At 43.9% G+C, this 468,066-nt stretch overlaps 41 protein-coding genes and 2 long non-coding RNA genes across 71 annotated transcripts in view; 19 read left to right on the top strand and 24 right to left on the bottom strand.

The window, feature by feature from the left end:
* Positions 1 to 6,953: 6,953 nt before the first annotated feature.
* gpr139 (G protein-coupled receptor 139) lies at positions 6,954 to 25,675 on the bottom strand. Its single transcript, XM_088316158.1, has 4 exons — positions 25,545 to 25,675; positions 23,400 to 23,532; positions 21,907 to 22,074; positions 6,954 to 11,061 (listed from the first exon to the last, which is right to left on the bottom strand). The coding sequence occupies exons 2-4, from the start codon at positions 23,521 to 23,523 to the stop codon at positions 10,082 to 10,084; spliced, it is 1,272 nt and encodes a 423-aa protein (XP_088172284.1). The 5' UTR covers positions 23,524 to 23,532; positions 25,545 to 25,675; the 3' UTR covers positions 6,954 to 10,081.
* Positions 25,676 to 26,538: 863 nt separating this feature from the next.
* On the top strand, positions 26,539 to 30,771 carry proza (protein Z, vitamin K-dependent plasma glycoprotein a). Its single transcript, XM_088315990.1, has 9 exons — positions 26,539 to 26,713; positions 27,837 to 27,986; positions 28,573 to 28,721; positions 28,793 to 28,817; positions 28,922 to 29,035; positions 29,338 to 29,472; positions 29,552 to 29,667; positions 29,789 to 29,906; positions 29,989 to 30,771. The coding sequence occupies exons 2-9, from the start codon at positions 27,899 to 27,901 to the stop codon at positions 30,525 to 30,527; spliced, it is 1,284 nt and encodes a 427-aa protein (XP_088172116.1). The 5' UTR covers positions 26,539 to 26,713; positions 27,837 to 27,898; the 3' UTR covers positions 30,528 to 30,771.
* A 5,537-nt stretch (positions 30,772 to 36,308) lies between these two features.
* gprc5ba (G protein-coupled receptor, class C, group 5, member Ba) lies at positions 36,309 to 47,692 on the top strand. Its single transcript, XM_088317806.1, has 4 exons — positions 36,309 to 36,772; positions 42,773 to 43,807; positions 44,828 to 44,952; positions 46,830 to 47,692. The coding sequence occupies exons 2-4, from the start codon at positions 42,775 to 42,777 to the stop codon at positions 46,872 to 46,874; spliced, it is 1,203 nt and encodes a 400-aa protein (XP_088173932.1). The 5' UTR covers positions 36,309 to 36,772; positions 42,773 to 42,774; the 3' UTR covers positions 46,875 to 47,692.
* Positions 39,453 to 41,512, bottom strand: LOC148322495 (uncharacterized). Its single transcript, XR_015846701.1, has 3 exons — positions 41,456 to 41,512; positions 39,737 to 39,783; positions 39,453 to 39,511 (listed from the first exon to the last, which is right to left on the bottom strand). It is a non-coding gene; the product is annotated as an uncharacterized LOC148322495 (long non-coding RNA).
* Positions 47,693 to 50,839: 3,147 nt separating the features above from the next.
* On the bottom strand, positions 50,840 to 83,331 carry iqck (IQ motif containing K). 2 transcript variants are annotated; one of them, XM_088317808.1, is made up of 9 exons: positions 83,131 to 83,331; positions 60,503 to 60,594; positions 60,264 to 60,426; positions 60,099 to 60,196; positions 59,769 to 59,821; positions 59,533 to 59,610; positions 59,320 to 59,404; positions 54,529 to 54,640; positions 50,840 to 52,961 (listed from the first exon to the last, which is right to left on the bottom strand). In XM_088317808.1, exons 3-9 carry the CDS (start codon positions 60,418 to 60,420, stop codon positions 52,741 to 52,743), a joined length of 804 nt encoding a protein of 267 aa, XP_088173934.1. In that variant the 5' UTR covers positions 60,421 to 60,426; positions 60,503 to 60,594; positions 83,131 to 83,331; the 3' UTR covers positions 50,840 to 52,740. The 2 variants fall into 2 exon arrangements, with proteins under 2 accessions (XP_088173934.1, XP_088173933.1); XM_088317807.1 differs by lacking the exon at positions 83,131 to 83,331 and adding an exon at positions 61,041 to 61,251.
* Positions 64,899 to 95,895, top strand: gcgra (glucagon receptor a). Of its 2 annotated transcripts, XM_088317803.1 has the most exons (14): positions 64,899 to 65,185; positions 85,090 to 85,265; positions 86,388 to 86,484; positions 86,995 to 87,102; positions 87,188 to 87,282; positions 87,572 to 87,666; positions 87,749 to 87,938; positions 88,054 to 88,213; positions 88,301 to 88,361; positions 89,558 to 89,627; positions 91,337 to 91,425; positions 91,496 to 91,640; positions 92,387 to 92,428; positions 92,497 to 95,895. In XM_088317803.1, exons 2-14 carry the CDS (start codon positions 85,212 to 85,214, stop codon positions 92,800 to 92,802), a joined length of 1,512 nt encoding a protein of 503 aa, XP_088173929.1. In that variant the 5' UTR covers positions 64,899 to 65,185; positions 85,090 to 85,211; the 3' UTR covers positions 92,803 to 95,895. The 2 variants fall into 2 exon arrangements, with proteins under 2 accessions (XP_088173929.1, XP_088173930.1); XM_088317804.1 differs by lacking the exon at positions 85,090 to 85,265.
* Positions 95,896 to 100,091: 4,196 nt separating this feature from the next.
* On the top strand, positions 100,092 to 103,107 carry LOC148322491 (uncharacterized). Its single transcript, XR_015846668.1, has 2 exons — positions 100,092 to 100,221; positions 102,007 to 103,107. It is a non-coding gene; the product is annotated as an uncharacterized LOC148322491 (long non-coding RNA).
* mrpl12 (mitochondrial ribosomal protein L12) lies at positions 100,813 to 103,838 on the bottom strand. Its single transcript, XM_088317357.1, has 5 exons — positions 103,608 to 103,838; positions 102,368 to 102,569; positions 102,030 to 102,104; positions 101,523 to 101,657; positions 100,813 to 101,215 (listed from the first exon to the last, which is right to left on the bottom strand). The coding sequence occupies exons 1-5, from the start codon at positions 103,664 to 103,666 to the stop codon at positions 101,099 to 101,101; spliced, it is 588 nt and encodes a 195-aa protein (XP_088173483.1). The 5' UTR covers positions 103,667 to 103,838; the 3' UTR covers positions 100,813 to 101,098.
* A 646-nt stretch (positions 103,839 to 104,484) lies between these two features.
* LOC148322489 (methyltransferase-like 26 B) lies at positions 104,485 to 106,631 on the top strand. The gene is made up of 6 exons (XM_088317356.1): positions 104,485 to 104,826; positions 104,911 to 105,073; positions 105,385 to 105,444; positions 105,515 to 105,582; positions 105,862 to 105,940; positions 106,021 to 106,631. Exons 1-6 carry the CDS (start codon positions 104,627 to 104,629, stop codon positions 106,066 to 106,068), a joined length of 618 nt encoding a protein of 205 aa, XP_088173482.1. The 5' UTR covers positions 104,485 to 104,626; the 3' UTR covers positions 106,069 to 106,631.
* hgs (hepatocyte growth factor-regulated tyrosine kinase substrate) lies at positions 106,163 to 114,449 on the bottom strand. Of its 5 annotated transcripts, none has more exons than XM_088317343.1 (20): positions 114,225 to 114,449; positions 113,187 to 113,271; positions 113,038 to 113,113; positions 112,827 to 112,919; positions 112,131 to 112,254; positions 111,942 to 111,994; positions 111,704 to 111,772; positions 111,415 to 111,539; positions 110,764 to 110,872; positions 110,549 to 110,647; positions 110,367 to 110,480; positions 110,255 to 110,293; positions 109,623 to 109,799; positions 109,117 to 109,327; positions 108,868 to 109,040; positions 108,330 to 108,470; positions 107,846 to 108,029; positions 107,626 to 107,762; positions 107,323 to 107,508; positions 106,163 to 107,199 (listed from the first exon to the last, which is right to left on the bottom strand). In XM_088317343.1, the coding sequence occupies exons 1-20, from the start codon at positions 114,259 to 114,261 to the stop codon at positions 107,032 to 107,034; spliced, it is 2,400 nt and encodes a 799-aa protein (XP_088173469.1). In that variant the 5' UTR covers positions 114,262 to 114,449; the 3' UTR covers positions 106,163 to 107,031. The 5 variants fall into 5 exon arrangements, with proteins under 5 accessions (XP_088173469.1, XP_088173468.1, XP_088173471.1 ...); XM_088317342.1 differs by having other exon boundaries at positions 109,117 to 109,330; positions 114,225 to 114,448; XM_088317345.1 differs by having other exon boundaries at positions 109,117 to 109,330; positions 110,367 to 110,462; positions 114,225 to 114,448.
* Positions 114,450 to 115,819: 1,370 nt separating this feature from the next.
* Positions 115,820 to 118,259, bottom strand: cldnk (claudin k). Its single transcript, XM_088317355.1, has 2 exons — positions 118,111 to 118,259; positions 115,820 to 116,762 (listed from the first exon to the last, which is right to left on the bottom strand). The coding sequence occupies exon 2, from the start codon at positions 116,633 to 116,635 to the stop codon at positions 115,988 to 115,990; it is 648 nt and encodes a 215-aa protein (XP_088173481.1). The 5' UTR covers positions 116,636 to 116,762; positions 118,111 to 118,259; the 3' UTR covers positions 115,820 to 115,987.
* A 417-nt stretch (positions 118,260 to 118,676) lies between these two features.
* Positions 118,677 to 121,104, bottom strand: btr02 (bloodthirsty-related gene family, member 2). 2 transcript variants are annotated; one of them, XM_088317349.1, is made up of 7 exons: positions 120,972 to 121,104; positions 120,218 to 120,492; positions 119,966 to 120,043; positions 119,627 to 119,878; positions 119,401 to 119,548; positions 119,305 to 119,331; positions 118,677 to 119,221 (listed from the first exon to the last, which is right to left on the bottom strand). In XM_088317349.1, the coding sequence occupies exons 2-7, from the start codon at positions 120,485 to 120,487 to the stop codon at positions 118,677 to 118,679; spliced, it is 1,320 nt and encodes a 439-aa protein (XP_088173475.1). In that variant the 5' UTR covers positions 120,488 to 120,492; positions 120,972 to 121,104. The 2 variants fall into 2 exon arrangements, with proteins under 2 accessions (XP_088173475.1, XP_088173476.1); XM_088317350.1 differs by lacking the exon at positions 120,972 to 121,104 and adding an exon at positions 120,598 to 120,965.
* A 274-nt stretch (positions 121,105 to 121,378) lies between these two features.
* Positions 121,379 to 124,197, bottom strand: LOC148322485 (GTPase IMAP family member 7). 2 transcript variants are annotated; one of them, XM_088317351.1, is made up of 2 exons: positions 123,907 to 124,197; positions 121,379 to 122,703 (listed from the first exon to the last, which is right to left on the bottom strand). In XM_088317351.1, the coding sequence occupies exons 1-2, from the start codon at positions 123,938 to 123,940 to the stop codon at positions 121,679 to 121,681; spliced, it is 1,059 nt and encodes a 352-aa protein (XP_088173477.1). In that variant the 5' UTR covers positions 123,941 to 124,197; the 3' UTR covers positions 121,379 to 121,678. The 2 variants fall into 2 exon arrangements, with proteins under 2 accessions (XP_088173477.1, XP_088173478.1); XM_088317352.1 differs by lacking the exon at positions 123,907 to 124,197 and adding an exon at positions 122,885 to 123,035.
* Positions 123,679 to 129,294, top strand: rsad1 (radical S-adenosyl methionine domain containing 1). 2 transcript variants are annotated; one of them, XM_088317348.1, is made up of 10 exons: positions 123,679 to 123,893; positions 123,991 to 124,148; positions 124,695 to 124,828; positions 124,902 to 125,106; positions 125,434 to 125,799; positions 126,567 to 126,630; positions 126,694 to 126,841; positions 127,078 to 127,132; positions 128,000 to 128,103; positions 128,205 to 129,294. In XM_088317348.1, the coding sequence occupies exons 2-10, from the start codon at positions 123,996 to 123,998 to the stop codon at positions 128,305 to 128,307; spliced, it is 1,332 nt and encodes a 443-aa protein (XP_088173474.1). In that variant the 5' UTR covers positions 123,679 to 123,893; positions 123,991 to 123,995; the 3' UTR covers positions 128,308 to 129,294. The 2 variants fall into 2 exon arrangements, with proteins under 2 accessions (XP_088173474.1, XP_088173473.1); XM_088317347.1 differs by having other exon boundaries at positions 123,679 to 124,148.
* Positions 129,295 to 129,517: 223 nt separating this feature from the next.
* On the bottom strand, positions 129,518 to 132,109 carry rasd2a (RASD family member 2a). Its single transcript, XM_088317354.1, has 2 exons — positions 131,383 to 132,109; positions 129,518 to 130,221 (listed from the first exon to the last, which is right to left on the bottom strand). Exons 1-2 carry the CDS (start codon positions 131,861 to 131,863, stop codon positions 129,710 to 129,712), a joined length of 993 nt encoding a protein of 330 aa, XP_088173480.1. The 5' UTR covers positions 131,864 to 132,109; the 3' UTR covers positions 129,518 to 129,709.
* A 4,205-nt stretch (positions 132,110 to 136,314) lies between these two features.
* On the top strand, positions 136,315 to 146,025 carry epn3a (epsin 3a). Of its 6 annotated transcripts, none has more exons than XM_088316742.1 (12): positions 136,315 to 136,591; positions 138,513 to 139,214; positions 141,704 to 141,822; positions 142,475 to 142,552; positions 143,018 to 143,107; positions 143,330 to 143,413; positions 143,601 to 143,730; positions 144,128 to 144,280; positions 144,504 to 144,569; positions 144,642 to 144,869; positions 145,142 to 145,166; positions 145,207 to 146,025. In XM_088316742.1, the coding sequence occupies exons 2-12, from the start codon at positions 138,647 to 138,649 to the stop codon at positions 145,391 to 145,393; spliced, it is 1,728 nt and encodes a 575-aa protein (XP_088172868.1). In that variant the 5' UTR covers positions 136,315 to 136,591; positions 138,513 to 138,646; the 3' UTR covers positions 145,394 to 146,025. The 6 variants fall into 6 exon arrangements, with proteins under 6 accessions (XP_088172868.1, XP_088172867.1, XP_088172866.1 ...); XM_088316741.1 differs by adding an exon at positions 138,165 to 138,215 and having other exon boundaries at positions 136,316 to 136,591; positions 145,142 to 146,025; XM_088316740.1 differs by having other exon boundaries at positions 136,316 to 136,591; positions 145,142 to 146,025.
* Positions 145,622 to 147,996, bottom strand: arl16 (ARF like GTPase 16). The gene is made up of 5 exons (XM_088316749.1): positions 147,810 to 147,996; positions 147,572 to 147,627; positions 147,059 to 147,175; positions 146,856 to 146,971; positions 145,622 to 146,780 (listed from the first exon to the last, which is right to left on the bottom strand). Exons 1-5 carry the CDS (start codon positions 147,907 to 147,909, stop codon positions 146,615 to 146,617), a joined length of 555 nt encoding a protein of 184 aa, XP_088172875.1. The 5' UTR covers positions 147,910 to 147,996; the 3' UTR covers positions 145,622 to 146,614.
* A 275-nt stretch (positions 147,997 to 148,271) lies between these two features.
* On the top strand, positions 148,272 to 150,967 carry fn3krp (fructosamine 3 kinase related protein). 3 transcript variants are annotated; one of them, XM_088316747.1, is made up of 7 exons: positions 148,272 to 148,326; positions 148,548 to 148,719; positions 148,792 to 148,943; positions 149,058 to 149,149; positions 149,598 to 149,674; positions 149,779 to 149,901; positions 150,020 to 150,967. In XM_088316747.1, the coding sequence occupies exons 2-7, from the start codon at positions 148,579 to 148,581 to the stop codon at positions 150,356 to 150,358; spliced, it is 924 nt and encodes a 307-aa protein (XP_088172873.1). In that variant the 5' UTR covers positions 148,272 to 148,326; positions 148,548 to 148,578; the 3' UTR covers positions 150,359 to 150,967. The 3 variants fall into 3 exon arrangements, with proteins under 3 accessions (XP_088172873.1, XP_088172874.1, XP_088172872.1); XM_088316748.1 differs by lacking the exon at positions 148,272 to 148,326 and having other exon boundaries at positions 148,375 to 148,719; positions 149,058 to 149,152; positions 149,571 to 149,674; XM_088316746.1 differs by lacking the exon at positions 148,272 to 148,326 and having other exon boundaries at positions 148,382 to 148,719.
* Positions 150,968 to 151,196: 229 nt separating this feature from the next.
* Positions 151,197 to 171,835, top strand: tbcd (tubulin folding cofactor D). Its single transcript, XM_088317144.1, has 38 exons — positions 151,197 to 151,722; positions 152,513 to 152,563; positions 152,642 to 152,739; positions 152,851 to 152,952; positions 153,023 to 153,169; positions 153,470 to 153,525; positions 153,667 to 153,799; positions 154,506 to 154,551; positions 155,349 to 155,481; positions 155,569 to 155,693; positions 156,145 to 156,205; positions 156,287 to 156,361; positions 156,443 to 156,534; positions 161,968 to 162,124; positions 163,278 to 163,335; positions 163,410 to 163,439; positions 163,699 to 163,784; positions 163,903 to 163,983; positions 164,110 to 164,183; positions 164,325 to 164,442; positions 165,011 to 165,071; positions 165,143 to 165,165; positions 165,242 to 165,273; positions 165,354 to 165,416; positions 165,490 to 165,566; positions 165,671 to 165,752; positions 166,206 to 166,324; positions 166,421 to 166,512; positions 167,463 to 167,603; positions 168,385 to 168,468; positions 168,613 to 168,771; positions 168,854 to 168,992; positions 170,188 to 170,312; positions 170,521 to 170,598; positions 170,703 to 170,789; positions 170,874 to 170,961; positions 171,272 to 171,381; positions 171,481 to 171,835. Exons 1-38 carry the CDS (start codon positions 151,452 to 151,454, stop codon positions 171,593 to 171,595), a joined length of 3,669 nt encoding a protein of 1,222 aa, XP_088173270.1. The 5' UTR covers positions 151,197 to 151,451; the 3' UTR covers positions 171,596 to 171,835.
* On the bottom strand, positions 156,603 to 161,355 carry znf750 (zinc finger protein 750). The gene is made up of 3 exons (XM_088317143.1): positions 161,230 to 161,355; positions 157,967 to 159,151; positions 156,603 to 157,721 (listed from the first exon to the last, which is right to left on the bottom strand). Exons 2-3 carry the CDS (start codon positions 159,127 to 159,129, stop codon positions 157,280 to 157,282), a joined length of 1,605 nt encoding a protein of 534 aa, XP_088173269.1. The 5' UTR covers positions 159,130 to 159,151; positions 161,230 to 161,355; the 3' UTR covers positions 156,603 to 157,279.
* Positions 171,836 to 194,718: 22,883 nt separating the features above from the next.
* metrnla (meteorin like, glial cell differentiation regulator a) lies at positions 194,719 to 200,610 on the top strand. Its single transcript, XM_088317921.1, has 4 exons — positions 194,719 to 195,201; positions 197,614 to 198,002; positions 199,816 to 199,875; positions 199,974 to 200,610. Exons 1-4 carry the CDS (start codon positions 195,077 to 195,079, stop codon positions 200,291 to 200,293), a joined length of 894 nt encoding a protein of 297 aa, XP_088174047.1. The 5' UTR covers positions 194,719 to 195,076; the 3' UTR covers positions 200,294 to 200,610.
* A 5,936-nt stretch (positions 200,611 to 206,546) lies between these two features.
* LOC148322476 (MAPK regulated corepressor interacting protein 2-like) lies at positions 206,547 to 209,703 on the top strand. The gene is made up of 5 exons (XM_088316052.1): positions 206,547 to 206,816; positions 206,890 to 206,959; positions 207,532 to 207,674; positions 208,457 to 208,567; positions 208,736 to 209,703. Exons 1-5 carry the CDS (start codon positions 206,762 to 206,764, stop codon positions 208,804 to 208,806), a joined length of 450 nt encoding a protein of 149 aa, XP_088172178.1. The 5' UTR covers positions 206,547 to 206,761; the 3' UTR covers positions 208,807 to 209,703.
* trap1 (TNF receptor-associated protein 1) lies at positions 208,557 to 215,511 on the bottom strand. Its single transcript, XM_088316051.1, has 18 exons — positions 215,291 to 215,511; positions 214,169 to 214,339; positions 214,006 to 214,088; positions 213,637 to 213,777; positions 213,096 to 213,167; positions 212,736 to 212,896; positions 212,514 to 212,623; positions 212,354 to 212,427; positions 212,050 to 212,205; positions 211,853 to 211,973; positions 211,696 to 211,765; positions 211,448 to 211,595; positions 211,185 to 211,370; positions 210,521 to 210,659; positions 210,349 to 210,434; positions 210,126 to 210,271; positions 209,841 to 209,913; positions 208,557 to 209,376 (listed from the first exon to the last, which is right to left on the bottom strand). Exons 1-18 carry the CDS (start codon positions 215,409 to 215,411, stop codon positions 209,275 to 209,277), a joined length of 2,160 nt encoding a protein of 719 aa, XP_088172177.1. The 5' UTR covers positions 215,412 to 215,511; the 3' UTR covers positions 208,557 to 209,274.
* Positions 215,512 to 216,079: 568 nt separating this feature from the next.
* Positions 216,080 to 238,256, bottom strand: crebbpb (CREB binding lysine acetyltransferase b). Its single transcript, XM_088316050.1, has 31 exons — positions 237,410 to 238,256; positions 233,833 to 234,428; positions 230,759 to 230,926; positions 230,396 to 230,642; positions 230,134 to 230,247; positions 229,434 to 229,673; positions 229,228 to 229,324; positions 228,853 to 228,990; positions 228,656 to 228,773; positions 228,385 to 228,559; positions 228,252 to 228,305; positions 227,999 to 228,120; positions 227,019 to 227,204; positions 225,555 to 225,917; positions 225,300 to 225,473; positions 224,952 to 225,117; positions 224,296 to 224,414; positions 223,971 to 224,210; positions 223,804 to 223,892; positions 223,197 to 223,277; positions 223,061 to 223,117; positions 222,893 to 222,970; positions 222,756 to 222,823; positions 222,532 to 222,682; positions 222,313 to 222,459; positions 222,109 to 222,222; positions 221,870 to 222,035; positions 221,087 to 221,254; positions 220,679 to 220,840; positions 219,872 to 220,153; positions 216,080 to 219,324 (listed from the first exon to the last, which is right to left on the bottom strand). The coding sequence occupies exons 1-31, from the start codon at positions 237,492 to 237,494 to the stop codon at positions 216,991 to 216,993; spliced, it is 7,299 nt and encodes a 2,432-aa protein (XP_088172176.1). The 5' UTR covers positions 237,495 to 238,256; the 3' UTR covers positions 216,080 to 216,990.
* Positions 238,257 to 239,404: 1,148 nt separating this feature from the next.
* Positions 239,405 to 263,356, bottom strand: adcy9b (adenylate cyclase 9b). 3 transcript variants are annotated; one of them, XM_088317340.1, is made up of 11 exons: positions 263,220 to 263,356; positions 260,143 to 263,025; positions 247,993 to 248,153; positions 246,391 to 246,501; positions 246,064 to 246,320; positions 245,858 to 245,960; positions 244,183 to 244,391; positions 243,759 to 243,918; positions 243,511 to 243,653; positions 243,105 to 243,128; positions 239,405 to 242,791 (listed from the first exon to the last, which is right to left on the bottom strand). In XM_088317340.1, exons 2-11 carry the CDS (start codon positions 261,944 to 261,946, stop codon positions 241,507 to 241,509), a joined length of 4,257 nt encoding a protein of 1,418 aa, XP_088173466.1. In that variant the 5' UTR covers positions 261,947 to 263,025; positions 263,220 to 263,356; the 3' UTR covers positions 239,405 to 241,506. The 3 variants fall into 3 exon arrangements, with proteins under 3 accessions (XP_088173466.1, XP_088173467.1, XP_088173464.1); XM_088317341.1 differs by lacking the exon at positions 263,220 to 263,356 and having other exon boundaries at positions 260,143 to 262,049; positions 262,894 to 263,120; XM_088317338.1 differs by lacking the exon at positions 263,220 to 263,356 and having other exon boundaries at positions 260,143 to 263,120.
* A 3,396-nt stretch (positions 263,357 to 266,752) lies between these two features.
* Positions 266,753 to 276,001, bottom strand: srlb (sarcalumenin b). 2 transcript variants are annotated; one of them, XM_088317052.1, is made up of 7 exons: positions 275,896 to 276,001; positions 269,967 to 270,062; positions 269,533 to 269,628; positions 268,888 to 268,923; positions 267,968 to 268,084; positions 267,649 to 267,882; positions 266,753 to 267,584 (listed from the first exon to the last, which is right to left on the bottom strand). In XM_088317052.1, the coding sequence occupies exons 1-7, from the start codon at positions 275,981 to 275,983 to the stop codon at positions 266,773 to 266,775; spliced, it is 1,479 nt and encodes a 492-aa protein (XP_088173178.1). In that variant the 5' UTR covers positions 275,984 to 276,001; the 3' UTR covers positions 266,753 to 266,772. The 2 variants fall into 2 exon arrangements, with proteins under 2 accessions (XP_088173178.1, XP_088173177.1); XM_088317051.1 differs by lacking the exon at positions 268,888 to 268,923 and having other exon boundaries at positions 275,896 to 275,983.
* A 1,789-nt stretch (positions 276,002 to 277,790) lies between these two features.
* tfap4 (transcription factor AP-4 (activating enhancer binding protein 4)) lies at positions 277,791 to 286,125 on the bottom strand. Of its 3 annotated transcripts, none has more exons than XM_088317455.1 (7): positions 286,003 to 286,125; positions 281,257 to 281,422; positions 281,087 to 281,185; positions 280,483 to 280,653; positions 280,269 to 280,391; positions 279,718 to 279,894; positions 277,791 to 279,213 (listed from the first exon to the last, which is right to left on the bottom strand). In XM_088317455.1, the coding sequence occupies exons 2-7, from the start codon at positions 281,329 to 281,331 to the stop codon at positions 279,082 to 279,084; spliced, it is 777 nt and encodes a 258-aa protein (XP_088173581.1). In that variant the 5' UTR covers positions 281,332 to 281,422; positions 286,003 to 286,125; the 3' UTR covers positions 277,791 to 279,081. The 3 variants fall into 3 exon arrangements, with proteins under 3 accessions (XP_088173581.1, XP_088173579.1, XP_088173580.1); XM_088317453.1 differs by lacking the exon at positions 286,003 to 286,125 and adding an exon at positions 283,376 to 283,763; XM_088317454.1 differs by lacking the exon at positions 286,003 to 286,125 and adding an exon at positions 282,817 to 283,088.
* glis2b (GLIS family zinc finger 2b) lies at positions 285,225 to 302,791 on the top strand. Its single transcript, XM_088317452.1, has 7 exons — positions 285,225 to 285,875; positions 300,277 to 300,462; positions 300,537 to 300,649; positions 301,403 to 301,558; positions 301,628 to 301,761; positions 301,841 to 301,959; positions 302,037 to 302,791. The coding sequence occupies exons 1-7, from the start codon at positions 285,863 to 285,865 to the stop codon at positions 302,762 to 302,764; spliced, it is 1,449 nt and encodes a 482-aa protein (XP_088173578.1). The 5' UTR covers positions 285,225 to 285,862; the 3' UTR covers positions 302,765 to 302,791.
* Positions 302,792 to 305,576: 2,785 nt separating this feature from the next.
* pam16 (presequence translocase associated motor 16) lies at positions 305,577 to 307,507 on the bottom strand. 2 transcript variants are annotated; one of them, XM_088317040.1, is made up of 5 exons: positions 307,366 to 307,507; positions 306,922 to 307,006; positions 306,247 to 306,383; positions 305,991 to 306,056; positions 305,577 to 305,744 (listed from the first exon to the last, which is right to left on the bottom strand). In XM_088317040.1, exons 1-5 carry the CDS (start codon positions 307,366 to 307,368, stop codon positions 305,655 to 305,657), a joined length of 381 nt encoding a protein of 126 aa, XP_088173166.1. In that variant the 5' UTR covers positions 307,369 to 307,507; the 3' UTR covers positions 305,577 to 305,654. The 2 variants fall into 2 exon arrangements, with proteins under 2 accessions (XP_088173166.1, XP_088173167.1); XM_088317041.1 differs by lacking the exon at positions 307,366 to 307,507 and adding an exon at positions 307,122 to 307,328.
* A 618-nt stretch (positions 307,508 to 308,125) lies between these two features.
* On the bottom strand, positions 308,126 to 374,180 carry coro7 (coronin 7). Its single transcript, XM_088317039.1, has 28 exons — positions 373,927 to 374,180; positions 372,728 to 372,824; positions 372,316 to 372,396; positions 372,087 to 372,157; positions 371,706 to 371,892; positions 371,454 to 371,530; positions 368,059 to 368,109; positions 358,304 to 358,387; positions 357,819 to 357,901; positions 314,211 to 314,265; positions 314,008 to 314,065; positions 313,576 to 313,721; positions 313,391 to 313,489; positions 313,218 to 313,322; positions 312,729 to 312,888; positions 312,436 to 312,611; positions 312,262 to 312,370; positions 312,079 to 312,165; positions 311,866 to 312,008; positions 311,594 to 311,698; positions 311,397 to 311,482; positions 310,553 to 310,694; positions 310,398 to 310,487; positions 310,204 to 310,320; positions 309,565 to 309,700; positions 309,408 to 309,499; positions 309,250 to 309,336; positions 308,126 to 309,056 (listed from the first exon to the last, which is right to left on the bottom strand). The coding sequence occupies exons 1-28, from the start codon at positions 373,984 to 373,986 to the stop codon at positions 309,048 to 309,050; spliced, it is 2,793 nt and encodes a 930-aa protein (XP_088173165.1). The 5' UTR covers positions 373,987 to 374,180; the 3' UTR covers positions 308,126 to 309,047.
* vasnb (vasorin b) lies at positions 326,369 to 344,069 on the top strand. Its single transcript, XM_088317917.1, has 3 exons — positions 326,369 to 326,570; positions 330,565 to 330,630; positions 340,290 to 344,069. Exon 3 carries the CDS (start codon positions 340,317 to 340,319, stop codon positions 342,363 to 342,365), a length of 2,049 nt encoding a protein of 682 aa, XP_088174043.1. The 5' UTR covers positions 326,369 to 326,570; positions 330,565 to 330,630; positions 340,290 to 340,316; the 3' UTR covers positions 342,366 to 344,069.
* Positions 374,181 to 374,764: 584 nt separating the features above from the next.
* On the bottom strand, positions 374,765 to 400,121 carry LOC148322464 (5-hydroxytryptamine receptor 3A-like). 3 transcript variants are annotated; one of them, XM_088316690.1, is made up of 11 exons: positions 400,061 to 400,121; positions 397,290 to 397,365; positions 390,928 to 391,100; positions 377,665 to 377,804; positions 377,540 to 377,584; positions 377,358 to 377,464; positions 377,102 to 377,271; positions 376,577 to 376,692; positions 375,859 to 376,069; positions 375,638 to 375,787; positions 374,765 to 375,470 (listed from the first exon to the last, which is right to left on the bottom strand). In XM_088316690.1, the coding sequence occupies exons 4-11, from the start codon at positions 377,788 to 377,790 to the stop codon at positions 375,220 to 375,222; spliced, it is 1,176 nt and encodes a 391-aa protein (XP_088172816.1). In that variant the 5' UTR covers positions 377,791 to 377,804; positions 390,928 to 391,100; positions 397,290 to 397,365; positions 400,061 to 400,121; the 3' UTR covers positions 374,765 to 375,219. The 3 variants fall into 3 exon arrangements, with proteins under 3 accessions (XP_088172816.1, XP_088172817.1, XP_088172815.1); XM_088316691.1 differs by lacking the exon at positions 390,928 to 391,100; XM_088316689.1 differs by lacking the exons at positions 390,928 to 391,100; positions 397,290 to 397,365; positions 400,061 to 400,121 and adding an exon at positions 378,788 to 378,897.
* On the top strand, positions 382,670 to 383,785 carry LOC148322466 (inward rectifier potassium channel 16-like). The gene has a single exon (XM_088316692.1). It carries the CDS (start codon positions 382,670 to 382,672, stop codon positions 383,783 to 383,785), a length of 1,116 nt encoding a protein of 371 aa, XP_088172818.1.
* LOC148322465 (inward rectifier potassium channel 2-like) lies at positions 384,639 to 389,816 on the top strand. The gene is made up of 2 exons (XM_088316688.1): positions 384,639 to 384,853; positions 386,901 to 389,816. Exon 2 carries the CDS (start codon positions 387,125 to 387,127, stop codon positions 388,424 to 388,426), a length of 1,302 nt encoding a protein of 433 aa, XP_088172814.1. The 5' UTR covers positions 384,639 to 384,853; positions 386,901 to 387,124; the 3' UTR covers positions 388,427 to 389,816.
* A 467-nt stretch (positions 400,122 to 400,588) lies between the features above and the next one.
* On the bottom strand, positions 400,589 to 412,067 carry map2k6 (mitogen-activated protein kinase kinase 6). Its single transcript, XM_088316805.1, has 12 exons — positions 411,681 to 412,067; positions 406,316 to 406,385; positions 405,869 to 405,917; positions 405,675 to 405,788; positions 405,493 to 405,612; positions 405,301 to 405,417; positions 404,677 to 404,728; positions 404,472 to 404,599; positions 404,276 to 404,353; positions 403,983 to 404,122; positions 403,731 to 403,776; positions 400,589 to 402,711 (listed from the first exon to the last, which is right to left on the bottom strand). Exons 1-12 carry the CDS (start codon positions 411,697 to 411,699, stop codon positions 402,634 to 402,636), a joined length of 1,011 nt encoding a protein of 336 aa, XP_088172931.1. The 5' UTR covers positions 411,700 to 412,067; the 3' UTR covers positions 400,589 to 402,633.
* Positions 412,068 to 412,760: 693 nt separating this feature from the next.
* On the bottom strand, positions 412,761 to 415,820 carry LOC148322462 (BTB/POZ domain-containing protein 17-like). Its single transcript, XM_088316804.1, has 3 exons — positions 415,565 to 415,820; positions 414,549 to 414,834; positions 412,761 to 414,307 (listed from the first exon to the last, which is right to left on the bottom strand). Exons 1-3 carry the CDS (start codon positions 415,650 to 415,652, stop codon positions 413,233 to 413,235), a joined length of 1,449 nt encoding a protein of 482 aa, XP_088172930.1. The 5' UTR covers positions 415,653 to 415,820; the 3' UTR covers positions 412,761 to 413,232.
* Positions 415,821 to 419,374: 3,554 nt separating this feature from the next.
* gprc5c (G protein-coupled receptor, class C, group 5, member C) lies at positions 419,375 to 422,931 on the top strand. 3 transcript variants are annotated; one of them, XM_088317308.1, is made up of 4 exons: positions 419,375 to 419,701; positions 420,890 to 421,889; positions 422,292 to 422,395; positions 422,512 to 422,931. In XM_088317308.1, the coding sequence occupies exons 2-4, from the start codon at positions 420,911 to 420,913 to the stop codon at positions 422,605 to 422,607; spliced, it is 1,179 nt and encodes a 392-aa protein (XP_088173434.1). In that variant the 5' UTR covers positions 419,375 to 419,701; positions 420,890 to 420,910; the 3' UTR covers positions 422,608 to 422,931. The 3 variants fall into 3 exon arrangements, with proteins under 3 accessions (XP_088173434.1, XP_088173435.1, XP_088173433.1); XM_088317309.1 differs by lacking the exon at positions 419,375 to 419,701 and adding an exon at positions 420,684 to 420,799 and having other exon boundaries at positions 422,491 to 422,601; XM_088317307.1 differs by lacking the exon at positions 419,375 to 419,701 and adding an exon at positions 420,685 to 420,799.
* Positions 422,932 to 424,609: 1,678 nt separating this feature from the next.
* Positions 424,610 to 427,753, bottom strand: dxo (decapping exoribonuclease). Its single transcript, XM_088317690.1, has 7 exons — positions 427,365 to 427,753; positions 426,487 to 426,950; positions 426,081 to 426,307; positions 425,591 to 425,810; positions 425,360 to 425,495; positions 425,195 to 425,289; positions 424,610 to 425,059 (listed from the first exon to the last, which is right to left on the bottom strand). Exons 2-7 carry the CDS (start codon positions 426,942 to 426,944, stop codon positions 424,951 to 424,953), a joined length of 1,245 nt encoding a protein of 414 aa, XP_088173816.1. The 5' UTR covers positions 426,945 to 426,950; positions 427,365 to 427,753; the 3' UTR covers positions 424,610 to 424,950.
* Positions 427,754 to 427,793: 40 nt separating this feature from the next.
* Positions 427,794 to 430,425, top strand: LOC148322459 (winged helix repair factor 1-like). The gene is made up of 7 exons (XM_088317691.1): positions 427,794 to 427,968; positions 428,268 to 428,363; positions 428,460 to 428,602; positions 429,116 to 429,351; positions 429,779 to 429,876; positions 430,007 to 430,154; positions 430,229 to 430,425. The coding sequence occupies exons 1-7, from the start codon at positions 427,938 to 427,940 to the stop codon at positions 430,272 to 430,274; spliced, it is 798 nt and encodes a 265-aa protein (XP_088173817.1). The 5' UTR covers positions 427,794 to 427,937; the 3' UTR covers positions 430,275 to 430,425.
* A 411-nt stretch (positions 430,426 to 430,836) lies between these two features.
* rac1b (Rac family small GTPase 1b) lies at positions 430,837 to 436,099 on the bottom strand. Its single transcript, XM_088317692.1, has 6 exons — positions 435,708 to 436,099; positions 433,807 to 433,878; positions 433,272 to 433,389; positions 433,127 to 433,189; positions 432,507 to 432,666; positions 430,837 to 432,086 (listed from the first exon to the last, which is right to left on the bottom strand). Exons 1-6 carry the CDS (start codon positions 435,740 to 435,742, stop codon positions 431,956 to 431,958), a joined length of 579 nt encoding a protein of 192 aa, XP_088173818.1. The 5' UTR covers positions 435,743 to 436,099; the 3' UTR covers positions 430,837 to 431,955.
* A 1,135-nt stretch (positions 436,100 to 437,234) lies between these two features.
* smim10l3 (small integral membrane protein 10 like 3) lies at positions 437,235 to 439,004 on the top strand. Its single transcript, XM_088317266.1, has 2 exons — positions 437,235 to 437,643; positions 438,514 to 439,004. Exons 1-2 carry the CDS (start codon positions 437,464 to 437,466, stop codon positions 438,532 to 438,534), a joined length of 201 nt encoding a protein of 66 aa, XP_088173392.1. The 5' UTR covers positions 437,235 to 437,463; the 3' UTR covers positions 438,535 to 439,004.
* Positions 439,005 to 444,730: 5,726 nt separating this feature from the next.
* On the top strand, positions 444,731 to 463,263 carry cyth3b (cytohesin 3b). Of its 2 annotated transcripts, none has more exons than XM_088316459.1 (13): positions 444,731 to 445,056; positions 454,185 to 454,267; positions 454,429 to 454,493; positions 455,483 to 455,549; positions 456,359 to 456,477; positions 456,597 to 456,677; positions 457,925 to 458,037; positions 458,875 to 459,023; positions 459,381 to 459,492; positions 461,229 to 461,305; positions 461,668 to 461,739; positions 462,123 to 462,277; positions 463,139 to 463,263. In XM_088316459.1, exons 1-13 carry the CDS (start codon positions 445,038 to 445,040, stop codon positions 463,209 to 463,211), a joined length of 1,185 nt encoding a protein of 394 aa, XP_088172585.1. In that variant the 5' UTR covers positions 444,731 to 445,037; the 3' UTR covers positions 463,212 to 463,263. The 2 variants fall into 2 exon arrangements, with proteins under 2 accessions (XP_088172585.1, XP_088172584.1); XM_088316458.1 differs by lacking the exon at positions 444,731 to 445,056 and adding an exon at positions 450,754 to 450,939.
* Positions 463,264 to 466,324: 3,061 nt separating this feature from the next.
* Positions 466,325 to 468,066, bottom strand: part of prkcab (protein kinase C, alpha, b) — a 55,768-nt gene continuing 54,026 nt past the window's right edge. For both annotated transcript variants that reach the window (XM_088316456.1, XM_088316457.1), the window contains exon 16: positions 466,325 to 468,066. This exon is cut by the window's right edge and continues 1,444 nt beyond it. The gene's annotated coding sequence lies outside the window, so the exon portion shown is untranslated.

The following is a 468,066-nucleotide window of genomic DNA, read 5'->3' as shown; positions in this document are numbered from 1 at the left end:
CCACTGACTGACTGACTGACACGTTTCCAAATGACCGGACTCCATCAGTGGCACCAATCCTTGCAGCCGCGTTTTCTTGCTCCAGCTGCTGACAACACTTGCTAATCACACTCTGTTGAATTGAACAGAGCGCGGGGAATCGAGTCGCTGACATTTTGCATTCAGCTTTCAACGCGGCCCCATACAAAGAAGTCTGTGAACTCAGCCAACAATCACGCCTTAAGGAATTATGAAGAAATAAAAATCCAGCTGGAGAGGAAGCGCTCATGATCCAAAACATACCACAATCGGCTTGCAACATCATGTTTAGTTTTTATTTATTTTTTGCTTATGGCGCCCTCTGCTTATGTTTTTTTCAGACTAAGTCACTGACGAATTGCACCCTTGGAATTCTGCCTACAAGCAAGCATGACTTTTTTTTTTTTAAGAGTCGTGATTGAATTGCACAATTTAAGTGATAGTTACATTTGCACACTCGAAACATATTTTTTTGCCAAGTATTTCATTTTGTATGCTTCATTTTTCTGAAGGTGTCATTAAAATTGTGCTCTTTGACTTCCGACTAGAAGCAAGACAATATGTAAAATTTCCGATTTCACATTCAATACAGCATAATTAATTATTCTTGCGTGGTGTTTTATTTACGTATGTCTTCACTTCTTGTTCATGCTACATCTCCCTGTCCTTTGTCCGCTTAATGCATCATGTCGAGAAAACAGCACTGCGGCTGGAATGTTTTAACTAAAAAAAAAAAAAAGCCTTTTTTTTTTAAGTAAAATTAATGACTATGTTAGAATTATTCAAAATAAATTCCATTACACTAATGTAAAAAATTAAATACATTTTACAACCAAATGGTGATAATCATATATTATTATTGTTCTTGAATCCACAAGTCAGCCTCCATGAAAGTAACAGACTTGTAATGTGGCACAACAATCCATCACTTCCCTTATACAAGGGCACTATTTGATGAAAATGACATGTTCCTAATGTGTGTCACGCACACACACACACACACACACACACGCACACACACCTGCATGGGCAAGACGTATGAGATGGTCTGCGAGAGTATTGACAGAACAATGTGTCAAGCGGCATGTGCGAAGCCGCTCAACAGATTGCGCCCCCTACACGTGATTGATGGCTTGTCAGCCACTTCCAATTTGCATGGGCTGATTGCAAGAATCCAATCAGCGTGACAGGAAGTGGGGGGTGGGGGCCCATCAAACAGCCCGCGCTTGCGTGTCCACCCACGCGTGGCTTCGAAGATCCTATCAGGTGTTGCATTATTGACCACGACGTCCACTCTCAATTCACGAGAAAATAAAAAGGCAGATGCTTTGTTTTCGACCTTTTATTTGAACTGTTTTAGAGTCCGGTGCTGCAGGCACCAAGAGCGCTCCCGGAGTGCCGTAAAGGCCATTGGGTCGTAAATAACCCAACTTTAGTCCAAAATGCACCACGACGACTTATTTTTTTGACCCAACTCTTTTTAGGGTTCTACAAATTGCTGGGTTAGAAAAGAAATGGGTCAAAAAAGGAACCGACTCACTACGTGGGTAGTCGATCCAACTTTGGGTTGTTTTGTACTTGAACCAGAAAGTTGCGTCAAATTGACCGCAAGTCGTAAATTAGTCAATTTTTTAACGCCAAAACTGCAATTTGGGTCAAAAAAAAAATTGGACTCACCTGCTACTTGGGTCAGTTTGACAAAAAAAAAAATTGTACAAACCAACCCAGACAATGGGCCATTCAGACGTGGTAAATTTACTTATCAAGCTGAAAAATCGCAAACCTCTTCAACTCTGGTCTGCCATAACGAGCGAGAGTCGCCACGTTGTCAAGCGGAGTGCTCGATTGAACGTGTCTAAGTGTTCACTTATTATGTTTCAACAGCCGGCAGCAAAAATGTTTTTCACTCTCGATGTAAAATCTATGAGACGTTCTTGAATAATGAAGCAGAATGGAATTTGTGCAGGTCACTGAGTTTGTAGGTGGAAAAGGGGGGGGGGTTGAAGGGGGGGGGGGGTTGGAGCTAAGCCCCAAACTAGTGTTGTAGAATATTATTCTTATTCTTATTTTTTAAGGCCGATTTACATGCTAAGTACTCTCGAGCGGGAAGGAGAAGAGGCTGCAAAGGTCGCGATAGTAATCACTTCCTCATCAAGGACTGGAGCCAATCAGAAGTTTTGGGCTGCGGGATGAGCTACGACGAGTTCAAGTGGTGGTCTTCATCTTGCGTTTGCCCCCTCATGTCCTCAAAAATTCACTTTTCAGGCCACTCTCCATGTTGTCTTTTGCTTTTAACGAGTCAATTTAACGTCAGGTGGCATTACCACCGGGCCAATGGCGAGTAGAGATTAGGTTACCATGACGACGAGGGGCGGGGCTAGTTGTGTGGCGGCACTTTGAGCACTACCTGGACTGCATTTTCCCTCGTAGAGGAAGCACTTTATCGCCAAGTAACGAATTATGAGAGATTTATTTGATTATTTAATTAATTTTCAGGACATCTGACAGTTTCTGTACAAGCGACTTTTAAAAACCTCCATAAAATATCCCCCCGAAAAGTCCTGCATTGGATCAAACCGCAGCGAGGAACTGAAACTACGGTATCGATCTCAGCGCACTACAATCGATCAATATCAGCAGCAACATCTGGATCCATATTATTGAAATTTAGCCGCCAGCCACTCGCTACGAGGTTACTAACGACTTTTGTTTTGATACGCAAACTGAAGCTCAAACTGTCTCTGCGCATTCTTCCGATGCCAACAATGTATTTCAGTCAAAGTGAGTTTACTTGCAGCAAACATTTGCAAGATTTACAGCCTGCTTTTTTTTTTTTATTACCAAAGAGGCGGAGCTTCTACTGCAGTACCGCTTGTGAAATACTCGACAGCCGCGTAAAGTGCACGAGTGGATCAAAGGGACGACGAGCTGCAGTCCAGTCTTGTCGCAAGTCGGCTGACCAGTGCTGGGCCGACCGGACCGGACCCCCTTTCGGGGACGAAGCGCTCGCGTTCGGATCGTATGTAGCATATTCTAAACGTGCGCTGTCCCTAATGCAAGCTTCACAGTTGACCTTTACGTACGTGTGCGCGTTTGCAGCCGAGGGCCGTTTGAAGCAGTCCCTCTGACATTAAGGCGGCGTGGTTAGCCGCATGAAAGCGGCGGCTAATAGATTAGACGGGCAGCTGTGGAAAGACGAGCACGGCGGGGATTAGCGTGGCTTCGTCATCTCTTTTTCCATCAGGCTTTGTTTACTTCAAAATGGCAACTGATCACGAATGGCTTTTTTTTTTTTTTTTTAACCTTCACAAGACAAGAATTCATGAGCATTTTTGGGAAATGATTCGTTAATGTTGTATAAAGCGCTCATATTTAAAGGAAATTTTGGTTAAAAAAAAAAAAAAATGACGAGTGCCAATCAAAATGAAACGGATGCGTGTCACGATGCGAGCCAATTAAATGGTCGGGCAAGTGAAAATGAAGTTTGTTGCCGCAACGGTCCAATTTCATAAGAGACACGCATGAGAGGAGCATGAAATGTGCATTTGCGTCGCCCGTCACCGCTCGAGGACCAAACAGAGCAGCTCTTCCGTCTGCGGCTTGATCAAAGTCCCATTGGGTCTATTCAGGTGCTTTGGATGCATTCTGTTGCAGCTTTGAATGGAGACTGGCGCTGAAAGTTAACCTTCACGGGTGTTTGGCAACTTTAGAAGACACACAACAGAACGCTTACGTGAGCAGCAAGCACGACGGCAACGGTCGCTACGCAAAACGTCTCCTCCGACAAGCAGAAACCTTGAAGTGACTACGTGACGAATCGCTTGAGCTGTTGTTGAGCATATATGCCATCCGTTTGCTCGAGCGCAGGTCCTCATTTCGGTTGACGGGTGCGCCGGCTGACTTTGGGGCGAGAGGCGAGAGAGATACCCAGGACTGGTCGCAGCGTACATATAAACAAACAATCATTCACATATTGGCACCTTCATCTTCGATGAAGCTAACATAAATGTGCGGTTGGAGTCTCAAATCGTCTTATGTCATTGAAATGAATGGAAATGGCATTAATCCGTTCCAGCTCCCAAAACAAAAACAACAAAAATATGTTATTAAAAAAAAGAAAAACAATACTCTTTAGAATATACAATACAGGATTGAAAGAATTAAACAGGATGTGCAAAATCACAAGTTAATGGGCATTGGGTTGCTTGTTACTGTCACATATAAGTCCTGAAATTCTTACGTTGAGTAAATTCGTTATGCAAATATACACCAAAAAAAAATGTCTGAGCAAGTGGGGGAAAAATAAATACCACCATCGCCTCAGTTTGAGCCAGGAAAATCCTTGAATACATTTGACAAACGGGTGAGCTGGAGAATGATATTTTTGGGCGATTTTGGATAGCTGACATTAGAAGTCCATACAGACCAAAAGTCCAAAGATATTCCACTCTGCACACACAGACACACCCCCACACACACACCACTTTCAGCCCTAATCATGGCTGCAGCACACCAGCTCATCCATCTTTATTACTGCAGCTGCACCACTCCACTGGCCGACAAAAAACACACTCATGTGCACGCACACACTTGCACCTCTCCATCCTCCGATGTGTGAAAATCCCTTTGCCCACCTTATCAGCTCACGGCATCATAACATCTCGCGCACGTGACAGATCTCCGTGAACATTTATCACTTACTTAATCGTACAAGAGGAGATGAAAATCCGAGTGGACTGACAGAACTAGGCCAACCGTCGTCGGGGCGCTGAGGCGCGTGCACGTACGCGCGCACTGATTCAACAGCTGGTGACCTTCTCACTCCTACGGGGAGACGATATCTTTGGTTTGAGGGGTGTTAATGAGCTCGTTGTCAGCTGTGTGCATTGATAATTGGCAGAGCGTGAATATTAGCGAGGCGAGCAACCGGCCTGATCGGTGCGAAGGGGGTCGAAGAAACAGTTTTGGAACTTTATTTTGGCAAGTAAATGAAGCAGAATGATCTGAAAAGTCAAACTAAACTGGTATATTTTTGTAGAACTTGACGTTGGAGTTGTTTTATTCGATGTAATAAAATTTCTCAATTAGAGAAACCGATGTGGGAGCTTTGGATATGTGGAACTGTGGTGCTCGTGTTGTGCATCGGAATGTTGATGTTCTTGTGGACCTAATTAGCATAACAGTGGACAATAATATCTAACTGGGCGTGGCTAAAGTACCTGATTGGTGATTGGATTGATTTGGATCCGATTTGGAAGGCAGAACTACATGCATTCAGTCATGCGCTACTCTGCTGTCGTTTGGCGTGCCACAGGGATCAATTTCAGAGCCCTTGCTTTTCTCATATTTGTCTGCGAAAGGAGGAGTTTTCCTTTCATTTCTATGCTGTTGGCAGGCAGAATTATGTCCCATGAAGATATTGAAGCTTGGATAACTTTTTTACATGTTTATTTTTTTTAGAGTTAATGGTATTTTGTTCCAGTGGCTATTGTTGACTTGGACCCCTTGACACAAAATGTGAAGCCAACAGGAACAAAATTTGTGTTCCTGCATGTTGTGTTATGTGCTTAACTATTAAGAGGCTTTCATATGATGACTCAACATCCAATTTCCTTCCAATTATTTTTTTTAGCTCATTCAAAATTGTCAAATGTTCGTAATGCTAGCTTTTATTCGCGTAAAATTAAACTCTAAACTGTCCTCAGACAATGTTCCAAAATACCCTGAATGCTTGCCTTAAATTGCATTGGTACATTTAATAAACTGTTCAATAAGAACCATATTTTCTAAAGGTTAGTTTGCTTTGAGCGTAGGAGTCAATATTAGACGCAGTAAAGCACACCATTCGTCACAGTCCTCCGAGACAATGCTCTTTATTTCTTCAATAAAAATATTGGCTCTTCTGCAAACTTTCCCACGCCACAAGAATACATAACCTTGAAGTCGATAATACATTCATTAGCAAGAAACAGTTGATTATGCAAGCCTATAGTCACTCCTGTACAATCTAAAAACAATTTGTTTCTTTTTAACTCAACACAGCCATGGAAGGAGGTAAAAGACTTCTCAAAAAGGTCAGAGTAGAAAATCACAAGTTGGAAAAAAAGCATCAGTTGTACGTTCACCAACACATGGTTTTACAATACTGTGCTGTACGTCATTCTAGCTGTCATATAAGTCGTTTGATAGAAATACACGTTTGATTGGATACATTCCTATGGCACTTGTTAAAGCTTCTTTCGGACTCACGGCCCCGCACACAACAAACGGTGTCACAGGAGGAGACAGCAGGAGAAATGATTGCGTCGCGATGTGAAGAGTTCAAGCGCAAAAGCTGACATGGGACACGCCCACTTTCGCAAATGTAAAATTTGTCCCATAAAAATAAAAAATCATAAAATCACAAACATGTCTGAACATTTGTGTTTGAGCAAAAAAAAAACTTGCAAAAAAAAAAAAGTGTTGTGAACTTCTGAAAAGATGACGCATGTAAAAAAAAAATAAATAAATAAAAAAAATAAAAACATCAGTCTCTCGAGTAGAAAACCTGAGACCATAAATAAATAAACTCCCTCATCTTACTCAATTCGCAAGCAGTGGAGATGTCTGCGTTTGTGTTTGAACTCTTCTGTGTGTTTTTCGGATCTGGTTGAAGGGTTCAGTTTATAATAATACAATAGGTCGTTCCACCCTTGGGATTTTTTGGCATGGCCTCCTCCTTGCACACACCCTCCCACCTGCTTTTGGATTCAGACACACCCGCAGGTGACACCCCCGCCATTATTCACCCGCCTCGTCGTTTGCTTTTTTTTTTTGTTGTGGTTTCCCAGCACGCCCGCTTCGTTCCCCGTTGGCCGAGAGAAGCGGGAGACAAATGTCACATTAACATGGCCCCCAAACAGCACAAATGACGGCAAGTGTTGTTACAAATTTTTTTTTTTTTGTATGTGAGGATGTTGATTTTTAATGATCAACCTCCGAATCGTGAGGCAACACTGAAGCGCAAATACTCTTTGGCGCCAAACGAAATGTGCTAATTTGCACGACTTAGACCGAGCGGCGCCCGCTGAATGACATTTATTTCGGACTCGGAATCCACCGGCACGAGCCTCAAGTCAACTTTTCCAATGTGAAAGACTATCAGCTGGGTCGGGGGGGGGGGGATAATTTTTATGAATTAGGCTGGAGGGTCCAGGCCGGAACGATACAGAGATCGCAGCCGCAGGGCAGGGGACTGACTGTCAAAAAAGGGTCAAGTGCCCAGCTGTGGCGACATTGCACGGGACCAATAATGCATGCGTCACGTGCAGGAATTAAAACGTTTGCTTGCGTTCTGAGCAGAAACTGCACATGCTGAGCTGAAAATGCTACATTTCGTCACACTAAATAATAGAAAACTTCCAATCGATCAGAAAACGAAACAACACTGTACAAAAATATGTCTGCTTTCTATTTTGTCGCGTGCAGGCCGTCAATCAGCAGCGAAAGAGGCCAGTTGAAACTGAAGTCTGCGCAGGTGGGTCGGACATGAAGTGGAAGCAAAGAGCGCGTGTGGAACAACAGGAGGAAGCAGAGGAGCAGGTGGCAAGCCAAAGTCCCTCATTTCGCTTCGTAATTTGGAGGAAAAAAATCAATTTGAGTGGAACAAAAACACGGCGATTGGACCGGCCGAGCTCCTCATCTATCCCGACGCGCAGTTGAGGAGAAACAGGGGAGCGGTTATCTTTGATGGAAAGAGACGGCGGAACCACATGAGCCCAACTGTTGCTCTTTAGCCAGAACTGGAAAAACATTGTTCCGCAGACATTTTGTTATTAGTGACTCAAAGAGTCTTTGACAGACTAAGTACATTCCATTCTTCAGATTGGACGCCGCAGCCAGGACGGAGACGTGCGCACCTTCCCTAGATCAAAATAACCTCCATGACCATTTTGAAAGCCGTCAGCCTATTTTTCATATCCCATTTTTATCATATCTATAAAACACACGCCATGATGCTGACTAATAAGTGGTGTCACACACCATAATATAAACGGCATCATCACCATGGTAACATGCAATCACGAATATAAGTTAAAAAAATACTTTTCAGTTGCAGAAATTTTTTAATTAATTTATTGATTTATTTATTTTGCGTAACGAATTGCCAAAGCTGGAATAAACGTGAAAGTATGTCGGACGTTTGAAAGTGAAGGCCGCAACTCAACCGGCCCGCATCGAGCAATCGTCGGCATCGGCGCTCTTTGTCCGTCGGACGGTTGTGTCTAATCCCTCCCGACGGGTATTCACAAATTTGCCGACTGATGGATGGATGAACACAAGGCTTGAAGGTGTCTGCGGGAGCCATTTGCAATCTCAACACGCTCACTTTTATGACGCTTGAGACGGATGTGCCGCGATAGGTCGGAACTTCTATCGGTCGGTGGGACGACCGAGCAGAGACCAAAGTCACCGCTTGATCGTGGCTGGAGGAAAGGGAACGGAAGGATGGGAGGAAACACGTTTGACGGATGGGGGGACGTGTTTTTGTGAGATCAATTCAGTCTTTTGTGTCCAGTCGCTCCTCGGTTTGCGACGTGACCAAAATGTTTACGTTGGAATGTGCTGGAGTCGGCCGCCAACTTACGTTCACACAAGTCAGAATTACAGGAAACAGACTTGATGTCAAGTCAAATTATGATGACGAGTGAGCATGCCTCCTTCTGCTGTGTAATAACACATTCGTAAGCCACACGGCAAATGAGTTCACTGAAAACACCAAAAACCTTCAACCAAGGACATCCTGTTCTCTGCTGTTCTGTATCGCGTGTTGTGCTGAGCGCTAGCCGAAATTGTTACTACACCACCACTCAGTGCCATCCATCCATCCATCCATCCTTCGATCGCGCTCGTCCTCGTTAGGTTGACGAGTGAGTTGGAGCCTATCCCAGCTGACTTCGGGTGAGAGGTCGCAGATTGCTTCTCTATTAACAATTTAGAGTCATCAAAAAAGCTAACATGCATATCGTTGGAATGCGTGAAGGAGCCAGAGTGCCCTCAAGGAAACTTAACGCTAACTCGGGGAGAAAATGCAAACCTCACACAGGCCGGAGTTGAGATTTGAAGCCCAAAACGCAGATCGGTGCCGCATATTTTCTCGCCACTGGTTGCCTCCTCACAGTACAGGATGACGATATTTGTTCAAAATGCGTAAAAAAACGGTTTGATTTGGTGGAAACAAGACCTTTTGTCTTGTCCCAATAAAGGGTTAAGGAGACTTTCTTTTACATTCATTAAATTCCCCCCGGTAATGGCTGACGGTAAATCATCCAGGGCCATTATTAGGCGACAGAGGACTATCCACTAATGGCAGAAATTTCCTCTTTCTAATACTGGAAACGACGATAACTAGCTCATAGCCATACCGTTGAACATCATTTTGAAGCTACAGTAACAGTCTAGCGGGAATACATATTGGACCGACGATATACAGAGTTGTCACAACGAGCTTGGAACTGGCAGAGCGAGCACCAGACAAAAGGGAAAAAAATGGTTCTAAGAGACTCTTCTGCATATTAAAACGAGTTGTTGTAGGATGAACTCGCCATCCGGGGGGGGGGCTGTGCGGAGGGCAGTGCCTGAGTAGCCCCTGATCGGACTTACTGGAACATTCTGGCACACAAAGTAGCAGATGTTCAGCACCGACTGGTGAACTTGTGACATCAAAGCCTCTGATGCCTCCCATCGGTCTGAGAACCCGCTGGTACAGATGGCAACCCATAAACCGTATATAAGGGGGCCATCGGTCCGGGGTTCGGGTCAAAGACGAGCTCAAGAGTCTGACGATTGTATTTTTTGCTGGTCCCCTTATCGTTATTCAAAACATTTTGCCACCGTATCATGCTTTTCTGTTGTAACGCTTTGTCTGGGCTCAAAGCGAGCTTACGTGCCACCGTCGTTCCTGCCGTGCAGGCTGACCTTTTCCCCAAAGAGTGCCGCGCAGGCAAGGATGATCGCCGAGGAGACAAACGGGCCCGATGTTCCCCCTCCCTTCCACCCCCCGCGGACGACGGAGCCTTCACCCTCAAGAGGAAATACAAATCGGCTTCCCGTTTTTGTCGTATTGGTACACCAACATCTTGATGCAGTGGGAGTTGGCCGGCGAGATCCAAGGACTGCTCGTGATGGAGAAATTGTGGCTGGCGTAAAACGGCTGCGCCTGCTTCCGGCAGTGGACCAGCGCGTGCAGCACGTTGGCAGCCATGGCCCGGAAACGCTTGCTGATGAAGCAGTAGAGGAAGAAGTTGACGCCGGTGTTGAGCAACGCCAGCATGTTGGCCAGGTCCGTCAGCATGTGCAGCAGGCGTCCGGCGCCCGGCGAGGACGGCGGCGACGAGTAGAAGTGGTAGAGGATCATGAGGGTGCGAGGCGCCCACAGCACGGCGAAAATGGAGGTGATGGCCAGGAGGATGGCGGTGGTCTTGCCGGTGGAGTAGCCGCGCATGCGGAAGCAGCTGCGGCGGCGGCGCAGCTTGCGCACGATCACGGCGTTGAGGGTGAAGAAGACGGCGCAGGGGAGGAGGTAGATGGTGGCGCAGTGAGCCCACACCAGGACGTGTTGGGCCGCGGTTCGACTGCTACTCTCGCCGCCGCCCCCGTTCGCCGTAGCGGGCAAGCTGTGCCACAGCTCCGGCCACCAGTAGTATGGCGCCGCCGAGAGCAGACACCCAACGTAGACGGCGAATATCACCCTCCGCGTGCGCGCCGGGTAGGAGACGGTGTGGTAGCGCAGCGGGTGGCAAACGGCGATGTAGCGGTCGACGGTGAGCGGCACGGTGATCCAGATGGACGTGTGGATGGAACAGAACTCCATCACCTGCACGCCGCTGTTGATGGACGGCGGCAGCGGCGCGGCCAGGATGAAGTCCTCCAAGATGAAGTCAACAAAAACAATGAGCAGCAGGACCATGATGTCGGCGGCGGCCAGCGCCAAGAGATAATTGTAGGACGACTTCTGACGACGCAGCACCAGCTGGGACAGGATGACCACCGTCAGAATGTTGGCTGGAGTCGGGGGAAGGCGAGGGTGGGTTGTCATGAGGATGAGGACAGGTTAGTCAATGAAAAAGGGAATGAGGATGAAGTGGTGTTTGGAAAACGCAAGTGAGGGGAAGGAAGGAAAGAGAGAATTTAGAATTTAGTCGGCAGCTCCGTTTAAAGAGATAACATGCTACGCTAGCAAGTAGACATAAGCAAGACGAAGAAAGTCAAGACAAAATGCCGCACACGTACTTTACACCAGTGCTTCTCAATTATTTCATGTTACACCCCCTCAGCAAGAAGAAAGCAACTCACGTCGATAAATAATATCCGTAGAGTTAATATTCGATGCGCGCAATTGGCAGCGAAAGCGCCACTGCCATCTACTGGAGTGGATGTGCAATTACACTTTATTGTAGTACAGCGGGAAAAAAAACGCATTTTCCCCAGGGTCACACACGCCCCCCTCAGCATCGCACCGCCAGGTTGAGGAAATGCAACGTCGCACCATCCCGTGATAGGCAGCCTGCAAGTAGGCGTGGCTTTACATTTGTCTTAATATTTTCATTATTGTTATGCTTTATGTTAACTCATTCACTACCAACTGAGTAAAAAAAAAAAAGACGTATTTAGCCGTCAATGGTATTGAATGAGTTAAAAAGCACACCTCATTCAGAAACTAATTTGGAACTGCAGGTACAAAAATGCCCACTTATCGCAGAAGAAACATTTAAGACCCACAGACGAAAAAAAATCGCCGACATCTGGAGACGATATTAAAGCCAACGAGTGCGAGACGACACCTGCAAAGTCTTGGCAGGAGCACCTGTCCGTCCGTGCCTTTGGCAAAATGCCTCAACAAAGACAAAAAAGCAGAGAAAGAAAAAAAAAAACAGAAAGAGGACGTGAAGGTGCAGCATGACATCTTCCCCGAGGCAACCGAGTTCATTCGGCGCTGGCAAACACGCGGCCTCCGGCAAACGGAGCCGTGACATCAAAGCGCAAGGACGACTAGGCGCTCTTTGCAGTCTTCCCTCCGCCTTTATTTATTTATTTATTTTTTTTTTTGGGGGGGGGGCGAGAAATCCCTTGGAAGATTTATCACCGCAATAACTTTATGTGCAGCAGACAGGAGGAGCAGCAGCATTCGCCTGCGCAACAAATAATTACCTTGTTTGTTTTGGAAGGCCTGACATGTGGCCTGGCCTCTCCCTCTTTTTTTTTTTTTTGTGCTCACATCATCTTGACAATGTCAAATTGCCCAAAGTCAGAGTTTGCCGGAGCAGCCAGTCTGGATTCCTTCACAGGCTGCGGCAAACGAGGATACCGCCTTCCCCGAAGGATGCGAATATTTATGGGGAATCTCGTAAAAGCGCGCTGCGCGGCGTTACGACAACATTAGGCTCGGTGGCATTCTGCCCGGGCTCAATGAATTTTCTTTACAACCGTGGATGATGGAAAGGAAGCGCCTCGCTAATATCCAGGAAGGTTTCATCTCGAGACACCATATGAATTTTGAGCTGCATGACGGAATATAGCATGTGATTTTTTTTTTTTTTTTTTGGGGGATTGCACTAATAATCAGGACGCGTAATTGAAGATCTTGCATGAATTCATATGTTTTGGACCAACTGTTTTACATTATTCAAAATTTCCAGATTTCTTTTGGGGGGGCGTGGCTAAAACAAGGCCCCAAATTTTGCACTTTTGGCCCCTCCCTCACAATTTAATACAACAACTTGAGTGCCTTTCGCAGGCTTGAGCGCAATGGCGACACGCAGTCAGCACTTCAAACATGCGTCTTCGGTTTAATCACTCCGATTTGGCAGGGTGTCAAATATCGAAGACATATTTTAGAGACTTTAAAAAACGCATCCAAAATGTCAACCATCTGTTTTCTTCTAATTGCAGTGCCGATGAAATGCTACTAAATTCTCATGAGAGCAGGCTCATCTTGCTAAATCGACTCGCACGATAAATGCTGAGGTTAATAAAACAAGGCGCGTGCGTGTCTCATTTCAAAGGCATCGTATATAAAAAAAAAAAAATACATAATTCATATTCACAATTGACAAAAACTTGACTCATCAAAGAGCTGATGCAGCATGACGCCAATCTTTTTTTTTTTTTTTTTTGCAGATGAAGATGCATTTTGACATTGATTTGCATACCGGCATCAAATGCACTTAGCTGAAAATGTGTGGCGTGCGCGCGTATGTGTGTGTGTGTGTGTGTGTGTCCCGGCGCTCCCGCCCACTGTTTGGTAATAGAACCCAGATGGGATTAAAAGCGGCCATCTTCAAGTCTACGACATCGCACTTCACAGCCGCTATCAGCTAATTACAAATTACCAATGCAGCTCCAGTTACAATGTCCTTGCCAGACTGGAGGATATGCTGCAAAGGACACACGTGCACACACGTGCGCACACGTGCACACACACACACACACACACACACAGAACAAGAATGCCGATCACGAGCCAGGCGCCAATTCATTAACAAACCAGCAGCAACCATGAAGTCAAAAGAATGTGACCATAGGTAACCCCCCTGCACACGCACACACACGCACCATGATGACGCAGCGCACTTGTTAAATGGCTCTCAGTTGCAACGGTCATTGAATTTGTGCTATCGTCTATGTCTTCATCAATAAGTCATTTGTTTTTTTTGTTTTTTCGTGTGGTTCACTGAAATTCCCTTTCAACTCAAATCGTTTGGCTTTGTGCATGAACGATAAGCCTTCAAACCGGACGAGACAGAGGCCCAAATGTCATCTTGATTTGATTTGTACGGAAGCAGGAAGCTGTCAATATGGAGTTAAGTATTTTCACGGGCAAATACGCTCGAATTGGCAAATACTTTTTTTTTTTTTTTTTTAACTCGCCAATGCGCCCGTTCCAAAGTGGCATTATGAGAAAAATGCTACCTTTGTCGCATTTAGCCAATAAAAATTGTTGAAAATTTTTACTCGCCATTGCTAGTTCCACGCGTGCGTGATTTTGACAATCGACAAAAGTTTGAAAAGACGCCTACAGGACATAAGTGGAGCAGCAGCAACCAAAGATAATGCTAGCATTGTTTCCAGAATTAGCTTCAACAGTCGACAACTTCGACATTTCATGTCTTCATGCGTGCTTAGTTTTCTCCAAAATGAAGGATCCTAATCGGATACGTCCCATTTATTTAATTTTTTTTGCTCAACCCACGCGACCATTTTCAGATGAGCTCCATTAAAAATCCTGCACAATAGCGCTGACCTTTCATCTAAGTGCTTGCTTTCTCAAATCGGCCTGCCAATTATTTCACTATGGCCGCCAAACTGCGGCACCGAGACGGAGCGGCGCGGAATTGTTGACCGTCTCCGGGCGTTATTCTGCTCGGGCTCCCCTGCGACAGACAAAAGGGAATCACGGCGAGTTTGACATTTCCATTTAGCCGAGGCCAGCTTTCCGATTCATTTCGATGGACGATGTCCCCTGTGTGGTCACGGGGGAGGCGGCCCCGGCGCAGATGAAAGCGCTTGCCATTTTACTGCTATGAGGTGTCAAATAACGGGCTGCTCTCTCTATTGGCATTCAATCATGCATAGAAGTCGGAGAATGTGGAAAAGAAAACGGTTTACAACCAAAAACGGACTCATTTTTATCCGACGTAAGAAGAGGTTACAGGATTAATAAATATTAGAATTGAGACTGACAAACTATACACCTTGAGGGAGACTTATGCCTGGATTTTACAATTACTATTAAAAAAAAAAAAAAAAAGAGAGCAGCTGCTCTTTTAAACTGGGGCCACAAACTTTACAGTTCACTTGTTATTTTTTTTATAGCTCATTTATCATAATACTATTGATATTGCTCAGGCAGTTGCGAGACGAGGAGAACTACGTTCCGCGGTGTGGAAATATACAATGGCAATTAGGAAACGAGAATTATGGATTTTACGCATGAGTGACTGAGTTTTTTCTTTCGCGAGTGAGTGAGCTAGTTTTTGGAAGAAAGTGCGTGCGTGCGTGGGAGCGTGATTTCATGTAAATCAAGAGTTTTTATCAGCGTGTTTTTGCTCCATGAATGAACGAGTAAGTCGTTTGAAAGGATTTTTGTGAATAATAAATATTCAGATATTAACTTGAAAACAGGACGAAGGCAACCGTGGACCTCATTAATTCGATTTTCATGGGAATTAATTCGAAATTCAAAAAAATCACAAGTACAAAGACAAGAGTTGTTTTCGACTCGGGGGGAGATGAGGCTGCTCGAACCTTTTTCTTTGTGTGTGCGTGTGCGAGCACTTTTGACACATCCACACACACACACACACACCTCCACAATGTCCCCGTCTGTACCTGCAGGTAATAAGAGGAGTTGCCTCCAGCTGAGAGGCCATTAGAATGACCTGTGGGACAGATAATGGGATGCGGTGTGTGTGTTTATTTGTGTGCTTTGTGCCCGCGTGTGTATTTGTTTGGTAGCACAGGTCACCCCTTTCTGTCTATTTATGTACGAGTGCTTTTTATGCCCCCATGCCGCTCCCGCTGCTCTCCTGAAATGACGAGGCGAGGCGCTGTTGACGTTGTTTAGCAAAGGAAAGGAGAAGGCACAGCATGAGTCCCCGCCGGGCCGCGTAACCCGGCTGACTCATCCTCAGCAGTAAATCGACGAGGATGCGCCGCCGGTGTCGAAACAAAACGCAGGGAGTGTAAACCCTGAGATACCTGTCGGCTAAACAAACCGTTTTATTTGGTCTGATAAAGAGCAGTTAGCTTTGTGCTAACATATAATGTGAAACGCCATAGAGCGGCTAACGGAATTAGCACAGATGTTACGGAAATGATAAACGTTTAAATTACGGTGGAATATGTACTTGAGCCACCGGCATTAGATGAAACTCAGCAACATAGAGATATTACAGTAAAAAAATGGCGGTTAAAAATCGGGGATGTACTGTAGCAGGAGCGCTAACGACGAGCAGCGGCGGAGCGAGGGGGTCACTGCCGTCATTAATAGTTCCCGAGGGCCTCACAAAACAAAGAGTGAACAGCCGTGATGCCACCCAGGAGGTAGACACCCCCAACGCTTTAAAGAATTTCCAATTAAGGATTTTTTTAAATTTTTTTTTTTTTTTATGTCATTTGGAAGAAATTGAAAATGAGCTCTGATGAGTTACCCAGAGGCTAATAAGAGTGCAAAGAGGAAATCAACATGAGAGAAAGTGTGATGAAAGCAAGCGGGTGTTAAAATGAGGGGGAGGGAAGAGAGGATGAGACGGAAAGATGCAAAGCCATATGGATGACAGTGACAATGCGGCAACACACACACACACACGCGCACACGCACACGCACAAGGAGGGAATATCAAAGCTGGCTTTAAAGGTCGCATGCACTTTGTAATGATGACAAGGTCTTTTTTCCTCGCCGCCTTTAAGTGTCAACGCGGACAGGAAACAGGGCCACACTCTTTCCAGATTGGCCCCAAAACACAAAGCAGGTGCACATCACAGCTGCAAAAAAAATAAAATAATAACAAAAAAAAAAAAGAAAACACAAGCTTCCCCGGTGAGTTTAAGTGTGTTGTGAGGTTACTAATGAACAAGAAAGACAAGACAAATCTCCTGACGGGCATTCAACCCGACACGCTCATTATTTCGGCACATTTGAGTACAGAAGGTCTCCCGGACGAAAGACAAAAGGCTGCGCATCATTAAGCGGGCGGACTGGCGAAAGGGGAATGCTCCATTTATTTGATCCTCATCAGGAAAGATCATTTGTAATACAAAGCAAATATGCATGACATGAAATTAACAGCGTCTCATTAATTAAGGTGACCACGGCAAAATTGGGCGGCCCATTGCGTCCGTGCGAGCAAAACAGCCCGCAGAAGACGGGAAGCCATCGAAGTCGGTCAGCGAGCGAGTGCGATGACATCAATGAGTGAGTGAGTATATTCAAATTCATGTATGAGCTTGTGTCAGTGAACGAGTGAGCCATTGAACATGAATGGGTATGTTATGTGAGAGTAACTGTATTTAAATTCATGTATGAGCGAGTAAGCGAATATATTTAGATGAATGTATGAGCTACAGTGAGTGAGTGAGTTGGTATATTTAAATGAGTGAAAATGATTTGGCATAGATGAGTGTGTGAATGAGTGCACCAGAGAGAGAGAGAGCGAGAGAGAGAGAGAGAGAGAAAGCGAGAGAGAGAGAGAGACAGAGAGAGAGAGAAAGAGACAGAGAGAGAAAGAGAGAGAGATAGACAGACAGAGAGAGAGAGAGTGACAAAGAGAGAGAGAAAGAGACAGAGAGAGAGATAGACAGACAGAGAGAGAGAGAGAGAGAGACAGAGAGAGAGACAGAGAGAGAGAGAGAGAAAGAGACAGAGAGAGAGAGATAGACAGACAGAGAGAGAGAGAGAGACAAAGAGAAAGAGACAGAGACAGAGAGAGAGACAGAGAGAGATAGACAGACAGAGAGAGAGAGAGAGAGTGACAAAGAGAGAGAGAGAGAGAGAGATAGACAGAGACGGAGAGAAAGAGAGAGCGAGCGAGAAAGAAGGCGAGAAAGAGAGCGAGACAGTGCGAGAGAGAGATAGACACACAGAGAGAGAGAGAGAGAGAGAAAACACAACAATTATGTACGTAGCTATAAATGATGGCGCGTGATTGAGTGAGCAAGTTCTGTAAAAATGAGCGAGTGGGCGAGTGTGAAACAATGAGTATATTCCCGTAAGTGAATGAGGCGTGTTAAAAAAACAAAAACAAATAAAAAATACAAAAGCGAAGCACAAACAGAAAATGAAAATGTAACAAGCACACAAAAACAAGGACGACGCTTGGTTAGAGCAGGTAAAATATTGATGCGACTGTAGTGAGCTTCCGGGGCCTGAAACTCTTTGTTTCAACCATCTTTACGACTCATGCATTGAAAACAACGTCGGGCTGTGCCTTTCACTGAGTCAATTTCGTTTTCTGTTGCTGCTGCCGTTTGTTGTCAGCTGTTCAAACAAAGTGAGCATCAACAGCACGGCACATTTCCGGCTCCAAACGCACCGCGCGGCTTATCTACCTCACGTTTCCTGACTGCGCGCTGGACGCGACTCACGCTCGCACTCATCGAGTCCGCTGAATATTCATTTTGTCACTCGAGCATCAGTTTCGACATCCCGCTCTGATTTTCATTTCCAGCCGCTCCTTCATCCCTCCACAAACAGAGACGTGGCCCAAGATTGGCAGATCAATGGCCGAAAGTGAAAATCGATGAGGGTGACGTCTTGATTAAGTGGCCTGATGCCTGACACCTGGCCTTGCGAGTGAGAGTGTTAAACGCACTTCAGCCGTCGCTTTTTCCCCACCGGATGTTGGCGGACGATGTGGAAGCGGTAGTTTTGTCATGTGCGCAACACACATGAAAACAAAATTTTCCTGACTTAGGAAAATGAAAGAATCACTGCAAATTACGATTCAATTGTATTTAACTTTAAGTTCAATACAGTTAATGGTTCATCTTCAAGAAAAAAAAAAAATCATTTATTTAGTCAAATTCCAGTTGATGACGATCAAAAACGTCCGAGCGGAGTCTACTTTTTAGGAATGAAGCCTTCGTCCGACTTTTGACGACCACTTGGGCCTTCTGCGCTTCTGCATTTTAATGTCGGTGCTACTTGGAGAGCTCATTATTTCTCGAGACGCTCCTCGGTTGTAAAAAGGAATTCTCCGAAAATGCCGGTTGTAATTTCAAAGCTGCACTAAGCTTCTGTGAAATTGGTGCAAAATGAAACATTTGACTGTGGCCGTCATTGTGCGTGACTTCCGAACGGTGTTACGAAGCGTAAAATATAGCCGTGTTCAATCATTTTTTTTTTTTAAAAAGTAGGCTGACAAGGCGATGATGATGAACACATTGAATTGCGCTCGTTTCATTAGGTCCACCCACACCCCTCCAGACGACACACTCGAATGCAAATGCACGAGGGGAAAAAAAATTGCGATGCCTTTGAGATTCAATACGATCCAAACTGATAAAAGGGAGTTATTATTATATTATTATAACCCTCAAAAGGTGATAATTGTGTTGCTGGCAAGCGCTCGTGTTACATTTGGTGCGAACACGTCAGGTGATTTTCAAGTATCACTTTGAATATGATGAGCGAGTGTTCACACGATGTTGTTGTACATCACTTAAAAAAAAAATTCACCATTCTAATCTCATCTGAATGACGCTTCGTAAAAGCACAAAATGAATGCGCAAAGTTTTATCACAAACGCAGCCTGGTGGTGGCGCTGTTTGCGCTGATGCCACGCGCTGTGGCAAGCAAGCTTAAGCAAGAAGAAGAAGAAGAAGAAGAAGAAGAAGCGAGGTAGCGCCATTAATTAAAGGTGACAATTTGTCTGAGCTCAGCTGTCGTCTGCCGCCTCCTCCTCTCCCCTTACGGCGTCGAGGTGCAACTTGACTGTTTCGTCTCTTATTAATCTCGCTGCTCTGCTCTGATGGCAAAACTCCAGTCTGGCTGTCCTTGATCCGCTTTTGTGTGCGTGCGTTAGTGAGTGTGGGTTTTGTCGCACCGTAATCATTTGCCGCTACTTGATGCCACGTAATCTCATTTCCCATCACCCTCAGCCGCCCTTACATCGGCGCGATCGACGTGACCTCTCTACAAAGGTCAGGTGTGAAATGCAGATGTGACAAATGCAAACTTTGACGTAACTGTCATGATGCGCAAACGCCAGTTGGTGGCAGTATTGCGTCCCTCGGCAATCAGTTTATTTTCTAACATTGCGTAAAATCACATTTGGTGGGTTTTTAAAAAAAATTAAAAGCTCTAAAAAATGAAACATCTTTGAAAATTAGGATTTTTGGGGGATAACCCTGAAGCAATAAACACAATAAAGATGTGACAATATAACGAGGGAATTAGATGTAGGGTTGCAGCTGAGAAATTTTTGAATATTGGAGTACCCAACCGAAGGCTCGGCCGCCATTACAGCGGCGCGATCAACGTGCGCGGTAGCAACTGCAGACGTGACAATGTCGTAATTAATCGAGCAGCCGCAATCGATCGTCAGCGTGAAATCCACGTGGGTTGGCGGGTCGCGGCGCGTTGCCACTCGCGCCCGCCGTCGCTCATGAAACATTCATGGGCCCGGCGCTCGAGAGCGACGAGCGGTGTCATAATGATTGAATAAGTTGCGCTGGCTGCTGCAAAGTATCAGCCCGCCACACTCAAGTCGGCCATTAATTCAGACAACTGTTACGGGATTCCATTACTCTCCCGGGTTACGCTGATTAAACAAACAGCCGTCCGCCGTCGCGTTTAGGCGAGGACGTCGCAGCGGCAGGATGGAATAAAACGGCGGCGACAGAGCCGATTGTTCCTGCGGCATCTTGAGGGGGATGATTCGGGAAGATGTGAGAGGAGGGATTTGACTCTTGTACAAAAGAAAATCCTGCTCGGCTTTGGCGGACATTGTGATTTACAGGGAGGACGTACATACAGTGATACTTTGATTTAGGAATTTAATTTGTTCCATTACCAAGCTTGTGATTTAGTTCTTGCATAAGTAATAAATTGAAACCAACTGAAATGCCGCTAATCCCTTCCAGCGATATTTTGGATTTTTTTGTTAATTTTGTGATTGACCCCAAAAATCTTGATTGTGTAAAGTCTACTAAAATCATCATATTTTTTTATTTATTTATTTAACTGGTTTTAGAAAGTGTAACGCAAAGTGCTCTAGTCGAGGTGTGTTGGATGTGTGCCTTTGAGGGGCGTGGCTACAATCAGCGCAGATATAGTTCAACGTGACAGCTTCTTTGGTGTTTGACGGTCAAAGTGTTTCAGTGACTCTGGCTCGCCTTGCGCACGTGCAAGGACCGGACATTGGTACTTCCTTTTTTTTCTGTCTCATACGAGTAGCGCCATCCTCACAAGTCAAAACGAAAAAAAAAAAAAAATGACCATGCAGAAATTCAATTGCAAAATTTGGATATCCGAGCACTCTTCAATCAACGTACCGCTGTAGCGGCCATTTTTTGAACCATTTTTCTGGTTTCGAGTCAACCGAGAGCCGAAGCCTAACGCAGATGACGTTCGGTGAGAGGCGAGATACGCCCTGGACTGGTCGCCAGTCAATCACCGACAACCGTCACATTTTCATTTCTCGCCTCCCGATAGTGTGGATTTAAAAAATAATAATAATTCCCACAGGAAATGATGGAAATGGGGCAGCACGAAAGCCACATTGAAGCCACCAACCTCAAAACGGAGCGGCGGATGCGTTAACGCAGCTCTTACATAACGCCAACCGTGCAATAAACGTAATCTCGTCCGACGAGCTGGTAACAATTAAATGCTTTGTGGTTTTTATGACGATGCGACTGCACCGGCGTCCTCTTTCGTCTGACCTCCACGCTTGTGTGTGTGTGTGTGTGTGTCACTCGGGTGAACGCGCAGCAACGCAACACTTTGCTACGCGTTTGCACATGACAGAGCGGCACGAAATCAATCTGATAACGGACACATCCAGCCGCTGTCATTAATTAATCAGGTGCGAACGCTCACTTGTCGCAGAGGTCAAAGCGGAGCTATGACACACATTGTGAAACATTTTCTGCTGTTCGAGATGTCGGAGGGCGGTATTTCTTCATTTCATGGTCGCATTTATTGAAATCTATCTTTTATGCAAATGTTTGCAATCAAAGCGGCCAGCGACAAAGTATACAGACGTATGCGCATGTGATCGCCACAAGGTCAGTCTGACAAACACACACACACACACACTCATGCGCGCGCACACACAAGCACACAACAAATCAACTTTGGGAAGCCACGTGAAAGGTGCACACAAGACAAGTGCGCACGTTTCTCACCCGGCAGGCCGAGACACAGCAAGACGCTGTAGTAGATGACAGGCAGCGGTCCAAGGGGACACCCCGGGGCCCCCTCCGACGGATGCTGCCCCAAGCTCCGGCTGCTGTCGTTGCCGCTGGAAACGGGGAAGATGTGGCTGTGCTCCATGGCCGCGTCCTCTTCCTCAGCTGCGCTCGGTGTCAAGAAGCCGGACGGCGCCAGCAAACTGTTAGGTGACTGTCGCTCCGCTCTCAGTCTCAAAATGTGTGTGTGTGTGTGTGTGTGTGAGAGAGTGTCGGAAGGTGAGGGGGGGGAAGGAGACGGGGTGAAGCAAGACGGTGGCGGGAGGGGACGTGGAGGGATGCGAAAGGTGAGATGTGCCGGCGGATGAGGGAAGAGGAAGGAGGAGAGACGAGTGAGAGGGGAGGATGCTGCGTGAGTGTGTGAGGGAGAAGGTGCGAGAGAGGAGAGTATCGATGGGAGAGCGAGGGGGAGAGAGAGAGAGAGAGAGAGAGAGGGAGGCGTGAGGGAGAGGGGCAAGGAGGGAATGGGGTGGCAGACGAGTGAGCGTCCAGGTGGCGAGCGGGAGAATTTGCATCCACTGGAAGTGAAGTCGGCGATGAGATGCAAAACTCGAAATGAAGAAATTGCGAGTCCAGTCGTTAGCGAGTCAACTTAGGCGCGCTTGACTTGACCCGAGCATGATCGCCGGAATGTGTTGCGTTGAAAAGGAGCCACGGCAGAACTGTACAATTGTTTGCCAGGAAGGGAAGATCATGGGCAAAATGGAAGAGGAAGTCGGCCATTTTGATTGGCGCCACTATTTGGCAATGTTGTATTTGGGCTTTGGGTGGGTGGGGGGGGGCTTACGTGACTCTGTCCAACATTTCGAACCACCAATGCCAAGTTGCAAATCAATATCAAAAACAAAAAGAAAATAAATAAAAGAAAAAAAACCTCAACGAATTTAAATAAAAATGCATATTCACCAACAAATAAGAGCATTATTAAATGTGTGCTAATTGCGACAAATGTTTTTTGTCATCAAATTTGGTTCGCTTCAACCAACCAATCAGAGGATGAAAAAATGCTGATGTCATCGAGGGCCAATTTTCGATCGGATTGGTTAAGGAAGGAACTGCCACTGACTGATTGTGAAGCGAGGGCAGATTAGATTGACATGGCAACAGTGTCTGAAATCTGATTGGACCAAAAAATGAATAAAAATTAAAACATACATCACGCGCGTACACGATGCTGGAAGCGGTGTGCCAAAGAAAAATGTTATGAAAAGTATAGACCGTTTGAAAAAAAGGAATATGATTTGGGGACATTTAGATTGTAGCAGAAAAGGTCTTGCGTGAATTTGAAATCAAGCGTCTCCGTTTAAGGCACTGCAAAAAAGTTCAGAGAAATAGTCGCACTATCTTTACTGCGGCGGGATAAAACGATTCTAAAGAAAATGTCAGAAGGAAAAAACGCTTTGCTTGCTACTAAAGTGTACGCTCCTGACCTTGCTTGAGGTTTTCATCCGTGATTTGGAGAAGCCTCTCAGCCCTCGGAGTGCTTTCGGCCCGGGCGCAGTCCATCTCCAGAGCTTGCAGAACGCGTGCCTCTTCAGCACAATGAGTGCCCATGCAGTCTCGCTGCGGGTCAGAGCAGAAAGATACTGAGGCTGGGGATGATGTCAAAATTGGTCGTAAGAAAAAAAAATGCCTTTGCAGAAAAGGGAACAAATACACAGTGAGGGAGAATGTAAAGTTGTACCGTGAGGAGAGCTTACTTTGCCATCAAAATCATTTTATCCGGCTTGCTTTTGATTAAAAATATATTCAAGTTAAAGTCGCTGTTCAGCTTAAAGTTTATTTCGCAAAAATCTTGCTTCCTCCATCTTTGAGGTCAGAATTTGATGTTTTGTGAGAAACCAACCCATGTTCTATACCAGGGGTGGGCAAACTTTTTAATTGGCGGGCCACAATGGGTTCTAAAATTTGACACAGCAGATGGATGGAGTGTTTTGGTAACCTCACCTCATCGGAGAAAAAAAATACATTTAATTTTAAATGGAAAATTAACAAAAGCATTACAACAAAATATATGTCTTTGACACACCACAGTATTTAGAAAATAAAACATTAACAAGGTTTATTCAATTCATTTTTTTCAAGTTTGGCGGGCCGGATTAAAACGTCTAATGGGCCGCAATGTGGCCCTTGGGCCGTAGTTTGCCCACACCTGTTCTTATACTATTGATTATTGAATAATTGATTTCTGGTGGAAGATGAGAGTCTTTTTGTTTTGATAGGTTTGGTCCCTATATTGTCAACCAACACAATATAATAAAAAAAAAAAAAAAAAAAAAAAGACAGCACTACTACACTCCTGACTACATTTCCTAACAGGTAATTGTATCGGAATATTTTCTTGAAACAAACCCTTTCAAGACCTTTTAAAGCCTCTCTGTCATGCAGAGAGGCGCTATGAAATAAATGAATAAATAAATAGCATCTTATCTCAGACGATTTCTGAGAACCAGTGGCAGTCTATGAAAAAGGTGAGAGGGTGCAAGTGTGTCAAGGAAGGAGCGTGCATCACGTGCGCTCGCACACGTGAGCACATTAATTAGCTTCAGGGACTGGGCCACCGCAATTACGCCTTCAATAAAATATGTCCACCTGACGTTAACTGATATGGATTTTTAAAAAAAAAAGGAGGGGGGGGTGTACAAAAGTGGGACAGAGCAGGAGAGCGGTGAAAGACCCCCCACAGCGCCGCCCTCGCCTGCACTCCACTCACTACTTGATGCAACATTCTGGCAGCTCCTTGTCACAAAACAACTCAATTACACACAATTTTGCGGCACTTGGGTGGAGGCGTGATTGCATTGCGTGTGCTCGTGCGCCGACGCGGCCGCGTTCTTGCTCACTGCGCATGCGAGCGCTGTTTGCAAACCACAGTGCAGCATGTGGAGCAGAGCGGGCCAGCTGGTGCATTGATTGCTCAACGGCTATACGGCAGGCCGCTCAGTCATTTGCGAAAGAAATTGACGGCCATTGTAAATGCAAACAATGTGTGTGAGTTTAGCACATTTTAATTATGCGCAAGTGATGAACGTGTTCAGATTAATTTTAAAGAATTATTTTTCTGTCACGTGGTTGGTTGGATCTACCTGTAGAACGTAAAGCTAATCGTAAGCTAGGTAGCTAGCTAGCTAGTAGCGGCTAACGTTTGCAGGCGAATGCAAGTCATTACACAACGCTCACTCCTTAAATCAAGAGGTGTGTTGACTTCTTATCAGTGGACATGTGAAGAAATTCAAGCGAAGAAAATAATGATTAAGTGACGAAAAACAGATAGAGAAGTGATGGGAGCATAATTCAAAACATGTCCGTGCATGCGCATATTGCAATGTTCATCAAGGTTGTCAAACATTCATTAAATATTGACGCACCGCACTAGTGGGTTGAGGTCACGTGACCCGAAAAAAAAGCGAATGAAAGAGGAATTTTCACCACAATATAAAACTAATTAAAGACGAGTCGGAAGGACAGACAGGATAAGATGTCGACAACAGAACTGGGACATAAGGACAGATGAGAAGGAAGAAAACCGTAAATGCTGCTTACTGCTTCTATTTTCGCAGTCATTGCAAACTCACCAGCGTATCTCAACACTCTTCGCTCGCTCGGGGGAAATCAGGAGAGTCGCGTTCATTTGCACCTCCGGCGAGAAACAACATGCTTTCCCTGAGTCCTCCTGAGTAATTCTGGGCCGCCGAGTTCGGCCCCATGCCCAGTATTGGGAGCTGCCCAAAGCGTGCCGTTATTAGACCGCAATGATTGGACTCCCATCTGAGGCCGAAAACACCGATGCCGTTGCAACACAAATGTTCTGTTCAGTCGCCATTCGCCACAACACACTTTGTCAAGTGGTCGTAATTTTTTGATGGCAAATTGCCATACATCATGATCATGATATTAATTAATTGTTTTATCCATTCGTTAAACAAGGAGTTTAATAAATCAGATAAATAAATAAATGCACCGTTAAATATTTAAAAGTGGCATTAATAAAATGTTGCATTTATTGAATATCTGTGCCATTAAAAAAATTACCAATGATTATATGTAAAAAAAAACATCTATTTATTTCTGTATTTCATTTTTTATTCATCGTCCTGCGTTGCAGTGTTTCATGAATTTATTGTATCTGTCAAATGACATAACAGTTGGTAAGGGATCAGGTAACGACCAATCATTGGTCAGTTTGTAAACATCACATGACCAAACTTAGAATACAAGTGAGCTGTGATTGGTCGTTACCTGAGCCCTTGAGCAATTGTGATGTCATTTGCATTCAACAGCAAGTGGCAACCATCCCTGAGATGGACTAAAACGGGTGGATTTTGCATCTTAAATCAATTTGCCACAAATGCAATATGAATCAGGATGCCTCGTTGAGGGCCCATAGAGCATATTGTTTCCCTTTTTTAAGATAATGTCGGGAAAGATTTGACAAAAACCGAAAGGGTCGTGTTCATAAAATATTTTTAAACATTTAAAGTACTGTAGTATAGTAGAAGAGTCGTCGGGGCTTGACTTCCCGATTTGGTTATTGTCCTGCAGTGCCCTCTTGTGGTCAACAATTAACATTACAGCCCTCAAAATAAAGCGGCTGACCAGGCGGTGGCCGCATCACATCACTCGTGTTGTTGTGGTTGTTGTTTTCTGACGTTATTGGACGCAAGCCGCCAATCTACCACCCGGTGTTGTGTTTAGGAACCGACAGCTTCCAAAACTCGACCCAGTTGTCTTTGGGTTGGGCGAGGTGAGTCGAGACCAGTCGAATGTGACGAACGAATCACTGGCCAGATTTGTTTTTGCGACATTTCATGTGCAATCTTTGTTCGCATGGCGCCATGCAAAAGGCTGAGCAGCAATGTGAAGAGACATTATTGGGTTGTGACGCCTCATTTTGTTCTTTCGGCCTTCTGCGAATGCGCGTGTTGCTCGAGGACGTCGTGTGCAGAAAGTCAACAAAACGGGCCTGCTGCTTGCAACATGGCAGCTGTCAGAAAATCGCACCGTCACACCGAATGGACCAGAATTAATTAAGACTATTGTTTTATTTGCACGTGTGCACTTAATTTCTCTCTCACTGCGTAACAAAATAACGTTTTTATATAACGCTTATGTAACGGTCTTGAAGATGATGGTGAACATACACTGTGTACAAAAACAAGTTTCGCCCCCAAAATTGAGTGAATTCTTGCGTTGGTTCTATAATAACAATGTAATAACAATGCACATAAGAAAATGTTCATAAATGAAAAAGAGAATCTATTTTTAAAAACATCCATAAAAGCATTATTTGAGTTGAATGTCATTTCCAAATAAAACAAGATGAGTGCGTTTTGGACACTTCGTCTTAAAATCAAAGTGGAATAAATTGAATATTTTGTGATGATGACTTTACTTTTTTTTTTTTTTTTTTTTAAATCAGAGATGCAAGTAAACTCTTCCAGATTACCTTTTCGGCACAGATTCCGAAAAGGCCCCCGTTTCTTTGTAGGACATCAGGTTTTAATATTATTATTATTAATATTATTATTAAATATTTATTAATATTTATGAATTAATGGTTAGGTTCAGAAACAGGTGGAATGTTTTTCTGAAACGTCATAGCGATAAATTAATAACTATGGTAAAATTAGTTTTGTGCAAGCTTTTAATGGTTAGACTTAAAAACAAGCATCTCAAAAACCTGAAGCGCGAGAAAAGTAAAATCACTTTTATAAATCTGTGTCAAAAATACATGAAGGCAATTTGCGGCGCAGTGAAATTGACAAAAATGACCTCAAATAAGAGAAAGACTGGAAGAGTCACAGAAAGGCATTTGTGTTGGTGTGTGACACTCTTTTTGGTTTTTTGCCACGCGTTCATGCGTTTAGGAACACACATCCATACCTGATCACCGCAGTGCTGCAAGTGGACTCGGATTTTCAACGTCAGCATGCGCTTGTTGACCTCGATGGGCGCCCTGGCGTGGCTGCTGGTGGTGGGTGTGGTCGTGGGTGCCTTCCAGAGCCCCCCGCAAACAGGTGAGGAGAGGAGAGAGGCCGCTTTCTCGTCTTCACACAGATACGCTGCAGACAAGTATAAGGATCATTCCATCCATCAATTGAATAATTGTCGAAAATTGGATTTATTACACTTTTTTTTTTAACATTTACAGTTGGAAGGCTCAGGATTAAGTTGAACAAACGATGACGCCATCATTAAAACAATTATTAGTTAATCAGTAATCAGGAGGAAAACACATGACTAATACTTTCATGCAAAAATAATGATATTTAATTATTTAATGGAATAATCCTAAAAATATTTGATAGTGATCAATTTAAAAAAATATCCTGTTTTAGAATAAAAGAAATTCAAACTTTTTTTCACGATTGATTAAAAGTGCAGCAGCTAACAGATGATATGCCAACAGCTTAAGTGTTTTTCTCTACTAAAAACTTAATTTTTTTTTTTTTTTAATGTCAAAGGATAAATCAATCAATCAAATCTATCAAATCAAAGCCAAACCCCAGCAGCAGGAAACAGGAAGTGAGCCCCGAAGTGTGGTCTGCATGCAGTAGGAAGCCCGGTTTTGATGTGTCCCGCCTCCTCCTTGTGGTGCTCCAGTGTTCTTGGACAAGCATCAGGCCAGCTCGCTGATCTCCCGTCAGAAGCGAAGCGCCGACCAGCAGCCGTCCACGCTGGAGCAGGCCTGCATGGAGAGGGTGTGCACCTACGAGGAGGCCCGCAAGCACTTCCAGGACTCGTACCGCACGGTGAGTTTGGAGCGCTTCCCGCCGTCGCGTTCCGTCGTGTCTTCGCTCATCACCTTCATCTTCTCTTGCAGGACATCTTCTGGTCCGTCTACATCGGTAAGTGGCGCACTTGATTCGGGCTTCAGCTCCTGTTGCCTCGACGTGATCTTTATCTTTTCTTTTTTTTTTTTTTGACGCTGGACCTTTTCGCACGCCTTCAGATGGAGACCAGTGCGCGGAGAAACCCTGCAAGAACGGCGCCCTGTGCTCCGACAGTGTGGGAGGCTACGACTGCGTCTGCAAGGCGGGCTTCTCGGGGGTCCACTGCGAGACCGGTGAGCCCTGCACCACATTTCCACTTCACTTCATTCGAGGGCTGGGCATTTTGGCCTAAAAAAAAAAAAAAGAAAAATGTTTCTCACTTTTTTTTCCCAGATCATCTACTTCTAAAAATGAATTAATCGATTAATTGGAAAAGTCGCTCGATAAAGGGACCAAACGGCCATGTTAGTCAATGCAGAATCAGATTTTGTAAATTGGCAATTTGTGACAAATTGTTTAAGAAAATAAATGTTTGACGCAAATTCAATTAGTGCGTGTGTGTGTGTGTGTGTGTGTGTGTGTGTCCTCACATCAGATCAAACGGTGTGCACCCTGGAAAAGGACAAGGGCTGCTCCCAGTTCTGTAAACCGGGCTACACCTCCTACGAATGCTCCTGCGCCAGAAGCTGGAAGCTCCACCGAACGGACAAGAACAAATGCGAGCCCGCAGGTACACGTCACGTGTCCACATGACCTCACTCGTGACGACGGCGGACATGCACGCCAACGTGCTTTTTTCTCCTCCCCAGTGCGCTATCCGTGTGGAAAGGTGAACAGTCTGAGCCAGTGGGAGGCCAGACAGTCCACCATCGTCCGTAGCGACTTTCAGGGACTTGCCTGCGCCACTGGGGAGTGTCCTTGGCAGGTAGCAACACACACACACACGAAACAACGTTGGTGACTTTCCTAACCCAGTCGCTCGGTAGTGACGTTTAAATGTACTGAAAGCTTACCGTGGCTCGCGTTTGTGTTGCTGCAACTCGCAGGCCCTTCTCAAGAGTTCCGAGTCAGAAGGTTTCTGTAGCGGCGTCATTCTCAAAGAGAACCTGGTGCTGACCTCAGCGCAGTGTGCCAGCAAGTACAGTTCTTTCCAAGTGGCTGTGGGTCAGTACACACGCTCACGAAGCAAAGCAGCTCCGTACACGACACAGATTGGGTTGAGCGTGTCGAGTATCTGTCCCTCCAGGGAAGCGTAAGATCACCAATGAGGACGGCGAGCAGACGCTTTCCGTGAAGCGAACACACATGCATCCCCGCTACTCGGCGGGCCGCGCCGATAACGACCTGGCGCTGGTGGAGTTGCGCGACCGCATCGTTTTCCGGCGGGAAGTGACGGCCGCCTGCCTCCCCGAGAAAGATTTCGCCGATGAGATCCTCACGTCCGGCGAGCTCCCCGCCACCGTCACGGGCTGGAAAGACCCCGAGGCCGGGGTGGCGTCCTTCCAGGGCCAGCTGAGCCTCAACCAGCTGGCGTACAAAAGCTTGCCGCAGTGCCTGGAGACGCATCCCGATGTGATGAGCAACAAGGTGGGCTGCACGGCCGCCCGGGCCAACGCCGACTGTAGCGTGAGCTCCGGAAGCCCCTTGCTCACCTTGTACAGGGAGGTGTTCTTCCTCACCGGCGTGGTCAGCCGGCCGCCGGGGGCCGAGTGCAGCAAAGGCTTCGTCTTTCAGAAAGTCTCGCGCCATCTGGGCTGGCTTCAGCCGCTCATCAACTCGCTGTAGTGGGAACATAAGCAAACGGCGTTCGTGTTTACTTGTCTGACTGTGTTCAACTTTTGGCACAATATCCTCAAGCCAACTGTATTATCGCAACGCAAACTTCCTCGTTTATCCACAAGATGGCGCTCCGGTAATATAAAACTCCACGTGATGCACTGACTGATTTTATTTGTCTCGTTTGATTGACCACAATTTTTTCAAGTGTGTGCATGTCATCACCACAACTCAAATAAACCAAATGTGATTATCCAGTCTCCTTTTTTAAATTTTTTTTTTTACTTGTGGAAGTATTTTAAATTGCTTTCAGCATGCAAATCTTTAGAAATTATTACCAAAAAAAATCGAAGTAACGAATGAGTTTGTTTTATTTTTTATTTCAGAAATGAACTGAAAATAATTATCTTTATTCCTTCACATGTAGAAATAATACTCAAATCCTCATATTGTTGTAAAGATATTTTTATTTCCATCAAAGGGGATTAATTTTTTTAAAGCCTTTTCGTTTGCTCATCTGCCTGTTAACAGGATTTGATAAAAAAAAAATATTTTGGTAGATGATAAAATGTGGAAGAAAATGGCAACACAATTTTAAACAATCAATAACACACAAAAACATCCACCCAAGCAGATGGGATGCACGATTATGTCGTATTCTTACACAACATAATTCTTAATTTCCCAAAGAGTTTCTCGTCTTTTCTGGGATGCATTTGAATGAACTGCCCTCGGTGCCACACACCCCTTGTGTCCTTTGGCAACATTTTCCCACAGACTCTCCCACTCTGCAGTCTACTCACAGCCTCCCTCCCTTTGGTGATCATGTCACGTGCATGGGGGAAGGGACGGGAAGAATGGGAGCGACAAGGAACGCAAGACACCGCTCAACTACAAAAAAAAAAAAAAACAACAACAACAACTCTGGTCTGCTTGCCACATCTGAAAAGGCCAGCCTTGAATGCTGGGGGCCCACGTTGGCTGTTGCCATGGCTCTCGCCTAGGAGATGGCTCCTTAAGCCCAAAAATGGTCCTGCTCCTTCACGCTCTCGTTTCACTGCAGATTTATTAGAGAAGCACCTTCCTTTCCTGCGTCCGCACCGAAACCTTCCGCTTACTGGCTTCATTCATGTCAGCATGAAACATAAACTGGACGGCGTCACATTCAGGCGGCCATACAATGTGGACTGCACTGTGCAGTACTCGTCACCTTTAAAGTCTTACACCCACATTAGATTTGTCATTTTCTTGATTCCGTAAATGGCAAAAGCCAACTAGAGTATCTCAACTCAATGTTATTTATAGAGCACTATAAAAACACTCATGGCTGCATGCTAAGTGCTGTACATAAAGTAAAAAAGGGACATAAAAACTAAGACAGTTAAAAAAAAAATAAAGAGTCTACTTGGCATAGCAGGACATCCTATAGATCTAAAAGTAATCCACATAGCAGTGAAACTAAATACAGCGTTATTTTAAGATCCAACAGCAAATACAATGAAAACAACCGGGGCCCCAAAATTGAACCCTGTGGAACACCATACGACAGTGGGGCATCAATCTTATTGTGGTGGCAGTAATACTTGACTTGCTCTTGCTGCTGTCAACACGTTTTGTAGCATTCGCATACGCCTCCTTATATTTACTCCTTTCAAAATGACTTGTTGCAATTGGGGGGGAGGAACACACATGATTCCACTTACACACCCTGGCCTTTACCGTTGCAGCTCTCCGAAAGGTACAAGGTGTTACCATGGAGGCAACGAACGGGTATAGAAATGAGAGGCCTCAGTGAAAGATGTTGATATGGAAAGAATTGCATCATTGCGTATGGATTAATGGAACTGCATCCTATTAGTCGGGAATGAAAAGCGCTCGCATGGAGACATTAGCGGGAGGGTCATTACCGACATCCCAGGAAGGAGAAAAGCACTTCATGTCACTCTGCAGCACACCAATTTCAACTACAAAGTTTTGTGTCGTCATTTATGGATCATTTCTTGGTAGTTGGTCTTGATAGTTGATTTTTTTGAATCATTCAATATTTTTCACATTACGCAAACATTTTTTTTAATTTAGATTTTGGTTTAGAAACTGTTGTAGGCCACAACTCACACTGATGCTCACATGCAAAATAACTGATAGCTCCAGATCTTGACGTCACTCATTACTATAGTTTATGCAATCAGTTTCTTTATATTTTCTTTTGATTCCCCTAAAAAAAAAAAAGCTGTAGCTCATGACGGACTATGATTCTCACACGCAGACAAAATGATACACTCTACTCTTAAAAAAAAGTTTTGGTTTTTTTTGGTACATTCTCCATGATTATGTTTTTTATATCGTAATTTATGCAACATTTGTACTTTTTCCAAATTGAAAATCATTTTTTAATTAGCTGTAGTGGACCACAGCTCACACTCACGCACAGACAAACAATCTCCAGCTCCTGACCTCGTCAATTAAAATTATTATTTTTTTTTTTTCTCCATGGGGAAATTGCATTTATTACGCAAGTAAATCGAGATCCAATCATGGTCAAGGCGCCACATATTGCACTGTATTGGAACTGATGACGACGTCATCTATGGAGGTGAAAGTGTGCCACTTGTGGGGGGGGGGACAATCTGGCTCCTGTCCTACTAAATCAGTAATCCATCGCCATGCTGTGACCCCAAATCCCCACATGTGCTAAATATATTCATAACACGTACACACACAGCCTCAAAACAGACTATTTGTGGGGGATTATGTGTCTGTGTGGTGTCTGATTCCACAGCGAGATGGGGGGGGCACAGTGTGATTGCCCCCCCCCCCAGTCAATCTGTACCCCATGCCAGCTTCCACTTGATTGGGTAATTGTGCAACGCTTGAGAGCTGGAGGTCAAGGCCCGGAGAGCAGGATGCAAAAAGAGAGAAGCAGGCTACAGACTTTTACGTAACCCCGCTGCTGTAATTCCAACACACGCTCACTGAAAGCAGGCGAGGGGGGATTGAAGTAAATGCTTCAAGTCAGCATTCTCGCGGGTTTTGGGCGAACACAATGGAGGGCAACCAGATTTGAGGCTTAGCATGCTAACACTGGCTAATTAGCATACACGGGGTGAACGAGGCTACGGGCAATGACAGAGATGTCATTTTTCTTTGAAGGATATGGTGAATGTTTGTGTTTGCATTCGTATGTGGAAAACATACGTTTTCATTCACACAAAAATTGACATACACTAATTCTTCTCAACTTGGGGCAGTTGGCTCTGCTGCCCAACTAAACAGAAAATGAACACCGAGACAGAAATCAAACTACAGACATTGCACTGTAAGGAAATATTTGAGATGCGAGAAGTGTCTGGCAACAAAGTGTGTGTGTGTGTGCGTGAGTATGAGTGTGTATGTGTTTAAAATTAGACTCTCTTCTCTTCCTGCTAATTTTGGACACCTGCGTCCTGTCATAGTTAAAACATCCTGGCTTTCATCCCGCTGTCTGTCTCTGGCAACCAACGCAGTAGTGCTGTTGCAAACACAACAAACTATTGTTCCCCATCGACTCATAATCCTAAATCGGCTTCAAAGTTTGCAAGTCAACGTCTGAGTCCGTCACATGACCGCTCTGTGATTCTAGCACGGATAGTGAATGAAGCACAAGTCCCTCATTGGAGTGGTCAAATGTGACTTCCAAGGTAAAGATTGGAAGTGCCGGTGTCAATGCATGACTTTATTATCTGCGTGCCAGAGTTTGAGAGTGAAAAACGGAGAAAAAAATAGTGAGATTATATTTATTTTTTTATGGCCTTGGTAATACACACAAGGGTTTTTGAACTCAAGTTTGATTGGAATTTCATTTAGCTATTGAAAACTTTGGACAACCAATCATGTGATCAATCGATATATCATGTTGAGGAGACATCATAATGTCACATGACCTACTGTATACCATGCAACATGAAAAACGTTTTTGACAACTTGCAGCATGAGCAGACCAAATGACAGGTGTCCGAGAATAGAACCTTGCGGTACTCCATATGTCTCCGGGAGTGGCTTGGATGCACAGTGACCCGTTATCATCTACAAACGGAGATCTTCCAAACAATTTAAGACTAACAACTGAGCTAATGATTCAAGACCCCCCCCCCAAGAAAAAAAAATGACCTTTGTCATAATGCATGTATGCTAAATGCTAGCATACTAGCACAATTTATAAATCAGTCAAGCCTAACATTGAGTCGCTCTTTTGGTGACTGATGCTGTTTGACATAGAAGTGGTCGACTCATTTTCTAGTCCCCCATTATATAACTCAGTCCTCCACGAAACGCAGCCGAACGCGACTGAAGCGAACCATTTGAAAAAAAAACAAACAAAAAACGAACAGTTGGCAGTTGATTTTTAAGAACTTAATGTCCCTTAAAGCGGCGGGAGTCATGTCAGCGTACAACAGCCGCGTAATGAAACGTAACCATAACCAGTCATGAAGCGTTCCCATTTTACAGCCAATTTATGATGATGGCTGCTGTAATGAGCCCCCTTGTTGCGTCCAAGCGTCCCCCCCGGTGATGATATATTTATTGAGCAAGCTAACCAATCGAGACGGCCGTTAATCTCGGCGGTGGACTTCCACCTCATCTACCCGTGTTGTTGCTCTCCGGGCTGCACCGGTCACATCAGCCTCAAGTTGTCAGCTGCCACTCCACATGAGACCACGCCCACCTCGATGGTTGTCGGCCTGCCTGTCACATCAATAAACGGCGATAAAAGAGGGAACAGCCTCAAGCAATGTAGGTAGTAAGAAAAGGAGGGTGGGACTGGCTCGTCCCCAAAAGAGCATTTTAAGCATTAATGCACACAAGCTTGGCACGACATTAACTCGGGCAGCCATTTTTATGGATTCCCATAAAATGAAGTGGATGGAGAGATGCGGTTATAATTAGTCACTTAATTTAACACGAGCACACCGGAACATTTTTTTTGCAGTTTCTTTTCACAACATGGCCACAAATGAGGCGACAGGGAAAGATGGTTGTCCTGGTGGGGGGTGGGTGTGTCAGCTCCTTAACACCCACCTCCACATTTAGATGGACTGAAGCAGCTGAAGCGACCGCACAATTGATAAACGACACAGCAGCTTGAACCTTGTCAAGTACCTTAGCGAGAGCAAGACAAAAACAAGGATACAGATAATGAAAAAAAAACTAGAAAATGAAAAAGCTAACATAAAAATGGAAATGCTTTCAATAAATGAAAACGACGATTGCATTTATAAAACTAACTACGACTAATGATAATCATAGCGAAAAAATCTCTTACAGTTGTCTTTGTTATTTAATTTCATACGTGAGCTTTCAGTTAATTTTAGTTTGAAAATGTATATGCATCACACTTGCGGACGTATGGGGTCAAAAGAATAATCTAAAAATAAACTATTGTACACAGCAAGGGTGAGCTCGAGCCTATCTCAGCTGACTTTGAGTGAGGCGGGGGACAACCTGGACTGGTCGCCAGTCAATCACAGGGCACAAAAAAGCATTCACATTCACGTCAAAAATCATTGTCTTGAATGAACGTAAACAGAATTTTTTGGGGGTATCTGGGGAAGAAGCCCAAAAACCTCAGGTGTGAGCGAGCCAAATAAATCAAATATAAACATTTTCAATATTGTTTTTGAAAGCAGTCGCAATTCTTTTCTAAAGCGTGGAGTGAATTTGCGCGTGGACGTGCATGTGTGAACATGCGCAGAGGCGGAGGGGATGAAAGGGGGCGGAAATGGGCAAAGGGGAGGGGAGGGGGGTAATCTTCACGCGCGTTCTGCGGAGCGCAGTTTTTGCGTGCCGCTCATTCAGTGAGCAGCAGCGAGCATCAAAACTGGACCTGAGCGGATCCGAACCGCGCCGTAGCCTCCGTGGTGGGCTTTTTATTTGGAAAGATGCTTGAACAAAGCATTTGAGTGGTGGGGAGGAGTTGGGAGGAAGAGAAAGAACCACGCTCGTCACTGCCGGACCTGCCGGGTGGAGGGCTCAGCTGATCGGATCTTTATATGCCATTCGGGCCGCTGCCACCACCGCCGCTTCCGAAAGCAAATCAGTCGGAAGCATCTGGGCCGGCGGCGCGCGCGTGGATGTGGACGGTCGAGGCGGACGACGCGGCTCTTTCCGAAATGTGACATTTTCAGCACCGAGTCTGGTCGACGCTGCGCAACGCACAACCTCCTTCACGCGCCCACCCAGCAGCGGATCTATTTGCATCGATTAAAAAAAAAAAAAAGGTCGGTCGTGTTCATATGTCACCTTAAATAGCTAATTTCCAATGTATTATGGTAGAGGGGGTGGGGGCTGTTTTTTATTTGGAGAGGGGGGGCGCGATCGGTAATGAATGCACGATTGCACAAAGCCCAAATGGTTTTTGTTTTGTTTTGTATTTATGCACTCACCATCATTTGATCCCCCAGTAAGCATGTTGGTGTAACTGGTTGGCTCTGGCGTCCTCCATTTTCATCCCCCAAAATACACACGAGTGCGCACACACGCACACACACACACGCGGGGATATTTCGGGGAGTGCCAAGCAGTCCATCATTGTTAAGAGGTGAGGTGTCATTCTTTATTCCAGGCACACACATACACACATTTGTAACAATGCCACCTGAAACAAAAACTCTTCTGGAATGCCCTGGGGAGCTTGCATGTGGCCAACATTGTCAAGAGGAGAGGAACTGGTGGGGGGTGCTGGAAAAAGAGCATTCTCTAACGTGTGTGTGTGTGTGCGTGCGTGTGTGTGTGTGCGTGTGTTTGCATTCAGCTGCTCCTTAGGTCAGCTAAAAGCAAGAGTGCACCCCCCTTTTTTATGTTAGTGGGAACCCCAGCAGGCAGCATTGTGGTGCTGCCTGTAACTCAGCTGGAAATGAAGCTCAAATAGCCACTTGGGTGCCATTACAGGGAGGACGTTTGAGTGGAAATGAGTATCTGTGGATGCAAAGGCGTTGGTGTTGCGCAATCGATTTTTGTTGATTTAATTTAATGTCATTTGAAATGTTACATGCCACGTGTGCATTGTTTGGATTACAATGGTGCCTTGAGATGCGAGATGTCCTTTTTTTTGCTTTGACTTGCAAGGGAAAATCTGAGATGCAAGCTCTATGTCGTGGCAGAGAACTCGACTCACTTCACAACAAGTAGCGGTTTGGCGTTCCCAGCTGACGTTAACGGTCAAACTAAACATATTGCCAGTTTGGAATCGCCGCTAGCTTGCTAAGACACAATGCAAAAGGCCATAGATGGCTAATGAATAGCAGCTGGATCGCAACGTTCTAACTGTCAAAGCAAGAGCTATTTGGATGCAAACAGTGGAGCAACACATGTAGACAGACAATATATAAATAACACTCACGGGCATTTATTCTTATCCTCTGTGAAAAATGACTAATATTACTGCAGCTGTGAAGCGCTTCTTCATGTGTGTATGACTATTATTCTGCCATGTCGGCCCACATCCTGTTTTCTGGATTTAGAAGATAAATTTTGCCCATTTGAAATGATGCAAAGTGGATTCATCTGTTTGCAGCACGGCTGGAAAGTGGTTGGCAGATCTGCCTCGCAGTTCTCAAGTTCTGGTTTTGAAACTTTGGCTTATTCACACACTAAAAATCTGCACGTTGGGTTTATTGTGTGATGGGGTGTGTGCGTGTGTGTGTGTGTGTGTGTGTACGCATGCAAGGCCTTTATGCGCAGCACAGCTTTCTTATTCATAGGAATGTACCTGATTCCCCTTTTCATTTGTGTCCATGCATAAACCCTTCCTCCACACACACATAAGCACCCCCCCCCCACACACACACACACACGCACACACACCCCGTCACGCACACGCACACGCACATTAATCGACCACACGGATACACACATTCGTGCGCACACCCCTTAGGTCTTCCTTGCCAGCGCCGCTCATTTATGATCTTAACAATCTTCTGCAAATCAATTGCCCCCACTAGCGTGTGTGACTTGTGTATTTATATCTCGAGAAAACGAAAGACGACCACATGACATCTCGGCTGTAATTATGACACAGTCTATTTTGGATAGTTTGAGATGGCCGCTCCAACACCCCCCCCAACCACACACACACACACACATCATGAAAACCCCATCTGACAAGCCACATTATGTGTTAACGTGAGCTTTGGTGCAAGATTAATCACTGGCACTGTTAATTGCCAAGTCAATTAGCATATGGTCCTGCTGTGAGCCCGTCCCATGCTAATGAGCCCTAATTAGGGCGATTGGGGACGCCCCGAAGACGCTGGCAAACCTACTTTCATTTTTCCGCATGTTGACTCTCAGCAGTCACTCAGCCTCCAGTCGATTCCCCAAACCCCCGAGCTCTAAAATTTCATCACCGACTTTGACTATTTTATTGCAACGTACGTCACTCGAGTGGATGAAAAGGAATGTTGAGCGCACAGACAAGGCGGATGCACGACGTCGTTGAACTAAGAAGTGGATTCTTGCATTTTGTTGCCTGCGAGCTGCCCAAAAGGGCACGAATGACAGCAAAATAATAGCGGCACAACTGCGCCAACAACGGCGCTGTTGTGTGGAAAAATCTCTTAAGAAGCATGTGTCCTGTCAGCAGGCCCGTTACAACATGTAAAAAAAAATACAAAAAAACCTTTGGGAACTGGACAGTATGGCCAAAAACAAGAAGTTAACCAGATGAAATGAAGTAAAACTACATCAGGTTTTGAACTGTCTGGCAAGTATAAAACATGTTAACGTGATAAACACAAAAAAATCAAATAAGTAACTCACTTTTGATGACACAGGTGAACGGTCCAGGAAATGAGTTTTGGGAAGAATGCAGAATTGTTTTTCTGTAAACTGTCACACGAGTGTGAAATGAAAAATCAACATCAGGATAATCCGATTAAAATAAAGTAAAACTACTCACCGTTTGATGACAGGAGACGGATGTGACTTTTTTCAAGGAAGTTGGTTGCACAGGGGAGCCTCTGTAATATGAGAAATATGTTTTAATAATTACCGAGGATACTAAAATCACCCATTTTTTAACTATCAAATGTAAGAATATAACAACTACTACTATAAAAATATTTAAAAGCAGCACTGCATTCGAAAAAAAAATCCCCCAAAGAAAATGTAAAGAATAAGAGAAAATCTTTGCAAATGTTCTTGGTGTCCACGGGCGCCATTCCTCTGCAAAATGAACCGCTCACCTCACCAACGGGATCAATAAGTCGCCACACGCGCGCCGCACACACATCTGGTGACAAAACGAGACAGGTGGCAAGTCATAAAATGGCGGTAATGATCCCAATTATTCCCGGTGTGCTTTGACGGTTGTCTGTTTTATTCTTTGTGCTCCTGTCATTTAGAGCACTTGTATCGCAAATCATCTTTCCCCATTGTGATGAATGGAAATGTCATTAATCCGTTCCAGCCTCTGGCAAAAATGTTCCGATGTGTTTTTAAATCACTCAGCCGTCAATGGCAGCAAATGATTTTTAATAAGAAAAAATGCATTTTATAATTGAATTTTTTTTTAATGTATTTGATCTACTTTTGATTCAGTGAACGTTGTGCTAATCCTCCTGGTGGTCACACCTTGGCCCAAACAGCTCAACAAAATGTCAAAGTCACCATAAAGGCCACCACAAACGAGCATAGGGAATGATTCCCAACGCAGCATCCATGCAGCAGTCGCACAACTGGCAGGAGCTGGATACCCCCCCCCCCCTTGTTACATAAGACGCACAGAATGGAGGCAAGGAAGAGCGGAGGGTGGGTAGAGGGGGGGTAGCCAAAATGGAAGGGAGGAGAGGACAGAGAGGAGAGGGATGTAATTGGTACGGAGATGCAGAGGAGACGTGATGTTGAGAGGCGAAATCTCAGGCATTAAAATGGGGGAGGGAAGGATAACAGGATCTTTTTCTTTTCGCTCGATAACAATTGAACACAATTTCTCATGTGACTATGGAAGACGTTTTGCCTTAGAAATCATCCATCCACCCATCTTCTGTAGTGCTTGTCCAACCTCGCAACTTGGAGGCAGAAGAGTCAAAATGTAGAAACAAACCATATAATTACATCGACTGAAAAGGCATTTAGCTGAATGCTAACATATAATGTAAAACGCCATTGACAGGCTAAAGGAAATTAGCATCAAAGTTATGGTAATTCTTGAAAGAACTGCTACTTTAACACACGCAGATCAGCAAAGCGTAGAACAATAACAAGCGAATAAGTCTCGTTTTCTTGCTTTTGTTTTCACTGCATCGCTTCCAGTAGTTTTCAGTGCTGCCTTGGCATGTTGTGGCATAATGCGGTACTACACCGAAGGTGCAAAACAAAGTTTGAACTTTCCTCCATCTTGTAAAAATAAATACATAAATAAAAACAAACTAAACACAATATTGTGTTAATTGTACAGTCGGACTTGTATTTTGTGACTAACATTGGACAAAAATAGGATCCGTGTGATGTGGGCGCGCTTGTGCTTGCGTGTAAAAAGTCGACTTTGTGATTTTTGCATGTGATTGCATGCATGCGATTGTGTGTGTTGCCACTGGCTCTTCGGTGTGTTTGTGTGTGCGTGTCCTGCAGCCAGAGCAACCATCTGTACGAGGAGTGACAGGGTGGGTGGGGAAAGAGGGGAGGGGGGGGGGTTGTCTTCCTGCCTCATGTTGCGAGGGTCTCCACTGTGTTCTTCTTCATGCTCGCTCATTAAGAGCTGACAAAGACAAATTCAAAAGGAAAACCTGAGACAGAGGAGGAGCTGTCCACTCGGCTTAACACGGACGAGCGAGCGCTCTCTGTCTCAGTCAAGATGGGGGGGTAACCATGGTTACCGGCGGGGCTTGCCGGGATAACAACGCTTTTTGGAGGAGCTCAAGTGCGTCTTGAATGTGAAGGTGACGTGCTCATCACAAACCAACCTCTCGGTCTCCGTGTGTGTTCTTTGGTGACTCATCCCTGGGGATGCAAAAAAAAAAAAAAAAAAAGGAGGAGGCAGGGGCACAGCAGGGGTAGAACGGGCGCTAAGGTGAAACGAGGAGGGCTAAGAATTTCGGTGCGTGTCGATCCCAGCGGGGTACATGAAAGAGAAGTAAACACATCATGAATATGTACAACGCATGCTTATTGGAACACTCCGGAAGGTGGCAAAGACATGAATAATGATCATTTACTTGAGGTGGTAAACAAGTGCAGCTTTAACGTGACTATAATTAGGATTTATCAGAGGAACAGCGTACTGCTTTGCATGTGTCGAGTCACCGGTCACATCATTAGGTACACCTGCACAATCCGAAGAAAGAGTTCCATTTGGGCAAAGATGACAATGCCAAGATTGATAATCATTTCACACTATTGGGCTGGTAGGGGAGAAATGCACAGTATGGTTTCATCATTTACTGCCAATGACTTTTTTTTTTTTTACTTGTCTGGTAGTGAATGAGTTAAAATAATAAAAAAAAAATAGAATCTCAAATAGTACAAATTGATTTCTCTCTGTTAATGCTGACACATTTCCACCTCCATTTATTTCGTTTTCACCTCGCTAGAGCGTCCGATGATGGCAATCTGCAAGTAAAGGCTGGAAATATCTCGCCTGTTTATTGAGCTCCACCCATATTCGAGACTTGAGCTTTTTGTTTCCAAATTTAAGGCATCCGGAATCGCTTCTTTCCAAAGTCTCAAGCGTGAATGAGTTTTTCTTCCGGGAACAACGGCGCCCAATTCTGTGACATCACCTTCAAAGAGTCTTATGTCATTTAAAAGCTGTGTAAGATGGCGTACGTGTCATTGACAAGTGTCATGCTATTTCATAAATGGCTGATTAAAAGGTAGCATTTCCAATCCAAATGTTTTTTTTGTTGTTGTTGTTTCTCATGAAAAATACAACAACAAAATCACAATTTGGGTGATGTCCAGCACTGTCACGGCAAAAGTAACTTGTTGTTTTTCGCCGCTGACAGCATGCCAGCATGGCTACAACCGAGTTCAACTTTTCTGAGTTTGCTTTCTGCATTTTCTTGGTTGTGAATGTGGTGTATTGGCCTTTTAAAGGTTCATAAAAGTTCTGAGGTCATTCAGGTCCAAAAACCGGCTGCGGTCATTCATGAGTCGCTACCGTGCTTTGTTTCCCATGGTGGCCGCTGCTCCACCTCAGCTTTTATTGCCTCGTTCATGAGCAGAGCCGCTTGTTCCCCCTCCCTCACATACCTTTCTGGTCTTGACTTCTTTTCTTTAAGAGATGGCGTCCCCCCTAGTCCTGGTCCTGGTCCTGCTGCTGCTGCTCCCCGCCGGGGCGAAGGGCCAAGACCCCGAGGAGTCGGAGGCGCTCCCCACAGGCTGCGGTTGGGGCCTGGGGCGACCCTACACCCTCCTGTGCGACCTGGACGCCGTGTGGGGCGTGGCGGTGGAGAGCGTGGCGGCGGGCGGCACGCTGGTGGCCATCCTGCTGGCCTTGGTGCTGCTGTGTCGCCTGCGCCACATCGGCGAGGCGGAGAAGCGCAGCGGCGTGGGGCCCATCCTGCTGCTGCTGCTGGGCGTGGTGGGCTTGTTCGGCCTGAGCTTCGCCTACCTGATCGAGCGGGACGAGTCGCTGTGCGTGCTGCGGCGGGCCCTGTGGGGCCTCCTGTTCGCCCTTTGCTTCTCCTGCTTGCTGGTGCAGGGGGTGCGCCTGCGCCGCGTGGGGCGTGAACACCGCAGCCCGAGCGGCTGCGCCCTGACGGGTCTGGCGTTGGGTCTGAGCGCCGTGCAGGGCATCATCGCCGCCGAGTGGCTCCTCCTGACCGTGCTGAGGGAGGGCCGGGCCGCCTGTCAGTACCTCCCTATGGACTTCTCGCTCGCCTGCAGCTACGTGCTGGCGCTACTGCTCGCCGCCTTGACTGCCGCCGCGCTGGCCCTGTGTGGCAAGACGCGGCAGTGGCGCTGCAACGCCGTCTGGCTGCTGGTTACCTGCCTCCTCTCGCTGCTGCTGTGGGTGGCCTGGGTGGGCTTCTATCTGTACGGCAACGCCTGGCTGGGAAAGTCGCCGCAATGGAACGAGCCGGCGCTGGCCATGGCTCTGGTGGCCCAGGGTTGGCTGCTGCTCCTCTTCCACGCCATTCCCGAGGCGCACCTGTGCATGAAGCCGCCGCCGCAGCCCACCGCGCCGGACTACTTTGACACGTCGCAGAACTCCACGCGGATGAGGGAGACCAGCTTTGACGAAGACATCCCGCTTTCTCACAGGCAGTTTGTGGAGAACCAAGGCTACGGATACAACGACGAGAACACCGCAGGTACGCTACAGTCAGTTTTAAGACGGTCATAGCTTGGTGATTTCAGTGGCAAGGGTTACTTGGTTAAATTAATTTTGCCAAATCTAATCATTTTGGACTTGGCTCACTCTGCATTGCCTGTTTTCCTTTCATTGTGATCCACATATTGTCATCTTCCATTTCATAGGTTGCTTCTGGATGATTGGCCTCTAGGGTTGCCTGAAAGCAAAGAAACAGATTAAGAAAAAGGTTCAGTGCAATAGTTATAGCAAATCGATCAATATTCCAATTAATGAGGAGAAATAACGTTGACTTCCATCAATATTAGACTCTCCCTTTCGTGGAAGTTTTTGAGGGAGGTGAAGCCTGGTTTGGTGGCTGCGGCCATCTTGGAAATTGGAGCTGGCCCAGTGTTGCACTGAAGGATCAAGAAAAGCACTGAGGACAATAAAAGGACCGCCACCTCCCCCTCAGTGTCAACATTGGAAACAAACCTTTTACATTATTAGTCGTCTGAGAGATATGTATTTTCAATCTTCATTTCTGCAAATTGAACTCACAAGTGAAACCAAAGTAAAAGATATTGTAAAATAAGGTATTTGTTGGTTTCTTAAAGCTTACAACAACCAAGACACGAATTACAAGCAGAACATTTGAATGTTTTACAAGTTTAAAAAAAAAAAGGGGGGGGGGATAACGTCTGATAAAATAATTAAATTAATGAAAATCAATAGTAATTACATTTTATTAAACTAGTTTATTTCCTTACTTCGTTTTTATACAATATAGTGATTTCTTTTATGTAAAAACATTAAAATTGCTTTTTTTTTCGGGGGGGGGGGAGGTGTAATGGATTAACCGTATCTCAATAGATATCATACTCCTTTATCAAGTTCCATACTTGGCCCCAGAATTAATTACATGTGATATGTGGGGGAGGGGGCTGCACTGTATAAGAAGAGGGGGGCAATTTCTGCACGCTCAGCTCAACATGCGTGATGACTGAGCGACAGTCAGCGAGTGACGAATGTTTCCGTCTAGGCCTGAGAAGCGGCGCTGCCGCCGCCGGCCAACACAACAGCAGCACGGGCGCCAGGCCCAGCGCCCCCTTCCGGAGCAACGTCTACCAGCCCACCGAGATGACCATGATCCTCAACGGGGGAGCGGTGAGTACATCCTCTCAGTCGCAGGTGCACACGCACACCGCCCGCCAACCGGACTGCATGCACGATCATGTGTGCGTCTCCGAATCGTTGCGGCAAAGCGACGGTTTCAGTCGTGAGTGTCTGCATATTCCAGTGAAAAGCATTTTTCCAGCGTCCTTGCTACTGGAGGCGTTTCAGTATCATTTGTGATTCAGCTTATACATTGCGGTGAATATCCACTCTTTGTCATCTTGTGCATAGCGACAATAAGCAAGTCATTGGCATCCTGACCTGAAAATATTAAAGGGGAAGTCAAGTCTCGCATTTTCTCTACAATAGTACGGAATATTGCATGTTCTACTGTTTACTCGTCTGAAGATGATATTCAAATTTATTAATGATGAGGCAAGGAGCAAATTCCAGGCGTTTTTATCCATCTCAGAAGGCACGAGGCGTGACATTTTTTTTTTTATGTCGTTTTCAGTCGACAGTAAGTGGCAGGACGAGGCAAAATGGCTGTTTGCTGCTTAATTCATATTCCGCACACGCAAGAAAACATGCGTCAAGAAAACATTTGACTTGACTTCCACTTTTTGAGTTGGTGGCAAAGCACGACACAAGGCGCCTCAGTTGACCTCAACATAGTTCCTTGGCACCAAGATGCCAAAGGATGATGATAACGCAACACTTTTTATTTTTTTATTTCTATTAGCAAGTACATTTTCCAAACGGGCACATTTGTGAATGCCAAACCTAGTCGCAGTTCACTGTACTACAAAAAAAAAAAAGATTGGACTCTTTTGCCGCTGAATTGTCTCATCGATCTGAAGCTGCATCCCAAGGATATGGAATCAATGCTGCATTTTGGATGCACATGCATGAACGGGCTTTGACACAAATAGTCATTCGGTTGACGTTGATTTGTGTTTCGGCGGGTGGGGAGGAGTGCGTGAATAAGCCGCCGTTCATGAAACACGATGAATGGCCGCTCTGGCTTTCCATTTAGCTGCTTCGCAACCACACAAGCACGCGGCAGATAGCGCAGGCAACACCGGCTAAAATGGCGCTCCTGCCTGGGCACTATTTTTATTGAACTGAACTGTCGTTTGTCTTTTATTGCTGAAAAGCGGCAAACAAATCCACCTCGCACATTCACATATTAAAGAAACAACAAGCACTTGTTCAGTTTTTTTTAACTACATACAGTAAATATAAACACAACACCTACAATAAAGTACCATTTCTTCAAATGGAACTGAGGCCTTAGTCAAGGAGCGGGCAATAAAAAGCTCCAAAAAAACTAAGTAAGTGTTATGACAAAATCTTTTGCGCAAAAGAAAAAAAAAAATTGAACAGCTAAACTTTATTTGGGTGCCAAACGAGGGCGTGTCAATAAACTGTATAACAATCAATAGTAATGGTAAGTGGTTGCATTTTTTTTAGAGGAAAATACACTTTAATTTTTGCAAATTATCATTAAATGTGATCAATTATAGTAGAATTTAAATTTTAATATTTATTATGAGGGGGCTGGGAGAAATCAAGAATTGCATAAGAGGCTACATGAATCAAAATATTCATTAATTTATAGTGGAAAATTATTTTAATGATATTTACTTAGAATAATTGACTTATCTATATGTTTTGTTATTTCTTTTCCATATACATTTTAAAATTTTTCTACAGATTATTGTGCACGTGTGATTAGGTATGTGTAACACAATAAGCACACAACCGCACTTGCTGTGTGTATGAGTGTGAAGACGCATGTGTGACCAACAAAACAGCTTAAGATGATTAACCAAAATGAAATTCATACTCTAATTGTGGTAAAAGATCAATTTGCTTAAACACAAATTGAATGTTTTCGTCACATTTTTTGGTGCTCTTTCCCACAGGTGCCGTCGGCCCCTCCCACCTACACGGGGAGGCAGCTCTGGTGAGCAGAGGGAGATCGTACAGACGACGAGGGGGCGGCGGAGAGTTTCGAAGGGGAGGCAAGCGTGCGAAAAAAAAAAAAATAAATAAAAATACACAGATGCCACTTTCACTTTGTACAGACTGTGTGCCAATCAGATCCGGTGTGTAAAGAGGAGGCCATGGAGGACAGAGCTAAATATCTTCAAGCACACAATTCTCAAAAGAAGGCCTTAATGACCAGTGGACACTGAAAGAAAGCGCAAAAAAAATATCAAAATCCACACGGCTTTTTTTTTGGCTTGACTGCAGCACTGTAAGCATCGTTAAAACTGTGAATATCCTTCGTTTGGCTCTGTCCTCCATTAGGCCTCACAACGTCAACGACAATAATCCCACCCCTCCACCAATCAAGACTGTGCATATGATGACACACAACAGCCACCCCGTCCGTTTTTTTTTTTTTTTTGCATGGACACAAAAAGTGACTGACAAAAAAAAAATCACCTGCACAGAAGCACTGCAAGCGACCATCCAACGGCGACTTGGAGAATCTCAGCCAAACGCCGGGGAACTCTATCACACGGGAGGAAATGGAGCGAGCAAATTTCTGCAAGACAACACTATATTTAGAACCATGTGTGTGGAGACAAGCGAGATCAGATTTGGAGGGCGAGGTTGCAAAATGAGGGGGAGGGAAGAGCGCAACTGTGGAATCGGCAGAGAAAATGAGTGGGAGCGGCCCTCTTCCTCTTCCTCCTCCAGGACGACTCGTTTCACCAGAGTCTCATTTCAACGCTACGTCTTCTTCATCCTGTCACCGGCTTGCACTGGAGAAGCTGTGTACATACTGTAGTTGTGATGTGTATATACAGTGCATATACATACACACAAACAAACAAACAAAAAAAAAAGCCAGATTGCTTGTTTACTTTTTTTCTATTCTGAATTAACCGTGATTTTTAAAAAAATCTTTTTAGACCAGTGTTTCCCAACCTTTAGTGAGCCGAGACTAGTCAACTCAATTCAACGTTTTTCATTTGCTGACTTGCTCGTCACTCAATAGGCCAGGCTCGTCTTTTCAGGGAACACGCATTCAAAGTCACAAACGCTACAGTGTAGAAGGGAAAAGACCGACATCTCAAATGCATATATTTTGGTATCATATGCATAAGTTTTAAAATATATACAAGTAAAGCATTTGGTCCCTACTTTGTCGACTGCGTGGTTGGTCTGGAACCAAAGCCCCGCGATAAATGAGGAATTGCTGTATTTCGGTTGTATGAATGGCAACAGGCGAACGTGCACGTTAATTGTCCTGCCTGTCACTATACATCGCTGGCATAGACAGATGAACAAAGAAGCATTATTTGTCAGAAATCAATCATTTTCATACTAATGTGCAAAGTAGTTGGGATTCACTGGTTTAAACGCATAATTTAACATCAACTGCTCATTTGATTTGAATTTTTTTTTAATGGTTGCTTTGCATTCATATATTTGCGTGCTCTTACATTTTTTTATTACATTTTTTTACAGGCAAAATAATTTGAAGTCCATGCAGTGTTCTTTTTCTTGTGTTTTTGCGCATCAGAGGTTAAAAAACAAACAAAAAAGAATAACAAAACAGATGTGAATAATAATTAGCGGCACTTTGTGCAGTAAGAGAGACGAGACTTAAAGACTGTTCACGGCTGATACAAAAAGCAGAGCAGCGGAATAGGCGCAGTGGAGCCCGCACAGCCACACATGACAAGGAAAAGGCTGCCGCAGTGTGTGTATGTCTGTTTCTAAAACAGGAACAACAACACGACAGGCCTAAACACAGTCACCAGAGTTACAGACACAGGCGCTAATCTGCGGAACAGGGGTTAAGATGAGCAAGAGGGGTAAGGGGGAAGCATTAGTTTGGAGGGCAGGAACAACGATCAACAAGAGGTATAGGAACCGAGGTTAATAGGCTCTGCAGGAACAGGGTTTATCACAGGCTTCAGGAACAAAGGTTAAAACAAGCAACAGCAACATGGTTTAACATTTGCAACAGGAACAAGGGTGAAAAACATGGGCAATGAGAACATACATATACAGGAACAGGGTTGAACATGGCTATAGGAGCAAGGGTAACGTCACAGGCTGTAGAAACGAGATTCATCTCAATAACGAGGAACAAGGATAAAGTACACAAGGTGAGGAACCGTGATAAACGGGACCATGGCAACAGGAACAAATAGTGACAAGATGGAATACAGGATCCAGGATCAACATGAGCGACAGGCACAAGGGTCAAGAACATGGGCAACAGGAGCATGGTTTAAGACCACAGGGTTTAACGAGGTCACGAACCATGGTTGACTCATTCACTGCCGACCAATTTGCAGCCATTTTAGAGCATTTTGATTATCTTTTCAAGTTGTTTTCCCCAAAACACTGACTTCTGATCAAAAGCAGAACAGTGACTTTGATGCCAATATTTTTTTAGGCTGCTGTGACGCTTCAAACAATGAAATAAAAAGCGCCATTCGAAGTCTGTTGCTTACCAAAACAGCAGCACACTGGCTCGAGTTGAATGGCAGATTTTTTTTTTTTTTTTTTTACATAGCATTCATCATTTGTTCCATGAACAGCGCCATCTTTTCTCACACTCTGGACACACACCTGCGACTAATTTCCACGCATTTCCATACTCTCTGTAACATAAGGTGCCTCAACTTGTCTGACTTCCGTATTGGCATTTCTCCGCCTTGCAATCGGTATGACAAGCCAGGATTCATCCCCTAATCTTTATCTTCTACTCAAAAGTTGTGCTGATCCAGAATCCAGTGCAATGCAACGCTGCCATCTACAGGCATCTTTACAGTGGTTTAAAAATTGGAATTTCACAAACACCGTGGCAAGATGCTCTTCCGCGGCGACCCGTTGAAAAATATTCTTAACGAATATACACGTCGGTGTCAGTAAATAAGGCGCTTAGATTCAAGTCGACAAACGTCCAGAGCAGTGAATGAGTTAACAGCAGCAACGAGAACAATTTTGAACGACGACGGGCTACGGGAACAGGGTTCTGCATGGCATACAGGAACAAGGCTTAACAGCAGAGGCAATACATGAGCATGCGCTCAGGTCAACAGTGACAACGTGAACAGGGCATGACTTGAAGTGTCAAAGCGTTACCGGGGAACATTTTCAACACTTGTGATGTTTTCACTGAGTGTGGAGAATTGAAAAAAAAAAAAAAAAAAAAAAAAAAAAAAAAAAAAGGACTAAATAAGTTGTGACTTTGTAGATTTTGCACTGTCGACTACCTACAGTATGTGTGCATGCGCGGCACCATTTCAACATGTCCCACACCTTTCTCTCAGACGTGCTTTTGAATATTTATGTGAAGGTCATGTGACAACATTTCAGTGTACATCGGAAGACGCCTTCAGTGTCTGTCAAAGGAAGCGGATTCTTTAGCTTCACATCAGAAGGGGGGGGGGGATATCATCACTTGACCCAATAAAGACTTTGAAACGGGGTCTGAACTCTTCCACCTGCTATTTCATCTCTGTGTTCTAAATGTGGTGAATTTGCACATTTCTCTGTTCAGTGGAGATGGGTGGTCGGGCGTTTTGGGGCGAGGGGAGGCTCAATGTCACGTATGCTCCCCCCAGGTTTCGACACATCCTTGCCTGTCCTGTTCTGTCCTGTCCTGATGTGTGTCGCCTTCAGACTGCTCCGTCGGGACAGCTGACGGGCGGGGGAGATATTCGGTTTTCACAGCTGTGACTGTGCAGTGACGCAGCATGCCTACGTAGAGCTTCACTCGTCCTAACACCTCCCAGCCACTACTAGCAAATTATGATGATGAAAAAAAAAATGAATAAAAAAAAAAAGAAACACTTAACTCTTTCTGTAACTAATTCAGGAAAAATGTTCAATAAAGTGTCATGTTTAGGTACAATTGACTGGATGCGACTTTTCTTTTTTTTTTTTTTACGTGATACTCTATTTACATGTGATAATTGCCTTTCATTTGAAATCATGAAGAATCTATACCACCATATTTGGATTATTATTTGATATATATATTAATTCAATATTGCAGTGTCTTTTGGATGAATCAAAGTGTGGCGACTTGGCGCTTGTTGTAGTGCTACATTACGTGCCGATTGCATTACAAAACAAACCTAATGAAGCCCAAGACTCCGACTGGTGCAGATTGCCAAGCAAATGCTGCGATCCAGTTTCTGTCAGGCCGGGCCGGCCGCTGCTGGGCCGCGCACTATCAGATGTCATCCCAATGAAATGGATCATTTCATCTCGCGGCCCAACAAGTGCAGCAGCTGTCTCGCGGGCTCCCGAGCGGCCGCAAAGGGAGATCCATGACCCCTCTTGGTCCCGCTCGGCCAGGCGAGCGCATCAGACGTTTATCGCCACGAGGCCACGCTACGTTGAATTGCTAGTTTGGTGATTTTAAGAGGGAGCTTGGAGGTCATGTGGCGAGAAAAAAAATGGAAGAAATGCTTATATTTTGTGTGATTAAGAGTCGCCACATTAGCTACACGTCCCAATAAAAGTTTTTTTATTAGCTATTAATTTAAAAAAAAAAAAGACAAATATGTAACAAATAACAAATGCAAAAAAACAAGATCGTATGGGTGGACATATAAATACATTTATTATCATTTATTAATAATTGTTTTATTATAATATATTATTATAATTATAATTAAAATAATAATAATAATAATAATTATTATTATTATTATTATTATTACCTCATCTGTTATTGGACTATATTGTAAAGCAAAATCTGAATACTGCACAAGAAAAAAAATAAAAAAAATCAAGTTTCAGACGTAGTGGTCAATGAGCCATTAGTGACATTTGGAAGGGGGAGAAAAAAAAAAGGGTTGTCTTTATCATCTGCTTCCCCACGTCCTGCTAAACAGGACAGAAGGTGGAGCATACAACGGAGTCTTCCTTTTCCTCTGGCCTCAGCGGAACACTTGGGACTTTTTTTGCTTTTGTTGACACAACGGCAGACTGATGACAAATGAAGCCCCAGTCGTGCGATTTGACAGCATGGACGAAGGCAAAGAAGGCAATCACCCGATTGGACGCGCATGTCACAGCAGAAATGTGCTGCATTTGATTGCGTCCAAGCTTTTGAAATGGCCCGTGCGGCGGGACGGATGTTTTCCGTCAGCGTGACAGCCGACTAATCGTCTTCTGAACGCTGAAAGAATGTGGTTGTTAGCGCGAACTTTTAAAGCTACGTACCACCAATCATCATCCAACAAATACGGCACACCACGTTTTGATGAAGATGCTGTGGTCGGGCAAGTTTGGATTTGAAAATACGCAGCACTCACAAAAATGCCAACATATTGGGTTTTCTTTCGGGTGGAAATTCAAAATAAATCAAATCTGAGACACTAAACTATTTTCAGTACTTTTTGGCACAACTTCCATATCAAATGTTGTGATTTTATACTTTACGAACTATTTTAATTTTACTTTTTTTTTTTTTTTAAATGTGGAAAAGTGAGGCATGTCAGAAAAGTTCCAGGACCGGCATTCCAAAAGACATTTCAGTCAATCCAAACTAGTTTTGTTCTAAGCTTCTTGAGTACACTTTGACAGTCTGCGACGTCAAGCACTCCTTGAAGCAGTCTTTGTCATCATTTCTATCTTGAGGACATCCACAACTTCCAAACGGGTCCTCTTCAACTCTTCTGAGCAAGGAACCATCAGGTTCTCAGGGCATTGCCAACAGATTTGTTTTCATCGAGCAGCAGCGTTGAGTTCTTCGGCCGCATCTCGTAGGTAAAATATAAAACGCCAACTTTGTGCTTTGAATTTGGACGTCAGTCCTGGAACTTTACTGACACGCCTCGTACGCATCCATTAAGTTGGTGACAGTGTTTCTGAGCACCTGGACACAGATTCAGATTTGGACGCAGTGCAGTCCAGCTCGTCCACGCTGGGCATCAGTCGCTCGCCGCCATCCGGGGTGATCCGAGGAGTGGGGAAAGACATGCTCAGTGGGGTGGGAGACAGCACGTTGACGCACGAGTCGGAATTCTCAGACTCTATGCTTTCAGTGGTCTCGCTCATGGTTGTGCCCACTGTGGATGAACAAAAGGTATATCTGTGAACAAAAACTTTTCGAAAACCGTACATCGAGGACTTGATTTTTTTTTTTTATTGTATTTATATACGTATTATAGCGACTGAATCCGTACATCGAGGACTTGATTTTTTTTTTTATTGTATTTATATACGTATTATAGCGACTGAATCCAGTTTTGAAACATGAATTTGCATGACACCGATACTCCATTTTCCAAGATCAAAGTGTTTTCTCTGAAAACGATTTCCAGACCGGCACCATGCGTCCATCATGTCGCAGCAAAGAGTCACATGATGTGATTGATGAGGTGCCGAGAGCCGCACCTGTCCTCGGTTCCTTCACCTCGTGCCCTCAAAAGTATCAGTGTGTGTCCCTCTGCGGGTCACTCACGGAGCTTATTGTTTTTCCGCCTGACTGATGCGGACATCGTGCTGCGAAATGTGCAATGGCAGCTGTTGCCGGATCGGCTTGGAGGGCGAGCGTGCGGTCAGGGAAGGGAGGGGGAGGAAAGCTATGGGGGGAGGGGTGGCTTCTACTTTCCTGTGCTCTTTTTTTGTGTGTGTTTGTCATCATCACATCTTAAACAACAGTGCAATCAAACTGATTGGACTCGCATGCTGATCCAATGGTGCTTTGGAAACGGGAGAGTGGGATTGTGGGGAGAAGCGCCCCCCCCCCCGCCCCCCACGCCCTGTCGTTAGATAGAATGACTGGTCAGCAACCGTGTTGCAGTGAGGAATGTGCATGAGCTGAAACTGGCAGCGTTTACAGCCAGGCGGGGGACGAGGTGTGCCCAGTTGGAAAACTTCATCAGCATCTCAACGGGTCACTACACAAGGCTCATTTGCTTTTTCTTTGGCTTGCTTTGGTGACACCCAACAGAAGGGTACCAGTCAAGGCCTAGAAGCAATGTGTGGGCTGAGTGGAGTTTAGGTAGATGGTAATGATGTGGTATGCTTTGGATCAAGAGATACGTGTGCACAACAGATGAGAGAAATTAGCTCATTCAGCCCCCCACAAAATGGCCACAGCAAAAGATGTGCTGTCGAAACAGTTAAAAATAACCCAAATTGGGTAAAAAAAAAAATAAATTAAGTAAATTTTTTTTTGTTGTTGTTGAGTGTTATTTGACACAAATAATCAAATTGCGCCACTCTGACACAATTTGGGTTAGTTTTAGCCCAACTCTTTTCAGAGTGAGGAATGTCCATCTCTTTCTTTCTCACTCACACCTTACTTCCTCTCTATCTCCTCCTCTTTCCTTTTTCCTTGTTCTCACGCAAACACCCAGCCCCCATCCTCGTTCTATCTCACACACAAAAACAGGCCGAGCCCTGCAGACATTTCCTCTATTGTTGGCTTGTCGTCTTTTTCTGCCTTTCCTTTCCTTCCCTCCCTCCATCTCTGCCCTCATTGGCAACGTGCGCCTCCGCCACGCATTCCGAGCCACATTCATTTGACTGTTACGCGTTTCGTTTCCACGCCGCTTGTCGTCATCGGCCAACATTGAACGTGAGCGAGCGTGCTACGGCGCGTCGCCAAGTCAATACTTTTCCTCTCACCTCGCTTCTCCACCCGAGCCCAGAATTCCATGACGGCCTTGGGAACGTCGCGGGTGACCCTCAGGTTCTTTTGCCACTGACGCAGCTCCTGCACATGAGGCTGCGCTCTGACCTACATAAAACACAAACGCCTCCCATCATCATCATCCTCATCATCATCAAAACATACTTTTAGTCTGACTGTTAATGCAGTGAGGAATGGCGACTTTTATTTAAAAAATGGCTTGTATGGTTAATTAATTTTAATGGGTGACAGTTTGAATCTGGAACAAATTAATTAACATGAACCCAATGGGAGGACTGTCCCAGAATGAATTGGGTACAACTTTGGAGGTACTACCGCTTGAGTTATCCTTCTCAGGCTGCGTCTGCATGACGATGGGGGGGGGACCCAAAAAAAAAAACAACCAGAGAGGCAGCGAGAGAAAATGATCTGTTGTTCCGAGTCCGACGCGTGGAGCACATTCCGACTTGAAAAGCCACAAAGTGACACTGTCGCCGCCTTTTGTTTGCCGCAAAGCTGCCTGGACTCGTTTCAACTGTCGGCTGGCCGGCCCGCGTCTCGGCCGTCGCTCAACACATTCGGCCGCACAGCAGTGAACTTTTCGCTGACTCACGCTGTCGTCAGCCACGCGCGCGACTTTTGCCACACAAAGAGAAGCCCAGGCACTGAAAAATGTTTCACTTTTATCAGCCCGGAGGGAAGAGGGCTGAACGATTTTGAAAAATGATATAATTGCTCTTTATTTATGCTATTTCAATTTATTAGGGCATTTTTTTTCAAGGTCGTCGTCCAGTGTATTTTTTTTTTTTTTTTTTTACAATTTTTATTTATTTCAATTTATTTATTTTCTATTTATGTATTTATTTAAACAAACAAACAATAAGTTCATCAGTACTATAATGAAAAATTATAAGAATTTATTTTACCTCATTGTTTTGGTCTTAATATGAAAGAATTTGACTTGCAGTTCACCGAGACTTGACAAAATTTTGGGTATTGCCGAGTTGACAGGGGATGCGTGCGTGCGTTTGTGCACATTTGTCACATGAACGTGTCCACGCGTGGGGCTTCTATTCAAACGATTCACGTACGAGGGCAAGTGGCTCATTCAGTCGGAAACGCAGACCTACTTTTACTGTTGACTCCATAGCAAACTGGGTGACTGCCAGTGTCTGTGTGTGTGTGTGTGTGTGTGTGTGTGAGACGCTCAGCTCTTTTTGCCCTTATGTCAAGTGGAATCACCACTCACACTGGCCCACTTCTTGACAATAAATGCTGCACGATGAGCGCACTCGGACGACTCGGCTCACTCAGTGAATGGAGGTGATCTGAAGTGAAATTTAAAATGCCTTTGGAATTTGACACACCAGCGAGGGTGTTGTTTACAAGCATGGCAAATTTGAATACATACATATACACGCACGCACACACATGAATACATATACTGTGGGCGTACACTGAATGTGTGGAAACCACACCCCATTTAACTATCAATCAAAGCACATTTTGGAGACACTAAAGCATCCCGGAATATAGCACACTGGCTCGTTGCGGGGCTTTCACAACGGGCAACAACGAGGCGCTCTAAAAGCAGGCCTGCCGGCGTGAAGCTGGATGTCAAGTCATTTTTTTATTTTATTTTTTTCATTAAAATGTACTTACTTCAGAAACAAATTTATTTTAGCTCGGGATAAATGGATGATGCTTAAAATTCGAATGATACTTCCAGCAACTGTTTGCTCAGTACGGCAACTCATTTATTAGTTCCTAACCATTTTCACACACAAACAGACGCAACATTCTTGAAGGTTTAGGCGGTCCACCGACAGAATAACAACCAGCCATGCTTTTCGATGCGTCTGCAATTATGTTTCTCGGCGAGTGCAAACGGCAACGGCAGCCATGTGACTCGGTGACCCACATGAAACGCTTCAGGAAGCCGAGAGCTAAAGCCCTACTGCTTTCTCCCACATCCTTTGCATTATTAACGGCTTTACATAATTTCTTTGCTGACAACTTCTTTTGCTATTTTTTTTCTTCTTCCTCCTCACCCTGCCTGCATGTTTTGGGTTTGCGGCCATTGCAATTGTTCAGGGGGGGAAAAAAATGCCATCATAATACGAGCGTAATTGAACGTCATAGACACAATGGCGGCCAAAGTATTTCCAGCGGCTGTCAATCACACTGAATGTGAAGTCTGTTTATTGCACACTGACCACTCAGGCTCAGCTGACCATCCCTCACACAACTTGAGAAGTTGTAGCTATCAGCTGAGTGTGTGTGGGTGTGTGTGTATACATATGTGTGTGCATTAGAGTCGCAGGCATGCATGGATGAATGGATTAGCGAGCGGTGCTAAGGCACACAGTGTAAAGACGATTGCGTAATACGTTCAGACCCCCCCCCCAACCTCACCCCCCCCTTTCAGCCCTTGGTAGAGTTTGACAAGAGAGGAGACAGACAATCGCATTAAGCGTGAGCTTGTTTTCCACTCGTGTACACTGTGCGCAATGTTTTGATTCAGATGCATAATAGCAAGTGCACACACAAACACACACGCAGAGAAATGTTTTTTCCCCTTGATTTCTCTGTTACACTGCAGTCAAAGCTGCGTCACACAGGTTATATAAGAGACAAGAGAGAGGAAGAGAAATGTGTGCATGCGTGTGTGCGCGAGCGCAAGTGGGGGGGCGCTTCGGGGGGTTGAACGGCTGATAAGAGCAGAAAATTTGGACGACTAGAAACACTAATCCTACATTTCGTGATATTTGCTGTTAAAAATGGAGGGTTGACTCAAACAGGAATTTGTGCGCATATTTGCATATTTTAGGCACTTTTACAGCTGGGACATAACATTAGGTACACTTGCACAATGGGAAGGCATCCCAAAACAAGATGACATCTGTACCAAAGATATCTAAGACAAAAGAATTTATGTTTAAAATGGATTTGGTTTGGTTTCAATTCATTGCAACAGCAGTAAGGCAGGTCGTGAAGATGTTTTCAAAAAAAAAAAGAGATGCTTCCAGATGCTTATTACCACTCCCAGCTGAATTATGAATCCTTAATGTCAGCACACAATGCAAAGCGCCATAGACGGGCTAACAAATATCGATAGTCACAGTGTTTCACCATTTGAACACAAATGGTACGTTGGACAGCAGATATTTTTGTATTATTTAGTAACTTACTTTTGTCAGGGTAGTTTAGGTCTGCGTGACTGCATCATACTGCCCCCAGTGGACAAGTCGCACACACCAGAATGAGCTGCAACGACTTGATTATAAATTGTTTAATTATTTATTTATTTCTTTGTCTTTTAAATTGTTTAATTATTTCTATTCATGATGGCATTACTGTTTGTTTTCGCAGTACAGAATTAGACCGTGCTCTTTTCTTTAATAAAAGACAAAGAGCAAATTTTGTGAGCTTGAGTTTTTGGGAGAGGCCAGAATCGATTAACGGCACGTCGTCCATATATTCCAATGGAGAGAGATGCTTTGAGATACGAGCCTGGTCAGAGAATAGATTGAACTTGTATCTCAGGGCACAACAACATGTTTATTGCTGGCGTTGTCCTGCAACTAATCTAATCCTTTGCCTCCCTTTGGGAAGCAAAGTTGTAGAAATAGCTCTGAGCTCTCAATAATTAATATCTCCCTACCGGTGTCAATCAAAACGAAGCGTTAATAGCGTCGGAGGAACCCCCGTTTGTTTACGCAGTTGGACCTCATTTTGAGGCCGTAAGACAGACTTAGTTACCGTAGATGGTTAATAATTGGTTGCATTCAGAAATGATCACATGCTTGTTGCAAAGGCACAATGTGACAGACGCGCATGATCTCACACACGCACGCGCACACACACACGCACTGAGTCACTGCATGCCCAAAATATCTTGTGTAGCCTAAATAAGTTATGATCCTCTTGTGTCCTCAAAGACGCCAAAACCCTCAGCCAACTTTGCAGTCTGTCAGTCTGCGTTCAAGGCGAGGAATGACTGTGTCGTAGTAGTACCGTTTGCTACTAGTATCGCAAGTAGGCAATTCTATATAGTAGTTCTACTGTATGCGGAAATGTTATTAAGAAGAGGACGGCATCCGTTTTAACAACAAATGTTAATAGGAAGACAGTTTCAGCATTTCTTCGATATCGTGACATGTACCTTTAAGTCATTGCACTAGTATGCGGTTTTTCCTCACTAGTAGGATGACGACATGTTGTGAACTAATTGACCATTAGTGACATAATAAAATGTGAATAGTTACGCATCACAAGTAGTGCTCCTTCCATGCATTTGTCAACAAGTACACATTTTTGCCTCACGAGCAACATGAACTGTAATATGCCAACGTTGCCCCACATGTGTGCAGACATGTCACTAGTCATTGTACGAATGTGTTGAGGGGACTTACTGGTGAGGGCAGGGAGTGCACCAGTACTTGGACCATGAATATCAAATAATAGCTGAAATAGCGGTTGAAAGAAAAATGGTACAGTAGGTGTCTGTTCACCTATTGCCAGTAGAGCTCAATTGAGTTTAGTCTGCTTTATAGCAGTTTAGTTAGACCTTTTCCCTCACAGCAGCCTTGCAGGAGGCAATAAAACCCGCCGACAACTCATGACACAAGCCAGGAGATGTTCAATTTCATTTGGACTCCCTGCAGGCCAAGTGCGCAAATTAAACCACAAAGCCAGCACGCCCTCTACTGGTCATGAACCGGCAGTGCACAAGTGGCGCGCTTGTTCTACATTTTGAATGTATGCATTTGATGCGTCTTGCGTACCTTGTAGCCCCTCCAGAAGGACTGGATGATCAACGCAGCCTGATCGTCACTCAACTGCAGGAAGAGCGGGATGGGAGGCCTCGGACTGACAACGTGGCGATATATAATTTGTATTGAAAAAAAAAAAAAAGGCACACGATGTGAGAGTAATTATTCAGGAAGGAGAATATTCCCGGCTGGTGATGTTAAATAATTTTGGAAAAGAGAACTCACTGCATGCTGAGCCAGGCTCTGACAAATGGGATGTTGTTGAATTGTCGGGGGGGTTGTCCTTGTCTGCGGGGGTTGTGACTGGCAAAGAGCGAGAGAACCAGTGAGAGAGAATAGGAAAGGTTGGAAACAAACGCACCACCTGGGACCTCTTTAAAAATGAGATGGCTGCTTAGTATTCAAGGACACAATTGAAATCAGTTCCCAAGAAGCAAAATGACAGGACGCGTGCGACTTACTTGTAGAGCCACTCCACCAGGAAGTCGATGGGGTTAAACGTTATCACTTTCCTCTGAAACACAATGTAAAGACAAGCATAACAACAATTTGTGGCAAAAAGTATTTTTACCAGAATGCTAACAAGCGGAAAAGTTAGGTGGATTAGGCCATGACAGATTGCAAAAGATAAAATACAATAAATGGATAAAAGGACAGAAATAAATGAAAAATGTCACTATTGTGAATCGCTTAATTCAACAATTGTCAATTCTGATTTGACCTTTTGATGCCCACCGGCAAATCATTTCACCCAATTGAGACGAGTCAGATGGAAAACGCAAACGGCGTACCTGCAGACAGCCTTGCTTCTCGGCTTCTTTGAGGACAGCCTCAAGTGCAGGCACCAGCACGGGGAACACCTTCTCCTCCATGTACTGCGTGACAGGATCTGACACACGCAATCGCGATGAGGACGCCGATCGGTTTCAAACCAACAACGGACAACGTTGCCTCACGTTGAAACGGCTGCGGACAGAAAGGAGGGGGCACTCCTTTCTTGTGGCTCAGAGGCGGATCCACCCCAAAGACGGAAAAACCGGCGTGGGCAGGGTGGTGCAGAAGCGGGTCCAGGTCCAGCAGTAGCGCATTCTCCTCCTCCTCATCATCCTCCATTGACGTCTAGTTAGTTCAGAAAGTTCAAGGTCAGGGAAGCAAGGCCTAAGCTACAAAATAAAAATGCTTTGGCCAGGCTTACCTTGGCAGAGGTGTGTGAGGTGCTGCTGCCTTTAGAGGGTTCCGAACAGGATCCATCAGGACAGGGAGGACACGGCAGCCCTGCTTCAAAGTCTCCGGAGAGACGCATGAGGACAAACTCAGGTTTTAAAATCATTTTTATCCGGTCCTAATTAGCATAGTCTTCGCTTACATTTTGTCACGTCTCATACACAACCTCATCAGAAAAAAAAGAAAAGTAAATTCTGACTCTTACTGGTTCTGGTTTTCAGCCTACTTCACATAAAACAACTCCACGAACATAATTCCAGGATAAGAAAATTATGAGGTGAATATAGAGAGCTAAAAAAGTAATAATAATCTTTGCGCAATAAAGAATAAAATTAAAATAAAAAAAATATTTTTTATTAAAAAAAATGAAAATAAAAATTTCATATGCAAATATCATTATGCAACAAACATTATGAAAGCCATATGAAAATGTTTGATGAACATTTGAATGTGTACGCAATGACTGAATTTGCATCGAAACGAGTTAGCAGAAAGCGTTGTGATCTTACCGGCACAAACTTCCTCCCAAAGGGACCTTTTGCCACAAACCGGGTTTGGAATTCGTGACGAGTCCTCGCTTTGGTAGCTAAACATGTTTTCGTTTGGCTTTTTAAGTCGCTACTCAAGGAAAACACGAAAGTTTTAAAGAACCAAAATGGACTAAAAATGGGTGCCTATTGCCTGGCGTCGCTTGCATGTTGGACTGTTGTTGCCACGCGGTTGCTGAGCATTCGTTCGTTGCTAAGGAAGTGCAAACCAATCACATCCGGTGGGTCAATGGCATAGGTCACGTCTTATGTGTTTTACATAAAATCTTCTCGTTCGTCTGTGGGTACATCTCATGTCTTCGTTTCACAGATTTGAACAAGGCCACGAGCCAACGAAGCACCTTGCTTAAGTGACCACTAGGGGGACCCCAAGGACAGTTAACTGAAAACAGGAGTATTGTGGAAGGACAGCGTGTCAGCGAAAAAAAATATTGAAAAAAATCAATTATTCTACTTGATTTTTTAAAACTATATACTAACAAACTTGTTGCATCTACAAATAAAAGCTCAAAGATGAAGTTGCTTTTAAATATAAATCTATTGCTCTCACATTTCAAAGGCATCCATGATAGGTTGATGGAACACAAAATCGGCCCTCGGTGTGATTTTAAGTGTGAATGTTTGTCTTTGTGTGCTCTGTGTGCCAGCGACCATCATGCGGACCAGCGGATCTGATAATGAATCGATGGATGTATTAAACTTAAAATTTAAATACACCTGAACTGTACGCAGGGAGTGGTTCTTTTATAGAGAGAGGGAGGGAACCATCCAAAATTGTTGAGGTTGCAGTAATTTTCCCAAAGCTCCTGGGCCTGAAAGCGTTTTTATTTTTTTAACAACTTGACAATTTCAGATTGGACCACAAACCAGTCAAAATTGCCTTGAAAAGTGCATTGCTTGCGTGCCATTTCGGGTTCTATCCAGGGTCGTCATTTGTTCACGGAAACGGCGCTCTCGCACAGCCCTTTTCTGAACACCTCGCGACTATTTCAACTTGAGTGCTCTTGCGTAAAACAAAACCTTAAGATGTCTTTCATTTGTCTTAAGCCTGCAGGGCGAGCGGGTTCTTGAGCTTATCATTACTCGCGAGAATATTAAGAGGATGCTGTGAGCATTTCAATTAAAAAGTACATAAGCAGATGATATTTACATAATGATGATCTATTTATACGAACCGGTTTAGATGATAGGCGTTATGATTCCCCAGAGGGCTCTTTTTTTTTTTTTTCCCCCTATTGAGAAAATGACTTGTGTTATTTAAGCGTCGCTGTCATGTGGAGGACACTTTTCATCAGACTCTCTGAGGGGGGCTCTTCTTAACGCGCAGAAAACAAAGACGATTAGTCAATGAAAGAGATAACAAAGGAAAAAAAATACAACTAACTTGCGGCTCGTGGGCTATTTATGGCCCGTGAGAGCATTTGATCCGGCCCAAAAAAGAAATAAAGCCGAATCAGAATCCCCAAAAGGCCTCAAAAGTAGGACATGATGTTAGCGATGCAAATGACCGTATTTGTTCCTGAGACGGCGGACTGCTGATGATCGCGTTTTAGCTTTTGTTCTGCCCTGTGGGGCTTTTCTGCCACATTCAGGTCATTCAACTTTGTTTATGAGCAAAGTTCAAAAGAGCATGTTTGTTTTTCCAAAGAGAAGACGCAAGCATCAAGCGCATGGGCGCAGACAATTCAAAGAAAGGGCACGTTCTTAGACGAGTTACAGTGCCGATTTGAAAAGTGTCAGCAAGAAAAAAAAAATAGATTGCTCTCAACCAATGGACTGCCACTGTTAATCAATAATGGTAGGATTACGAAGAACAAATACATGTGCTGCAATAGTTTCCTCGGACTCATCGATTCTGAACGCATTCACTCATTTCATGGAGGTGGATGTTGGAAATTCTGCTTTTATGACGATAACGCTGGGCAAGAGCAAATTTGAATCTCAGGTGGCTTTATGCCTCACTGAAAGATATTTTGGACGCTGATTTAAAAAAAATGTGTTCCTTTTTTTTCTAGCACATCATGCTTTTGAAATATTTTTTGTTTTAAGTTTGACTCATAAAAGCTTGCCCAAGAAGGATTTTATGTTTCAGAAAATAAAAAAATCCTTACCATTCATCTTTAAATAATACAAAATACATAAGGCAAGGCAATTCAACTTTTTTTTTTATATTACACAATTTATAAACAAGGTATCTCAATGTGCTTCACGGTCACAAAATATTTAAAGGCAAAACACAAAATTAAAAAAAAAAAAAAAAGAGAGAGAAAAGAAATAAAAAGCAGTTTACTAAAATTGCAAAAAAAAAAAAAAATGTACCTGGCAAGAGCATGATTTTGGAAAAATTGATTACCGGTAACAAATGTTCTTAACAACCAATCATAGGTTTGGGGGAAATGGTTTTAACCTGGATTTAAAAGCATCCATATCTGGACTTGTTGGATATTACTACATTCCTTTATGAAAACCTGTAACGTAAAAAATATTTGCCTGATGGCCTTATTTGTTTTCAATGCAACAAAATGGGAGAAGTGAGTTAAACTTCACACCCGGTTCTCTGAACTGCGGCAATTTTGCCAGATCGCTTTCGCAAAAGAGGCTCATGAGTACAGCAGCCCTTTTCCACTCGGTTCATCCGCTCAGTTGAAAACAGTCAAAATTGAGCTAGACATTTGGGTGGCTATCAGGCATGAGTCAGCGGCCAATCTGCAGTCAAGAACAATTCCTGGCACGTGAAGATGCCGCTTCCTCATTTTGGGCTCCCTCTGGAAAATGGAATGACCTCGGGAGGTGGAGATGGACCGCAGCAGCTAAGCCAAAGCCGAGAGCGTGCTAGCGAGAGCGATGGAAAACAAACAAAAAACAACAACCAAAAAAACCAACAAAAAAAAAAAAACAGGCATCTGCGGAACAAAGTTCACTTTGTCACAAAGTTTAGTGACCTCTGCCTCTCAAGGACACACACACACACGCACACGCACACCCACACACACACACACACACACACATACCTTACTGTAGCAGTAATGAGATCAAACGAATACAAAATAAACAAAGCTTGACTTCCAGCAACATGAGTTAATGGAAGACTAAACCACATTTCATTGGTTTGTGGTTAGAAGCATTTATTTACTCATCTACATATGGAGGAGTCATCTACTTTAGACCTTTATTTGTAAAAACACTTTTTTTTTTTTTTCAATTAGTCCATTCCAAAATGTTCTTGACAATAATCAATCTCGGGGAAAATGAATTAAGCAGCAAAATACACAAATTTTTTATCCATCTCAGGTGGCGGCCATGTCGCCAATGTCATGTGACCAAAGCTCGAAAACAGGCGAGCTGTCTTTTATGTCATTTCATTTCGACAGGAAGTGAAGTTGTTGGGCAGATTAGATTGACATGGAAACACACGGAGGCTGAAAAATAAAAATTAAAAAAAATCCAACATCCACGTATCGCCAACTGGAATCAGTGCAACGAAGAAATGAAGCGCCATGAAATGAAGAGAATAGACGTGGGGGATTCCCAAATTTACATTCTGTTTCCAGTTAACATCATTTCATGGAACAAACATGAACATCCAGGCTGTAAATTAAGGTCGGTGCTGCTGTTGTTCAGGCCAGCAAAGTGTGGTGGCTTACATTTTAAAAGTGACCACCTGTATGAGGGAATTAGTGTACCTAATAATGTGACCGGTGAGTGAACACATTACGTGGACGCGTTAGCCAATTAGCAGACCACTTAGCCATCTGACACACACCCACACGCTAAATAAATAACGCCCCCCCCCTTCCAACCTCTTCTTGTGACGTCACAAGCGTGCAAGGAGCGCGTGCAGCGTCGGAGCGAGCCTCCCTCCGGTGGTATGACATCAACCGCACAGCCACATCCGCCGTCATTAGCACACAAGTCTTTCGAGTCAGCATTGAAGATGAAACTTTTCACTTGGCGCGGTCACGCAGGACGGTAATTGATTGTTGCGAGACACAAGAAGAAGTTTGGGATTTGAAAAGCTGGAGCGACTCTTGTCTTGTTTGCCACATGCTCCCTCTCAGGATGAGACGGACCGACGCGGACCGAAGCAGCCCGACGCTCCATAACCGGTAAATCATTTCTTGTCATTTGGATGATGACGGTGATGATTATTATTATTCTTTGGCATGCTCGTGCACGTTGCGCGCGCCGGGAAGGTGAAGTCTCTGCGAGTGTTGTTACGTCGACTTTATCACCGCCGCTCAAATGCGACGTTTATCCCAAGACGCTTTCTATCTGTCGTCTGCAGCCTGTGAGTGTAAAGTACAGCAAACAAACAAGAAAACATACTCTGGAAATAATTGTCAAGTTGTGACATTTGGCTATTTAGAGGTTGCCTGTTGGAGTAAGATGAGCATTTTTCTGTTTCTTATCTGCATTTGTTGAATGAAAACTACAAATGAAGTAAATGATTATCCCACACGCTCACAGCCGTTTTATTAGGTACACCTGTACATTGTAAAAAAAATATTTAATGAAAGAATCATTCGTAATAAAAGGGAATATTTACAAAGACCTGCGACACCGTTCATCTCAAAGTTCAAAGATTGAAAAAGAAGAACAGTTATAACAATTTTTTGAACTTCTCGAGCTCATAAATGTAAATGAAATTTTGCTTCCCTCAGCAAAAGTGATTACATACATTATTCCTTTGATTTTGGACATGGCCAACAAGTGTTTTTTTTTAATAACTGTAAATATTGAAGTTTCAAACAAGTTCTTCTTGTTCTTTTCCTGATTCATAATTTTATTTACCATTTTTATTCCTACAATCTGCTTTACAGAGTATGCGGCATTATTTCAATAATCATCCTTATGATTTGTTCGAGAATCAAAATGAGAACTTTGCACACTTCCTAAATGTTTTGATACCATTTTATAGACATGTAAAATCCAGTAAAAAAAAAAAAAAATCTTGTTATAAACAGGCACACTCAGTTACCACATCATTGGCTTTTTTTAAATGACGGATTTTTCAATGCCATTAGGTGATTGTAATTTTACAAACAATGCATGCGCGTTTACGTTTTCATGGCGTACACACCGTTTTTCCATTTTATTGTTGCATATTCACAGACGAGAAGTTCTATTCTAATAAATATGACATAACTACTGCATTAGCAAAGGTTTGCATTGCCATGAAAATTGCAGTTTAATTTGGAATAAAAATGAGCAGTGTAATATAAACTCAAATTAAATTTCGCCTGCATGGAAGCATTTCAGCGATCATCTTACCTAACTATTTTCACATTATTGTCAAATTTTTTTTTTAATTATTTAAAAATTATTTGTCAAATTTGACCTGCACGTGACGACTAACCAATAGTTTAATCAATTTGTGAAAGAATATCAAATTGACAAAACTTGGACACACCGACGCTATACTGACAAACAAGGAACAAGGAACAATACAAATAAAAAATGTCGGCATTTAAAAAGTCGGGCCCACTAAACATCAACCCGAGCCCCGACCCGCAGTTTGCAAACCAGCCGTGCTTTCAACTTTAAAGCAGACGAAGCCATGCAGACAGTCAACAAACAGCACTGTCATGTTCAGACCACTTTTAGTCCAGCCGAAAGCATAAATCATTTGTCAGACACATTATTGGAGTCGATTGTATGTTTAAGTCTAAAAACGCTGCCAAGCAGATGTGCACCATGTTTAAATAAATATTTGACTTTTATAAATGAGGTTTGCAGCAGCAGCAGTAGATGGAATGCGTGTTGCAAGTTGGCTTAATTCACACTAATCATTGGCAAGTGCATTTGTGGCAGTCCCTGACAGATCCTGCAGATGGCACTCTTTCTTTGTTCCCAGTACGTATTTTTCTATTTAATACAGAGCGGTCAAGGGAGGAAATGAGTTGCGTCATCATCTTTCTAGTATTGTATTAAGAGTCATTTCAGTAGCGTGTGTAAATTCTTGAACCGGTGCCGTAGTTTTTGATTCAATATATGAGTGCACGTGACGGGCGTGATTGAGTTTTGTCAACTCTGCCCAGCAACAAGTGGCCACAAATGTCTAACGTGAATATCGTGCGATTATTTTTGAAGTAGAATTTAAATATTAATTACTGCAATGTGCATTTATTTTAATTTCTTCATTGCACTATTTTTTTTAACATTGTTGGCTGTGTCAGATGCTCTTGATACACGTGTATGTGTGTGAATAACGTGATAAATCGGTATCTTGTATGTATTTTGTGATGATTAATTCATCCACGTGGTGTGTTGTCTGGAGTTTTGCTTTTCTAGCAATTGCCACTGGAAGATTGAAGCGGCATTTTGTACCTTTTTTTTTTCTCCATTGCGGCAGGTTGGAGGAACCGAGCTTGTCACAGGTGTTGTCAAGCTTGAAATATTTGATTATGGGATGCCATATCGCAAGAGGAAAGCATCCAAGGATGAACTGATTTTTTTTTCTTTTCCTTTTTACGAGGTGGATATATCCCCGAATAGAAAACCAAAAACTTCCACTATTTATGCAAAACGTCATGATCAGGCTAATAGAAATAACCATCCACGGAAAGATAGACAAACACTTTAATTAATCTCTTTGGGCGAATTCTCACAGCTCTGTGGACTTAGTCCCGAAAATAAACTCAAATGCACCTACTCATAAATACATGTGTGGCAAGACAGGCAGCCAGAAATCAAGCACCGAGTCCAAACAAAAGAAGTACTGTAAATAAAAGGGTCCCAGTCACGAGCCAATGCACTCAATTGAGGCACAAAACAGTCCAATTGCTGTGGAGACAAAAGAACTTCTGAAGCGTCCTGATGAGCGATGCTTTGGTCATTCGAAAGCCTCAAACAAATGCAACTTTTAACACACAGAGAGCAGCAACACATACAAACCGAGCATCGAATAATACATGCAGGCTGCTCTGAGAGAACAATTATGAAAACTAGTACGAGTATTCACAATTGAGTACCCGCCAATACTGATACCAAGTACTTACAAAAAAAAAAAATTAAATGCGAACAAAGACTTTTCTGTCTTTCTGACACAGATGATGATTCATTAATGTGTTAAATGGACGCAGCAACAACTGGGAAGTAAGATTTCTTACTGTCAGATTTATTATTTTTTTTTTTGCCTTAAGTATAGGTGGCTGGTATCGGCAGCTTGTATGAGTACTCGATACCTTAAATTAAGACATCAAATCGTGATACCAGGGCGTCCTCTTCTTCTAGCCGTTAAAGGCACACGAGCCTAAATTCCGACTGTCTGTATATTTTACTACGAAAATCCATAAATAAAGATCACTTAAAAAAATCTGCGTAATTTCCATTTTAATATTCTGCCAGTGCTTTGACTCCTAATTGAAGCCAATTTGAAAGCATCACAAAGCGCAAGAACAACTCGGGCACGTTCATCTCGTACGCCGCCGCCGCCACGGCAAACATCATTAAGGCCGTTAAGCATGCAAATATATTCGGCACAAGTGAACTCGCAGTGAAGACAAGCGTCCGCGCTGTGCCTTCTTGTGCGCATCTTGAATGAGTAATGCCTGCCGTCTTAAGTGGTGATCGGCGCGCACGTCGCCGCTGTTCCGATGTGTGAGCGCTTCCGTGCATACGAATGAGCGCCAGAAATATTTCTGCGTCATTTTGACGTCCAACACTTTCTATTACATGATAGCCAAACACACATAGCAGGCCTGCCACGTTGTGCGTTTGGCGAGACTCGCCATTTCGACGATTCGGACGCTAAGTTGGCCTGAAAGGGCAAAAACTAAAAGTGCGTTTGAGTATTCGTGCCTTCCGTCGTTGTCATTAATGTAATCAACATCGCCAGGGGTCGTAAAATATAGAAGAGGAACATTGCATTTCATTTTTTAAGAATTCATCTCAATCTGGCCTCTAGAATTTCCCAGTTCTGATCGGGGTCAGGGGCCAACAATTTTTATGAATAAGGCCAGAGGGTCGAGGCCGGAATGGTACAGAGATCACGGCCGCAGGGCGTTGGGTAGTGATGGAAAATGAAGCTTCAAATTTGCTTCATGAACCAGTTGTTGTATTTTTTTTAACTCCTCTAGATGGCACTGTTGTTTAAGAAATACCAAGTGAGTGTACTTCCAACCCAATGGTGAACAGAGAGCGCCATCTAGAGGAGTAAAAAAAAAAAATGAACAACTGATTCATGAAGCAAATCTGAAGCGTCATTTTCCCATCACTAGCGTTGGGGGACTGACTGGTTAAAAAATGGTCAAGTGCCCAGCTCTGGGAACAACAAGTAACCATTTCACCATTCAGAGGTCAATTTGGATCAATTTTCCAACGGAACACCTTTGCATGAATGTGGTGAATCTGTTCGAGTGTAAAAATACGTAAAACTAATTTGGTACTTGAGTGCTAAATGTTTGAGGAACAACAGACAGAGCACGACATTCAAGCTCTTGTAAACGCGGCGCTGAGTGAACGCTCTTGATTTATTCAAAGCACCGCAGCGGGAAGGTAAACTTTCAAGCGCGGATCATTTTTGCGCATGTTCGGTTTTGGGTTTACGACTGGACAGCGTTAGTCTTTCACTTGCGCCGGTGCGCTTCGGTCACACATCACTCCTGACATAAAACGATGTGGTGCCGTTCGACCTCACGCCACAGTACAACCACGTTAACGACGTCCAAGGCTTTAAAAGTGCCAATCATGATTAAGCTTTATTCTCTTTGCAAAAGAATCTGATTGGATGTAGCGTCTCGTTAAATTGCACAGGTGCGCCTCACGGTAGTTCAAAAGGATGGAGTTCAAAGTAGCAGCTTGTTCGAGGCGGCTGGAGAGAAAAAAAATGATGATGAATGGCTTCACTCCAGCGCATTCAACATTGATTGTTTTCACTCCTTTGCGCCGATGCGTCGTCAGGTTCGTCCACTCAGGAAAAAAACGTCGAAAGGAACACTTGCCAACGAGCGCTTCCCGAGAAGCCGAGAGCGAGACGAGACAAGCGGTAGGACACAAAAGAGTGTCATGAAACAAGAGTTGTCACTCAGGAGATGCTCAAAGCCAAAGCGGTCGGGGAAAAGCGCTGGCACCGCCATGTACGCCCGGAGGCTGCTCTTTGGGTTCGGCGTCAAGCGTTAAGAAAACCAGGAGGGTGCTAAGAATAGCACGCCACTACAAAGAGCTGTCACTCTGGATTGTAACAGAGTGCCGATAAGGGTCCATAAGGGTGATGTTGCCGCCGGGCGCCAGCAGCTCACAGCACCTTTGACACACACACACACACACACACACACTCACGTTATCAACAGAGATAGGCTGTTGGCTGCTGTGAAAAAGTTTGCGATTTTTCATTATAGCTTTTTTTTTTGTAGACGTTGGGTTTATTTAGTTTTTATTAGATTTAGTATTAGGTCTAGTTTTTTATTTTTTTATTCATTTTAAATATGGAAAAATGTAATATTTTTAGAGCACTGTTGTCAGGTTTATTTTTTTTTTAATTAGTTTTAGCTTTTTAGAAAATATGCACAATAAAAAGGATATGTCAGTGGAACTGTGTAATCGAGTAAAATAAACTACAATTTGTCAGGTCTGTTTGACATTTTTCTGTACGGATGTACATAAGTACCAAAATAAACACCTTAAAAATGAATGGCAAAAGGCATGAAATGAAAGACACTCTTGCTATAATTGTAGTTAGTTTTTAAGTTGTAGCTTCAGTTAGTTTTCTTTTTTTTTTTTTAAATTGTATTTGTTTTTATTTACTTATATAGTGGACTCGCACTCATGCTCTCTGTGGCATCCTCACGTAAAGATCAGTCATGCAGTAAAGTCATAAGAGCTTTAATGGAGACGACCTGCACAGCCAATGACAGAAACACCCTCAAGAAAATTAACTTGGCAGCAGCAGCACAGCTCTGTGGATTTCATACAGGCAATTAAAGTGTCTCCTCTGGGGGCGACTTAAATCAGCATCAAGATGAATCAACAGTCGCAGGTTTCGCGCTTTCAAAACACACCGGCGCTGACCTGCAATACATTTTCTTGCCGGCGACGCATGACAGGTTTAACACCGTGTTAATAAAGAGGACATTTGCCAGATTTGATGTCAACACTTTTCTTTCCGCTACCTGCTTATCATGACACGCTCAACAAGTCATCAAATTCAAATCGCAGTGTGTGTCGTAGAATGCTAAACATTTTATGCCAGTCGGTCGGTAGGCTTGATTCTTTTTCTACACGTTTTTTTTATTTGTTAAATTATGTGTTGTGCTTAACAAGTGCAGTTCGTATGTTTACATATCGTTTCATGAAACAGCAAAACAATTATAGAACATTAAATCATCATTGCAATTAAATTTTCCCAAATTCTCTCTCTCTCTCTCATATATATATATATATAATCTATATATATATATATATATATATAATCTATATATATATATATATATATAATCTATATATATATATATATATATATATATATATATATATATATATATATATAATCTATCTATCTATATATATATATATATATATATATATATATATATATATATATATATATATAATCTATCTATATATATATATATATATATATATATATAATCTATATATATATATATATATATATATATATATATAGATTATATATATATATATATATATATATATATATATATATATATATATATATATATATATATATATATATATATATATATATATATATAATCTATATATATATATATATATATATATATATATAATCTATATATATATATATATATATATATATATATATATATATATACACACACACACACACGTAAATATACTTAATATACACAATATGAAAACGGAAGCATAAGAACCAATCCCTTCCTGTTAAGGAGCAGGAAACATCTCCTGCCTATTGAATAGACATTGACTCCCATGTCGCCCGCAGACACTTTCAAATGGACCATTTCTTTTGGATTCAGGCACGTGCTGCCTTAAACCGATAACTTTGAAATTTATTACACCTCCCGCCCACCGCACAACCAAAGAGTGGAGCAAGCTGTTCTCCAAGCGGAGAATGAAAGCTCTTCATGTAACCTCTAAAGCGAGCGCTGATCCCGCCCCTTAACCCACAAGGAAACACAATTACTGATGTGCTCTTTATGGGCCAATAAAAGCACACTTGGGGGAGATAAGTGCGGGCTTAAATGAAATGTAAACTTGAATCACTTCCTTGGAAGGGACCCTTTTTTTAAATAAATAAATCAATTCTTAAGCGACACCAATTAATAAAATAAAATGGAGGCATAATTGTTCGTCTAGGCGATTCGGCCTAAAATTCATATCACGATATCAATGAAATCTGCAGAACAATCTTGACAAAAACAAATGTGAACAAAGTGTTTCGCTAATTTGCATTTCATGTTAGCGTAGCTTCCCCATCTTGTCACTTCCTCCTCATGCTCATTTAGTGACAAGGATAATTGTCAAAACCGTAGCTCATCCCCCGATATGAAGGAAAGGCTCTGCATCATGAAATAACAAGCTTGTTATGCTCAGCTGCAGATTGTAGCAAGTTAGCTTAGTGCCTAGCATTCCCCCGATTGTTCCAGAACATGCTTGCACCATTTCGTAACCAACTCGCAGCTGGCTAAAATAAAATAAATAAATAAATGAATAAATAAATAAACTAACTAACTAACTAACAAAAATAAAAATCTAAATAAAAATTTAAAATCAAATAAAATTAAATAAAATTTAATTAAATTAAATAATACTTCCAGCTCCGCTTGTCCACTTGTGAGGTCAAATTGTACTTCCATTTTTCGGTTTGAATTCAAGCGTTGTTGTCCATGAGGTTTAGTTTCAATGATTACAAATAAATAAAAAGTGAAAGAGAAATGACAATAGTTTTGCAGGGCTACTTGGATGGTTGGTTCCTGACCAATTGTTGTTTTTTTTTTTTAATTGCCCCATCCAAGCTCATGTGTTGCCGCCTGCTCCATGTTGTGTGTTCAGTACAAGAAGCAGAAGCAGATACGGAACCCGAACATTCCATCACTTCAGCTCGGTCTGGGTGGCTGCCAGCAGCGTACCTTCCTGAACCATGTGAACAAACGTCGAGTGCACAGTGGGAAACGGTCAGATTAATCAAGCTGACAGGCCCAAAAAGCCCAGCGTCCCCATATCAGAGTGGGTCAAAGGGATTTCTTTTTTTTTGGCCCCTCCCATTCGGCTTGTGTGGTTCACCAGTCAGACAACAACACTGACAGCTGCTGTAAAGCGTCCACATGGAAAAAAAAGCAAAGAAGCAATAGACCGACGTGAGCACGTTCCCCTTGGAAAGCGGCCAAACACAGAAACACTTCAATCACATCCTTCCTGACTTCATCTGTTAAAGAAAGATTCACATTTAGATGATCAAGTCCAGTGTACGCTTCTCGCCATACAAATCCATTTCACCACAGGAAAAAAAAAAAAAAAAAAAAAAGTCGATAGACCTCTCTCATGTTCATAAAATATTAGAACGCGCTTTCAGTCTGATACTTTATATAGTTCAGAGTACGCCACACGAACAAACATATTGGCAACTTAACAGGCGAGACGGCCAAAAAAATAGACGGTAGCAGACAATGGCAGAATTGATTGTCGCCACGTTCACTTTTGTACAGCCCATCAATATTCATTTGTGACACTATTTGTCTCGTGTTGTGAGCCAGTGTGATTGTTGGATGTGAAGCAGAGTTTTCCAAACGTCTTCAGCTCAAGACTCAAATTGGAATCGTGCCGTCTTCCAAACCGACTAAAGAACATCGTGTATTGCCATAATGCTGCTAAACGACAGAAGACGGGAATTTATTGGAACAAACAATCAGTCATTTTCCGAGAAATTTTGTGCTTGTTGAGATGGATAAAATGGGTCCTTTTGAGAGTAGTTAGTGATTGCAAAATTGATCAATTAGAAAATGCAAGCTAATATCTTTTTGGGAGTTTTTGAGTAAAAAAACGGGCCATCCTCGTCAAAATCGTTCCTTTTTGCCGATTTTCACATTGCATTGGAGTGCAGACCTGAGCAGTCGCATATCTGTCAACGCCTGCGATGGCGGAACAAGGACAAGTTAATGGAGTGAAAGTGGAGAGCCGTCGATCCATATGTTGGTACTTAAACGAAGAATCCTCCCAGAAGAATCCTCTTTGCGAGTCGTGCCATAAAAATAAAAGTTATGGATGGATTTAGACGCCCAGACGGTCGTGACGGGTGTGATCAGACACGTCAAGTGGGTGTGGGTGCGTGTGTTTGTGTGTTTGTGTGTGTGTGTGTGGGGGGGGGGGCAAAAGGGTCAGTGGGTTGAGATGACGGAAACATAAGTCGCGCTAACTCGCTCAAGGCGTAATCAACCCAATCAAGAGTGAACACGGCTGATGCGATTAAGTGACTGATGACCCGCCCACTCGCCCGACAGCCGCTCAGCGCACGTGGCTCATCTTCGATCGTGCGCGTGAAAACGGTGGCCTTCACGTTTACTTCATGTCTGGCTGAGTGGGCGGCGTGATTCACGGGGGCTCTTTCGGGAGTTTAAATTCCTCTTCAGCGCACATAAAGCCGAGCGCAAAAGATTTACGGCGTACAAATCGATTGCAGCAGAAGATGGAAAGTGAAGAGGGGGGGATGAAAGAACGCAACATGGTTTTGCTTTTCTCTCTTTTGGTTTGTTCCAATGCACTCTTAAGAGGCACTCATCTCGTAATGCAACCCCGCCCCCTCCCCGAATTCTCTGGCGATAACGCCGGTCAAGGTTCAAGTGTCATTCGATTCGGGCTGCGCCGTGCACAAAAACAGCGTTTCTTTTGGCTTATTCACTTGGCGGCAAAGATGCGCGCCAACGCTTCGGCTGGCGCGCAATTATAACCATGGATGCGCTTTCCTCATAGCGAGGATTCGCTCGAGAAAGAAAGAGAAGTCTGAGCAATGAATCGAATGCAAATCGTGAACACAATTGAAGACATAAGTCGAGTGCTTAGAAAGTGCCGTTTGCATATTTCTGTTTCATGAAAGATGAAAAGTTGAAGTGATGCTGTTTTAATCGCATATTAAGGGAGAAAAAAATTGCAATTTGATTTTTAACATTGACTGCCGTTAAATCGGTGACAAACGTCACGCAAAACAATCGTGCGCATGACAAGCAATTTGTTTTGCATGTGAGGCCTTCAAGTTAGCGTATGGAAGCATAGATGTCCATTTTGAAGCCCATCAGTCATACATGGAGTCATATTCCTTGAGGAGTTTAGTTCCACACTGGCAGTTTTGATATCTTTTTTTCTTGATGCGGAAAAAGAAATCTATTCCTGCTCACACGCACCCACAAGTTGTCATGAACATTGTGTGGTCTCAGGGAAGACATATTATATACAAGTTAGTTTTTTTCTTCCCCTGCAGTAGCGCCAGCGCAGTGCAGTTCATGCGTGATGATCTGCTGCAGCTTGAAGCGTCCGCCGAGAGGAAAGGCAATTCCCACCTCTGCCGAGAACAAACTAAGTCAGACGCCGCTCACACATATTTCTTTGAACGTGCGGTTTCTTAGCTCCTTGGTGTAGGACACCCGCTAGACATATGGAAGATAAGTCCCCCCCCCCAAAAAATAAAAAACGGAAATCGGGTCAACATTTTGAATGTCACGTGATGTAAAGTGAATTACAGTACGGTGCACTTCAGTACCGCATTTTTCCCCACATTATATAAATATTTTTATTTTAATGTCATCGTTCCCACAGAGAAGCGTAAATTAATAATTATATATATATATATATATATATATATATATATATATATTATTTTTTTTATAATTTTTTTTTATTTTATTTTGACCAAAACACGCCTACTGTCCTGCGTCATGGAGGACAACTGGTTGCGGCTTTGTCGTCAGAGAAGACGCGCTAGGAGGGACTCATGGGGACATTGACCTTCCATTTACATCACGCACATGCATGCATACTCCCTCCTGTGGAGTGACACGTGACTGCGGTAAACAGACAATTGAGTGACTTCATTAAGCCTGAAATTCTGGAAAATGGATCAGGACTGCGTATAGGAAAAAAAAAAAAATCAATTAATTTTGTTTCCTTTTTTTTGTCAGCGACCCCTCAATTTGTTCCCACAGTTCAAAAGCAAAATTTATTTTTTTTTTTCAGGAAAAAAACGTACTTGCAAAAAGTGCTGAAAAGAACGTTTGCAACCAGCTGTGAGAGAGCATTCTTCAAAATTGGTGGCAAAAGGCCACCGAAATAAGATTTGATATCAGCAAATAATGGAACCTTGCCACGTAAAAATATAAATAGGCTTCTCTTGATTAAATTGAGTTTCGGTGTACCATTTCAAATGTAATTTCAGCATGCACATCTCTGGCGCGCTAAAAAAAGACGGGAGGCTGCAACTTCACGTTGGATACTGTTGCTTTGCAGCAAGAAAATGCAAAGGCCTCGTTTCTTCCCTTCAGATTGCTCCCCTCCTCCGCCCAGATTCTTTTTCTCTGCATATTTGTACCTGCTTAGGTAACCGAGGGGTGTCTCCGTGGTGATTCACAGCCGTCAATCGGTGCTCTTAACGCGCTCTCCTCCCAGGTCGCATCCCCGCCTCTCTCGTGTAGAGGAGCCATTAGGCGGCCGTTCCAATGTTGTCATCAAACTAAACACCATCAAATATTCAGCGCTCACCAGCCTACGCGGACAGGATCCATCATGCTGCATGTCTGGAGAAAAAAAAATGTTTGCAAAGCATATGAGCTCTAATGGGAGGAAGATGTATTTAAACTCTGCTCACAGTTTTTTTTTTCCAATTACTATGTGCATGGACGTGAAGAACATCTTTCCAAATCTGCAATCTAATTAGATATGAATAAAGCTCGTTGGAGATGAATCGCTGCAGCCTGCGGGGGCGCTTGTATGCTGATTGCGTGACCTAAATGACACGTCTTTTACATGCACATCAGGCTGCAGTCGACTTGAGGAATGACGCTGAGGCCGTAATGCAAGCGCGGCGCTGGCGTCGTGGCCTCCAGATCCTCTCCCTAATCTTCTCCTACTGTTCCTCAACTTTCTGTGTGTGTGTTTGCACGCTGCTCTGACATGCGCTAATGTGTGTGTTTAATTCTCCCGAACAAGCTGGGTCACTTGCGACGAGTGAACCCAAAAGCTTGACATGGGAAATAAACAACTACTTTTTTTTTTTTTTTTTTTTCGAAGAATGTGACTGAAGCGTTAACACGGCTGCGTTGAGTGCCAGCGCACATGCACACACACACACGCACACACTCTGCAGCTTTTCTGGTGTCACTGAGGCAAACAAGCAGCTGCAGTAGCCAAAAAACAATCAGCTGGACTCGATTCTGGCAGGCCTCGGGGTGACTGATTATTTTTTGCTAATATTACACAACACCTGAGACAAAACTGTCAATCATGCTCAGGGCCAGCAGGGCCGTCCGTCTCTGCTGACCCGACTACTTTCTGAAGCATTGACTTAAAGTATATTTACAAGCTAATTTATCATATTTACTCCATGAAATTGTATTTATTTATTCCCAACAGTCACTTTTCATTTGGAGCTGTTTTTACCCAATCAGATTTCAGCCGCTATGTGTTGCCATGTCACGCTAATCTGCCGGTGCCTTCGGAATCCGTAATATTGCCAGACGTAACGTAACTACAGTAATTTACTTTGACTTCAAAATCATCTTCACGAGGCCGGCGAGCTGGCCCTCGTTGACGTCAGCCTCTCTCTGTCCTCTGATTGGTTGTTCAGAGCAACTTGGACGAGGGGAGGGTTCATGTCATTAGATTATTATTGATTCTGAACACACACGCAAATGTGGCACAACTGATATTGTGTTTTAATTGAGTATTGACCTTTTTTTTATAATTGTGACACGATAGTGATGGAATAAGTCAGTCAGGTAAATCCCCAGTGAAGGCCTCGTTCTGTGTTGATTTTTTTGTTTGTCATATTCATAGTTCATATTTAATTAGTGTCCAGAAAAGAAATGTACATATTGAATGTGTTATCATCAGGGAAAGTAACGAGATCAGGTATCAGTACAGTGCTGGTTTTAAGGTATCGGGTAGTCATGGTGGCTGCCGATACCAGCCACCGATACGCAACGCAAATAAAAAACAAATAATATGACATTGAGTAAATCCTCCTTGGCAGTTTAAGACATCACCAAACCATCATCTGCGTTAGAAAGAAAGGTCGTCGTTGACAATTTTTTGTCTTTGTGTTTATGTTTCAAAAGTACTAGAGTTATCGGTACTCAAATAGTGGATACTATACTGGTTTTGGTCTCCATTTGTCTTCTTGTCAAGCGCATCTGTGGATTTACAGAGTTTCTAATCTCATGAAAACAACATTTGCTTTGGCTTGTTACTCTGTTTTCTCTGGGAAGAAGAATACACAACTGAGTTGGCGGTAACCATGACGACATGAAAATTGATGATCTTGGGCACCATTGAGGGATTAACGGCATGATTTTATGAATCAATGCTGGACTTGTTTGCAAGTTTTTCTTGTCTCCATCCCCAGTGGGCTCAATTAAGACCGCTTAATCAGATGCTCTTGGTGCCAACGTGGCCAACGGAATGAATATCGGAGCTTCATATCAGAATCGGCCAAAAAGCAAGCCGAATAACACTAGAAAGGAAACAGCCTTCATCCTTTAAGGATTCTTAATCTTCGTCAGAATCTGAATCGTATGAATTGAGTGCCATTTTTTGCCAAAGGCGCAAGCGTCTGTACGGATGCGTGTGCCACTGTTCTAGATTTCAAACATGAATAACCGCCAACATGAAGCCATGAAGCACGAGCGGTCGAAGACTTGAACTTCATTAGTTTTTGGGGGGATTTTTTGATTTTTTTTTTTTAGGTTCCACCAATAAATGGCGAGCCTCGAATAAGCGTCAGATATTGTCTTTGAAAAGACAGAATATGTTTTGCATCTCATCACTAAATAGATCCAGACAAGGTCTTCCTGTTTGAAGATTACGGAGCACTTTGCTGCTACCCTAACAGGACAGCGTCGGTGGAGATTTTAATCTGGCACAAGCAATGTGCACGTAGCGGCAAGAGGCTGCAGCACAGATGGAAACAGACTTTTATCAACGTGATCTGATTCAATGTAATCTGTGTTTAAAAGGTAAAGGGCAGTGCGTAATCAAGTTTTGCGGGGGAATTACACTGCACCATATACTGTAATAATGTAGAAAGGATATAAAACAAATCAATAAAAACAAACAGTAAAAAAAAAAAAAAAAACTTCAAGTGATATTAAAAGTGTAAGAATGTCATTGCTTTAACCACAAAAAACATCAAAACACACCACAATTAAGTACTACGTAATTGTTTTGGGGGCGTGGCTAAAACTTGCCTCAGCGAAGCGTTAGCCGCTCCTCGCTCACTTCCTGTACGGAACAACATGAATTGCGACATGCAGCTTGCATGTAGCTGACTATACCAACATTACCCCCCCACCCCCCCCAAAAAAAATTATCAAAAAGTCCGACTGATAGCCAGCCTGCATCGGTCCGGTGTCTGCTTTAGAGCGCCTCGTTGTCATGGCTTGCCGGTGATTTGATTGACAGTTGAGTGGGGTGTGATTTCAACTCATTCACTTGACACAGTCACACTTTTAGGATTTTTTTTTTTTTTTAATTTATTCTTCTAGTTTGACTTTACTTTAATATAAATGTGGGACCAAAAGTGCCACAGATATGCAAACAAAAGCCATCCATTCTTTTTCTTCTTCCACAAACATATCAGAAGACGTCGAAATGCTAAAGCGAGAGGAGGTTGTTGGGAGGCGCTGATAATGAAAGTGTCCCTGCGGCTTTTTTGCTGTGACCCACTTCACCCCGAAAGCGACTAACAGGCGCATTTACACTCTCCCCACACATGACGCGAGCGCAACGCGGGCGGCCGAGTACACGGCCAACGTTTCACAGGCGTTCATCATCGTTTGCCACCCATGTTCACCAGATGTGACCCCTATAGAGACTTGACAAAAACAAATCAATAACGTGCCCAGCAGAGGAGGAGGAGGAAGAGGCTGGGAGAAAACCACGGCGGGGTCACGGACGACTGCGCGTGTGCATCCTCACAGATAGTTACGTGCAAGCATCTGCTTTTGGATTTCAGATCACAGGTTAACCGTTAATGTTCTCTCATTTCCTGTTGCTTCTCATGTGAGTGGAGGACGTGACTTTTTGATACCGGAAATGGGACCAATTTGCCTCAAACTGGTTATCCAAAGTGAAAAATGTTCTTGCATTCGCGCCGCATGGACGACTCGGTTTCGGGCTGACCACCATCGCATGCACAACATCTTATCGTACCTTTGAAACCTCTAATTGTGGATCACCCTCGCAAATCAATTTCAACAAGGCTTGTTTGAGTTGTATAACCATAAAGGGGAAAATGTTAACCTCTGAGTGGACAAGAGACAGGACAATGACTTTAAGAAGAATGCAGCAAGTGATCGAAAGCTGATGGCCAGTCTGTTTCTCCGCAGGCGAGGTCAGATATGCACTCAGGAGCAGGCGGTTATTATCTGCCTCGTGTAACTGGCGCCCACAACCACAAACATCTTGCTTTGTCTCACTCACGGTGTAAGGTGACAACACAATGAGAGCGAGAGAGAGCGAATGCGAGAGATTCTGCTTTCTTATCCTCACAGTAAAAAGATTATACGATCCCTTCTACAACATTCCCAGGAAATTGCAATATCCCATGACTAGCCTGAAACGTTTTTTTTTTTAAAGCGCGTCCCCACACTCATGTTGGTGGTACTTGGAGCGCTAAATACATTTTCAAATGCTGCTTTGGAAAAAAGTTTGCAAACCACAATTCTAATGTATGAAAACACAACATAACAAGCACACCGAGTTGGACTTTGATCGCAGTTTGGCCATCTCTGACGCATATCTTCCAAAATCAATAAGTCTTCCCAGGGAGCGAGCCTTCTGTGTAATCAGTGACATTGAAATCCTTATCTTGTCCATGAAAAGCTTCCAAAGCTGACATGGAGCCCCAGCAACTAAATATAAGTTAGGATTTATTTTGCAAACACAGCAGAGTAGACACACGCCGTCAGACAGACAATAGTCAAAGTCCCGCCCCTTGATATTCCAACTGACAACCGAATGAGACCGTGATGGCGAAGGTTACGTGGCAAACACTCATGTCCTGCAATGCGTCAGTGTGACACACCACAAGTGTTAAGTGGACGATGCTGCTCTTTCTCTGAATTTTCCAGGAAATGTCTAAAAGTCACAATGGATTTTATTTGTCAGGATGAAGATTTTTGTGGCTTTTGTAGTTTAAAATCACATCCCACTGATGCACACTACTTACAAACATTGGAAACAGAGAAGTGTTTTTTTGAAACTGAAACATGGCATTTCAATTCAGTCCAATGAGAGTCTTCAGTCGCTGGCTCAAAAATCGACAAAAAAAAAATAATATAGAAAATACTGAAGATTGTTTGGTGTCAGGAAAAAAAAAAGAGAAAATGGTGGTTTAATCACTTAAAATTCCATTTTTTTTGTACAAGATACAGCTTATTCTCTGGGAGTCAACCAAAATTTTGGGGGAAAATACCTTCTATAGCTATTACACCATGCGTTATCCAAACGCTAGCTCAGAGCAGAATGTGCGATGTGATGTGAATATGAACGGGACGGGACAAGACGTGACGGGATGTTTCAGACTCGCCTTCAGACCATTATCTGATATCGGGCAGGCTACTGTCATTACTCAGAGGAACATCTTCAGCCTGGAGCGTTTGAGCATACATGTGCGTGATCTCATATCATGTTGGGGGAAAAAAAAAAATCCAAGGCCTTTGCGTATACGCTTGACAAGAGTTGTCCTGCATGTTTGCTTTAGTGGTCATTCATTTAATGAACATCTGTTCAGGCTACAAAGCTTTATTATTCATAGACTATTCAACTCATTTTTTGCAACAGAACAGTTATTATGTTGGTGAAGAGGCTTGCTTTTAATCCCCTTCAAACGCGTACTGTGTTGCATCGTTCCATTTGTCTGCGGAAGGCAGGTGAATGAAGTAGCCTCCAACAAAACAATAGCAAGCGTTCACGCAAATTGTCCGACATGCACTTGAATATTTTCTACTCTTGTACTTATTCAGCAAAATTTCCTCTTTCAATTGTGAGTGTCACGTATGTTTTACCCACACAAACATCATTCAAACAAATTGCTTGTTTTTAACCAAAGGAAGCCAATTCAGTTTAAATGGCATCAATTCAGTTGACTGTTCAATCAAGTAAACAGTCCAAATTAAACAAGGTGAAAATGAGATGGCTCGGAAAAGTTATTGTTTATGGGGAAAAAGGTGCAACTCTGACTGTCACTGGCAGAGCTAGGATTGTTTTCCCTTGGGGGCCAGGGAAATTTCAGGGTGTCTGGCTGCATATTAAAAAATAAAAAATAAAAAAAATCAGTCAGGGCCACTGCAAGCGCTGCCTGTCCTTTTGTAAATTATCGTCGCTCTGCTTGCGTGCACATAAGCAGGAATTTTGAATTCCATATGTTCCAAATAAATAAATAAATAATTGTCCCGTTTCCTCCCAAAGTCAAGACGGCAATTAATCGTTTAGAGCCCGGATGTTCAACGTCAGCCATATTTGGAGTTCTGGGTCTGGTCATTGTCCTATAAATAGCAACCTGCTTTTAAAACATGATTGTAAAGAGGAAATCATCACCAAAACGCCTATGACGTAGGCTCTATGTAAACAACACACATGATGCTAATACAGTAAAAAAAAAAAAAAAAAAAGAGCCTAACACAAAATGTCAAAACTTAGTAATTAAGCCCCGACTTTCGTCAGAAACCAACACGAAACTTGACGACCCAACATGCTACCACCATAAACATTACTTCTAAGGACAGCCAGAGAGCTACCTATTCAATCGGCAACAACATTAAATGTCTTCGGAAATACACGAACCAAACGAGGAGGCAAAAACGCACAAACCATCACAACCACAAGCAATAACCTGCCGTCTTACCTTCGATGTCTTCTGAAGAAATATCAACCGTAGTGTGAAATCATTTTTGCCGAATTTCTCAGCGTCTATTCAGAAAAGTGATGACTCATTTTCTGCCGGGTAGATTATGTTGTTTTAATTTTACAACGCAGCCAAACTTAGAATGAGCCAATGCGGCAACGCATGCACGTCGTTAGCGCTTGCAATCAACTCTGGGCTGCGATTGCCTGTGAAAAGTGACGTCATATTTTGCAAAAGACCTATCGAGATCTTATTAGAATTACTTATAACATTGAAATTAATTAGTTTATCATTCCATCAATTATCCAAGCCACATCTCATAATTTTTTTTATTTCTTTTCTCATCTATGAATGGCTTGATCTGTTTGTTTTCCAAAATCAAATGAGCACAAAAGATTTAACAAAATTTAAACTTGAACTTTCATTCAAATAACAGGTGCGGTCGTATTTTAATGGTTACAATATATGGAATATTAACTCATTTTAGCGTATTTTAATCTGCAAAGTATCTGATTGTTTAATTGGAAAAACGGAATCAAGATCTTTTGGAATTTAGTCATCTTCAAGCCCACTCGCTGTGTTTTGGCAGAACAGCATCAATCCAAATGGATGTGGCTGTCTTCTGCTTGTTAGTGAGAAAGCAAAGCCGCTCCAACAATGATACAGTATCGCAACGATGTAATACAACATACAGCGTAATTATCCTACGAGCTGGACACCAGCCCCTCGCCAACGGCTGCCTTGCTTCCTGTGCTCATATCTGAGCAGACGTATCGTATATACTGTACGTGTCACATCTGTGCAACTAGAGCATGCAGGATTAGGCCTTCATCATCGCTTCGTCTTTATCTGTCTTCATCTGCTCCAGCCTCAAGTAAAGGTCATTAGTGATGCGCAATCCGCCATAAATATTGTTCTGAATATTTTCATATCCCCATCTCATCGTGTTTCCGAATATAAATATTTCATACGCAAAGAAAAAGTGATGAATACTTAATAGGCCTTATGGAGCTCATGTGGCCTTGAACATCCACGTCAAAAGCAGACAAGCGCGGCAGAGCGGCAGCTACAAGCAAAATATCGGGGTCACCCCTCGCCCCGCCGCCTGTTTATTATCGTCCTCCAACTGGCACAACAACACAACGAGGCCCGCGTGGTCATTAGCGAGGTTGGTTGCGTTGGCCAGGGGAGAGAATGGAGAGAGTGAGGTGAGTATGATACTAAGAACAACGTGACTGTAAGACACAGTTGTTCTTATCTCAAAGAGATGCTGGGGCTAAAAGACATTTTGGGCAAATTATATGAAAGAAAAAGCAAAACTCATCCTCTCTAAACTTCATACTGTACATACATCACGGTGATGTGGCGACTGGAGTTGATCTGATGCCTGTCGGCGCCTGAGGTAATCAGCTAATGCTTCCTGTAGGTCATTCCACTGTACAGGCCATTAGGAAAGCATTCCTCTTTGCTTTAGATGCTATCCGAGGTCCCGCTCCCATGCCGTCGGACATTTACATTTTTATGCCTTTGTTTGGAATGTTCAGACAAAACATAGCTGAAAAGGGTGGGGGGGGGGGGGGCAATGTGTCTTGACTCCATACATCTGTTCTCCGTGTCAGCCGGCAAAGACCAGAACCGAATGAAATTTGAAACGTTTTAGCCAAAAATGTTTCCAAGGTTAAGGTGTTTTTTGCAGAAACGTTTCAGATTTCGTGCCGTTCTCCTGCTTCATGCGTAAGCGCTCTCCGCTGTAAAGGTGAGTGCATGACACCAGGCCGATTAGTGACCAAGCGACCTGTGAGTGAGTCACCAGGATGGAAATGGGACGGGTCCGGCTCACAATGGCCTCTTGAGTACACGACACCTTCCAATGAGACGATATCGCCCTGCCTCTTTCCTCTTTTGGCTCATGTGTTACGTGACATTGGCAATGTACGTGTGTGTGCGTGTGTTATCCAGGTAGTGTGGCCGGCCCAGATAAGCCCCCTCCCACCCCCCAATGAGGTGAAAACCCTCCACTTCCAGCAGAATTCCCTCCCCCCAGCCCACAACCTGCCCCTCCCTAAGCCACTGACAGAGGCATGTCGCGGCTCTTCCTGCTTTTGGCAATGCTCCTCGTCTCTGGCAGCATCCAGGTTGGTCCCCGACGTGTAAACACAACATTAGGTACACAGATGTGCTTATTGAGTCAAATCAAAGAGAATGACATTGTCAGACAGGTATTGATTTTAATAATATGCTTATTATTGTGATTGTTGTTTGCAGCTATATATATATATATATATGTATATATATATATATATGTATATATATATATATATATATATATATAAATATATATATATATATATATAAATATATATATATATATATTTAGATATATTAGTGCTGTCACGCGATTAAATCACTAGCTAATTAATGAGAATAAATTAAGTTAAACTATTAAACTTCATTAAAATGTTTAAATTTTTAAAATTAATATCCAGAGTTAATGCTTTAATTTTTAACATTATATATATATATATATATATATATATATATATATATATATATATATATATATATATATATATATAATCAATGAGAATAAAATTTGCTAAAATATTTATATAATCTCCAGAATTAAGTTAAAATATTTAACCTCATTAAAAATTGTAAAATGAAATTAAAATTTAAATTAATCACCTGAGTTAACGCTTTAATTTTTAAAATATTTTTTTTAATTACCAAAATAATTATTATTTAATTTTATTTTTTTATATAATTTTATATATCTATATATATATATATATATATATATATATATATATATATATATATATATATATATATATATATATATATCAGGATCATTTGGCCTTGGCAGAGGTCTCTAGTGAATGAAGAACTTTTGATCGATAATTTTTCCATGTGGTTGATGTGTTTCTTTCTCACCTCCGTTGCCCTCTGAGACTATCCAGAGCAACGTGCTGATGTGCTCGTCTCAACAAACTGTCATGTCTTGCTAACTGCGTGTGTGTAATGTCACCCTGTCCGCCTTTCCTCAACACATCACAATGTGTGTCGCTCTCATAGATTATGTCACAGTCTAACACGTATACTATATATACATTTTCCCATGAGCTTTCTGCCGTGCCTTGTGTCATCGTGCTTCTTTCCCACCTGGTGACTATGGAGCGGCAATAAAAGCGTAAAAAGCACAAAGGTTCTATCTATTATGTAGCATATGTGCTCATTACTTCAACGCACCACTTTAGATGTCCCCCGCCGTCACCATGGATCAGCTGCACGAGAGCTGGAAGTTGTACATGGACGAGTGTGAGCGCAACAACAGCAGAGCCCCTCCGAGCACTGGTGAGCTAAACCACCTTCATGACAATAAAATAAAAATAAATAATATTAATAAATAATAAAAAAAAAATCTAATGTTTGAATTTTGTAGTGTTTCTCTTGGCTGCATTCCTTCCAGTGATTTTTTTTGTCCAATCAGATTTCAGCATCTGTGTTGCCATGACAATTATAAATAACTGCATTTTCCATAGATGAAATCAAACGACTTTTACCGGTACTGTGAAAACATCTGCACGGGTGTTGTCAACTCTCATATTACCTCCAAAGGCGGAAAAAAAAAAAAAAACGGTCAAGCTAATCCCCTCTAATTCTGTTTTCATATTTCATAACATTGGAACAAATCATTTTTAGTTCCATTGAGGCAAACTTGAAGTAGAGGATTGTGTTGAACAACAGAACCAAGATGAAAGCGCTCATAAACACAAGGTCAACAAGTGGAGGCTTTCAGCTTCATTTCAAGATGAAAGCGTCATCGTCGTCTCAGTTTTGCTTCTTTGTTATTATCACCCGCAGTGCTTGTGTGCAACAGAACCTTTGACAAGTACGCCTGTTGGCCCGACGGACTGCCAAACACTACGGTCAGCGTATCGTGTCCGTGGTATCTGCCCTGGTACCATAAAGGTACGATACTAATGTGACGACTGGCATTGCTTCTATACAACCCGCAATATTTTAAAGTAAGCAAGTGTGTGTTTTGGGAGTACAGTTCAGAACGGTCTGGTGTACCAGGAGTGCGACGCTAATGGCCAGTGGCTAACCGTGAAGAACACCAGCGAGTGTGATTCCAATGGGCCCAGTCAGGTAAGCGCAAGCGATACTGCCCGTCCACCTGTGAAGCCCAATCCAAAATGTAAATGTAGGCTCTGGAGTAAGCTATGTGGGGTCGGTAGAATCTGTCCACTAACATAAATAAATAAATAAATAAATAAATAAATAAATAAATAAATAAAAATAAAAATAAAAATAAAAATAAAAATAAAAATAAAATAAAAAATAAAAAAAATAAAAAATAAAAAATCAAGGTCGAAATTCATCAGAAAAATAACAATGAGCGTTCCGAAAACTGAAATTATTCTGTTTGTGTTTGCAGCAGTACTACGGTCAAATTCGGATCATGTACACAGTGGGATATTCCCTATCACTGGTGGCTCTGGTTTTGGCTTTAAGCATTCTCATATTCTTCAGGTAATTTTAGTAAAAGGTCGCAAAATATTGTTGTCGTTTTAAAGTTGCAACAAGTGCAGTGACGTGAGCCGTCGTCCAACAGGAAACTGCACTGCATGAGGAATAACATTCACATGAACCTGTTTGCGTCCTTCATCCTGCGAGCGTTGTCCATCCTGATTAAAGATGCGCTGATGGAGGCCAACATCACGTCGCAGGACCTGAGCCGGGACCAGGAGCAGGGCTTCTCCCGGGCTTCCATGTCACCCGTGGACCTACTGGTCAACAATGAGGTCGGTGGCCAATCGTCTTTATTTTTCTGTCCCAAAGCGTTTTTCTGTTTTACTTCATAATCACCTGGAGGATTTCTTCCTTTTGAACATAAATGCAATGATTCTGACCCGGCAGATAACCGTCAGCTGTCGTGTGGCCGCGGTGATGATGCAGTACAGCATCTTGGCCAATAGCTACTGGCTCCTGGTGGAAGGCATCTATCTTCACAACCTGCTGGTCATCACCGTGTTTACAGAGAGGAACTACTTCCAGATCTATTTGTGCATCGGCTGGGGTGAGGCGGACATGAGCAGCTGCAAGCCACTGGAAAACAGTGACACGCAATCGTGCAAGCAATAATATCAAAATAATTTCTTTTCAGGTACGCCGCTACTATTCCTTGTTCCCTGGGTGATTGCCAAATATCTCTATGAGAATCATGAGTAAGTTTCTGAGTTGTTTTCAGACTGTCTTTTCCTCCATTGTCTTTTTAAGACAAAGTAAAGTAAAAAAAAAATGGCTCTGTATATAAGAAAAAAACTAAAGTTCAAACCAAGGGAAAATAAATGAAGATTAATTCATCTTATTTAAAAGCAGATAAAGTGAATCTTTATAAAAACTACGCTAAAATAAACCAACTATGCTAACTTAAACTCAGACTGTCAAAACTATGCTAACCTAAAAAAATAATTAAACTAAAATAGATTAAGCTCATTTAAATGGCACCAAGCTAAACTACACTAACTTAAAAAAGCTAAAACTCCCTAACCCTCAAAACTAACGGAACAAAAATTAAGATATCATAAGATGAACTAACTGATATCATCTACATTTAGCTAAGTGAGAAAAGCTGAACTTAATAATAAAAACTATAAAGCAAAAAAACGCCACTTTAACACAAACTAACTAAGCCAAAGATGCTGGGGGAAAAAAACACAACTAAGAAGCTAAAAACTAAGATCCAACTATGCTAAAATAACTGAATCTAAGATAGGCTAGGCTAGTCTAAGCTAGGCTAGGCTAGGCTAAATTAAGCATAGCTAGCTAAATTATGACAAACTGAAAACAACAACAGCTTTTTGGTGGGGTTCTTAATATTTTGTGAGTAGATCCGACATTCTAGGACTACAAGTTGCTTGGTGGAGACAATAAACTAGTAAAATGAGCTCAGATAATCCTTTCATGATTCCCAGGAAGCAAATTCCCATGTTTGAGAAGCACACAAGACATAGCAGAGTAAATAGCAACTAAAGCAAAAGTCACTTATGACAGTAGCTCAAGTGAACAAAACACGGGATATATATGACATTGACACCTTTAGAGAAGTGGACATGAAAAAAAAATATGGAGCACTGTTGCCTGCGTAAAATCAAATGTTGGTAGATTGTCTTCCTCCCAAACAAAGACAAATGTTGATGCTAAATCTAACACCTCATTAGTGTGCTCACTTCACCACACAAACCTCACCGCACACGCTCTGCCAAATATGGCAATTATGTCCGAGCATTTTTTGGAAGCCGTCACAGGCGGCTCGCACCTCATTAATATTTTGTGTAAACATTTGCGCCCCCGTGACTTTGTTACGCAAGCGGCCTCAATGTAAACACTGACTGTTGATAATGTTGTGGCTCTTTTACAGGTGCTGGGGACAGAATATAAACATGAACTACTGGTGGATTATACGTTCCCCCATTCTGGTGGCAGTTGTGGTAATTCTCCACTCACTTCCAGCGAACTATTAAAAGGAAAGACGGCGGAACCTCCAAAGTCAAACAAAATAAAAGTCATACAACGGGAAGCTTAGCCAAAATGTCTTTTGAGAATGCAAGATATTTTTTTTATGGTTTCATTTTATTGTAAAATAACTATTGATGAGGTAATTCTCCCAAATGAACGAGAAAATCAAACCCACATTGACAAGGAAATTCTTCGATACAAACAAGGAAATTTACTCTCGTTGAAAAGGAAATTCTCCACAACCAACGAAGAAATGAAGAATTAAGCCACATTAATTATGAAATTCTGACAGTTCAACGAGAAAACATTTGTGCATATTCTCCCACGGTGACAAGGAAATTGACACTTATGCACAGTGCCTTGCGAAAGTATTAGCCCCCCTTGAACTTTTTGACCTTTTGCCACATTTCAGTCCCCCTTTTCAGCTCTTTAGTTGTAAAAACTTAAAAAAAATAAATAAATCATAAATTTCGTTCCATGATTATGTCTGACTTGGGGAGAAAAAAATCTTTAAGTTTGAAACCTGAAATGCGGCAAAAACTTCAAGGGGGCGGGGCTAATACTTTGGCAAGGAACTGTAATTTTCCACATCCACAATTTACATTCACCAATATTGAAATCCCATATCAGCGAGGAAATTTGATGTCGAGGAAAAAAAATTCTACATTGCCGAAATGCACCAATATTGATGAAGAATTTACACACATGAGGGAAGAATTTTTTTTATAGTGATGAGAAAATGTATTTGTCCAACACAAATGGATTTGCTTGTTTGTGCATAACTCTCCTTCAAGAATTTACAATACCCCTTAAATCTCCAAAAAGTGACACTTGAGTAGATTCCTCACATTTCTCTTGTCAAATACAGATGACGATTGGTTCAACTTTGCCCTCTAGCGCCACTCCAAAGCAGACGACGACCACACCTTAGCTCGGAGTTTCTCCTCAAAGGTCATCGGCGAGCGTTTACATAAGTGCGATTTGTCTTAACTCCTAAGTCAGGCCCGTCTCACGCTCACGCACACACACACATCCCGCTCTTTTCCACATATTAATCGTCTCGTCAAGTGGGCTGTACCTCGCAGGAATTCCTGTGTTTGCGTTGTCGCGGCGACCAGCGGGCCTAGTTCCCGTTTTAGTGCTTCCTTTTTTATCCCAATCCTACTGGCTCAAGATGCACGTTACTGGGGGAAAATCATCGCCAATGTTCCGATGACCCGGGAATGTGAATTCATAATTCATTTTATGCCGCTGTAGCTTGAGCATAATTCCAGAGGGATGTTATTGTGTTAATGCTAACGATTTGTTTAGGTCACAAGTTAGTCAACGTGGTGAAAAGGTCACATCACAAATAATTAGAGGACGCATGCTGTTTTGGGAAATGACACATTTTTTTTCTTCTCTTACGCTCATAGTTACGCAATGCAACACAACACGGAGAGACAATTATTTGGAGAATTGAGTTTGAAATGGCAAATTTTGTTGCAAATTTTCTTGTTTTTATCAACAAGAAAATTCTCACATTAATGTGGAAATCTCACTTCAACAAGAAGACACTCCCAAATTGATTTGAAAATGAGCTCGTGTCCACCATGAAAGTTATGTTCCCCTTTGGACGTTCCACTGCCTTTTGTTTTTTTTCATAATTCCACTCTAAATTTGCTGCACGTATCTCACGCAGATCAACTTCCTGATCTTCATCCATATCATCAAAATTCTGGTGTCCAAACTTAGAGCGCATCAAATGAGATACACAGATTACAAGTTCAGGTGAGCGCAAATGAGAAAAGCGCTTGTGACTATTTCGCATCTGATCGTGTTGCTGTTGCTTCCGTCGCAGGTTGGCCAAGTCGACTCTCACGCTCATCCCCCTGCTGGGCATCCATCAGGTGGTCTTTATTTACGTCACGGACGAGGCCACCGAAACCGCCATCGGTCTACGTCTCACCAAGCTGATCATCGATCTTTTCTTCTCTTCATTCCAGGTACAGCAACAGCGTTGTAGCTTCAGTTTTGAAACGCGACGTTAATTTTGCATTGAAGTCCTTTTGCTGAAGGAGAAATTTCCGAGCTAGTACTCCGGTCGAGACACAAATGGACCAAGAGAAGATCTCGCAGGTCTGAGCCGAATTCAAATGCTCCCGTTTGTTCTTCGTCTTGGCCGAGCGCAGCTTTCGGTGATGACTCAGCCTGTCGGCGGGGATTACATGAACATAATGTGCTGCTGCCTGTGTCATGTTGTCACATTACCATTGACTGTGCGGCCACCAAGGCAAAGATGTCGAGCTCACGGCAAGGGAGGAGGAGGAGGAGTGGGGACTGGTGGGGGGGCTTCATATGATCAGAGTGACACAGACAGCGAAATGAGAGTGGCAAACGTTTAGCCAGTAGACCTTGACTGATATTTTATACTATGCAAGGGAACGCTCTCATTAGTGAGCTGAACAAACCATGCCACATTGGACGCATCACTCGGGAGAGAGATGCAAATACACAACACCAACGAACAACAGTGAGGAGACTACTTTTATCCAAGGGGAGGCTGAGAGCAGAAAGGAAATACTGCGGCAAAGCCTCACTTTGATCATCGCCATCGAGCTCTTTCTCTGAGCGGGGTGAAGTGGCAGTAAAACAGGCCAAAATCCAGACTCTGTGTGAGAATGTAGAAAGAAGGGGTCTAAACTCAACATTTGACTGATTAATGATTGAATTGTCCGCGTTGTCTCTCTAGGGTCTCCTGGTGGCCATTTTGTACTGCTTCGTCAACAAAGAAGTGAGTTACCTCCTTTTCGTCCTCAACTCGTCCCGTTTCCGCACCCTCAATAACACGGATTTGCGCAGGTTCAGTCGGAAATCCTGAAGAAGTGGAAGCGCTGGAAGCTGGGCCGAAACATTGAGGAGGAATACCGCCACACGTACAGCAACACGCCCAACACCAAGACGGCCAGCCTGCTCCACCACGCCTCCCAGCGGCTGCCTCAGGCCGCCGACGCTTCCGCCAAGCCGCCGACGGCCGAGTGGCACGTCTTGGTGGCCAACGGCAAGGCGGCGGGCCAGCACCAAGGCGCGCTCACTAACTGCACCCTGGTGGAGGACATGGGCCTTGTGGACAAGGCCAAGAGCGAGCACGCCGAGAGCCGCGACTGACTCGAAGCTCTCTTCATCCTGCACTGAGAGCCGAGGACGGACGCACGCTGAGGGCTGCGTGGCGGTCTGAGGTGGTCCGTGTCGGCGTATCTCAAGGCAGACGAGCCATGTCAAACAATACAACGACAACCACAACAACGCCGAAACCTCACACAGCAACTCTGTTGAAGACAAACGGAGTTCCTTCGAGCCTTCTGCTTTTTTTAGTTTGTGTGCGCGTTGCAGTCGCGGAGGCACACACAAAATCAACCGACGGCAGAGCGCCACTCACTCAAGCGCAGACCTCCGCCAAGGCATCCCAAACATTTTAATAGGGCGGCTTAAACGTACAGTAAGTGTTGTGCTTTTGCTTACGGTATCATGAGCCAGTCTTATTTAAGGCCACTTTTGGTCAATTTTAAAAACTCTCCTTCAGGAAATGTAGGCGATGTGGACTCAATATTTTGGTGATATTTATGAATTTCTATCTAAATCTACTTGAGTTATACTTAAAAAAAAATGACTCATTGGTTCAACACAATTGGGCAACAATGAGCTTCTTTAAAGTCATTTTAAGGATAACAAGAAAAATATTTTTATAAGGATAAGGACATTTTATTTAAATGGCAGATACCTTAAACTTCTCACAAATGTCAAATATGTTGAAAATGTCGTCTGACTTACTTTTCAAAATCATTTTTTAAGGATCCATGGACACCCTAACGAACATCGGCAATCGTAAAGAGCGCAAAAACGACTCTTAAAATTAGGAATACTCAAACATACCCAGCTAAAATTGTGACGTCAAATGTGTGACGCAACCAAGAAATTGGCTTGATACGGCGCTGCGGAGGCAAGGATAATTAAAAAAAAATACAAAAATTAATAAGGATCCGCGGACAACCTGCCTAATGCTAAAAATGTAAACCGCCAAAATCCCAAATCCTCCAAAACATCTGTTAAAATTACAAATGCTAACATGTAGCCACCTAGCATTGTAACATCAAATGACGTGACCATAAAATTTCGGAGTTGCGTGCCTCGGCACACGTCTTGTGAGTTAAGGACACAGGTGAGATTTGATCATTCATATTGGTGAAGAGAAGCGAGTCCACGTTGTTTTTGCGAACCTTTTTGCCAACATGTCAACGCGCCGTGTTCATGGGAAAGTGGCAGCTGTTCTGGCCAGGTCATTCCTGGTTTACATGTAGATCCCACCCACCACCCTCCCCTCCCAAAAGAGGTCAAGGGAGGCTATGGGATGAATTATAAATAACACATAATTGCTTGTGCAGCCTTCAAAGTGCTTCTGTCGCTAAATCGGGCCCCTGCGCATGCAAACGGTGCGGACAAAAGTATCAGGAAACCCGACTATGACGCTAGCATTTGAGCACCATTCAACTTTATCGCAAAAGTCATCACGTGTCCCATTAGAAAACTCAGGTCGTCCCTCAAATAAACGACGTGCCCAATTAGTTGCCTGGTGGGTCGTCCCCTTCATAAATAAACACCGTGCCGCAATTAGACACCAAGCGTGTCATTCAAGTCAAATAAAAAGCATCCCTCAAATAGACCTGCCCCCCCTAATTTATCTTCCGTTTACGATAAATATATATCTCCCTGAAATAGACACCATGCGCCAATTATATAAACACCCCGCTCAAGTAACTGCCGTGCCCCAGTTAGTCAAACAAACCGCTTGCAAAATTTGTTGTTTGGTGCGTCGTCCACTTTGGGGGGGATGGGCAACTTTTTGATTGGCGGGCCACAATGTGTTCTAAAATTTGACAGAGGGGTCAGACCAGGAGCAGAAGGATGGAGTGTTTTGGTAACCTCCTCTCATCGGAGAAAAAAAAATATGTTTAATTTTAAATGAAAATGAATAATATATATGTCTTTGACATTATTTAGAAAATAAAACATGCGCAAGGTTTATTCATTTAATTTTTTTCAAGTTCGGCGGGCCGGATTAAAACGTTTAACGGGCCGCATGTGGCCCCCGGGCCGTAGTTTACTCACGCTTGTGCTACAGACAAATAAACACCTCCCTCACCCACCGCCAAATTCATGCAAAAGTGATGGATAAAGTCCAGCCCAGATTTTTACTCATTGATTATTATTAATTGATAAAGACACATGTCCCAATACTTTTGTCCATGTGGCAAATCAAGACTCCGATCGCACAAAGAGTACAGCGTCACGAGCGCGACTGCGCCCGAAGGCGGCACGTGAGGAGTTGTTTGGCGTAAAGTTCAGACTGTCGCAGAGATTTTTAGCCCACGCGTCATCGTCCGCGGGGCAGTCGGCTCAAAAACGGACGTGCAAGGACCAGCTCCTTGTCACAAAAAGGTTACTCAAACACAACACGCGCGGCCTCACTTTTCTCCTCAGGGGCCGTGGACACTTACGAACAAAGCTGAAGAAACAAAGAAAAAAAACAAAAAACAATTTGGGGTACGTTTTGTTTTTTTGTGTGCGTAACTTCATTCACTTTATTAGGAACACCGGCCGGCGCCATCTTGTTTGAAGGCAGAATTGGTGAAATATTTCAGCCGTGTACCGAATGAAGCATGCGGCTTGCGTGTGTACTGTATATATATTTACGTGTTTGTTTTTCGACAGGCCGTTTTTGAGTGGCTTGCTTGCTGCTGCGTGCTCATGTGGACAAATTCAGTATTACAAGGTGGCCGATCAGGTTGGAAACCGGTAACAGTATTGATAATATTGATACGGTGGTGCTGCAGCATGAAGGCACCGCGTTACGTTTCGACCTGTTGCGTTATTAAGCTTTCATACATGTACAGCGTGTATAGCGTCAGTGGGGTCAATGTGTCCTTTACTTACAAATGGATCAATAAGCTGTGACCTGGATGTTGTTCTTGTGGGGTCATGTGACCTATTTTTTTTTTTTCTAAGTGCTTCTACTCTTGGAATGTATCCCGTCAAATGACCTGACATGTTTCTTCAAGGTGTACAGTCTGTTTGGTATGAGTGCTCAGGTGGAAACAGTTCAACATTATACTTTGTGTGTTTGTGTGTGAGCGTGTGTGCGTGCGTGTGTATATGTTGTGTCCGAAATGGTGGAAGAACAATAAAATCCAAATGTCCATTTTTTTTTTTTTTTGGAGTCTTTTTGTTTGCATATGAAATGAAGATCTATTCATTTTAGCGGCAAGTCAGGGCACAACGGCACAATAATGTATTCCACCTTAAAGCAAACAAGGCCCTAGTGGAGCTGTTTAAAAAAAAAAAAAAAAAAAAATTTCCAATAAAAATAAATTAAAGCAGCAGGAACAATTCAGGAAAATAATCAGTCAAAATAATCCATCAGAAACGCACTTTTCTGGCACCCACATAACACAATATGGTGCCAAAGGACTACTTTTGTCCCAATGGAGCACCACAACTCACTTCAACCTAACTCCTTAACACCAAGATGCTGCCAAAGCACTGTTTTTGTCTAAATGCCGCTCCTCAACTCACATGAACATATTTTCAGGGCACCAAAGTACTGCTTTTGTCTGATTTGACATTTCATTGGCACCAAGTTGCCAAACAGTGACACCAAAGAACTAACGGAAATAGTCACTTCAACATTGTTCCTCCCCAAAAATCTGTTAAATAAGGATTTTGAATTACTAATCGGAAGGGATTCACTGAATCATTAATGTCATCCATCACCTTTCTATTACAGGGTCGTCGTGTGATATGACTAAACACACGCACACACACACGCACACACACATGCAAGGTCCCCTGCAAGCTCTGGCTACTAGCCCGTCAAATAAGATCAAGTTAAAGTGCAATCACACACACACAGTGCATAAATAGAAGCGATGTAATAACACACAGTTGAAGCGGAAGCAGCGACATGACGAAAGTCATTGTCTGAGAAGTTCAAGCTTCTCTCTGAGGAAGACGAACATCATCGTGGCTCCTGGGAGGCGCTGACATGGCAAATGTTCATATTTTATTCAAACCAGACAATTCATTTGAAAACAATTATGTGTGGATGGTTCAAATGTGGAATTTTGTTCAATGAAAATGGAACAAGGAGGTCAATATGTAAAATCCCGTTTAATTGGGTCATTTTATTGTCAAAATTTGAGTTTTGTGGGAATTAGAAATTGTTTCCAAAATGTCCAGAATGAGACATTTTGAGGTTGGAAGAAGAAGGTAAATAAGTCAAATCACATATTACATTTTACAAAATTATTGTGAAAATAGGGCCGTAAATTTAAGAAACGAGCTTAGCAGTACAAATTGTTATTTGACTTAACCAATTCTCTCTTAACTTACTATCGCTTGTGTCATAAGTATGGCTAGTAATGTGAGTCACAACTCTTTAAAAAATAAATAAATAAAACGAATGTTAACATGGCAAAAGTTTGAAGCAAAAAGAGTAAAGCATTTAAAAAAAAAAATTTAAAAAGACACCACATTAGCCCAAATTAGCACAAGCTAACAGTGTTAGCTTTGTTAGCTTCTGTTATGTGGCAAATTGTCATACTTGCGGAAGTAGCGGAAACATTCTGGTCTCCACTTCGGTAAGTAAAACCAAGAAAGAGTTTCTGGTTAAAATGAAAAAAAAAAGAATCTCTTCTTAATTAATCCTCCAATGACATCTTTGAACTTATTTCCATCTTATCAGCAGAACAAAGACGACCTGTGTTGTCGTAGTCGACGCGCGTAAATTGACATGATAGATGACATGCGTCTCCACCGAGGCACGAACATGAATACCACTTCATTATTCACGACTTCCAGTAAACTGAAATGTAAATAAAAGCGACTACTGAGGACGCTAACACGCTCGGATTAGCGTAGTCGAGTCCTCCGGGCGGTTCAGGAAGGTTAAGCGTGCCCGCGGGGCGTTGAAGCCGCGCTTCTTCCGTCTGACTTTGCGAGTGTCGTCTTTGGCTGCAAGTGAGCAAACGATCATTTGAGCTTTAATAATGTCAGCAGACGCTTTTAGGAGGCCATTAGCGCGTCGGAAGTGAACATGCAACGTGCGGCCGCACGTAGAGGAGGCGACAAGTGTACAATTGAATTTGCACTTGAGGGATTAAAATGAGGCAGTTGGGCGCTCCTAGTTTGGAGTTTTGGCTCCAGCTTTACTTGGTAAAGTTTGTAGTTTTCGAAGAAGGAAGTTTTCTGCTGTTATCGCGGCTTCCTAGCACATTCCGAAAACTTGCTCGTGAGGTGCGATGAGGCTCGAAATTATCCTGACGTGCGAGTGTGAGCGTGAAATGTCATTTGTGTCAATGTGCCCTGTGATTGGCTGGCAACCAAATGACAATGAAACATTTTTAAATGCAACGACAACGTTTGTATTTACACTTTAAGTGCTCGATGTTAAACTGAGTTATGTTAATGAAGGTTTTATGAGCGCGGTGACAGTTTAGATTTGCCTTGTGATGGTGCCACTGTGATTTTTCTGATTTAGATTTTTTTTATTATTTTTTTTGTAAAGATTTGCCAGTGTTTCAACTAAAAAAAAAGTGTCAGATGTGCTCATTTCCACTCATTTAGATGAAAAGGACATCAAGCGGCTGCTTTTCAAGGCTGATATAAAAACATGCTTATTGCAGCATTGAAAATGAGTTTCAAATGACGCCTTTAAAATAAAACAACATCATGTCCTGCGCCTCGAGCACAAACACACACACACACACAAAAACACAGATAAACAAACATATTTTGGGGGGTCTTCACATTAAGAAACAATTGCTGTCATTTCCTGTCTGTGACTGCCTTCGTGCCCAGCGGGCAAATTGAGTTGATTTCAAGATTTAAAAAAATAAAAATAAAATAGTGGAGGCAAATCATGCAACAGCTGCGTTTGGAACGCGACGTCAAGTTGGTCAGGGCGACGGTTGGCCTATTACGGAGCGGAAGACGGCGCTTAGCGGGATGTGGTTCGGAGCGGGCTGAGGCGTCATTACGCCGGGAACATGTTGTGACCCACGTGACCCACAATATTTGCGATGTTTCTTTAATAAGCAATCTTGTAGGAAACAGCGGTTGCCTTTTTCGTGTATTTCTTGCAAGAAAAAAAAACATTTGGGCTATGCAAGAAAAAGAAAGAGGAGAAATTGCATAAAGAAAATACAAGGAATGCAGAAAAGAGGGTCTTCAGACTGACGCGGTAACATCAACAAAAAACTTTAACACACCAAACGTGATCTTTTGTTTCCTCTTTGCGAGCAATGAGTAGACAGTAACAGGCAGTATTAAAAATAATCTTTGGCAATTGAGCCACATGCTGCTTCACCAAAGGCATTATGATACGAAACAACCAGGAAAAATCAAGCATCATATTTTTAGTTTTGCCTGCAGAATTTTTTTTGTCAAACTGACAGCGATGTGCCAAATGGGCCAACGAGCCACATGCTGCTTCACCAAAACATAATTATCCAATCCCATCAGGTATCCAACATTGGCCCGTCTCTGCGTGCGAACGTCGCCAGGGGATGTCGGCGGGACGCTTGGGCAATTAGCGTTCTTCCTCCCGCTGAGCGTGATTAATGGCACACGCCATTAATCTGCAGCATTCACGAGGACATTTGCAAATACGGACAATCACTTCCAATGTTCTTCTTTCAGCGTCCACGCCAAACGCTAATAACATCACGTCGACACAAGCACAACACCACTTTCATTCATATGCACTTCATTTCAACATCTGCTCTGCTTCCATATTTCAACAGATGCTTACGTACTTCTTTTTATTCGAGTAAATATTTTAATGGATGTACATCATAAAATGTTGAAGCCAATGCGCCATTTTTTATTTGAATTTTTAAATAGAACTTTGTTGGATTTTTTTGCATTTTGATTAATTACATATTGCTTGTATTTAAAAACACACATCCTCAATTTTATATTTTTATGACAAACTTAATACAGATGAATTTAAAAATGATACGACGACTGCCCATTTTATATTGATGAATTATTAATACGTTTATTAATTAAAAATTCGAAAACTAATCAAAAATTCAATCATTATTAAAATAACATGTCGAAATATGCACAGTGTATAGATTTTCTAAGCAGAAAAAAAAATAACATTTTAGCAACCTGTTTTAATTAATTAATTGAAACTATTGCTCGTCTAGTCCAATTTGAAGCATTTTGCAATTAATGTCTTCCATTGGCTGTCATATGCACGTGTGCCTCATGTTTGCCTTCGGACTATTTGAGTTGGACTTTGTATTCACTTTGTCCACGCACAAGCACGTTTCGTAACACAGCACTGGAAAACACACACGCGCACACACGAAAACTCACAATTGATTTCAGGTTGACTTGATTTCTAATTGTTGTGTCAGCGATATTATCCCACTTGGGAATCTTGATGCAATCTTCTCAAAAGGTCAACAGCAAGAAAACAGACTGACGAGAAAAGCGTTTCGATTAGTCGTGTACTCACTAGTGGTAAGTAACTAAGTACAACTACTTCGTTACAGCACTGACTTGCGTGCGTTTTTCACGTATCTGTTAAACTTCTGTACATGAATCCTTTTGCTAAAGGAGTCAAATTAGTACTTCTACTTTTTACATGAGTGATCATGCAATAAAAGTGCAAAAAAATCAGTCAGCACTTCGACGAACGCTGTCAGCTTAATCACACTCGCAGTTGAAATTTTGGAGTTCTGTTGCCTCCTAGCGGACAAGGTTGGTAATTCACCATGGGAAACAACTCCAAATTGAAATCCAATAGAAATCTTTTTTAAAGCATGAAACCAAGTACTTTAAGTTGCTGATTTGTCTCAATTGTAAACATTTAAAGTATATTTTAGTTCTTTTGGGTCCTAATGAAATAAAAAAAAACATCCAAATTCTGTAATGATATGCATAGTATTGTTTTAGTATTGGCACAAACAATTCAATGGCTATTCAGTGATTTTTTTGGTGTTCACTTTTTGACTTTTGTCATTACATTGAGCAGGAAGATGCTCCTCCAAAGTCATTGTGTGAGCGGGTACAGTTTTCAAAGACACTTAATATGAATAAAACATGAGGAAATGAGTTTGTAGTTCACCCTTTAATGACAACAATTCCTTTAGCAACAACAACTTAACTGTGCCCTCCACCGAGCGGAAAAGCTTTTTTTTCCCCCACATGCGCACACGCACACACAAGTGAGACGCACCAGCACAGGCGGTCGACGAGCTTATTTGTGAAAAGTTCAGTCTGACATGTTCCGCCCCGGCGCTGAAGTGACAATATGGATGAGGGAAGGCCGTTTTCTTAGAAAATCAAAATGGACAAAGGCAAGGGGGGGAAGTCGGGGACAATGGGGGAGCGCGTTCTACTCCAGGACCACGGTGCCGCCCGCCGCCTGCAACGCCGCTTTCAGTTTCTCCGCCTCGTCTTTGGAAACGTTGGCGCGGATCTCCTGAGGAAGAGACTCCACCAGCTTCTTGGCCTGATTTCAACAAAAGCAACAATTTACACTCATGTACACGCAAAACGGAAAAGTCAAACAAAATATGATCTGCAATGGACCATTTGATAACGATTTATTACGCAACGGAAATAAAGTAATTAGTTCACTTTTGACAAATGGGATCGGCTCCAGCACGCCCGCTCGTGTGGAGAATCCGTTTGGATAACGATGAACATTATTATTATTTTTTTTTTAAACATACAAAGCATCGCCCGAGAAAAAAGAAAATGCCCAAGCTTACTGAAATGAAATTCCTTGAAAGTCTAGCGAAAATTGTGACACCTACCTGCACCAGGTTCAAGCCTTGAATGCAGTTCTTCACCTCCTTAATAAGTTTGACCTTCTCGGCCGCGTTGACTTCCGTTAGCTTGACGGTGAAGTGAGTCTTCTCTTTCTTCACCGGCGCCTCCTCTTCCTCGGCCTGAACACATTTTTTTTCTTACTCAACTGCAGATGGCGGAGGAATTGACTGCACTTTTAGTTTTGGAATAAATGGAAAGTGGACTTTGGAGACTCTCCAATGTACTTGCACCAAAGTGTGTTAAAAAAAAAAAAAATTTTCAGTTTTAATTTACATCTCAATTCATTTTCATTTCCTTCAATTTGTTATGTTTTTAATATTTTAAAATCAACTTATTTATTTTGTAAAGTTAGTGATTTTTATGCATACCAGTTTAAAAAAATAAATAAATAGCCCACGCAGCGTTCCACTTTTTTGCCTTAAGTCATAACAGAGACTGTTTAGGTGCTGCCATTTTGGTCATCAACAGGCTCAGCAGCAAACTGTTCTTACCTGAGGACCGGGAGCAGCTGATGCAGCCATCGCGCCCATCGGCATCATTCCCACATCCTGAATGTTCAACGTTTTCTGCGACAGGTGGAAAAGTACATTTAGAAAAAAATCTAAGGTAAGGTTTGTTACATAAGGTTGGTTAGGTAAGGAAAAGAAAAGTATTTGTACTCAATCAGACATGGCGGAAATGTGCATGACGAAAGCCAATCAGAGTCGACTTACACCTGCTCTAGTTTTGTTGGCAGGTTCAAATAAACTAATTTATAGTAAGAAACCTTGTTAATGGTGATTTATATTTTTTGCCATTTTGCCCAGCCCAGGTAAATCGGCGGGCTTACCTTGAGGAGCTCATTGAGGTCCGACACCTCTAACAACGTGAGGCTGGCTATATCGCCGACGAGCTGCTGGATTTTGGGCGAGTACTGCTTAGGGGTGCTGTCCAGCGGCGGCGCGACCAAAGCGTCCGAGCGGACGGCAGCGCTCGTCCTGAGGAGTCGCAGTGCGCACCATGCTGCCGTCTGCTGCTGCTGAAGCTGTTGTCTGGGGAAAGACCACACAGAATTAGATCCTACCAGCGACCATTTTAGTTTAATACAGTGAGCATTCCGTTTCAAATTGCCTATATTAAAACTGTAGTTTTAGCATAAATACAACAGACTACCAACCCAAAACTATTTCATGTCATTTAAACATCATCTTACATGACTCTGACTTCAACATACTTCCTTGACACCAATTGATTTTTTTTTTTTAAATCCAGTAAATTGCCGGCAATAGGTTGCGACTACGTTAATGGGTCACCCACCTTAGCAAATTTATCTCAAACTGGTCTTATATTATTTATTACAAATAATGTAATACATATTTTAAATTCAACGCTACTAGATGAGAGAAGATCCAATTATTACTATTCATGCAACAAGAGCTTCATTCCCCTGAAAAATATTAATTATATCTGTACATATTTAGTGCTTATTTTTTTCTTTTGTTTGTGATGAAAAAAAATGTTGGTGGATGCTGTGAGATTTTCTCCGATGTAAACTAAGTACCCGCCCAAAATAAAACGCCTTGGCCAACATGAACAACTCCAAACTTTACGGCTTCCTTTAATAGTACAGGGGTCACTTTTTACAGGTGAAAAAAAAAATCACAGCTTTTTAGTCACAACTGGACAAAATACGCGTTTTCCCAAATGTGTCACCACACATCAGTACACATACACATGACCTTGACTGTCGACAGCACAAATAGTTTCAACAAAAAACTAAATTTGTGCAAAATGTTTTGCAAATTCCAAAAAGATGCACAAATGTCCCTTGACCTACACATTGCTATCAATAGGAAATACGAGAGACCTTAGCACAACAAATAGCTAACACGGTAGCGCCGTGGCAAATATGCACTTTATTTAATATAATGGCAAGAATGAGGTGTAATGCTTGCTTTTACTGTCAAATACACGCCGAGGGTGCACCGTCATCGGGCGACTGTCTGCCCTTGACGAGCCGGTGGGATGTCGCGCAGCTTCCGCCGCGGCTACGCCGTTCGGTAAAGCGGCAAGAGCCGGCGCAAACGTACCGGTGGAGGCTCGCCGCGGTCCGCAACGCGGTTCGGAGGCAGCGTCTGGTGCAGAACATGATAAGCGGTGGTCCGGAGTCTTCAAATGCCGGCGTTGCCCTTCGATAAGCGGCGTCGTTGGGTGAAACAAAATCGCTGTTGTTACCTCAAAAAAAAGCACATGGCGCCCTTCGCAATGAAGCTGACCTACCCGGCATGCATTGCGAGGAACTACGGGAACTAGCGAAGACAAAAAACAATAGTCATTGTTTCTTTTTTTAAATCATTCATTTTTTTTATATCGCTTTTTTTTGTTACAAATGGGTAGAAAACCAAAAACACAACCAAGAGTAAAGTACGTACAATCAGCACATGTATAAAAATATTACTTTTAAAGTTGACATCCAAATATTATCTGAGTAACCTGAAACGCTCAACAACAAAACTGGCGAGTAACTTTTTTTTAAGATACAGTAAATAGTAAAAAATAATACTTTTAACTAAACAAAAAAACGGAGTCAATTGAGACAATATGGATGTGCCTGGATTAGAATCGTTATCGGCAGATAAAAAAAAAATATCACGTGACTCAGACTCAAGTGCAGAAAAAAAATTTGAGCGAGACTAATGATAAAAATAAAAGTAGAAAGTTCCCAATTTCACAAAATCAAAGCATTGTTTTTTCTTTGTAAAAAGTAAAAGTATCTGGCATTAAAACTACCCCAACAAGAACAATTTTGCCCAAAACAAGTTGCATTAAAAGTACTCCAAGTACAATTTATCCCCCAAATTACCAAGTTGATGCAACATAGTGTGCTACTACCCACCTAGCAAGTGGAAGGTAGTGAGGCGCAAAGGGAATCCTGTTAAGCCAATAATCTGCGACCCATCTGCCATCACTCACATCTCACCTCGGTCAACATGCCACATCCTCCATTTTTATACCTCGTCTGATTGTTAGAAAGGAAGCCTCAGAGGGTCGAGCCCACCACAAGACACGTGAAGGGGGGGTCTCGTGGCCGCCATCCCTCCTGCAGGCCATGCTGCTGTCTCCTCAAGCGGAGAGGAACTGGGAAGATGTGTGCTCTGTGCTGCAGGAAGCACTGGAGGAGCAGTCCCACCGGCAGCTCTTTGCCCTGGAGCTGGGATCCGGAACCGGGCAGCATGTCATCCGCTTCGCCCAGAAGATGCCCTTTGTCACCTGGCAGCCGTCGGACATCCAAGAGGAGGCCCGGCAGAGGTATGACAACATGCACGACTAAGGTGGCGCTTTTGGGCATGTGCATTACGTGAGGCCATCGGTTTAACATGTGACACGTATCAGCATCAAGGCATACATCGCCGCAACCAACGTGACGACGGTGCTGCCACCTGTGCACCTGGACGCCTGTGAGCCATGGCAGAAATGGGCCGGGGTCTCTCGCGGTTCTTGTGATGTCATTGTCGCCATTAACCTCCTGCAGTACAGCTCCTTTAAGACAGCACAAGTAGGCCCGAAGAATAAATTTCGTCTTTTACACCAAGTGCAACGCGGTGGATGTTGCAATGGACAGGTCTGCCTCAGTTTTAAGGTTCTGGGTTCGAATCTCGGCTTCAGCTTCCTGTGCTTTGTTTTTTGGCTTCCTCAAAATGTTCCAAAAACACACATTAAGTTAATTTTCTATAGGGTTGAAGTCTGGGGAATTGACTTAAAGGATCTAAAATCATCCACCAGTTGCATTTGACGGCCTTTGTGTTGCAGCTTTTCCATTTCCATCATGTTTAAACTCGCTTAAAACATTTTTCCTTTCTTTTCAAGGGCGTTTTCAATGCGGCAGGTCAGCTCATCAAACAAAATGGCCTCTTGCTGACATACGGGGTACCTATGAGACACTTTTAAAAGGCAGCTTTTAAACCGAAAATGACTTCTGTTGCACTTCACTTTGCAGGCGTTCGCTATTAACGGCACCATTACGCCACGATGTAACAAACTGCTTGACGATGAGCTACGCAAAGTGTAAGTTTAGTAGGTAATTTATTGTGCTACAAAGAACCGATGAATAACTGTTATGACTTATTTTTAAATTATTTAATTCAGTGTGGTGAGGTTTTGCTTGCATTACTGAATTTAAATAAACAGAACCCATACAGGACAAAAAGGGTAAAGAAAATTGATTTTTCAAGTTATTATTCAGAATGCAATATAAAGAATGACGTGATTCCACTCAACAAATCTGAACATCCTAACACTAACATTGGCCTTCTCATCAATTAACTCTGATGTCCTGTCCCTCAGAAATCCTGACTGGGGACTTCCGGACGCGGACGTGCTCCGACAGTTGGCCTTTGCGAACGGGATGCGTATGGAGAGGATGGTGAGTCACGTACACACACCTTGTAGTGTGAAGAGTGGCCCAAAAAAATAATAATAATAATAATTTTATTTGTCGTCCAGGTGGAGATGGAAGAATGCTACAAATGTCTCATCTTCAGAAAATTTTAGACTGTACACTCTATTGACCAGAAATAAAGGTATCCTGATCCATGTGATTTTCTTGAGCTCAGTGTCAAGAAAAAAAGGAAAAGAATGAAGCAGATTGACAATAAGAAGAAGATATTTATTAAATATAAATTTAAAATGACTTGCGAGCCAAATCGATGGCCTTAGATGGAGTCAAGAAGGACCACAAAGTTACAGAGGGAGCTGATTGGTGACCGGCGATGAATTACATGCAGAACAAACGCGTTTCCACTTTTCCTCGTGCCCCCGCACACGGACTGAAGGCATTTTAGCGGCTACTTACAGCATGAGGCCTGTCATTATGCGGTTGAAATAAATGATCGCTTTGTTCTAGCGCTTCAACCGTGAATCTCCTCCCAACTGTTTTTAAATAGCGCAAATAATTCCCAATGAGGAAATGCCAAAACAAAAAGAGACAATGTTAGTTTCAATGGAGAAAAGGCCGACAAGGATGGAACCAACAAGCAGAATGTTAAGATGTGATCCTGATGAGTTAGTTTAGTGCTGTTCATTCCAAGCCTGTCACTGTGCTTCCTTCACCTTAAAGACACACACACTTCTTTTAACACCACTCAGTCAAAACAAAGTAGATACTCGGACAGGCTCCACTCTGGAATACAATAAAAAAAAAAAAAGAAAAAAAAAATCAACATGCTTGTTTTGCACTTAAAAGTCTTTTTTTTGCCCTGTAATTAGTATGTACTTATTTCATTGTTAAGAGAATATTTGTGAAGGAGGAAATACAAGGAGCAGGTTACGAGATGTGGGTTAGCTCATCCACTCCCACGCTAAAGTAAAGAAATCATCACAATATTTCACATCGCCACGACATGACACCGAGGTGGAGGTGTGACCGATCAGTAGAGGGGCGTGTGTGTATGTGTGTGTGTTGGTGGGGTTGTAGTGTGTGTGTGTCGCCTGATCGCAAGCAAGGAGCAGCAGCTTTCAGTCGAAAGAGATGAGCTGCGCCTCCGCGTTGCCGGGGACCACCTGGGGAGGGGGGTGCTGATGGTGCTGATGGTGCTGCTGCTGCTGATGCTGCGGCGGCGGTTGTTGTGGTTGCTGCTGGGGTGGGTGCTGTGGTGGCTGCTGGGGGCCACTAGGGGGAGCCACCTACAGATGGCAGGTCCAAAAAAGTTAAACCACGCATTTATCTTTAAATTGTAAGCAGTTGGCGCTCACAGGGTTAACCCCAACTCAGAGGCAAAAAAATAGGGGGTGGGGGGTACAGGTTACCTGTTGGTACATGGGCTGCTGGCCGGACATATAAGACTGTTGTTGGACAGCCATGTTGGGGTCCTGCCCTGGGAGTGCTGAAATCATGTTCTGCATGCTGTATTGCGGGTAGCCCATGTAGCCCAAGCCGTTGGTGGGGGCGGCCTGGGACATGGTGGGTAAGCTCTGGGCCTGCGATGCCACATTCTGAGCGAAGCACAATTAAGCAGAATTACGCTTCATATTAGTACAAGGATTGGTAGGACAGGACTGAAATGCAATTGTCTTATGGCTGGATTTCACCCCTGGGTAGAGGTATCAGACCTGGTAGCCTTGCGTGGGTGTGGGCTGGTAGTTGGTGTAGGGTGTGCTGGTAGGTGGTGGGGCCTGACCAGGAGGGGGAGCTGGCTGCCCATTGGTGGCAGCAGGCTGATACATGTATGCATTCACCATATTGGGATCTAGACAAGCAAATAAATAAATTAATACAAATTATGGTTAAGAACCCAATTAAGTGGCGGTGAAAATTGGCGCCTCATGTTACCCGTGTTAGTAGCCGGCATGGCCTGGTACTGTGGTGGAGCGCCCTGGCCCGGCTGGTTCATGTAGAGGTTGTGCATTGGGGAACCTTCCACAGAGTTAGCTGGACTGAAGGTGCCCGGGTAGGTGGGCGGACCGCCGGGCTGGTACACCACCCCGGCAGGTACGTTGGGGGGCAAAGACTGCATCTGCACAACAATGATGCAGACTTTTAGACTTTCGTTTCATTAAATGATATAGTATGGTTGAATATTTTGGTGCTTGAATAGAAGGCCTTTAATACTCTTGATTTATGTGTCAGTTTTACAAATCAACTCCAACTGGGAGTGACAAACAGCTTGAAGCAAACACGCTTGGCATCTTAGTTGGATAAATGAGCATATGAGTTTTGTTTTTATTTCCTCAAAGTGATGTGATTTTCTTGAGAACAGCCGCTCAGGAATATGAATGCTGTAAAATGGCGGCAGGCTTTGTGTATGTGTGTGTACCTGAGCGTAGGGCAGAGAGAAAGCAGGCATCTGAGCTCTCATCTGGATGGTGTGCTTCTGCTGCTCCAGACGCATCTGGCGCTCCTTCTCCTGCTCTTGCAGGCGCTGGATGGCCAGCTGCCGCTGCATCTCCAAGTACTCCTGCAGCACACAAACAAAACCCTTGTTAGTACAGTGACGTCATACAGGGACGTCTACATATGCTTGAACAGTGACGAGAGTTGTTCGGATTTTGCTTTCATCAGACAACACAATGGATATGAAATGAAACGAGTCATTTTTGGTTGGAATTTAATCACAAAAATATGGACTTTTTTTTTTGACAAGTGACAGAATTGTTACTAAAAGAGTCATTCTTAAGAACAGAATAAAAATCCAAAATGCTGAGCCGTGGACACAATTCCAAACTTCCTCCCTGGTGAGGCTTTGCTGATGTCATATTTGCATATGCCACAGTATCAAGCATTGAGTTGACATGTGAACCACATGCTGTTTCAAATCCATCGTCAAGTGTCCGATATAATCTGAGCTCCAGTACCTGCTTCTTCTGCCGCATGATCTCCAGCTTCTGCGCCAGCTGAATTTGCCTTTGCCTCTCAGCCTCCTCGGCGGCGCGCCGCAGTTTCTCCCGGTGCTCATCTCGAAGCGCATTGAGGGCCGCGCGAGCATCGCGCACCTGAGCCAGTTTGTCTTGCAGCCCCTCGTAGTACACTGCCGGTCACACGCAGATTAGTGAAGACAAACAACGCACAGGGAGGGAAAAAAAAAAAAACTTAACATCACTCACGTCGCTTTTCGTCAAGCTGGTTGAGGATGTCCAGGAGCTGAGGGTGCATGTTGTTGATGGACTGGAAGAGGGAGAGGACGGCGCTGTCGTTGGTGATGCTGCGCCCGCGCATGTGGTTGCTCTTCATGCGGTTCAGGAAAGTGGTCACGGCGTTCTGCAAGGCCTTCAGGAACTGCTCGTGGTTCTCCTCCGACTCACCGTTCTGGTACTGCTGCTAGAGAAGGAAACATTGGGGAGGTAAAGCCTTTCCGCATTTTGCTGAGACAGCCTTACTACAAAATGGATTCCATGTATAGTTCTTAAAGATTCGACACACAAGACCTCATACTGAGTCTTATGATCAACGCAGAACAACATTAAACATTTTTATATTATATTACCGTGGTTCTAGGTCTCAGTGGTGCAAAACTACACCCTAATATTTAGCTTTCATTATTTTCAAAGGGACACCATGACCTCAATAATAATGAACATACAAGCGGTCCCTGCCGACGTCGTGCGCATACCTCCACAATGCTGACGGGCTGCACGGGGACGTGAGCTTCTACGGGTTGGCTGACCGGCGCGCTGACTGGCGGCGGCGGTTCCGCCAGCGGCGCCGGGGCTGGCGCCGAAGGCGTGGGACTCTTGCGGGCCTCTTCCTGCTTCTTCTCCCAGTATGTTCGGTTGAGGTAGCGGGCCAGCTAAAACGAGGTCCCACAAATCAGCATCAAAGAAAATGGATGCATGTACATATGAGGATCGGAAAACTTAAATACATAAAAGAGAACGTAAAGAAATAAACCGCTTTTAGAATTCGACAGAAATTTCACACAGCAGTACGCTAACATTGGGTAGTTGATGTGAGACTTTGAAGGGTGTGGCCTAAGCAAGCGACATCACGAGCGGCAACTTCAGTGCTAATCCTGTCGGCCATTTCCTTACGTGGTTTAATCTGCATGTTAGCATCGGCGGATTTAAGACATTTTTAGCATCCGTGGGAACCCTGGTTTGACTCCTTGTCCTGTTCATTTAGTCTCAAAAATACATCAGTGATTTACATTTGTGTCTCGACCTAAAGCATAAGCATAAACTAATAAATAAGATGGACGGCTGTTGGAACAGCAGAATTTAAAAAAAATAAAAATGCGGAATTTACCTCAGGGTCGACTTCTTCAGCTGACGGAGCAGAAGAATTCTAGATTGGAGAGAGTCAGTAAACAAATGCATGATGATGGATTGCCAAGTTATTGCCGTGAAGCGCATCTTACCACGGGAGATGTGTAGAGGGTGCTGACAGGAGGTGCAGAGGAGGTGACCGGGGTGGGGTCCGACTTGGGATACACGGGGTACGAGTTCTTCTGTTTCTGCAAGTGCACATTTGGCTTTTTTAGAAACGAGTCCAGAATTAGAAGGTGATAACGTCAGCTGCCAGTGCGCCGATGTGGCCTACCATTCGCTCCTTTTCCTCGGCCTCACTTTGGGAGAGGGCGATGGCCAGCTGCAGCTCTTCCTCCTCCTGCAGCGCTGCCTCGTCTCTTTTCGGAGGCATCTGGACAATGAAAGATAACGCTCGGATTGGATACATCTCGCAGTACAAATCACTTGTGTGCCACGCATTTCCCGTTTACTACTAAGCGTTTTTGTTTCTCAACTAGGAGCCTTTACTTGGGACTGCTGGGAAAGCGGGCTGGTGAGATACTCCGGGGGCAGCTCGGCAGCGGTGGTGGGCGCCGGTTTGATCTCAGCTTTCCTAAGTGAAGGAGAGGAAGGGTGGCTGTGGGGGAGGACAAACAATATTGTGAATTAGCAAAGAAATTGTGATAGTCGGAACAATATCCTAACTTTTGTGGAACAACACTTCACATGACACAGACCAACACCATGTAATAAAATTGTGCAAAAGAGCCAATGTTAATCAATAGTCTTCAGTGCCCCAGACAACCTTTTTTTTTTTTTATATCTTGGAGCAGTTAGCTCTCATCTGAGATTTTTGTTGCGCACATTGTAAATGGACTCGAGAAAAAGTTTCCTGCTTTGCTACAAGGTTAATAAAGGTCATCTCAAGTTGGTTAATAAAGGTCATCTCAAGTTTATTTGCCCTAACAGATAGATTGATCTATTTCGATTTGTTCAGTTGATCTGTTTAAGTTGAGGCCTGTGAGTTTGATCAAATATTTAAATATTAACAGTAAAATCCAATATTTGCCAGTTTTTTTTTAATACACTAACCACTAACCTACAGTAGTGCAGCACAAGCAGTTATTATCACGACAGTAAATACGTTATGTGAAAATTCAAGTCACCCAAGGCACTCACTTGTTCAGCTGCTCAAAGCAGGGCTCACACACACGGACCTCCTTCTCGATTCCAAACTTGGGGATGGTGGAATACTTCGAGGAACACTTGCCACAGAAGATCTGTCCGCAGGCTCGACAGTGGTGCTTTGAAAAGCAAGAGAGAACGCAATCCAGGTCAGGCTCTGCACGTGGGCCATAAAAGTGCTCCTCTGATCATAAGCGCTAAAGAACTGTGGGAGGAGGGGAGGAAAAAAAAAAAAAAAAAAAAAAAAAAAAACTTGGCCCATTTACAAGCACGCCCCGCCTACCTTTCTTGTCATCACTCCAAACTGGACTCTGCACCGGTGGCATTCCTCAGCATCAACCCAGTCTGGGGCCTGAATCAACAAAGACACACGCGCACCTTGTTATGTCCCATTTGGAAGCACAACATCAAAATGGAGCTCTGTGCCTTTTTTGAATAACAATGAATACAGTGGTACCTTAAATTCACTTTTGTAACCCATTTTACTTTTGTACAGTACTGTGGATACATTAAACTCTTACTCGTTCTGCAGCAAACATTGCATCACTCTCCTTAAACTCAGGGAACACATGACCTGCGGATGAAAACATTCATTACGCATGACACATTCCATTGTGACAGTCACATGATCTGCTTGCGACAACACTGAGAGCGGCCTCAAAGAATTAATTGAAGTCATTTTTAACTCAACTGCTGGAAATAACACTTGCCTTCCACTTTCATGATCTGATAGGTGTCTTGCACCACTTTGTATTTGGGCTCGTTGCGGAAGGCGTGGGCCCAGGCTTGGATCAAGTAAAGGATTTTGTTTCGGACATTTGGTTCCGTCTGTTTCTGGTGCAAGGAAAATTACATACGAAAAAAAAAAAAAGAAGACATTTTTTTAAGCACAGTGGAACAGCACAAAAGTGGTTATCTCTCAGTACAAAAACACAAAACCATTCATTTTCACGTAAAGTCTGTTTCTGTCGTCCTTAATCACAAAATGCATCTCAAACAAACCCACAGCTGACAAATATTAGCAACATCCACAAAAATGTCATATTTATATCTACTGTCCATTTTGTGTGTCATGTCTTCAAAGGCTTGACCACTTCCACTTTATTTGAGTTGCGTGAAGTGCTGTTACACGGTTCTCTTTATTACTTGCATGAAAGTTTATGATGTTCTGGTTACTTAGAGCGCTGGCGTTGTCACATAATGGTGGTGCCCTGAGCTGTTGTTGATATACACACAGGCTAAAGTAAAGTGTGCGTCACGTGACAATAATAGGAGTATGTCAAATATTTTCCAGATTAGACGGAAATGTTTGCAAGTTTGGAGGAGTTGGGAGCTAAGACTCAGACTAAATGTGACCCTGCTCACCGCAATGAATGTATTCAGCACAATCTGGAATTATACGTCACCTTGATTAGCTCCTTCAGCTCTTCCATGGTTTGTTTACTCGCCACCTCATCGTGAACAGTCTGCCCACAGTTCTTAACCACAGACTCAAGGACCTGAAGAGGAAGGAAACGTTAACTTTTTTTCCCCCCTCACTGTTACACCATTGCCAGTAACACAGCCTGATGTGTTCAAATATTACACTGCAGTAATCGCTAACCAAAAGCATCTGACCTCAAGTGCGTAGAGGGCCACATGTGGATTTTTATCATTCAGCTTTTTCTTTATAGCGCCAATTGCATATTTTGCCCTGATGGGAAAGAAACAAATTAATCATGAGGGAAAAAATGATAAAGACAATAAATCAAGACAGAGTGACTCACTGAGTGTCTCCTTGACGAATGAGGTCGCAGATTTGAAGGATGGATTCCCAGTCGGTTTCCAGCAACAGCTGACTGGTGGCCTTATCTGAAAAAGATCACAATGGGATCAAATGGTGAACCAGGTAATTGTGATTGTCGTTGATACCAGATTTAGCATCTCTGGGAGTGAAGGACTCTGCCGCCAGCTCCTCTTTGTGATGTGGCAACGTTATTAATGAAACCTAGGGCTGGGTGCTATGCTATCAAGATAAATGTACATTTCATATTAGTCAATATCAATAATTTATTTTTTTAACTCTTAACAATAAGGATTTTTATATGCCACAAAAAATCTAGGATTTTATCAGGTTTGCAGACTTTTTAAAGTCATGGTTTGAAAACGACTAACATTGTTCTATTTCTGGCCAGACATGATTCCACACTGACACTTGCTATGTACGTCAAAGAATAAAAACTCTGTGTTGTATTTGAAAAACACTTAGGCCTACTAAGACGCTATATTTGAATTCTGATCGTTACGTGTTGTTTTCGGGGCAGTAAAAAAAAAAAGAAAACACGAGACAATCAGATCCATATCGCCAAAAGAGGAATTCATTTAACAGAATATTCAAGCGTATTAAAGTGGTTACAACGCTGTTTGCTGCACACAAAGCTCTGTAAAAACAAGGTCACGACTTCACAAATGATTTTTGATTCACAGCTTGGTCGTCATGTTGACGTTGCGTTATTTTCAAAAGGATGCGAGTGATGTGTATGTTTATCTACTCGGTTAAAAAAATGACTGCTTAGCTTGTCGCTCGGACAGCTCACGTTCATTAAAATGGATGGCATCATACTTGTCGAACAATAATTGACAAAATATTGGATTGTATCCCCTGTTATTAATATAAACGAGCTAATCTGGGCCTTAGTCATCGGCAGCCAATTTTGTTAGCAGGCTAAAATTAGCTTGGCCTCAGCGCCACAGCCCCAACACACTGTTGAAAAACAAAACAACTAAGTCGACAACTAACATGAGTAATTATCTCGGCGACTTACCCAGAAGCCTTTCGAATGTGCCTCCGCCTTTTCCCATAGTTGACCCAAAGTCTTCAAGTCGCTGTCGAGGAGCGTATGGTCGTGTGTTTCCCCCACTCGGCGACCGCAGTTCTTTTTCACCGTTTTAGCTTGGTGGCTAATGGCTAGCGAGCGTCAAGTAGCCTCGAAACACAACGCACAGCTGTGCGGTGGTTCCCACTTCCCACTTCCGCTGGGCAAACGGCAGAGTGCCTAAGGGGGCAGCGCCCTCTATCGTAAAATCAGAAAACAACCACATTGGCCAAAGAGTGACGTCAACATAAAATAAAAACAAACACACTACAGACGAGCACCATGCACTTTTTTATTCCGGACCTTCAGACCTAACTGGAATTATGACATTTATTTTTTTACATTTTAATTGAGTTTACTTATCTTATATATTCTGTATATAAGAGCGGTTTTCATGTTCAAACAGTGCATGTTGCCTTGCCATACAATAATATAAAAATATATACTTTACTATGTGCTGGAAAATAGCGGCTCCAAAGCTAAAAAAAAAATCAAATAAACCCAATATTTTTTTGCTCAGAATAATGAAGCCACGATCTTATTAAGATAACCTTCACGACAACAAGCCACTGCATTTTTTTCAGTAGTGAAGCTAGTGATAATAAAGTAAAATAATGCTTTAAAATATATATTCAATGTCCAAGTTTGGAATGACACCACTTATTCTGTGTAGTTGTGGTGAAAGCGTTGCCCTGATCAGCTATTCATTAATGCCCGTTGTCACTTGAAATACGGCTCGATTGTACAGTGGCCGCCTAACTGTACTCAACAGTGAGCCTCAATCAGCTTTGTTCCAGGCTGACGTCGGTCATGTATGAGTCACTACCTGGCACCCGGATCACTGGCGCTCATTGTTATTGTGGTACATCATCAACTTGTGCTGTGTTATTCCAGCTGCTGTTTTACATGTGCAAAACGAGCATTTGAGTTTTTAAAGCAGAACATATTATTGTGTAAATAAGATGGTACATTTTGGTTCTTTCTGTACTTAGTGGAGGATGGCAGAGACGGCCCGAAAGGCATTCGCTCATTGTTCTATTGTTCTACTGTGCGTGCAAAGGCCAAAGCCACTGTGCTGCTTACTTACTGAGCAAGACAAGTGTATGTTCAAAGGTTATTTCAGGTTACGCAGACAATGTTTTACATATGCTGCCATTCAAAAGTTTGGGTGTCACTTGGAATTATCCTTATTTTTCAAAGAAAAGCATAATTTTTAAACCACATTAATAACTTGGAGGCTGGAATTGTGATTAATTTGATATTAGTTGCTTTAACAGTTGTTTTTATGCTACTGGGTTTTCTCCAACCACTCCAACTTGTTTCCACATTCCCCCAAAAATGCATCTCAGGTTCAATGAAGACTGAATTGTCCTTTACTATGACTGAATGGAAAAAGTGGTGTAGAAAATGGATGGATGAAAGAATCTACATAGAAAAAAAACGCTTTTTATTCAGAAATGAGGACATTTCTAAGTGGCCCAAAACTTTGGATTATTAGTCTAAAGGCTAGGAAAAAAATGGAAAAAAAAACAATTTTCCATGAGTAAAGGCCAAATGTTTTATTGTATTTTACAATGACATATATAGAAGAAAAGGTTATTTGATCATATGTGGAGTTCAATTTTCTCTAAGCCTGCTGGAAAATATTAAATATCAAGAGGACGGTGAAAAAGGCTTGTCATCAGTCGTGGGGAACCTTGTAGTCAGCCATGTTAGACGTAGCCTTTAACCTGTGAGGCGGGTGCCCGACGGGGGCTGCTTTCTCCACTACTGAAGGTGGGCGAGCCGGGCATGCCGGGCGGACTTGAGCCGGCGTACAGCAGAGACCCGCCGACTAGGAGCAACGCCGACGCCCCCCAGCCAATGTAGAGCCCCGGGCCCAGTTCGCGCTTGTGCGGGGCGGCCACATGCGGGTCGTAGAAATCCCTGATGATGGAGTGGGCGGTCCAGCAGACCGGCACCAGGAAGAGGAAGCCGGCGACGGCGAAGAGCACCCCCGAGATACGGGCGATACGCGCCTTGAGGCTGTTGACGCCCACACATTTGGTGCACTTAACGCCGAGCACCCCGAGAGACAGGGCCACGGCACACAGCATGACCGAGAGCACCGTGAGGCCCCGGGCAGCCTGCATGTCGCTAGGCAGCGCCAGCATGCTGTCGTAGACCTTACACTGGATCTGACCCGTACTCTGCACGATGCAATTCATCCACAGGCCTTCCCAGATGATCTGAGCGGTCACCAGGTTGTTGCCGATGAAGGCGGTGACTCGCCACAGCGGCACCAGAATCACGACCGCCCCGGCCACCCAGCCCAGGATGGACATGATGAGGCCTACTAGCTGCATGCCCGTTGTCGCCATGTTGCTTGAATACGCTGCTTTTGAAATAAGTCTCTGCTTGTCAAGTGTAGTCCTTCAATGGCGTTCGCGTGTTAACTCCTTTGTCTTCGGGTGATGATGTCACTCAGCTCAAACCAGAACGGGTGATCTAAAGAATAGATAATAACCAAAAACAAATGTGAAATTCATTCTACTCTGAGGGACCATACAAAGAGGTCGTCAATTTGAATTGTGGGCCTTCATGTGTTCGGGAGATTTTATGACACTCCGGTGAATCCAAGGTCAACATTTTTGGTTATAATTCAATGTGTGCCACCAACACAATAATACACTTCACTAAAAGAGCGGAATACCAACGGTGAAGCATGCAGGTGGTAGCAACACGTTAACACAAAACCTTCAGGCTTCTGCCAGAAAGCAAGTAGCATCAGGAAAAGCCTACTAGAACATCAGAACTTTACATGGGGTTAACTATAGGCTCTTTAAATAGTGGCAGCTGTGTGTCATGCTTAAAATGAGTTTCCATGTGACTGATTAACTCTGAACACAGACACATCACTACTTAGATTTTTTTTGTTGTTGTTGATTTATCCAGAATATAGGGTCATAATAATGGTGGAAAAACTTTTGTCTGATTTATCTGTCACTAAAACCTGGTATTCCAACCGGGGTGTGTAGACTTTTTCTAGCGGACCAGGGTCTGACTCTCATGAGGATAAGCAGTGCAAAAAAAAAAAAAAAAAAAAAAGGATCAATGGACATTCTATGCAAAGACTAAGCGAGCATATGGTTACCATAACTATTTGGATTTGTGTTTAGTGGAGAGCAAGAGGACAGAGAAAGGCCTTCTTTGACAGAAGTTGTCTGTGGGAGTGCAGCTAAGCGGCTAATCTTGGAAAAAGCAACGAGCCACTCGGCGAACACAAGCCAGCTTTCATGGAGCCGTTTTGGAGTGGGCCACAACAAGGACCACGTCAGTCAGTATCCACATCGGACCATTTCTGGCAAACTGTCCAATAAATCGAATAAAAAGCCTGTGAATACCAATGAAGCGGTTGCGGACATTGGTGAAACCGATTTCTCCGAAACAAAAAGCCAATCTCCTCAGGTCAGCTGTGGATGTGGATAAATGTTGATGTCAGGAGTTCCTGCATTTTTTTTTTTTTTACTGAATAATGCCTGAATTGTTTTCCTACATTCGCAGAAAATGTTTATCTGTTCAATTGGATCCAAACCAGGAGAAGCACCTGTTAGAGCTGCCATTCCGTTTGGCTTTTTATATTTGGGGTCTAAAATCTCGTGGAGAAAGTTGAATGATCACAATTTGCTTTTTTTATTTATTTTTTTAATCTAATTAACCAATTATTATATCTCAAGCTCCATGGGGCTGATTTGAGTGAGTGCGGCAAAAAGGTGAAGGATATCAAAACCACCGCACCCAATCAAGCCCTCAGTGGACATGAAAAAAAAAAAGAAAAAACCCTCAATTGACTTACCTTAAATTGGACTCTCCCTGTCCTCAGATCAGGCGGTCCGACGCTCTTAAGGTGCGATGTGGGGACTTGAATGGATTCCACAAGCAGGCAGCTGGCGTCACAGCCTCGATCAGCGTCAAGTGGCGACGAGATGCTGTCCAAGTGGTGTGTTCGTGGGCACAAGCATGTGTGTTGGTGCGCGGGCGCGCGCGTGTGTGTGTTTGTCAATGCATGAATGCGTCTCCCGGTGCCTGGTGTACGAGCACAATAAGCCGCTGTTTGGCTGCGGACAACTCCACCTCCCTCGCCCTCTGCCCCGGTCCTGCTATGGCCTCGTCGTGTCTGCTCATCTTCTGGCTCTGTTGATGTTTAGAAAGTGGAGAAAGCTTCTGCTGGACTCCTACGGTACAAGTCTTCCCGCATCACTTCAGTCAGTCTCCTATTTGGGCTTTTTCTCTGCTTCCTACTTGGCTGTTGAAATTCTAGAATCTCATCCAGTCCCCGTAGTCAGGACAAATAGCACCAACCTTGACATGTTAGATAGAACGTGTCAACTAGAAAGGATGACAACCTCCTTCCCAGTGTGATCAGATGCTGCAAAAACTGGAGCTAATGATAAGCGGCTCAGCATTTTTGCCAGCGTGAAGCCGACCGGGACAGAAGAACGGGTGCAGGCTGTCCGTGAACGTGTCGGTGAAGGTGTGAATGTGGACGCCCGTCTCGGCGCAGTAGAAGGACACGCGGCCTTCGGTGTAGTCTACAAATACGCCCACCTTTCTGGGCCTCTGCTCCAGCGCCACCGGACTCACCGGAGAAGTATTGGCGACGTACTGCCCGCATGCCTTCAGACTTAAAGTCCAGAAACCGTTAGCAGGACACACAGTGAAGCGGCCCTTCCTGTTGATCGACTGTCGGACAACGCCTAAGCTCCATTCCATCTTCTCGCCGACTTCCACCTCCCAGTAGGACCTCCCGTTGCTGAAGCTCTCCTTGGCGAGGACGTTTGCCACGCGGTCGAAGCGTTTGGGGTGGTCCGGCACCTCGTGGCGCTTGTCGCTCTGCCTCACCTGTTTTCTGTCGTCCGAGACTGAAAGGGAGGGGTGCGCCGTCTTGGCGCTTAGATTGACATCCACTGTAATGACGAGAGCTCATTGGAATTGGAATTGCTAACAAACTTTTTTTTTTTATGATCAAATTTCCCAAAAAAAGACTCACCAATGTATCTCTCAATTCTCTTAAGTTCTGCCAAGTACAAACAAATATTTGCGTCAGTACCATAAAATCCTTAATTAAGATCATTTAAAAACGAACCTGATTTGGATAGCCGGTTTACTTCCACCTTCATCTTGGCCATCATTTCCGACAGTGCTCTCCTGGTGACCCCAACACAAGGGTCAGTTTCTATGGTAACCACGGACCAGTCCTTTAACTGGACCGCTTGTCTGGGGAGTACGACGTTCTGGAAGAAACACAACAAGTGGTAACATCACCGTTCTCGCATGCGTCATGATAGGAAGAAGAAAGTACCCGAGCTTACCGTGGAATCTTCTTTGAATTCTTCCTGCTGATCACTATTTTTTTCAGGAACCAGAGAATCGGATTCTGCAGTCTCTTTAGTCAGTTCCCGGATCTCCTGCTCCAACTCCTTCACTAGGGTCTGGACTTTGGCCTGCTCCTCCTTTTGGCCCTCCTCGATGGCCGCCACCAGCGCTTTGTGGCTCTTCTCCATGGCGTGGACGAGTGCGGAGAAGACTTTCTGGCTCTCGCGCACTTCTCTGTGGTAAGAGCTCTGATTGGTCGAGACAAATGCATCATCTATCGTTTAGTAAGAGATGTGATGCAGAAATTTTTTTGGGGAGGGGGGGTTCAACCTTACCTTTTGGAGCTCAAGAGAAGTCTTCAATCGGTCTATCTTCTGCAGCCTTTCCTGAATCATTTGCTCAACATTGAGAACCTGGAGCATTAAAAAAAAACAAAAAAAAAAACTTTGAACTACAACCAGCAATTCCTTCAGATACTGCAGCACTACAATGGGACTAAAGCGAAATTTGGTTTGACGATTAGTGGATATAAGATGAAAATAAGCCGCATATGATGGAATAAAAAAAATAAAAACTTAATAACGTACCGTCTCTTCATCTGGTGGCTTTTGCGGTCTGTTCTTCTTGTAATTGTCCGAGATTTCGGCGAGGATGTGGTTGACGCTGAGGTCGGGCTTGTTGACGAAGAGTCTCCTGCAGGTCGGACAGTACCGGGACTGGTGTCGCATCCAGTAGTCGCAAAGACAGGACAGGCAGAAGCTGTGTCCGCACGGGGTGGTGACCGGACCGCTGAAGATGTCCTTGCACAGAGAGCACAGCAGCGACTTCTCGGGGAGGAGGCCCACGGTTGATGCCATTGGGGCTGAAAATGGCAGCGAGGAAAGGACAAGGACAACTGTCGTTTATCTCGGTTCCGTGATAAACCGAGGACCCCCTTATAAATCGGTTCTACCTATCCGAAACCCACTTTTGGGTCCCGACTCGGAGGAGTGGAATATATTGTGATGTCTTGTTTCGGATGAAGCTCCTTCCCGCTCGCCTTACAAAGAATGAAGACAACTATTTAGAAAATGCAAAGTATGTGGCCAAACAGGCATACGCCACGCATGGTTGACGACCGCACGACGTCACTGAGAACACAAAATCGCATCGAGGGAAAGATTCAAATTATTTTAGTGTTGAGACACAGTTGTCGCCGGTTTTACATTCAGATTTGACTCTCACTCTCACATGTTGATTATTTGTCATGTTCACGGGATCTCTAAATGCCGCACGTGTCACAGCAGGAAGTGTTTGATTTTAAATGAACGACAGACGAGTGTAGTAAAAGCGAAGCCTCACCTGTCCTGTCCACAAGTCTGCTCTCGTCTCTCCACAGGCTCAGGGCAAACAAGGAAGTACAGTTCAAATGTTTTACGCTGCACCAAGGTGTGTTGGGTCGTCCAACAATGGCACTCTTGACAAGAACAAACTCCACCCTAAATGTTAACAGAGCGTCTCTATAGGCAAACACAACTGAAGGCTGGGCTTTAAAATGGCACGAGAATTAAAAAAGTGTTCTGTTACATAATTTCATACCTCAAAAGGAGGATTATCCAGCTCGAATTAGTTTAGTCTACATTTCCTGAAAAAAATATTAGGTAGAGCCACACAATCTAAATATAATCTCTTTCAGATATTATGCCTTCGCAGTAAGATGTAGTTACTGTACATGTAAAAATAAGAAAAATTCTAGAGGAAGTCGCATCGCCTTTTCCAGGTCAGAGAAATTTTATTTATTCGGAAGTTGACAGCTGAGCAGAGCGTGGTTTCATTTCATTCAGCAGCCACAAAGGCTTGATTTTTTTTCATGATTTAAAAGATCATTTGAAATATTTGTGGAGTAATTTTAGTTTAAAACATTGAAATTTGGCAGGTGTATGAACAACCTTCTTTTCAATTTATACGATTTTCACTGTACAGGGAGAACTGTTGGATTTGTCAAGGTCAAATCTTAGCGTTGTATGTCATTTGATTGCGCAGGCGTGGCTAAATGTTGCCGGCTGCTGTCAGGGCCGAGACGTTGCAAAGAAGCGATTGATGAAGATGGAGTTGAAGTTGAGTCTGGCGGGCGGTGCCACTCTGTCCTCCATGTGCTTCGTGGCCACCTGAGCGGCGCCCCCCGCCGACGCCCCCACCGCCCCGCCGATGACACCGTACAGGACCATTCCTCCCGGGCCTTCTATAGAACCCACCAGCGCCCCCATGACGGCCCCCACCACCACGCCCGAGCCCACCCCCCTCGCCAGAGACGTCCTCAGCCAGCCGTTGTCCACTTCCGCCTTGGCCCTGATCTCGGCGCTGACGCTCGCCGTGTGGGCGTCTTTGCGGCGGTACAACTCATCCGACAGGTACTTGTTCTCCAGCTCGCTCCACGCCTTCTCGTTATCAGCCGTCATCTTTTTCATGAGCCTCTTTTCCTCCTTCTTAACACTACGCTCAGCCTTCTGGAATGTTCCGCTGGAGAAGCAGGCGCCACCCAGGGAGGCCACCATCCACTCGATTTTCTGCAGCACCTCCTGCTCAAGGCTGCGGTCCCGCCAGTCCTTGCTGAAAATGTAAAAGCGCCCACCAAAGTCCTCGATCAGATGCCTCAAGGGCCAGTCGGTGTTCTGCACTACGCCCTCCAAGGCTGCGTTGTCCGGGTTGCCGTCGTAGGCGAGCAAGACGATGCAATGTCTCAAACAGCGCCTCCCGAAACGTCTCATCATGAGCTGCGGGGTCCTGATGTCGTTCGGCGAGATTTTCTCCATGTCGAAGGCAACCAGGAAGGCGTGGGGACCGGGCACCGACAAGCACTTGGACCTCCTCAGCTCCATCTTCCTCTTGACGCGAGATATGTCCTTATCGTAGAGGTTGGGGGCGCTGATCACGGCCACCCGTCGCCCCGCCAGCTCCCCCAAAATCTTCCGGCTGCCAGAGATGCTGGTGGTGTCCTTCGGGAACTCTTCCCTTCCCAGGATCGCGTTGGTCAGCTGGAACTGAGATGGCCCGCTGCTGCCGACCACCATCAGCCTGAGCTCCAAGGAGGACCCTGCGGAGACGAGGCTCTGAATTCAACACTTGCTTCCATGTCGGCACTAGCATTCAACTCTTGGGCTTTTAGCGCTTGATGTTGAATGTGTAAGATAGTATTTTACAAAGACAAATCGCAACCCGCAACCCATTTTGCCTCTGCATCCGACAATAAATTTGTGTCCCTAACACAACCTTACCTTTCCTCCTCGTCTCCATTTATGCTGTCAAGCTTCACGCAGCAGACAACCATGAGAACACACCCCAAATATGTGTGTCTCTCCCTCTCTCTCGCTCCACTATTCCACTATCTCACGTGGTCTCCCTCTCTGTGGGTCTGTCTCATTTGGTAATTGGGTGTGTGATTTTATACCAAGTGGAAAATGTCCTCAGGGTGCACAGGACAGTCATCAAGCAGTACAGTTTAGTATGAAACTCAACATTTAATCTTTGTGATTGCTGCTTCCTTGATTTTTGATATTACACAATCTCACGTCAATACTGCTTTTTAATTTGATTTCATCTTTGTGATTGCTGCTTCCTTGACAACTCATATTTGACGTCAGACTCACTGTAATTAGTGTATTTCGCCACCATTGCTTTTAGAAGCACAGTTCTTTAATATCCATTCGACAGATAACTTGGGATAATCAATACTTCATTAAATTAAATTTGATCTTGTCTCAGTACAGCTCAAATGTGTATTCTATATATAGAGTGGTGTCCTCTTGTGGCACACTAAATTCAGACAGCATTACACAATCTCACGTCAATACTGCTTTTTAATTTGATTCTCTGCCTCTCATTATGTAAGCAAAATAGCTGTTGGGAGGAACATTTTAATTACATAATAGTATCAGTTAAGAAGTAACATTGATCCTAATTACAACTGTAGTTTATTTTATAGCACGTGTTGTTTATAGCAGCCCGAATAAGGTGTTTAATTCCCTTTACTGGGTGTTTAGTTTGGAACATCTGTAAGTGGAACGTTTCTTTGCAAGCTGAGTGTTTCCGGTCGAACACTTTGTGTCGCCGCACATGATTGACTGTGCAGTGCGCACTTTGGAGTATAAAATGAACATTTAAGAACATAAATTTATATGTAACTTATAGTGGTGAGATTGTGGGGAAACGTTGAGCGGAGACAACATGATTTAGGAGATTAAACCCAGCGACAAAGCAATTGTACCAAAGTGACAAACTGTTGTGGTTAGAGTTTTACCTTTTTGATTTCTCTGTCCAATTTCGAGACACATTTTCCTCTGGCGGTTTGTACACGCGTGACTGTCAAATAGTCCCTTTCCAGAAATAATGAGGCACACGTTGAGAGCGGCGCGGCGCGTGCTTGCAGCGGGAACCGGTCAACGTTGCTCTGGGTTTTGCAGCCGACAATTGTTAACAGAGGACGCATCCGATTCGGCTCATAATGAGCGGTTTATTAAAGAGGCGTCTCTCTACATACACGTAAGTTACACTTAATAATATAATTTTGAAATAATCCCAAATTTATATGAACAACTGAACAATAATTGTATGCGAGTTTTCTCCTTTTTTCTCCTTTGGGGCTTCCGTCCTGACCTACACTCAGTAATGCGGAAGTGGGTCAAAACAAATCTTATTTTTACTAAATGGACTCGTTTTACATTGCCCTGAAAACAATTTCACAAAAAACACAACTGAAAGAACAATAACCACGCTATAATAAGAACATTTAATATCAAACACAATTTATTAATCAGGGATCAAAGCAAGGTATGCTTTTTGGGAGTTTGTGTTGTAATATTTATATTGTTTTGCCTAAATGAAGCTCCTCAATCCACTTCACAAGAATTCCTTGACCAAGATGACGCCAGGTGGTGCTAAAGAACTCTTGCATTATTAAATAAAGAAATAATGATTATTTCTTTGGCCTGAGTGCCTTGAATTGCTGTGTCCAACCTCAAAGGCTTACATCACTGCATTCACACAAATTCATTTGTGGTAAAGTCATATTCGTCTTCTCTTTCCTAGTGGCCCTACTGCCTCAAACGGTGCTCTTACTGCAACTTTAATAAGTACATACCCAAAGATGACAAAAACCACATAGTGAGCCAGTGTCTTCTGCAGGAGGTGGAGACGCTGCTGCAACTCAGTCAGGTGTCCTGGTAGGGTCATTTCTCACATCACACATAAAAACAACACTCGCTTTCTCCCATTTCACCTGCTTTGTCCTTGCAGTGTCACCTCTGTGTTTTTTGGTGGTGGAACACCAAGCCTGGCGCACCCCTCAACTGTCTCAGACATCTTGGAAGCTGTCTCCAGGCGGACAAGTCTGGCAGACCAGGCCGAAGTTTCACTTGAAGTCAATCCCACTGCTGAGGGGAGGACAAAATTGAAAGATTTTAGCCATGCTGGGGTGAACCGTTTCTCCATAGGTGTCCAGGTAAGCGTCACATGTTGATGCTTTAATAGTTGATGAAGTGCTTGCCTATTCATAGATTTTGCTTACCCTATCCTTTGTTGATTGCTGAAAAACTTGGTGAAGCACTTCAACATACCACAAGATGGTGCCAAATGCCTGAGTAATAGAAAAGTAGTTCTTTGGCACCATCTCATGGCATTTTGTTGCCAACTACCATATGTGTTTTTAAATTTATTTATTTATTTTATTTTATTTTTTCTATGAGTGACAACAAGTGAATACACAGGTTCATTGCTCCTTCGGTCATCAAGTAAAATCCCCACACTGTTCACACAATTCTCTGCCCAGTCTCTCCAGGATGCCGATTTAACACGGCTGGGCCGAGACCACAGCGCAAATCAGGCCTTGCGAACCGTCGAGGAGGCTCGCAAATTGTGCCCGGGGAAGGTGTCCGTTGACATCATGTTCGGGCGGCCCGGGCAGAGCGCGGCGTCTTGGAAGGCGGAGTTGTCGGAGCTGTTGCGGGCCTGCGACGACCACGTCTCCCTGTACCAGCTGACGCCCGAGCGAGGCACTCTGCTGTTTAAACAGATACAAAGCGCCCATGTGACGCTGCCCGGCGACCACGAGACGGCAGACATGTATGAGAGCGCCCGGAGGACGCTGCGCCAGCATCGATTTCAGCAGTATGAAGTGTCCAACTTTGCCAGAAACGTGAGTTGACTCCTCTGAGAAAAAAGGTTTAGAATGTCACAAGATCCAAACATTGCATCGACATTATTTGTTGCTAACAAGGCGCCACAAAATGGCGGCCAAGCACTACTTTTGTATCTGACTACCATCTTGTAGCATCTTTCGAACTTTCAGAAAGAGCATAAAACTGAGTAAAGAGTCTTTCGACATTGAAAACATTTCCCAGGTCTTTACTAGCACGTCTGTGTCATGCACTCATTAAAATACACCAAGCATCAAGAATCACAGCACACATTTCGCTGTGTCATGCAAGTGACACCGCAGTCATCATGCCCCCTTTCCTGCTGGGCTAATAGGCTGTGTTTTGTTACTATGACAACAGCGTGAGCCTTGCAACTCACCTCTTGTCGAAGCAGAGACCAGATTGTGTGAAGAAAAAAATGCCGGTGTCCGTAGATACGATGAAAGCATTTTCCCCTCACGGAGGCAGCGCTTCATACACTACATTGTGTACGTTTAGTTTGGCTCTTGGCTCTCGATTTTTGCCCAACTGAAGCAGTTTATTTACACTTAATCATCAGTTTTCACTTGAGGTGAGGATTCATTCAGCAAATTTATCTTTTTGGTTTTTAAGGAACTGATGTCCCTGATGTTTAACATTTCACGAGCCATCACTTCAGTGTTTTTTTTTTTGTTTTCCAACATGCATTTGTCATTCGCTTGGTCACATCACAAATTAGATTTAAGAGAAGCCATACCGAGATCATCTTCTGAACCTTTTTCCGCAGAGTGCAGTGAGTCATCACAACATGAGCTACTGGAAGGGAAGACAATACATCGGCGTTGGTCCAGGTAAGCCACTATTCAAAGCTGTGACCCTTGAAGGCATCGCTGAGAATTTCTTGTCCCTAACAGGAGCGCACGGGCGCTTCGTTCCTCTCGGGGAGGGCGGCACGCAGCGAGAGGCCCGCACCCAGACGCTGGAACCTGACGTGTGGATCCGCGAGGTCCAGCAGCGCGGACACGGGACGCGCCGGAGGATTCAGCTGGGACGTCTTGAACTGTGAGCTTCTGCACGTACACCCGGAGACGTGTTGCGTGACACATGAGGCATGTATTGTGAATTGTAACAACCACCGTTAGCGCACCAACAGCTGACAAACATCTAAGTGGTCGCTGCGCATATGCGTGTCCTTTCAGTCACGCTCTTCATGTGACCGAATGTCATCAACACATTGACAGGCACTGTCATGTTCCTGTTATTTCTGAACTAAAGTCACCATTCTCTCCGTTTGGCAGATTGGAGGAGGTGTTGGTGATGGGATTGAGAATGACAGAAGGCATCACACACAAGGTGATGCAGCAAAATCATCATTTTGGACCGTGGTGTCGGTTTGCTTTTGTATGTTTCATTTTACGTTCCATAAGGTTCCACGGATTATTGATAGACTGAGCGCACTACACCCTGGACTGGTCGCACAATCGCTGAGCAGGAACCGATTCTGCACTGCCTGTACACAAGTCAGACAAGTGACCTCAACAACCATTCCAGTTTTCAAATGAGCGCCTCGTGAAAATGAATGGCCCCATCTTGCTCTACGTGATTGCCAAGTTTTCCTGCTGGTACTGTTGAGCAGTGGTTTCCAACCACCGGTCCGCGGGCCACTTTGGACTGTGCAGCAGCGGGCCGCACAGATGAAAGAAAAAATAAAACTTGCAGTACTTCTGGTTTATTCCATTTTTGAGAGTAAAAAATATTTTATTTTGAAGAGTGATCGGCTTCTCTCCGTTGCATCGGACTTTTGACGCATGTCAAGAAGCTAACTGTTGTGGTCGCATTACATGAGTACGACTACGTATGAAGCGCTCTGCACAATATGCGGCGGGTACCAATTCCCCCGCCCTCCGTTAGCAGTCCACAAAATTTAGGGACTTGTATGAACCGGTCCGTGACGAAAAAAAGGTTGGAGATCACTACTGTAGAGGTATTCCAGAAGTCTCAAAACAAAAAATCAAATTCAAGGTCCAATCTAGATGTCAAAATGAGCACATTTTAGTCGGAAAACTCGAAAAGATCGATTTGCGAGAACATATTTACTAACTGAAGGGAACGGAGCATAAAATCCACTCAGTTATCTGTTGTGTAAAGGTGGCATGAGGTCATACTTTGGTCCATAAACAATTTGCATTATGTAATTGCAAATTTTGTGGCATTTAACAGCACTGGCAGCTTTTCAGTCCACAGCTGGCCCTGTGGGACATCTTCGGCTCTTCCACTGACGTCCAAGAATTCCTCAAATGTGGCCAGCTGACCCTCAATGACGGGTGACGAGACTGGAAAATAAATCGTTTCATGTCCTTGCCAGAATCACGTCACATGTTTGTTTTTGGGCCCCCCCCCCCCCCCCCCCCCCCCCCCCCCCTAGCGGACTGCGCTGCTCCTGGGACGGTCTGGCGTTACTGGACGCCATGCTGCCGGCTTTGCTGCTAGAACTGGAAAGACAAATTGATCCGAGAGGCCCAAGATGATCACTGATGGAGTCTGCCAACTCATGATGGTAGCGTCAAATATCTATTTATTACAGTCAGTGAACGTTTGAGCATCAAAATGCAGTCCTGAGATATTGGACATGGATTATTCTCATTTGTGTTACCAAAAATGTTTTAAAACCCACGTTTGTTACATTTTAGTGTGTGCTTATGATCCAGAAGTCACTATGGCCTGCATATTCATGAGCTCATTACATTTGCCCCTTCAACACTTGTTAAGAATCTTGAGAGTGAATTAATGTGGCTGCCGTGTTGTCACGTTTATTAGATAAACGTGCCTGAGCTGACGGCCTGCTCACAAAAACACTTTGGTTTCAATTTGAATAATTAGATTAGAATTTCAAAGAATATGTGCACACAAACCGTGAATGTAGAACTCATTACAAACATTTGGATTGAATGAGAACATTTACTAGCAGCGTTATTTTCATAATTTGTGCTTGGCGCTCCCCGTAGGCCGATCATATTGATTATTTTTCTTCCATTGTACCCAAACAAGCTCACCCTTCACTAATGCTGGAAGCGCTTTATTGTCTCTTCTAATGAAGTCATCAAAAATTGAACAAAATTTTTGTTGTTGTTTTATATTGTGGTCATTTGCATTATTACGCAACTGCGCTGCCCACTGACAGCTATTTCTGATATTTCCTATTTTTCATGGTTAAAGCTGCACAAAAGCATATAGAATTCTGTCTTTTTATATTTATACAAATATATACAGTATTTATGGTTATATATCGTATATGTGCATGTATGTTTCTGCACATGTGTGGATGAGCATTATCATCATTTGTGGCACTACTCATGAGTTCCTAATATGGAGGCCGGTGAGTCACATAGTCACACCTCCTCCACGCCACTCATCCTTTGCATGCGAAGGCGCCGTTGAGCATACTCACAACGTATCTGGCATCTGACAATACAAGGAGATGCTTAAGGTCCTTTGATCTGAGTCATCCTTTCTTCCCCCACTTGATGAATTGTTTTTGCATCATTGCCTGGAAACGGCTCACTCCTTACATGCTCTGGACCTTTATATGGAATCAACGTCATAAATGTGGTCAAGAGAGTTTTATTATAGTCATGTGATTTTTTTTTTTTTTTAATTTGGAGTCTTACTACTGTAAAAGGGGGGAAAAAAGAAAGCAAGAGTCTTAAGTATTTTTTTCTTCCTTGTGTTTATTGTCAATGGGTTGGAGAAACATTTACATTGATGTATTGTTTTCTGTGACTGAAGAACAGTTTTTAAAGTGACCATGTTTTATATACAAAAAGTAGGAATGCACCGGTCCAGCCAAGTGCTTTACAGAGTATAACTCCTTACATAATACAACATTGCAGCATACTACTACAATTGGTTTGTGCGGAGAGGCTTCGCAATTCATTGAATCGGACACCTCTCGGGTTTGTTGGCTTTGGCGCTTGATCCAAGCACCAGCCGCAGGTCGCTGCCGAAGCTGGGCCGCCTTGCTAACGTGTCCACGGCGCCGCAGGGCGAGGCCTCCCTGGGCGTGCGGCTCCGTCCGCGGCCGCGCTGGCACAGCGACTGATAGGTCACCATGGAGACGACCTGATGGCGCGACGGCGCCGTCTCGTGGGGCAGGCCGCCCATGGCCGCCAGCTCGCCAAACACGGCCTCCAGCGCTGTGCCCAGCTTGGCAGAGGTTTCGAAGAACGCCACGTCCCGGGCTAAGGCCTCGGCGACGTCGGACCGACTGACGACTCTTTGATCGTCCAGGTCCACTTTGTTGCCGCAAACTACCACCGGCAACTTTGCCGGACGTTTGGACTTGACCAACTTTGTCTTTGCGGCTCGGATCTCGCTGAGCAGCTGGCGAACTTCACTGAAGGACTCTGTGTTGTCCAAACTGAAGACGAGCAGGAAGATGTCACCTGGACACCAGAAAAGAGGCAAATTCAATTTATTTCTTGCGAAGCATTTTGACAGATTTTTTTTTCTTTTTATTCACGGAAAACCCTGCCTGGTCTTTTTTTCCCAACAATTTAGATTTTTTTTTTCATGGCCAAATATAGCTTACAGCAAGGTTGCAAGCATTTAAAATTTCATGTGTCTCTTTGCAAGTGTTTGGGGATTATAGTTTGATCCTAGTTTAGGCAATTCTAATGACTTTTTGGGTCCGGTTTGTGCCGTTGGTGGTCGGGCGCGGCCACTATGCTCGTTGAATAGCGGGCGTCTACTGTAGTGCAAATGCTGCACTTAAGAAACTACAAATGTGAAATATTTGTAAAATTATAATTGTCAGTAATACATAAATTAATATAAAAGCAAAAGTTGTTTTGTCTTTTTTTTAACCAAAGCACAGTGTAAATAAAAAATGAAATTGTTTATACACATTTAAATGTTTGTATATATATTAGAAGTACTGGCTCAATACTTAGGATAATCATTTAATTATTTTGAGATCTTTTCATATTTCTAATTGTCCAAATGTTAGCCTCCCCAACAATAAATATTCTCCAATTTCTGTATTCCTCCATGAAAGCAGATTTATAATCCTTGCATATTTCTACTTTGGAAAACAATGATCAACATGTTTGCCTTTTATCGGACATGTTGAATCTTAATTCATTTTTGATCCTGTGTTTACTACCGTTTGAATTAATGTCCTTATTTTTAAAATTTTGGGATGTAAAGTCTAACTTTTTTGATGGAGATTAATTGACAAAATAATTGTCAAATTAGTCATTTATTAAAATAGCAGCTTGTTACACCCCTAATAATTATGTGTACTTCTATTATCTATCAACGACATGAGTTATGCAAAAATAATTATATATAATTAGGATTTTTGTATGCAACATATGCCTGGCGGCAGTTACACAAAACCAAATTAAATAGGTGTGTGATTAATCTAAAACAATTAGGAATTTAATTGAGAACTAATGACTCATTTTTTTTACGACTATATCTATTGACAATAAAACTTTTTTTTTTGTTTTACTTAATCAATAGAAGAATACCATTAGCATTTTAAGGACTACTAATACTAATAATATGATGCAGCCGCATTTCTGGAGGTCATATTCACCCACCCGTGAGAATGGAAAGCCTGCGTTTTGCCGGGAAGTTTCTCTCCCTGGCGGCATCCAGGAGGTCCACCTGGTACGTCTCGGCTCCGACGTGGAACAGCTTCCTGTGAAAGTCCTCCGCCGTGGCCTCGTACGTCTCTTGGAATTCCTCCCCCAGGAAGCGCCTGACCAAGTTGGTCTTGCCCACCCCGGGTGCGCCCAGCACCACAATTCTGTGGCAATTCCTCACCTTGACGGCACCCGGCACAACCTCGCTGGCGACGCAAGGCTCCTCCGGCGTTTTTGCCTTGTCTTGCTGCCTCCATCGCCCCTTGACTGTTTCCAGGAGACCCATGCCCGTCTTGGATAAGTTGGACACTGTCGGGTGCTTCTGCTGGACCACTGGGCTGTGGGCTGGGCACGGCGGGTGAGGATGCCCGCCGTGGGGGTTGAACATTTGGAGGACGCCATCAACGGGAAGGTGGAACCTCTCGGGGGTGTTCATCTTCGCGTCGGTTCAGTCGTCATCGATATCAGGATCTCTGAGCCCGACTCTCTCGTCTGGCCATGTGCGCGTTGGTCCGAGTCCAGCGTGGATTTTTTATACACCCACGCCGAGCGTGCGGTCTGCGTCATCCGCTTGCATCCAGGGAGCATGTTCCTTTTTTAGAAGCAGCCCGCCTCCCTCCTCCAATTAGATTTGAGTCAGGCACCCGATGTAAGGCATCCTGACTTGTTCGTACTTCACTTGATGTCATCCTCACCCAAAAAGTGTTTTCTGGCTGGTTTTGGATCAATAGACTGGGATAATTACCGACATCCTTGTCGTCATGGTTACGGGAAAGATGAGATTCGGAGCCATGTCCTTTCGTTTTCTCTCTTTCTCTCTCGCTCTCTTTGCTTTGATGTGTGGATGTTTGTTATTTTGGGATATTTATATCTTATTCTGTGTTACTATTTATTGACGTCCAATCCAAACACCGTGTGATGAGAAGTGATGATGATTTACAAGATGTTTTGTCGAACAATTTTTCCCTTTCGGAAATAAATTGAAGTGAGATTATTAGCGCCGGGCTGCCATAAAAAAAAGTTTAATTGCTAGACAACAAATGATTGTGGGCCAATGTGACTCGTTTAACCATCAAAAAAATATATATATACTAACAAATTGAATTTGTCCTGCGACTCATAACTCAAAACAGCCCTTATCTCAAATCATCTTTCCACATTGAAATGAATGGAAATGTCATTAATCTGGTCATGCAACACAGAAGAATACCATATAAATTGTTAATAACTACCGCAATTCCCATGCTAGTTTTGTTTGCCCATATATATTTGCACTTGTGTTAAAATTAGGCTTTCGGACTTTCCCAAAGCAAATAATGTTTGTTTTAAATTCTCTTTAAATTTAATTGGACAGTACACCTCACACATTTTCACTCGTGAAGGCAGCACTTCATTCACTACTACACTGTGTGTATGTGGCGCATGGGCACAGCGCCCAACATCAACCCTGCTTAAAGTCGTTAACTTTGCCGAGCCATCAAGTACAGCATCTGCCGCTGATCAGACTTCAACTGCCTGAGCCAAAAATAATCTGTGCATCTAATAAAACTTAGTGCAGCTCTACTTGAAAGTGGCACAGAATCTTCACCCAGTCTATCGCTTTTAAGTTTGCCATTCCTGGTATCCTTCTGAAATGACATCAGAAAAAAAAAAGAAAAACACACAGGCAGGGTGGCTGAAGGCATTTTTTTTTTTTAGAAACACCTCTCCGTATGATGCAGTGCAGTTGCCCGCCTTCAAAATGGACACATTGGTGAATTGCAAAGGCTGTTCTATTTGTATCGCTCTTGATTGTTCAGCTGTACCTCAGAACCCCCTCGCCCCCCCCCACCCCACACACACAATTGTTCCTCTGCCGCGATCACGAACTGCAGAGGAACAGCTCATTCACTGCACTATGATTCACCGATTGCGATGAAGTTTTTTTTTTTTTCCCCGTCTAGCGTCACAGTGGAGCCATCATTTATTCATGAGCTCATTGTTTCATGATGTTTTTCTCATTTATGTTTCTTTGGAATTCAGAAGAACGTCTTAGGAAAGACTCCCTTGGGAAAGGTTGCGGACAATTGGAAATGTCATTTATTCTCCACAAGGTGAAGCTGCTGCACCGACTGAAATTTAAAAAGCAACTCGCTTTTTCGACCAAGATACAAAATATACAAACTTTTTTCAACAGCTCACGTGACCTACACCATGTACCACGAAATTGAAAAATCAATTCAAGGGGGAAAGTAGGGATAATCACCTGAGATTGCACAAGTCTGCACACCTGTGTTTGAAATTAACACATATTTAACTGTTACTCAGTTACAGATACTTAATTACAGTTCTAATTACTTAGTTACAGTTGCCAGTGGGCTGTGTTCAGAGATGATCAATTACATTCAAACTCACGTTGAATGGGCCACATTTAAGTTCAGATGTTCTTGTAGGCTTTTCCTGACATTTTCCTCACACATGTTTAAGAGATTTTGTTTGATTTTTTTTTGTTACCGTCTCGCATCAAAGTGAGGACAAGCGAAAATGGATTGTTGTTTCCTGGTCACACTCAGGACCAAATTGGTTTTTACCCAGAGCAAATATTGAAGTCTCATTGTACATGTTGCCATGTGTCATGTGTTGATAGAATTGGTGGACTTTTTAGTGAAGTAATACAGTGACAGTGGCGCTGTTCCATTTAAGTAGCCCGTAATATCGTGTCAGCCAGATGGAATGCGGCCATTGCTGCTGTTCATAATTCATAGTCATCATGAGATTTGTTTAATTGTTTTTTTTTTTTTTGGAAGGGGTCATCCGTGTTACACAAGAAGCACAGTCATACTTTGTATTGTACAGTGAAGCCAGGCGTTTGTACTCATGCTCGTTTTATTTTCCTCTTTTGTTGGCTTGAAAGCGCTCTCGTCGGTCTTGATCATAAATAGAGAAAATTGGCAAAGATGTGTATTGTGATGGTTGATGGAATAGTTGAAGATTCAATATCATGTTAATGTCATTTTTATGACTACTGTAAGTGGAAATAAACGACTGCGGACATGTGGTTGCACAAGTGTGCACACCTTTGTATGACTGGGCATTTCGCCATGTTCGCCAGCACCATTTAAAGTGCCTCTGATTGAATCCAGATGAAGTTCTGATGATCTAGAAGGCTTGCCTTTTTTGGGCAGGGGGGCTTTCCAGTAAAAAAAAAAAAGTTTTAAGTTTTTGTGCTCGTACTGATTGCTGCTGGGAACTGTTCATAATACCCTCCACCTTGACTAAGGCCCAACTGAAAAAAAAAAGCCCCAAGGCATGATGACGTGTCCACCTACAACGAAAGCTGCTGCAAGTTCACAAGCCCACCCCTAGAGGTCAGCAAAGAGGCCGGAGTGACATGAGCGTCAAGCTTTAAATAATAACGTAAAGTAATCAATGCTTAGTGCCAGAGATGACCTTTTTTTTTGTTGCAAGCTGTTCGTGTGTTCCTTGCACACTCGCTCTCCCTTTTGGCCCCCTCCTCCTGTCAGCAAACGACCTTCCTCCTCGTGCTGACCTCGGCGGGCCTTTGTTGGGAAACAAAGAATGCTCAGGCATCTGTTTTCAGGAGAAATAAAACACGTAGGGGAGGAAGGGAGGGAGGGAGTGTCTGGATGGCAACTATGAGGTCGGACTGGACCGACCTGATCGGTGAGAATCCAAATGAAACCGCAACAACCCGACTTTATTTTAATGTTGGGACAAAAGGACATCCCACTGTCGTGAGTCTTGAGGCCTTTGCGCCATTCCCCTTATGAACATTAGCAAGACTTGTGTGTTTTTTCAAGGAGGAGCTGGTATTTCCTGTACATCCTGCTCCGCCGAGCACTTGCCGGTCCCTCCTTCGTAACGTTTCCGCCACTTCTCACGACCGGCATTATCGACCTCAGCCGAGATCACTAAGCCTCAAAGCCAATAACAGCGAGGTCCTGTATTATGCATAAAGACCTGACTTCTGACAATGCGCCATTAGTGCTGATAAATAAGTCAAGAGCCCCGACTTTGTGCTGCAAAGGAAATGAGGCTGTCCCGTGGGACACATCGCTTATAAAACAACACTTTTTATGTTTAAATCTCTGCAATCATATTTTTACAGATTCCAAAACAAAAAGGAATGGAGCTTCAGTCACATCTGGAATATTTCAATTTGGGATTTTTTTTTTTTGAAAGTCGCTCCCACACTGATTCTCATTGCACTCATTTGAATATTACTCGTAATATCCATCAATGTTTGAATCATTTTGTCCTCAGTAATGTCACGCGTGACTTTCCGCGAGAGACAGGTTACACCCTGAACTGGTCGAGAGCCAATTACAGGGCATGTACTGACAAAAGAATTTAAAAAATCATTAATAAAAGCACAGCAACACCGTTGCACAATTTAGACTTTACAATGAGCCCCCATGCAACATTTTAGAGTGCCTCATTGTCAGCTGTCAGTGCATGCATGTCATGCAGAAAAACTGCACATGGAAAGAAGGGAGAAAAAAAGTTATTGACAGCCAGCGTGTGGATGGGGCTGGCGTGTCCACTTTAGAGTGCCTTGTTGTGGGCCGCGAGTGCGTGCATGTCATGGCCGGAGTGAGGAGTTATTAGTATTTTGACAGCCAGCAGTTTCCGGCTGGCATGGCGGCTTTCATCGGGAGGAAGCGTGGACAACAGTTTTGGAGAAGCAAGCTATTCCCCATCTTTGACATTTTTTATAGGAATGGTTTGATGTTGACGGCTTCAAGAATGATTCGTGCCAAATGCTTTGTGTCTTGTGCTAGCCTAAAAATATCCACGTTTTTACATAAGCATTTGTACTCAAGTACAGGTTGGGCAATGAAAGGGTTAAGCCTGACTTTGCATGCACAGTGCAGGCCAGCCTCCCTCACCACACCACTCCTCCCTCCCTGCACTTTTTACTGTGTTTTCAGGAGAGGTGCGGGGGGGCTCGCAGCCTTTACACGCATATAAACAGAGGAGTTTGGAATTTATTTATTTTTTTCACGTGAATTTGGAACTAGATAGAAGGTATTTTTGTGCACTTTAAAGTGTTTTTCCTCCATCGGCGGTCCGGGACATGCCGAGATACGGAGGCACATTTTGGTCTTCTTTCCTCCTCCTCCTCCTTCTCAAGTTTGGAGCCTGACGCTGCCATGTCATGAAGGTAAGAGAGAGAAGACTGAAAGGAATAGTCATTGTTTTATTTGGCCTTAAATCCAGGTTTTATTTATTTTTATCGAAATCACAGAAGCTGAGTCACGGTGAGGTAGTTCACCTCCTTGTCCGGTTCGACACAACGTCCCGGGAAAATTTGACACGTACAGGACAATGTCAACTCAAATGTGCTTTTTATATTTTATTCTAGATGTATTTTTTCGTTCGATTCGCCCATCTGAACATAGATGACGTGTAGTTAGGCGCTAATGGTTGCGTTGTTTTCATGAAGAAAAAGAAAAGTACGTTAAGGAAAATTCACAGCAGACTATTCTAATCCGAATCAGTATCATTGAAACTCAGTGAAAGGAGAGATTTGCGTTTTAAAAAAAATATTGAAAGTACTTCCTGTTTATATTTATTTTTGTCGTCAGTAAAGTAACAGGAAGTGCACCACCTGAGTCTCCGTGACGTCACGCGTCGTCATTTTAAGGTGACTAATTAATCGCGATTTTATTTATTGCTGTTGATTATTTTTCTCTCCATTTCCTCGAGGAGATGAGTGAAGTACACGACTTAGTGAAATTGAAGGTACTGTGTAGTATAATGCAATTTCACTTAGTTGACTAGTCTGTCCACAAAAGTTATCGAAAATACAAAAGAGCATCATGTTTTTGTTTTTATTACCACTTAAATGTCAATCAGCAAGCTACTTCCTTCTTTGACGTCATATGTCAGAAACGGACAGTAAGGTGCTCTTTTAAATAAATTTTTAAAAAGTGCTCTTTTAAATTCCGGCTGGAATGAATCACATAACGACCACAATGTCACAGACTTTGAAAAGGGAAATTAGGCAACCTGTTCCATTTAACCGCGATTTGAATCGTCAATGACTTTAACGGGTTTTCCCGCATCGTAATGTTGATTTTTTTTTTTACGTGGTGTGTATTGTCATTTTTGATTGTTAATTAGCTACAATGACGGACAATTGACCCAGACTGTCAAAACATGTTGCTGACGATGCTCACTTTGACACTGTTTTGTTTTTGTCAAATTGTTTATTATTGTTAGTTTTGAAGTACATGGTATATTACTAACCATCTTTCAACTACAACAAAACATTATTATGTCAAACAAAACTGAGCGATGCATCTTTATTTATAAAGTGCTTTCACAACAGCTGTAGCTGTAACAAAGTACTTTAAAGCACAATAAACGTAAAATAACAATAACACAACATAACACGCATTCATTGATTTGATTGATATTCAGATCTCGGTCAACACAGATGTTTTACAACTCAGAAATTATTAGCTAGTGCAGGTGTACCTAATGATGAGGCCCATGAGTGTATCGCATTTGGAATGTTATCAGTTCATCCGCCCAGCTGACAATATTGATCAGGACAAAGTGCAGTCCGATGTAATGAACCGAGGAGTCAAATATGCAGAATTTGAAAACAGCTCCCCTAATTCTTGTCAAATTAATATTTACTTCATAGGAATGGAAAGTGTGTTAAACGTTGTCTACGTGGAAACAATGCATTGTGTTTTGCACCGTAATCACTTTATATTGTCCTGTAGAAAGATGAGCCGAGGTGTTGAGTTTCGCCTTCACACCTTTAGTTGTGTTGGGTGAGTCCCATTTGTTCCTCCTAAATTTGTATTCATTTTGGACAATTTTATGCTTCCAGGACTATACGTGGGTGAGTGGTTAGCACATCTGTTCCACAGTTGTTCTAAGTTTGGAATCTCTGCTGCATGCCAATTGCGATGCCGTGTCTAAATTGTCCATAAGTGTCCACGGTCTATAGAGGAAATTGCATCTTTTCTTTCATTTTTCAATTCCTGTACATTGTGTACCTTGCTTATGCATATGTATAACCCAATATTTTTGTCCAATCCTAAACGTCTCATCTTCCTCCCCAACAGGGACAAACTTGTGGATATAATTGAAGTTTCAAAGACAAGGTTGGATTGCGCTCATCTTTTTTTTTCTGAGCTGCTGTCTAAAGAGCCCCTCACCGTTTCCCCCCCCCACTGGAGCACAGAACACCACTGCCACCATGCAGACCTCCTCGTTGCGCCGGCAGATGAAAAATGTGGTCAACAACTACACGGAAGCTGAGATCAAGGTGCGCGAGGCCACCTCAAACGACCCGTGGGGCGCCTCCAGCACACTGATGGCCGAGATCGCGGACCTGACCTACAACATGGTGGCATTCACCGAGGTCATGGGTATGATCTGGAGGCGGCTCAACGACCACGGCAAGAACTGGCGCCACGTTTATAAGGCGCTCACCCTGCTGGACTACCTGATCAAAGCAGGCTCGGTCCGTGTGGCGCAGGAGTGCCGGGACAACATCTATTCCATCCAGACCCTCAAGGACTTCCAGTACATAGACCGTGACGGAGAAGACCAGGGTATTCATATCCGCGAGAAGGCCAAGAAATTGGTGGCTCTGCTGAAGGACCCGGAAAAGCTGAAGAAGGATCGGGAACAGGCGTTGAAGACCAAGTCGCGCATGGTGAGGGTCTACGGCGAATATGGAGAGCTGCCTCCTCCGTACCCGGCTGCCCACGCCAGCCAATACAGAATGTACGAGTCCAGAAGTTCGCCCTCTTCCCTCCAAAGTGAGTAGCAAGACGAACGATACTTCATAAAACATTGCCAGTCTTTTTCCATTGATTTTGATAAACCATTTACACTTATGGACGATTTTGAGTCTAAATGGTCTACGTATGTGACCGGCAACCAATCCAGGCTATACTCTCCACCGCTCATCCAAAATCAGCTGGGAAAGGCTCGAGCTCTCTCGTGACCCAAATGAGGTCAAGCGCTCCAGAAAATAAAAAACAGAGGTTCATTGACGACTCTAAATTGTCAATCGGTGTGACTGCTCGTGTAAATGATTGTCAACTATTGTGTGTGCCCGACGATTGGCTGCCCGTCCGGTCCAAGTTTGGGCTCACTTGCAATTAAAAGAGATAAAGTGCAATACGTCTACTGCAAAGCAGAATTAACTCGCATGCCATTCCAAAAACAAAGTCGTAATGTTAGCTAATTTAATAGAACCTACCGCCGATTAGAACTTTTTGTAACACCATATGACAGATCACACGTCAAAAATACAAAGTAGGCCTAAACAACCTTTTCTCTCTCTGTGAAGATCATTTTTGTGATTTTACTCTTCTCCCACTGTCGGACTTCAGCATTCCTGTCATTCTCTTGTTTAAAGCCACATCAGCTGATCTCCAGTTACAAAAGAAAAAAAAGTCACGAGGCCGTCACCGCTTGTGTGTCCAATCGTCCAAAATGAAGCTAACCGCTGTCCTGTAATTCCTCCGTACCCGTCGAGACGTCCTACTAATGCATAGAGCGCTTGCGCACGCACGCACGCTCACGACAGCGATAGTGAGGTGGGTTAGCGTTGAGGGTGGGCTTCGGGTTAGGAAGTCTAATCGGGCTATGGTAGGACGTTTCGCACAGGGAGGACATTTTCCGCTTAAACGACACGACGGCTCCAATTTTTTAAAAAATAATTTTCAAATCGACATTTCCTCTAAGAAATATTGGAATTGATCCTGAACAGATTTGCGCTGCTGTCATGACAAAACTGCATTGACAATGTTTATAACATCATGAACAGCTATACAACGGTAAATTAACTCTGCTTGGTGCGACTCTAACTTTGTCTCTGCTGGTTTATGATCTTCAGACTTTATTGTATTCAGGTCGGGTGCCTTTGAACATGGTGGAGAGAAATTCCTAGCCTCCCTTTCTGGCAGACATTCATGCACGCTTTTTATGTCGATTTACTCCATCGTGGCGCGTCCTGGACCGTGTCGACTCGTGCCTGAAACCAACAGTTTTGAACTTGGGTCTTAAATTTTAAATTGGGCCGGTATATTGTTTTCTCATCTTAGGCTGCTGGCTCAGGTAAAGTATCTCCTTTCTCAGCAGCATTTAGAAATAGTAATTCATACCTTTGTGACATCTCGGCTGAATTTATTTTATCCTCTATCAAGTGTGCACAGTTGGTCCAAAATGCTGCTGCTCGGTTCTTGACTGGTACTTGCAAGAGTGAACACATACTCTGGCATCCCTTCACTGACCTCCCTCTATATCTTAGAGTTGTTTTTAAGAATCCATTATTTTTTTTCAAAACTTTTTATGTGGTCTCGCCAATATGGTGCTCTATACGTTACCATTTTGGAGGGATTCTTTTTTTCATCTTCAGTGAATAACAAGCAACCAGTCGCACCCTTTGGGCTTTGACGTGGTCTGTGTGCTTCTTCAGTCAAATGTGTGAAACATTATGAGATCACCAACAGTGACAGGCACATTTGCAGACGCTCGCTGACTGTTTTACTGCTCCCAGTTTCTGTAAACTTTTTTTTTCCCCTTGCAAATATGCCCCCAACTCCGCTCCTTCGCCCTGATAGGCATTCTCTGCATATTTGGTCAGGAAGGTGTGCCAGTGGAAACATGTGGCCACTTCCCACCTTCAGACAGCGGCCACGCGGTTCGAGAAACACAATAACCCGTGTGCAGGCTAAATGAATCATCCATCATCATTTTTTAAAGATTTTCTGGAAGGGGAGTGTATGCTTTCACTCTGTTCACCCCCGGTTATAAAAAATAACCAATTGTGTATTAAAGTTGGTCCTGAGGAAAAGTGGACATTTGATTTGGGGTGTAGGCTCTAATAATGAATGAATAATAACTAAATCAACTGATAACATGCATCAGCGGTCGGTAAATATGAAATGCCTGGCAACTGCGAGACTTCCACAGTTGTGAAAGCTACCCTGAGGATTTGTGCTATTTCGATGGGCCGCGTTCCAATTCCCCATCCATCTTCCGAGTTCTCCCCCCCCCAAACTCTCCGCACAGGCGCAGCATTGTTCTCTTTGCGGGAGCCTACCGAGTGGCAAGCACCGGCAACAAAGATCCCAAACAACGAGCACCGGCATATCAATTAAAATTCAGCAGCAGTAGCGGCGCCTTTCTGACCCGAGAGCGCAGCCCAAGTGTTTTGCTTCTTTGCGCGTTCGCTCCTTCTGTCAATGATTTTGCTACTTCCCATAACACTCAGTCCCCTCTCCTCTCCTTCCTCCAGCCTCCTCTTCCCCGCCTCAGCTGGCGCCAGACTTGGAGCAAGCTCGGCCGACCACCACGGGGGAGGAGGAGCTTCAGCTGCAGCTGGCCCTGGCCATGAGCCGGGAGGAAAGCGAAAAGGTATGTCTTGTTGCACGTACACAAAACGGGATCAACAGTACTGAGCAAAAGTCTGAAGCCAGGGAAAAATATGGCAAACATACACACATGACAATTGATCTTTGGTTAATGGTTCAGATCCACAATGTTGATTTTAAAATAATATCAACGATATTTGGTACGGCTGCACAATGAATCAAATTGTTATCGGAATCACAATTAAAAAAAAGTGATAATCTTTACATTCAAAATCCAGTCGTAAGTCAACCACCAAGGGTCTTCAGAATGCGCATTGATTATTGCCTTTAATCAATCAATGGCAAAAAAAAGTACGTTAAAGACCCACACGTGATATGAGAGCGCACATCCGTGTCATGTCAACGGAATCGTGAAGCCCCGCTTCTATGCATGCCGCCATTTCCCTGAGAACAGAACATCTCTGACTCTGACTCAGCCAGTAATGGCACTCGGATCCATCACTGCGAGCCGGCCAAACAGGAAGCACGTATCGATCCACGGTCAGGCGCCTGACGCACAGCCTGCTCTCTCCTTTTCACGGTGAACTTGCTAGAAGGAAGCCGACTGAAATAATGAAATAATCATGTTAGCGCTTCCAATGAATGACCGGTCTCAGGTTGTCCTTGCTCCTAATCCTTGCTCCCCTTGACCCTAGCCAACTACGACAACAGTGGTTCTCGATGAAAAGACCGCAATGCAGATCGCTGTGAGCCTCAGCAAAGAGGTGAAGAAGGTAAAAGCGTCCAAAGACAAGAAGGAAATTTTATTTGCCTCTCTTCCTCCTCCTCGTAGCGGTCTTACGCGACATGGACAATTTCTATTGAGACAGGGGGACATCAATGAGGATTTTGCTAAACGCCTTAAGAGCCTGACCAAGTCCATGCTTCCAATTTTGGGGGAACACTCCATCAACCTTTCGGAAATCTTCCCCGAAAAATGGAAGCTGTTCTCGCTGCAAGGTGGCGCGAGAACGCCATCTTATCCTCCATTTGCAGGCGTCCCAATACATTTGTCCATCTCGTGTATTTGGGTCAAATTGGAGAATTTTCTCCGCCAGGTTTTTATTTACCAAACCAGGCAATCTTCTCTTCTCAATGGTGTGCGGTGAGGCACTTGTGGTGGTGTCACACAGGGTGACGACAAACAATGTCATAACCATTTTTTCTTTTGTTGTTGTTGCTTTTTGACGCTCTCGCAGTCAGTCAAGCGGCCACCTGCCACGCTGGGCATGGATGAGGACTCTCAGCTCAAGTTAGCCATGAGCATGAGCAAAGAAGCGCACCAGCAGGTAAGCTAGAAATAAAATCAGCCTAAAAAAAAAAAAAAACAGTAAGGCATGCCTGAGAGATATTTTTAATTATGAACGCAACTTTTTCTTTTTTTTTTTTTTTTTTTTAGTGTCGGGACTCAAAATAACAAATTGGTACTAATCAATTAAAAAAAAAAAAAAAAAGCCATCAATGATGCGCTGATGACCCTAAGGCGTCCGAGTGTGTGTATGTGTTGACAGGAGCAACTCGGTCGCCAAGGAGACGAGTCAATGCTCAAGAAAGCTTTGGAGGAGAGCAAACGTGAGATGTCGTCTAAAGGCGGGGTATGAAACTTTGGGGTATGGAATACCCTATTTTGGGTTGATTGGCTCGGCGTTTCAGATGTTAGAATATCGATTTTGTTGGGGATCTTTATGAGGGTCCGGATAATGAATGAATGAAAGAATAATTTCATTTTTACACGCAAATGCTATGACAAGCTACTTCCTGTTGTTTTTTTCATGTTGTCAGACTGCCTTCATGGACCTGGTCGATGTTTTTGCCGTTCCCAAAGACCCTCCCCCGGGTGAAAATTTGTGGCATAAAACTCCGTTCCAAGCGTCTGCCCGTGTGGGGGGCTCAGAACCCTGGGACCCCTTGGGTGAGTGTCTGAAAGGGTTGGCTCTACTCTAAATATTGGGGAGCTCGAACCGTGCGTGTGACTCGAGGTGAAAAAGCAAATAGGCATCTTACTGCTGATTGACTGCTAACAACTGCACAATGAACCAATCAGATGGTGCTGTAGGCGGGGCAATCTGCTTCTGCAGGCAGGGTCACAAGCACAGCAGAGAGAGAGAGCAAAATGTGCTGCAGCGAGTCAAAAACCAGCTTTTAATTTATCGGCCTTTAAAGTTATTAATAAAAGGCAGATGCCGATAATCAGCAAAATGCCAAATATCGGCCCGATAGATAATTGGTCTATCACTAATATTATGCATGGGATGTTTCCAAGCTGTGTTACCGAGTCGTCCACTCCCTCCAATTTTTTTCTTCTAAAGACGGAAGCAGCGGCTCGTCAAGAGTAGGCGATGCCGCCTGGATGGTACCACCCTCCTCCAACAGCCCTCCTCCGCCCTGGGAGCCCAGCCCGCCCCCAGGCAACCCTTGGGACCCCCCAGCTGGCACAGCCTCCACTAACCCATGGGGCGCAGGTGGGTGGACAGTTCATATTTCTAACTTGTCAGCTCGAGAATGAAATAAAACTGCTTCGGCCAGCTGGGTTGAGATGGGGAGGGTGAAGCATGACAGAGGGTAAGAAGAGAACACGGGGTAGAGGGCTTGAGCGCTGTGATTGGTTGGTGAGAACTCCAGGGTGTACAGGTCAGCTGGGAGGATGTAGAAAATGGATGGATGATTTATGTTCCAATGTTTCAGGATCATCAGCAGTGGATCCTTTCACAACACCCAAAAAGTCTCCTCTCCGAGCCGTGAGCCCGTCGGGTAATCGCCACACTCTATCACTTTGTCCCAATACTTTTGCCCACTGTCGGACTAATCCAACTTTGCTTTTAGATGGCGATCTGTTCGACGAGGCCATGGACGGAGGTCAGCTCAACGGGCAGAGGGAGGGAAGCCCCGAGATGTTTGACTTGTACCAGCTCGGACAGAGCCTGCCCGAGCCAAAGCCTCGCACGCTGCACACCCCCGAGTCGTTCCTCGGCCCCGCGGCCGCCTCGCTGATCAACTTGGACACGCTGATCCCTGCTAACTCTCAAGCCAGTATGAACCCTTTCCTATCAGGTAACTGATTATTTTGAATGCTTTTTAAATAATTGGAATTCTTGCAATGTTTGTTTAAACAACCCCTCAACTTGAACTATTCTCATTTTGGGTGGAAATGGTGGCATATAGTCCAAAGAGACATTTATTTGCTGCTGTTTTGGTTAGCCACAGATTTCAAAATGGGTTCGATTGTGTCAAGAATAGCATCAATGAATTAAATTGAGATGCAGCTACTGTTGGAAAAACAAACCTTTCTATCAAGTTTCAGCTATTTTGCTTCTCCTATTTAGGTGCGGGTCCTTCCACCACTGTCAATCCATTTGATCCGGAGCCGGTCAGACGCACTCTGGGTCAAATGGGCTCGGGCTCAGGCACACTGCAACCTCCCCTTCCCTACAGCGCCTCCCTGCCTCTTCCCGGCAGCCAGCAGCCGGCCAGCCTCCCGTCGTCCTTCACCCACCCAACCCACACCGGCCTGGAGCTGCCCCAGCCTCTTTTGCCCCTCTCCACGGGTGGCGCTCCGGCATCGCAGCCCACTCTGAACAATCAGAACCCTTTCCTATGAGGAACCATTCAACTAAGTACAAAAAGGGAAATTGAACTGCAGACCGAAGGAATCAAGTGAATACCCCCAAACCTCCACCCACGTCTTTTTTTTCTACAACGTGGCATAACAAGCTAATGGATGCAGTAACAGGTTCAAAACGATGCATCATATAAAACTCCTTTTTAGGCTATTGCTAATTGGCTAACGTGACAACAACAAAAACACAGTGTAAGTTGTCGTCGTTGCACTTTGGCCTTTATTTCCACTCAGATGTGTTCTGCTGCCTTTGTGTAGTCAACAATCCTGTCGCATACTCAGCTGTTTGTGTCACCACCTGCTGCTGCTGTTGTTCTACACGATGGACTTACGCAGCACTGGTAGAAAAACATGGGGGGGTTTTACAACTAGAAGATAATCTAGTTTGGGTGGGCTGAAAGTGCTTCAGGTTTAAAGCTTACGCTAATCAACACGGCATTAGTAGTGTGTAATGGAAGCACTCCAGCAAGTGCTTCTACTTGTGTTTCGTCCGTAATATAAATAGCCATATTTCCTCAAATAGTGCCCCCCTCAAAACTAGATGCCCTGTCTCCAATAATCAGTTAGAAAAATAAACACCTTCAAATTAAATGCCTCGCTTTTCGCTTTCCTCTCTAATGATCTTGCTTTGCAGCCGCTTACTTTAAAGAGTTAACCGCCGGACTCATTTTAAACTCACCACTGCGTCTTTGTTAAGATATATTAGCTTCATGACACTTAACTTAATTCAACTGTATCCAATGTTGTAAATTCCATTTCTCACTCAACATAAATGTTAACATTATTTATTTGAGTTATTATCAAGTCAAAGCCTCCCCCATCTTGATTTGACGTTCACTGTGCGCCCCCTGCAGGATCATCGTAAACATGTCAAATCGCGGTCACTTTGTAAGGCACATTTTTGTACCTGAGGAAAATATCCAAGCACATCACACAAAAAAACGTCAGGCCATCCAGTGGAAGTGCATGTCATTTTTTTCTGCCTGTCACCGGCATAGAATAGTAGTAAATGATTTTCAGACCAATCCAAACATCCAAAAATGTCTAATGATTGAATAAATAATTACTGTACGTCACAAAATGACTTTACCTTAGTCCTAAATAAGTGTGCAGTGGCTACATTTTCTTCACGACTTCAATGAAATGTCACTGCATCATTATTTTTCACAACTACTAAATGTCACTTGGCGGCGATGGATTCCAGCCACGCCAACACCTCGCTCAGTCCTGTTCCGGAGCGGGCGCTCGCTTCCAGCGTGGTGATTGGTTGAGGAGCGCAGGACACTATGTCATCCAATCGGAAGATGGAGCGGATCTCCGCCAGGCTCATGGTGCAAGGCATGTCCCTGGAAGGGAAACAACATTACACACAACAACATTGATATGACTCGATTAGTATTTATTACGACGTGTCTCTTTACCGCTTGTTAAAGATTATAAGCACAGAAGCGTCTCGCAGAGCCTGGGCAGAAAGCACCGACAGCAGCTGGATGCACGATGCCGACACTTGAGCGATGTTGGATGAGTCCACCACAAACTAAAAAAAAAAAGCAAAAAAGCATGAAATATTCTATGTATGTTGTGGTGTGTGTTTTGAGGTTCAGAATGCAAAAGCGGCACTTACAATGACCGATGAGCAGTCGTTGAAGTAACTGGGCCATATTGGGCCCATGCAGCCTCCCAGCTCCCTCACGGTCAGCTTCTTTCGCCTCAGCGTCACGTCCGTCAGGTTGGTTCCCACCTGAGGAGGTATTAGACAGCCAACCAAATGAATTGATTTTTTTTTAAAGACTATAAAATCAAAAATTATATATATGTGTGTGTGTGTGTGTGTAAACTTAAAAAAAACATATCCATTAACTAAAAAGAATTATACCAAAAATCTCAATTGTTTTATTAATTTTTAAAATAACATAAAAAAAGTTAAATTAGCAGTATACTTATTTTGTAATAACGTAAAAAATATACATACAAAAATATAAAGAAAATTTGATATTTTCAAAACTAAAATGTAAATAAACGTGAAAAAATAGAACATTCTGGTGATCTTCCTTGTTTTAAAATAACACTTTAAAAACATGTTAAACAAGTCTAACAGATAATGAGTTTGTAAAAGTAATAAAATTTTCTATTTTACAGTTGGCAGGGTATGTGGAGGGTTGTCCACTTCAACAGCTCCATGCAAAGAGAGCTGTGGACAAAAAGTTAAGAAAGCATCAGCGTTTCAGTCAATTTAATCAAATAACCCAAATAAAATAATCGAGAGTCGCCTCTGTCGTCGTATTATTTTAGCTGCAAAAGATGTTGCTAAGATATACGCAAAACATTCAAATGAGCATCCCCGAGCCTTTATATTTAGCTACCCAAAAGGATATTGAGGAGTCGTTTTAGGAGCAATGTCTTCCCGACGCCCGTCGCTCCGAGGAGCAAGCACACTTCATTAGTGCTCATTGATGTGGAGGGGCCTGCTAGCATGTAGCAACGTCGCTTCACTGGGGACCATGGTGATTATCACGTGATTATTCAAGTCGCCCGTGATAGGGCAATGGCGGTCGGGGACTCCGGTTGTGATTGGTCATTGGGAAATAAACACTAAGGTACGTATTCAAGACCCGAACAGATTACATTTCAAGTGCAACAAAGCCGATCTTCGAGTCAGAACTTCGGTGGACTGTAACATATTCTATCAGTTTAATCGAATCCCGACGCTTTAAAAATGCTTATAAGTCATTATCACTAGATTAGCATGTAGCACGTAGCTTCACGGGGTACTGTGTTGACGTCACGTGATCACCTTTAAATTTCCGATTGGTCAGTGTGATGCAAATACTACGAAAAGCGAAAACGCCCAAAAGAGTTAACTGTCAAAACAGAACCGCTTTTACCAGACAGGTAGGACCACGTTCAAGCACATTTAAAACTTTTAAAACAGTTGTACGATTGCTTTTTCGCATATTTAACCTTATATAATTTGCGGTTAATCACCAGTTAATTGACACAACGACGCAATGTAATCCGTTAGCTGCTACGTCACACAATTTACGTCGTTCTGACACGGACTGCTTCCGGCTGTTGGTGTGTAACGCGTGGATTGTCGTTATTTGTTCCTGCAGACATTAGAGTGCATGTAATCCTCGTTGAGCGATGGAGGACAAGATAAAGAAAGAGTTGGGGACAGCTACGCTCAAGTCAGTCGGCCACTCAGGGGGCGGATGCATCAGCGAGGGCCAGAGTTACCACACAGACACTGGCAAAGTGTTCGTGAAGATCAACCACAAGAGCCAGGTAGTTAACTCTCAAGTTGTTTTTCCATCCTGCTCATGTTCTTTCTAACATTGCACGTTTAAAATCCTGCAGGCCAAATCAATGTTTGATGGGGAAATGGCCAGTTTGGAGGCCATCATGAAAACAAGCAGTATTAAAGTGCCCAAACCTGAGAAGGTGATCGAGTTGGACACGGGAGGCTGCGTCTTTGTGATGGAGCATTTGGACATTCGTGGTCTAAACAAGTGAGGCTTCTGTCACTTTGGTTGCATGGTGACCACCTCAAAGAAAAAGGATTTTTGAAACTGATGTTTGTTTGTTATTTCAATTAATTCATTTTTTTGACTTGGAATGTGCAGGTATTCAAAGCAGCTCGGAGAGCAGCTGGCCAATCTTCACCTTCACAACAAGAAACAGCTTGAGAAAATGAGCAAAGAGCAGCAGACAGTTGGTAATTGTTCTTCTTGAACCACAAATATTGGCAAATTATTAGTCAGTTTGACACCTGCTTTGGTGCGATAGTTGAAAACATTTTGTCACCTAAAAGCTTTTTGGCAACTAAAGTCATTGTAATTTATTTAGTGTGTATCAAAGGTTGTGTTGGAAGTTCTGTGTTTGCTCAACTCGTGGCCATGGGGGCTTGTTTAATGTAGTTCAACACAGCATGAGGTGAGGCCTTGTTCATCCATTTTTTTTTAGAATTACAATTAGAAATCCTTTTATTGTCATTGTACTCAAGTGTGCAACGAGATTAGAGGGCTCCCCTCTCCAGTGCAATACAACAATAATACAGACTCAAGCCCTGGCAATTAATTGACTCACAATTGAGGCCCCAATATCAGCATATGCAGTGATGTGCAAGATAAATTTCTGGATTCCTTTTGCGTATATCGGCAAAGGAGCCGCGCAGTCTGAGGGCACTTACGTGGACAAATATGGCTTCTCGACCGTCACCTGCTGTGGCTATTTACCGCAGGTAAACACACTACAAATCGAACAGCATTGTATCCTTGTCGATGTGTGACGTGTCATCTTTAAAGCTGTCACATTGTTTCAAGCATTTCTATTTGTCACTTACAGGAAAATGAATGGCAGGATGACTGGGTGACGTTTTACACTCGACAGCGGCTTGAATTTCAGGTCAACATGCTGGAGAAGTCGAGCGGGGACAGAGAGGCCCGAGAGCTCTGGGCGGCGCTACAGGTACTTGTGTTAAAGCAAGGTATTTTTTTAGAGACATAAGCTTGTCTCCAGAGGTCGTGTATTTTCTCAACTGCAGCGAGTATGGGCGCACTACTAACCTGAAGTGCGTCTTTGACAGCTAAAGATCCCTCAGTTCTTCGGAGACGTGCAGGTGTTCCCCGCTCTCCTCCACGGGGACTTATGGGGAGGCAACGTGGCAGAAACCAGCGACGGCCCGGTGATCTTTGACCCATGTTCTTTCTACGGCCATTCCGAATACGAGTTGGCAATTGGCGGCATGTTCGGCGGCTTCAACGGCTCCTTTTACACGGCCTACCACGAGAAAATTCCCAAAGCGCCCGGCTTTGCCCGGAGAAACCAGCTGTACCAACTCTTCAACTACCTAAATCACTGGAACCACTTTGGTGGTGGCTACAGAGGCTCGTCAATAAGCGTCATGAAGGACCTGCTCAAGTAATATAGCTCAGCTAACCAAGTCACAAACACGCGCTTGCTTGTGCGTAATATTTGAGTAAGGTGTTCACACCAATCACCTTTACTATTTTAACGTTGCGTCAGTGCATTACACAAAAACATCTTACAAATGTTTCAGGTGAAAAATGACAAGAAATCAAACAAATCAATAACTGTATTATATCTGTTTTCATGTTAAGTGGACTGTATTCAGGATTTTGTAAAAAAAATGAATCATGCTCAGTTTATTTGACGTAAGGCACGCCTGAGAGGAAGCTATTATTTGTACAAATGCATCCATGTGAACTGGCTTCTGTCCGTTTACGTATAACTGCAGAGCAGCATGTTTATTTGGATGAATAATTGTCTGCTATTTTCGACCGTGGATAGCAACAGGCATTTATTTGAAGCAAGGCACTTGCACTTACTTGTCTACTCAACTGCAAAGAGTATTATTGTTTATTTGAAGCAATAAGTTTATTTCAGAAGAGTACGTTATTTGTACAGCTGTTTGCATGTGCAGAAGTTAACGTACCAGGCGTTTCTTTGAAGCAAGGTGTCAATTTGGGAAGAGATACCTAGGGTGACAATGACAGGAAATTAAAGACATAACTAAAAAACCGTGGCTGCGTGTGTTAATTGTCATGGCTGTGATGGCAGTGCTTGATCATGTTCACGTGCTAAAGAACTCGCAAACAAAGAGCAGATGAAAGACTTCTACTGCTCCCGTGTGGATCACATAAACATACGAGCACCCGTGGAAAAGTCATGAGCACGAAAAAGGTGAGCATTTAGAAGAAAATAGTTCTTCGATCTGCGCATGCGCGGTTACGTTGCACAAATTGAGCCTTAAGGGTTGCCGTACCGGGCCAGGGCAGTTGCTGGTGATTGTCTACTCAGTTTTAGATATTGTGTAAGATTAATTGCAGCACTGATTTAAATTTTTTGCTAAACCTACACTTTCACATATATTCTAAGACGTTTATCACTACATAGTTACCTGAACTTCGCCAAGTTACGTTTGCTAGCCGCTAATGCTAACAATTACAAGCTAGCTTGTACGTCACACGTCTCCTCGCCTGTCAAAGTTCCACAACATGGCTTCATTGAGGCTACAAGTTGCGTGTTCGGGAGATGAGGGAGGCGAAATGGTATTATCGGAGATGGAGATCGGATGTGGGGGCGACGACGCGGGTCAGGGCGACTTAACAGAGATGGAAATGGGCTGCTCTGGGGACGGAGGAGAGCTGAAAACGTGTGTGTTGGAGGGCTTCGGTGAGCGGGACCTGGTCGAGGCTCTCATCGCCAGTCTGCCGGACGTCCACGGGGAGCTGAAGAGTCGGGAGACCGTCACGGAGAAGTTCAATGGTGAGGCAGCACTTATTCATGACTCCTGTTGTCACGTCTGCACCAAACCAAAGTACGTCACTAACGTATCGACTCATTGTGAGTGGTCCATCCTTCCATCCTTTCATTTACTTCCCCTCACAAGGTTTTCTGGCGTGCTGGAGCTCATGATGGATGAACAAAGATACAAAATTTGTAATAACTAAAGTTCTTGGAGCGAGGGTGTAAAACTGGATGTCTTCCCACAGCACAATGTTTGGAAATCTACACAGCCCCCCAGGGGACATTGGGGAAATATTTAAGATTGCGTTATAATGTAATACTTTGCAATATATTGCAATAGTTAATGCAAAAAAAAAAACCCGCAATACTATTGTGTTATATTGCAATACTAATTGCGTTTTAACGCAATACTATTACAATATAACGCAATAGCATTGCGTTATATAGCAATGATTTGTTTTTTTTTTTAATTGCAAAATAACGCAAATTATTTGTGATGGAACGAGAGATTCCACTTCCGGGTTGCTTAGCCCTAGTAACTTAGCTTAGAAAAAAGGGATCCTGCTCAAATTTGACCCTTGAGGGTCTTAAAAGGTGCTTCAAAATAGAATGTATTATTGTTATTATATTATTATATTTCAAATGATATATTTAGCTGATATAACTGTACTCAATAAACCATAAGGTTTGAGACTGTTAATGTCTTTGTAAATGAGCAAACAAAATCTAATACTGTAATGATTTCCGCCACTGTACTTTTCTGTCACTATCTGCTCAATGAGTAATTTTGCCCATGTACACTCAACAGTGACACTCGACCAATATCGAGGTCAGCCTCATCTGCTCGACCCACACTTGGGTAGGTTGGAGAAAACAAAAGAAAAAAGTCCAAGAAGCAACCTTGCAATCCCATTTAAATGCATTTCTCATGTTTTAGAGTGGATGGTGAATATGTTACTAAAGTTGGTGAGATGTGAGGACTGCCCTTCTTCCCTCTTTCATTTGGGCTTCAAGTTTCTCTACATCATCTGTAAGGTCAGCCTCGTGTGCATCTGATTGGGTCTCAGAAATACACACTAAGAAAAAGGGAATACCTTTCCTGTCTACGGTGTACTTTGCGTACATTAACTATTTATCTCTGCCCAGGTGCGAGCCTACAAAATCTTCATACGGCATTTGCCTCACGAGGTCGCTGACGTCGAGCCGGTTCTGAATTTGCTCTCCAAGCAGGACCCGACAGACACAGAGGTTCCATCAGCAAACAATCATCCTTCTTTCTCAGAAAACATTGTTTGTGATCATTTTCTCCGTCTTCCAGACATGGTCGACACGCTACATTCTGCTGCTGTGGCTGTCCATGACTTGCCTCACGCCCTTTGACCTTTCCCGCTTCGATGGCAATCTGCAGACTGAAGAAGGCAAAGCCAGAGAGCCCATCATGGACCGCATCCTCGCGATTACGAAGGCAAATTCAAACGATTTGCATGCATCACTGGACTGTATGCTACTGCTGAGATGCTCCAGCAATATAGTGCAATGCAAACTTGAAAAGACAAAACACAAGACAATTACAATTAAAAAAAAAAAAATCTCCATAATTGAAAACAGTTCCAAGGTCTTTATAAAAGTTGTCTGACAGTTTTCCATCAAAAGTCAAGTCAATTTGCGCGCCCACATATTTAACAGCAACCATCATATTCGTACAAAGGAAGAAAGTGGTCCACATTTATGTGATATATGTAACAATGTCCTTTTCTCTTTCCAGTCATATCTTGGCGCTGGCGATGTCTGCAGGCTTGCTGCATCCGTATTAGTGTCGAAGTAAGTCCTTTCACTCTTGCTTGCCTTTCAACTGCAATGTGTGCATGCGGCCGCTAGAGAGCAGTGTTGTACTACTCGTAAAATGTATTAATCCACGTTTGTTATGTCAAAGCTCTGTTTTTGTTTCAATGGTCGTTACAGGTTCATGGCACGGCCTGACGTGCTCAACAAGTGTCTTGGAGACTTCCTGGACTGGAGTCTTGCCTCTATAGCCCAAAATAATGACCAGTACCTTCACTCCATTAGGGTGCTGGGAGGCGTGCTTCAGTCTCTGGTAAACACACATACGATCAACATGCACACACACGCTCACAAACATGCACTCGTGTGTGCATCGTGTCTGGTTTCTGCCATTGGTTGTTTAAGAACGACTATGGTGGAAATGTTTTTGTCAAAATACTATGAGCGTCACATCCCGCCACAAATCCCCAATTGATGCCAATTAGCCCGACTGTTATGCAACAGTGCGGGGCAAAATGGCTCGCTCACAGGCACGTTATCACAAAAAGCAAATACAGAATTTACATGGTTGTTCAGTTTTTTACTTTTTGGGTGTGGACGCACTGCAGCTAAGCAATTGTTTGTATAGAACCAATTCAAAGCAGGTTTTCCAATAATTGTTCCCCCTTAAGCCATGTGACACAGCAGCGTGCCTTTAATAAAATCGGGCATGCATGTTTTTGAATGATGCCGTTCTCAACTGCCATTGCGATGTTCGTCCCGCTCCAAGCAAGTCAATGCATTTTATGGCGCGGGGATATACGATTAACCCGAATAACGTGTTCCTTTAATGTCTAGTCGCGTTGGCAAGCTGCGCTTAAGGCATTGGAGTAATTATTCTATGCATTGGTTTTTAGTTTTCTACAGTGAACGTTGAGGTTGAACTGGTGCAAAAGATGAAGATTCACATGTCATCTTAAATTGTCGTTTTGAAAGATGTGTATATATTCCTCATCGGTTTCTTATTTGTGTTCCAACAGGCGATGCTTTTCCAGCACGGCAAGCGGGAGGATCTCCTACAGCACGGTAGGTTTAGTTTTGGTGCAAAAGTATTCGGACAGTGTCCGGGCTTTACGACATCTTGTCACAAAACCGAAAACAATTATTAGCATCAATGTCACTGTTCTGAGACTGTTTAGAGGGCAAATGACATTTTGATGTGTTAATGTCCCCCCCCCCCCCACTTTTGTTAACATAAGTTGTTTGTTCTTCCTCAGCGGATGTTCGCGCTCCACGAGTGGCGTTCTCTTTTGCATGCAATTAGCTTTGTTCCGTTCAGTTGCCATTGCCTGCGGTAACAAAGATTTGTGAATGCGAATAGTTTAGTCGAGAGGAGATATTTGCATGCAGACAGGTTCGGTGTCTCTAAAATCAGGTGTGGGGAAGCTTTTTCCTGTTTTTTATAAAGGCCCCCTAGGGCTATGGTAAGCCAAAGAAAAAATATGCGACAAAGAAATGACATTATGAGCATTAGTACGGCGAACTAGTGGTTCGCACAGTCAAGAGGTGCTGAGTTGAAATCTCAGCTCAGACCCCGCTCGGGTTTTCTCCAGGTTCTGCCTCCTCCGCTCTCGTTACAAAGATGGAGATTAACTCATTGACTATCATTGACGGCTAAAGACGTCAAAGATTGATTTTTTTTTTTTTTTTTTTTTTTTTTTTTTTTTTTTTTTTTTTTTTTTTTACTCGGCTGGTAGTGAATGAGTTAACGTCAAACTCAAATTTGTCCTTACATGTGAGTGTCAGTGGGCATTTATGGATATGTGCCCTGCTATAGAAAATATATGGATGGATTTTGATTTTGTCGCCTTTCTCCCTCCTAGCTTCTCGAATTTTGCGGTGTCTGGAAGAAAAGCGTCTGTGGGAGAGCAGCCAGTCCTTGCTGAGGAAGCTCAACATCAAACTCATCCAGCGACTCGGCCTCACCTACCTGAAGCCTCGCTTGGCTCCTTGGAGGTGCGACGTCAACCCGATATTTGGGGGGAGGGGGGGTAACTTTGCTTCCGATCCAAATTCATAACGGATTATATGAACATATCCCAGGTACCAGAGAGGAAGCAGGTCCATCGCTTTGACGCTTTTGACCACCCAAGATGCTCATACCCTCAAAGAGACGTCGCAAGGGGAGGAGTCTTACGATATTTCAGAAGAGTTGGAGACTATAATTGGTGAGCTCATTTTCAGATTTTTTTTTGCTTTCAAGTGGCACAATTCGATTGTATGCAAAGCCGATACTTATCAAATAGCGTATGCGTCAATGCAAAAACGCAGTTTGGAAATACGCCAGCTTGACCTAATTGAAATACTTTTGATTGGGGATTTTACACCCACTGGAGTTGTAAACTGCAAAAACAATGATCAATAAATAGGATGACAATAGGCTACATTAACACGCTGACCATCACTAAATAAAAAAAATAATAATTGCAGACAGTGGCCATTAGAATAATGCGGAGGTTATCTTGATTTTAATCGGAATGACGTACTTGGACCTACAGTGGAAATATTATCAGCCTAATACATGGTACTGTATAAAATCTTTATAAAATTAAAAAAAAATCTTATTTCACTGCCTGTTTAGCAAATAAAACAATTTTCGGGTGACCTATTTGTCCTCAGAGCATCTACTGGTGGGACTTAATGATCAGCAAACAATCGTGAGGTGGTCTGCAGCAAAGGGGTAACACGTTTTTTTATAGCCAAGTGTTCTTCCTGCTTTCACGTTTAAATTGAGCTGAACAGTATGTTTGAACCCTTTCAGTGTTGGGAGAGTGACCGAGAGGCTTCCGAAGGAGCTGGCAGACGAGGTGGTGGCCTCCGTGCTGGACTGCTTCAGGTAGGTTATTGAATATGCGAACAGATTTTCATGTTTCAGCTTGTTGAACCCTTTTTGTGTGTGCGTGCGTTCCTCCCGAAGATTTGAGGAGACGGATACCTGGCACGGAGGCTGTCTGGCCCTTGCCGAACTTGGTAGAAAAGGCCTCCTGTTACCCTCCAGACTAACAGATGGTAAGTTGTCACTTGAATATTTCTTCATTGATGTTTTTATTTACCTTCTTCAAAAAGTAACCGGTTTGTCATTAAAAAAAAAAAAAAAGCACGTCTTATAAACATTCTCTGTTTCCATTTGCAGCCAAGTCATGCTCAAGTACTTCACTCATTCACTGCCATTGACGGCTAAAGACGTCAAAGATCCATTTTTATTTATTTTTTTACTTGGTAGTGAATGAGTTAACGGCAATGTATTCGGTACACCTCCATATGGAAATAGAAGAGCTGCATCACAACAACGTCTTGACTATTATCAATGTCAAAAACTATTTTACATGCTGTACACAAGACTTTTTTTCTCCCCACTTATGTATTTACAGTCTTTCAGTGCTTCAGTTATGTGGAGGTTCAACAGGCTGATCTCATCTTTCAGCAACGAACACAGCTTTTCTATTCTCAATGAAAAAAAAAATGCATTCACGAAGCGCTGCTGTTCGCAGCAAGGCCTGCCTCCATCCTTTCCAATAGTGGAAAAAAAATGTGAGCAATTGAGAACTCAGAGTGGCGGCAAAGGACTACATTTGTCCGAATGAAAGTCTTCATCTCACTCCAATTTTTTACCACAAGAACTTGGAATATTGCTGTATTTTGGCCTGAGCACAAAAACAATGAACGACGCGGGGCTTCAGTATATATTCTTGGCTAGCCAATTAAAAAACATATCTTGGTGATACATGCTTTTTCATTGGTCAGCCATGGTTGGTTAATAGCGATGAGGCCTCCTCCTCACTGACATTTTTCTCTTCTTTGGTTTGTGCGTGTTGTTGTATTTTTTAGTGTGGGTGCAGTTAAGTCGTTTGGTGGCCGTCGTGTTAGCAGCGCTCTTGTGTTGAGTCTTTTCCGCGTCGTCCGCGGAATCTTCCAACGGTCGACGCAACGAGGCGGCCGACGTGGTGATGGCAAGCTGACAGAGCGCCAGCGCCGCCGTCTGCCTCTGGTCACACCCGTCTTCATCCGTGTGAGCGCCGTCTTCCAAAGTGCTGGCGTGAGGAGAGCGGAGGCTGAGGTTCAGCGGCACCGAGCTGTCCGGGTTCCTTGTCGAGAGATTTAGTGGTGCCTGAGTGCCTTTGTTGTCCTCTTCCTGTTCGGAAGTAGCTTCTGGACTCAATTCGGAGTCTCCATTATGTCTGATGTTCTCAGCTGATCTGTTGTTGGAGATATGAATACAATTACACCCGACAATCACACGGCACACATAGACGAATAACTGTTCAGACTCACATTCACACCAGTTTAGTTTCTGTAATGAGCATTCAGCATTTGGAAAAGTCACGCAAACATGGGGATCACATGCAAAATCCACACGCGAAGTCTGGAGAGGAAACTCTCTACGGGTTGATGTGAATTTGAGTGGAATGCTTGCTGATGAATGGATGTAAGCGAGCCTTACCCTGCATCCACAAGCAAAGTTCCCAGCTGCAGCAAGCTTTCAGCAGTGTCCTTGCGTCTGGCATCACTCTGCACGCTTTTCTCCTCTTCGGACGGTTGCCAGTCATCCGGAATGGTGTCTGGCGGTGCCTGCTGGCCATCCCTCTGGGTGACTTGCGCATGGCTCGGTCTGTCGGGGGAGCCCAGAGCAGAACAGCCCTCTTTTGGACTCAGCCTGGTGTCCTTGTCGCCGCTTTGCCTGAGCTGCTCTCGTTCGGCGAAGTGATTGTGGCTGGATCGCACGTATAAGTTGTAATCTTTAGTTGCGAGGGTTTGCCCGTACCAGTCCAAAGGAAGATATCTTGAGAGCTCGACGGGCCTGTACAAGGTGTAATGAAATGGCTGTCCTGCGTTGATTGGGTGACAGTATCGGGACGGGTATGGGGCGAAGAGTGACGTTGGAGGCGGGGCAATGGCCTGTGGTACCACTGGCCTCTGAGGATCCGGAAAGTCAAGGCGCAGAGAAGAAGAATGGGTCTCGTTTGCATTATGGCTTGCAGGTGGGTAGTATGAAGAATAGAAAGGCCTGAGGTAAGTCGTGCATTCTGGACCCGTGGGAGTGGGGAATGGCTTTAGAGCCCAAGGGAATGTCGGGCGCTCCAACGACGGAACAGGACTTTGTGAACTGTCGGACGACATCTGTGCAGATGACTTGAATGCTTCAGCTCCATCGCGGTTGGGCGCCACCAGGGAGAAGGCAGATCGGCGAGGCAGCGACTTGACCTCCTTCGCTCCAACGTCACTTGCCTTTGTCAAACTCCGGCTTTCCTTCTCCGCCGGAGCGTCGCGCTCAGCGTCAACCTCTTCCGACGCGTCGTTCCTCTCCGCTGTGTTCTGCTCCGTCGCTTCCTGCTCCACTTGAGTTTCCGGCGAAGTTGCACCATCCTTACATTTCACAGGCACGGCGGCCTTGGTTACAGCCTTGAGCTGGCGAGCTGTCTGGCAGTTTTTCTGCGACATCAGGGAGATGGAGTTTTTGCACAGGTTGTATTTCATGTGGTTAAAGAGGTGGGACTTCTCATTGCAGGTGAAAGGACACTGGAAACACTGGTACTTGAACGGTTTCCCTGGCGGGCGGGGGATGTAGTGAGGCCTTTTGGGCTTCCGCTGTGGAGCAGTGGCCATTGCGATCCAATCCCTTAATTTCCTTTGGGGAAAAAAAAGGAAACGTGAAACCCAATATCAAGCTTGAGAATATCTCAAATCCAAAACAATGCAACACTGGCTTCTAAAAAAAAAAAAAAAAAAAAAAAAAATTAATTCAACGTTGCTTATTAGTGGTGAGTGATATGGAAAGATTTTATGGTTAAAATATATATTTTTTAAGACAACAAAGCTTTCTGAACTGGTTTATTTTAAATCGAATGAAGCTAAATATAAAAGCTGTTTTTTTTGTTTTTTATATGTGGCGTGCCCTTGTAAAATGAGATACTGTGAGTTGTGTTCACATGGCCCTGATGACTGCCTCTGGCTGCCGTGTGTCTGATCTCCGTTTGGTTTGACTGTCGCCGTCGTGTTTTAGGTGCCGTCTCCGCAAGTGATTACGTAAACAGGTTTGTCGTGTTGCCATCCGACGTCCAAACGGAGTCTCTGCAAATAACTTTGGTTTACGCCTTGTCCTCCGGGGAAAAAGCCAAACCAAATCCACAATATGGATGTGGAGTTTCTTTTCGGGACCAGATATGTTTCGTGATGACTTTCCGCCGTTGCTTCCCGCTACACAAACTAACAGGGAGGAGGGAATATCACGTACGGCGCACTGTGCGTTCTGTGATTGGTTGGTCTGGTACGTGTCTGAGCTGCCAAAGAGCTAAATTGTATATGTAACGTGCACTAGAGACGATCTAGCAATCTTTCGGCTTTATGAGATCGTCTAATATCGTCTCATCGCCCACCGCTACTTATACATAAGTGAAATGTGATAAGATAACAAATATAATTTATTTATACAGTTAGATTTTTGAGAAAAACAGTAGAAACCTACATCGGTTTTCCACTTTTTATTCACGACAAGTGGAAAGTGAATTCCTGTTTTATTTTTTTGTTTTCATGGGACTCTGTTCAACGCCTACCCGTTGAAAAACGTACTTGACAAAGGTATTTGTCATTTGCAGTAAACAGTTGGATTCCAATTGACGGATTTATACGTCCATGGGAGTGAAAAAGTTCAACATCTGGTGCTAGCCCTCCTAGACAGTGACAAATGAAGGAGATTTAGGATCATACGTGACACACTGAAACAGTTTGTGAGGGCAAAAGCCAAGAAATAATGTTTTTTCAATTTGCTTATAAGTGTCACCTTGGCCAAGAAAAATTGGGAAACATTTGTTTTACATATGCAAGTGTTTGAGTAGTCACTCCAAAATCTCTAGTGGCTCAAAACCTCGCACCCCGAGGCTAATGTATTTTCGACAACTGTTCCCGCAAACAGGTTGGATACCAGACAGACACACGGTTGCATATACAAACACGTATGCATGCCGTGAATTTGCATAGGTGCCTCACTCTGTTTTTCTTGCTTAATTGGCGCCTGTGCTCGGCGTTCATCTTGACGCCCGTTTTCTGATGCCGCTCGTCTTCACGCCGCCTCGCCGCGGCAGCAGGTGCCCGTCGAACTTGGACATGCTGAAACTTGCTTCTTGCTTCGACTCACTGCTGCCTGTGTGGGAACTGACGAACACCTGCTTCCCATGACTACTTACACCTGCAGGATGCACACGACTGACATCCTCCAATGAGCTCACGAGTCGTCATTGCCTTCCAGGAAAACACTTCATTGCGCTTACTGTTATTTGATTGTAACCGTTTGTACACTAGGATTTCAGATTAGAGGGTTTTTTGGGGGATTTTTTATTTTTTCGGGTAGGTGTCCCTCAAACTGTGGAGGAACCTGCTTGTCATGCGCTGTTGCAAGAAGTTGTCGCTCAAGTTTTGCCACTCCCTTCCTAAGAACGCCAATTAGCTCTTTAAAATCTTTTTTTTTTTTTTTTTAATTTAGCATTTTTATTTTATCTCTTCTGCTGCCTGTCACTTAAACACCTCCCCAAAGCTAAAGTTGTACTCTTCTTTTGCCATTTTCATTCTAAATTCTGTAAAAATGGGAGGTAACAGGATAACAACTTGCAGTGACCACCATCATCCGCATTTTCAATCATCATCATCTTACTGTCGGACCACATCATGTAATGCACAAATGACTGATGTTAAGATTAGTTTAATGTTTACCTGCTCTGGAGCTGTCGCGGTATCTGACAAGCAGCTCCTCAGTAGCTTCAGGATGCCTCCTGCTCCTTTGACTTTACTGAGTGTGTGCAGACGTGTGTGTGTGATCCAGCATGTGTGAAACCTATTCATATTAGTCGTGTGGTGAGTTTCTCTTTGTGAGCTGTTGTCTCTCTCCAGTGGGCGGAGCCTCAGTCCAAACAGCAGCGCCCTAGGGCAACATCAATGTTCCTGATATTAGTCGAGCCTCGAGCAACGATTTGCATGATGCGCTTTTGGTCAGCCCGGGTCCTTTTTTTTTGGGGGGGGGGGGTCTTTTTTAGCGCGACAGAGGTCGGCGGTAACCATATTGTCATGTGGTTTCAAGGACTGGAGGAGGAGACAAAAGTGTGGATTATGTAATTACACCTGCGATCGTTATGATCGCGATGCATTGTTGAATAAAGATCATAGTTTGCAATCAACGCAAGTAAGTGCGGTGGAACCTACAATGTGCTTTCTGTGACATGCAAGTGTGTCCCTGTCACAAAAACGTTATTCATTTTTTATTAGTTTTTTTGGGGGGGAATTATTATTATTTTTATTCATTTGGTTGTTTTCTATTCATGGCCGCGAACTCATTGTTTTCATTCAAAAATGGTTGGTGATGAAGCTCCATCTACCGTAATGCGCACAACTGCTATAAAAATGGATCACATGTTTATCGTTGCACTTTTCATCCAACTGTTTTGTGTTCCGCAGTGGTGCCGCTCATCATCCAGGCCCTGACCTACGATGAAAAGCGAGGCTCGTGCAGCATCGGCTCAAACGTCCGCGACGCGGCCTGCTACGTGTGCTGGTCCTTCGCCAGGGCGTACGATCCCAAAGAGCTCGAGCCTTTTGTCAATCAAATCGCCGGGTAAGATCCGTCCATCGAGCCTCGAACTGAAAAGATTGGAGCCGGTTCAAGAAGATGGGTGTCATTATGGATGCAAAATTTCCTAATGCAATTTAATTAATTATATGATTGCACATCCAGATGTAGAACATTCATCACACTGCGAGCTATCATAGCGCGCTAACCTTTCGATTCAATTGTCCCAAAGCTGAGATGCGCAGTGACGCCACGCCGTCGACTCTTTCTCAGGAGCGACTCGACGTGTTGAAACCTGCGGCCCGTGACTCCGCATTGTCGGTTTGATCCCCTGCGCGGCGGCGTTTGCGACACCCATTCCCTCCCTTTACCCTCGTCTACAGGATCGCCAGGTTTCGCCTGTTCCTTGTGGGTTTCGGTCACTGTTTTGGCAGCGGCCCGTTGACAAGCTGGTTCCTGCTCCATTCGATGACACGGAAAGGGAAACTGACGCACATTTTGTGGGAACGACGCAAAGCGGTTGTCTCACAGGGCCTGTCAGTTACTCAGGGATATTAGCTTATGCGCAATGACTTCTGGAGTGCAATCAGGACTCTTTTTGTTTTTTCCATCCCTCAAGGGCAGTTGCAAAAGGCCAAACTGTCCAGCTTGAGACACGTTTGCTGTTTGCAAAAATAAAACAAGAGCTTTTGTAGTTTTTCCTCTTCCCCCTTGCCCCAAAAGACACACGTTGTAGTTGTAGTAATACTTTAATTATTTGTTTTTTCTTCTTGAGAAGTGTGATATCATGACAACCATTCTCATCATGGAACTCTGACTTGGGATCAGTTAGCCTCAGTAGCCGGTTTGATCACATCAGCTAAAAAGAAACAGTAGATATATTTAGATTTTCTTTTTAATTTCATTTGATTAGTTTTAGCATCGGTTAGTGAGCTAACTAGCTAACAGTATTTAGCTAAATTATATTAAGTTACCTTGCTAGCATGTTTTTTTTTTTCATTTTGCTAGCGCCCTTTTAATTAGCTTTGTCATGCGCTAGCTTTAGCATAAGCATGAATATATTTGGTCGAATAGCTAACGATGTAAATTAAAAAAAACTAGATCAGACTTTCTCATGCCACTCTTGTATTGGAAATGTTTTTTTCTAATTGTGGTTACCGGATGAAGTTCTGAAACTATATGTATTTTGTCTCTACAGCGCTTTGCTGGTGGTAACCGTCTTTGATCGAGATGTCAGCTGCCGAAGAGCCGCCTCAGTAAGTCGATCCTAACGTCTGGCATTACTCCATGCATCATTTCGTTGACTGATTTATTTTTTGCCTTGTCCCAGGCTGCTTTCCAGGAAAATGTCGGCAGGCAGGTCTGTGATCACACTATTGACTACCACTGAATATTGTAGCTTAATTGTGATTTTAATTTTTTTTTCCCTCCTAAAAACAATATCCTACCAAGTCTTCATGCTCCAACTTGCAGTGCTAGTGAAAGCTTCAGGGCTGCCGCTAACACTAAGCACATTTCCCAACAGTCACAACGCTAGCAATCACTTAAGTCCAGTGTTTTAGCATTTGACTCACGCCACAGTGTTCCAAAAAAAAAAGTGTTTTGCATTCGTCTCACAGGGGACGTTTCCTCATGGCATTGACATTGCAACCGCCGCCGACTATCATGCTGCGGGGATTCGCACCCAGTGCTATCTGAGCACCAGGTGAGGAATTGCCAGAAAAGACAGAGCGCTCAAATATGCTGGTGTGCTGCTATGATCAAGTTCACAAAGCCTCTCATTTCTTTTTTTTTTTCAATTTTTTTTGTCCTTCTTTTCTCAGTGTTTACATTGCTAGTTTTCCCGAGTACACTAAAGCCATGATTGACCACTTGGTTGTCAAGAAGGTCAACCACTGGGATGGGTGAGTGATGTTTTTTTTTTTTCCCCCTCCTCATCATACTACAACTTTTTTCTTCTCTTTTCTTCCAAGAACAACTCATGACATCATTCTCGTTTCATGATTCCTCCTCATGATTGTGTTTTTCAGTAAGATTCGAGAGCTCACCTCCAAAGCGCTCCACAACCTGACACCTCAAGCACCTGATTACATGGCCACTTCGGGTAAACTATGTCACCAAATGTGTTTCTTTTAATGACGTAGCGCCTTCAAGGGCAGCTCCATCGTTCAAGATGCACATTTTTGACTTTTGAAACTGTACAATTATTAGTCATGGTTAGAAATACTTTGTGTGTTTGCCGCAGCTCTGCCACAGTTGTTGAACATGGCCGTTGCTTCGGACATTCAAGGTCGCCACGGAGCAATCTTGGCGTGTGCGGAGGTGACATACGCACTCTACAAACTGGGCCTCAACACAGGCAGGTAGGTGTTTCAAACGCAACAAGAACACCATGCGGGGAGATAACCGAGTGTTCATTTTCATTTGAACACATTTGTTATTTCCGAAGTGTGTTTGATACTGGTAGCCCCACATTAATCATTAATTAATTACCCCTTGCGTAGGAGCTGATGTTGGTCACAGCTCAGACAATGTCCCACGTCACCCCAACAGGCCCCGCCTCTTAAAGGCACCTGCACTTATACGTATAGGCACGACATTGCACAGGGTGCTTTTTAATACACGCCATGCTTGTATTTTGTTTGGCGTGTTCAATTTATAACCTGTTAAAAAAGTGTTTTGATGCGTTATAACTCATTGACTGCCATTGACGGCTAAAGACGTCAAAGATCCATTATTTATTTATTTTTTTTACCCGGCTGGTATTGATTGAGTTATTAATTATCGCTCACATATTGCGCGTGGTACTGGAATGCATTAAGGGCTCACTGTTGCACAAGATTTAGAAGCTTCTTGTAGATTTGTTGTGTTGGCGACTTCAGCAATTTGTCTCATCTCATTCTTAAATCCATAACTGGCTTTTTGAAACAGGACCGTCGTGGACATCATTCCCTCAGAGTGTGTGGTGGCTTTGAAGGGCATGCATCAGAAGGTAAGAGCATCCACATTGCAAAAAAAAAAAAAAAAGTTTTTGCTGACTTTTATGTGTTGACCAACTTTCAGCTACAAGGCAAGAAACAGTACAGGTAAGCTGATAGAAAAAAAAAAAGTCAACGTTCTGATGAGTAGCATTCGAAAAAAACTTTGCTTTGTTTTTCGAAGGGGTTATGAAGGAGAGCTGATGAGGCCTGCCAGTGAGTCACTGTACAAAAAAATAAATAAAATTGTGACATCATCAGTGCTGCAAGATGACAAGTGCCTGTTTTTATTGCAGTGTGCCGAGTTATTGAAAAGCTTTCCCTGTCCAAAATGCCGTTCAAGGACGATCCAGTCATCAGTGAGTCACTTTGTTTGAAGACACATGAAATATTGGAGCACTTGTGTGATGGTGTTGTTGTTTTCTGTTTCAGCTGGCTGGCAGGGTCTTATTGACGACACCATCAAGACGCTTCATCTGGTCTCCAACCGTGTGAAGGATGGCATCATGGTAATTGATTTGCGAGTGTGTGGCATAAGCAATAATGATCCTTGTATTCATTTGATGTGAGCGTGTCCTCTTTGAGTATTTTTTTTGTGTGTGGGTGCCTACAGGCTGCTGTACTATGTGCCTTGTCTGCCTTGTGTGCGGAGTACTACCAGGCCCAACCCAACCAGGCTGACTCAGAGAAGCAGAGTGAGTTTTCTTCACTCAACTTGCTACATTTTTGATGAGGGGGGAAAAAAAGGACTGCGACTTGGTTTGAGGGTACAGGTTGTCGTTTAATTTTATATTTAACTCAGCCCGAAAAGCAATGCTAGATAAAAAAAAAAATGCTTTATTTTTTTCTTTTATGAAAAAAATCTTTACAGTATACAAATAATTAGAGCGTTGTACTTAATCTGAATCTTGCACTTTTTGATAAAAGTAATAAAAACTAGCAAAGCCACTAAAAACGAATTAAAACTAACTAAATTAAAAAAATAAAAAAAACTCAAAGTGAAAGTAAAACCAACTATAATTAAAATTCCCCAACTCTAATAACCTTGGTCCCTTTTCCCGATAGTCTGCTTCTAGTGAACACTTGAAAAATCCCGAGGCAACGCTCGCCAGTTGTATCATTTCCCATCCGAACTCGTGTGTGTTCAGGTGTGCTCGTATCTCAGTACATCGCCGAGCTGCAGAGTCCTCAGATGCTCACTCGTTGTGGCTCTGCCCTCGCCCTCGGCTGTCTGCCGGGCTTTATGATCCACGGCAAACTGAAGCAGGTGTGCTCAAAGTCAACACGCATTATATTACGCACATGGTGACGTTTTCATCATCGGTCTGAGCATCAGCGTGATGTTATGTTTCTATGGCCGCAGATCCTCGACAGCCTCAGCCAGATGTACGCCTCCTGTCTGCGCGAGAGGCGTTTCCCGGAGGCCAGGAGGGATGCTGTCCGAGCACTGGCTCAGTGAGCGCTCCCTTTTTCTTCTCTTATTTGGTTGTGATTTTTATTTATTTTTGGCGTGGGCCAGTTTTGAAATAGGCCTTTTGTGTCTTGGTTGTTTGCTCGGCCGTGCGCAAGCGTCACTGAGGGCAAAATAAACACCCGACTGACATTACCTGCAGGACCTGACTGACATGTCAGTCAAATTGTACCCTACTTTTTTTTTTTTTCCACACATGCAGTAGGTCTTCATTTTAATTTATCAACGCATTTCCTGACAGAGCTCGCACGACGTCCTAAAAATTTTAACACATAAGTAGGATTTTTTTTTAAATTGTAACTAAGTGTTTAAATCTTAAAATAAATGAACATTCTTTAATTTGCGAAATGACTCATGTGGACCATCACGCAATCACAATTGTGGAGCCACCAAAACTCAGATGTGGCTTTTGTCATTGATATACTGTAGTAACTTTAGACCATGTTGTAAAATTGGTCTTTAATTTCAAATGAAGTTTAAAAAAAGTATTAAAAAGTCTTGCGTTTGACTTGCCTAAAGATGTTAGGAACCCTGGTTTTTTTTTGTTTTTGTTTTTTTAAATAAAGGTATTATTAGAATTATTTTCTCTATGTAGATCTAAGTCCCAAAATTATTTATACCCTGGTTTGATTTTGAGTCTCTTTCTATCTATCTAAATATCTCTCAATCTAATCTAGTTTGCTTGGTCGCTATCAAATGCAAAAGCTTGTTTATGCTAGAGCTATATCATGCCATCGTTTTCGTTATCTGTTCTTTTTCATCTGGAAAACACCCATTCATCAAATAAAAATTCCCCTTTTTGTAATAACAGTTTATTCATTTATTCATGTTAATGTGTAGTTTAGCGCAGCTGCAGGGTGTTGAAGCACGCAGAAGTGTTTGAACGTTGTTGACTTAACGTGATGCGCCCATATTCATTTTTCTTTCTAATCAGAGTATGTATGAAGGCGGGTGTTTGCGCCGTCGGGCCCTCGGCGTCGTTTCTGTGCTCGGAGAACATAGCCGACGTGTATGGTGTTCTACTGGACAGCATGGACGACTACTCCACGGACAGCAGAGGGGACGTGGGTTCCTGGTGAGTCATACTAGGTGCTTTTGTTTTTTTTTTTTGCCTCAGGTATTGAGAATGTTCCCCTCCCTCAGGGCCTTTTGTTGTATCTCACTTTTTCGTTCCACCCTGGGATAAAAAGACACGACGAGCTTGATTGTCTTAGCAGTAGCCTGAGGCGATGCTTACTTCCTCAGCAGGAATGCCACCGAGCTTGTCGTTTGTCCTTTCTCACTACGCCGATGGGCGGACTCTTTCTCCCTCTATTCAGAAACACAAGAACCACCGGTGCATCTCAATAAACTCCCAATAACATAAAAACTGAATTTATTTTAGTAGTGAAATTTCAAAAAGTGAAACTCATATTGTATAGATTAATTTTAACGCCATAGGTATGTTTTTGGATTTTTCATTAGTTTTCATTTATTTTTTACTTTTGTATTTGCGATTCAGTTTTGTTCATTATCAGAAAGCTTACTATGTAGATTTAATTTAGACAAGATTTTTTTTTTTTTTTTAGTTTTAGAATATTTTTTTGTTTGTTTTTTATATTTAAGTTGTTGTGTTTTTAATTTTTTTAATTTATTTATTTAATTAATTAATAAATGCAAATCACTGGTCTGTTTGTACGATATTTGAATTTATTGAGATGCACCCATGTATGAAAACGTCACACTCCATCAAATCAAATTCCATTTTAGTCAAATTTCAGAACTGTTTCATTCAATATGGAGAGTTGACAAGTACCACCGCTTTCACAGTGCAGCTACTCATTTCATTTTATTTTTCCGTTTGATTTTGCCAATAGGGTGAGGATGGCGGCAATGACGAGTCTTAGGGATGTGACCATCCTGGTGACCAGCACAGCCCCAGAGATCCTTCTCCCAGACCAGTGAGTAGTGGTCCATATGGCTTTGACTGTACAAAGTTGTGGGAAAATAATTGCATAATGAATTATTTCAATACTGAGGGAGGAAAAATATATTGTTTTTGAAAATCATTCCGCCCTCTTGAAGTTCTGTTTCTTATCTGGCAGAGTAAAGTGCATGATGTGCAAGCTGGCACAGCAGTCAGCGGAGAAGATTGAGAACTCCAGAGCACACGCCGGCACCATCTTCACCGAGCTCCTGCACTACTCCGACCCGACAGTTCCACACATCCCCCACAGAGAGGAGCTGCTGAGCATCTTTTCACCGTGAGCGCCCACGATCATCGGTCATCCATCACCTGCTTTGCTTTGCCATGTCACCTTCACCAGTCAATGTTTGATTTTTCAGGGAAGTCAAAGCCACCCTGAACTGGAAATCTCCATCCCAAGCGTTCCCGTATATCGCAAAGCTCCTTGGCCTGCCCGAGTACCAGTACCAAACCTTGCTGGGCCTCACTGTGTCTGTGGGTGGGTTGACCCCATACACGGTAAGTGGATCGCACACTCATCCGCTGGAGCGCAGCTACGTTGAAGTGTTTGGAAAAGGGTGTGACTCATGAGGGAAAATTGAAACATTTTACATCCCAGTCGACAGTCTGCCAAGCAACACAGTGGCCATGTTGACACACGGGTATTTTTAAAAGCTTTTTGTCCACTCGCAAATTATGTGGATGAAACCGTACTTTCTGGAAAAGTGCAGCTGGGGTGAAACTTGTCCAAAACAAATCTTCAATATTAGTGAGTAGACGGTAGTGTGTTTTTGTTAAAAAAAAATAAATAAATATATATATATATTATTTTTATATGTATATATTTTTTTCCTTTACAGTTTTACTAACTCTCTTCAGGTTTTCAATTTGCTAAAAATTATATATCTGAATACTTAATTAATGACTGCCTCGTCTCATTTCAAATTTGCTTCCTCTATGCTGATATACTTGTAGAAAAAAAAAAGCCAAAAAACAAACCTGTGCAAGTGTGACGGTAGTCTGAAACTGTCCAAAAGAGGGAGCCATGCATCTCACCAAGTCTGCCAACTTTTTTGCACTATTATCATAATATGCTTTTCCTCCCATGAGAGCAACTCAAGTTCAGTTGAATCTTAACAACACTCGGGTCAGTCAAGTTCCTCCCTTGTACGACACTCATTGTCCCCCTTTTAGCCTTGGGACGGTAATAAGCCAAAAAAAAAATGCTTCACTGATGAGTTCAGATGAATTCAAGTCGAGTGTGTCGTCGAAGTTCGTTTTCACTCTCTCAGCTCGTCTTTTTCCACTGATCGCGCAATAGTCTGAGACAGGCCTCAATTTATATGCGGGCCAACATCAGTGCTCTCATACTTGCGCACACACACACGCATGCTCAAGGAGCCAAAGCATCAACTCGCCTTCCAGTATCTATTTCTATTGGATCTATTTAGGGACCTATAAAGAGGATTTATTTTAATCAACAAATGTTACACTGTTAGTACGAGCAATTTGTGGTAGTACAACTCATAAGTTACCGTTTGATCACAGTTTATTTTTAATGTTGATGGGGACCATTACGCCTTAGGGCTCGACTCAAAGCTTCAGCAGAATGCATGGCAATGAGTTTTTAATGTCTGTCATACACAGTGAGAGCTTACGTGTGTGTGTGTGTGTGCGTGTCTAGTAACTGTTGAGCTTTTCTACCCGTGTCCAGAATGCAGCCTCTTCCCAATCTTTGTTTGACTACATGCGTGGGATCCAACATGACCACGCCGCACTGGAGCACTTTGCCATGGACTTGTTGATTAAAATCTTAAGAGACAATTTGCGCAAAACGAGGTACAGCAGTTTATTCACATTGAGTGAACGTTCTGTGATCAGGGCAAAGCCACGTCTTTTATAAAAATATTGTTCTGACCCAATCTCCGAATCATGGAGTCGGTGGTTCTGTGTTGTTTATAATTGACGAACTGCATCGTTTCCCAGAAAAAGCGTCAATGGCATGTACGGCCACAGTGACAACTTTGCAATCAAATGTACTTTTCAGGATCGCCCTCCCTGTCCTCAAGATGCTCAACCAATTGTTGTCCAATGGCTTCTTTGACATCTTCACCTCAGAAGAAAAGTGAGTATCACTGCGCCTTTTTAAAAAATTTTTTTGGGTGCATATGTCACATATTGTGGGAGCGTCTTCTAATGTCCTCGTATTCTGCGTTTGTTGCCGTCAAGTCATCCGTTCTGCGTGGACCTGCTGTCGCTCTGCAGAGTGGTCAAGCAATCCAAGGATGTGTACAAGCTGTGTGCCTGCGTCGCCGTGTGAGTGTGCTGTCGCATTATAACAAATTTTTTTTTAAAAAAGGGCATCCGTGCTGACTCGTTTTGCTCGGTCATCTCCGCCAGATACTGCGGCCTCATCCAGTTCCCAGGAGAAGTCCGGAAGGAGATCCTCTACCAGCTGCTGATGCTGATCTGCCACTCTTACGTTGCGGTATGTTGCATTTCCACTTCATTTATAGAAATACCATGCACGTTGTTTTTCCTTTTGGTCTTCTTGTCAAACAGAACAAAATGAGAAAATGATTCGTCTCATGTCCTCTTTTTCTGAGTAGAAATTAAATCTTTGAGAACTAGTCACTAACAAGGCTATAACTCCTCTCCCACGACAGCCAGCAAGGATTAAAAAAAAAGACACCTAAAAATCGTCCTCAGCAGTCAACTCAAATATTTTTCCAAGTCATACTTCTCACCCAGTCCTCGATTCCTTCGATTCCTGTGAACGATGCTCTTTGTTTCTGTAGGTACGAAAGACAACGGCCAGCTTGATGTACGAGATGCTGCTGACTTACGACGACGTCGTGGATCCTGAGGTTTTAGACCAAGTCATGAACCTGCTCAGCGACACCAACTGGTAACAGGACGCGTTCTGTCCCCGCTTTGTTGTGAAATGTTACCTTTGTATGCCAGAAAAAATTCAATGTCCACCTTATTGTTTTTTTGTTTTTTCTAGGGACAGCGACCCTGCCAGTCTCCACCCCACGAGAAATCAGCTGCGTGAGTTGCTGGGCGTGCCCAGTGAGCGACCGGTTGCTCCGGTAACAGCATCACCACAGACTGAGACATAACAGCAAAAATTGGACTCATTTGGAGGTACACTTAATGTTTTTTTGTTTTTTTTTTAGTCAGGACTTTGTTTGATATTGTGCATGCAAATTCCGCACCACTTTTTCTGTGTGTGTCTCCTTGTGGCAGAAACCTACCAAACATTCCTAACGACGTGTCCAGAGTGTCACAAAATGGATGCCATCCTGCATGGTTTCACTTGAAATAGTTTGACAATTCATGACAATAAATAGGCCAAGTCATCCATCGCGTCGATCCTCTTTTGTCGCGTTAGGAATGTCACGACAATCGATTGCCAGCACACATTTTATTTAGGTAAAAAGTTTCGCTTTCTATTTGGGTTTTTGAATTTCATTCTCGTTTGGGGTTCCATTACCTGTTGTTCAAATCGGAGGCAACCCCCTTCACGGTCGAAGCATTTCAGGTCCTTGTTCCTCGTCGATGTCATTCATTTGCTGCTTGTGGTACAGGTGGCAAAAAAAAACGGTTGAGTGTCCTCCTTCCTGTTTGCCCGCCTGTGTAACAGAAGCCCTTCTTTTGCTATTTGTCCTCGCTGAGAGTCAGTCGCCACATTGTCCTTGACTGCCTCTTGACAAAGCTGCAGTTGTTACGTCATGCTTTTGGACTGTTTATCACACAATGCTGAGAGCCTTGTGGACATATTGCGTTGCATTCTTGGTGCTAATTGCACTAACTATTCTCTTATTTATCTAATTTATATATTTTATTATTGTTGTATTGCACTGGAGAGGGCAGCTCTCTAATCTCGTTGCACACTTGAGTACAATGACAATAAAGGGATTTCTGATTCTGATTCTGATTCTAATAGGATTCATTTAATAAGGTTTTTTCTTTTCCCGGAAGAAATGTGCGCTCAGCCCTTTTGGAAGAGGGTGGAATGGGCTTGACTTTTCTGTTGGGATTTTTAAACCAGGTCATGGTTGAAGTAAAATATCACGTAATCAAATTGATGTCATCGTAAATAGGGAGTGTCATTTAATATAGAAATAGTATAGAAATGCTGTGCGAATGCTGAAAAGCTGAACTTAAAAAAAAGGTGAAATTAATTTTGAAATATAGAATATGAGACTATGAATATGATTAACATTTTGAAGTTTTAAGAAAAGACAAGTTTGCATATCAACAAAATAAAAAAAAAATCAATGAATGATTAAATTAAGTGAGGGAGGGCTGATAAAATACATTTAGCCATAATAAAACATAATAATAATTATTATTATTTGTAAAAAAAAATATTTTTCCAATATATTTTAATAGCAAAAGTTATGATTAATGCCACACATTTATCACAATACGTACATTAAAACAGAATGTTGAATGCATGTTTTTTTTTTATTTAACCTATATTTGAATAAATAAAATATTTTAATGTTTACAAGAATTCATCATGTAATTCAAAAAGTGGATAAATTCCCTTTACTTTTTCAACTTTCAGGAAAAACAGCTGAAGGGCCAGAAATGTGGAAAGTGTCACATAGCTCATCATTTATGAATTTTATTCAAAAGCATTTGGGAGCTTTGGAATTTTCATTTATCTATCATTTTTTTTTATTTCTAAGAAATATCTAACAAATATTAAATGAGAAAATCCTTGTTGAGCCTTATTAAAGCAAAACTTAGGCCACGCCTGCTTTACATTCTTTTACATTCTGATTTAAATTGTGCGTGCATAAAGTATGACGAAAGCAATCATTTCAAACTACTCGAGGTTGCCTGCTGGGATAGATTGTGCTGTCTAGATTTCGAGCCGGTCAACGTAGTCATGTGAAGGTTCCTAGATAGCGACCACAAGGATCTATTGTGGCCAACGCTCTGCAAGCGTATAAGCGATAGCATTGTTTATTGTGCGGGCGGTCGAATCAACAAGGCCACATTCACTCCTCACCCTCCGCGGGTGTCGTTATATTTGTCTGCCACTCCCACTCGTAATATCGCCCCGGCCCGTAATTCGACTTTAATTAATTCCCAGACCCAGATGGACATTCCTGGAGTGGTTTTGTCATGAAAAAGGGGGGCCGTGGTGTTTTTTTTTTTTTTTTTTTCCCTCCCCCAGCTCGCAGGGTCTGATTGATGGTTAAAGTGAGCAAAAAAGCTTTCAGTACAGTGCTGAGGGCCTGAGATGATGAATTGTTAAAAGGCTTACAGTTCGCTGCCGGTAGCCATGGCGATCGCTCACATACAAAGGCGGCCTTGTGGAGGGAGGTGGAAGCGTGATGAGGAGGGGAGGGGGTGGGGGGGGCGCTCTCTCTGACTTTTGCAATCTGCTGCAATCGGCTCCTTATACTTTCCACTCTGCTGCAGTGGTGCCTTGACATGACCTGACACTTTACCGTCAAATTAAACAGAAAGAGAAGTACACACGTATTTAAAAGGGAAGTCAAGTCAAAAATGTTCTTTCCAATAATATGTTCTTTGCGCCCCCCCACTTCTCTAAACACGGTATTCTTACTGAATATGAATTAAGCAGCAAAATTGACCTGTTTTTACGCATCTCAGCGGGCGGCTATTTTGCCACTTGCTGTCGACTGAAAATGACGTCGCAGTGCTTAATGGCTCAGCATGCAAACATCACATGAGCTCTGACCATCAATACCTGAGCTCCGAGGCTCTCTGTCATTTTTAGTCGGCCAGGACAAGGCAAAATGGCCGCCCCCTGAGATGGATAAAAATGAGTGCTTGCTAATCCATATTCCATAATCGGAATATCATGTTTAAATTAGTGGGGGTACATAGATTGAAGAAGAAAAAAAAACAGATTTGCCACATAATAGATAGGCTGATAATCATCATACTTGTCACAGGTTTGTAAGCAACATTTTCTTTTTTTAACATAAACCATGGAACATTCTAACAATACTCACTGGCATATATTCTTCATCTTCTGCAAAAAAAAAAGAGCGTAAAAAAGACAAATTTGAAATCTGAAACCGTCCCACTGCTATTCTAGTTGAAATTAGATGGGAAAGCTCAAGTGATTGTAAAAGGAAAGCCCTGGGCAGATTAGATCAACATGGCAACACTTAGAGGCTGATATCTGATTGGACCAAAAAAAAAAAAATCTGTCCACATACAGCGAGAACCACTTTGAAACACTTGCACAAAACTTGGATTTTAAATGCAGGTCAGTACTTTGGATGGCATCGAGTCAAGCTGCCGTGACAAGTGCATTGTGCAAAAAAACGTGAAAAACCCCAAACCTGCGGCAACGTGATTAACATCATTCCCCGTTTTCCAGTCATGCATCAAGTCATCAGGCCCGCGCGGGGCACAATGACGGCGCTTGTCTGTGGCCGCCAGTTTCATCCGGGCGGCTGCTCGTCGGCAGCGTTACTCCACAAACGAGCCGTGTTTCTTCCGGGCCTCATGACGCTCGGACGTGCGAGAACATCACAAGTTTATATAATCTTCCCCGTTGACAATCAATGAGCTTGTCGCTCGCAAGGAGGTCGAGGGTTCGGCAAGCTGCCCTCCGGATAACCTCCTGTGGATTCATTCATTTCATTTTGGGATGCCGCACGGCCATGTAGGTGAATGCCTGCTTATACTTTTGGTGACCTGTGCTAGGCATGACGGTTAGGAAATACGATTTTAGAAAGAAGATAGAGAATTAAAAATGTGCCAAAGAATATCGTGAGTGAAACTGAGCTGTAAAAACAAAAGTCGCTTTTGTTTATATAATATACCATTGTTAATTTCTCGTCACACTTGCGGAGCTTAATTTAACTTAATTTATAATTTGATTTTTTTTTTTTAATGGTTCCCCTTAATTCAATCTTACAAGACCGTAACATCTCTGTATACACTCGTCATAGTTGACTGTTTTTGTCTTCTATTTTATTTTGTTTCATTATGCCGTGACCACTCGTAGAGCAGTCAAATTAATGCTTACAATACTCCCATTTTTACGCTAAATCTAAATAAATCCAATTAGTATGAGACCAAAGAGTGTGTGTGCGTGCGTTCTCTATTGGTCACGCATGAACTAAAAGCCATATTGTAACAATCATGCACACACGGAAACGTTCAGTGGACTTCTGTGGCTTTTTTTTTTTTTTTTCTGTGACGTTTTCGATATGATTCCCAGGTGTTGGTTCGTATGAACTCCCGGCCGGGACTTCCTGTGTTTTTTTTGGGGGGGCCTGCGCACCTGCGAGCGGCGTCCTCCAAGCTTGTTAAGCAAGTTCATCAGTGCAAAGTCGAGACTGCACTGCCCCCCCAAATGCATGGAGCGCTGTTGCAGCTGTTCCATGCAGGCTAGAGAACAATGTTACGTGAAGAAAATATATCCGCCGAATCCCCACACTCCAAATTTTTGCAACAATTTCAAGTACTTATTGAAGAATTTAATTATTTATTGTTTCCGCTATACTGCGTTTTATTTTTTTTAACGTTTGTTTTTGTAATGCAGTTCTCACCTGGGCACTGTTGGCCCCGCCTCTTAAAGGCACTGTATGTATGCACACAAATGCTACATTTTTCCTAAATTTTGTTTTATAGATTTTTTTTTCAAATACTTCTACTGTGTGCTTAAAATAGAATACAATAAAAATTAAAATAAAAAAATCAACAAAATGTTAAGAAAAAAATATATTCATGACTTAAATGAACCACAACAAAATAAAATTAAAAAAATACAGTATAAGTATTTTTTTTAAATTCAATTAAAAAAGTTTAATTAAAAAATAAATAAAAAGGAATTGAATTAATTCAATTTTTCAAAAATAATAAAATCCCAACTTTCTATGTATGGCAGTATGAATAGAAATCAACTTCTTTTCAAAAAACTGAAATTTAAAAAATAAATTAGAAACGGTCAATCGCATTTGAGCAATAATCAAATTGTTACCTATTCCACAAAAATCGTGCGCTAAAAAGACAAAGTATTTTTCTTTTTCTTTTCCAGCAATAATCGACCACAAAGCAACAACTGCAAAATGAAACGAAACATTTATCACTCACTTTGCTAACTTGTATTTTTCGAGCAGCACGGGGACAGCAGGACAGTGGCCACTTTTGCTTTTTCGCATATCAAACGTTGTGTGTGAGGCCAAACGGCCGACGCGGTCGCAAGCCGCACCATAAATAAAACGTGGCCGTTGGCGAATCAAAGTTGAGGTGGATATAAAGGAGCATGATAATGACACGGCTGAGAGGACTCCAGGCCGCTGGATAATTACACCGCTGATGGAAATAGAGTGGAGGATGCTGTCATTATGAACGCGACTCCCCCCGCAAAGCCGCAGCCTTTTACAACTTTTCGCCAGAGTTATAATCTGCGTGCGCTCTCCAAATGACCATCTTCCCGGGAATTATAGTCATTTGCGAAGCCAGGCAGCTGGATGCGTTTAGCTTGTGGGTTAATTGTGAGGTTGCTGTCCTTTTTCTACGGGCTCATGGCTTAATGACGCTGTTGTTTCTTTTAGTTTCTCCGTAGATGAGTTGGCTAATTGAATGAAACGGCCACACTCTCCGAGGAAATCCAATTATTTAACTGTTGACTTGATTTTCTCTATGACTGCTAAACGGGCGTCGATCTTGGCTCACCGCGCCAAAAGGAAGTGAACAAACAAGCTGGGATTGCAGCACAGGGGGGCGTCATTGAACAATTAATGCAATTAATTTTGGATATATTTATTAGGGTTGTCAAAATTAAGGCGTTTAAAAAAAAAAAAAAATTCAACGCAGTTAAATGTTTTAACTCAGTTTTATTTACTTCAAAAATAATTTGCATACCTTGCAAAAAAAATAAATAAATCAAATACTATATACATCTTTGCAGACTAACGCTGCTGGAGTGTGGTCAGAACTAAATGTATAGAGTTTTGAGAATTGTTCTGAAGAAAAATGCTGATAAAGATGACTCCATTTTGATTGTGTTCAAAGGACAAAGAAAACAATTAGAACACTTCATATTTGGTGATTTTACATTAATTCCAAGCTAGTATTCAAATAAATACCTGTTACAAGTTGAACCAAAAAATAGTAGTTGAAAAATGCGATTAATCGCAATTAATTACAGAATTTTTTGCGATTAATTAGTTTAAGAATTTAATCACTTGACAGCACTAATATATAAATAATTATCTCCAGGTACCGAAGGCATGACCCGATGCTGTGGTGTCCCGCTGGGAGTTGTTCTGTGCACTGATAAGATAAGCCAAGATATCTCAAAGATGTCAAGGTTTAGGTGCTCAGATAACATTTGTTATTCTATTCACGGTAGCCGGCTTAGACATTTGATAACATTTGACCTTGGCATCTCATTCTTTCCCAGAAAGTGCTTTCAGGCTTTTATGATTTTCTTATTTGTGAATGGTGAACAGGTGTGAGGTGATACTTTTCTAATGGTCAGTCGTAGTTTTACTTAGTGTCAGAGTCATTTTTTCTGTGTTTATTATGAATACCGTGGACACGAGGTAGCGATGAAGTGCACCCTGCAATTTCCCAGCTCTGGAGATGGTATCCTAGAGATTTCGGGCTGTACGTAATGATATATCGTAATCGTTTTCCTGTCATCATTCTGACCTTGAGTGAACTTCATTAAGTCACAAGTTGATGCTGAGGGAGAGACGTTGTGGTTGTGGAACATGAGCTCATCCGTGACAGCGAGTCGAGCTGCCTTCCCTCCCCGACTCTTAACGGCAAAGGACAGGGGGCGGGTTGGTGTTTTCCCACAATCCCCCAGCAGGGATTGAGTGATGAAGCGCGGGCCGCCCGCCGTCCTCCCGGCGCCTGCTTAGCAGCGCGACCTCAGGCCTCTTGTGTTTGTTGTGGACGCACGCCGAGCGCGAGAGGGCGAGGGTGCACGGTCGGGTCAGCTGACGGGGGTGGGCCATGGGGGTCCAATGAGGTTGCCAAGGTTTTAGGGTTATCATCATTTGTTTTGCTGTCACTCAAGGCCAGTATTTGTTCGCTTTTATTAAGCCTTGGCGCACATTTTACATCCCGCAACCCAGAATCATACTCTCTATATCCTGAAATCATTTCCTTTCACTTCACTCGCAACCCAAATGTGTCACTCTGTTGTATGAATGGCAACGTGGATAGACAAGTGAATTGGACCTTTTGTCATCTCGTTGAGGAGAAACGTTGACATCGATAGTTGGATAAAGATACTTTATTCTGAGTAACAATGGATCATTTGGGATCATTTCCCGCAGCCCACATGATCATCGCTCAAGGCGCATAGGTTGAGATTCGCCACTCGAGTGTGTTTTGTCTTGGTGCTTTTCCAATTTCCTCCTTTTTAAATGCCACGCATTTATCATTCGGCGGCTAAAGGAGGTCAGTCCATTTTTACGCTTGTCCAGCTTATCTCCACTGGCGCTCTTAAGTGAAGATTATCATGAGACTTTTGACAGGGGGATCACATGATGCTGCTGATGCCCGCTTTCTTCTTACGTGACTGAGTCTTATCTGGACATCAGTGTGACAAAGTCAGCAGCAGTGGTGGCAAGTCACAAAGTACAAATAGTTTCTTACTGAACTGAAGTATATTTTTTAAGTATCTCATTACTACCTGCATTTGAAAACCAATATCTGGACTTTCTTTTTTTTTTTTTTTTTGTAGTAGCAACAAGTCCTGTAACAATTACAGTCGTTCCACATTTAAATCAAGTGAAATGTAAAAATGTATGGACCTAGAAGAGATCCTTGTGGAACACCGACTGTACGAATTTACAGGGGCATCCTCAGCGTTCCATTCACTGCAAAGTTATGAAGTTGAGCTCTTTTTCAGGTTGCTAATCGTTGTCAGAGCTGGAACCGAGGCGGTTTGATGCCTGCAAGTCTATATTTTCCTGTTTTTGTCATTTGAATAACACGAACGTTAGTTTCATTTAGTTGGTTAGCCTGCACTCTAATAATGAATAAAACACCCCCCCCCCCAAAAAAAAAAAATACTAAATGACGGCGTAGTGGCATTATGGCCCTCATCACTGGAATAGTCAGTTCTCTGCTAGTTAATGGAATCCATAAATCCGCCTAATTGTCTATTTTAGGAACCAGAGCGGCATGGAATTACATAGCAACAGACTTAATCATTTCCATCAGTGAGATGCGAGGCCCTTTCCATGAGGCACATCACGCTTTAGCAAGGGATGGCCTCCAAAGTGCAATTTGGAGGCGAGCCCGTGACTGTAAAACGCTTGGAATGGCGAAGAAAAGACAGAGCAGGAGGAGGACGAGCGAGGTTTGTTGGTGGAGATGATAGATGCGAGGAGAAAGGACAGTGGATGCGGTCGGCGCGGTCGACCCGCCGCTGTCATCCTCAATGAGCGCCTCGCTTTCAGGAAGTGGTTTGTGACATGAGGCGCGTGCTGCACACGGAACGAGCAGTGCGTGCGCGTCCAAACCGCACGATAGGCGCGTGGACTCGCCTCGCCTTGTTCTTTTTCGACTTCATTCAATGCGTCGGCTTTACTTGGTTTGCATGGCCTTCGATTGCAACCTCACTTTGGATATTTGTTCCATGAAATTGCATTCAATTACTACCAACAGGCAATAGTCTTTCTTTCTTTTTTTTTTTTTTTGTTTTGTTTTGTTTTTTGGTCCATGAAATTAAATTCAATTACTGGCAACAGGCAATAGTCTTTATTTTTTTTTATTTTTTTTTTTTATTATTTTTTTGTTTTGTTTTGTTTTGTTTTTTGGTCCATGAAATTGCATTCAGTTACTGCCAACAGGCAATAGTCTTTATTTTTTTTTTATTTATTTATTTATTTAAAAAAATATTATTTTTTTTCCATGAAATTGAATTCAATTACTACCAACAGGAAATAGTCTTTATTTTTATTTTTTATTTTTTTATGTTTTGTTTTTTGGTCCATGAAATTAAATTCAATTACTGGCAACAGGCAATAGTCTTTATTTTTTTTTATTTTATTTTTGTTTTGTTTTGTTTTTTTGGTCCATAAAATTGCATTCAGTTACTGCCAACAGGCAATAGTCTTTATTTTTTATTTATTTATTTATTTATTTAAATTTTTATTTTTTTTTTCCCATGAAATTGAATTCAATTACTACCAACAGGTAATAGTCTTTTTTTTTTTTTTTGGACCAATCAACGTTTGGCCCACATAACCTGAAAGATATTACAAGCAATGGGACTGTTTCTTTACAAGTTCCACGAGCTGCCCCCCTTTTCCCGTCCTCTGAGTGGCATTGGGATTCCTTTTTGGGTCCGAAGACCTTTTATAACTCCGCGTAAGGTCCACCTGCACCAGTGAATAACCGAAAACTTGCTTCATAACAAAATCCAAATATTAGGAACGTTACTTAGTATGATATGCAGTAGTTGTAGTTTGAAATCTGTTGAACAAGTGACGGCTCCTGACTGGAAAAACGTGCGAGTTGGACCACTTGGAAGTGGTGGAACCACTGTCACATGAGAATTTGGTTAGCTTTCTAACAGTTTTGGGTTTGAGACTCACACACACACACACACACGCACACACCCACACACAGCAACGAGTGAGCCATGAAGCAAGCATGAATCCTCCCTGAAGAGCAGTAGCCCGATTACGGCCGTTTACAGTCTTCCGTGACCTTCGCTTGGCCTCGCCTCCTCCCCCATTTTGTCGACTGTACTTACGAAACAGCCGCCGCGCCACCTGTGTGTGTGTGTGCATTTGTTTTGTGTGCGTTTGTGAGGAATGTGAGCTGCGTCTGTGCTTTTTTGAGCAAAAAGGTTGACCGCTGGCCCGCCTCGCTGGACCAAACTACTGCTTCTGTCATTAGTTAGCCTTCCAGAAACCTTTTCCATCCCTTTCCCACCTCATTCCGCCGCAGTGTGCCAGTGTTTTTCTTTTTTCCCCCCATCCCGCCCGGAGCACTGAAATAGCACGTGTCTTGTTGTATTTGTCAGACATTCAAGGAGAATTCCCCCTCCAACCCACAGCTGGCTCAGGAATGTCCTGCAACACCGCCCCCCACCCCCCCCCCACCCCCCAAAAAAAAAAAAAATCCACCCACCTCAAGTCTCTACTCACTTCATCAACTCTTTATCCCAGCCCACCACCTTGTCCTCCTTTTGAGCTCCCGTCTGCTTACTTTAACTTCTGTGGGCAGCTCCAAGCGTTGCCACGGAGACGAGAGCTCACATCATCCAAACTGCCCATCTTGAAAAAAGATCAAGTCCAAGATGGCGGAAATTTGATATGCTTCGGCTGCACACAAAAGTACAGCGGCAAACTATAAAAATTCCACTGCCTGGACATCACATTATTCTCTGGAAATTCAAATACAGTGGACTGCTTTTTTCGGATGGCCATTATAAATGCATTGCTTCCCTAAAAAAAAAAAACAATATTTTGAAAAATCTCTAAAAAAATACATTTCAAACTAGAAGTACTGTTCATCATACTGAGAGGTGTTCCTAATAATTTGGTTGCATTAGTTAGCGAGTTTTAGATCATTCACTGGTGTTGGTGTCCAGTGAGGGTTTTGAACGACTTTTTATAATAATAATGCTTTAGGATTATATGCAGCTAATAATTGTTTAAAATTGGCCCAAACAGTAAAAAAAATTTAATTAAAAAAAAAAATGTTCACGCTAAAGTTGCTGTATTAAATGAAGACACCTGAGAACTGTTAAACTTTTTTTGTTTGTTTGTTTTTTGGTTACGTATCTCCTTTAATGTAGGAGCCAACCGAGCCCATATGTGTGCCTTCAACATGTTAATTCGAAGGCAACACTGATTTGTCCGGAAATGTGCCCTGGGCCTGGTCGGCGTGTCATCCACGTCTTGATCATCCGCTGGAGTGCATCAGATGTGGTCGCCTTATTTGAAAGCACACACCTTGTGGCTTGTATTGCAACGTCGCTTCTGATTTAACTTCCAGCAAAAGCGGCCCCGTTTTAAGAGATTTACGGCACTTCATTTTCCACTCCTCAAGACAGACGAACAAAGGCAGCCTTGTTCCACGCATGCATAGTGGAACCACGTTTACACTATATAACGCGCTCCTTCGACACAGAGACATACTTTCTTTATTAGAAGATTATGATCCAACTCATCCAGACGACTCTTGGAAACATTTTTTTAAATGATACTTAACCATCTGCACAGTAAATTGCTGTGTTGAATAAAGACAGCAATGTTTTTTTTTTTTTTTTTTTTTTTTTACTCTGGCCATGCAGATGGGCCATCAGCGTGTCGTGAACGTATTGTTGTTGTTCGTCATTCTGCAACTGAGCTGAGGTGCGTGAATAACCCGGGGGCGTCTTAATTACTCATGAAAAATGCATCCCGAGCCCATTTCAAAGCCTTGTGGTCATATCCATGATTCATAAGGGTGGGGGGGTGGGGGGGGGCGTGGTGGTGCCGAGGTGGAGCTAAAGTGAACCAGATGTGGCGCAAAGAAACTGAGGAGGAGTTTGAATGAGGCTCCAATAGAGTCAGTCCACTTTGAAGGCAGAGCTGGAAAGGAGGATGTTACTGCCCCTCAAGGTGAACAGTGAAGCCCCCCCCCTTTATCTGGAGTTTCAAACTGCCATATTTGAAAATCTGCGATTTAAAACTGCAAAGCGTGCTTACTTACTCACAAGCTATTTGTCACTTCATGTTGACGTGTATTGTAAAACACGTGAAACAAAATATAATACGAAACGCCATAGATGGGCTAATGGAAATTAGCATAGAGATGTATAAAATCTTTTTTTTTTTTTTTTTTTTTTAAACCAGCTGTTCTCTATTCTGTTCTCTGTTCTCACATGCATATATCCTCAAACTGTTGCAAAAAATATTATTTCAACTTAGATGCGATGGTCTTCGGATAACTGTGTTGCTGTTTGAACCCTGTGACCAATTCCCAATGCGCTCCGCTCAACGAATCCCGCTTGGATTGAGCATCCCCAAGCCCATGTTTGGCCTGACACGCCACACTGAGCTCTGTCATTTCATATCTTCCCTCATTGCGTCTTCCGCATGAAGAACGTGCAGGTTTGCCCTCCTAAAGTACACACAAAAGTGGCAAAGGGGGGCCCCTGCCGTCCCAGGCCATTGTCAGGGCGGCCCCCGGGCATGCTTTGACACATGGCCGCAGGATCACGTTGCTTTTGTTGGGGCCCGGCCCAGGTTCGCGCCGGCCTCGGCCACTTCAAAGCTGCACGTCAGTGCACGTTAGCGTCCGTAGCGAGCGCGGCCGTGGCGGCTCGCTGGTTTGTGTGACTGATGGAGGAGGGGCGGTGGTGTGTTCTTGCCGACACCGCTGCACCAGTTGTCACAAAAAAAAAAAAAAAAGCTCAAGGGGACGCACGAAACAGGTGACGACTCGCAAGATGGACAACACCAGTGGCATTTTTATCAATCTGTCCACTTTCACGCAGAGATCTCGCAAAATTGACGCATCAGACACATTTTCTATTGTGGTTCATCATTCACAATATTGCATTTAATTTTTTTCTAGGATCTCAATTCTTTTGGGATTTTACAGGACCAATTTTTCAGTATCGTGAATTTGCCCATTGGATTTTTGCCCCCAAACTATTCAATGTCTTTGTGATCCATCTATGTTAGCCATCAGGTGGCATCTTTGATGTCAAGAATGTACGTTGACGTGAGTTGAGGAGTTCATCCAAAAAAAAAAAAAAATATATATATATATATATGTATATATTATGTGCACAAAATAACCCGTTGTGCGTCCAAAAAAATGACAGATCCGCTACTTTTTAAAACATTTTAATTAATAATTAATAATTTAATAAATAAAAATTAATGTGATAATTTTTGACCCAACCCAAGAAAGGTTTCACACATCACATAGCAACCACTACTCTATATTAAATCTAAAACAGAATTGCTGGATCTGGTAATCCAAATCCTCCTGGCCCTCATGTATGAAAAATGAATTAAAAAAAACAAACAAACTGGCAACTGAGTTCAGATGCACAGCGACAAAATGCAGACAAAAGAAGGCGTAATCCTCCGCCGACCCGCCTGTACAACGTCCCGCTGTTTGATAAGAGCGAGGACGGGAGGATGGGCTGACGCAGGCCCAGGGGGAAGGATAGCGAGGGTCAAAAGCCGCCACGCAGGAGGAAAAACTTCCTCCCCAGTGCTCAAAAAAAAAAAATCACATCCCTTGTTGTCGTTTGTGGCTTAGCACCAAAAATGGCTTCTCACACACGCATCACGGGCGACGATTATCTATTATCGACTACTGTCATGTTGTTACAGTCAGTAACTACGAAAGATTTTAAGCTATATGTCTGTTTGTCTTGCAGCGTACACTGTCCCACTTTAAAAGACGGTTCCAAAAAAGTTGGCAGGTATGAGAGCAACGGAGGCGGTGAGGCCCCGTCGACAGGTGTGAGTGCCGAACGCATCTGTGCGTGTCTGTCACCGCGGTCCTGTCGGGATGCGTTGGCCCCCCCCCTTTGACACGTCGCACTCACACGAGCCTTTTGTCTGCTCACCTGCTCCCGCAGTAACAGAATCCTGCCGTGCACACTTCACACAAAGCCCAAATTGTTTTATCAATAGCACAGACGAGAGCACATTAAGATGTCTAAATAAGAAAAAAAAAAATTGCTATTTATTTCTGAAGGGCGTTGCTGTATCTCAAAATGGAAGGGTCCGGCTAACAAGAATGGGCCAAAGTCTCTAGTTTGAAGAATTGTTGGGCAAGCTGCTTGTGGAATGGAATGAGTTAAGCTTCAGGTGCTTCTACTGGAAAAGAAGTTGCTAGCCAGAGAAATGTTGCGAGCTAAAAGTAAAGCGACAATAAAATGAGGAAAATTGTGAAAAAAATAATACCTACATTTTAAAATGTTGTCATTTTCCTATTCGGCTATACCTCTTCCTTGTCTAAATTGGCTTGAAAATTATATTCGATGTCTGCCGAAACAACATGATACTAGCTTGTTACTCTGTTAGCTGTTGACAGAATCTGTCCGAGTTGTGATGACGAGCTTTAACTGGAAATTGTTGTGTTAGTGTCTAAAAATCCCTCAACGTGTGTACAAAGCCCTCCTTTGCTTTCCGCACGATTTGCGGGCACCGTCGTCCTCCACGGCGAGCGTCAGCATCACCATATGTGCCTGCCGTCAAACGGAAGAGATGTCTTTAAGGTTTACAAGTGCCTGAGGAAACATCACCAAAGTAGCTTCGCTATGCTGAAAAGCTTTTCATGTGGAAAACAGCGACGTTACAACCACGTGCCTGAAAAATGTCGTTTAACTAGTAACGCTGCTCATTTGTAATGCCGCTACTGCCCAACACTGCTTTTAACTTTCCAGTTCCAAGCATGTCCCGAGTTACTGTGGAAAAGATCAAACGAGCCGAGTCGAGTCGCATTTAACTGACTGGCAACATATATTCACATATTAGCCACATTGCTAAGTTTGTGTTAGCTCGCTGTTCCATCACAGTCGCATCGCTTTTTAATGATTATTATATATAATTTAAAGTTCCAAAACCAGACTCCATTTCTTTATTCCTCTATTATCGTTTACAATAGGTAAAGCCATGCTAACTGCTAAGCTAGCATTAAATGCAGCCTAGCTACCATGCTACTGTGGTACATTACTCATAGAAGTCTGTCTGGATTTGTGTTACAGCAAAGTTTAAATTAACTATGAACAGTAAATTAGCAGGTGGATTAACAAGTTTATAGAGAGAATATAATCGTTTTGCAAACTTTGAGTGTAGCAACTCTTTCAGTCTTGTGTTGTTTAGCTGATACGTTATTTGTGCCGAAATTTTTTGCCGTTTCACGCCGCACACAAGAGTTTGTGATACGATTCTTATCTTTTATTTTAGACGTTGATAGAATTATTATTTACTCAGTAAATGTGACCCATTTGGGTCGCGAGACTTCCTCTGAGTGAGTAACAAGGCGGAGGCTGACGATAATTGTTGACGATGAGCAGGAATGCGCTCCGTGGAAGGTGATGTCAAAGCCTAAACATCTTTTGGCAGCGTACCAGCGAGCTTCCATTTATTTTCTGTGTGTGCACAACGTTGATAACGTTCTTAGAGGACACGCATGCAGGGCGCGTGATACCAGATGTTTCCTAAGCGGATGAAAGGCTTGGAAGTTGTATGCGACTCAACTAAGAGTTGGACGTGGACCAGCTGGAAGCGGCGAGACCTCCGTGATGTTTCCGCTTGGCTGCGTGGGGAGGAAGCGGTGTGCAGGCCGGCCTCTTTTACTCGTTGATTTATCATCCCGGGATGCGTGCGGCGCGTGGGGATGAACGAGGGGGTTGATAGCCCAATCATTAGATGCTGAACCCCGTGATAACAAACAAGATCGGTGCGCATTCACGCCTGTTAGCAGACTTAAATCACACCCAGTGGAACAATCATTTTTCAGATTAGAAGCAGCAAATTATGCAAGCGCTTCACTTTCTTGGATGACTGATCGCTCACGTGGAAGAGCTGTGAACTGACACGAGCTTGTTTGGGCTTTAGCCACCACGTCAGGTGCATGAGACTAGCTCAACCTCATAAATGGGTGTTTTTTTCTTTGTTTGTTTTTTTCGTCCAGTGAGATAGTGTCATCATTCTACAATGCTTCCACTGTTTGACGTTCATCTTCTCAGCCTGCTTGTGGATCAGAGGCTTGTGCAGGAAGTTGAGGTGCAGGGCTAAATTGTTTTCACCGCACACACAGTAAAGCTGATTTTCTGTGTAACTACGCTGCATATTGAGCAATGTTGTTATTTCGTCTAGCATGAGTTTGTAAAGTTCTGAAAATCATGAATTTGAAGAAGTTTCGTTAATCTAGAGGCTCTTAAGATACACCTTAAGGCAGTTGTTCTCAAATGCGGGGTACTCGTACCCCTGGTGGTACTTGAAGGAACTGCAGGCGGTACGCAAGATTTTAAACAAAACAAACATGCAAAAATCCTTAAAAAAATAATAATGATTGAATTCAAATATATGCTCATAAAACAAATGTTATGTTCACTAGGTTATTCATATCGTTAGTTTAAAAACCCAGATAAGTAGAATGACTTCTTTCGAAGATTCCAGGAAATAAGGCGCTACTGTGGGACCAGGAAACAAAATAATACGGGGCGATGTGTGTTTATGTTGTTATTGCATTTCTTTCGCTTGCTTCTCAGATTCACCTGCACGCATGCAAGTCTGGTCATGACGATTTAGCAGGTGTCAGCTGCTACAATTACATGTGGGCACATGCGATCTATCTTTAAAATAACTTACCTAACCGTGTGAGTGCCCCATTTTTGATTTACTGCATCCTGAGCTGATTCGTTTTCGCATGTCCATCACACTGCAACCTCTCCCAAAGGTGATGGCTGCGCGCGTGCGTTGGGTTGCGTGCGTTGCGTGCGTTGCGTGCGTTGCACGCCAAGCCGCTTAGTCGGGTCGAGCAGCGCCAAGCAACACGGACAATAAGATCAGAGGGCGCGACGTATCCGCGCTCAGCTCGGCTGTGATCCCTCAGCTGATCCACGCAGATCTTCCGTTCGCTCAGCAAATCGTCCGCTTTCAACTTTGTCCAGGTTCCTCGCCCTTTAAGCTGCTTTTCTGCATCACGCGGCACCTGTTGATGAACTTTCCAGAGCGTGGAAGTGCTTGTTCAGCAGATTCAATCGAGGCCAAGAGAAAGACTTAAGATGAAAAAAATTTTAAACCCAGAACGTCTGGTCATGACTTATCATGATTCTAGCTAAAACTTGCCAATTCTAGGACTGAGTTGGAAATTCTCCCTTATCCACAAGTTTGACATTTTGTAGTTTAGTTGGAATTCTCAAGGCAGTCACAAGCTTGCACTCAAAGCCGTGCCAATTTAACGCAGACAAAATGAGAGAGAACTTTTCAGCTCAAATGATCACGACGTATTTTATTCATTCAGCAATGCAAATTTGGAACTTCGGGATGATCTAAGAAGGGCTGGCTTGGAGCCAGTCACAAGAACGAGTCATGCCATCTCGTTAAGTCCTTTCAACTCTTTCCTTGTTTCTGGGTCATTTCAGAACACTTGTGACAATTGAACCGGCCTCCACCAGAAAAGTTTTTCGCGTGCGCTGTCCCTAATGATACGCACAATTACTCGGAGGACATCCGATTGCCATGCACTCGGGACGAGTTAAATCAAACAAAGTGTGGCTTGTATGCAGTTGCTGACTTCCCCGAAATTATTGGAGCAATAGATTTATTTTCTGTACCACAATAATAATTCGCTTTGCCTGTAACACGAACACGCCATTTCTTCAAATGTCATTTGTCGCTTGCCGGGTCCTCACAAATGTTAAGCGCCTGCTTTTTGAAATGTTCCCACCGTAGTGAATGACGGGCAGCACGCCAATTTGCTAGGGCCGCTACACAACTGCTCGCTTCTCCACTCGAAGCATCGCATCGCTTGGTGGCCAGTAGCGCAAATCGCTGTTTGCGATCGGACAAAATCCCGCCTCATGTGCTTCATTTGTGTGAATGTTGCCAAATCCATCCAGCCAAGAACAATTTCACGTTATTACACTTTATTTATAGTTTAATGTTTGTTATGAAAGCTCCGCCAGTTGACGTTGATCAGGTACTTAAACGAACAGCCTGTCAGAGTTGCGTTCCAAAATATTTTTACATCTGACTCGTGAGTGAACTACTTCATTAAAAATAAAACGCTATTTAGTGATTACGGAGTAGCGAGTGAGTGAATCTTTCCGGACTCAGCTTAAGCGTTTCATTCTTTAAATATGTGCTCTTGTGTAGTGTTCAGTGCCTTTAGAATTGGAACGATTGTGACCGTGGTGCTATGAGGGAGTGCGCAGGAATGATGCCGGGCTGTGCGCTTAGAAAGAAGTAGCTAATCACCGTGTACAAAGCGGCCATCTTGGAATTGAACAAAAGCGGGAAACCGAGGTCCTGGCACCCCCACCCCACCCGCCCACTTCCACAGCCCATCACGGCTGTCAGCCGACATCAGCCGTCCGAATGGCTGACACGTTCACTCACGGTGCGGATCAAAAGAAAGTGGGAAGTGGCGGGGCGGGGGGGACGAGGGCCGCTGCACTTTCTCCGCAGGAAACCCTGAGAATGAGACCACCGAGGCTAATTTGGAGTAGCGGAAGTCGTCCGGCGTGCAGTTGGAGAGGGGGGGGATGTTGGAAGAGTGCTTCCTCCTTTGAGCCGTCCTGCTCCCTGCTTTCCTACGCCTGCTCGCTACCTTCCTGCAGGCCGTATGGCTAATCCCCAAAGCTGGACAATACACTGTCGTCATAAAAACGATTGTAAATAACTTCTTTTTCAAATTATTAACTGTCATTTCAATGTAAAAAAAAAAAAAAAGAAAACTTCCAAGATATGTTCCCGGAATTTCTATTAATAGCAGTTCTCTTCCCATACATGCGGATGTTTCATTTTTTATTTATTTATTTACTTTTTAATCCAATCAGATTTTAGCGTCTTTATGTTGTCATGTCAATCTGATCTGCCCGAAGCCAAATCAGCCGTGGTGGCTCGTGTCACTTGAACTATAATAGTAATGATACAGTTTATTTAAACCAATCAGATTTCAAATTCATCCCCTTGATGATACCAGTATTTCACTGTCGTCTGATTGGTTGATCAGAGTAAAACGCTTCAGCATCGGTGAGTATGATGCATTGGATTTTTAAAAAAAAATTCTTTATATTTATTAGTGTCTGATCGTTGCGTTTGTTTTTCTGCATTCACTAAATTGTTAAAAGGTGTATCTGAAACTGTGGCTCTCCTTTCCCACACGTGAGGGCGTACCTTTAAATAAGCATACAGGACTGTAAAAGTCCATCAAAATAAATTGTTTAAAAAAAACAACAAAAAAAACACAATATATATTAAATCGCTACCTTTGACGTTCTGTCGCAGGTAATTTAGTTCAAATCCAAACCAGCACTTTGCAAGCCAAGTTACGCTTCCAAACCATCAGAAAACTGCTGACGTAATCCACATCTGATCAATTTTATGCCCTGAGAGTTGCTCTGACCCAAATTCTCCACGTGAGTCCTCAGCGGTGCGGTTCCTCAGGTTACCTGCTGCAGCCGAGGGAGGGATGCCACGAGGCCAATGGCGCGCTTTTCCGCGCAGCTTGAAGGCATCACGAGCTAATGCGCTAAAGGCCTCCGCTGGCAACACTCACTCGGGCTTGTAATTGATACATCGCGAGGAGCACAAACCATAATATTTTCCTCCGCTTTATCCGCTCTTCTCTTCGTATTCTAAACATCACCACCCGAAATAAGAGGCGGCCTTTGCCTTCCCTGGCGTGCAAACCCTTTGTGGAATTTACGATGACAAATGCCAGATGAGGCGTTTCTTGAAATCAGTCACTTTCCTTCCACTTGTCCGTGACCCTCGCCACCTTCGCAGATCCTCACCAGAGCCTCAAGATGTGAACGAGCGCGACGCAATTTGGAGTAAGAAGCTCGACAGGGTCGCTCGTATGAGGTGTGGAAGAGATACAAAAAGCATGCGCGGCCTCAGAGAGGCTTGACACTTCTAGCTGACGGCATCGCTGCTCACCGCCAAGAATGCGGCCGCGGGTTCGGGCTCAGTCGCATTTCTGACATGTTGGCGGCGAGCCAGGTGGGGGGGGGGGGGATGATGACAGGCGTACAGCATTGCGATGCTATCAGCGTACTGTAAAATATCCGACACGCTTATTTGACTTGTCGGTTGTTGTCAGCAGCCGTTACGAAACACTCTGAAAACAGGCGCTTGTTTTGCCAGCAGTCAATTGAAACCGAGGGCAAAACCGGAACTTCAAGGGAGGAAAAAGTCCAAACGACGATTAGAATTGTGAGATGCCACTTTGTTGATTATTTTTTCTTTGTAATGTGAGCTGAAATAGTACAAGAACACTGCTGGGGTTTTTTTATTAAAAAAAAAACATGGGACCCCCCTCAAAAAAAAAACAAAAAAAATTTGTTTCTTTTTTTTTTGGAAGGGTGGGATCAGATTAATTTCATTCCCGAAAATGTATTTAATATACAAGTAAATCAAGTTACATCAAGGTGCCAATTATTTTGTCATAGCAGTGCCAGCTAGCTGAAACTTCCAAAATATAAGATTTTTTTTTTTCTCCCTTTAAGACCATAGACATAAAAAGCAAAAGTCAATTGCCACACAGGACGATCGTAGCGTCTCGTCAGATTTCTCTGATGATGTCATCGCCTATTTGGATTGACCACCCTTTTTTTTTTTTTTTTTTCATAAATGTGACTTTATGGAAAAAGGCTAGCTAATTCCCAATACATTTCAAGTTGTTTTAAAAAAAAAAACATCAATAAATGAATGAAAATGCTAATTAAATTATTCAACATTCGTTTTCCTCCAACTAGTAAAAAAAAAATGTTGCTTTTGTATGTTTTAAATACATATCCATGGAAAACCTGGTTCGAGTGTTCCATTCCACAGATACCGAGAAGAAAGCGAAAGAGTCGAGGGGTCAAGTAAATACGCACGTAAAAAAGAAACCTCACGTCCTGTCAGCGGGGTTTTATGATTGCGTTTTCACCTGCAGACGAGTCGTGGGCATGAAAGTGAGTCAACAAGAGTTCGGGACAACTAGAAAAACAACAACTGTACCCTTCCCCCAACACATACACTTGAGGAGCCAAACTCTGCCTGACGACAAAAACGCCACGGGAGTTTCACACTATCTTCACATTTCATCATTATGACTGAACGCGCCCCTTAAGCGATCCTCCAGAGCCAAGTTTGTCGCCAAAAACATGAGCGTGTTGGATGATGAGTAACTTTCTCTCCTCCTGACTGTCATTCATTTGTATTCCCATCATCAATTAGAACTCCTTGACAGGTGCGCAGGGTGAGAGTTAAACATGTTTTCCCCGTCAAGCTGCAGCCAGGAGACAACAACAAACGTGCAATTCTTCCAACAACTGCAATAATAAGACGAGAGCCGTCCACGCATTTCCTTCCGGTTACACTCAGGAACGAAACAGAACCGACCGTTGATCCATACCCTCGGTGTGCCACAAGACTCGATACTAGGGCCAGAAATGTTGACATTGTGCTTGATTTATTACTTAATAATTGTGAAATGTGATCGGCCTGTCTCGTAATTTTTTGGGGTGACTCAATGTCTACCGAAAATGGCAATTTTTCCACGCTTTTTGCAAGCATTTTCTTCCTGAATAATTTCTGTACATAAAATGACTTCTGATTTCAAATTCAAGCAATCAAAAAATATTACATTGAAATCTAGGGAAAATTTTTTAAACTGTCTCCACTCTTAATATAGCTGACATTTTGCATGCAAACCAAATTGAACAATAATGGGGAAATGACTTATGAATTGAAAATTTGACACTAATCAATTTGTTGGGTTCCTGTAACCAAATAAAGGGGCAATTTCTTTTTTTTTTTTTTTGAGGGGGGCGGGGTTCACAGTCATAAAAGCCCTCTGAGGGAAACCTGATTTTGTTCCCCCTGACCTAAAGAAAACATTTTTTAAATTTTTTTCAAAACTAAAAGCAATCCCCAAGAACCAATGCTTTGCTGCTTAAGGCCCCTCGATTTTTTTTTTTTTTTTTAGAGAAAAGTGTGACGGACATCATGTCGCAACACGCCTCACTGTTGTGTTAGCTCATCGGGGAGTCATTTGGAGACAACCGCCGCGCGTAAACCACAGCACCAAGTCAGAGGCCAAAAGTTTTAATGGACTGACTATCGCTTACTCTATTATTAAAAGAAAGTCTGTCAGTTGGAACAACAGTCTGCACGGGTGTCAGCGCCCTTGGGTGACACGCAGCCCCAAGCCAGAACTTGTACACCATCGAATCCCGCCACATCAGTCATCATCCACTCATCTTCCTACAGAAACCCAGTCGGAAAAGTGCCAGTTACAAACGGCTCTGGTTCTCCTTGTCGGACGGGTTTGGTTCCCAGAAATCCACAATCATTGAGTTTCTCAAGCGCGCGATGCCCGGCCAGGATTCATGGTGGTAGTGATGTTTATAGATAAACCCAATTGTAACTTTGGGACAAGTCTATGCAGCTCGTCTTGCTCCCACAAGAAAAAAAAAAAAAAAAAAAAAAAAAAAAACGATGTCAACCGTGATTTGACTGACAGATCGTTTCAAACTTGGGCTGTGATTTTTGTTTCATCGTATTTTTGATCAACTATCAACACAAAGCCTTTGGATGAGCTTTTTATTTTTTTTTCCTCACAGAACTGACAAAGCTCACTTTGAACTTGAATCCCGACTCGTTTGGCTTTATGGTGACTTGGCGGATATTGATGCGGTCACTTCATGCAGCGGCTTCAGTCTTAGATCACCGAGTCAAATTGATTTTGTATCCAACAAGATTTTCTATTCATTTCTCCTCCGCCAGTGATCAAAACCACAAATTATAAGTACAAATTACAGCACTCCTTGGTTTTTGATGGTCGTGACCTAATTCAAATTTGGTTGGCATTCTCGCTGAGCCGATGAGCACTTTAGATGGACACTGTCGGTATTCCACAAGGCTCGATACTAAGCCCTTTATGAAAGTGAAGGTGAAACTTTAAACCGATGCGAGTTTGACTTTTAAAAAGAAAAGCAATAAAAAGAAGTCAGCAAGTCTTGATAGTAGGTCCACTACATAAATGTCAGTATTACTTTGCATTCCAATAGGAAAGTTACATACTGTGACACAAGTGGACTTCAGTTTACAAAGTTGCCAATGTTTCAAGGTCACGCAAAGGCGTAAGTATACGTCGTCACGGGACACAGTAAGGCCTGCTCATTGTCCACTGTGTTGGCTGTTTGTTTTGTATTTATTTGAAAACTCATTTGAAAACTGATATCTGCGCTTACTCGTCCTTAATATATCTAACAGGATTGTTACTTTTTCAGGCATACTCTGGCATGATTTCTCGATTGTAAGAAAAACATCAGGCAAAACACAATTGTTTCATTTTTTAATGGGATTAAAATATAATGCATTTCAGAATAGCACACTCGTTTAAATTCATTTTTTTCTCAAATTGTAGTGTATCTCAACGTAAAACTGAAAGGAAAGGAAACAGAAGCTATTTCTACTTTTATTTGTGTCTATACTCCTTAAGTACTTTTTTTCCACCTCTGACTTAAGGACACGAGTTTTATCACAACCACAACAACTACAAAAAATACTTGGACTCACAATTCTTGACCCTGAAATCTCTGAGCCAAGTTTTGATCACTTGAACACGTCTTGAGGCAATGCGCAAGCGGCGGTTGAACGGGGCGTGACGTGGGAGGAGCGTTCATGGTCGCAGTCGAAACTCGGAGCTCCGAATTTATTTCACGAAGGAACTCAGAACGCGCAGATTCCACGACGGTGGAGGAGACGAGAAACCCACCGGAACAAGTTTCAGCTCCAACGCCGTAGCGACGGACTGAAGGAGAAATCAGCAAAGTAAGCCGGCGACGGGGCCGCCAAGCCGAGTGGACGGCTGGAAGGAAATGTGGCGGCGGACTTTGAAGCCACTTTGAGGCGGAGAAGAGGCGAAGGAAGGCAAACATGCTCAGCCGGCCGCTGCTGGCCTCCTCCTGGCTTCATCTCGTCGTCATCGTCGTCGTCGTTCTCAGCCGATGTCGGACTTCTCTCTGTCAGTATTCGAGCGACCAATGCAGCTGGAAGGGCAGGTAAGCAAAAAAATAAAAATAAAAAATAGGATTAAGACTCCAAATCAAACCAAAGTAGCTATTTTATGAGTTAAAACCAATTGGAGCACTTCGATTAATTTTCTATTGAAAGTTGCAAACAAACAACTCCAAGTATATAAGTTATCAAAAGGAACATGACATAAAAAAGTAAGATTTTCTATTGAAGTTTTTTTTCTTTTTGGTGCCAAATTGGTGTTCTTGGTCTCTTGTTTAACATTCCAAAAAACGGCCACTACTTTACACTTTGTGTATTGTAACTTGTCTAATGTACTTGCAAATTTGAGTCCCAAAACATCATCTTAGCTCTCCCGAGATGGCTTCCTGGTGCTCTTAAGATGCTTGGAAAATGGGAGGAGGGGAAAAAAATGCTGCAAAACTGACGTTTATGACGTAAATAATATAAACATGATGAAGAGCACAAATGCATCACATTTGAGTGCGTGGCTGCAACCAACATCGGAAGGATGCTTATAGAAAGTCATGTTTTGTCTTTTTGAGCAGAGTGCTTCACATTTTAGTGTAACGCCTTCTAAAATAATTCTCTAGCTAATATCTCGCATAGTTGTTTGCACATTTTGTGGTTTGAGCCTTTGAAAAAAATTGTGCTGCTATTTTGCATTGCAAAGCATTTGTTGCAGAAGTATTGCAAGAGAATGTCAATTGCTGCACATACGGTTGTAGTTGTGTGTTGGGTGTGTGCCTGAAAGGGGCGTGGCCTAGCGAGTGACATCAGGAGTTGGTGGTGGACTGCTTTGCTTGCATGTGAGCATTCGGGTGTGAGTAGTGGCCAAAAGCAGCAAGTGCGAGTTTTATTTGTGTGTATTTGTCCCTTTTAATCACATTTTTATGTCATCGCTTAAGTATGAATGAGTGGACACGCTAGTAAAAAAAAAAAAAAAAAAAGGTGTTCAGTGAGAATGATGATCACAAGTTTGGTCGCACTCCCCTTCCGTCAAACATCTGCGCAAAATGTGTTTTGCGCTTTAAAGGCTGGCCTGAATACTGTGGTTTTGTTTTTTCTCCCCTCTAATCCTCCAGGCAGGAGGGGCGTACTGTTCGCTGCTTTGAGCCGTGCACCAATAATCTGGTGTTCATTAGCAGCCTGTTGACTAAGCGCCTTTAATTGTACGCAGAAGTGATGGAAGTGCGACCGAGGCTTGAGTTAATTAAAGGCACGCCGAGCCGAGCTGCGAGTGCCCCGCTACGTTTTTCTGCTTTTCAGAAAACGCGTTTAGAATGAGGGCCGGTGGTAGGGGGGGGGTGTCATTTTCAGGAAACGGGGGCGTTTCTCCCACCGGAGTCGGACCGCACGCTTGGCACGCCGCTCGGCCGTCGACGGCTTCCTGCCTCTGGCCCTTTTTGCCGCAGGATGGCTGACTGAGTGACAGACGGCCATTTTTTTTTTTTTTTGCGGGCATTGGATTGGGCAGCCGCTGGTTGGGCGGACGCTGGCGCCACAGGCCGAGTCTTTGGCGGATTGAAAGCCAACCAAGAGAGTTTGGCTGCGTGACCTGCATTTGCACTCGCACGCAGCATTGGCGGCTACTGTTGCGGCCCTCGTCTGCTGGGAGGCCCCTGCGGACGGCTATTCATGCACTTCTGCCTCCAAAGGCAGGCTGCCACGGGTGTGTTTGTCCACAGGGAAAAACGGGGTGGGGGTCACTTTGGCCCGCCTTTCCCCTGCAGCGGTTTCCTCAAGTTCTTCCGTTTTCAACCAATGAGAACAGAGTCCGAAAGACGATGGCCCGACCAAATTGTCATAATAATCAGCTGGAATTAAAAAAAAATAAATAAAAATGAGGAATTCTGCTAATTCTTTTGCTTTCATGGAGGACTAAAGAAATCTGCAAATATTTACGGTTTTAAATTGGCCAAGGGCGCTAAACAAATATTCAATTAATTTTATAATTGAATAGTTGTCAATTAATTGTTGCTTCTCAATTTTATTGTAATTCGAATTTCACACTCTTCTAGTACGATGAATGATTGTGTAACAGTTTTGTGTGTGCACGTCACATGTGTGTGTGTGTCTGTTTGTGTGAGACTCCATTAGTGTGTGTCTTTGTGTCAAGGTGTCACTTCAGTTTTTATTAGTTTGTCGTGTTCATATTGTTAGTCGAGCATTTTAGTCTTATTTTAGTTTTAGTTGGTGAAAAACGGATGACTGATTTGAATCTAGTTGTAGTCGAAGCAAATGAATGACATTATTGCAAATCCAAGTTGCAAAAGTCCAAACCCCCCTCCAATTTGGCTTCAGCTTGTTTACCAACCTCCACGAATACCTTAAATTTTCCAAAACCTTGTCTCTTTTCTCGCCCATCCTGAGGGGAAAAAAATGAATGAAAAAGCGACAGCCTGCTAACGCATGCGTGTCTCCATGTTGTTCCGCAGCGGCCTGACTCACGAGGGGCACACGCGTGACGTGGAGCAGGTGTACCTGCGCTGCGCCCAGGGCTCCTTGGAGTGGCTGTACCCGACGGGCGCCATCATCGTTAACCTGCGGCCCAACACGGCCTCCCCCGCCGCCGCCCGCCTCTCCGTCTGCATCAAGCCCTCCGCCGACTCCAGCGGAAGCAACATCTACCTGGACTTGAACGGCCGGCTGCGCCTGCTGATGCGCGAGGAAGACCAGGCGCCGGCAAAGGTGCGCTGCTTCGGCATCCTGGAGGGGGCGCTTTTCATCGAGGCCGTCCCGCGCGCCGACATCAGCCGCCGCATCACCGCCTTCCAGTACGAGCTGGTTAGCGACGCGCCGGGAGCCGATGACTCCTCGCTAGCGGGTGAGTGGGACCTGGACGCACTTTTCCACCTCTTGGTGCAGAAACTTGTGCTTCTTGTTACCTTGTTGTCCATCCTTCAACGGCATACGTGGAAAGAACTGAAAAATGATGACAAACTCACCACATAATGAAAAGGGAGTGATTCCAGCCTTGTGTGTGACTTCAGTTTGTGTCCTTGGATGTCAGACACTTTTACTTCGTATCAGTCTGGAAAAAAAGAAAAAAAAATTATAATTTTTGTTTGAAAAGTCTGTAACTCCACGTATGTGGGAATAATTTCATATCAGTTTTTTTATTTGTTTTTTTTTTAGTTGAGAGTCTTGTAGCAATATGAGAGAGTTGCACTAGCGCTTGTATGGAACCTGGATTGTGCCCGTGTAGCCAATAATGTGGCCAATGAATGGATGGAAAACAAATCGGGAGGAAACATTATTGTGCGTGTGTGTGTGTTTGACTCTCACCGTGTACAAGTGTGTGTGTTTGAAACTGTATGACTGTGACTGTTTGCGTATGCGTGCATGTGCGTGTATGCATGTGAGAGTTTGTTTGAAACGCTTTTTTGGTGTGTGTGACTGAGAATGTGTGTGTGTGGCTGTGTGCATGCATGTGAGTGTGTCTGCATGTGTGAGATTGAAATTGTGTGTCCTCGTCATTGTGCGTGCGTGTGTGAGCCTCACTGCAAGGCTGATGTGCACACGCGTGTGGGCGTGTGTGTGTGTGTGTGTGAGACAATGAGGCTGTTATTGTTTTTATGACTGTGGGATGTGTTATTGAATGTGTGCTTGTGTGTGATTGTTATTGTTTCAGTTTGTGTGTTTGTGTGGGGCAGCAGGAGCACGACAAAATGTGTGCAATTGTGAGTGTGTGTGTGTGTGTGTATGCATGTGAAATTGCAGCCACAGCAGTGTTCCTCCTTGAAACTGAAGGCTGTGTTTCCACGTCGTGTACCTGTTTAACCTTTGAACGTGGCACTCAGGTCCCCACTTCCTCCCCCACATGTCTGCACATGCGTTTTGGCGTCCGTCCGGCCTCACGTATCGTCATCCCACTTCAATGCGGACGCTGTGATGTGGCCGCGGCGCTTCACAAAACCGCCGTTTTCATGCCGGCCAACGGATGAACGACTTCCCCTCATTTAACGTGCTCTCCGTGCAGCCGTAACGTTCTCCCAGGCAGATGTTCCGCTGTCATTCCTTCAATGGAAAACCTTTTCCCTCCCTCGCTTTTGCGATCTCGTCGTCATCGTCATGACTTTTTTGAAGTGGTTTCCATTTGGCTCGGCGCGTCTCACGATGGACTGCGCCTGGGTCCAGATGTTCGGTTATATTCCTCCAGTCTGTGAAGTGGTCTTCATCAGATGTGACCCGAGCGAGATGATGACTCGGCTCTCGCTTTTATTTCTGCGGTCGGGTTTCATGGTCGACACACAAACACGCCTCGGCTTCGCTTTTGAAGGGAACAAATGGAAAAATTATGCTTCAAAACAAAATTTGGTCCTCTTGAGCTGCCTCTCTTTGTGCCCTTTTTGTGAACGTAAACTTGTGACGTGGTGTGACTCGATCCCATCAAACAAAAGATAGAGACAAGTGGTGTTCCACAAGGGTCGCTACTCTGTCCGCACGTTTTTGTGGTAAAGAGTTGAGGGAGAATTCATCTATCCGTCTATTATCTTTTCCGCTTCTCCTCACGAGCACAAACTGGTGTCATGACATTTTGAAAAACATCACTGGATTTTCATTTGTTGGATTTACGTTCTGAACCTGTTTTTTTTCATTTCATTTTGGATGATCTTTAAATTTGATTTCTTTCTTAGCACCCTGTCAGCCGTGCAGTGACGCCGAAGTTCTTCTGGCAGTCTGCACCAAAGATTTTGGTAAGTGTGTTTGTCGAGTTTTTACCACAACCGTATCCGACTGCAGTTTACCACCACAGTGCAAGTATAATGTGTAACTTTGTGTTCACGTTGCTCAGTGGCACGCGGCGTCATCAGGGCAGTGCAAGAGGAGACGGAGGAGGATCGCTGGTCCGTCAGTGTGGACATCAGCCGCCTGCACAGACAAAAGACGCAGGTGTTTGTCCCCGGGGGTCCGAGAGGACGCAACTGGGTAGGACGCATCATGATGCCGCTGCGGTGCGCCATCAAACCCGGCGAGGGCGACTTCCTCTTCACGGGGACGCTGCGCTTTGGCGAGGCCTGGATGGGCTGCGCGCCGCGCTACAAGGACTTCCTGCGCATCTACAGAGAAGCGGAGAGACTCGGGAGTAATCCCTGTCACCTGGACACGGACTGAGCGGGTTTGGAGGAGCCCCACGCCCTCGATTAGGGAATTTCTCTAAGACTGACAGGTGGTCGCCGAGACCGCCCTACGATGAAATGTAGCAGAACCTCTCTTGGTGTAAAAAATGTGAATGGATAAACAAGTGTATATTTGGCAGCAAGGCATGCTTTGTGAAAAGCGTGATGTACAAAAGTTATTTCTTATCACAGAAATAGAATAAGTCAAAAGCTGATTTTTTTATTTTGTTTACAAAATGTCTAAATGTGAAAAAAAAATTGAAAAAAAGACCAGTTTCTGTTCTCATGAATAAAAATGTGCTTTAACAACAATCGTGCACTTTGATGACACATTTCATTGGATTGAAATAAAATGCATGTTTAACAACTGTAAATTATACAAATAAATCTAAAAATAGATATGTTACATTTTGAACGATTCTTTAGAGACCAATAATTGAGCAGCGGTAAAATAAGAGCAAATGTATTCATTTTGGGATATGGTAAAAAAAAAAAAGAAAATTGAGACAAGTAAAATAATACTTAAAAATAGACGTAAATGGCAGATGAAAGTAGAAGCACAAAAAGTGAATACAAATAAAGTAAAAAGAGAAGTAAATAAAGTGAAAATCTAAGATAATAAAATGTATTTAATCTTAAAACTTTCTGCTGATTACTTTTGTTTTTATTTATTTTTTTTATTTTTTTATTTTTATCTGTCACCCCACTTGGAAGGAGCGACAACCCCCGCCACCTCTTGGCATCTGCATTCCATCCTGTAATGATGCACTGGGAAAGGCAAACAGCGTCGCTATGGCAACCGGCTCGCACTGGGAAGCAGCTCATTTTCTGACGTCGCCACGAGGACGAGTACACTGAAGCCGCAAAAAGCGAAGTGTAAAGTGGCGAGGGACTGTTGGAGCACACGAAATGTGTTTTATAAATATTACTTAAATATTTGAATTATATACAATTAAATATTTTAAGCAATATTTTTGTGACTTTAAAAAATTACTCATTTTAAAGAGAAACTATACTAATATATCCATTGATTTTCTTCCAAAGTTTTTTTTTAATTAAAAGGGCGCTGCTAATTGAATCAATGTGACTTTTTGTGTTTGTCTCGTGACGCACACGCGACAGTTTTGGACTTCCCGCGCGAGATCTTGTGTCTTCTTTGTTGCCGTGGAGCCCCCGAAGCCACTTCGCTTGTCTCGTGCCTGCAATCAAGAAAAAAGGGAAGATTTATTTATTCATTTTTTAAAGGGACAGGAAAAAAAAATAGAAAATAAATCAAAGCAGTTGAGTCCAAAAACAGGCTGACCCCCAAACACACACACAAACACACACACACAGACAAAACTGCTGCAGGGAGACTAGTGGCTAATATTTTAGGCCTCTTCGGGAAGTGCCGGAATCTTAGGAATGTCTACACACGCACGCGTACGCGTATGCGCGCACACACACGACACACACACACGAATGCAGCTTCCCAGAGCCTTGCTGTCTTTATTAGCTGGAATCAATGGTGCCTCTGTAATGTTTTTCCTCTGTGCGTGTGCGTGTGTGGGGGTGTGTGCGCGTGTGTGTGCATGGTCACAGTCAGCGCGTGGCTCCAACCCCCAGCACACATAAACACTCCGCCCTTGCTCCCAGAGTGTAATACACACTTTTCGTAAGCCACACACGTGATCCAAACATACATGAGCAGCTTTGAAAAGTCTGCACACCCATGTTGAAATGGCCACTTTTGGAGACGCAAAGGGAAAAAAATGACACCAGGAGAAAGCATGTTCTGCCAGAATGTGCAAGTCCGAAGAAACGAGCAATGCAGTTGCGCAAGTGTACACACCCGCTTCCATTCCAAGTCAGCAAACACTTCAGCCACCTTTACAAGTGCCGGATTTAACTCAAGGTCAAGTTCAGTTGTTCTTTTCCTGACTTGCTTTGTTCATTTTAGTTTAGTTACAGCTCATTTGGTACGTTAATTACAATTACATTTTCTTGTGTTTTTTTTTTATTTTAACGTCACAGCTGCACAAATAATAAATGCTTTAAAACATTATGAAGTGATTCAGACTTTGAATTATTTGACACGAACTTTTAAGTTGTTCTACAATTTTTTCTGGTTCCTGATTCATTCCGTTTGGCATCCATTTTACTCCGAAAATTTTCCAGAATGAATTGGGACTGAACTGAACACTGTGATGCCATTTTGTGCCTGCCATTTTGCAAATGGCGATTGTTCCTGTCACAAAACAATCGCAACAACATGGTCATTGTGTCTGCACACCGACTCGACGAGAGCAACCAGTCTCGTGTTCTTTTCTGTCCGACTGAAACTCTCAACAAGAGAAAATATGTGCCTGTGACGCAGTAGAAACATGCTTGACTTGTGTACACAGTAAAAAAAATGCGTGACATCATGACTACCGCCAACTAAAGCTGCATTTTTTTTTTTTTTTTTTTTGTTCTGATAGACTTGGTTTTGAAGCGGACCCTGTTGCCTCCATGCGATGTGTCCGTAAACAAACACAGTGCAGCTCAGCTTCAGGTTAACAACTCGAGTTAATGAAAAGCAGGGGAAAAAACAAAGTAGAATAAGTGTTTTGTTTTTTTGTTAGTTTTGTTTCAGCACAGCAGTACTTCAGCTAAAGTATCAAGTGTGAGAATTTTTTTTTCATTAATTGCCTGAATTTCATCCTAAGGTTTTGTTTTTGCAATGGAAATTTCCTCACAGAAGGACTTATAAATATGGCTCCATGTCACATATTTTTCTTTCATGAATGCGATGCACATTTTGAAGGACGCATATGTAAGAGGTCGGTGTTGCTCCTCATGAGGAGAATCGTTGAGCTTTGGTGGAGGTCCTTCATTTCTTGTGGTGGACAGAGGCCACATGGGACCTAGTTGTGCCCCCCCTCCTTGCAGACGAGTCTTCAAATGACTTTTAATATGTTTGCTCCCCCATATCCAGCCTGCAATTGCTTTTTGCAGCCGCACCATGGCAACAGCAGTGGGGCGAGATGGAGGAGGGGGGGGGGGGGTTATTTGTCATGATGTCATCTCACCGTGCAGTGATTGACAGCTACTTGAAAAGGAAGTCTGAGATGAGAGTGGCAATGGCAGTGGCACTCTGGAAATGACATGACAATCCCAATTTCCATCCGTCTATCTGGAGAAAAGTATGACAAATGTTAATATTTGCATTTCTTTAATTTGTACCTTTTTATGTATTATTTTAGTTTTCTTAGTATCTATTTTTAGATATTATAAAATATGATGTAATAGCATGTTATCTTATACTTCCCTTCTAAAACGAAGGTTGTATTTATTTAATCCTTTTTATTTTATGTAATCAAAATTGCCTTTGCTCTCCCGTGAGAAGATTTGAAACCACAACAAGTTTCGCTTGACGACCAACAACTCTGCACGGCAACCGGGTCAGGCCCCTTTGACCTCTAACCTCACTTGTGGAGTGAAAAAAACCCTTTTGCGTCTGAGCGGGGCTCGAAGAATAGCAGGCGGGGCCTCTCGCTGGCCATTGTTAGCCTGTGATGGATGGCGCAATTGAACATGTGACGTTTGACGGACGCCAAATGATGCCGTGATGGATTGTTGCAAGCGGACGCTTTTGTTTTTCCACAACAGAGCGGATGCGACTCGTTTGCATTGTGAAAGGTTGAGGTGACTGTCAATGATGGGAAATGCCGACATGTCTTCACTAATGTTGACTTTTAACTTGGACTGGCCCATTTGGAAAACGATGGCTGCACGACGCCACAAAAACAGCTGCAAAACATCAATAAAGGTATATATTCTTTATCCTCTTCGAAACACAACTATAACTAGAGAATGCAATTCCTGGAGAAATTGCGTGTGAAGGCGGAAAGGCTGGAATTTTTTTGTGGAATGATTTTGAATGAGACTGAATGACATTGAATGATTTTGAATGACACTGAATGTTTTTGAATGATATTGAATGACTCTGAAATATTGAATGAGGTTGAATGAATTTGAATCATAGTGAATGAAATTGAATGATTTGAATGACAGTGAATAATAGTGAATTATATTGAATCATCATGAATGAAATAGAAAAAAATATTGAATAATGTTGAAAAATATTGAATAATGTTGAATTATAGTGAATGACATCGAATGAAAATGGGGAAAGGCAGTGATTAATGGAATTGAATGATATTAAATCAACGTGAATAAAGTTGAATGATATTAAATCAAAGCTAATAATATGAAAACTGAATGACTTGAAATCATTTTAAATGGAAGTAAATAACATTGAACAACTTCCGGGTTCGCGACGTCACTTCCGGTTCACTTCCGGGTTCGTGACGTCACTCCCGGTTTCATGACGTCACTTCAGGGTTCGTGACGTCACTTCCGGTTTCGCGACGTCGCTTCCGGTTAGTGACGTAACTTCCGGTCAAAATACGTCAATTCCGGTTTTGTGACGCCACTTTCGGTTAGTGACGTCACTTCCGGTTTTGTGACTTCACTTCCGGTTTCGTGACGTCGCTTCCGGTCCGCCTTCACACAATAAAGAATCAGAATAACATATGTGTGAAGGCCTCCGCCTTCACACAACTACAGCTGACTGAGTGACTTAATTCTGGAACTCTTTTGCATGTCTTACGTTCGACTCCACGAGGCACGATGGCCTCACAGTGCAGAGGTCGCGGGTTCGAGTCTGGCTCCAGCCTTCCTGTGTGGAGTTTTCATGTGCTCCCTGTGCCTGCGTGCATTTTCTCCGGGTACAACCACATTCTAAGAAATGCATTGAAGTTTGATTGAAAACTCTAAATTGCCCCTCGGTATGAGTGTGAGCAGGGATGATCGTTTGTCTCTGTGTGCCCCGCGATTGGCTGGCGACCGGTTCAGGGTGTACCCCGCCTACTGCCCGAAGTCAGCTGGGATAGACTCGAGCACCCCCACGACCCTCGTGAGGAGAAGCAGCTTATAAAGTGGATGGATGAATGTTCGACTGGCTTATACTGCCCCCTGGTGGGTCAAAGTGTACACACCAGAAGACGTGCGTGTGCGTGCCAGCACGTGTGCGTCTCTCCATTGTGACAGCATTAGTTGAGAGACGTTGACAGACGGGGGAAAATAAAAGAATTTAAGCATTTTTTTTTTTTTATAAAAAGGGTTTGTTTAATACAGTAACTACAAGAACACCAATGGCTTTTCCATCATCCCTGAGTCCACACCATCCAAATAAAGTGACACAACACTTTAAATTAGAATTATCATTCTCTTTAACCATAAGATCTTTTTTTAAAACTGTAATTCCAATTGGGTTACAATGAATGAGAAATTCTTCAACCAAGTCTTCCTTCTGCAGTTTTCCTGATATGTAGCATAACTCCAGGAAATGCTTGCATCCGCCATTGTTTACATTTTGCCAAGATCATTTTTTTGCGCCGTATTTGCAAAAAGGATAACAACAAACAAAAACTAATCTGGCCTGTTTTGTGAGCCAAAGTTCAAACCACAAAAGAATAAGCAATCAATCGAGCACGGGCAGAAGGCCATGTTTGTTTCATTCTTTGTCTCCATTTGCTTTTCCCACTGGGAAGACAAATAAGTGCACGTTTTGGAGGATTAGCACTGCTTCTCCTCAGTGGAGCAAACAACTAATTTCACTTGACAGTCTTTGGCCTAGTCAGTCTCTATATTTTAGCTCTCCTGGAATCGCTTGTTTCTAGTTTGCCCCCCTTCTAAATTAGGCAGATCGATCACCGTTGGTAAGGAAAACGTGCGTGTGGGTGTGTGTGTCCGTGGATGTGCGCGTACAATTGAACATTTCAGGCACTTTTTTTTTTTTTTTACTTATGCACGTATGAGTATTTCCAGGTTTACTAGTCTTTTTAAATACAACCAGAGTATTGTACTTTTGCCCACTCCGCAAATAAAAACTCAAAACACTTCAATCCGCAAAATACTTCGTTTCGCAACAACGAGGCGCAAAGAATCTTGGGAAATGATCGGCTTTTCTTCTTCTGTGGTGTTGATAGCGACCCGTGATTTGGTGCCGTTGCTGCCATCTTGTGACTCACTCGATACCTTATATAGTTTTCTGCACGTTCGGCGTTCAAAAAAAACAAAACAGTTATTACAAATTACAACACGCGAGTCAAACAATTTATTAAGCTACGAAAGTGTTGGACTTTTTACGATACCGTTGTAACATTGCTTCTTGTTTCGAGGGCACTGTCTCTTTAAGAAGCGCGAGGGGGCGTGATGGGCACGTGGGCCATTGGTAGGTTTGACTGCTCGTGCCCCTCAACTCTTACGAATGCAGCGTGTGTGACATTGTGCCTCTCTACTGGACATATTTTTAAACTCCAAAGCGGCGTAATTCTTCATTTATTTGGTTTGTTACACAACCTTTTCACCCCACTATTATCCAACACAAGTGTGAGTTTCAAGACCGAAAAGCAAGTAGCTGAGTGTGACTTTTTGCATGATGTACACAATCACCAGAGGTCCAAGTAAACTGGTGACCCAGCGGCGCACAGGTAAGCACACAAAAAACGTCTAGGTATATCTATGAAAAAAATAATGATAATAATTATTTGTGGTCTTTTTTAGGGCCCACGCAGCCGCTCGACAACAAAACAAACGACTTCAAGCACAAGCAGACGACTTGGAGTTTGCCCGAGTGAGTGTTGCGTTCGTGGTCTTTAGGGAATAAACAACATACAACACCAAAATGTTTTGGTGTGTTTCTGAGGCTATCAATGAGTCACTAACAAGCTCAGGACAAACCCATGGCTGCTTATTCACTCTTCACGCACGGTTCTGTTAAAGCGAGAGAGAGAGAACGGTGCTTAAATAATGATAGGTTGCTATGATTTTGGTGGCATATACTTGAGTAAAATGAACATTTTTGTTTAATCTTTAAACTACTTACAACATAACCCCCAAGCACAGCATTAGCAATAGCATTTATTGGTAGAGAATCTAAAACAGCCAGAATCAAAATACTAATTTAGGTCCAGTGATATATATATATCTTTTTTTTTTGAGGGGGGGGTCTCCAAAGTTTATCCAGACTGCATGTATGTGTGTGTTGCACTGCACAACCTTTGACCCCTACTTGCATTGTATGTGTGACCTTGCACAAAGGCAAAGGTGACACATGGTCTTCCATTCAGCTGTTGTCAACCAAGTTGCTTTTCCCCCCCTCTACCAAAACGAGACGTGCTGTGCTTGCTTCTTTGTCACATACAGTCTCCCCGCGCCCAAGATAGTTTTTAACCGGCCCAACGGCAAAAAGTACCAGCAGCCCTCCCCGAGTCTGCCCGCGGACCCTCAGCGAGAGGGGGAGTCATCGGCGGCGGCCCACGAGGACAACGTCAAGTTTGTGTACGAGGGTAAGACTCACGCACGCACCATTTCTTGTCTTTCCAGTCGGACCTTGCAACAGCAGCTCCACGCACAGTGCGTGTATTTAGTCTCAGCCCAACTTGGGCGACACCCTCACAGCTGCTCCCACTCTGATAGCCCAGCAGGCACTTTTGTTTTACGCTTGTATTCTCCCCCAACACCCTCCCCCAAAACAGTTAACGTCGGGCAAGGACACAAAAACTTCGACCCCTCCACTCCCCATTAGGCGAAGTCACAGTAAAAAAAAAAAATCAACAGTGACACACATCATAGCACACAAGGTTTCTTATTGCAAAGACGTGACCTTTTATGTTTCAACAGTGAGTTTTCACCTTTACAAAGAATAGGTCTCACCAAATATCTTCCAGTTGTTGGGACTGTAAAAATTGGTTTACCAAACTGGTATCGATGACAACAAATGTTTTTGTGTTGCATGTATATTTTTTAGCTAAACCATGTTTTTGTTATTACATCATCGTATGAGAGTCGGGACTGTCCATAGTCAGATCGAAAAATAGTTCTTGTGTCATTATCTGATCTTTTTATTACATCATCATATGAGTGCACATTGACAAAGGAAATAACACATCTGAACAATCCTCATCAAGACCTCCAATATGAGGTGTAACTCAGTTTGTTTTGTTTTTGCAGTAAGCTGTTGGTTACTGTTGTTGATAGTGATGAATAGTAATGTTACGACTATTTTAGCTTCATCAAAGGTTTCCTTTTTTCATCATTGATGAGATTTGTGACGTAATACTCTCTTCAGCCTGGCAGGAGGCAATCCGACAAGAGCAAGGGAACATCCGGGGGACAGCAGACGAGGGAAGCGCCACGGCGGTCCACTACAAAGACGACACGACGAGCACTCACATGGATGGTTTCTATTAGCGATTTGTCTTTGCATCAGACAGAAACTAAAATGAACACCAGCTCTATTGTGGGAAGGAAAAAAATATGGTTTTACACACAGATTTAATTGACCGCGACTTGGAATTTGTCTTTATTTTTACTCCATATTCATAATGGTGGTTGTTGTCCTCCTCAGACTTTGTACCCATAGATCTGGACGAGTGGTGGGCGCAGCGCTTCCTTGCCAACATAGACAAACTTTCCTGACGTCCCTCGGGTGTGGGAGTTTCTGGATCTGGACGACACGGGTCTGGGAACGGTGGCGGCGCCGGCCCGAAAGGCAGAAAGAGTCACTTGGGAGAGGGTCTGAAATGGACACAAAATGGCGGCCCTGATGCCGGCGCTCAAAGTAAAGACGCTCGTGTTCCTTCCACTTGAACTGCGGCCATTTTGACTCAGCATCTTCAGACGTGAATACCGGAGGACGTTGCTTGCGTAATATGTGTGTAATGTTACGTTTTTTAAGTAAAAATTTGACCGTGTTTTCAAGACGCTGCCAGCTCATTTCATATTCCTTCTTTAGTTTGCCATCCTCGGAAATGCAATGAGATGTTAGGGCTGAGTTTGAAAAAAAATATGAAAACGTGCTCAGGGAAAAGCTCGAATGTCCCATTTGCATTTCAGAACCCTCAAAGTCTGTCAAAATAGTTGTCGCAAAGTAAACTTCTTGTAGTCTCAGTGCTTCTCCAGCGCTTTCGTCAGCAAGTCGTTGAGGCGGGAAATCATCGGCCGGGGATCGTCGTTCAAGCCCGCCGTGATCATGGCGTTGTCGTAAATCTGAACAAAAGACAAGTAAGAAGCGTGTCACTTTCAAATTTGGAGTTGTTTGACTTTGGGACAATATATTCCCTGACATTTCAGAATCATTTTATAAGATTCTTCATCTCTGCATTTTCATGCCAAATCTAAAAGTTGTGGCTTTGTATTGTAGTTCGACATTGGCTTGAAGTTGATATTTCAGGTCCCCTTCAAAGTTGTTGGAATAAATTTTTTGGTTCAAAATCCGAACTTTGGAGTTATTTGACCAGTTTACAGTTTGACAAAGACGGTTTGGTTGAATTCCACCTTCATTTGGATTCGACTAAAATAAAGCTCAAGTTTGAATTTGTTTGTAATTCCAGCTTGTGTGAGTTGAATTCTGTTGAGACTTTTTGACCATATTTTCTGTGACAAATCACAATTAATTTCAGGCTGAATTCAATCTTGTTGAAATCAACTTTAAATTGTGTGGGGAGGGTTACCTGTTCAAGCAGCAGTGCGGCCAGTTCGTTGTTTGAGTCCTTAAGCGCGTGTAACTTCTTGATCAGATCATGTCTACATGGAAAGACACCACCGTTAACCATCAATACTATAAAAAAATGCAGGAACAGCACAAAACAGTGCCATGTAGATCCCCTGAAGCATTTCAGAATCAACATGACTGAAGGACGCACCGAGATGGCGCCAAGTAATGTTTTGGTGCTGTAGCCTGACCTTTTCACAGAAAGTCCTTTTAATGTATTAGAAAAAAAGTAGCACACCCTCACCCTGAATTGATCTCCAGAGTGGGCTGCAGTATCTGCGCTCTCTCCTCTGCGCTGCGAGCCAGCTGCTGCGTACGCAGGAAGTGGCGGGCGGCGCCCATTTCCAGCACCGTGATCATGGCGGGGTGTGTGTCCAGGCGAGGAGTGAGCTGAACATTCGGACATTCGTTAGCAACAGTGCGCTTGGGCGTGAACCTTAAAACCACATCGGCGCTTTTGCTTTTACCTTGACGTTGGTGACGCGGGAGCCCAGGGCGTTCTTCATCCACGCCATCAGGTCGTCAGCCTGCTCCTGCGTCAGGCGTTCCGATGCTGGCCGAAAAGAGATCAAAAGAGAATTATGCTCAATTATGCATCCGATGGAATGCAAGACATATGGAAAAGCAAGCGGAGCGCACCGGGTTTGCTGTCCTCAAACTTCTCCTCCTTGTAGTGGTCCACCACGATATCTGTCTCCACCGAGATGAGCTTCTTCTTGTCAAACTCCCGCAAGTGAAGCAAGGTCAGCTCGTCGAATTGCTCGTAGCAGAACAGCACCTGAGACGGATAAGCAGCGGATATTGGTGACATTTTCAGACAAAACCTTTTGCTCATTTCAATATGGGAGTCTTGACAAAGTAACTACAAATTTGGAAAGATCGCCGATGTGAGGTATGACTCAGTGTTTGTTAACACTTTGATTTTTGACTTATTTATTGATATTTTTTCGGGAAATCTAAAAAAAAGGTTTTTAAAAGAATTTCAGATTAGGAAAGTCCTCATTAAGGCCTTCAATATTGGGTATGATTCATTCTGATTTTTTGCAGTTTTTTTTTTCAAAAAACAGCACTAAGTCTACAATATGAGACATACAGTACATCAAAATAATATCAATAAAAAACACAATTTAAAGAATTACATTGTGATTAATTAATTATGTGGCTCATTCTGGTGTGTTGATAGGCTGAATGTCAAAATAATTATGAGTCATTTGACAATGGCCAAGTTGTCTATTGATCATTGCCTGTCTCCAATTTGGTGATGGAGTAGGGAGTGACTGACTGTTTTCCCCTCGGGCCTCACCTCCATGTCTTTCTGTTTCATGGCCTCAAAGTAGGGCGAGTGCTCGGCAAGATGGCGGTTGGGGGCACATAGGTAGTAGATGTTGCGCGTGCCCGCCTTCATGCGGGAGGCGTACTCCGTCAGATTGGTGTGCTGGCCAGCCGGCAGCGCCGACGACTCATAACGGAGCAGCTTGGCGATGTCCTCCTACGCAAAGACGGCGGGCGGAATTAGCGCGAGGGACCGGCTCGGTAACATGAGCGCGTGACAAACTCAAGAGTCACCTTGACGTCCTGCTCGTGGGCGGTGACGATGCCCTCGCGCATGAAGAGGCCGTAGTCCTCAAAGAACTTGTTGTACTTCTCCGGCTCCTTCTTGCTCTGGTCCAGCAGGAAGCGGATCACCCTCTGCTGCAGGACGTCGCGGAGCTTTCTGCAAGGACGGAAAATTAAGGGATGTTAGATGCAATTAGGACACAAATGTGCAATTTTTCAAGTTGGAAAATTGTCATGGGAATTAACGGATATCGTACCGGATGAGGGCGCTCTCCTGCAGCAGCTCTCTGCTCAGATTGAGCGGGATGTCTTCGCTGTCCACCACACCTACACACGGACAACGTTGAGATCAAAGAGCTGGATAATTCCGATTGGAGGCGGCGCAAGCAACGGGTCAAGGTTGAGGTGACGCACCTCGAAGGAAGCGCAGCCACTTGGGCAGGATGTCGGCGGCTTTGGTCTGGATGAGAACCTTCCTGCTGTAGAGCGCCACGCTGGAGCCCATCTCCCTGCTCACGTCAAACATGGACGGCTTCTGTTCACATAAAGACGCCGTTCAACAAAGTTGTCGACACATCCGTCCGCCTCAGAAGGGAAAGCCCCTCCCTCACCGCATCAGGGACGTAGAAGATGCTGCGGATATTGAGCGGGGCGTCGGCGCGGTAGTGCAGCGTGTAGCGCGGCTTGTCGTACGCCTGCGCCACGTAGCGGTAAAACTCCTCGTGCTGCCAGTCGCTGATCTCTTTGGGCTCCATCATCCACAATGCCTGATCGCAAGGAGTGAGCATGCCAGGGCATGGCATTTGTCACGATTATTTCAGCCCAGAATCATCAAAACGGCACCATCCAACCACTTGCAGAAAGTGTACATCATCGTCCAGAAACCCGGAAGTCGCATGCTAGCAAACTACCCACCTGCAAAGTGTTGAGTCTGCGACCGTTGAGGAAAATGGCAAAGCTGACAAAGTTGCTGTACTTGGTCACAACGTCTGGAAGGAGACACAAGAAGAGCATATCATTTAGTTTGGGCGCAAATGAACGGAGGTAGTGACAGTTGAATGCACGAAGAGTCTACCTTTCACTCTGTCCTCTGCGGCAAATTCCTTGCAGTCGTCTTTGAGGTGCAACACAATCTTGGTTCCCTGCTGGACGCCGCTGGCTTCCGCGATCTCAAAGACCCCCGAGCTAAAGTGCAGTGTCATCAAAACAAATGTTACATGAGTGCTAATGGACTTTGTCCAGGGCTAATGACTTCTAGGTGTGGCCCAATACATTATCCATCAAGTGCACCCCTCACCCGTCCGAGGACCACTTGAACCCGGGCGAGTCGGGCTCAGCGGACCGCGAGTAGACGTCCACGCGGTCCGCCACCATGAAGGCTGAGTAGAAGCCGACGCCAAACTGCCCGATGATGGTGCTGCTGGCCTCCGCCTGGTTCTGTAACACGTCCAAGAAGGCCTGCAGAGATCAGGGAGGACTTGGATGAGTCTTGTTGAGAACATGATGAGATGATCATGTTATGCAATACATTAAACTCAGGCAAGAACATGTGCCAATTATTCCCTTTTCAAATGTAAATAAATACATAAATTCTTCGGTCTGTGTACGGCTCTCTCAAGATCCGTAAAGGTTCTAAGAAAATAGTAAGAGCAGATACCTTTGAACCTGAGCGAGCGATGGTTCCAAGGTTGGCAACCAGCTCCTCTTGGTTCATGCCCACTCCGGTGTCCTGTTTAAAACGACAATCAAAAATCCTTCAGTGTTGTATGATGTTCATCCAGTAGGTGGCAGTACTGCCCACAAAGAACTTAAACAGACAAAAGTAGAGGCTCATTTTTTTTTAACTGTCCAGGGGGCGTACCTGAGTGAGTTTTTTTTGTTTATTTTTTTCCAGGAGGCAGGCGTGTGTGCCCGTGAAAATACAAACATTTTACCAGGATAGACACGTTTGCAAAAACTGGTGTTGAGGCCCCCAAAATGTCGAGAGCTGTCATACCTAATAAAAAGTAAACTGCGAAATTTATAATGAAACTGAACATTCTCTCATGTACTGGAGGCGTGCCTAATATTGTACCGCAAAACTAAAACACAATAGAGGAATATTTATGCAACAATTGAGCGCTTGATTGCAATGTTATTTGTTGTTGGTCATATTTGTTAGCGTAACAAGGTTGCCCGCATCGCCATTGTGCTCACACCTGTATGGTGAAGGTGCCCTTGGCTGCGTCCGTCTGCAGATGGATCTCCATGGGAGCCGTCTGGCCCCCTCCGGTCATCAGTTTGTGGCGCAGTTTCTCCAGCGCATCGCTGCCGTTGGAGATGAGCTCCCTGATGAACACCTAGAAGGGAGAAAAAACACACTTTGCCTTTTATTGGGAGAACTATACAAGCAAGACAGTGACAAAAAGTGTAAAAGCTCAAAAGTGTGTTTAAATATGATTCTATGGATTTAAAAAAGTTAAAATGCAACATATGGGGGAATTTCATTTGATCTTTTATTAAGTTGTTTTGATATAGCCTCTATATCGTGGATGGTTCTATTGGGGGTCAGTAGACCCTTATCTTACCTCCTTCTCTGAGTACAGAGACCTGGCAACAATGTCCAGAAGCTTCTTGGTCTCAGCCTGAAATTCATGTTTGGAGAAGCTGCCTGGATAGACCAAAAGAACGGATATTTAAAAAAAAAAATCATTAAATAAAGTCTAACAATGTATATACAAGTTCCAGCACCTTGCACAGTCTCTGTATCGTTGATGATGGTGTGCAAAGGCTCCTCCTCTGGTTCCTTCTCAGCTTCCTGTGTGCTGTAATACGACTGCTGCTTGAGCCATGCGAACGCCTGCTGAGGACGCCACAGCTTGGGCCGGATGCTCCGGCGCTGCTGGGGTTCAACCTGTGGGTCTAGAAAGCAGAAGATCGACGGAGTCAAGTTAAAAAATGTCCCTTTGAAGAGTAAACAATTCTTCTTCTTAAAAATAAAATAAATAAGTGCACATAGTGTATTTAAAAAAACAACCACATCACAATGAATGTCAGCGGCTGAAATACACAGTGAAAAATGGCATAGACGTGGTAACGAATAGCAACAATGTGGCGGTATTTACAACGAATATTATACTGACATCCGGTAACCTAGACGCATACACTAGATAGCACAAGGGCTGGAATGGGTTAACGGAAATTCTAGTCAATTTAAAGGGGAAACATGAGTGTTTTAAGTTGTGAGGATGATCATGGGATGAATTTAAATCATAAGGCAAGCCACCACAAAATTTCTATTTCTATCATTTCTGATTAAATTGGCACAAATTTAAAAAAATGTGCTGGAAAAGTAAGAGTTTGGCTCATTTCATTTTGTTTAATATAAGGAGAAAAAAAGGAAATCCTGGAAGGGATTATAATAATTATTACTATCATAATTATTATTAATAATGTGATTATTTGCTTTTTCTATGAGTGAAAGGGGAAATAAAAATCTAGTGAAATAAAAACAAATCTGAATTTAGAATTATTTTGGCAGGGAAGGTTGTATTTTTTTATCGTTTCGCCCAGCCAACCTACATGCAGTATCAATCCATACAAAGATACTGTAAGTATGACCTTTATTGTAATGTACTATACAGCGCTGATGATCGCGTTACGTAGAGATTCGATTTACGTCACTCACCACAATACGAACGGTATTCCGGAGTAAACCAAGAAACCACAACCGGTCAATGAAAAGAGTCAAGCAGGCTAACTATTAATGTATTCACAGCGTGGATGTCAAATAAGTACATGTTATGAAATTATATGCGATTCAGCCTGTGACTGTTAGCACGGGTATGCTGGGCTAGGCTAGCACACACTTACACTGTGTCAAGGAGCGCGAGACACAAGCGTTCAGCCCTCGTACGCATGGCGGAACCCTACGAGTAGTTCTGGCGGACAAAGACGTGATACCGAACCGGGCCAAAGTGAGGACGCGGGACATGGTGCCGGTAAAGACGAGGTGGTACACAGCAGATGTCAACACAACAGGGGACACAAGTGTTTAAAGTCGTGTAACACGCCGAACAGCGGTGGAAGGACCCCCCCACTCCGGTCCTAATGGTAGAAGGTGTCCATCACACCGCCTGATCAAAATACCCGAAATTCAATAATCTACACTCTAAAAATATTAATCAGTTTGTGTTACTTAGAAAGGTTGGTAATTTAAGTTCACATAAAGCTTTATTTACATGTATTTATGTACACCATTTGAACTGGAATGGAAAGACTAACAATAGATGGTCTTTTGTCTCAAGGTCATAGTAGTAAATTACAAAGGTGGCCATTTAAACATCTTTTTTTAAATTGTTTTCTACAAATGTACTTAGTTCATTAAACAACGTTCAATCTAAATTAATTCAAATGCTTTTAAGTCAGTGTTCCTCACCAGGGTTAAGGTTTCAAATCATGGTTTGAAGGCTGACTTGGGGTTTCCAAGTCAGAGTTCAGGTGTCAAGTCAAATTGTATATCGAGTCTTCACCTTTTAATTTGGGTGGGCAATATTCATGCATTATCTCAGACAATTACTAAAACTAACAATATTGGAAAAATTGCGCGAGAAAGACAAATCAAGAAATGGTCAGATAACTTCAAAGAAATGACCAAGAGAGTCTGTGGCACACAGGTTTATTTAACAATATGGTATATAAGTAGGAAATGAGCCATCTTGAACCAGTTTGTACAGTGATTTCTTATTTTCTGGATATTTACAGTGCTGTCGAGCTGCATGATTTACATTAGAGGACAGGTCATCGTGGATTCAAGTTTAATTGTAAGATAGAAAATGATGCGCATAACTCTGAACACAAATCAGCAGTTTCAACATGTTCATTTCTCACCACAGGCAAAAGAAGAACAGGACTTCAAGAGAATTCATTGGGACCAAAAAAGAGACCAAGTGATTATTTGTACATATGCAAGACAAATACTGAGCCAAGGCCAGTAAAAAACGAACATTCTGGCTTTTGAACACCTGCCCATTGTGTTTATCTGTGTGCAATAGTTCCTAAATCTATACAAACATGGTAATCTTCCATTGAGTCTGCAAGCAGGAAGAAAAATTAAGGCTTTCCCAAAGGTAGTCCTTTTTGAAAAATGGCATATTAGAATAAATTAGCCTAGAACAAGAGAAACTGAGCGAGAAGTGAAACCTGGCAACCCCCCAAAAATCCCAGTTTAACGTTACAGTCTTGCTCAACACAAATACAATAATTATTTGCAAAGATACAAAATTAAAAAATGGAAAATAAAAATGGTGAGATTTTTTTGTTTTGAGAGGTTTTGTTAAAAAAAAGTCAAGACCAGAGCATAAACAAATGAAGAACACATTTCAACACCAGAAAGACCACAGCATCAATTCTTGCAAGGCTGAACCAAAAATATATCCTTTGTGTCTTCTTTGCAGCAGTGATGGGGAAAGGGGGAGAAAAAAAAAAAAAATCGGACAGCGTTGGAATAAAAAGCTGTCTCTTGCTCAGCAGTAAGTTCACAAACCTTGTGGCTCAGGTTTTCCACTTTTCTGCTACAATCCTTCAACAAATTTCTCCAGCGTGTCTCCCGTCGTGTCCCCGACCATGCCCATGTCAGTACTCAACCCCCCTCGGTTGGGCGTGTTAAGCTGCGGCAACATAGCGCTGTGCTCCGGCGTCCCCATGTGTCCCTGCTCCATGGGGCCCGACATGGGGCCCCCAATGATGGGATGAGGGGAGCTGGAGAGTAGGGCGCTGTGCTGGGGCGATGGCTGGGGCTGTATTCGCGGAGAGGGACTGGAATGCGGAGGCTGCTGTGACGGAGGCCGAGGCGACTGGACCGGAGCCGGCGAGCGCACCTGGTTGCCCAAGGAGTTAGCCATGGTTTGGGCGCCAGGTAAGTGAGCCGCTGCGGCCACCTGCACCTGGCTTTGGAGCATGTGGGGCTGCGGGCTCAATGCCTGCGACGGCGAGGCCATCTGCTGCTTCAACATCTGCTGTTGCTGCTGCTGCTGGAGCATGCGCTGCTGCAGGAGGTTCTGGGTTCCGTCCATGCCCATTTGGGACGAGGGAGGAAGCTGGCCCATCGGCCCGACGCCTCCATGTATAGCCATCTGCTGCTGCTGCATCCGGAGCTGAGAGTAGCTTGCCGGCTGCTGCTGCTGCTGGGGGAACGGAGCGTGCGGCTGAGGCATGCCCCCCTGTTGCTGCTGCGCCTGCTGCATCCGGAAAAGCTGCTGTCTGCGGTAAAGCTGAGGGTTCCCGTTTTGAGCCACATTCATCAGCTGGCCTTGGGGTCCCATGGGGGCCATACCCACCTGCTGTGGAGGCTGTTGCTGAGGGGGGATCCCAGGCCTTTGCACCTGCATCATGGCCTGCATCGCCGCTGCTGATCCCGGCATGGTTTGAGGATTTTGCTGCTGCTGCTGCTGCTGCTGCTGCTGCTGCTGCTGCGGCGGCTGGTTGGCTTGGTACTTTGCCGTCCTCTGCTTTATGAAGGCGGCCATGAGCTGCGGGTTGGACTTGAGAATGTTCAGGACCTGCTGCTGCTGCTGGGGCGAGCTGGGAGACTTAAGGGTGCGCAGTAGCTCCTGCAAGGCATTGGGCGCGATGTTACCGGGCATCCCGCGCGGCATGTTCTGCTGCTGCGGCGTGGGTGTCATGCCCTGCTGCGAGGGTCCTTGGGGAGGCATGGTTCCGGGCATTTGGAGCCCCTGTGGTTGGGGCATCATGGCTCGCTGCATGAGCTGACCTTGCTGCACCATGGCGGCTCCCTGAGCCTGCTGGGGTGCCATGACGCCTTGTTGAGGAGGGCCCTGAGGCGGCTGGCCAGGAGGTTTCTGCATCGGACTCTGCATTCCGGGCCCCCACTGGCCCTGCTGCATAGCCTGCATCACCTGGGGCCCCCGCATCATCTGCATCTGGCCCTGCATGGGGCCCATCATGCGTGGGTGGTTCATGGGCATCCCATTCATGGCGTAACTTTGTTGTTGTTGCTGCTGCTGCTGTTGTTGTTGTTGTTGCATCTTTGCCTTGGCGGCCATCTCAGCCATCTCAATCTGTTTGGCCACCTTCAAGGCCTTCAGCTGCTGTTGCTGCTGCTGCTGTTGTTGCTGCTGCAGCTGCATCTGAGGTGGAGGTTGATGCGGCAAGCTGGGCAGAGGAGACGGCTGCTGATGAAGCGGGGACGACTGGGGCCCCGGTTTGCCCTGCGGGATGGGCGTCGGGGGTTGGCTGCTGCTGCGGCCGTTGTTGGGGAAGCCTTGAACAACATTGGCGGGGTTTGGGGGTGGTGGCTGCTGCTGTGGTGGTGGTTGCTGCTGGTGCTGGGCCTGATTGGGCATGGGCTGCGGGGTCTGCGGCGTGTGAGGCTGCTGCACCGAGTTGGGAGTGTCAGGAGCGGATGAGGTAGGCGGCGACGGCATAGGCATGCCCCTTCCGGCCATGGTGGCCATTCGGCGGCGCATCAGCTGAGCCTGCTGCAGTCGGTGCTGTATCTGCTGCTGACGGAGCTTGTGCTTGATGTTGAGACAGAAGGGCACGGGGCACTTGTTCTCCTGACAATGTTTGGCGTGGTAGCAGCATAATGCGATGAGCTGCTTGCACACGGGGCAGCCGCCGTTGGTCTTGCGCTTGCAGCCCTTGGTGTGCTGAACCACACGTTTCATCTTCTGACATGAAGGCAGAGAGCAGTTGGCATTGCGGCATTGGCAAGCGTGGACCAGGGACTGAATGCAGCGCTGGATGCTGAGACGTCGGCTCTCTTGAGGACTCTTGGAGGACTCGCCACCCTGGTTGTTGCTGTCATCGTCCAAGTCCAAGCCCCATTTCACCATCTGGTGTTCGTGACCCTTTATGTTGTAGCAGTTAATGCATAGGTCGTAGTCCTGCGGCAGCATAAAGGAAAAACGCATTATGGCATATGGTAATCCATGGGCGATAGGGCAGAGACATACAGCAAATAGGGGAAAAAAAAAAAAAAACACCCACAGTAATGGACGCCACCTCCATTTTTTCCCCCCAGAATTTCCTATAAATAGCTACCTTCACTTCCAAGGCTACAGTGAACGCCGCTTATTTGAGGCTTTGGCATTCACAAATGAACATTTTCAGCTTTTTTATTAAATTGACAGTACGGGTATTAAAAAAAGAAAACATGGCTTGTAACTCCCAGAAACACGGATGTAAAGGCACCACTGCATTAATATTTAAAGCTGTAAATACATTAAAAACTATGACCCCAAACAGTTAAATATCTTTTTAAACTTATTTTATGAAATTACCTTTTAAAATAAATGGCTTACAGAATTGCAGCCCATTTTAAAAACCATGCAACTAAAGTGCACATGTATTTTCAAGCACTATAGATAGAAAGAGCACAAAAACACAAATGCGTGCATTGTAATCGGATAAAAAGGTCTCCAAATATCTCACCTCACAGACGGTGCAGTGCCAGCGAGTCTCCACGTGGTGCTTGCACTCATTGCACGTGTACACAAAGCGATCCTGGCCCTGGTTGTGCAGCTCCACCAACATGCACATGGTGCTCCACTTGCATCGCCGCAACGAGCTGAACTCCCAATGCTTGTCTCGGGCGAGCGTCAGGAAGGAATCGCGGCCGTCCATCAGGTCGCATGCCAACAAAGGGTCGGGGTCCATGATGGGAGGGAGGGTATTGATGACTGGCCCAGAATGAAGATGGATGACAAAAAATACCTGCAAAGAGAATAATTTATTTTCTTAAATTAACCTCCCATGTCACCGGCTCACAAAATGGATGTAGTGGTCCCTTGCCTTAGAGATGAGCCCAACTGTTTTAAGGCATGTAGGGGGTTTGCACACCACACAGAAATCGTACTGTTTTCTTTTTTTCTCCCCAGATTTCTAGACAGCTCCCAGGTGTCTTGATAAAATAGACCTGACATTTTTCATGAAACTATTTAGCGATGACCAAGTTTGAAGTGATCAGCTGTGTAACAATGTACACTAAGTGACCAACAAGATGCAAAATATGCATTTCAAAATAAATAATGTATTGCCAAGTCAAAATCGCATCAATATAACAGCAACAGGTTAATGAGAAGAGAAGACCCACCAGAAGTTACTGTGCACTAAGTGTTAAAAAAATATATATATTATTTGAATATTCTGTGATTGATGTTGAGATATCGAGTCATTTCGTCTGCGCTGTTTGAGAAGAAGGTACACTGAGCCAAGCAGAAGATTTGATGTCTCACTCACCTCTTTATGCTTCTCCATAGTGGCGTAGAGCTTTTGAGACAGATCATTGGCCACATTGGGCATCCCAGGTTTTTTCTTGTTGGCCCGGCTGACGCTGCTCTTATTTTTGTTGGTCTTCTTGTTGTTCTTCTTTTTGGCGTTCTTGCTGTCTGCGTGGGCTCCCTTTTGGAGTGAACGAACACAAATAAGAACGTGAGGAGTCACAATTTGCACAGCAAGCAACATTCAAAAAGAGTGATTGCAAAAATGCCTGAGTAGCAGTTGAAAGCTTTTGGAGGTTTTAGGATGATACATTCTGGAATGAAATAAGATGACCGAGCATCAGTGTGTTGATTTTGGGAGAAAGAGACATTTGCGCTCATAAAACCTCTCCTCCCAATCCCCAAGTCCCCGCTCATGTTGGCTCACCTCTGGGGTCTCGCAGGACGCTGTGTTCTCCTCCTTTTTCCTCTCCTCCTCCTCCTGCTCCAGTTCTTTGATGCTCTCCTCCAGCACGTTAGGCCAAAAGTCGCCCTCGAAATACGGCAGCTCGTTGGCGCTGGTCAGCCTGTCTTCTGTGGCTTGCTTGAAAATGTCCTGCATGACAAGACGTGAAAAGAGTGACAATTTTTCACAGACAAAAATCAATGAGGAGAAGCACATTAAAATTGAGCAACCAAATGAATCAAACAGGAGGAAGTCGCTTATGTATGATTAAAAGGCAATTTAAACATCTGACAATAATCATAAACAAAAAGTCCATTCGTAACTCTTCACTTCACATAGCGACTGCACGCTTGATTTTTTATTTTGACACACTTTGTCATCTTAAAACGTTCACATTTCACCCCATCATGCAGACATTAACAACAACGAAAAGTATATTTTTGAAATAAACTAATGTTAGAATATGTAGATTCATTAAACATACGTTTTAGAAGGCTAGTTCCTCCACATTTCAAAAGTGAATACATTTCTATTGCTATTATAATATTCTAATGTCTTGAATTGGTTATAGGGGTGTTTTATTAGCTTAGCAAGCTAATAAAACGGGTATCATCTTCTGAATTGAATGACTGAAATAAACGCTTTTCACAATAGGAAATAGGAAAATAAAATAAAAGAACGCAAACCAGGGAGGATCTGTCTCCATATTAATTCACTTTGCGATGAATTTTGAAGATTTATTCCACATAAGCAGACGCTGCTGACCTTGAAATCGTGTAGGATTCTCTCTGCAAAAGCCTTTTCCAACATTTTTTTGTACCACTCTTGCAGCCTTTTGGGCTTGGGGATCTTCTGATCGGGGGGGTGGCAGTGGAAAATGTAGTCGTCTCCTTCGCTGGGCGGGCAGGCCCAGATGTGACCCATCACATACCTGAACACGATAAAAATACATGCCTAGTACACAACAAAGAAAACAATACAATGTGAACTTAGCGCTCACGTACCCCAGTTTCTTGACATACTCCAGGTATCCAATTAGGATCTCGTGGTAAACTGCAGTCCTGAGAACACGCGGTTTGAAGAAGTGAATACTGTCGAGGTATGATATATAAACCCGCCTGCAAAGGAATAATACAAAACAAAACTTGAAAGCATGATCAAGCAGAAATATGACGAGATAAATTTTACTTCTGCAATGCTGTGCTCACCTCGTATTTGGAAAAGAACAATCTGAGCCATACTCCTGGACGTGCATGCCGAAGAAACAAACGTCCACCCCGTCAATTTCTTCAAATGCAAAAAGTGCTTTGGTTCTGTAAGGGAAGCTCTCGACCATCTCGCCCGAGTCCACAAACCTGAGCGGAACAAAAGTTGAAGTCAGAACTGATCAAGCGTCCAAAAGCGGTTGCAGCTGTAGAGGGACTTACCTAGACTTCATTCCAGGCTTAATCTCCACCGTTTTGTCAGAGCTGGCCACGACTCGCACAAAAACCTCGCCGGCTTCTGGGTGGTTCTGTCTTTTCAAGTATTTATTGACTCTGTCCTCAATGTACGTCCCTAACCTCGTTGACTGCAATCCTTTCAGCACAAACAAACTCATTTTTTATCAATTCACTTTGTTTATCGTGTTTCATGTTGACGTTCAACTTACTTTTGGCTGAAAACTTGTTCTCCTTTTTTGTTTTGCCCGACCTCTTCAAACAGTTCTCGCAGATGAAGCTAAAAGATAAAAACGCATGTTAATAGAAATTCCCGAACTATGAAGTGACGGCAATGGTGAAGACGCACCCCGAAGGCCAAATGATGTCATAATGCAGCACGCAGATCTGATGCATCTTGCGTCCGCAATCTTTACATTCAACAAACCTGCGAGGACACACATTTTTATGCTCAGCTGGTTGTCCTTATACATGACAAAGGAAGACACACTGCGGCTAAAGACCAGCATGTACTCACGGCTCAGAGTCCAACATGTCATTTTTCTTCTTCTCAAACTGCTCTTTGGATATCATGCTGAAACCCAAAAGAAAAAGTTGTCCTCTGTGATTCCGTAGGACAACCAATACACCAGTGATTTCAAATTTAAACTTACGTCTGTGACTGTGCCGGGTCGTCACCCAGCGTCACACTGTTGCCCTGGATCTCATTGAAGCACTTCTCACAGAAGTGATACCTGTTGGTGAAAACTCAACGTGAAATACCTATGATGAAAATTCCAAAACGATCATAACCCCGGTCCTGACCCAATCACACTCATAGAAATAATGTAAGAAACATGCCATGCAAAAACATAAGTTCAGCATAATTTGTATGAAGACACACCAATAGTAAACATGTCTGTGCTGTTTTGGCATTATGGTCTTGTTGAAGGACATCAATATATTAAATCTAAACGTCATACTTTAGAAATCAGTGTTTTTTTTGGGGGGGAGGGGTGAAAGTATCTTCAAGTGACACGCCTCACACCAGATAAAAATCATTTTGTTGGGTGCAATCAAATTCTGTCCAGCAGGGGGAACACGGGTGCTTGTTGTGTGCTTCGACAAGGGTTTAAAACGTTTCAGGACATGTCAAAGACAAAGAACAGAATGCGCTCTTCACAGCTTTGTGCGAATACATTGTTGTAAATGCAGTGGCAAGTGTAATAAGCGAGTGTGGGACTTAACCTTTTGCCCCTTTCAGTCAATATGCAGCTTTACCTGTTCATATAGCTGTAATAGATGCCATCCCTCGAGATAGTGCACAGCTGTTTGCCATAGCAGCACAACGTTTGGGGGGAGAATTCGTACTGCGGACCAAAGACAACGCATGTCATGTTTCAGTGAGGTCAGGATTGGCGCGTACGTAGAGTTGCCCGTGGTCTCACCTTGCGGCTGCAACAGTAGCCCAGCGACTTCATGACGGGCTCGATCTCCGTTTCAAACACCTCTGCGAGCTTGGTGCAGTTCTTGTAAACACGGGACGTCTTGCGGTTGTACAGCCATGCGTTGTTGAACATGAGCCACACGTCGTCGACATATTGCCACGGCTCCTGGTACTGGCCTGTGTCCAGTTTGCGCTTAATGGTGGACAGGTCAATGGGATTCTTCACGATGTCGAAGTAGTCCTGAGCAGCACAGAGAGACGTTCAGCTTTTGAGAAGTAAAAAAAGGCCAACTTGCACGCATTCGGCAGTGCAGAGAGACACTGACTGGGATGTCGAGCAGCAGGGGGTCCACAGGCTGTCTGAAGGGCAGGGATTCCGGGTCTTGCCTGTAGAGGGCCTCAAGTGTAGGCATTAGAGCTTGTCTGAGCTCTTCAGGTCTGAAAACTGCACACACAGTGAAGGAGTCAATAAAATCTTGAAATACACGTTAGCACCTGAAAACTAAATATTTCAATCATGTCAGCTGAGAGAACTATAATGTGGTGGTATCCTGAATTCATTCTGTGACCAAGCTTGTAACTGAATGTACCATTTCCCCATTGAAACTAAGTGAAATGAAATGCCATTAATCTGTTCCAGACCGCTCATAAAAAGCCGTCATCATTTTTTTGGGACGTTTGTACTCATTCATTGCCAGCCATTTGCAAAGCAGTTTCCTATACTTCCAGCTGTTTTTTTTTTTTCAAGACCTAAAGAATTAAGTTCAGTGAAAATATAAAAACGGAACCTAACAAAAGACTCTCCCCGCTCAACCCCCAGAAAAAATATATATATTTTGTGTTGGTTTAACCCAAAAAGTGGAAAGCTTTTTGTGAAAAGAAACGTCACGCAGAACAATGAAATGACTTTGACATAAGGTGGCTCATATCCCTCAGAAAAAAAACCAAGTTGTGGCAATTGTACGTGAACGATTGGACTCACTTTTTTTGCGGCTCTGAGTGGCGGCAGCATTGCCTCCACTTTCCGCCTCTTCTTTGGCTTCCGTCTTCACCGCTGGCTTCTTTTCTTCAGTGTCCATCGGTTCCTGCTTTGGCTCAGTTGCATCTGGCTCCTCCTTTTTCACCAAAGGGGGTTTGGATTCATCATCCTGGTATAGGAACAGAATATGAAAGAAAGTTAAAAAAGAATGACTCTCTTTAAGCAATTTATCATAAGGTGGAATACCTTTTTCCTTTTTTTTTTTTTTAAGTTGAATTCATTCTGTGACTACGCACATACCTAAATTAATCAATATATCACAGTATTTGTCCTTAAACTCAAACGATGTACCTCGACTTTTATGCCGGTTTGCTTGTTGCCCAAATTATTGCCATCATCTTCATCTTTTACTTCCGACTTGAGGTCAGTAGCGCTCATGTCTGGCAGGTTCTGTTGAGAATTGACCTCGGCCACAGAGGCCGGTGTGGGCACTCTGTTGTCGATGCTGGCAGCGGCCTGCGACATCTGCAGGAGGAAAGAGCCGAATGCGATCGTAAACAGCCAAAAGCATTTTCTCATTCACAGTTACGCAGACAAAAGCCTCACGGGTGTGCTGGGATGTTGCGCCTGCACTGAGGTGGGCTGTTGCGTCGGTCCAGGGGGCTCGGGCTGCGGCGGCAGGGGGGTGAGCGGCTGGGAAGGCTCGGGTGGCGTACTAACGACAGAGGGCGGACCAGGGTGGCTTCCGGGTATGTGAGCTTGGTTGGAGGCTGGCCCACCCGTTGAGGCAGGAGTGGAGGGCTGCTGCAGCACCGGGGCCTGCGCGGGCTGATGGTGCTGTTGCATTTGGAGGTTGGCGGAGGGGTGAGGCGGAGGTGTGCTGCCCATGCCCGGCTGGGCTGAAGGGCCGCAGGGCAACTGGGAGCCCAGCGTGCCCAGCGCATTTAGAGGGAGGGTGGAATTGGGCGGCTGTTTGGAAAAACGGACACAATTAGAATACAGTGGCACCTTGAGATATTTGATTTTGACTCATTCTGGTGCGCGTGACATGGCCACAAGGAGGCAGCATAATACATTCAACTACTGTGACTCAGTATTACTTTTTTTTTTTTTAATTGCCAGAGGATACAAATACAAATTGTTATATTGTCTGTCTACATGTGTTGCGATGCCATTTGTATTCAAATAATATATTAAGGCATTACAACATTGCAAAGTTTGACGCTATTCATGTCTATGGCATTTTACATAATGCGTTAGCATTAAGCTAGAGGAATGCAAAGTTGAGTTAAACGCACAATGCATTGCATTGTGGGATGTGGCGGCCATTTAGGGCTGATGGTATCCATGGTAAACATAAACAAGGCTGTGTTTCTATGGCAGGTTAAAAATAAAGCTTCACCAACACGATCACCAGCAGGCACTAATACCGTATCTTGGCCAAACGTGGAACTTTCACTAATTTTGATGTTGCTAAAACTCATTGGATGGGACCAGTGTCTTTGGGGGTTTTTTTCACCCCCTTTCTTTTTACTCGCCCTCCTTTCCATTTCTCCCGAGGTGTCAGCAGCATCGCACCCGATAATGATGTGCTTCAAAGCGGCCTCGCCAGTGGGGAAATCCCAGATCGAGCGCTAGTCCTTGAGTTTTTCTTTTGTCTCGCACTCCTCTCTGCCTTCTTTTGGGCTGTGACTTCGGCAGGATCACACCCGAGAATGTGACCAAGTCTTGCAATAACACTTATCGCGAGCAGTTTGCACTTTCTTTGGAGCTGTAATAAGGGCTAATTTAGACAGAGAGGAAAAAAAGGCAGGTTTTCTGCAGCCATGTCAAGGCTGTTTATGAACCAAAAAATAGTGCGCGAAAATGGTAATTTTTTTCCCCCACAAGCCAAATCATTGGTCAACAGCGTGGTTCGTAAACCGAGGTTCCACTTTAAGTTCAACCTGTCAAGATATTTAGGGTTTCAAAAACAGAAAAGCAGAAGGCGGATTTTAACTTCTCATAGTTTTTGGTAAGTCACCCCTGCAGGACACAACAATTCCTGGCACAGAACACACAACGGCTCACCTGAGTACCGGGTTGTGTTACTGGCTGCCCCATGCCCACGTTCACATTCATTGCCCCTCCAGCAGCTGCAGGGAACTGTGCCTGTGGCAAGAACTGACCCTGGTTGGCTGCCTGAGGAACCATGTTAGCTGCGTGATTAGCCATCATTGCAGGAGCCTGTGGGATTCTCGAAGGGGACATGCCCATCTGGGGAAGGAAGAGAGTGCACGCATGAAAATCATCACAGAGGTAGTCATCTCATTTTCTTAAGAACGTGAGACCATGTTCGCTCGCAGCTTAGTCATATGGTGGAACACCTTCGGTTCTGTGACACTGGTTGACTTCCAAGTCGTTCTAATTTTGAAAAGTATGCCAATTTAATTCATCTTTGGCAGTCTTAAACTGTTGTCAACATGCAATAAATTAAGTGGGCAGGGAATGTTTTATAGATATTTTTATACAAGTGTAATTCAAGTACAAAGAAGCTTAGCACGATAGAATCAAAGTCAAGTAAAATGAAACCATTTAAAATCAGATCAGATTCTAGCTTTTACATAAATGTCATTTTTGGCAACATGAGAAGGCACCACAGACTATGACTACTTATATTCTAGGTTCAATAACTAATAGTTTGCAAATGTTTTATATTTTCTCCAGTACCAACACATTAATTTGCATGCTATAGTTTGGGAATCATTGATGAGTGAAATAAGTCTAGCATCTGCTTCACATTATGTATTCTAATGATTGCTAACACTGGTGCCCTTCCTGTGGTGGCATCACAAAAAAGGCAACAAACAAAACAAAACAAAAAACACTCTAGAGGTTTTTTTTTTATTGGGTGTTCACAAGATTTGCTGACGTCACACATGACTGGAGTTTTGTTGGACTTTGGAGGCTTAGAAAATGTTGTTTGGACTCCAAATTGGACGACTTTGTTGTTCCCCAAAAACTTATTTGATTATCTTCATTTCAAGCACATAGAAGGAGTTGGAACTCACCGCTGGGACGGAGTTCATGTTGAGTTGCGGGGGATGGTTCATGGGCGAAGGAGCTCGCGGCCCCAAGGGTGTCTGTGACATCTGCGCATTTTGCATTGCCATTGGGTTGTACTGATTGATTCCTTAAGGGATAAACACAGTCAATAATGTATGGGGGGAGGCGAAAATGTGCAACAAACAACACTAAATTGTCAAAAATCATCTGATGGCACTTCCATGATAAGAAATCACAGGTTCATCGGCACATTCATACCTTGAGGCACCTGCATACGGTTCATCATCTGATTTGGCATAGGCACAGGTCCATCTGAGGTGGAACAAAATCAATAATTCATCATTTATTTAAATCATCACAGAAAAAAAAAAAAAAAGATTTGGCTACTGACTGGGAGGCCGGACAGGCTGCCCCAGGCCCATAATGTTGGGCGGAGTCATGGAAGGCTGCTGAGGCCCGGCGTTGCCCACCATGCCAGGTTGCCTCTGGATCCGCAAACGTCGCTTCTCCTCCAGCTCCTTCTGGATCTTGTAGATCTTCTCCGCTAGGAAGTGGTAATACTCGTCCTAGTCAGAGGAGGACAAAAGGCTAATTTGTTAACAAGATCGCCACGATGTGGGGGTAAACAAGTCCCCACTGAGACAACAACTGCAATTATTTACCCTGCTGTTGGCCGACTCATACATGTCACCCTCAACCTTGCGAGCATAGGCTACCAGGTTGTCCATTCTGCGGTCCTTCAGTGCTGCAGGGTCTGGGGTTGGGAATATGGCTTGTACTCTGGGAGGATGGGGGAGGGTGGATATTTGTCACACATTGTTTTTCTATCACATCTTGTCCACAAACACACGCAACGTACAGTTTGTGCACCAGGTGGGTGCGCAGGTCCTGAGTGACGTGTTCATGCCAGGCTTTCCTGACCCCCGAAGCGGACAGAGGGGTGGCGGCGGGCAAGTTTCCCATGCCTCCTGCCACGGACCCATCTGGCAACAACTGACTGTCGGACAAAAAGAAGAAAGGCAGCAAAACTCAAACCAAGGCAATTGGGGTTTCAACGAACTCAATGTGGAAATTTATATTCATCAATTGGGATCCACCAGTTTATGGTCAAATTTGTTTCATCAAGTACGTTTTTCAATGTGTAGCCGTGGAAGGGAGTGTAACAGATTAAAATCATGATTGTGTACTTGTACAGTGTGACTTTTACTATTACTAACGTCATGGATCAACTCACTTGTTGAGTGCTGAGGGCAAAGAGTCACTGTGCAGCCCAGTCTGGTCTGATGAGGGGACCCCCATGCCTGCTGCCATCTGGTTGATCTGATTAGTGCCTGATAATAGTTACAGTCAGAAATTGCACACATGGCAGAAGACAATTTGTGGGGATGGAAAGTATATTGTAAAAAGGGATGATAAGAAATGTTTGTTTTCTTCATTTACCTAGTGCGTTCATATTTCGCAGCTGCTGGTGCCCCTGGGGGTTCTGTTGAGAAGGACCTTGGCCCTGGTTCTGAGCAGGTGACTGGTTGCCGTAGGGGAGACCCAGAGCGGCGTAGGCCCTCTGCATGGAGCTGGGGTCGATGTGTGTGGCGGCGCTGTTGATGGTCGGGGCGCTTGGTGGGCCGGCCCCCACTGTGCTGATTGCATTCTGCAGGCTGGCCCCAGGGGAACCTAACATGGCTTTTGTGGGAGAGGGAAAACATGTTCAAATAACCCTCCAATGAATAAGACGCAACACTTTTTATTCTTCAACTAAAACATGTATATGTGTATTTGTGAGCGTAGCACCGCTCCACGCTGTGTTGCTTGCTGACAGGCAGCATGCAGCCTTGATGGGGGATTTAAATCCGTCACTGCAGCGTTGAACCAATCAGAGAGCAGCCCAGCTTCGAGGCCCTACCCCCTCACAAGAACGAAACAACAAAGCCCCTCCCCCGGGTGTCCCATTACAGGCCCGGCCTTTCCTGCGGAATCCTGCCTCAATTCCATGCCTCACGCTCAGCTTTATGCAACCTGCAGGTGGCGACTCCTCATACTTTCACATTCACCTAAGGCTAAACACTAAGGATTTCCCAGCCAAATAACCAAACATACAGTGTCTTCAGTATTTTATTTATTTTTATACCAAAAGAGCACTCACGCTGTTGGTTTCTCTTGTCACTTGCGTTCTTCAGAGGCAGGCAGACGGGACAGTCGTGCCGCGTGCAGTTCTTCCAATGGGAGATGATCTGTCTGGATGATGCACAGTGGGCCACTACGGAAGGAGAGATTGAAAGGCGACACAAGCATTGAATAAGCCATGCCGTTGGCAGTTATCCAAAACTTTTAAAATAACTTTTTCCCCCTCCGAATTTAAATGTGTTGATTGAGTTAACTTAAATTATGAACTGAAAAACACTCACCCTGGCAAGACTTGCCCGCCTGGCAGTGGGTCATGTGGTTGAGGACGTTCTTCATGGTGCGACAGTGGGGCAGAGTGCAGGCCCTCACCTCCCCGTTGGCCTGTTCCTGCCGCTGACACTTGTGCGCATGGAGCAGCAGGACCAGCTGCTGCTGAATGAGTTTACGCTTCTCGGGATCGGCCGTCGGACCGGCTGACACGCCGCCGGCGCTGGCCGCCATCCCCACGGACGCGACCTGCTGCTGCATCTGGGATTGCGACAGTGTCAAGACATCTCAATCAATGTGAGCAATCCATACAATTAACAAACTCATTCAAATATTTGCGAACTGATTCTGTAAATTAGTTAACGCGACAGACTTACCATGTTGGGCACGCTCCCAGGTCCCTTAAGCTCCGACTGGAACTGAGGCAGATTGTTGGGAAGGGATGCCTTGTTCTGGAGTTGTTGGGCATTGACACCCGCCTGCCCCATCTGCTGGACCTTCGTTTGAACGTATTGCTGACCAAATGGAGTGCCTGACATCCCCATCTAGAAAAGGTAGACAGCACAAAGGCTGGTCAGAACGACTGCAACAACTACAGACAGATGATGCAAACAGCTAGCTTGCTTTCAAGATATACAACCTTTTTTAAGTCACTCTTTCAAAACCCATAAAATTTTGTATCAGCGATAAGACCTTTTTTTTTTTTTGCTTCGTAGTCGTATTTTTGTTCGTGCGAGCAGTCGGTGAGTAAAATAAGTTGGGTTTTGTTTGGGAATTGTTTCGGTGGCACAGATTGGGAGGGGAAGAATATGCAAAACTTGCCGGGCTGGGAAGAAAGAAAAAAAATAGAACGGGTAACTCAGCTAAGTCGATCATAAAATTTGTTGACAGCCCAGAACCATAAAAAAAATAAATAAATAACCGTTTTATTTTATTACTGCAAACCACGATGGGTAAGGTTTGTTTTTTTTTTAAACTCATTAGCTAATATATCTTAGCTTTGCTAGTTTGAACACACTTTGTCTTATTTGTAGACTCCCAGCTGTAGTGTATTCATTTTGCAAATGACGCTTGTGCAAGTGCCGCTTCCAATTCACAAAGTGCGGCTGACAGTTTGGTGCTTTTTAAGTAAACTCGCACTGAACAAGCTAAAGCCTCATTAAAGTATGTCCCATCACTTCTATACGGCAGCAAATCATCTTCCAAGAAATTGTTGTGCCTGGTTAACATGTCTTGGTTAATGTTAAAGCATGGCCAGCTAAATTAGCTTAGCATAGCCCGCTAAAAGGCGCTTCCGTTATCAGCGCATTGCTCAGCTGTGATCAAGTGCCAGTGTAAAGTGACGTGGTTACTGTGGGAAATGTGCATGAGGGAGGGGACCAAAAAAAAAAAAGGCGAGCGTGACAGTCCCCATGTCCACTGCCAGCAAGTCATCAAGAGGCACTTGTGAAGTAAAGGACTGCGAGACTACACCGACACTGGCTTAGAAGAAAATTAATGAAAATGACAGTTTACTTGGAAGTGAGTGCAGTGTTCACACATCAACTTTAGCAAACTCAAATGTTATTTGAAGAGACAATCGTATCACTGTCAGACAGTTTTCCAGAAAAAAAATAAAAATTGTCCAGTGGGGAATGTGCGAGGGATTACTCAAGCAATTGGTGGAATAAATCAATTCTGAAAGTCCTAAAAACGTGCTAACGAAGAGTGGCTTACATTGACAAGAGCACCACCCAACAACAACAACAGTCTTAAAATGAACATTTGCAACCAGTTACGAGCGTCAGTGTGAGCACCGATGATGAAATAAATACGAGACTTGTTTTTCTTTTTACACACGGACGGATCTAATAGTCTACATGTTCATCAATTATTTGAAAACAGTGGAACATTTATTTCCGTCGTTCAACTGAAAGTGAAACTTGTGTAGATTCCATACAAAAAGTAAAACTATCGGCCTCATGATGTCAAAATGTGAACAGCACGAAGAGCAGGTCAGTTTAAATGCCAATTGGGATTCAAAACATCCGCATTAAACAGAAACAACTTTGATACTACCTCAGATGACGGAAAACCGTTGGTTTGTGTGTTAGTGCCGTTCATACAGAACAGCGCCGCGTGCATTTTAAAGAAAGCGAAGGAAGCGCGAGAGATAGTTCGTGTTCTGATTTAGCGCCCAGACATCATTTACTCCTTTGATGGCTTTCAGTATCCGTCTGTCGCGTTGCCTTGGCCTGGCTGCCCGCAGTCAGCGTTACTCAGTAGAACAAGGAGGCCCATCCCATTTAAGACAGAGATGTGGGAGGGGACACACGGAGCGCAGCGAAGGACCAGCTCGCTAGACAGCTGAACAGAACGCTGGGATGCAGCCTGCCCCTCCCCCCCTCGCTGAAGCGAGCACGGCTTGCCTGATGCCTCGCTCCCATTCACACCCGAGCATGATTTTCACTTCATCTCGCGCCCAGCTGAATGATCTCCATATAGTGAGCCTGACAGGTATGTATAACAAAAGTGACATACATGGAGACGGAACTACTTGGATTTCTCTTAAAATGGCTCCGGATTTTTTCTTGTCCCTCTTCGCTGTTTTTGATGACATCCTCCACGCCAGCAAGAGCCCAACCAACCCCTTTAAACTTGATTTACGGCTCTATTATCTTAAGACCAAGAGGAGCGAGAGAAGCATATACTAGACTGAGACAAATGGAGAGAAAAAAAAGAGAACACTTGTAACATTTGTTCAGCAAGACTAAACCACTGAGCAAAACGGAGTGCTTGAACAGGGCGCAATCCTCGTGCCACTGTTCTTTTAAAATTCACTCGAGTAGTAATAGTGGGGCCGCATCAAAAAAAAAAAATGTCCGCTTGGCATCTTTGTTCAACCACAGAAAAAGGGCTGCAAATCTACCACTACTGGGGTTATTACTCTCATATTGTTTTTTCTTTCCTTGAAAATGATGGGATATTAAAATGTCTGTCATCAATTTTCACTCCCTCGTCAATGCATTAAATGGCGACACACTGAAATGAATCCAGAGCAGAGAGTTTAATAAAACCGCTTCTTTCAACTCCTCTGATCATGCCAGTGAACACGTTTTCCGATTTTCCACCTCCGTGAACGCCACTAGACACCCTGGTTGCTCATAAGCCGAACGCCGGTACAACAGCTAGTTGGTGAACGCACAACAGTGATTGGCTTTAATTGCAGAGGGCGAGGCTCCTCATCTGACTGGGCGCGCACACACACACACACACACACAGCATTAATGCAAAGTAAGTAGCCAAATCGAAAAATCAAGGACCATATGGGCCTATCGTCACTTGCAGAACATACCAAAAGTCGTATCCCTACCTCTGATACTACCACCCAGACATAATAACGATCAGTTTCTGGATTTTTCTGCCCATCTCAAGTCAGTATTGGAAATTGTGAACACATTTTCCCCCTCACCTTATTCACGTGTCCAGCTTGCTGAGGAGTCAATGAGTTGTGTCCGGCCAACTGCGGCCCTCCTTGGGTGAGCGTCTCGGCTAGCACACTTCCTCCCGGTGATCCCGGCATACCTTGGCTCTGGTACGGCATGCCAGATCTTCCTCGGCCAGCCGGTCCCAGAGCTCCATTCATCACCTGTCCGGTTGGACCCAAGACCCCGTGTGCCTGCCCGCTGTTCAACATGGCCTGATTGAAGCTCATGCCTCCGTTGCCTGGTCCCGTACCAACGGTTATTTTCTGGCCTTGGGGAGACTGATGATTCGGAGAGCCCTGCCCAAGTGGACTTTTCCCGAGCACAACTCCGAGCTGGCCTCCCACCATGCCGCCCTGTTGGGGACTGGCAGAGTTGAGAGAATTTCCCATGATGGAGGAGCTACCAGGCCGCAGGAGCTCCGACAGCTGCTTGTGTTTGGCGGCGGCGTCCGGAACGAGGGAGTTGAGACCAGGGCCTCCTCCGCTGCTGCCGTTGGAGGACATTCCCATCTGGGACAGGTCGCCGTTGGGGATGAGCTCATCCGGAAGGTCATTTTCCAGGTCAAACAGGGACACAAGATCTAAAGTGGAAAAATGCAGAGTGGTAAGACTCTGTATGTCATGAATGAGCAAACATCAGGTAGTTGGCGCAAGGATGAGAGTTTATCTCATCTTCACCAACTAAATTTTTTTTTTCCCCTAAACTGAAGTTAAGGGGTTTGCAAAAACACTCATGATACAAATCTAATCACAAAAATGTGTTTGGGTTTTTGGATAAAGTGAGATGGCAGTCAACAAGTGGCGGTGGATGCTTTTCCTTTTCCAACACATGTAACGAACGGCCCCTTTCACACTGAGCAAGTGTCAGCGATGGCTCGGAGCTAGAGCCAAAATTAGCACACTCGCTTGCATTTTTTCCCGGCAAAATTGCCCACATCAAACGGTACCAGACGGTCACCAAGTCCGGAGGGAAGACTCCCATTACATCAACACCTGAGGGCATTCACCACCGGTTCTCGGTCCGATCGCTAGTTTACAGCAAACCTTTGTCGCTCGTGTTTCATAAACAGAGACGCATGGATGCCATTCCGACAGTTATGGAAGAAACGATGGTTGGAGAATGTTTGACCATTTTCTCACCCATGCCGACAAGCGCAATCAGGCGCGGCAAACTTTTCACCCAATTTATCGAGCCTGGTGGAAATGCGCCAGTTTTGACGGAGTGGTTCTGTCTCTTGCAAATCAGCCACTGCTCAACCGACCACCAATCAATTATCAAAATAGTTGATAAATCAGTTAGTTGTCAATTAATTGTTGGACCACCACAGTTAAAGTTGTTAGCTTCTAATAAGAAACATTGGCAAGCGCAATTATCTCCCACAAAAGCTCCAAATCTTTTTTTGGTAAACATTCAAATTCTCAGAGGTGATACACAAAATTGTTGTGCAGGTTGGACAGGTGACACAGACCCTTAGGCTGCTTTCTCATCTCTACGCTGTTTTTCCTCAACTTTGTAGCTATTTTTAGCACTTGGGTGCTGGAAAACTTGTCAGAATTTGAGGTAGACATCAAATGCGCGCATCTTCCGCCGTGTCTCAAGCTAACTGTGAACATCGTGAAGCGCACCTCATGAGACCTCAGATGCCAGCAGCCACGTATATGACTGAGCAGAAATGTTGGTTCTCTCTCTCGTGGCGGTTTAAACCTGCTACAAACGTCATTCTAGTTGGTTCATATTTCCCATTTTTCCTCCGCTGGCTGGGGAGGAGAACTTTGCCGAGCAGGGTTTTGTTAAATTCTGGTGCTTTTTCCTAGATTCTGAGTTTTTACAGTATATGACCAAGATGCACCTTCAGTTTAGTACCATGATGTGCAGCGACAACCGGGTAGTGACTGATAGATTGAAGCAAGGCTCTCGTTTTATTTCCATTGGGGAAAAAAACTACAGCACTCCATTCCCAAAACGCACACATTAGGTTCATTGGAGACTAAAAGGGTGTCCATAAGTGTTAATTGCTGTCTGTCAATCCGTGCCCTGTGATTGGCTGGAGACCAGTCTAGGGCATACCCTGCTATGGCCCAAAGTCAAGCTAACATAGGCCCAGGCACTCTTATGGAAAATCGATGGATAATGAAGGATCCATAAATAGCTAATACACTTTGTCAGATGGAACCAGCAAAATCTGCTTCATCTGGAGAGAATTTCCGTTCCTGACTTATAAACCGACTAATAACTGTGTAACAAGAAAAAGTGAATAGTTATAATGTATTCATTCAAGTGGAGAAAAAAAATGCAAGTAGACTACAGCGGGCATCTCGAACGAGCGATTTCACGTTGGAAATTACACTCGGCAATAGAGATGAACTCTGCTGCACAACGAGGTGCTTTTTGATCTCGTCATTTCATGGAGACGTCTACTAAAGATGACGTCACGGAATAAATGAAACGTTTTCGTGGCGACATTACAACCGCCACAGACTTTATGCTTCATGTTTCAAATGGGATTAAATGAAAGTCAAATGTAAAGTCAACACCGTTACTCAAAACATTGTGGATGCACGACAGTCTCCCTAGCAAGCACCCAAGAACATTTGTGGGTTTTGATGACAAAGTGGGATGCTTGCAGATTAACATTTAGACTGTAGAAGCATTGCATATATATCCTATTTATATTTGCATAAGAAAGTGCCCCAGGTAGGACTTCGAAAAAAAATCTGAATTGTTCTGCTCACACTGCATGAAAAAAAAATGGATACAAGTCGTAGACGGGCAAAAAAAAATACTAATCGAAATTGAGCTGCAGTGTGAACATGGCCTTTAATTTCGCAGAACATTATATTCATATTTATATGTTAGGGAAAACATCGGTATTTTTGCAGCACTACTTTTTAACGAACTGCGTCAATGCAAAATGAAACAAAGAAAGAATTTTATAATTACAAATGGCTAACTGAATAATTATGCTATTGCAAAGTCCAGACAACTGATGTTGATCTCTTGCGGTGCTCATCTGCATTTTTTGCTGTACTTTCTTCTCTTGACATACCTGATAATTAGGCGTTCGTTCGTTATGCGTTCGCGCCTTACTGGTTGGCTGACGACTAGTTGAGAAATTGCTTGATTCCATATTCAGCAGATATGTAAATATCGCCGATAATCAAGCTTACTCAATTGCGGCTGAGAAAATCATGATCACGATTAAAATTCGATTCATTGTGTAGCCCTAGTGTGATTACATCCCAAAATGAAACACACATGCATCAGTCGACAATTAAAACAGTATGGGTGAATTGAAGTTATTTTCCACAGTATTAGTCCTGGATGATCATTTTGGATGGTGTGTTATGTGCAAGACAAGCACACTCGCTGGAAATGGGCAATGTTAAAGAATGTGACTTGTCACTGACTGTCAAAAGTAGCTCACTGAAGCTAAAAGCTTGACGAGCCCCCTAGTGTGACAGACACAGGGGTGGTCTTGTGACTCGAGTGTGGCATCTTCGTCCCATCCCAGTGACATCTTAACCTGGTGACAAATCAAACGTGAAGCGAAGCAGCACTCACCTGGGCCGTCCGATGTCGAGAGAGGTGAATTGAGTTTGGGTCGCTTTGCGGTGGGGGGTCCGACATCCAGCAGATTGTCAGCCATTCTGGGTGCTCAGCCTGGGGGGTCCCACGCTTTTTTATTCTAATTGGGAACGTTCTCTTATGACAGCGCGTCAAAGGAAATCAATTGCACTGGCCCTTTTTTTTTTTCGTGTGGCAAAATGCTGCCCGGGGAGAGGAGGTTTCAAAAGGAAGGCAACAGCGCCACGCTTCGCCGCCGGAGATCACCCCATGATAATCCAACATCCAACACCCACATAATTATACCCCCAAACGGCATCGGAAATTATCTTGCGTCGAGAGCAATACATAAAAATCAATCAGGAAATATTACGCCAAGCCAACGCGAAGCCATTTGTGCGGCGATCGCCGGCGACGCGTCCGCGCGGAGTCATTTTTTTTCACCGTCGAAACGAGCCTCTTTAAAATGCACCTCCGGCTCAGATAAAAAGAGCAAAAATCGAAAAATATTTCCTTTGGAGTCGATTATTTTTTCGGTGGCTGTCGCGCCAGAAAATACGGCGGCTCGGGACGGACGGACGGCGAGAAGCGGCGCTCGCTAAAAGGGAAATCAATTATATGGTGGGCTTTCGGCACGACAAAATGCCCGGTAGCCGTCACATGTTCGTATTAATCCTCGCCGGAAGAGCTCGCGCTTCGATTTGGGCCGACAAAATGCCGTTCAGGGTCCGTTCTGGGTGGCTCCGCTCTGCTTTTTGACAATTAATTCGCCCCCAGAAATCCCGATTCTGACCCGCGTCAAGATGGCGGCTGTTGATTCCTACGATACAAAAAGTTTTTTTTTCTTCCCAGCTAGACTGTGGGGGAGGAGGGAGGAGAGGGGGGGCGTGCAAATGACGTCATGACGCAAACCTGAGCCCCACCATGCGTCACGTCGACGTAAGACAAATTGCTACCGTAAAAACATGGAATTCGAAATACGTACAAAATATTTTTTCCTAAAACATTGGAGTTTACAATATATATATATATAAAATTCACAAGTAAGACCCAAGCTCACGTTTACCACCCAGGAAAGAAATTAGGGGGGGGACAAGACTTAATTTTCTGCAAATTAACACTCTAAATCACATTTAAAATTGGAATTTGTGTCATAAGGGCATATGGCAAATTGTCCAGACGAAACTGTATTCATACTCGCGCTACACCTTGTAACAGAAAAATTAGTCATTGTGGGCATTCGAAAACAAACGACCCATTTATTACAAGGACATAAACTAATATGTTTAGATTTATGCAGCCACATGTCATTTAAAAATAGACTTAAGAAGGCTTGTATTTGGAAGACAAATTTATGGTCACATTAGGAAACGAGTTTTTATTTTGTATGGTGTAAATAGCAAAATAACTTCAGTAATGCTTCACATCTCATGTTAAATAGTAAGTGTTGAACAACAAAGTTGAAATGGAAAAAAAATGGGTTGTATGTCACATGTTAAAGAAAGTTATGAAATGACTTTATTTAGGGTTACCTTTGTTTGCATACCAAATAAATACACTAATACCAAAAAAAATCAATTCATACAACGACAGTCATTAAAAAAATGAGCATGGCAGGATACTCGCACTGCCTAACGTTTACATTTATAATTGTCTTTATTTGGCTAGTTGGGACGCGAGAAAAAAATGACTGATGATATATCGGAGATAGAACATGGAAAAAAATGCTAGAAACTATTCTAGCTAAATAGTAAAACCACACAATTGAACACACATGCAGACAAACGGTGGACTTACTATACATGATTTCATCATTGTTAAATGAGCTAGTCCTTTGTTATTGAATACATGCGCATATATAAATCATAGAAAACGCTCCGATACTATACAATACAAAGTCTTAATTTACATAAAACTGAGTAGGTACCATGTGCAAACAGTTTAGAAACAAGCTATGATGAACACACTCACCAAAATCAGACACGCGGGAAATTTGTATTTGATTTTTTTTTTTAATGCAGATAAGACCGCGATGACACTCTTTGGCATCAACATTTCCCAGCATGCCCCTCTGCTGGCTCAAAACATCGCTTTTGTCAAATAACAAACATCTTAAATCTCATGTTTGCAGGCCAAGAAGGAAAAAAATAATAATACAAATAACACACTCACAACACATGTTAAAATATGATGCTAATGACAGCTACTCGGAGTCAAGTCTACTAAAAAGACCTAATTTTAAATAGTGTCATAATTAGCAAAGATTAAATAAATATGCACTTTTCCCCAAAACTTACTAAGTACTTATTCTTGGATCATTACTGAAGCGTACAGTTACTGTGGTAATAAATTGTGTGATCATTAGCACAAAATCATTTTGTCTCTATTTGCATTAGAGCGCTCAAAACTATAAAGTACAGAAATAAATACAGGACATAATATAAGGCAAGGGGGGGGGGTGTGTGTGTGACAACCAAGTCAGCTGTGTATGGCTTGTCTATGTAACGCGTTGTGTATGTTCACAATGACTTACGTTGAAAAAAGGCACTACTGAAATACATTAAAAATGTCCATCCATTCTGGTTAATGTCGGGATAGGTCGGGAAATTAAAGGCACAAGATACACACAACAATATATAAATATGTACACCACATAGGATAGGGCAATGGCAAATGATGCACAACGTTATCTTATTAGCTCAAATTTATTTCTACAATATCAATAATTTTGCTTAGTACTGCTTTCTTATTTGAGGACAGTCTGATTTGAACTGTTCAATCATTTAGCCCCTGAGCACACAATCCATTTAATCAGCAAAATAGTGAGATAGTAATAGGAATTGTCGTTTCAGTGTCAAAATTTGATTTTAGGGAGGAAACTAATGATGGCTAAAAGTAAGTGAGACAATGTTTTTATTTTTTTTACTTTAAGGGTTATTGTTAGCATTTCAATTTCAGATTTATATTCAAATAGTGGAGGTCCAATGTTACTTGACATAAATGTCACAATTGCTTGGCATTACAGTAGAACGAACACTGATGAGAGAGTCTGACTTAGCTACAAATTTCGGGTAGCTACGTAGGAATTAAATTATATTGACTTCCAGTTTTTCAATGATTTTGAGGCATGTTTTTCCCGGAAAGCTTTGAAAAACTAAGTAATTAATTTTTGAGGCAGCATAGCAATAACAACAAAGAAGCAAGCAAAAAAAAAAAAAAAGCATCCAGCTTCTATGATCTCAATAAGAGGACAGAAAATTCACATAAACGGAAATTTCAAGTGTTACTGGAATAATAATAATTAGACAGTTGAGCTTTGCGCTAATCCCAAAATCCATTCAAGCACTCTAAAAGTTGTAGTTTCCAGTTTCCTGCTTCACATAGACAAGAAAGAGTTTCGGGCGATCATTTCAAGCGTACTTATTAGCTGAGAGAGACTGCAATGTAACTTAAAAAAAACATGTAATGACATTCAAAAAAGTTTCCTGGTCATCCCAGCTTCACAACGGACGTTAAAACACAAACCCACACGCCGTGTATATTGTACATGCAAGTTTCGCACACTCAACATGCAGCTCCGCTTCCGCAAGTCTCTCCAACGGCTTTGGTGTTTTCACGACGAACAACAAAAGCATTTAAGTAGTTTAAATCTTGTCAGCCGTTTGATAATCAAAGGCAAAATGTTGCAAAAAAATAAAAGCTTATAAAGCAAAACAGTTATACAGCGAAATCATTTTTGTTCCCTTTTAAATGTTTTGGGGAAGGAAAGGCTGGAGTCTAGAAGTTATTCTATTCTAAAGGCACTTAAAAGAAGACAGATTAAAGGTAGAGATGATCAAGTATGCGGTTCATCAATTTGCTTCCTTCCAGTGACCTGCCGCGAGCCGCAAAAAAAAGTCAGTCACTCAAGTTTCCAGCATCCCTTAAGCAGGATTTCCCTTTGGCCTCTTCTTTACTATGTTGCTTCAAATGCAAACTGTCAGGTGGAAGAGGTGACCGCAATTTTGAAAAAAAAAAAAAAAAAATGTTATATAAAATCAGGAAAAAGGTTGGCCTCCTGGCTGGCCGGCTTGTGAGAAACGCCTCAAAAACGCTTAAAGTCTGTTGGAATCCTGCTGGGATGCCGCCGTCGCACTGTGGGCCGGCTTTACCGTCACCGAGACGACGAGCCGGTTCCTATTGGCGAGCGGTGGCGGTCCCTCCAGGTTTGTGACGTGCACAGACGTCAGGCCGCTGTGCGACACGGAGCGCCTGGCGTGACAGGCCTGCGAAGAGGGACGCCATTGGTGCCCGTCGCCCCTTTCGTGACAAAGGCCCGTTTTGGTGGAGGATCCGGCACTGGCGCTGGGCACCATGCTGCCGCTCGCCGCCGCGCTCGGCACCATGCTGGCGATTTCGTCGGTGGGTGAGCGTCCGATGCTGCCGTCCACTTGCGCTCGGATCTCCGGGGACACGGACAGCTGGTACTGAGGCACGGGGCCGCTGTCGCCGCATTTGGGGTAAAGGAAGGTCTTCATCTGCCCTTTCCCCTTGACGTTGACGGTGCCGCGGTAGTCGAAGTCGTAGTCCATGGCGCTGAGCACGCAGTAGCTCTCCTCGCTGACCTGGACGCGGCACTCCACACCTGTGGTGTCCATGCGAGAGGCGATGTTAACCGTGTCTCCCCAGATGTCGTACAAGAGTTTGGTGGTGCCGATGACGCCGGCGGTGAGGGGGCCGTGGTTGAAGCCGATGCGGAGCTTAAAGCCGAAGCCCAGCATGTTCTTGTTGAAGTCGTCCACCACGCGCATCATTTCCTGGGCGAAGTCGAAGAGGGCGCGCAGGTGAGCGTGAGGATGGGCGGCGTCGGCGCACTGCTGAGCGTTAAGGCCCGCCGCCGCCATGTACGTGGCGCCGATGGTCTTGATCTTTTCGATATTGGCGAAGGCGGGCATCCGCAGCAGCTCGTCAAAGTCGCCGATCAGCTCATTGAGGACCCGGTAGCACTCCTTGCCGCCTTCGTAGCTCTCTTCGTAAAACTCGCTGAAGTTGACGATGCTGGCGAAGATGACGCCTACGTTGTCGTGGTTCTTGGAGTAGCTCTGCGTGACCTTCAGCTGCTCCGCCACGTGGATGGGGATGATGTTGCGCAGCAGCCAGTCAGCCTGGTCCCTCATGTTCTGGATCTTGATGCGGTGCTGGTCGGCCTCCACGTTGCCGTGGTAATGGAGACGATAACTCACCTCCAATTCCCGGTTGAGGAACCAGACGAGGAGGAGGAGCAGGAAAAAGGCCACGCAGGCCTCGGGGCCCAGCAGATCTTTGGCTTCGGCATCGCCGTCAGCCTGCCACTCGGATTTGACAGCTGAGCTGTTGCTGCTGTTGCCCTGGTTGTCTGACCTGCAGGAAAGATAACGCACTATTTACCATGAAACTTAAATTCTACAATTTGGTCCTTAAAGAGCAATTTCAATACGTGTCGCTAGTCAGTTGCAGGGCACAAGACAACCATTCACGCTCACATTCAACAAGTAATTGAGAGACTTTAATTATCATACTTTGATGTGGGGAAAAAAGCAAGAGTGGCCAGAGAAAATTTATGCAAGCATGCATGTACCACAAAGGAGGACGTGAGCCCAGATTCAAACCCAGAAAAGGCACACGTGCTACCCAATATGAATGTAAAAAAAAAATTTAAAAAAAGAAAACTTACCAGAAAAAAAGATTTGCAGCCACTCTAGAGGAAATAAAACATACATATAAATTACAGATAAAATATTTGTTGTTTATTGTTGTGCCTTTTTGTTATTGTTGATGACTGACAGTCATTTTTAATTAATATGATTGCACTTTCCATATCCTTTTGTATTATAATGAATTTACTTTTTCAGAAAAATGCTCAGTTTTCAATAAGTCGTATCATGTCAATCTCAGCTTATTATTTTTATAAACAAAAAATTACTTAATTCATTAGACATTCTTTAAATGAATTGGTTTGTGAATTTTATTGTGCATATCATCCCAATCGGCCTCCAGAAATCCGTATCAGTCGTATCCAATTTACGACATGCTAAATCAGTGCACGGTTGACTTTCAAATTTTGGCAAACTTTGCCTTACCTGCAGGGAGACGTGAATAGCATCGAAAGAAGCGCCAGTCCAACCAGAGTTGCTAAGCTCGAGCGCATCCAGTAGCTCAGCTGGCAAGAGTTACAGAACTGAATGATAGCAATTATGACAGCGCAGCAGATGAACATAGTGAACTGGAAGAGACAAAAAAGAGAGAAGGATGATTTGAATTTGACTCGTGATGACGACGCACCTGCCAAGTGCGAGAAAATAATAACGACAACACTGTTCTGCTCCACCTGAATGGAGTGAAGCATATCACAAGTGACGTGGGAGAAGACAGCCAGAGCAGGCAGCGACACCGTGACAGCACCAATGAGGTGACGCGGCATCCAACCCGACACGGCTTTCATCAGCGCTCGTGTGCACTTCAGAGCACCGTCCAGATAGAATGCCACACTGGGAAACGAAACAACGGCATTTGAATGTGGCAAACCATTTCGGTCTCTCAAGAAATCAATCAATCTACCAAGTAATTCCTCAGATTTTCTATTAAACAGCTGTTAATAGCTGCTTTGTAGCAATTATTTTGCCTACAATAATGAAAAGCATCTCAAAAAGCGAGATTTGTTTTGGTCAACCTGAAATGTCGTTCTAAAAGAATCTGCAAGCATTTAAACCCACATACTTCCTGTTCCTCATTCAGTAAATGCGTTTTCTCACCGTATAGCAAACAAGAGCGCCAGGGCCTCTAGCAAGGCAGCCACGGCGGTCACGATGAGAGCCGGTGTTGGTAGACTCAGCTGCGAGACGACAGGGCGAAGGAAGCAGGCCAGCGACAAGGCCAGAAACACCAACGAGCACAGCAGCATGTCCAGGAAAGAACTGAATGTCGGGCTGGCCAAGGTCTGCACCGATGCGTGTGCCTCCACCTGGAAGGTGAAGAACACACCCGATCCAATCAGAACATCAAGTCAGTGAGAATTGTTCCTGCAGATTCACACATTGGACTTGTGCAGTAAAAGTGCAATTCTGATGCACACCAGCAGAGAGCACTGCACTCTCACAATGAAATTGCTGCACTTGCCGATGTCCTGCGGGATATTTCCCTGCCGCAGTCTTGAGAGCACAAAAGGACACAATGCCACTGCCAAACACAATCTGAAGAAACACGCAGCATTTTGACACAATCGGGGCTTACAATATAGAGAATAAAAAAAAGGCATTGGGAGTCCTCAGTCCAAGGACAACAATGTAAAGCGCACACATATAAACATGATTCCATGAAGCATACTCCCAAAAAATAGACTATGGACAGCCAAAGTGTTGGGCAGCACAAGTGATTTCCAAGGTGCACATATTTAAAAGGGTGTGAATGCCTCAGCAGCGGAAGTTAAATTAAAAAAAAGAAATTCTCTATCTTAAACGCACCTGGACAGTGTTTGCACATTTTCGATTATCTTTGCGCATTGACTAATGGCTGGCTTTAAATGTGCTTTGTTGTTGTTGTTTTTTTTGGAGCCAATGGAAGAGGAATGTGGTACAGAAACAGTTTAGAGACGGCTGCTCTGTGGTATCCCATTCAATATTTATTGTTGCTATTCAAATTAGACTGGAAGGACTAAAAAAAAAAATCTTCAAGGTATGACGTGTATTTGGGTCCTTCCTTCTTAAATGTACGTAGTTCTAGCATTATAACAAACGTTTCAAACCCACAAAATTGGTATGCATAAAATATTTTAAAAACCCTGCACATATCGTCGTGTCTCTGTAGATGTCTGTGCCTTCAAGAGGCGGGCCCTTGTGTGCTGCTATGTGACTGGTGACAGCATGTGAGTGTTTGAGCGAGAGCTGTGGCTGACAGCAGCTTTTGTGTGCGGGTGAGTTTTTGTTAAGCTTTTCTCCCAGAGGTCAATAAACAGCCAAGAAGTGAATTGACGATTGTGGCTCTCCTTGCCCACGTACGACGGCAAAGCAGAACACAAATATGTTATCAAAACCGATATGTGCATAACAGGGCTGTGAATGTTATTTATTTATTTTTCCAATTGTCAGTTATTCACTGAAAAACTCCCCATTTGTTGTTATATGCTCAAGCCAAAGGAATAAAAGTATTACTTTGGCGCCATCTCATGGCATCTTGGTGTGATTGAACTATGTTGAAGTGAAATGGAACTCTTCATGTCGGCAAACCCACCATCGTGGCATCTGTTGGCAATTTTATAAATTTATGGGGTTTGCAGATTTTTACTATTCGCCACAGCAAGCGAATGCAGTATAGCAGGTGGAAACTGAACCAAAAATCCCCCAAAACAGCTCTGGTGAAATTACAAGCATTTGTTAAAATAATCTAATAGTCGTGTGTCCTGAGATGACCTTAGCAGCGTAACAAACGCACCTCCTCTTGGTAGCTTATCTGGTAGGCAGACTCCAGGCTCTTATCCAGGAAAGTGAGGCACAGTTTGTTAATGGGCGGCCTGTAGAAATAGTCCTTCATCAGGCTGTCAAAGAAAGACAAGTGCAAATTATCTCCATGAGGGAGCAAAGTGACCGCGATAACGTGCAGTTCTTAAATAGCCTCGGAGGATTCTTGGCCGTCCTCACCTGTCCCCTTTAATGACGTCCACAAAGTGGGCGTCGCTTCTCTCCCGGAAGTTCTTGGAGCGCAGCGGGATGAGCGCCGAGTGGTCCATTCCCAAAGCCCCGCCCGCCCACGTCTTCTTCTCCTTCTCCTGCAGCATCTCGCACAGTGACGTTTGGCTGTTGTTCAGAGGTTCTAGCCGGGGACTCAGCAGGCCGTTCAGAGCTTTTGGGCCGCAGCCCGCGGCAGCCCCCGCCGAACCCTTCAAACCCAAAATGTCCTGAGGAGACACATTAGAAGCACCGCTATGAGGTCTTCCTCACAATAAACAATTAAATTAGCAGGCTAACCTTTCCGTTACTGGTCTTGTGCTCTTTGTGGCAGCCGTGATTGACGTCACCTTCCTCCAGCTCCTTCTCATCGCCTGATGTGAGGACGACGCTGCAGGATGGACACGGAGGCTGCAGAGGAAAGCCAAGAGGGCTTTTATTTGCAATAACTTAAAGTTTAATTACAATAATTTGGGAAACAGGACCGAGCCAAGATATTAACTTCCCCAGTCCACGTTGAAATCTTCTCAGATAAAAAGGCTGCACAAAGGAGTAAAACAGACTTTTAGCGTTCCAGAGGCCTGCGGAAGATTTGAATGAATGATGTAGCTTCTGGTGGACCATGTGACTTGTGGCTTGTCATTTTTGGAAGAAGCCGCAACTTTTTTCCGGCTCAAGGTAGTTAATTTAAACGAGTACAATTTGCAATCATTGAAATGTGCAGGCGGGATAATTTGCTTGCTAAAACAAGTCTTTCACTTTTAATATTACGGCGCATTTGGACATTTTATTTCCTCGTCACGCAAGCGGCACCGATTTTCTTTTCTGCGATCGGAAAAGGGCGACGATTTGAATGTTTTTGGGAACCATTCATTTATTCAAGTGGACGACTATCAGATGCACGGCAGCTGTGAGAGTGGCGGCCACTATTTGTGGAAATATTCTATTTGGATGAGATATGCAGAGAAAGACGGACAACTAATGTATTGCAATGAAAATGTCAGCATCCACGACATTGGAGGTTTAGATGCAGATAGTGCTTGAACATCCCCGTGTGTGAGCTTTGAGCTCAGGTCCTAAAGAGGACGAAAAATAAATAAATAAAAAACGCCATAAAGGGATGGTGGAGGTCATTACGGCTTGAGAAGGACTTTCCTTTTCCCAGCATGCCTCAACTCATTAAAGCCATTAAGGGGGCCCCCCTACTGACTCCACAAGCACGTCGTCCTCCGCCCTGCTCTGATAACACCCCCCCCTTTTTTTTTTCTTTCCTTCCCAGTGATGCGTACCTCTGAATGCTGGTGTGTCAGAGAATTGAAACGAAGCACTGCGGGAGTGCGCACAAGCGCAGGGGTGAATATTAAGAGCAAGTGTTCCCAGCTCCCTTTTTTTGGAGATTTCGCTCTCGGGATACAAATAAGAAAGATTTTGGAGATGTTGCGGACGAGCGAGATGCGCTCAGGCTCGTTATGGCATCGATGGCTTGCAAAATATAAATAATGTCCGTTCCCCAAGATCCTCCCAATCTTTGCATTAGGTGGACACTGTCCTCGGCAATCATGTTTCCAATTTTCACGATGAAGTCATTTACCGACTCAAATGAAGACTGCTGCTGAGGTAATCATGCTAAATTGCTCTTGGCTTGCAGCTTACAAAATCATTTGGTGGCACAGAACGAACATGCTAATGGAAATGGCAAAAGGCTACAGTTTCCATTTCTTGCTCAGTCCCCTGAAGGCAAGAGAATTGTGTATGCAAACATTATTAAAGCCTCTGCAACACCCACATAAGCAAAAACAACTCGATGCATATCGAAGAAGACCGTAAGAGTACATGCAGCTTCAGTATTGCGCTTCAGACAAAGAAAACATTTTTTTTATTATTTTTTTAAACCTCACTCACCAGGGGAAGGCTGGAGGCTGACGGTGCTCCATCAGGGGGGTGCGCTCCCTGCGAACAGCAATTCAAGTCGGCGTGCTCAGAGGACAACAAGGCCGACTGGGAGCAGCTACAAGGAGGGGGCTTCTCCAGTTTCCTTCCAGAAATCAGGTAGGTCCTCAGGCCTAGAATGTTCCACATGAAGAGATGTAGTGATTTGACAGTGCACTTCATATAATACAAAAAAAAAGATAAAAAAAAAAAAAGAAGCATCCCTGTTTTATGCCTTCTTATATCATCACACAGGATATTGATGCAGCTGTTGGCCCAATGCCATTTTGTATGTGAGGCACATAAGCATGCAACAAAGTCTAGAAATATACAGACTGACTCCAACTGTAAGCCCACCCACCATCAGTTTATCACCATTTGTTGGATATGACTCACAACAACTACTGATGCTGTCATGGATGGAAAAGCAAGTGTGATCGATGTCATTATTGAAAGCATTTATTTTAGTACCGCAACTGACCTGTGAGAGGCAGCATTGAGCCAAATGGCAAATTTTCAGAGGCAATTTTTGTCGTGTGCCCATTTCGCAAGTAGGTTCATCACATGCATGAAGGCTGATTCGAGGGCCGGACTACAATCCACCTCCGGCCTTTGTTAATCGAACCCCAAAAATGGACATCCGGCCGGGCTGGACTGGAATGACCGTGAGATTTTCAGGCGTGGAGGGCCAAATATTTGAACACCTGTGTCGTCCCGGCCGATCGGCATACCATCATTTCCGTCACTCGTATGAGGCATGCCCATATGCATTTGTGTCAAACACCCGGCCCAAACGTTCCTCGAATCACCTTCCAACTTTGTGAGAATCGTTTGGGCAAGCTCGTTTTCAACCCACTTACACATTCAGAATGAATTCAAACGAAGTCGTGAGTAACGCTCTTTAAGTCGCAATTTCAAAAGCATCTGACGTCACCTCACAGAAGCTCATTTTCACAGGTACACTCCAAAGTCTTACAGGAAGTGTTCCCAGAAGGAAAGAACAGGAAGCTGTTTTATAGTCGCTGCAAAATGTCATTTTTGTACTCCAATTAGCAGAGCTTCGCAATCAAAAGTTATAGCTGACATAGTGTGCGTTTTTTTTTTTTTCTCATCTCTCAATAATGACCTCGTTTTAGGGGACCTTTGGTTACAGAAAGACTCACAGTCTCGACATACTTTATAGCCAGAGGAAACACAAACTGGCTATCTTACAAAGTCACGCCTACGTACGCAGGCCTGCGCAACTCCTCAGATGAGCAAGGAAGCAAGAGGAAGATACACAAGCAACAATGAGACGCCCACAGAAGCGCTTCTTCCTCCAACCACCTACACATCTCATTAACCCCGCAGCGAGAGGGGGCGTGCTGTGGAAGCGCGGCGTTGCTGAAGACGGGTCGATATCCAAGAGGATGCCGATTCAAGGGGTGAAGAAGGTAAAGGGCGGCACCCGAAAGAATTTTTCCTGCACTTGTTTTTAGTTCTCGGGTAAGACGGTGAACAATCTTTTTTTTTTTAATTATACCCGATTCACAACTCTGAGATGTTTTTTCCACTCGATGGACCACACTGGGTGGATTCGAGTCTGGGAAAGAAGTTGTGTTTGTTTTAAAAATATATAATCCTACGTAAACTATGTGAGTCACATTTTGACACCAACAGTCACAATAGAAGCAAATTATATAAAGTGTGAAACCTTGCAATGTAATAAAACTGCATAAAATGGGCTGAGAGGAGAAAAAGCAATCGTAATCTTCAGTAATAACTTTGATTCTTTCCAATTATTTAATAGCAACAACATATTATGGGATGGAAGGGTGAAAAAAAATGAATCAGTGAACAGATTTTTATTCAACTCCAATCGGTTGCGTTACCTTGAATGACTCGACTTGCCATTTTTGTGTACTCAAATGTTCATGTCCTCAGATTTGACAGAAAAACAATTTGAGAGCGACTTTTTTGGAAGTCAGACATCCTCCATTTGAAAAGTGTTTCAAATTTTCAAACGCTCCTGCTTTTTCTTTCGCTCAAGTACTCTGACTAACTGACTAACACTGAGCTCTCCGAGTTTGCATTTTTTTCTTCACAAAGAAGCGACCAAAAAGCGTCCATTTTTCTTGACCGGCTTTGTTCCATTGACCTCATCGTACCGACAGCCGTCTTTCTGCAAATGACTGTTAGTTATTCTCAAGAGCTTCTATGCCACAGGTTACGCAAGTTCATCTGCATGCGTCCCGTCTACCAGAGGACAATCTCTCGTATTTACAACCCACGGGGCGGCAGCTGCAATTGCAATGCTGTCAGGCGGTAAATTGTGGCTCTGATAAACTGCTCTGAATAGCAGTGGTAAGATGTTGTGCATTTCCTGCGGGTATAATGTCATGTGAATACAAAGAGTGCCTCATGACAGTGCGCGGGGGGGGGAAAGGTCAACTTCATGCTGTTTGCTGGTATCGATCAATTCTGCGGATTTCCAGCCGAGCCTGTGTTGCAGGTACATTTTTGCAAATTTCCCCCCGTGACAACTGTGAGCTAATTGAAGAGCGGCGACCTTTGGGTTTTTATTGGACACAGAGTGCTGTTCTGGCAATAACGTGGGAACAATAGATAACCTTTTCCCTCGAACCTCCTCGTTCTCTGACAATGAGGCTCAGCGTGGCAAACAAGCATGTTGGCTACAACATCGTGATTTCCAAGGGCACGGTAAGCCTCATCGGACCGAGAAGGTAAAAAAAATTAAATAAAATGCTCTGCCATTTTTCTATGCCTGGAAGATTCATCACGGGGAACAGTTTGAAGGGGAAATTAAAAGTGAAGAAATTAAAGTTTACTCCAGGGACACATAAATCAATGTCACATCATAAATTTGATTCTATTTTAGAATTAGAATTAGAATTAGAAATCCCTTTATTGTCATTGTACTCAAGAGTGCAACGAGATTAGAGAGCTCCCCTCTCCAGTGCAATACAACAGTAATACAGACAAATATATAAATGAGATAAATAAGAGAGTGCAATGGTCATGTGACACAAGGCTCAGTCTCAAGCTAGTTCCTGAGAAATGGAAATCAAACCCATTGCCACACTGATGGCGCAGCATCATGAGCAGTTTGGTTTCAACATCTTTCTCAAAAACAACTTGACAAGACGAGAAGACAACCAACTCTAAAATACTAACTGCAAATATAATCATGAATCCAAGTTTGTTGTACAGGTGAGGGCATTTTCCCCCCTATATGTTTGAAGATTACCAAAAAAAAACCTCCTGCTTCTTTATCACACAACAACACCTTTTTTTTTCCTTTCATTTTATCTGAACAGCCGAAGCAGTGTATCCTGAGGAGATTCGTTCTAAAAGCAGAGGAGGACCAGAGGTCGGGGAAGCAGAGCTGACACAACTGCTTGAATCAGCACAAAAAACAAACAAACATGTCGTGCCCTAAATCATCTGATGCTGGTGGGCTTGTGCAACGGGGCCAGGTATGCTCACAGAACAGGTGGCATGGAGAAAAAGGAGCATCTGGCCAAGCACGGACGGGCATGGCATATATTGGACATCCTTTCCTTGCAAGGTGAGGAGCAGCAAGAATTATGACACGACGGCGCCGTGGCGCACAGCGGAAGAGAGATGAGATTGAAAGTATGTTTCGACACAACTGAGCAGTCACAGAGTGAGACGCGAGTGACAAAGTCAAATGACGCGGGGAAACGGTGGTAGCATTGCAAGAGGGAAAACGTCACACTGTCAGAAGGCATAAAAGATACATCAGCATTTTTCTGAAGAAATCACCATGGGGAGGAGGGCGGATGGGGGCTGTCATTTCTGATAGTGTACGAGTACAAGTCGTGTGGCGAGTCAAGTCTGAGCATTGACCTTCATCTTTAGAGCTCCTGCCAGGTCCAGCTTCATTTGTTCCGTGGAAGCACAATCACTCCCAAACTGTTGTTTTTTTTTTAATATATTGTTGTTGCATTAGAGCTGCTATTCAGTTTGGTGTCATCTAACGTCACCCTGTCAATAAAGCTCTTCTGATTGTGATGACAACACCAGTAGCAGTTGTCATGAACAGACGGACCTGGAACAATGGAGACACTTAACATCGTCCCCAAATCTTTAACCTCTCCCTGTCAGCCTTTTGCTCCGCTGACTTTATTCTCTCTCGGCTTCGTCACATCGGCTGCAGCTCACTGCTGTGTCTCTGCTTGTCAAATGCAACTGTGCTCCCTCTTCTTTGGTGTCTGACCCGATATCCAGTCACGGCGGGATCTTAAAGCGCTCTTCACTCTCAAGTATTGCCATGGCTGACATCATCCCGAAAACTCATTCCACTTGCTTGCTCAATCTCATTTGCCTTCGCCACTTGTGTGAAACTCCTCGCCTGCCGTGCACACGCTCCTGAATGTTAATGCAGCACCAACAATTTCCTCTCGCTCGTAATAGTCACCATCTGTGCAAACGGCCCAAGTCTGTAAGCAGCACTTGCTATTTGTTATTGAAATGGAAAGGTTACCAGCATTTGCTGGTGAGGCGTGTAACGACATACATTTTTCCAGTGGAGCCCAAAGAAATCCATAACTGCCAAATTATAAATGGAAAAGTGCAGTCTGTGGGGAATTCATTTTCAAATGACGAAGGCAGTTCCCACAAGGTAACAATTCAATTGTGAAATTAATGTCCCCGCAGGATTCTCAGCTATGCCGCAACGTGAACCCGCCTTCGTCGATCACGAACTGACATCAATTTTGCAGTAGCAACGTCATAATTACAGTAAATATGTACATACGTGATTAAAGTGCAAGTGCCGAAGTAACTGCTGGTGCTTTCTCGTGTATACGTGATATGATATTCCCCCAAAAAAAGGCATATTTACAAAAAAATATTTGCACGAAAAACACTTTTATGCCAAAAAAATAAATAAATGAAAAATAAAACATTGTTTTGTTCTGGCTCAGAAGAGGACTGTCGCATGCATCTTCATAAGACATTGAGATGCAACTCATGCACAAGTGTGACAGCAGCGTTTTTTTTTTTTTTCCCCCACTTATTAGCTGACTGATGAAGGCGAATGATCTGTCAATAGTCAACACACAAGCAAAAAGTCACCCCGGCCGCAAGTTCCTCCTGTATCTTCCCCTCGAGTGTCACATACCGTGCGTATTCAACACATTGACTGATGGTGGCTAATGACGACGTTCGGGATCTTCTGCTAAATATAACGCACAGCAATACAGCAGGCGACACGTCTGCACTTTTCGGCATTGGCATCCTATTAAAAGAAGAACAGATTGATTGAAATAGATGCACCCGGGTTTGGCTTTCTGTTTGTATTCAGCTGTGCGTTCTTGGGTCTTTTTCATGCCTTTGAATTTCTTGTCGATTTGCAAAATTGCCGTTTGAGCCATGTGTCATCCGGACGCATTTCCTGTTAAAGCTGATATATTTTTTTTTTAGGCATGTGATAAACTTTGCCTAACAGCTAGGCTGCTTTCATTGGCACAAACGCTCCTTTGTACCTGCCTTGCACACACACCTACCCTCCCGGTCCCCCCGCCCCACCACCACCACAGCAGTAAACACACTAAGCCTTTATTAATAAACGCCCACGGGGCAGTTAGGGGGAAAATTGGTGTCTGCTACCTTATTTGTTCGGTAGGGAAAAAAAATGAACCACAAGACTCGCACAATTATGAAGGTGACCTCTAATTTCGTGAGCTCTTTGTTTGGCTAAAAAGTTCATTCCAGTCATAATTGACGGTCATATCGTTTAATCGTAAAAACCCAAATTACATTATCCACTTTGGTTGTACATGACACGGGCTCTATCAATGATGCTCTTGAAGGAAAAGAATGTTTAGTTTGATGCCGTCAGAAAGGTCTTCATGTTTATTTCCGTGTGTAAGACGCATCAAATGCAGCCAAGTAAGTCACGACGTGCGTGAAAGTGACAAAAGGTTAGGCAATGACCTCTGCCGGGAATAAATCAGGTCCTTGGCGCGCACATGCGGCCAGTATGTCAGTAACGGTCTTAAGACATGACAGCTCGGGGCTACGAGCTGATTGGATGGACGAGCAGCTGACAGCTAGAAGGGGACACAAGGGGGGCCGTTCCATGCTGTTAACCTGTCACAAATATTTTGTTTATTTCCAAGTGAGGCCACGGCAGTCACCAAGAAACATCATAATAAACGGCGGCAAACACGGCAAGCAGTTTCCCGGTGTCCGAGTCTTGTCGAATTAAGAGACTGTTTTCTAAATGTGCCGGTTGATATGAGGAAAGCTCCGCAACGACCCCGGTGTGATGAACAGCAGATATATTATCAAGGTTTCAAGGTTTGAATTTTAGTTTCATGATTATCTCAACCAGGTATGTGAGCTTTCACAACATCAGAATAAAAAAAAAAAAACGGATACGGTGGGACACAATAACACAGAACGAGCGCCAAGTGGGTGAAAGGCTTCAAAAACCGCCAAACAAACAAACAAAAATGTTTTTCAACAAAATAATTTACGGCAAAAAAAAACACACACTTTGCAAACTCCATCAGTCGATCCGTGCCTGGCGAGTGCACAAGTGGGCGTCATGGTGGACCAACTCCCTCCACCCCCTTTCATCTGCCCTCATTCATAATTCACCGAGCCATTTATCACACACGCACGCACGCACGCTCTTCCTGCCGTGCACATTAATGAGTCACAGTAGCTGCAAACATTGGCAGGGTGGGGCTGCATTGCCGGCGTGGGGGTTGGCATCTGAGTGCAAAATGTAAGTGAATGCACGCAGGTGAGTGAGTGGGCGCTGGGCTTCTATGGATGCGTGCGCGTGTCAGCTCAAGAGCGAGCGCTATCCATCAGCATCAGTAAAAGCTACCGCGTGTGTATGTGTACGCTGACATTTTCTGCGCCCTTGATCACAAAAGGAGAAAAGCTTCGGCTGCGTCAATGAGTCATGACAGCGATTTATCTGGCGAGCATCTTGAAGGCCGTGAGGTGAGCTCGGCGACATGTACAGCTCAACTAACGCCGTCTGAGAAGCTGGCAGCCGCAAGTGTCAAATGCACCGGCGAGATAGCGACATCGGGTAAAGGAAGACGCACATTTGGTGACAATTCTTTGACCATATTCCACAAGCGCTGCAGGGATACTTTTGAGGCATTCTGTGGTCTTGAATGATCCGTCAAAATGCCCGACAACCGCTTTCGTAAAGACAAAGTACTCAACTGTATTGTGTTACAACTTTCTATTAAATGTCTTACCACTTACTAGATATCTGCAGTTGAATAAATAAACACCTCCAACCCCTATTTGCTCTCCAATTGATTTACAGCTCTGTATTAAATATCAAAATTCAAACTGGACAGAAAGAAAACCGGCAGTATCTGGTCACGCACAAATGCACCTCGTGCCTTTCAATGAATAAAGTCATCCTGCCTCTTTTCCCCGCGTAAGAGCTGTGTCCTTTCAGCTCCTTTAATTGTCCGTTGCCACAGCGATTAGCCTGGGCGGGCCCGGGACGCGATGCTGGATTAAAGAGTGTGTGTGTGTGTGTGTGCACGTGCGTGTGTGTGTGGCGAACGTATGAGGCAGGTGGCACGACGACCCTGAACATGATGAACCCGCATCAGAGTGGCCTGATCCATCTCCCGTCAAAGTCTGCACTGTACATCTGCTTCTTCTCTCTCCATATAACAGCAATCAATCACACTTGCCTCTCCTCGATTTGGATTTTCATTCATCTCTGTCCACGGAGGATTTAGCGATGGCAGGAATACATACGAGCGCTTATGCAAACGTGACAGGAGACTTTGTGCATGCGATCAAGAGCAAGAGCGGTCACCATTTTCTTGACGCAATCACACATCCAGATGGAACGAGCGCTCAGCTACAGAGAGTCCGAAACGTAGGCGGAAGAACACAATATTTATTTCATGACCATGGTAATTCACAAGCTAATGAGCACTACATCAAAACCGGTACTTAAGTGTCATGTACAAATGAGTCAACATAGTCGTAAAAAAATACAGTTTTTTTTTTTTTTACGCACAGAATTTATTTATTGTTCATAATTCCATAGACGTGCGTAGTTTAGAAATTGCTACGGATTCAAATAGTTGCCAAAAATAATTCATCTTAATCTTAATCTTCTTCCTTTCGATCAAAACAACTGCCTTAAAACATGAGTTCAAAGTGATCTCTTTAAAACTATAGTGGTAGTCAGAGGCCCTCTAAAACTCCATTTTTAGAACGCTACATATCTGAAGACGTAAAACGTAAATAGAGTGACTCGATCTTCGTATCGTTCATGTGCTGCATTTGTTCGGAAGGTTTGTCGCCTCTTATCAGACGGACAGCGGTGGTGGTGTGGGGTGGGGGGGCGGGGTTGATGAGGGGGGGGGGTCACCTTCTATGTCACATTCGATAAAGACAGGCCACGTCAACATCGAGCCGATACTCCCGCTGGGCGAGGTCTGCATCGATACAAGACTGCTCAGCGGGGAGCTCACCAAGCAATTCAAACGTGATTCTAATTGTCCGCTCTTGATCTTGACAAATCCCAACATCCTCTGATTGCAAATCTTTTCCGATACAAACAACCGGCCCCTCTCTTGCGCGGCCCGCCAGAAAAAGAACAGGTAGTCCAATCTGCTGAGTAACAGTGCGACACTGCAGCAGGACTAAATGACTGCAGCTCTATAAATCCACCTCATCGTCACACTGTGTAGCGCTTTGCCATAATGGCTCCATGCGTGTTTATGGAGCGTGACCAGGCATCCTAAAGAAGCGCATACTGTACTTTGGCCGAAGGACCCCAACAAACAACGGCCGCGCAAACGCATAGCATGCAATATTAAACGCTTGATCGGCCCCAGTAATGTTTCATGGGGCGGAGCGTGGCGGCTGCAGGTTACGAAATATTTGCGATGAGCAACAATATGCACGACAGTCGGATACGGCACATTCCCGTGTGAAGAATCAGACCATTTCCAAATACACCAATCATCACTTCAGAGCATTACTCAACTATCGAAGCGCAGTCGTCCAAAAGGCTGTGTCACCAAAAGGAATCTTAATAGTAGACTGACGACAGTGGGATCCAGAAATAGCTCATTTTGCTATAATGGAAAAGCATCGGGAACAGAGCCATGTAGAGGAAAACAAAGGTTTAATTGTCACACTCCCAGTTTCCCCAGACTGGGGTTGGGATAAATTGTTTTTATTCTCAATCGGACATTGTAGAAGCCATAGAAAAGTTTATGTTCAGGGTTCGTCCACACTGCATTTTGGTGAGTATCGCCAAGCAGGCCTCATAAATCTGTGCCAAGTAACCAATTATAGAGAGAGCGATCCAACAATATGCATGAAGGACTGACAGAACATGCTAATGGAGAACAATTAACAGGTTAGGGGAACGAATCATGGTATGTGTCCCAAAAAGGAAAAAAATAAATAAATTAGAGTGAAAAGACACGATTATTTCCTCTTACGTAGGCAAAGACAAAATTCAAGGTTATTGGTCCGGCAACTGACGACCTTGTAATAATCTCTGAAAAGCTCTCTGATCATAAATAAACATCAGCTCAGCATCCTGATCGGCAATCAATGTGATTTGATGTCATTAAAAGAGTTGCCAGGCGTGTCGCAGGCGGAGTGTTTGGGGGTCACCGGAACGCGACAACTGCTATAGCGTTAATCCCCGTTCTTATGAAGATGACGGGATCTTGTCTAATTAGTGACCTCACGGAGAGGAGGAGGGGAAATACCGTACTCGACACAACTTCGTCAGCAGTGAAGCCGGCAAAGGTCACGCTTTTAATTTCAAAGGGAATGTGAGAAGATCACGCTCTACCGTGAGGCGAGTCGTGCACACAACACCAGTCACAAAAGAGTTGGGCAAATGATATCAAAAAGATGACAAGAGCTGCCGAACGGAATGAAAATCATTATCAGATTACGTCATTTGGTTGAGGAAGTTTTGTTTTGTGAAAGTGAGAAACAAAACTGGCCTCTTACCTGAAGCATTGTACGTACTGTGCTCTGCTCAGCACGACTCAATTTATGATTAACACATTTCTAAAAGGTAAAACTAGGCATACAAGGTACTAGTTCTACAACCAGCAGTTTTTTTTTTTCTTAGTTTTTCACAAGGTTTGTCACACCGCACTACAAACCAAACTAGCATTTTCAAACCATACAATGACGTGAAATGTGCATCTTGGAAGATGCAAAAAAAGAAAAATTTCTGACAATGCAGAAGAGTTCTGAAATAAATCATTACAAACCTCCAACACATTATAGCTTGTCCAGAAACAAAGATCAGATGCTCTTAATCGCTTTGACAGATTTCACCAATCCCACCCAAACAATTGAACGTCATCTGAAAACAAAACCTGCTTGGACGTCAAAGCTCTTTTTGGTCATCATCAAACAGGGTAACAAGTTCATCCTGACAGTTTTTTTTCCCTTGACATGTGACATCAGTCTACATTAAGAACAAAGGAAGGACACAGATGTACACAACCGTGTCGACTTACTTCCCCAAGAAACTGAGTCATATTTAGTCCCTTTTCCACCGCGGACAAGACCTGGCCCAAACGGTGACACACAGGATACCGCACATTGGCTCTGTTACAGAACAGCTGTATTAGAAAATCACCACCACATTTGGTTCCAAAACTGCTAAACAATACATCATCAACAAAATGAGTTTTTTTATATAATAACTTGTGCTAAAGACACATATGAATGAAAATTTTCAGTTTGAATTATTTCCCACAATAATTAATGAGCTCAATGTTTCACAACAAAACTGGCTGAGACTGAGAGGAAGACGTGTTGTCAAACTGCGGCGAGTGACCACACTTCATGTCTCTGACCGTCCAACCACAGGCCCCAAGTCAACCTTCAACTGCCAACACGAGTGAAACTCAACCGACCACAAACGGTTGCATCTCGTTTTCTGCGATGGCGCGCCTCAAAAAGCCTTCAGTATTGTTCATGACAAAACGTCACACGAAAGGTATTGAATCAAAAGACTTAAAGTGACTTGTTGAGGTGGATCAATCAGTACGAGACAATGAAGTCAATGAAAACCAAGCATTAGCTTGCAAAGGCTGAATTTGGTTATAAATCTCTTTTACTTCTACGATTGGCGGGCCACCAAATCAGGATGTACGTGTCTCTCGCCCAAAAGTCAGCGGGATCAGTTCCAGCACACCCGTCACCCTAATGAGGATAAGTCGTGCAGAAAATGGATGCATTTCTTTTCCTGGATTCGTCTGAAGGTGCAGGCGCGCCAAATGAGGCTGCTGAGTGTAGGTCATTGTAATTTATGTCTCGGTGGGGAAAAGTGGGATCATTCACATGGGAATCTAATCCCGGCTGTAGCGCGACCTGAGGGATTTACGCCGACTGATGGAGACAGTGGATGGATTTTTAGTTTTTTTACGACACGTGAGAAAAACTCCCTCCAGACAGCCAGCTCGCTCACTGGCTCAGCAAATCTTTAGGGAGAGGATAAATCTTAAGATGGAAACAGAATATATGGTGGCGGAGAAAATGGGGATGTTGGTCGATTACACCATCCAATGCATTTATCCTCGGTCTAGAAGGGGGACGAAAAAAATGGTAGCAAGCGCAAAAAATTGTTGTTGCTCATTAATCTAAGAGATGATGGGAGATGGAGGACCATAAATCACTCGAGCAACCTGGCAAACAAAAGGCACTTTCACTCTGCGGCGTCATTGCAAACCGATGTCTACAATGACGGAGGCTAATTGGTGTTAATTTCATCATCAATGGGAATCCATGTCGAAATCCAAGGAAACAAATTGGGCAGAATCACCACATTAAAATTTAGAAGGGCAGCTATAACGTCCTCCTGGGTAATAACGGCTTGTACTGGAAAGCTTACAAAAAAAATCATTATTTAGAAAGAATGGGCCATCAAATATTCTCGTAATTTGGGGACAGTTAAGTTAAGATCGCGAGATGGAAGCAAAGCTTTAGTCACATGAATTCAGAACGGACACGTTGAGGGCGGTGATGACTGTCGTGAAACAAATCACCATGGACAGGACAAGGAAAAGGAAAATTCAGGACAATCAACAACAAGCTAAAACTTCAACCAACCTTTTAGCTGGTCTGCCACCACACTCTGTCCGATTCTTTCGTTGACCTGCCCGTCTTCGTGTCGGTAGCGGTCGTCCAGAAAGTTGGCGGTCGCTTGCGAAAGGTGGACCTTCCCGGCCACGCCCAGTTGCTCCATCAGGTTGGCCAAGTTGACGTCGTTGGACCAGACGTCAAACTTGAAGCGTTTCATCCCGAGGATGCCGCACAGGATGGTGCCGGTGTGGACGCCCACCCTCATGTTGACCATCTCCCTCTTCTCCTGGCAGAACTGTTCAATAGCCTGGATCATGCCCAGGCCCATTTCCACGCAGCAGTACGCATGGTCGGGCCGGGGTTCAGGACATCCAGCCACACAGTAGTAGCAGTCTCCAAGAGTGCTGATCTTCTCACAACCGGTCAGCTCGCACAGTCGATCAAAACGTCCAAACAAGTCATTGAGAAGCCCGACCAGTGCATGAGCAGATTTGTTGGCCGACATTTTTGTAAAGCCCACAATATCGGCAAAGAGGATGCTGACAGGCTCCATCCTTTTCATGTTGAAGGGTCTGAAGATGATCTGACCTCGAGGGATGGAGGTTTTCTTGCGTTTATTGTTCTTTGGGCTGGAGATGACAGCAACTGCTCCGCTTGTGGAGTATCGCTTCACAGAACTGTCGCCTAGGTCCTCGTCACCCTGCTTCATCAGTTCATCTGCCACGATTCTGGGCATGACAGAGTGGATCATTCTCTCCTTTAAGGCTTTCTCCACCTCCAGGTCCTTGCCGTGCATGATAGCTTGTCCCACCTTCAGGAAGGTGCTGCGTGACCGCACTTCAGACATGATGAACAGGTGAATACCAATGGCGTGTGCGCACAGGTGCAGCAGGGCTTTGGCTGGTCCCAACCAACGAAGGGTATCCAGGTCTTTCTCGGGGGTTAACATCAAATTACCAGACGTCTGGGTGAGATGGAACCAGCCCAAAATCTCAAAACAAACTGAGTATAGAAACCCGAGTAGGACAGAAGCAAAGAGGCGTACATGAAGAACGCTGTACAGCAACAGGAGAACTTCAATACAGAGCGAGAAGGTGCCAACAGGAGAGACACAGGCGGACCGGGCGCTACTCTCGACAATCTTTACGTAGGACAGGTTGTGTGCAGGCCCACTGAAATTATCGACAGCGAAAATATCAGTGACAGTCTCTGGATCTCTGAAGCTTGACGTCTGGATCTGAGGAGCCAGGGTCAGCATGAAGGTGACCACAATGAGCAACAGGGATGCTTGATTGTAGCAGCGAGAGTAGAACTTGGTAAAAGTTAGCAGGAAGAGGAGGAAGCAGAAAAGGAGAAAGGCTCCCGTGGGGATTAGAAAGACGATCCTGTTGCAGCGAGATGGGTTGGTAGCAAAGTAAAATCCCCAGAGGATAGTGGCAACAGACAAGTAAAAGAGCACATAGCGGAAACGTCGTTGCGTCTGAGGGAAACACCGTTCTCTGCATGCTTCCTCCAGGATAGCCGAGTCAAACTTCGGGTCCCAGAAGTGACCGGCAGACCTCTCGAAAAGCTGGGGGACCCTCCTTTGCGACCGGAAACTCTTGACCAATGTCCTCTTGACTGCCGACTCTCCGGAGCTACAGCTGGAGGAGATACTGTACTTGCAGTGTTTGGATCCCGCCATAAAGCCTCCCCCGATGGAGCCGAGCGGCCCGCCTCCGTGCTTGTGTTTGACACTGCTACCAATCCTCACTGAGACGCCCTCGCCACTCGAGTCACAGCTCACCTCTGTGTTGTGAGGCAGCAGTTGTTGACGTTGGGGGGATGCCATGTTGCTCTAACCAAATCCAAGGCTTCAAGAAAAATCCAAAGAGGAGGAAGGCAAACTATGGAGCCACAGTATTAGAACCCGTACAGCGATGATTGTTAGAGCTCTTCAAGGTGAAAAGGCAGATTGGAAAAAAAAAAAGGGAAGCCCAGTTAGCAGTGAGGACCTCGTGGAAACTTCAAGTGATGTAAGCAAGATTTTAACGACTTTATTGGTCCAACTGATATCAGTATGTACAGTCCATTAGTTTTGACGCATTGCACAGATCATCCTCTGCAGGAAAACACGATTCCTTTCATTGTTAAAGCATTTAAATAATAATTTCAGCTGTAATTTCCAATCTTTATGGAGCCAAGGCACGTATTTTAAGTCTGAAAATTTCACAGCACACCACCATACAAAAATGTCGCAAAAGTGGATAGGCATTTCCATTCCATACTTTCAGGAATCTAATAGAAGATAATTTGTTCTTTTGATTTGATTGCAGCTCCAGATCCAGTCAGATGGCGTCCGTCACAAAATGTCACAAAAAACATTTCAACTGGCCAGACATAACTTTGAGACTAATCAAATGGACTGAAGATGGTTGTATTCCGAGTTCTCTTTTCATGTGTCAACAGGAGATAAAAAATCCACTTATTTTCTTTTCGTTTCATGCAATTCAAGAACATCAAACAGTTCACTGTCCTGTCGTCCTGTTTGAAAAAAAAAAATAGTCATCCAATACATGACCTAATCATTATCAGTCCATCATCCCTGAAGTGAAGTTCTTGTTTGGTTTCCCAGCGAAAAGGCAGACGACGAAAAAAAGCCCTCCAGGGCAGAGTCGAGGGCTAATTAAAAGGTCCCCACAGCCTCTCCCGACCACATCACAGTCCCACGGGTCAAAACGGCACGACGCCGCCTTCATCCAGCCACTTTAATTCAATTGCTAAAGGTGATATTCATACCTGCGGTTCCACGCGGATTAGAAGGCGGCTGGCTTCAAATCAGATGTCTGCTTGTTCCGTCGTGAGACGGGACTGCTTTCTCGCGGCTCGCGGCACACATCCAACCCGTCCCGACAGCATCGACACCAACACCTGGGAGAGACATGGTGCGGGATTCCTCCCAGGCAAAAGCATCGTCAGTGTGCCGTTGAGCGCGCGCGCGCGTGCATGTGCGGCTTGACTTTGCGTTTGTGTGTGAGCGGGAGAAAAGAGGACGCCAACGTACAGTATACGAGAGCACGCACTTCACTTCCGACTTTTCTCTTCAAAATAAATTGCTTAAATACCTGAGGAAAACACTCGCACTTCGCTTCCGATTTTTCACTTCAAAATAAATTGCCGTATAATAATACGAGACAAGTCACGCTAAGTGAGTGAACAACGTATCAAAAAGCGACAGTCGGTGGATTTGTATTCAAATGAACCAGCGTTTCTTTTTGCGTTTCAAGTTACAAATGACAAGCCATTGTCTTTTTCTTCTTTGCTAGTCATTTGACAGCAATGGCGAACATTTTTTAAAATGTGCGTTACTGCCTACTACAGGACATAACTGGGACTGCATGGGCTTTGAAATACTGTTGACTGTTTGTGTTAATCACAGGGCCAATGTGTTGTATTAGTTAAGGGATTCTCAACATTTATTGAGCCATGGCACATGTTTTGAGAACAAATCTCTCAGGAAATGTCACCAAAGAAAAATGTCACAAAAGTGAATGATGTGGCATGAAGAGATATATGAGCAAAGATACATGATGAGCCTATCTGTCTATTAAAAATTAAATGTTTTCCCACCGTGACTTCAGGCTGTAGCGCAGATAGCTTTTATTTTGAAGCGATTCCAACTGCTAGCGCGTCCTCACTTGACCCGTGCACGTGTGCGCGTGAGTGTGTGCGTGATAAGCAGACAAAAGAAGAGTCACTGGGGAAATGGGGAGTGTAACGACCTATTATAAGGTTGTTATGGAGAATGAATGTAATCGATTTCAGCACTTAAAGGTGCAGACTTAAGTTTTGTGGGCGTGAATCATTTCAGCCTGCACACATTTTCCCTCCCAACTAGCAGCAGCAGCAGCAAAGACAAAATCAATGTTGCATGCATCAAGTAAAGCAAATAAAGCCTCTTATGATGTTCATTTCTTGAGTGAATTTGAAGCAGTGGATTTGTGCACACTTGCAACAACGTGTCCTTTATGAGGGGAAAAAAGTGGGTGGTGGCAAGAGACCAACAGCTGCCTGAGGTCACCTCTCTCTGCTTTTGTTTACTAGTCTTGCCCACTTTTTAGCAAATGACCGAATAGTCCATTTTCAGTTCCACCAATCCTTCAAGGACTCTAATTGCGTGGGGTGAACTAGTTTGCTGGTGCTTTAAAAATACTTGGCCTAAGAAGGCCTGCTCAGTTACTGTTAATTGTTTTTCATACAACTACTTTCTGAAGGCTACTCATGACTTCACTACTGTGCTAGCATAGGTCAGTGACCTGATGCATACATATAAATTTACGCCATGTCACCGTCGGAAGCGAACTCAACAACTTGTATGTTGTGGATGGAAGCAGAAAAAGCACAAAGACGGACAGATTAGACCTGGTCGATCAGAAACTTTTATTCTTGTCGATCAAGCTTCCAAATGAGTCCATTTGACAATTTTATACCAAAACAAAAATGGGACACAAAACGCATTCCAATTCAAATTCACAGGTCAATTAAGATATTGAACAATAAATCACTTTGACACGCAGCAACGTCGCTATTGCCTTGAAAAGTATGATCTGTTCCTGATCTTTTTTTTTTTTTTAATTAATCATTTTCACTTTTACACAGCACTCTCTAGTGAACATACCTGAAACTGCAACGTAAACATAAAACAACATCCCGTGAGACACTCACACTCCAAGAAAGACAGCAAAAAAAAATAGTTGGGCTAGCTTTACTTGGCATTGCACTTCAGCAATCAGATGGGGAAACACTGGGGGGGAGTAATGGCGGAGACTGCAGGTCGGCCTGCAGGAGGCGCTACTCACCATCGCATAATCATCCATCAAAATCAGGGCTTCCGATTTTTAATAACAGTTCCTCCGAGGTTTTAGTTGTTTTAAGAATTGTATCTCGATGCAGGCCTTAAGCAAGTTCCCCGTCCCTGATCTAGGGCGATTGTTGTACATTGAGTGTAAACATGTTACGCCACCAACAGGTCTCAGTAAGCGTCTTACACACAAACTGAAAATCGGGCTTAATTTGAGCATTTTTGCTCTTTATAGCTCAAAGTCGTCAATGGCCCAATTGTCAGCTGTCTCGGACGGATTATCTTGCGGTGTCGGGTGTAAGTGCCTCGGGTGAAAGAGTGATTTATCATACCTTATCTGGAAAGCGGTTGTCGGGCCGACAAGGGTAGTAGCCTGTTCATTATTCACGACTGCAGATCCAACCCGACAGACATCTGGTTTGGGGAAGGTAAACTCGGAATTATCGCTGGAGATATGCTCGTGTGTGGTGTGTTGGTCATCTGGAGTACACCACGCACGATAAAAGCCGTCAGCACACACTTGCCCATTTTGTCCTCGTCGTGTATTGGCTAGCTCAAATTTGGTTAAAAAAAATAATAAATCGGTACGTGTGCTTTACCTGGCACGCTTCTCATTCGGGAGAAAGTTAAACAATTTTCTTTCATTGACCGAGGAACTCCCTTTGTTCCCTGAATGCCTCACACGGTTGTGAAGACAGGAAGTAGGTTAGCACTTCTAGGAAATTCACAGAGGTAGGTTCGCATAACTTGGATTGTCGGCAGAGATCAGGGAACAACTCATGAGTCTTCAGCTTTACCCTTGCCATCCTTTTGGCCTCCACCCCCCCCCGCCCAGAGAAGTAGGTCGTCTACATTTGGAAGGTCTGCACACATGCACACGCATGACGAATAAATAGATTGGCACATGGAAGAAAAAAAAAGGTCTAAAAGCATCCTTCGGATGTTGTTCTTTGTGGTCATACAGCTTGGAAAAAAAAAAAAAAAAAAAGCCGGGAAGCTCATTAGTAGAGGAAAATGTCATTCATAACAGAATTAGATCATCTGGACTGGAAACTGGCATAAAAATACAGTAAGACCAGGTTTAAAAAAAAAAAAGAACCAACCTTACTCCGACAGAACACTCTGATGACATTTCATCTCACAGACCGACGGGTGTCGATAAAACTAAAATGGCCTTGTTCATTGCCTGGTTGGTTGGAAAATAATCTTGTTGGACATGCACAAAAAAAAAATTAAGATGGGCCTCTAAAGACATGCAAGCATAATCACTGTTCGTCTAAAACTACATCCAAAACCGAAGCTTGTATAGCACCCACAAGAAGGCTGCTTCAATGTCTGAAGCATTTTTGGAATTGACCCGCTTTAACAGCTGTTTTTCCCCCTCGGATATTACAACACAAATTGACAACACCGCTTTCTACTTCCTGTTTTATTCACATACAAGTGGGCTGATATTGGACTGGCTGTTCCCCATCGACCCCGGGCCAGGTTTCTGCGCATCAGTCCTCCCCACCCCCCGCCCCCAAAAACAAGACTTTCCAGACAGTCCAATATTAAAACTCATCAACGCTTGTATCCTTAAGCTGCCGTCTTCAGACAATGAACCTCCCCTCCCACGATCTTTCTTATCCCACAGTCCCTAAAACGCATGTCCCGTGGTCTCCTGAGGGTAATAAAGCTCGAATATCCGTTTCCTCGTCTCCTCGTTATTGCAGGTCTTCTGAATCGGGGTTCGCGTGTCTTTATCTTCACCTCCTCTCCCGCCTTCCTCCCTACCCCCCCCCCCCTCCCCCGTGCTCAAAGTGTCGCGCTTAATCTCAGTTCTTCCGGTAACGGTTTTTGGGCTTCTCCCCGCAACCAGTGGCCTCGCAGGAGGACAGACCCGGCTGTTTGCCCGAGTTGATGCTGCTCAAGAGGGCAGGCAATTCATTGGTGATGGCCTTCTCAATCTTATCCAGCAGGCAGCCTCCGATGTAGGAGCACTGGGATGCCAAAGGTTTGAAGGTGGTTATCGTGTTGATGCCGAAGAAGTCACGGTACGCGTCGCGATTGGGGAGATCGAACTTGCTGACGTTGGTCTTGGCCAGGATGGATTTGAAGATGTAGAACTTGTCCGGATCGTCTACGATCTCCTTAAAGACGAGTTCCGGGTCGCTGAAGAAGCTCATCTTCTCCTTGAAGGTCTGGACATAGCGGTCCACCAGGAGGCCGTGGATGCGAACGCGGATGCCATGCTGGCGGATGAACGCGATCTTGTTCTCCATGCGGTTTTCAATCACTTGATTGAGATCCTCCAGCAGGGAGATCTCTTCCCGCTTGAAGAGTTCGCGACTGGTGTCCGGAGCGTAGTCATAGGGCCAGAACGAGCTGACGTAGACGCGGGGGGGCTCCGTCACGTTGATGAGCGGGGCCAAGCTCCAGAAAAGCGCTCCGTACACTCGCATCAGGTCCTGGGTGGCCAGATTGTCGGCTTTGTTCAGAATGATGCGAATTTGCGACTCGCGTCCCTTGAGTTGTCGGAAAAGCATCTCCAGCTCCAGACCGACATCCAGCTTGGTGGGATCGAAAACCACAAAGATCAGATCCGCCCGGTCGATGAACCACTGGCAGACATCATTGAAGGGGTATCCTGGACGGAAGACGACGTGATCATATTTGTTTTCTCATCCACACGCAACCAAATGTGACTTTACCTCTCTCCTGCTGCTTGCGGTTCTCGATGATTCCCGGCGTGTCCACAAAAGTAACGCGTTCCAGCAGCTTGTGTGGCATCTCGATCCCAATCAACTTTTCCAGGAAGTTTTGTCCAAATTTCTCCAGCGGGGAGAAGGACCGAGAGCTGTCCGCTGCCATCACGATGCCCTCCACCGAGCGGATCTTTTCGCCGTGCATGATGACGGTGAACTCAGAGGTAGTGGGCTCAGCTCCTGACAAGTCGGGATGGATTCCAACAATGAATACAACTTGTATCGCACGACTCATCAAATGATTTATTGATGAAATTGTGGCAACCTGTGTAGAGCTGGTACGGGCTGTCATTCAAGCCCAGGAGATAATTAATCATGGAGGACTTTCCTACACTCCACGGTCCCAGGAACAGAACCATGGGCTTGGATGTGATTTCTCCATCTGTGGAACAAGGACAAAGAAAGATGTTGCTTCCGCCCGTTGATACCCGTCTTGTAGCACAGAGGTCCCTAAAAGCTGAGAAGACCGCTTCGTGGGGGGGGAGTAGTGGGGTGTTGACCTTTGCTAATTTTATATTATATATTACGAGCATTTGTGGATTTATTTTTATGACGCTTTCTCTGTGGGTGTATTTTTATTTTTTTTTTCCAGAAATGCGTGGTAGGCCAGATCCACAGTAGGCTCCCCACCGCCGATCCAGACTAAACAGGGGTCAAATACAAGGCAGGCAAAGACAAAAGGATTCAAGGCTAAGAAGCAGTTTTAAAAGCATGAACAAAAAGCATCATTAAATGCTGCCCTATGGTGTCCAAAAAAAGCAGTAACTCAGGAGCACAAACCTAAAATGCAAAAAGCGCCTTTCTTATGAGTGTGGTGTGTGTGTGTGTGGGTGTGTGTGTGTGTGTGGAAGGCCACAATTAAGTTCGGCTGCTTTAGCACATTTGCATTTGACTCAATGAATTCAGCCAAAAATGAGAGAGACTATTTTACCCATTCGTACTTTGCTCAAGCCAGAAATGCGCATGCAACCCCCCCCCACCCACTCCTCAAACATTTTACACCATCACAATAAATATTTTCTTTTCTTATATACAACATTACGCACACCGGCTGCCCAAGTTGGCGGGAGCCTGTGTCCCTAATGTTGTGGCCGGTGATGTCAAGGCAAACGAGAGGGGTGGGCCAGGAAGGGGGCTGAGCACTTGAAGCAGTGCCATGCACAGGTAAGCCCCGGCCGCACCCACCTGTGGCTGTGTCCCCCAGGGTTCGTCCAGGGTAGGCTGTTAGGTGGAGGGAGGGGGAGCGAGGAGAGTGAGGAGAGCACGGTGAGGGAGGAAGAGTATGAATGGGTGGGAGATCCTAGCTGGAATCTTGCTTTTCATACTTTGAACTATATGGAAAGGTACTTTAAAAAAATGGATTTTGAGGCTTTGGTGCAAAATTTCAAAACAGAGCAAAAGAAAATCATTTAAAAAGAGGCTTTTTAAATGTATTTTTGTAAGTACAATGAAGGGAATGAAATGGACTAAAAGATGCACTTAAATCAAATGCGAATGGAACACTATTGGCAGTCTCGATAAAACTGGAGTGGGTAACATGTCTCACTTTATGACAATTATGATTCATATCTCATGAGCATTGATTCCTTAGTACCTCTTAGCTTTTATTCGTTTTAGTTTAGCACAGTTGACCAAACCGAATACTGTATATGGCCCACGTGCTGCAGATTTCCCAACCCAGAACAAGAACAAATGCACAATAATCAAAAGATATAAATGTGCTCCAAACTAAGCAGTTGCTATAGCAACCCCACCCAAACAGACCAGCATGATACAACACAAACAAACAAAACAAAACGAGATGAAGGTGCTAAAGGCCTTTGGCGTTACCTGAGATCTCGTGCTGCCTCAGCTCGTTGTACTTGTAGGCTTGCTCCATGGGCTTGATGGAGGAGTGGTAGATCTTGCGCAACCTCTGCACAGCCGCTGGAGGAGCAAGACACAATTTATGCATTTGAAGACGACAACAGCGCAGCACAATCACATGGAACAGTCTGTTGAAACGCTAATCACCTACAAGTTGGAGTTGACATGGAACCATGAAATCTTTCAAACTGAGCAGCTATGACTCACTAGCTTAATGGGTGCCACTGTTTTTGTTAGCAACAGAGCTCACCAGTTTATTTCATCATGCTTCTAGTGAAGGGAGGCCAACATTTGAGACATTTATGAGACATATACAACGATCCCAGCTCAATGAAAAGAAACAACAACAGCGCCATCTGCCGGATGTGCTGTGTTTGTCCGGGCTCTCAAATTGTCACCTGCATAGTCTGCTGCTTTTTCCTCGGTGGCAAATCGAAGCGTCTCCTCGATGTGAGACGTGTCTCTGAGGACGGACGTGAAGTCGTGCTCTTCTTCTGTCAAACGGAGAAAACACAATCATGTACAATTGTGTTCCACAAAGGACAAGGTTTGGGCACTAAAACTAAGCCACACTTCATTGACATGTTTGGATTTCTTCACAAAATGTTTTGTTGCCTTTCCATTACTTTAGCTATTGAATGCCTGTTTTTTTTTTTAGAAGAGCAATAGTTGAATGATTTATTCATTTCAAACTGCTTGCAAGCATAGGGAGTACATGCAAACTCCTCGCAGGAAGGCCGCAGCCAGATTGGAATCTTGGACCAGCAAACTTCCGATCCACCACGCTGCCCCGATGTTGTCCAACCGAATCCCAAATTGCATAATCTGTGCAAGAGATGCCATTTATGTACAATTTGTACGACGGAACCTAAACAAATTTCATACAAGTGAGAGTGAGAAAAATCCGTGGTGTCACGAAGCTCTCAGATGACTTCGCTCACAGCTGTTATTACGCTCTGCTCTTAATTTAGAACACAACCTCCTGAAAATAAACAGACATTTGTTTGGCATCACAATGGGCTTTACAGCAAAGATAAGCGAGTGCCATGATGTGCACTCATCTGCCTTTTCTCAGCCGCCAATCACACACTTAGCAGACTATGGTGGTGGGAGGTCGTGGGGGTTTGGGGGGGGGTGTACAAGTAGAGCCCCTAATAGAGTTGTGAAGGCATTTTCACGATATTTCCGGCACGTTTGTTAAAGATGATACAGTGGCAGCTGCGGCTCGGAGAACACGCGCAATAAATAACCCAAATAGTGCTGTTGCCACGTAAACACTCTCGGGACACTTCATGAACTACGAGCTCTGCTCGACAATGTAATCGAGGGGTGGCCAAGGTGTGTTGGAGGAGGGTAACATCTAAAACAGGCTCTCGTGGACCGGATTTGCATGGGCACCCCTGATCCAATATAGACAATAATTGACAAATTGCGCTACGCGGGCTCTCTCTAGTGGTGCACGAAGCAATCACTGGATTAAATATCATTTTAATCAATTAATTAAACCGAAATGATACACTACAATCGAAAAAGATGTCTTTTGCAATGATGTTACTTAAATTTTAGTGAGTACATTTTTTATTCAACTATTATGTTACTTAATTGAATAATTATTAAGTTTATTTTCATATACTTATGAGCAGTATTATTGTTTAAACTATGCATAGTGCTATTTTAGCATATGATAATATATATTGTATATACTGATAAGAAATAAAAATGATCTAATTTTTATGAATACTAAGGCCTACTTTTTATTCTCATTTTGAAGCCGGTCTTTATTGTGGCATTTGGAGAGTTAAAGATGAGAAAGAAAAAAAAAAAGTGACTATCCGGCAATAGCAAAACACGCAGAAGGTCCAAATCCAAACATAGATGATCGCTAAAGACAATGGCAGCTTTTAGGTGCGGCATTTGGGTGGTCGAGGGAGGACGGACGGGGGCACCACTGATTCTCCCTAAGTCAAGCTGCTAAAAATAAGACCGGCTAATGTTTCCCCTCATACAACGTGAGAACAAGCGAGACAAGCGAGAGACACGAGAGCGGGACCAGAGTAAAAGCAAAAAAGCAAAGTACGCTTGTGTCGCTTGGTTGGTTCAGTGCAAATGTAACAAACAGCAGGCAGGTGGAAGCTTGGGGCAACATTTTATCGTATCCTACCTTATCATATTGCACCATATCGGATATCATTTTCCATATCGTATTATATGATACATCATTTTCGGGTATCATATAGTATTGCAATATCATATTTTACGAGAATGTCGTGTTAGTCTCATTTAGTTCTAAATGATATCATATTGTATTGTATCACGTTGCATCATATTCTGACATATATTGTACTTGTACGCAAACTGTAGCAGCAAATCGTTAACGACTGCATAGCATAACGCAGTGCTCACGCCAAAGCCCCCCCCCCCCCAAGGCACACTTGAATGTCTTTTCACGCGGACCTCCTGAGTGGGCCTCAACTGGCGGGTGCGAACGTGTTAACACTTTCCAATCTAGTCCATCGACGAACATGACGGCGGCCTTGTTGCTCGCCAACGGCGGGCCTTGCATCAGCGGGCAAAATCAAGCCCGCAGGCGCCAGTGGAGTTGAACTCTCGACATTTGGGGCCCGGCCGGGAGCACGTGTTGTCGCTGAGGCCGTTGCCACACGACCGCGCAGCCGTTTGGGGAAAACATTCGAGCAGAATGCTCGAGCTGGAGTCATGTCGCAACTTTAGACGCTTGCCGTCATGTTACGCAGACGTGTTCAACATAACGTGTTATGACATCATTCAGTCTTCGTATTTGGACGCATTTGGACCCAACTGAAGTTAGGTAAAAGTGTTAGATGCTCCACAACTTTTCGGACGGAGCCGAGGCCGATAATAGAGGCAGGATAATATCTTCCTATGCAGCGGATCAGCGGATGGCTACGCTAACCCGTATAGCAGCCTTTCAACTCAAAGCCTCCGTGATCAGGTTGCACTTCTGCACAAGCGAAGGTAAATTCAATTAGCATGACCACCGCGAGCAACTGGCAGCTTTGCACTGGACGACAGAATTTTTTTTAAAGCTTGAAGATGAACAAAAGTCAAGATGCAGAAAGCATTCCCACTCATGAAGGAGTCAGCACATGCACGTGGCGAACAGATCACCGAACATAAAAAACGTCAGAAGCGCCATCACGTCAACTTCACCCAAGTATGCCGCTTATCAGCTTCATTCACGTTAAATCATCAATAAACAATTCCATATTTGAACATTTTCCAACCCAAGTAGTTACTTGAAAGTGGCTCTGGATTGTCTGAGATGAGATCAGTGATGGGTATCTTAAATATTGGAGGTTGCCGCAAGCACACATTTTCTCAGCAGATAAAAATGTGATTTTCAAAATGAGCATAATAGTCCTGCCACTCATTCCAAATCCGCGAAAAAATGAAGTTACCTCATATCAGCAGAAAAGCGCAACTAAGACGTGTCTGCCATCTAGTGGTGATTGCTGATATCACAACTTAAAAGTACAGTCGACCCTGGTGCATATCACTCACCGAAACTTTTTCAGAAAGTGATAAGTAGATTTCCTTGGTTGTTGAATTTGGTGGACTCGTCCTCCAGAAACTCAACAATTTGCATAAATTAAAAAAAAAAGAGATATGTCCTAAACATTGCAAACGTCTACGCTCCAAATGTTTTTTTTTTTAGAGGGATATGGTATGGCAGGCGGTGTATGGGCGCTTTGTGCTCACAACACACACGCGTCTCGGTGAGGAGAGGCCCCTGTTCCGCCGGTGACAGGTGGTCCCGCTTGTGGAGCTGGTACTCCCCATCGGTCAGAAATAGCCCCACAGTGGGTCAAAAGGCGGACACACACTGGAGGAGGTGGAGGGGAGGGGGCGGCTTCCTATTTTAAGTTCTGGTGTACAACTAGGAGACATCCACTCAACATTAATTTTACTTCTACTTCCATGTCCACAAAAAAAAAGTAAATACTTTCTCTCCAAGCGACCCCTATGGAGCACTTTTTTGACACACACAAAGAAACAAAAATCTAATCTGACGTCAGAGGACGCCACGAGTGTCCTTGGGAGCGAGGCGTCTTATTTTTTTATTTTTGCTCGCGCGCGTCTTGTCTTGTCGCTCAACACTGTCAGCGAAGGAGCTGATAATTAACGCTTTTTTGGGGGGGGTGACAACGCCAATTGCAGTGCTCGCTTGAATGAGTGTGTGAGCTTTGCCTTTGGCTAGCTTGACTTTAATAACAATGTATTGAGCGGCTCCACAAGAGGGCGCCAAAATTCTGTCCAAAAAAAAAAAAGTCTTGCTTTTGATTAGTTGTGTACTGTATTTATTTTCAGAAGTCATGTAAAAACGGCAAGCAAATATTTAAATATGAAATTAATGCTAGGAAGGCATTTGGGTGGGGGTGGGGGGGATAAAGGAAAACTAGCAACATTTTCTGAAAAAAATAAATAAATCTTGACCTCTATTTACTCGAGTGTGCTCCATTAATCTGGGATCTGGAGTATCAACTCCACAATTGTTTTTTTCCCTTTTCGTGTGCGATATGAGTTAATTTACCGGTAAACGAGGAATAAGGGTTAATTGTCAAGATTGCTATTTGATGTTAAACTCTGTCAAGCACTTTGTTAGAGCTGCAGCTGTTGTGAAATGCGCTATACAAATAAAGTTGTATTGGATTGTATTAGAATGAAGAAAAAATGCAACAGCAAAGTCATGAGTTATTTTCATGACTGAATAACTAACTATACAAGAAAAAAAATGAATGAAAGAAGCCACGTTACAATACAGTCTTATGCTAGCTATGCTATGCTATGCTAGCCCATCTACAGCGTTTTGACTTGCTAAGACAGCGGATTTTAGTAAAATTAAGTGCTTTGGTTTGATGTTTAGTTTGACAGTAAACTTCACCAAACAGCTTGACGACTTTTTTTTTTTTTTATGAATTGTTTACTATCTAACAAACATCTGTTTGTTGCTATAGCAGCTAAAATAATTGTTTTTGTGATGGCGACTCAAGACAAGGCGCGAGGAGGAAACCCTCTCAGCCCACAAGGGTCATCGTGGGGATTGTCCCACTCATGCCGCGTTCCACGAGAAGGCGGGGGGGGGGGATCACATGGAGGCTCAGCACCTTTCATTTTCCACTTGAGGCCCCCCCCCCCAAAGTAGACAACAATTTTCCAACAGAGGTTATGTAACAGTGTCAGCCTTGCTAATCAAATCGACAGGATGATCTTGCGAACGCAACAAGGAGAAAAGAAAAGACATCTAAGGGATCAGTCGCATTTCCACGACATCTTAAAGGTCAATCTTGTTGGAACGGAAAAGTTGCCCGAGTAACGGATGTTTACCATCAACACGTCAGGCTTTTGACAGCAGGAGCCGTTCATCATTTGCGTACAATGTTCCCACATCTGCTAGTCAATGCTCATTACAATTAGCTGGTCTATGGAAATTTTCATCAAATATTAGCATTGAGTACGTGGATGTCATATAGACGAAATTAGTTGGCTGAAAAGTTTTGCGTTTCGATATACAACGTTTGAATCTCTCGTTTTCCAGTTAACTTCAACCGACTTGAAGCAAGCACACTGGGCTTCTTATTTGAAATCTTCTTTGGACTTTTCCATAGTGATGTTATCCGATAGCCTTGAATCCTTTTCCCAACGCTAAGGCATCGGTATACGCAAGCGACATGAATGGAGGAGTAAGGTTCGAGACACCTGTATGGCACTGCGGCCGAGTGCAGCCCGTGTCGCCCCTCCTGCCTGGAGAATGCATGTCCCTACAAGGCCAGCGGCTGGGAATAAATTGTGATTGTGACAGTGCAGAGTGACAGCAGCTGTGCAGCGTTTCTAAAGGCGAGCAGTGAGTAGGCCGGGAGGGGAGGAGGAACTATAGTGGACTACAGTGTTGGGTTTCAGGAGGCCTTCCAATCTTAGACACCTGACTGCCGCCTGGAATAAAAAGGCCCTGGCGACGGGCTGCTCGGGAGCTCAACGCCATCCCAAGGACGGGCAAGGGTGACACGCAAGGGTACGGCTTGAGGGCAGGCTGTGGGTGTGAGTTTTACATGCGGTCGGGAACACATGGAAGACATTGCCCCCCCCCCCCAAAGCTATCATGACGAGTGGGGAGAGGAGGGGCGCGGAAGTCTCGTGAAATAAACGCGACCCACATGAGAAAATGTAATTAAAGACGGACTTGGCCGGCGAGTTGCCACAATGGAAGTTTCTAGATGGAACGTGCACACACCGTCAACCGCATTGCAGTCACATGACATGAAGAAGTTTGTTGACGTCTGTCGGTCTTACCTGCCGTGGCCTGCAAAAGGAGCAGGGAGACGAAGCAGCAGACGGAGACGATGCGACCCTTCATGGTGGCGGCCAGGAGACCTCTCATAGTCCCGCACGCACTATATATACCAGGCAGGGAAGGTTAAAGGGCAGGCGGGCAGAAGGGGCGGAGCCTGCAGACTGGCAGCAGCTGAGTGTGTGTGTGTGTATTGTTGTAGGTGTCACTGCATGCCCAAAAGGGAGCCTGTACTGTATGTGCACTAGACAGACTTATTATAGGTTGGGATTTTTTTTTTTTTATTTAATAGAGTTAGTTGGGTTTTTTTTCATTTTGACTTTAGTTTTTAAATTTCAGTTCGTTTTTACAGCAGGTTTGTTCGTTTTAATGATTTTCTAAAATGAGTCGAGTTTTTATTAGTTTTTTTGTTTTAGTTTGTTTTAATAGATGGAGTATTTGTCAAGGGAAAGATTACAACAAAAAAGGTCACCAAAATGATATAATAAAATAAATACAATGCTCAAACGATTGTTTGACCGTCCTTATTCTATATAGATGTACAGCAATAACGAAATAAATATGTTTCTGACAATAAGATGAAGTTTTACAAGTATGTTTTCATTTTACAAAAACTTGATTTGATTTATGACAAAACTGAGTTGAATTTAACTTGTAATTTACAAGAATTACCATTTCACAAATTATTGCAACTATTTTAGGGATTACTTTGACTTTTACAATAAAGTGCAAGAATTAAAATGCAATTTTTAGGTTTAATTAGAGCAGATCTTTTGCACAAAATCGTAAAAAGATATTTTGCACGTGCGTAATGTAAGCAGTCAGAAAACGATGCACTTCAAGAATACGGCAAGGCGCACAAGTTGTAAAAAAAACAAAAACAAAGTACAAAGTTTATTATTCTGTCTTTACAAAGGCACAAGCCTCTATTTTCTGCCAAAACGTTTCTTCTCTTACAAAAACAAAACAGCTTTTTTGATGACAATGAACGAGGGCGAAAGGACAAAAAAAAAAAACTAAAACAATCATAAAAACAAGACGGCATATGAGAGCTTGTAAAAGTTGCGGGGCTGTGTTTGGAGAGTTTGCCTCCAGTATTGTACACATAAGTGCTGAACAAAACATCACAAGAAAAGCATATCATCAACAACCTTTTTTCTTAAAGAGTTATACATCTTGCAAAAAAAAAAAAAAGGATTCAAATGTTGATTTTTCTTTTTAAATTTCTATTAAAGGGCTGTGACTTCAACAATGAAAAAATGAATTTATCTGTCCAGCAGGATAAAAGCGCCATCTGTGCAGTGCTTAATAACGTGGTGATAGTCCAGCAAAGATCAATAAGAACAAAAACGTTTCGACATCAGCCGGGAATGATACGAGTGTTTAACCCTCACGGAATGTTTTTTTTTTTTCAACTCGGGGAAACAAAACATACTGCACAACTTTTAAAGAATTGGGAACACTTCATGGGAAACGCTTTATGGCCTCGCGTTGGGCTACCGCGGCAAAACTTCCATTTTGTGTCATCGCCCGACACGAGCCGTCAACACTCACCTAAGTGTGTGTTTTGTTTTTCTTTTCTCGAAGTAATCCTCGCATTCTGTGAAAAACTTCAAACCGCGGCTCTTTGTGGCCTTTTCTGCATCGTTCCAAGAAGCCACAAGATGGCGCCAAGGCCTCTAAAAACACCCCCTTGAATTTCAATGGCAGCCAAATAAACTCGGCTTTTCCCTATTCTCGCTCCGTATCCCCCTCCCTCAAATAGCGGTGCTCCACTGTACTTATGCTAGAAGGTTTTTATGCGCAATTGATTGATTGTCGCCATTTTTGTGTCTATGCTAATTACAATCACTTTCCTCTTTTGTCAGAACGGTCTGATACAACCCCCCCCCCCCCCCCCCCCCCCAAAAAAAGCACCAGCGATAAAGTGGATTCGACTTTGGAAGATCCAATACGTTTGGCCTAAATGCCCAGTGAACATCGTCCCCGTATTTTCCTATTTGGGCGCGATTCCTGTCTTAAATGGCAACAGTCAATATTAGGCGCATTTATGTATCATGGCTTTCTTTTTATTGAAGTTTTTCAAATTCCATGGCAGACGAGAAAATGTTCTAAATCAGGAGTCAACCTTTTTTTCTTGTTTGTGTTAACAAAAACAATTGTTTTCTACATAAGGCTATAGTTACTCAAAAAGTATTTTTGTTAAAGGTTTGCTGCAACTCACCGCTTTGGTGTTGGTGAGCCGAGCTCGATACGGAAGGCAAACTTGATTGAGGATACACGCGATTGCAATTCGGTGGCGCCGCTTTAGACTTCCAGAGTCGGCTGCACAGCCACCAGCGCTTTGAAGGATTTTCCCTTATAAGCCTTAAAAGGGGAAGGGCTTGTTTTGTCAGGCTACGGGTGTAAAAACTTTTCATATTGAAATTGGGGCCAGCCCAGTAAGATTGGCAACATGCAGACATAAAGAAAAAGCACAAAGTGCACTCTCCTCTCCCGGATACAATCGCTTTGAGGAGCCTCCAAAAAAAAAAGGTGGCAGTGATGTCTCAAGTAAGGCCCGACCGATTCAGGGATTTTAATCGGCCGATATCGCTTTAAAAAATCGGCAAATCCAAACAAAACATTCAGCCGATATTCACTCTGTTGTGATGTTGAACAAATACAAGACGGAAAAGTATTGTAAAATTCATATCTTTATTGTTGGACGCATAAGGGACCGAAATAGAAATTATTTTATTCAATATACTGTCAATATATTTCATTAAATCGGACAACTAATCTGTCATTTGAATTTTATTCTGCCAAATATCGGCATCGGTGTGAAAAAAAATCCACATCAGTCGGGCCCTAGTCTTGAGGACATGGCGATTTTTTGTTTCAGCGGTGAGTGGAAAGAAAAACAAAAAGAATTGAGTAACATCCAGTACGAGAGTATTGATACGATCAGTCAGTCAAGTCTAGTAGCTGCTCTAATATCCTTTCGACAAGTTAACCAGATATGAGTTGTTGTATACAAGTATGGCTAACCGGCCTAACACGGTACTATACTGTAAGTGTGTAGAGGAAAAAAAAAAAAGGGAGAGTGCTTCAATGTGTCTACCAGCCCTGTTGAAAGTCCACTTCCTTTGTTTTTGGATGATGTATGCAAGTGTGTGTGAATGTACACGCGTGTGTGGGACAGCAACTTATGGCAGTGAGGAGTCGTCCGGCTCGTCGACGTCGGAGAGGACGCGCCCCGAGCTGACGATGACCGCCCGCCGCTGCTCCTCCTCGCCCCCGCCGCCCTTGCCTTGGGTGCCCTCGATGTGCTGGATGGCCTGTGGCAAAGAGAGGGGAAGTGAGCAGGCTTGCCACAGCGCACTCTGGTGGCCGACTATGGCCAATGACTGTTCCGGGCCATCGAAAAAACGATCAAGCGCTACCTTGACAGGCTAACTTAAAGAGTAGTCGCGCGGCTGATTTTTTTTTTTTTTTTGTCGAAATTGCACCTATCTACTCAGGGTTTATTTGACATTCCTTGTTTCAAATGTTGCATAAAACAAACAAAAACATACGTTAGATACTTAACCAAAGCGCATTACATAAGCAAGTCTGTTAGCTTAACGCGAACACACCATGCAAAACGGCTGACAAAAAAAAGCTTTGATGACGTGCTAGTACTAATCCAGTAAGAAAATATTTGTACAAAAATGGTGCAGCAACATAGTTTTTTTTTTTTTTTTTACTTTGATTCGCAACACATCCATATTGTCTTTTCTTTTTCATTTAAGTCTTATTTTTCCGAACATTGTGAAAGTAGCCCAGCGTGTTGTTGACCTTACCTGGACGATGGTGTCCAGGTTCTGTCGGGACGTAGAGACGGTGTTGATGACTGATGCAGGTCCCATGGTTACTACGGTAACGTGATGGGACTGCGGCGGCGGGGGGACGGGTGCGGGGACGATGACTGTTGCGTGGTGCGTGGGAGCGGGAGGGGGAGGAGTGGTAGGGGTAGACACCTGGTAGAGGCAAAATTTGGATTCTGTTGACAACTTCTGATGATATGAACGGCAGCTTCTCAGGAAGCAAGTAAATGTCAAACTCTGTCATGTGATCTCTCCACAATATTGTGCAATCTGATGGAAATTTAAGAGATAATTAAAACTGAAAAAATGAGACTACAACGGGCGTTATCCATGCTCAGGAACATAAAAGGGTACAATTCTGTGGTTCCGAATTAAAATCGAGCGCCTTGCCTTTGTCAGAGCACACTGAAAATGAAACAAACTGCGTCTGCTATTGGAGCAATCGAGAGCACCACTTTATTTTTTTAAAGATACATCTGTTGCCATGGATCTCGAGAGCGTGTGTGTGTGTGGGGGGGGGGGGGTACCTGTGGGCTGTGGGCAGGAGTAAGATCCATCTCCAGCTTCTTGTGTTGTTGCACACACACAAGGCTCTGCTGGCTCAGAGACTTCAGTTTCTCTGGGAACAACTCCACATCCAGTGAGCGCATCTGGTACAAACACACACGTGTGAGCGAGTGACGATCGTGAGGGAGTGAAAGAGTGAGCCAGCCAGCCAGCGAGCGAGTGTGTGAAAGTTACCTGGTCTTCCAGCATCATCCTGATGGAGCGTTCCCTCTCCAGCTGCTGCCTCAGTTCAATCATCTCCCGCCGCAGGTCCTCCGTCTTCTCCTCCTCCAGGATGTCCGGCGAGCCGATGCCTTCGTCCTTCTCCTCCACGCGCCTCCTCTTTGGGGAGGAGCCGCTCAACTCCTGTCGAGACACACGCTCTTTAGCAGAGAGGCGAACACTTGAGCGCAGCCGTTTTCAAACTGGAGACGGCCATCCATGAATTTGGAGGGCCCGCATGTGCGGCTTGGCCACCAGGGGGCAGTGTAAAACAGCCATACGACAGGAGGAAGACAACTGCCCAGTAAACTGCAGTAACATGAGAATTGATGCACCGCCTTCCGCTCCGCACACACAATGCACGACACTGCAAATGTTTGCATGGCAGGTTTAAATATTTAAAAATTGTCATAACTTACTCATATTTAGTGTAGCATCTAAATCAAACCGAAACATAACCTGAAGCATCAAAATCGAATGGAATCACAAGTCAAGATGGAATCAAATGGTGAGATTCTTCCAAATGCCAAACCACATCACAGGATCCAAAAAGTTTGAAAGTCGTGTGACGCTTTACCTGTATGATTCGCTTGAGTTGGCTGTTCTGCTGGAGGAGTCGCGTCTTCTCCTGCTCCAACGTGAAGATGTACTCCGCCGTCTGCTGCAAGATGGCGGCCTGAAATGACAACATTTTAAATTGAAGCTCAGCAAACAGAACAGGGGCTCATTCCGGAGCTATCCGGTAACCTTGCTGAGCTTCTCGCCGTCGCTGTGCGGGATGAGCGTCTTCAGTGACTGGAAGCCGGCGTTGATGCTCTGCATGCGCCGCCGCTCGTTGCTGTTGGCGATCTCGCGGCGAATTCGCCTCTCCTGGTCGCGTGCTGTTTCCGGGGGCAGAGGAATGTTGGCCAGGCTGAGGGCGGATCGGAGCACAAAGGGGGAACAAAATAATCAGAATGAAGCTATATACAATCCATCCATCCATTATTTAAATGTGGGAAGAAGCCGTAACACCCGGAGAAAAGCTACGCAAAAATCCTCCACATTATCCTCTGAAACAAGTTGCATAGTTCGGCATCCCTCAGGTGCCAAGCGCTTATCTGAAGCGTCTCAGCCGCCTCAGCGCAAACATTGGGAACAATTGCAATTGTACGGACACACGACACAAGTTAGTATGGCGGTGGCATGTCCAACACAACCATCCAAAGCCCAGTGAGGATGGCCAAGCGGATCAAGAGTTCCAGTATTTAAATAAACACTAATATATGAGGTATTCTAATTGCCAAAGGATTCTCAGGATATCATTACTTTTGCTGTGTGATTATATGCATATTACGGACAACATAGAAAAAAAGTGTTGCTTTTTTTGCTGTATGTTTGGATTCAATTAACACCGGGGCAAATTCATAATATAAAGATTATAGGAGCACTCAACAGTCACAACAAAGAAGAACATTTTATTTCGTTTCAACATGTCAAGCAAGACATGCATTAAAAAAAAGTGTGGCCGTTACTTGTACAGATGTGCATATCACATTGATATGCATCTAAAATTTAGATTTATGTTCATGCTACTGTACCGACAATTAACCTCACACACGATTAAAATCTACAATTAAAAGCCCGTTGTAAACATCAAAGTCCATTTCCAGCCCATAGAGCCGTTCTTTGATGACGCCAGTGTACCTAATTAAGTGGCCAGCGTGTATGTTTTGAAACTGCGAGGCATCTGGTCGTGTCACGTGGTCTCTTCAACAAAAAACCGAGTTGATAATCGCATCGACAAGTCCGTGATGACCGTCATGATTATTTAATCCCCGTGAACAAAAACTGTGAGTCTCAAAAAGATATTTTTTTAATGACCGACAGTGAATTTAAGAATAATAAAAAATTTAGCGGACTACGTTTCCCAGGATGCCCCGCTCTAGGATCGAGTCAGCAACATCAGATCCCTCCGCCTCCCTCGTCGAGCAACCTTGCGGACGTATACACACATACACACCCCCTTATTAATAAACACAATTAATTCCCCCATTTCGTTGCTAAAACATTTAAATTCTGTGACACGCATGTCGAATGTGCTTTCATAAAGAATGATTCAAATTTAAAACATTCGCCAGGCGAGTGTTTCGAGCTTCCCCGCCCCCTGTAGCGTGCTCCAGGCAGACTTTTTTCCGCGTCCCCCGCCATTACAACAATGCGGCAGGCAGCATGGCAGGCGGTGAACACGACGCAGTGGAGGCCAAGTCACGCCACTGCTTTCTTAAAAAGAAAACTTATTAAAAAAGAGGAAATAACCTCACACACCGCCGAAAAATGTCGATTTTAAACGTGGCAAAGAAGACGTCACAAACAGGAAAAGCAGACTTCAGCCCCGTTGTTGGTTACGGCACTAGTATCCATCCACCAGCTGCACAAGAAGCAGCATGGCCGCGCTTCCTCGCTCCAACTCAGCCAACCAAAGCAGCACCAGCACCCTCACTCAAAACAACCACTCACGGCCGTGCTACACCTCACCGAACGCGGCCACCTTTACGACATCGGCTGGGGGGTAATTTAAGGATAAACGCAGCGAGTGAACAGCAGCGTGGTGCGCTGCTGAGCAACCACGTGGTTTGTGTTTGTTAGCCACCAAATGGACACATTTCTCACTAGAATGGGGGCGAATATCACCCGAAACGCGAATAGTCATCCGCGTGACAACCTCTACGCGTCCCGGGGGGCCATTTCCACGTCAATTAGTTCTCGCAGATGGGCCGTACACGTACAACAACAGAAGCATGTTGCCTCTTCCTTTCGCTCACTCGCGCGCGCACGTCTGCGTGTTGTGATTCGAAATAGACAATAACACATGCTGGATACACACCTACACAACCCCCCGATGACTTCTTTCTCCGTTTTCCTGAAGTGTTGCAACGAGGGCACCTTCTGAGCGGGCACCATGAAATACTCCATGCTCACGGCTCTCCAGTTTTGAATCCCCCCCAACCCCGCCGCCTCCCAGTCCCCTTTCTCCCCTCTCAAAAATACCAAAACAAAACCTAAATAGAATGCAATATTCGCTCATTAAAAAAAAGGATGAAGTTAGGCGTTTTGGGAACCGATCCAAAGGAGGTAAAAAAATGAATTCGTGCGTTGGGAGATGTAGTTGTAATGTTACTCGACTTCCAGCTGATGGGGTTCCCTCGTTGTGTGTGGCTCTCTACCTCGCTCTTCCTCAGCCCCTCCCCTTTCTCTCCTCGTGTGTGTGCGTGTGCGTGTGTGTGTGCGCAGCTGATCGCTTTCAAGGCGGGAAACAGCTGGTCGGAGTCACGCTGCACTACTGAAAGCGAGAAAGCAAGCCTCCTTCCGCAGAGATGAGGGACTGCATGTAAACAAAAAGACTATTTGGGCCACCGAGAACTGCGACGGGCTAACTCAAATGTTGCTCGTTTTGTAGCAGAGAGGTACTAAGTTAAATTGCTGTCGTCTAAAGACGAAGCATCACGAAATTGCATTTTATAATAAAGTCGGTAAGATTATTACAATCAATTATAATCTGTGGAGATGAAAATTTAAATTTCTGTTAGGGCAGGGTTCATTTTTGGATTTCTTTTTTTAAGAACCAAGTTATATTTTGGGGGAAATTGTGAGATTTTTCAAGCAAATGTTTTGTATATGACAAAACCATATTCATTTGGAAAGACAAAATCCAAAGTGGAAGCCCCTGTTTGAGAAATGAACACTGTGCTTAAATCATAGTGAAGAAAATAATGTGCACTTGAACAAGGATTGAACTAAATACATTGTACATAAAAGTAAAATGAAAATGGTAATCTTAAAGACTCAATACAACTGTACTAAAAAGTTAAATACAACCAAACTGTACGTAGGCAGCGATTCTTTAACATACCACCAGAGGGAGCCAGAATACCACTAAATATATATATTTTTTTAAATGTCAAGCAAAAAATTATGTAACTGAACAGAGCTACCCAAAACAAGTTGACATAAATAGTTTTAAAACAATTTAAACGTAAGTTGTTAAAAAAATGTCTGGCTGAGTGGTTGTTTGCCTGATTTTGGAGCTTGCAGGTGAACATTTCAGGTTAGCTTTTTACTTTTAAAAGTCATGTGACATTTACTTTGACTGCTGGTTATATTTATTCATCTTTATACTGCGTGTCAGTTATTTAATAAACAACATATATGCTAATCTATTATCCTGATTGTTTTTTTAGGGTGAGTGTGGCGCATGGGAGGGGGGGGGATTCATGGTCCTTTCCTGGACCCCAGGGAGTCTAGAGAACACGCACGTGAACACAGTCTAATATAAAATATTGGAATGCAATGCTTGGGTAGAATTACAAGTACTTTACCTCACAGAAAATAACTTTTTGAAACGTTCTTAAATATAAATAAAGTGCGTGGACCTTTTAATCAAGAACAGTTGTATTTCAAGACAAACAGTGTGCGTGCGTGTAGAAGTAGTAACTGGTGCCTATCAATGAGCTGAAAGCGATACTTGAGTAAAAGTAAAAATTAAAAGTATCTCAAAATAAATGATCATTCTTAGCATACGACGAGCAAGTATTTCAAATGTTGTATTGGTTCCCGGTTACATGACAAGACTACATGAGTCGAGTGCGATAGTCGAGTAAAAATACTCCGTTCCGTTCCAAGACAGCGCAGACGCGCGCGCGCGCACACACACGCATCGAGGTATGGAGGCGGAGCCGACAGCACGTTGTGAGCTGGCACAAGCTTTGGACTCGGCTGGGCTGCTCGGCTCCTCCTGACGGGGCTGGCTGCGCTGCTGGCGGGCAGACGGGCAGACGGCGGCGGGCGGAGACGAGCCTCCGCACTCGGACACCTTTCGCAGCCGCAAAGACGACAAAGACGACGACAAAAACGACGACGAAGCAGACAGCAGCAGCAGCAGCACAATCCGCCCTGCCACCATTTTCGATCAGTAGCAGCCAGCACCCCTCGCTCCGTGTGCGTGTGTGCGCGCGCGCGTGTGTGCGTCTCCTTCGACTTGACCAGCGTTGCCATTGAGCGATGCGCTTCGACGACCACCAGGAGACCACCTTTCGGGCTTGCTTTTGCCTGCGCGCACATTGTGGCTGTTGACACTCGGTCCTGCGCGGGCTGTCAACTTGGACTGTCCGTCTTGATTAGCTTGCTTGATGCGCTTGGGAGCAAAAAAGGCGAGAATGGTGTGGAAAGGGAGCGCCTCTCTAGACACTTAATCAACATCAGAACAACATTTGCCTTTTATTGAAAGAAGAGGCGAGGACAAAAATTGACGAGGAGTCGCCCGGTTCGGCTCTGACCGGACCACCACGCAGGACTTTGCTTTGGCCAAGTTTGGATGCGCTTTGAAGGTAAGACTCCCTGAGCGAGCCACGCATGCCGTTCGTTACGTGTGTTGTCATTTTACTGTCATGTCATGTGCGTCCACGTCGCAACGGCGAAAGAATGCGCGCGAGAGGTTCAAACCGGGGCACTGACCTATTTTCCGAGACTCTTCGGCGGCGCGCTTGCGATCACGGACGGGCTCCCCCCTTCACTGGTGCACTTAACCGGTTCCTGCTTTCAGAAAAAAAAAACATTTTAGGGCCATTACTTCGTTAGGTACTGGTCTCCAACTCAAGGCCCTGGGGCCCACATCCGGCCCAGCACATCATTTTATGTGGTCCACCATAGTGAATCAAGCGGAACTACCCTTTTACTTCGTTGTTAAATGGGTTTGCTGCTTTCACCTTGGCAGAAAATCTGGACAAAAATTGCAATTTTCTCAATTTCTCACAAGTACAATAAAGTCAAGTATTCGCTGACACAGAGTGCCAAAACAATAATATACAAAACATGAATTCTCAGAAACATCCCTCAAATAAAACACGTTTTAGCATGACGTGTAATTCCCGACATTTCAACATCCAACTTTATGATTTTTCATAAGATTCTCGCCACAATTGTCACTTAAATGTACCTTGTAACGACACAAGACACCTCAGTTATGTGTCTCACCTGAAGGGGGCGCTCTGAAAAGGTGTTCATCCAGTAGCTAAAAGACAAATCAACCATTAGTATTTGTTTGTTTGTGACTATTTTAATTAAAAAAAAATAAAATTATAACGGCTGTCAATTATCATCAAATTTGCCAGTGTGCAGTCAAAAATTGAGAGTCTCATCCTCAAATCACCACCCAGGAACAGACTAAATTACACCATTGATCACGTAGCAGATTTCGATGTTTATCAAGGGGGAGGCCTTTATTCCATCGATTTTCTATAGTGCTTGTCCTCGTTACGCTCACTGGTGATCTGGCGCCGGTCCCAGTTAATTTTCGACAAAAGGCGTGTTCAATCGCAGGTGATCAAGCACTTTGAGATCATTTCAACAGAAGCTAAGCGAGCACACAAGTGAGGCTGACGCAGATAAAGCCGCGTTTCTCCTCCAATTAAGCAATCCCTTCCCCCGTCGCCGAGCCTCATTCAACGAGCATCGGGACACGTTTTGGGATGGCACCCCCCCCCCCCCCCACCCCGCCAGTTGGTCGCCTCCCGTGGGCCCATTGTGCCACACTGAGGATGCCAGCGGAAAGCGGCGCGCGCTGCCAAGGCGGACATAACGAGCCCTGTGCGGCAGAGGGATCATTAAAAAGCGTGTGGATGCAGAAGAGGTGGAGGGAAACTCCCTTGGAGGGTGTGTGTGTGTGTGTGTGTGTGTAGGGGGGGTGGCTTCATTTGGGACTGGTGTACATTTGGGATGTCAAATCAAATTGTTGCTGAACAATAATTAAAAAATTTTTTTTTAGGATGACGACAGTCATAAATAGACTAGTTACGGTCTTGCTCTGTCAGTCTGGGTCAGATAGTTTGTTGACTCCAAGAACAAACAAAATGAACTCTTCATTCATGCTCGTTGGCTTTGATTTGTGATAACCGCGCTCCAAACGCCAAGCAAAGGTGGTCCTGAGCCTGAACGCTGCAGTGTTCAGCCAATCAGCTGATGTGCAGTTCAGCCGCGGGTCAACCATGATATCCGTTTGAGAGAGACGACACGGCCCAGATGTGGAGCCATGTACTCGGCTCTCTTTGCACGCACAACTCCGAGACGGCACGTCTAACTGTGTGCCCGCTCGTCTTACGAGTGACCTGACTTGTTTTGGAAGGATTTTGAGGATCGATTTTTGTCTCCATTTCTGAGCAAACTGGTGGTCGAGAACTTCATGACAAGCAGCACAGCGAGAACTGCCAATGTGGAGTAAAAATCTTGTTATTGGAACATAATTCAAAGTCGTCACAATGTTTTGCAAAGTCGTCGGAACATTTTGCTAACACGTAGGCTAGATGCGAAAAAAAAAAAAAAAAAGGCAGCATTTTTTTCGATAATGCCACGAGTTATTGACTTTCCCCACTTTGCGGTACGTTTGATTAACGTAGCTGAGTCAAAAATGATTAGTCCACATTTGGCAGATTGCGTGCTTCCAGTTGTTGTTTTGGCAGTTGAAATTGAAATTTATCACGACATGTTCTTATAAAGTACAATTAGCATACATCTTTTCATATCCCGTCGCATATTCCAAAACTGATCCGACAAATCGATATAACTTAAGGTGTGCAAAGTGGCAAAAAATACGACTAACGTTGTAAAGTGAGATTTTAGCAGCAACTCAAATCCAAGAAGCGCCGTTCCCACCTCCCACACCATGAGCCTCTCACCCCAAAAACACGCTTTCTTATTACGGTGTGACATCATTCCTTTTGAACACCCCAACAGCAGCTTTATGGAGGAAAAGGTGGGCTCTAATAGCATATTCCTGCGTCAGAGCGCGACCGCGAGCTGTGCGTTAGCGGCATGCTGGCAACCCGCAGAGCGCTCTCTCGCACTTGGGCCAGGTTCATAAAAGCAAAAAAAAAAACGCATGTGATGTAACTAACAGAGGCGTTCCCGCTTCATTCTTACACTTTGCGTCAAGTACGGCGGCGGGGAAACAACGCAGGCTTTTATGGAAAAGCCCAAAATGAGTGAGTGCTACTAAAACGGCGTCAGCGTGTCGAATTAATATCGCTGCGGGGTTCCGTAGCAGCGGCAGAGGATTATGGTCAAGTTGAAAGGCAAACCGGCAGCAGGGGAGGCCGACTGCAATGAGAACATGCTACACGAGGACGCTAGAATTTAGTAGCAAATGACACAAAAAAACAACAACACAATATTGTTACTTATTACTGTCAATATTATGTCACATATTTTGTGCTAAAAATATAAAACAATCCAAAAAAAACCAACAAATATGTGAGTAACCAAGCATGACTTTGTATTCCTACGTCGCTACGCTAACTAGCTCACAGCGCCAGGACACCCTTAATCAACCCGCCCACTCAACAGAATTCAGAACAATCAGCGCACTGACTAATTGATACTTTCACTCTTCCCGTGCTCGCGACAAATTCCTCATTTCTGTTTCGATCTCCATCCAAGAACGAGCGAGAGAGCAACGTGAGAGAAGCGCAAGCAAAGGGACAGATGGAGGCCGATTGAGATGGCGACAACACACAGAGTTGGGCAAAACGGAGTCGCACTTCACTGTCAATTTGCGAACGTCACGGCCAGTCAATGTAAGAATCGAGTCTTTTAAAAAAAAAAAAAAAAAAAAAAAACGCGTCGACAGAGAACGCCAATGGAGGTCAAAGCGGCAAGTGCAATTACTCATCGGCTTAATTGGTGCCCAAAGTCAGCTCAATGTCGACAATTAGAATCAATTAAGGGATAGCGGAGCTCAACGAGACTAACTGAATTGTTTAGTGAGGTGCATTTATCTGTTTCTGGCTTCCGTGCTGCTGTTTTGGTTAGCAATAGCATATGAAGGGGGTGAGCAGTTAACTCTGAAGGTAAATCTCTCAACTGAGATATATAGTTATTATCTGGTTTTATTTTTAGCAAAAAGGTGGGCAACATGATCAAGTCCTTTCTTTCTTTTTTTTTAATTATTTATTTATTTTTTTAAATTCCACCAAGACGTTGCTCGTGAGTCTGTGACTGTATTTTTGGTGAACTCGCCCAATTCACTCACTTTCAGCCACACCACTCTGATGTGTTTCGGCAAACATCCGGATTGTACAAACTCAGGGATGTTCCACTAGGCCTGAGTATTGCGCAAAAGAATGAATCCAAGGTTTAAACTCGCGCCTGTAACCTCACTTGCAACTTTCCGCCATTAGAAGAAAACAGCCGCGCTACACATGCATTCAATTAGCGCGGACACGTCTCCAGAACACCAAAAGCCAAACCTCCCTCTCTCTCTTTTGCTCTCTGAATGCATATGATCAAGTCTTATATAATGAAAGTTTCGTCCATGAGGTGGGGTGGTGAGGGCTCATGGAAAGTGCGAGGGAGGGAGGGGAGGTTAAAAGCAAGGAGGGGGGCGGCGGGGGAGGATGTCGTCTGGAGGAGAGTTAACAGGACTGGATTCGCCCAGACAGCAAGCCAGGCCCAAGCCCAGATTTGAGGTTTTTTTTTTTTTTTTTTTAGTCTTTGCAAATTGTCCCTCTTCTGTTAAAATAAACAAAACAAAAAAAAAATCACAATCAATGCCTGACTTGCAAGCATGCACAATTCCAAACAAGCACACGTGCGTCCACCGTGGAGGGCACAACAGAGAAGGGGGGGCGGGGTCTCGGCCATAAGAGTCAATAATACAAACCAGCTGTGTCGCCACTGGACTCTCGTACAGTACAGGCCCCTTCCTCCTCCATCATCATCATCATCATCATCATCATCATCTGCATGTTGCATTTCGGGTGGAAAGTAGCCCAGGACTTTCCACTGGCGCTCTCAACTTCACATTGCTTTCTCGAATCGCGCCCTGCCCAAAACATGCTCGGCATATGCTCGGCATTCTCTCACAAAAGCAACCCAGAGTGTGAAAACGACTCGGAAGAGGTTGGCCGGGGTCGGCAGAGTGCGGTTGTTTATTTTGGAAATGCACGCTTGCAAAGTGGTGGAGCAGACCCCTCAAACGTCACTGGTGTCGAGACTCGAAGGAGGGGAACGCACAAACCGGAAAATGGAGCATTTACTCGCCGTTGCGATCAAAGATCTGATTTAAAAACTTCTCAAGGAATATCCTGACTGATTATCCCGTGGTGTGGCGTGTTTTATTGCAATTATACGTGATATGTCTCTCAAAGATTATCCCGAGTGATTGTCCTTTGGTGTGTGATCGATGCTGCTTTTTGGTTTCTTAATACTTGACGCTCACTCTCTCTTGTGATTGGTCTTTTTAGCCACATGCTGTGATGACGTACACGTCTTTCCGGGCTAGGTTCCGCAACACACAATTATTTTTTTTTGTCAGCACGTTAGTGAGGAGCCGCAGCTCGTTTGCTTGCTAGCATGGCGGTCGATAGCACTTCCAAAAAATCCTCAAAAAAGAGCTTCTGCAGGCGCACTTTATAGTCCGGAAATTACGGTAATTATTAAGGGTGTGCATCCGTCCCCCCCAAAAAAAATCAATTTTAAAGTGGAACGATTTGATTCGGTTTTATCCTGTGACCTTGATTATTTATAAATAAATAAAACAATTAAATAAATCTGATTTAAATTGGATTTTACAGTTACATCCCCAACTAGTTATTTTTAAGGGCATTTTTATAAGATCGCTGAGATTAATTGTTATTTTTTTATTCCATTTTTTGTTTTATTTCAAATTTCAAATCTATTCTTCACAGTTAATCCAATCATGAATCAATCCCAATCGCTAAATACTCCACCTCATTTTACTCCCCCACCTCCCACCTCGCACGTACTTGGGTACACAGGTGTCAGCCAGTCAGGGCGTGGTGCCCCCGCCGGAGGAAATTACAACATCGGACTCAGCAAGACCGAGTGGCAATAAAGACGGCCCACACCCACAGCCACCCGCTGCCTCCCGGAGGCCGTGTTGCATAAATCTGCAACCGGGATCGTATTACCTCGGCGCTTGGAACAAGGGGAGGGCGAAAAGCGGCTCCCTGTCGACGAGCGAGCAGACGAAAGCAGGCAGGAAATGACTGCGAGACAGGAGCACCCCTCCCAATGCTTCTTGGAGCGTCGCTACCTTTCCGAGCACGAGATGAGGCCAGCCCCATGTCCACTCGTGTGTCTTTCGAGAATATGACGAGGGGGTGGGTGGGGGGGCGGGGTGTAGTTAGTGGGTGACAGACGTGTAATAGCACCGCAGTCAGTCAGCGGTGAAGCACAACCACAATATTGCTGCTTATTATCCCCTCACTTTCCATACCGGAGTCACCGCTATTAATCTGCCCGCAGTTTGAGAGGGCAAAAAAAAAAAAAAAAAAAAAGAGACGGATTTCTGGCTTCATTCCCAATCCAAGTGGTGACGATGGAACAGCCCATTAGTGCAGTTTTGGCTTAAAACCGTCCATCGTAGACACCTCTGTTTCTCGTGCTAGGCGTAACTCTTTCCACATTTAAATCCTGACATACGGCTGCGTGCGTGTGCGTGCTGAGACAATTTTAAAGGCAGGTGCCGGTGCTTTCTTTGCATTCCTCACCTGACCTTCTGCTCATTTGCGCTGTCTCCAATGAGAACGCCGGCGGAGCTTGTTTGCGTGCGTCCACGCGTGACATTTCATTTCACATCAAGAAGTGCATTTTGTTGGACGACATTTTGGAAGTTTTGGATCGCAGCGGTGATAATGTTCCAATTCATCCTCGAAACGTGCTTGATGAGTTTACGGCTTTGTACTTGAGGGCGTGCTGGAACAGAAAATATAAATATATGAATCCAGCCTTGTTGCGACTGCCATAAGCATCTGGGATAGCATCAACTAGTTTGCCGTTTGCTGCCTAAAGAAGTCAGCTACGGTTGATGTAAAACTAGCTCTGAAACAGGACATCGAGACGGAAAGTTAGAAAAAAAAGCTCAAATAGATCTGAATGACTTTACTTACAAAAGCCTGCGAAATCAAAAAAAAAAAATGCGAGAACAGGCTCTGCAGGAGCAGCCAAGAAGGCTCACTTCCGAAACGCAGACCTCATCCAGCAACCCCAATAAACCAGATGCAGCTGGATAGCGAGGATAAGAACAAGGGGGGTGTTGATCTTGAGAAGCCTTTCGGGAAGAGAGAGAAAAAAAAAATCGACAACAGAGATGCACAAACAAACAATACCCTGCTCGCAAACATTGACCTAAATATGTCGTAAAAAAGTGAGCTGTCAACTTTTATCGGCCTTCCTGCCATCCCAGCAGTTGCCGACCGTTTTACGTGCTTTTGGCCTGGCTTCTATCGCTCGCCGCCACCTCCCTCCTGTTGCTTCCCAAGCGAGGGCGCCGCGGCGACGCCTCTGCTTGGATCGCCGCGCCACTTCCGGACGCTGCGATTGCACGAGAGAGTCGGAGGATTGCATCACTGCTTGCGGAGAGGCCACAGGAATGGGTGGAGAAAGGGGGGGGGGTGCGTGGGGGTTGACTTGACAGAGGTGCACTAAAGGGCACGTCAAGATGGAGTTTGCAGTTGCAAGATTTGGTACAATTTGCACAGAAGTCGTAACAATCCGTGGTCATAATTCTTGGAAACATTTGGATGAAAACAACTGGGCAGTAAATCGAAATTAGTCAAACTGAAAAAAAATTAAAATAAAATCAAGGCAGGAAACGAGTGTGCCTACATGAATTTTTTCTGGCCGATATCTGCCTTATTTTGAAGTATCGGGTACTCCTCGAGGCTGTCGATACCAGCCACCGATACTTAAGGCCACAAAAGACATTCAGTAGTTGGTGCTATACTTCAGCAGTTTGACACTTTGGCGATTCATCATCTGCAGCTTTGTTCACATTTTCTTAGCGTCCTTAGCAAAATTGTATACATCAAAAGTACGACAGGTAGGGCTGGGCGATTAACCGAAAATTTACCGTTACCGAAATTTATTAGAATGACCGACATCATTTTGCCCATGTCGGTAAATTCGGTGTCTAAAAAAAAAAATGAAAAAGGAAAGTCTTTTCTGTCTGCGGCAATGTTCATGCCTCTTTAAGTCTGCTCCAGCGCATGTAGTCACGTGACTCAGGCGCTGTAGAAGAATGTAAACACAAGACTCGTTCGTAGCTGGCGATTCAAATTCAGAAGCGGCTGACACGGCTAAAGACGAAGTAACGTTAGTTGAAATTGGTCTTGTCGCGCTTGTCCCAAAAAGAAATTCGACATCTGTCGTTTGGAAATGTTTTGGGTTCCATAAAGACGATGTTTGCGCAAAAGAACATGAACTACAAAGTGCGTCGTAAGCACCTGAAACAGCGCGTCCAACCTTTTCTTTTTCACCACCCACAACACAACCATGCTGTTGACTTGGAGCTTGTGCTAAAAGTTCAAAGTGAGAAGCAAGGTTGGACAAGTGACAACAGCCCACTAACGGAGGCGAAACCATACGAGAGAACGTCTCAGTGGTGGACGGGATAGCCTAGCACATAGCTAAAGATAGAGCTCCTGAAGTTACAGTGGAGCGCACAGGATTTAAACGCCTCAGGAACGTAGCCGACAAGAGGTACGAAAATATTTGCCGCAAACAGCACTTCCCGATATGGACAACATCGGGACGGGAGCGGAGACATGTCGAGCATTTTGCATCCACATCCGACTTGTGGTCGAGTCGCAACATGCATCCCTGTTTGAGCCTGAAATGTGCAGTACATAGACAAGTGGCGACTGCGCACCGGAGTACTCGAGACGGCACATTTTACTGATGAAGCACACGCGTTTGTTTGGCACTGGCATTCCATTGATTTTTTTTTTTTCATTTTATTTAGCATTTTGTTTACAGGCGACTAGTGCCTTTGCACAAGGCATTATTTATATTGTTTACAAGATACCTTTACACAAATCTAAGCATTTGCAAATGGCATTACACCATCTCGGCACAATCTATTTGCAGGAAAAGATTTTGTGAGAGGTACCCTTTTTTTCCTGTTCTTTGTGACATTGTTCAAGTCATGCAAAGCAAGCTATTTTGAATGTTTATTCAAATGATTTTTGTACTTCTATTTTTCATTGAAAGTAATGTGTACCAGTTGGTCAATAAAAAAAAGCAGTTAATATGCATTTTCTGCATTTATTTTGATTTTGGTCCTCAGGGGGAATTTATCGTGCATTTATCGTTATCGAGGTAAAATTGCCCAATTTATCGCGATATTGATTTTAGGTCATATCGCCCAGCCCTAACGACAGGTATCCATAATCAGTCCCAGTCAGTACTCAAAGAGTGAGAATGTATGTATTTCGACAGTAATTCATACACATCTTTGTGTTGTTGTTTTTAAATACTGCCCGACTGTTTTCCCCTCGCGGCATCCCAAAGCAAGAGTCGACTCGGGTCGGGTCACTGTGACGTGCGCTAATCCCGGTTTAGCGGGCCGCAAGGCTTACTGACACAATGTGAAATCGCAGTCAGATGGCTGTTTATGGATCACTCACGGTACAGATTGAGTGCAAGCGCTGCTTTGCTCTGCCACCACATCTGTGCCGGCCGGGTGTTTGCTCTCAAAATAAAGTCCACATGGAGGTCGATAATGGCGCTGACGAGACCTCCAAGGCTGAACCATTCTGATTTGGGGCCGCAAAGTATGTCAGTCATCTGTTCCTCTCAGCGCTGTTGTGAATAAAAACTAAATATTATTAAAAAAAAAAAAAAAATGTGAGTACTGTAGCGTTTTGGGGCACTCGGTCAAGGTATTATCATCCCTATTTGACCAAATATGGTCAATTTCCTATTTTTTCCCCAATTTGATACAATTATTATTTTGACGCATTATTATTAAAACTCATCTATTAATTCTTGAACACTCTGAGAAGTGTAAAACTCTTCCTTCACTTTGTGGAAGCTGTGCGGCATTATGTTGCCTCTAGATTGAAATTCTGCATTTTTTTTTTTTTTTAGATGTGCAAAAATGTGAGATACATTTGAGGAAGCCTATTTTGTTGAAAATAGATCGCTGTGATGCTTCAGTGTAGAAGTTTGTGTTCAGATTCTTTAAACTGCTTACTTTTTTTTTTTATTGTGTGACACATGGCTCTAAGACAGGTGTGGGCAAACTATGGCCCGGGGGCCACATGCGGCCCGTTAAACGTTTTAATCCGATCCACCAAACTTGAAAAAAAAAAAATGAATAAACCTTGTTAATGTTTTATTTTCTAAATACTCTGCTTTTTCAAAGACATATTTTGTTGTAATGCTTTTGTTCACTTTCATTAAAATTAAATGTTTTTTTTTTTTTTAAGGTGAGGTTACCGAAACACTCCATCCATCTCCTCCTGGTCCGGCCCCTCTGTCAATTTTTAGAACCCATTGTGGCCCGCCATTCAAAAAGTTTGCCCACCCCTGCTCTAAGACCTTCGAAAAAGAGTCTGGGAAAATGACACAACTGCAGTCGTTAAGTATGAAAAGTCTCGCCATGTTGGGGTGGGGGGCACGGTTGTCGGTGGCGACGTGACGTGGTTTGACAGATGTGAGGATTCTCTCTGACAAAATAATGCAACCAAGCTCTCCGATGACATTTGAAGACTGAATCCGAATGCCAATATTCCGCCAACGCTCATTTAGCTTCCCGCCATCCCGGACAACATCGCGCAATCGTGACCCGTCCTCCTACATCTCGACTCCAACTGCCCAACCTCCCCGCCTGGCAACATACACACGCCCAACCCCTCCCCCCCTCCCACCATCTCTGGAATTTCTCAGTCCCTGAACGCCCTGGCGGGAGGCCATTGGTAGCTTCCTGTTACTTGGTCTTGCTCTTTTTCTTTTTGGTGTGTGTGCGTGCGTTTCCACTTCTCTTCCTTTTTGCACGCTCTAATTTGTTAATGGTGCTTTTATTTTCCTTTTGTTTCCTGTCGGACCACGAGAAGCCAACGTGCGTCTCGAGCACAGCCCTACAACAACTTGGACTGTCCCCAATTGCCATTTTGGCTCGCGGAACACAGCAAACAAGTGGCTTTTGCTGATCGTCACTCTTTTGAAAAATCGTCTCGAGGGGGTCGGAAAAGTCGCTAAATATAGCGACAAAGTCACTCAGTTGACAATGAGCGAGCGTTGCGTGGTCGTGCTCTAGTTTTTCTGGTTCAAGTTTGCTCGCAACATCACTCGAAGTAGTTCATGGAGGAAAAAGCACCAACGGCCACTTCAAATGGACTTCTGAGTTTTTTTTTTTGGGGGGGGGGCATAGCTTCTCATAATAGACGTGCCTGGAATATTTCACAATGTCAACCGAAACCTTTCCAAAGTTTACGGTGCCAATTTTTGAGGACATTTCCGCCAGTAGGAACATTTTGGAGTCTGGGAACGAAACGTTTGGCGAAACCTCTCTTCTGCATCCCAGAGGACGAGGGCGGCAACCGTTCGGTTTCAGACTGGCTCAGCAGGGGCCCCGCAAACACCTGAGGGTCGGCGTTGATAATACCCGTGGTCAGAAACATGATCCTCTTGTGTGCAGATCTCGTCAAGCCAAAGATCAGCGCTTGGGATCAGGGTCAAGAAGTGATCCATGTGAGCTGAGCCTCGCAGGAGCACGAAGGTCCACGAGCCCACCGAACTTGTGCTACCTTCATCGCTCACCTCTCTCACGCCGTTACCGGACCTTCCCGGTCGACACAATGAAACGTTCGTTTCAACATATAGACGAATGGCTGCCACGCCGTTTTTTAAAAAGTCTCTTTCTCTCCACAAACATTTGCATACCAATGCAATGTAGGGACGGTGACTAAAGAACAACTTTGCTATGTTGCTCAAAAGCAACTCAAGTCAGTCCTTTGGCGCTCGCTTACACCAGATTTAAATTCCGCGGCTTCCGTCGAGGTGATTTTCCTCGTGTGTGCTGCACTCGTGTCAGTTTCGTTATCATCCGTTGTTTTCCGGTAGAAAAGTATTTGTCAACAGATGCTTTTTCATTTTAGCTCCACCGTGACATTGCACAGGATGCAAACGTCTCAAAGGAAATTAAGTAACTGTTTGGCGTCGCTTTGAGCTGAAATTTCTGTCGTGAGATGGAAGAAGTGTGAGACGCAAATGCCGGTACTCAATTCACGCACAAAACAAGAAAGTGTGTTACAGATTTTCCCTTAGCATTTATCTCTTTAACTCCCCAACACTGGCGATTTTTTTTAAACTGTTTGGCTCAGTTTGATTAAATGCTTCAGGCCGTATCTCACTGAGCAGCGAATATTGGAATCGCCAACTTTGGTGCACTGGTGCATCCTCCTCCTCCTGCGCCCCCCCCCCCCCCCTCCCCAACTGGCCATCGCCCCTGTCCTGGCTCCGGCTGCTACATGCTGTGTTTACTCTGCCCCACAGCGCCAGGGCCCCGCTGAGGGGACAATGCCGCCTTTCAGACAAACTGCCGACCCTATGGTCGAGCACGGAAGTCCGCTTGCAGGGGAGGGCGGTGGACGGGGGGGGGGTGACGGCCGACACCCCTTCCCCAAACTTCACAGCCACCCGACAACTAGACATGCACACACTAGTGAGCAGTGCGTCTTCCTCTCGATTTCCTGCTTGGTCTTTTTTTTTTTTTTTTTTTCACATTTCTCATCAACCTCCCCTGGACAGCAGCAAATTAGATCGAAATACTTTGAGTCACTTCCCGACCAGTCCAGAATTCTTCCGAATGTCCGGTGGTGGTGGCTGAGTCACCGCAGGACGACCATTAAAAAGAGCAATTCAATGCCCTCGAGGATGCTTGATGAAAGTCAAAAGTGGTGTGCGGTAAAATATCAAACATGACTCACGCAACCATCGCTTCACAAGCATCAAAAGTGTTGACGGAGCGTTTTGCTTTTCCGTCCAATTTTTTTGGTGAACCGCATCATCCTCAACAAGGTGTTGAGAGAAGGTGACAATCCAAAGACGGGAAGTGATATCAAGTCAAGGTTTTGTCAACTGGGAGAGCAATTAAACAGCTTCAAGCTTCAGTTTTTGAAGACGATGACAGCTTGTATCTCAAAACGCTCTCAAGTCAGGTCGCTTGTATCTTAAGGCACGGCAATATCCACGCTGCCATCAAACCAGGAGAACTTCTGATTCATTCAATTTATGTTTTCTTGAATTTATCATTTCAGTCTAAACACAGTTGAGGTCAAGTTTGCGTCCAGTTTGTCGATGACGGCGCGGATTACAACGCTTCCAAGGAGGGAAGCCACGTTTGTGTTTGTCCACGCACACAAGATGAGCGCGGGATTTGGATAGAAAAAAGGTTAAGCTGATCCCTGGTCGCCACCTCGGGGTAAGGGGCTTACTCATTTAGTGCTTCTTTGGCGAGTTTGACGACGCGGTCAAGGTTGAGCGCATCCTTCACACGTCGGCGGTGGACAGAAAATCCCTTCAAATTAATGTTTTATTCAATGCCGGACACGACGGGCAGCGTCTGCAGTTAGGAAAATGCTTTAAGATGATTTGCATTTGTACTTTGAAAGTCACGTAACGAGCAACGAATGAATACAAATATTCCATTCCAAATCTTGATGAAATATCTCATTTCTAGTTTAGCTAGCAGTTGCGAGCCTCCTCATCATCTCAGAAATGTATGTTCCATTTTTGTCGTCATCTCTTTTTGGACCATTCAAAAACATCGCAGTAACTCAAATGAAATGAAAACAAAAAAAATAGGTGACTTCCGCGAGCAGCAATTTGCATCGATGATGATGATGATGATGGTCGGGGGGAACTCAAGAGCGACATCTCGATGACGTGCCCCGGCCACAACCCTCAGGCCGGGTCTCGGGGTCAGCGTATTTAGGGGAAGGAGGAGGTGGAGTTGGTGCAGCTGCACGTAATCGCATCACTCCGCTTCTCCGGCAGCTTCACTGGCTGCCCATAAAGTCGCGTATCCGTTTCAAAGTCCTTCAATTGGCATTCGTGGCCATCCACAAGCACAAAATATCTGCCGGACCTTCTCCATTTTCCCGCATCCTCATCATCATCATCATCTTCTTGTCTGTCCCATCTGCTCGTCTCACCACAATGAGGAGCATTCTCACCAGTGGAATGCTCTACCACCTCACCCCAAAAAAAAAAAAAAATAAAATAAAATGAAATAAATAAATACAGGCTCACTCATTAGAAGTCTCGACCATTTCTGTAATTGCAATTTATCATGACTGCTCTCATCTCTTTCTAGTTTTTAATTTAAATTTTTTTTTTTTAATGTATTCATGTCTTTTGTACGGTGACCTTGAGTGACAAAAAGCCGACTGGAAATCAAAACGATGATCATGTTTATAAAAATCCCAGAGAGGCTTACCGGTGAGATCAAAGAAGTCCGAAGGTGCACACGGTGAGGTTGGTGGGCTGATGTGACACGGTGCACGGGGGGGTTGCCTAGCCGAGGGGTTGGGGTGGTCGAGCTTGGTGACCATCTGGATTGGATTGTAGACATTCCTCAGGAAGAGTGTGCGAGTAAAGGTCAAGATGGGGAAAAAAATAAAAAAGGAGGGGCGGTGGAGGTTTTCTTGGATCGCCGTGTTTATTTTTCTTTTAGCTTACTCAGTGTTTCGGTTTACAATTGCGGTCAGTTTAGCATTGTTGGGGAGAAATACTTCCCCAGTGGGACGGTGGAATTCCAGATACATTTAACCTGGCAAATATCACAGGTGGATTTCATTATCAGTCACAGTTTGACTCTGGAATGTGCAATTTTTACTGCATACAACGCGCTTTACGAAAACATCTGACTGTCTTTTACCGAACCCCCCCCCCCCTTTGGTCTAACTCGGCCTCCACGCGTCTGCAAAGTTTGTGCAGGTGTGGTCATGCTTTCCCTGGACGAGCCCCTGGACCTGAAGCTCCCTCGGCGGCCCAACGGACGAGACCGACCGTCGCGCTCACCCCCCCTCTCGCCGATGAGACCCAAAAAGTCTCGCCATCTCCGCATGACGGACGACGGCACGGCGGTCATCGACCCCGCCTCCCCGCACACAGGTGGGTGACGTTGACAAGCAGGCAGAACGACGCTCACCTTAGAACGCCGTTCACTTTTGTCTCGGCTGTCTTAGGTATGCAGGTGGTGTCGCACGAGCGAAGCGATACCCCAACGCCCCCCGCGGTGGATCTGAGCTTGTCGCCCGTCTCACCCGAGATGACCAACGGCAACGACACTCACGCAGTGGTGAGGAACTGTCACCTTAACTCGGCATCAGATCAAGTTTACTTTCGTCGAGCTCAAGGTACAGCCCACATGCCGACTAATTCATTTGCCTCCCAATCGAATTGAGACGAGACGGCTGGAAGTATTCTCACCCGCCCGCGCGTCCCACCACGATAACTCCCGTCGCCGCAAAATAGTCTGCACTTAAGTTGACCCCCACATGGAGGCAAAAGCAGGACGCCGTCGCTTTATCTTGCAGACTTTCTTACATAAGAGCAGCTCCGTTTCGCATGGCGAGGCAGAGATGAGCGGGATTTGTTTGGGGGGGGGGGGGGGGGGGGATTTGTCACACGTGCTTGACGAACGTCGCTGCGAGTCAACAAGACGATGAGCGGCAAGATCCTTTTGGGATGATTGCTTTTTTTTTTTTTTTTTTTTTAAACGCTATTAAATTAGGTGCATCCACCACACTGTAATGTTTGAGTGTGACAATGTCATGCTGAGCTCAAAGACGGCATCAAGAAAGGAAGTACAAAAAAATAAATTATAAAAAAAATAAAATAAAATAAAAAATAATATATATATATATATATCAAATAAAAATAAAATATAATAAAAAAAAGAAAAAAAAAAGGATAAAGCCACAGTACACTCGATTTTTTCCTGAGTCCACTCAAGAGCAACTATGAGACAATTTCAACTTCTTCGTCTCTGCAACAAAAATCTCACAAGCGCCGCTAATGCTGATCTTCTCGATTGCGTTTTCCTCCGTAGAATTCCCATCTGTCGCAAACCTTTCAGTTTTTTGTGCCAATCGGAGCCGGGGCGGGACTTCACCTGCCATCGTCCATGTTCATTGGCCAGCCGAGCGACAAAAGGGCCTCCCCCGACCTCTCGTCAGATGAACAGCTAGCTTGCCGCTGGAAAAAGGTGCGACTCAAAAAAGCGGACCATCCATTTAGCCTCCTAAGCGAAATTAAACCGTCTTATTTTCTGCAGTGCCGCCTCCTCTTTGACTCTCTTCAAGACTTGGTGGACCACGTCAATGATTTCCACGTCAAGCCAGAGAAGGAGACGGGTTACTGCTGCCATTGGGAGGGCTGCGCTCGAAAAGGGAGGGGCTTCAACGCCAGGCGAGTGCCGGCCTCACGCAGCCTCTAACATCAAGTGTCAAGACGGAGCTGAGATTGTTGTCGCTTTGCACCGCCGCAGGTACAAGATGCTCATCCACATCCGCACGCACACCAACGAGAAGCCTCACCGCTGTCCCACCTGCAACAAGAGCTTCTCGCGCCTCGAGAACCTCAAGATACACAACCGCTCGCACACAGGTCAGTGGCGCAAGCGCGCTCGAGTCCATCGCGACCGGTCACATCGACGGCAAAACTGTCTTTCGTCTCTCCTGCAGGTGAAAAGCCGTACATATGCCCGTACGAGGGCTGCAACAAGCGCTACTCCAACTCAAGCGACCGCTTCAAACACACGCGCACACACTATGTGGACAAGCCGTACTACTGCAAGATGGTGGGCTGCCTGAAGCGCTACACCGACCCGAGTTCGCTACGCAAGCACATCAAGGCTCACGGCCACTTTGTGGCTCAGGAGCAGAGCTCAGCGGGCGGGGTGGGCTCCTTGCTGAAGGGAAGTCCAAGTGGGACGTTCGCGAGCGGAGGGGCTAAGGACTCCGAGATGTCCTACGTGAGTGGGGCTCACATTATCATTCCAGGGGCGGGGGCCGCGCTTCTCGGGGCGCACACTCTTCAGGGTCTGGGTGCATCTCTTCCCCTGTCCTCCCTCAGTCCTCGACCGCTGGACCTCAGCACATTGGCTTGCCCAAGCTCCCCCCCAGGCAGCTTGGGAGGCGCTTCCGTCCTGTCCTTCAATGGCTCCCCGCTCGGCCTGACCAAGTCACCCCTGCTCTCCTCGAGCCTCGGCGTGCCCATGGTGCCCGTGCTGGGGGCGGGCGCTGAGCGCAGGGCCACCAGCCTGCGGGCCAAGAAGGGCCGAGGAGGGGAGGCTGAGAACGAGGTGACTGGGGGGGTGCTTAACCTTTCCACAGGAGGGTCTCATGATGCCTTGTCCTGGGTGGTCATCCCCCCAGGCACGGTGGTGCTCAAGCCAGCTGTGGTCAACTGATACACACATACGCATTCCAGAAGAGCTCAGGGGGTCGGGATGGGGGGGGGGGGGGGGGGGGGGTGAACGTGCAGGCGGTCAAGGGTGGTAGGGGGTGAAAAAAAAATTGGGTCACACAATAGCTTCAAAGAGGGTAGAATATGTCCACCAATATGGAGACTTAGACGACACTATATTTTCTGAGAGTCGTAGAACGCAGGCCTCTTTTGTTGCCGAGGGGCTCAAGAATATTTGTATACCAGGCCTAACAAGGGCTCCTTCTTTCTTCTTCTAGATTTTTATTCATTCCTTGTTTGTTGGTTCTGTGGACGGAGCCCATGAACGTGAAAGTCTTATTCAAGTCCTTCGATTCTTTGCAGTATTTATAAAAGATTATCGACCGTGTGCCTCTAGCCAAGCAGTGAGAGAGACAAACCTTGCAAAGAAACAATGACGCACTCGGCGCTGGGCAAATGTGCACGTTGTTGAACTTTTAAAGGCTTCTGTGTTTCGTAAGATTCAGACAAGCTTGCCGCACCAAAGCAAGTGAACGTAAAGCGTCTTATTAAAACGGTTCAGTTACACACAGCACTTAAATCGTTAGTCACAAAACCTCAAAACTGCTGCTAATCTCAGTGTGACTAGGAGCAAGGCGATTTTATTTTCTCTTTTTTTTTTGGACAATCTATCCCCATTTCGGGGAGGCCAACAAACACGGACCAGCCTGGTCCGCTGCGGATCTGAGGACAGACAAACGGTGTTACATCACCAGGCAAAGACCAATAATCACTTACGCTTTCGAAAATGGAAGGCGCAGCTGTTTGGCTCCCCCTAGTGGCAGGATGAGAAGCACAACATGCCATTGGCGCTGTTCTTTTGCTCCTGGATTGTCCAGCTGCTTTCCCGTCATGGAATCAACACGGCCAGTTTGTGTATGAAAGGCGCACTGTGGCGATAAACACTGCCGTCTTGTGTTTTCTTAAAGAGTGACCCGGTCGAAAACCAGCTGTGAAAAACAAGACGGCCGTCCACTAACCGCTTCACGTAGTTGGTGGACGTTTTGCCCTGCGTTCAAACAAACGGTGCCAAAAATAGTGACGAAGGCAAAGTGGGATATTCAGATTAGCCTGTGTGGACAATTAAGCCACACGAGAGCAAACTGCCTCATTTAAACAAAAAAAAAAAAGTCAGGAAAGATTTATCGTAGTTTGATTAAGCAGTTGCCGTGCACTTAGCATTTCTTTCATATATCGGATGTGACTGTTTGGGGGGGGGGGGGCTGCTATCAAATCAAGTTTGCAAAATGACAGAGGAGAGGCAGAAAAGACTTCCATCTCCTCCTCCTCCGCGTTCCATCTGTTCCGTTGGCCGGCATCCACCTCGAGAAATTTCTTGTCGCCATCTTGCAATATGCATCTCATCTGTATGTTTGGACGAGACATTCTTTTTCTGATGTTGAATTGACTTCGCTTCCGTGTTCAAGCTGTTATGTCGTCAGCTTGTCTTCTGTCTCAAGGCCGACCGAGTCTTGAGGAGGACGAGGTGGTCCGGGATTTCTCTGAATGAATTCCAGATTTGAACTATTAAACAAAAACAAACGTCTCCCTCAAATAGAATTCTTCACGCGCGGACACTGAACTCGCTCACATAGCCCAACGTAATCATTTGCGGCCCATCCTAAGGATGAAGAGAATCTCTCGGCCTGAGCGATGTCATCAGAAGCAGGTGCTAAGTAGGCTAGACGTTTGCGTTTCCATGGCAACAGTGAATCCCACACACGCGGCAATGGCTTTCCTCCTCCTCCTCCTCTTCTTCGACTTGACAGCCTCTCTCTTCTCAGCAGGTTAAGATGAGGACAGCCTCGGCTAGGCAGCGCAGATCGGATGACGCGAATTTACACGGTTTCCATCATCAAATAAGCAACATTCGTCAGTTTAACCCTTTGAGTTCCGTCGGTCGCAAAGTTGCACTTTTTTTTTTTTTTATCCTGTCGTGGGAGGCTCGTACGTCCTCAGCGTAGAGCTTCCTTCACGGAGTCATAGTTGAAAAATATCCACAGAATTTTAGACATTCTAAAAAGCGGTACGTGCTCCGAGAGATTTTGCTGATGTGTTTTCACGAACGCTGTCGGTGTCGTTTTAAAGAAGCTGACTGGAGCGCTACAGTGTTGCACAAAGCGTTTAATAGGCGAGACTAAGGCCAGTCAAGGCCTGTTCCAAGTTCAATTTTTTTTTTTTTTTTTTTGCACATTTGACTTGAGATATTCTGACAGTATTTTCATTTTTCCAAGTGCCTTTTTTTTTTTTACTATAGGTAAAATATAGATGTTAAACATTGTACGGTGTTAAAAAAAGAACAGATTTTATCAAATATATATATATTTTTTTCCTGGTTTCATGTTCTGTGGTCGAACATGCAACAATTTTAGTTGTTAAGTCTCCAATTGCGACAGCATAGCAGCGTTCTCCTGTTTTAGAGGAATTTTATTACGATGTTGGGAAAAATGTCAACGAAAAGAACTGTTTAATAAAATTGCATTTGATACAAAATTTGTCTTTGTGTGTGTTATACAGCTAAATTCACTAAGCAATATTCTTAACAGGAATAAATATCGTACATTTTGAAAATATTTTTTTTTCTCCCCAAGATAAGTCAAGCAGGCAACCAGAGAAGGGAGGCCAGACTTTTTCAAAGTGCGTCTAAAAACGCAAAGCATAAGAAAGGTATAAAACGCTGGACTTCACTACCACATCAATTTGACGATACAATTCAAAATTGCCGTCCAATTGGCAAACCGTTTCCTACGAGTATGTCAAAAGACAAAGTGCAGAGGTAGAGAAAGTGTGACATTTATTGGGGTATAATTTACAGGGGAAGCGGAGGGGGGGTAACGTGCTTTCGCTTTCATACTTCATGTTTCCGTGTTTTGTTGTGATTGCTGCTTTTGGTGTTGCGCTTCGATATTTAGTTCCTCATCTAGACGCTCTTTAGCCCGCACCACCTGCACACAGAGACAAAGTCACAGAGGACACTAAGGACGGCCTCGAATGGAATAACGCGGCAGGGGGATACGGTTTGTGTCGAGTGGAGAGGTTCTAATTGACATTAGTTAGCGGTCCTCAATAATTGCTTCAGTTTTCTCAACAATCACGAGCTGACACTTTCACATTTGATAATTTGCTTGAATGCGGCGTCACCATAGCAACAAGAGGAAACTGCATCACAGCAAAAGTTAAAGGATACTTACTTTTGACTGCAAGTAAAATGAACCGCCTACAGATTTATCGTTGACTTTGAAGAGATGTTCGTAGTTCTGCAGTAGAACGCAAACAAATAATTATCAGTCTTTTGTTATTAAATCTTGCGAAAAGTGGGTATAGTCGGTTTTACATTGGTTGGATAATTGTTAAAAAATGGTTTCAATGAATGAAAACACAAAGGAGGGCAAGCATCATTTCACTTGTTGTGTTACAGATCATATCAGCGTGACTCTTATTCCGTACCTTCTGGATTTCCTCTGGTTCAAGCTTGGAGATGTTGAGGATCTGCTGGGCCTCTTGTAAGCTCATCCCAGAAATGCTGGTGGCGGCGGCAGAATGCTGACCAGCGCTGCTTCGTGCTCGCGCTGCCGCCTGACTTGCTGCAAAGAAGACGAGGATGAGGCGACAACACTATTTTAATAAAAAGAAGTTTCGTACCACTCTAGTTTCATCACACTAGAAATTAAGGTATATTAGCACAATAAGGGACAGCACAGTGAAAGAGTGGTCAGTACATCAGCCTCAACTAAGATTCTTCCTTTATACTCCTGATGTCACTCACTCTGCTGGTACCGTTGAACCGGGATTTAATTTCAGATAGACATGAGGACGAGTTGACTTGGATTTAACAGAACTTTGGAGATAGGCGTCATCAGCAATGCAGATGAAAAGAATACTAAATTTGCATAAAATATTGCCGTGGGAAGAAGTAAAGTGATGAACAGAAGAGCCCCAATGACAGCACCTTGAGGAACACCAGTGGTAGTTGGGAAACAATGTAAAGCGCTTTGAGTATCCCATTTATCATTTCACAAATATTGTTTTTTTTAGGCAGCTTGAATGAATGACATTTCGATTTATTTCACTCAGGAAATTGATCCTCAAGCAATGAATTAATCCCAAAGGTTTTATGCATACCTGCATATTCTTGCTGTAAGGCTCGAGCAAAAGCACGACCCACCACCTGAACCCCCATCACGATGACTTGTGCTAAATACTTGGCCTGAAGACAACACACAAAGAAACAAAAAAACATGAACACATGGATGACACAGTGGCCGAATGGCTGCATGTCGCTTCCATGGAAGTCAAACTAGAAACTAGTTGTGAGGTTTTACCTCAAACTAGATACAAAACACTCAAAAGACTGCAGTGAAGAACGATGACCTGCCATTAAATGTCAAATGTTTAAGCATTATCATTAACGTTACGCACATGATTGCGATTAGATAATCCTGTATTGTGTTTCTATTTAATTGCAGGTGGGAAAGGGACTATACCAAACGCAAAACTACGACAACGTCTACACTAGAAAGGAGCGTTCATGTGAGTGACACGTTATTAAATATCGCGCTGTCTTACCATTTCGCTGTCATAAATTGTCTTTTGGGGACGAAGGACCTGTTTTCACATGGAAGAAGCGCATTGAAGGTTATGCGGAAGTGTCAAAGTTCACGGGAATAGCCGCTCGCGTTTTAGCATGTCGACACCCAAAGGCGAGGAGGAAGAACTGCAGCTTGCTTTCATGCCATGCAGTTGTATTAAAAAAATACTACAAGTAATATTTATTACATTAAATTTGATCACCCACCCGTGTTAACTGCAAAATATTTTATATATACATGACAACAAACATATATGACAATATTTACTAGATTAATTTCCTGTATTGACTGAAAAATGTAAACTTTTTACGTTTTATATGCGTATGACTGCACAACTATGTGAAGCACTTTTCGGGAACGTGCAATGGAAATCAAATTTACGAATGGACAACCTCTTGTGGATATATAGTAGTAATTTCAAGATTTATGACTATTTTTAAAATATTATTTTTTATGTGGTGCTGTGATTTAATAGCTGTACAAAGAACTCCAAAGACACCGTGTGCACATATTTGTCATACAAACGTTAAATGATTTTTTTTAGACAAAATTTCCTGCAGGGGAAAAAACTCTTTATACAAAACATGACATTTTTTTTTTACATGGGATTTAATTTTAAATGTAATGTTAAAAGTTGGTGTAATGTGAAGCTGACTTTAAAAGTATGTAAATTATTTATTTCAAACTAAAAGCTACAGATCACATCAGTGGTGATATAATAACACGAGAACAAAAAATAGAATCAAAGTGAATTTAATGTTAAGACAATGTTGGAAAAAAATAAACATGAACATTCTGACCATAAAATCTCCTCTTCCACCACCGTATTAAAGAATGATCCCAGTAGTATCCCGAAAATCACAAAGTATGGCATCTGATGAGTTGAACAAGCAAATACATATTACAGTACAGTACATAATTGCAGCAAGACGGAGAACATTTGCCGTTCACGTGCATTCATTGGAGGTTGTAAACAAACACTGATCCAGTTGATTGGAACATTGTACAATTTGGACCATAATAATAATAAGCCTTACAAAGCAACCTTTAACCCAAAGTAACGTATCAGAACATCCCTCCGTGTAGAAAATATTCAAATACAACTGGTAGAAATACAGTAGCAATAGAGGAAAGTTAGTACAAGTCATAATGTAAAAAAATCCAGTTCGTGGCCAAATATGAAGACTGGTCACCCTTTGGTATCCTTACACTTGTGTGAAGACATGATTGCCTCATACGTATTTTATCAAAGACACAGTTTACTTTTCCCAGATAACAACGACAAGATGATAATTAATATTATTTTTTATATATGCACCAAAGAGCAACCATTATGCAAAATACGCCCACAACAGTAAACACATTGTTAAGTTAATGGCACTTTTTAAAACAAATAAATGTTTTTAAATGGAATTTGGTCTTCATGTGGTGGCATCTTCTTTTCTTTTTTTTTTTTTAGACTGTTTCATAATGGAGTGAAAGCAAATCAAAAGCAAGATGAATTCCTGAATGTTTTTGTGACACATTGAAGAATTCCAGCTAACCATTGGCAACATCCTACATAGAAAAAAAAATAATTTTGTTGGAGTGACGCTAGAAACTTGAGAGTGTATTTGAGCGGAAGTGTGTGGGTGTCTTCTCTCCTGGCTCCGAATGCTTTCAATCATCCTGTGAGACACAAGAAGAAGGTGACCTTGGAGCAAATACGTCATACATTGAAGGCAGTACCGTATTACGGAAAAAGTGACATTTCAATTGCTTGTAATCAGAAAGTCAGGTCACTGGAAAGTTCTAAAACTCCCGAGGGTTGAAAAACAGGCGAAGACGTTTCAAATCTGAGGATTCGGTTTCTCGTACTCACCCACTCATCGTCGTCGACCCCTTCGAAGGATTCCTGAGGCAACGGCTCGTCCATGTTGCCCAGCTTGGCAACCATGGCCACCAGGAGCTGCAACGCAATTTTTGACAAATATTAAGTGCATCCCATGTAAAATTGTCATCTTAAATCTGTCACGTCACCTCCTCCTTCTTCTGCTCGTCAGTCTTCTCCTCCAGGTAGTAAGACGAGGGCATGTACTTCCTCACGGGGGCTTCTTTGGGGGCTTCGCTGACTGACAACAAGACGTCATGTTGACGGCCGGAGAGAGGAATTCAGACGGTAGGCACAAATACGTACCTGGCGTCATGTCTGCGGGCCTCATGCTGATCTTCCTGTGCCGGCCGTCGGCGTTGTTGAGCCAGGCCGAGGCGCTCAGCGCCGGCTCCCAGCACGCCGGTGTGTCTGGGAATAAGTCGTCCTGGAAAAACTCTTTCTGCGTGGGAAGACGCAGCGGTGCACAATACAGCATGGCCATCATTAGAATCAGAATCAGATTTGTGGGCAAAGTATGTTTTGAAAAAAAAAAAAAAAAAAGCACAATATCATCGGCACTTTGCAACCAAGATGCCACAAGTTGGTGCTGTAGCACTCCACGATGCCACTCAAATCACTTCAATATAGTTCCTGGCACCAGGATGGCACCAAAGTGCGACACAAAGCTTCTCAACTCATTTCAACAAAGTCCATTGGCAGCAAAGGCCACCAGATGGCGCCAAAGCGCTACATACATCTTCTCAACTCCCTTCAACTTTGTCACTTGACACCAGTGTCAACGTCATTCCTAGGCGCCAAGACGCTCCAAGACAGCGGCAAAGCACTACACGAAGCTCCTCAACTCACTTCAACAAAGTTGGCGCCTCCATGATGCTTCTCAACGCAATCGAAACGGGCCGAACGGAATGGACTTGAGCCCATGAGGCCTCATCGTTGCCTCACCTTGACTCTCGGCACCTTGAACACCAGCGGCTCCACGGTGGTCTTGGTGAGCATCAGGGCCGCCGCTATCTCCACCTCGCGCACGTTACACTCGCTCTTAGGGAGGAAGGCCAGGCCCTGTAGCCCGGCAGAGAAGATGACTTGGAGACACTCGGGAACGCGGCAACGCAATATTTCAAAATGACGCAACTTACCTTGTGTGGCTCAGAGCTGTTAAAACTGCTGCACTCCACAAAGTAGGGCTCCTCAGGGACCACCTCATAAATGTGCACCCGGGTTTCCCCCTTGAAGAAAAAAACAAAACAAATCTTGACGTTCTTATTTTGCATACCACCGAAGTGCTCCTTACCTTTCCAGTGAGGAAAACCACACCGGTGTCGGCGTCGTAAAAAGGGATCAGCGTGGAGGGGGAGACGTCTACAGTGACGCTGGCCACCACGCCGGAGGAGAGCGAGGCGGCGGAGTACAAGTAGAGGCCTCGCTCGCTGCGGCTGCGCGGCAACATGTCAGTGTTTGATTACAAGACTTTTTTTTTTTTTTTTAATTGGTTCACTGCAATTAGTTGGAACGGACCTCTCGCCTGTGTGTTGTGAAATTATACAACCCAGTTAATTACAACCCCCCAGAAATGTACACAATTATAAATCAATTGGTTGTTATACACAACACAAACAAATCACCTCCACATGAGGCTCAATTTTGCGAGCATGTTTGCCTAAATAAACTGACGGGACACAATAAACAAATATTGGCGGTCACACAAAAAATAAAATGTTAGGCAACACGGGCAAATTGTAACAGCAAAAAAGACTAGTTGTCGCGGCATCAGGTAAAAATCAGAAGCATATTTTCACATTTGACAATGCGTGAGGTGAATTCAACTGCCAAAAAAAACAGGAAAACGCCGATTAAAAAAAAAAAACACTAACATTGAATTTCAATAACACCAGGAGTCCACTAGATGGCACCAAATCCAGACATTTACTGCTTTGGACTGAGCGCAAAAGGCAAAAGTATAAGTTCTGAAAGAGAAAAAAGAAATGCTTATGGGCTACATCTGTGGCCTTCGAGCACCACGTTGTCAACTCCTGCTCTAAAGTATCCCCAAAAAGGCCCCGCCCCATCTCCGGTTGACTTAATGAAAGCAGCTCATTTTTGGAGGAATGTAAAGTAGCAAGGATTGAAGCGCGTACCTGTCAAATCCAGACACCAGCAGGTACTTGCCGTCACACACCCACACCACGCGAGCACCTCTGTGGCCGTTTGGGCCTGGACCTTCCTTTAAAAAAAAAAAAAATGCTTTTATGCAACAAGAATGAAATATTAAGCTGTCAGCTAATAAAGAGATGCCTCATGTCTTGTTTGGCCACGCACGCTCACGTGCACTCACCTGCACAGGAGCATCCGACTTGCGCGGGTCGTACACTCGAATTTTGCCATCTTTGCACACGGTAGCCAGCAGTTTGCCATCAGGGCTCCAAGCCATGCAGAACACCTGAACGACAACCACAAGGGGGCGCAAGTGTCAACGAATTAACAAGAATTGTTCATTCGAGTCCAAGCGCAACCCAACAAAACATGTCGACATATTTCGTTTGAATGACAGATGGCCTCCAAAGCACGTAATGAGCAGGAGGTTTCCATGGCGACAAGCTGGCCCACCTGATCTTGGTGTCTAGTGAGGAGCTGCACCTGCTCGCCATCTTCCAGGTTCCACAGCCGCACGGTGAGGTCATAAGACGAAGACACCAGCAGATCACTCGCCAAAGGGTGGAACTTGATGGAGTAGATTTTCTCCGTGTGGCCTACGACCAATCACATCATTGCTGGCGTTGTCCTCATACTGCGGCATGCCCGTGGTTTTGATGTTCTCACCTTGCAGGATGAATTCAGGTTCAGTCAGAGTGTCTTTGAGGCCGCCCTCGGGTACCCGCCACACTCGGATTTTAGCGTCCTCACCAGCTAGACACAAATGACACACACACGAGTTATGACATCACATTCCAAAGTGGGTTCGCATGTACGCGTTTGGTAAGTGGCCACTGTCCAGTCACTCACCCACAGCGAGTCGATGCGTGTCAAAGGGATCCCAACAAAGGTCCGCCACGCTGGCACAGTTCTGGATGGTGGGCAGAGAAGTGTCCGGCAGTTTGCCCGGCTTGGAGCGCTGAAAGAAGAACGACGTCTCATTGCTTCAATTTACTTTTTTTTTTCTTCTCGCCACCGGCATACCTCGAAGATGGCGATCTGGCCGCCGGATATGGCGAGGGGCACGGCGGCGTGCTGGCGGTTGACGCAGAAGCCGTCGCACTCGCCCGGCGTGGTCAGGTTGAGGTCGCGTATGTTGGTGATGTGCGTGTCGCGGTGAAGCACAACACCCTGGATGTGCCGGAACTTGGAGGTCGGACCTGGATCACACGTTGTCAGATAAAGAAAGCAAAAACGGTCAAAAATCAAATGAATATTTATTGCACACAATTTTGGTTCTTGACTGTTTTATCGCTATGTCAAATGTGTGTACAGACCAATAAAGTTGTGGAAGGCTTTGGCCGCCTGGCCCGGACTTGGCGAGGGGAGGAAACCCGAGGAGAGCCCCGAGGTGGAAGAGGGTGAGCGGGATGCGGCGGCGCTGCTGGTGGGGCTACTCAGCGGACTGCTGGACGTGGAACATCCACGTGCCGCGTCCTGTTGCAAAGAGTGAATAGCATTTTCTCTCTGCCACGAAATGAAAAAAAAAATGCTGATGTCATTCAGAGCCAGTTCTTTGGCCCCGTGAGGACAAAATGCAAAGTTGATTGCTGTTGGTCGCCAATGCTCATATTTTTCAGTCACATGAGCAAGCGCGACTGATTGGGAAGGACTGAGGCAGATTATATTGACATGGCAACACACAGGCTGAAATCTGATTGGTCCAAAAAAAAAAAAAATGGAACATCCACAAACATACTGAAGGCAGCGCAGTCACAAGACAAATGGTACAAAATGACGAGAAGAGACTGTCAATTTATTCCCACCTTGCTCTCACCGCTGATAAATTCCTTCCTTGCCGGCGTCCGATTGGCTAACGGCGCCTCGGCGGCTTTGGGCCGCTTATCCGGATGGAGACTGACTTTGTGAACCTGAGCACAAACCACATCAGCCATAATCGATGCTTTCCAGTCCATGCATGCATCTGAGTGTCCATTACCTGCTTGTTGCCCCCCCGCCACCACTCGTCCGCAGCCATGGCCGGACTAACGCCCGCCGTGTCGGGGTAAAGGTCAGCATGGAAGTCATGGCCGGAATTCTGATGGAAAAACACACAAACGGCGATGTTTAAATGTCATTTGATTTGATCAAGCTTGTTGCGCAAGCGTGTAAAAAAAGCGCAACCTTGCGAGGGACTTGGTAGCTGATGGGCACGATGTAGTTGTCCGTCAGCTGGAGCACTCGCATCACTTCGCAAGACATGACGTCCAACGCCAGCTTGGGTACCATGGCGACGCCGCACGTTGATGTGTCAGTCAGACAGTGGCTCACTAAAGTGGGATGAACGGACACAATTAACTTCTGACGAGCACATTTGGAATAATTAGAATTCTGTCACATATTACAATATATATTCATTTATATTGTGCATATTAAATAAAATATAAAATCTGAGTGTATATATATATATATAAATATATATACATATACTATATATTAATTAAATGCCATTTAAATTAATGAAAGCCTGGAGTGACACTTTCTGCAGTTAAGTTATTAAAAAAAAAAAAGAAAAAAAAAAAACTGAGTTGGAGGAAGCACAGGAGTAAAACTGGCCTTGAGAGAGGAAAGGCTCTGACGTGGACACTTCGAAGCAGTCTGCCACTGTGTCGCCCTGTACAGAAATAATATCTCAAAGTACAACTAAACTGCCCGGACAAAAATTTTAAAAGAAATAATAAAAAAAAAAAAAAGTGATATGCTTTGCCACATCATCATCACACAGACGTGCAAGAGAGGAAACAAGTGTTAAATGTTACCATGCCAGTCAGCACCAGCAGACCGGTGTCATCATCAAGAAGAGGAATCAGCACCCTGAAAGGCAAACACAAAAAAGACAGCATTCTTATCCTCGTAAAGGAACACTTTGTATTTTATCTCTTTAAAGCTTACGATCAATGTCACAATCTTTGAATCATTCCACATATTGACCACTAGATGGCGGAATACACCTGAAGTAAAAACTTGCCATGACTTTCTGCGCTCTGGGACCAGTTCAGTTTTTTTTAAGTCCCCCAGCGTCTTGCTGATGGAAGCGCTGCCTCCAATTGTCAACACTCAATGCAACGACCTAACTCAAAGCCTTCTTGTCATTTTTTGACTGACCCCGCCCACCAAAAAGTCATCAATTTTATTCGGACTTTTTCCTTCTTTTGATACTTTATTCTTTGTGTATTCTCACACGACTTCATATTTAGACACCTGGAAACTGTTTTTAACGGTTAAAAGTCAATTTAACTCCATTTTATTTAGAGACCACATAAAAACCAACCGCAGCTGAAACAAAGTGCTGGTCATAAATTAAGTTAAATCAGTGGTGGCTTTCAGCAAGCGCCACTCATTTGCAGTCTGGCTGCCGAAGGGTGAACATCTGCTCTGAGTCTCCTTATGTCCCCAATAAAACCACAAAAAAAAAGTGTCTAGATTTGTTGGGATCCACTTAAAAAAAAAAGTCACTTGAGGTGACAGAAAAGTTGCTTCGTTGGGAACAGCGGCTCACACCTGCCAATCCTAAATCGAGTGCAACAAGTGTGCTTCAATCTGTATCCTTTGTGTATTTTCACCAAAGAATGTGAGAGAAATTGGCATCAAAATGTGACGTCATCATTGGCGGCGGTGCAACAAACAGGAAACAAAGACCAAGTGGCCTTCTTTCACCTGGAAAATCTCTTTCATCCTCTTATTACTTCCCGAACCCTTTCACACAGTGCCCCTATTGTGCGAAAATGCATCATCAACAGAATTGATCTGTAAGCAAAGAACACACACACAATAGTGGAACCGATTTGAGACTTTTCTTGCCTCCGAATGGAAGAAAGCAAGCGGGCATGTTTAGTTGGGGCAAAAGTGAGTTCCCGCAGTCGGTAAACACCTCCATTCCCACAGCGCTCGCTCTTCCGCCCGCACCGGCGTACCCCCGCCGCTCTCAGCAAGCCTCCAAACCAATTATTCCCCACCAAATGCCCTTCCCTTCTCTTACGGCGCTTATCTGCCTTTTTCTCACAGTAAATGCACAACGGGCTAAATAGCGACATATTAAGGGCAGCGCTTTATCACTGATAGCGGATTCTGTTTACGAGCATTTTGCATGCTTGGCTTCACCGAGGGCCCGGTTTCCCACACGCGTGTGTGCAGACAACCGCAGACATGTACACATTTACATTTGCCGGCAGGCAGGTTGTAATGATGCGTGCGAGTTTAGTTATGAGCTGGCACAAACTAGCCGATTGTGCGATCACATGGACCCGGGATGAATATGAATGAAGGAATTGTGGCGTGTGCACCACCACACACAGAAATCGTAGCAAAACTGGATGATTGAGGGTTGGTGAAATGCAGAGTATGGTCTTTTATTAAAAAAAAAAAAAAAAGTTGGCAGCCGATAAGACAATTTAAAAGTCTTTATCTCATTTTTTTTAACATTTCAGTTACATTATATATATGACAATAATATATATATTAACTGAACTATTTAAGTCATGCTGATGACTGCGCAGCTCCCTGAACTGTTTTTTTTTTTTATTTTATAGGAATGAAAAATAATGATGCCTACGGATGAGGTGGATCAACACGACATCCGGTGCCGACACAGAAAAAAATGCTTCAGGTTTTGAGGCTCTACATATTATTAATTGGACACAAAACAACCCATTTTCCTAACCCACTTGCTGAGTAGCTGTTGGTTTTGAGCAGATTGCCTTTATGATTGAATTATTTATGACCTGGGCTAAAGATTGGATCGGGACAGGCTGAAGTGGCGACGTTGGTTGCCATTTTTTACGTTTTGAGTACTGAAGTTTAAAGTAATTGCTGTATTATTATTATTTATTTATTATTATTTTTTTATTGAACCACGAAAACATGGCGCGATTGTCAAGGAAGAAGCAAGTTGCCACAAAGAGAGATAAACAGGGCAACAATAAAAGAGAAAGTGTGGCTATTTCCAGAAACTGCTGGCAATGATTGATCGCCATATTGCCGTGCATTAAAGAGTGCGACCAAATGTTCCCTGCACGGTAGTAAAGATCATCTTATGTGATGTGGGAGAAAATAAAGGCCTCTCCCCAAATAGACGCTATTTCCAGAAACACTGTAATTACATTTGCGCATCCCACCAACCAAGCCAGCTGACATGTCTTCATAACTGGAATCTATTAAGACGCCGGGCTAAATAAAATCATCTGGAGCCACATTAAGACGCAGTTACCCTCCACATGAGACCGCAGTGTGGTCACACACAGTTCATATGCGCACATAAAAGCCCATCTGGGAGCCATGAAAGCATCAAGACGCCCCAAAACGTCCTCGGTCGTATCATCGAGAAAAAGGTGAAACAAATGTTCAGTCGGACAGAGTTAGAGTTGACCGAGATCGGTATCAAAAGACAGGTGGAAGGAGGATGACGGACCAGACCAGCCTTTGTTGACCCAAGATGTGGGGGGGGGACCACAACAAAGACTTGAGCCCTAAAAGCTTTGATCCAGTGGGGGCTACACAAGAAGACTTTGCTGGAAGATTTGTAGTCAGAGAAAGCTGTCCGAGCGACAAACGCTTTTATTAAGTTCCTCAAAGCAGCAGCAGCGGCGGCGGCAGCGTTCAACCACATTGCCCCGAACTGGAGGGAAAGTGAGTGAACGTGGCATATTTGATCCATCAGAGTGCGAAAGAAGCTTTAGTTTGAAATTCTGTCGCTAGCTCAAAGCGCTTGTCTCGGTCCCGTGAAGAAAAAAAAAATCCGTTCAAAAACTGCGTTTTATTTTGATTAAAAAGGGACTGAAAATGAAAATATTTTATTTGTATTAAATGAATGGATTTTGCGTTCTCACTTTCAGCAGAACGGCCTCGAGGCGGACCGGCTGGACACGCGTGTCGGCGCACCCCTTGGCCTTCTTTTTATCCGCCACCTGTGCATGCCATCCCAATCAGTTGCAGTGTGTGAGAGTTCGGCCAGCTCGCCAATGGAAACTTCCCCCGAGGACATTGGCTGGAAATTTGCAATATTGTCTTTTCGTCCGAGAACTGTTCACAGACAAGAATAAAAAATTCTGTCACCTTGGCAACCCATCAGACGACCTTATGCCAGACTTGTTTTTTTTTTGCCAGATGTCTCACGGCAGTGTTTCAATTACACAATATTACTATTAACCAGACACCAAGCAAGCACCTGCAAGGCAAAACTGAAGATCAAAATACTGTACGAATCTTCATTGACCTATTTAGCTTCCCTTTGATACACATGCGTCATAATAAGTGCAGATAATTAATTATAATGGGTGCCTCTGACAGTTGTTGCAACCATCAAGAAATCTAGTTTGCCACATGGCTCTTTTTAATTTTATGTGCTTCCGCCGTTTAAGCCTTCTGCATGTTGCGGTGGCTAAACATTTAGCTTTGTTGAATGTTGCCCCCAAAGAAAGTGACGTGTTTTACAGCTTTCTGGAGATGCCTTCAATGTGTGTGTGGGTGCGTGAGTGTGACCACATGGGGAGCAGAGCTGTGGTTTTTGGACAGATTTCATAGAGCTCTATCTCCATAAGCACATCATAAGCATTGATAATTGCAGCCACAAGCCTCGTCTGACGAAAAGTTGTGTTCCGTTTCGGGGAACAAAGGGATTTTGTTCTTGTCGCTTTGTGTTCAGACTGTGAAAAATATGCTTCTCGTGGCCCTTGGGGAAGAAGAGAGATCAAAAAAAAAAAAAAAGAAAAAGCATAGAAGGTTAAAAGGATAAGGAGACTTGCAGTCAACAATATGTGAAGTTGATAAATCCAACAGTTGTTCAGGTCAGCGGCTCCGAGCGCTTTGATGAGGTTGGCCTTGGCGGAGGTTTCGGTTCTTTTGAGTTCTTTAGTTGTGATATCATTTACTGGGACGGAGCCTAGCTTGATCCAATATTATTACACTTGTTTGAGGGTATCGGACACAGCTAATGGTTTTAAATGCACCTTCTCTGCAGATGTGTGGGTGTCCCAGACAAAAGTACAAGTGGTGTGGAATAATCCACTCGTGATTAAACGGAATTCGTGAGGGGGGACGGGCCAAGAGGATCCTCACCAGGAGCCCAGCGTGAGTGTTCAGCAAGTTCAGAGAAAGTCAAGTCGACAGGTCACAAATGCTGATGGCGCGTAATTGACATTACTCACTTGAAACTTCCTTCAAAGGAACTAAAAACGTCGGCCAGGCTAGATTTTGTAAAACACTTTTCACTGTCACAAATGTTCTAAAACAAGTTACTCTGTAAAACATCGACACAACAAAAAGCATCTTAACTTATCTTGCTACCCATCTGACTACGAAACTAGCTAGCAAGCTAACGACCAAGCTAATCTCCAACTATATATATACCTACTGAACTAAGCTAGCTAGCTAGCAAGCTAGCTCATAAGCTAGCTCGCAAGCTACTGTCTATAGGGCTAAAAGTAGTCGACCTCGATATATCGAGTGTGTTTAAATGGGAGAAAAGTGTTAGAAACAAAAACAAACAGTACAAATAAACAAACTACAAAGAGTAGCGACTGTAAGTAAAAATCTCCTGAGCATTTTAGCTTTGAGCCGACAAGGGTGGTAACATTGGTAAAAGCTTTACATTCTTAAGCTTAACGTTCCTGGATGCTCAGCAGGTGTTAGTTTGGTTCCTTAAACACAACCTACTTTTCTCCTTTCTGCTTGTGTGCGTGCGTGAGTGTAGCTTGCGGTGTTTAATAAGAGCACCGGTGCTGGCCGGCTATGGCCTTCAGAAGCCGTTTCATTAGAAGGGAATTAGGCTTGACGGAGGGGAAGAAAAGCGAAGCGAGGATTGTCGGCCAAGAGGGGCCAGCTGTGGGCTGACGTGCCACTTGGACGGGCTGCCAAAGACTTGACGATAAGATTGTTTTCACGTCCTAATATTAACGGGATGTTAACTTATTTTTATACTTGGACCCAGCAAGGTTGCAAAGCAGCATGACCTTTGACACCGGTTGGCTGTCGAGCTAAACAACAGACGCCGACGCACACGCGCTGGGAGACGCTTGTCGACAGCAGCGGCGGCCCGCAAAAGACGCGCTCCACGTTAACCCGAGGGTTCAGCATCACGGAACCCGGCCCGGCCGGATGACCCGAAAACAACGTGTCGACGGGGAGGTCCTGGGAACTTGTCGGCAGCTGCCACCGCAGAGGAAGTGTCACGGTCGCATCTCATACGCTAATTAGAGGCACGCAATAAGCAGTTGATGGACGAGCAATCTGGAGTTGCGCTTCAGTTATTTACAGTTTTAGAATATCGTAGGCTCAGCCGTGCCACCTGAGGCAAAAAACGTGAAATTCCTGGCTCCCTAAAAAAAATAAATAAATAAATAAATTCCCAACAATAACTCCACAGCACACTGAGTAAATGGAGATCTCAAGTCATACATCAGCCGTGGTGTGTGTGCATTCCAGCGTCCCGACTTAAAGACGTGAACAGGCGCTCCGCGTCCAATGATTTGTGACAGTGGACCAGTGAGGGCGGATGATGTCATCCGTCGTGGACTGGAGTGCGTTTTATTTGTGCGGAAAAGTGCTGTTGCCGAGCACGCAGACACACTTACACACGCACACAACTCAACAGTGACAGGCAAGGATGAAGCGACTTGATGCGCTCAACAGACGCACTCGGATAACACAAGTCACCACACGTGCCGCAAATCTTTCCTTCAATTTAGAGCAAAGGCCCATTCGCTTAACACACGTACGCACGCACACACGCAAGCAATTATATAGCCGAGTGTTCTCAAGCAAATTTATAGTCAAGTTGTATTTAAATACGGCACAATATTATTATTATATATTCATTGTTCTCGTAAGACGGAGTTGATACGTAAAGGAAAACTACCGCATGTTACGCATGAGGCCCGACACGCAATACCTGAAAACAAAGAAACGGTGGAACAGCTAATAAATAAATAAATAAAAAAAAGTAATTAACTCACAAAGGCTCCTGAATTTATTTTAATCCTGATAGCAGTTGGCCAAACTTTCAAGCAGAATTTCAGAAAGACTCCTGGGAATGACCCAAAATGGCTGCTTTGGACCAAAATGGCCGACTTCAGGTTCATTATTGCACATGATTCCTTGAGACTTTTTTTTTTGTTAATGATAGACATGTCCACCCAATTTTGAAACTTTTTTTTTTTTGGTGGGGTCTGCTAAGAAAGACGATGTGCTTCACACCGACTGACTGTTTTGACTGCCGCTTATCAGAGTTGCCGCGCAGACGCGCATTTTATCTGTCAATCTGTCTGCAAAGCGACGGCCTCCACACACAGCAACAAGTCACTGACTCAACTCCACATGCGCCTTTTTTTTTGGGGTGTTTTTTTTTTTCCTTACTTGCCACGCTGCCTTTTATCTCTGTCTCCTAGCAACAAACGTCCACTCGTCCTGGATTAGGATCTTTCAAAAGCCCCTGCCTGACAACACGCAAAAATTTGATTCCGAAAGTTGCAGCGGCGATGAGACATGAGGTCCCGTTCTTAAAATCAAGTGGCATCCGTCACAATCAGCTCCAAAGCATCTCGACAAGCCGGAGAAGAACTCCCTTTCGCTGCCCTTCTCGGCCTCACCTTTTCCCATTTTTTTTTTCTTTTCCATCCAGCGCAGCCTCACTAAATCACTCGTTTTAATGACCCAAACGGGGATATCTACGGTGAGAAGCAATAAGAACCTTCTGAAGACCCGACAGATTTACTGGAAGAGAGAAAAAAAAGAAAAAGTAAAGACAGAGAGACATATAAATGAGATTACTATCGTGTTGTAAATCACGACATGTCCGCGCGTGTGTGTGACTTCATTCTTTGAACTCGTCGCCGCTACGTGGGAGAGTTGGAGGACCGAAAGAGAAAGTGGTTGTTAGCGTCAGCTGTGGTTTTAGAGTTGCAAAGGCCTTGATGAGCGGAGAGCGGGACGACGGAATGGACTCCAGCTCATGGCGCTTCGTTACCGGCCGCAGTCGAGCAAACACGCAATTAAATTTGTATTTTTCCACCGTCTGTCTGCTATATCTTGATCAGCGGCAAGAAAACTTCCAGTTGCACGTATCGTTTGTTTATATCGAAACATCACATTGCAAACAATAGGAAAAGGAAGAGAATCAAGCACACTTTTAAACTTTAATTACAATGCAAACAAACAACCGCCTTCTCAAAAAAACTAAACAAAAGGGTAAGTTCACACAAGGATCTTAAAAAGTTAACAGCTGAGCCCATTTGAACTCAGTTGCTAACCAAAACAGCAATACCTTTGGAACAATGAGATCCTACTGATGCTGTGGAAGCTCTGGATGGCTTGTGCGGTTAAAACGTACGCGCCTTGACACGCAGTCCAGGTCAAAAGTTACGAGTTGATAGCGGGGAACGGACAATGGCAAGACTGAGCATCTTGTTCCATTGTTATCATGTTTGTCTTCTCTCGCAAGAAGCTTAGAATGAAAAAGGGTGATTTGACTCCCCGCGACCCCCTGCAAACGCAAGTACAGAGGAAATAAAAAATCTGCACACCCCTATTCAATTGACATTTGCGAGATTGAAAAAAAAAAAAGGAAAAAAAGTCAACGACTGAAGTGTTGGGCGTGTGCCTTTAAGGGGTGGAGCCAAGCGATTGACATCAGGAACACTTTGACGCAACTATTGGCCAACTGTTGCTGAAAACAAATTGGCGACAGTGGCTCTCCTTGCCCACGTTCGAGGGCATTATTACAGCTGCACACTCCTCCATTCTAAAAAAATATTTATCGATTAAATGAAATTAAATCGTGGAAAGGTTTTGAATAATAACGTCTCGTTCCATCTGCCTAAGAAGCCACATCTCCACGACATACCAACAAACTCGATTGCTCTATTTCTTTTTCCCACTTCACTGAAGCGGCGGCATGTCTGAAGTAACCCAAGTTTTGGCTCGCCACAAACACAAAGTAAAAAAACAAAAAAAAAACAAAAAACAAAACACCAAGCTAACATTTGCTAACATGATGTTTTGCCATTTCTTGCCAAGAGCGCGGAATCTTCTTGACCAATGAGCAACTTGTCAGGCTTGACCTCATCCGTTTGGTATTCACTCCGGCACACTTGCAGCTCAGCTCTCACAAAGACTTTGAGGATCATTTCACATCAATGGAAAACAGAAAACAAAGCCTGAACAAACTAGAAATGAAGCCAGACAGACTCAAAGTTATTAGCGGAGCACTGGTGATCATAAAAGGCAACCGCCCGGACACACACGCACACGCACACACACGGTCACCTCTCGGCCCTCCCGCCGTTCAGGCCTCTCTGCACCCTCTTGTCTTCTACGACTCTTGTCAGAGCGCCGTGATAAGCTCAAGTCCATCCATCCCTTTAGCTGAGGAGAGCACAGATGAGCGCTCGAATCCAAACACGCCGCGTGCACAAGGGTCAGGCCGACAAGACCTGGCGGGCTCTCACACAAACACATCGGCGGAAAGCTGATGATATCTCGCTAAGTCCAGGATCGGCATGATCCGAAATCAACGCTAATGGCGAGAACGGCTTAAAGGAAATTCGACGTAATAGTTAAGACGGGATCAAGTCAAAGGGAAGATGAGCAGCTAACTTTGACATCGGTTTTATATTTCAACTCTAAGATTTGCTAACCAAAACAGCAGTACTGAGAAAATGTTAACAGATTGTTGATTTTGAAAAAAAAAAATGGATCGTGACGATGACTCCGCTAACAACCCAGGCTAAAATAAGCTCCTCCTCCCTGACAGATTGCGTCCCAGAGGACATGCCGCACTCCAACATGCTGCCTTGATCAATTATTTTACTACTTTCCTAATTAGACACAATTGGCGGTATCTTAGCGTTGTTCAGAAAGAGAAAACGTTTGAGAAATTTATGAAAGGCTCAAGCTCGGTGGGAAGAGCCGTCTATTTGCATTATCGGCTGGCGGACAACTTCTGCTTTGCGAGCATATTTACGATCCCCCTTCGCTCGCCACCCTTTTCCACGGCTTCCCCATCATCAACACGTTTGCACGTTTTTTTTTTCCTCCCGTGCGCTTGCCGTTCCCACGGAAGCATTTGCCTCGCTGAGGACGGCAGGATGCGGCCTCCGTCTCACAAAAAAGCCCACACATGCGGCACGTCCAAGCACATTTAGGTGTGACGGGAAGACGCCTTAGAACACACATGAGCGCAAACACCCAATCCGTATGCAGATAAGCCAACAAAATGGCACGCTGGAATGAAGAGCATGGATTTAACTGGGGCCTCCCTCAGGGGGAAATGAAAAAAAAAAATACAAAAATCAACTGTTCAGCGTGATGACGCCGCATATAACAGCGGCAGCGCTGCAACACACCATAAAAATGCCACGCACGCTCCGCAGCGAGCGCTTTTGGCTGTCCGAAGTGCTCAGCGATTGGCAAGCCGTCCAGTAGTCGTTGGCAAATGGTGTTGCAAGCCAGTTGAGCTCTGCATTAAATGCTTGAAAGAGTGAAAAACAACTTGTGGCGGTATCAAAAGGAGTGGAAATACGGTATTTCCTCCAACAGATGCTGGGTGTGTCGCTGACTTACGATCAAATATAAGCCTCCCTCAAAGAGATTTTCGTCACTTTTCCCAGATGCAAAATAGCAAATAGTTGCTGTAATTGCTCAAAGTTCAGCATACAGCATAAAAAATCTTCAAAAAGAGGATTCCTTGAAGTTTAAACATCTAACCAAACCAACTCAGCTTACCAAAATTTTCTTATTGCTAAACGCAGAATTCAAAACGCCACGGACAGGTTCAACAAACTAGTTTTGATGTTGCGGTCGAGTTATTTGAACACTGTTGGTGCAGCAACACATGTAGACGGAAAATACAATACGCACATGCAGTTTAATTTCTTTAATTTTGATACTCTTGGATGTTTTGATAAAGTGCAAAACTACAGAGTGTGGTTTTTCATATAAAAAAAAATATTGCAAAATTTATTGTTGAAGTCAAATGAATTCAAGTTTGCACTGTACAGAAGAAGATATCTCAAAAGAATTTTAATGTCTGTAATTTTCCTTTAACCACAAATACGACCCCATTTCCTTCTATTTGGACTCAAGCAAGGCGACACGAGCGTGCATTTGTACAAAAAAAAAAAAGAAAAAACACATGGTCGCCACTTCCAAGCAGCACACACGCACACAAGCCGCAAAAGCGAGATAAATAAGCCCTGCGGTTCGGCTGCGGTGCTTTATCGCAGCCGAGGGTGATAGCTGCAGTTTGTGAGGCTCACACATTCGTGATTTGCAAACGTCACTTACGGCTGAGAAAGGCCACGTGATGTACAGGAGGATAGCATAGGTCAGTTGTATTGAACTTTTCTTGAACTTTTATTTAGGTACAATTTTGATTTGACTATTATGTGCCGTACATTTTAATGGAATTATTTAATTAATTTAATAAATAATTTTATTTTTTAAATTGAAAACTCCCCTTAAAGCACATGCGGTCTTAATGCACATTGTTCATAACGGCTTACAACACTATCTAAAATATTTTTTTTAGGACTAAAACCTCTATTTCATTGGTGATGAACACGTAGGCCTACTGTGTGACTGTCTTTTAATGTTGGAGGGCAGGGTATTTTTCGGGGGGTTGAGCTGGTAAGTGAGTATAAAACGACAGTCCTAACGACTTGCAGATGGACGAAGCGTGCACGTATGCGTTTGTCATCGAGGAAATGACTTGCAGCCTGCGTGCAGACTCTCAGCATCAAAAATCATCCGAGGGCAGTGCAACTAATTGTGCTCCACGCGCCTTGGCCTCGCTCTGTTTGGTGAGCCTTTACCAACAAGATGGCCGGTGACATCACCACTGCTTGCTTCCAATGACAATTTCCGAAAAAAAAAAACAAAAACAAAAAAACGAACGAACAAGCCTTGAATTGGGCAACATGTGGCTAAAAGTGAGCACGGCGGAGGCGACACCAAGCGATCGCCTTACTGGATGTCGTCGAGACGCCACCCGTGTCGACTCTGACAGGTAGTTTGTAACGGGTGCTGAGAAATATTACAGCTGCAGAGACGAGCATAAAAATAGAATGGTGGCTTTTAACCTTTGCTCTGTGTGGAACATGCTCGAGAAAGAATTTGAAAGATCTCTTAAAGGCTGTTTGACTCAAAATACAGTTGGTCAAAAAATAACCCAATCATGGCTCTAAAAGGGGCCAACCCAACTATTTTCGAGGGCACATGCATCAACTTATGAATACAAATTTTAGGGTATTGTTGTGTGGGTTCTTCAGTTGATATATATATATATATATATATATATAATATGTTGATTGGCAGAATATTATCTTGACAAATAGCATTCGGCAAAAAAGCATAAAAATTGTTTTAAAAAAATTATTTGAAAAACATAAGGGAATTGTCATTTCTGCTGCAGCTCATCTGTGCCAGAAAAAATGAATAATGGACATATTTGTGGTATTTGAAGTCGTTGTAATGCAATGTGGACTCAGAAAGAGAAAAAGAGGAAAAAAATTCCAACACACCAACACGCACTCATACACGAAATATCCCCTGCTTGCTTTATATTTATCGTATACGTTTTTCAAACATTGCAACGCAACTACGAAACTCGCCCAACTTGTCACACTTAATCTCCGTTGACCATTTTTGCTGGGGAATATTGAAATGACGTCAGGCTTGTGCAAAAAAATAAAGGCGCATTAAGCAAGCAACTCGCTCAAAACAACAACAACAACCCCAAAAAGACGGAAGATGCAAATGCAGCGCAAACTATTTGTCCGTCACGAGTGTTTGAAACAGGTCGTGCGAGTGCAAGTGTGCAGAAATGCGTGCGGAATGCGCGCTGCAAGGTGACCGAGGCTCCTCCTCCTCGCCAGCCCCGCAGCAATAAGAACAAATAAGAAAGGCTTTTCTTTTTTTTTTTTCCTTCCTCCTACTTCTTGTTCTTTTTTCTGGTGCGCGCACTCGCCACTCGAGCGCATTCCTCGAACGTGGAGGCAGGCGCGCCAGTCCGGCTCACTTTCTGAGTAACATTTCGACCGCTTCGATTTTTTTTTTGACACAACACGCCACTTGTGGACTTTACCATTCGGATCGAAACAAAAGCCCAAACAAACGCCAAGTTGCTATAGGTAAGACTTTTCATCCGATTTTTTTTGCTGTGCATCCGGCGTGCGCAAAACGCTCGGACGCGCCGAATTTGACTTGCTGGCGTAATGATGGCGAGAGTTTGGCGTCAACGCTTCTGTTGAATAGCAAAGGTGCGCGCTGGTGGGAGCAAGAAGCCGGTGGCAAGGGTCCCCCCCTGGTCCGCTCCAGGCAAGGGGAGACTTGTAAGCACGCTTGCTCGCTCAAAACAACCGCGGGTACGTTTTGGTTTGGAGTTGGGCTGAGGGAACTTGGAGGAGCTTTGGACCAGGCAATACTTAAAAAAAAAAGTTATCAGCATCTAACACACAGATGCTCGTAACTTTGCATCATAATCAAGCGTTGCTTTTGAGGCACACAAATATGTGGGACTCTTGATGCACGGTTCCAAAAAAGGCAAACGGTGCGCAGCGTCACGCATGAATATAACACAAACCCCCACAGCAAGATGAATTTTAAAAAATCCCGATTGCCATTCATGAGCAGGCTGCTGCCGCTTCTGAAAAGCAGAAACGGCTCCCAAGCGGCATTGAGAATTTTAACTTTTGAGAGAGTCTCAATGGCAACTCCACGAGAAGAATGCAAAGAGAGAAAAGAGCAGAATGTGAGCAGCAGTGTGTTGGGCAAAATAAATGTCGTTGATGTGGATGCCAAATTGGATGGCAAAGTGGACTTGAAGCAGAAAGTCTCCCGAAAAGTGATCATTTTGGAGGTGCAAGAAGGTCAAATTCCTCGAGCGTCTCCGCTACGAAGGCAACAACATCCAATCACGCGGCAAGATTCAACCTGCTGGTGTCAACGAGCCATCGTGAGGTCGATTGCGACTTTGGGCCGATTTGGGCTTCCACCATCGGCAAACATTTCACGAAACCAGCGTGCGAGCGCTTGAAAGTAGCCAAGGAAACCACATTTGGCGAACGACGAGGCGCTCCTGCGATTTGATATCGTCGATCAACTTGTTAATTGAGTGTTGACAATTTGATTAATTGCGCCACTTGAGCACATAAACGGAGACGAAGAACGTCAACGTCACGGTTTCACGTGCGCCAAAGTCGCGCGGGGACGCCACCAACTTGTTGTCCAACTAATTTATAAGATCAGATTTCAATACAAAAACTGGCGCGAGATACACAACAACCACACACCACAACAACTTGTTGCCTGCCAGTCGCAGAATGATTATATTAAAAAAAAAAAATCCTAGTGACTAAAAAAAAAAATCAATAAAGTTACTCACAAATTAAAAAAAAAAATACATGGTCACTTATCTATCCTAAGTAATAAACAGTCACAGACAATTAAAAGAATGAATGTCTTACATAATTAATTTGTTGATTAAAGACAAAAATTTACATCAATGAACACATTTCGAGCTTGCTATTTAAGAAGCAAAAAAAAATACAAATAAAAAAAGCGTGTTGAAATCTTAATCGGCCTCAGAAGAGTCTTCTGACCACAATCCCGCAAAGCCTTCAGACAGATTAGCATCTTTGACGCAGCCCCCCCCGCCCGCGCCCCCTCCAACAAACAAAATCACATAATCCTTCCCAGGGGGCGAAACAGTAAAGTGGTCCAATCGTGACGTGCCGCTTGTTTCACAGACAGTAAGCGATGATTTTAAATCAACGAGGCCGCCCGCCACTGCGCTGCTGGGGCCTTCTCGCGGAAAATTAGCGTCACAACACATCTCAACGGTCCCATGTGGGCATTAGGCGGCTTATCGGTGAATAATGGTGGGCATGGCCGCGATTGTTCAATTTAGTCATTGAGCTCCCAACCCAAGCCGAAAAAAATAAATAAATAAATGAATAAATTATTGTGTGTTTTTTTTTTAATTAATATGTACTGTCCCTGTATACATTTAAAAAATAAATAAATACAAAATCCAAAACACCTGACGCGTTAGCATGTACGTCTCAAGCAAAACCATGCTAACGTTTGAAAACAAAATTTGACGTTAAACCCTCGAAAATGGAGTCTGGAACATCGTTGGCCGCACGCGTGAAGTCTTCGGTCTTGGCGTGTAAACGCGTCGCAGGCAAGACGGACAAAAGTTTGTTCAAATGACGTTTGGTTACGCGGAGTTAGCAAATGCTAACATGTGACTTGACACAAAGTGGATATTTTTAAAATCTGGTGCGCTTGGCCTCAAAGTGTTCACCGGTTGATGGTTGACCCTCGTTGAAAAGACCCCAAAATTGAAAGCATCGTCGAGCCGCCTTTTAACCGTTTGATACCAACGAGGATTTGAGCTTGCTCGGGTTGGAACGATCCACAGAAAGTCAACCAAAATCCCCCCTTGAAATTCCAACACAAACATCAGCGGGCGGTTGAGCGGGAGACGCACGAGGATGAGAGCGATGCGACGAGAGGGAGGGAGGATGCCCGGCCCAGAAAAGTCACCGCAAATTGCAGCGTTTTCAGCGAGGGCCCCTTATGGAAAAAAAAAAGGAGCTCTTAATCGAAAGCTGTAATTAACTCGGGGGAAACCAGACCTTTCGAGGCAAAGGCACACACAGCCGCAAAAGCGCACACGCGTAGGGATGTATTTAGTCATTCGAAGCCCTGCTCATGCAAAGTTTTTGAATATTCAAAAGTCGGTATATAGTTATACATGATTATTATACAAAATCATAAAAATACATTTGTCATATAATATGACACTAAAATCATTTTTGAGACGAACACAATCGCTCCACTTTCAAATATATCGCGATACGTATGGAATCGTCATTTATCGGAAAGACGGACAAATTCTTCATATTGTAAAATGAAACTCATGTTATGATGGATAACGTCTTGATCTCGAACCGAATTGCAATCCCACTCAATCAAACCCCGACGAATCGTTTCACTTTCAAATAAATCCGTCTCTGAATCGCATTGCATCTTTCATCGTCGTTTATCGTGAGGGGCAATCGCGACCATCATGATAGATTACAGATTTGGATTTTTCAAAGTCAAACTCATGAAACTAATGCTTTACAATGAAGACCACCCGATGAATACGTTTTTATGCGAGGTTTGCCGGAAATCGTCTTTGTTTGCCGAACGCCAAGTCCGTCCCGTCCATCTATTTGACTACTCAAGCGAAACTACGGACAACAGATCGGCCTTTGTGAGCGCCAGGTCAAATATTTAACTGCTCGCTATCAATAACTGATTAAAAGTCAAGCAAGCGAGCGCCATTAGCGAGATAAGACGGCACGGGCAGGTTGGCGACTCGTTCGTAGTTGGTGCAACGCTGCTGACGGGAGCTCCGTCGTGTCAAATATTTTGGGAGGTGGCACAGGGTGCTTGCCGTTCGAACGTCGACAACTTGAAGATTTGCATGTCGTTTGCATTTCGCGTCGGCAGGTTTCCAAGCACACACTCGGCGGCAGAGGGTTGAAGAAGAACGGCGTGTCGGAGAAACGCGGCGGTGACTCAGGCCTGATGTATGCAAAGTGAAGCGACATCATCATCGCAAGCCGGTTGAGCGAGTGGCGCGCTCGTGCTGTACGCAAAGTTTGGCTTTTGGCTCTTCGACACGCGCTTATTGTCATTTGAAACCATATCGCAATATTGTGGAAAAATTTAAATTGCAATTTCAAAAGTGTTGATAGCAGGGCAGCCGGTGCCAGCCGACGACGCAATACGTGGAGCAGCCGGTGCTCACGACGACAACAAACTCCTCTAAAGCCAACGAAGCGTCCCGTGGCGATGATGGACTTGTGACAAGGCGTCAAGTTGGCAGAGATCAGAGTAGTCGGCCTGCATTCTCGGCCCGCTTTGTCATTCGCTTTGGCTGCCAACGCTCGGCCTCTCTGACACACGCACGCACGCACCTGGAATTCAAGCACCTGACAGTAAAGGAAGACAAAAAAAAAAAAAAAACATCCGTCCTTGTTCAGCTCCAGGCAATGAACAATAGATGGCAAGAGGACAGCCATCCAAAAAGGAGCATGATGGTGACATGGATTGTTTTGATGTTTGTAGGTGACGACGTCCCGAAATCGAGCAAGGTGGAGCGACGCTAGAGGAGGACGCGAGCGACGACAGCGGGTGAGTGCATGAACAATGAAAGGCTCGATTGTGCAATTAAGGAACGCTTCATGCGTCCGGCTCCTCTGTATATTCCATATTGGGAGCGTTCCTAATTTTGTGGCCGCTGATCTGTTCAGCAAATAGTCGCTCGTTTGGATGCAGGCAGTGCTGAGCACAGATGAGTTCATCCGTTACGGACAATTTCAAATTGAGTCGTGGTTCCATTCAATTATTTCAATTTCATGAGCAATTTGAAACTAAATTCACTTTTTCATGCGTAACCACTAAAAACATTTTCAACTATTGTGCGTGACGTTACATTTTCTTTCCCTTTTCTCTAAATGAGTAATTTGAAAGTTTATGAGTAGTTATATTAATATATACCAAAAACATGAAAATATTATTTGATTAACGGAGCTTTTACCGTCTTCAAAGTGATATACTACGTGATTGTTTTTGTGACTTTTTATTGAACCTACCCGCCGTTATTTGATGAAAAACTCAACCAATTTGTTGTTTTTGTCCTCTGATCTAAAAATATGGCGCCATCTTGGTGTCAAGGAACTAAGAGGAGCATCATTTTGTCAGACCATAGCCATGTCTAATTGTACATATGCATAAATAAGAGTGTTAAATTAAAAAGACGGCAAGCTTGAGCATATATGTTGACCATGCAAAGCTTTTTCACACACACCCGCACACCCCCCAGCACACGCACACACACACGTTTATGCAATTCGGACAATGCTGCCTGGGGCGCCTGGACGCACACGGCTAACTCTCACTAATTGCTTTGGGACTTCCTCCAGCCTGGTTTTGCTCAGTGAGGAGGGGGAACGTGAGGGGGCGGGGCAAACAGAGGCACGAGAGTGTGTCGGGGAGGGACGAGGAGGGGGGGCTTTTGACTTCTGGTGAAAACACACGCACGCCTTCCTCGAGATGAGGAATGTGTAGATGGTGTGTCAGCTTGCTTCCTGGACAATATTTGCAATGCACCGCGGAAAATGTGTCGACAGGCCAGCAAAAGGCAAAAGTTTAAAATATTTTTTTTTTTCCAGCTTGGACCACACATGCACCGAAAATGTGTGTGTTTTGAGTATGAGTGGATGTAGTTTGCATCCTGGAATGCAGAACATTGTCGGTTCTATTTACGAGCAATCTTATTTGACTGAATAATTACTTATTACGATGCAATGTGCATGAACACGCAGACAAAATATTTTCTGTACGTTCTATTCTTGGAATTTTTTTTCCTGTTCAAAAATGCTTACAATGAGTGTTTCATAATTCATAAAAAAAAAGACAAGTATTAAAAAAAAAATTGTGTCGGCCGTAATCCTAACTTCTCTTAAAAAAAAAAAAAATGTAACCAACCTGCAAACTATTTGCGCCCATGATTTTCCAAACAACATCCCGACTTTCATTCTTCAGGTGACAAAATGTTGCACGGCTCCCACAGAGTGAGACAAAGTCCCCCCCCCCCTCAAAACATTTTCAACACTTGCGTATAAAAATAACAGACGATTTGAGGACAGAGCAATTATATTGAATTGTGAAAAAAATGGGTCATATTTGGACATACGAGGTTGTTGTCCACGCGTTCCAAAAGAATCAATGAAGACTTAGCTATTCATGTTAAGACGTTTGCTTCAGGGCGAATGAGGAGGAACAAACAAAAACGCACCTGAATACAAGTAAACACTGCTGAGCACTTTTTGGCAGGCCAGCACACGAAGGCTGTACACACACACACACACACACACACACACTCAGGAACGCACACGCGCGAGTAATGACGTGTTTGAGCGGATGTGTGGCTTAGAAGCAAACACACCGGCTCTTTCTTCAAATAACTTGACATTCTCGCTACAATGAGAAGGTGTCATTCATGAGCATCAAATTGTGAGCCACCCCCCCCAAAAAAGTGAGTTTGTCATGTTGTGCCTCTCTTAGTCAGTGACATCATTGCCTCCACAAAAAAAAAAAAAAAAAAGAAATCACGCCAAATCAAATGTGATGCCAGACAGAATTCATCCAAGGAACAAATTCATCAAAAGCATCACGAGAAGTCTGGAAAGTCAACTTCCTCATGATAACGCGGCTGGAAATGTGTCAAAACATGTGATGCATTTGGAGCGAAGCGCGACTAACGGATGCTTCTGAGTATCGTTATAAAATGCAACGCTTTCATGCTCAAGTCTGACAGCACATCATCGCATTATCTGCTTCAAAACATTTGGGAATATTTCACCAGCAGGAATTTTGGTGGCAGGCAAACATTTCGACTTTTTCAACCTGATTGGAACGTCGAAGTTTTGTGTTTTTTTTCGACAGGTCGTCGATGACGGATGTCTTTACACGCTCGATGGCAACGCTGGCACAGGAGCGCGATGCCTTTTGTTGACTTACGGCGACCTATCACAAACTGACTTGGACTTGCACAAGTGCTGGTCGTGCCCCCTTTGGGAATTTCCCGCCATTTCTCGCAACCTGTTTCACAATCAATCCCGTCGTGACGTTCCGATGATCTCATTTCCACGTTCATCTCGCGTCAGGAGGGTGGAAGGACTTGAAAAATCACAAACGGTTGCTCTTGGAAAAGCAAACGGGCAGAGAAGGGCTCTGCCTGAAAAACAGGTAGTGCCGCGCATTGGCACACTTGAAATTGTGCGATCCACGGAAAGGTGGGGAGGGAAAAAAAATTCCAGTTATTGTAACTCGCTTTCTGGTTATTAATAGTAGTTGCCACCTTACATAATAATTCATAAAAAGTCCACATCGTGCTTTGTCACGCAGACGTGTCACATGATCACTTTAATGCAATCATCCCTTGCCGGTTCTTCACAATTATGGCCACCTGGGGGGGGGCGGTGCGATGCTGAGGGGGGTGCATGTGACCCTGGGGAACATGCTTTTTTTCTGCCATACTCCAAATAAGTGTAATTGCACATCCAGTCCAGTAGTTGGCAGTGGCGCTCTCCTTGCCCATTGTGCGGTGTATGGTTTGTTTTGCAACAAAAATGCTATTATTTATAGTTGCGGCGGAGAGTTATTGGTGGCGTGGTGGGGCGAAACAAAAATAATTGAGACGCACCGACTTAGATGAACAAAATGAGAATAATAAGGGGCTTTAAAAAAAAAAAATGCATGCGCAAAATAATAAATAATAATAAATGGAATTGCTTCCCCAGCCTGTAAACTACGACAAGCGTCACCTTGCAGAATAAGAAGATGAAAGCAAGGCTATCATCTACAGAATATATATAAAAAAAAAAAATTAAAAAAAAAGGCACAATGGACCAAGAATACATTGCTCCTCTCGACGGTAATCCATGATAACGGCTACATTGTAAAATAGAATTAAACAAGAAAACTAAATAATCCACAGTTAAAAAGTCACAGACGGGTGCAGGCGTGATCTAAAAAAGAAATCTGTCAGTTGACAGTGGCACAGTCCAGCCTTCATTCTGCAGTGGAGTGTCGTGTTTATTCGCAGGCAAGTGCTCAGACATCACAGATTGTTGAGACATAAAGAACACGCCTGTCAGGCCATGTCCAACAGTAACCGCAGTGTCCCGCACGCAAAGTTCAACTTTGGGCTAAAGCGTCCAAAAAGGCCCGCCGCTTAAAGCTTGTCGCCCCATTTGCCGATTTTGTGACGGCTCCTTCGAGTGGGTGGAACTTGCGAGAAGCCAGCAATGCAGAACACAAAACACCTGCTTGTCAACACCAAGGAAGGCAAACAGAGAGCGACAAGACAAGTTTACAAGACGCCGGAGGACATGCACGCATGTGACACTGTTTATCTGGCGCGGGACCGACGGCCTGTCAGTCGGCCGGGCTTGCCGTCAGTCGGTGTGCCTGCGGATGACGCCTGACACGCCCAAGTTGTAGAGTTGAGCTCATGTTTCAGCAGACGACAAAAAAAAAAAAAGCCACGTGTGGTGTCCAGAGCCCACCTGAGAGTAGTTGTGCGCTATATTTTAAATTTAAGATTAATTTGAGAGACTCCACATATGAAATGGTGTGTGGCATATTTGTGATAGTAGTAGAAGAAGAAATAGAAGAAGCTAGGCTAACTGCTAACATGCAAACTCTTGACTCACTCTTACAAGTTGTACAAATGTCAGCACCAGCAACTGATTGCCAATCAAATCAGGAAGTAAAATCACTCTTTCAATCAATCTCGTCATTGGCTTCGATCGAAGGAAAGAAAAATAAAAAATTCGGCCTGATTACCGTGAAAAGGAAATTGTCGCATTTTAGTGATGCCAGCGTCGTAATCAATGTTCAAGTTTGGCAGTAGAAAAAAAAATTCAGGCATAATAATGGAGTCGTGAATCAGCAAAAATCGATCACTCGTACGCGATGATTTGCTATCGGAAATATTGAACAAGTTTAACAATTACGATAATCGGCGCTGATCGTTTTTCAAGCAAAGTGAGATCGGAAAATCACTGAACACACCTCAACGCACAGGACAGTTGCTCAGGACAATCATTTCAAGACACTTGACAATCAGGGCATTACTGACTTTGAACAATTCTCAAATTTGTATTCCTGATTATCCCGCCCGCGCAGAGGCAGCAGCATGTAGCCACTGCTCGGAAGGCGATTCCGGGGGTCATTTTGTTGCACCCAAAGAGGATGCTGCAACAAGAGGAGGAAACAGATGAAAGCCAATGTTGTCTGAGCTGGACTTTCATGTCTGTGTAACACGAGAAACCTTAGCGTGGAGATCTCAGACAAGATTAAAAAAAAAAAGACTACGACCTCAATTGTGGTCCATCTCAGGGCGGGGTGCGATGATGAAAGACATTCGCGGTAAGACGTCGCCCGCCGGACACAAACAAGAGGACGGTGAAAACTGGAGCCACTTTTGTGACCGAGACCGTATCAGATCTGGTTTTAGTTCCTTCAGACTCACTCCAAAGGGTTTTGGATTTCCCCAACGCGTGTTTTCCCAAAAACGACAACAAGAGCAGGCTTCGGGCGCGAGGAGTGTGTGTCATCTGATCTGCGAGAGTGTGTGTGTGTGTGATGTCAAACAAGGCTTGTTATCTCACAGAACACAAACTAACGGTAGAAGCTCTACACTCAGCCTGACCTTTGACCCCTAGGCACCTCCCCCAGAACTCGTCTTTCCGTAGCAAAGAGCTTTGTTGACCTTTGACGAAAGCTGATCAAATTAAAAAGCTTGATGTGCGTTTCTCACCAATTTTAGCTTCCTGACTGCACATCTTGTATTTAAGGATGTTTAAAATTCCGAATGACAATTGGAAAACCTTTCAAATGGGATGAGTTTATCCACGACAGCCTTTGACTTCATCTGGCGACCATTTTGTATCCCACCGAGTTGTTTTGCGAGGCAATCCGCCTTGCGAATGGGAAGAGAGGCGTTAGCAGTCAGCTAGCTAGCGCCATTTTAGTTAGCGCTTGTAATTCGAATAAAATAATTAGTCATCTTTAGAGCAGCTCAAAAATTAAACCTGAACATAAAAGATTGCGCCACTTTGAGTTCAGCTAAGTGAAGGCTAATTGTAAACGCACAATGATTAAGTCATAGTCTGGCTGTTCCTAATGACACGGCCGCTCGCGCAAATCTCGATGCTACACTTTACGACCGCTAATAAAAAACAACAAAAAAACAAAAAACGTAACCACAAATGAAGCCATGCTAGTAAAAATTCAGTGACGACTGACATTCTGAGGATAACAATGCGCGTCCGTTGATGAATGTTGCTAAGAAATTGACAATCAAAGCATCATTACAACTGCTGTGGTTTTCGGACGCGTACTGAAAAAGAGCCGCGAAAGCTTTCGTGGCATTTCATTAAACATGCTCGAAACAGCAAAACACATCCCATATGAACATCTATGACGATACATTTGCCACTTTTCTATTTCATTTTTTTTTTTTTCCACCCTTGTTCGATCATACAGGTACAACCGGTGACGGATCGGAATGTGAGGAATGCGCATCATTCATTAACATAGTCGACATATTCACACTCAACCCTGCGTGGCATGTGTGGGCCGGACGTACACCTGGAGGGCTGTTTCGCAAGATACTCGTAATCTTTATTTATCCTCCTTCATCCTCCCCAAATCTCGCTCGTCCGTCGCAAAAACCTCTGCCGACCCCCTTTGTCATGTTGACACGTAACCCCGCCGGATTACGGATAACAAGGGCCAGCTGTGGTGGCGGACGGTGCTGACAGTGCAGATGGGGATGGGAAAAATGGGGGAGTCGAGGAAAAGGACGGGGAAGGAGAGTCGGGGGCGGGGCCGGGGGAGGGGGATACTATTACCAATTCTGTGCTTTTTGGCTAGGTTACGTTTTCAGGAGCAATAAATATAGTCCAAGGCTTGTTATTTGTGTTAAATGCCGTTATAATCGCAGGCCAAACGGACTGCTCTGGATTTTGATTCCTCCTCCTTTACGGCGCATACCTCCACCTTTCTAAATGGTCCACCACCACCTTCTCGGCCACTTGCGATGCCAAGCGACAGTCGTATGCTGGCTGATTTTGGGCGAGAGGCGGTGTAAATTGAATAGTGGCTTCCCACGTATTGATACCGAGGTCTAATTATTGTTTTTGTCGGCATTTCCACAGAGCTCATGACGTCATCATAGCATTGCATTCATATTTAGGTCTCGGCACAGAGGTGTGACTTTTTTTTTTTTTTTTTTAAATATATATCACCTGTCTGACTCAAAAGAATTCCGACTGAGGTCGGACAGTTGTTGACATTTTCATTCCTTTTCCAAACTGTTAAGTTCAGGGATGCGTCAACTTTTCGAACAAACCCCAAGCTCGCTTTCGCCGCGTGGATGTCATGTCGTGAAACGAGTGAACTCAAGGAAGCATAAGACTGTACATTCTGCCTGAGCGCACATGCCCAAAACATTACTCCTTTGCGACTTGAAATCCCCGAAGGAGAAGGAGCCTCTTTAATGGTGTGCACTTTTCTCCCCACACTGCGACTTGGCCTGGTGCCCTCTTGCAGTCTCTTGTCCGGCCGGCAGATTATGCAAGTGCACGGCGACCGGGAACTCCTCCACACACACACGGGCGGGCGGGCATTTTCTAACCCCTCATGTCACAGCTCTCAAGATAAGGGCTCTTGACGCTCAGCTTGGAGGGACTTGATTGAAGCCCACTCCCCCCGCTCCCCCAAACCGCGGCCTCACAGACTCCTCCTTCAGTCCAACTCGCTTTGACCTCCGCTGTTTTTTCACTCCTCCTGGTTGCTTGCTTTTTTTTTTTTTATTAGTACCTCGACCAAGGTGGCTTCGTTGCTGTTTGTTTTGATTTCATACCACACCGATGAAACGATTGATTTCACAAGCGGTGAGTTTATGTACTCAACGGCAGAGGGGAGGTGCAAGATTTGTTTTGGAATAGCACAACAATATAACGGGCGCGCTACAATTTATTGATTTAATTAGATCAAAACCCGAACCAAAAAAAGTGAAACGAAACCAACAAATCATATGTTGTGCACAACAAAGTCGTCGCCTCCACATCATGGACAAAATTCAGCCAGACTGCCTCGCTAAGTGCTGCTGTTTTGATTAGCAACTGAGATAATTAGTTTATTATTATGTTTTTTTTAATGGCAAGCCAGAATTATAAACTCTACGCATTGTACTCAATCCACAATGGAGAAAAAAAATAAAACCACAGATCTGACATCTGTTTTCTTTTTCTGTTGTTGTTTTTTCTTCAAGCTGTCATTCATTCGCGAGCAGTGCCGTCCTCTCATAAATCTGTCAACTCGTAAAGTTTTTGTTGATCCCCACATGCCAAGCCCGTGACACAGACAATTGCGTTTCTTCAAGCTCAGCTGCCGGCAGTCTGAGGAATGTCTCGACGAGCGTGCAAGGAGGAAAAGAAATGACGACGAGTCAGAAGGAGGGGAGGATGACGAGCTTTCCACACCGCCTCCGAATTCCCCGCAAGCCCCCATTTCTCTCGCTCGAAACACTCCGCACTTACTTCTTCAAGACACTTGAGTTAAAAAGCACAGTCAGGAGTCACTCAGCAATGCACCTCCACACTATTGCCACTTATCTTTTTTTTTAAATGTTTTTTTTTTAAACACACCGACTGATAAAAAAAACTACAAATCATTTTTTTTTTTTTTCTTGCTGGGGGGGCGTAACAGAAAATAATTGAAACGCAATGTGGTAAACTAACGGCCTCGCTTTTTCTTTTTTGCATCCAATGAGGGCAAACGCTGTAAAGGGATCACTCGGACTCGACACATAAAACAAGGAAAAATAAGAGATGCGGGAATCTTTCCAAAAGGGGGGCTACAGTTTCAAGGAGGGCAGCGGGAAAGAAAGTATGCGGCACGAGAAGGAAAAAAAAATGCCAGGGTTGAGATGATACAGCCTCTTTTTCTCCTCCGACTCTCTGCCGCACCCTCCAGACGTTAAGACCTCCTTGAGACACGTTTAGAAATACATTTTTCATCCGGCAGGTTTACTCAACGGCGGTATGACGGCGACGTCAATAAGCGTGAAAACGGCTTTTTGGACATATAAGGTCTGATAAGAACACAACATTCCACGTGTGTTTGTGTGCGGTCTATAAAAAGTTCAGCAGAACTCGGCTCTTCATTAAAGTATGAGTACGGCGGAGACAAACAAATCCAGCAGTAAAGTCCCGAAAGTATGCACGGCGTTCAGCATGAGGAAATGGGAGCTTTTACCCTTCAGCAACACTGCCGCATTTGTCGTGCATTTGACACAATGAGACGATTGTACCTGGCGGAGGTGGAAAGACACACACACACAAATGAGTTTTCAGGTTACTCGGTGCAAGTAAAAAAAAAAAAAAAGAAATAGATAAGATAAAAAGCTGTCAAAGGATGTTGACAGATAGAAAAGAGGCCTGTTGCAACCCCTTCTCCCACTCATTCCCGAATCTGTTGAGGCAATAAGAAACTGTCAAACAAATTGTTCTTTCTCTCCTCATTTATCTTTACATCACCTTTCCATCAACCACACACACTCTCCACTTTTTTTTAACTCATTCACTGCCAATGACGGCTATAGACGTCAAAAATCCTTTTTTTTTTTTTTTTTTAACTTGGCTGGCGGTGAATAAGTTAAGCTACTACCAGTCTCGCGTCGACATCCTAATAGCAATTTTTGCAAGTCTTGGATTGGTGGCACATATCACCCGGCTGATCTTGAGTTTGTTTCCTTTGCAACCTTCTGTCGTTCGTCGTCGTGACATGAGGTGTCACGTTTCGATTACATGTCAGCAGTCGCTGAGTGTGTGCAGAACGAGGGAACTGAGAACAAAACGGTCCTGGCCAAGTCGTTCATTACACGCGACAAAGCGGTGCCACTAATATGTGGCTCAACATCAACATTTTGTTGGTTAAATTAGCACCAACGCTTGGGGAAAAACCTTGTGACAAAAAAAAAAGCCTTTGATCAAAGGCTATGCATAATTGAATCTCTGTCAGTAATCTCGCTGTACAATTTGTTAGACAACTTTGTGCTGAATCAGTGTTATGAATTTGCAAGTGATCTCATTTGGATCTTTCATGTTAGCAAAAAAAAAGTAGCTCGTAATCGGTGTGCTGCTGTTTTAGCCCATCCATTCATCTTTCAATGGCAGGTCATTGATGCTATTTCTGTTTTTTTTTTGTTCCAGACTGAGCCGTGGAGAAGAGTCGGCAAGATGAAGGTCTTTCTCACTCCGACGCTGATGCTGGTCCTCATAATTCCCCATGGCATCATGTCCAGTGAATGCCCAAAGGACTGCTCCTGTTCCACGCCGGAATCCATCTTGTGTTTCCAGAGACGTTCCGCCACGTTTCCTCAGGGAGTGCCGCCATTGACGAGGAGTCTCTACCTTTTTGCCAACGGCATCGAAGGCTTGTCCGCAGAGGACTTTGATAGCCTGGAGAACTTGGAAATGCTCGACCTGAGCCAGAACAAACTGACAGAACTTTCTGATGGGGTCTTCCTGCCACTGACCTCTTTGAAAAACTTGGACTTGTCTTCAAACCAACTCACGCGCATATCCGAGCAATGCTTCCAAGATATGGTACTGCTGGAGCGTCTTTATTTGTATAGCAACCATATCCAGACCATCCACCCTGCTGCCTTTAATGGCTTGGAGAACCTGCTGGAGCTCAAACTGCAGGGCAACAGGTTAACGTCTCTGCCTGTTCTCGCAATGCCCCGATTGCTGCTGCTGGATCTTCGTTTTAACGTCATACCTACATTGGGCCCCTCAGACCTCCAAACCCCAAATCTCGAGTCCCTCAAATTAGGAGGCGTGGGACTAACTGATCTGAATTCGGAGCTCATTGGTAGTCTGAAGAACCTCCATGAGCTGGATGTCTCAAGAAACCAACTGGAGGTTTTGCCGCCGATCCTGAAAGAAATCCGTGGGCTGATTCATCTCAGCTTGGCTGGCAACCCCATGGGTCCTGTTCATTTTCAGGACCTGAAGAACCTGGAAGAACTGAAGGAGTTGGACATTAGCAGCCTCAGCCTGCAAGCGCTCCCGAAAGAGTTTGCGCAGCTATTCCCTCACCTTAGAAAGCTGACTGTGGCAGAAAACCCCTTCAACTGCCTGTGTAGCTTAGCTTGGCTCCCAAACTGGCTGCGAGCCCAAAGCATTACCCTGGAGAGAACAGAGGAGACCCGCTGCCATTTTCCTCCAATCAATGCTGGCAAGGTAGTGGAGCGACTGGAGCACCGGGATTTTGGCTGCCCTACTACAACTACACAAACGACGACCACAGTGAGAACTACAACCGCCGTTCCTGTCACGACCTTAGAGAGTACTACTTCAGCTATTCCAATGCCCAAGGCAAATGATGACGATGCAAACAAGGAAGCCGACTACCCCTTTCCGCCGGTTCCTGCCTCCCCAAGCAGCAGCAGTATCAATTCTGATGAGGAACAGCACTTCTGCCCCTCTCACACCTGCCTCCATGGTGGCACTTGTCGTCTGGACCAGTACGGTCAAGTCCAGTGTACCTGTCCTCGTGGTACCTCTGGATTTTATTGTGAAGTAAAAAACAACGATCCCTCCTCACCCCCTGAACGCGTATCAGCGACAACGGCCACCCCGAACGCGCCAGACATCAGTTCGCGTCAGGCGACTTCCACGTCAATCCTTCTGGATCTTCACCGCTACATCGAAATGCGACCGTACATCCGCGGCATCCGTCTAACCTACCGCAATCTCTCCGGGCCGGACCGCAGGCCGATGCAACTCAGCCTGCCCGCTTCGTATCTGGAATACAGGCTCAGAGGCCTGAACCCCAACTGCACTTACACCATTTGCGTCAGTCCGCTGGGGGCCCCAAATGGCATCGACAGCGTATGCACTCAGGCGCGTACCGCCGATGAAAAAAATGCCAGCGTCACCGGAGCGCAAATAGTGAACAAGAAGATGACCACCATGCTGGTGCCAGCAATCGCCATCTTGCTCCTGATGGTGCTCATCGCAACAGCCGTGGGAGTGGTTTGCTTTGTCCGCAAGAAGAGAGCTAAAGGCCACCTGGATTTAGACTGCGAGCCGTCTCAGCTGGAGCTGGATGGCGTCAAGGCCGGCTTGGACAACGGGAACGGGGCCCTGCCTCAAAAGCAGGCCGGACTCATGATCCCTGAACCTGCCGTTCAAAATGGCAACCTGGAATATGAAGTACTGCTACTGCAGGACCATTGTATATCGAGTAAAAACTTGTCACACAAGCCTTCGTACTTTTGACATCTGGCTTAGACTTAACAAGGATTTTCACTACCAGCTCGGTCCCATATTGGCTAATACAGACTGTCGTCATTTGTCGCTTTACAACAGACGACAGAATGACAGTTATTGATCATTGCGGGAAACGATTAGTCATCCAACTGACCGTATTTGGACTTTGACTCCATGTGTGTGACATTCAGGTCACATTGCTAGACTGGTAAGCGGGTCGAAGGCCAAGTGATACCGGGAGAGGTGCCGGATTGTCATTGGTGTAAATGTACGTTCATTCAGGAGTCTGCACTAAATTGCTGTCACGCCACATTTGTTTCCATCGCCCGCGCTTCGCTGTAGGCTGCTGCTTCTCAGTACTTTCCCAAAGGGATTCATTCGTGCCTGTCCTGAAGGAGCTCATGCATAGAAGATTGAGGATAGTCTTATTGCTTTGCTGTCAACAAAGACGTGTTGCAATTACGTCTCTTCAGCACTCCTCAAGATGACTTTCGCAATATTGCGCCGAGGACGTCGCAAAAAATCCACACAGGCCGTGTCGAAAGCCGGCATGCCGACTACCCGACTCGTTTGGCACTAAAACAAAATGCTGATGTTGTATATAACTTTTATACGTCTTTTTATATCTTTTTTTGTCTAATTGATCAACTTTGTGACTGCTAACAGCCTTTTTGATCCCTACAGTACATCGTCACCTCTTGTGACAAAGTGACAGATTTAAATCTTTGAAGATTAGAAATGGTTTGGTACCAGCACGGTCAATCAAAGAGCTTTTCGGCCCCCACGGTGTCAGACAGTCTAAGTAGATGCCAGCCTGCAAGTACTCAAGACTAACTAAATCCCATTTCGCAACATTTGGACGCATGGGCCGTCACAAAAAAGGGGGGAGGTAATCGGGATTACGAGCAGGTACAAGAAAGCAGTTGACTGAACCGCTTCTGTTTTAGCTGCAGCTTAGTGCTCGCCTCGGTTACATTCAATTTGGAAAAAAAAAGTATTTATTATTTATTCTCCCTCTAAGGGACATGCCGTGTTCATTTTTTTCAATTACAGTTCACGTACAAGCAAATTTGGGCGGTAGAATGTGCGGACTTTGAGTAAAACTAGGCATCGTGCTGGATCAATCATTTTTATACTTAATGTGAATTAATATGTGAATTAATAATCCGACTGTCGCTCAGAGGAATATGGAGATTTACAAAATGGGGATCGGAGCATGTCTAGAGCAGGCAAGAAGTCACTTTGAGTGTGATTGTGAGTTATGTGCAGGGGGGCATAGATCTGTCAACATCAGTGCTTATGAACTGTCATGTTGGGACTTGCTTGGCGCTGCAAACCAGCCGCCCGTTGGACGTGCCCACATGCCTCCAGTTCGGTACATCCCAGACTCCTCTATCAACACATCTGTGAATGTCTGTTACCAGCAGTATTTTCAGTGTATAGTCAAGGGTCCCACACAAAGAACGTATTGACGCTCCAACCAAAACAAGAAGAAGAACAAAAAAGAGAAGCGATGCAACTGGAATATTTCTGTAAAACAGAATTTTGTTGAAAATGAGACCGATTTTCAATGTGATTGTAAATTACGTTTTCCCTGTTTATTTTGGGAAGTGCCTTGTTAATATTGTTGTTGTTGTTTTTTAATTATTATAATTATTGTTTGAACTCATTTGTACAAGTGGAACAAAAGTTCTATTAAATGAACATGCAAAAAAAAAAAGAGATGAGCTTGTTGTGGTTTTGCTTTTTTTTTGTAACAGCGCTGTGAGTTCGCTGACTGTTGACAACTCATTTAGTGCCATTGACGGCGAAAGACGTCAAAATGTTTTTTTTTTTTTTTTTTTACTCGGCTGGTCGTGAATGAGTCAACAAAGAAGATGACGACATTTGAAGCAGCAAACAACATTTCAGCGGACTCTAAAACGCTAACAACAATGACAACAATTCATTCTTTGATCCGGCACTATAAACGAATACCCATTTATTTTGATGACAATTTAAATAACCGAAGACGGAAAAGGCGCAGTTTTTTTCCAAACCATCTTGAACGAGACGATTTACAAGCAACTTCAGTGTGTGAACACCATCTTGAAGCTCCCGATTAGTCGGAAGCCGATTCAAACTTTTTTGCGAATGACTCACAGCAGCGCTGCGCTTTTATGAGCGACTTTTATAAAGCAACACCGTACACAAGCTGACCACCCGTATGTTTTATGACTGCGATGCGGGGAGGGAATCAAAACAGTATGCACGCACACCTACAAACAAACTCCTCCGACCTATAAAACGGGCCCCACCGAGTCTATTTGCTCATTGAACGCAAACTTCAGAGAAATCAAAACACAACGCGCACCCCCGTAGGGGGAGGCGGCTTGTATGGAAGGAGCCGGCCGGCAACAGATGCTTCCTAATGGTGAGCACATGCGAACACGGTGGAGCGAATTCAGGTAAAGAAAACACAGGTGAGGTCATGCGACAGCAACGCTTGCAGCGGAAACAATGCGCGCATTTCGCTGCACCGGCATCTGCTAATGTTCATGTGTGAAAATCGGAGAGGGGTGTGTGTGTGTGTGTGTGTGTGCTCTTTTATGCGACGCTTTCCTTAAAACAGGCTTGCTTTTTGTTCCCCTGGAGCGCAGAGCAACTCGCTCCTTTGGATGTCAGCCAACTTTGATGCCACACCACTCAATGCTTTTTATTGTTGCTGCAAGGGACACGGTGCTCAATTCTCAACGTTATAATATCAAACACACACACACACACACACAGGTTTTGGAATAAACGGATGGCCTGAAATCAATTTTCAAGCAGCAGTCGAGGGCAATGCGACAGTCCCACGCTGAGGGACGCCCACGTCTGGTCGCCACATTTTTTTTAAAAATGTGGGCAACATGTTCATATGCGCAGCCGTTGAACTCTCACTGGCCTTAATCACGCAAACATTTTCCCAGAAATTGCCACAGAAGCTCATAATAGACAATTTATCTTGCCCTAGCGCTCTCCTGTCAAGTGTGAAATATTAATAGGGACTAATTGCTTTCAACAGAGCAGGGCGGAAAATGTGAGTGTCAGGTGTGAAATTTTGTTTCATTTTATTATTTTGGAAGCAGGAAAAAAGGAGGAAAAATGTTGATAGAGAGCAGGATACTTCCTGGTTCACAGAAAAGATGGACAGCAATGTGCGTTCTGGGATAAAAAAAAAAAGGTTTAAATTATCGAAAAAAAAAAAAAGATTTTGACGACAAATTATTTGCATGTCATTGGAAAGAGGGTGTGTAGACTTTTGGAATATTCTTGAATTTTTTTTTTTTTCCTCTGAATCATGCACTCAGTCAACTGCCAACCTCACAGTCACCTCACAACCGAGCTCCGCTAGTCTGCGCAGAATGCAAAATAAGGACAAAAATCAATAAATCAATAAATGACAAACAGGTTCTACAAGAAAGGTTGTGTTTTCCAAAGCCACTGGCGCAGTTTGCACAGGGCAAAGAAGGAAGCGCCTTTGGAGAACAAGGGCTCGGAAAGTGAAAGAAAAGAAGCAGTGAGTTGGGGGGATTTAAAAAAAAAAAGAAAAAAAAAAAAAGCACAGCAGCGCTTTGTTTTTAGAAGCTGCTTCTCTGGCTCAGTTTGTTGGCTCTTTCCTAGTTTCCACCGCTCGCTCGCTCGCTCTCTTGAAGCACATTCCACTTTCGCTCACCATTAATCTTTCCCAAGGACGAAAAACACACGAGATGCAGTCGCTCATGTGCGTCTAAACAAGAAGCGCCACGCTGCCTGCCGGCAGCCGGCGGCCGGCGTGTGCCAGCAGAGGGCCAAGAAGCTGCAAGAGTTTTACTCAACAACATCCACACGCGCCAACACATGCGACGCATTTCGCATGCTGTTGAGGACATTATTTCATGCCGTGTGACACGAGAGTTGACTTCTTCAAGCGCACTGCTCTTGACATTTGGACTCAGTCAAATGAACTCACACTGGTTTGCAAATCGAAAGTAAGCAAGTTAGAACATAAAAAAGATTCATTTGAAGAGTTTTTGTTTTGTTTTTTTGCCGCAATTAAAATAGTAGACAGCGGTTATCATTATTAACTTTTGAGATGAGCGATCAATTAAAAAAATTTTTTTCCGCCCGCTTCCTTGTTCCTTAATCAGCTCGCCTCCGGATTGGCTACATTCCGGTTCACGTCGCAATTCGTGCAGTCCTGACTTTGGAGTCATCGGCTCACCGCACATTTTTGGTCATTACGTTGTCCCGGACGCGTTTCGGATCCTTTTATCCGGACAAGTTTACACACCTGAGGCGCACAGGACAATCTTAATGTTTGAAAAGTTTAAAAAGTTCAAAGAGCTCGGTAATGAATGCATCGGCCACTGTTAGCAGCGTGTAAAGATTTGCATTTTGTAACCTTAAACGTGCGAACCCTGCAGCGCTTTTTAATGAATGTATTTCTTTGAGTTAAATCCGATGAATTCCTGGCACACAGCCAACCAACTACTTCGGCTGGATGTGGCAGCTGCCAATCATGTTGCACAAGCTGTAGAGAATTCATTTTTTTTCTCAGCGCGCAGACCGGCGGGATGGAATTCAGAGAGGAAACGCATCCCGTCACAATCTGAGAATACATTGAGTGATCCAAAACAACAAAAACGGGAGGCGGCGCCGTGCCGAGTGTGAGAATCACAGTCAGTTTGACAAGACTTTGCTTGTTTGGGCTCCGGTGCTCGGGGCAAGCGTTTTTTTCACCATTACAATTATTTGGGAGGTAAGACAGGGTCATAGTTCCGGCGTCGTTAAGGTGTGAAAGCTGTCCCAGATTTTAAAACACAAAATTCTGTCGTCGTGTGTAAGATCGCAATATCGAGGGGCGCAGAGAAAATAACGAGCTTCAAATGGACCCGGGGTCAAACACTGGGATACCTCTGATGTACGTAAAAAGGTTTGGAAGAGGACAGAACGGGAGTGTACGTTGCTAAAAGCCATCCGTCGGCAATGTGTCAAATCCAGAGCAGTCTTCCGCAAGATAAGCCCGATAAAAATAATCCCTCATTAGCCTTCACTCGGACTGAGAGCAGTGAGCTGTGGCTTTGTCGGCCCAAAGCGAGTTGTCTAACCTCATGTGAACTTTAAAAAAAAAAAAAAAAAAACAGCTGGGATGAAGAGAAGAAATAGGGGTTAGCAGCTGTTTTTAGTGCCACAAGTGAGAAGAAACGCCAACGTTTAAAATCGTCAGTGATGTCGGTCAAAACATTTTAAGATGTCAATTCAGGCACAGTGATTGGATGACAATCTTCTTTAGTTTCTCAACTGCAGACTGCCTTTGCGTTGCTGTGCTGCTGTTTTGGTTAGCAGTCCAAATGGACTCAGGAGTTAAAATCTTTCATGTCTGTGTGTGAGCAATTTGTGACTATATATGCATTTAATTTCTTGTGAGTGATATCAATTGGAAGCGTATATTTTCATCACCACTTGCCGAATGGCAACCCCCACCCCCAAAAAAAAAAAACCCATGAGGCTCCACGGATCAGAAACAAAAGATGTGCAAAAACATGATGTGTCCTCACATCACTCCGACTAATTACCTTTCCCGCTAACATGTCCATCCAGCCTAAACACAAATGATCACTGGCAGAACATAATGACAGGCTTAAACAACCCCCTGCTAAAGTGACCTTTGAACCCTGGCCTATGAACCCTAAGACTGCAGGAATGGGCCCATCGATTTCCGGCCAACAAACACCTGTTTGGGCCCACTGCTGAAAACGCACGTTAATAGGCTGAGTTGGAGTTCCACATGCGGGTATTGGAACATAACACACACACACATACGCACATGCACCCCCACGCGCGTGCACACACACACACACACACACACACACACACGGAGCTAATCCCGTCAGAGGAAGCATCTGAAGAGTCACAAGTGTCTGGTAGCTGATTAGTCATGAGCTAGTGAACGAGGAGCAGAGCAGGATATGGCCAATTTTTAACCGGCTGATCGGTTGTTTATGCATCCTGATTGGTCAAAGCTAAACCAGGATGGAAGCGTTAAAAAGGTCCTTTTAGAAAGCCGAAAATTCCAAACGAAGGGTTAAAAATAAACAGAACATTTTGAGTCCACTGAATGGCACTTATGCTGCGTTTGTGGCGGGTAAACTGCCTCCGTTCATTTTGCGTTGAAGATGAGTCAAGACGAGAACCTCGAGGGGACCGACTTGCTTAGCTGATGTGACATTTTGATTTAACAAACAAAAGTGTTACTCGCGAGTGTTGATGTTAGATGCGCACGTGTCAGGATCAGAAGACGATAAACGCCGTTAACCTCTGAAACAATGGCTGATTTCAACATAAACCGTCATTGCCACGTTGACATTAAGAGCTATGTGGAAACACGCCGTCTTGGAAGTGTCTCTATCTCCGAATGTCACAAAATAAACTAACGACATAAAAAGGGCAGTTACTTGTTCCCCATTTGATTTTTGGACGAGAAATCCAAACAAATATTTTGTGAATCTGAACTACTGCGTTTGCATAGGTTTGTAATTGCATATGGCATAGGTGTCAAACTCTGGCCGGTGGGCCAAATTTGGCCCGCAATGTAATTATATTTGGCCAGCGAGGCTATATCATATATATTTGATATAATAATAGAAACATTAAAAATGATAAGTGATTTTAAAAACTAAACATTGTATGCATTAATAAAAGCACTGATTTGAAAAAAATTCTAATAAAAAAAATTCATCTTAATTTACATTGTTTTTAAAAAATTAAATGCTGGCCCACCGATTTTTTTCGGCCCACTTTGTATTTGAGTTTGACACCCCTGCCGTATGGTGTTGCGACTCAAGTCCAATTTCGGGTTACGTTGCCTAACTAAGTCATAAAACAAGAATCCCCTGAATTCAATTTGCTCACTATTTGTTGTGAAAGCAATCGTCAAAGGGCAACAGGATCCGATAATTTGCGCAGCTTGAGCGCCTTCCTTCCTCAGGCTCGAGGAAAAGCGCCTCGACTTCTGCCAAAAGTCACTCGCAGCGCCGCAGCAGTCGCGACTTGGCGAGCGCCAGCGTGCTTTGTTCGAGGGGAGTCGTGTGCCAGCGCGAGCCGATCGCCTCAGCGCAGTGCGAACGCCGCCACCGCGTTAAACAAACATAAACAGGGGTGACCGCTTGGGGCGGGCCGACGCCGCGTGCCTGCGTGGGCGCCTGCCAGCCCGGGCTGCGGCCCGCAAATGGGTGCAACCGGCAGCCCAAAGTGCTAGCGGCCAACCCGAGTGGATTTCTTCGGATCAGTGGAAAGTTTGCATCAGTGCGCGCAAGAACACAATTGCAGCTCGGGGAAGGCAGTAATTCAGCCGACCCCCACACTAATGTAGCCATTACTTGCCGAGCGACCGCAAGCTAAATGTATCCTCCGTGCATAGCAGAAAATAGCATAACTGTGGGGAGCGAGAGGGGAAAGAAGATGATAGAAAAACACACATTGTATGTGGAAGCCCAAGATGAAGCACAAAGATGGATGGAGAACAGAAAACCCGAGTCACCAAAGAAGGAAACGACTTAATAGAGACCAAAGAATAAATCATTACAAAAAAAAAAAAGGAAGATGAAGCATTTCTGAAAAGGAGTAAAGCAGACAGAAGACTCAATGGGGGTGGAGTGGGGGTCTCTCAAGTTCTACCGCTGCATACTTTCCATCTTAAGAGATATAATTTACAGAAAGCAAGCGAAGGTCAGAAGCAGGCAAGACGCTGCCAACTCCATTTCAGCAGCCAGGACGCATTCCCTCCTTCCTGATTTCCTTTCGCTCCGTCTCTCCTTCTTTCTGGCCGTCATCGGCCTGTAACCTTTCGTCTCGCTATCTCATCCGTCAATCTAGAAGGGACTTTGCCGCTTTTCACATCAGGAGGCGCTTGCGTCTGCAGCTGCAAGCTACCAGGGCCACGTGTCTTTTGACGGTCATGCTTTTTGCAGAGTGCGCTTGGAAGGCAGCTGCAGGCCTAACACCTCATATTTATGGAGGGAAAGTTAGGAAATAAAAAAAAAGGGGAGGGCAGCAGAAAATGAGTATAGCAGCAAAGGGGTCAGAACAATCTCGCATTTTGAAGATGTCTTTTTCTGTCTCTTGGGTTCTAAAATTTGACACAGGGGTCGGACCAGGCAGATGGATGGAGTGTTTTGGTAGCCTCACTTCATCCGAGAAAATAAATTTAATTTGAAATGAATGCATCAGAACAAAATTTGAAAAAACTGTATTTAAAAAATAAAACATGAACAGGGTTCATTCATTTAATTTTTTTTCAAATTCGGCGGGCCGGATTAAAACGTTTCACGGGCCGCATGTGGCCCCCGGGCCGTAGTTTGCCCACGCTTGTTCTCCAGGGTTAAGAACTCGCAAGAAGGCTACAAAAGACAAGGCATTTTGTCCCTAAAGATACAATTCTTTTCTATCCAACAATCTAGAAAAATCGTTTACTTTCAAACTCAACTAAACGAACAAAGGGTGTCTTCAACTAATGGCGGGAAAAAAATATCCGAATCAATGTCACGCCCTCACGAAGCGCAGCTCCTTTAAGTGGTAGGCCAAATACGAGAAAGTAAAACAAGTGAATGTCACAGAAAGTCTCGAAAAGGATTAAAAAAAATAATAATAATGGCTGATAATCGGACAGACTCGCAAGAAGTCGAGTCGCGGCGTCATTTCTTAGTGAACTGGGTGAGGTCAGAAGTTGTGCGTTGCGGCAGCGCTCGCAGTTGTTATTGTGAAGAAGACAAAGATGGTCAGGAAGCGTGAAGACAATGTCGGCCATCTCACACGTGCGCGGCTGTGGAAATCGTTTCTTGCGACTCGTCCAGCAAGCTCGTGTTGTTCCAGTTGAGTGCGACAGAAAAGAAAATTCCCCCTCAGGGCAGAAGCTTGGGAAAGTGTGGAAGAAAAGCGCAGCAGTTTTCCACCTTTGTCCGCTTCAGTTGCTTGAGGAACAAGTGGACGCTTCAATATTTTCCTGCGACGGGGACCTCCTGCCTTGTCCGTGCCGGTCTTGCGTTCAAAAGTTTAGCGAAGGACCTTTGTGGAAAAGTTGGTCTTTCACCCTCTCTTAGAGAGTTGACCTTTATTAACGGCATGCAGGAGAATGCAGCAGAAAATGAAAACTGCAGGACACGCAACAGAAAGAGGAACAATGCTGCTTTCAAAGAATAAAAAAAAAAAATTTAAAGCAAAATTCATACGCGCCGTCTATCCAGACAAGCATCACCTATGTCATGCCTGAATGCATCACTTGCCAGATTCCCTTTTTTGTCACCACGAAAGATGATAAATATTGTTTGGACATTTGTCTATAACGCAAGCGTGTCCTCACATGTGCGTATAAAAGACGTTAAGTGCATGGAACTGACCATTCTCAATTGCCTGAAGCGATGCAGGCTTTGCGCCTCACGGTCGGGCTGCATTTTAAGACACACCTGTGCCTCCACGCCGGATGACGGAACACCCCCCCCCACGCCGCCCCACCCCCATGTAAGAAGGATAATGTCATTGCAAAGCTGGTTGCCCCCGCATGTCTCGAGGAAGCGGGAGGCGAGCGCAATAGGTTTAATGGATGAACAGGTCGACAAACGCCATGGTGACAATTCGGGACTCGTCTTAACACGTTAGCCTGACAAGCGTAGTTTTAGGGAAAGCACAAGAAATGTAACAAAGAACTGATTGTCTCGCTTCAAGCTCTGTTTGACAACTTTGTCCTGAAGTACACACGTAAAAACGGCAACACCGTTACGTCGGTATCTGGATTGATCATTTGAAAATATGTTAAAAATGACGGGCCTTTATGCTATTAGGCCAGTGTTTCTCAACTAGAGGGGGGGGGCGTGGTGCGATGGGGAACATGCATTTTTTTCCACCGTACTACAATAAAGTGTAATTGCACATCCACTCCACTAGTTGGCAGTGGCGCTCTCCTTGCAAGCATTAACTCTACGGTGTAGGTTTGTTTTGCAACGAAAATGCTATTATTTTTAGTTGCGGCGGAGAGAGGGTGTTGGGGTGGGGCCGCGAATTGTTTTCTTCTTGCAAGGGGGGGCGTGGCAGAAAAATAATTGAGAAGCACTGTATTAGGCGAACAACACAAATGCACAGACGTGCAGAACACTGATGCTACCCGTTCTGCTCAATGGCATTGCCAGATGTAAACGCAGACATCCGGCAAACGTATCTTTTATTTTTTTTTAGATTTTCATTCTTGCGCGCTGTTACTGTCCACTCGGCTGCTGTAAAATCTGAAGTTTCCCCCCCACAAACGATTGCACCAGCGCCCTCACGTACTTCCGATGTCACCACTGACACAACTTTGCCATTTTTCTATCTGACCATTTTCCCGCTGTCGTGAATGGAGCAGGAAATTAACCGGAACCTAATTTGCTAATCATTCGAGAAATCGGAATTCGTCCATATATGATAAACACCGCTTCCCTCGTAACCAAGTTAAAGAAGTTAAGGAGAAAACAGCAACAGAACAATACAAGGCTTACACCTCCACAAACCCGAGTCCTTTTGTCCAACCGGTTGGTCCCATTGGGGGGGGGGTGGCCCTCCACCCCCGACCATTGCACAAAAACGTCCACACAATTGCCGGCTGACTAATTGACCTGACTGAAATAACGTTTAGGTGGCTTCATACAGAGTTGACGTTTGAGCAGAAAAATCTCAGCTGCAGTCCCAAGCCAAAGGGTCCTCAACCTTTTCTTCTCTCCTCTTCCACTCCCAACTTGCTTTTGCACAATAGGACAATTCATTTCCCCGCCACCACGACATGCCCAACACTCCCACTGTCTGCATTTCCACGAACGTTTTAATCTGCTTAAGGGCCAAGTGCACTTGCGTTGGACAAGTACGGGCACACGGAGACGACAAGAAGGAGCGCAAGGAGGCCCATGCAGGTGCAAGGCAGCTTTTGTTGTCAAAACATTTCCTGACGGATGAGAGAAATTTGACAGGCAGCAATTTGGCTTTACCAAAAACTCACACGATGAGTACGAATCACCAGAAAAATGAAGCCGGAATTCACCATTTTTTTTTCAGATGTGCAAAGACTGAGGATCCGTATATCAGGTCAAATCAACTGGAGACTAAACCACAATCAGAGGCAAGATGCTACGCTCATGACAATTGGAAGTCGCATTCAGAAGAAGCCGAGGCGGGGGGTGGGGGGCGAGTTGGGCGGAAACAACCTACTAACGCAAAACACACTTCTCTCTCTCCACCGTTGAAATAATTTTTTCCCCCTCTCCCGCTCCACAGTGAAGCGTATCATCCTGATTTAATAGAGCACTTCACGTGCTCCGTTTTGTGAAGGGGGCAAAGAGTGTCACGCTCTTGTAAAAACACATCTGGAGTGTCAAGCACGAGTATGAGGATATACTTGAATTAAATGGCACCGAAAAAGATTGGAGACGCTGGAGTGACGAGACGATGAGGAGCGAATGGGAGTCGGAATTTTGCCTGTCGTCTGGCAACGTGGCTCCGGCGGCGTCCTCGCAAGGGCATCCGCTCAAGTCCTCGCATCGCATAGCCATGTGTTTGCGATGAACGGCCCGGCGCTGTTTGCACTTAAGGCTCGGCTCGCAATCCCCTGCCAACCTCGCTCGCGTCTTCATCACAACGATCGGCTACTGGCGCGTTTCCCTCCGGGGGAAGGTGATCGTGCCAAAATTCAAGTGGGAAGGCCTCAAACGCAGGGAACGCTTCTGTATGTGGAAAAAGGTCCAAGATGCCAGAGCTAGCACATTTGATTTGATAAATCGCAAAAAAAAAAAAATCCCCATAAGTTGACCAAAGCAATAATCTGCAGCTGCAGCTATTTTTATTTTTGATTTTTTGTGCAGGACGGAAAGTTGGCCGGATGGTCTCCAAAAGTCATCTGGGCTTTGAGCGACTACCTTAACCGCATTATGACGTACGTCCTCGACCGCCACATCTTTTTGACAGATCATCATCCGCCACTTTCGTCTGCTTACGCTTCAAAATCCAAACCACAAAAGACATTCAAGTGAAGGTGAATGGAAGAAAAGATGGAGGAGGTCGGAAGGAAGAAAAGATGAAGAAAGACTTTTTTTTTTCTCCCCCATTTTCCTGCTGTGGCAAGTTCACACAAAAAAAGGTCTTTCTAATCCCCGGAGTGCTGAGCGCATACCTGCGGGATGAAACCAAAAGCCTCTGTGAATTATATTAAATATCCCGTGCCAAACGCTCGACATACTTCCATGTGTGAGTGTTTGCTTTTTTTTTTTGGGACTCCATTAGGTTTTGTACTCAAAGGAAATTTCAAATAGAATTCCGGATAGCGGGAAATCGGCAAATCTTGAAATCAACTGGTGTGGAAAGACAACACGGAGGAAAAAAAAAAGCGAAAAAGGACTATCGGTGTCGGCATATGTGCCGTTTTGGTTTGACTTTTGACTTTCTAAGACATTATTTTAGCGAAGGTGTTAGGGCGAACTAAAACCCGACATTTTATAAAACTAGTTACTCTCATTGAATTTTTTTTTTTTTTAATCCAAAATGGCCTCCAATATTTATTTTATTTATATATAAAATAAATATAATATCATAACAAATATAAAAAATACTAATTCTATAATTTTATATCTAATTTTATATCTAATTTTAAATTTAATTAGATATAATTTTATATATAATTTTATATATAATCTTATATATATATATATATATATATATATATATTTTTTTTTTTAACAATAAATACTTCATAGATTCATGTCAACAGCAGATGAAGAAGATATTCTCATTGACATCCCTTTTTTTTCTGGTCTGGCGTCCCTCGGTTCCAATTTCATCCCAAATTTCAACACCAAATGACTAACAGATTGCGGCCCTTCATGTTTGATCTTCCAGAACACGGTGTTCAGGTTCTCTAACAGAGTTGAAGTTGCCAAGTGGATCACCTGAGGACTCGCATTTTGGCCTTTCTCCACCTCCGCTTTTGAGCAACCTCGCATCCACGTTTATGTCAGACGAAAGAAAACAAAAGGCAGCAAGGTCAAACCTATAGTCCAAGCGTTGTGTGTTTTTGCCTTTTAGTGTGCTTTGGTTAGCCACGCCGCAGCTGCACCTAATCCCCCACAGGAAAGCCTTCATCTGGGACTGATTTTCAGAGCGCCTGGGCTCCGATCGAAGAAAGGGCCGAGTGTTCCCTGCCTCTCCTCGATCCGTTTGATTAAAGGGGAGGGAGCCTGGCTAAATTACACCCGATGACTCGGCCCGGCGCTCAGGCACGACTCCGTTAGAAAAACATACAGAAATAGAATGAACGGCTTGCACGAGGCAAAAAAGGTTTTTTTTTTGCTTCAGCTAAGCACGGTCGTCAAGACTTTTTGAAAGTGGTTTTGCAGCAGCTCAATAAATGCGCACGGCACACATTTGTCTGTTGATGACGGATTCAGTTCTCACTCAAGGTGGTGTCCATGTGAAAGACTGGTGACCAATGTTGGGTGGAATCTGCCCTTCGCCTGAATTTGCTTTGATAGCGCGCACACTACCCTCAACCGGATTAAAAATGGCCAATAAAAAAAATGGATTGACATCATGTGTTTGTATAAAATAATAATAATAATTAATAAATAAATAAATTAATTTAAAAAAAAAAGATGTTGCATTGTTCTCAGAACTGGTGTGATGGTGACCCAGTTTCAATGCAAGTAAAAAAAAAATCCAAAATAAAAAAAATAAAAAAATCACCAGATTTGACTGTTTCCAAAATTGCATATATAATGCAATAATAAAGTCAACAACCTCACTGAGTTTTGACGCAAAAAAAGGTTATTTAAAAGACGAAGAAGACGATGACGAAGACGCAACTTTTGTCACGTAAAATATAGGATTAAAAATGCGCATTAACAAACCTTTGGCTACAATGCGATTCAGGATTCAACTTCGAGTTTTAGATTTTAAGATAAAAAGATTATCATGCTCGTCCACTGCCTCCGTTTTGCCTTAATTGCTTCCAAAAACACAATTAATCAACAATCAATCTGGCAAAATTGATATTTTCGACTCAGCTAATCCCTTCTGATTTTTTTCAATATACTGTAGCGCTAATTTGTTTCAGATATGTGCCGTTTGTAATCATATGCAGCACTGCAAGTCAACATTACCCCGCCACAGTCTTGATTTCATCTCCAAGCCCCTCCAACCCAACATTACCCCTTCATTATTCTCCGTTTCAAATGATTCCACCCACAGCCCAAATCTACTGGCAGGGCCTCTCCAAGTTTGTGGCAAGCCAATGAAAACAGTCCTACCGAAAACTGTGGACAGACAACGCTAACTTGATACAACCCAGCCTGCTGCTCCAATTACAACCCATGTTTACCGCAGCCCTTTTAATTAGGAACAGGCAAGAAAAAAAAAGAAAACTCTCCTTATGTGGACTTTGTGCCTAAAAATGACAGGGAGGAAATGCTGCACCGTGCATGTTTGACTTTAAGCATCCTCGGCTGCGCGCACACGCACAAATAGAAACACACGCATGCACACAACGGCATGGTTTAATTTCATGGAGCGCGCAGATGAATGGAAACAAAGTCTCTCTTTGATGGGCGCATTTGTCGACACATGCGCTGAGGCCACGCTGAACACAAACAAAATTACTCATGGTGTAACCCGTCATGATAACATTCAAAGAACAACCAACCAAGCGACCACAGGGAACCCGAGGACAAGCCGGTGAAAAGCGTCTACTGGAGTCGCACGTGCACAAGACATCGTCATTGCAACCGCAGATTTGTTTACGCAACAGTAAGAGATGCTCAAAGATGATGAATAATTGTGAAATTCCAGACCGAGCAAGTGTTTATATGTACAAGCACATTTTTTGGAATGACATAAAGCAATATCCAACATCCATTTTCTCGATCGCTTGTCCTCATTAGAGCGGCGGGTGAGCTGGAGTCTATCCCGGCTGACTTTGAACGTCAGGCCGTTTAAATCGTGGCGAGGGAAGAGCCAGCCCAGGCTAACGAAAAACCCCGTGATGTTTTAGATTTGCAGTCAAAGTCAACTCAAACTCCCACCGATCAGTGTCATATTAAAAAACACGCAACGTCTCTATAAACAAAAGATTTTTCGGAAAATGCCACATTCCTTCGGCCCTCGGCAGCCACGTTTGGAAAAATTAACGCAGCGACTGCGACGGCGAGAGCGGTGAGGTGTCAAAGTGCCCGCTGCGGTCTCGCCACCCCGTTGTAGTGTTTCTGAATAGGACGTGTTCAGACAACAGGTCCACATTGCTGTCTTACAGCGCCAGAGAGCGTTCCGAGTGTGACGAGAACCTCCACGCACGCATAGCGCGCACAGGTTGCGTGCTAAGACATTTAAGAGCGAGGCGTCATGACAGTGACTTATGAGGAGCGACCACCGCGGGTTGCACGCCTGTACGTCACTCACCCGCTGGATGTGCCGAAGGTCTGAAAGCTCACAGAAGAAGTCAAGTTCCTGCTGTCCCAAAGCCTCACTTCTCGGTTACGCATCTAAAAACAGAACACAGCTCATTTACTTGGGAAGCAGTGCGCGTGTATCAAGTTTGTCATTTGTCGCAAATGCAAACGGAACAGAGGTGGGGGAGACTTTTGTACTCAACATTTGATCTTTAAAATGAACAGATTATTTTGAGCTCAAATGCACTTGCAAAACTCTTTATTTTGGACGTATATTACGTGACGAGCGGATTTTGGGCTGTTTTACTGCCGCTTCTCCTCCCTCCTTCCCCACTTCTTTGCTTTCGTGAGCCTGTCGCTGCGGAGGATTCAGCATTGAGCAACCGGGACTACCTGCGGCTCGAGTTATCGTGAGCCTTTTCAATCAATTTGCATAACAACCGAGCCGCGGAAACATTTCGGGAAGGCAAATGAGCAAAAAGAGTTCCTTCTTACCCTATCAAAGCCCGTTGTCAGCAGAAAGTCATCCTGGGCCCACAGAGTGCGAGAATCTTTGTTGTTCTGCAGGCAGATGGCGCTCTGCGAGACAGACAAAGCAAACAACCTCTTGAGCTTGCTTTTGGGAATGTTGACAGCGGCTTGTTGAACATTGTTGCTGAGTGATAAGCGTGCAAGGAGCAGCGAATGCCACACAGGTGCCTCGACTTGTCCCATGAAAGGAGATCTTGCTTTTTCGTTAACTTGTGACGTTGGGTCTGTCTGTCCCAATTGTACACGTGTTGTCAAGACGCACTTTGTTTGGCGCTTTTCAAACACACATAACACATCATGAGATGTGTTGTTGAAATTAGACAATGTGATTAATGGCAGTGTCATTTTGAGGAAAGCTCTGCATGTGACTACCCGCAGCCAAAGTCATGTTTTGTTGATTTGAAGACTTCGAAATTGTCCATCGGCGAGCATTCAAATGTGAACAGTTGTTCGTCCGAACGTGCCGTCAGCTCAATCGCAACGCGTGTAGGATGAATGGATGGGTAATCAACCACCAATTCTCCGAAAATAGCTTTCTGGAACTGGATGTGGGTCAAGCATTTATGTGGCGCTAAATTGTCTGACTAACTTGAAAAGCCTTTGAGCTTCAGCAGACTTCAAAAAAAAAAAAAAAAAGGGGGCCCTGATCAAAATTTTTCATCAAAAGGTCCAAGTCAATGGATTTGCCAGAAGACGTGCTAATCACACGCGTGTGCTTATATTAAATTACATTTCAGGCTCACGTGCGGCTGGACATCAGGAGCTTATTAGCGTCCTCACAAGTACGCCGCCTGGTTTTCACAACGCTAATAAATTGCCCCTCCAGAAAATGAGCTAAATGGCGCAGTTCAAGTCGGCGTGAGACTTGAGAAACTAAGCCTCCGTTCATTTTTCTAGAATGCGCCTCATTCAGCTGACGCCACGATTTACACTCGCAATAAGTTTTGGGAATGTGGAATGAAGCCAAAATGCAACTCAAGGAAATACTTGCAAACGACACACAGAAAGGTCAAAGATGAGATCCAAACTCAGGAAAAAGAACCGCGGGCCTGTCGAATAAACAAGTACGGGGAAGGAAAAAAAGAAATCCCAAGTCAGTTTTAATTGCGGTACCACTTCTTTCCTGGTTATTTTTAATTTGCAACGCTCCCTGAGGAGGGTGTTACAATTTCAAACCGTGTCAATCAGATGCTTCCTTCTTCCTTGCCGGCAGCCATGCAGTGCGCTTCTCGTGGGCGCAACAGAAGCACTTGGGCACGAGACAATCGTTTCTCTTGTGGTCTGCCGCGCTGTTGCTTTCAAAACTGGATTTATTGCACTTAACAGAGACTTCAAGCTACCACATGCGTTGACGGCAAATCGCAGTCGTGCGCTCGCGTCCCTGAATAGACGCGTCCGAGCTGGCACCGACAACACGTCGTGTTTTTCTTAGGCTTTGGGCGAACGGCGAAAATATTAGCTAAGAGGCAGTCAGCAAGCATTTTGCTGATGTGTCTCTCGGGCATGCTGCTCCAAGCTAACAGAGCACTGACAGACTTAATGATGAGTCAAAGGCTTGAATAAACACCCAAGATCATTTTTCAGCCTGCAGGCAGCCGCGTGGCTCGTGCGAGTAAGTGAAGTCACGTTCGCCCTGATGAGAGCATGTGGTAAGATGAAAAATAGTCAACATGTACACGAGAGTAGACCAAAAAAAAAAATTGGGCAGAATATCAGAAGTAGAATTTGAACGTCTGAAACGCAGACGCATAAACAGAAACGGAGCAGGATTGATTGCCAGTGAGGAGTTCATCAGCAGGACCGCCGGTCCATTTCCTTCCAGGGGCAAACCGACGCAGAGCTGCTGGCCGCACTAAACTAGGAACAAGTTGCGCTCAGACTATTTACGGCTGCTCAAGGTCTGTCCAACATTGGTTTGGGTTCAAAAAGTAAAACATGAAATTTATTTATTTATTTATTTTTTTTTAAATCAAAAGCAATACTGGGGCCATTTTGCCATTTCTGTTTGGTGGCGTAATGTGAAATTTTATAAAATACGGTTATCTTTAAAAAAAAAAAAAAGTTATTGGCTTCATTAAGCTTGTCAAACACTGATTGGATAAAAAAACTGCGAAAACAGGCCCGAGCCTGAGATTCAAACCACGAATCTCAGAACAGTGACGCTAACCATGACGTACTGGATTAGTAGATGAGACAACTTGGATGATTTATCAAAGATTCAAGACTCCAATTTTGTATTTCAGAAACCCTTGTGCATTTTTTGAGCAATGACTCCCAAAAAAAAAAATCGTATTCATGCTCCACTGTGTGCAAAAGCATCATTTACGATTAGAGGCTTCACAATGCTGCGAGGCAGGAAGAAAAAAAACAAAACGAAAAAAAAACCCACTCCTTCCCAAGAGAATGCAAACAATGAAAATGTTTTAAAACATCAACTTGGAGTGAAGAAGACAAGTGCAATTGTGCCGTCACGTCTCGGATGTGAAACGAGCAAAGGGTGCTACCTCGGGCCAGAGTCAGAGTCATGTGATGCTTCCGTCGTAGGAAGCGTCACGTTCGAGGACGCGACGCAAACAGTAACCGGCAGAGGACGGACTCTTGCAGACGCGTGAGGCTCATCTTTAGCCAGGTTGTCTTGACCTTCTCTCTTGATTTTTATTCCCGGGCCGTTTGGCGTCTTCTAACTTTGACGCCACATTTGAATGTCATCGGGATTTTCCGCGTCGCGACAACGAGGCGTATTTTTACATTTCTGCTTTTAGTCATCGCTCGCTGAGATCTGCATTTTGAGCTTGAAACTATTTTCTGATCAATTCCGCAGCCCTGAAACGAGTCGGGATAGCAAGAAGATGTTTTGTTCCTTCTGTATTAGTAACAGAGGAGTCGGTTTACTGCTTTTCCAGCTGCAGTCTCCTCAACCTGCTTCTCATTTCCTCTCAACTATCCATCATCGCGCTCGTGTCGTAATTTCCCCTCCTCGAATAACGAACTGTTGCCTCGAAGCTTTCATCGGGCCTCAAAATCAGTCTCAGTCTTTTCATCCATGGCCAATTAGTCGTTGCGGCAGGAGTTGCCGGGGCTTTCTTCTTCTCCCGTCTTGTCTTCGTGGTCCATTACAATTCGGTTTCGGCCTTACAGTTCACAATCAGGAATATTAGAAGACACATGCCGTGGCAAACAGACGGCAGAGAGCAAATCAAAGCAGACGTTTTATGTTTTCATTTCCTGGACCGCCCTCGGTCGCTTTGGATTTGGATTTCACGACGGCTATTTATCAAAAAAAAAAAAAAAGTCCAGGAGCAACTTTCAGTCTGTGCTAAACTTACTCTTGTCCGTCCCTAAAATGAGCTTGGACGCATGAAGCTGACGGCCGCAGCTGGAATGGCATGAAAGTGAGAAGGCGCTCTGATGTGCTCAATATGCGCCGACGTCGTGAGCTTGAGCGCCTCATTCCAGTCGGCTTCTGTTTGAACCGTGACGTTAAAAAACGTGAATGCATCGGAAGCTCTTGAATTCATGGCGAGGGCTGTTAATGCCATTAGGAGGCATATTTGCCTTCGCATTGCGCTTTTTTGTTTTTGTAGTTGCGCTCGCACGAGACGAGACCCGGCGCCACCGGGGAGGGCTCGTGCGGCGCCAACGCGACCGATTTCCCGGTTAAATAAAGACTCCGGCCGCAATGAGATCTCCAGGAGAGCTTTTTGCACATTTGCTGTTTTTCAGCAATTGAAATGAGACGAAAGTGAACAGGGGGCAAAATGGAGTGCGCTACGGTGGTCCAATCTTGGTTGGTAGTTCTACGGTTCCGGGCTTGACTCTTGGCTTTGGACTTCCGGAGTGGAAACATAATTTTTTTTTGTATTTATTTATTTTTTGGCGCAACTCCCACAAAGCAAAAACTTGAATGAAAGACTTCAAATTGTACTTGAATGGCCCACTGCGACTGGTTGGTGGCTGAGCCCACCTCGTACCTCTTTTCAATTTTTTTTTGTGGTCTGACCTTCACCTCTCACATAACAAAAGGTCAGAAGCTCAGATTCACAAATTCCTTCGGATCGGAACTTAGCACACAGGACAGAGAGAATAGGCCGCTTTCTAAGCATTATTTTCACCGGATTGGTTTATTTTTTGGGGCTAACTTGTTTCTAGATCATCAGAATGCTGAATTTGTGCTCCGTGTTAGCTTGACAATCCAGTCAGAGGCTTCCATTCTCGAAGCACGGCGCTAAACGGGTCGTGTGGCCCACATTAGACCCGACTGCGCCGGTCTGTGCGTGGACTGAACAGACTGCAGTGTGCCTCCTGGAAGCGGACACGCTTGGGGGAAAAGCGGCCAAGCTCGGAATCAGAAGACTATATGAACTTCCTGGTAAGCGTGTTCCAGGAACTCGACATTTTGGTCCAAAAGAAGCACTTGGAAGCCAGATGAGTTCTGTATTGCATTTCGGATCATCTCCGGGGAGGTTTGATGGTGACTGCGGTAAGCGCATCGTTCAGAGATGCTCTTAAGTGGGCCAGATCCGCGACACCTGGAGATGATGAAAATCTGCGTGCCAGACCGGCTCTGCACCGAACAAAGACACGATTCTTTGGCTAGCTTCTTTATACGGCGAGGGTGGAGCTCACTTAATCACGGCCACACTGTTGAAAAAAAAGACCACGAAGCCCCTCAGTTTGCCCAACCAAGCCCTCTCGTGATTATTTTTCCATCACGGATAACAAAGTTGGCTGGCCGAACTCGTTTGACCACATCGGAGGGGCTTCACATGATCAAAGCTCCGCCCCAACAACCTCGTGTGATGACGACGGAGATGCATGTCGTCGGCCGCGTCAAGTGTAAACTAATTACGAGACCACAACTTGGAGAAAGGCTTGACTTTTGGGGAGGAGGAAGGAAAAAAAAAAAAAAAGCAAGCCAGGTTTGAGGGTATCTTGGCTCATATTTTCTACTATCGTACGCCCACTTTCTTTGACTGCCAAAAATCAGTCACCGTCGATGCAGGTATGAACACCTGCGTCCTACTTTCACAACCTCAGAAAGACCGCAGCTGCACTACATCACAATTTCTATTTCCCTCTACAACGTCTGCAAAAAAAAAACAAAAAAAAAAACATGTTTTGATAAGGTTGTTTTCACTCCACTTTGAATCTTTGTGAGTGTTTACCGCCGGTGCTGAATTGACTCAAGCACAATAAGTTGACAACAATCCAACCGGGCATTTTGATGAGAAGTTTAACAAACATTAAAATAGTTTGCAGGCGTTTTTTGTAAAATTTCCACAATCATACGTGATACGAACCCAAAAAGCAGGAATTACAGCACACTTGGCAGACTTTCTAAAGAGCGCAGTTCAAAGCGGACATTTTCGGTGGTCTGGAGTTTTTTTAGATAATGAAGGAAAAGCGCACGTTTTAAAACGTGTGGACGTTAGGTCTGCAATGCCATTTGTTTCCTTTCATGGAAAAACGTCACACGGCGAGAAACTCTGCCAAAAACTGGCTGCCTCTGAACATCTCAGTTCTGCGTTTCAGTAGCATGACTTTCCCCATCATTTCAAGTCACAATCTGACCTTAAAAGATGAAATCCTGACGAAGCCCAAAAAAAAAAATAAAATGAAGACGTCGTTGCCTCACCACAAACTTCATCATTATTAAGCCAACTGACACCAAGCGCGGAGGAGCCGGAGACACTCTTCCCGCTCCTGAAATCCCGCCCGGAGGTGCAAAGTTTGGATAAGAATCACAGAGATGATTGCGATCGACGCAAATACGTGCCCAAGCGTGAAGTGGAACTGACATCGACAATCACGTCAATGTTGTGATTCATTTCTTTCCCCCTTCCTGAAGATGAGGAAATAAACTGCGGAAACCGGGTCATCACTTTGTGGGATGAGCTCATGCGCCAAGCAGATCGTATGTATTTGATTTATTTCGTGACAGTAAATCACCGAGCAGTCATGGCATCCACAATTTGCAAAAAAAAAAAAGTGACGTTGGCCGCAAGTGTGCGCCTGACACTTGGAAAGGGTTCAAATTCACGTTGCTGAGTCCTGCCTTCGGAAAGAGCATCTCTGCAACCAGCCGTCAGCCACATGTGCGCAGGGCCCTAAATTAGGAACGAACGAGGAGCAGCCAATATTTAAACGAGGCTACACACACACACACACACACACACACACACACACACACAAACGTCGGCCAGCTGGCGTGCACCCACATGACCCAAAGTCGGAGCACGCGGACAAAAGCCTTTCCGAGCGTCCTCGTCACTTTATGACTTTGACCTTTTCGCTGCCAATTCCAAGAGATGAAGCGAGCGATGAAGCGGGCGCACTTTATCAGTCAAAGATGTTAACTGACCAGTTCAGATGCCGATTGGACGCATTGGACCGACCCCGTTTCTGATATTTGACACGGTCGCGGGATTACGTCAAAACGTAAGATTAGTTTTCAGAACAGACTGCACTGAAACAGTTTTGGACTTTGAGAAATGGACTTCAAATTGGAGCTTAAAATTATTCCCGTTAAAACTTTTGACGGATTGTGGATGAACTTTCACGGAGTGAAATGGCGACGATGTAGAAAAAAACAACTGGCGTCAGCGTCCCACTGTAAAATCTGTAAATACGTTTTTATTTGGCCGTCAAAAGGCATTGCTCAGTCTTCTTCTTGTTTTCTAGCTTTGAGGTGTCACAAATACCCCAAAAAATTGACTTCAAAGTCACTTTTCTGCACAACAACGATCAAAGAATACTCAGAGACTCTCCCAACCGATTAAAGACAACGTTTGAAAAATAATTAACACGCTCATTGTTTCTTAATTGTCCTCATAAAAGTATTCAAGAACATTTAATCAAGTACAAATGTGTGCATGCACACTTTGATGAAGAATCTGGAAATGAGTCGTCGGCGATTCTTGGATGACTTCCTCATACAAGTTCACAGCGCTGAGTGTCGACATCACTAAACTAGCGTTAGCATTCGGCCTAACTTTAAACGGTAAAAACTGACATTTCTCAGGTAGATATTTGCTGGGAAGTGCTCATTGGAATACGGTTTTGTGTCTATTGGAAATAACTGCGAGGACAAATTTCCTTGGATTTGGTTTTGAAATATGATCGGTCGCTGTACTTAAAAAAAAAAAAAAAATGAAGTCAAGATGATGATATCTGAGAGGCGCCGTCAAGTGCTAAAAAGCTCGCTGCAGTTGAGCGTGTTAGTGAAACGCGACACTGACGGAAGCGCTTAAACTAAGCGTGATGGATGCAAAAGTTGCTTCCTAATGTCTCGTACACAAACGGCCAGAAAGCAAATCGGTAGATTTCATTCCCGAAAACGTGCGTAGCTGTCAAGAAATAGAAAAACGCTTTGCAATTATACAGTCCATAAATTCACGTTGTTTTGTAAGTGATTTTTTTTTCTTTTTTTTAAAGCATCTCAGTTTAGACATTTCATTTTTTTTTTCAATTCATGGCACAAAGTGCTTCATTGTGCTGCCGTACACAAAATGCAGTGTCGGCATATTCGACCAACAATTTTGTTCTCAAGCACACACACACTTCTGAAAGGCATAATTCAAGACGCAATTAATAACAAGTTACCGACATGTTAACCACAGACGACTCCAAATGGAGTTTGTAATTTTCCAGACGAGAAGTCCACCAAAACACCTTCCAGGAAGTTTGTGTTGGCTTCTGAAGGACGCCATTTTGAGTTTTGCTTCTTTTTCTTGGTCAAAGTCAAACCGCTCGCCTGCCCCGTTTTCACTCGCTCGTGTCGTCCAATCCTATTCCAGTCGGTGGTCCTCTCTAATCTCACCCGGAGCACCAGAAGCTCGGGCTGAAAAACAAGAAATCGAGGACCCCAAAAGTCCAAAAAAACGGTTCTATTCCAACCCCCCCGTCCCTCCGTTCCTCCGTTTCTTCCAGCAACCGCAGATCAACGGCTTTGTGGCCGACACCGGACCAAAACCATGCGAGGTATTTTCAGGCCTATAATTTTAGGAACGCGCGCTGAACGTTCAAGCGCACACTGTTATGAGGAATCAAACGCTCAGCAAACAGCCAAACGATCCAATTAAACAACACGGAAATCAACCCAAAAATCCTTCAAATCCTTAAGACACGATTCAAATCATCTTCGGCCATTGAAATGAATACAAGTGCCATTAATCCGTTCCACTTGTGCGCGTTTAAAATATTTTATGTTTTGTTTGACAGGAAAATTCAACAGTTAAAATTATTTTTGATTATTTATTTTTATTATTTTATAATTTTTTATTATTTCATATTTTTATTATTATATATTTTATTATTTTTTTGAAGACTCGCAAGATGACACACTTCACTGTCCTGACAGTCCTCAGCTCTCTAATTTTATTTTGCAAAAATAAAAAAAAAATAATTAGAAAAATACTAGCATAATGGCTCACGTCTTGAAAATATTTATAAGTTGGCTCACTCGTAACTCAAGGCACCACAGCATAGTGTTAAATAAATAAATAAATAAATAATCCAAATTCAGCATCACAAATGTTCATTTTGCTATTCTGCTAAATTCTTGTCAAGAACAGCCTTTCCTCAGTTCTGGATCCCAAAACGTTTTAATCTTAGTGGCAGTTCTTGGCAAAAAAAAAACATGACCAATCTAATATCCTCTTTATTGCCACGGTTGTTGGTCGCTGATAGCATCTGCTCGGCAAATAAGAAACATTGCGAAAGTTGGCCTGAATTCTCATCACGGCTTTGAGAGCTCGGTGGTCGGAGCAGATAAGATCATCTTGACTTCAATCGATCCAAATGGTTTGTGTGTCCCTCAGTTGTGGGGACAAAACCGAAAAGTGTTCCAGCCACCGATTTGGGGCCGGGGTGGGGGGGGACAATGGTAAGACTTTCCAGGAGTGCTCTGTGGGTTGAAAAGGACAAAATCCGAACTGATCCTCGCATCCAAGAATGAACTAGCACTTGAGGAATGCGCCGAAATAAACCGACACTTCCTGCTCTTCGGCACTTCCAAATCACTTGACTTCTCATATTCGTCTGCGTCAACAACTTCTTTTGGTGGGGGCGCGCACACACACCTGCGCTGCCTTCAGCCAGATCTTAAAATGAAGTCGCCACCTGACTAAGCAGAAGCAGCAGACTGGACGCGAATGAATAGATGGAGCGTCGGATCCATTTGATTTGGGATCAAGCCATGTGGCTGGAAATCAGGCAGACTGAGTTTGCTGACTCAGCGACTCACGATTTGGTCGGCCAAGACCAACGAGCAAGTTGAGATTTTTTTTTTTTTTTTTTTTTTTTTTAAGTTGACAGTTTTGTGCATTATAGTCACAAGCCACATTTCCACCGAGTTAAGTTCAGCTCGCCACAGTACGCTTCGGAACAGTAAACCCCGACCGGGCTTGTTGCTTTTTCCACCATGGCGAGCGAGTCCGCCGTGGAAGTGCCACACAGACGCGTCATCCATTTTCAAAACATTCGAAAACAGTTTTCGAGTGTCTTAATAACATGTCTGTGACGTGTTTTTGATGATGAACGATATCACATTTGACTTTTTCTTTTTCGGCAAGCGAGCCAGCCGGCATTCGGCTGCGCCAACGGCGAGTCCACTTTGGGTTTAATTTCACACAGAGTTTTGTGCATGAAAATGAACACGAGAAGCGTCGGCTTTTTAATGAGGTGCTCAACTCATATCCAATCAGAAAAGCGGTACTCACCTGAACTGCTTTCAGCTGGGCTCTCGGGTCAAACACTCGCAGCATCTTGTCCTGGAGGGATCATGAAAATGATCAATTAATTTCCAGAAGAATAAACAAGATGGGACTGCAAAAGATATATTTTTTAGTTGCATGCATTGAGCTGCGGGAACAATTTGGGGAAAGCCCCTTTTCCGCACTTGCATGCAAAAAGTATAAAGTAGGGATGAGAATGCCCAAAAAATGAAGAAGTGAATTACTTCCGGCTTTGCCTGACCATTCCTCTTAAGTTGCAAATGAGTGATTTTGTAAATTGGAATTGGTGTCAAGGAAGTATGATATTAAATAGTGTTGGTATATCCTTTAGAGTTTAAACTACGAGCGTGGGCGGGCGTCAAGCGATTTTTGGCCACAGTCCCGTCTACTATTCTCATCGTGTGTTTTTTTCATGGCTCCTCAAGGCATGTTTTGCTCCACCCAGCCGTGCCTCCGACTACAAAGAAAGTTTCTTCATGTATCAGTGTGATCTCACACACACACACACACACACCTATTTATTATTAGCAATGAAGCGACCTCTCGCCGAACTCCTTCCCCACATTCTGCATCAATGACGGCGGCCAATGGGAGAGCGGCGTCGGCTGATTGGGAGGAAACAGACCCTAATGAGATCAGGCTGTGAGCAGGCCACGCGCGTGTCACCCAGCAACACGTGTGACTGTGATTCGCTCGGACGAAATCAACAGCGCACAACAAATTTCCCGAAGTCGATGCCGTTTCATTCACAGAAAAAGCACCATGTGAGTTTTGATAACTGTTTTTTTTTTTTTTTTTAATTGAATGAAAGTTATTCTTTGAGAGGATGATACAGAGATGTTTCCTTCACGTGGCCAATCCATAAAAAAAACGTCAATTGTGTTTGTTTGTGTGTACAACAAGGCCACCCACATATATTTTTTTGATTTTGAAAAAAAAAAATAAATAGGCGCCCACGTTACAGGCAGCGTTTATGCATACAAGAAAACAATGCTGGTGGCGTCCAGCAGTTGTGGAAAAGCGGCTCGCAAGATGCCAAAAGACCCGTCCGCTGAAATCGGAGGCCTCCATTTGATGTGCAGCGTTTATGTATTCAAGTGACGCACCTGGCAATTACTTGAGGCGCGGTGTCTACTTTCTGTTTAAGAAAGTATATTATGAAAGCTTGCGATCGGTCCGCCATCTTCAGACGACTATCTGGCTGCGCAAACACTCTGACGAGGGTCCGCTCACTTACAGATGTGTCCGCGAAGCAAACACACACTCGAAGGCCCTATGGCACACAAAGTGTGTGTGGGTGCGTGCGTGCGTGGGAGTGTGTGTGTGCAGGAGCAGCAGCTGTTTAACCAAAGTGACAGGCTCTCATTCACCGGCTTTCCTTAATGAGTTTTCCCCGCTCGGTGTACACAACTTTGGCTTGTATGCACACACACACACACGCAGACACACACACACACAATGTTCAATAACGGGGCGCTCTCTTTGCGCCGCAAACACACTTCGCTGCCAGACGTCTCCCACGGTTACACGGCGGGAGGTGAGTGGCAACGTGGGATGCCTTTCGAGTGTCGCCTCCTTTTTCCATGTAGAAGGAGCGCAGAAATCCACTCGTACCTCAAACCGAAAGCGCCGCTTCCTCATTTGAATCCATCGGGAACGGGCCCTTAACCACGCCTGGAAAAGCGTTCGAAATAATTCATCAGGAGATTCAAACAAGGCCTGTTGTGATGCCGTCAGGACTCTTCCCTCCATGCCCCGCCCCTTTCTCCTCTCAATGTTTACCCAATGGGGGCACCCGGGGGCTTGGCCCCCACATGTGCGCAGGCCGTATTTGCTTTAAGAGATTGAAAAGGGCCGTTTGGGTTAAATGACAGCGGGGAATCTCTGCGGACCCGCAGCCGCGAGCCAGCTCTGATCTCGACTCGTGTTACGCCGGCGAGTTGTTGAAGGTGCCTCTGACGGCGGGGCAGGTAGCATTGATGAGGATGATTAGCCCGTCGGGCTAAACGTCATGATTGGGACGTGACCCGTGATGGGGACGGGGTCATTTGTTACTTGTCACAGCGAAGACAAACAAAGGCGATCGGCCTGACAATCAGACCTGTTATGCGGGCACATGTGGAGCATTTTCGGGGGAGACGTTTATTCCGATTTAAGGGCAATTACCCACCATTGCACGTCGCTCAGTTCCACATCGGGACTCATTTTCCCGTCAATCAACATCTGCTAGCATTTGCGTGACGTTCCAGAGCTCAGCTCACACATGCCAGCCTGTTTTTCTATCGAAGACGGCGCGTGAAGGCAAAAAGGGAGGATTTTATTTGCAAGTGGCATTTATGGAAGGGAATGATGCACTCATGTTTAATTAAGTGGAGGCAAGAAGAGTTGCCAAAAGTCACGTTAGTTGAGGGGGGAAAATACACATGTTGGATTTATGGATTAAAACAGACGATAAAGACAGGAATTAATCGGGGGACAGCATTTATCAAAGCGGAGGTCACTACATTTATTTAAAAAATTGTTAAAAGTCACTTTTCCTAAAGGGGGAATATATTCAAGAGATTAATTGAGGCACGGCGTCTATATAAGTGGAAGCCACAATTTGAGAAAATACGGCAAACAAAAATAAAAAAAAATACACGCTTCCATTTGACATGCAACATTTGTGCATTCAAATGGAATTGCAAAAAAAAAAAGCGATTCATTGGAGCATGGCGTCTATTAAAATTTACAGTTGATTGCCTGCTTTGCTGGATTTTGCCATTAGTTGACATTACCATGACAACAACTCTGCTAGGAACCATTCGTAACATTTTAATAACGTTCCTCAGGCGCAAGTTTCACTTTCGCCTCAAGGCCATTCTTTCTCCTGCACGCTGCTCGTAAAAGAAAATTTTAACAATCCCTGCGAGTGATGTGATTAATCCCTGATGACACCTTGGAGAACGGGACACAGAAAAAAAAAACAGCCTGACTTTCACTCTTGCAGCTTTGAGAATTAAGCGAAGTCACGTGAGGTCAAAGCAAATCATTTGAAACTGACAATAAGATTTTGTCCCCCCCCAACTTTGAAAATTTTCCAACAACTACTCTCAGATTGCTAATGTGCACTTTGTAGAGTACATGTTAGAGGCAAGACATTACTCATGACGTTTTAATAGAGCACCCAAACATTTTGACAGCGCCAGATGCTTCCACAAATGTGGCTCACTGGCTACATCTAGTGGACAAAAAAAAAAGTAAAAATTCAAAATGTTTTTTTTTAAAGCTGCCCTCCTCTGGCATATGCCGGATAATTTAGCACATTTCCTATTAGTCCACCCAAAAGTGCCGATGAGTAGCAGTACCGCAGAAGCGGATCACAACCTAGTAGTGCTCACCTTGCAGGTAGAAGCCAGCAGGGAACCGTCCCGTTTCCAGCTCAGACTCTGCAGCTGCTCGGTGTGCTCCTCCAGAACTGACAGCAACAAAAAGAGTGCAACCCAAACTGATCAGCACCATGGACATAAGTATTGGGACACAATGTCATCAGACTTTAAACCCTCCACCAAGCGTCTCAGTACTTTTGTCTCGATAGTTTACTTCCTGGATGGCTACACAACACAACACAACATCGCACAAACCGCGACTACCTGCCAGCGGCGCGTCCTGGCGGTCCGTGTCCCAAACGAGCGGGCACTTGCCGGTGCCGACGGCGAGAAGCCCGGAAGAGGTCGGGTGGAAGAGCACCAGCTCCAGCCGTCCCCGTCCGGGTTCGAGAGTGAGCTCGGGCTTCAGGGGCTGCTCCAGCTGCGGCTCGCACAAACGCCACAGCTTGACCTGCGCACACAAACGGTCAGCAGGTCACTTTAGGCACATTTGACCGCTCTGTATTAATGAAATAACTAAAACTTAAATTGAAAAAAAAAAATCATTTTTGTAAATGAAATACAATGAAGAGGTGGCTCGCATTGCCATCCAGGCGCTGGACGGGGGACGACGGAAGGTCTGGAAATGGAAAAAGAGACGCTCACTTTTTCATCCGCGGAGCAAGTTGCCAGAAGATTCTCATCAAATGGAGAAAAGTCCAAGTCGGTCACCAGATCTGATGGAGGAAGGGGACACAAAATGTGCACAGTGTCTGTCTGGAATGTTTTCCCACTCGTGAGGTGTGAAATTAAACAGCCAAGTCAATCGCTAACGCTAATCTGCAAAGAAAGGCTTCATATCGCCTTGAGGTTTTTTTGGGGGGATGAAAAGTACCAGAATGGCAGGAGATTTGGGTGACGTTCCATTTTCCATCCGCAGCGGGTTTCACAGACGTCAGGCCCAACATGCCGCCTCCTGCAAACACATCATCATGAGGTTCAAGCGTGCTCCTTGACTCTCATCCACTTTCTATGTCTTCGTGTTTCTCACAACTGGGCAGACCGTCCGGACGCCCATTTTTGGTTGCGGCGGGCGGAGGGTGACAAATTTTTAAAAAAAGGGTTCGATTAATAAAAGATAGAATAGAACAGAATATTTTATGGAAAAGGCCGGAGGGTCCAGGCCGAAACGGTACCGAGATCACGGCCAGAGGGCGGGGGACTGACTGGCAAAACAGGGTCGTGCCCGGTTAAGGAGATTTATTTGGACACAAAAAAACCCTAACAGGTCCAAAAGTAATTCTTACCAGCCTGCTCTGTGTTGAACGCCACCAACTTGCTGCTCGCCTTGATGTGGTTTCCCTGGCAGGTGAAGGATCCGCCACGGACGTTGTTGATCCATCCCTGGAGGCCACGAGTCACATGTGACAGAAACTCAATTAGAACCGGTGCATGTCATGTGACAAGAGTAAAAGTACATACATGATACATGATCGGGTTTTTGCAGAGCAATGTTTTATTAAAATTACGAGTTGATAGTGGTGGAATTAAGAATTTGATTCAGTCCTATTAGTGCTTTGAAGGTGCAAGTATCACGTGCGCGGCTTGCCACACCGCATTCAAGGTTGCCCTAGAGTGAAATTTCCTGCACAAGACCACAACCGAAGGGCTCTAGGGCACTACATGAAAAAGTTTCAATGCAACAAAATGAAAAGGAAACAGGAAGGATTGAGCTGACACTGAAGTTCCTGTGGATGAGCAAAGTGTTGCGGAAGTGCACATTGCAAAAACATTTGCTTGCATTATTTTTTTATTTATATAATATGCAGCATTATGTGTGTATGTAGATGAATCTATGGTCTTCAAAAAATATTTCATAAATTCGTGAATGGATGCATCCACATGCACTGATCATGTTGTTACTTTTATGAGTAGGATTACATACATTCGTCCATTATGTAGTGTTTCGGTTCCTTTTAAAAGAATTGGACTTGTCTTGCTTTGAATTGCTGCGCGTTCCTGACGTTGTTTGCGACTTAAAAGCAGAAGCAGCAGAAACAGAGCGCCACCTGCTGTATTTTAGTTGGCCTGCATTGATTGGAGGAATTCTCCAACACCTCCTGAACATTCCTGGGATTTCACAGCCACGATTATATAATGCGCCGAGGGAAGCTGGAGGCGTTGCAATTTGATATAAATCAGTTTCCAAAACGCATGCAAATGCGGTGCTGTCATGAAAAATATGCGGCGGCAGGATGCTAATGGAGCCTGCTTTGCATCTGTATTTTAAATTTAAAAAATGCATTAGCCGGTAGATGTGAACACTAGTGGGTTATAGTGAGTTGTTGTCTCCCAAATGCAAGAAGTTAAACAGAAGAAAGCAGGCAGGCGTTTCTACCAAACACACCCACCCACCCACAACACAACACAACACAGTTTAGTGACATTTCGCGGCGATGCTAATGCTACAAAACAAGCAGACACCACAAGCTAATCGACTACTCACATCCTTCTTGGCGATTTTTGGAGTGGTGTTTTTGAATTTGGACGTCTTGAAGCGGTTCATGGTGGCCGCTTGAGGTGTCGTTGCCTTCCGGGTGTCTCTGCTCTCGCTCGTGCGAAGAAAGCGGCGGCTGTGTAAACGCCAAAGTGTTCCTGACAGCGCAGGTTGTGCCGCCCGGCGCTGAGGTTCGCTCGTTTCACCTCACGCGGAACGTTGCGCGCGGGAGGAGTTAAGTTTGCAACGGTCGCGTGCAAGCGAGGTGTTTGCTCTTGTGGCGTTCAATGACTGCTCGGATAATTGGGTTTCATTCGTTTTACTGTCGGATTCAATGCGTTAATTTTCAGTTTTAGACATAAAACGCAGTACTTTAAGAGCATTGACCGTAATCTTATTTTTTCCGGAAAAATGTCAATAGAAATTTTAATTTAACATTTAATGTTAAAGGCCTACTCATACGTTTGAGTCTTTGAATGTATAAACAACCATTCTCATATATTTTCATCTTTAAATTATAACAATACAAAGATCATAAATGTCTTAAATTTGAGTCATAAAAGGTCTTTGAACATCTTCAAATTGAGCCTTTAAGTTGAAAAAAAAAAAGAAAGAAAATGAAATGAATGAAAATTAAAGCCATCTGCTGGAAATGTTGCCACCTGCAGAGGGCAGCAAAGTCTTATACAGTACCAGAAAGCCAACACAAACATAAATATTTAGTTTTACGATATAAATTATTTTAGTTTTGCCCTTTTATTAAGACTATTCACGTGAAACTAAAAGGTGCAGCAACCGGCCACGTTATTCATGCATTTGAGTATATAACTCTAAAAACATTTACCAAAGGTGGCAAAAGTACTCACACTCTGTACTTAAGTAGAAATAACAAAACAAATACAGACGACAAAATATACTTGAGTACAAAATTATTTTTTACTTTCAGTTACCGTACATACAGTTGGTATTTGTCGGCGATAGGCCGACCCCCGAATGGTGAAACTCACTGCTTAATATAATAAGAAAATATTAATACATGCTTTTTATGAATACATCGAAATATTTATTTAACCACCAAAAATTTTGAAAAAAAAATGGGTTAAATTGCTAACAAGCAAAACATGTCACATCCCTCATATTGTTGTTTAAAGAGCAACTTAGCAACTTACTTCAGCACGTCTGTTTTGACAAAGTCGCCAAAGGAGTACAAAGCACAGTTTTGAAATATCTCTCATACCTGAAAAAAAAATATTTAGGTACAGTAATAAAGTATCGTACTTGGTTACTTGCCACCACTGGCGTTCACCAGAAATCCAAATGGTTCACTTTGCATTCGTATTTCACCATCACTGTGATCATCGCGCAAAAGTAGAGCGTGCCCAGAATGAAATAAAACCAGAAAAAAGTTTTGTCGATCCTGTCGGCGAGCGCCTCGTAGCTGTCGCGCTGGGCTTCTTTGGCTTTGACGGCGTCCAGAAAGTCGCTCACCTTCCGGTGCATCTCATTTTCCTCCGAGTTGTCCAGCTGAATGACGCTGATGTCGGCTTTCTCTTCTGCACACACACGAAACAGTGGTTGCAATCGCTGAGGAACACAAAATTTCCACCAAGAAATCTGACGCAAATTACTATTCATGGGAGGGGGGGGGGGGTGAATCACACTTGAGTAATTCTTGATATTTCCAGAATTTACAACGTGAATATTTGATGCCCTCCCTCACCCTCATCGGCTCTCCTTTGCTCATTTGCACTTTTTGCTCTTCTCGTGAAGCAGCAGAAGACGATGCCTCCATCCTTGGCCACCCGCGTGAGCACCATGGACACCAGCATGCTCACCACCAGCATCACCAGGCACACGCAGAAATGGTTCTCTGCAAGCGCAAAGCCCCACGGTGGGTTCATGCGAGTTCAGGTCGCCTCCGCCGCCCACACACCGACTGACTTATGACGGGGCTGCACTCGCTGTCGCCGGGCAGATGCTCGTTGAGGATGAGCAGGAACATGGTGAAGCTGAGCACTAGGGTGACCTTGAAGGAGTTGCGCTCGCCGCACCCCAGCGGCAGGGCGAAGCTCACCATGTCGGCCAGGATGAGCAGAATGCTGGGAAGCATCAGCGTGATGAAGGGGTTCTGTTGCCGGATCTTCAGAATCACCTGGACACAGTCGAGGTACGGCCGAGGCCAAATGTTCAAGCGGTTAAAAGAGTGATTTGCAAAATGTACACAGGCGCCCTCTTGTGGTACGTGAAAGAATCACAACCCAAGTACTGTTTGGTTGTATTCACTTTTAAGTTTTTGCTTTTGTTTTATCATTTTTATTTAGGTCTAAATATTATGTATTTAACTTATATGTGTAATTATTTTACATTAATTCCTATTTAAGTCCACATCGCCCCAATTGGAGTCATTTTTGGGAATTACCGCATGGAAGAAATATCTCAATCGGCTAAAAGATAATGAACCAAATGCACTGTGATGCCTTGACGGAATTAAAATTGCATTTATCTGTTCTACAGCCACACCCAAAAGCCACACTTTGTTGCTGCATGTCGTTAAATACAGAAAACAATGCACCCACGAAAAAATATTTTCTTCCAGTTTGAATGATTGACTCGGATAAACGGAAATCAAGTTGTCGTCAAACACAACATGAGAGCTTACGGAGATATAGAATTGGTCATCAGATGGCGATTCCAGGTAAGCGCCCAACGTTTCCCAGTCGCCGTGGCTACCATCAAACACCTCCACGGTACCGATTTCCATGGTGGTACCGCAAGCTGGGGACAGAAATTGAGAAATTGAGAGTGATAATGTGACTGCTTGGGGGAAGAAAACCCCCCCCCCGCCAAATTCTCATTTAAAAGGCACAGATTCATTCATTTTCATTTCAAGTGCATCTGGTTAACCTCAAATTAATTCCAGATGTTCTAGTAGGCTTTTCCTGATGTTGCCATCGCAAAACACACACATCACTTTTGTCTATTTAGAAGTTTTGAAAATTCCTTCCACTTTCACTTCTTTACCTTTTTTCCTTCTCTCTGATTTCTCTTAAGCATCATAACCTGCCGCACATCATTTTCATGTCTCAGTCTGGTCAACCCGGAGACCTTTCTCTCGCTCTTCCCTGTCCTCAACCTCAAATGTGATGACATTGAAAAGGTGCAAGGGGCAAAGAGCAGGGCCGACCTCCAGCGGACCAGGTTTGGATGGCCACGGGACATTCGTCTTCAGCAAAGGGGTAGTTGAAGAGGTTAAACTCGCAGTTGACCTCGGCCGCCATCACCACCCTGTGGCGCAAGGTCCCGTTGCTGAACACGATCAGGTCCCGGAAGCTGTTCTGCGTGCTCGCTGATATGCTCGAGTCGCAAAAAGAAAAAGAGAGAGAAAAATGTTAACGATGAATTGAATCGAGTCATGGCAGCACAATGGGGGTGCTTCTTACCCATTGGTCACAAAGAGGTCCGGGGTCCACACTTTGCTGACGGGCAGAATGACTTCATCGTACGGGTAGACGGACATGTCCCAGTATAAGTCATAATCGGTCCATTCCTGCGGTTGCAATCCGAGTTACTGGCGAGGTTGATATGCTTGACGCAATTGTGTGTTTGATTTGAACAAACTTACAATTGTGGCCCGTAAACGACAACCTAAACGGAGATTCTTTGTGTCCTGAAATGGAATAGCGTACACTTAAATGTCTTGAAAAGGCAAATTGTGTGGATTTGTCACGTGTTACTGTCGGTTCGTACGACTTTGATGGTCTGATACTCAATGGACGACACGTAGATGTACTCGGAGCAGTTGTCACGCTGCGGCTGCGTTATTAACTTTTTGTTGACCAGCTCGTTCGCCAGACATCTGCGGGTCGTGCACATAGCATTTCCGTGCCCTAAGGAATCAGAGTGTTGCAAATTGTATAAAAAAAAAAACAGGTCAAAATCGTCATTCAGAGATGCATAATCGCCATCGAAAGAAATGACAGGTCATCTGTTGCCAAGTGCTCGCTCATGTGGATTCGCTTGATTTCCTTTTCGACACGGTCGCTCGTCTTGGGCGGAATCTTCGCAGATGCTCTCCAAAAACGGTATTGCCAAAAAGACATTTTCAACGCGTAAGATTGAGAGCGGGCCACCTTTGTGAAAATAAAATAGGAAATTGACAAAAGTTGGATATTGGAGGTTAACAACTGAAGCTGTTTGGCTCTTGACTGACTCAACACGTCACGGGCCTTCAGATCACAATATAATAATAATAAAAATAAAAAATGGTCTTGACTCGAACAGGGGTGTCAAACTCATTTTTCTTGCGGGCCACATCAAAGTTTTGGTTTCGCACAATGGGCCATTATGAACTCATATAAATCATCACCATCGTATTATTATTACATATACACAACAAACTGACCGAGTATTTAAAATCAGAATCCAGGAAAATGTTGTTTAAATACCATTCAATTCATTTTAAAAGTCCGATCGGTAACAAAGAAAAAAATGCTTGTAATATTTTAACGACAATTTGCAATATTAACAAGAAACATGAAGTCATGCTTGATTTGCCTTGGCGGGCCACGTAGAATGATGTGGCGGGCCAGATCTGGCCCCCGGGCCTTGAGTTTGACACCTGTGATCTAGTACAATAAATCCTTATAAATCTAGTTCATGTGTTCCGCTGGGGAGAGAGCGATCCAATCGGTACTCCAGAGGACCAAATCCAAGTCGTAAAATTCTCCTCTCGAGTCAACTTCGATCTTGCGTAAACGCTCGATAGAGGATGTGTTGTTGAACGCAAAAAGTATCCAAACACAAAAGCGGTTTCCCACAATTCACGCAATCATCTGCGACTATGTTTTTTTTTTTTTGACTTTGCGCTTACCCACAAACAGAAGCGTCCACAGAAGCGCTGCCCTCAACACACCGAAGCCATTTTGCGTTTGTGACGGCATCGCCTCGCCAGCCAGATTGGACGCCATGGAAGATGCCACTGCTGACTGTATTGTGGCTTTGCTGACTCTTAAATAGGCCGACGCGGGTGACGCTGCGGCCACGTACGGGCAACAAAGACAATTGAAGCCACCCACAATAGGCGGCTGGCTAAAACTGCTGCACTTGCGTGATTAAACTGTTCAAACAACAAGAACGGAGCTCGATTAACACCCCCCCCCCGCCAACATCAATGAGCCAGCTGCTATTTGTCTTTCTGCTCGACAATGCCATCCACACTTGAGTTTACCGAACTAAGCCCCATCCTCCAGTCACGCAAGGCCTGACAATGACTATGCGGTCGCTCTTGTTTTTTTTTTTTTTTTTTTCTTTCATTTTCATGGTTTTGGAAAGCGCGGCAATTGTCAGACTTGTTGTTTTGATAGCAGAACGCGCGACGCTTGCGTGTCATTGTAGTTGTGTTGACTTTGACAAAACGGGCTCGTTAAATCAGCACGCTATATAAACAGACTTTCCTGTTTTTATTCCTCGAACATTATTCTTGCCGGGATGTCCTCGTGCTCACGTAAAAAAAATTTTAACATTTGTGGTCTTAAGAAATAAAAATCTTAACCAGATTGATTTTTCATTCATGACAAATTCAACGAGATTAATCTGGAATGCCAAATTTATCTCAATTTTTTTTTTTTTTTAAATCATTGTCAGGTTGAAACTTTATCAGAATCGTCGTCTGTGTTAAAATCATTTTTTAGTCATTCATGCGTGTTCAATGAAGGAAGTAAAGTGGTGCGTAAAAAAAAGGTTATCGCTCAGGAATGCTTCTTATCTCCGTCTTTGCACATCCTCACACTTTAAAAATCGAAACGTTACACTTTAAAAAGTCATTCTTGATATTTGCCCCCCCCCCCCCAGCGCGACAAAACAGTTTTGCGGTTGTTGACCTCTTTGTGGATGGCGTTATGGCCGCAATAAAGGCGCTCTAAAATCCAGAAGTCGTCTTATCACGGACCAAACGGAGGACAATTGAGACAAAAGAAAAATCCGATGCCAATCACGGTCTCTCTCTTTCTCCGCCTGATTGAGCAAAGGTTAACTTTCTGTCAAATGAATCACGGAAATGCTTTGGGCAAAAACACCTGCGAAATTTGCCGATTAATAATCCGCCCATTGGCGGCTTTAAAGAACAATTAATCTCGGATTTCATCACCTGGACCGAAACAAGGACAGGACAACTGATTTTTGTGTGTGCGCCTGTGCGTGTGTGTGATTTTTTTTGTTTTTTTGTCCTGAGCAACTTCTGAAACGGGCCATAAATTCTTCTCGATTGTCCAATAAGGCTTCTAAGGTGGCTGCAATGATATCAGGAGGTAGAAGGGGACTTTGCTTCAGGACCAGACCAAACTTTGCACACACTCACGCACAAAGGACACACTTGGAATGCTTTGAGACGCCACGAAAGCATCTTTGCACCGCACAAGTAAGTAAAAATTTATAGTGAAGCCGCTTGTGTCATGGAGTCGTTTTAATAATCAATTGGATAAACTGTGTTTGAGATAAGCAACGAAATGACACTCGGAAAGAATTAATAAATAAACACGATTTAGCTACGCTTGCTCTAAATTGAGCTGAGCACATAAAACAGGTCAGCTTTATTTATGGAGCACATTTCATACACAAGGTGCTTCACAAAATTAGAAGTACAACATTGAAAAGAATTCACAAACAAAAATAGTTTAAGACATTTAAAAGCAAAGTGAAGAAATAAAAAGTGAATTACTAAAATTAGAGCGACATTTTGGGAAAACACAATATGAAAATGCATTTTTTTTGTGTGTTTTTTTCTAAACCTGGATTTAAATTCATTCACACTTGGGAGTGGACTTCGCTTCTGTTGGCAGCTTATCCACTTTCCATGCAGCATAACAGCTAAATGCTGCATCACCATGTTTGCTTTGAAGTCTGCGGACCTCTGAGCTCTCCTAATTTTATAGTCCATGTGCGTTTCCTGACTTAAAGCATTCAATGATTTCTAGACCAGTGGCCGAATTTTAAAATCGCTTCGACAGCCGACTGTGAAGCCTTTCGGACTGGAGTGCGATGTTGATCTGATCTCTTTGTTCCGGTCAAAAAAAAAATAATTTCTGAATCTCTGAATCAACCAAAGCGCTTTGATGCTCTTTTGGGGCAGACCAGTCGAGCCTCAAGAACATTTGATCACTACGTTCTGATTATTCCTACTAATTAGAATGCCTTTTATAGGCTGTTCTGTTCTGCGGCGATGCTCGGGCCCCATTTGTTCTATGAGTCATAAGCAGTAAAAAATAAAAGAGGAATGTCAAGCGATGTCTTTGACTGTCTTCGTCTTTTTTTTGTTTTGCTTTTCTTGTGTTCGGCTTGACATTTGCGCGACTTCCTCAAGATGTGTCCGGGTACACGGTGTCAACAATAAAGGTGTAACATTAGAGCGCATCATAAACGCGCGCTTATCAGCGACGTGACACAATTGAACCAACGGCGTGAATGACTACGCGGCTTTGAGAATGGTTTGATCAGTTCCTACTTGTCTTATCTGTGCAGCTGTCAAGATTGTGAAGTTTGATGGACTGCAAGAAAGTGATGGAAATATACAGACTTTTGTGTCGTGCACATTTTATATTTGGGGACAATTCTGTGTGTGTGTGTGCGTGTGTGTGTGTGGTTAAAGTTCAACCCTTGATGTAGCATTTAGAGGTGAAAGCCGTTTCGGGATAATAATTGACTGAATTTACAATGAAAGACAAAATCCATTAATAACGGCAGAGAGGCCTTTTTTTTTTTTTTTTAACTAACCGAACTCCTATGAGTTGTCCTTGAGCAAGGCACTGGGCCCCAAACCATTCCTTGTGTCGCCACCACACTGCTACTCAAGTCCAAAGCAGTGAAGTGTGCTACACAAAAAAAAAAAAAAAAAAAACTGAAAAATTTGGAACATGTTAACGTTAAATAAAAGTTTTTACAATTGTATTGTCATCAATGGTGATGAAAAATGTTTATGCTGTATTCATTTTGGAAAAAAAAATACTAAATCCAATTTTTTTAATGTGCTTGAAGGCCATTTATCTTGGACATTCAAGTGACAATACATTCATGTTCTGCCAGTCCGCTTTCTATAAAAGTTCCATAAAATGTGTTGCCGCGCTTTGGAAGAACAACAACGCAAGTTGTAGTCAATAATCAACTCATGCAAAACATTCTTAAGGTCGGTTTTTGAGTGTCGCCAGAGGCACAGTTGCTCTCTCGAACATGAACGGTTCACCTTCATGCAGCAATATATAAATATATATATTTTTTTTTATTTGTTTGTTTTGTTTTTTTATTATTTATTTATTTATTATTTTTTTTATCCAAAAATATAGATTCCAAACTGCACTTGAGTATAGTCAGAGCATCTTTTTGTATATTTGTGATGTTTTTTATTTAAAAAAAAAAAATTTTAAAAACTACTGTAATTGACCCCCTGGTATGCCACAAGGTGGTGGCAAAGCACTACTCTTGTCCAAGTGACTCTCCTCAACTCCATATTTACACCAACATATTACCAACTACTTTGGCCAGAGCGCAAAAAAAAGTCAGTAGGCAAGTTTTTCTGCCAATAATGAAGAATATGTTCCCCAAAAACAAATCCACCAATCGGTTAGTTGTATTTGCAAATGGCAAAGCACGAGAATGCGCAAGTATAAAGTGCATGGCCTGCCAATAAAAACTTGTCCCATCTTCTCTCTCCTCCACGCATGCCTTCAGGTTCGACTCAACGTTTGGGCCTTCGCAGGGCACCATGAGCTCCGAGAGGCGCGACGAGGTGGTGGTCGACACTTCCTCCACCACCATTCACAGCGTCGGCGGCGGGCAAAACTCGGGCCGGCGGCTTCGTTTCATGCATAAGGACGGCAGTTTCCCCGTGGTGTTCCACAGGGTACCCCGGGAATGGAGTCCGTACCTGCTCGACATATTCACCACTCTGGTGGAGATCCGCTGGCGGGTGATGCTCCTGGTCTTCTCACTGTCTTACATCATCTCCTGGCTATTCTTCGGCCTTTGCTACTGGCTCATCGCGTACGTGCACGGAGACAAAGACGGAGATGTTGACGGTCCGTGCGTTTTAAACGTCTACGACTTCACTTCGGCGTTTCTCTTCTCGATGGAGACGCAGGCAACCATCGGTTACGGCTTCAGGGGCATGACGGAAAACTGTATAGTGGCTGTGGTGGTGGTGACCATTCAGGATGTCATCAGCTGCCTACTGGACACCATCGTCATCGGTATCATTATCGCTAAAATGGCATCGGCGCGCAAGAGGGCTCAGACGGTGGGCTTCAGCAGATTCGCCGTGGTCAACCAGCGAGACGGCGTCCTGTGTCTGTCATGGCGGCTCGGAGACTTCAGAGGTAATCATATCTTGGAGGGTGTCGCCAGGGCGCAGCTGCTACGCCACTCGGAGCGATCCGAAGGCCCCGTGGTGGTTTCATACCAGGATGTTGAAATCCAGCAACAGGATCTTGTCCTTGCTACGCCAGTCGTTGTCGTCCACAAACTCGAACCGGGGAGCCCGCTCTACAAAATAGGCCCCGACGAGCTTCTGGGGGAGAACTTTGAGCTTGTGGTGTCCTTCACCTACACGGGCGACTCCACCGGAATGCTCCACCAGTCGCGGACCTCCTACACGCCTGCGGATATCCGCTGGGCTCAACAGTTCAGGGAGGTGCTCAAAGTGGGCAAGAAGCAGTACAAGGTGGACTACGCTCTGTTTAACGAGACCACGTGGGTGGCCACCCCCATGCTGAGTGCGGAGCAATATGACAGAGGAAGGAGTCCGCCTGGCCTTTCGAATTCGGTCATGGTCAAGCGAGGCCGCCGTTGTACGGAGGAGCTCTTGCAGCAAACCCATTTTTAGGATGGGGCTTCTTCACAAATGTTAATATATTTATGTGTCTGTAGAGTTTATTCTATTTTGTTATGTATAGGATATTCTAAATAAATTGTCCAAATGCAAGTCTTATTTTTTTCCTATTCCACTGATGGTTCTACTGACGTTATTAGTTTTGAACCCTAACCAATGGAAACACTGCCATCTTGTGGCTAGACTGAGCACTAATTTTTACAGCAGCATTATTTTGAAATGCCGTAATAAAATTGGAGTACTGCACACAGTTTTTTGTTAAAAAAAAATCATATATTGATAAATAATGAAAATGCTATACTAAATTTAAAAAAGTAGCTTTTTTCTGGGTTCTCCAATTTCCTCCCACATTTCAAAAACATTCAAGGTAGGTTGATTGGGCACGCCAATTTGTCCTTGGGAGTGACTGTGAGTGTGAATGATTTTCGTGTGCTGTGCGATTGGCTGGCAAAAAGTTTTTGGTGTAACCCACCTACTGGTCCAAGTAAGCTGGGATGGGCTCCAGCAGCCCGCGACCCTCGTGAGAAAAAAACACTCACATCATGGATGGGTGGATAACTACAATACTAACAACAAGCCCTTATAGTATAAAAAAAAATAATTAAACTAAAACTTAACCAAGTCATTAAATTCAAAAATAAAAATAGGTAATTAATTCCAGCAGTTACCTCTAAAGCACCCTGAACATTTTGACAGCATAGAAAGCACTGACTAATTCCTCATGATGATTTGGTTCTCCGAGCGAGGAAAAGAATTTCAATTGGCCAACAGTGAGATGGAGGCGTGGCCAAAGCGGGACGTCGTGTATGTGCGCGTGTTTGTGTGTAGTTTTAATGAGCATCGCTCTTGGAGTGAAGCACAAAAGAAGCTCGCCTTCCTCTAGACGGTTATGGCACAATTTGGTGCAGCAGACAGCAGGCCAAGTGAGGCTGACAACATCAACAAGAACAAGAACAAAAACAGCCGAGCAGCCAGAAGCAAACGGACCAAGCGGGCATCTGTTGCGTTTATGGGACATAAAAAAATCAGGAAACACAACTTTGACTCGGCAAGGGCCAACAGGTGAGCGAGCGACTTCTCCTTGGAAGAATAATCTATCATAATAACGTTTATAGCACTAGTTGGAATACAATTGATCATAAAATCGAGCTCATAAATGAAAATCCTAACCATCTAAATGTTAATATTCATTCAAATAGTGAAACCAACTCCATAAAAGGTTCACCAGCTATCATAATTATTTTTTTGTAAAGAGTGCTACACCCTCAACTCAAATCACTATTGATTTTTGTAGCACCCCGCCTCCCCATCCCAAAAAAAGTGCAGCTTTTATGTAAGCAGTTTCCATCAAGCAGCCTCAACTGTTGACCGTGAGAGCCGTCGCAGGTTTTGTCAAGTTATGGAATAGCCGAAGAGCACCGAAAAGGCATTTTACACAATTCCATCTAATTCTTTGCAAAAATGCATTGTTTGTCTTTAATGCAAAAATAAAATGTGCTTGTAACTTCTCTAAAAAAAAAAAATAAAATAAAAAAATTCACACTTTGAGCGTAAGCGATTGTTGCAATTGCAATGAAAAAAAAACAAAACAGAAAAAAAAGCCAACTCGATGTGTGTATGTGCGTGTGTGTTGCCATGTCTAGTAGTGACATCATTAGCTGAGCAAAACAAAGATGATGCTCAGGGATTTGGGAGTAGGCCCTGCATATTTTATCCCCAATGACTTTTCATGACTTTCAGGGCCCGATTCAAGCATCATTTTATGCAATAGTCTTACGACGTGCTTTAAAAATTAGAAATGAACCCGAGTTGCTGGCTGTGGCCTAGTTGCAGCCAGTGCATGTGAAATTCGAATGAAAAGTCCAGGCCATGCAGCAACAGCGAGTCAATACCTTTTCTAATTTAACCGCCCTTGCTGCTCCGTTACATATTACGCAAGGTTGCTGTCGCTCGCAAAAAGAGGAACAGATACAGCCTCTCGAAATAGCTGTGAGGGTCATTTATGCCATTTGTAATCAAACCGACAATCAAACCCGACACATTTTTCTTGCATGTCAAGTGGGATGATGCCAATCCAAAGTGTTTTTAAGCTTGCTCGTTGGAAGAACGCAAAAGCCGTTCTCAGCAGACAAGATAATGTGAAACGAGATAAGCATCGCAAAAACTGCTCTTTAACAAAGTCAAAGAATAAAGCAAAAATATGAGTTGACTTGGAATTCTGCAAAATGTCTTTTATCGTATAAACAACCACTGATTCTAATAGTAGCAATTATGTAATATTTCAAATTTTCCCTGAAAAGCAAAAAATTAAAATGTATTCCAAATTTGACACACCACAAAGAAGAGTGTTGTGAGATATCCTGACAAATTTAATTTAAAAAAAAAAAAGGCAGCAAAAATGAGGCGCGTGTATAATAAAAAATCAAGCCGTTGTCTCTGCTCTATGAGTAACACTGAAAAATGATACCACTTCATCCAGAAATGTTCTTATGTCAACACATCTTAACACGTTTCAAAACGAGGTCCGCTTAATCCCTCCGGTGGCTCGGATATATCTCCCCCGGGTCTTCGTGATGTGAGGCGCTATAGCCACTCGCTAGCTAGCGAGGCTTCCAGAGCTGCTCTCAGCTGTTGGACAGACAACAGGCAAGTCGGCGGCGTCCCCACCTTGCCTTGCTTGGGAATTTAAATTCATGATATTGAGCTGTTTTGTAAATTGCGGCATTCAGAGAAGATTCTATTTGCGATGTTGGGCTAGCTAGCCACTGCTAAAAACGGGCCTCGACATCATTTGCAATTTTACAAACAGATGCGGCCGATGGCACTCGAGGTGACAACTCATGCCAGACGCCAAATTCGCTCACTGAGTCTCATGTTAAAATTTAAAATGTCATTTTTGAGGGGTTGAAAAACAGCTTGAAGGTAGTCAAATTTGAATCTAGTCTCGACAACTCAAGTACAAGAGCTGCTTGCTAACGTCATGTAGCTAGAGCCGGGCAATGCATTATTTAGGTACAAGGTAATCACACACCTGCATGCACTTGATCTTGATTTTGCTTCCTGCCAATTCCTTTAAAACGGTACTTCACCCTTGCTGTTATTTCCGCAGCCCACTTCGCTGATGAGGCCTCAAGCAGTCATCAGAGAGTGACACCCCCCACCCCACCCCACCCCAGCAAAAGATCCTTACCAAGGCCTGCACTTTCCCTCAACGGGAATAGATTCTTCCTGACGTGGCTCCGTGATCATTCGAAACTGTTTCTCCAACGCTTACACCAGAAACTTAGACTGTTTTCCAAAGCAGAGGCGGCCCAGCCCCCCCAGGCAGAAAGGATGGGGAGCGTGCGAAGCCACCGCTACAGCATTGTGTCCTCCGAAGAGGACGGCATGAAGCTGGCCAACATGGCCGTGCCCAACGGCTACGGCAACGGTGACGTCAACAAGGCCGAGCACCAGCGCCAGAGCCGCTTCGTGCGCAAGGACGGCCACTGCAATGTGCACTTTATCAACATGAGCGAGAAGGGCCAGCGCTACCTGGCAGATATCTTCACCACCTGCGTGGACATCCGCTGGCGTTGGATGCTGCTCATCTTCTGCCTTTCCTTCCTGCTCTCGTGGTTGTTCTTCGGTCTGGTTTTCTGGCTGGTGGCGTTCTCCTACGGCGACCTGGAGGCAGAGACGCAGATGTGCGTTTCCAATGTGGACAGCTTCACGGCCGCCTTCTTGTTCTCCGTGGAGACGCAGACCACCATCGGCTACGGGTACCGCTACGTGACCGAGGACTGCCCCGTCGCCGTCTTCATGGTGGTCTTCCAAAGCATCGTGGGTTGCATCATCGACGCGTTCATCATCGGCGCAGTCATGGCCAAGATGGCCAAGCCCAAAAAACGGAACGAGACTTTGGTGTTCAGCCACTACGCCACCGTGGCGATGCGAGACGGTAAACTGTGCCTCATGTGGCGCGTGGGGAACTTGAGGAAAAGCCACCTAGTGGAGGCTCACGTCAGAGCGCAGCTCCTCAAGTCTCGGACGACCGTGGAGGGGGAGTTCATCCCCTTGGACCAGGTGGACATCGACGTTGGCTTCGACAGCGGCATCGACAGAATCTTCTTGGTGTCCCCCATCACGATCGTTCACGAAATCGACGAGGACAGCCCCTTCTACGAGATGAACAAGCAGAAGCTGGAGACGTCCGAGTTTGAGATCGTGGTGATCTTAGAGGGCATGGTGGAGGCCACGGCCATGACCACGCAGTGTCGCAGCTCCTACGTGGCCAGCGAGATCCTCTGGGGTCACCGCTTCGAGCCGGTCCTCTTCGAAGACAAGAACTACTACAAAGTGGACTACTCGCGCTTCAACAACACCTACGAGGTGTCCGGCACGCCGCACTGCAGCGCGAGAGAGTTAGCGGAGAAGACGTCCAACGCCTCCAGCCCGAGGAATTCTTTTTGTTACGAGAATGAGGTGGCGCTGGAAAAGATTGAGATGGAGGAGGAATTGGAGGAAGCAGCGGAGAACGGCGCAACGAGGAACGTGGAGAACGACAGCAACATGGACACCGGCTCAGACTTTGAACACAATCTGGACTCGTCGCCTTTAGAATCGAGACCTTTGACTGCCGAATCGGAACTATAACACGGCAATTTGAGATATAATCAGAATGCGTCTTAAGGATTGAGAATGGTTTTCACAATCTCTATAAATCCCTTCACACCCAAAACATCATGGGAATGCAAAGTCGATATTGTAGCGCAATAACCCAAATGTAGCTTCCCACCCCTTCCCTCTTTCTTCATCGCAATCGTAAGGAGCTTTCCCCCCCCCCATCAGGGACCATTGTCGCTTTTTTTAAGTCCCCGGAGGACTATACAAAATTTCTGAAAACAGACAATGCAACAATCAAACAAATGTCTATTATTATACATCATGAGCATTTGTGAGTTTCCTCTGGGTTGGATTTCTTTGAAAATTCCAGGACAGACACCTTTGGACCACGGGGGGCCACGAGTTCCTCGCTCCGGCTTTACAGAAATATGCAAATTAATCTCCACCTCTCGCGGCGAACACAAATGAATATGCAGAACAAACCTGAAAGAACAACTGTAATATACGAAGTGCATCAAAAATTCTGCTGTCAGAGAAGTATTCATTCCACAACATGTTTATGATCGTGGTTGCGGACGGTTAGAACCTAACACTGCAGTTCTATCCCTCATCTAGCGAAATAAGGAAGTAAAAACCTCTCAGTATGTCGTGTCCAGTGCCGTTCTGCACCAAGGTCAACTAAGAGAAATATGAAATTATCATCTCATGACGATTGAGCTCACTCAGTCAGGTAATTAGTCGTGATGGGAAAACGAGGCTTCAAATTTGCTTCATGAACCAGTGGTAGTATTTTTGAGTCCTCTAGATGGCACTGTTGGTTAAAAAAAAAAAAAAGCCTAGTCAGTGTGCTTTCAGCCCAACGTTGAACAGAGAGTGCCATCTACAGGATTCCAAAAAGACTACAACCGGTTCATGAAGCAGATTTGAAGCTTCATTTTCCCATCACTAGTCATCGGTGAGCTTTAGCCGATCCCAGCTCACTTTGGTCACGAAAAACGAAGCATTTGAGAGAGTAGCGTTGGAATATTTGATGCAATTTTGGAATTGTCGCGGGCGTGTGAGGCCTATATGCAGTAATCACATTTTGAGGTGACTTCATTTTTGCCCAGTTTGTGCCAGAGTGAAACTTGTTAATGAGCTGGTCTCTTTAACCAAAATATATTTATATTTATATTTTTGGGCAGAAGATTTATGACAGGAATTCGCCTCGTTCAATGTGCAATAACGATGACTTAAAAGGACAGAAAAGCTCGATGGCGAGCTGGGAATGAGGACGTTGAAATGCTGCTAAGTAACATATTTCACACTTTACTCTTTGAACCAAAAATGTATTATGAGTGATTTTTAAAGTACGCAAATGCAGTCTACGATTTTGCATGAGTCCAGTGTGCATTTTCCTGCACTTTTTTTTTTTAGCAGGCGGCTAATAATAATAATAATAATGCCTTTATTAGTCCCACAATGGGGAAATTCGAGATTCTAACCCAGGCCTCCTGGGGAGACTGGGTCCTGAACGCGGCGCCTTAGACCACTCGGCCATCCTGGCAGCCACGAGATTCGAACCCAGGCCTCCTGGGGAGACTGGGTCCGGAACGCGGCGCCTTAGACCACTCGGCCATCCTGGCAGCCACTGTCTTCTTAGCCGAGGCCTAATATGTAAATACGTAGCTGGCGTCAATATCCTAACATCGATTGGCGGGTGGGATGGTGAATTGTTGATGTCGTCTATATGGAGGTCAGTGTTGTGCACATCCGATCGAACCCTTTCACGCGTCGCTGCGGTCATCAGTTGGATGGACCCTTGCTTTGTCTTAATCACGTTTGGATTCAAGCCACAAAAAAAAAAAAAAAAAAAACACATGACACTTTTATTTATAGTTTATGATCACTGGATTAAAACAGATTATCACTTTTTCCAGCGTTTTCCCTCGATCACGGTTGTCTCACCTGCCTGCAACAACCAGACTTAAAAACACCCCCCCCCCCAAAAAAAGGAACATATTTTGTAAATTATGTTGTACAGTTGTCGAAAGCAGTTTTGTCTCTTTGTTTTGCAATAAAACACGTTGAAAATGATTGCGTTGTTTTCTCAGAAGAAGTGTTCCGATCAATGGGTGATTGCGCAAGAGCCGATCGATGTGCTTGGCTCGCAGATGAATGTGCATTATGACACATCGGCTCTGCAAATTTCGTTAATTTCCGTGCCTGCCCTGAGACGTAGTCAGGGCCGCTATCGATCCCGATTTGATTTCGTTCTACATATAGGAGCTCGCTTCCGCCTCGGGGCTTTTTCCACATTAGCCAATCAAAGTGCAACACAGCTCAGCTCTGATTCGGAATACTCACTGCAGTCCCTTTTGTGGACATAAACAGCGTTTTTAACTCAAGCTGTTTTGCGATTGCATTTATTACACAAGTTGCTGAAGTTTTATATTGACCGGGGGAAGCATGATGATTATTTATGAGCACACCCATCCATTATCCGAAATGCGAAATAAAATCCACTTGGTGAGAACAAATGACAAGCTAACCTGTTAAAAACCTTGCAATGACATTTCAGGGCGTAGATGGCGGCCCCTTCGGTTCGTGCCGACGGAATTGACAGACAGCGTTGGCCCGAGAGGTCCCGTCGATGTGTGCCGATGACGTCTCTGCGGCTTGTTCCAATTCGAGTGGCTCATCAAAATCAAGCCTGGCCGCTGGACTAGAACATGAACAACACGTGACACGATGGTTGGGCGAGATCCAAATTTTGACACCGTTTCACCATCTCCGCATTACACCGGAGTGTAGCGTTGCTAATTTTAGACTTAGTTTGTAGCTTGCGCCGATCACGGAGTACGAGTCTGTCTGGACTCGGGACCCAAATCCGCAATCGATGTGTTCAGAACTGAAAGACATGTCGAAGTTAAAAAAAATAAATAAATAAATAAATGATCGCTACACTATGTTGTTCAAAGTGCTATTTTGAAAAGATAGCAACATGTTTTAAAATGACTTACTTTCAAAAGGCCTATAATTTATTTAATTCTAGTATTATTGAGTTGCACATCTTTATGTGCTATCAAAAAATTTTAATAATATAAGGTCTCCTTGCACAACATTTTTTTTTTTTTTTTTTTAATGACACAGCTGCTATTTTTAGACACCGGACAGCATAACAGTGAAATTTCGCCCAACACTACGTCCTTTGTAAAGAACGTCCTCTGAGCACAAACGACTCATTTATAAAAATTAAAAATATAGCCAACTTTGCCAGCATGCCCCGCCCACACGCAGAGATGAAAAATAAAAAAATAAAAACGTTGCCTCTGAGTCGAGCAATAAAACAATCTGTTTGTTTCAACGCAGTGAAGTATTTACGAGCGATTGGAATTTGACGAGTTCCTCAAGAAAGCGGAGAGTGACCTGTTTTATCTCATCTCATGTCATTTTTACACACTTAAATTTAGCAAGTGTTCAAATCACTCGGATAATTTATTGCCCAAAAGGAAGTGCCTGTCGTGTTGTCTGGAAAAAGTCTTTCCAGAACATGAGACGGTGTTATGTCAGAACAAAAAAAAAAAATTCACCGGCTCCGACTTTGAATCAAACTTTGCAAAAGCAGACGTTCCTCAATTTAAGTATCAACGGTGAACTTTTCATATATCAAAACTTTTATCATAATGGATTCCGGTCACCAGACGTCGGACTTCCGAGAATGCGAATTCGATACATTGCCAGTAAAGTATGGCTTGTAGTAGCAGTGACGTTCACAAACGGTAACCATCTTGACACAAAGACAAACGGCTTAACAAGTGTGGAAGTGGAATAAGAGCTGAGCGATTAGGGGACAGTGCAAGTCTGAGGGATGTATTTTTATAACGGCATTTGTCGGGAATCGTCAACCGTACGGCCATTTAAGGCTTAAAACCATCAGGCAAAGTTGCAAAAAAATTGTGTAAGAACGGCCAGAAGGTACAGTACAGTGATGTTTGCTGACTGGTGAGGAAGGCACACACACTCACACGCACTAACTATTCTATTAGCATCTTACCTTGCGGATGCTAACGGGTGCAACGAATATTTTTCAGTTTACCCAAAAATATAAATCAAGTGACTTGTTAGCCGACGATGCCGAGGTGTCTTGCGAGTGAAACAATTTCATATCGGTCAAGCTCAGATGCTCAATCGATTCAGGTTCTTCGACGAGTGAAATATTTCAAACCGACGCGTCGAGCTTTCAAATGATGATGCTAACGTTAGCTGACTTCTGGAAATCAGTTTACGTTATCGAACGATACAGCTCGCTAGGGTGCTGCCATCTGATTCTTATTCCAGCTGAGGTATTTTGCTTGCGAAAATAAAGATAAATGGTAGTTGACTTTAAAAAAAAATATATATCGACATCTAATTATAGTATTTGAACTATGATAACCTTAAGCGCACACCTGCTGATATTCATTTTGGCTCCGTCTTTGACAGCTGAGTGCCCCTGCGACTCTCAGGGGAGGAAAAGCAGAATCGAGTAGGTACAATATGTTGGACACGATTCAGACTCTTTCCATGACTCCAGTTGCCTACTGAAGACTTCAACGTGCATGTGTGTGTGCGTGTGTATGTGTGTGTGTGTGTTCTCGTTGGACAAAATAGCTCGGCGCATCTTGTATTTGTAATTGTAACCTGCAACGATTCATCGAGAGCGTTCCCAGATTCCCTCACGCTGCAACGCTTTCAATGATCCTCACTCCCTCCTTTGTCCACCGGCTGCCACCGATGTGTGACAAGTCAGTCCCCGGGGGAGAGATGTGGTTACCACAACACATAAAATAGGAGACGACAATATCTGGGCAACCGGCGACGGCACTGCGCTTAACCTCGGAGGGGATTGCATGGTTCGATTGTCACTGTGACAAGAGAAAAGGAGTCAGATCAAAAAGATATTGCAGGGCTTTAGAATAAGCGTAACATAATCCTAATCCAATGCTATCTTCGCAGACTCTACCCAAACTTTTACACAAAGCCTGACTCACCCTCAACTGGACCCTCAACCACAACAATTATTTCCTCATCCTAACCCAAACCAAATTGAAATCTGAACCCAAAGCCTCCATCAACACCCAAAACCTAACCCAGTCCTGTCCATAAACTCTCACGCAACTTCAATTTTTACCAGACTATAACTTATTCAAACCCACTAAAGTCATTTCACGCTAGTTGGTAAATTTACCCCTTCATGCTGTGAGGGAATGGTTAACTTAGCAACACCCGAGCGAAACTGGGGCACAACAAACCCTCCTTTGCATTCTAGATTGAATGAGATTAGCGGATCCAATCAACAGTGACATTGAGCCTGGCATCCATCACAACGAGACACCACACAAGACCTAATCATCCGCACGGCTCGACGTTGCAAGTCCGTCAAATCCCCTCCGAGCGAAGCAGATGGTTGTTATCATCTTCCTTTTTCCGAGGTGAGGTGGGATTATTTATCAGGCTTTCGGACCTCGCGTGTGCACGACGGCTGAGGGATGCGTCGTCAACTGTGAGTGACAGTAATCCGCCTGGGACAAAAACAAAAAGATCCGAACTCTCTTCTGGAGAGTCAATCTGGGGAAAGGAGGGTGAATAATTTATTTCCTAGCCAGTACCTGACCCGCGAGCTACTTTTGTGTGTGTATATATGGACTTTGTAAACGACGGATGCAAATTCTTGCTGGCAAGAGATTACGCATTACGTCACATCCCAATTTCTTTCCAGTGCCGCCAGAGATTACAAAAGTGGTTTACGTTTGCGTTAAGCGAGGCTGTTTTGCCTTACGGAACGGAGGAGGTGACTTCTGAAGGCCACCGCATCAGCGGAGGATTGGCACGGTGGCACGTCATATCATCGTCAGCACCATCATCACAGCAGCTCGAGCTCAAGCAAGGCTAGCAAAAACCTCTTCAACCCTGAACCAGAATCCGAAAGCAATGGCAACACCAGTTTTACGCAACACCCAAACTTTACCGCAGGGGTGGGCAAACTTTTTGATTGGCGGGCCACAATGGGTTCTAAAATTTGACACAGGGGCCAGACCAGGAGCAGATGGAGGGAGTGTTTTGGAAAAAAAAATATATTTCATTTTAAATGAAAGTGAACAAAAGCATTATAACAATATAGATGTCTTTAGAACATAAAACATTAATAAGGTTTATTCATTTAATTTTTTTTTCAAATTCGGCGGGCCAGATTAAAACGTCTAAGGAGCCGCATGTGGCCCCCAGGCCGTAGTTTGCCCACACCTGCTTTAGCGGAACTCAAACCCTTCCCAAGTCTAACTCATCAAACATAAACTCCAAACACAAACCCTGCTAAAAACTTAATCCCAAACCCAACCCTTTGTAGGACTCAAAACCCAAACAGAACCCCAACCCTGATGCGAACCGAATTCAAACCCTTAGCGATCCAAACCAAAACCCGAACTCCATTTACAACTAACTTCAAACTCAACGCTTCCTGAACCAAATCCTATCTCAAGTTGACTGTACATCTGCGACTTTGTTCACATTCAGTGCAGGAAGGGAACAAAAACAGATTGTTTTGTGTCAATCGGAAAAGATTCTTTGAGTTTGACACCTATGCTCGACATCAACCCCACCCCAATCGGAACTGTGAACCCCTTGCACGTCTCGTGACACACACTGAGGATGCCAAGTTCCGTTTCACCGATGGGCCGGTGTAATTCCGTGTGAATTTAATCGAAAAGAAAAGAAAAAAATGTTGCTCAATTATGACCTCATAGAACGGACGGGTCGAGTTACGTCCTTTCGCCACAACATTGGATTCAGTTTACATTAGCGGTATGTTTTGGGTCACATATGACCTGGATGACCTTCTGGATCAGTAAACACATGCAGACTGCCTTCCATATTGGCCCGGAGCCAAGAAATAGACTGAATCTCCAATGTGGTCTAATTACAGCAGAGCGGAGCAGAGCACTGGGCCGCCGCACATGTAATGGAAGCCATCCCCGACTCTGGCCAAAGCACTTCAAGTGGGACAACAGTGTTGCATGTCCCGCGGCACACCGGAGGATCAGTGTTACACCTGCAGAGCTCCGGTCAAAAAATAAATAAATAAATAAAAACTTTCACTGTCAAGTTGAAAATGACGACGATTTGAGCATCTTTAGAGATGAGAGTCAAGGAAAACACAAGAAAGATTACGTCACGCCTTTCCCAGAAGACTGGATTATGTTTGTCATTGAAACCTGGAAATAAACAATCGAACGTTGGGTGGGACACTCTTCAAATGGTTAGAAAAATGACTATGTAAAAAAATAAATAATCTATAGAAAATAACTACTGGGTTTTTGGGAAGAATTTTGGTTTAAACAAAATTTAAAAAAATAAATAAAAAATAGCAGATTTTTGCTTTTGCGGGTCGGCCTCCCCTCCAACACAATTTGACGTGCCTTTTTGTGAGCTATACTCAGTGACTTCGAAGAGGTACGGGGACATAACCCTGAACGGAAAAGACTTCATGACATTCAAAAGATATATAAAGACGTCTCTGCGGTCTGCCATGCTTGTTTCGCGTCAACAGGCGTAGACTTGCAGCCTTGGTGAAGAGGCGTCTCTCTCCACACCCGGTCTCACAAGGGACTCGAATGTTTCCATTCGAACGACTTGCATCGACCCTCCTTCAGGGAAACCCACCGGGCTTGAGGTCCTCGTCTGTTTCTATCCACGCGTCATGTGATGGCAACAAAGAAAACACTCGGCGGTATGAACTGTGACAGGTGCGCATAGGCCGAGGAAATGTGTACTGCGGAAGGCTAAATATCATCATCATCGTCGACGGTGGACGGCAAGATAGAAGCTCGGCTGATTTCCATTTTACCAAATACATTTCAGAGGAAGACAAGAATCGAGATATGTCGTCTTATGAAACTTTGTCTTCTTAACGGTTGAAAAATTCAGTTTTCTCTCAAGAATTTTACAATGCAGATAGAGAATGTAAGAGGCTCCAAAAAGGATCCTAGGGGAACTCCATGTTCACGTTTAAATGACAAGCTAGCAGAAGACGTAACAGTCCTTCACTGCTCGTATTCCCAGCATGAAGTTAAAGATGTGGGTTAGAGTCGAAATGGAACAATAAAGTAGATTTAAAGGCGTGATAACGTCAACACATGGTGAGTCATCATCATGTCCCCGGAGCAGTTTACCAATCGTTTGTCTTGCATCGTTTTACACTGCACACAAGCGCCACAAGCATCGTGTAACAATGTGAGCGAGTGTGTTTGCCGTCTGCTGCCTCATGTATTACGCACAATTTTTATTTACATTTTTTTTGGTGACTTCAGTTATATTCTGGACGACGTGGGAGCCCCCCTACTGCTCATTTGTGCGACTGCCTGACACAACAAAAGCCGGATCGATATGTGCTCGTCAGTAGTGCTGGAGGCCGTCGATGGATACACGGAAGCGCGTTGATGTAATTAGGCGATGTGGGAGGTCAAAACAAATATTTCAAATAATATTATTGGGAACATAATAACAATCACAACACTGGGATTTTTCCACATCGGGCTTCTACGTGTGATTCGATAATCATCCACCTTGTCTTGAGACAAAGTGAAGCAGCATGTCACTCATCATCTGCGAATGTTAGCCATTGACAGGAATTGTAGTTCTGGTTTCACGTAAAAGAACGCCTCGCCCGGCCGATTGCAGCTGTCCTACCCGTTGACACGTCCTCTCCCGCTATGAATGCGCAGATATTACGTTTCACCATCTTTGGCTGGCCCAGGTTCTAAAGTAGTGCAAAAGTTCGGAATCATGCTGTAAACAACACGTCGCCTCATTGTTGAGCGGGTCTCATTTCATGAATGTTGGCCGGCGAAATCGTGCATGACGACTGTCTTGTTACCGTTGGGTGCTGCGGCGTTCACGTTGGCTCAGCAGTCTGCATTTTCCCTTGGCAGCGATCGTTGATATAGGACATCCTGGAAGGAAGGGCAAGAGGGAGTTTCAAAGCTCACCAGCAACACCTGCGACGTATTCGGCAACACACGTGCATATATGTGTGATGTTCGAAATGTGCACCGTGTTTGTGGAGCGAATGGCTACAGTGGCCGCATTGTTCTCGGAGTGCGTTACCATTTGTGTTGTTGTTGCATGTCGGCCATATTTGTGGCGTGTGTGGATGCATTTCCGTCATAGTTGTCGTGTGTTTTATAAGACACGGTTATGACTCAAAAGCAGTGCTTCCTAAACCATTGGACTTTTTTTCCTTTTCTTTTTTTTTTTTTAAATAATGGCAAGAGGTCTCCCAAAAATGATATTATGTAATTTCGCTTTGCGGGACGTGCATTCACGGAAAATCTTTTGATCCCAAACAGCACACAACTCCCTCGAAGGCTTCCGACTGAAAAAGGCGGCCGTTACGACAACTACGGCAGAGGTGCACTTACATTTCATACGATATAAACAAGACTTGTGTGTGACGCTTTTGCTTTTTTTTTTTTCTTTTACATTTTTAGTGGTACGTTTCTCAATGCCGATGCTTCATTGTGATTTTTGTCTCTGTTACCAAACAGAAGGTGTGAACTTTAAAAATGATGTTTGGTTTTTTTCCATATAATATAATATATTTTTTTATATAATATAATTTTTTTAATTTATTAATTTTGTTTTATTAAAAAAAAAGTGTGTAATTTCTAAAGGAAAAGGGCATCTGTTTCTGAATAATAGGTACAATATTGTAAAAATAAATTTGTATATTTTTTAATTCACTTGTTAAAAATCGGCCTTCCTTCTCACATTAAACTTTGACATTTATGTCTTAATCTTATGAATCTTTATCAGTCTTGTTCGATTATGGCTTTTTATCCTGACAAGTCTTTTGAAGTACACTATTTTTCTTGGGAAATTTTTTTTTTTAAATTTCACATTTTTCATATTCGTAAAATTTAAACTTTTTCTTAAATCTAGGCAACTTTGGGGGTTTAACTGCCATTTGGATTATGGGGGGGGAGCGTTGAAAAAGAAGGAAAAAGTTTGAGACCCCCCCTCCTTCATACTGTATTTTCATTCATCCATCCATACAAGGACAGAATTGTTTTCGGTCTGTTAACTTATTTCCTAAGATGTCCATCATTCATGACAACATGTGACGAACGAGCTTATGTAAGGCCGCATCCAAGGCCTCCTTTTGCCAAAGTAAGACAACTTTTGTCTTTGCTTTTGGCCTCAAGTGCGTGGCCGCCATTGAGTTTCCTCAACGTGGCGTGAAGTCATCAGTGGAGTGCTCCACTCGGAGTGGATTTCTTCTTGTTGCTGTTGTTCAAGAGCGGAGGCTCTCACGGGAAAAAAAGAACGAGTCATGCGACAGAATTCTTGGTTGCCATTGTGAGGAATCACGACGGGCTACAAATTGCGTGTTGACTTGCGTGCGCTTACATAACGGCCACAATCGGAGGAATAAATATGTGTACCCAGTGGAAGAGTGTTGCAACGTTTAACCCTTAACATTAGGTACTAGTGAATTTCCGACTGCTGTCTAATACGAAACTGGACACAGCACGGTTGCTCAACCAAGTGGCCAAGTTGATGAGTAATAGTTGAATTGAACCAGGCGAGGGCCGGACACCCATTTTCGGGCACGAGCAGTTTCAGTTCAAGGCAGCCAGTGATCTTTAAAAAACCTCTGCCGGGTTTTTTATGAATTTTTACGAATGAGGCTGGAGCGTCAAGGCCGGAAGGGTACCCAGGTCGCGGCCGGATGGCGGGAGACTGACCGGCAAAAAAAGGGTCAAGTGCCCGGCCTGGGATTTTAGACAAGCGCTTGTCCAGCTCGTTTGAGCTTCCTAACTGGCAATTGTTCCATTTCACGTCAAAGCTCGGTGTAAACCGCTCACATAAAGATTTGCCATTAAAATTATTGAACAGATTTCACAGTACATTAAGGATTGTCGACCCAGGCATTTTATGAGTATATTGGAGGTGGCAGAATCAGTCTTAACACTGCACACCACCTCATATTTGGTTAGGATCATCTTTTAGAAACATCAAACTCATAACAATTGTTGCTATGACTGTACCTCACTTTATACGATGTCCAGGTGTACCTAATAAGAATTTTCCACCAGGATTAGAGCATAACGGGGAAAGGCTTGGAAATGTTCGTGACAATGACAATTTTCTGTATTAAAACATCTAAACAAGAAGATTTAGACAGTTTGGTGTGCTTTAAATCATCCCAAATGTTTCCAGCCATTTTCCAATCCACAGACTTGCATCATTTTAATCAAGATAATGTTAGTTGGGTTACATTCTGGTTGCTCAGTGACGTCACTGAGAAGCCAAAGTCACTTGAGGGACTTTACAAAGGACACACATTGTCACTCATTTGTAATCCTGACTTGCCACTTGAATAATAAATGAAGCGAAAAGTACAATTATAAGTACCGTAAATGGTTATATAAATCGATAATTCTTCCACAAGAGAAATTCTATTATTAGAATTCCTTATTCGGATTCCTATTTTACTGTGCCTGAGAAAATGGCGGGTCACCTCACAGAGGAAAAACAGAACAAGCCAAGCCACGTCATTTATACGTACATATATAGCAAGCACGCCCGCATGGGGTTCAAATTATATAATTTAAAAACAAAAACAATTTACGTGACATCACTCACCGAAAGATTTCACGTATCGCGGAAAGGTCCCGTTACCGCCTAGTCACTGGGCGTGGCCAAAAAGGGCGTCGGAAGTAACTTCCGGGTTTGTACAGCACAATCCCGCTTTTCTGGAGTCACATGATCAATTAATGAGGTTTGGTTGGCTGACGAAGAAGACGGGATTTCATTCATAGGCACGTAATTATTAAGGCAAAGAAACACAATTAAAAGAATAGAATCATTATAATAGACTTAAAAACAGCTTTTACCACAAGCAGTGAAATGGATGTCCACGTCACCAGTTAAAATGTCATTTTAGTAGTTGAATGATAATCATGAAATTCATTCAATCGAGTAGAAATTCAAGTAGAATATTTCATGATTTTATTTCAGAATTCTGATGATTACAGCATAATGCGAACGGAAACCCAACATTCAGAAATTAAATAGAAAAATGTGTAGAAAATTGAATTGAGATAAAGAAAAATGTTGCCGCTTGATCAAAATTCTCCCAACACACAATTGCATTCAATGAAAGCATCCACATACTGAACAATAAAGCCTTTATTTTATTTTTTTTGTCTTTCCAGAGTTCAAGTTTGTCAGTCCCACCAAATGAAGAGGTGGCAAATAGAGTGAAGGAGTAAGAGGTAGAGCAAGTGTTCCATTCTCGTTGTGATCCGTGTAAAAAAAAAAAAAAAAAAAGTCACTTTGACACATCAGAGGAAGGGCCGTCGAAGGACTACAATTTTTTTTTGTTAAGGAGAAGGAGGAGAAAAATAAACAGCAGCTCGTTTGCGGTGTTGCTAACGTTCCCTTATTCTCATAAATACTCTCGACTTTCTTTTGTATTCTTCCGATAGCGGTGGCACTACAGTGTAAACCAGAGCAAGACTACTGACAAGATCACAGCCTGTGAACACTTGTGGGTGGGAGTGGGAGTAGTGGGGAGACCACATGGCCCTCCTGATGCGTGACTCTGCATAGACACGGGCCGAGCTCTCAAGGAAAGAGCGCAGAAACCTGAGCAGCACATCCAAAATAGGCCAGAATATATGTCGGTGTGTGGACTGTATGTGCATGGCACACTGCATTAAAACAAACTACTACCAAACACTCTGTCACTCAGCTGCACTATCAGGGTCACTGACAGTGTCACACTTTAAAAAAAAAAATAATAATAATAATAGAGGAGACAGTATTTACATCTTCAACATAAATTATTCCCCCTAACATAATGTGTGAGCGCGTGTGTGTGTGTGTGTGTGTGTGTGAGTGTATAAGGCATGAGAAGGTCTCTGGGAGAAGCAACGCAAACAAAGAAATGAGACTGAGGCAGCCGTGTTCGGTCGCTACGGGCTTCTTTTTCAAGCTTTCGCATAGCACAATGCTCTGAAGCTCTGTGAGCTTTTAGGAATTTGCGTAGTTCACGACAATCAAACGCCGACTCTGCATTTCTACGGACATTTGCGTAGCGTCGGGTTCATTTAACTTTCGAAGCGCAAACATGGAGCAAAGAAGCAGATGTGACCAGAGTGTGCCATGCGAAAGTTTGAGAATGAAGCACGGTGAGAGGGAAAAGTAATCCTTGTGCTTCTTTTTCAGTTTTTTTTTTTTTTGCAAATCTTTCAATTGGGATTTTCCATCACGCCTCTCACTCTCTGCTTCCTTTTCAGAAATGTTGTCATCTACTGCTATAAAAGTCAGAAAAACAAGCACAGACTTGGAGAAGTGCGCCTAAATATCACAGAATATCAGCAAGATGGCGCACCACACCATCTCAGTTTTTTCCCAGTCTCGCTTCTTTGTCACACCTGGCCAGTGCCTCATATGTAAAGACTCCAGAAATTAGGAAAAATAAGCCCAAAAATAGTTTTTTTTTTTCTTTACATGCAACCCAAAATAAAATCGTAATGCAGGTCAAAATATTTAAAAAAAAAAAAACAACAACAGCAGCACACACACAATTTGCTAGCACACAGAAGGAGCAGCTGTGAGCTCGATCGATTATGTGGACCACAGAATACTTCCAGGTGGTATCCATAGCAACAGCGGGTCATGGGCGGGCTTGGACGGCCCCGCCAAGAGACGACACCTCCCTCGTCAGCGTTACCTTCGATGCGCCGATACGACCCGAGTAAAATTCACACACGTTGACAATATACAGTATGAAGAGATGCTGATAATGTAAATACAGCGTCCGAGAAAAGACGAAAGGTTGAAATTATTGAATATTGAATCAAAGGGGAAAAAAAGGCTGGCTCTGTAAAAGGGGGAAGACGAACAAATGAAAACAAAAAAAAAAAATAGAGAAAAAAAAAAACGTTCATATTAATTTGAGTCAAACCTCTCCAGTTGCTTTAAGAAGCGCTCTCCTGCTCCAGGGCGGCCGTCAGTCGTCAGGCCGCGCCCTGCTGAGTGCGGCTGCATGAGAGTCTGTCATTCCAGTAGCTGGGGCGGGGGGTGGGTGGGGTGTATTCTTTTCTTTTTATCAATTTTCTCTTTAAAACCAAAACAAAACAAAACAGGAAGGTAGGCCATCGGAGGGAGCGTTGACGGAGAGGTCGCGCCTACTGTGGACTGAGAGGGAATCAGTCGTCCAGGATGACCTTGACGAAACTGGCCACGTCTGTGTCTTTGGAGTCATGCAGGGTGAAAAATGGATGTTTCTGCGGCGGGAAAAGAAGAGGAGGAGGAGGAGTACGTGAGCACCGCCGTTTGATGTCATTGTAAGACAACCAGGTTCATGCAACAGCGCTAATCGTATTTAGTTTACGACGGGGTTCCATTCCGAGAATGGTGACTTCATCCAAATTGGTGTCGAAGCCGGAAGTAGTCGTCGAACAAACGTATCTACTATAACATAGTATTTAAGTCAAAAAGAGCTTTATGACGTTATGGATAATAATAAATTAAAATAAATAAATAAACTGTAGTACTCAGTACTCATGTTATAAAATACATCTTTTTTTTTCCTTTAATTATAGTTTTTTTTTTTACAAATAAATAATTAGTTTCAGTTTATATTCTTCCAAAGCATTTTTATTTTCATTTTATTTCGTTAGGGCAAACGTTACGTCTAATAATTTCGGGTCGGCGTGTGAATGTAACGCGACAACATGGGGAAACGTGTTTTTATTTCCTTTAAAACAGTTTATCTCCTTGCCAGTGAAAAGGAAAAACTTTCAATGCCAATTCTCCAATGAAACAAGCCCAGATTATCATACATTTAGCCACGGAGATTATTTTTCAGTCAAATGGCATCTCAGCAGTTTGCAAGGTTAAACAGTGCAAACTGACCTTGCCATTCGGATATGCTTAATGAAATTCTGTTTAAAAAATAGACACATTTGCATATGTTTTTTTTTCTAAAAATAATTATATATACCTAAAATAATCAATTAATCTGTCCATTTTCTGTAGTGCTTAGCTACAGCCTATTGTAGCACACGTACACATAATGTACATCACATTGCCACATTTACTCCAAAAGACAATTTAAGGAAAGTATCATGAAATATAATTCAACATCATGTATATATTTGAGTACACACATCCATACGTTGTTTATGCTTCGTAAAAAGTCTTCAATTTCCAATAAAGATCGAACAGTCTCAAAGTCTAAAAATCCAGGCTTACTTTCAATTAGTCAGTTAACTATTCAAATAATTCATCAAAGCATACTTACCATTAATTCTGTATAAGCTGGTCTCTTATCGGGCTCCTTTCCTAAACTGTAAGGACAAATAAAACGGGTTGAAGTTAATAAGGTGGAAAACACTGCCCCCTGGTGGACAATTTCCCATTTGCCGTTACCGCCACCTAACAAGTGGGAAAAAAAATATTCATGCATGTACACAAGGCGCTCCGAAGGTGACAATCCTGTTATTGTCTCCGAATGAGCCGGGTGGAAGAGGAGTGAGTGAGAAGTGAGTCTCACCACTTGGAGATGAAGTCTACAAAGTCTGGCGAGAAGCGGTCGGCCGGCAGCTGCGGGGAAGGCTCGTCCACCACCTGCTTGAGCTGCTGGAAGGGCGTACCCCACGATTCGTACGGAAACTTCAGGATGGCCAACTCGATCTAGAGTGGCAAACGCAAAATATTTATAATGGATGTTGGACACAAAAGTCTACACACCCCTGATTAAATGAAAGTTTTGGGGGATTTAAAAAAAAAAAAAACAACAGCAGCAAAAAAGAGCAATACAATTTCGAAACTTTAACGTGGCCTCACCATTGTGATACCGAGACTCCATATGTCCGACTTGACACTATAGCCTTTCTGGTTGAGGTCCGGGTTGATGCGTTCAGGCTGAAAAAGAAAGAAACAAAAACAAAATCGCAATTAGATGATTTTCCATCATCGTTCAGCCTTCCACGCAAAGACAAAGAAGAAAAAAGTGAAGCAAGTCCATTCAATGGCCACTGACCGCCATGTAAGGCTTGCATCCGGCGTCCATGGTCTTGGCCACCGAGTCCACCAGGTGGCCGCTGATGCCAAAGTCGCACATTTTCACTTGGCCCTGAGTGTTGATGAGAACGTTGGAGGGCTTCACATCTGAACGGCGAGAGGAGAAAGGGGGCGTCAGGGAAGGAAGCCGAGAGTCAACGCAACGTGAACATTTCCGCGCTGACCTCTGTGGATGACCGACAGGTTGCTGTGCAGGTGCTCTAATGCCTTGACGATCTGGGGAACCAAGTCAAGAGCAGAGAAAGAATTCAACAACAAAGATTCAAGCGACCCATACAACAAAGGACATGTGCCCGTTGACACCGTCTTCCAAATTATTCAGCATTTGTTGTTTTCTACCGAATGTCGGTTTCAAACAATTACATAGCAATCAGGCCCCAGTTATGACACATTTATTATACGGAATAAATTATCTGGAAGGAACTCCCTCTGCTGTTAAATATAAAGGAAAAAAAATATCTGAAAAACATCTTTAATTCATAAACTACAGGCCAAGTAAAAAAAAAATTATCTTTGACGTCTTTAGCCGTCAATGGCAGTAAATGTTAAAAAATCTTTGATATCATCTGGACAACAACCTAAATTTCTACCGCTCATGATTTCAGTAAATATTTGCATGAAAATAAAATACAAAAATAATCAAAAATTCACCAGTAAATGCGGCGATAGTCATGACAACATATTCGAACAAATTTGTTCATTCGAAGCCTTTTGTAAACCCAAATGTTGACATTTGCTTACATGCTCATTCAACACGCATGTAAAATGAAATTTTGACGTTTACGTACAGCTACGGTGATCTTGCCCAGGATATCCTCGGGTATGGTCTTGTCTTTCTCAATGACCTTCTTGTAGAACTTATCCAACGAGGTGTCCATCAGCTCCATGCAGATCCAAACATCGCCCTGAGAAAAAAAAAAAAAAACGTCTTTGAGCTCACGATGCCGCATGAACGCGACTCGCGCAGGACGCCGACCGACCTCTCTGAAGAGGGCGCCGTAAAAAGTGACGGTGTAGAAGCAGTCCACCGTCCGCATGGAGATGTCCAAGTCCATCAGGAGCCGCTTCTGCTCCAGCGTGTTGACGGTGGCTCGAATCCGCTGTGGCGTCATATTCACACGCTCACGTCGCGTCGCGTCACAACGTTGCAAGTTTCACTCACCTTGACGGCCATGATCACACCGCTGGGCACGTGTTTCATCTTGTACACCACGCCATACGCGCCCCTGCCCAGCTCGGCAATCTGCTCCAAGTCATCCGCCTTCACCACAAAGTTCTGGACAGTCATCAGATAAAGAAGTCACCTCGAATAAACGTCTTCACGAACGGCGGCCAGCCAACGTGAGAGGACTTTACCTGGTCGCCGATGGTGACGCACGCTTTGGAGTCGAGATCTCGAGGAGGCCTGTGAGGAAGAATCGCGTTGAAATGAAAAGAAAAATGTGCGCCGCTCAAGCTAGCATCCTCGTTTCTAATGCTACAGACTCATTTACTGCCATTGACGGCTAAAGACGTCAAAGATCCATTTTATTTACTTGGCTGGTAGTGAATGAGTTAAAAGCAGAAATATTGAGAATGGATGTTACTCCACAAATGTTCCGTTTGGCTTCAGGTGCGATTTCAGGTTGAACCTAAAACAGCTCAACTCATTTGGATATTTGTCCAACTTATATATTTTAAAACATGCTGGCAAAATTCACAACCACATTTTTAGCTCCGAAAAAAAAAAAAGGATCTTTCACTCGGCATGAATATAGATTGACGGATATGCGGATAAAAGATAAGATATGGAGATATTCATACGCTGCTACTGCTTGCGGGGGCTGCGCAAAGACTTCCTTGGCCAGCTTGAGCCCAGGGTTCTTCTTCTTCCCTGAGAAATGAGACAAGCTTGTAAGTTGCAAAGTAAAAGCAGAATTGAGAGTCACTCTGAACATGCACTACATGACTTTACATCATTTTCATTCACATTTCACATAAAAACGCCAACAAAAGTCATATCATGCCTGTTTGGAATCAGTCAACAGCGCCTCTGCTGGATGCAGTAAGGTAGTGCGGCAGGCATCGACGATCAATATTTGGTGTTATGTTGTAATGTGTGTAAAAAAAGTAGAAATAAAATAACAACAAGAAGAAGAAGAATCTGCAAAACGTGACCCAAAAAAACGTAAACAAATTCGGCAAGAACCAATAGAATCAATATCGGTTGTTCGGACTGTCGTTAAAATCAAGCGTTTACACTTTACACAGTCACGATTTTGGAGACTATCACCAGTGTGCTTACAAAAAAAAAAAAAAAACGCTAACTGATCCGTTTAGAAGCTCGGCCAATTTATTTACACGTGTTGTTTGTTTACTGTTGTCAAGGATTGAGAGTGGCCCGGCCCTTGAATAGCCAAAATTTGTGAGCAATTGACGCCCATTGAAATGCATTGGGGGAAAACAAACAAAATTAAACCCTTAAAAAAAAAAAAAAAAAAAAAGCATTTTAACGATGTCAGGACAGAACATTCCTGGAGTGTTTGCTGTCAAGTCTCATTTTGCAGATGCAATCAATGTCTTTGATTGATCGGCAAATTATGTTATTATAACCCATCAGTGATTTTGCCTAAAATTCTAAAAAAAAAAAAAATTCAAACATATTGAAAATCTGCCAGTGTATCATGTGATGATTTTCATGTTTTTCAAAGAAGCTTTGATGGCTTTATTGTTGTGCAAAAAAAAAAACCCACCAAGGTGCACTCTGATTTTGTAAGAGAAATTCCAGCAATGACGCGTTATCTAAGTGGAGATTAGGTGAACAACAAGCGGAGGACCTGCAACAGGAGAAGGGCGGACTAATGACTAACCGACACTGGTATCATGACCCAAATGGAGAGAGGGGGTTGAGCGACAGTTCTGGAAAGAGAAAATCAATCCATCTTCCTGATAATGCCGTCAGCACGTCTTTATTTTATCGTTGCATTTAGAGTGATTTACCGGCCGCGTGCCGTGCAGTAAACTATGCGGCAAATTCCCGCGAGGGGCTTTCTGCGTTTGGGTCTGTGACAAGAGTTCATTCATAAACATTTTTTTATTTTTTTTTTTAAACCAGCAGCCGCAGGGACTTCCCTTTCGTGGAGTGACACAACCAGCAGGCCTCGCACGGGAAGAACAGCTTTTCGGCACAGACGCTGGTTCCTTTCGGCTCATTCTTGACTTTGCCACTGGGATGATGAGTTTCACTCCACGGGTGTGGAAAACTGGTTTCACGCGACGTTCTTCGACAGTAGCGGCAAAAAGGCACCGGGGACAGTTTCAGAGTTTTGACTGGCTCTCATAGCCTGTTAGTGAGTCACGCCGCAGCAGTCAGGAGGAAGTGTGATTCAGTAAAACCCCCACTGACCGGATCAAATGGGAGCGTAGGGTGGGGTGGGGGGTTTGGCTGACAAGTCGGACGAATATTTCGGAGATTCTGCAGCCAAACGTTAGGCAGATTTGAGCTGTACGCCGAAAATAGGGCCGCCGCGTCCTCGTCGAGTGCAATGTTAAAAATAGACTGCGCTTCCTCTGTGCACGATGAAGTAAGAGCACCCAACGGCTTGCAGTGACCTGACAAATATGTCGGTCTTTAGTTAGAAAGAAAAAGAAAAATGCATATGGGGGGGGTGCATACCAAAGGTTTTTATTGGGCCTTCGAAATTCTGTTGCAAAAATGCATACAGGATCTGCACATGAAAGCATGCACGCACGTGCCGCAACATCGAGGACTCTTGTGCTCCAACATATTACGGAAAAAGAACCATTTTCGGTGACGCGTAGACTCGCAGGGTGGCCACATAGCGCATGTGCGTGCAGACGTGCACGCCGTGACACGGCCGCTCAAAAACACGACAACTGTCGAGGTGCCTTTTTGGGGGGGCTATGATGTCATTGCGCACGCTTGGCGCAATGCAAAATGTTGCCAGTGGGGCGGCGCCAGAGCGGCGGGTATGCCGATGCTGCAGTTGATCTACGTAAAGTACGACAAGGAAAAATGAAAACAAAAGTTGGCACTGTCATGTCTAAATTTTATTCTATATTTATATGGTACATTATTGGTTTGTGATTATCTGACTTTTTAAAAATATTTTTAAATATTCACTTATGTCTCCAGAATAATCCTTTCAGGTTAAATAATTAAATAAGCAAACCGAGGGGCAAATGTTTTTGTCGAGGCCGACGAACAAAAACCACCCTGGTTGGCGTGATGGGAACGTCGCACTAAAGAGAATTTTCTGGATTGCGGCGAGTTCAAAGGGTCAATGGCCCGCGTGGCAAATGGCCGTCAGGAAGCTTTCCTCGCGTGGGTTTGTACACAGGCACGCTGGGTGACTCATGTGCTGATAATCTTCCACACGCCCTGTCAAGGGTGCTGCTGCGGGAGAAGCCAAAGTGTCCAAACCCGCCATAGCAATACCAAGCACATGCTAGCTCGCTACCAAAAATAAACAATTCAAATACAGTGGCGTCTTACAAGTTCCATTCGTTCTTTGGTCAGACTCTGAACTCAAAACAATTTGGACCGTAAAATCTTATTTACCCATTGAAGTAAACGGAAATTAAATTCCGCCCAAATGTCCAAATGAAAGTATATTTAATATCTGTCTACATGTGTTGCTGCACAGTTTGTGTTCAAATATATCGCGTAAAGGGTTACAACTGCAGCAACAATGACGCAGATTCGTATTGTGTGTTAGCAACCGCCCGTATAAAGAAAAGTTATGCAGTCGCTTTAAATACATATTACGCAATTCTCTTTTGTTTTCGGTTTAGTTTGACAGCAAACTTCAAGTGGGAGTGGCTACTGCTTGAAGCCTTTTTTTGGAAGACGTTTTTAGCCAAATGACCACTTGACTTGTAGCAAGAAAAATTTGTAAGCTGCATCACTCGAAAAGCAAGATCCGTTTGTAAATCAAAGGAAAAAAACAACGGATGCTGCTTTCATGCTGCTTATCAACGAACCTCCATTCACATTTTTTTAATCTTCTCATTACCTGTATAAATACTTATTAATACTTTCGTAGTATCCCTTTTATTATATTTCCTGACTCAGCGACTCAACGCTTGAATTACGGTGAACCACCCGCCACCTTCTATGGCAGTTCCCTATCCGCAAATTCACCTAACCACAAGATGGCGCCCACGCCCTGAAGTAAATTAGTAATTGAGGTCAAGGAAGTACTATTAGCATCGGAGTGCTGCCTCGACTAGTGGGGGGAAAAAAATTGTCGAGCCAAGCCCCCTCGCAAATGTTCAGAAACGTCTCTCGGTCGGTTACGTCACGTCCACGGAGTTCCTGGGCACCAAGACAGGCTCTTTGTCGCCATCTTGTGGCATTTCAGAGATTACAAAACTGATAATAGATAAATAATGCAGAAATGGTTTCCATTAACTCTGGATAGGCGAGTGCCGATGCCATCCTCCTTTTTGAGGTATCAGATACTCATAGAGGCTGCCGATACCATCCATCAATACTTAAGGAAGGCAAAGAAATCTGACATCGAATAAGTCCTCGTCGGCAGGACTGGCGCTAGACTGTGACAGACAGTATGACATCAATTTTGTCATCGTGTTAAATGAAATGTTAGAGATCAAAAGGACTACAGGTATCGATGAGTACTCAAGTAGTGAATATTCAAACTGGTGTATGCATGGGGGGAAAAAAACGTATTGAGCATTCCCTCCATCAAGTAATTAACATGTAATAAAATGAATATTTCAGGAATTGTAAAAGTGATGTATTTTAAAAGGCATCTTTGCATGTCAGGGGAACGTTTCGCCTGGGATGTTAGTTGAAATTGCGCAGAGCTTTTTCCAGATGCAAGAAATTGTCATTTTCTTTAAAAAAAAAATAATGAAATCCAGCCATATGGATACCATTTATTTTTGAAAGTTGAAGTTTAAAGATGAGTTTGGCATGATAATATAATGCTGTGGGATCTTAGTTTGTGGTATATTTTTTTACTCAAACTATTAATATAGGCAATGCTAAAAAAAAGAAGTTGTGTGGGGAATAATTTAAATGCCCCCCTTTTTTTTTTTTTTTTTTGCATTTCGCAGCAGAATTCGGTCGGTGGGTTCACTGTCTAATTGCAGGTGCTTCGCTCTGTGCCATATGGTTTAGAGTGAGTATGAAATGATATCAAAGTATGCAGGGGATCAAAGTATGGAGCAAATTTAGAGCCTAAACTTTTAATGCAGGCGATTAGAAACATTTTGGAGGAGGTGTCTACTCTTTGGTGAGGATGATGATGAGGATAGCAGAGAAGCTGTGCAGCGGCTAGCTGCTTGCATCCAGCCGACTGTCAACATCAGAGCTGCAGCACAAGTCAAAACATGCCTTGGTAGGCCAAAGGGAGCCACAGTATGTGTACTCCCCCACCATGGTAACGCTAGAATGATTGTGTAACTGCACAAGCGGTGAACTTGAAATGTAAATTGACGACATCATCATCCTGTGTGTGTGTGCGTGTGACGCAGAGGGAGCACCTTTATTTGATTTTTCCGATGCCCATTTTTTCCCAACATTGGGCAAACCAACATGCAGCAATACTTGAAAAAAATCAAGAATGGAGAAAAGCTACACGAAGGCGAGGCTCAACGTGTTTTGATGTACTGTAGCTATCAATCACAACTAATGAGTCATACGTCACGACGACAAAAATACGAACACCTGTAGTCGCCATTGTATCTTTTTTTTTCCCTAAATCAAATGTAATCACTTCAACGCGTTTATTTCAAGCTTAAACGCACATTTTCTATTTTTCCACTCCCGACAAATCACCTAAAGTTGCAATGTGAAGACAATTGCGACGCGAGTAGACAACCGAGCCACAGTGCTAGCTGCAAATGTTATTTAGCATGTCAACAGCGGGGGGGGGGGGCTAGCTTCCGAACACGCACGCACGCACACGCACACACTCTCTTTGCACAATACAAAGTCAAGCAGGCATGCCGACTAGCTTCTTGCTGTTTTTTCTTGTGCACCATGCAAAGCTTTCCACCTGGCGTGCTTTCATTTCTTAAAAGGTGGCTAGCTTACGAAACCGACTTCCGCACACACATACAAAGATGCATGCATGCATGCATTCCAAAGGGAGAAAGTAGCATGAGTGAGTGTTGTAGAGGGGTGAAAAAAAACACATACCTCCTTTGGACAGAGACATTTCCCCTTCGCTTTGATGAGGGGGAAGGGAAGCACAAAGACTTTTTGCCTTTTTCTACTCCCTCCCTCCCCGCATCGAACCCGTACGCCCGCTCAGGATCGCAGGCTGCTCGTGCAGGGGAAAAAAAACTAGCAGCAGCAGCGATGAAAGGAAAAAAATGAAATAAAAATGTCTCGCCCGTGCGTGCTCCGAACGCCACCGTTTGCTAATACGAGCGTTCAGCGGGCGATTAGCAAGCAGATGCACGGTTTGGATTGAAGGCGGTGCGGGCTCCACACTTCGAGTAAGTTTGCTAACAAAAAAAACCCTGCACTTTTTAGGGTGGCCAAAGTCTGACAGCTGAGGGGGCCAACTGCGTGATGACGTACTTCCGGGTACACCGCCGAGCATCTTGGGAATTGTTGTTTTCTTCTCAAGTTATACAGAGCCTTTTTTGTGTTCGTCTTTAATTTTTTTCACGAAATACATATTTGGAAAATGAAGAGTAACATAAACTCACAAATTCAATTATTAACGAACAATAAATAGAAACCACTGCACACAAGGAGACGTCGATAATGTGGTAACTTCAAAGAAACAAGGAATTATTTGAAAGCTTGTTAAATTACGACGTAAAACTACAAATCGAAATGATTTGGACTAGTAACAAATTTGTAATTTTAGACGTCATTATTGTGGTTGTCATATTTTCTCCCAAATTGTCAATCATTGACAAACTAAATTATAACTGGGTATGGAAATTGATGAGCCCAACTGTAACAAGTGAAAAGTTGTAATATTTCAACTTTAATATTGTGAATCTACAATACTATTCTCCAATTATTTCTCAGACTACATGAATAAAGTAAGTAATCTTAAGACTGATGCTTCTTATATGATCTTATTTCTGAAATATCGCACATTATACCAAAGTATACCAAGTTTTAATATTTTGTTTAATATTTAAACATCTAACTCAATTCTTGCAACTTTGACCTTTTCCAAATGATACAATGCGAAAACATTGCCAAGTGCGGACTTTGTGCCATAAACAACTTCATTCATCAGCATGTAAAACCAGCTTGTCTTTTACTCTCAGATTTTATTTTATTTTTGAGTTTTTTCCACTGTTGGAGCTTCATTAAAATCTAGCTAAAATGTACATGTAACAATAAATAGGGAAGAGAAACAAAACCTGCAATTAAATGCTTAATTATTAGAGAAGGACACTACTGAACAAAAGGGAATGCTAAAATTGCATTGTAATTAAAATAGAACAACAAAACATCTAGATAAAATAAAATAAAATAAAATTAAAAATAAAATGAATACTAAGAAAATACTAAGCAATAAGGAAAAAGAACACTGCCTGACGACACATTGCCTGAACAAATACAGTACAATGATTTTATGTTTTGTGCATGAAATACTATCAAATAATTGGAAGACGATTAATGCACAAAGTAATGAAAAATGTGTGTATGCTGCGATATGAATACAGGTGTGTGTGCGTGCGTGTGGGGGTGTGGGTGTGTGTGTGCAGGACAGTTGCGTCTATTTCTTCGCAACAAGCAGGGTATGGTAGAGCGGTTTTATCACAACGTGGAGATAGAGGGAGCTGTCGATCAAGTACTCGGACACGCGCCGCTGCAGGTCGGCGCCCGCCAGGAAGTCTCCCACCTCCTCCGTGCTTTGGTGGAAGTTGTAGACGTGGCGCACCACCACCTTGCCTTGCTGCCTGGCCATCACGATCACCGTCTTCTGGAAGCTCACCCCGGCAAAGTCCGGGCTGGACGTGGCCGGCGTGACGATGATCCTTGGCCGGCCTCCGTCGGTGCGGGTGGGCTGCATGGCGCCCATCTCGCTGTAGGTGGACCTGGCGCTCAGCGGGAGCCAGCGAGGGGAGAAGAGCGAGTTCCACGTCACCCGTTTGCTGGCGTCGTGGCCGCTGGGGCCCAGTTGCGTCTGGAAGCTGAAGCTGCGGTCGTCACGCGTCGGGTTGTTGATGATCCACGGGGAGCCCCAGGAGGAGGACAGGTAGTTGCGGGGGGTGAAGATACTGCAGTTGACGTCAAAGTATTTGGCCAACGTGATGGGTGACGCCGAGTGGAACTGGAAGGCCAGGTAGAGGAGATCCCGGATGGACTCGTAATACTTCTGCATGAGGTTGGACTGCTTCTGGAGACGGAAGAGAGCCTGAGGCGGGATCATGCCGTAGCGGACCAACCTGAGGGCCGTCTCCGTCGTCTTCCCAACGGGCCGGTTCTGGTCGATCCAAGCCTCCAAGGCCTCGTAGAGCTCCAGCTCGGTCTGCAGGATGAGATCCGAGCGCTGGAGCAAAGAGAGGAGCAACTCCTCGCTGATGGAGCCCCATTCCTGACTTTGCAGCACCGACGTCAGGTTCCACGAGAGGTACTGCAGGCAGCTGTCGCGCAGGGCCGCGTCGCCCGTTTGCAGCGCGTACTTGTACCACCCGACGACGTGGCCCGTGGGGGAGTCGCTAGACAAATGCTGGGTCATATACTGGGTCAGGCCCTGTTGCAAGTTCCACACGTGGTACTTGCTGGCCAGCTTGTGCAATGAAATAGCCTGGTCCAGACGCACAGAAACGTCACCGCAGTACAAGTACCTGCAAAAAAAAAAAAAAAAAAACACAAACGCATTGAAACATGATCGAAAACAGTCTTTCCCATCTGAGTCACGCCGAAGCCCACACTGTCCCGTTTTAGACTGCAAGCCTCAAAGGCAAATCTAAGAACAAATAGTGTGGAACTTCAGAACGTCCGCCTCGCAGTTCAGAGGTGACGTCACGTGACGTGACCTCACGTCGGCCATATGTGAAACTCGCCTTGCGCAACAGTCGTCCTCACCTAACGAACTTGTCAAAGACGGCGGCGCAGTCGGGCGGCTCCCTCAGCACCAGCGTGCTGCCGTTGCGGCCGAGCAGCAGATCGTCGAACACGTCGCTCTGCATGGCGAGCAGCAAACTGTGGGCCTGGATCACCTTCACCTCGTCCGTGTTGATGGTGTGCACGCGCAGGGTGACGTCGCTGCCGTTGCCCGCCGCCAGCAGGCCCTCCATCCGCTGCACCAGACTCATGGAGTGGTTGAGGACGGTGGCCGCCGTGTCCGGGGGCACGTCCAACTTCACGGGAACTGACGACACACAAGTGGCGGTAAGTCAGCACAATTTACTGCAAATGTACATTTCGGAGGGAGAGTTTCTTTTTTTTTTTTTTTTTTTTAACTTTCACGTCAGGAGTTGAATCAGTCATCATCACTTCTACCTTATCCAGTCTTTTTTTTTTTTACTCAAGTACAGACTATTAAGAATTTTGGACAACCGGAGGAGATGAGAAATCTCTCAATCAACTGTGAAGTTTTCATCTGCAACCACGGGCGCCCCCCCCCCACACCGCCTCCAAAAAAAAAAAAATAAATAAATAAAATAATTTGAGTCATCAAAGCACAAAGACAATCATTGTCAACAAGTGGCAAACTAAAGCAGCCATCCCTTTTTTTTGCCCAAATTACTGTCACTGGTGAGTTGAAGCCTTTCCCAACTCTCCTTTTTTTTTCTCTCCCCCCCCCCCCCCCCGCCTCATCCTCCTTAATGTATTGTTGGGTCGGCACAACGCCAGCCAGCAAATGGACTCGCGGTGTTTTGGATGCGGGCAGCTTGAGGAGAACAGACAACCGAGCAATCAGTGGCTTGCCTCCGGGCTGGCCGGCTATACTCAAGCAAGACTTGCCCGACAACGCGCTGACGCTTTGGGGGGGCGGGGGGGGGGGGCTGCACTGAGAAAGCCCCCCACCATGCAGAAGGTTTGCAAGAAATGAATGAAGCAAAAGTTGAGTTGTAAAAAAAAAAAAAAAATCATCTTACCTCCTCTCACTGCTCCAAAGTGGCTGAAGAGGAGCAGGCTGATCCAAGAGAGCCCGAGAAGCAAGCCTAGATGACGAGAAGGCATCATCTCGTTTCCTCAACAGTCTTCTCGCTGCGTTGTTGTTTTTTGCACAGAAGTGTTTTGCCCCCTCGTGTGTGTGCGTGCGTGTGTGCGTGTTTGCCGCCCGGCTCCCCGTCCCGCACGCTTTATGTAGGACGCTGGCCTTCCGCTGGCGCATCTCACAAACCCCGGCCGACTCCATTGATTGGTGGAATCTGGCAGGGGCGTTGCCATAGCGACGGCTTTGATTTTGAATTCCTCCCCGTTTGCATGCTACGTGAAATCGATCAGTGGACTGCGCCTAATGTTTTTTTTGTTATTTGTTATTTTATTTTATTTTAGAGGCGCTATCAGCAATCAATATTCATCTTTTAATGGCACACAACACTGCACGTACAGTATCTGGAATTGTAAAAACGCCCTTTGTGATATTTCGCGCTCTCTCTCTCTCTCACTCTCTCTCGACAGTGCTTTAATCATCAAGCTAGCACTGAGACGATCTGCCAAATACAATTACGGTTCTAATTTGCTCAGCTAGTGGCAGTCAATCAAGTTTCATAATTCATTTATGGGGCCTGCTTTTTTTTTTTTTTTGGGGAGTAATTACTTTTCTGATGCCAGTGTTCACCAAACTAATGGGGGTATAATTTGATTTGCGCATGGCTTGCTCATTTCAATTTAGGCAAAACTCGCCTGATTGAAACTGAATGTGTCAATCAGGATTGCTCATCGTCACGTTGGCTTTCGCTAACATTGACATGAAGCTGTCTGCTGTGATTGACACATTTGGCAGTGCATCCTCGACAACACGCCGGACTATTTTGTTGTCAATTTACAAAATCTGCTGATAAAGAATTAGAATCTTCTCCGCCTTTTTGACTTTACATTTTTAATCAATCCATCTTTACGGTCATGCCTTGAGATATGAGCTGTCATTCAGTCGAATTTTTGCTTTGACTTGTGAGTGCCTTTGTCTAAATACCGTAAATACTCTTATTGCATTTTTCTGACCTACTGACCTTTTCAACCATTCGGTCAATCAAATGGCAACATGCAATGTGTTGGGTTTTAAAACACGCCAAGTCCAGTTGGAGAGAGACCATGCGCATCATCACTTTCGATGGAAGTGGGTTGTGGTAAAGCCCAGAGGGGAGCAGTGGGGTTAAAAAAAATATTTTTTATTTTTTTTTTTTTTTTTTAAAAGCTAGAACGAGACCCCAAACCTGAGCTGCCGCTATGAATAACTTGACACGTTCCCGGAGGAAATCTGGAGTGGCCTTAATGAAGACGAGACTGGACTACGGAGTCCATACGGAAATGACATTAGAAATGGGGCCATCGTCTCCCCCCGGGGAGATTTTAAAGGCTATACAAAAAAAATATATAGCAAAACTGTGGACCCCTATCACTGTATCTACTTCATTTAGGTTTTGGAGATCCAGCTTTCTGTAAAGTCACATTGCAGTGAAAAATGCTATTCTATATTTATTTCCCCATTTAGTTTAGTCTAAATTGGGTCTATTTTACACAGTTAAAAAATCTTTAAACCAGTTCTAACTTTCATTTCAATGGGTGTTAAATGGATAGAGATTACATTAGCTAGATAGCCAGATAGCATGCTAACTATAGCAAGCTAGCTAGTTAGAGACGGAAGATTACAAGCTAACATGCGAAAAGCCAGTTCTCAATAATCAAGAACGCAGAATAGAATCTTTTAAACTTGGCAAAAACGGTCTTCCTAAGAATATCTAGCTAGTTTGCTAGTTTTGCTAAGACATTCCTAAGAATGTCTCTGAGTCTTTGCAATTGGAATGGTTGGGTACTAGTGAACTAGCCACCCTGTCTCCAGCCCACAGATTTCCATGTAATGATAAAAGGGATTTAAAAAAAAAAAAGACTAAACAAAAGCCATTCCTCAATATCAAGAATGCAGAGTACGCGCATCTCTTTGTAAATTATTACGGCTACATACTTTAACTCTTCCACCCATATTGTTTCCGTGATAGCAACACAAAATATTTTCCTAGCCACGCCCTATCCAACAAATGCATCCCAAATTTTACGACATGACGAGGACGTATGAACGGAAGGAAATGGCAATTGTGAAACGACTAGAGAGATAGCAAGATATTTAGCTAGCTAGCGACACGGGCAACATAGATATCAGCGCTATTAAAACGTGAACTTTATTCAGAGTTAATTAACTAGATGCATAATTTAACATTACAGCCCTTGAAAGAAGTGAAATGAAAATGTGTACTTTGTTAGTACAGTTGTGGACTTTTGGTATAGTGTTAGAACAGTATTTGCTATAAATTGAAAGCAATCATGTGTTTATCAGTTGTGTGTCTGTGATGTTGCCAGGCGTGCTTGTGGGAATAGCATGCCCTTCATTAAGGTCACATTGCTTTCTCCTTGGTGACGGGATCCTATTAAGAATCTGCTAACAGAACCACAATGTTAAAAAAAAAACAATTTGCCAATTGCTGGATCGACCAGGGAGAGATCGATTCACCACAGGAGGCTCCATCACGAAATCTAAAGAGTACTTTTAGCGAGCTGGCGTTTTGCCATCTCGCTTCAGACAAAAAAAAAGGTGTCTGTCCTGGATGACCTTAATCTTGCACCGGGCCTGGGGGGATCCACCTCCCCCACCAAACGCGGACTGGAAAAACAACACTCACATGCGCTTTTCATTGTCATACACGCGTTACACTCATTCTGTTCAGGCAAAATGCATAAATATTAAATCCAATTTGTCAGTTAATTTTCATGGCGATATTATGACTTTCATTTGAAAATGTAGACTTGTGTATTTTAGTGAATTGTCTCCATTATCTGCCTGATGTACCGTCACACAGTAGGCTATACTTTGTAGGTTTAAAAAAAAATAAAGTTCATTCTACGTGCCGTGTTTCTATCTGCATTATTAAACTCTACTATTATAAATAAAAATATCCGTGAAAGATGAACTACATTCGATGTATGTTCGAATTAATTCAATATAAATGGTGATTAGGATTTATTGTAAATTCATTTAATCATCTCACTGTTGGTCACAACATTATTTGAAGCTTTTATATAAAATCTAAGATGATTCTCTGTCTTTTTTTTTTGGACATGGATTTTGGGTGCGTGTGAGATTAAAATACTATAATAGTTAATAATAGTGGTTGAGTGGCCTGCCTTTCAACAGCTCAATCAAAAGGACGTCCATTTGGTTGCGTAATCCCATTTTGTCACGTCAACCAGGGTCACACATTTGTCCACCAGGTGGCGCTCGAAATTAAATGTCGCAACTGACAAAATTATAAACATACTGTAAAAACAATATTTTGGGGGAAAAAAATGAGAGTAGCTCTTATGACGATTCATGGGACAAGATGAGACTGCTAGCAACAAAAGTGACTACACCCTGAAGTGAAACTGTCCAAATCGTGCCCAAAGTGTCAATAGTGCAACTGTATCCATATGTATGCATGTACAACTGATTCGATTCCATTCCTGACGAATGACCACTCTACTGAGAACCTAAAGAGGAAGTCTCATCAGAAAAGTGATCTAATCAAGCTAATAATAAAAGGCCATTAATCAGCATCAGTCTGTGCTTGACGACGACGCATTCTGACCCGGTTGCGTGGGGTGATCTCGACTAGAAACGAGCCACTCGAGAGAAGGTGAGTGGCCTCTTTGTTTGGGCCGATAAAGCGCCTGCAACAAATAAGCAGGCCGACTCCTAATCTTGCCGAATATGCAAAGCTGCCAGCAACAAAGGAGAGGTCGGACGCCGAACAAGAGAGCAGAGCAGCTGAAGTGAGGCGAGTTGAGCTGAGGTCCATTCGGACGGTTCCGGTTGGCGGAAGGCGACGTGCTCGGGACCAGCGGCGGGCCGATGACACGATGGGAAGGAGGAGTGGGAGGATTGGGAGACTGCTGTCCACTGGGAGAGTGAAGCAGTGAGCAGGAAATTGTTCGCATTATTTGCTTGAGGAGAACACGACCAAATTGCCAAGAGAACAATTGCGACATTTGGGACAAACGTCTCTCTGGACCACCTCACCTGTTGAGCTGCACAGGTAGGAAGCCCAAAATGGTTATTCATCTTGCCTTATTCCGGATGCTATTCAGGAATTAGAAGGTTTTAAAAATATGTATTTATTGATTCAATTTTACAAATAGTAGGAACTTCCAGGATGTTTTTTGACTGACTTTTTAAAAAAAGAAATGTTTGAAATCGACAGCAGATATGAAGGAAAAATATTAGGATGTCATCTATGCTTTTTTACTATTTTGTAACAATTCTCAGATGAATGCATCACGGTCTAAATAGCAAGGATGGTTACGATTTTGCATTTTAAAATGTCAAAGGGTCATTGAGCATCATAATAAAAAAAAATAAAAAAAATTTTTTGCCCCATAGAACTTTGAGGACACTACCAGAACACGTTTTGTGGAAAGCATTTTGAGCTCAACCTCATCGTGTATGTGCGTCGACAACCAATTTGTGTACGCTGTCGTCTATCATTAATCTACGCTAGTGCAGTAGTAAGGTCATAGCCTAAATGCAGAAAACATTTATATGTAAAAAAAAAAAAAAAAAAAACAATTCTGGAACAAATATAAATCAAAAGAGAATTATAAAAAGAGAATTAATACTACACAAAATATTTATAATATTGTCATGTAGCAATCACAGAAACTTGGGATGTTCAATAGCACATTCGCTGACCGATACAAGTACGAATATTGACTCTTTGAGTGCTCATCAATAAATATAGAATTTAATTTAACACAGTGACAAAACATTGTGAACACAACGTTCCTTTCTGATGCAGATGATAATTCCCCAATTTGTCAAACTGTTGCTCAATTTAGACCACGTCAGATTTTCTTTGCCTCGGGTATCGGTGGCTAGTATCGTCATCCTAGTCGATACCTGATACCTAAATGATATTGGCACATTGGTGACACCTTTGTTGAAGGAAGCGGTCGCATTGCTAATAGTTCAAGATCCATGGACCAGCACTACCGATTCTGACCTGGCAACAACTCACAGATGCTGAAATCTGATTGGATAAAAGCAAATCTCACAACCGCATGAACTGGATGCAGAGCAGTCAAGAATGTTGGGAATACATGAACACAACTTGATGGAGTAAATGTTACAATTTACGGTGACTGTCGTTCATTTCTTCAAATAGTGATGATGATGACCCTGGGTAGCGTACTCGCTAAGTGACTAATAGTGTTTTTTGTGTTTGCAGGATCTCACCTGCAAGAACGCGATGGCACTGACAGGCCCGCCCAAAGGATGCGGGTCCAGTATCGGCTCTATTTACTACAACCTTTGTGACCTGACGGCGGTGTGGGGGGTGGTGGTGGAGGCAGTGGCCGCCACCGGCGTGGTGACCGCCTTTGTCCTGTTCGTCATCCTCATGGCTTACCTGCCCTTGGCGACGGACAAGAAGAGGAAAGGCATGGTGGCCCTGCAGGCCGGCGTTCTCGTCTTCACCCTGGGACTCTTCGGTCTGGCCTTCGCCTTCGTGGTGGGCCGCTACTCCGTCAGCTGCGTGGCGCGGCGGTTCCTCTTCGGCGTCCTGTTCTCGGGATGCCTGGCCTGCCTGGTGATGCACGGGCTGTGGCTGATCCTGCTCCAGAGGCGGGGGCGGGGCCCCAGGAGCTGGATGCTGTGCCTGGGAGCGCTCGGCCTCTGGTTGGTGGAGGTCATCATCAACACCGAGTGGCTCCTCATCACCGTGGTCCGGAGCCCGCCGAGCGGTATGGACGCCGCCGAGCCGTCCTGCGACTTTGCCAACCAGGACTTTGTCATGGCGCTGATCTACGTGATGGCCCTGCTGCTCGCCGCCGTGCTCATAGCCGTGTCCTCGCTGGCGAACAAGCACAAGCGGTGGCGCCGGGACGGAGCTTTCATCCTGGTCTCGGGTCTCTTCACCGTGGCCATTTGGGTGGCTTGGATCGCCATGTACGTCGGCGGGAACCGAGCGGTGGGAGACGCCGGCTGGGACGATCCCACCCTGGCGGTGGCCGTGGTGTCCAACGCTTGGGTGTTCCTTCTCCTGTACGCCGTCCCGGGGATTTGCTTACTGACCCAGCGGGATCCGGACGTGGAGCCCCCCCACGATGGCGACCACATCTACCCGGCCAGGAGCTTGGCGTTCGACAACATTCTCAAAGAGCCGCAGCCACCCCACCAGACGGTGTATATGGAAAATAAAGCCTTCACAATGGACGAGCCCCCAACAGGTAACAACAGAATTTTTTTTTTTTTTTTTTGCAAAATTTTGAGAAACTGCCACCCGATGTTGGCCGCACAAGCAACTCAGCTCACTTCTCAAGTTTGGCAGTTGGTACGGCAGCTTGATTATGAAAAAGAATAGTACTCACGATTTTTTAAATAATAATTGAAATCACGATTATTTTGGGGGGCAACAAAACAATAAAATGTGTAAATGTAAACAATATTACGACAAATCAAATTCTTTGAAACACTATAATTATGTAAGTTCCTTTAGGATCGGATTGTTTATAAATCGAGTTATTATTTAGGTAAGTAAAAAAGGTGAAAATGCATAAATTTGAGAATGGTTAAAATGAAAGTCGTGGATGACAATGGACTGTTTTCTTTCTGCTGTCGTTCATCATCAGTGCCATCAAAGCCGGTGTCGCCTTACGACGCTTATAACGGTCAACTGCGAAGTTGCGTCTACCAGCCCACAGAAATCGCTCTGATCGCTAAAGGTCTGACCAAGGTGAGTGGCTGATTCATGTTTGAAAAAAATAAAAATAAAAATAAAAAAAAATAAAAAAATAATAATAAATAAACCCCATTTGTCTTTGAATAAAGCGCTGATCTGTGCTCACACAGATGGACCAGGACACGATGATGCGCCGGGCCTCTGCCTCCTCTTTGAACGCCGGCGGAAGCGGCAGCGGCTCCCTGGATCGCTCGTTGGGCTCTTAGCAACCATATCGCTCGCTCGCATGCACGCAGGCAGGCAACAGCAGCCTGGCTGCCATCGCCATCTTGGCGTGATGATTATTATCTACTCTTTGGTCCGTTTTTTTTTTTTTACATGAAATCCCAGAGTGGAAACACTTTTTTTTATGTGCTGCTTTGTAGTTACTACTCTTCCCAAATCGGGATTATTACAATCATGAGGTTATGCTTTTGCTGTTTTTTGGTATGAAGTGCACTTGCTGTGAGGAAAGACGTCTTTGTTTGAAGGATTACCATATTAATCTCATTTTGAATGTCATTTTATCCTGTAGTGCCTTGAAATAATAAAACTCGTAATATCCCAAATCACAAATTCCGCTTTGTTTGTCCGACATTTTGCAGATCTTTATGAAGCATCTGCGCTTGTATCGGCTCTGCCGAGAGACAGTTCGGGTGTACCTAATGTCATGGCAAGTGTGTTGTGGTGGTTGCCAGTGGCAAAACCATGTGAGGCGCAACCTGAGCTGTCATTTGCATGCGTCGGCTCGATAAGCCTTGAGCGGTCTTTCCACAAGCAGTGGAAACGACACAACCCGGTGATAAATCCACGTAATCTCAGCCACTCATGAGTCGGGTGGAGGGAGCATTATTGTTTTTTTTTTTTGTTGTTGTTGCAAAACAATGTGCTATTATAAGGGTATTGCGATCTGGTTGAAAGGAGTAGCAGCTTTGTTACACAACAAGTTGAGTGGGTTGCAAGTACCACACACATTCATTGAGAGGGTGCGATAAAAAAAAAAAAAAAAGAAAAAACTTTTGTAGAGACAATAAAAGCATTTTCACTCATGCAGGCAGCACTTCATACGCTACACCGTGTGTGTTATGTCACCATATCACCAAACGAGCGATCAAATAAATGCTTGAAGCTTTTGCACATGCAAAACAAAAAAACAACAACACACACAGACACAAAAAGAAGATATGTACTGCGGTGACGGTCACTCGCAGAGAAATGTACCCAAATAGGCGCAAAGAAAAACGCAAAGATGCTGCGAGGTTTTTTTCTTCAACTCACTAGTTCATCAATGTTGTCATCAATTAGAATCGCAGCAAATCCTTCTCCCGAGCGCTCGAGCTGCATGTCACTTGCAGATGGGCGGCCACGTGCGCTTTTAAAGAAATGACCGTAGATAGTAACTTTTTTTTTTTTTTTTAAAGAAATGACCATGTATATTAAGGCTATTCATTTCTTAAAAAAAAAAAAGCGCCACGCTATACATGGTCGTTTCTGAAAAAAAACAAAGAAAAAAAAAAAACGCCCTACAGTATATTATTTCATTTAAAAAAATATTTCGTCATTTTCAGTTGATAGAAGTGACAAAATGGTCGCCCCTTCAGATGGCTAAAAACAGGTGGATATTGCCGTTTAATCCGTATTCCGTGAACGCAATATTAATCCGAATTCTATGTTTCGACTCGTGAAGGTGCACTAGTGAACATTTTATTGCAAAAAATAAATAAATTTGGGGGGGGGGGTTGACTTCCCCTTTAATGTAAAATGCTTTCAAGGGATGCTGATCTACCGTGACTTTTCCATCACCAGTCAGTAATTGTCACTGCAACTGACACGAGTGTTAAAACGCAAAGACCTGATATATGGAGTTTTTTAAATTTTTTTATTTCTTAATGTATTCATAGCCAGCCTCTCGCTCCAACCCTGCAACTGCATCTAAGAGAAAGTCCAATGTCCGGCTTTGGTTAGACTGTGAATGTCAGTGCAAGATGTCGCCTCACCGTTGCTGTTGGTGGCATGAACAAGTGCCTGCGCTGCACAAGTGGCACGGGACGCAATTAGCCTCTAGTTAGACATGACACTGGCTCCGCCCACATGGGGGTGCAATGTTTACATCAAACTAAGTTGTCACGCAATTCTTACTTGAAGCCTTGTTCACTTATTACTTCCTTTGTCAGCTTCTTAGATGCCAGCCGAAAAATGTATATGTAATGTGAACAAAACACTCGCGAATGTGTATCAAAAATTATTTTTTAATTAATTTTCATAAAAAGATCAGGACAGACTCGCCAACACGAGACACTTTTACAGTGCACATCCGAATGAAATCTTCAAAATTAGCGTGACATTTTTGCATTTTCCTCACACGTCCTGTTGCTACGCCCACACCAGCTGTGTGCCGCATAACGGAGTTGTGTAGAAAGGGCAAAGGCGGGTCCTCTTCTGTTAGGTTGGATCTTGCCGTGAACGTTTATTGTTGTTGAATCCCGTAAAAAAATGAAAATAAAAATGCAGCCAAGACGGATTTTGAGTCTTTTGTTGCGTGCATCTTGGAACCTCTCAGGAGAGACTCTTTAGCTCATTTCCTTCACATACCAGTCTGGCAGGAACGAATAAGAGGAGTGCCTGTGAACCGAGTAGGCCACGTCACAGCGAGGGTTCCAGCAGAACAGATACACAACACTGAAAGACAGAGAAGATATTTTAGGAACGCATTCTTTGTGCACATGCATTGTGATCATTAAGTTTCGAATCTGCACATTGAAAATTTGCTTGATGTGTATAACTTCTTTGATCACAAATCTAATTGGAACTCACTGAGGATCGTCTTCGGTCGCCACACGCTTGACAAAAGTCAGGAAGTCGCTGCAGAAGTTCATGCAGACTGTCGGCCTCCAACACTTGTCTTCGGCCTGCTCCAAGAGACGCAGACGAGTTGTTGCGATTGTCCCACGTTCACACGCAGCCGGCTGAGATACGTACCTTGATGAGCCGCGAAATCTTGGAGATGTGAAAGGTCTCCACGGAGACGACAACGCCGTCGTCATCCCGGAAGCCCGCCACGATGCGAGGGACTCCGGGAAGGAAGGACTGCGCCCACCACTTGAGCAACTTGAACCTGATGAGAAAATCATCCGAGAGCTTCATCCTCACCATTCCCTAAAACGGCGTTTCACAATCTTTATTTCACCGAGGCACATATTTGTCAGTCACCTGTGAAAGTTGCTCCGCTGTTTGGGGGTCGTGATCTCCGCGGACGTCTTGAGCTCCACGTAGCAGGCCGGAGGAGGCGGAGCATCCGGAGCTTTGTCCCGACAGTCCACCTCGCCGGAGAAGAGCAGCCTGTGGTCCGAGAGACGGGTTTGAACCACGGTGCAGAAGGCCTCGTTGGTGTTGACCACGCCGCTGGAATCGGCGGAGCCGTCCATTTTGTCTTCCAGGGAGACGCAGTGGACATTTTAAGTAAAAAAAAGTCAGAAAGTGACCTTAATGAGGGTTAGTCCTATAGAAAATGTGCTCATATTACTTTTATTCTATGTTATTATTAAGAATTGATATTTACTCATTTGAAGAAACTGATCATATTAAGGATTTCTCAAAACAATTATGAGTAAATCCTGCTTTAATTGGCAATTATATAAAAAAAAAATAAGATCATGATCAAGGTGTCTGATTTTAAAAAGTACAAAACATACTTCCTTACCTGCGCATATATACTGCTCAAACTTGTAGCCCCAATACATCATTTCCTGGTGCCTCCCAGTCCGATTCTCTCGATCCCGGCGAGCGGCGTCCGTTTCCACCTCGCTGACGTAAAGTGTCCCCTTGAACTTGGTGACGGCCAGCAACCAGCCCTCCCGTGTCTCGTAGGGCGTGGTCAGAAGCTTGGTCAAATGGCCTCGCCACGTCACAAAGTCGACGTCAAAGCCTCTGTCGAGGAGAGTAAAAAAAAAATAATTTCCCCAATTGGGGAAATTACGGTACCGGATCGATGCACAACCTGTCAATTATCACATGCTATTAAGGAATGAATTCAAATCAACAATCAAGGAATCTCTATATCGTGACATTGGAAGACAAGTAAGTCTGCCGTTCCCACCTCTACTTACGATGAAGACGACGCGTCCGCCCTCCGTGCAAGCTTCGGTCTGTTGGCCAAGATCCACCGGAGGATGTGGTCCAGCTTTTCCTTCACACTGTCGTCCCTCTTGATATAACGGTCTCTATATCCGTCCCGCAAGTCAAAATGCGGCCTTTTCTGAGGCTCCACGTAATACCTCAGCTGCCTGCTGTCATTGAAGAACCTGCGCTTGGAGTCCAGGGAAAAGGAACCCACTTCGACGGGCTGCTTGTACAGGGGAAAGTCTCTTTCGTAAAGCTCCCTGTTGGTACTCAAAGATTGAGTGCTCGGTGGCGTTTGTCGAGCCGATGCCCCGGACTGGTGCTGCGGATGGTTTGGTTTGGAAAATTTATGTCCTCTGTCATTATGTTCATTATCATCTCTCCATCTCTTGCATGTTTGCCGCTGGTGCTGGAAGCTGGAATTGTGGGAGTGGTGCTGGTTCATGGTGACCTGATGGGGGAGAGAGAACTCAAAATCCTGCTGATGCAGCTAAGATGAAGAGACACAAAATGCTGAAGGAAGAAAATTGCAGTCTATCCCAGGGTTGTTGGGCTCATTTAGAGTGATGACTGAGAGGGACAGGGCTTTTTGTCCAGCATCAGTGTGACCTCCCAAATGTGCTGCTGGGAGAATGATCAAAGTCCCCCTCAAACACACTCCCAAACCTTGTCGAAAGCCTTTTGGAAGATTTGCAGCTGCGATGTGTCAAATTGAGTCGAGGCAGTAGAGTGAATACTTTATTCAATATAGTGTATGTGCATAAAATAATAATACTAGTTTTGCATATGGACATGTGTGCATGACGTGCAACCACAAACAATAATACAATAAACCAAGACTTATAGCATTTTTAACGTCACTTACCTGTGAGGAGGACCACAGACAGTAAAGCTTAAACACGAATGAAGAATGCTAAATAAGCCACATTTTCCCGGGCAGCAGGCTAAACGTGAGAAAAGAAAAAGGGGGCGTAATGGAAGCTAGCAAGCTAACTAGCCTTGCTAGCGATAGTCCAAAACAGCGCTCTTCTTGCTTAGTTTTAGTTCTGGACATCGGCCTATGTAGTAATTATTTATCACTGCCGTCTATTTCGGAACCTGCACCCAATTTTAACGGATCTATACCGGTCCGTTCTCCTTGTTATGTTCTTAATAATCTGCCAAAAATTAACACACCAACAAAGATTCTAGACATGCAGAGACCACTTTTAACCATATAGGGGGCAGTATTGCCTTTGAATTTGGCTTGACTTCAGCAGAGCAAGAATAAACCACAGCAGTATTGCGGAACATGTAATGACGACTTTTACCAGAGAGGGCAGTATTGTCAACTGGCGTGACTCACATTTGAACAGAAGAAGACAAGCGAAACGGAATTTACCACCATAACGTATAAGCTAACCCTATTGACACTTATTTGGTACGAAATTATGTCTATATGTGTACTTTTGCCTGTGGCAGCCTTCCAGGTAAGCGCAAGAAGAAAATACACGTTACTTAAAATCACTTCCCATTATTTTTTTTAGAGCGTCATGTTACACAGCGTAATTTAACTGAAAACACTCACTCTGAACTTAATTTAATTCACTCGACTGAGTGTTGTTTGCGCTTTAGTTTTATATCCATTATCCAAACCGCCTAATATTTGATTAAAAAGAATCGTGTTCCCAGTCGGGATGGACCGCCAGCAACATTTATCACTGCTGCAATAAGAATAAGAATGTCTTCATTGTAACAGGTACAAAGAAGTTATTTTCTACTTTTCCAGGTATGAACAGGAAACGAGCTCTGATTTCGGACATTTTCAAGGTGAAAAGATGCCGAACATCCGCCGAGAGGTTTGGTGTCAAGAGTGATGAACAAGGTGGGTGCCACTGCTACCCCTATATCTGTGTTTGAACATGTATTTAATTTTTTTTATGAAGTGTCAGGTCAATTTAAGTGCTTTCCGATCTTAAAGATCCGACTGATGTCCGAGCTAGCCTGGAGTACCTCATGACGCTGTTCCCCAGAAAGCTTTTCAATGACACCTTGCCTCCAATTGTACTCAAGCACCAACTATACAGCATTCACCATGACAAGACTCTGGTGGATAAAGAAGTGGTAAGTGGTAAATACCCCCCTTCCTTTCCTCTCGACCTGGATTTCCCATTTCTGTTCGCGGTTGTCAAACTAACATGTCTGTGACATGCTTTCGTCTAAATACGTCATGAAACAAGACTGACACATTTTGCACACTCTTTTTGTGTCTTGCTGAAATTAACTTATTTTGGTGGTGCAAATGAACCTCTGTTCACCCCGCCCCATGCACTGATGGGCCACTTGTGACTATAGATTTTGTAACCATGATGAATGTGCTAATGCGCAATAGTATGCCGGTGTGTGCTTGGGTTTTTACATGTGCAGGACGCTCGCTAAAACTATTGATGAGCCACATGTGAAGGTGGTTTGTTTCTGTTAGATAGACCTTTAAATCAGGGTTGGGTCACTTTCAGCCCACGCGGCCTGTAAGAGCATTTGCTCGACCCGCGTGGCCCTTCATTATTTATTAAAAAAAAACAAAAAAACTTGCCTGTATGGAGTCTGAGTGTAATCGCCCAAACTAAACACCGGCAGAATAAGCTGCGCGGGAACGGGGAGCTGCTCATGTTCCAGCTCGGCTTCGACGCCGAGGCGTTCGGCCTGGTTTTCACGTCCGACTACAAGGCCAAAGTGTCGGCCGGTGAGGAGGGCAGAGAGACTCGAGGGACCGTGGACAAGTTCTTGGAGAAAGTGTTGTCGCCTTGCACCGATCTCAGCTTCAACAAAGACCAGATGATCAGGGGGTTCCTTTTCACGGATGCTGAAATCACGTATGTAAAGAACAAAACGGTTTTCTCGACCCAATGAAATATTAAAGTATGAGATGGTGAAAATAAACTAGACCTTTGGTAGTGTAGTGGTTCACATGGCTTCATTTTTGGCACGTAATCTCCTTTCAATATGCTGGTCACAAATGCCTTTGTGATAGGAACTCGGAATTGTAGCATTTGTACATGCAGAAATAATCATACAGGCGGTTATATAATTTTAATTTTTAAAAATCAATATTGAAGTGTCTTTGGGTATCAACCACTCTTAAAAAAATGTGATTCATGAATTTAAATAACTGTTTTATCTGTAGGGTGACTCAAAAGTCTCTAAATTGTATATCACTTTTGTCCTTTTCTTTTGCTTATGAAATAAATGTGTGACATTATGAAGAGAAAAAAAAAAAATCAGTTTTTTGTTGCCTTCCAGGCAGCTGGTGAAAGCCGGGGTGCTGACCGTAAGGGACGCCGGCAGCTGGTGGCTCTCCATTCCCAATTCTGGCAGATTCACCAAATACTTCATACAAGGTGGGTGTCGAGGTGTACTCAGGAATACATGCGGGTGGTGGAAAATGAGTGGTGACCGCTGATCTGAGTTCAAATGATTGCTCTCGGAGCCTTTTTAAATTCAGTACGTGTGACTTTGCCCGTACGCCAGGTCGGAAAGGCGTTCTCGGAATGGTGAAGAAGTCCAGGTACGGAGAAGTTTTACAAGGCGAGCTTGAGGGGCGGCGGACCACCTCACAAGTGAAATTTCACATCAAGTACCACATCCACGATCTTGTCGGCGCCGAGCTCGTCAACAGGTAAACTGCAGTTGTGTATGGCACCCTTTCAGACAGCCGTGAACCTGTGCTTATTTTTTTTTTTCCCCCTCCAGCATACCGACAACTTCAGGAGCTTTATTACGATTTGTTGACTCCTGAATCACTGACGATGAGAAAGAATCTGCTCATCTTGGTGATGTATCATTTTCGCACAAGACGACTTTATACAACCCCATGGGTTAATGAAATATTGTTGATGTTCTGGACCTTGTCAGGTTTTTGATTTATGTAATAAACGTCATCAGCGTGATTTGTTCCTAGTGCTTTTTGGCACATCGGCCATCTGCTCAGCGCAAGGTTCAGCAAAGTCACTAAAGAAAAGTCCTCTGTGGTTTAAGAAATTGTACGCATCACGGAGTCATAAATGGAACAAAATTGCTTATAGGAAAGTAGTAATTTATTTACAGGTTGCAAAGCACTGATGTGCACGCCAGTGTCCTTGCGTTTAAAGTGCAGCCCTCGTCCCTCCCAAAATGTCGGATCATTTTGGAAGCCATTTAATTTTAAGATTAGTTTGAAATGACTGTTTTTTTTATCTTAGTTTGGGGTAAAATTATGTTTTAAATGAATATTGGCATTTGTTAAAAATTGTTAGCATCTATTACCCCCAAATGTTAGCTATTTGCACCACGGTTTGTTGACAATGAATCCCACAACCTGCTTCAATTTTATTGGAATTTATTGGCTTTTTCAAAAACAAACAAAACAAGTGACGAGCGTCGTATCCATAAAATGAAAGGAGTCACAATGACATGGGCTTGAATTAAAGCACAGCTTGATGTCTGAATACAAAAAAAAAAAAAAAACAGATGAGCAATGAGTTATTTAACCCCTTGTACTAGAAGTTTAAATACATCTTGTAAAGAGGCAAACAAAAAAAAAAATAAACGTAGCGATCCTAATTTGAACATTTTTCAGTATACGTCGCACATACATGCCATCAGCGTCATGACAAAGACAGGCTTAGGAGGGAGGTTAAGGTCGGGTTAAGCTGTAAAAGAGGTGACAAATAAAAGCATATTCATAGTGTTAGTCCAACAATACAGTGAGTGGAGTGTAAGATACAAAAAAAAAAAAATCAAATCACATGATTTATAACAAAGGAGAACACCATCTACTATGCCAGAAGTGACAGTAGCTTTGTTTGACTAACAGGCACAGATGTTCGTCGTCTGAGTGACTTCACTTTGCCAGACGTGATGCGATTTTAAAATAAAGACAAAAAAGGTTGCTGATAAATGCCCAAGGAGCAGCAAATGTGCTCGTGTTCCCCGCCACCAACAGTTTCAAAGTTTGACATTGCGACATGCTTCCAGCCATGTCTGGGGAGAGGAGGGGAAGAAAATGCTTTGCTAGGATGCTTTTAGGAGGGTTAATAGCACTGTCGGTGTGTTTAAAAAAAGAAGAAAAAGAAAACTGCTGGTGAGGGATTTGCGAACAATCGATTGTGGGAGCGAACAAACAGCAGCGTGGATGCATTTGGCAAATTTGGAGTCCCAGTGAGAAGGACTCGGACTGTAAACAAAATGAGAGCGGTGATGGTTGTGGGTGGGGCGACCAAATGTGATCTAAAATAAGGCCTCATGACGTCACTTTCTACATTTTCATTATTGTCTTTACAGTACACAACGTTACAATCCTCTCAATCTTGATTCAATGTTGTAACGGGGAGGAAATAGTCGCGAGAACCGCTGCGGCTACGTTTACAGGAAGCAAAATGTACGTTGTTATTCGGTGGGTGTGTATACTGGCGTCGTTTCTCCCGCTGCGAGGACCGTCCTTAGAGGAGGCTGCACTTCTTGCCCTTCTTCTTGACGGGCGGGGGGCACAGGACGGCGCGGATGGCCTCGTCGAAAACCGTTTTAAGGCCGCGCTGGGTCAGGGCGGAGCACTCCAGGTACTTGACGGAACCTGAGTGGACACGTTGGGCTCACGTCAAAATATTTGATACCGCGTGCGGACTTTCCCACAAACTTGCATTCATATTTAATGCAAGATCATAACTCTGCTTCGTCATATCAAATTAATTTTCCCCATTGAAATGGAATTATCATGGCAAAATCTGTTACAGTCCCCAAAAAGCATCGGATTGTACAAAATAATAATTACACAGGTGCAATCATGATTTAATTGGCAACTAATCAGAAGTTAATTCACGACTATTTCGTTCATCGATTAATCGTTTCGAGATGTTTCACCGCCTCACAAGTGGTTATCGAACTCGTAGCCCTTCACATTAATCCGTACCCGAAAGGTAGCCCTGGATTTCCATCGAATTATCGATTCTAAAATTATTTTTGGAGTGAAATGACAGGAGAGGAAGTTGCTCACCAATCTCTTTGGCCATGGCCAGGCCTTGAGGATAAGTGATTGGAGCCAGTTTCTTCTCCTTCAGCTTCTCCATGGTGTCTTTGTCATCTCTCAGATCCAACTTGGTGCCCACCAGGATGATGGGGGTGTTGGGACAATGATGTCTCACCTCAGGGTACCACTGACAGACAAAGTTATTACAGTTTGAACAAGAGCGAACACCGTAACTACAAGTCAAAAGACATTTTTGCTAACAAAGCTATAAGAAACAAAGCTAACTGGAGGGGAAAAAAGAAAAGCAAAAACGGCCCATTTTCAAAAAAAAAATAAACACTGACAAAACCTGTTCTAAAAATGAATAAGAAAAGTAATTGAATTCAATAAGTGAAAATGTAGCTTAATTTTAATTATTATAAAATTATATTTCCCCACTTCACTCGCGTTGTGGATTATCTTCAGCTCATGTGTACCTCGTTTTTTGGGCCCACGGAGCAAAAAAATATAAAATAAAAATTAACCAACCGATGGCAGAAAAATATGTCTTAGCTCAAACACGTTATAAATAATTAACGTGCATGCGTTTTATTTTCCCCTTCACGATGGGTCCCAAAACAGATCCAGGTGGCATCCCATTGACTCACCTTGGCACGGACGTTTTCAAAAGAGGCTGGACTCACGAGCGAAAAGCAGATGAGGAACACGTCCTGGCGGGTGGGGGCAGAAACGATAACGTCAGAATGACAAAACGCAAACGTGGCTGTGCGATCGTGTCGCTCCGGTTGCTACCGTCTGAGGGTAGGAGAGAGGGCGGAGTCTGTCGTAGTCCTCCTGTCCTGCCGTATCCCAAAGGCCCAAGTTCACCGGCTTGCCGTCCACCATCACATTGGCGGAGTAGTTGTCAAAGCTAAGAAGAGTGCGTAAACATTGGTCAACTATTCCGAAAAACAACACGACGACGACAGTTAATGATGTCATTAAAATATTATAATATTAAAAAAAAAAAAATTGTTCATTTGTAACAGTAGCTCAATTCAAAAAGTTAAACTCATTCTAGCGTTCAGCCACAATCATCAAAAATAATTCTGCCTGTAGCAGATCTATTTGAGCTTCACTTTTTAAGCAATTGCACATATCTGAACTCAAAGCCAGTTTTCCACAAAATTCTCATTTATTGAGCTGCACTTTCAAGCAGCCCCCAGGATGCCTGGAAAACATTCCTAACCAGTTTTGCAAGCGGTTAGAGATTTAAATCTGGATCGGCCGCCTTATCTCTGGCGACGAATGCGGTAATGAGGAAGACGGCGACGGGGCGGCTACTCACACAGTGGGGATGTACTCTCCGGGAAAGGCATTGGTGGTGTAGCTGATGAGCAGGCAGGTCTTACCGACAGCTCTGGAGGGAGGACGGAGAAAATGTTCAATTTTTCTGGACATTTTTCACGATTCAGACTGTACATGATATTGCTGAACGTGTGCCTGCTGGGCTTGCAAACTCATTGGAATTGAAAAAAAAAAAAAAAAAGTCTAAACAAAGTCAATAACCCTGACGTCAAGTCGACTTTGGTCAGAAGCGGAGCAGTGATAGCAATGAGGAAATGCTCAAAGACAGGAAATGTAATTCACCATGACGGGAAAGTCACATTAGCTTCTGCTTGGTCAAATTTGACGACATTCAACTGTAGTGAGCAATGCGGTTCATTTAGAAATACTCAAATTTGACCATGCAGGGGTAAATACTTTACAGCAATACCTTGACTTTTTTTTTTTTAAATTTCAATTGTTCCCGTGACCACGCTCATATAATATATATTTTCCCCATTAAAATTAACTGAAATGTCATTAGTGCATTGCAGCCACCTCTTCATCATGGTTTTTAGTCTGCCAGGCATACTTTACTTTTAATTATATTGTGCTTCATTCTGGTTTCCACTTGACAGTTCATAATAATCTATTCACTTAATAAAGGTTTTAGTTGGGCAAAATCATAGCCTGGATCAGATAATTTCATAAGAAGCCATGTCTTGCCTTTTACTTTGTTTTATATTAAGGCCAGATCATATATTGTACACTGAAATTAAAACAATCTCATTAATTTGTACCACCTTCCCACATTATTTAAAAATATTTATAAAAAAAAAAGTAGTAATCTTCAAAAGAGGGGTAATTCTACTTTACAGACGTTAACTTCCATTTCCACCTGTTGGACAGTTATTAACCATATCCAGTTGATAAATGTCTTAGAATCGTTACAGATTGTCGACTTCCAAAGGCGACATTTACAAAAGTAATGCCCGGGCCTCTTCAAACGAGTAGCTTTACTTTGTTTCAACTTTACTGTACACTACTCAACTTCCTCTTATGACCAGCGAAACTTGTCAACACATTTTTACTGCCCATTACGTGTCTGTCAAACATCATCAAAAGGGCAACAAGTACCTTTATTACTTAGTTTGTAGTTTGGCCAGTGGATACTTTTGCTGTCCACTCGTTAAACAGATTAAAACAACCTATACGGTTAATACAAAGCTCTTATTTTTAATTTTAGTAATGATAATTTAAACGTGTAGCTGTTTGGTTCCACACAAGCGAAATGAACGTTAGCACGTAATTTCTGGCTCGTCACGAAATGGGCCGTTTGCAACGTCGTGCGTTCGTGAGCGCGTGTGCGCGTTCTGCAATCGTGGGCGGTCGCTGTGTCCAAAATCAAGGTGAGAGGCAAGGAAGGAAGGAAGGCAGCAAGCAACAGATCCACGCATGACTCTGCTGCTGTGGCATCCACCGCCACCACACCCAGAACAACAAGTTCGGAGTGCGCGCGCGCGCCACCTCCCACGCGTTCTGACATATCGCACACGCACGCGCCCCATTTGGAAAGGAATGCAAACATACGGTGGCCGACAAGGCATGTTGCAAAAAAAATAAAATAAATAAATAAATAAAAGCCAAGTTGCAAATTGCGGAGCGACTGAGCGAAGCAATCCCAACATCTGTATTCATTTATCAAAACGCAGTACTTCAAAAATACCAATTTGCTAACTTTAATTTGAAAGTTACTACTTACACCGCCAGGTTGGGGGAGCACTAAAGAGGATTTAAATATTTAACACGTACGTTGACGTAATCGCTCGGCTGTTCGTGTCTAACGTCCCAGTTAAATAAATAAATAAACAAACTCAACCAAAAAAGTGGAAAATGCCATTGTCTCGCCATTAAGTGACTCACCCGTCGCCGACAACGACACACTTGATGGCCTGCATTGCGCCGCACTCGCTGGAGGAATGCTAAGGTTAGCTCCGGAGCTAGCAGACGTTAGCTCGCAAGTCTTCCCTTTGTCCGCTATGGGTACGCCGCTCAAATGCCCCGCAAGTTTGGCTGCAGGCGGCCCGTCGATGTCGCACAAGTGCTCCGAAGATTCGGAAGGAAGCTGTCGGGGAAGTTGCGGTAACTTATAGAGCACTTTGAGGCAACTTTGATCCGGGAGATTCCCTCGCTTACATTCCCATGCTGTCGAACGGGAAGCTAACGAAGCAAAACAGCGGCCACCACCCCTGACGAGGAGGAGGAGGAAGAGGAGGAAAAAAAAAAAAACAGTACGCTACCGCCGCCAGATGGTACATCCGGGCTGCTGGAGCCTCACGCCCACGACTTGTTGTCTTAAAAATAGACTACTTCCACGCCACCGAATGCGATTGTCTCCATAACTATCATTAATATAACATTTGCATGCGAGGTAGTATTTTGAACAAAAGCGTAATTTTAGGTTAGGGGTGCGTAAGGAGCGGACGACTTAATGTGTAACACATGACGTCACACCAGCGCGTCCCATTTCATACGGCATTGAGTCAAAACTGTCTTTACCCGCAATTTTGTCTTAGGGGCTGTTACTCGATTACAGGAAGTGACAAACAATATTACCATTTCTATGAACTTCTTTATCTTTCAGTGAATGTTGTTTGTTGTATCTTGCACCAAAGCACAGCAGATTATGTGAAGGGCTTATTATTTGAGCGCAGACCTTACATTAAAACGGAATTTTGAGCTTCAGACGCAATTTAACTTGAATTTAGTTTATTGAAATATGGTGGGTAATCAGCTCCGGGTGCACACCACCTTTTGCGCAATGACATCTGGGAGAGGCTCCAGCACATCCGTGACCTTAGAGAAGAGAAGCGGCTTAGAGAATGGATGTATGTATATCACAGACAACACAGAAGGACCACGTGTAAATAACAGTGGCAGGCTGTATATTATGTATTTATTTCTTTATTTCGGGAAACCACTTATTGGTGGTTTATCCGGGTTTTTCCCTCAATAATATTTGGTTTTAATCCAAAGAAAATGCATTTATGAAGGGTGTCCACTCAAAATTGGCAGCAACAAGTTTTACTCTGATCATCCAATCAGAGGCCGGAATTTGTGATGTTGTCAAGGGCCATCGCGGTGGCCCTGTGAGGATGAATTTGAAATCTGACTAGTTGAAAAAGAAACAGTCCCATTGCGAATACAGTTGGAGTGACTGTACATTGGCCTGCACCAACTGATTCTGAAGGCTCAAAGTTGATTTCTTTTTGTAGACATGGCAAAACATCAACTGGAAACCATTTGAACTAACAAAAAAAATCAAAGATCCATTAACTTGAAGCGTGGAAGCCACGAGAAACGTTTCGAAACACAGGGATTAGTCGGCATTAAAAGTTTCTTTGCGTCTTTCCCCCTGTCAGTCCAAACTCGGGGATAAAAAAAAGAAGAGTGTTGCAGCATTTTCAGTCCCCCCTGATGACAACAACACCAGAAAGAGGAAAAGGAAGGGAATGCAGCTGTTGGGTGGAGCACCGCTGCCAACAAACAAGTGAAACAAAGCCGGTGTCAACATTTGCACGTCGGTGTCATTGGGCGGCCGAAGACATGAGCGGTCGCTCCCGCGCCGCCGCCTCACTCTGCGCTCCGCCCAGCGAGTGATCCCCCCTCGTCGGCCTCTATGACGGGGCTGTCTCACTTGGTGCTCCGCTTCTCGGGCACCGCGGGGCGCACCTACGGAGTGTTCTCGAAAGGCCTGACCAGGACTTTGTTGATCTTCTTCGATCTGGCCTGGCGACTGCGAATCCGATTCCCTTACATCTACCTTGTCGCCTCGATGATGTTTAATGTCAGACTTCAGGTACGTCAAGTGGACACAGCGACAGAACACACTTAGGCTCATTCATTTGCATCCTTCTAGAGATGCATGCATGGATGGATGGATGGAGGTTTTAACATATTTTTTCTCGTTACCTTTGTCTAGCTAGGAATAGTCCCCTTTGAGATCCAAAATCTCTTTTGCAAGAGGGTCTAAGGTCAAGATTGTCACAGTAGTTGCTGTACCATTAATAAGTTGCAATTCATAATTGCTTTGTGATGGTTACATTGTGACTCAATTACCGTTCCATTTCTATTTACATTCTGTCCTATGGGCGAGAAACTTTTGCAAATTTGCAGTACAACTAAAAGTATTTCAGTTAATCATTGCGAGTCTAACCAAACAACATAAAAGTGTCTTCCAAAAGTTCCCTAGATTAATGCTAATACACAATTTCAAATGCCACTGGCAAGCTAACAAATTAAATTTAGGCACAGGGCCGGAGCAAGACAAAAGAGACGCTGCAAACACTGGATGCTTTTTTTGCCTTCATTAATGTACATTGCCTTAAAAAATGGTGCCAACAGGTACTAGTTAGCCCCAAGATCGCCAGTGACATACTAAGGAGTAATTAAAAGTAACTTTTATTTCTGAATTTAAACTTAACATTGTACATATTTCTCGTGTAGCAGATATGCTTGATTTTGTTGAAAATAAAAAACACTGTTGTCATTTATGCAAATGTAAAAAAAAAAAGGTAATTTATGGGCTGCAATTTTAATACAATCTATAATACCACCAATAATACAATGTTGGTGGTTTATGGCTGGCTGGAAGGGATTAATGACATTCCCACACAGATTTCCGTTCCGTTTTTGCTTGAAGTCCAAAACGTTGCTCGTGCTTTGTCAGGTCCATATTGAGATCCATTGACGTCGGCGTCCATGACTCCGCTCGGACGGAACGCAGAGCCTCCTGATGAGGACGAGAACGCTCTCGCCGCCAGTCGGGTGTCGAAGGCAGCTGGCAACCTTTCGTCACACCCTCACGTGGCGACTCCTGTGCCTTTCGGGGGAGGACGCTCACGGTGGCGTGCGTGGAGATGATTTGTGAGCGGGGACAAGGGCTCCCCGTTTGAAATTCAGCAGCTGCTCTGTTTTTTTGTTTTTTTTTAATCTCCTTCCTGCGTGACACTGCCTTTTGCTCTCTGGATGTCAAAGTATGATCATCCACTATCAACATTCATTAAAAAAAAAAAAAGTTTGGGATATTGGACTTTCGGGTGAAATTTTATGAGGTGCCTAAAATGCACTGTAAGAGTGTCACAACTGTAACATTATACAGTTGGAACATTAACACTGCACTTAAATATAGGAAATAAAAAAAATAAATGAATGAAATGATTTGAGAATACAACAGAATTTTATTGAGCAGTAATTCTTTCAGGTTCCACTTGAGGGAGCCTGCGTGCCACACTTAAAGAATCACTGCGCTATCATTTTACAAGTGAACTTAATTTGACCTTCTGCAAACTTTTGAAGGCCGAATGTCAGTGGCGGTTTCTGGCATGTGGGTACGGCAAAATTCATAATGGGTGCTCCATCCATGTATGGACCAATAGATATCCATAAAACAGGCCAAATTCTCAATGTCGGGCTAAGGCAGAGCAAGATACAACTTACTGAGATTTCAACATTTCTAGAGAGGCAGACGCTCTAATTTCTGCTGTTAGGCCTTCCCAAAGTATTGAAGCCCAAACACAGAATGATCTAGAAAATGCTGGCACCATTTTTTTTATCCATATTCTATCTAACTGGATGCAAGACAAAAATGCTATTTTCAGTATGGAAAAAACGTGCAAAAGACGTGCTCTGAGTAAAAGTATTTTTTGATATTATACAAAAATCATTTTGTTCATGTTTTCTCAAAAATATTCAAAATGTTATTCTATTATTTATGAGTATTTTGTTTTTCCTGCAGATCACACAAAAAAACGAATTATTAGCCTACTCATTGTGTAGTAACATGTCTGCCATCTAGTGGTGATTGGTGATATTCCAACTTAGTACTTTACTCACAGTTCAGCACACATTTGCAGATTGATTAAAAAATAAATAAATAAAAACTAAAATGTATCCAAATGTTGTTTTTCCTCACCAAAAATGTTTCCCTTTTTTTTGTTAAAAAAGAATCAAAGAGCCAATTTGCCTATCGCTGCCTGGAAGAGTCACAGAAAAGCATACAAAACACCTCTTGTGAATTTTGCCATTGAACCTCATGTTGAAAACGCAAATTGTGCAAAAAAAGAAATTTTGAACAGCCGCTTCACAAAGCTTACAGCGCATTTTCCGTTCATCACCCCGAAGAAGAATATCCCAACATTTTTCTGGGCAGGGCATCTTCTACTCTGACATTTGACTTTTTAGCGTCTGCTGTGACGTGACGACAACAACAATCAAATGGCGAACTTGTACGTCGACACAACGCACATAAGCGTGACTTTTTTTTTTTTTTGGGCGTGGACACTTGAATTGAGGTTGCGTTGAAGTGCACTGGCTACCTCAGCTGGAAACTTTGCAGTCTTACAAGAAATGCAGCATGTGCTCATCCAGCCATTACTCTCACTCATATTGTTATTTCTGCTCTTTTTCTGGTACTGGAAACCAAAAAAAAGTGACATTCACAACAAAAGACAGAAAATTATTTTATGTTCAATTTTTATTTGTGTGAGGATGAAAATGAACAAATTTGTACAAGCAATAAATTCATGGACTCAACCAGCGCTGTCTTTGGACTAAATCGAAGATACATTGATTTTGTAATATTAATAAGTATAATCACTTTAAATGTATTTTTTACTGTTTTATCATTTACATCCAATTTAATGAGATTAATAAATACAAAATAATTTCTTGAATCATTTTAATCCATCAATATTAAGACAAATACATGTCATAAGTTTAAATGTGCATTGTCTGTAAAATATAGTGGTTTATTTTTCATTCAAATTGAATTCAATTTACAAAATGTCATTGTCGAGTTATACAATTTAATGTGCTGTAAAAACAGATTTGTCCACACGGGGGCAGCACTAGTTTACGTTAAACTGCATTGCTCGTCTTACAATTGCCTTTCTGCATTTCCTTTTTTATTTTAAACTTTCGTAATTTTTTTTACATCATAAAAAATACCACTGTGCTTGCTAAAAAATGTTTTTCTTTTCTTTTTCCCCCAAATGTTGAAATATTAGTTGTCCAAAAAGACAAATGAGATATTCCTTGAGACGCCGAACACTTTGCTCCGACATCATAATTATTGCAAACAAAAATCTTTAGTCACATGTGCTAACTATTCGTCCATCACTGTAATATTCACTATGGTTGGTTCGTTGAATCGCACTGAGTAATAGTTTAATTGATTTATTGTAAACAATAACCTTTGTGGGGAAAAAACTAACTTACATTGAGCATTTCATTTATAAGATGAAATAGTTGTTCAATGTGATGACAGCAACCAAACAAAGTTGTGCACCTGACAAAGAAGCACCTCCAATCTTGAGCGTCCTTTTTCAAAATGCAATGTGGCCCGTGCGCACAAAAGTTTGCACACCCTTGTTTGAGAGCGCACTCCTCGTCCCAATTGCACGTTTTTGGAAAAGAATCCGCTTTCACTCCCAACTTGTGCCATCCTTAGCAGGCACAAAATGTTCCCAGCAAACTTCGGAGCCAGTCGCTCTTGATGCCAGGCTAAGGTGTAAAAAAAAAAATACATCCCATGTTGCCAAGGCAACCACATTTCTCTTAGTGACAGACAAGCCATCCCTCCCCTCCCCTTCCATGGGGAAAAAGCGGATTTATTTTGCAAGGATTTGCCAGAGGAATTTTTTTTTTTAATATACTTATCGTAGAGAGGAGGCTGGCACGCATGCTCACATGCCGAGATCATAGATGAAGGATAAATCGGGTTATATTTACTGGCCTCCCCCTTTTATTGCAAACTTTTGTTTGTACCCTCTTATTAATTTTTTTTCTCAACAAGCCAAACGGAGCTTATAAAGGACTTCTTTTGAAGGTTTGCTTAAGCACATTTGAAATACACTTTTAAACCATGGGCTGTTGCTGCGAAAGTGTTCAAGGCGATGGGATGAGGTGGCGAGTTGGGCTGACCTCAAAAGCCTAAGCCAATCAAAAGAATGGGGGAGGGGCAAGAGTGGAGAAAGAGGACGATGAGCAGGGTCATTTGCGAGGCAATTATGTGCAATTAGGGAGTGTGTCATAATCTATGTCACCTTCAAGTAATATTAATTTTAGCGAGTTTGAACTTATTTATTTACGCTTGACAGTTTGACGCTGGAAAATGTACTTTCCATTATTTCCTGTCCGGGAGAAAAAAAATGTTGTTCCAATCACACAATGACCACGACGCTCACACAAAATGCGTTGGGAAGAATGCGGAGCCAAAGTAGGAAATCCTGTGACTGTCCGCTTCCTGTCACTCGTTGCAAAGCGAGCCAAGGTTGGAAGCCGGTCACTTCCTCCCGATGTGGAACCTCATCCTCATAGAGGTTGCATTCAGATCTAAATCGCTCACTGTTGGCAAAAGTTATAATTATTTGTTCAATCGATGAATGCAGAATTCAGCGGCAGAAATTGGGCTCATGCATTGGAATGGTCGACGTCCGTTTATTTTTAGAGGCGCGTCTCATAGATCCAAATGAAAGTTTGCCGGCATTGAGCCATAGTGGAACCTTGACTTACAATTTTTTTAAAGTTAATGAGCCGTCGGAAAGAAGAGTTTTTTTTTTCTCGCCTTGTCTTCTCAGCAAAAATCATTAGTACAAATGAAAAAGTGGAACACCTACAATGCAGCAGCACATGCAGGCAGACAAATTTCAATGGGGAATGTTGATTTGTGAAATGCGAGATTTGAGTCAGAAGGAATTCAACGTGTTCTTCAAGGTACCGATGTACTCTCTCACTTCAATCAATTTCATAATTTTTTCCTCCACTTTCAGGCTTTCATTTTTTCGGATAAAACCCTTGGAAGAAAAAGTTTGGACAGCCCTACGTTGGAATGTATTTTGTGGGATGGATTTGGGGATGGGGGTGGGTGATGGCGGAGCTAAACAGGCTTTAAAGGATGTACGGATATCCCTTGAACGTGTCTGCTGTTGTGGGTGGGGTGGGGGGTTGTTTTGGGTGCTTGAATGCCCCTCTGGGCATCGCCATGACGACTGAAGCATATGAAGTGATACGACTGCTCAATCAGGTCACGTGAAGTCGGTCAGGAGAAGCGCAGACGTTTCCCCCGCGACGCTCGGCCTAATCTGCCAGACGTGTGCCTCCTCGAGGGTGTGGGGAGGGGTGTGTGGTTTCCACCCCCCCCGAACCCCCCCAAAAAAAGACATACATTTTACCACATCACTTAGTGGCTTTGTTTTGCGGTGTGGCGGCTTTCGCTTAATATTTAGTCAATGTGGAGTTCACTTTCACTGCACAGGGAGCCCCCACATTTTCACAGCACTTCTTTCGCAAATTTGCCGGGTCACTCTTTTTTTTTCTTTTTTTCCTTGACATATTCTCCATTTTTGGCCTGAGCACAAGAACAACGACTAAAGGAAATTGTAAAAAAATATTTTAAAAAGTGGCTAACGGTTAGCAAGTCGACACACTTATTCGTTGGCACCCATGTCACTCACAGCCCAGGTCACAGATGCTACACTGGATTAGGAGGATGGTGACCCTTAGTGGACAAAAAAAAAATCATACATGTTGCAATTTTTCTTAAAACAGGAAACTGCAGTCATGTCTGGTTCTTTCTTTATTTTTACATTTCTTTATTTTTAAAGGCATATTTGCAAGCGACACCTTTGGATATGATGAACACGACTAGCACAGCTGTTCAAGCTTGACCACTGGAATACTAATAAACACAGGAAGTGGGAGCACCCCCTTCCCCCTGCACGAGGACGGAGGAAGGCAGGAATGCAATAATCAAAACCATGTGTGTTGTACAAACACACTCAGGCTCCATTTGTGTGTACGTGTCTTTTCCATTCCATGATTTCCTCACCTGATAATTCTCCATGATTACGTAAGACTCTTCGCCATCCTCGCAATTGCCTTGCGGGTCCCTGTGCTTGCGTGGGTTTTATTAAGGTACACTGGCTTCCGCTCACATCCCCAAAACTTGCATGTTAGCTTCAGTTAAAGTCGCTAAATTAAAGGTGCGGGTGTGGTTGGTTGGTTGTTTGTCGAAATGTGCCTGGCAATTACGGGCGACTAGTTTGGCTGTGCCAAAATACGGTTAGGGTCCCGCTCAGGGATGATCAACATGTCGCCCGCAGCCACTTAATAGCTCCCAAGGACCACATGAGTAACCTGCAGGCCTGTTCTAAATATAGCGCTCTCGTGATGGGACGTTGTGGTTTTTCAGAGTTTTATAGAAATTGAGGGTGGCATATTGATATTTGTTTTGGAATTATTGTGAAAAATCGCAAACAAACATGAACAATGTCTTTTCATAATTAATATAATTTCTCAAGGTAATTTGAGTCAGCACCCAAGAAGTACCAAGAAGTAAGTTTTGAAAATGTTGGTGCACTAGCTCATCTGTGACCCTGATCAGTGAAATATGAATGGATGGATTTTTCCATTCAAACGCAACCAAAATCAACACGATTGGCTCATATTTGAAACATGTCATTCTCCCCGCAAGATACAAATCCATTATTCAACATTTAAACGTTGACGTATGTATAAAAGTCTGACAGTCATTGAACGCACCACTCTCAACAAACAATCCATTGGCTTATTTAAAGGGCGCATTGAAACATTTTACAAGGCACCAAATAGTTTTTTTATTTTCAGTTTGCTCATCAAAATGTCACAATATTAATTTTAAAGCGGCATTTCGTGGATGTAGTTGATAACCGCGCACTGTTTGTGTGCGAGTCGAATCCCCAATGGGATTAAACGTCAAAACACGACACATTCCGGTTTGATCTTTCAAAATAAAACAGACAAATCGCCAAGTCGTGTGACCCCCATTAAAGTAAAGCTTTTACTTTGAACTCAAATAATCACACTTCCGGGTTAATTCTGCGTGCCGAGTGCAAGCTGCACAGCTTTTGCTCCCCGTTAACCATACGAGAAGAGGAGGCGTACTCGAGTATCGCGGACACTCACCGCGATTGACCGAAAGGAGGCCGCCGCCTCCTCCTAAAACGCATCGTTCTCAGTCGAAAGGAGGTGGACCGGAAGGTGGTCGAAGACCAAATGGCGAGCTTATTGCCCCAAACGAGACGCTGCCCGCGAGACAAGCTGTGCGTCTGACGCTTTGCCGGCCGGCCGGGGAATTAGGACGCCATAAATTCAAAGCTCATTTGGAGGCTGGAAGTTTCTGTCAGCGGGAATCCTGAATCGCAGTCTGCCAGTATGGACGAGGACAACCAAGGTAGGACGCAGTCATGCCAAATTACGCTCTCTCTCGTCATTCTAATTACAAAGGATGACAGAACAGTTTGTGAATTTTGAGTAAAAGTTGATTTTCCCACCCTGCACGAGTGTCCTGAAGGCAGCTCGCGGGCAGACCAATGCACCACACGTGATAACAATGACAACCTGCGGTGTGGGCATCACACTTGCTATCAGCAGCATCATGCATGTGTCATGTTCTTTTATTTATTTGGGTCCACCCGACCAGTGTTTGCAAAAGAATCACATAATGGAATGCAATTAAAATAAAGTTTTTTTGCTCCCTGTTGAAATTCACTGTAAAACTGACACAAAGCAAAACTTAATGAAACATTGTTTACTTGGTTAATAAGAATTTATAATTTCCAATAGCTTATAGACAAGCTATTAGTAAATAGCATAGAAGTTATGGTAATTATAAACCTAGAAAAAAGAGTGATTTGACACATATGGCGCAGCAACACATACAAACACAAAGTACATCGTTAGTCACAGGCATACTCTCGATCTGAGCTATAGATAATGAATCGCGATATAGCGGGGGTTCACTGCACATCGCTTCAAAACGATGTCATGCTAAGTTCAGTTACCTCTGCTGAGTCTGGCGCTCACAAAGCTATCAAAATGCCAAGTTTCCTGATTGGCGCAGGTGGGCTGGGGAAACCACACTTTTTGTTTTTCCACCAGCCAGACCAAACTCCCGCACGCTGACGGCTTGCAGAGCTGCAGGATGTACAGTAACGAGGTGTACGATGGCGGGGCATAAAGCTGTCATTGTGCTTGGTGCCGCCGGCTCGGCCTCAGGAGGTGGCACACGTGAGGGCTAAACCAGACGGACATATGGCGCTGTGTTTGCAGCCATGCGTGCGAGCTGACTCGCTGCAGGCTGTAAAAGGTACACGCGTGCACGGCATCCTGGTTGCCGCACTGTCGTTGTTCGGAGTCTGGTGGCGCGTACGCAATCGTTTTTACTTGTAATCACTTGCACACCCCCGCATGCACCCGCAGTGAAGTTAGGGGGAGGGAGGGAGGGAGGGAGGGAGAGAGAGAGGGAGAGAGAGAGGGGTAGAGAGAGGGGGAGGGGGGGTAGAGAGAGAGAGAGAGAGGGGGGGGGGAGAGAGAGAGAGAGAGAGAGAGAGAGAGAGAGAGAGAGAGAAAGAGAGAGAGAGAGAGGGAGGGAGGGAGGGAGGGAGGGAGAGAGAGAGGGGGAGGGGGGTAGAGAGAGAGAGAGCGAGAGAGAGGGGGGAGAGAGAGAGAGAAAGAGAGAGAGAGAGAGAGAGAGAGAAAGAGAGAGAGAGAGAGGGAGGGAGGGAGGGAGAGAGAGAGGGAGAGAGAGGGGGGGAGGGGGGTAGAGAGAGAGAGAGAGAGAGAGAGAGAGAGAGAGAGAGAGAGAGAGAGAGAGAGAGAGAGAGAGAGAGAGAGACCTCGCTAAAGGACCAAGATGATGGCAAAAGTGAGAAAATAGTTTATAAAATCTAGGTATATATATTTCTGTCCCCTTAGCCAAACTTAAATCCAGCAAATTCCTGGTTTGTTCCCGTTAATTCCCGTGGACATTTCCCAACTATGTAAATTCCTGCAATTTTGCAACCCCACTGACAAGTGGGTGGAAAAGAACAAACTGTGAGAGCGCGAGACATAATTGTACTGGATGCTGAGATGTCTGAGAGGAAAATGTGTGAGTGTCTATGTAATGGAGTCCAGACAAAGTGCCAGACAAAAGTTGACAAATAGCCAAAGGCTTGCGTACGGCGAGCCAAAGGTATCCCTCCTACTGCATCGGTTTGCCAACCAAAGAATTTCACTTTCCGCGAGCGGCTGTCCAAACTCGACATCACGCCGTCTTGATTCACTCTCTACTCCCGGCTTCTTGTGACCGTCTACTGGAGAAACTCTTTTAAAAACGTCTCCCATTTAAAGTATGCGGTCTGTGGCGTTATGACGCACGGCCGAGATGTCAGTGCCTTTCATCGGACGGACGGCTTCCCTTTCCTTTCAAAAGCCGGCTTTTGGTGATTGCGGCTGCTGTCTTGTCTCTCCCCCGCAGCCCACATGCTGTGAAGTGTTTGAGTGGAGTGGAGTCGTCACACGTCGGAACAAACTGTGCTTTGATTGTGTGCATTCTTTTAGTGGTTTATTTATTTATTTTTTGGTGGCAAATGTACTGGGTCACCTTCATTGCAAATACTGGCAGGAATGTGAAGTTGCAGCCGTGGGTGTTTATTTTGAACTTGAGGAGAAGTGCAAAGCAATGTCTCAGTTCGGCAAGTTCTGTGCGTAACCAATTTGCCAGGAAGCAAATGTGAAAAGTCTTGAGACTCTCTAAATGTTGTAGGTGCTTACTCATTCACTACCAGCCGACTAAAAAAAAAAAAAAGGATCTTTGACGTCTTTATCCGTCAATGGTAGTGAATGAGTTAAATATTTTAAAGTGTTGGGAACTTAAGGGCAGACAGTTAAGGACTAGGACTTGTTCAAAGATGAACAAAACGGAACCAGTCCATAGTTCATCCCATTTAAATTTACGATAGTCATGTTTAACAATCCGATGTTTGATTGGTTGATTGGTGTCCAGTCCCAGGTCAGTGCACTTTTTGCTTCTAAAACCGCAAATCTGTAAGCCAAGTCTTCCAAATACTCGGAAGGTCCTGTACGCGTTTCAAATGATTGAAATGCTGGCAATAAGCTCGCCGACTTGGCTTCTGTTTGGGGCTCCATCAGAGCGCCCTTGTCGAGCTCGGCCTCACCGATACCCCAAATCCGATTAAACCTTGCAGAGACATCCTCTCGGTCTGGTCGATTACGGCAGACCGAGCCATATGGACGTCAAAGCTCCGGACTTGGACGACTCCCATACGTGATAAGCTTGAATTGCTTGGAGCCACTTGCACTCCACCGGTTTGACTTTTCAAAAAGCGACCGGTGTTGTTTTTGTGTCTGGAGCAGCTAAGAGAGGAAAGCGCACGTGTTCTTTTCGAGTACGTCTCTAATTTCCTTCCAGTGGAACAAACAATGACATGCATTCACAATCAACTGGGACACGATGCGTGGAAAGAATTAGACAAATTGGGCCATTTTAGAGTCTGCTTTATGTTTGGACTCATGTGGACTCCTTTTGGGACTTCGATCGCCAGTCGGATTTTAGCAACGCGGGTGGCGGCGTGGCGTTCGGGTTCGCAGAAAGGAAGGGAGGCTCCAATGGACAGGAAAAGGGGAGGTTAGGAACGCTTATGTAAGCGCCCAAAGATTGTTTGCCTTGTAGTTCTGTAGCTGCGGGAAAAAGGTGGGCCTGTGAGTCTGAACATCCCCGTCCCAAATGCAACTGAGGCGGCTCGCAGTTTCTTTCAATAAATTTCATTCTCGGTGAACGTGCACGGATCAGATGATCGCCCTGTGAATGTCGTTCCGCGTTCCCACTTAAGCCACTCCTCACTTTGAACTGATCTGAAGTCTCAGGGTCACGTGATTATCATATCTGAAAACTGGGTCATTGCATCGTTACGGATGTGATCCAGAAAACACGGAAAGGCAAAAATGCGATGAAACGTTTTCTGAAAACCTTGAAATTGTGGCCAACGAATTTCACGGCGATGGGGGAAAGAAATGTGATGTCGCTCGACAATGCACTCACTGTGGATGGACAACAATGAAAGCTTTTTGTGTTAAACATCGGTGCTGTCGGACGACATTTTCGAGGAACAAGGTTGCGGAACGGTGTAAAAAAATGCGTTCTCAGTTTCTCACTGCGAATATGAATTTGACATATCGTTCATCTCAGCTACATTCTTAAATTTTAAGGATATTTCCTCTCATAGATTCGCCGTTACCGGCTGCCTTTTATTGATTCTTGATGGTTTTACCTTCTGGGCTGTGTTGAGCTGATGCATTTCTTGCTCTTGTTCCTCCGGAACAATTTTTGTCTTGAAATTGACGATTTTCCAGCATGTCCTAGTTTGCAGCAAGCAACCCAAATTTATGAGGATAATAATATATGTCACACATTGTTTCACTTTTGGCTCAGTATTAACAAAAACAGTCATTCCAAAAAAAAAAAAAGGGGGGCGGGTGTTTTCCTGCAGGGGAACCTTAACACTAATTTCTTCTGATCGCATTTTTGCAAGTGTTTGATCGCTCCCAGCGTGGCCCTAAATTTGGAAAGCAAAACCAAGTTTGTGTTTGGCTCTTGTCTCTGTGGTCGTCTTCCAACCTGTGTGTGTGTGTGTGTGTGTGTGTGTGCGAGCTGGCAAGCCTCCAGCATCTTGCGGCCCCCCTCTGGCCCCTTAACTGGCACAGAAAGGATTTGTAACACTCAGTGACTCGCTCAGTGGGGTCAGTGAGTCATTCAACTCATTGACATGGCTCAGCACATCTTGAGCATCGTTGAGATTTTTTTTCTTTTTTTTTTTTGCACAATGTGCATGTTTCTACCCCCGCAGCTGGATTGCCGCTGCTGCCGCATCATGCAAAATTCATTCCGCCTTCATTCGGCGAGAGGACGAGCTGCTGGTGCTGCCGAACAGACGGCACGGCCGTTGCGACCAAGTCGTCGCGCTGAGAAGGACGGCGGGGATGGCCGTGTTGTCGCCGCACAAAGCACAGCAGGGCGGCCATCTGAGCAACTTGTCGGCGGGTTAAGTGGATGCACTGGGTTGTGTGCTCGAATGATTCCGAGTAGGTGGCTTAAATGACGGCCTCAAGTCAGACCTGGCAAGAAAAAAAAAAATCCGTCAGTCCTCGTCCTTGTGTTGCTTTGAGTTGGCATCTTGAATATCTTCTCATCTCGCGTCGGTGCGTGACTCTAAACTTAACTCATTCACTCCCATTGACGGATAAAGACGTCAAAAAGTACATTCATTCTACCGGGGATGGCAGTGAACAAAACACGTGTTTTGGCCGCTGAGTGAGTCACTCGGCACTGCGGCCCTGCTGAAATATTTTCTGACAATCAATTCAACGTAGAACGTGGATTCTAATGTCCGTTCCTATTAAAATGAACTGCAGTCACGTAAGACTCTTCATTTATCCTTACAGTCGCTGACGTGCCTGTGGATGTTATCCATGTAATTACTGACTAATTGGCCAATTAACAAAGAAATGAAAGACAATCAAGACCAGAAAGTAAAACGTGGCGATGACAAAACATTGCGGCATTGAGCGACATGTCCACCCCATGTTTGTTTTCGGATTCAATCGGGCTGTTATTGTGAGACGTGACAACCGGGGCGAAAGTCGGTGCAGCGTAGAGACGAAAATGATAAGACCGCTCGCCGTCTGCGGTCGACAGATGGCCTCTCTCCGTTATCAGCGGATAACGACGCATGTGACATAAGGTGGAACGCTGCTGCAACATCGTCGCTAGCGCTGTCCTGATCCAGCCAAGATCAGGAACAGGAAACACAAAACGAAGCATCTTGACTTTTCACTTGAAATAAATTCAGATGAACAGAAGATCGTTCATCATTCTCCCAGCACGGGAATTTTAAAGCCGTCCTGTTCCTGGTGCGAGAACGCCATGTCCCTCGGCAAAAACGTGAAGAGGAACATCTCATACCTGAGCTAGACTGAGAAGAAAAATCGTCCGTCACCGCCGCTCAGCGTTTTGAGAAAAGATGAGCAGCGGCAAGGTGGACCGGTTTGTCCAGACGACCCGGTTCTTTTAGGAGGAATGTTGGCTACAAGTGTCACGTGTTTGGAGCCGTCGGTGCGTCTGTACGGTTTCTGTTTCTTGGCTCCTGCTCCCGAAGCATTCGAATGAGCTGTGAGTGGGTGTCATGACGTTTAGCGCAGTGCAATGTTACACTTTGGAAGGGAATAAGCCGCTCTGCCGATGTCATGGGGGCCAGAAAGTGGAAAAAGCCATGTGGTACGTATTTTGAGCCAGCGTCAGGGTCAGCATCACACGGACCGGTCCGAGTTCCTGACGGCATGCTTGCATCATTTCTCAGCCCGGCGGTGGCTCGCGTGTATTTGCAGTGGACGCGTTTGTCATGAGGTGTTCCCGAACGGGAAATGGCGAATGTTTACGCGGTTCGCCGTTGTCGCGGGAAGGACCTGCCCAATGTTCCCAATCAAAGTAGACGCCTGTCCGTCCATTGTCTTGCTGGGAAAGCGACGGCAAAATCAGGAAGCGCGCCGCTATTTTGTGTTCTCTCTTGACATTTGGCTGAAGTTGTCACTCATAACAAGAAAGAAAAAAAAAAAGTTTGCTCATGAAATAAAAGGCAGGGAATCCTGTTTTGTTAATTTGAGGAGGTTGTGCAAAAATTTGACCCCAATTTAAATTTGTGGGAGTTTAGAATCATCATTTTTATGATCTGCAAATTGGGTTTATGTATTCCGACGTTATGTAACTTTTTGTTATCTTCCAAAAAATGGGACAGAAAAGCACCTCAGGTAACGTCAGCCAACAGTAAAGGATTAAATTTGCTTCTTTCTCTTTTGCATATTTGCTTTGGCTTCTTGCAACCGTTGGCTTTTTTTTTTTTTCTTTCTCAGAAAGCACGTCGTAAAGAACGGAGGTGTGAAAAAGTCAAATATCCACAAAGGCTTTTATTTTTTTTTTTAGCAGTGGTCGTCGGAGATGATCGCTAGTAGTTACATGGATGACTAAAGTGTTTTTGTGATCTTGACAAACAACTTTAAGGAATTTAAGTTCCTCTTTTGCGGTGCGGGAGCACTGGTCAAAGTTGCGAACAGCTACTTTAGCTTCTCATGCTAGCAGCTAGCGAGCTAATTTGCTTTTATGGTTGTCTTATAAAGTCGAGACAGGAAACGCTTTTTGAAAATCACTTTGATGAAGATTATTACTTTAAACTACAATTTTTGAAATCATACAAAAAAAAAAAATACAATTGCGAAATATTTGACTATTTTCTTTTGTGAAGCTTTATAACGAATGATTTTCCTGCAAAAATTGAAAAAAAAAAAACTAAAATATATATTCTAGGTTGAATTGAAATTTGCAAATGTTTTTTTTTTTCCCCCTTTTTAGTCGGCCGGGCACTTGCTGTGAGTGACCCCAACAAAGAATAGCTTTCAATACAATTACATCGCCATACGCTCGTTTGTGCGCATGAAATAGTTGCCCCGTTATCAGCAGCGTGAAAAATGAGCATGTGATCTCCGTCTTCCTCACTCGGACTCTTATGACTCACTTAATCTGTGTTTTTTTTGTTTTCGCAACAAAGTCATGGGATTTTTTTTTTCCCCTCCAATTGCGACGCTTCGATTTTAGACGGCAAATAAACTCAATTAAAAGACAGTGTCCTACTGTGCGTACTGAGGAAGTCTTTCAGCTTCAATTTGAAAGCACTTGTGGGAAACTTTTATCTTATTGGACTCTCGGGTCGGATAAACTATAAATCATTGTCGGTTGGATGCGACTTGAACTGGTGAGTCTTAAACTGTGTTGGGCATGCATCGGTTGGACCAGGACTGATTCAATTAATCGGCGCAGCCGTGGGTTCGGCTTCCGATTCTTGGGAATCCATCCAAAGCGATCTGCTCCTCAGCTCTCGTGATCGTCGGGCCCGTCATGCCCTCAGACCTGATTGGGCAAATGGTGCGCACAGCTTCTTTTGCTCTGTCTCATCAAAACTCCAAGAGCTGAAAATGGAGATGATTTGGGATTGACGCAATCGTTAAGAATGAAGAGGGAGATTCTGCAGATAGGAAGGAAAGTTTCATTATTTCCAGTTAAGGGGAAACAAAAGCGGAGGGGGAAGGAAATGTGTGTGAATTGTAAAGCTGCTTAGGCGAATGATTCACTCGGGGCTTTTCAATCAGCTCTCACCCCCACTTTGTGCTGGGGTGGGGGCGGACTCAGTGCATGTGCGTGCGTGTGTGTGTGTGTGTGAGAGAGAAATCACAGGAGAGGCACAATCTGCTATAACTCCATGTGAAAATGACCTACTTCCTGTCAGCTCACTCTCAACCGGATTGCTGTTTTTTGGTGTGTGTGTGTGGGTGGGGGGCGGCGGGCTTGTGGGTGTGTGTGTGTGTGTCCTCCAGCGGAGGTTGCGGTGGCACGGTTAAATGGCGGATAAGTAGGTGTCCCTGGGGAGCTTCAGAGCGAGCTAGAATATGTGTGTGCGTGTGTGTAGGCGTGGGTGTGTGTGTGTGGGTGTGTGTGGGGGGTGTGTGTGTGTGTGTTTGGACTCCTTCCAACTCCCTGCAGTGTTAATTAGCTGACAACAAGTGAATCAAAGATAATATTTAAGCAGCGAGGCCCCCGTGACAGATGCTCAGGTGTGTGTGTGGGGGGGGGGGGGGCGTGCGTGTGTGTGTGTGTGTGTTTCAAACTTGCGTCTTACGCAACACTCTTCCAATCGTGTCCCCGTCCTCTCTAGGTGTAAGACAGCGATGCCTTGAGATACGAGTGGCCTGAAATGCGTTTGTAGCGGTGCAAGATTGCCTCTTTTTAAAAAAACATTTTAAAATTTTGCTTCAACCCGTACGCACGAACTGAAGATATAATTCCAGTCAGTTCCTAGTGAGCAGCAGTTTGACAGGCACTTAAGAAATAAATTCTTAAAAAGAAGAAGCTTTAAGCTGTTTAATGGCACTCCCAATTCCAGTTTAAGTCAAACAAAACTTTATTTTTAAGAACGGGCCTCCTGTTCAATGCTAACATGCTAATGTTAGCGTAGAGAGTGGCTGTTTAAGACTCCTTTGAGCAACAGTTCTTAGAACTAGTAATATCCTGATACACTCGGGTATATATTCTTTATCATCTGTGTAGACAGGCAAATATTTCAGCATCGTAACTGAGTCATTTGCGTCTGCTCGGCCGCATTATGCTGCCCCTAGTGGCCAAGGAATCACACCAAACGCAACAGGACCGCCAAAAGAATTTTTATAGTACGTCTTTGCTATTTTGTGCTATTTTTCTTTGCCTTTTTCCAGGAGAGGCTGAAACAAATAACTGGCATTGAAATTTGTATTTCAAGGCAAGGCTGAATTGTGCCATCTTTTGTCTGTTTTAATTCAGGTCATCGTCGCGAGTACATTTGCTCGGCGGCGCCAAGCGTAATCCGCGCGGCGCGACGCGACGCGACTCTGACTGGCTGCCGGTCCTTTCTCATCCTCACTTTCCCCCTCTCTGCGCAGTACCTGAAGACCTGTCGCTGGAGGAACGGGATGAGCTGTGCAACATCCGACGCCGGAAAAAGGAGCTGCTGGATGATATTGAAGTGAGTTGCGGATGTTTGTTCTGCAGCAGCGGGTCATTTCATTTCCTTGCATGACTTAGATGAGTTCGATGGAAAACTCGCTTTGTCCTCCTCCATCTTGTAGAGAATTAATAAAACATCGTGATTCAGTCGACGATTTTTTTTTTTTTTTTTTTTTGCAGCGGCTGAAGTTTGAGATTGCAGAAGTCATGACGGAAATCGAGCAGTTAACCTGCGTTGGGGAAAGGTGAGTTTGAATTGGCGTTCAGTGTAATCCTCCTCGGGTTTCTGATTGAATTTTTTTGTCAAATTTATATTTCTGTACGATGACTGAATAATTTTGAGAAATAATAGATTTTTGTTTACCGCGAGCCTGGAAGTTTGTATTTCAAGCTCCGTTTTGGTGAAAAGCACAATGTGGCACACCTGGTTTACTAGTTTTCACATTCCACTAATTTCAACTTTTCATTAATTTCCAATGAGAGAGAAAAAAAAATTATTTAATAAATTCACCAAAAATGTAACATTTCTTAACCAGCTGAAATCATTTTAAGACTCTTGTAATATTTGGGCCTTTAGTTAAAAAAATCCCCAATTAAATTGATTAATTTAAATGCGTTTATTTATTCATGATAATTAATAACTTATTATAAATATTATAAATAATATCACAAAAAAGTCCATTATTTCATAATTAAATAGTTGACCCATTTTACAGGTTAGTTGCTTCGGTTCTTGAGTTATAAATATGGACTTTAAAGAAGAAAATAAGAAGTATGCACAGCAGCATTCGTGTTCGTTGTCCCCTAGCAATCGTACAAGAAGAAGTTGACTGGCGTTACTTTCCCTCGAGTGTGTGTGTGTGTGTGTGTTGCAATCCCCCCCAGACTAAACATTAGCTCAGCGCCCGGCTTCAGAAGCTTTTGTCTGATTGGTTGATAAGGCGGCGTGAGGTCTCGTGTCTCAGGTGCCGCAACCGAACCGCTCGGGACTTGTTTGGCTCCGAGTCTGCTGCTCCAAGGTAGAAAGTCACCCCCCCCCCGCCCTCGGACAAAATATGGCCTGAACTGCGCTTGCAGCTTTTATTGGAGGGGCTCTCGAGACCCGTTCTGAAATAAACACCATTGGCTGGCCGTCAAGGTGCCAGTGGGCCGACGAGCAAACTTTGCTGGCGGCCTGTCGTCGCCGTCCAACTCAAGTGTCACGTCATGGCTGCGTTTGTGTTTTTCTGCGCAGCAAAACCACACAAAGAAACAAACAGATCGCAATGGGGAGGAAGAAGTTCAACATGGACCCCAAAAAGGTCAGCCATTTGTTTGTTGTCCATGCACGCATTTGAGCATGTTCGTCATTTTTGTTGCTGTCAAATTACGGACTAGAGATCTTTTTCAAATTGGAATTAATAGCCAGTCTGACATGATAAGATGGAAGCTGATTCTGGTTTCAGATAAAAGGGATTTTTTTTAGTTTTTTTTTTGGATGTTTAAAAAAAAAAAAAAATCACAACAATCTGTGCTAGTTTCTGGAAATGGATAGCGACAAGCTGTGCAAATGTGGTGAGGAACAAGCAGTTTGCGGGACTGTTTCAAGATCCACGTTGCACATAGTGCCCCATTTAAAAAAAAAAAAAAAAAATAAAATAAATAAAAATTATGGCACATACACTTTCAGTGCACTGACACTTTGTGGCGCATTTACAGAAGAATATACTGAAAAAAAAAATGTTTTCCTCAAGCACCTCTGGTTTTCAGTATAATAATAATAATAATTGTTATTATTGGTATTATTATAATTATAATTATTATTATTATTAACAATATTACAAAAACCTGGGAAAAAAACTTTTTTTTTCTCAAGCGCCTCAGGTTTTCATAATAATAATAATAGTAATAATAGTACAAATATAATATGAAATATAATATGTAATATAATGATGTAAGTTTTTTTTTCTGAGACATCATAGATCTAAATTACAACATATGGTAAAATTCATTAGCTGAAACCTCCAAATAAGAAACGAAAATGCCTCAAAAGCCAGACATGCTACAAACCAAAGTATGCAGCATTTTTTTTTTTTTTAAATGACCAACGTTATTTGTGTTCCGTTTGAAGGGCATCCAGTTCCTTCTGGAAAACGATCTCCTCCAGAACACAGCTGAGGACATCGCGCAGTTCCTCTACAAAGGCGAAGGCCTCAACAAGACCGTCATCGGGGACTACTTGGGCGAACGGTGAGTCCTCGGCCGCCGTCCTTGCTAAGCTCCGGAGTGAACGTTTACGAGGTAGCGGCTGAGACGATAAAGTCGCGACGCTAGCGTGCTTCACATTATTTATTTATTTATTTTTTTAGTGATGACTTCAACATCAAGGTGCTCCAGGCCTTTGTGGAGCTTCACGAGTTTGCAGACCTCAATCTGGTCCAAGCCTTAAGGTGAGTTTGCCTCAAGTGGCCGACGGCCGGCCAAACACTTGTCGGGAAATCTCGTTTCACCTTTTGAATTACTGCAATCCGGAATTGCGACATCCTTAATGGGCCCGGAAGCAGCCTGCTAATTAACAAATTGGCACCACTTGATCTTTGGCTGAGGTCCCGAGTGACGTCCTCATGCTATAAAGTTTCGCAACTGTGGCAATTTTTTCCGTTTTGGTGATGGATGTTCAATCGGACTTTTTTTTTCAGTCCGATACCTGAACAAATATTCACTCTTTGAGTACTTAGCCATACGGGGTACTGATGCCTGTAGTACTTTGAATGTATAACATTTCATTTAACACACACACACACACACATGCAAATAAAGTGAACAAAGGCGTTCGATTCTGACGCAGATGATGATTTGCCAACGTTTCAAAGTGCCGCAGTACAACGAAAACCACTGCAGAGGAGGACTTACTTGCTGTCAGATTTTTTTTTTTTTTTTTTTGGGCCTTAAATATTGGTAGCTGGCATCGGCAGCCTCCTGGAATACTCGATAACTCAAAACAGGGAGGGGCCACTGACCACTTTTTAATTTTTTTTATTTTATTTTTTTTTAACATTCTCCACGGAAAACGGCGGCCATGGGGAAAACAAATCCAGGAAGAAGTAAAAATTTGGAAAATTGTGAAAAAGGAAAATGGGGAAAAAAAAATCTCCGGATGGCAAACGGCAGAAGCGTTGTAATATCACTATTCACCACTAGATGGAAGACTTGTCTTAGTTGCTTGCCCAATGCTTTGTTTTTTTTTGTTTTTGCAGATTTGATTAAACGTGCAGGACAAACTTTGTACAACAATAATATTAAAATTTTGAGTGAGTTATTTTTTGTGAAAAAAAAAATGAACAAAACGCGTTCCTGCAGTTTGTTGTTCAACAGGTTTGTGCCGTCATTGAATGGTCATTTTACAGCAAGACGTGCTTAGATTTTGGCCACTGAATGCACGTATCTTTCATGCCGTTAATGGAATATTCCGCTCATTATTGTTCAATGATGTCGTTTCATCCCAATTTCAATTATTCTCACTGCTTATATCAGGCTGTTCTCCAAAGAATCTCTTCCAAGGAGCCCCGAATGTTGTTGAACTAATTTAGCAGCAGCCCGACGAATGTATTACAGATGCCGAACGTAAATGCATTTACCGGGCCATCTGCTGCTGAGCTCGCCTTCAAACGCAACCGCGACCGTGTTTGTGTTGCAGGCAGTTCCTGTGGAGCTTCAGACTTCCTGGCGAAGCGCAGAAGATCGATCGTATGATGGAGGCCTTCGCCTCGAGGTACTGTCAGTGCAATCCTGGCGTCTTCCAGTCAACAGGTAACGCGCACACACACACACACACACACACACACACACACACACATTGTGGTTGATTGATGAGTCAGCGAGAATTGATTATAGCAGCCATCAGACCTGCTCGGCCTCACATCAATGCTGCTGTCGTCACGCCCACACACGCCAAAGTATCTTATTAGTTACTCGATATTCCTTTCGTTTGCTAATGTGAATGTGCAACCGAATATTTCGCATGAATCGCTAGCACACAGCCAACAATAGCTTTCGGCATTGACCCTTCCTCAAGGAATAGCCGTGCCTTTTTAACTCATTCACTGCCGGCCTGGGTAAAATTTGGGCGTCTATATCCGTCAATGGCAGCGAATGAGTTGACGGCAAAAATCATTGTTTGCTGTTTGTCTCCAGAAGTGATCAAGAAATCGATCGCGGTAGAATGCCGACTTTGCTCGTCCTTCGTTGCCTCCTGTCTTGACATAAGTGATTGTTCTTGTTTGACTCCTGAATATTGATGCGTTTCCACGGCGACCCGTCCCGTCTTAACTTATCGGCCGGCGCGCACGTCGCGTCCTAAACGGCAGCGCGGATATTGGCGGAGGTGTGCAGCGCAGACGTGCGGAGGCCGGCGGGCGGGCGGGAGCGATGACGGGGCGTCATTAAATCAATGCGAGTGTGTTTGTGCGCCGCCGCAGCAAGAGGCTGTTTGTTGATTAAAATGCGTCCGGCCGGCGCTGAGGGGAAATGAGTGATTTCAAATCAACAACAACATTCGACTTGAATTTTTTGTGACGAGACGGTTGGGAATGAATAAATGAAATTTCTTTCTTTTGTTTTCTCTTGACCCGCGCGCGGCCTCCGCAGACACCTGCTACGTGCTTTCCTTCGCCATCATCATGCTGAACACGAGCCTGCACAACCCCAACGTCCGAGACAAGCCGCCCGTGGAGCGCTTCATCTCCATGAACCGAGGCATCAACGAGGGCGGCGACCTCCCCGAGGAGCTGCTCAGGGTGAGAGTTTCCGCTCTCCATTTGCGACAAAGCTTTTGAAGGCGCTTCTAAAATTGGGCCATAAAAGTTTGTGAAGAAGCACACCGAGACGGGAAAAGCATTTCGTCCTGACTGTTTTTGTGTACTTTCGTCCTGATTTGAGTGGGAAAAACAGGCGCCACATGTGCTCTTTAAATCAAACCTGCCCCCAGAGTCACGAAAGTCTGAATCATGATCGCCCACCCGCTCGAAAGAGGAAACGCAGTCTGTCAATGTCGTCTTTAATGCACTGCCTGCTCTCATCCTGCCAATGCGAAGTGAACACGAGTTTTTCTTTTTTTTTTTTTTTTTTTGTCTGTCCTCTCTGTCGCCGTCCAGAATCTGTACGACAGCATCAAGAGCGAACCGTTTAAGATCCCGGAGGATGACGGCAACGACCTGACGCACACGTTCTTCAACCCGGACAGGGAGGGCTGGCTGCTCAAATTAGGTTTGGCCTTCCTGTTCTTCTCAACGCCTTGCCTTCCAAATCAATCGTTTTTTTTTTTTTGTTGTTGTTTTTTTCTGGTGCGAGATATAATCACAATGTTTCAAGCATAATATTACCGTTCAAATAAATAAATAAATGTATATGCGTTAGTTAGAATAATTGCAAAAGAATCCATTTCTATGGGAGGCTTAAACTTTAATTTTAATTAAAAAAAAAAAATTCTGGCAATTATAGAACAGTAATTTTGGTATCAAACTTATTGATTTATTTATTTATTTTTTTTAAAATACATTTTTTAAAATTCTTTTTGCAATGGAGGCTACAATATGAGAGCGCATCAAATGCAGGAAGCTGAGTACATGGCTGGCCCCGCCCACTTTTGGAATTTGTAATTGGGCCATTATAAATAGGACATTTATAATTCATTATTTTGGACTGCCGAATGAAACTGAGGATTACGATTCCTTGGACTCTTCTCAATCATGTCACGTGTGTGTGCGTGTCGACGTGGTCGTCTATAATATTTATTTCCCCGTGGTTGTAATTTGGCCATGATCCAATTTACATTTATTTGATCCTCTTCGTGCTTCTTACATACTTGGAAGCCTCATCACCTTTCAACATCTTCCTTGCCTTCCTTTTTCAGTCTAAACAGAGCGCGTGCGTGCGTAAAAGCAACAGCGCTGCAGCTGGCGATCTTCATTAGCACGCACATCTGGCCGGCGCTGCTTCTTAACGTACAAACTAACGAGTATGAATGTGAATTGCTCCATCGTGCCTCCTGGACTCCGACACGGTTACATTCTGGTACGCCCCCACCATGCTCGCAGGCGTTTCGCGCACCGGAATCTCCTCAATGTTACTCTCTAAAAATAACCGCCCGGAAGATGGGAAGGCGATGAATGGCTGTGAACGCGCAGCGGAAATTTGGCTAGGCTATAATTTAATAGCCAGAGTCTATGGAAACGTAAGGAAATTCACTTGTGTCTCGCATATTTTGAGCCGCCAAGAAAACAGGAAGGAAATGCCGCAGCGGAAAGTGGAAAGCTGGCTCAAAGTACAAAAACGCACACACGGATGCTTTTGGTGCAGTTTGGATGCAAGTCAAGGCGTCCACGTCGTCTTAAGTGGACAAAAAGTACGGGGGCGCTCGATTAGAAGCTCCTCAATCTTTTTTTTTTTTTTTTAGAGCAAAGAAATTTGGTTTTGTTTTCTTTGTAAGACTGAATATGATTTATGGGAAATTTGAAATGTTACAAGGGTAAAAGTGAGATTTAAAAAAAAAAAAGGAAAATAAACTATTAGAAAAGGATTGAAGTAAAGTCACACTAAATATGGGGCAAAAAAAATCTAGTTTATAAAACTGATGTCACAAAAGGCGGGAAAAGAAAATCGTAGTTTCACAAGAATAAAGCCATATGACAACAAAATTAGAAATTTGCAGTGGAAACAAGCCAAAAATTTCACTATTATAAATTAATTTCATGAAACGTTATTCATTTTTTATATTCAATTTTATACAGATCAGTTAGCGAGGGAAAATATTTAGATAGAAAAAAAATGTGTGATTTAATGTCATGTAAAGCGAATTATCAATAAGTCGGAATATGATTTTGAAAACGCTCCACATTGTAAAAGGAATGAAAATTTCCAAAAAGTCTCATATTTGAATATGATGACAAATATGGCGGCCATTGTTCAACTTGCTCTGTGCTGTTTCTTGCTCTTTCCCTCAGGGGGTCGCGTGAAAACCTGGAAGAGGAGGTGGTTCATCCTGACCGACAACTGCCTCTACTACTTTGAATACACAACGGTAACTTGCGCACACACACGCACGCAATTTAGTCACTCCAACTCCAATTGCGAAGGCCACCGGCAGATTACATTGACATAGCAACACGGAGAGCCTGAAACCTGATTGGACAAAAATAAATGATAATATAAATACATGGAGTTGAAGCAGAAAAATGTTGCGCCTTTGTAAAGTGATCATGATTATGGCACTTCACATTATTATTAAAAGCAATCATTCATTGGCAATTAATCAGCTCGCTAGCCGGCTCCGATCCTGCCTGATCGCGCTCATTTCGGACCCGTCGCGTGCCCCCGCTGCACTTGAACGGCAATCGAAGCGCGTCGATTCCAGCTCATGTGCTGCTCCAATTTGTGTTCCAGGACAAGGAGCCTCGTGGGATCATTCCTCTGGAGAACCTCAGCATCAGGGAGGTGGAGGAGCCCAGGAAGCCGGTGAGTGGCGCCCCCTGCTGGCCAAATGCTCCCTGTTATCGGCGCAGGTGGAAAAAGTGGTCATCGCGCTCTGCATTACAAGAACTTGTAAAGCAAATTTAACGTTTGATAGATAATTGCTGAAAACGTGCAAAGACGATGAAGTATATTGCTGAGAATATCAGTGTGGCGGGTAAAAAGGATTTATTTAGGTAACTAAGCGCTTACTTGAACTGAACATGAAATGTCTGCGACAATGCCAGAATATTTATTATATTTTCAATTTTATTAGAATTTTTTTTTTTTGTCATTAAAAACCATTTTGTAAAATGGAAGTAAAAATAATATTGCATCCATTCGAATTTACATTTGTGGGACTGACGCTGCTGTTTGCGATCGTGCAGAACTGCTTCGAGCTGTACAACCCCAACCACAAAGGTCAGGTGATCAAAGCCTGCAAGACGGAGGCGGACGGCCGCGTGGTGGAGGGCAACCACGTCGTCTACCGAATATCGGCGCCCACGCCTGAGGAGAAGGAGGAGTGGATCAAATCTATCAAGTAAGAACAAAATGTCAACGAGTAAATCATATTTCTTTTTTTTTTTTTTTATTTAGAACCTCTTTTTCAAGCCTTTTTTTATATAGATTTTTTCCCCCACTTTATTATAATGGGTGTCGATTATATAAGGATTTTTTTTCTTTTTCTCTGGTCCGATCCCAATCCCGGAGGATTTGGCGGAGGTCCACTGCATTGCCTGTCTACATGTGTTGCGCCACTATTTCTATTCAAATGTATTTTGCTTCAATAAGTGTAACACACAGCACAAACTGGATGCTATTTGTTTATTAGCAGATTCCTAATTTCCAACTAACCTGATGTACTAGAGAAAAAAATATTTATCGCTCAACGCTTGGTCGCGTGGCGCTGTCAAGCGAACGAGATCCACACATAGTTTAGGTGAGCCTCCTCATGCTTGGCACCGGCGCGAACAGGATTTCTCAGCCGTGAACGTGTGCCCCAAAACCCCTCCCACCCTCCCACCCACCCCTCTCAAATGGATCCCCAACCGCTTCCTGACTCGCTCGTCGCTGCAAAGCGAAAGACGCTTCATCTACGGACGCGTCGTTGGCCCACCAAACGGCACAATTGGGTGGCAAAAAGCGGGCGTGATCGCGTTTTGCTCCGCCTTTGACTGGAGGTGAGCGTCGCTTCCAACGAGTAATGCGAAGGAAACCATGGAAACCAAACTAGGTCATTGCACAAACTCCTTCCTTCCTCTTCCTCTTTTTTTTTTCTTTTTTGCTCCCATCTAATCAAAGCAAGGGTTTGTAAGTGCTTACATCATTTCCATATCAAAGATGCTGGAGACCCCCCCCCACCCCCTCCTCCTTCTCACATGACCTCGTTACGCATCTCTAGGGCCAGCATCAGCAGAGACCCCTTCTACGACATGCTCGCCACCAGGAAGCGACGCGTGGCCAACAAGAAGTGAAGCGGCGGACGCCTCAGTGCAGACAGCAAGACCAAAACCGGTGATTTTTTTTTTTATTTTTGTGATGGGGTGTACAAGTGGGAGGCACCCTGTCGAAGAGGGGGCAGCTGCACGCACGCACACAAACGTGAAGACTTTTTGGTGCACGCGCACGCCTCCTCTTTTCTCACCTCGTTCTGCTAAAACTTGCATGTGGGACGTCATGGACCAACGGGTTTGGATGTGTGTGCGTGTGATGTCAGTGTCAACTGTCAAAGTGTCCAGGGTTTGAATCTTGGGGGAAAAAAGTGTGTGTGTGTGTGTGTGTGTGTGGGGGGGGGGTAGTCTTGAGTCAGCTGGACTGATTTCATCCAATAGTGAAGGGCAGACAATTACGAGCTGTGCATATTTTGGATTTGAGTTGTAAAGGCGGTCAAGAGGCTTTTGGGTTACACTGAAAAGAAACTAAACCAAAGTCCTAAAGTCACGATTAAGACGTTGAACAGTTTAAAATGGAAAAAAAAAGTCATTTTATAAGAGTCAGATACTAATATGAAATGAGAAAATTGTGATTTTGCAAGACTAAGGTTATTTTACACAACTGCAGATTTTATTATTATTTTTTTTTTTTACAAGAATAAAATTCTTTTAAAACAATAATTTTGTATTTTATCAACTGGAGTTGTACAAAGTAGTTTTTCACCAAAAAGGAATATTAAGAGTTTTTGCAAATGAAGACCAGACATGTACGTTACACGTTTCTGTTTTGTCAAAAAGACTACTGGAAAACAATAAATAATTAAAAAAAATCCTAATATAAAAATTATATTCTAACAAAATTGCTTCCTTTGTTTTCTCATAGCCCCCCCTCCAAAAAAAAATCTAAATAGATATATTGTAGATGTGTTTTTTTGTCACTCTAGAAATTGCTACTTGCTACTTCTTTTTTTTTTTTTCCTAGGTTAACTTTAATCTCTTAAAATTATGATTTTTTTTTTCAGTGTGGCCTTAATACGCCTCAGTAGTCTTTTTTAAGACCGCGTCCCAGTTGGGGGCACCAGTCCGATGAAGTTTTTTTTTTTTTTTTTTACGTTCTTTGTCCGCTTGCTGTCGTCATTGTAACGTGTTTCGGTTTTGTAATCTTTGCTTGCTCTTTGTCTTCTTATCTGACTATAAGCTAACTTCTTCTCTCTCTTTTTTTTTTTTTTTTTACTATTTATTTTCATTCTGTGAAACGTTTTGACACCGCCTGTAAATGTTCAACAATGTATGGTTAAGTTATGTATGTACATAGGATGTATAGCTTTCTGTTGTTTGCATCACTTTGGGCTATTGGTCTTCTTTACAAAAAGCCTTAAAACATAATCAAAAAAAAAAAAAAAAAAAGAGCGAGATATATTGGGCCCATAACTGTGACATTGCTGTTTTTTAAAAAGCCATGACTGACATTGTATGTGTGTGTGTGTATGTGTGCGTGTGTGTGCGCGCGCATGTGTGTGTTGGGAGGTTACGTGCATTTGTGATATTAAAAAAAATGGTGCTTGTCATGTGACATTTATGATAATTATATCTCATGATGATGATGATAGTAATATCCTGGATGAAGATGTCAAAAATGATGAAGTCGGTAGTTTTCTATGTGATTGTAAATTCTAATGCGAAGCCTTTGCGATTCAGGACACATTATGATGATGATTATTTTGTGATTATTATTCTTTTTTTAAATGCTGTTCTATTGGCCCGCGCGAGCTTGCGGTCGCGTTGACTTTTCTATGTATGCTCTTGGATGGGTCACGTTCGCGTGCATCTTAAATCATAAAGCAAGCTTGCAGCAGATGCGTTGATGATTGTGGCCTACATCTTTGCAAGCGTAATGAGCGCTTCATGAATGAATTATGCGAGATGTTGTAAGTGAGAGGCGCTGCCACCAAGGCTACATTTCAAACAATTTGACGGGACAGTACGAGCAGCCAAGTGGCACGAGAGAAGGCGAGGCAACTGTCTCGACATGGATTGATTGACGAGAAGATCAAAATTGAAATGATAAGATCATCTCGCCATGTCTTAGTTGAGCCCGGTTGACCTGATTTGTGTTATTCTGCTATTTTACTATATTTTTAAACACAGCAAGTTATTGATACCTTTTTAGTTATGTTTATATTTATATTTCTTTTTCCATGTCGCAAATAGCACCCATTTTGTCCTTATCTGTTTTTTTTTTTTTAAGTCCGAAGAAGTTTATAGCGCTCGTGGCTGACATAAGTGAGGTGGGAGCGCCCTCTAGTGTCTGTGGAGTGTAAACACAGACTCACCAAATTCACTTTTATTTCTGCTTTTTTGTTTTTTTTTTCTTTCCCCGTGAAATCTAATAAGACACATCCACGATACAAACTAAATGTGTATTGGCCCATCTCGGGCAACTTAAAATTTTCAAGTCATTGTGACTGAAATGACTCATTTGAGTTACACGAATTATTTCTTTTTTTTTTTTTTACAGTAAATAAAAAATAAAAACAAAACTTTAAGCACATTTGTGATAAGGAGTGACAAAATATGTAAGAAGATTTTTTCCCCATTGTAAATATTGAATACGCAATCAAATCAAATGTGTAGGCCGCTTAATAATATATCTATAATCTTTAAAGCCCATTGCAGCAATTTCCAATCTTCATACTTTCCACCTTCTCTATTTCATTACAATCCCTGTGAAGTTATTTCTTTATATGAATATTAATATCATAGTAGGAGTAATACTTATTACTATATAATTATTACTATGCAATAAGTCATAGTCATAATAATGTACAGAGCTGGGCACTTGACCCTTTTTTGGCAGTCAGTCCCTCGCCCTCCATCTCGGTACAGTTCCGGCGTCGACCCCGTTCCCCAGCTCTGATAATATATTATGACTAAGATTCTTATTGCTCTTTGCACGAATACAATGTGCACTAGCGGCAATATCTAGATGAAGGATGTGGTTAATAAAAACACATCTATTGTCTCATATCGTGGTAATATATACTCATATTAAAACTCGACAACTACGATACGCAGTAGTAAGAGAGGAAATCATCCAAAGGGTTGAAAACCCCCAACACTAAAATTCCTTGAAAGAAGTCAGGCCCACACTGACGCACACTGGTGCATATTTTTCATACTTTATTCATACACAGTATCCGCCGTAGCACGGAGAACAGACGAACAACTAGACGAGTCGGCTGGGCCGAAGGTGGGCCAGCGAGAGACAAACGACAAAACACGGCCGTGCTTCTGACGGGAGGCGTCTTTACGATGCAAAACTTGCACATTGGGAATTGACGTGTACATGTGCAGCTAGCTTCAAAATGTTCAATTTGTACACGTCTGTTTTAGTAGACGCGAATGTTGTTTTGCTGGTAAATAATACAGATAAAGTGGCATTCACCAAAAAAATGCAATGCAATTTTTAACATTTAGAAGTTTGCATGCTTGCATCTTCGCTTAGACTTAAACTTGTGGTCTTGTATAAATTCCCAGTTAATTCCCATTATTTTCAAATAAAATAAATTCAATTTATGTGTATTGAACATAAAAGACTAAAGTTGGCTTCAGCTTTCCAGGGAGCAGGATGAATGGTATGACCTCAGACAAAATTAAATTAATTCTAATAATCCAGCTGCTCATTTTCCGTCTGGCCTGCTCCTCGCCGGTAAACGAAACAAAATACAAGCTACAAATAAAATAAAATACAACACAAAATCAATGAAAATAAAATAAATATACATTTCAAACACCAAAACAAAACAAAGAAAAATGTTTAAAAAAACAAATAAATGAAAATAAAGTAAAATGAACCAAAACTAAAAAAAAAAAATAAATACTTATGATTACTTTCAAATAGCAAATTTATCGCCAGGCTCAAAGTTGGATGAATTTGCGTTCCTATTTAGGCCCTCAAAATGCAAATCATTATTAATCATTTCTACAGAAACAATAAGGACAAACAAAGAACATAAAACAAAATAAAATGAAATGAGTGAATAACATTTGCGTTCATTTGCCACAAATTTTCCGACCGTCCTGAACATTTGATAATGTGACGGCATCAGAATTCCTTCCAGACAGATTCTCAATGTGAGACACGTCAGCACCCTCATTTTGGTCCGCCTGAAAGCTGAAAAAATCGGATGCGAGTCAATTCAGGCGAAATTTGGCAGCCCAACGTTGAACTTCCGTAGACTAAAAAGCTCGACCGGACAGAATTTACCGGAAGCGACACGACTCCTATTTGGCAAGCCGACAGAAGCGATTGGATCAAAGTTAGGATTTTTTTTTTTTTTTTTAGGGCTACATGACAGCGAGACGGAGCAGACAACGAAAGCGATTACTGTCAATCATGCAGAGGTTCTCGTTCATGCTTCGAACACGCCTCATGTCACACGCATGCACACCCCCCAAAGAAGTCCTCCATGCTTTTGACCGTAAAAAACTCCCCGGCGACTCAACGGGGTACGTGAGCGCCCTCTAGAGGGACGCCGAACAATCACTGACAAAGCATAGTTCAGAACGATTCGCTTACTTTGGTACTCTTTTTACGTTCTCGTTTATGTGCCTTGAGATACGAGTTCCGTTCAGTCCGCGACCATGCTCAGAACTCAAAACACTTATCACAAATTATCCTTCCTCTTTGGATTGAATGGAGATGACATTAATTAAATGAATATTTGAAATATGTTTCTAACTAGGAAACTGGTACACTTTAATATTGTACTTTATAAAAAAAAAATAATTTATAAAATAATTTAATAAATATATGAATTCATTTTTTCTCCTTCTGGAGCTGTCATTGCATTCGAATGATGATTTTTTTCTTCTTCTATAAGCGACTCAGTAATCG

This window comes from Idiotropiscis lumnitzeri, chromosome 15 (genome assembly GCF_059441095.1).
Source record: "Idiotropiscis lumnitzeri isolate Australia: NSW breed Sydney's pygmy pipehorse chromosome 15, RoL_Ilum_1.0, whole genome shotgun sequence".
In the NCBI taxonomy this organism is placed as follows: Eukaryota; Metazoa; Chordata; class Actinopteri; order Syngnathiformes; family Syngnathidae; genus Idiotropiscis; species Idiotropiscis lumnitzeri.
The sequence above is the reverse complement of the archived record's forward strand: the minus strand, read 5'-3'. Positions and strand labels throughout refer to the sequence as shown.

Bases quoted from the DNA above. Each gene is read 5' to 3' on its own strand.
- gpr139 (XM_088316158.1), bottom strand. From the start codon at position 23,523: ATGGGCACTCATTGTGCTGAAGAGGCACGCGTTCTGCAAGCTCTGGAG. The intron at 22,075-23,399 runs GTCAGGAGCGTA...CACCGAGCGCAG, and splicing joins GGATGAAAACCTCAAGCAAG to CTGAGGAAGAGGACGCGGCC. The intron at 11,062-21,906 runs GTGAGAAACGTG...CCCCGACTCCAG, and splicing joins GCTGTGTCTCGGCCTGCCGG to CCAACATTCTGACGGTGGTC.
- proza (XM_088315990.1), top strand. From the start codon at position 27,899: ATGCGCTTGTTGACCTCGATGGGCGCCCTGGCGTGGCTGCTGGTGGTG. The intron at 28,722-28,792 runs GTGAGTTTGGAG...CTTCTCTTGCAG, and splicing joins TCCAGGACTCGTACCGCACG to GACATCTTCTGGTCCGTCTA. The intron at 29,668-29,788 runs GTAGCAACACAC...TGCAACTCGCAG, and splicing joins CTGGGGAGTGTCCTTGGCAG to GCCCTTCTCAAGAGTTCCGA.
- gprc5ba (XM_088317806.1), top strand. From the start codon at position 42,775: ATGGCGTCCCCCCTAGTCCTGGTCCTGGTCCTGCTGCTGCTGCTCCCC. The intron at 43,808-44,827 runs GTACGCTACAGT...GTTTCCGTCTAG, and splicing joins CAACGACGAGAACACCGCAG to GCCTGAGAAGCGGCGCTGCC. The intron at 44,953-46,829 runs GTGAGTACATCC...TCTTTCCCACAG, and splicing joins TGATCCTCAACGGGGGAGCG to GTGCCGTCGGCCCCTCCCAC.
- iqck (XM_088317807.1), bottom strand. From the start codon at position 61,125: ATGTTTAGCTACCAAAGCGAGGACTCGTCACGAATTCCAAACCCGGTT. The intron at 60,595-61,040 runs GTAAGATCACAA...GTCTCTCCGGAG, and splicing joins TTGGGAGGAAGTTTGTGCCG to ACTTTGAAGCAGGGCTGCCG. The intron at 59,822-60,098 runs GTACGCCGTTTG...ATTGTGTTTCAG, and splicing joins AGAAGCAAGGCTGTCTGCAG to AGGAAAGTGATAACGTTTAA.
- gcgra (XM_088317803.1), top strand. From the start codon at position 85,212: ATGTCGCGGCTCTTCCTGCTTTTGGCAATGCTCCTCGTCTCTGGCAGC. The intron at 87,667-87,748 runs GTAATTTTAGTA...GTCGTCCAACAG, and splicing joins AGCATTCTCATATTCTTCAG to GAAACTGCACTGCATGAGGA. The intron at 91,426-91,495 runs GTGAGCGCAAAT...CTTCCGTCGCAG, and splicing joins TACACAGATTACAAGTTCAG to GTTGGCCAAGTCGACTCTCA.
- mrpl12 (XM_088317357.1), bottom strand. From the start codon at position 103,666: ATGTTCTGCACCAGACGCTGCCTCCGAACCGCGTTGCGGACCGCGGCG. The intron at 102,105-102,367 runs GTAAGCCCGCCG...CACCTGTCGCAG, and splicing joins ACCTCAATGAGCTCCTCAAG to AAAACGTTGAACATTCAGGA. The intron at 101,658-102,029 runs GTAAGAACAGTT...AAATGTGTTCAG, and splicing joins CAGCTGCTCCCGGTCCTCAG to GCCGAGGAAGAGGAGGCGCC.
- LOC148322489 (XM_088317356.1), top strand. From the start codon at position 104,627: ATGCTGCTGTCTCCTCAAGCGGAGAGGAACTGGGAAGATGTGTGCTCT. The intron at 105,074-105,384 runs GTAGGCCCGAAG...TTTCTTTTCAAG, and splicing joins GCTCCTTTAAGACAGCACAA to GGCGTTTTCAATGCGGCAGG. The intron at 105,445-105,514 runs GTACCTATGAGA...TTCACTTTGCAG, and splicing joins GCCTCTTGCTGACATACGGG to GCGTTCGCTATTAACGGCAC.
- hgs (XM_088317342.1), bottom strand. From the start codon at position 114,261: ATGGGAAAAGGCGGAGGCACATTCGAAAGGCTTCTGG. The intron at 110,648-110,763 runs GTAAAGGCTCCT...TTCATTGTCCAG, and splicing joins CGCTTTCCCAGCAGTCCCAA to ATGCCTCCGAAAAGAGACGA. The intron at 109,041-109,116 runs GTGAGTGATGTT...TGTGACCGGCAG, and splicing joins CCAGCTTGACGAAAAGCGAC to TGTACTACGAGGGGCTGCAA.
- cldnk (XM_088317355.1), bottom strand. From the start codon at position 116,635: ATGGCGACAACGGGCATGCAGCTAGTAGGCCTCATCATGTCCATCCTG.
- btr02 (XM_088317349.1), bottom strand. From the start codon at position 120,487: ATGGCATCAACCGTGGGCCTCCTCCCCGAGAAGTCGCTGCTGTGCTCT. The intron at 120,044-120,217 runs GTACGTTATTAA...TTAATGCTCCAG, and splicing joins AGCCACCAGATGAAGAGACG to GTTCTCAATGTTGAGCAAAT. The intron at 119,332-119,400 runs GTTCGTTTTTAA...TGTACTTGGCAG, and splicing joins AAACCGGCTATCCAAATCAG to AACTTAAGAGAATTGAGAGA.
- LOC148322485 (XM_088317351.1), bottom strand. From the start codon at position 123,940: ATGTGTCTCGAAATTGGACAGAGAAATCAAAAAG. The intron at 122,704-123,906 runs GTAAAACTCTAA...TCGTCTCCGCAG, and splicing joins TGGACAGAGAAATCAAAAAG to GGTCCTCCTTGGAGCTCAGG.
- rsad1 (XM_088317348.1), top strand. From the start codon at position 123,996: ATGAGGCACACGTTGAGAGCGGCGCGGCGCGTGCTTGCAGCGGGAACC. The intron at 124,149-124,694 runs GTAAGTTACACT...TCTCTTTCCTAG, and splicing joins AGGCGTCTCTCTACATACAC to TGGCCCTACTGCCTCAAACG. The intron at 126,842-127,077 runs GTGAGCTTCTGC...TCCGTTTGGCAG, and splicing joins CAGCTGGGACGTCTTGAACT to ATTGGAGGAGGTGTTGGTGA.
- rasd2a (XM_088317354.1), bottom strand. From the start codon at position 131,863: ATGAACACCCCCGAGAGGTTCCACCTTCCCGTTGATGGCGTCCTCCAA. The intron at 130,222-131,382 runs GTGGGTGAATAT...TCTGGTGTCCAG, and splicing joins CAGGCTTTCCATTCTCACGG to GTGACATCTTCCTGCTCGTC.
- epn3a (XM_088316740.1), top strand. From the start codon at position 138,647: ATGCAGACCTCCTCGTTGCGCCGGCAGATGAAAAATGTGGTCAACAAC. The intron at 143,414-143,600 runs GTATGAAACTTT...TCATGTTGTCAG, and splicing joins AGATGTCGTCTAAAGGCGGG to ACTGCCTTCATGGACCTGGT. The intron at 144,570-144,641 runs GTAATCGCCACA...CTTTGCTTTTAG, and splicing joins CCGAGCCGTGAGCCCGTCGG to ATGGCGATCTGTTCGACGAG.
- arl16 (XM_088316749.1), bottom strand. From the start codon at position 147,909: ATGCTAGCAGGCCCCTCCACATCAATGAGCACTAATGAAGTGTGCTTG. The intron at 147,628-147,809 runs ATATCCTTTTGG...CTTTTTGTCCAC, and splicing joins GCTCCTAAAACGACTCCTCA to AGCTCTCTTTGCATGGAGCT. The intron at 147,176-147,571 runs GTAAAATAGAAA...ATACCTCCTCAG, and splicing joins CTCCACATACCCTGCCAACT to GTGGGAACCAACCTGACGGA.
- fn3krp (XM_088316748.1), top strand. From the start codon at position 148,579: ATGGAGGACAAGATAAAGAAAGAGTTGGGGACAGCTACGCTCAAGTCA. The intron at 148,944-149,057 runs GTGAGGCTTCTG...TGGAATGTGCAG, and splicing joins GACATTCGTGGTCTAAACAA to GTATTCAAAGCAGCTCGGAG. The intron at 149,902-150,019 runs GTACTTGTGTTA...CGTCTTTGACAG, and splicing joins AGCTCTGGGCGGCGCTACAG to CTAAAGATCCCTCAGTTCTT.
- tbcd (XM_088317144.1), top strand. From the start codon at position 151,452: ATGGCTTCATTGAGGCTACAAGTTGCGTGTTCGGGAGATGAGGGAGGC. The intron at 164,184-164,324 runs GTAAACTATGTC...TGTTTGCCGCAG, and splicing joins TGATTACATGGCCACTTCGG to CTCTGCCACAGTTGTTGAAC. The intron at 165,753-166,205 runs GTGAGTTTTCTT...GTGTGTGTTCAG, and splicing joins GGCTGACTCAGAGAAGCAGA to GTGTGCTCGTATCTCAGTAC.
- znf750 (XM_088317143.1), bottom strand. From the start codon at position 159,129: ATGGCCACTGCTCCACAGCGGAAGCCCAAAAGGCCTCACTACATCCCC. The intron at 157,722-157,966 runs GTAAGGCTCGCT...CTCCAACAACAG, and splicing joins ACTTTGCTTGTGGATGCAGG to ATCAGCTGAGAACATCAGAC.
- metrnla (XM_088317921.1), top strand. From the start codon at position 195,077: ATGCTCAGCCGGCCGCTGCTGGCCTCCTCCTGGCTTCATCTCGTCGTC. The intron at 198,003-199,815 runs GTGAGTGGGACC...TTTCTTTCTTAG, and splicing joins CGATGACTCCTCGCTAGCGG to CACCCTGTCAGCCGTGCAGT. The intron at 199,876-199,973 runs GTAAGTGTGTTT...CACGTTGCTCAG, and splicing joins AGTCTGCACCAAAGATTTTG to TGGCACGCGGCGTCATCAGG.
- LOC148322476 (XM_088316052.1), top strand. From the start codon at position 206,762: ATGATGTACACAATCACCAGAGGTCCAAGTAAACTGGTGACCCAGCGG. The intron at 206,817-206,889 runs GTAAGCACACAA...GGTCTTTTTTAG, and splicing joins GGTGACCCAGCGGCGCACAG to GGCCCACGCAGCCGCTCGAC. The intron at 208,568-208,735 runs GTTTCTATTAGC...TGTCCTCCTCAG, and splicing joins GACGAGCACTCACATGGATG to ACTTTGTACCCATAGATCTG.
- trap1 (XM_088316051.1), bottom strand. From the start codon at position 215,411: ATGTCCCGCGTCCTCACTTTGGCCCGGTTCGGTATCACGTCTTTGTCC. The intron at 212,428-212,513 runs GTAGACTCTTCG...GTCTCCTTCCAG, and splicing joins CGCAGAGGACAGAGTGAAAG to ACGTTGTGACCAAGTACAGC. The intron at 210,660-211,184 runs GTGAGGCCCGAG...TATCCGTCTCAG, and splicing joins TGAAACAGAAAGACATGGAG to GTGCTGTTCTGCTACGAGCA.
- crebbpb (XM_088316050.1), bottom strand. From the start codon at position 237,494: ATGGCTGACAATCTGCTGGATGTCGGACCCCCCACCGCAAAGCGACCC. The intron at 234,429-237,409 runs GTGAGTGCTGCT...TTTCCACTTTAG, and splicing joins CTCGACATCGGACGGCCCAG to ATCTTGTGTCCCTGTTTGAC. The intron at 221,255-221,869 runs GTCAGCAGCGTC...CTTGTCATGCAG, and splicing joins GAATCCTACACGATTTCAAG to GACATTTTCAAGCAAGCCAC.
- adcy9b (XM_088317340.1), bottom strand. From the start codon at position 261,946: ATGGCATCCCCCCAACGTCAACAACTGCTGCCTCACAACACAGAGGTG. The intron at 244,392-245,857 runs GTGCGTTTGTTA...TTCACCTTCCAG, and splicing joins AGATAAGCTACCAAGAGGAG to GTGGAGGCACACGCATCGGT. The intron at 243,919-244,182 runs GTGAGAAAACGC...TTCGTTTCCCAG, and splicing joins GCGCTCTTGTTTGCTATACG to TGTGGCATTCTATCTGGACG.
- srlb (XM_088317052.1), bottom strand. From the start codon at position 275,983: ATGAGAGGTCTCCTGGCCGCCACCATGAAGGGTCGCATCGTCTCCGTC. The intron at 270,063-275,895 runs GTAAGACCGACA...TCCGTTTGACAG, and splicing joins CCTTTTGCAGGCCACGGCAG to AAGAAGAGCACGACTTCACG. The intron at 267,883-267,967 runs GTTGCCACAATT...CCGACTTGTCAG, and splicing joins CCCGTACCAGCTCTACACAG to GAGCTGAGCCCACTACCTCT.
- tfap4 (XM_088317453.1), bottom strand. From the start codon at position 283,464: ATGGAGTATTTCATGGTGCCCGCTCAGAAGGTGCCCTCGTTGCAACAC. The intron at 279,895-280,268 runs GTACCCCCCCCC...TGCCTCTACCAG, and splicing joins CTCCTGCCCACAGCCCACAG to GTGTCTACCCCTACCACTCC. The intron at 279,214-279,717 runs GTAAGGTCAACA...TCTTTGCCACAG, and splicing joins ACCTGGACACCATCGTCCAG to GCCATCCAGCACATCGAGGG.
- glis2b (XM_088317452.1), top strand. The intron at 300,650-301,402 runs GTGAGGAACTGT...TTTCCTCCGTAG, and splicing joins GCAACGACACTCACGCAGTG to AATTCCCATCTGTCGCAAAC. The intron at 301,559-301,627 runs GTGCGACTCAAA...TATTTTCTGCAG, and splicing joins TAGCTTGCCGCTGGAAAAAG to TGCCGCCTCCTCTTTGACTC.
- pam16 (XM_088317040.1), bottom strand. The intron at 306,384-306,921 runs GTATGCATAAAA...TCTTCTTTGCAG, and splicing joins CTTACAGCAAGAATATGCAG to CAAGTCAGGCGGCAGCGCGA. The intron at 306,057-306,246 runs GTACGGAATAAG...GTTCTACTGCAG, and splicing joins AACCAGAGGAAATCCAGAAG to AACTACGAACATCTCTTCAA.
- vasnb (XM_088317917.1), top strand. From the start codon at position 340,317: ATGAAGGTCTTTCTCACTCCGACGCTGATGCTGGTCCTCATAATTCCC.
- coro7 (XM_088317039.1), bottom strand. From the start codon at position 373,986: ATGAACCGCTTCAAGACGTCCAAATTCAAAAACACCACTCCAAAAATC. The intron at 312,889-313,217 runs GTGGGAATAAAT...TCTTTGCAACAG, and splicing joins TTATCAGCGGTGAGAGCAAG to GACGCGGCACGTGGATGTTC. The intron at 310,695-311,396 runs GTACGCGCTTCA...GTTGCCGCGCAG, and splicing joins CTGGTGTCTGGATTTGACAG to CCGCAGCGAGCGAGGCCTCT.
- LOC148322464 (XM_088316689.1), bottom strand. From the start codon at position 378,884: ATGGCGTCCAATCTGGCTGGCGAGGCGATGCCGTCACAAACGCAAAAT. The intron at 377,805-378,787 runs GTAAGCGCAAAG...CTGATTCCTTAG, and splicing joins GTGGACGCTTCTGTTTGTGG to GGCACGGAAATGCTATGTGC. The intron at 375,788-375,858 runs GTCAGTCGGTGT...TTGCGCTTGCAG, and splicing joins CGAGTGCAGCCCCGTCATAA to AGAACCATTTCTGCGTGTGC.
- LOC148322466 (XM_088316692.1), top strand. From the start codon at position 382,670: ATGAGCTCCGAGAGGCGCGACGAGGTGGTGGTCGACACTTCCTCCACC.
- LOC148322465 (XM_088316688.1), top strand. From the start codon at position 387,125: ATGGGGAGCGTGCGAAGCCACCGCTACAGCATTGTGTCCTCCGAAGAG.
- map2k6 (XM_088316805.1), bottom strand. The intron at 405,613-405,674 runs GTGAGTGAAACT...ATGACGCCACAG, and splicing joins GTGTGATCATGGCCGTCAAG to CGGATTCGAGCCACCGTCAA. The intron at 404,600-404,676 runs GTCAGCGCGGAA...CTCGCCGTTCAG, and splicing joins CCTGTCGGTCATCCACAGAG to ATGTGAAGCCCTCCAACGTT.
- LOC148322462 (XM_088316804.1), bottom strand. From the start codon at position 415,652: ATGATGCCTTCTCGTCATCTAGGCTTGCTTCTCGGGCTCTCTTGGATC. The intron at 414,835-415,564 runs GTAAGATGATTT...GTGTGTCGTCAG, and splicing joins CTTTGGAGCAGTGAGAGGAG to TTCCCGTGAAGTTGGACGTG. The intron at 414,308-414,548 runs GTGAGGACGACT...TTTTTTTTGCAG, and splicing joins GTCTTTGACAAGTTCGTTAG to GTACTTGTACTGCGGTGACG.
- gprc5c (XM_088317307.1), top strand. The intron at 421,890-422,291 runs GTAACAACAGAA...GTTCATCATCAG, and splicing joins AATGGACGAGCCCCCAACAG to TGCCATCAAAGCCGGTGTCG. The intron at 422,396-422,511 runs GTGAGTGGCTGA...GTGCTCACACAG, and splicing joins TCGCTAAAGGTCTGACCAAG to ATGGACCAGGACACGATGAT.
- dxo (XM_088317690.1), bottom strand. From the start codon at position 426,944: ATGAACCAGCACCACTCCCACAATTCCAGCTTCCAGCACCAGCGGCAA. The intron at 425,290-425,359 runs GTACGTATCTCA...CTCTTGGAGCAG, and splicing joins AGATTTCGCGGCTCATCAAG to GCCGAAGACAAGTGTTGGAG. The intron at 425,060-425,194 runs GTGAGTTCCAAT...TCTGTCTTTCAG, and splicing joins GCGACCGAAGACGATCCTCA to TGTTGTGTATCTGTTCTGCT.
- LOC148322459 (XM_088317691.1), top strand. From the start codon at position 427,938: ATGTGTACTTTTGCCTGTGGCAGCCTTCCAG. The intron at 427,969-428,267 runs GTAAGCGCAAGA...CTACTTTTCCAG, and splicing joins TGCCTGTGGCAGCCTTCCAG to GTATGAACAGGAAACGAGCT. The intron at 428,603-429,115 runs GTAAGTGGTAAA...AAACACCGGCAG, and splicing joins CTCTGGTGGATAAAGAAGTG to AATAAGCTGCGCGGGAACGG.
- rac1b (XM_088317692.1), bottom strand. From the start codon at position 435,742: ATGCAGGCCATCAAGTGTGTCGTTGTCGGCGACGG. The intron at 433,390-433,806 runs GTGAGTAGCCGC...CACTCTTCTTAG, and splicing joins GGAGAGTACATCCCCACTGT to CTTTGACAACTACTCCGCCA. The intron at 432,087-432,506 runs GTGAGCAACTTC...GTGTCCACTCAG, and splicing joins GGCCATGGCCAAAGAGATTG to GTTCCGTCAAGTACCTGGAG.
- smim10l3 (XM_088317266.1), top strand. From the start codon at position 437,464: ATGACGGGGCTGTCTCACTTGGTGCTCCGCTTCTCGGGCACCGCGGGG. The intron at 437,644-438,513 runs GTACGTCAAGTG...GTGCTTTGTCAG, and splicing joins TGTTTAATGTCAGACTTCAG to GTCCATATTGAGATCCATTG.
- cyth3b (XM_088316458.1), top strand. From the start codon at position 450,909: ATGGGGGCCAGAAAGTGGAAAAAGCCATGTG. The intron at 455,550-456,358 runs GTCAGCCATTTG...TTCCGTTTGAAG, and splicing joins TCAACATGGACCCCAAAAAG to GGCATCCAGTTCCTTCTGGA. The intron at 461,740-462,122 runs GTGAGTGGCGCC...GCGATCGTGCAG, and splicing joins TGGAGGAGCCCAGGAAGCCG to AACTGCTTCGAGCTGTACAA.